The 576,716-nt window shown below is 43.0% G+C and overlaps 12 protein-coding genes, 1 long non-coding RNA gene and 1 other non-coding gene across 24 annotated transcripts in view; 8 read left to right on the top strand and 6 right to left on the bottom strand.

Annotated features, from left to right (window-relative positions):
- Nucleotides 1-866: 866 nt before the first annotated feature.
- Nucleotides 867-3,103, bottom strand: LOC1275588 (testis-specific serine/threonine-protein kinase 3). 2 transcript variants are annotated; one of them, XM_314849.3, is made up of 4 exons: nucleotides 2,600-3,103; nucleotides 2,357-2,526; nucleotides 1,852-2,272; nucleotides 867-1,719 (listed from the first exon to the last, which is right to left on the bottom strand). In XM_314849.3, the coding sequence occupies exons 1-4, from the start codon at nucleotides 2,732-2,734 to the stop codon at nucleotides 1,474-1,476; spliced, it is 972 nt and encodes a 323-aa protein (XP_314849.3). In that variant the 5' UTR covers nucleotides 2,735-3,103; the 3' UTR covers nucleotides 867-1,473. The 2 variants fall into 2 exon arrangements, with proteins under 2 accessions (XP_314849.3, XP_061513270.1); XM_061657286.1 differs by having other exon boundaries at nucleotides 1,870-2,272; nucleotides 2,600-3,100.
- A 2,066-nt stretch (nucleotides 3,104-5,169) lies between these two features.
- On the bottom strand, nucleotides 5,170-10,637 carry LOC3291796 (uncharacterized). The gene is made up of 6 exons (XM_061661950.1): nucleotides 9,268-10,637; nucleotides 7,435-9,146; nucleotides 7,292-7,360; nucleotides 7,027-7,221; nucleotides 6,820-6,955; nucleotides 5,170-6,740 (listed from the first exon to the last, which is right to left on the bottom strand). Exons 1-6 carry the CDS (start codon nucleotides 9,560-9,562, stop codon nucleotides 6,616-6,618), a joined length of 2,532 nt encoding a protein of 843 aa, XP_061517934.1. The 5' UTR covers nucleotides 9,563-10,637; the 3' UTR covers nucleotides 5,170-6,615.
- On the top strand, nucleotides 10,504-12,133 carry LOC133393992 (SUN domain-containing protein 3). The gene is made up of 5 exons (XM_061661955.1): nucleotides 10,504-10,671; nucleotides 10,710-10,997; nucleotides 11,061-11,222; nucleotides 11,690-11,868; nucleotides 11,932-12,133. Exons 1-5 carry the CDS (start codon nucleotides 10,504-10,506, stop codon nucleotides 11,960-11,962), a joined length of 828 nt encoding a protein of 275 aa, XP_061517939.1. The 3' UTR covers nucleotides 11,963-12,133.
- Nucleotides 12,134-26,355: 14,222 nt separating this feature from the next.
- LOC1275590 (uncharacterized) lies at nucleotides 26,356-75,603 on the top strand. 4 transcript variants are annotated; one of them, XM_061661951.1, is made up of 11 exons: nucleotides 26,356-26,733; nucleotides 57,737-59,334; nucleotides 59,485-59,617; nucleotides 62,544-62,642; nucleotides 66,938-67,037; nucleotides 67,126-67,300; nucleotides 68,802-68,888; nucleotides 68,991-69,109; nucleotides 69,187-69,298; nucleotides 69,397-69,646; nucleotides 75,381-75,603. In XM_061661951.1, exons 2-11 carry the CDS (start codon nucleotides 58,264-58,266, stop codon nucleotides 75,491-75,493), a joined length of 2,259 nt encoding a protein of 752 aa, XP_061517935.1. In that variant the 5' UTR covers nucleotides 26,356-26,733; nucleotides 57,737-58,263; the 3' UTR covers nucleotides 75,494-75,603. The 4 variants fall into 4 exon arrangements, with proteins under 4 accessions (XP_061517935.1, XP_061517938.1, XP_061517936.1 ...); XM_061661954.1 differs by having other exon boundaries at nucleotides 26,372-26,737; XM_061661952.1 differs by having other exon boundaries at nucleotides 26,372-26,640.
- Nucleotides 75,604-77,183: 1,580 nt separating this feature from the next.
- Nucleotides 77,184-81,207, top strand: LOC1275591 (protein cup). The gene is made up of 3 exons (XM_061657178.1): nucleotides 77,184-78,112; nucleotides 78,489-78,930; nucleotides 78,999-81,207. The coding sequence occupies exons 1-3, from the start codon at nucleotides 78,022-78,024 to the stop codon at nucleotides 80,449-80,451; spliced, it is 1,986 nt and encodes a 661-aa protein (XP_061513162.1). The 5' UTR covers nucleotides 77,184-78,021; the 3' UTR covers nucleotides 80,452-81,207.
- Nucleotides 81,208-86,649: 5,442 nt separating this feature from the next.
- Nucleotides 86,650-86,815, bottom strand: LOC11176115 (U1 spliceosomal RNA). The gene has a single exon (XR_003025296.1). It is a non-coding gene; the product is annotated as a U1 spliceosomal RNA (small nuclear RNA).
- Nucleotides 86,816-88,588: 1,773 nt separating this feature from the next.
- Nucleotides 88,589-90,893, top strand: LOC1275593 (BTB/POZ domain-containing protein 9). The gene is made up of 2 exons (XM_314856.4): nucleotides 88,589-89,829; nucleotides 89,890-90,893. The coding sequence occupies exons 1-2, from the start codon at nucleotides 89,031-89,033 to the stop codon at nucleotides 90,267-90,269; spliced, it is 1,179 nt and encodes a 392-aa protein (XP_314856.4). The 5' UTR covers nucleotides 88,589-89,030; the 3' UTR covers nucleotides 90,270-90,893.
- Nucleotides 90,894-213,962: 123,069 nt separating this feature from the next.
- LOC4578049 (discoidin domain-containing receptor tyrosine kinase B) lies at nucleotides 213,963-467,563 on the top strand. 7 transcript variants are annotated; one of them, XR_009765848.1, is made up of 19 exons: nucleotides 213,963-214,209; nucleotides 217,163-217,730; nucleotides 320,290-320,846; nucleotides 351,238-351,343; nucleotides 380,869-381,100; nucleotides 382,978-383,125; nucleotides 399,488-399,667; nucleotides 414,421-414,560; nucleotides 420,167-420,374; nucleotides 429,245-429,385; nucleotides 431,298-431,515; nucleotides 432,367-432,505; nucleotides 437,099-437,483; nucleotides 440,020-440,265; nucleotides 442,814-442,906; nucleotides 456,287-456,450; nucleotides 456,560-456,703; nucleotides 464,439-464,569; nucleotides 465,592-467,563. XR_009765848.1 is itself a non-coding variant. In XM_061655109.1 (19 exons), the coding sequence occupies exons 3-19, from the start codon at nucleotides 320,726-320,728 to the stop codon at nucleotides 465,611-465,613; spliced, it is 2,820 nt and encodes a 939-aa protein (XP_061511093.1). In that variant the 5' UTR covers nucleotides 213,964-214,209; nucleotides 217,163-217,730; nucleotides 320,290-320,725; the 3' UTR covers nucleotides 465,614-467,563. The 7 variants fall into 7 exon arrangements, 5 of the variants coding, with proteins under 5 accessions (XP_061511094.1, XP_061511093.1, XP_061511090.1 ...); XR_009765849.1 differs by having other exon boundaries at nucleotides 464,439-464,566; nucleotides 465,789-467,563; XM_061655109.1 differs by having other exon boundaries at nucleotides 213,964-214,209; nucleotides 456,287-456,446; nucleotides 456,554-456,703.
- A 50,078-nt stretch (nucleotides 467,564-517,641) lies between these two features.
- On the top strand, nucleotides 517,642-520,753 carry LOC5668121 (dynein axonemal heavy chain 1). Its single transcript, XM_001688544.2, has 2 exons — nucleotides 517,642-517,856; nucleotides 517,927-520,753. Exons 1-2 carry the CDS (start codon nucleotides 517,710-517,712, stop codon nucleotides 520,744-520,746), a joined length of 2,967 nt encoding a protein of 988 aa, XP_001688596.2. The 5' UTR covers nucleotides 517,642-517,709; the 3' UTR covers nucleotides 520,747-520,753.
- Nucleotides 520,754-544,085: 23,332 nt separating this feature from the next.
- On the bottom strand, nucleotides 544,086-553,696 carry LOC1275600 (protein ABHD13). Its single transcript, XM_314863.5, has 3 exons — nucleotides 553,059-553,696; nucleotides 552,227-552,989; nucleotides 544,086-544,823 (listed from the first exon to the last, which is right to left on the bottom strand). Exons 1-3 carry the CDS (start codon nucleotides 553,210-553,212, stop codon nucleotides 544,715-544,717), a joined length of 1,026 nt encoding a protein of 341 aa, XP_314863.4. The 5' UTR covers nucleotides 553,213-553,696; the 3' UTR covers nucleotides 544,086-544,714.
- A 260-nt stretch (nucleotides 553,697-553,956) lies between these two features.
- LOC3291801 (DNA repair and recombination protein RAD54-like) lies at nucleotides 553,957-559,709 on the bottom strand. The gene is made up of 4 exons (XM_557901.4): nucleotides 559,558-559,709; nucleotides 558,984-559,495; nucleotides 558,411-558,906; nucleotides 553,957-558,343 (listed from the first exon to the last, which is right to left on the bottom strand). The coding sequence occupies exons 1-4, from the start codon at nucleotides 559,558-559,560 to the stop codon at nucleotides 556,979-556,981; spliced, it is 2,376 nt and encodes a 791-aa protein (XP_557901.4). The 5' UTR covers nucleotides 559,561-559,709; the 3' UTR covers nucleotides 553,957-556,978.
- On the top strand, nucleotides 554,122-556,991 carry LOC1275601 (nuclear pore complex protein Nup50). Its single transcript, XM_061654344.1, has one exon. The coding sequence runs from the start codon at nucleotides 554,122-554,124 to the stop codon at nucleotides 556,744-556,746; it is 2,625 nt and encodes an 874-aa protein (XP_061510328.1). The 3' UTR covers nucleotides 556,747-556,991.
- A 448-nt stretch (nucleotides 559,710-560,157) lies between the features above and the next one.
- Nucleotides 560,158-567,349, top strand: LOC1275602 (ER degradation-enhancing alpha-mannosidase-like protein 3). Its single transcript, XM_314865.4, has 12 exons — nucleotides 560,158-561,508; nucleotides 561,732-561,878; nucleotides 562,728-562,880; nucleotides 562,950-563,103; nucleotides 563,179-563,742; nucleotides 563,815-563,904; nucleotides 563,968-564,220; nucleotides 564,293-564,561; nucleotides 564,638-564,872; nucleotides 564,946-565,041; nucleotides 565,119-565,291; nucleotides 565,367-567,349. Exons 1-12 carry the CDS (start codon nucleotides 561,321-561,323, stop codon nucleotides 565,463-565,465), a joined length of 2,421 nt encoding a protein of 806 aa, XP_314865.4. The 5' UTR covers nucleotides 560,158-561,320; the 3' UTR covers nucleotides 565,466-567,349.
- A 9,129-nt stretch (nucleotides 567,350-576,478) lies between these two features.
- Nucleotides 576,479-576,716, bottom strand: part of LOC133394027 (uncharacterized) — a 600-nt gene continuing 362 nt past the window's right edge. The window contains exon 2 of the long non-coding RNA XR_009766571.1: nucleotides 576,479-576,716. This exon is cut by the window's right edge and continues 197 nt beyond it. This is a non-coding gene — a long non-coding RNA (uncharacterized LOC133394027).

Here is a 576,716-nt window from a genome sequence, read left to right on the forward strand (position 1 = left end):
TGTGTGGTACTCTAACACCCACGTTCCCCTTCCCTGGAGTAATATGCACAGACTAACACAAAGTTCTCACCATACCAAGAGACCCGGAACCCGGTTGGGGCGGGTAAAAACACACAAAGTACGACGAGAAACTTTGACATCGAGCTTGTGCAAGCCGGACAATGCTACCAGCACCGGACCCGGATAGTGTACAGTACAGGAACTGTGTCCTTTCGTTCTGATCGTACCCACACACACACACACACACACACACACATACAGCCGGGCGGTCAAACGGATCGGACCGTGAAAGTCAACTTATCAGCGGGCAAGATTTATGTTCCACCACACCACGCTGCACTCACGTGCTGCTGCTGCTGCTGCACACATTCGCCCCTGCCAAGGCCAAACGGGACGTTTTGGTCGGAACAAATCCCGCATAACTATTCCGCTTTCTGGTGCGCGTAAGAGCACATAAAGGGAACGGGCAGTGACAACCTGAAAAGAAATAAAACGAACGCAACAAAACCCACCGCTCTCCCCTTTGCGGGGAGTTACCCGCAGTTATATTGTCGACTGTAAATCACGAGCTTGAAATTGAACAGTAAAGACGGATGGGTTTGGCAAAAAGCTGTACGCGTTACGGGGCCGCCAGTACAGTAAGGCAGCCGCCGCCGCACAGTGGATAAGCGAATGATGCATTTGATCCATTTCGGTTCGGTCGCAACTTCGTTCCCGGCCGATTTATTGAGCAATATTGCGTTGCTGGAGCGAAAGGAGCCGCTTCGGATGTGTCGCCGGCGAGGGAATTTCCCTACAATTTGTCCAACAGTGGTTCTGATAAATCGATAATAATCAGCGGGAAATAACAATAAAACAACAAGCAGTTTTAAATTATTAATATTATAAAATCGTTCTTATTATTTAAAATACTATACTCCGCAAAAGGCATACTATCATTAGATAGTAATTTAAATTTACGCCACATTCTGCTACCAATTGCAATGCGCAACAAAAACGGGGGAAAAGGTCCATTACGAGCCTCCTCAACGGCGGGATGATGTTTCTGCCACCCCCTCTCGGCTGCCTGTCCGGGACATTCGTTTACCGTAAAACATTACCCCACATTCGACGATGAGCGCATTATGTTGTGACACTATAAATAAAGTTTCCCACGCGGGTGCGCGGTGCCCGTAGTTTGTTTCATGAATAATTCCATTACTGCGCGCGTTAATTTCTCCCGCCAGGCACATCAAAATGTGGCGACTTGGCAGTACCAAACTCCCCCCCGGGGAGTGGTGTGGTGGGTACTTTTTTGAGGGCCATTACTATTTTGGGGAAGATGCGATGCAGTGCCAAGTTTAGAGTGGTGTTGCTGCCCTGCTGAAGAATGGTTGGTGCTGTTTCTTTTTCCTTTTTAATCACAAATAAATCACCCCACATTCCAGTGCGAATCAACGCGAGCACGGCAAGGTCATGGCACAACTCTATCACCTAAGCTTTATTGTCCAGCTTGCTACGCTTGGCAGCGGATGGTTCGGCCACACCGTCCGGTGCGGGCTGGGGCCATTCCGCCTGTCCGGGCGACTCGTCCTCCAGCTCAATAAAGAACCACAGCGATCGGCCCAGCTCCGGCCAGGTAATGCGTTTCTCTACCGGCAAAAACAATTGCTTCAACAAGCACTGCACCTCCCTGGTAACGGTTATGCTGGACGGGAATATAACACCGCGGTTGATTTTCTACATTAGTGCAGAGATGGGTTGAAGGGGGGTGGAGTTAACACAGTTGATGAACGATGATAAAATGATGATTAAAACAAAAAAACAACAGGAGAGAAAACAAAAAGTTAGTACCACACAGTGTTACCATACCTGGAGCAGCAGGTTCACCTGTTTTTCGTTGGAAAACGGTAGCTTTCCGTAAAGCAGCGAGTACAGCACCACGCCGGACGCCCAGATGTCGGCGTGGACAGGATCGTACGGTTTGAACCGCAGCAGCTCCGGGCTGGCGTACGCGTGGCTGCCGCAGAACGTTTTGGACAGGACCGGCGCATCGACGACCCGCGCCCGACAGGCGAACCCGAAATCGATCAGCTTCAGCCGATCGTTCCCATCGAGCACCATGTTTTCGAGCTTGATGTCCCGATGGGCGTACCCGGCCGTGTGTATGTACTCGAGGGCGGCCAGCAGCTGGCGGTAGTACCGGCGGGCGCGCACTTCCGGCAGGTGGCCCTGCTTGCGTATCAAGCTCAGCAGCGTACCGTGCTCGGCGTACCGCATGGAAATGTAGACCCTAACGAGGGAGATGAAGAGAGGGGGAGGCAAAGAGTGAGCGTGAGTAATGGAAGGATCACAGTGGGTCTTCCGTCATGCACACCTCATCGTCGTTTCGATCACTTCGTAGTAGTGGATAATGTTTTCGTGGCGCAGATTGCGGATCGCATCCAGCTCGCGCGGCAAACACTTTTGCAGGAACGTTTCGCCGGCGTTCGTTTTCGACATAATCTTTATCGCCACCGTTCGCTTAAACTTCGTCCAGTACGCTTTCTGCAACGGAAGGGTTGTGGTGAGTGCAACCAGAAACCACCTGACCAAAGGGCGTAACCCCTGCGCGCTTTACCTTCACGACCGCGTACGTTCCCTGGCCGATCACATCGCCGACGATGTAGCCGTGTGTGGCTAGCGTCGTTGCCTGGTGCGAGAGGCGCTGCTGGCTTTCCGGCAGGGCTTCATTCAGCCGCGTCTGCGCACTCATCGTCGTCCTTTCGCCGGGAAGGCCGGTTACCAGCACAATGTTCACAATTACCACACACACACAACAACACGCTGCACACTGAACGTTTTTGCTCGCGGACTAGCGCTGGTAACGCTGGTGGTGTAATTTGGACAATCGCACGATTTTGTGGAGCAAAATTTCGGATGTCCTGTCCCGCCCTGCTTTGTTGCCAAACACTAATGCTCCATGTATGGGAGAGAACGAAGAGGAGTAAGAAAAGGTACAATCAAATGTCAAACGTTTGTTTGCAAATTGCATGGCCTGCTGAGCTATCGGCACTACTACACGCGGCTGTTTCCACTGCGTGACAGTGTGTTAGTGCAAGGAGACATTTCACTTTTCGCACTGTCTAGTTTTGGTGACTGTTTTGGAGCGTAGAAAATAATAAAGTAGCAACACTTTTAGCATCGAACAAGGTATTTATTGTCAACGACTTAAATGTATTTCACTTGCATTTAAATGTATTTCTTATAGATTTTGTGGCTTCTTTCTAAAAACACAAACGTGGCACTTATTTCAAAGGATACTTGGGGACACATCAAGGTGATTACATAACCATAACCTGCTGCAGGGCATTGCTGGAATCGCTCCAGGGTCTCATATTTTCGTTTTCCAAGTCATTATTGCGGACCTAATGAAGGAAGTTTGTACACGTCAACTGCCTAGCTCCTGTTCTTTCTTTGGGAATCACCGGATGGCATATGAACGAAATGGCTAGCTTGTTTCTGTGCAAGGCAGTGAGAACTTAGTGATGGAACTTAGAGTATAGTTGCCAAAGATCCGGAGCCAACTCCGATCTGATTCCGATAATGTCCGAACCGACTACGGAAGACAGGTCCGCCCAGCATTATCCGGAGACATTCGGAATCGTCCGGAATCGCCCGGAATCGTCCAGAGTCGTTCGGAGCCGTTCGGAGTTGTCCGGAGTCGTCCGAAGTCGTTCGGAGTCGGAGTCGTCCGGAATCGTTCGGAGATGTCCGGAATCGGTTGGAGTCGGAGTCAGCCGGAATCGGCCTTCGACACAAAAGCCTGTATATGAAGTGCAGGCGCAAAGTGAAAGAAAAAGAAACACAACGAAATGAAATACCTGATCACAAGCACATTGCACCGAACGGCTCCTGTTGACTCCGAGGATTCCGGTTGACTCCGACTCCGGTCGTCTCCGGCCGACTCCGGACGACTTCGACTCCAAAAAACACCAGGCGAATCCGAACAACTCTCGAAGACTCCGAAAAACTCCAGACGACTCCAACTCCGAACGACTCAGGACGACTCCAACTCCGCGCAGAACTAGTGGTTCGGACTTTGCCAGAGTCGGAATCGGATTAACAATAGCCATTACTAACAGGAATAGGACACAGGCAAGCCATTACTACTAGTTATCTGCACCAGGCTTTACGATATGGTTGACTTTAAGCAGGAATTTTTGGTTGGAAATCGTGAGATTTCTTCATCTAGATTCCAAGATCACTATTGCTTAATGGATGCTTGTAGTTTCAGCAACCCTAATGAAGGTCCTGTTAAAACGGGGCAGCATCAATGCATTATATAACCCTCTAAATCCTCTTAGTCACATTCGTGAGGAAGAAGCTTGACAATGTGGCATGACAATGAAGGATCCCTTACAACGGCAATCTCACAGTAGTGCAGCGCATCAACCACGCCAGGCTCCGGTTGTTCATGTAATTTGCAAGGACCTGGATGAAACCCAGCATGTAAATATCTGTTAGGTCGTCCAAAAGGACGGAAGGAACAGTAGTGGTAAGATGTCGTTGAGGGATTCTCCCTTAAAGCAGGGATAACGGATTGGCAGACGAAGCCGCAGTCTAAGACCACAAAGCCAGTAAGATCCAAGTCTCAGTGGCGACTGGTACTGTAGGGTTAAAGGGTCCGCAATCAAATTGGTCCAATGGGGTTTGGGTTCATTTGATAGGTTGCTCGTACCAAGGACAATCACTTCGTCTGCCAATCCGTTATCTCTGCTTTAAGGCATGACCTCTCGTGGAGATATTGTCACTTCATCTTGGACCTAGTCTGTTCCTTCGGTCCTTTTGGACGACCTAAAAGGGGCTTTACATGTCAGGTCCATGTGAATCACATGAACTACCATTCTACATCATCCGATCTCGTGCTAGGATCTGGTTCGTAACGGAAATCGCAAAAGATGGGGCTTAATATTTCCCTCCCGAGCCACAGTTTGTCCTGTAAACTTTTTCAGGATTTATCTTATGATGAATATCAGATCCGGTCTGTTCATCAGATGATCTGATGTCATGGCTATTTTCGTGACTTAGATGCTACCTACCTACCACCACACTCCATGGGTTGGTGAGGATTATAAGCAACCGGTACCAGACACTCTAAACAATAGCAAACAAGTAAGCAAGAAGTAAGCAAAAAGTAACACTTTGAGGTTTTTTTTTATATGATTTGTTATACTTTTATTATCATTTTTAAATGATGCTCGCAGTCCACACCAGGCGTTAGTGTTGCGTTGATTGGTTTTGCACCGTTTGCATAAGGAAATGTGTGGCTAAAACACGTTCGGTTGTCGGTTTTCTTGTGTGGTAAGCATTCCAAATGACCACGCAGGCACGGCAATGATCATTGACCCACTCGCGCAGCTATAGTGTTTCGTGTAAAGGATGCGTGTATAGGTGTTGTAAGTGTTTGTGTATGTGTGTGTATATAATACGATCCTCAAAAAAGTGGGAAGTTTTCCCCCATCCCAAACCTCAAGAAAGTCTTCCACGCACCGTCCTGCCCCGTTCCCATTGTGTTAACAATTGTGGATAGGATTTGCGCCGCCTATTTACTCTAGCGTGATCACTCTATCGTGATAAGCTTGGGTGGAGAGTCCTTAAAGCGTCGCTTCCTTTTGTCCTGTTGCGTGTTACTGCGTGCCACAGCATGGAAGATATGCAGCTGAGTGAGTAATGAAGAGGTTACATTCTTTGCCCTTTAAATATCTGCGACCGGCTGACGCAGCACCAAGTATCCTATTCCCCCCTTTTTAGCGTTTGGTTACGATAAACACGCTTAAACTCAAATCCCTATCAACACTAATAGCAAACACAAATACAAGCGAATATGCGGAGCAACAATACACAACACAAGTAAAGCGCATCACAGTATATAGTTGGGGTTTGGGGGTTTTGGCGAGCCTCGAAAGTAAAATTTTATGGCCATTTTTTAAATATTATGCACATGCGATAACGCGAACAAAGGCGTTGCAACGGATAAAACGGATGCCGAAACAGATTTTGCGCAACTGAACCTTTTTTTATGCAAACTTTCACAAACGCGTTCTCCATCGCCACGTGGGTTTGGGGGTTTTGCTCTCCATCTGCGCAGCGCAGCCTGTTTGCGCACGGTACCGTAGAATAAATAGGTTTCTATCTAATATGTACATAAAGCCCGGGGGCTCAGCTACCCCGTCCCTAGCCCCTTCCTAACTGGTCACCGGGTACCACTGCAGTCAACTTCAGTCAACGGCGCGGCTATTGATAGTACTCTTTGCGGTGCGTGCAATTTAAAACCTGCCCCACAATCAAAACCTTGTAGCGTTTGTATATCTGTGTGTATGTGTTTCTGTGTTTCTGTGTGTTTTAAGCGTAAATAACAGTACAAACTTACTTTAAAAAGAAAAGAAAAACACTGATTCTCTTTGCTTCATCACCTTCATCACATCAACATACGCATTACTTACGGGTATGTACGTCTGTCTGCTAAACAAAATCACTGGCTTAATCTATGGGATTGCCCACTTGGAACACCCCCCCCCCCCCCTCCCCCCCTGTCCTTTTCACCACCCGCAGCGACTGATCTGACTAGCTCATTGGTGCCGTTTTGTCCAATTATCACCAGCTGGGTGGTGCTATCCGCATTATCTTGATGATTCCACTCTTGTAGTACTGTGGTATACTGATCATGTAGTTGGTGTCCCGGCCGCGGGAAGGCTGCCGAAGGATGTTCACTATTTTACCTACAAAGAAGTAGAAAATAAGTATTGTTTAGTGTCTACATTAAAGCACACAAAAAAGTGCACCAAACCCAAACTTTACCGAGAACATTCAACGTGTGAAAGTGTTTGTGCTTGAAGTGAATAATCTGGCGCAGGTTCGTGTTGGCGTTCCAGTGTTTCGCTATCTCGCTCGAACAGATCTGCACAATTTCGGGCCCGTCCATGAATGGATCGATCTGGAAAGAGATGAGTTTACATCGAAAGGTTAGTTGCATCCATGGTAATCGGTCCTACCACTACTACTAACCGGATAGTATTGAACGTCCAGCGGTTCCATATCACAGCAGGATTTGATGACGTCGATCAGCTTCCGGTAGTTGCAGTCGCGCTTCGACATGTGCAGCAGATACTGCGGTATGGTCATTTTGGCATTGTCCGCCTCGAGCCGCTCCGTTGCGTACTGCCGCAGTACGCTCTCCTTCGGTAAAAGGCCAAGGTGCATCTGGAGGGAAAAAAGAAAATAGCTATAGAGCGAAACACTTCAACGGTTTGCCGTCCGGTTGCCGGCTTACAAAAGCTTCCGTTATTGTCGCTTCGTTGCAGTTCACCGTGTACAGCGTTACACTCTGCTTGGGTTGTGTCTGAAAGAAAAGGAAGAGGTAAAAGCTTTAATAAACGATCGCGATCATCGATCAACGGTGCTTACAACACGCACCATTGGATGGGTGACGAGCGGTACTATCTGATCGTACTGTGCTTTGGCCGCACCATCATCCTTCTCCAGCACAGGCATGAGCGATCCCTTTGCCATGCTTTGCACACACTCTGCCTTCGGCCCAGCCGTTGTTGGTGGCGTTTCCTTCAGTGTGTTAATTTTGTGCAGCGTCTCAAACACGATCTGTTCCGCACGCAGATCGAGCAGCTCATCATCGTCCACCGTACCGTGCTCGTCGTCCATCCGTGGTTCCGTTGCACGGGGATAGAACGCTTCCGCCGTTCGGTTTGGCCCAGCGTACGATCGCACCGAGCGATGATCCGTAGCTTTCAATGCTGAAGATCGCATCCTGCCCTCTCCTTTTGTCGCATTGCAACTGTTACAGTACCGCTGCCTGGTAGGGTGGTCCTGCTTCGTGCGCATTAGGAACTCTTGCTCTGCACAGTCCAAACAGTGCATTTCTTCTGCTTCATTTTCCTGCTGCTGCTGCTGCTGCTGCAAGCCTTTCGATCGCTTGCTAGTGCTGGCAGAAAATTCGGCCGGTTGATAGTAGTACAGCGAGCAATCTTGATACCGGTGCGTCTCGACAAAATCCGGTTCGTCCGAATGCACCGTTAGGTCGAGCCGAAGGTTCTTCGAGTTGGAGGATAAGGTTGGGGGTCGATCCACCGGGATCGGTAAGTTCTTCGGAATGGCACCCGTTTTGTGAGCTTCCGTTCGGTTCACGGCCGGTTCGGGGCTTTTGCTTACCGTGGCATTTTGATCTCTACTTTCTTGCTGAGCGTTCGATTGCGGGTCCTCTGGTTGTGCCACTGCCGGTAAAGGACCAGCGAAAGGTGCTCGTACTTCACCCACTTCGGCCGCTTGATGATATAAACCCGTTTCATTGCCCTTCGGTTCGTGCTGTTCCGCTGCTGTTGCCGCGGCGATTTGTACCGGCGAAGCCTGCCCCGCTCCGTTCGTCGGTGATCGTGGACCACCACCACCATCAACTTCCGGCCCATGCTGACCTTCCGGAGGTCGGGCTGCCGCCGCACCATACTGCTCACCGTCAAGCCCGAGCAGAAACCCGTCCTGCTGGCGGTTAAAGGTTTCCATCTCCGAGCTCGGCTCCGGATCGAAGTCCATCTCGAGAAAGTCCGTCTCGTCGTCCGGCGGCAGATCGCCCTGCAGGTCTAGCAGTTGCCCTGCCGCCCCCGCCGGCTCACCACCCCGGTACGCATAGATACAGTCATCCGACGTGGACGCATTGTCATCGTCGGAGTAGGCGTTGCTCGGCAGCAGTATGATTTCCTCCACCAGCCCGTTCTCGCTAGCGTACGACAGGTTGCCGAGGGAATTGTTGTCGGAAAAGTCACCCTCGTCCGCCGGGTCGACCGTATCGTCGTTGTTTGCGGCCGCCACCAGCGGCGGATGGTCCACTTCCGGTGCGTTGGAGTTGTTGGTAAAATCAACGACCGTGCCACCGTTGCTGGTAGCGGCCACGTCGAAGGACGTAGCGGGCGGTTGTATAGTGTACCCGGTGGATGAGGACACAGGGCTTGCGCCGTTTGTGGGGGGATTAAAGCTGTTGGTGATGTTGTTGGTACTGCCGGTAAGGAAACATTCCGGAAGGGTCGGGTGCAACCGATCGGGCAGCGCGTCACTGCCCGCAGAGGCGGCCGGAGAGGACGATTGCGTGAAAATGGACGATGCGAGGTGGCGGGTAGATCCTGAAAGTGAAAGAAGGATCATTTCAATCAATTGGTCAATTTAAAATATAATATTTGAAAAAAATTCTTTTTAAATCCAAATTAGGCGCATTTTCCGCGAATGGCAACCGCCTTTCCTTACCATTCTCGGCCAGGTGAACCTTTTCCTTCCCCGGCGACTCGTTCGCCGTCACCCCATTCTGCTGGCCGTTGGTCGAGGGCGACCCGTCGTCCGGCACCATCCCAACCACGCGACCCTGCACCGGTGGCATTAGATTTTCCTGCTCGATCAGGTTGTTGTTGTTGAACTGGTTCTGATACTTCACCGCCGACACCGCCTTCGCGATGCGGTCCGCCCCGATGACCACCGTGAGGCCGATACCACCACCGCCCGCTCCGTTGCCGTAGCAGCACTCCTGGTTCTTGTTGCTATCCATCGCCCGGATGGTGACAGAAATCGCCCGCTCCTCGTGTTCGGAGGAGCCGGAGGAGCAGCTTACGTTCGACAAACACAAAGAACGCTATTTACGAACCATTTGGTGGGGGAGGGGATTGACACCACACTCTTGCTGCCCGGTCGTATCGCGCTTCACGTTACAAAATGATGTAATATTGTTTATTTTTAAGGGGCAACGGCTACTACGCGTCGGGGCAGCTTCGGCATTGTTTGCAGCTGCCCGGGGTAGGGCGAGGAGCCGCCGTGCCGTTCGGCCCACTCACACACATACACAAACACACACACTCTTCACTTCCCGATCGACGGACGCTTCCGCTCCCGGGAGCTGCCCTTTCCGGTGGTTCTGCTGGTACTGCCGGGCGTTGCTGATCGCAGCAGTAAGCTAGCCATACATTTCGCACTACTTTTCAGGTTTGTGTTGATGGCCTGTCTCTCTCTCAGGTTTCGGGATGCAACTATTGTTGCGCCAGGATGCCCGCCCGTTCTGGTTGGTTGCAGCAAATTCCGTAAACCGTCAGTGACGCACGCACTTACAATTGCGTGAAAATGTACAAACAGCGATGAGAACCCAAAACAAAAAGAAAGTGGGAAGCCGCACTACACAATTTTGCAGATCACCAGCACCGTGCGCCGCAAGCGAGAAAATGTTTGCGACGAAATTTATTGTTGTTCTTTCTCTTTCCCGTCGCTTTTTTTCTTCGCCTTTGTTTTGTTCCGAGTGTCATTCTGACAGCTGCGGCTGGTTTTGCATGCATTTTTCGTTTGCATTGCCCACTGTTGTCCCTTTTATGACGCAAGCGCCCTCTATGGGGTGTTTTTGGTTACGGGGTTTTGAACGGTGCACACGGTACGTTGAACGTTTCCGTCTCAGTACGCTGTGCTGTGGTGGTTGATGGAAAAAGTAAGCGTGCGCGTTGCAAAATGCCGGAACATCAACAGAAGAATTTGGCCGTGTACATGTTGTGCGTTTTGCTGGCTGCTCTCACCGTGTTTCAGATATATGTGAGTGAAAACAGCACAACACAGCAAATACAAGACCGGAAATTTCTAGAGGAGGTAACGAACGCCCGTATGCAAGCGCATCCATCCGTATCCACCAGTTCCTAATCATTTGCTTCATTTTTCAGAATTCGGAACAAAGCAAGGATGTTGGCCAATACAAAGTAACTGGTGGACAAACCGATTCCAAAGTACAATGTTTTGAAGAGATGGAAATCCTCAACGATAGACTTTCTCTGTTGGAGCAGCTCAACTTCGACAAGCTCGGACCGACCGATTATGCGGCGCGGGTCTTTGGTGGAGAGGTCGTGTCGGTCGTTCCAACATCGCGGCATCGTGGCTCCCTTCTGAGTCGTGTTCGTACGGCGTTTTCTTCGATGTACGACAACTACTATCAGATGCAGTGCATTATACAGGTACGGGATGGAAAGGCACTCCGGGCATTGTGGTGGAGGTATTAATGTACTTTCTTACTCAAGGACTGTGGTACATGCTTTGCACTCGAGGGAAGCTCCGGATCGATAGTGATTAAACTGGTGAAGAGTGTCGCCTTGAACGCAATTACGATTGAACACATCCCAAAATCAGCGCTGCCAGTTAGGACGGATGTTTACAGTGCTTTGAAAGAGTTTTCCGTTTGGGTAGGTACTTTACCCTTCCCAAGTGCCACAACTTCGCAAAATGACCACTAAACGGGCTCTGAACGGCTCAAGCTTTCAACCTAAAGGGAACCTAAAATGTCTTCGTTTAGCAGACGGTGAACGGCTGCTGCATTCTAAAATTAGCAAAAAAAGCTAGTGGCGCCATCTGTTGGTGACATAGCCAAGCAACGGAGCTTTCTTCGCTTTGATTGGTTTCTCATTCCCTCTGTATTGTTGTGTGTTCTCTGTATTTCATATTCATATGAATATGAATATGAAAAAGGACAGCAACATGATGATAATTTATAATATGCCATCTATTGAGTAAACCAGCAAAGCTATGGAGCATTCGTTTTTTTTTTCTATGAATATAAATTTTTACAGTCGTTTACGCTCTTTAATCTGTGGCGCTTGGAGACACTATTTTCGAATTGATTTTCTTTTTAAATAATTGAATTACCCTGCAGGGCATCAACAATCCAGAGAGCACCGGGAAGGAGATTTACTTCGGGACCTACACCTTTGATTATATGACCACGTTTTTAGAAACGTTTGAACTCGATCTGGATCAACCAGTGTCTGGTGTTCGTTTTGTGAGAGTTGATATCCATTCCAATCATGGGGAAAAGTTTACCTGCATTTACCGGTAAGACGAAGCAATACCATTTTTGATTGTACGTTTATCATCTCGACATCTTAATCTTGGCAGGATTCGTGTACATGGAACACCGGAAGAATGATTCTACTTGAATTGTTGGAGGAATCTTGTAAATGACAGAAAACTGTCATCATCACAATATTTTAACATGTAAAATATCAAAATATGCTTCCTCACAATGCAAAAAATATGTGCTTAAAATCCTTCATTCATCAGAAATAACTGTATTTTTGTAGTTTTTGCGAACTAGGCACACACAAAACCTGGGCCAAAAATTACAGCTACACACGTTGCATTTTAACCGACTTTTTAAAAAAGATTGTGTCCGAAAGGCTTCCCACTGTGCGGCTAAACAAACCAGCTTCGTTAAAACACTTTGACAGCGTTCGTTAATTCGTAGCGCGTTTGACAGCTGTCCTCAACGAAAGATGGATGTTTTGTAGCGAAACGAGAGTCCAGGAGGAGGAAAGAAAAGTAAAAAAAACAGCTACAATAAAGACGCGAAAAGAATTTCCCTCTTGTGCCAGAAGTGCGTGTGTGTGTCTGTTTTTGTGTGAAAATGTAAAGCGTACCGTATTTGTTTAGTTTACGCACATTCCAACCAGCCAAAGGAGCATTCAGCGAAGATCGTGCGTTTGGCAAGAGAAGAAAAACCAAGTCTGGAAAACCACCGTCCCGCGTCCAATAAGCGCCTTCCCGTGTGTGTGTGTGTGCGTTGGCTGTGTTGTTGTTCTTTCCCGTTGCGCGTGAAAATCCTCTGTTGCTTAATTGATTTTCTGTACCCTTTTTTGTTGTTGTGGTGTTGTGTAAATCGTCCCCCCCGCGCGTGAGTGTGTTTGCGATTTTCGGTGAAGAAAAATCGGTCGTGTAAAAATTAGCTCGATTCACATTGTGTGTGCGTGCGTGCGTGTATGTTTGTGAGGAAATACGTGCGTGCATGATTCATCCCAGCAGCAGCAGCAGTAGCAGTTGTAGTTGTTGGTTGGAAAATTTGGAAAAGCGCATCCGCGACCACGACAACACCAGCGGCGGAGAGAACTATGGTCAACACAATGGAAAGCTCGTACGCAACGATGTCAAACATTTCGCAGCACACAGAAAACTTCCCACTGCCAGGTACGTCGCGACCTCGTTCCGCGTCGGCCGAAGGGTGCGCGTTGCTGGTGGCCGGTGGGGCACCCTTTTTCCCTTTTCGTCTGTTTTTTGTTGTTGTTGTTGCTCCGCCGTACATAGGGTGTGGAAGCGCATTAGTTGGCCGTTGCTGTGTGTGTGTTTGTTGGTGTATGCCAGCTGTCTGTGTATTATGTCCCGTAGGAAGGTTGCAAGAGGGTGAAACGGAGGTAGGGGCCGCCATAGGCCGTGCAATGGCCCCCGTAATTAATGACAGCGGTAATTGCCCTACCGGACGGCTCTCCGGTACAATTGTGGCCCGTTACCCGCTGGTCGTGTGGGTCACAGCTTGCTTACCTTGCGACCGACATTGCGAAGTATGCGCCGCTCGTGTGTGTTACGTAGCCCCGGTGGCGAGCGTTTCACTTTTTTCTTCTGTGTGCACCCCTCAAACAATTGTCCCCTCGATTTGACGGTTGGCACAATGTTGCGTTAGAACGAATTGTTGGTTGAAAAAAAACAACAGGCAATTTTCTCATATGCGTCATTGATGTTATAGGATCGGCCCAGCAAAAGCTACTTCAGAACCACCCGGGTGTTGCCATGACAACAACGGTGGAATCATGTATTAACCCTCATTTCTGGAAGATTTGTTGTAGTGATGGGTAAAGTTGACAAAAATCCGGAGTCGACTTCGATCCGACTTAGATAATTTAGGAACCAATGCCGGAAGGTAGGTCCGCCCAGCATTATCTGGAGTCATCCGGAGTCATCTGAAGTCGTCCGGAGTCGTCTGGAGCCGTCCGGAGTCGCACTTAGAAACAAAGGCCTGTATACAAAGTGCACGCGCAAGAGAAAAACAAAAAAGCAACAAAAAAAATCGACTTCGGAAATTGTTCCGGAATCGGCTCAGGAATAGTAGGTCTGGAATCGAAATCGGATCAGAAATTAGCTCCAGAATCGGCTCAGGAATTGGCTCCGGAATCGGTTCCAGAATCGGAATCGGTTCCGGAATCGGAATCGGTTACGGATTTGGAATCGGTTCCGGAATCGGAATCGGTTCTGGAATCGGTTCCGGAATTGGAATCGGTTCTGGCATTGGAATTGACTCCGAAATCAGAATCGGCTTTGAAATCGTAGTCGGTTTTGGCACCTCCATAAGAAAAGACGTTTGGGACCAATGATGTACGATGATGTATTGGTGTATGTATTGATGGCCGTAAAGAATCAAAATTAACTTGTCTTTTCAAATTGTTAATGATCTTTTCTCACGGAGATCCTAGACTGATTCACTTTGAAAATTCTTATTTCAACTCAAGAACTGATTCTCATTCCGAAGCTAAATCCAATTCTGGAGTCAATCCTGATTCCTTTACCGGAGCAAATTGCAATTTCCAGGTCATAACGAAATAAAATGCCTGATCACAAGCACATTGCCCCGGACGGCTCCTGTTGTCTCCAGTGCTGCAAAATGTCATGAGCATCACGAGATGTTCACCAACAAAAACAATGAACATATCCGTGGTAGCTTAATGCTCATTGCTGATGCTCAATGAAAGAGTGTCATGATATGCGCAAAACGACATGCGAGTGCTTGAGTCAAACACGATACTCTGACTGACAAGCTAAGCTTAATGCTGTCACAAGCATAATCTGGCTGTGAACAGTGCTGCCATATGCCACTGTTTCAGTCACCAACACTCATGCCTGAAACGAAGCTCAAATCATCTCACGTAAACAACTGAGATGATTAGAGGTGAGACTCTAACCGTTGGAAGATCAATCACATGCTTGGTGACATTTTGTTTAGTACCCAACTCTTAATCACTCACCTGGTCACGACATTTTTTGTCGATCTGTTGATTGTCTGTCGGATCAAACAGAGTGAGAAACTATGCTCATTTTGTTTTTTGGAACCACTCACACGCACCACACATCTCCCATGACTATCGTGATGATCACCGACTGAAAATGTCGCGACCAAGTGACTGACCAAGAGTTGGTTGCATACAATGTCACCAAGCATGCGCCGGTCGCAACAACTGTTTGAGTCTCACCTCTGATCATCACACTAGAGCTCGTGACATTGACATTTTTTTGTTTCAGCCCGAATTTGTCATGACTATGTTAGTGACATTTTACAGTGCTGATCACTGTATAAAGAAGTCATGACGTAATGACTGACCAAACGATGGTCACAAAAATGTCACGAAGCATTTATTGGTCACACTAATCGTGACCTCTTGAGTATCACCTCTGATCATCACAATTGAGTACGTGGCGCTGACATGAATTTTGTTTCACTCAGATTTTGTTTATGACATTGACAGTGACATTTGGCAGTACTGATTGTCTCTGACCGATTCTGATTCTGGTTCAGACGATTCCAGATGACTCCGGACGACTCCGAGTGGAACGTTTCGAGTGTTTCGGGGTTTGCCGGAGACGGAATCGAACTACCAATAGCCGGAGTCGGGTCGGAGTCTTGGGTGCGCTCCAAAGAGCACATCACTGTGAATGTGTTGTGTTATTTAAACGCGGGAGAGAAACTTCTCAGCTAACATTAGAAGAAAAACATACACACCAGCTCACACAAAGTTTTGATAAGTAACAAAACACCACAACCTTATCGACACGCTTTTCCTTGCATCAACAATCATTTAATGTACATCCCCCCCTCCTCCCCCCATTACCTAGTCCAAACACGGTAACAGTACACCTGTTTTGGATCCGTCGACATGATCATCCGGCCTCCCGACGACTCCTCTACGACCACCGTTCTGTGTCGTCTTCCTTCATTCGCCCTGCCCGCGTCTGTGTATGCTTGCTCTTTCACTCTGTGTGTTGCACAATGTTTTCTTTAAATTTTCCCGGCAACTCTCCAAAACACCCAACACACAAACACACACAAACAGCCGGGGTATCCGGGACCGGGACTCCGGGATTATGGGGTGCGCACGTTCGATGGATTACCGAAAATAGAAGTCATTTGAACGAATGTTGCCTGGAACAACTGCGCCACCAGCTAACGGGAGTGTTTGGGCAGGGCAGGCCTTCTTTTTCTCAAGTGCCCGCACTTCCCTCTTCCCCCCCTCCCCCGTATCAATGATATAAAATAGGCCATACGCGTGGCGAGTGTGTCTTTGTAACCGCAGACACAATTGAAGCAAGCAATGCCCCTCCCACCCCCCCCGACCCAGAAGAGCTCATGCTAATCACTCTTCCCCCTCCGGGAGAACAGAACCAGGCACAGTACCTTCTTCGTTTTTCCCCTTATGGCAGAGGGACGAGGAGACGAGGTGAAGCAAGTGGTACATATCATGCCCGTAGCCCGTGCCCGCAGCGGAAAGAGTTCGTTTAGAGTGAAATTGACCCTGTCAAGCGGCGGTCGCCTTGAGTATTCTTCGGTCGGTCGGTCGGGCTGGCGGCGCATTTGCTCCTATCCGGACGATCATTAGATTGGCCGGGATTGCAGTTCTAATTTTACATCGCCGCCGGGTTTTTGTGTACGTGTTTGTGTCTTCTTCCCTGTGCAATTGTATTGCAGTCGGTGCATACAATTGGGCAAAGCCGCAGCATTACAGCACCAAGACGTAATTTGTTGCAATCAAACTGCAGAAAAATAATCGTTAAATACTAATCCATACACTGTTATCTTCTTTTTTTTCATTTTAGAGCTAACACCAGAGCAGCAGAAACTGTTGATAGAGCTGCGAAGGAAGAAACAGGAGATTTTACTCGAGATACAGGTGAGTTTTTGAGCGGTGGAACGTCCCCGAGGGGGTTTTTCTTGCTATTTTTAGGCTAATCTGACGTCCAATTGTTGATGTAAATGTAAATTTCCGTGCGTGAATTATACTGTCAATCAATTACAAGAGTTTACACAAATTGAACCAGCCGAATATTTGACCCAACGTACGAAGGAATCTGTTTCACCCGCAAAGCACGCACTCGCCTTGAAAGCTGCTTTTAATAATGACGTCACGGAAATACGTTACTCGCGCGAAGCCGAAACAAGCTGAACAGACACGGAACCGGTTTAATAACGCCGCCAATGATAACACGCATCGCGGGTCGCAGCTTTGAAAACGAAGCTTCTTGATTTGAATACGATCCGCGGCTCACATTCCAAGACGCTGCCCCGATTTGGATCCCTTCTCGGAAGTTCCCACACGTGCTGACGTCGTTGACTCATTCGTGCGCATACGTGACACCCCGTTTTGTGCTTCACACGCTGGGAGTGATTCACAGTTTCACCGATTTAAATTGTGTGACGTTTATGAGTATACGAATCAAACTTTGCTTACCTGCCGTTACGCTCCAATCGCTTGCGATGGCTGCCGGACTATTCACACAACTCTGCGGTGGTGCACCTTTCTTGCCGTCCAATCGCGGACTGAAGGAAGCCACCCAGCGGTGCGCAGCTTACAGAAACGGAAGCCTCCAGAAGGCACCACTCCCAGGCGGCCCAAGCATCGGTGGTGTGCTGCTGCTGCTCGTTGATTTACCGCGGCCACAAGAAGAAGCGATTCGTTTTGCCATTTTGTGACCTCTGACACTTCTGCTGTTCGTCCTGCTTGTCGTGTTGACGGACTAATAGCGTTTGTTCAGCGCCCTAAGCCTTTTCGATCGTGTCGGAGGCCTCCCTTTCCTCAGTGGCAAGGACACGCGAATTCGGTTCCTCTGTGCCCACTGATAGCAGCCAAAGGCCAGAAGGCCAAGCCCAATTTTTTGATATCCCGCTACGCTGTGCTGTCGTGTGGTTTGATTTTTGGATTCGGGTCATGCTGGTATTAGCCAGACCATCAATGGACTGGCGAAAGAGCATGAGAGAGAGAGAGAGAATGGTGCAGGGTAATTTGCTACGTTTTTCTTTGTAAGAATTAACTAATCAGTAGCTGTTTGTTTCATTTCCCTTCGGGGGAGGTGCTAATGTTGACACGCATCATGATGGTTATCCATGCATGATTACTGTTGTCGTGGTTTGGGTGCGATGGATGCCTTATTAGCTCGTCACGATTTTGTAATAGTTGAAGGTACCACCTCGTAGACATCCAAACAAAGCTAATAGGAAATTCTGTCATTCGTGGCGGAGCAAACAACTGCCTCTTCTATCCTTCGAGCATAAATGACCAAATTATTCTAACTAGATCAAGGGCATAATCCAACGGGGCTAGTTGGTAAATTCGCAATCGGTGACGACCTTCGAAGGCTTGCTGAAAATAGCAAACCGTCTGCCCCTATCAACGATTCCGGTGAGTGTTGGTTTTTGGCATTGCAGCTGCAAACAAAAGCCCTCCCCGGTCGGTAATCGATAGCAACCAACCTAACCCGCAATCGTTTATGTTTCATTACGGATAATGGAAGTTTGTCGTGTGCGGCCTTCAGGTTCAGGCTTTCCGGCGGTGGTCCACAAAGCAAACCAGTATTTTGGTGATATTTGCCCCCACAAATTGAACGACATTTTTGGGTGGTTTTTAAATATATTTCCCAGAATTAAACATAATCCCCTTTTGGTGGAGACCGACCCCCTAAGGATGACACACTTTGTTTTTCACCGGAATAACCCCCTACACGCTGTCGTATTTTTGTAGTCGTTGTACATTTTTATGTCTTTATTCCGTTGTTAAACATGCGTCCCTCCGTGTGCCGCGAAATAAAAGCGGTAAAAATCTTTTTAAAAAAGACACGCGTGCCGGTGTGTAAAAATTTTCTGATTTTACGCCCTTCGCTCTTTCGTTGCGTAGGCAGTGATAATAAAATTTTGGTTTAATTTTTTCCCCGTTTTTTTATATCATCACAAAATACAATAAATACCACGCCAAGGTAACATGTAAAGCTGTACACGAAACGTTCATAAAACCGGAACACATTTCCTTCCGGTTTCCCGGTGGAAAAAAAACACTCTCTGGTCATCAGGGAACAAGGGGGTCCCTATCGTTGTGCTGCTCTTAATCAGTGCGCTGGCAACGGGCACCCGCAGAAAATGGCATGCGACAGAGAGGGACCTCATTGTGCTAGCGCTTGTTTTGTAGCTAATCATGCAATAATAACCAACCAAATAGGGCCGGCTTTCGGACGACGTATCGGGGCCTATAATTAGTGGTTATTTTGCAAAGGGCCAATGGGAACCCTGGGCTCTTCCGTTTGATGTGTTGTGGCTCCCCTAGAAGAATAGAATAAAATAAGCTAACTGGCCACTTCCCGCATCTCTCGATGGTCCTTTCATTGCAACCCAAGAGGGGAAGGTTATCATCCTGCAGACAGAGCACAGAGTAGTACCCTGTCCTTTATCCTCTTTGTTGTCTTGCACATGGATCGGAAGGAACTTTTCACCACGGTGCTTATGTGTGTGCGTTTGTGTATGTGCGCATGGGTTTGAACTCTCGCGAACCCCGGTATGGAGCACCACTCCGGGCGCAAGATTGATTGCATTAATGCACCTCGGGAAAAAGCTTTTTCTTTATTGGCAAGACACGTTTTGCGTTTTTTTTGCTGCATCTTTTCTATCCTTCCTTTTCACATCAATTTTGTGGAGGAAAAGGTTTCGTGATTGAAATGCTCTTCCTTCGGTTGGGTAAGGGCACTTGAGAGGTTTTTTTTCTCTCTTTTAGATTTACCGTTCACTACCGCCATCGCTCTTTGGTGCATTTCCATGCGATTTATCGTCAATCATTTGATTTCTTTCTATATTTTACTTTAATTGGTGGCTTGTTCAGTACAACGCGATGCAATTGATGCGTAATGAGATGTATTTTTGAAGATTTCTTTTAGCTGCTTTTTCCCTTTTTACTCTTTTTATTCCTTTCATTATTATTATTATTATTTATTATTATTATAATAATAATAATAATAATAATAATAATTATTATTATTATTATTATTATTATTATTATTATTATTATTATTATTATTATTATTATTATTGTTATAATTATTATTATTATTTCTATTTTTATTATCTTTTATTATAATGTTTATCATCCTTATTATTTTTACTATTTTCATAATTGTTAATATTTTTATAATTTTATTGCTTTTGTTATTATTCTTTACATCACTCATTATACATTTAATTAATTTATTTATTAGTTTTATGTTTTACCTTACTGTTTTTAACATATTTTTTTATAATTGTTTTCTTATATCTTATGCATTTATTCATGACTGTATTATGTACAACTAGAATATTAGTTCTGACTTTCTAAATTAGTTTTGTTATAATTTATTTTATGATGTAATTACAACTTTTGACTTCATAGGTCCATGTAAAGCTGGTTATGGTTTAATAACTAAATTTTAATATTAAATGAATAATGACACTTATTCAATTATTATTATAATTTAGTTATTACCCCTAACCAGTTTTGCATGAACTGTGACGTCAAAAGGAAAGCAAAGTGACCCTTTATAACTTTATAAATATTTTATACGGAAATATACAGTAACACGTTGCAGCTTTTCCCTGAAAAATTAAACTCACATTTATTTATGGTCCACCGTCCACCGTCTCAGTTGAATATCCTTTTCACGTGCTTTAGATTAAACGCCATTTACCCGGTATGTCCGTGTACATAACCGGCACACCGTAACACAGCATCAAACCTGCTCCTACTAGTGGAGCTTTCCATCCCGTCACCAAAACAAACATACTCCCTTTCTCCCTTATTTTTTCGGATTTTGAGACTTTCCCGAGCTTCAAGAAGCTTTACGCTGGCACGCTCTGGCGCTGCCTGGGCCCTGTGCTGATGCTATTATATCTATTTACCTACGCGCCAGGATACCCAAAGGACCTTGCTCTGCTCTCTCTCTCTCTCTCTATTACTTGCGCCAGAAGTATAAAGCAGCTTGCTTTCTCCCGAGAACGAAGGGGAAGCTAGTTTTGTTTAGTGCTAAAACAACAAAACCTTCCCTGCTGTGCTCTCCTCTCGAGGAAATGGCAAAATAATGGAACAGGAATAGTACTCGCTAGGATGGGACTGCCGGGAGCTTCTTCTCTCATCACTCACACACACACACACACACACGAACAAAATTGTACAATTTGTTGAGAAAACGTTTCCACATTTTCCTACACACACCCAGAAGGAAAGCTGCTTCTGGCACTTCCGGCATCATTGAATGGTGCGCAGTGCTTTCGGACCAATTGCCACTTCAGCTTCTCTTCCGCCTGGCCTCCGAAAATGCGCTCTCGTGTCGCTAGAGGCGTAGTGTGTGCGTAAGCTTTTCCCGCCCTTTTATGTTCCGCTGGTATGTTTTTGGAGTTCGTTGGACTTTCTCGATCGATCGCGAAACGGCGTCGGTGTTTGTGGAGCTTTCCTTACGGGAGTTTTTTTTTCTCTTCCTGTTGGTTTAGGATTGATGTAAGGAAGTGTACAGAAGTGTACAAAAGTATTTGTAATTCCTGCAATACGCTGAAGGGTTTGGGCAGATGCTATTCTTTACATCTAAACAAACTGATAGGTCAATATTGTTTCAATCAACCCCGCGTCGACTTCGGCTGACTCTCCCGGTCCGTTTCGTTCTATTGGGGTTCACTTCCTGGGGACTTCCTCCCTATTTTTTACGCTCTTTCGCTCACGGCGAAGGTCGATCACACGCACGCTCTCGTGTCTCGGATGCTCAGTGGTGCTGTCCCGGCCAACACCCCGATGCCGGGATTTCGGGACGGGTTTTTTTGCCGTCCTTGCAGCCCCTGCAGCAAGAAGCTGCCGCGCGAGACACACTGCAGTAAAACGCCTGAAGGGGAAACGAAAGCGCCCAGCACTCTTCCCCCGGTGCGGGTTTTGGTTCGGTTTGGTCGATGAAGCTGAAGCATCACAATCACAACAGTGCAAGGGCAATGGTGCAGCAAGAAGGATGTGTGTGTGAGTGTGGTGGGTTTCCGCTTTTCCTCTTGGCAGTCGTTTTTCGATGGGGTTAAAGTGTTGCAAAGAAACAGCACGTGCTCTAGTGGTGTGACGCGTTGTTTCGGTTTTGGTTTTGGTGCTTTGGTGGAAAACGTGCAGTTTTCGCAAAGGGATGACGACGCGAACAGGTTAAGCCAGATCATCAAAATCTCGTGCTTTGCTGGTGGGATCGTTAGTGAGTGCAAGTGTACCCAAATGGAGCAGTGAAGCTTTTGTTTGTGAAAGGATGTCTTGAAGGGGGAAGATGCAAGTGTATTCTTGTTATGTCGTTTGTACTAAAACACACTAAAAGCTCGAGGGGTTGCTTTTATTGTAATTTAATGAATGCTAAACGAATGGAATGCTCGATAATGCTGCTCTTCGTTTAAGTTAATTTATTCCTGACGGAATTAATGCATTAATTAATTAATGCTTATCAACATATTTTTAATGTTAATAACCATTTAACACAAAAATAATGTGTTTTATCCAAGCCATTTAATCGTTTTCGGTTGTACACGGTAGGGTCGGACTGGTTGTACAGTCATCAACTCGTACGACTTCACAACATCCCCGTCATTTGTTCAAACCCCGAATGACCGTGCCAAACACTATCAGTCAGTTCCAAGTCACTTTCAAATGTAAACATTGTTATTCACCGCGTATAAGAAGATGTTAATCCACATCAATCTGATATTTCATTTCCATCATAATAATTTTTAATTTCTTCAGCATGATTTACAACACGACTCAAGCTAGGTTGAGTTTGACAGTTCCTTGTTATGTGTTGAAAATTATGTGTTGAAACTGAAATTTAATTTTGAAACAAATACAGGGTTTCCTACGATTTTCTTATCGTATCCCATAGATTTTTGGTTCGTTCCCATAATTTGGTCTTTTCCGATTGGATATCAATACAATTGACCAAAAAATTCAGGGAAACGGCCAAAAAATCGTGGGAATCCACCAAAAATTGATGGGAACCTACCAATAAATCGTGGAAAACCCTGTAAACCATTTGACAGCTGTTGAAAAACATCTTGGATGCGGTGAATAACAATGTTTACATTCGAAACTGACTTGAAAATCCCTGTAAGTCACTGAAAGTCAAGCTTACACTTCGCTAGTGGGTTCAGGCAGGCCTTGATGGACAACGGTTGTCGTTTTGCCAAAGAGGTGAAGAGATTTTTTCGTTTTCATATCCTTAAAATCCTTTTGCAACTTCGTCTATAGGTACGTTTACACACAAACAAGATGTGTGAACAAGGCTTGCAATAATTTATAGTGAAATATTTCGTAAAACTTGAAAATTCAAGCACATTTTTTTCTTTTTTGATGGGCTTTCAAGGATTTCAATCCGTATCGCCACTAAAGCATCCGATTGTATTTTATCCGACGGTTAAGAATGGGGTGGTCGAAACCCACTTAACAAAGTTTAGTGGACTCTAAATATACTTTTATATAAGTAATATCTAAAACTTTTAACTTAAAAAACTTATAAAATATTATGTTTAATTAATTTAACTCTCGCAAGCTTTATTAAATTCAAATATAAACTCATTTTCAGTAAGTTTGACACTCCTGGTTGTATACCGATAGTATCATAGTGCCCGCATATATACGAAACCCCTCTCAGCATGTCGGTTAGTTTATCGATATAAAAACAAAAACGTCTTCCGGTGTGTCTCCACCCCTCCCCCAGCAGAGCCCATTCGATCTGTGTACCGTCCACGGTTTATTGTATCCCAGAGGAAGAAGGTGCGTGCGACAGATAACATCGCCGGAAACGTCATCAAAAATCCGCGCTTATAGGCTCGTAAAGATTGCCACCTATCCGGGTTTTTAAAACCTTCCCAATCGATGACGAAATCCGTGTGAGTGTTCGTGTGCTGGTGCTGTGCTGCGTTGCGTCCTCAAATGACGTTCCTTCGAAGGGTCGTTAAGATGGTACAATAAATGGTCCGCACCACGCAGGTTGACACAAACGCACCACCGTGTGTGCCATGTGGGGTGAGCTTTCGGTGTGAGCGCTCAAGCAAATCACACTAGCTTTATATTGGGCTTGTGTTGTGTTTTCCGGGGGTTGTTCGTTGCTCTCCGGGCACCACACACTCTATTGAGTTGTTTTGTGTGTCCTGGCGCCGTGTACAAATATATTAAAGGTAACCTTTATAGTGAAGTATATAAGGCAGAGATTGTGACGCGCGTGTTGTGCTGCTCTGCGAACGACGGCCAACTCTCTGCTAGCTTCTGCGGAGCGGCTTCATTTAAAGTCACTTCACGTCGTTCTTCCGATCATAATCATCGTCATCGGTGGTGTGGCGTTTCTAAGCAACCGCGCGCTACGTTGTTCGTTGAACCTGTTTTGTGTACCAGGGGAATCTTTTTTTGGAGAAGGAGAAGGACGAGGAGAAGACGAGGGCCTGGTGGTGGCTGTAGTCGTCTAATATATCTAATGCAAATAAATGTTTTGCTGCTGCCTTTCCCGGGACTGTGTGCTTCGCTTATCCGGCAACACATTGATAAGTATATGGAGATTACTGATAAGCGCAATATTGCGGATGTCGTTGGAATATCTGCTGCGTTTTGTTTTGAATTTCGATCACACAAATGGATTGTTTTATGATAATGATTTTAGGATATGAGGAATGATTTAAATATTGCCTATCCTGCTCCAGATTTGGTTTGATTTTTTGTTTGTTTTGATACTTTAAGGCAGAGTTAGTGCATTATAATATTTAGAATATTTGCAATTTAGTAAAGTATTTACGTACTCCATATTTCTCGTTGGGACGTCATACGATGTCATTGATTGAAAAGATAGGAAAAAATCAATCAAAAACGAAATTTTATACAAGTTTTGCTTTCTAATTCAAGATCCACCAACTTCCTTGATTAAAATTAAAAATCCTTTTACTCACAAAAAAGTAATAACATAATGCTATTGTTTTATTCACAAGAAATATTTGCCCAGCACCGCAGCAAAACGTGGCTTTTTAAGTTAAGACCACCGCCTCAGCTCGACCGCGGCACGTTCGCTTACACTCACACACAGCTGCTTAGAATAAGGGGTGGTTTTCCCCTACTTCTCTAATACACTTTTAAAGCTCACACACACCCCGTATTTCATTGACGGCCGTTCAAACTTGAGCCACTCTCGCTTAACATTTTTTCGCTCTCTGTTTGCGCTTCGCTCTCCCGCCGGCTGTCTTACAGGGTTCGTTGCCGACCGAGAGGATAATTAGCATTTTACCTTTCGGATTGAAAATAAAAAGGCAAAAACCAATTGGCTCAAAGTCTCTTTAAAAAAATAATAATAATAATAAATAATAAATAATAAAAAAATAACGTTTGTAGGACGTTTTCGGCCAAGAGTGTAAAGCAGATTAAATTTGTTTATATATTTTTTGTTGTATTTTATGTCACGAAAAGATCAGATCAGATGTAAGTGTTCTGATTCAAGCGTTAGCATTTTTATATATTTTTATAAACGATTTATACCATCTGCCATCTGTATCTTGTCAAATCATCTATAAAAATTGTTTAATGAAGTTGTTAACCGTATTTACTAAATATTTGGTACCATAATATCAAATAGAGTTTGCTCTTTTATAGAGACTATAGAAATAGACTAGCACTTCTACATCACAACTGAATAACCTTATAAAATTTTGTTAAACAACTAATTAACGTAACATATTGATATTGGAAGATATTGAAGAGAAAATTTTTATAAATTTATATCATACAAATTGTCTATTGTATTATATAATTTCCTCAAATATGTTGTCGTATTTGCTTGGGCCGGTCTGGTGGTACAGTCGTCAACTCGTACGACTTAACAACGTGCCCGTCATGGGTTCAAGTCCCGAATAGACCGTGCCCCCATAAGTAGGACTGACTATCCTGCTATGGTAACAATAAGTCACTGAAAGCCAAGCTCACTTCATTAGTGGGTACAGGCAGGCCTTGACCGACAGCGGTTGTTGTGCCAATGAAAAAAATAAAAATAAAAAAAAAAATAAATAAAAATTTGCTTTCTATTTTCCAACTTACATTACTGGCATGTTCTAAAGGTTCTCAATTTAAGTGAGAGTCCCATTAAAATTTATGTAGAAGATTACACAAATTTACTAACTCGTGTTTATTCGTTTAATTGTTGTGGTGACTTAAATTAAATGTTTCAAATAATGTTGTCATAACATAAAAATTCACCCCGACAAACCCTTTTAAAAAGAGCAAAACTACGATACTTCTCCTTCAAGTGTGGTGCGAGATTCTTGGGCCCAGCTGCCTGTTTGTGTATGTGTGTGTGTGTGTATTTTTTCTTGTTCCGCGTTTGTATTGCGTCGCTTCTGGCAGCTGGGTCCAAAGATGACGACGACAGCGGCCCTGCGCTGAAGGGTGATTGGTGGGAGTTTGTTATTCTCTTGTACTGTGTCGGTTAGGGTTTTTTTTTTCTCTTCTTCTATGTTTTGCTTTTCCCTACTCTACCCGCGCGCGTACACGATTTGTCTCCCTCGTGTTTCGGCTCTACGGCAGTGTTCCAACGCGCTCGCTCGCTGTCAGTACGATCAGAGTTTTGTAGCCGGGCGCACACGCCAGGCAAACCCAGCAGCAGCACCAGCGCGCGTGTGTGTATTGGACCGCGAATGTGCCGCGCTACGATTTGTGTTGCTTCCAGCTGTGCTGTTTCGGCGGGGCCCGCGTTGTTTTGATTGACAGAAACATACGGTAGTAGTAGTAGGAAGGGAGGAGGAAGGTTTGTGCGCTAACGGCGGAGCGGGGCAGCGGTCTATTTGCATCGGGGGATGTCGAAAGTTCACAGCGAAATTTAACCGTGTGCCAGATTCTCGTAAGTGTGTTGTTTTCCGTAAAACCAAGCGTCCGATTTGTGTGTTGTTTGTAGTGCAGCAAGCGTAACAAAAAAAAACGGTTATTTAAGTGAGTGTGCAGCCATTAGTTTTGGATTTGGATAATGAAAATTCCTCAACGTAAAGCTTCGATCGGCTTAAAAAGAGAGAGAGAGAGAGCGTGCGTTGTTTAAGTCAGTTTCGGTCTCCGGAAAACACGGTGCAAAAGTGAAGTGCATTCTTTCGCCGTCTGGGGATTGGCCAGCGCCAATGGAATCCACTCGACATAGAAAGCAATACTCCGGAAAGCCACTTGCGTCGCTTGCCCAGGCCGGCGGCCGGAGCACTAAATGGAGCACCGCACCATGGAATGTCCTTTTTTGGAATCGGGGGGAATAGAGGGCGCGATGAGTGCTAGTGGTGTGGTGTGTGGGGCTGCTGGCGCAACTATTAGCAAAGTGGAGTGGCAAAAAAAAGAGGGCCAAAGGGGGCCAATAATGCAATCGTGTGCAATGCAAGAAGGCGGTGTGAAGCCATCTGTGTGTTTTGTGTGTTTGCCTTTAAGGTATCGCTCAAGTGTCTAATTACCCTGTGTGCGATCGAGTGTGTTGTGTGTGCGTGTGATTGAAGAGAGAAGAAAGAGAGCGAAATCTTCCGTTGTCTCATCTCCGTTTCTTGATTTACGATCAGTTTTGCAGTTTATGTGTGCTCTCTCTGTCTGTGTATGTGTCACTCGATTGCTGTGAAACGAACGTGTCTATTACTATTATTGCTACTATTAACGACAATTGCACGTCGCCTGGCTGCAGTTAGTAGCTGCACTTTACCATCCCTCCGTTTTGGTGGCCATTTTTTTTTTACTATTTCCTGTTTCTCCTCCTGTGGCAATTGATCACGAGGAAAAAGTGACAGTTGCGGTGTTGTGGCGCAGCAGCAACAGCAGCCCCACAAGTGTTGTGAGATGTGACATGAGATGAGATTAGGAGGAAGAAGCAGGCACAAATCAAACTCATACATGCGCAAAATATCGTCATTCTACGGTAGAGGCAGCATCAGTGTAACAGGAACAGCAGCAACAGCAACAACAGCAACAGCACACGGGTAAAGCAATATCTGGCAGGGAATATCAAATTAAAACATTCAATTCCGGCACTGGACGTGATGGTTACTCTTCTGGAACGGAACGGAAGCCACACAGAAAACAGAAAAAATGCCCGAAGAAAACGACAGCAACAGTCAGCAGCAGTCAGAGGAGTCAGCGTCCAGTGCCAATTGCGTTCCCCAAAATTGACCATTAGTTCCTTCCTTCTGCCGTTCTGGAACTTTGTCTTGAAGTCTCCAAAGATCGTTTTTTCTGTCTTTAGCCTTTCGATTAATTAATCAACGACACACACACACACATACACGAACTGGTGCGACACAAAACTTTGCCGCGTGTCGGAGGCAGCAAATTAACGCGCAAAGTTTGCGTTTTATTCGCTTAGCGTAGCACACACAAAAAAAAAGCTTCTTTCCCTACTGCAGCAACAAACGGTTTGCTTCATCGACCTGTTGCGAATAATTCCTTTGTACACCACCCTGTCTGCAAACGTAACGTGTTTGGGAAGAGTGTTTGGGCCCGAATTGTGTTTGTGTGTGCCGCAATTTGCACCACACGCATGAGTCACATGATCAACGCGCCACAGGCCCCACGACGTCGATTATCTTTTAGGCTGAGCGTATCTTAAATTAAAAATGGAAAAGAAAAAAAAACAACAACGGCCTTGCAATGATAAAGCCTTCGTCGCAACCGTCATCTCTCGATTGGAGGGTATGTTTTGCGCGCTGTTTCCCCAAGTCAAGTGGGAGTTTCTGAGAAATTCAGCAAAATGTGCTGGCATTTTGTGCTGGGCGGTCGAATTATGACCACTTAGCAGGTTTGGCATTTCGTACGGCAACGAAGCATGAAGTATGAAGCTAAGGCAAGATGCGTAATGCGGAAGATGGAAGATTTCTCGAGAATTTGCTGTCGCTTAAAGTGGAGGGTACGACAATAGTTGTTCTTTAAGGCTGAGAATGGTCGTATTTCAGCATCAATCGAAAGTCGAAAAGTGTAATGGGGGAAAAAAAACCTCTTAAAGCAGAAGGTGGAGTGACCTCTTCGTGCATTTTCTTTATCCATATCTAAGTCCGTTGAATGATTATGAATTGAAATACATTTTATTAGCTAGAAATGGGATAGTATTTAAAGGCACTTTGGCGATTCTTATTGGCGTATTAGTGTCGTGGATTAAGAGTTCCGGAATGGTGCCGTGCAGAGCGTGTAGGTATTGTGTACAACGGGTTGTGGGTTAGAATCTTGTCTAGACCACAATTGAAGATTTTTCTGTCTGAGTTTACTGGAAAGGATTTTACTTTACGAGAATTTTAGTAATTATGTGTTGTGGCCACTACCACCACATAATTAGTTTCATAAGGAAAAGAATGAAGAAGACACTAAAGTAATTTTTTTTTTAACATTGAACCCTTATATATTCCTTTTTTGAGAAAATATGACTTTGGTGGAATTATTCAAAAGTTTCTTACAATATACTTCTCATTATCTTCTTGGTGAAAGTCGCTCGACTTACGAAAGCCAAAACAGACGCACCACGCGTTCCTGTAAACGTCTATAATTTTGAAACAACAGCCACAACGACTCAACTGCCCGCTCATACCCGCATATGGTACGGTAGCCGGCCGGCTGTTCCCCTGTCCCTAATGGTTCCAGCTAAAATATGTCTCCCATGTGTTACTGGACGAAGGTCCAGCACTTCGTGAATATTTGGTTTTCCAAAACTACGACCGGAATTTGTGACCGCTCTACACCGCCTGTCGCACCGAATGTGCATTGGTGCGATGCAGAATTTGTGCAATCAAGTAGAACGGGCCACCGCGGTTCGTTCTTACTGTTTCACTGAGCGGCCGTTTTTTTTTTTCTACCTTTCCCGGGCCATTCCAAAAGGGGTCACTTTTAATTCTCGATTCCCATTTGCACAAAATAACAACTTACTTCCCTTCGTCGTCGTCGTCGTCGTTCGTGGCAAATGCAGTAAACAAACGCGCGCAACTGCAACAGTAAGTGAGGGCAAAAAAGGAATGTCACAACACACGAGTTTCGCCTGCCCGGATGACTCATTGTATGTTGGGGCAAATGTGCAACTACTGTGCAGGCCATACTTTGCGAAAAAAAAGCTCAATTGTGCGTGCAATTCCCTTGCGTGTGGTTGTGCTATGGCGTTGTTTCCATCACATCGAAGGGTTTGATAACTTGGCGAGTTGGTACAGAACATTCCAGCGTTTGGGGATGTTTGTGTACTAAATGTGGCTTTTATTTGGACAAGTGTGGGGACACTCTGTACATCTCCGTAGCTTAGAGTATCCATTTCTAGATTTTCAATTCAAATTTCCGTTCAATTCTGTTCAATTCCAATGTTAAACCATCATCGTGGATAGACCCTTGAAGATTTGAAGATTCTTGTTCCATTATGGCATGAATGTTGAACACACATCAAACACTGAGAGCGCTACAACAGGACCTCCTGCAGCTTTTCCAAAGAACTTTGTAGCAATCTATCATACGGCGCAATTTGTCTTGGAATCGAATATCCCAAATCCTTGAGATGGCTATGACATGAGCAAAAGCGGAAAACGTTTCCAAAAATTCAATCATTCTTTATTCCATTTCTTTTTCGTTCCAAACCCCCTTAAATTCGATCTATCCTTTCGGATGGATTTAGTATCCATGGGTAAAATATCCATCGTGTCTTCTGGTGTGATTCTCGATAAGAGCAAAAGACCCACACGGTTATTCATGTCATACCATGTAACCCTTCCGTTAGCAAAACGGCAGCAAGTTGCTGTGAATCATCTGGTGGTTCGCTTTGTTTATTTACGCTTGCCGAGCATAGATTAGGACAACGGCAGAGCGTGCGTGTTCTTCAAACTGTGTGTGAGTGCGTTGCATGAATGTACATTTCACAGTTGTGAGAGCCCGAGAACAACCCAAACACGCATGAATGCATGGGCTTGAAGAACATAAAACCATATCGCTTTTGCAAGCAGCAACTACGGAGTGTATACTGCTCCGTTTCTTTGTTTCTCGATAAGTAAGCCATTAGGAAACAACGGACCCGCGTCTTTTTTTCGCAAACGGACCTCCACAATATGGTGCTGGTGGGTGCGCAATAAGTCGTAGCAACTTGTTTGCCTGAAGGCTTTTATTTCATCGTAAACTAACGCCGCTCGGGGCCCCTTTGTCTTCTGTTTGTGTACGTATAACGTTCGTCTTTTTCGGTGAATGATTACGCGCATCGCACATTTTTCACACGTCCTGCCGGGTTTGGTTTTAACTTTCTCTTTGTTCTTCTCGCGTACTTTCGCGCTGCTGATAGTTTCTTCAAACGGTCGCAGCGCGCGTTTCCATCGAAGCGTTGACGGGCGGCAGAAGATTTACGATCGAGAAAAACGGGCGCTTGATTTGCTCGTGTGTTGTGCAAGGCGAGTTCTGTGAAAGTGATAAGAAAGTGAGATGAATAAAAAAAAAGGTTTGTTAGTCAGAATTTCCTGTGTTATGCTGCTGCTGACCATTTCCGTCCTCTGATCTTATCTCTGGACGAAGCGCACGCGTGGTATGGTGCCAGTGTGTTTGCAATGCTTTATGAGTTCTTCCTCTGTCGTTTGGAGTTGATTCGTTGCAGAAAAATACAAAATCACCCGCACACGGCTTCTCTGTGTCCTTCGCTTTTCCTAGCGGGGGAGAAAAACAGGGGGGCTGACTGGGTGGATTTAATCTCAAAAATAGTAGTAGTGCTAGTAGCTCCCATGCATGTGCCTTCATGTGTGAATAGTTTCGCCACGGTAGCAAATATTAATGCAGGGTTTCGTTTTCTGGCACTTTTGCACATGATTCTACATCGCACACGACGTGTCAGTTTTATAATGCTTTGCTAGGTGTTCATTATGATAATGAGCAGCAGTGGCTGGTTGAATGTCCGTCCTTCCATTCTCCCCTCGTCGTTTGTAGGTGACATATTTTTAATGACTTGGCTGTCGTTGGAGAGTGCATAATCCAAGAGCAAGCAACAGCAGCACGAAGAAAAAACTATCATCACAAAAAAAACTGCAATCCCACTCTCACTTTGCTATATTGGAACGACAACAGGAAAAAAAGACCTTCATTTGCGGTGGCTTTGCTGCTTGCTGCCAATCTCTTATTGTATGCAGGGCATAATAATTTGCCGTCCTTTCTTGGGCCGCCGTCTCTTATCGCAATGTGTTACTGCGCTGGTGGTGGTGGTTATTATTATTATCGAAAAAGGAATGCAAGCGAGGAAAGGAATACAAACACATCCCCTTACAACTGGGCTTGTGGTTGAAGATAATGGTGGGTCGTACGCGCGCATACACACACCATATGCGCCAAAAGATTAGATAAGTCGAACTGTGTTAGTCTGAACCGAAAGACGGCCTCACTTGGGTCTAACATGAGCATTGTGGTGAGAGATGGTTCGTTCCCATACAATCTATTGTTCGTCCTACCTCGTGCCATTACAAATGACCTTCGAAATAAAGAAATCTCAGCCTTTTCTCCCTAGCACGGTAGCAGCTAAAGGGTGCTCCTGCTGCCGACAGGGGAAAAAAGCGTGACACAAGATTGACACGATTAGATAAAATGTTGAAACAGCACGCGAGAAGAGGTGTCGCTGATCGTTCGGTAGCAGATATCGTTACGCGTTACATAATTTGTTTGATGACTTTTTTTTTCTGTCTGTTAAACATGCGAACAATGCAAAGTAATTCCCACCAGTCATCGATGATGAAGTCATTGAGGATATAGAAAATCGATGCAAAAGTCTCAAGTGCGGCGAAAGTGTCTACAGTAAAACATATAAATGAAGCGCTTTCTCAATCTCTGATTGACACGAAGAAGGAAAGCTTCTTCGCAAAGGGTTTTGACACGTCCCATTCATCCACAGCACATCCAACCTCTTCGGGTGGAATGCCTTAGTGGAAGCACTTTCAGCCAGGATATCTTCCAAGGGAGGAAAATTAATATGACACACGATGCCTGCCGCCTGCACACTGTTGCTGCGCATTTGCATTCCGTTTGGCTGTTTTGCTAACGCCGCAAAGACACGTTCACTCGAGTATCGCCTCACCGCTACAAACGCTCTACGAACCGTGCATACTGGATGTGCATTTTGGTTGCACCGGACGCAAGTAATGCTTCTGCTAAAGCTGACACTGTCCCTACTCTGTGGGTGGAAAGTGGGAGACCAGGGAGATGGTGGAAGAAATTTCAACCGAAGATAACGAAACCGAAAACGGCTATCAGGTGTAGTGTGTGTGTGTGTTCCGTTCCATGTTGCTACTTGGCTTCGATGTGGATACGGTTCAATGAACTTTGTTGTAGGACCTGCTGAACCTGCTAGACTGAAACAAATGTACAAAAAACGGGAACGATTAATACCGTAAATTGATAGCTACTAGGTAGGACTTGACTTGGTGTGTCAGTTTGTTGGTGTAAAGAAGTGATGACCCTGCAAGTGGCGGCTGCTTCTTCTGTCCTACGGCAGGTGGCTGATTGTTCGCTTTATGCTGCGCAAGTACTTTCAAGCAACTGTGTGGAGTTGTCGTGAAACCGATTAGGTTAGCATTATATATGATTAAAAGGTACTTGAAAGGCATGTGGTCGATATGCAGGAGTGTCGATCTCCTTTAAATGGTGTATTGTTTGAACCATGGGAGAGTCTTTAAAGGCGTATGAGAATGAAAGGGATATTGAACAATTAGATACATAATTTAATGCTTGTCCGTTATTTATCTCAAAGTTTCGGTTATAATTATTAAAAAAATAATGTAAAATATAAAGCTTACTAAACCAGATGACAGTGCATTCACCTTCTCTAGAAATACAATTTTATGCCAAATCTTTAAACGATCGTTGGCGAGAATTTATCCAGAAATTACAATATAGATTATTAATAAAAGAAATTATACTTATCCCTTAGAAAATTCAATTATCTGTATGTTCTTCTGTACCTTGTTTAGCTGACGGCTGCCGAAGTTTACAACGCTCAACTACGGCCAAAGTCTATTGCAGGTTATTATATGTCAAGAACTCCAAATTTGTCTGAGTCTTTATTTCAAGTTTCTGGTAACAATTCTTTGAATTCAATTTTTTTATTGAAAAATACCCGCATTAGTAACCAATCTAACTCTATTTACTGATTGAATATGATATAACTATTCTTACTTCTTTATATAACCCAGTTGATACATTCAATGCTACCAAGAGGTGAAAATGTGAATCTTGTTTATATGAAGGAGACACATCCAGAGTGAATGTTTAGGCTCAGATTGGTTACGTTCAAAACTTACTTGGACCTTAACTTAATCGTCCACAGGGCAAGAACTTCTCCACATCCCCTTGATTAAGAAAAGCATGTTAAAATCTTTTCTTTTATTACTAAATCCTTTCCTTAAGAAAAAAAACCCTTGTTGGCAATTTTATTCCACGGTACATGAATTTACATGAGTAAGAACCGCTTAATTTTTTGTATTCCCCCTTTTTCTTGAATACATTAAAATAATTACAAACTTCTCCAGGATCCTGTGGAATTGGAATGAGTCTCTGAGCGCCGTGTCCTCGCTCGGCGGAAGTGACAATGTTGCTCCTTCTGCTGCATCGCTCGTAAATATAGCACCACCGTGCCAAACCCCTTTTGGGTTTTTGGTCGTTTGATTCGATTTAACTTAACTAACTGTACTTTACTTCTCTCTTCCTTCTTGCGACTTCTTGCGACCCCCGGGTAGGCCGAAGAAGTACTGTCGTGGAATGCTTAACATGGTTTAGCGGTCTATGCTAACTACGTGGCGCAGTCACTGCCGCGGTGTAGCGCACACAGCCGCTTGAATTGCTTCAAATCCCGCTTTAGTCCTGCTTCAAAAAAAAGCGAAGAAGCTAAACTGGATTTTAAAAATATGCTAAAAAGGAGAAAGGTTCCCGAACGGTCCCGAAAATGGACAAAGAAAAAAAGAGCCCTGACAAGGATTCTTGGCACGCGCGTCGAGCGCACCTAGTTCCTCAGTTGCGTAGAATGGGAATTGTTCTGTTCCGAGAAGGTCACTCGCGCCCTGCACGTGGTTTTTTGTTACTGTGTGTCTATGCTTTTCCTACTGCTTTTGGAGTAACGAGTGAGAAGAAACGAGCCGTGGATGGTAGAACGAACATTTGAAGACATCTACTACGTATCAATGGATGATCCAGTGACAAACAAAAACCCGAAGATTGGGTAAAAAAAATAAAGTACCTTCAACATCGACACCAAAGCAAGAGCACAAATATGTGCGTAGCATATGTGAACAAGACAACACTCCCGCCCGTTCCCAACAGTTCTCCTGGTGCCATCTGTGTGTACCTCACAATTGTCGTTACCATTAATCGTATGCGGGTGCGGATGAGGATGTGAGACAAGAATGTCTCACTTCTTCTACCTTGTTCGCCCCGACAGCGAACGTTTGCAGCGGAGATATTCGCTTTTCGCATTCCCGTAAGACGTACCACACGTGCACCGCGCAAGAGGAAAACTATTAAAACGAGTGTGGAAATTAGTTTGTTTAAGGCGTGCGTTTGCTTCTTGCATGTGTCGGATGGAATGTGGCTGTGTGTGCCGTAGGGGTAGGTAGGATTTGCTATATTAAATCCGCACCTAATGTGTCTGTAGCGAGGTGTGTGTGTACGTAAAGGACTTCCATCTCGATGGGTAGATCAGCGACAGCAGTAGCATGGCGAGCTTGACATTCCTTCGAACGGCACTCGCTAGATGGTGCGCTGCGATTTCCGATGAATATTGATGTGACACTCTGGAGTGAAGCTTGTCATCCACCGTTACACCCTGCCGGCACCGGGGAGAACAGGAATTAAAGCAGAGCAAACAACACAAACCCGTCGCATCCCGAAGAACCATCCGGCGCCCTATACCTGGCCGGCCTGGCTGCGTAAAGACAGCTTAACTTTGAGTATTTTGGCTGGATTCTTGGTTCATTGAACTACACCTCGGTAAGGGCATATAGAGGTGTACCTTTTGCTTGGTTGTTGTTTGAGATTGAGTACCTACGACACCCGAAATGGTTTACCCCACATATTGATATGCCTGGGCTGCGGTTAATGCGATGATGCTGCGTGTGTGTGTGTGTGTATTTGTCGTTTGGAAGAACCGAAAGCATGTTTCTCTTTTTTGGCGTTTTTGCCAGTTTCTGTAATACATTCTGCATGAACCTTCCCTCTACCACCTCAGATCGATATATCTGTGTGCGTTGCTGTTCTTGCATAAATTATCATAAACAGAGACTCCTGCGGCCCGGTCTTTTCGGGTAAGGTTCTAGAAGCATGCAGAAATGCGAGAGAAGCGAGAAAGAAGAAGAAGAAAAAACCCTGAAAGAACCAATAAAATGTGTCTGCTCATCGATTTTCGTTCGCACACACATGTATAGCAGCACACATCGCTCTCCGTGTGTTGCCGATGCCGACAAGCACACATCGCAGTCACCGATGGAGAGGACTTTATCGAAGGATTGACTTTTTGCTGGTGTGCCGGTAAGTTTATGTGTCCCAGTTCCGGTCCAGTTACACCGCGTTGACTCGGATAGCATCTTTCCCGCCCGTTCGTGGCTAAAGCCAATCGGGAGTGGGCACCATCTGGCAACCAGAAGCTTTCAGTGTAATGGGCTGGGATACACCCTTCCATCACACATTTGAACAGCATGGCTTCGACTCGGACCTGGGTGTCGTTGAGTGACGCACTGTCGCGTTTACCAGGTCAGCACAGTTTGAAGAGCCAGCAGTTGTGTGCGTTTATCAGTTTTTTTTTATTCGTAGTTGTGTTTGTAAAAAAATAAATAAATAAACAAAAGAAATATGCAGCTGCAACGGAAACGTGATCGCGGGTGCAGGACACAGCTGAGGTGCAGCGGGAAGAACACAGTGGTGACGTAAAGCGCGTGCTAAATTTGCACCGCGCAAACACCTCTAAACGGGACGGGGAAGAGGTTAGGGTGTGCGAGTGAGAGTGACAGGCTCTGGCAATAATAATTGATTGCTTCTGCCAAACGAACTGCGCGCGGTTCTACACAGTACGTCAATTGCAGCAACCTCTCGTTTGCTGCTGCTGATACCACCACTGTTTACCCCCTATTAACATATATACCATGTGCAATGGACGTGTTTGTGGCAGGAATCTGTCATTTATCGGGTGTTAAAATCAGTTCTAACTGTCCCCCCCTTTGTGGTCACTGTAAGAGAGCTTTGGAATGAAGGTGGAAATGAAAAATGTTGCTGAGACGGGATTTTATTTCATATTTTCTAAATGTCGTATTTTGACTTAAATGTGTCTTTACACACCTCAGAAGTCTTTTTTATAGCTTTAAACTTATTTGAAAAGATTGTTCTATATTAGACTTGAACCCATGGCCTGCGTTGTATAAGATCGAACGTGATCGCCATCGGCTATTTGAGCGTCAACTCACTTGTCGCTTAGTTTGGAATTAGTATAATACCTCGTCGAACTCTTGGTATAGATGGTTAAGCAAATAAGTTTGTAAAGTATATTTTGAATGATTTTTTTCCTGTAAATTGACATATTCAACAATGTCAGAGCCCTCACCTGAAGTGGCTATAAATTTGGTTCTCATTTCATAATGTTTTCCCGAACCTTCTTCGTGCCATTCTTCATTTACAGTCCCAAACACCAATGCTTATCGGTAATGTCCCTGTGTCTCCCTTCAAAACTGCTCCATCCTTTGCCTTTTGCCGACATTTTTTCGTCCCTTCATTCTTATTCCATCTTGCTAATTAATCAAATGAAAAGGTATTGTTGCCATAAAACACAGAACTCTGGAATAAAGTTGTACCTTTAGCGATGCTATCAATGGAGAATAAGCGGGGTCCCGAACCAAAGTTCAGCTTTATTACTGAACCACTGGGTCGCCGTTTTGTATCCGTAGATTATCGGATCGGCGGACCACTCGGCGAACTTTACTAAAACACTATCCAGAGGGTAGTAGTGCACGATAACACCAATCGATAACGAAATATGCGTTTCCGGGCGAGCGATTCAGGTTAATCCGTTAATGCTTCCGCGAATGTAAATGTCGCGGTGCGTTTGTGTGCGTTTATATTAAAGGTTTTGGATGGGGGTTTTTGGAATAAGTTGATTTAAGGTGGATTTCCCTTTCAAAGGTTTGAAAGGATGAAGGAAAGCCGCTACCTCGGAGCATATTATAATTAGTGTAGTATTTTTAGGGTGAATCGAATAGCTCTTCAGAATAAAGGGGATATGAATTCGTTATACCAGCCGTTGCTGGCGGGCAATAACCCTTCTTGGAGAAGATCTTGGAGAAGAACCCCTTCGGTTTAAACGGTACACAAACAAACCGCAGAGAACGGGTGTGGTTTATATTTTATTTCGGGAATAAGGATTACTTATTCCAGAAACGCTTAAACATTGGATTATGTTGTAAACAATTTTATGTATGCTTACCATCCTTTCCCGTTTTGGGTTCATCTTGCAATTGAACTCTTCCCGCCGAGAGTGATTGTAAACAATTACAATTGCCCCTTCTGTTTCTTTTAGAGATCTCTCTTCCGGTATTGAATTTTCGTGGTAAACGAACGGACAGACATGGACCCATCTGTTCTCGGCCGTAGTAGGAATAAACCACACTGGAATTGTAAAATGTATTCCATCTCAGCCCCGTTCGCAAAACGATCGGTTGCAAATTCGTGAGGTTGCCCTGTGTGTGTGTCCGTGTTTGACCCAGTTTTGTTTTGGGCGGCGTGGTTCAGAATAACAAAAAAGAAAACGGTAAGAACGAGTGTGACAATCTTCCCCTGGGAACTTGCTATATTGCAGAAGAAGACGTAAAACTTTGAACTCCCTTCTTTTATTATGGGGATGCGATTTTATCGCTTTCGATTTCGGTTTGCCACACTGGCCCTTCTCCCGGAGGGACTTGGGGTTTTGCTCCAACTTCAGTGCGTGTGCTTACCCTTCCTAACTTCCCAAGAATAGGGACGCCTGGCTTTTTGGGGTTTTGGATGTTTTGCTCGGTATCTTGTCGCTTTCAAAGCTCCTCCGGCTGATCCAAGATGTGCGTTGATCTTGTTGTAGTTATCCTATTTGTTGGTCGCTGGTTCGACTTTTTATGAGGTCAAAGAAGTAGCAGAACGTGCCCACCATAATATGTGAGCCCGCGAGGCAAGTTACTGCCATCCAGAGATAAACACGAAAAAGAGGGGAACGTGTTATCCCGTTTTTTTCTCTTTCGATGGGGAGCAACAACACAAAGTTTCCAGATGCGAAGATATAAGAGCCAGGAGGACCGAAAAGAAGTGTTTCTACTGGTCCTCAATAAAACTGATTATCCCTTTTTCGCCTCCTTCCTCCAGGCCGGAAGTTTCGGAGCATAGGATACACCGAAGAGGCAAATCGTATTACGCTCTTTCTCGTACGCGCAAACATATTTTGCTTGGGCTCCGCCATTCCCGGCGGGATTAGAACATAACTCCCGGCTTCCCGTTATGTTCGGTCGATTAAGCAAAGTTTTGGTCCTTCCTTTGCTATCAACATATTACATCAACTTCCCCAATTGCTAACCAGTTGGAAAACGGTTATTGGAGAACTGCTAAAACCCCTTTTGCCACCATCATCATCTACTACGTCGTTATTTCACGTCGATGGGCAGACACACACTGTACAAGAGGAGGTGGCAAGTGTCTACTACTACTGCCATCCACAACCTTGGCCTCGTCCTTAGCCGCTTTCTACATGACATCAAAACACAAGGAGAAGCGAAAAAAACCCACACGCATAAATTCGTACCACTCGGCTTCTCGCCCATATGGTGTGTGGAGGTGGTGTGGATGAATTCGTTTAGCGTTGTTTTTTCGGTTTCGTTGAAGGAGAGATGATGATATCATCGTCATCATCATCATCATCCCCTCGTTTGTCTTCCAGGGGGAGTGGGCAGAGGGTCTTGGCTGAACCCGCGCCTGTGGACCGCTGCCGAGCCGACCAATATGTCTTCATCGTTTCGGAAATTGGAGAAAATATGATGAGATAATAAGCGCCTTCCGCGCTTCTGCCCTTTTCTTGCATGCCGCAGATCGCAGATGACCGCTCCCAGGGATATATACATTTCCGTTTGTACTTTTATTAGTTTTTTCTGCACAGTTCTATTCACCACCGGCTGGTCACTTGTTAAATGGATGGGGCAGCATCATCAGAATATGCAAAAGCCAGAGTGTGGTGATGATCATCATTCTTCTTTTAGCGAAGTGACGTCACGCTTCGGTGCGTTCGTTTCTTCCTCTAATTTGTTTTGGGAGGTTCTAGGTTGTCCCCAGCAAATCTACCGGTTGGAGCGGTTGATGTCGTTCGTTGGGGGTTTTTTTTTTGTTTCAATGCGCACAACAAAAAAGTTCTCCATTCAAGAGGAACTCAAGACCTAAAAATAGACACACCGGTAACACGGCAAGCAGTAGGTGCGTTGTTTTGGTCCGTGATGCGTGAATTTTTCCGGCTTGATCATCGGTGAAAGGAGGGAAGCCGGTGTGTGTTGGCGGCGGTGGTGCCACTAGTAGTAATATGATTTATACAAGATGAGATCGCGTTGCGTTTTGGGTGTTTGGATTCGCCGCCAGTCAGCCATGCGATATGCGCGTGTGGGTTTGAAATTTATGGATTTCCATAACCCTCACACTCGAATGGTTTCAAGACATTGGAGATGATTGTTTTTCCCCCGTGATACCATGAACGCGCTGAATCTGTGCGCGATCGTTGATCCATTCGATCGGTGGACGTTTGTATCGTGTGTCTCGTGCAAGAGTTAGGTGCAAGATGACATAAGCGTGATGCAGATCGCTTGCGACGTCTATGCCTGATGCAGAATTGAGGATTTTATTTGTATATTGCACACAAAATCATCAATTTGTGGATACGCCTCACGAGGAAGTTAATCTTACACTCGCCGCTGAACTTCTAGCAAATGAAACGCAATCGATTAGCGTGTTGGAGCAATAAATAAATTCATCCCCGCGGGGTCTACACACGCAAATAACAAACACAGCCCGTCTAGTTGCTTATTTATTTACGCTCGCTCATTCACTAGTCCCCGTACTGTTGCAACCGTTTTTTTTTCGATTAGTCTTACTGACGTTTGTTTGATGTTAGTCTTGCAAAGAAGCCGCGCATAACGTCCCCCTTATCAGAAACAGTTGAGTTCTTTGTGCAGTACAATACACCCGCGTTGTTGCAATTGAGCGGAAATGTGCTCTAATAAATGCATTTATTGCGTCTCTTCGTGTTGTACTTTCACTACGAGAAACACACGCTCGGATCCGGAAGATTGGATCCGGTACGAAACATCCGGGGCGTGAGAGAGAGAGAACCACTCGATCGTTTAGTGATTGATTTTCCATTCACTTGTGATCGACTGCTCACGTGTGCCCTTCCAATGACATTCTCGTGGTTTGTGTTGATTGAGAGGTTGGGAATAGTTTGGCGGTACTATTGCGGCCATGAATGAGCCACAGACATCACTGGCCACCGACGTTGCCACCCATGTTGTACTACGGGAAGGATGTGAAGGTTTATGAAGCAAGAGCAGCCACGGTTTCCCTTCATCAGTGGATGAACATATTGGCGCAGCGTGGTGTCGGTTCGGTTTGTATAAACAAACACAGATAGCAAAACCCTGGACAAACGGCGTACATATACTCCGGCACTGCCCTTCGCTAGCGTATGTGGTTCAGTTCTTGCACTGTTTTACACGATACAAGGGAGCATTTATTTGAAGGGATGGCGATGGGTTTTCTTACCCTCCCTCTGTTGCTTCACGTTTGTGGGTGCGAAACTACAACGCATCGGCCGGAAACGATAAACAAACGCGCGGAAACAAGGTCCCGCGCAAGTGAGAAGCGCACTGGTACGGTTTTACTATCCGCGCCTAATGTTGCAATTGACGGGAGTTTCCTTCTAAACTTGTTGCTTCAAACTGTGTTTGTATTATAAGTTAAACTCTTTTTTGCCATTCTGTGATGAAATGGGATATTCATTTTGCAACTGTATTTATAATTCCTTTTTTTTAATTTTCCTTCATATCTTTTAAATTATGTATATATTAATTGTACTTGTGAAGTAAAAGATAACAAAAAATAATTGTGCAGTCATTTTTTACCGTTCCAAATCATCAAAACACAAACGATCAATTATGTATATTCTACCACATTCCTCTCTGCCATCTTATCGTGCCCGGGAAAAGATGTCGCCCTCTGATGATTAAGTCGGAAATCTAATTTAGACGGTGCCATCAGCACCGATTTTCCCACCATTGCGTCCGCCAGACAAAGCAATTGCTCGGGGAAATCCTTTACGATATTCTTGGTACCGTTTAGCCAATTGTTCTTTGTGTTGTTGAAATCATCCCGGTTTTTTTTTGCAACCACAAATCCAAAGAGACTTGTGAACTCGGTTGAACATTCGAGCACAAAAATCACAAAAGAAGCGGGAAAGAGCGCCGAAAAAATAACGTTTTAAATATTGCCCGTCGCCCGGTAGTAGTAGTGTGAGGGTCAGTTACAGGAAACAGACTCAAACAAGTCACGACGGATTTGTTTTGGCACTCACAAGAATTCAAATTAGATTCAAGCAATTAATGTGTAATGTATAACCCCCATTCCCCCTATCGTCTGGGTTGCTTTTCCCTGGGATTTCCCTCCTTCCTTTTTTTGTTTTCTTGCTTGCCAAGAGTGATATAAATTTCGCTTTCACCCACCACCCAGGCTGCCCAGATAACCAGCGCACACCATGTCTTCCCGGTTGGCAACAGCAGCGGCGGCGGCAACCGGTACCGAGTTTCTTTATTTAAAATGTCACCATTTGGTGTGCAAAAAAGAAAGGAAAGCAGAAACATGTAAGCTGATCTTTCTACGATCACAGCTCTCTGTCTGTCGTGTGCGCCACCGTTCGACGAGAGGACCCGACGTTGAGGAAGGAAGGGTAAAAAGGTGTGAAAACGGGCGGTGGGTTGAAAAAGATCATTTAGTAGGTTGAGAAAATTCGCATCTAGCGACGGCGTGTGTGTACATGGGAGCTTCCGATTGTCGTCGTTACTAGGGTGAAGCGAAAAAAAAAGAACTGCGCTATCGTCGTCATAAATAGAACGAGAATGGCTCAAATTATTAGCACCGTCATAAGCATGAAGAGCGCCATCTAGGGAGGAACAACCTAGGGGGATCTCCAATGTCATTCTAAACCGGGAAGGCGTGATGATAAACCATGCTGAAGTCGGTTCGAGAAAAAAAAAACCTCATAATTGGCTATCTAGACAGCGAAAGAAATGTTGAACAAAAAACACACCTCCTTCGTGTGTCATTCTTGGTGTCTTCGCATCGTCATCCGGCGAAGAAATATAGAGACAACAGGGCAAAACAACCACACAACAAAACGGCACGCTAATGACAACTCGTTCCCAGACGTGTGGGCCCTGTGGGGATTGATGGGTGTATTTTTGTGGTCCTATTTTTAGGACCTTGACAGAGAGCAGCAGCTAATGCGCGCCACCAGCCCGTTAAAGCCCTAAACCCATGCACTCTGTCCCCCTTCAATCACCTATCGTTTGCTTCTTTGAAGGGCATACCATCATCACGGGGCGTGCAGACACGATGATCTTGGCATCTGATGATCCGGCAGAAAAAGAAATAGTTTTACAAGGCTCGATCGCGCACGCTAGGGCAAGGCCATCAGTATCAAGTCTGAGTGGTGTTCCATTTCGCTCATCTTCTTTGTTAATAATGCAGGTGATTTTGCTTCGTACGTGGGGCCGCTGTACGTGTGGATTGAGTGAAAACACACACACACCTGGGGGTCAACCTGCAGTACCCTCTGGATAACTGGTGGCGCTAGAATGACGAGGCAAAGCGAATGTACTTTAAAGCGCTGTAATGTGTGTTCACAGAAGTGGCGAGGTGAGATGACTCATCGCAATTCGAGTGATAGCAATCTTGTGTGCCTACTGCTTGCTGCTGCTGTTATTATGCTCTGACTGGATAGGGGACGATGACAACAAATAACTCACGTAGTAATGATATGGGCTTGCTCGACGGAGGGAGAACTGATCGTCTGCGTCATCAATGTTCACACCACAGCGGTTGCAACATTGACGTGTCGCTGTTTGTCGCTGGCGCTAATTCACACCCCAAGACAGACAGACAGACAGACGGGCATACACTTGTGATCGGTCTAAATAATGCTAAGCAAATGTTTGGCGGGTTATGAAAGCGACAAACCCAGGGATCGGTTGATTGTGGAGAATGGAACCAAAATTTCTCATGCGTATCTTGTTTCAACTTTAAACTGGTTGGGGTTTTTTGTGGTTTGAAGAGAAGATCGTGTTCATCTGGAAGTATCTTGTGAGTGATCTTGATCGTGTTTAATTGATTTCACATGATATTGTTTGCGTTTGTGATTGTCGCTTTAGAAGTTTTGCCCTGGAAATGATTATCGTTTTTTTGGAGCAGGGCTCTGGGTGAAGGTTTAATGTCGAAAATTGATTCTTTTAGCTGTTAACGCATTAACGCTCAATTAAATGATCTCTAAGTGCTTTTTTGTTAGATGATGCCTTAGAGTCTGTAGAGCAGAGGGTGTATGTAGTGTAGGTTTGAAAAGTATTGAGGTCTCTTTTCGTATTCGTTAAGCTTATCAGCTGCAATCGACGATGACAGAGCAGCTGTGTATGATTTATACAATCGTTTTAAAGCGTTATCTTCGTCGCATACCTTAAGTCTAACAACTCATCGTTACCTGCGATGACTGTGTAGTTACTTACGCCTGAGTGTGAAAGATATGTAAAAGAGTCCATACTTTGTAATGGTTAATTTTATTGAGAACATTTTTGTTACTCTTTTTATTACTCAATAAATGGCTTAATAAGAGCCTCAATATTTGTCCAAACATATATTTAAAAGATTTTGCTATGTCAGCTAATAAATATTAGAATTCCAACTTGTAGTCCTCCTCCAATCTCTAAAATCGCTAGAATTATTCCTGTAACACTCCTTCAAAAGGTGCTTTACCTTTAAGCCCCATCTGACCTGAATGTATTGCGTTTATCGTCGGCCTGTAAGCTGCTGCTGCTACTGCTGCCATACATCATTCAAATCTGTGGCACAAAATCTCAAGAATTTCGTTTTGAAAACCGCACCCGAAAAGTGTGCGACCTTTCGCGTGTTGGTTGCGCAAAATAAGACCTAGAGCCATGTCCGTTCTCACCTTATCCGCAGGCGCTGTTTATTTATTCCTCGCTCACCAAAAGCCTTGTATGTGATCGTGAATCTTGTTGCTGGTCGGGGCACAGCAACACCCTGCTCACAGAATGACAACACGACCGATCATACATTTGCCCAACCCGCCGAGATCACCGTGTCCCGCAGGAGGCGTTGAACTTCACCGTTGTGTGTTTGTGTGAGCTTCTGGGGGGCGGGCTGGCAAATGGGCAACCTCACCTTGCTGCTGTTGCTGCAATCCGGCGTCCGGTTAGAAGGACGCTCGCACCGCGCGCCAGCAGAATGTTTGCTCGTATGCAAATATGCACCGATCGGCTATTTATTAGCGCAGAACGGACCCCTCGTTTTGCGTTGCTATCTCGTTGGTTTTACTTATTCGCACCACGTAGCACCACCGCCACACATCGCCGCTGCTGCTGCAGTTTTGTCGCGCTAATCAGAAGCGTAACATGCTCAGCGGCGGGACAAAACATCATCATCATAAGCCAGAACAGTAATTCTGAGGTGAATGTGTGAGTTGTATGTGTGTGCACACGCATCCTGAATGAATGGATGCGCGATGGCGACATCTTATGCAGTTTCTTGCCACCGTCGCGAATCACCATGGCATGGCAGCATTATGCGCGCGGCTATGTACGCTCGCTGGGTTATTTCTGTACCGCGTGACCAGCCCCCCGGAAGGCCCTGGGGGTTCTGTTGGTGGGCTAGGACGGCGGGCTCGAAGAGGAGGAAAAAATGTTCGCGTTAATTTATGATGCCACCCCGACGGCGAGGGAGAGGTCATTTCCTTTGCGCGGCGAGTTCAACGGTTTGTGAATGCGCGAAAGCGAATTGAAGGTGGGCTTTTTGTTGTAGTTGTTGTTGTTCTTGTGCCTGTTTAATTTAGCTGATAATGGGTGCAGAAGAAGAGCAGCTATATGCCGTTCTAGGGTTGTTTTGAATTGGCCTGCAGCGCAGAGGTCATGAACCGATTTTATTGGGGGTTAGTTGATAATTGGTATTTTAAGGTTTTTTTTTTTTTAATTTTAAGCCGTTTGCTTTTTGTGGTTTTCGAACATTCTCATTGCGTTGGATTGAGTTGCTGTGATAAGACTGTACAAATTAATAATTTAAAAATATTTTTAATTTTTTTATTTATTTTTATTCAATTATTATCAAATTATCTTTAATTGGGTTTTTACAATACGAACTGTTTATTTATACTATTTTAAAATTTTCCTTGTGCGAACATGTCAACACATGTAAATTCGTTTTGTACTCGAAATGTTTAAAATATTAATAAATGTTACTATGTCTGTAGACATATACATTTATTTTATCTAAAGCAACCGTTTTTAAAGAAATATTTTAATATCTAAATGTATAAATGTTAATGTATTAAACCTTTGTATTAAATGTATTAAATGTAATGTATAATTGTATTAAAAGCTTTTCAAGAAACAAAAACATAGCTAAAAATGCATGTTACATGATTTTTTGTACACGTTTTGTCATGTTAAAATCCAGTTAAATCAGCGTTTTCACACACCAAAAAACGACAAAAAATGATAAAATTCTACACATTTTTAATTCGTTGTGTCGTGTCAAGTCTAATTACCGTAGTACAGTACATCCAATTCAATTTATAATGAATTTTAATTGTAAATTTTAATTCCTTTTATTAATAATAACATCTTAAAGTTTTAAATGTGGTCATAATGAAAGGCCAAAATTACATAAACATAGATCAATTGGTTACGAAATAATGCATTTGACATTTGTTTAGTGCATTCACCTATTTAATTAAGCATTAGGCTGGTTTGGTCCATTTTTTATTCCTTTCCGACGCAAAAAAGCAATGACCAAGCAATGATTCACCTATTGAAACACTCTCAATTTCAACCCCGATCAATCTATTTTATGGAGCAAAATCTAATTTCGAAGCTACGACCTGCATACGACTGCTACCGTGTACCGATCACAAACCCGCTCGTCAATCATACGTTTTACGCGCGGTGGCAACAAATCTCTGCTGCGTTTTTCCGTTCGAACCACGGTTTCAACCCATCACAATAAATTGCGCTCACGTTGACCTTGTGCTCAATTGATACGCACTCTCGGCAGACACTCTCGCACGCAAACTAGACAAACCGGGGGAGACCCCACTGTTTATATGGCCCCTTTCTATTATCTATGCCTGTGTGTGTGGCTGTCTTGCAGCATAGTTACGCACACCCCCATTTTCAAACAAACTAATAGGAGGAACATTTGTGCTATTTTAGCGGGGACAAGAGGGACAAGTTTTCAAGCGAACGGCGAAATTGTTCGTCCCTCATACCGTATGAAGTGTGCGTGTCTGGTCGGAGTTACGCTCCCGCATGTGCGCCAGTTTTGCCAGATTTAAACTGTTTGTGCGTCCAGTCGCTCGGGGTAACCACCGTACCCACCGCAAGCACAAATCGTGTACACCCTCCCAGCATAAGGGGTTGTTGCGTGTTTGCAATTTTTGCAATCAAATGCTCCCATCGAAACGATCGCGCATAAAGAGCCCGGGTTGTTTGTACCTTAGTGTCCTCGTGTCTTGCCGCCGCCGCCAGAGCGTAACGCGAACAAATTGTTTGTAAACGAAGCGTTGTTCCTGCTTAGCGTGCCGTCTCGATCGTCTGATTATTGCAGCAACAACAGCAGCAATCCGTTTCAAAAAGGGATCATAAAACGCGCACTGCTGCTGCTGCTACTGCTCGACTTCTAATCGAGGACGACTGTTTCCTCACCATGGTTGATTGATTTCTCGCGTGTTTAGTGCCACCGTTATGAGTACGGGAAAAGGAAGAGACCCGTTTGCTCTTACCATGGGGGTGTAAAGCGGCTTTGTCTACCGTTTGAAAGGTCACGTGGTAGGAAAAGATATTACAACCCTCCCCGCCGTGTACCATGAACTTGAACTGTTGGAGTCACTGTGAGGAAATGATTATATAAACGACGGAAGTATAGGTAAATTCTAAGAACATAAAATGGAAATTCGTTGAAAAAGGCAGTATAAGCCTCTCCTCTGCTCTTTATTTATTCACCCCAAACATCTCCCCATTCCCGGGGCAGTACAACATAATCAAAAATGTTGTTTCCATCCGTATTTTTTTTTCTTCTTCATCGATTGCATAAACATAAAACACACCCCCAGCAAGTTTGGTAAAAATCGATTTTCCACGATTTATGATACCAATCAATATGTGTACCCGGCCCCAATGATGATGTCTGCCGTTGCCGAAATTTTTCCTTCACTCCCACTCGCTCGTTGAGGTGGCATTAATGCGGGGCGCAACTTGACTAAACACAGGGCTCGTCCAAAAAGCAAAGGCAGAGACTGCATGGCCAGAACTGTTTACATTGGCTGAAATAATAGGGCAAAAAATGAATCAATTGCACAGACACACACACGCTCACACACCTGATCGATATTCGATCAAATATTTCGAATTTTGGAGGAACTGGCAACGTTTAGGGTTTAGTCTGTGTGATTGTAAATGGTATCGGTCTTGATGCTTAGGCATTGCTTTGGCAGCCATTGATTTCTCAACGCTATTAGAAAATAATTCAACGGCTATTCAATTAAACAGAAAGGCCAATGCTCCTCTAGCTCTGCAACCAGTGTTGCGAACGGTGACGTTCATCGACATAAAATTGTAAACATTCATTCGATTTGAAGCTTCCCATTCCCATCTCTCTCTGTCATTTGACATTCCCGTCAAAAAATGTCATTTGACATGAAGACATTTTCAAGATACATTCATTTGACATTCGCCAACCTGTATGAATAGTGATCTGTGTAGTATTGCAAACGGCCGTATTCATGTCAAACTACAACAGAGCGTGCGGTGCAAAGGCTTTCATTTCACTAGTTTTTGCTATTTCACTAGAATCCCCATATTCAGCCACGATACACTTCATAATCCTTCGATCGTATCGATTTGTGTTGTTCAAAAAATGTCAAATGACATTCAGACTAAATTGTTTACATTTCATGTCACTGCATCAGCCCTGACGGTAGCGACACGAATGAATTTCGTTTAACGACAGTCGTGTCGTGGAAGCATTGAATGTCATCAGCCAAAAATTATTTTGACCGGCTGTTTACGGTGACTGTCATGAAAAATGTCAACAGTTAACAACACTGTCTGCAACTCTCTATGGAGCTCTGAAGGATCAATTTAGCTCTGCACACTCAATGCAGAAATTCATACTCACATTGGAGTTCTGTAAACTCAATATACCTCCTCGCGCTCAATGTAGCTCTGCACTCTGCACTTTGGCGCTGCAAACTCATTGCAGCTCCACGCGCTCATTGTAGCTCAGTCAGCTCAATATTGCTAATTTACGTTTTTTTGGTTAATATTCGTTAACATTACATGCCTAAACACGGCCTTTCAAGGTGACACATTTCATATATTGTCTATAACTTTGCTACGCTTTCTGATTTGGTATCTTTGTTACTGATAAAACATTTTCAAAGACCTTTGTATACTAGCTGAGAGGTTAAATTTGTGAGAAAAATGCTCATTTGCTATGAATTTCTCTTCCGATTCCGGATAAGATTCCGGATGTTTCATGTTTTGACATTTTTGTGTTTTTTTACCGAGAATCATTCCAGTCAGTGAACTTACAGTTAAAAAAAAACTCCAGTAAAACACATCCAGTTAGCGGTCACCTACTCTAAATGCAGTCATGTAGTGAGCTCAGAGCTCTCACTTGAAAAAGAAGAGACCTCTCTTTGGATTTAACGCTCCGTACAAAACACTTGCGATTCAAAGGGTGCTCTACTAATTACACCAGCGCTTATGTGAGCAATTTTGGACATTTAACTAATACTACGAATTTAAACAATGCTAGTAGAGGCGTTATTTGTCTTGTTTGTTCAATGTACAGCTCTAACACTATGATCGAGCTAATTATTTTGTTCGATGTTAGTCAGACCACTGCCTCAGTTTGCGTGCAAGCAAAAATGACTAAAGCTATTTTAGTGCCACTGCCACTGCGCGCGACGTACGAATAGTTTCCAGCCTATTTAGACGATTCGATTAGTAGGGGTGTTTAGTTGAGAGCAATTTTTCCTATTCTTTTCAAATTCATTCAAAGACGCTTGGACGGCCTTGGTGTATGCGATCGCGTTTGTTGGAAGATTTATAGCACCACTCGAACCGGCTCGGCACGAATTCGACCCTCCAAACGGTGAACGCACATTGATACGTTCACATAAAAGTAAATCCATTTTTTTTTGTGTTGTGCGTTGTCATATTTTGTCATTTCAGCACTTTTCCACGCGTCCCGAGGTGTGTTTGTGGAGGACACACCAACAGCAGCAATAATAGTTCTGGTCGTTGGTTTCGGTCGTTGCTTTACCCCGAGACATTGTGCTGACATTGAACTAGAGGAAAATGGCATTCACACGACGCCGGTTTGGTTTTGGCCGCTGGCCACGCGCGGAACGGCATTCTGCGGAACGCATCTTTGGCAGCAACTCGGTGTTTTCCATTTCGCTTTCATATTTGTATGTGTTTTTGTTTTGTTTTTCACTCTTGTTTCACAAATGTGTTTGTGCACTTTCTGTTTCTGTAACCTGTTTTTTTTTCACCTCTCCTTCACCTTTCTTTATCGATCTTTTACACGCCATGAAGTTTTGGTTTTCTCGCGTTTTTCGCGGCCATTTAATGCGCTATCATTTATCCGAACTCCGGGTCTGGTGTTCCCCTTCCTTTCACACCTTAATGGCATTGGATGCAGAAGGAAAGTTGTTAGAGTTCGATCGATTGTGGACAGTGTGGCGATGATGTGAGTCATTTTCGAGGCGTTTACGGTCGATTTGGCGGTCGTCAGCCGATCGAATTCGATAGCTTCATTGCGTGCGGCAGTGTGGAAAGATGTTTTTTTCATACATTTTTTGTTTGCGATTGGAAATAAATGAAGATTGTTTTTTCGTGCCTGGAAAACTGAAAACCCCGCCAAAGCACTGCAACGGGGAAGCCAATTGTGGCGGTGTGGATTTCTAAATTGCAATTTAAATTGACATTTGTCAATAGGAACTTTTTGGAAAGTGTAGAAAAGGAAAGGGGATAAAAGAAAATGACAATAAATGCATTGAATTGTACTACTCTTTTAACAGGTTTTTACCTTCATTTTTGGGAACTTGTCACAAGTTTTTGTGCCTAATTAACATGTTAATGCTTTATGTGTATTTAAAGATAGTTGTACATGTGTTAGAGTATATTAGAAAACAAACAACCTACTCATTTAACTTCTATGACCCTTTAAACATACCTTCATAATTTGATACAGGGTTGTAGAACCTCTTCTTAAATTATTCTCTTTTTATATCTAAATATAAAAAATGAAGTCGCTTTGAAGACGTCTTGCGAAACCAATCTGCACATTAAAATAGAAATGTCTTCATTTCTAGCTCGAAATTTTCACATTTAAAACTCTCATTATGATTCTATTTATTCAGCAAAGTAATTTATAACGAAGAAACAATAATATCACTGACACACAATCTATCCGCTTTAAATAATATTATTCTGTCAGAACAATTCGCCAACAAGTCGTGTCTCCCGCCGTGCCTCTATCATCGACTTTGGCGTTAATGTTTATGCGTTTGCGAACGCTTTATTAAAAAGTAAACGCATGGTGTGTTTTGCTTACCATTTTCCCGGACATCTCCCTCAGACCAGCGGGGTAGCAGGCTAAACACCGTCTCCTCTCTCTCGTAGTGCGTAAGATATATTGTCCCCGGTTCATTTCCATACCAGCTGCCCTTATTATAACACGGAAAACAACTTACTTTGCCCATTGCCTTCCTTGGTTGGTTTAGCAGGGCGCGAGCACTAGCACACATTTGAAGATACCTTCACTTAACACGCTCTGTTCAGAGGTCTGCTTCGCGGGAAAAATTTGGGCCATAAATTAATGCCTTCAACACACCACAGTCGCGCGCCTTAACAACACTAGTAATGGTCTCTGGAATTTTGAAAGAGGAGAAGCGGAGGAAGCAATTTTCCCAGTGGAGCTATTATACCAATGCTTAAGAGCTTAGCCGCTGCGTTGCCAAAACCACCACCACCTCATAGCCTCATAGTAGTTAGGGGGGAAGAGGCATCTTCAGAGCCGAAGATTCGAAGATTCTACCTTAAAGAGATGCTTTTGTTGGAAGGTTTTGGCCTGCTATATTGTTAGAGCGTTTGCTTTTTTGTTCTACAAAAAGCGGGAATAGATCGATGCACGCGAATGGAACGCGGCAAACACAGTGAAACTGTAAAGTAGTTCAGTCGTGAAACGAAACAACTTAAATCGTTCCATGCTAGCGTTGCTTCAACCATTCTACCAGCGGGAAAAGCTAGAAGCAATCTTTCCCAATCACCGGGCTTTTGTATTGAGCCTTAGAATTTCGGGATGGGATTTAGAACTCAATTGATTAGTGGAAACTCCTGCCCCAAATTGAGTTATCTCAGCGTTTGAGGGACCTGTTTGTTCGGAGAGGCTTTTTTCCGAAAATCCCTCCCAAAGCTTTGGAATCTCATTGCTTGCGTGCTTCCTTTGCCTCTGTTGTGTAATATCGTGAAATCGGTTTGTGAATTGTTGGCCTTATTTGGAAGCATACATTGCTCTGTCAACGCTGAAATATTTTTGAAATGAAAATCACAACACAAAAAGGGAATGTGTGTGTGTGTGTGTGTGTGTGTGTGTGTGTGTGTGTGTGAGGTATTTTATTGATGAATTATTAATAATAAAAAGATTGAAATTATTGCGGTGTCCGCTATTGGAGTCAATACATTTTGACGTCCAAAGTAGTTGTGTGCGTATGTGTTTGTGACTCACGATTGACTTTGATCAATTACAACTACCCGTGGTGAATGCAATTTATTGTCAAAAATGGGAAAGAATTTTCTCATTACAGCAATGCAATGAAAACCCCGCCCAGGGAGAGGGACACGTGTGGTTTTCATGCTGAAAATAAGCGCCTTTATCAGTGTTCTTTGAATTGCTGTCAAAATGTTGTGGTTTTTGTTGCGTATGTTTTTGAGCGCGCGAAACAGAACGCTCCAAAAAGCCCCTTGCCCGAATGATTGGTGCAATTAAAATAGTAAGAAGAAGAAGAAATTTGTAATAAAATCGAAAAATTTATAAGTTTTATATTTTTGATTACAGTACTCATTCTCTCAATTTCATATGTTTACGTTTTATCGATCCACCATCGTCCATCAGTGTGTGGGAATTTAATTTTCCAGTTTTTATTTTTAATTATTTGCTCACACACGCCACAAAGCAACAACAACAAAAAAACCACTTGACACTTGACGACAAAAGAACAGGAATTTTACAGCTCAAACGTAGCCGCCCGTTTCGGGCCTAATAATAAGGCCTTATTACAGACTAACAAAAAGAATGTGTGTGTTTGTGTATTCTGATAAATTAATTAATTACAAGAATTGAAGAGAAAATGCCCGCAACAAACCCAACCACCCATCCACAGCAAAATGATGGTAATAAAGGACATTGGAATTTTTCCTGTACACAACGTGAAATGAACGTACCGGAATGTTTTCGGGTACATGAATGTCACCAACAACAAATTGTGGAGCATTCTTTCGCCAATAAAGAAAAGCCAACCAATTTCCCGATGGTGGTGGAGACGCATGGTTCGTTGTGGAGAAGAATGCTGTGTATAAAACCGAACAACGCGGTGGGATTATAATTCAAACGATGAAAGCTGACACGGCTCACGAGCCCCGTCTTTTTGAGTAACCGCCCAACATGCCACTTGTTGATGTGTTTCACTTTATTCTTCGCTGCATCCAAACTGCATCCAATGGCCATCATCATCACACAGCACCAGCACCCCGTTAATACTCGATTGGGCAATTTGTTTCGGCATTCTTTTTGGTTATGCTGTTTTAATGTTAAATATGCGAACTCCCGTACTCAACGAACAACAACAATACTGGAACAGGTAGTGTGTGGGTGGGAAATGTATTCTGAAACCTCAACACCTACCTGTGGGAGGGATGAGAGATGTACGGGGGGACGATTGGGCCGCTGACGGGGCAGCCCGTTTTGCAGCCCGTCGATATTTATCGGATTAATAATTCATAATTCGTAAAATTAATTTTTACTGCACATAATTTATTCAATTACAACCGTGTCGGCAGAAGATCTTCACCCACGGGGACTCAAGCTCGTCCCAGACTGGGGGAGGGGATTAACACATCTCGCCCATGGCTAGTTGCTGGCGGTGTGGGATGATTGGTTGGTAATATTGATTGCAAATTGGGACCGTTTGTAACATAATATCGATTTTATTGCTGCATTTTAATGTGAGAAATGCTATTTTATGGTGAATTGTATTGCGTTGAAATTGTAAATAAAAGGAGTCTAATTATAGGATCGCCATTCTCTCTCTCGCTCCATATTGCGCAGTTTACCGAAATAAACGAAATCATTGACAGTAACCGCAATATGATGGTTTATTTTTATTTCCAAATTTGAAATTAACAAAAGTGTCCAAAAATACCACGCAAAACAACAATGACGCTCCAGTGACGTCAGCGGCTCACCTTTCCTTTGTGATGTAAAATCAATTCTAACAACCGCACACAACAAATTGGCTTCTATTGTCGCCTTTACAAAAGACCACTTGCTGCCTTTTGGCCCTTGCCAACCACTCCACTTGGCGCGTTGGGCACGTGTAGTGTGTGTGTGTTTATGCGTTGCCTCCAAACTAGTGATGTGCTCTCTAGAGCGCACCCTCGACTACGACCCGACTCCGGCTATTGTTAGTCCGATTCCGATTCCTGCAAAACCACTAGTCGTCTGGAGTCGTCTGGAGTCGTCTGGTGTCGTCCAGAGTCGTCCAGAGTCGTCCGGAGTCGTTCGGAGTCGTCCGAAGTTGTCGAAGTCGTCCGGAGTCGTCCGGTGTCGTCCGGAGTCGTCCGGAGTCGTCCGGAGTCGTCCGGAGTCGTCCGGAGTCTTCTGGAGTTGTCCGGAGTTGTCCGGAGTCGTCTGAAGTCGTCTAAAGTCGTATGGAGTCGTCCGGAGTCGTCCGGAGTCGTCCGGAGTCGTCCGGAGTCGTCCGGAGTCGTCCGGAGTCGTCCGGAGTCGTCCGGAGTCGTCCGGAGTCGTCCGAAGTCGTCCGAAGTCGTCCGGAGTCGTCCAGAGTCTTCTGGAGTTGTCTGGAGTCGTCTAAAGTCGTCTGAAGTCGTCCGGAGTCGTCCGGAGTCGTCCGGAGTCGTCCGGAGTCGTTCGGAGTCTTCTGGAGTTGTCCAGAGTTGTCTGAAGTCGTCTTCGTCTGGAGTCGTCCGGAGTCGTCCGGAGTCGTCTGGAGTCTTCTGGAGTTATCCGAAGTCGTCCGGAGTCGTCTGGAGTCGTCCAGATTCGTCCAGAGTCGTCCGGAGTCGTCCGGAGTTGTTCGGAGTCGTCCGAAGTCGTCCGGAGTCGTCTGGAGTCGTCCGGAGTCTTCTGGAGTCGTCTGGAGTCGTCTGGAGTCGTCCGAAGTCGTCCTGAATCTACAGAAGTCGACAGAAGTCGACGGAAGTCGGAATCATTCGTAGTCGGCCGCAGTTGAAATTATCGGGGTCGGATCGGAGTCCACTCCAAAATTTTGCCTACTTTACCCATCACTACTCCAAACCGTCAACGTTGAACGACATTTCGCATCGACATTGGACCATCATCATCACAATGATTCCACGGGCCCGTTTTACACTTAAACCGACCGATAATCTAGCCCTACAGTGGAACGTTACTACTTCTTGTTTCCACGAACGTCATCCGTGCGGGAATGGGTGATGATTGTTATAAATTGAATTAAATCTTTCCTCTTCTCCCGACTGCCGGCTTTGGAGCAGTTGAATCGAACTTCCCTGTATGACACACACGAGCCAAATATTAGCCTGGTTGGGTGCGCGCTACTACGCTTAATCTAACGCGTCGCGCGGCGTCATCGACAGAAGAAGTGTTGGCATTTTGCAGCGCTCCCAGCTCTCCCAGTGGCCTTTCGGGGTTCATGATGTTGGCGGCGGTATCATGATGGCGTGTAAGTGATGAAGTGAAATTTATGACACTCACATCGTACACACCGTCATTGGTTTTGCCCCAGCGGCTTAAGAGGTGACTAGGAAGTTCGCAACGGCGTATGGGGATGAGATGTAGGAAATGGATCCCGCTAGTGTGGCAAGTTTATTAGATTTAGAGTGGAGCGAAGAAAGGTTACGCTTTATTGGTGTCTTGTGGCGAACGACAAGAGCCTAAGTGGCTGGTTATTTTATTAGTGGGTATATTAGTCTTATTTTAACTATTTAATCCCCACTCCCTGCTGACTCCAAGGATTTTTGTATCGATTAATTTTTACTGTTTCGCTCACTGGGTAATTGTTTCCTTAACTCCAAGCAAGCAAAATAGGAACAGTAACACAATCAAAGACCCAATACCATTCAATCAAATATGCCCCTTTTCCTGTGTGTTTCCCTTGTGCTACTTGCTGCTGGGATGTATAATTGTGCCACTAACATACACCGTAATCCAACTACCAGGGCCGCAAACGGAGCCAAAATAATTGCTGTCGATCAGAAACGCGTGTGTAATGCACCACCTTCCCGTGCGTGTCCGCTTCCAATCATCACGGACTGGCATCGTGATTTCCCTATGCCTCTGTCTGTATGTGCAGTCAAACGTTTGGCATTCTGCCAATGCACGGAAAGTGGAAGTGTTCGGCTCTGTCATCTCGCGCGAACAAAACGGGCCGACAAATGGACAGACAAATCACAAATGCGGGGGTCGATTTGGATCGAAACTGAACTCCGTTTGTTCCGCTGTTTTGGTGGAAAATTAGATCGACACGTAAAGCTTTTCTTTCCACGTTATTATACGGTCGGTTTGTGTGAATGTGGGCCAAACGTTGCAGCCGATGTTGCTTTGTCGATTCTTCAGAGTTGATTCTTCAAAGAGGGGTTCGGATTGTTAGCTGTATTTAAATGTGTTGTTTGTTGTTTAAAATTCATTTTTGAGCGATTACTGCATAAATAGAAGACTATTTTAAAGCTGGATCAGTACCCATGTGAAATAAGTTCCAAATTGTAATTCCATATCCGACTCGACTAGTGCTCGAAACATCTGAAGTTATGGATTTGTGTATGATCGACTGTGTTAAAAGCGCCAAGATTTAACAAAAAGGTCGAATTACAGTCGATTATAAAGGGTTTTTTTTTTTTCTAAAACTCCGGCTTAAGGCGTCTGTTACAGGGATTTTTCTCGAATTTTTGATAGTCCGTGCCACAAATTCAATAAATTCGCTTGTTCTGGATGTTTTTTCTATAAATATTCATCGGCTCAAACGGACTCGAACGACTCAATTAGCAAAACTACAACCAATCAACAATTAAATTGAGTCGTTTTTATGGTTAGGATTCACGAAATTGAGGGAATGGAATATAATGGTCACTGTGAAACAAATAATTCTGTAAAAAATGCCAAGAATCTTGATCAAAGCTGTTGAAGACTTGCTGCTAAAGTTGCTGTTGCTGTGTTCTTGTTCCTACAACTGCTTACCGTAAATTCATTAATATTAATCCAAAAGTGCAACATCGCTAATCAAATGCTAACATCAATCCATTCCTTAGTGACGCTTTAATTGCAACAAAATATACCTCAACAACAGTGCATTAGTAAGTGAGATTGTTTATGACAGTTCAAAAAACCGCCCCGAAATTCGTTCAGTGTTCAGTGACCAGCAGGGAAGCAGCGGCAGCAGCGGTGGAACACAAATCAAATGAAAACTCCAAGTGAAAGGACAAAGCGTTTGCTTGTCGTGACGACTGTGCCGCCATCGGCGGGCGCCGCATTCCTGCTGCCCGGCGGCGATCAGATGCGAGTTCGATCGTGAAGTGCTGCAGCCTTGCCCAAAACCCAGCAGCCCAGCCGAGGTTCGCGTCTTATTGCCTCGCTGCTAGACGCCCCAGTGTAAATTTTGCCACTCACCGCGGTCTCCGTCAGCTATTCAAACCAATCAGAGGGCCGCGCAGAGAGATATAGCGTGTTATTTAGTGTTTAGGGTAATTACACAGTGTGCAACAGTGACAACTCGCCCTCCAAGCGCGAACCAAGCCAACAAGTGCCTGCGCTAGTCTCTCAGTGAATCGGAGGCACCATGTTCTCCTCGTTGCCACCGAGCGCCACCGGCGGCGATGTCGTAGTCGGTAACGTCAAGAAAGGCCCGAGCAATTGGTTCTGGTCGTTGCGCCGTCAGCCGAAGCCGAAAAAGGCGATCCTCGAGCCGGACAAACCACTGCAAAAGAGCTGCGTCGATCTACCGTCCGCCACTACGAACGGTGGCTCCCCCGGTCCGTTCGGAACCTTGCCAACCCGGCTCGATGAGGTGGTGTCCACCAGCAGTTCCACCATCGAGCGTCCCTCACCCGCCTGTACGTGCGAGTACGTGCAGGTGTTCGAACCACCGGAAACGACGGGCAGCATCTCCACGACTGCCACCATCACGAAGACCGTGTCCCGGCACCACCAGCACGCCGACAAGCTGCTCGAATCTGCCTCGTCCGACAGCAATCTTGCCTTAAGCTCTGCTGCCTCCTCTCCGTTAGAGGGAGCTGCCAACGGGTTGCAACCGTACGCGACGAACAGTTTGCGGCGCCGGAAGGAACAGCAGGTCGTGTACGGTGCGAAAACGGTCACAACCGTCACGAAGACGACCGTACTGAACCGTCAGCGGACGTACCGGGTGGGGCTGATCTTCAGTGATAATGGAGAGCTGCTAAACAGTAATCTCGATCTGCGACAGCTGGTGGAGGAAAGTAAGCGCAACTTCCTGAACGCGCTCGAGAACGGTGTTCCGGTGGGGGATGGTTCTGCCATTCCACCACCGCCCCGGTTAGCGCAAGAACCGGCCAAAGAAGCTAACAACAACGAACGGTTAAAGGAAGCTGCCAGACGTCCGGAGTTGCAGCAGCAGTTTAGCATACTGGACGACAGCAACTTTGACTTCATCGATGACAGTGCCGATCTGTTCAACCGCAACTACCCGCATCAGCCGCCGCCGGTGTCGGCATCATCGGTCGGGCTAGAACCAAGGTCACTGGTCGCAGCGGCAACATCAGCGGGAGCAGCTTCGACCTTCCCCATTACCAAAGTGTTGCGTATGTGCAACAACTGTAAAAATAGAAGTAATCTAGTCTACCAGCGAAGCTGCTCCCAGCCCCATCGTAAGGTAATTGGCAATGTCCATTAAATATGGAGGGGAAAATGGGGGATACATCAACAATTGACGTCTGGGAATAGGAAAGCTTTGCTATAAACATTTCATTTCATTCTACGTTTCTTTTCCAAATAATAATGTATTTGTTTTCCTTTTCCACAGCAAATCAACGATGAGCTGAACGAGGTCGAGTCGGAGATGAAAGCCCACGAAAGCAAGGAGGAGAACAAACATTCCAACAAAGACAAACAGATGGCGCTGGGGCGGAAAAAGTTCAACATGGATCCAAAGAAAGGTATGGATGGAAAGTTTTGTACCCCGAGCGTTGGAAGCTTTTGTTTGGGCGTGTTTCCGCTTTTGTTTTTGTGCGAAAACTTTCGCCCCAGGTGGTTGGCGTTGTTGAGGTGTTTTAGAGAGAGAGAGAGAGAGAGAGAGAGAGAGAGAGAGAGAGAGAGAGAGCGCTCAAGGACTTTGGTGCGAGTTTTTCGAGTGAAGAATTTCTAAGGTTCCTCGGGAGTTATGCTTCGTAAATTCATCGTTTTCCCCATTTTTTATAAATTTTAAATATTTTGGTTGATATGTTGAACCTTAAATCGTTCAAATTGTGAAGAATTTGAAGCACTTTCGCACTTTGCTAGCTCACAAACCTCTCCAGAAATCTCCAGGACGCTATCATATATCATTATTAAACCAATATCATCTTCCATTTCCAATTACGAAACAATTAAGTGGTACCATCACACACAACTCTTCTTCTGCCGCTCCTGCAACACCCATCGGAAGCATTAATCATTGCGCGCTGCGTGTTGTATCTCAACCCTCCATGTAGAAGTAGTTGGTGTGATATATGCGCGCTCTCCGTTGGGCGTTTCAGATTCCCCACCAGAAGAAGATTCCCCGGTGGCGGTGGTGGTATCCAAGGCTACTTCCGGGGCGCACATAGAAACCATTATCCCTTTGGCAAGAAGTGGCCCTGCCCTACCTACCCACCCAACACCATCGATGAATGATTGTCTTTATTCGTTTAATTAAATTGTCCGCATCCGTTTCGATGGTGGAGGATGATGGTTCAGGTTCCTTTCCCTCAGTTCAGGTTGAACAAAGCGACGTTCGAACCTGTTGCTCCTAAATGGAGCAATTAAGCTTGTACGGCACGGAACATGGTACGGCGGACACTATAGACGAATAGTTTCGGATCGATTCAAACCTGTCGAAGGAGGAGTGTGCTGGGTACCACCGTACACACCGGTCGTGATGGGTGCGTTGCGTTCTGGAGAAGTTGTCAGGAAGAGTTGTTCGACTAGTTTTGCCACTCCGCTCTCTCTCTCTCTCTCTCTCTCCGCTGGACCTGAGATGTGGAGGGGAGATATGTTTGGCGCGTGTACACGACCTTGAAGAACCACTCGGTTCCTTCCCGCCAGCAGGTTTGAAGTGCTTTTTAAAATTAAAAAATCATTCATCATTTCGCCCACTGGTGGTATGCTTGTGTGTTGTGTTAGCTGTCAGTGTCGGAAGAAGTATCTTGATGTCGCGCCGGTTGGGACAGGGTGATGGTGTGTGTTATTGCATCGAGTGGTAAGCCGGTTTGTGGCAAGCCAATTCTTACAAATGACGTTCTTTTGAGGGGATTCTTCTTAAGAGCTTCAGAAGTGATTCGCTAACTAGTGCCACATTGTTTGTGGTCTTTGTTGAACATGCTTTGTTTATGTACAGTGGTTGAACAAATTGATATTTTACGTCATTTTAGAATGGTTTCCTATTCAATACATTCTATTGGTGATAGCATTGTATTGGAATAATTTGCTACTTCTACAGTTTTATTTAATATCCTGATTATCCTGACGTATTATTTGATAAAAAAAAACGTCATGAATTTTATTGTATAAAGGTTCCGACATGTTTAAATACAATTAAAAAGGGTCTAAATGACTATCCGTTAAATCGTGCTGTACAGAAAATACGCTTTGCTATGAAGGGCCATGAGCAACATTCCGGAAATGTCTAAAAAACAGATATTTTATTTGAAAAATAAAATTCAAAAAAAATATTTTAAATGTAACCTTTTATCTGTGTTATCTAAGTTTCCGGATGAGAATCAGGCCAATCTGATAAATGTCTGGGGTTAAATTTCGTTTTTAAAACATAGATAGAGAAATTTGGTTTAGAGAGACTCATATAGACGAGAAGTAACAATTTCATCGAAATTTGGAACGACATCAATATTACAAAAAAAAGCAATACGGCCTTCTGAAACCGTTCTTCCTCAATAAAAAAATATTAAAAAGTCTAGATTTGAGATAAAGGCCCGACTGACCGACTGAAAATGTCGCGACTAAATGACTGACGAAGAGTTGGTTGCACAAAATGTCACTAAGCCTGAGATGATCACACCAACTCCTTGAGTCTCACCTCTGATCATCACAGTAGAACGCGTGACACTGACATTATTTTGTTTCAGCCAGAATTTGTCATGACTATGTTAGACATTTTACAAAGCTGATCACAGTAAAAAAAGTCATGACATAGTGACTGACCAAGCATTGGTCCCAATAATGTCACGAAGCATGCATTGATCACACCAATCGTTTTGAGTATCATTTCTGATTATCAGAATTGAGTGCGTGACGCTGACATGGATTTTGTTACAGTCAGATTTTTTATGACATTGACAGTGACATTTTGCGGCACTGACTGTACCAATAAGCGTTGTACTTATACTGTACAATTGAGCGTTGTCATTATTACTTCATCATGATCAGGATCATTCAGTATCGCTTCAAATTTTAGAGTATTTACATCAAATTTTCATTTTTTTTGCTGTCTTTGTTAAAGATTCAAATTATAATTTATAATTTATAATTTCAATTATAATCCTACGCGGACATGTCCGGCCTTATAAGGCTTTAGAGACTTAATTCATTACCACGCAACGCAGCTGGATAGTTAAATCCATGGTACGGGGGGATGGTCCATCCTAGGCTTGAACCGATAACGGGCATATTATTGAGTCGTTCGAATTGACGACTGTACCACGGGACCGCTCCAATAATTATAATTTAAGTTTGGTTAAAATAACCAGTAGCTTTATACGCTTATTCCTTCTTGCACTAAACTCTTTTTTGCCTGCAATGTTTTACTCCATGTTAAAATGAAAAATTCAATTCGATAAATTTATACTAACTTTTCTATTTTCTCTCTTTTTTCTCTTTTTGCCATTACAGGAATAGAATTTTTATACGAAAACCAGCTGCTAAGGACGGATCCGCAGGACGTGGCACAGTTCCTATACAAGGGAGAAGGTCTCAACAAAACGGCCATCGGTATGTGCTTACAAAATCTCTGTTGTCGGTTGCTGTGTGTGTGTTTGTGTGTGTGCGTGCTTCTGCAACTCCGAAACAGAATCGAATGCTAGAAATCATCCATCAAATGGCGCGCACCATCTGCAGCCAAACCGGGTCCGATAAATAATGTATATGCCTACGAGGCAGGCAGGGGTATACATTCCAGGCCAGGCAAGAATGCTTGGCGGACAGGAAAGGTGGTGCCAGCGCGACAATTTCACCAGCCGCGCGATACAACACGACGAATGCCATAAATTGGAAGGATTTATTCGAATTCGCCTAGGTGAAGTCATGCAGGGAGGAGATGGGCGTGTGTGTGTGTGCTCCATGTACCGATGTCCATGTGCGCCAGGATATGTTTATGGCGCTTGGGTATAAATATATACATACATGTTTTTTGCCTCTTCTCGTACTGTGCTCGGACCCGGTGTTGTGTTACCGGGAAGTAAGCGATCTTTATTGCCATCGTGTGTGTGCGTGTGTAACGCGTTAATCGCAACGAATGCAATTTAATGCATTCGGATCTGTGTATGCGCGTATTTTTGCATTCCTTCCTATCTTCCCCCTTTTTTTTGTCCCTTGCGCGGTGTTTTATTCATTACCGGGCTAATGTCAAATGAGAGTGTTTTTGAGTTTTTTTTTTGTTTTTTTTGCTCTTCATTCTGACACATCTCCCACGTGCGTACGATTAATCGACGATCCTTGTAATATCGATATCATATCAGACTGCGAGGAGAGTCATCCTGTACCTGCGTGCAAGTAGCAGTAGTAAATTGGGAAGGGAAGTGCATACTTTTTGGAATTGGATTCAGCGCACCGGATCGGACACTACTCCATTCGTTTTCGATACCGTAATAAAAGCAAGGGAGTACATTGGGCGGGCGGAGAGTACGTGTCTGGGGTAAGCTTTACCCGATGATGAGCTCAGATAAAATAATTGCCTTTTTCAATTTGCTCCCTGTCCCCGCACCTGCTTGCACACCCACCACCACCGCCATGCCGTGGACACTCGGTAGCTCAACGCAAAAGGGATGAATTACGGGACCAACCCCCGCGCACACACATCAATTGTTAAACTTTAATTCACAAATTATGCGCTCGAGTTCGAACAGTATTGCAAAAACACAGAAAAAAAGAAAAAACACGTGATGGAGCCCTTTTTTTGTTACAACAAACTGCACTTTTTGTCCTCCCCACCATGCTGAAAAGCCTCATACGGGAGGGATTGGGATTGGGAGGATCATACTTATTTCATACGCTAATGATTTTAATCGTAGCAAAGTTTGATGGCAACAGGGAAGATTTATCGTGCGCTGTTTTTCTGTCCACCTGCCCCCTCCCCGCCCACTTAACACTCCAAATACACTCGATCGCATCGGATAGATATGGGCAATGTAATGGCATATTAATTAAAATACAGTCCCTCTCTTTCCCTTTTCTCGATATGAGCACGTGACATGACACGAGCATTAAACATAACGAAACAAAAAAACAAGAGAGTCACACTACCGTTAAACAGTCGTTATCAGCCCTTTGCTGATCACTAAATGTAGCCATTTTGGGTACAGGGGATGGTGAGTGCATTCAATGCAAATGGGGATTTTTCGTTGTGCAAATGTGGTCGTAAATTCGTCATTCAAACTGCTCAAAAAACTTGGTCACACTGATAAGGCCGTGTTTCTGTCTCGTTCTGTATTCAAGTATCCAGTATCCATCGGTTTTTTTTTTTTTTTTTTTTTTTTTTTTTTTTTTTTTTTTTTTTTTTTTTTTTTTTTTTTTTGGCTCAACAACCGATGTCGGTCAAGGCCTGGCTGTACCCACTTGTGGGCTTTTGGCTTTCAGTGACTAATTGATTCCCCCCATAGCAGGATAGTCAGTCCTACGTATGGCGGCGCGGTCTATTTGGGGATTGAACCCATGACGGGCATGTTGTTAAGTCGTACAAGTTGACGACTGTACTACGAGACCGGCAGTCGGTTTATGCATTCAAAATTACTCATACAATCATTCCAAACGCCTCTCCCAATACAATGTGAGAGGAAAAATACTAGTGGTGGGAGATCGGAATCGGACCTTCCTGATTCCGTGTTTGGAATCAATTCCGGGGCCGATACCGATGCTGGAATCGATTCCGATTGCGGAGCCGATTCCGTAGTTGACTCCGGAGCCGATTCTGATCGCGGAATCGGAATTGATCTGGGAATCGCAATTTGGCCCGGAATCCGAATTGACTCCAGAACTGGAATTGACTCCAGAACTGGAATAACCTCCGAAATCAGAATTAGTTATTAAATTGAAAACAGATGTTTCAGAAGCGAAACCAATCCGGGAATCTCCACAAGAATGGATTGTTTACAATTAAATTTTGATTCTTCGCGGCTATCAAAACGTAGCATCGTTTGACCCAAACGCCTATTCTTATGGACCGACTCCATTTTGAAGCAGATTGTGATTTCGGAGCCGATACCAATTCCGGAGTCGACTCCGATTCTAGATCCGATTCCAATTCCGGAACTATTTCTGGAGCCGAGTCAAATTCCAGAGTCAATTCCGATTCTGGATCCGATTCCGAAACCAATTCTGGAGCCAATTCTGGAGCCAATTCTGGAGCCTATTCTGGAGCCGATTCCGGTTCCGGAACCAATTCTGGAACCAATTCCGGATCCGATTCCGGAACCAATTCCGGAACCAATTCCGGAGCAGATTCTAGAACCAATTCCGGAGCCGATACCGGAACCAATTCCGGAGCCGATTCAGGAACCAATTCCGCAGCCAATTCCGGAATCGATTTAAGAAACTGATTCCGAACCTACTATCCGGTATCGAATTCAGCAAAACTTCGGAGCTACCCTTGATCGATTCCGACAAAAACTTCATTTCAAAAACACTAAAAAATACGCATCGAATAGTTTGCTGTTGCGTTGGAATGCAATTTTACAACTCTTTTCGATTATTACACACGCACGTACGTGTTACATACCTTTGAGTGTCGTCCCCTGAACAATGATAAACCACGCATCATAGACCCATGAAAACAGCGGGCGATAGATGGCACGAAACCTTCCAAAATTGTTATTCCCTATTATTATTATTATCATTGCGCCTTTTGCAAGGTGATGGGGATGAGTAATTAATAATAACCGCACAATGTTATTTTACACACATACAGGGGAGGGGTTTTGAGTTGTGGTATTCGATTTTTTGCTTTGCGACACTACCCAACGGGAGCTACCCAGCTCCAATAGGCAGCCTGATAATGGCAGGCGCAGCCCGATAAAAGGTAAACAAAAATAATTAATATCGTGTTGATAAAATGCGATTAAAACACAGTGTCCAATTGTTATGTGTGTGTGGTGAGGGTTCGCTTATTTTGTTGCACATACACACACACAGAGACACGCAGAACGTTTGTTGGTGTCGTTTGATTTTCGGGGCGTTCGGGACATGTCCAATGGTGCAGCGCCGGGGTTGTGGTTGTGGTTCCGGATTCTGTGGTCCCGCGTGGAACGTGCCCTGGTGCACCCTTTTCTGGGTCGCGCTGACGCTGACCGATGATTGAAAGATGTTTAAAGAAGTAAAAGGGGGGACACAAACAGTGGGAGGGAGAAATGCTTCCGCATTTCAATTCCGGTAGCCCCCATGGATGATGCACCACAACCCCAACCTTCTCCCATCCTGTGTGTGTGCCTGTGTGTGTGTGATACGTTGTTTTGCGGTCACAGAATGGGTAGTTTGTTATGTTGTGGGCCCATTGCTCGCCCCTCATGTGTTGCACCTGACACGGGCACAGGGAGGACAACACCAACGAAGGAAGGCACAATGGTGTCCTGTGCGTAATCACGAAACCATTCTGTACCGGTATCATCACACACACATACAGTGGGAAGGCAAACAAAAAAGAAGCAGAAAAATACGGAGCAGTAAAACACATTAATTTTCGCGAATGTGATAATTTTCCTCCCCAGCCGACGAGATGAACAATCATCGAACAAGCGAACCCGAACCCCCCAAAACGGGACTGAGCATGGGGAGTATTGGGGGGAAGCTTAAATAGTGTTGCCATTTTAAATCATTCGAATGATGGCAATAAATATTACTGGGCCCTTTTTTTGAGTTCGTAAAACGATGTATAAAAATGAAACTCACTGTGTCCCTGTGCCCGAAGAGGTAGCACACAATAATGCGATTCGTTTACCGTTTGTGTTTAATTTTAATTTCAATAAAACCGTTGCAATAATGTATCTTTTTCGCTCTCTCTTTCTCTGCAATTTCAGGCGATTATCTGGGCGAAAAGAACGACTTTAACGAGCAGGTGTTGAAGGCCTTTGTAGAGTTACACGATTTTACGAATCTTATACTGGTGCAAGCTTTAAGGTAAGTTGCGCGCTTATGAAGCCAATACCCGCTGGACACTGTTTCTATTAAAGACTTTTTCTCTCCATTCTCTCGCTCCATTTTGCAGACAATTCCTCTGGTCATTCAGACTGCCCGGCGAGGCGCAGAAGATCGATCGCATGATGGAATGCTTTGCCCAGCGGTACTGCCAGCTCAATCCGGACATCTTCACCAACACGGACACGTGCTACGTGTTGAGCTTTGCCATCATTATGCTCAACACCTCGCTCCACAATCCATCGGTACGTTGGCGTTGGCCCACCATAACGCGACATATCTCGAACAGAAACGGGTCCCTCTTACTCGGGTCGCAACATATTTTTCCCCAACACCCCAACAGTAAATAGGGTTGATCAACGTGTTTTGTGCCATTATTGTTACTGGCACTGGCGTGAAATGCAAAGAAGCGCTTTATATAGCATAGTGCGCAGCGGGTTGGAATTTAATTATCATTCAGCAAAGCTGCTTCTTTACCGATAAAAAACACGAGCAGGGCAGCTTTTTCGCTGAGCGTGGTCATTTCAGGCTAGGTCTACGGGGCGATGATGATGCGGTTCCGGTCGGTGGGTTGGAAAATGTTGCATTATCTCTATCCGGCTGCACAATTACCTATTTGCATCTGCATCGATGCACACACACACGGTTTGCACCCTTGTGTTTGGTATGGGGATACGGATTAGAATTACTTCCTCTCTCTCCTGCTCTCTCTCTCTTATAATGATTAACACTAGGGATATTGGTTCTTTATCCGTTTTTGGACACGCTTTTAACTTTAATGTAACATATCACCTGGCTTATTAGCGCAAGTGAGATTGTTGTACGCTACGGCGACACACGCGTAAATTAATGCCACTTGCTGGTGCTTCCTGGGCAGCAACGGCAACGGCTAATCGAACCGGGCGTTAAAATCTGCACTCTCTGTGTGTGGTTTATAACGTACTCAGCAGCTCGAAAAAGGACATAATACCCTATCGTGATCCTCGCGTGCTTTCGATTGCGGAATTGCTTCGTGTGACCTACTGCGCACTTATTACCTTTGCTTGCCGTATCCCTGCTTTGGGATGAGTTCGCTCGTTTCGCTGGTAATTATTTCCGATCTGCCGATTCGGAACTGATTTAAAACCGGCTCCCCCGTGGCTTGGTGCAGTTGCTGCTGCTGCAGCTGCCAGATCGTTGTTACTAGGTCGTTTATCACGCAATCCACTGCCCGGTCGGTAGGCAAGATCAAAGAGGAATTGCAGCAGGTGTAGTATAGGTTTTTTTGTTTTGTTTTGTGGAGCTGGCTGAATTTGACCAAAAACACGGTGTAGAAGCCGTTTAGCTAAATTACAGCACATTGCTCAATGAGTTTGTCAGTCGCACGTGTAAGCTAATCAATGCTATCATCATCGCTCGATTGCATCGCGTATCAACTAATCAGATTGCAACGGCGATGGTTGCAGGTGGGGGGGGGGGGGGGGGGGGGGGGTTGCATAATGGAGGTCAGCGAGCCAGATGCAGCGTAGGATATCGACTTCAAATGAAACTCATCCTTTGATGTGTATATTGGGGGGAAAGGGTCGATGTAATTTGTGAACCATGTGTGTGTGCTGGAATGCACGCAGTGTGGTTTTGCATTCAACGCAACAGTCCCCGTGCAATTGCATACTTTCGTTCGATGCGTGTGCCGCGAATGAAATGAGTCGTGGAATGCCTTTTGCTTCGCTTTTTATTGATTTGTCCTCTCTTTTTGTATTTTTGCAGGTAAAAGAGAAGCCCACGGTTGAACAGTTCATTTCCATGAACCGTGGTATCAACAATGGAGGCGATTTGCCGCGCGAACTGTTAGAGGTTGGTACACCAGTACACTGTACACTGTGTGATGGATCAATGATTTTCAATCGTTTATTTATTTATTTTTTTTTGTTATCTTCTTCTCGTCCGTTGCATTAGTCCCTGTACGAGTCGATACGAGCTGAACCGTTTAAAATACCTCAGGACGATGGGAACGATCTGATGCACACCTTCTTCAACCCGGACAAGGAGGGCTGGCTGTGGAAGCAGGGCGGAAGGTAATGCAATTAACGGTCATATAATTGAACCATCGTTTACTAATGCCCTCTAAATTTTTCTCCTTGCCCCGCCACAGATACAAATCGTGGAAACGAAGATGGTTTATCCTGAACGATAACTGTCTGTACTACTTCGAGTACACCACCGACAAGGAGCCGAGAGGGATCATTCCATTGGAAAACATTGCGGTAGGTCAACACAATCCAACATTTCACACTTGCTCATCCTATTAATTAAACCCCCCCCATGTACTCTATTTCCTATTCCTTTCTCCAAAACGCTGCAGGTGCGCGAGGTGACGGACCGGAGCAAACCGCACTGCTTTGAGCTGCACGCCAGCGGCGGGGCCGACATCATCAAGGCGTGCAAAACCGACAGCGAGGGTAAGGTGGTGGAAGGTAAGCACACCGTCTACCGGATGTCGGCCGCGACCGAGGAGGAGCAGCAGGAGTGGATCACCCGCCTGAACCAGTCGATCAGCCACAACCCGTTCCACGACATTCTAGTACAAAGGAAAAAGAAAGCCCTGGCCAAAAGTTAGTTAGCACTGTCCTGTTTGAAGAACTAAAACAAACAACAACAACAAAAATGCCCCCAATGCCCGAATGAAAATGAAAACCAAAACCACTCCCTCCACTCCTTCTCTTCCCGATCCACCCCAATATTCAAAATCAATCAGAATGCAGGCGCTAAACACACACACATTTAAAGGCATAGAAAACGAATTGTGAAATCAAACTAAAAACAAACACAAAACAATGCCCGCAAATGTTCTCATCCGCCACTGTTCCATTAGGTTGCGATCGGAGAGGCAAAATTTAATGTAAAAAACAGCAATCAGAGAGAAAAGGTAGATTGGAAGAATTTTCTTCTTCAAAAATCGATCGTCAGCCAACGAAAACTCTCTAAATGCGTTGTAGAAATCAAACTGATGGACCCGTGGAAGATGTTAACATTGTTCCATACCGCCAAAAGCGTTAAATTCAAACTAACAATTCATTCTCACGGACGGCATATGAAGAAAATAAGGAAAAAGAGAGAGAGATAGAGAGAGAACAAAAATCAAAAGGAAAACACCCCGTTCAGGCAACCATCCAACATGCATCGGCTGCGCATACGATCGTGCTTTTCTTTCTATTAACTGCTTATACTGCTCCTGCTCCCCAAATGCGGCCCATGATGGGGGGGGGGGAAGCCAAATCATCTGCTTGTTTGTGTGTTTATGTTGCGTTTGGTGTGTGGCTAGCGAGTGATAATACCCCAACATTATTTGTGGCCATGTGTGTATGTGCGTGCGTACGTGTGCTACCGCTCAGTGCTGCTGTAACCTCTGTAAGCTGGTTCCCTGTGTGGGACCAGCACAACTGGTGTGCGTGTGCGGTGGGATGGGATGGTTCCTATCTGTTTTGATTAATTGTTTGTTCGTTTCGAGCGTTAGGTTAAGTTAGTTCGATGAAAAAGTTAGTTAAATTCCGGTTCAAGTGCGCTTTTGATGTGAAGGGAGAAGGTAGAAGATACTAGCCCCACACGCCGTCCCACGTTTAGATTCAATTGTCGTTGCTGCCGTTGCGTTCTGTTTAGATTAATACGCTCCCCCATTTCGTTTGGTGTGGCGGCTTCGGTTCGTGGGCGCTTGGGGAGGCAGATTTAAATTAAGAGGGGAATGAATGCTCCCGCCCCCCACCACTGTTCGTATCAGCCTTTTTGCAACGGTGCGTTCCCGGCCCGGGGTTACAGACGACCGGTGGAATGTGCGTGTTTTAATTTGTGTTAGGTCAGTATTTCCGCTGCCGTGTCCTCGTGGTGACAGGTGAATTTAGGTGAAAATAAGCGGAAAATGCGTAGTATGTTTAGGTAAACGGCGACAGTGATCCAACCGTTGGATCGTAACTGTGATCATGGATGGATAGCGTTAGAAAAAAGAGAGAGAGAGAGAGAGCCACGTGAAAATGCTTCTTTTTGCGCAATATAGCAACAATGCATGGACAAAACCACTCTACTACATTGTAAATATACATATACAGTCAGCTAGCTAACCGTTATTGAAATGAGCTTTTTTGAGTGGTTGAGCTATGGAGGGTTCAATTTGTTTAGTTCCATTGTCTCCAACCAGATAATGTCCCCTTTCACTGGTGTTGAGTGTTAAGTTGATTGCTAATTTACTCCTTAAATTTCGAACATAAATCGTGCGTGGCAAACAACACAAAGCATCTATGCTGATGATGCCCAATGAAATAATGAACCCAAAACGTGTGTGTGTGATGTAGGTGTGTAATATATAAAACTATAAGGTAGAAAGGAGTGCCGCAACCACAGCATCATAAGTAAGGATTGCCTGCAAGGCAGTATTTTACAATCCCACACCTTCTCAACAACGCCTCGGTTCTCTTTGGCACATTGTTCCCCCTTTTTTCACACGCAAATTTTGCCGCGTTTCCTTATTTATGGGCACCGACACCTCCACCGACCAGTGAACACATACACACACCCATACATAGTCCTCCCAGTTCTCCCACCGAGACACTGCTGCGCCCCCCGTAAAGCTACCTTTCCTCCTCGTGGTGTGTAATTGTAACTATCCCTATTTAACTCGCGTATACTCTCTTCCACTCATACAAACACTGTACAACCGCCCTGTTTGTGTCAACTGCTCTGGCCTCTCTTGGCGGCATTGAGCTGTATAAAGCAGCACCACAAGAGGAAGCGGGAAAGCTTCCTTTATACTACATACGCAATCACAATTATAATTGTACTGGAAAAGGATCGAAAGGTAGGGATAAAATAGGGAAGAGTTAAATGGAAAGGAAGGACAATGAGGATAAAAACAAAGCTAAAAAAAGGAAAGTGATTTTAGGGAGGACGATACTAACTGATGATGATAATGCGGACGGTGTGTGGTGTTGTAGGCTAAATTTATATAGCGCGCCTGTAGTTGTAATCATGGTACTGAACACACATTATAACTAGGTTTGGAAACAAGAAGAATGGAGTGTAAAAGAATAAGTGCGTGTTTTTGTTTGTATTTTTTTTTAAATAATTGTTGTAAATAGTGGTGTTGGTTGCCGTATATTTTGTGTATAAGTAAGTGCAACCACTAGAGAAAGAACATGACATTTTTGCCGTAGCTTTGGGAGGTTCATTCGCATGATTCGCATATTTCAGTTGAAACTGTACTGCCACTAGGCTTTAATACCGGTGGGTTTTCTCTTTTTTAAAAAAGGGCTTTTCAAAAGCTCATGTTAATTCGTCGAAACTGTGAAAGTTAATTTGCACAACCCCCGACTGATGGGGATTCGGTGTTACGAATCTCATCAATTGCAATTCCGCTAACGGTGTGCTGCTCCTGCTGTTATACTCTATTTGTTCTGTTTCCTTTTTTCACTTTCCCACTTCCGGAATCATCTCGGACCACCCATGAATGCAAAAATCATTTCACACGTCAGCTGATGAAAATTGGAAGCATTCCAATGTATCCATCCGCTCCCTTAACAGCAGCAGTTGGACGGGAGAGAGAGAGAGTGAGTGAAAAAAGTCGAATAATACGATAATAAATAGGAGCGATGAGGGTTCGATCGCTTGATAATGATGATTGAAATTCGATAATAAAAAAAACACGGGCGGAAGCATAAATAATGACTACAAAAACTGCTCTCACTCTCTCAGCGCTTGGGACCCGTTAACGGGATGGGTCGCGATGGTGGACCAAAGCGTGTTGCATCGATTGTGCACTGTGTGGCGCAAATCCTGCTGATGAGGTCTGGCCTGTTAGTTTCGGCTTTTTTGTGTGTGTTTTCTTCACTCGGGGAAAAACTATAATAACGAAATAAAATTTCCCCTTTTTTCCGGTGTACTATACCCCCGACGGCGGCCACACCAGTGAGGCGCACACTGCCCATGGCACAATTAAAATGATATTTAAAACCGTCTCCTCTACCCCTGCCTGTGGAGAGGACAGGGTTGTGGCAGCGTGGTCGAGCAGCAGTGATGGTAGTGGCCAAGCGGTGGCTGTATATGAATTAATTCAATTTAAATTGATTTTCATCTGGTTTTGTGTCGATTCGATTTTCGCAAATCTCACACACGGTTCCCCGATCGTTACTGGCATGGTTGGCTGGCTGGCTGGCTATCGGCTATCGTATGCAGAGAGGCGGATCCGGCTCCCCTTTTCATCGCACTTTACCAATATGTATCTGTTTCTCATTTTATTATTTATTTTGCTTTTCTGCACAATAAAACCATCCACTCGGTTAACTCTCTCTTTCTCTCTGTGTCCTCTTTTTTGTCCCAAACAATCAAACGCTTTTGCTTTTGGATTGGGGGGTGTTCAGGGTGTCGTCGCCTTGCAGCAGCAGCGATACGATACGATACTATTGACCCAGTTCGGGAGTGCGTGCGAGTTGGACTTTCGGATTCTCTCTATTTGTCATCTAAACTTTGGACCAAATCTTTTTTCGCCATTTTTTGTTTTTGTGCAGTTAGTTTACGTAGCGGCACAATTAGTGTATGGCGTGTAGTTTGTGTAAATCATAGAGTAAAACGAAGATGAAACTCGGCTTTATTTTATCGCCATGAGTTATGGGCGTGTTGTGAGTGCTGCACACAATTAAAACACTGGTTTTGTTTTTGGGGGTGTGATTGTAGTTCATGTTCGAGTTACTACTACTGGTAGTGATTATTCCACTTCTATTTTCTTTTTGTGTTGTAGCATTTGGTTTGCTGGTTCTAGTCAGATTGCACAATTTGTCTATCGTTTTATTGCATTTCATATATATTTATGCAAGAGATTTAGAGAGAAAGATGAGTTGAGCTGTGGTGAGTGTAATAAAAATAAGCTTTATCGTATTTATTTTATTTGAAACTGTTAGGCCGGATCAGCTTGTAGGCAATAACAACGACATGAATGGTGCTATGTTGTTAGTATTTCTCATCATGATTAGCATATTTTTGTTAATGGAAATTTGTAAAGTTCACACAACATTGAGTATTCAGAATAGTTTAGAAGCAATTAATTTCAAAATAAATTAACTTCCGAAGAAAGATCTCCGAACAATAGTTAAAAGTTCGCAGGTTTTTTTAATAACGTTGTTAATAAAGCATATTGTTCCTTATGGAAAGAAGTAAAACAGACTAGAAAAGGAAAGTATAAAACGAAAAAGGGGGCAAGATGCAACAATTCAACATAAAAATAGAGAGGAAAACAAACAATTGAAAGTACCAACGAATGTAGAAAAGGAAAGGAATAAGCTAAATAAGTAAAAACATAAGTAAAAAACTTAAAAAAAAGTTTTAAAGTGCACTGATTTAAAGACATAATAGAATAATTTACAAAAAAAACAGCTTATATTTTCAATGTAAATTTGTAAGTTGTGATCATTTTACTAAGGGGAATGTTGATAGTACACCAAAACCTCAATCACAACATGTAAACTTGAGTTGCAAATGAAAGGAAGATGAGATGAGTAGGGATTACAGTTGTTAAAAGTGCAAGTATAAAATTGTGGAGAAAAAAACAAGAAAGAAAAAGGCATATGATAAACACCATAACCCGTGGAGATTTTGTACCAATAATCGGAACTACTGTTTGTGTGTTTCATTGTTTTGTATCACAGGTTTTAATCCCGAATCGAATCATTCATCCGTTTTTTTACTAATACAAATCAAACATTTGCAGTACTGTGCGCTTCGTGGCTTAAAAATTAATAATTTAAACTAACTCACAGGCAACGCAATGCTCATTTCGGTGTTTGTGTTTGTCATCTAACAACAACACAATAATAGTGTATCATTTCCGGGCACATGTTGTCCGAGGTGGTTTGTTGCCTTTGTGCTTGTTGAATTGAAGTATGCACAAACGTCCAAAATCAGACCCACCTGTTGCTGCTGGCTGTTGTAATACGATTAGTGAAGGGGGATAGATTGTACCTGCACTGATATAGTTAGTGCATATCATTGGTTTAATGATTAATTTTGCTGCATGAGTGAACGATAAACATTCCAATTTGCAGATTCCCATTTCAGTTTGAAGTATGTTGTGTGAAGTTCTTTGAAATAGCATCAATTGTATTGGCTTTTTTATTTGATTTGATTTACAATTCATTAAATTGCTAATTAAAAAACAGCCAATCAAACACTCATTTAGCAGCTTTTAGCTTCATCAAGCGCAATTCCCTGAAATTACTCTAACGTGTGTCCTTGACTTTGTGTTGAATTCTGGTGTAGTGCTGAGGAATTCAACATGTTAATTTCCTCCGTTTTTTTCTACCCCTTCAGACTCGTTCGCTACCTTTATTGAGTGGTTCAGCTGTGGACTGTTCTGTGCCGGTAGTGGAACGCTTCAACGTCAGCACACGACCGTCAACGAGTATCAGCTGATGCCGGTTTAGTGTGATTCGTGTTTTCACACAACGCCAAGCGGCTTTAATCCAGACGGGGCCAACAAAAATTGTGATAAAAACCGAATAAAGACAATACATATCAGCATTTAAAATAAAAACTGATTTGTGCGAATTGTTCCGAATGGTTTCGACATGTGAGAGGTAGGTTTGTGTAATAATATTTGATGACATGATTTGTTATCAGTATTGCAGTGTTACAAACGCATGCTTTTTAATTGAACTGTAAGCCAACTATCGAGTGTTCAGCTAAAAAGTATGCCTACTAAAAGCCGTTCAACTATTGAATTCTGACTGTATGTACTGTGATCCGTTCCCGAACCAGTACAGATTCACGATCCGTTCCATGATTGAGATGAATCCCGATGAATTTTTACTCATTTTCAGCACTGTCATGGATTTTTGAGCTGTTCTAGGACTGTTATGGAGCAAGACCAGTTTCAGGACCGGTATTGGTTCGGGGTTGGTTCTAGAAACGGTGTGGGTTTGTAATCAGGTTCAGAAATGGTATGGGTTTGGGATCAGTTTTGGTACCGGTATGTGTTCGGGATCAGTTACACGATCCTTAAGGATTCATGATGTATTCCATAATCGAGTTCGGATTTGCATTAGTTCCAAAATTGGTATGGGTTGAGGATAAGATCCAATGCCGATATGGTTTCAAATAAGTTCTAAGACCTGCGTGAGATCAGTATCAGTATCAGGGATCATTATGAGTTCTTGATCAGTTTCAGATTTGGTATGGCTTATGGATAGGTTGAATGTGCTACTGGAGTGATGTAGCTTCAGGACCAATTCAAAGGATTGCATAGGTCTCAAAACATTTTCAGTATTTTAATGGGAGCTGCATTTGTTTCTGTTGAGTGCTTCTCAGAATTAATTGGCACCTAAAGGCCGGGCTACATTGATCGTACTCGCAAGCGTAATTTTGATTTTCACTAGCGCATCTGGCGGCGGCTGGTGGAAGCTTTTTTTGGTCATCGAGGGAATGGACCTGCCGGATCTAAAAATTTAGTAGTTTTTCCATCGTTTTCCATTGCAAAAATGGATGCAATGCGTGCAAGACATGTGTATCTACGTTTTAAAAAACTTTTCTCCTCCGATTTAAGTAAAAAACATGGAAAATTAACGTATTTTCTGGAGGGGCTCCAAATTGTTTGGCAAAATGCTTCGGTCAGCCGCCGCCAGATGCGCTAGTGAAAATCAAAATTACGCGTGCGAGTACGATCAATGTAGCCCGGCCTTAAGAATTGTGTTGTATTAAAAAAAAAAGTCGGGCACTCTGGAGCTATTGTCATGCGTAGAGTTGTAGCCAGTCTAAATTAACTAATATTTATATAAAACTATTTTGTTCAGAATTGGTTTTTTCTACAACTTCACAACTTTTTTCAAGTATTTACAACGTAATGCAATGTTTCAAAAGAGATATGATCATAATAGTGTTAGAATTCACTTCAAAGACAAATCAGAAATCAAATCCCATTATGATCGAACCTATTGAACCAAATCCATAAGAAACGCGATTCCGATAGTTCCGAGTTTATACGCACATCCCCACATCCTTGGATCGCATTCGATCCGTTCGCACCATCACTGCTTTGGAGCAGATCACCTCTCTCCCATCTTCTCTCTCAATACACACACTCTCTCTCTCTCTCTCTCTCTTGCATCGGCTAAAAACATCGCCAAAAAAACCAATTTGATAATGTTGTTGCGCCACCCGTAAGCCGCCAATTCTGTCAGTAGCCTTCCTCAGGAGTAGTTGATATTTAAAGTTGTGTTTAAGTTAAAGTTACGCCTGCCTGCCCAAGAAAGCAGCACGCTTTTTCAATTTCCGCGACGTCGCGCTAAAGTGTTTTCCCGATCCTTTTCTCCCCGTTTTTTTTCTCCTTCCCACACCCACCCATATTTAAAAAGCTTTCGCTTTCCTGTGAACGCGCCAAAACACCTGAAAAGTCCTCCTAAAACGGTGCAGATAATTTTTTACCAAAACCGATTTGCACGTTCTCGCGGGACGTGCGCTTCATCTTGCGTTTTTTTTCACATCAAAAGAAGAGTGTGTGGTGAGAGTGTGGTGTTGTGAGCCAGAAAGCAGCAGCAGCAGCAGCATACGCCTTTCGCTTTCTTTCGGCGGTGTGTTATAAAAAAGGACCAGATTTTAAACTGTTTTTTTAATAATCTCAATTGAAGTAGAATAGCGAAAGAGACAAAAAACGAACCAAAAAACACAGGGCAATACAAGAAGCCATATTTGCCATATTTCGGAGTGGCGCCATTTTGTATAAAAAAATTGCGAGAGGTGTTGCGATCGCAGCACGCGCAGAGTTCGTTCAACTTGCTCTACTCCTGCGCCCCAGTACAAAGCGCGCGCGTGTGTGTACGTGTTTGGAGTTGCGTAGGGCAACGGGTATTAGAAGGAAGACTTGCTGCCCATTACAAGGTACCACACCACTACTACAGCAACAGAAGGCACATCAAGTGGACACAAAGCGCGCCCTATACATACACGCAACACGGGTATGATGAAATTCGTAAATTCGGACACGACGACCAAGTCGTTGCGGCACGGTGAACAATATGAAAATTGTTCAGAGATGCTTATCGAACCAGGTTAGTTGTTTTTTTGTTGTTTTTTTTCTCTCCTTGGCTGCTGTGATGTGTCGTCTTTGCTCTAATGTCCCCCCCACAACACATTTATTGTTTGATTGTATTGTGTGCGTCTACTCTGTCCTACCTTGTATGCTGTTTGTGTATGTATGAGCGAGAAAAAGAAAGAGCATGTTGGTGAAACGGTACAACGAGTGTAGAAAAAGACGGGTATAGTAGTATGCGTGGTGGCAGTAGTAGTGAGATGCTGCGATTTCTGTCCCTTTTTGCGTGTAAGTACACGGGACGCGCGTCACTTGTCCCAGCAAAAAAGGGCCGCCATTTTAACCACAGTGCATTCTTGTTTTTTTGCCCGTTGGGGCATATCCAATTCCCCTAGATATGACATCGCTCGAAGAGCTGGATCCGGCTATCCTGAGCTGCGGCCTGCCCGCCATCGTACTGAACGCGGAGGATTCGGCGGCATCAGCGTCGGCGGTGCCAACAACGACAACAACGACGACGACGAGAAGGACGCTGCGGCCGTCGCTGATGGCCTCGTTCGCCACTGTTGGTGCCGGCGCGAACGTGATCCGCTACACGGTGGCCCATCTGCTGGCGCTCCGGAAGAGTCCGTTCGCGCATCGGCGCCCGGCCGCTATCGATGAGCCTCGCACGGCCCAATATCCGATCTGGAGCCGTACCGGCTTTAACCACCAGCCGGACCGGGTGCGCCGGGTAAGCGGGGGTGGTGGCGGCGGCGGCGGCGACGAGGATCTGAGCGGTGCGTACGGTCGGAAAGGGAACGATCGTCAACGCGACAATGGCTACAATCCGCCAAGGTGAGGTGTTGTACGTGTGATAAAGGTCTTTTTCTTCCACTCTAATTCACCCATCCAATAATTGCCAGATTTCGACGTAATCATGAGTTTAGCAACCGGAACCATCACGTGATCGTGAAGAGCTACAGTGGCGCTGCGGGGGGCGATCCTTGCGCCGGTGGAGGCCATCCGCTGGGCGGTGGTGGTGGTGTTGGTGGTGCGATGCGTCTGCAGGACACGATCATCGAGGAGGAACCGGAATGGGTGGCGGCCGGTCCCACCTCCCGTCTCGATACGATCGAGCTGCGCGGGTTCGACGAGGACATGAGCCGCAACGTGGCGGAATCGCTCAAGACGTCGCCGGTCGGTGTGAAGACGCGCGGCGCCTTCTTCGACGAGCTGCTGCACTACGAACACGTGCATCCGAAGCACGGCGGCGGTGCCAAGCACGATCTGTCCGGCGGTCCGGGTGACGGGGAGAGTGTCGTATCGCACTCGAACAATGGGTCACCACCGCCGGCACGCAGCACACCGACGAAGGGTGATATGAACAACAACAGCATGGTGGGACATGGTGCCCACGGCCGGAAGGCATCCGGGGGCGGCAGTAGCGGTGCAGCAGGATGTTCCTCCTCCGGTGTGAACGTTTCCAACTTTGAGGAGCTGATGAAGTTCGACTCAATCCTGGGCGATTCGGGCGACTCGAACAGCAGCTCCCGGTTCAGCAAATACTATCGCCGAGGAAGCGGCGTTTCGGCCGGATCGTCCGGTGCGGGAGGACATCATTACCAGCATCACTACCCCGGACAGCAGCAGCAGCAGCATCATCACGTTCGTTTCGCACTGGAACGGAACACCCATCACTACAACAACGGACATCAGCAGCAGCAGCAGCAGCAACACCGGCAGGCCGGTTCGGGTCGTTTGCCGCTGTCGGCCCTCCAGCATCCACCCGCCGGGACGGGCGAACCGTTCTTCCCGGGTGGCGCGTCATCCACCGCACCGAACGCTGGCGATGCAAAGTCCTTCCAGCGGCTGCTGGAAATGCTGGCCGCCCAGAACCAACGCATGAACCAGCAGCACCAGCAGCAGTACCTGCTGCAGCTGCTGCAAAACTGCCAGGAGACGGAAACGCTGCGCCAGATGCTGATGAAGAAGTGTACGCTCGACAATGCGGGACAGCAGCGCATACCGACGCAGGCCGAGCTGCAGCAGCACACGCAATCGATCATGAAGCAGGCGCTGCTGCGCAAGAAGATTGCCGAGCAGAGCCGGTACCTGCTGGAGCAGCAGCAGCAGCAGAACGGGCAGGAACCGATCCCGGCTGTACAGCAGCTGATACAATCGATCTGCCCGAACGTGCAGCGCAGTCTGTCCGTGCTGGCGGCGGGCAGCGGATCCGGGCAGCATGGCGCTGGAGTGGTCGAACATCATGCCGCTGCTGCTGCTGGTGGTAGAAGTGATCCGGGGGCAGTTGGTGGTGGCGCTGTTTATGCTGGCGGCAATCGGGCACCGATGAGAGCCCCCCACAGACGTTTCTAACGTGGAAGCGTGTGGCGTGTGTTTTTGCAAATGGTTTTCCTATCCTCTTTCCTGCTCGGGAAGAGATATTTTGCATTTGAATTTTATATCATTTTCATTCGATTTCATTTCATTTCCTTCACACAGACACACTAACACGCACATTCAAGCAAAAGGCATAAATGCTATTTCATTTAATTTTTCGATCGTTGAATTAATGCTTCTTTTATGCAGTATAATACTTCATTTACTCCTCTCACATTGCTTGTCGTTTGTATTGTTGTGTGTGCTGTGGGTGCTGTGTGCTTTGTGTGTATATGTACTGAAACCCAGTCCTCGGAAAAAAAATCACGTTTTCACGCCATTTCCCCCCCGTTTTTTTGTGCAGGAAAACAGCTCCGGTTTAATAAGGTATTGCTGTGCGTGCATTGGATAATGATTTATTTAGCAGAGTTGTGCGTTAGTTATTAAGAGTGCAAGGGAAAACGAGGCAACTATTGTGACCCAGCCAGTTAAACAATTTATATATGATAACCGAGACGCGCCTTTGTTACAAACAAAACACGCTACAACAAATGCCCTCGCCCAGTGCGTCGGCCGGGGTCCCGCTTATCGATCGCCTACCACCGGGTTCCGGGTGCAATATTTTAATGTATTATTTCTCACTGTCTTACCTATTATTTCTATTCTTCGACATTCGGTTCGGGCAACCGGCTGCTGGTTAGGCAGAGAACCCCCTTGTCAATATATAGAATCCATTATTGTTCCTTCCTTTAATCGCATTTGGATGATTTGTTTTATTATTTTTTTCTGTTAGCAAACTGAGAAATGTACGTTGTGTATTGTTGTGTCTATTCTCTATTAGTCTATTAGTTAAAGTGTAGTGTTTTGGGTTTTTTTCGGTAGTTTTTATTATTTTTTAAATGTTTTTTTTTCTCTTATTCAAATAAAATTGACTCATTGTGTTGATGATTAATATAGCAATGAATGTCGTTGCCCGTTAAGTGTCTAGAAATTTGGGAGCAGGGTTTATTTTATCAGAGACAAAAGAAGATGAATGCGGAGTGTAAAAATATATTTAGAGGAAATAGCATAAGCATCATAATCCGTCATTCCTTCAAAAAAAAAATTATTGTTTGAAATGAAAAGATTGCCACTGAAGATGGGGAATTCCGATCACGATTCATGAATCTGGAAAGAATCTCCGACGTGAATCGATGGGTTATATCACATAAGAAAGCACGATTCGATTTCGATCGCAGCAAAATATCGTTCGAAAACCTACTCAAATTAGGCATTGTATGCGATTTGTCAAATTCGGTGGAAGAAACTCTTCTGAGCAATTAGTGGTAATGCTTTTAATCGATTTTGTACATGTATTCATTTAATAATTTATTAAAACAGTTCTATGAAATTGTCCCAATATATTTACAGGGTATTTCTCAGGATTTTGTGTCCCGTTCTCGTAATTTGTTGGATGCGTCTAACGATTTATTCATCCTTTCTCCTATATTTCTGGATTACAAATTGTTGAAATCATTCAAATGGATATCAATACAAGTATTCCCCGATATACGCTATTAATGCGTATCGAAGGCAAATCGCATATATCGGATATCAAGATTTTCAGTGAAATTGCCAGCTTAGCCACTAAATTAGTTATCTGATCTGATTCCAACTAAGGATAACACTTTTGTAACTTTTAGAATAGTTTTTAAAATAGCGTAAATCGATTATGTCGTATATACCTGATTACCAATCCTGTACAATTTAACAAAAAAAAAAAACCCTTGGAAAAAAAACTATGGGAAGCACCTACAAAATGTTGAGAATCAATCAAAACACCTTGGGAATCCCTGCAAGATAACCTTCAAGGTGAATATTTTGTTGAGAAACTTGTCTGATTGGTTCATTGAAATTGATCAATATTTGAAAAAAAAAACAGCTGAAATTCAAATTATTGAAGGAAGCTTAAAGAGATGTATTATAATGTAAATATGGATGACCACGACATTGCTTTATTAGCAAAAACCGATAACTCCCAACAAGAGTTGTGCCTCAAGAACTAGAACTGTACGATTCATTCCATTCATCTTAAAGAATGAACGAACTACGTTCATCTTATCTCCGTTCATCGATTCTTAATAAATCATAATGTACTGAGTTGGTCTATAACGTCCTACCCGTCGAAATAAAGAACGTCTTAGTACGCCAGGTCGTTCATTTCCTCCCATACAAATATGAACGTGAACCGTAATACGATGACGTTCATGAAAAGAACGTCCTACCCGCGGTGGCGGATTTAGGGTGTTGTCGAGCGGTGTCGAGCGAGGGGGGGGGGGGGGTCATATTGTTGCATTAGGTTTTGAATCAAACACACTTTAATGGTTTGCTGGCGGGGGGGGGGGGAGGGGAGGAGTGTGCTCAGAATCCCTGTACTGGGCCCCTATAGTTTATGAGCCCCTTAATCCATGGGGCCCCTAACAAGCACAGAAGCTCTTGTTGAGACTACTGTACACATTGTTCTATATGCTGGACTTCCTTACACGGGGCCCCACATTGACGGGGCCCCCCGCGGCCGCTCACTCCGCGCACCGTTAAATCCGCCACTGCCTACCCGTCGAAATACACATGGTCCTGGTCTGCCCAAATAATTTTCATGATGTAATAAAGTAATTCTTCTTGCGAAACGAAACCATTTACCATATTTTCATAAACTGAAATGAACGTATGAATCGCGTTTCACGTTCAGCTCGTGTAAATGAAAGAACTAGTACGTTCACATTCATGGAAATGAACCGAATTGCCCAAGCCTACTCTAAACACATGATCCGTTATCCTTTTCCGTTCTAATTTTCTTAGCAGATACATCTTTTCTCCTTCAATTGCCTAGTTTTAACTGAAATTTAAAGTTATGCCTTAAATAAATTGTATTGAAAATATTAATCGTAGTAAGTGCAACAATTAAATTCTAGTTTGTACATTCTCTCTCTCTCTCTCTCTCTCTCTCTCTCTCTTTCTCTCTCTTTCGCTTTCTCTCTCTCTCTCTTTCTCTCTCTCTCTCTCTCTCTCTCTCTCTCTCTCTCTCTCTTTGCACCTTTTTTTTGCTTTCGTTTGTGCTGCTACAGTGCTAGTTTGCTAAGAAACTTTGTAGAGTTGGATAATGTGAATGATAATGCGAATCAACGGAAAATCGGAGTTTCAAAAGGAATCTTTGATTTAAAATTTGTTCTCATTGTGTATATGTATAGATAAAAGATTATGAATTTCTAGAAAATATTCAATATAAAAATAATTTTTAAACCTTCAGATACAATAACAGTGCTAACAAAATTATATGGATTTTTTCCAACCATGCTTATCACTCAATTTTAGTTGATTTGGTGATTAATCCTTACAACACAATTATTATTCACTTCCTGCCATCGATCATCCTGTCAAAGTTCGTTTAGAAAGTATACATACATGTTTCGACAAAGTTATTAAATCCTCGTATATTTAAATATTCTATCCCACCATACCAGTATACCACACGCCACCGAGGAAGCACGATAATCTCTAGCCCGGGAGGCAGTTGTCGGACCTTCTCTCGGATAACAGTGACACACTTTGGGGTCAACCTGGGGAATTTAAAAAAAAGGTGTGTGTGGGGGAGTAAGGATTGCGATTTAACGGTAGCTTTGATCGTTCGTTTGTTTGTTTGTGATCATCATCGGTTATGAGCTTCACCGTATATGTTGCACAATGTTGCATTCGGGTGGTGGTGGTGCGCACAGGAACACACGGGACAGGGTTTCCGGTGAGGATCGGTCTGATGACCCACACAAACACCCGTGCAAGTCCTTTCTAGCGGCGGATTAATTCAAATTTTGTTGCAGAATTGGTTCCCTCCCGTTCCGTTCTGTGCTGCCGGCCAATCGGGGCCAGGTGATGTATGAAAGGGGATCCACCATTCTATTGGCCAGCGAATTTCAATTATTTGCCAGCGAGGCTTTTGTGTTTGAATTCGTTTTTTTTTTTGGGTTAGGTAGCCCTCAGGGAGGCTCAAAAACAACAACTTTCTCGTCCTCATTGATGCTGAGTTTGTTGGTGTTGTGTCGACACTGTTCCTCCGCCATGTTTACCCTCCAGAGTGTAGTAGTGGTAGGTTTCTCTTCTTGGTCCCTCCAACTTAGTTCCAGCTTGATGACTTTTTGGTGGTGCCCCCCCCCCCCCCCCCCCCCCTCGAACTAGCAATTGAAGCGCTGCAATTGACGGATGCAAGTGGTGCCTTTTCTCGCAGTGTCAGTGGGCGGCAGTAGTTTCTCGCAATGACAAGCTGTTTCCATTTCGGGGATGCCGCTGGGCTGCAGTTTAGTCGAATATACTTGCCCAACAGGGCACAACTGCGCAAATGTGCTGGGTAGCGAGGAGCAGCCAGCTAGTTGGCATACATTCTATGCGCTAGATTCGGCAACGCGCCCTACCGGAAGCAGCTTATCGGTGGGTTTCGTTTCGGTTTGGCCAACTATCGAGCGAGCTGGTGAGCTGATCGGGACATACCGGGTCCCGGACCACTGCAGGAAGAGGACTGCACGCTTCGGCTCCACTCATGACGGTGATGATCCCTTGGTGCGCGCGGTATGCGTGTGGATGGTGAAATTGGCGGCTGGTGTTTGAATTTTCATTTGTGCCAATTTCATCGGTGTCATCGGTTTTGGTGACAGGCTTTTGTTTTGCACCATTTTGTGTGAGAGAGTGTGCTTAGCTTTTTGATAAAGCATTTAGTGAGTGTGGGAAAGTCGTGTTGGTTTTTTTGTTTGCAAATACTGGGAGAGTAGTGTGCTGTGTTGTGTTTCAGATGATCGGTTCAAGAGGACAACTAGGTCATGTGCTATTGGACTGTTAAGTGTTAAGTGGGCATCACTTAAACTGGTATTCCAAAATTGTGTTTGGTACTATATTATTTTAATGTTCAATTAAGTATACATTTCACATGTTTACATAAAATGCGCTATTTGGACATTTATTACTGCATAATTTAGAAAGTAAGAAATGCATTTTTGCATTATTTTTAGAAATTTATGAAATTTGTTTCGCAATTATATTGTAAGTCGCTTCTGTTTCAATCCCTTTGCTCGACATTTATTTACCTTTTTTATTCTCTTAAACTATAAAACATGCTAAAATAATGAATTAAATGCATTAACAGTGAAAAAGGCGAGAATATCAAGAATATGCATTTAATTGATTATTCTTGTAAGTTTTATAGTTTAGTTAATCATTTATTAGAATTTGTTAACGTTCCGTTTAAAGGACATACTACAGTGGGTAGGTGGAATTGGAATCCCTCTGCCAAGACCGATACAGGAGGTCCCCGAGATACACGGTGAATGGGGACCGAAAACGGCCACAAAATACCGCGTAAGTCGAATCTCTTGATTTCCAGCTAATACATCACTAATTTTCGTGTAATTTTGCAAGTAGGGGGTAGTTTTAGCCACTTCATCAATTATTTGATACGATTCAGACTAATTTTATCAGTATTAAACTGTTTGAAAAGGTTTGTAACATTCGTACAATAGGGAAATCATTTGGCATTTGACAATTGAAAAGAGAGCTGTCGAATTTTGAAAACCGCGTATGCGAGGTACCGTGATCTCGGGGACTACCTGTACTCTTTTAGAGTGATTATCGAAAGCGGATGTTGTAGCTCCCGTAATGTAGAACGATTTGACAAGTAGCCAATGCCGTTTCGACATCTGAAAGCCCCTTTCGATTCATATTTGTAATGGTATTATAATGATGAATAGATCTGGCCATCACAAGAAGAATGTTGATTGGTTGTTGAATTTTACAACAAATTTATGTTTTGCCTCTTGCTATAATAATTGTTTGAGGGTATGATGAATATTCAAGGGCTTTCTTCTGTCAAATGGCATCCAAGATGACCAAACCGATATTTGACCTCGTTGCTACACAGACCTTGCCCATAACCGATTAGCTTTTCCTGTTCGATATTAAATCTTTCAAATAGATCATTTTGCTGTATATTTCACCCTTGTGTGGCCGTTCGGTTAGAGCCACTTGTTATATAATCTTGCCAGGTGGGTAAAGAAACGATTTCCTGTATTTGGACAATTATCTCTCCCAGAATAATTGTGTGTCTGATTATTATCCTCACACGATTTTTTTTCAACTTATTAAATATTAAACAAAGATTTTGTTTCAGTAATTAGTTCGGGATGTGCGCGGACGCACTTCCCGGCTACCAAAAATAGCGCACACGAGTTATCCACATGAGGGATAATCGCAGGGGTCAACCCAGCCTAAGTGTGCAATGGCTAGGCCTCGCCCTGGGGGAACCGCCTTTGTGATCACGGTAACCCCTGTGCCAGGTAAGTATGCTTTCTGCCGGTCACAACGAACCACCCCATTCACCGGCAACATGCTACGCTAGCGATGCATAAACATTCCCTTTGCAAAGGGAATGCTTTATCCTTTGGTACCCGTATCCTTTTGTGCCGCGCGTAGTGTGACAGTCCCTTTTGTCTGCCCTTGTGTGAGTAGGAAGCATGCTTTATGTGCGAGCAAGATTCTTTTCGTTATTAAGAGAACCAGCCTGCGCTTACACAGGGTTTCCCCCACGATTTATTGGTCGGTTCCTATAGTTTTTGGGCTCCTCTCACGATTTACTCATCGTATCCGATTTTTTTTTGGTTCATTCCCATAATGTATTGGCATCGTCTAATTGGATATAACTACAATTAAATAAAAAAAATATGAGAATCGACCAATAAATCGTGTGAAACCCTGTTTCAGCGTTATTGTTAGCGTTTAAGCTTAATTAGCAGAATTATTCAAGAAGTACAAATTTACTTATACATTTAATATGGTGCAGCAATGAAGGTCTTTTTTTGTTTTCTTTGGCACAAAAAGTTAATTAAACATTAAACTGTCAATTTCTTTATAGAAAATAAGCCTAAACCTTTGTACTAATGCAATTTAAAATTAATTCAAAATAATTTATCAATTATCAATAGAACAAAAGTTATTGAAGTTTCAATATGAAAATGTACAACATCCCGTACCAAATGTATGACCTACCTGCGAGTATGTCGGTCGTAGAGATGAAGGTGTAAATTGCAATGGTCATTGAGGCAACAGTTCATGAGATCAGGGTTCGGAATACATAACTTTAAGGCCGCTTTAGACTTGGCGTGAAAGTGAACGTGAAATTTTGTTTTTTTTTTTTTTTTTTTTTTTATATTCGCCATTACACGTTAATCGGAATATTGATCATCGTACACCAACACAAAGAGAATTAAATTTCCCAACTATTGAGGCCATAAAGCATGCTTAAATAATGAATTAAATATATGTCCTTGTTCGCCGCTGACCATTATTTTTCACCTCGAACAAAGTGTGAAATTCTGAGTGGAGCGAAATGCATGTCAAATTATTGAAGCTGTTCAATTTTACCGTTTATGATTGGACGAAAAATTTTAAACTCGCCGTTTCACTTTCCGAATGTTCTGTATTTTCGGCAAAATTTTTCACCGTGAAAAATGTCAACGGCTTAAAGCCATATGGTTCAACGATAGAATTTTTAAATTATTTTTAAGCAAATTAATATAAACTGGATAACAAGATTTAAATATGTGGTACAATACAATTTAATATTAGCAGAGTAGTTAACATATTATTCGTTTAATTCATTTCAATAAAATAAATTAATATCGTTTATCTGATTTTATATTGCATAAGTCCACTAATACATTTTAAATAACGAAAACTAAACGAAAGTTTGTTGGAAACGAATTTAAACGATCCTACAGTGCTTTACGTATGGGCAATATGGTCCTAACGGGTCTTGTTTGAATTTCTGTATTGTTTGTTTTGATTTAAGCTTTAATTAAGCTTTAATTTCTCGCGACTGGATTCGGCACATTTGAATGTAAATAATATTTATTGTCAACGATTCACCAGGCGATTTCACGTTCACGTTCGACTGTAATGCGACCTTTAGTCTCGGTTACAGCTAGAGTAAAAATGAACGTAAAAAATGGTATCTTACATAAAAAAAGGAAATTCAATTTTTCAACTATTGCGACTATAAAACATGTTAAAATGATGAATTAATTGCATTCCCTTGTGACTCCCCTCTGATTGTCATTTTTCACCGAGTACAAAGCGGGGAATCACAATCGAATACATTTCCACAAAATCCCTCAAATATGGTGACCCCCCAAAGGCGCTTTTCCACCACACTCTGATCCCTTTCCCCTGAATGCACCTTGCGTGAACCAGATGGTAAATGTATAGACTTCTTCGAATCATCGAATGTCGTGAGATTTTGGTTTCACGCTTCTCGGCGCTACGCAATTTCGCGGAATGTCTGGTCGCACGGTGAGTGTTGATCAAACAATGTCGCACGAAGTCATGCATTATCTAGCGGGTAGTGATCGTTGGCTAGAGATCGTCCCTGATAATCCACTTGATCACATCGTTTGTGTACAAGGTGATACGTTCACGCCATTACAGTTAGGTTCACACACACGCCAATGGAAAAGTTGTGTTTAAAAGTGTTATTAGCAAGTTGACTGAACAAAAGTAGCAGCATGTCTTCGACGGAAATAGAGCAAACAGCAGTGTTGGTAGAACAGCTTGCTCAGTTGTGCATGAACGCCGACAATGCGGACGTCACCTTTACTGTGAAGGGTCAACATCTGCCAGCGCATCGGATCATCCTGGCGACCAGAAGTGAATATTTCCGGGCCTTATTATTTGGTGCGCTGAAGGAGTCAAAGCAGAATGAGATTACACTGCATGTTTCGGTCGACGCGTTCAAGTATCTGATGAAGTACATCTACACCGGCAGTTTGTCACTGAAACAGATGAAGATCGGCGACATTCTAGATACACTTGAGTTAGCTCATCAATATGGGTTCATCGACCTACAGAAGGCTATAGCAAATTACCTGGGCAATGTTATTGGCATGAACAATGTGTGCGTTATTTTAGAAACGGCTCGTTTACTAGACCTTACCGAACTGTCTTCCACGTGCTACACGTTTATGGACGAGAATGCGAACAGTATCATTCAGTCGTATAACTTCCGTCGCATCTCCTACGAGGCCCTGTTCGGTTTATTGCAGCGGGATACTTTCGCCGCTGATGAATTCGATATTTTCAACGCCGTTCGTGATTGGTATCTATACAATGCTGACAAACCGAGTAAAGCAATGCAGACAAACCGAGCTGAAAAGCTCTATAACCTGGTACGGTTTACGCTGATGTCTCAGCATGAATTGTTGAATGTGGTGCGCAGTGCGAATGTACTGAGCCCCAATCGTTTGCTGGACATATTGGCTGAGAAAGAAAAGCTAACCGTATTACCATATCGTGCTGTATCCTGTTGTAAGCATAAATTGTGAAACAGTAGTTTATCTGTACTTGACCTATCCTTTTTCTTTGCAGTGCCAGAGCGGATTATAGACTGGAATAAAATTAAGTGGTCTAACTCATCTTCAGGCTCATGTAGCCGACATGGTGAAATCGATGTGGGTAACTATTTCAAAGTCAACGGTATCCAAGTTGATAGAAGGAGGAAGGGAAGAAAATTCTATCACCAAACAAACTATACCGTAAGAGTGTCCGTCGATAAAGAGCGTTGGACCAAAGGCGTCACATGTGAAGCGCACTCACCATATTTAACCGTAGCCCATTTTGAAATAAGTATTGTTCGTTACATTCGCATTCAGCATGTTAAAGATGTGTCTGAAGTTGGAGTAATTAAAGCTATATTTTATAAACCTAACTGTGGCTGCAAGACTGGTGAGCAAAGTGGCAAAATGTAATAGAACCTTATATTAGTGTAGGAGATAGTTCTGATAGTTAAAGATGCGCATGATAAATAGGTTCAGTGATCTTTTGACAATTAACTCCTTTTAAAATCGAACGCTTTTTAGACAGCTAATTTCTTTGTTTGCTAATCCATATGTGCCTGTCTTGCAATCTAATACACTGACATACAAAAAAAAACCATGACTGGATCATGAGTGATGAAATATCAGAAACAAATGGGGTTTGCAAGAATTTTACTAGATTTAATGCGATTTCTACAGTACTTTCTTTGTTTGAAACATCGCAATCAATTCATTATGTAACGAAAAATTGAATTATCTTAAAACTACAATTTCTTTCCATAATCAGCTAGTAAGTAAGTAGCGAGGATCATTCTTTTACGGATTTACTCTTTATCTATTAACACGTTCAGCGCTATGGCTTTCCCCAAGGACCATGACAGATATGCTAACAAACCATGACAAATCCCTACCGTCATTTCCATGTAAAAACCGGACCGAACACTCCACATCCGGCACTGTTGCAATCCCTAATCACCGTTTTGCTTAAGCGTTCGTAAAGCCATATACAATAAATTAATCGAATTGTAAGTTATTCTTATTCTCAGTTCGCAAAAATCATGGTCGTAAAAATATGGTTTGCAAAACTCTTGGTTTGCAAAAATCCTGGTCTCAAACTCTTTGGTCGCAAATGTCTTGGTCGCAAAAGTTTTGGTCGTAAAAGTCTTGGTTGCAAAAGTCTTGGAAGCTCAATTTTGATCATTTTGATTTTAATCTCTCGACTGATTCGTATAAGTCGAGCCTCCTATATATTGATATAGGGGTTAGTTTAAAGGTTACCATTAAGTTAGTTTAATACGTTGTAGTAGCACACATATGCAGGAAAATTATATACAAAAAAAGAGATAATTCTTGCTCGCAAGTCGCAATAGTTTTGGTCGCGAAAGAAGAGTTTTGCGATCAACGTTTTTGAAATTTTGTTCGCAAAAATGTTGGTCGCAAAATTCTTGTTAACAAAAATCGTGTTCGCAAAAATTTTGGTCCAAAAATCCTGTCATGAAAATGCGACTCAGATGCAAAAGGCACATCAATAAGCCAAAATTTAAATAAAGAATATAAATACAACTGGGCATAGAATTGTAACGCTGCAGATAATTTAAGCCACTGCTTCTTGTGCTGGTAAACATTCGCGGCATCTTTTGAGCACAAGGCTGACCAGGCATTCCGTATTTAACGGAACGTAGAAATAGTTTTAGATACAGATCATTTGAGGCGCGTGCCTACGGAAAAGAAAAACAAGTCGCTAGAGTACTGTGATTTAATGAACATCATATAATATGTTTTATGCCCTTCGGACAGCACTGAAACAGTTGAGAAAAGATGTTCAGAAAAAAACATAGAACAATCACTATGATGTTTGAAGTGTCTAGGTCAGCTATAGTGGACAACAGAGGTGGGCATTTCAGTTCATTTAGTAGAACGTGAATGAACCGAGTCGTTTATTGCTGTGAATGTGAACGTGATTTTGGTTCTTTCGTTTTTTTTTCAAACAGCAATACATGTAAAGTCTATGAATCGGTACACTATTCGAAAATCGATAGAACTACATATTAATCCGTTGGTCTGATTGCATGAAAAGCAAACCAATATTAACAATCTATCATTTGACACTAGAAAGCGATAAACACAAACAGTTTGAAATTGGCCATTTCTTGTATTTACTCTAAATTTGCAAATATTGGAAGGTTTTTCTGTTATTTATTTTAAAAATGATCATGAATGTTTGCACTCAGTTTCGTGATTTTTGTTTATTTTAATATATCCAAAGAAACCATAGCGTTCATTTCTTGTGAACCGATTCATTCTTTTTTTCACATGAACTGAATGAACCATACGGTTCTGGTTCATTTCGCACACCACTAGTCAACAAGCGTAGAAAATGAACATTTAACGTCGAAGTAATATTGTATTGTTATAAAAGTAAAGGAGAGTGCTTCCTTATTGTTTGTCTTCTAAAAAAACGATTTCTTGTTTCTTTTACTGCGTGTCCCGATTTTTCGTCAACTCGGTCTGGTCAGCCTGGATTGGATTGTTGTATCTAGACGTGCGAACTTCGCACGGAGCGCATTGTCACTTAGTTGAAGCCTATAATATTTTCTGTAATTTAGGTTATGATGTGTAAAAACAATTGCCGTACTTTGTATTTTGGTTTCATAGAAATAACTAGACCGACTGGACTGGCAAGTTTAATCTCATAGCTCTTTTCATTATTGTCTACTGCAATCCAATTCATTGTAGCATTTAAGAAGCTGAATAGCTCTTCTTACAATCATTCATACTCTTGTGGGGATCGTATTATTAACATAATTAGCCAACACAATGTTCAATTTCTGAGGTAATTATTAAATTGGAATATGAAACCATACAATGCACACTGAACATGTTGGTTTCACGAGCAATGTAGCTTTATGCCGGATACATGTCACAAGTGATACCTAAGCCGGATATTCTGATTAAATGGTAAACGATCATGCGGATGAGAGTTTGTTTTTTTTTTTGTATAGGATTAAAACCACCTAATTGGTTGGTGGGAAAACGCTTCGTTACCATTTTTCTCAACAACTTTTCAACATTTTCTCTAACAAAAGATATCCTAATAGGATGGAACAACATTGAAAAGGGGTTTTATGAAAGAAAACCCCCAACGGCAAAAATAAACGGTTCCCAAAACCCGCTCACCTCATCGTAACTCCACTTTAAGGAACATCCCGTGTCATCATCTCGAACCGCTTCTTCCGCTGCACGTGTGCAATCAGCATCGGTCTGCTGCTGCTGCTGCTGCTGCATCGGTCCGATCGAACCGTCGTCGTTTCCCTTGCCACCTAGGGCCAGCTTTCCATCACCGTTTACCTTGCTGCTTACTTTTAACGCATGATAAACTGTCAAAACATCGTCCGACGTGAGAGCAACGCATCATACTCTGCACCCAGGGGGTTTTGTGCTGTGTGGGATCAATATTTTTTAAAAAAGGGAATCCCTACTTACGTGCATCGCACGTGCAGATCCACTTGAAACGGTTCGAGTGAATGTACAGATTTGTCTCGGGGTTTGGGTTCTTTAGCGATGGTTCAATTAGGGAGTTGGTATACCAATAGAGCGAAGGGAAGGGTTACTTTACCCGGTCCGTTTCGTTGCAGCGGAATGTAGAAGAGAGAGAAAAAGCAGTTACCATAAAGGCTGTCAAAAATACGTCACTGTTACAACTACCCCAGAACGGATGGGGTTTTGTTACGCTTTTTAAAGGGTTGTTGCGCGTGTCAAAAGTATGTTTAAGCATTTTGCAACATGTTTGCTAATTATGATGCATTAACAATGGAACTAAATTTTTGCAACTTACTCAAATTTTATGATTATTGTTCTTAAAGTTGGTTAATTTCATACTGCTAAAAAGATTCAGTTATATTTTAGTAGTTCGTACTTTATTTTATATATTATTTTTTATTCTTAATTTATAGAGCAGCTGCTGCAGCTGTGTAAAGATGCTCAGAATCAACATTCCCATCATTCCTTTGAAAAGTGAATAAAAGAACGGGGGACACTATTTTTTGCCGTGTAGCGCAAATCAATCGTGAAGAGGGTAGGTTGCGAAATTGGACAGGCCGTCAGTGAGTGATCCGCATTATCGCTAATTTAATGACATGTAAACTTACACAAAAAAGGTTTCATATGGGAACCTCAGCGCAGCACACTGCTCGTTATTTCGAACAAATACGCTTTTCCGCGAAACGGGAATGCAAGCTGATTGGCGAAACTGCGCTTGAAATTCGGCCACAATCTGGTAGGGAAGGGAGCGAAACAATTACACATGCTTGAATGAAAAGCGCAATAGAAGAACGTCATATGAAATAATGATCAATACATTTTTCCCATGACCCATCACGATGCTTTGTACTATCAGAAAATTATATCAGTAAGGTAACCGTTCAGAATAACTCAAAATATATTGAAACCTTAGACCGGATTACAACGAAACTAATATTCACATACAATGACAGTTAATGGGATACAGTAGCTAGTAAACATTAACTTATTTAAACCAGTATAAACAGTAATCGCAACTTAGACGATTTATAACCTAATTCGGATCGTGAATCAGCACCGACAACTACAAGGAAGTTGAGATGTGCGTAAAGATGTTGTATGTCAATTAGTGTTCTTTTAAACATTCTTTTGGCACGTATGGTAAATAATGGTTTCAGTACTCGTTGGCGCTTTTGAGGTAAATATCCACTAGAAACCTTACGAGATCTTTTTAGTCACGTTGCTAATAAAGATGCTTTGAAGTACAGGTTGCGCCTCTTCAGTATCCTATATAGTAATGATTTCATGTAAGGTGGATGGATAGGTCGATAGCTAAGGTCTAGATAAAACAATGATAGTGACACTGACAGTTTATGATGCATCAGAGCCAATATTATACAATCTAGCTTATGGACAACTTATGGAATAAATAATCTGAAACATTAAATAAGGGTAGTTAACAGTTTTTGGATCCGGTAACTAAACTGTCCAGAATAGTAATTGAAACATGGAATAGAACAATCCCAACCATCATGAACAAGAACTCAATCATTCAGAGGATCCCGAGCGCTTATTGAAGGGTATAGAAGAATCTAGAAATTTGGAACTAAAAAGAATTGTTTTTACTAAGATAAGAGTATAAATTAATAGTAAATGTTAATAAAAGTAGATTAGGTACATAGCTTTTACTTCGATATTGTTGGAAGTCTAAATTTCAATTTCAGGGAACCCGTGGCTCATTATAACGTGTGCCGTAAACAATTTGAAATAAAAAATACGCTTGTTTGCTTAATTGAGTAAAAATTCTGAGACGGTTTTGTACAACCAATACATTGAGATGCGCTTCAATTTCATCTGATGAAAATGTAATTTTTAAACTTATTCCAAAAGATTTTCTCGTGTCATTTGAACAGATTGACTTTTTGATACCATTCTTGTAGTTCTCGTTCACATGTAACATATTCGCAACTGATGATTATGAATAGTAGTGTTTATATTATTTAGATACTTTTTTCGCCGCTGAACCAGGTGCTCCACCCTATCAATCCAATATGAAATCGGTTATACCAGGTATTGCTTGACACGGTCCTGCACCCATGCCTTAAGACCGTCTTAAGACTGCTATCTGAACCAGGAGCTCTTAACTGCTTTTGCTTTTTCCCACCAGTCTTGAAAGCATGCCTTCAATATCAGATAGCCACATTTTGCTTCAATCGAACACAGACAGTGTCATGGTGGATGTTGTTGCTAATCACAATCAATCTTTAGGTGGTTAATGTCTACGCAACATGTTGTGTACAGAGTTTGGTCATCAAATTCCGGTTTTCTTCGCTAGTTTAAAGGTTTGCTTTGGTGAAATGTGTTCCAATTACATCAACTGGTTAGAAATCATACAAAAAGGCCCAACTCATTATCTTCCAAAGGGTAGAACGACGACATGATGGTTCATAAATTATACATCTCTCTTCTCCGAAAAAAAAAAATAATAAAAACGAATCAAACCAGATGCACTTGATCCGATCATCCAACTAAACATGCAAGGGTTTCCCTCCTTCAAACTGATTTCAACCTTCTCAAACACATGAAAAAGGACACTGGACCAGGAAATGTAAATATTTGGTCAGCTATCGAACCAGCCTAACCTCCCTCCCCTTTATGCGTTCACTTTAAACGCCCGAGGTTGTAATAAAAAACCAACAAAACTCAAAACATGCGCCTGTGGCTGCAACCAAAATGGACATGAACCGTAAGACTCTTTTCCCCATCATCATCATTAATTATGACAGACATTCGAAGACGGGGTCATATTTTCCACTCCGCACCGAATGTTAAATCCCGCAAGGCATCGTATCATCGGGCAGGGAAATCTAATGCCCATTACCAGCGCACAGAGGAAGGATTATGGGTGCTGCTAGGAAAATGGATGTCCCAAAAAATAATAAAAAAAGGGGTGTTTGCTGCCTCGGTTGGCCGTGCACGGGCAAATGTGTTCCTCTCCCCTGGTGCGGAGAATATTCGGAAAATTGCTGGTGATTAATAAAAAGAAAACAACACGCTCAGGATGCACCCTATGGATTAGAAGGAACAACGGTGAGGGATAGGATTCGAAACAGAACACAGATATGTTTGACGAGCAGCCAACACATTCGAATGCATCATCTGTGCTTTGCTCCTTAGGTACCTCGAGGGGCGAAATGGATAATGGTTTTTGGGTGCAAGCATCTAACCGGGGAAGCCAACCCGGAATCAATTCGCTCAAATTTCATGTGCTAGTTTTTCGAGGAACGAAAACATCGAACAGTTGCATGGATTCGTAAATAAACATTGTGTGTTAGGGTGAAAGTGTAGGGTCCTGCGCTTGTAGTACTGCTATGTACCGAGCGAAAGTTTGTATAACATTTGTGGTTAAGCTGTTGTTTTTCTGCCCATCACACAAAGTTCGGCCCTACTTTGTGGTACCTATTTCCAATTTTACACTCGTCTTGCGGAATGGATTTTGATGGATTTAGATTTTGATCGTACCATTGATCCACTTTATATCTGAGTGCAGTGGGGGGTGGGCTCCTTTTTCCCTGAATTGGTCATTTTAGCTTGCAATTTCGGTTCGGTACAATATGAGTTTTTTTTTTATTCCTAGCTGTCCTTTCTACCTTTACGGTGATGGTGATTACGGCTTACCGGATTCAGGGTACCCAGATGGACGTACAATATTGACCGATGACCGGTGCTGGACGACCACTGACGACTGGGGTGATATAAATTCATGCAAAATCCCTTGGATGATGGAATTTTGCTACCGCGCGGGAACTGCTCGTTTGCGTTGGGCTTAAAAACCTATTGCCGTAGTGCAGTGTAGGCTTTTATTTTCACTTAAAATTGACACGTTCGAAATGGTCGGTTGATCGGTTTTGTTAATCTTTTGGCTTGGTGTTTTTTTGTATCTCTTTCTCATGAGATATTGTTGCTAATAATAACTCGAGGGTAGTAATGTTCTTTTTATCCTTTATTAAGATCACCAATAGACTATATTTTATCAATCACATATTTTATGTCTTTGAATACATTGGATTTAGTTTAAAAATATTGTTTCTATCGTTCTGATATCAAAGCTTCAATGGCCTTTAGTTTGAACAATATTATTTTGGGACTAAAAGTCATTAAAGCGGATTGTAAATTGTTTGCTTCAAATTAAATAATAAAACAATAAAACAAACTTAATGACTCACAGAAGCAATTAACGCAATGAAAGCGACATTACATTTCCACATCTTATTTGGCATTACAGCGTTAGTCGATCAAGGAATTTGTGATGCAGCCTTTCTGGTTCATAAGAGTTTCATACTAAAGACTCATGCAATTTCCAGTCAATATTCCTCTAATGTATGTGCACATCTTGTGTAAAGAGGTATTTAAAAATAAATCCTTTTTTATTTATGTATATTTTTACTTTTACTTTTTGTAACAAATATAATTAATATGACCGCAAGAAATATTCACTAGTAGTTCTTTTTCTCGGGGTCCTTTGAGATCTTGCGGTCACCACGCGGCCGCTAGTTGGCGTAGTGTTTAATCTGCCCCTGCTCCCAACCAATCAATGTACTTGCCTACTCGGAAGAGTTCTGAATATAACTAATATGTGAACTTCTATGGATGGATCTTCTATGGATGAATGACTTCGATCGATCTGATAGACGTTATACAGCTTAAGTAGTCATGTTTATGAGTTGCTTCTCGAAGCAACCTATAAATTCGAGCAATTGGTCATTTTTATGACTGGAAAATTATTTTGTTCTACTGATGGTTAGCCATCTAACCGCCTTGAGCCAATGTGAATTTAGAACCATTGTAGAAAACTATGCAACTTATTGGATATTCCATTACATACATTAGCTTTGATGATTAGGATCCAATGAATATCTCGTAAGGAACTGTTTGTTATTCAGTAATTAGTTATGTAAGTGTCCTTATAAATTGTACACCAACCTATTTCTCGTTTCGCTACAGCATCAGCATTTCGTTTTTTTTTACGAATGTTGATCGTAACCTTAGCGATCATTATCATGCCAGAAGAAAGGCCTCGATCGATCGCATTCACCGATTGTAACAGTGCTATAAGTTTGTTCACTCAGTACTACACATACCAATATGAGTACTACAAATACCTACAGTACTACAAATACCTACAAATATCATTCTAGAATGTAAAGGCCGGGGGACATTGTCCGTACTCGCTAGTGTAATTTCGATTTTCACTAGCGCATCTGTCGGCGGCTGGTAGAAGCTTTTTTTGGTCGTCGGGGGAATGGTCGTGCTGAATCTCAAAATGAAGTATTATTTTCATCGCTTTACATTGCAGACATGGATGCAATGCGTGCAAAACATGCGTATCTACCTTGAACAAAGCTTTTCTTATCCGATTGAAATAAAATCATGGAAAAATAACATATTTTCTGAAGCGGCTTCAAGTTGTTTTTAAAATTGCTTCGGTCAGGCACCGCTAGATGCGCTAGTGAAAATTGAAGTTACACTAGCGAGTACAGACAGTGTCCCCCGGCCTTTAACGGTCTGTTTAAATTCAACGCGAGTGTTATAATTTTGCTGAAATGAATACATGCTATTTTTCGGAGAAATTTTCTCCGTGGCAATCATTCAAGCATCGCATAAACTAAACGACCCTATTAATTTATCACATTAAAGCTTGATAGACACCTTCAAAATGCACCCTCCTGTACGAAAGAAGAAAAAAAACAACACAAAATCAATATTCTCGTCTTTAACTTCCACCTGCAGTGAGTGAGACGGCTCACACCCACTACCACAGCAGCGCGTGAGTAATAAATGATATTAAAATAATAAATTATTATAAATTGCTCACGGTGCGTTCGGCGTCGACTGCGCTCCACCTTCCACTCCAAAGACCATCTTAAGACCGTCTCGGAGCGTTCCCATACCCTTGGAATGCCCGTTGAAGGATATATCAGTCCCGGGGAGTCCCACAGGATGGGAAACAACTCTTACGGCGTTGGTTTGAGTTCCATCACCTTGCACCATTTGCTCATTCCTATCACCAAACTCGGTTGGAAGTTATTTGGCAAAACACCGTCACATTACGCTGATGATATAGCTATGATGGTGTGTGATATCAGGTTTCATAAATCCCCACCACTACGTCATTACACGGATACACGAAGGAGACATGTGTGTGTGTGTGTGTGCGTGTTTGTCACCGCACGCGTGTTGTTTGTAGCATTAGTTCCATACAGTGGGATTTATGTGACTCTTGAGAGATGCTGTTTATGTGTGTGTGATCCTGTGCGTGTGGCATTTGGGACATAAAGTTGGGACCGAACAGTAAACGACAGGAACCCCTTGTTTGAACCAGGTCGAACAAGACGAACATGTATTTATTGGCCAAGGGAGGCCACAGCAACATATCCCCCCCACGTGTCTGCCTGGGGTTGGTCCCGGTTGGTCGTGTTCACCTGCGTACGGGGAGTTTCGGTTTCGGTTGAGGGATTTGAATGTGTGAAATGGTATTTCTTTTATTTCACTGTCCACCACCACTAGCTCTCCCTTTGGAATGACCATTTCACCTTCGGATACACGGCCATAGGGATGTGCAAGATGGCAGGCGGATGGGTGTGGAAGTTCTTCGGGTGCATAGAACGATAAACCCCAAATATGTCCCATTTACGGTGATGGGATTCTTTCGGAATAGGTGAAAGACGGAAGGAATAGCATTCTTCGTGCCTTTCTGTTCGTTGTGCAATGTTTTTGCCTAATCCTCCGGGTCTTACTAGCTTAAGAAGTAGAAAACGCACAATAGAGTGATGGAGAAAGTAAGTTATCGAGAGTTTATCGTATTTTGATACACAAAAACATGCTTAAACATATTCAATTACAGAGAGCTTTCTTTGCTTCCATGTAGTACTTTGTACGAATATTGCAAATGAAGCAATTGTTCATGTACTTTTCAGAAGAAAAACCACTTAAAAATGAAACTACTTTTTTAAAAGTAAATGAACTACATTTATTTTGCCCATTCAAAGTACGACCACACCTGATCATCGTTGCAGTAATAACAGTATCGTTCGAACTGCTGCCATGATGCTGTTGCTGCACCGTCTAATGACGGCGGCCAGGTGTTTCCAGGTGTGTAAAAGGACATACCGCCGGCTTACCGCGTAAGTACGGGCTTCAGGCTAGATGGATTGCATTTTATTAAAATGTGAACGGCACGGCGCCGAAGCCAGCCAGCCAGCCAGCATAAAGGGGACAATCGGAACAGGCGCTGCGTAACGATTGGAAGTGCTGTCCCGGTGTCGCCCAGGACAGGACGACTCTGCCTTTATGGCTCATTACGGTTTACGGGTAAAATATAACGAAGATTTCTTATCCAATTCCATGGCTCTATCGTGACGGTAGGCTGTACTGTGCGGTGGATTACGGGTGACAGAGGGCTTATTGAGGAAGTTTTTTTTTTTGGTTTGTTGTTCCATAACAGACACGAACAGTATTAAAATAAATAATGTCTGAAGAGAAAGTAACGGAAAAATGTAGTGGGTTAGAGAAGTTGTTCGAGCATCTGTTCGAACTACTGGTCAACATTTATGTAATATTGGGCAAAATAGTGTTGGCTATGCTGAGGCTTTGGAGCATTTAACTATACTCTATTAGCTTTTTTAATCCGTATTTTGCTTAGAAACTGGTGCACCCTTTTGTTAACTTATTGCTTCTCATTGAAATTTGATTTAATATGATTAATTGTTGAAATTCTAAACAGTTACTTCATATTAAAGTTATTAATGTTATCAAAACAAGTTATCGCAGATTAAAAATTTACAAATAGATCTTCTTGCATACCTTAAGGCGCTTAAAAAGACCATCAATGAGTGACTTCACCTCATTGCATGCTTTCAGGCGTTTATCAAGGACAATCAAGTCGACATACTAACGTTTGTTTTATTGTATTGTGTTACGAACCGAGCTTCTCCGGCAGGCCACGCGAAGGTTTGGCCCTCAGCAAGAGTTGCAGGGTTGTAACGGAGGAGAAACAAACAGCAGCAGAGTGGACAGAGTATTTGATTCTTCGCCTACTAACCAGTCCTTCCCGCTAGTTGCTTCTGATCCAAGGTTGGGAAGCCTATGCAGACGGAAGGGGGTGTTTGGCTCGGAAATCCAGGGGCTCTGTCCTATTTCGGATATTTAGAATTAAACCTCTTTACTCCAAGAGCTTCTGCGTTTGAATCCTGCTTTATTTAAAATATGGCCTACTTTTATACTAAATTTATCCTCACAAGTTTACCCGAATATCCGTTCGGACGGGATAATTCGTGTTTCCAGAAACATCTTATTTTCACGTAGAAGGATAAATAATGGTTACTACGATCAGATTGGTAAAAAAAAGAAATTTAGAATCGCGTACGTAACATATTGAATGTAAGTTTTACGTGAAAAATCAAGAATTTCATTTTCAAGAAAAAAAAGCTTGATACGTTATATTTGTCCGCGAAAAAAAACTCGCAATTGCCATTTATTACAGTTGACATGGTAATACGTTTGAAAGTATGTGCTCTATAAGTGTTCAAAAATACTAAATATAAATTTCAATGTACCATAATGCGCATTTTAAGCCCTTGTCATGAATTTAATGTCAAATTTCCTGCAGCATATAATCAATATATCGAATCTTTATGCAATACCGTACACGTACACGTAAATTTCGCCTCACTTCCGTGGCTTTACATTCGTTCGTGTGTGTGTTTTTAGCATAAAAAGCACAGCATCTCCATAGAATCGGCGGCACCTACACCATCTGGAGTTTTATTTCGCGCGATCCCACTCGATGGTGTGATGTCATTTTATACAATGTTCAGCGGCAGTACGCGCGCAAACGAACACCCACCAAGGCGGCAGGCTCAGCTTAATAACAGGCACTACACACACACACACACGTCAGTCCGCTGGGTTATGGTATTTTGGCAAGCAATGCCACGAAATGGCATTTTCTTACCGCGAAGCAGGAAGAGGGAGCATTTCACGAGCACTGCACTTCACTCTACCCCATACGCTCACTATCCCGTGGAAAACCCTTGCAATTTGGGCGTTGTTGTGTAGTCAGGTTTTACACGATTTTCCCATGTTTTGGTGGTGTGGCGTTCCCTTTTCCCCGGGATTCCGAATTCGATGCGAATGCCGGCTTTGGTAGGAATGAAAAAGAATACTTTTATGTTTCGCTCGCAGGAAGGTGATACTTTTACGCTAGCACAAACGAGAGAGTGAGAAAAAAAAACAGCAAACACGTGTGTTTTGAAGCAGACGATATAATTTGTCCATGCAGGATGCGCGAAATGGTTATGGTTGTTGTTCGTTTGTTTGCTTCGTTTCGGTCCTTCGGCAAAATAAAATAAATTCGGTTTAAACCTGTCCGGTTGATGACAAAACTTTAAAGCTGGAATGGTTTTGGCATGATTTTTGAAAATTTTATTTGAAATTTTAAGATTATGCAAACTTCATTCATTTTTAGTTTATTCTCTTGCTGTTTTACTTTTCTTTAAAATTGGATTAGATTCTTTGAAACTGGCTATTTATGGTACACCTTTGTATTATTATGCAGTAGCAAAACATAGGTTTTTTCTTTATTCGGGAGGAAAAAATAGGTATTAATAGTTGAAAAAATGCCAAAGGGATCAATTTTTGGTTGTGAAATTCATATATTGTTCATAATATTGTTTGCATTGTCAACTTGTGTACATTGTGTTTTTTTAAATGTTTTTACTACATTCACTAGATAGTGCTTGTAAATAAAATGTTTCTCTAAACATTATAGTGGTATTATTGCACATTGCACAGAGGTTGACAATTATCGTATCTTTCTTTCATCTACCACCGACATCAATAGTTGAATAATGAGCTGAATGTCACAGTTATCGAAGATCGAAGAAAAAAAAAACAAAATAGAAAAATACTTAGAAGGCATTTATTTGTTTCAAAAGAAAGTTAGCGCATTTCTTTGCATCGATGGCTATACAACGAATAATGTAAGTATCGTAATAATAAACGCTAAAACCAAGTATAATAACATAATATGAAAATAAATCCGAAAAGATATTACAAGTAGCATAGCCTTCAAACTGGAGAAGAAAAATAAAATAAATAAGAAAATAAGAAAATAACAGGCCATAAAAAAGAAAGAAATGCAAAACTACTATCCTGAATAAACCAGAAAGAGATAATACAGAAAAACAAGAAAAACTATCATAAAATAAGCTAAGAAAAAATAAAAATCTAAAAAAAGAAAACAAGATGCGGTTACAAAAAGATGATAAAGATGCTGATAAAATCTAAAAAATCAAACGAATCAATAATAAAACAACAGTAAGCTAACAGAACGATAATCATTGGTGTCACAACGAGGAAACGAAACCATTTAAATGGAACATCGATAGAAGGATTTTGGGGTATTAAACTTTAAACTTCAGCATGTTGTAGAAGTAATGGAACCAACAAGAAAAGTTCACTTTCAATATCACGCTGACTTATAAACTGTTTCAAAAATGTGTATCCTGCCATTGTATGTTATTTAATGTGTTGTTTTAAGTCAAAATAGATTTGTTAGAACGATAATAGAATATAATTAGAATTAAATTAATTGATTTGTAAGAATAGATAATAATTTATCTAATGATTTTAGTGATTTTATGCACGATCTGTATTCAAAGGTGATCTTTTCGCTCTATTTTTGATTGCACTTATATTTAATTTAATGAACAGCAATAGCTGTTTGTTCGATTAGCCACAAACACACTAATCTCCGGAGCTTCCAAAATTTTTGGCTATTTCAATCGAAATTTCTAACTACATCAAACCCATCTCTTTGCATGACTCCGCGCAGAGTGGCGCAATGAGGTGAAAAAAGACTCACTTTGTCAAAAATATTTACCCAAGCCGTTTACCTTATTATAAATAATGATCTCCCCAGTGCCAATGTTTCACATTTTGTGCCCACTCCCCATTGGACGGAGGAACCCCGCATCGACGCATGCACGCAGATGTAGAAATGCTGATACAAGGATAACGGTCTGCCCGTTACGAACGATTCGCAAGAAAAGCCAGCCTTTATCCATCGATAAGAGACAAAAGTGCCCACCAGTGCGTACTCCGCACACTCTTGCCTTACTGCTCCTCAGGACTCAAGGAGGTAGTGTGACAGGTTCGCGGCGTGAAGAAGGCGTAGTACGGGTCGCGCACGGGTCGTGTACATATTTTAGAGACCCTATTATCCACCATTAGCCGTAATGAAGCATTGGATTGGCGTGGTGTGGTGGAGGGAGAGCGCGAATGGAGCATTGAATTTTCGGAAGGCAGGGAAGCGGGACCCTTCTCTAGGATCCACGGCAACAAGCCGCGGTCGCGTTCGTCGATCCGTGGCGGATTCTTTTTAATAAAGTGCAGTGACATTCGCGAAGTTACTTGTGGGGATAATAAAGCCATAAAGCCTGGTAAAATGAATACCCCGCGGTAAGGTTCGCGGTTGGATCGCGCCGCTTCTTCTGCTGGAGTGGGGGTGTTTTACCCATCGTTTGGGGATCGGTTTTCCTTTTTTTTTTTTTGTACCCATCTCTCTCTCTCTCTTTCTGTCGCGTGATGTGTGTCCCTAGAAATAGCATTATCTTTGTGGGTGGTGTACTGCTTCGCCCGGTGGGTTTGCACATTCAGCATTGTTCGCACCGTTGGGCTTTGTAGTAGCTTGGTTGTCGTAGACCTTTCTTCTATTTCTTCCTCTTTTGCTGTCCCGGTCAAATCGGTGTCCTGTGGGATGGCGGCTGCGGCGACCAAGAGGACACCGAAGCTGTTAATAAATAATGCAGTAATCCGGGGCCGGGATTAAAACTCTACCGATCGCATCTGTGTCTAGGTTTTGCGCGCGTATCGAGTCGGTGGCTCTTTTTGCGGGTGAGGTTAGGTCGAAGACGAGCAGGTTGCTGGGGGAGAGGGGAGGGATTTTTTTTTTGCGGTCGCTCTGTGTGGTCGTTTTTGTAGCCGTCGCTGTTTCTTCGTCACTGTACGCGTCGCTCTTCGTCGTTGTCCTTACCTCGTTTTAGGATGGCGTTTTCCCCGGAGAGAGCGTTTTTTATATGTGTGTGTTTGCACGATTTCTTCAGATGTGTCGTGGTAAAATGGGAAGGTTTGTGGTTGTAAAAATAGAAAATGATAAAATATTGCATCATTTTTTGTAACATTTTTTTGTGTTGATTATTTGATTACTTAACGTGGGAAGAAGGCTCTTATAAAAAAGCATTCAGTTTTTGCTTGATCGGGAAGATATATTAAATTATGGTTAGACAAGAATAGTAAAAATAAAGTTGTTGGCGTGGATTAAAACATTGAGAGAGTTGAATTCCAATTAAATTGAAAAATTATTTGTTTAAAACAGGGCTGAGCTTGGTCAAAGTGTTTGCCATTTTTCTATGAATATTAGTATAAATTCAAACGATTACATCGTTTAATTGCGCATTCGTGGCTTCTTTTTACCTTATGTTGTACCCTCTCTCTCTCTCTCTTTTGCTCGGTAATAGTTAGTACCGTTTATTCCGCTCCTCCCACTCGAATCACGATTAAAGACAATGATAAAGATGGTACTTTATTAATTTCCATACCAACTTTACAGCGCTATCTTATCGTTTGGTCGGACTCTTTTTTTGCTCATGATGCTACTCCTTCCTCTTCTGCAAGGCAAAATCGTTTAAACGCCCTCAGGATCTTCAATGATCTTTCTGCTCGTTTATAGCTAGAGAAGCAGTGACTGGCCAGAGGTTGGTGCTGGAGTTGATAGATACAAATTGTAATTTACATTACTTTCCTGCCCTTCCTTTTCTTCCTTCAGCTAGCGAATCGTATCGTTTTTTGTCCGATGTGTTCCTTGGGTAATGGTAATGTGTGTGTGTGTGTGTGTGTGTGTGTTTCTTTTTGCTCACTCTTTATGCTCATACAAAATGTCTCAAGTTGCTGCCATAATGAAGCTTTCGTCTTAATCCACCAGCTAATTGCAATAGATGAAGAGGGAGAGAGAGAGAGCTGCATAAAGTAATGATTGTCAATTTGCTACTTTGGCTGGGAATAGGATGAAAGATGACAGGCAGGACCTCGGGGGCTAGCAGCTAGTAACTACAGTGAGGCAGCAAAATAGAACGATCTGGTATGGCTTTGGAACTCCGAAAGCATCACTTAATTAAGTAAGCTCAAAGACAAATGCGTGCATGGGACCCACTTCATATGTATGACAGGAAATAGTTTTGCAGTGTGAAGCATTACTTCGCCATGTGGGAAGGGAGTGGGACCATTGGGCACTGCCCATTGGTGTTGCCCTTTATGCCTCTAGTGAGGTGGTGAAAACGTGCAACTTTGGAGTAATTAATCAACTCAAGATGAGGTGGTCATGAAGATATGTTGCATCATTATGCGATTGACTAGATTCATTGTTGTTATGATATGAATGTGCTTCAGTTGTGGAGATGGGATTATATACTTGCTATTGCAGCTAACTCTACTTTGCTCCAATGTGATTTTTCCTGTGAAAATTTAGTAAATTCAAATTCATTCATTCCTATTACAGGGTTTCCCACGATATATTGGTTGGTTCCCATCAATTTTTGGTGGATTCCCATATTTTTTTGGTGCGTTCCCACGATTTTTTGGTCGTTTCCCAGAATTTTTTGGTCTAATTGTATTGATATCCAATCGGAAAATACCAATAAATTATAGGATCGAACCAAAAATCTATGGGATACAACCAAAAAATCGTGGGAACGCACCAAAAAATCATGGGAACTGACCAATAAATCGTGGGAAACCCTGTATTTAAAAAATTATCCACCCGCTTCACAGCAGTTCGTTCGATTGTAAATACATTGAGATGAGATCTTGGTGATCAAATATTGATATGTTACAGAGTGTATCGATTTTAAGACCCAAAATTCAATTACAGTCAAACCTACAACCTGTACACAAACATGAATCATTATCAACATCCCAACTCAGCTCATCTGATTTCTTCGATGATGAAACCCGCCTTGAAGAAACTATCCCGGTAGTCTACATTCCGCCATCAGCACTTTGGTGTGATTTCTTTAGCTTAAGTTCATTCAGCTAAAGCTATCACCACAACAAAACTATCGAGAACTCTCTTAAGAAGTTCATACGTATGTACGCAGTCCCGATGCTTTAACCAACGATTTTCAACTGATCTTGAAAATAACAGCTGTTACAGTAAAGTGTGCTTCAACTTTCCACTTCGTTGAAAGCAAAGTCATAGAAAAACAAGCGAAAGTTTGTTTTCTACTGACCTCGTCAGAATGCGCTCGTGGTGTTGAACTTTTTTCACGTAGTAAAGTAGCAACTTCAGCGTTAAAAAATAACTCTTTAGGAATGATCTTCTCTCTAGCAATGTTGTTTCCTCTTTTATTCATATATATGACACTTACACAGTGCCTCATTGAAGTCATCATTATAATAAGCATTCCATTTTTTGTAATAGTATTAAACTTAATGTCTTGTTTAGAAAGATCCCCCCTTTAATTATTTGTTGTACTTCATATTGCATACCTTTAGGCGTATAGTAATGGCATGGTAATGATCGTTTTTTATTTTTGGTTTGCATTACTTCTTCTGCATTTCATTTCGTATCTGACTTTCGGTTACGGTGTGATTTAATTGTTGACCTTTATACATTTCGTTACTTTATTATACTATTACTTTGTCATCATTAGTTTATAGCACAATAACATTAGGTTGTATTGTTAAGGCCGGGCTACATTGATCGTACTCCGCAGTGTAATTTCGATTCTCACTAGCGCATCTGGTGGCGGCTGGTGGAAGCTTTTTTTGGTCGTCGGGGGAATGATCGTGTTGAATCTCAAAATTAAGTAGTTTTTTCACCGTTTTTTGATGCGAAAACGGCTGAAATATTTGCAAAACATATTTATGTATCAATTACAAAGCTTTCCCAGTCCAGTTAAAGTGAAAAATATGGAAAAATAACGTATTTTCTGGAGCAGCCTCAAATTGTTTGGAAAATGCTTCGGTTAGCCGCCGCCAGAAGCGCTAGTGAAAATCGAAATTACACTTGCGAGTACGATCAATGTAGCCCGGCCTTTACAGAGTTTCCCGAGGTTCATTGGTTGATTTCCGAATGTTGTTGGTTGCTTTCTTCAGTTATTCAGACAATCGGACAATAGCAATAAATTGTGGGTACGAAATAAATGGGAAACGATGAATAAATCGTATGACGAAGCCAACAAATTACGAATACCAACCAATAAATCGTGGCAAACCCTGTAAAAAGCCGCAATGAAAAAATATTGAAATTTTATGCATAAAAAGCCAAGTACAGAAAAATTGCAAAGAAAACTTTACACTGAAATATATTCTATAACGTCAGGATGTACGATAAAGTACGATGATTTTATGAATTTCCTGCACAACACATATTTCAACCTCAACCCTCGCTAACCTCCGCTAACGGCAACAAGTGCCAAATTCAATTTACTCCCAAGCGATCGTGGCCACCTTCCAGCGTAAACCCTTCTCTCCTTGCCCTACCATCATGAGTCGTAACATCCTTATGGTTATGACATCTTCGCATGATTATATTTACTCCAATCGACTTTGGCATGGTCACAGCTGGTAAGCGCCGGCAGAATCACTCCTTCACTCGATGCACCAGTTTTCCGCTGCTTGCTGCCTTTGCAAACGAGGGAAGAAATAAACTACAGTTTTTTTTCTTCACGGCCAGCCATCCTTCCCGTGGCCAGAGGATGTCCTTTCAATCGCCATGTCGTGCTCCCTTTTTGATCGTCATTTTCCCCGATGGGGGTAGCCTCGTGGAGGGGTTAGTAAGTGGAAAAGAAATTAATTACTTTTTGTTTGATAATTTTCTGTCCCCGTTTGTTGTTTGACCATTCAGTCCCAAACTCCATTTTTCCGGTCTATGTTGCGACGGTGCTGGGCGCGAGTCGCTCGCACAGTGCGATGCAAAGAAAGCGCTCGCCTTTTCGCTGTCAGGTTTTGGTCCACGTTCAAGCGGGAAACGCTTTTCCCCATCGATAGTGTTTGTGTTGCCTCTTTTTTTTTGCTCACTTTTGAATCGCCTTTCTTGCTCGGCTAAACTGCCAACAGTGCTTGAGTGTGTATGTGTGTGATTAAATATTTTCTTTCACATCATTTTCAGCTCCTTTCCGATATCGAAGGGTGACGGGACTTGTTGTACGAGCCCAAGATTGCTCATTTCACGGGACCGGGTCATACGTGTGTGTGTATGTGTATTGTGTCGTACGGACGTGTTTACCTTCTGGTTGCCGTGTAGAGCGCGGCACTGCACGTCGCCGTCGGATCGGATTTGCTGCACTTTTGTAGCCTTGTCATTCTTTGTAGCTGCATGGTTCGTTCTTTCTTCTGTGTACATTCATCCACCTTCCATGCTTCTAGCCGGGCAAAAACGATTTGTTGTGGCTTTTGGATCGTTTGATTGAATGTGCTTTTCTTTGGGGGCGGGGGGTGCTTTGGGTGTACTTTAGCGCAGGCGGCCCTCTCGCCTGCACAATGGGTTGGTGCAGTGAAAAGGCGAAAAGAAAAGACCTTCTGCTACCACTGCTGCTTGTTTGTTACGTTATTGTGCCATGGGGTTTGCTGGGAACGCTGGACGTGGGGAGAGGGTGCATTGGAATGAATTTGTAAAGAACCGTCGTGTTGTCGTGCATAAGAGATTTCGAGCTGTGCCTGCATCATGGTGCTTGGTGGTGAGTACGCTCATTGAAGGATAGAAGCATTGTACTATGTGTTATGTTTTTGATTATTAATTGTGTGTTGTACAACAAGGCAACTATATGAAAGCTTGTGTTCCGGGACAGCTTAACAGAAATGAAAGGAACATGTTGCTGTTTTATTTTTTTTCTAATTGTTAGAAAGTTGGTCAACACTTTTCGCTTTTCTGTTCTTTAATTAACGTTTTCTAGCTATTAAAATAGAATCCCAAATACTTAAGTGCATCAAGAGTTTGGGACCATGTATAAGAGATTCTAAGCAAAAATCAGAATATTTATAGTTTTATCCTAAGCATTCAGGAAAAAACATCATCTTAAATTCTTATCTTTATAGCATCGTAATGGCTTTCAAGAAGGATATGGAACATATTGAAACGTAATGATAAAATGGTTTATTGATGGAATGCTGAGAGGTGTCTTCATCTTTCCCTTATTTATTTCGGATGATGAGACCTTTCATTATAAACAAATTTAACTCTAAATAATCGGCAATCGAAACCAAACAACATTACTGTAACTTTGCTATAACATCTCGAAAACAAGGATGGAACATGTGTATTTGCACTTTAAAAGCATTTATGTGGAAACTATGTTTTAAAGAAATTCTTCTCATTTGGCTCAATTCCTGCCTTTACCACTTGTTTGATTGGCTTTCAGTAAGCTTCCTTATAGGCTTCCTCCATAAGCAGGATAGTCAGTAATACGTAGGCTCGTATCAACCGAGATTTGAACCCATGACAGGCATGTTGTTAAGTCGTATGAGTTGACGACTGTATCACGAGACCGGCCAGCGCCAGACATACTTAAAATAAATAACTGATCTACGAAATAACACTGTAAACTAGTAACTAAACAAGGCCACAATCTTTTTAGGCGTCTTTTCATAGAAAGCGAAGACTGAATCCTTTGTAAGATCTGAAAGTTATAATCAATTTCAATGGTTTTAGTGCTTATTGTGTTGCTTGATATGTTAGAAGACTTATATCTGAGGATAACCTGAGTTATCGTAAAATACACTGTTTAACTGTTGTCGAATGGGATTTGTCAATTTGTTGCCTTTTTCACATGGAGAACAGGATTGATTTTGAGCTTTGTTAAATTTTCTGATGTTATGTACTACCGCGCAATATGGACTATATGTTATGTATCGTAACTATATGGACAATCGTTTTTCGCGAATTGTGGAAAATCCCGAGGAGATAGCTGAAGACAGTGAATGTATGAATTTTGCTAAATACCATGTAACATGTTTATTTTTTTTTAATTTTCATTTTTTGCCTAAGAGAACATCGATGGTGAAGTAGGTGGTGGGGGGAAAAAGTATCAGGTTATGATTACATTCCTAAACTATGTATGTAACAACAACAACAACAAACATTTTGGTTTTGCTAAAAAATCGTTGTTGAGGTTTTTGTGTCCCTTTTGTTTGATCGGATCAGTTTTGAACCGTTATTCAATAAATTGATTAAAGTCTATTTGATTAAAGTCTCATGTCAAATTAAAGCTATTTTTTGACAATCCTTTTAATTACCTTTGTTTATATTTTAAAAACAATCATTCTTGCGAAAAAGAGAGATTAAAAAATTGGTATATTTCTTTATGATAATTCTCCTTATACAATTCATAAAACAATAAAAACAGTTTAAATAACACTTTTTAAAAACCATTAAAAATATATATTTATGTGACACATTCCTGAGACATGTTATTTGTATTTTTGGACTATTTTTGAATACAATAGTTAGTACAAAAAACCCATTTTTTGAAGTGTCTTGATAGTTATGGTACGGCAATAAAATCGATGTTTTTGTAATAAGTCATATATAAGTGGTCTTCAATTAAAAAAAAAAAATACATACAAAGATGTGAAATAGGATTTTACAATAATAGTATACATTCACTTTTTCCATCTTTTTTTCATTTTCCGCAAATCACCAAAAACGATTGTCTATATATTTACGGTAGGCTTTTTGAATGATAATTTTTTTTATAATTTATGATATCTCGTATGAATAGTGTCTGAGTAGTGTATTTCTTAGTATCAGAGTAGATTAATCATCAAATCAGTCCAAACAAATACCAAGCAATATTTGCTTAGAATAGTTTGGAAACAGTTTTTGAATTTGAAATACATTTTATCTTAATCATTGCATCACTTAACATTTGATGAAAATAACTTAAACGTACTGAAATTACCATCTGAAGGTCACATCGAAAGTAAATTATTTTTGCTCAATAGTTCCTCAATCTTTTAACTATGCAGAATTATAGCACTAAATGCTGTTATTATAACTATTCATGCTGATGTTTGATGAACCTTCTCGATTAACAAAACTCCTCCCGCATTAGCATGGTCGTGATCGGTTCACAATGTTTGGCATATCACGCTGGAAAGGTTAAAAAGGAACCTCTCTCTCTTGTTAACCAATCATCATCGTGTACCCATCTCCCGTGTACCGTGGATTGATTATATTCATGTTCTTCCCATTTCCCCCTGTTCCCATCGCAGCAGGTGGGCCTGTTCGTTCGGAAAGCTAAATTACGCCACTGTACTTTTCATTCCCCATGATTTCAGACACCCCTGCTGTATCGTTCCGTTTTTTGCGCTCATGCCCCACGTTTGACCGTTTGCAACAAGCAACACCCGCTACACCATCCCGGCTCTATCCCGGCCAGTGTGCATGCCCTCATCCGGGCGGCTGTATGGTATGGTTTTGGCAGAAATACTTTGATTAAAAATTTCCTCCAGCAAACATTCTAATTTCCTTCCATCCAATTGACTCCGTCCGGGCCATTCCCACCCTATTGGCGTGTAGGCCGACTGGCAAAATATGCCCAGAGAGGGTAAAACTCAATTCGTTGCGTTGATGATTTTCACCCTTGCGATGGGTGACAAAAAAGCAGACCAGGCTATACAGTGGGTACGGGTTGAAATGGATTTGAGGCGCGGTCAGACAACAACAAAATAAAAAAAAAGTTCAACCAGCGTCCATACCAGCGTCGAGTGACGGGAAGGATAACGAAGTCATCCAGTGTCTGTGTGCCATTCGGTAACCACCGATCGGGCGTGCCGGAGCTGAGAATGCGTTTTGAATTTCCTTCCCTCTGCAGTGTAGATTAGTGCGAGGTAGATCCACCTGAAGATGAAGGAAACAATGACCGTATGGTGTGTAGTTGCTGAGGGAGTGAGACATAGTAGGCAGCAGCAGCAGCAGCAGCAGCAGCACTCTCAGTTGCTCAGGTGAGAGTTGCCGGCTAACGCCCGGTGGACCTGTTCCCCGAAACTGGCGGTGGTTTTGTAGCAACCGTGCACCGTGTCTGATGATGGAGTTGGCTGATGGAACGATGTTTGTCGGAATGAGGACAACAGCACCAAACAGCACCAGCACCACGACCAGCTCGTGAGCACGGACGGATGACGGGCATGACGGCATGAGATGATAGACATGCGCCCATGGCGGTGCAAACATATTTTGCGATTTGGAAAAATTGAATTAATTTTCATAACAAGCACACAACGCACGCGGGACAGCAGTAGCAGCAGCAGCGGCAGCACTTCGTGCCATCGTCAGACGATGTGCTTTGTGGGTGTGTGCTGCTATGGACAAATCCATCCTGATGCTTGGGTAGGCTGTTGGGCGGGCATAAGACAGAAAGGCCGGTTGCATGAAGCGTGCGGTTAAGTTGTGTAAGGGTTGAAATTTGGCTCCACCGGTGGGGATGATGATTGATCGTGTCTCGTGTGCTATGTCTAGGTGGGGAAAATTGTAAAGGAAATCGGACTCCATTTGGAAAACAAGGAAACAAAATGGACGACCCCCGGTCGTGCTTGGTACGGTGTTTCAGTAAAAAAACCTCCATAAATTAGTAAAATGTGTTAAACGCTAATATTTGATATAGTGCATTTTGAGTTCTTTTTATTCCTGGAAAAAAATAATTTAACTCTTAGAAAATATATGATTTTCCTTTTTTATCATGTTATTTTTAATGGTTTCTGACTTATTTGTTGTTTTATTCAATACCGTGCTTTTAATTATCACAATATATGTTCTTTTTTCTTTTTTATTTTGTGTTTTGTTTGATCTTTGACTTGGTTTTTTAAGTGTTTCTACTGCATTTATTCAAGTTAATAGTTTTCTTAATCATTTTTGTAGTTTTTGTTATGTATTTTCCATTTATTGCAATGCTTTAGTTTGCGTTTTTCGAATGCTTTATTGTATTAGTTTTTGATTACACCTTAGTGATTAAACCTCTTATGTTTAAAATGTGTGTTTTTGTTTTTAATTTGTTTATTTATAAAAAAGCATCTGCATCTGCAGTTGTAGGTGGTTTTGTGCTTTTCAGTTGGATGGTGTTTTTTAAGCTTTTACTTTGATTGTTATTCCTTAAAAGCCTCTTAAATATAAAGACATTATTTACCACTATTAACTCCTTAAAAATCCCTAAAATCCAATCAAAACAGTTTGATTCATTTATTTTATTTATTGCTCGTCGCTCGGCTTAGCGTAAGCGATCGTGTATCAACTTACAATTTTTTATGTATATTTTATCACAATATTGAGTACTTTTGCTATATTTAATGGCTTACATTTTTTACTCATTATTGTTTTATAATATTTATGCAGCAATAATGTTTGTTCACGATTATCATTTTCAATTAAAACATTCTCGTGTCCGAATCCTTCATACTGCATTATAATATAAGGTTTAGATGTTAAATGTGTCACTATTTTCTATGACCATAAAGTTGAAAAATGAGTCAACAGGACGTCATCACAAAAGTGCTTTATTAGTCAGTATTAGTGATAACAACCAAACATGTCTTCTATGCACTATGCTTGGTGGTAGATGAGCTTGTTGAATATTGCTTTGTTTTTTTCCAAAACATGGTGAGGTTGACACTTGCTATTTACGCAAAACTCCATTCCAGATCAATTTTCTATTTCGTCCGCCACCATTCTTGCCCGCTTGCTTTTTGTGCTTTCAATTTTTGTGATTTAACAAAACTGCCTATTTCCACGAGCCTAACGGAACGGAAATTTGATTACATATTCATGTTGTTCGAAGTTTTTCTATTTACATCAGCTACTGTAATAATACCGGTGCGCCGGTGGCCGTGCCTTCGCATCAAACATGCCACCAAATCCCATTACATGATGCTCGTCTGCAAATGACAGACAGCGTGTGCTCCCGTGCCGGGTTCGCCGCCTATTCGTTGTGGGGAATTTAACCTTTTCCCATGCCCCTTCCCGCACGGAGAAATGGAAAAGCAAAACTACATGCAGCGTGCCGCACGTATACCTGGTCGAATTCGCACAGGTATGCATTGTGTGCTCGCTGTGGTCGCCAACTCTACTGGCAGTATCGGGGAACACACGGTTTGTACGGGGCGAGAGGCTTCGGCAACCGAGGGCGGGGCAGGGAAATTGAATTAAATTTTTGGTTTTACATTACCCATGCAACGGGGCCCGGAGATCTTGCATGGGAGGGGAATTCAGGAGTTTAAATTCCACACAGCGAAGCTTCAGCCCGAGTTCTCTTTGTTTCTGTCACACATTTTTTAACCACAATAAAGTGTGTGTGTGTTTGTGTCGGTGGCCCCCTCCCGTATGGGATCGATTATTTATCGTGGTTCCGTTGGCTGTCAAATTTCAAACATCGAGCGACATAAATATTGCATGACAGCATGACCCCATTCGGGCACGGGGCGGACAGGCCCGTGTCAATGCGCCAACAATCGCCTACGGCGACTCAAGACCACCCTGCTGCGTGCACCGTGTTGATGATGCTAGGTGGATGTGAGTGTGTGTGTAGGCCATGTAGCTGTGTGGGTACTGATGTGGTGGAAAAATTGCATATCTTTCCCCGTAATCGGCTGTGGCACAGTGTCGCATAAAATAATGGTTGTTGTATTACATAAAATGCTAAGAAAAACTAAGACAGAAGTAGTCAATTCTTTGCAAAATTCTTAAACCTGAATCTTTAACAGCAATAAAACATTATTATTATACCTCATGTCGATACCATATTATAGGCAAATATTCAATTGAAAATCACCAAGTAAAATCCAAAGCAAACAAGGTAGTAGAGCAATACTGTACAGAACTGAAAAGTCAAAGCAATTAAATGACATTTAGTTTGTTTAATAAAATAAAAAAATATATTTAATAATGTAGAGTAAAATGAATTTCTTTCGTCATAATTATCATCTCATGAGATTTGTTTGGAAAGGTTTAAATATCACATTACATTAAAAAAATCCATAACTCATTCCATCCTTTTTTACTTTTTTTATAAAATTGTTACGACATTGGCAACAGGACTCTTTCTTTCGCCCAAAGATACTGAAAATCAAACTATTGCAATTGTTTTTTAAGCAGTTGGTTGTATTATTTATGACGCTAAAAAACCGTCACTCGTCGTGGGCTTTTGTTGAAAGAGTGACCTTTCACTTAGCCTCGATCGGGATATTTCGGAAATGGTCGGCCCAATCAGCGGTAGACGCTGACCACACTAAATCTTTTCTGTGTCGCCCTCTTTTGCAAATTACAGCAACTACCGCGTTGCCAGCGTATCGACCGTTAATAATCATTAACAAAAGTGATAAATTTGATTATAGGAAAATGTGCAAAATAGTGCGTAACACTTAAACCACAGAAAAAGAAATATTATGGAAATGCATCTTTTATAAAGTCCTGAAAAAGAAATAAAATTAAAAGGAATAGAGTAAATGAACCAAAAATGATATGGAATTAATATTAGAACACATAAATCAGAAGTAATAATAAAACAATCAGCCATGAAAATAAAATACTAATCTAAAACTCAGACTCAAAATACACAAAAAACATAAATCTTTCCTTACAAAGAAAAATAAAATAAAATAAAAAAAAACAATTTGATGTAACAGGATGAAAAGCAAAAATTGAAGCTATTTTCGAGAGCTGCAATGAGCAATGCAAATCAGATCCAATGATCCAATGATAATACACCCGTAAGAATGGGTAACTAGATCAACATAAATAAAGTTCTTACCTTAAACGGCAAATATTGTATCATGCACTCTTATGCATTCATAATTCATCGGGGTTTTGTCCCTTTTTGTGCGCCGTTGACCGTGTATGAATCATCCTCAAGCATTGAAAGGATCGAGTGTGAAGTTGTTCCCAATACTGCTAGTACCAGTGCCCGTAGGCGATACTTATCCTCCCCCGGTTCTGGTCTTCTACTCCTATATCTTTCCTTCCCCGAAACACACACACAAACATAGATACAATGAATGCACTATCATTGTGTCTCGGATAAACGTTAGGTGTCATCTATCTTTTTCGTCATTTGCATAGAAGTGACACGTTGGGCTTTGCTCTTTTTAATTTTTCTTTTGCTCCTATGTCAACCTGCCCTTCTTGGTCAACCATTATATTGGCCATGGATGGTGTTTAGAGAAATAATTGAATAACGATATTTTCTGAAATCCATCACACACACACACACACACACACACACACACACACACACACACACACACACACACACCCACAGCGTCCTACTGGGTCGCTTGGTGTAAAGGGAACTGGGCGGCTCCATCATCCTTGCTTGTTTGAGCGATAGACAGAAGAAAGGCTTCAGCAACGTGGGCTGGCTTATCTAATATGGGCTTGAAGACTGTTAATATTTTGTTGCTGAGGAGTCAGCACACGTGGATGCGTGGCGCAATGAAAGGGGAAATTCTTCTCGAAGCAAAACGGATGTTCGCTTTCAGAGGGATGTAGGCAAGAACCTTGAGAACCAGTCGGTAATAGACCGCTTTGCTGACCATCCGTTGCAGACACAGGTATGGTGTGTGGTGGTGTATCCCTAATGTAATACACTTATTTCAAGCCTTCGCCCGTGCGCACAAAAGCAGGTCAGCAGCGCACCAGACACAAAACGTGCGCCTCCTCCGGTGCAAACGTTCTCGAGAACGATCCGATGGTCGTACAAAGAGTGCTGTGATAGTGTTTGAAGATGATGTTTGGTAGCAATTTCTTGGATGCACTCGATACCCTAGGTATCATCCCCCCTTCTTTGCTTTTGCCCTTTTGTCTTTTGCCTTTTTGCAAGGTGTGGTATGCTGTGGTGCAGATTTTAATCAAAATTTAAGAGCCTTTTCGACTTCAAACGAAATCATTTGCACTCGCTCTCGGCTCTTTGAAGTTGTGTCAGGCACACATGCAAACTGGCACAGCCCACAAGAGCGAAGGCAGCAATCGAGCTGGAAAATATTAACAAAATTGTGTAAATGTACTAGTGCTCGGGCGAGGGAGAGTGAGCGGGAGTGTTTAAGACGATGCAAGTACCTGGGAGCATTTCATGGTGATCTATTGTGTTTGGGATGTGCACACCACGGGGGTAGGAAAATGTTTGTTTGATATTCATGTTACTATGTCTTGGGCAGATGCAACGTACGAGAATAATGGTATGTGTGTTTTGGATGAGCCCAATGGAGCAAACTATTGATTGGATGAGTCTGTTGCCCCTTTTTTTTACAGCTCTTTTCAATACGATGCTCATTTTATGTGCAATTTCAATTATGTACCCCTGGATTGTGTGGATGCCAAAATGTAACATTTAACTGATTGCATACTTTTAGGCGCTTTCATTTTCTGCATCGGCCGTCTTTCTTGTCTAGTGCATAACAATTTGATTAATTGCTTCGTCTGCTCAAAACTAAGCTAAAAGCAACTATGGTAAAAAAGGCTAGAAAATGTCAAAGCCTTTCCACAATCTTCATTTGTGAGCAATTTAAAAACCTTTCGTAATAAATTTTTATCTCGCATTATTTAATTACAACATTCCTTTCGCTCGATCCATACATGCGGCCCTGCTGAAGCACCAAAAAACCGTGCCATAGATTTATTCTGCACATCAAAAAAGTTCGCCATGTCGAAGAGGGAGCAAAAATTAAACAATTTCTAGAATATACATGTCGCTGTGCGCGCGATGGGGGCACAGGTGGGCAACAGGGAGGCATTTTCAATTCCGTCCCCATTTTGATGGTATTTCGGACAGCCATCCTGCCCTTCCCCCTTCCTGTCGTTGCTGCTGCTCGCGACGGGTCACAACCGATGGAAAAGTTTGTGACATTTTTATTTTCCACTAAACCGAGCAATCCACGGCCAAACGAACGTCCCACCCGCGAACGTCGTGGAATTTTTCCTTCCGCAACAGAATGCACAAGAATTTTGTATCCCCCTGGGGGGGAGGCATTCGTGGTGAGGGATGTTGAGTGGGGCTTGTGGATTTTTTTTGTTGTACTAGCCTTTGATATGCTTAGCGTGTGCGAGAAATCGTTCTGCCAGGGCCAGGAAGCATTCGGTGGTAAGACAAAACGGTGCGGGAAGTTTGGTTGTGCTTTTCTTTTCCCAGAATTGAGTCAAATTTAGGGAAAGGTTTATTTGTTTTTGGCCCATTGTGGGAAACTTTCCAAAAGTGCCTTTCGATTTCTACGAACACGACCAGTTGCTGGGTGGCCGTATAATATTAGGATTGTGTTTACACGCACTGTACCAATGAAAGTTTTGGTTAGATTGGAAGAGTAAGTTCGGTTGGATTGTTTATTATCCTGCCTATCACAATGTGCTATAAGTTGAGGGGCTAACATTCATATTTTTAACGAGCAACGAGCATAACGAATTGTGTGTGTAAAAGTTTGATTTGTCCATGATGAAGTACCTGGAAAGATCCTTTCGCTCGCTCATGCTGTACGCCTAAATGTATGCAACAATTAATTCGTGTGTTGGAGCATTTATACTGTTTAATTGTCGCAAACATAGTCAATTAGACGGACACTCCACTAATGAATTTTAACATGTTTTTATGTGCCTTTTGGTTTAAGTAATTACTTTTAATAAATTTTAAAGTCATATGTAAAGGTTTACCCTTGCCTGACGTTTCAATTCTTCAACGTAAATAGTTTGAAATTTTTATCAGTAAGAGTAAGAGTAATGCTGATAAGTAAAAAAAAAAAAATAATAATATAAAGATCGTATCACGAACTTCACTGCGTATCATTGGGCCCTTAACAAACGATTTAGGGGATAAAACTGCTCTTTTGTCAAAATATGTCAAATACAACATACCTTCAGGGGCCTGAATAAGACCATCAAAAGGTCTAACAGTTACTTATACCATTTGGCCATTTTAATAACAAAAACTATCCTTTTTCAAGGTATTTTTACTCATAGTAGACATTAGTAGACATTATGCGCGAATGTTTCCCCTGTCAAAAAGTCCGTCTGTTTGATTTCGCCACACAACTCCCTAACTTCACCTTGCATGCATTTAGGCGCAAACAAATCGTACGGTAGTGCAACAATTATACTACATTATGCATTCAATTTTTCACCCTCTGGGGAAGGCACTGGCACGACAAAAGGAAAAGTTTTTGAACAGTTTTGCTCCATGCAGCCGGTCGATGAAGTGACACCTTTACAATCGCAAATCTTCCATCGCCGTTTTTTTTTTGAGCCAGATGGTCTCCTCCGAACACCACCGGTCGTTACAGTGCTGTACAGCTTTATTTGATAAAAAGGGACAGCCAAAACCGTAGCCGTGTGCTCGTACGTTAAGGTCTTGAATTCATGGTAGTGTGTCCAGAATGGGGGGGGGGGGGGGGGGGAAAATTAATCCACTATTGCAGTACACCGGTGCACGAAATGGGCCCATTTTCCTTTCTTCGTGCAACGTAATACTGTGGGCCCATGGATTGGTGCGCTGACTTTGGAATGCCTGCCGGGTCCGGCCGGAACCGGAACGGAGCGAAAGAAGGAAACAAAAAAAAAGGCACAGATTCCTTACATAGAATGTAAAAAAGCATTCCTTTCGCCCTGAAACCTCTGTGCCGATGTTAGGAGGATGTGCATAGCTCGTGGAAGTAAAATGCGCCGAAGACTACACACAAAAACGAGGGAGCAAAATCTCTCGTAGTGATTTTTTTTTCGTTTTACTCTCGTTGGAAATACACACACACACACATAATGGTTCGATCGTGAGCCGTGACATTTTGGTTCTTGGGGGCTTCTTTTTTTGTGTGTGCTACACTCGATGTTGCTACAGGAATCTGGATCTTATCCTTTCCTCAGCCGAGCCTCTGCAAGGCGCCAGCACACACTGGCTATGGCTATGGTCCGTTCACCCCTTTTTTTGAGCTTGCTTTTTCCAAACGCTGCCGAGGAAGGAAATTGAAAATGCAAAAGTCTATAAAGCAACACACTTAAGGGAGGATGTAAAGATTGTGAAGGTATGCGCTTAAAAATTTCCCCCGAGGTTTTTTTGGCTTTGTGCAGGCGCTGTGGCAAAGTACAACAACGACGGGCGCTCGAATTCCAACTTCTCCGTTTTTTGTCTGCGGGTGTGTGTGTGTGTGTGTGCACGCTTCTCCACTGTGTGTGTCCTTACCAAACATGCAGCCCATATTGAACGCGGCGGAACCAATACGGTGGGAGCTTTGATGAAGTCATGCGCGAGCGATAGAGAGAGAGAGCGAGAGAGCTCAGGCCGGGGAATGCTTGCCGGATTCGCAACTTTTGGTCCCGCTCGGCTGCTGGGTAGCGCGTGCACTTGGGTGCACGGTTTTACGCGATGTTGGAGGCACACGTGTCGCTCTTCCCGCTGCGCATGGAACACGGAGTTCGCACCGAGGGAGAAGGTTAAAAATTCATAACCAATTTAAATTTATTACTACAGCAAATTTGAAGCCATTGGCAAACTGACTGCCAAGGAAAGTCGTGGGATGACAACCCCTTTTGGCCGACCGGAAAGGACATCAGCGTCAGCGCCGGTTACGACGACATTACGGCCCGTGTGGGAGGATGTTTGTTGGGCAGGCTAACGAGGCTTCGCTGTTCGCTGTCGAATTTTGCATTGGTTCGGCGTCGTGCAGGTGACAACTTCGCGTAGTTGTAGGCAAATAGTCTTGGAATGAATTTCTCAACAGTGTACACATTGTACGTGGTTGGTTGTAAGAATGAGTACGTTGTAACGATTATTTACAACTCGTTGGCAAGTAGTGGAAAAAAGCAGGGAGAGCAGAATTATACCAGCAATACACATAAAAACTAAGAGAAGATTATGTATTTGGCTGTTTTTTTTTTAAATTAATTAAATTGCAACATTCTAAGAATAACCAGGATTTAGATTTGAGAAATTTTACTACATCAGCCTTTGGATTAATAGTCTGTTTAGGGACTTGCTCATTAATTCGTCCTTTGAGGGCCATTGTCATTAATTGGTCGGACTAGGATAGTCATGCTATGGTCATGGAAGACGTGGACTATTCGAGATTTGAGCTCATAATAGTTTAGTAAAGTGTTATTATTATTTTAATGAATTTGTAAGAGATGTGTTATACTAGGATGAATAAAGAAATCAAGAAACTTTCCAACTCACTGCAAGTCACTTAACTTCAATCGTTACTCTATGAAGAGAGAAAATTAAATTATATGATTTGTAACGTGTTGTAACTTTTTAAATTTATTAATCTCTAGTGGTCATCTATCGGTAATGCAGTTTTAATGTATTTTGTCATGAATGTATGTATGTGCCATCTGCTTGCTGCTGAAGTCACACACAATGAATAATCAGAGAGCATTTCACAAGAAAATTTCATTTACATTTGTTGTACAATCCAATGATGGGAATTGCAGAACATATTGCTTAATAATAATTACCGTGTTCAATTCAATTGAATGCAGTTTTTACTGCACTTTTATTATTATTATTATTATTATTATTATTATTATTATTATTATTATTATTATTATTATTATTATTATTATTATAATTATTATTGTTATTATTATTATTATTATTATTATTATTATTATTATTATTATTATTATTATTATTATTATTATTATTAGTTTTATTATTATTATTATTATTATTGTTATTATTATTATTATTATTATTATTATTATTATTATTATTATTATTATTATTATTATTATTATTATTATTATTATTATTATTATTATTATTATTATTATTATTATTATTATTATTATTATTATTATTATTATTATTATTATTATTATTATTATTATTATTATTATTATTATTATTATTATTATTATTATTATTATTATTATTATTATTATTATTATTATTATTATTATTATTATTAGTGTTATTATTATTATTATTATTATTATTATTATTATTATTATTATTATAATTACTATAAATTAATATATAAATTAATATATTAATATATAAATTGTGGAACTACGAATCTACCAACCGCAATAGTAGCGTTACTCTCAACTTGTATTCGACTCGGATTGTATTAAAGATGGACCAGATTAAGCTTGAATCTGAAGGAAATATGATAGATACAGTAGCAAACGATTGTAGCCTAATAGAAGGTCTCACACTTTATCATAACACCGTGGGACTCCAATTTGTACATAACCAATGCCAAACCTTCTATACATACCACTTGCGTTTAAACTTATTCCCGATGTAGCATTGGCGAAAGGGTGTCAACGAATCAGATTGCAATCCGCAAATTGAAATTTTTAAATAAGAGAGTCTAGATAAGGTCTGCTACATCTGTCAAGGAATTAAGTGAGAAGTCTAGCAAAGCTACAGGAATTTTGCAGAGTGATTATTACGCCTGCTAGTATGCAATTGTGAGTATCAAATGAGGGAGTAATTGCCGTGTCTAGTTAAGGTTAGGTATTGATGGGCCTTTGGAACGACTGCAGAACAGATGTACTGAAAATGTACATAAATTTGAATCAGTTAGTATTTGCTAATAATATAAGTAAATTTATAGTCGAATTATTATAAAAGTTATGAATTTACACACTTTTAAGGGTACTTTAAAAGGCCCTCAAGGGGTATCCTTTTATTTCTTTATATATTTGTATTTCCTTGCCATGCTTTATTATTCGATTCATGTACCGTCGCTTTAGTTCTTTTCAATTTTAGCAAAATAATAAAAAAAACGTCAAACAAAACGACAATTTAAAATGCCAATTTTTCCTTTACACTAACCTGCATATTGTACACGGCAGCGGTTTTTGTTTTTGCGCTCCTCCCCCCCCCAAAACGCTGGCGGGCGGCTGTTTCCGATTCCACTTTCGCTTTTCCACGTTCGCTAAGATGGTTTGCGCTCCGAGGGAAATAAAAGCATCCACCGTGCCAGTTGCGTGCTACTCCGTTCGCCGGGTCTAACCACCCGCGGACGGGGGGAGTAACACGTTTAAACAATAGCCTGGCGCATGGCACGTGTGGGAAGGTGCAGCAAGACGAGCGCGCGCGCGCGCCTGGGAAAGATGGCATTTCAAAATTGTATAAATTAAACATGTGAATGGCATTGGTTTTGACAAGTGTCGGATTCTATTTGCTCTGGCTACCCACCTTCTCCATTCGCAGCTTCGCCCCAGTCTTCCGAAACGGCAGCCTAAAACAACGGACGCAACAACACGCAAACCGCAAACGTCTTTCGCCTTCTGCGCTGGGACAGAGCCTGTGCGTCTGCCAAGCGTTCCTTGAGTACATCCTTCTGCTTGCGTTCGTTTTGTTTCGCCGGCAAACTCGCTCCAACGCAAACGGAAGGGCAGGATAATTTATGAAAAAGTTAGCCCTAGTATGTCCTTCGCCGCTGTGAAACGTACCCATTTGCTTCAACGTTGACGATGATGACATCGAGAATGACGCTTTTGGGGCGGGGAGCGCATGAAGGAGCATCTTGTTTTTCTTTTCCACTTTCTTGGGTTTCTTTTCCGCGGCATTCCTGCGTGTAACAACGCTCCGTGGTGGTGCCGGAGAAGCTGCTCAAGTAAAACAAAGGACATTATCAGCGTCATCAGCGGTTGTGTTGTGAAGCGCGATTGAAGGAGAGGGTGAAGGTTTTCGCTCGGGGTTCCCCCCTGTTCCTCCGTGTGCAAGCTTCATGGCCCCCCGCGGGCGCAACGTGTCGTTTGTCGCGGGCGCGTAAAAACCATTCTTATGCAAATAGTCGCTCGCAACGGCAACGGCTAATAAGATGTTGGCGTGATTTCGGCGGGGCGGCGCGTTTTGTTTTGAATAATTTTTCCGGTGCACATTTCATTCCCGCGCATGTTTGTGATATTCGTTCGGGGCAATTTTCGGCGCAACGGCGGGCACGTCGCCAACAGGTTGCACTATGGGTTGTGATGGGTTCGTGTTTTTTTGTTAAAGAATGTGATTTTGCTGGAAGCATAATTGAAATGGTGCCATTACTATCCTGGCATATTGTTTGATTGAGAGATTTTGTCTAGAACGATCTATCATTATTCTTCATTCCCAGTTTTTAATAATTTTTTTTATTTTTGCCTTTAGTTGTATATAACACTCTTTTTTATTTTTTTTATTTAAAACAAATGTTTTTAATTTTATTTTGTGGTTTTATCTCAAATCATTAGATTTAGTTTGTTTAGCTTGTACGTCATATACAGATTTTTCGTACGATTTCAAATTTTATTTCTTGTTGGAAAACACAGATTTCTTATAAACTGTTGATTTAGTTATGAAAATTTAAAACTTTGAATCCATTTTTACTTGAAACACATATTTTTTTTAGAAAGTAATTGATTTTATGTATATAAATAAGGTTTTCAATCACGTTTTATAGTCATTTATGCATATTTACGTGTTTCTACTTGTGTGAAAATATCATCAGGAAATATATTTTATTTTAAATATATTTTAAATATATTTTATAGCAGAGGCTATTCTGATTCAATGTTGATTAAAAAAACCACTACTTTCGATTTCAATTTCAAACATAATTTATTTAATATAGATTCAAATTAGTATGCATTGAAGTTAAGCATGTCGAGAACGTATATGATGTGATATTACTCGTATTTAAGTTTTGAATAAGAAACAGGTACATTTCTGTAGATATACGGTTTGCCACACTATAAAAGCAAAAAATAGGATCATTAGAATGTTGTATAACATTAAGAATCAATAAGTTATCAGATCCGCTCTCTGTATAAATAAATAAATTATGGGGGAGCAACGCCTTTTTTATAGCGACTTTGAGCCGATTTGCATCATTCGCCTATTATTGCGACGCCTTCGTACATTAGACCAGCTCTGCCAGACAATTATTGCCAAATTGCTCGAAATTGAGACGGATTAATGCTGATTTAGCGGACATTTCCAATTTTTGGAGAATTTTTCGAGCTCCACCAACGTGTCAAACGCTATCGCAAAAGAATGATTGTGAAGTCCTGGAAAAGGCCGTTTTTCTGCTGGCACCGAGTTTATTGAATTTAATGGTCGGTTTTTGCAACGGTTGTCGAGTGTTTACTCCTTCCTGTAGATTATCCTTGCACCTAATTATTTTCAGTAAATATCGACACATGTTTGGCAGTGACTATGATGACACACTGCTCCGAAACGCACCATATTCTTATATTAACCTTCCTTGCTGTTCCTTTCACCAAACCATTCGCTACCATAGTGCAGCTACACAGTTATTAGTAATATTTATTACCATAAATAAAATTTACACCGAGCAGACAGGCAATGCAGCCAGCCGGACCGGGCGAAACCTGTCCCCGTGTCGATGCGTCGTGGCGTGTAACGACGACACACCACGCCCGTAAAACCCGTGTAGTCCAGCCCCCATTTGACTAGTGTTTTAGCGCGGAAGCTCGCGATGTGAATGGATTTGAAAATGAATGAGCCGCGCTAAAGATACTGGCTGACTGTGTAGACGTGCGTTTGGTGCGTAAATTCATCGCTCTCCGTTTCCAGTGCGGTGTAATCGGAAGGCAAAGCCGGTGCTGCAGTCGGTCGTTTCGTGGCGGTAACGATTCCTTTCAGCGAAGGCAGAAGGTTGTAAGCGCCATCTCAACGCTGCTTGCGGAGTGGTTATGGGGTAAGATCCGTTCGGCGACGGGATGGGTGGGGGAGAATGTACATTCAATTAAAATGCAGAATCAACACTCTGCTACCGACACTCGCCCGGACTGGGTGGAGCAGCAGCAGCAGCAGCAGCAGCACCTGCAAGAATGCTATCCGATGGAGATTGCAGATTTATGAGCGGAATTCGCAATGTCGTGGTATGTTCTTCTTCTCCTTTCGCTGAAAGTGCCTATCCCCTTTCTTGAACTGGCGGAAGAGGTATGCTAAGAAAATGTGCGAAAGTTTTTAAAAAAGCCCGTTCTTTTCGCGACCGGAAACGAACTCGCGGCATGCATGGGCGTGCGTGCCTTGGGGAAGGAAGCGCATCCAGGTCAGTGGAGGGGTGCAGTCGTTAATTGGAATGATTTGTGGCACTGCGCAGCACTCGTCTGGGACGTGTGTCGGAGTAAGTTTTTGGTGTTTTAATTTAATTCGCACGCTCAAATGGATTAGCAAAAGTTCGCGACAACGCAACGGAATAACAGCCCGTGTGAATATGGTGAATGGTAAAAAGTTGTGCCGTAGGGCACGATGCTAGTGAGACGTGGTTGCATATGGTTGAGTTTTTATTACAACATGGATGGAATTATGAGCAACGGAATTTATTTAAAAAAAACTTAAACCATCTAAGCACAGGAATTGCTTCATGACGTATGAAATTGAATTAAATAGAACAATTCTCGGTAATGTCCTTTCATCTGAGAATTCCACTAGTTTATTGTCAATAGCAGTTGATTAATACCGCTGAAAAGTTCCATGCACAGCACAGCTTGCATTCAATGCAATATTAAAAGCTTCCAACAGCGAACTAACAATTCGTTCCGTCTGTGGGAGTGACTGGTTTTGTTTTACGTCTAGTTTTTCAATTCCAATAAACACAGTCGTTAGCTTAAAAATCACTAGACCAATAATGGTAATAAATTCGAAAAAAAAAATACTTTGCATTCTATGCAATTTTCACATGAAAATTTGATGCAGTTGACTTTAATTATTATTTATTTGTATGTTTTAGTGCTAGATTTATGAATACAATTTCTGCACTCTGTACACACTCTACAAATGGAACAAGAGGCAGTTCAGATTTTTTCTGTAGTAAAATATTTGATCATCCCGGTTATTGGTCACGATCAATAGTGACTATCAAGCTATGTGTATAATCATTTCCTAAAGTCACTTTTTACACTGCGTTTGTAAAGATGAACTACGAGCTTGCTGAGCTGTACGGCAAACCGAGCATCCTGACGGTGGTGAAGACTGACACTATACGATGGTTGGGGCATGTCATGAGGATGCCGGACTCATGCCCCACCAACGGGAGCACAGCGAACTCGATGGTTGGACCAGGTTAAGCGAGACCTGACGGAGATCGGGTGTCTGCATGGATGGGAGGCTGCAGCAAGGGACCGAGCATCCTGGAGAATAATTGTTGACCGGGCCATGTCACATCGTGCTCTATCGCGAGCAGGCCAACAAGAGAGCGAGAGAGAGAGAGAGTGGTAAAGATGAATTGCGGTGAAAGTTGTGTTACAAATAAAATTAAAATAGTTTCTGTATCATAAATAGTATCATAAAATATAATATAGTATCATAATATAATATATCACTAAAAGCTGTACAAAGTTTGGGTTTATGATACTTGAGAATATATTGTAACCTTAATATTTACAATTAAAACAATTTATATTTCAGTTAACATTAAGTAGTCAACAATCAGATGTGCTCAGTGTTCTAACTGCAGTTTGCTCGGACGCATGGGATTTGCAGACTAGAATCGATTTATCCCAGATTAAGTAGTTTACCTTTTCTTAACCTTCCTCAGTTGGATTTCAAAAATATAACAAAAGGGATGCTTCCTATTAAGACTACATCCGCCGGGTTTAAATAAATTGCAAAAAAAATCTGAGAAACGCTATGATCACGTTATATGCATTTGAAAACTTCAAATTTCTACGATGCCCGTTTAATCCAACAAACTCTTCATGATTACAATATCAGCACATCGGCATTTGAAGACAGAATTCTGTGATAATTGACTAATCCGATAAGTTAATTTAAGTGTTCGTTTCAAGCTAAATATAATTGGCGGGATTTTACTTGATCAATTATATTTCTGATGTAAATCGGTATCGCTTCTTTGCTTGTTCACGGTGGGATGGATCTGTTGAATCTGTCTTGACAGACGAGCGTTATTGCTACATTTCAATAAGTTATTGCAAATTATTCAACAAATTTATGAGGAATAGTGCAGAATCTTTTTGGAAAGAACTGAATGGTGCTAAAATACAAATAGAACGTTATTTTAAACGTAATGTCTGTGAAATATGTAACATTTTTAAGTTAGATATTAGTAGTTCTCACCTTAATAATAATTTAAATTCACAACAATAATCACAAAATAATTCACAAAAAACAACTATTTGGAAATGGTTCCACAATGTATTTCTAAAAAAATCAACACACCTTTTTTTAAACTGCTCCAGCTCATCGAAGAACAGCAATGATGAAGATTAATTTAAAATTAATTACCTCACAGCCAAGCTAGGAAACGAAAGACAAAAAAAACACTTCCAACGACAAACTTGCTACCCCTTAATGCCGGCACGTGTTTCCACTACCTTCTAACTAGGTAAAGGGAAAATGTGTAAAAAAAGTGTCCTCCAACAAAAACGCATCGACCAATTTTGGAAAGTTAAAAATAAATCCTTCCAGAATGTCAAATGGAAGGAACCCGTGGATGGCACACGCACGCTGATCTGTTCAGCTCCAACCAAACTCTCCCGTCCGCTCGCTCCCGGTGTTTACCAATTTTCCAGCACACATGTTTACACAGCATAATTTAGTGGCTCATTTGAAAGGAAGCGAAGTGTAAGTGTGTGTTTGTGCGGTGCTATAAGCAGCGGAAACATAATTATTCTAATTAATTACACTTATCGTGTTCATTTGTCTCCTTGGGTTGTCTTCGAGCATTTCTTAAACCGTTCGACGGGCGTGTGAAGTAGCTTTATCTTCGTTTTTTTTTTATGGTTGTTTGGTTGGTTGGTTGTGTACTGTCGGTGGGCACATGATCATCCCGAAAGGTGGGAGGGTTCCCGAATCTCGAAACGAGTTCGTGAAAATGGTTTGTTTTTCCGGTTTTTGGGGGGAAAGTTCGGTAAACACACTGTCGCGCAGCGATAGAGATTAACGGAGGCTAATTTTTCTTCCTCGGTATAGCTGGTCGCGTGGTGGTGGAAATTTTGGAAGACAGCCTGACTATCGAGCCAGACGCGTGTACCGTTGGAAGGGATGCAAACGATGCAGATAATTTACGGTGGCCAGTGGTAGGTAGTGTGTTGTTACTATTTGGTGTTTGGTTGAACGGGCGGGTTTAACTCCGATGACACGTTTTAAAACATTTAACATCGCGCAAGCACAGCGAGTTTTGTGTAGTAGTGTGAAACAATCATAAAATGATTATTTAGGAATTTAAGCTGTGTTTATCGAGATTTGATAATCTACAAATAATAAAAATAAATAAATTTTCATAGGTAAACATACAAAAATGGCAATAAATAACAAATGAAGATGTCACAAAATTACTAAAGCTCTTACCATGAGATGTGCGTGGATACAATGAAACCAAGCAATTAAAATCTTATTTAAGATTTTTGTTTCAATGCGGGATGCTCATTAGGAGTTTTAAGGAAATGGGTTGGTCTAAATAATGTTTAATTATATTAAATTATTAGATATAATTGATTTCTTTGCGCAATTGTTAACTTCCAAAATTATATCTCTTTTTTACAATGTGTGTAATGACTGCCGTTGAAATATCATTTTATACACATGCATGGAACTTACAAAATTGCTAACAGGTGTAAGATAGTGAAAATGACTCTGATTAAAACCTGATGTTTATGAGTGTCACTTGAAATGCAGATAAAAAGTACGAACCGGGTTGAACACGTTAAATTCTATTAAATAAAGGAACAGCAAAATAACAATAGCACCATAATGTAATATCAAAATTACATTGTAAAAATGATCAAAAATGTAACCTTGTTTTATGATTCCCTACGATGGCAGCAAGTAATGAAAAGTTGCTTGCAAAATGAAACATTTCAATGTTTTGTATAAAATCAATCGCAAGGGTTTTCGCCTATTTTGTCCATGTCTGTAAATGGTATATCATAGGCTCATCTAATTCAAGCACCACCTCGCTGTGCTCCTTGGCAACTTGTGCTGTTCTATGGTATCCTTCGAAATATGCCCTATCAATCGTATCATTCTGGCATTTCCCACATTGGTACAGCTCAACAAGGTCAAGGTTCGTGCTGTTCTTCCATATGCCATGTGCACATTTCGTGTGCTCTTGTTATCTTCTGTATCTCAACAGACTGCTCAGCCCGTAGAAGGCACAATTCTTCTGAATTTTGCATATACTTGCCGTAGGCTGCTGCGAGAATCTTTACTATTCTCCGTAAGAATTGGATTTTGTTTCGTGGAGATTTGGTATAACTTTCGTCGTCGATACTGACGTGATTCACACGACAGTCTTTAGATACTGTCTATGAGTAAGGAATTAATTTAATTTCATATTCTTTATATTTTGAAGTTAAAGCAGGAACGTCGTTTTTAACAATCTTTGCTGAGAAGGTAATTTTGATTTTTTCTCCATTTTTTATTTACAAATTAACAATCTTGAAATGATGTTTACACAAAAAGTCAAAACAGTTATGATTTGCTTCTCAATCATTACTATTATTACATTACTTCACTGATGCTTCTTCAGCTCATCCATCCAAAATATAACAGCAACAGTTTCTGAGACCACATCACTTTGTTTGCCATCCGCTTATCCCTCTCAACAAAACTTACTAAATCCCACCGAACAAAAAAAAAACAAACTTGTCCTACACATGCTGCACCTCGTCGCTTTGCACAGGATTTGTGTAAACTGTCAATAATTTACACCAACCCGCGCAAGGGCGCGGTTCCGGCAGGCAACGAAACGATCCAAACCACGGTGGCGATACACGTTCGCTGCATCCGCTTGGGCGGCGATGGTGATGAGGGTTTAGAAAGCAACCGAATGTTTTGTCACTGTTTCAAACTTTTCCAAATGAAATTCTTTGCCGGTGCGTGTCGCGTGTTTGTTTCACCGTTCGTGCGTGGATGGAGCGTGACAGTTAGAATTCATAACAAACTACGGTCGAGTTGGAACGAGTTGGGCTTTGTGAAATCAAAACAAAATTTTAATGTTCCCAAGGCCTGTCAGATGCAAATTGTGGTCGTTTGTGGTTGTCTCAGTGAAGGGTCTGGATTTCTGTTCGCTTGCTTGATTTGAAAGCTGAAAATGTTTGTTAAATCCACTGCCAGCGCTTGTAGAGCCGTTCCAGCGTAAAGTGTCCATCCTGATCCATTACCGTTTCTTAATGTTTTCTTTCCGTCTGTACTCTTAGCGGCATCGTCTCCCCCTTTCTCTTCTCTCTATTAAATTTTCATTAGAATGTTTCAACAACAACAACAAGACAAGCTGTAACATGAAAAAGTGAGCAACCGCGCAAGCAATCTCTTCAGGCTTCCCCTTGAACCGAATCGAAAAATGACCCCTGTATTGCTTCCCTCGCCCCGTCGTCCCGCACGCTGTGTAATCTTCCTCAAATTAGGAAATCATTTATTACACGGCACCCCATCAGGAAACAGAGCCCGGCGGCAGAGGAGGCAGACAAGCGTGGAAGCCATCTCGCAGTGATCAATTTCCCACGCAGGTCTAATGTCCTCCTCGAACGTCTGTCAGCGTTGCCAGCTCGCTGCGTGGCAATGGTGGTGGTGTATCCTACAGACGATGCGCTTCTTCCAGCTCATTTGAAAAAACGCGCTGAAACACACAGGGGACGACAATTCAAGCATTAACCGCCGTTCGCAGCACACACCGTAAAACCTGTTTCCCTCTTGAAAATAGAAAGAAAAAAAAACACTGAAGGCGGAAATAAAGTGGGAAAATACTCCTGGCGCAATTACAGTCATTTTTTCTCGTTACATGAATCTTCACCTCGATTTCACGGCGCTGAGCGGTGGTGGCTGCGGACATATGTACGTAGGCAAGAAGCAGGGCAGATCGAAATAAGAAAGCAACCTTACGACCCACCGATACCCGAAATGGTAATACGCCGGTACGCATTCCTGCGGGAAAACGAACGCGCGTTCTTGGAGGAAAATCGTTTCCGTGTATTTGGTAAGTGCCCTTTGGTTTGTGTAGGCGAGTGTGTGTGTGTGTGTGGTTGTGTGCAGTGTGTGTCCCCGCAATGACGACAGTATCGCGGAATGCTTGCGAGACATTATTATGGAAATAATCCCAAAATTATTAAATACGAGCAGCTCGGGTGTGAAATGGTACAGCGTGTACTGGGACAGTCTTTTTATTTCGCACTTTCAATATCAACTGAGCCTGAGAAGAAGTGCAAAATAAAAAATACCAAAAAAAACTGCGCCCATTGAATGTGTAATAAAAATTTGTCCAACAATATTTGCGGCCGTTTTCGCGGGAGTGGTGTGCTTGAGTTTGCTGCTTTTTTAGTGTGCTTTTGATGGTGTTTGCATGGCTTTTTTGTGGTTTAGCATGATCAGCAAAATGATGTCACACACTGGTTGGGGAATGGTTGTGCCAAATGGGAATAACATTGCAGTGGTACAGTGGGGAAAATGTTTTTGGTACCGTTAATGGTTGAAATTTAAAAAAGTTACACAATTTTGTGTAATGAAAAACAATATGTAGAATACATTGATTTTATTGTGTTTAGCTTCATTTCCCTAAATGTGTTTCTTAGGTTTATTGAAATTGAATTGACAATGCGATCCCACTTATGTTTTATTAACGTCTCACTATTTGTATAATGTAAAACTAAACAGGTCTTAGCACAAAACGATCATTTTGGTTGTTTGACGGGCTTGTCATCAACGTTGTTGTTTTTAAATAGAAATTAGAAAAAGAATAGAAAGTGAAACAAAATGAGAAATTATCAAAACAATAAAAGCTAATGGATTTACAGTATTTAACAGTATACTTTAAGTGTATGTAATAATTAAATATAAGAAAAAAAGGAGCTACAGAGTGAAATTATCATCACAAAACACTCGATCGATCGTTTACGATTGATCAGTTTATCGATTAAACACACATCTCTACAATAAAATACTCTCTAACCTACTCTCTAAAACTATGTCTCGTTATGATGAGTTCAACAACAAAACCTTACGAGCTGGTTAGTTTAACTACTCGGAGTGTTTTATTTTTTCTTGTCGCAGGTTTTCAGCTGTTTCAAATGATGAATTAAGCAACTCTTATGACATTACGCTTTTGTTCAAAGTTCTTTGTGAATTATTCATTATGATAGGTTTGTTGCGCGTTTACTTTTTTGTCTAAGTCAACATGAACTATCATTGCTGGTTATTGCGATATCAAGGAGATAAGTTATCTAAAATTGAACCGCATTCCGAAAACAACTGTGGCATTTCTGTTATCATGTGTTACGCTTATTTCAAACGATAATATTCTTGCGAAATCAAATAAAGTGATGGTATCGTATCTAGTAAAGCTGGATTAACAATACATCAGCTGAGTAGCTCTTTCTGGAAGTCGTGGAACACAATTACAGTCAAATTAATAAGTTTGCATGTGAGGGTTAAAAAAAAAATATTCTTGTTATCCTTTTAAGAAGTATGAAAATTCCTGCTCTTTCCAAACGGCAAATTCCAATGTGAATAAAAATCAACTAAGAAAATGTCATAAGACCTCAGTGGATAGCGTTTTTTCAAAAGAATTGAAAACAAGATGTTCCTGTTGTATATTTGTTTAGTTTGATTAATTAAACCATAATGGGAATATGAGACATAATTCTCTGTTGACAAATATCAATCGGCACAATGATGTAGGATTGCAAACACAGAGATGATACACGGAAGTTGATTTACTTGCATTATATTTGGACATCTAGAAATGGTTTCAATTTGGAATATACTCTTATTGCTACATCCAAAATTCTTGAAATTTAACATGCTTTATTGAACTATTTTAGTTACAGTTATTTACTATTTTGTTTTGGAGTTCACATAGGATTCATGGGCAAACGATCATCTTACCATGAGCATATTGTCCCTTAGGCAATAAAATAGTCGTAAACATTTGACCAGACTTAAGCCACGATCGAAATCTACCCTGAGTGGTGGATGGTGGATATGATATCCACAAAATCGACAAATACAAAAAAGCTTTACATTTCTATCACCTCAAAGGTGCTTACCACATAAGCCGCGAATAGGAGTAAGGAAAATGCTTATAGCTTACATTTTTCCTCCTGAAAGCCCCGAATACAGCGAAACTTTTCTTGCGATGGACGGAAAAAATAGGAATGCAAAAAAAAAAAAAACCCATTACACAGACATTTCGAAATTGTTTTCCCTATCTAACGACTACGTATATTACTATTTGCGTCTGGAATGAAGTTGCTCAATTTTCACTCTCACTTTTGTGCACACTCTACACTCTCCTACTGGAGTCTACTTATTGCGCAAACCTGTGGACAGAAGGGCGGCGGCTGCTGTGAGCGTGCGATGCGTACGGTTGTATTTTTTCATTCTCAACTCCCAACGGGTATTGGTGGTCTGAGAGTAAAAAAAAGGAAAAAAAAACGGCCACAGAAAAAACAAAAACACCAAATCCTAGCCGCGTAGTTTATTGGTGAACCGACGTAATAATCTTACGGCAGTGGGATGCCGGCGGGCAGGGCAGCTGAATGCGTTTGCCCTTGGGAGATACGCGATGCGCATACGGTCGAGAGGGCAGCCAGTCCCGCCCGTTCGTTTCGTGGCAGTAAAATGGGTCGAGGTTGTTTTTTGTTGTGCGTTCCAAGACTCCTCTATTGCACACCGTGGTGGGAACTTGTGTAAATCAGGACCAATGCTAGGACCATCGTACGCACCGTGATCCGTCAACGGCTGCTAGGGCTGCTTGCCTTCCTTTGCCCGGGCAGCTGCAGCTGAGCCTAGATTTGCAACGCGGTGAGCCGCACGGAGTATGTCTTGAAGGAAGAAAAGGACTCCGTTGCTGGACTGATTGGTGATGTTAGGGGTAGAGACAAAAAATAAATGCTCACCCCCCAGTAATACAACGCACACTGCCCTTGCCGATGTGCACAGTTGCGCGCGCGAGCGCATGGGCATGATAACTCTATTCCAGCAATATTTATTGCTTCAACTGCACTATCGGGATTTGGGCGGAAAAATGAACCATTCCGCGGCATTTTGGCGGCTGGAGGATGGTGAACGACGGCGTTATGCTTCAAATTGAATTTCGTGCAAATTGCGGAAGGCCAAATTGAGTTGCTTGCTTGGGCACTGCACGATCAAACCTTCACCCGGATAAAGGGAAATGGACGCACCGACGTTCGCAACACCACTGCCTCCGTGCGAACGCTCTTTTGCCGTTACAGGGCCAGGGGAAAAGAAAAACATGCTGTGTCGAACGCGGTGCCATACGCGTGCAGTGTACGTGTGGGAAAAAACCCCCTTCTATCTATGAAAGGATACCGAATGGGTCGCTTGGGGGAGAGTGGTGGTTGGAGTTCATAAATATATCTCTATACATGCACACGTGTACAATCCGTTCGGTGGTACGTGAAGATAGTTTGCTTGGGGAGTTAAAGGGATAACGTTGAAAAAAAACACGATCCTTAGCAACAGCAGCAACAGCACGTCGAGTGAAGAAAACGAGGTTACTGGAACCCCTGGAAGCTGTGTGTAACTCGATTATGCTGTGCAGAGAAATTGCGCTACGAGCGCAAGATTGCAGCGCGTACGCACCCGAAGCGTGCAATATAACGTCCGTGCCTGGCAGGCATTCGGGTTGGGTTGCATGGGTTGGAATGTGGCAATGATTGAAATTAAAATGCATTCAGCAATGAATGCAGCAGCAGCACTGGGAGGTTTTTATTTGTTCACGCCTTTTTTTCCTGCGAATTGCTACAATGATGTATTGGCGTGTCTGTATGTAAGGTTTGGTATTAAAAGTTGCGAAGGAGTTAGCGTTTGATCGAGCTGCGAATGATTGATTGAACATATGTAGGTATAGAAGGCGTATAATATTTTTTTACTGATTATGAACAATCTCATATTCTGCCAATATCGATTAGGATGTCGAAGGTTATTTAGCATTAAAAGTATTTAATTTAAGTCGCACTTCATCTTAGGATCATATAAGATGAAATCATTAGGATAACTTCACACATTCAATCAAGATTATCAAGGTGTCAAATTGATATCTTCTTGCATATTATAAACACTCTCTGAATTTCCTTCGGTAATCGTTTCCTCAATGTCGGGATCATGTATGTAGGTGACCATACCAACACTTACTGATACTGATTACTGAATACTTATTGTAGTTTCGTGAAAAAAAACTGTTTATAGCGGCGTTATACAGACATTAACACTGTTACAGAGATAGTTATACATATCATTTGAGCACCGTTCACACTAAAGATCTAGGATGGATGTCAGCAGGATATTGATTGATCATTGACATCGATGGGACTCATATCTCTTATCCTTGTACCATCGACCAGGTCTCAGTCATCCGAGTCTATGTCGTCTATGACCTCAGTATTTGGCTAGATGTAGGTCTCACCTTCACCGACCATATAGAAACCCCTATTAAATGTTGTCTGTAATTTCAACACCACATTCTACTCACTAGTCAGGTCGCTGGTTGGTGTACTCGCTTTTGATTGATAATTTGATCTTCATCCGACAAGATTCCCATCAACCGTAACGAGAGAGTACAGAGGAAGTTTTACAATGTTTATTGACTGCAAAATCTTCGGGGTCAGTTACTCTGCCCTTCCTTGTTACGAGGATTGATGCCGTTTGTTGCTTGTCCCTTAAATCTCGTTCATCCATTGCCCAATCCCTCTTCGTTCCGTCGCTCCTTTTCTACGGAGTCAATGCACTGTTATACTCTAGTCGATCCTCTTCTTCTAGGGCCCTTCGTTCGCGTTTGTGGAATTGAAAATAAAATATAAAATTGAGTCGTTGTCTTCCTAACTTCACCTGACTCCTAAATATAGTCATTGTAAGCAGAAAAACAATGATTGAGAATTCATAATTTATTTATTAGATCAAGATAAAATATAGTTTGATGTTTCCTCATCACCAAAGAACTCCAAACAGGCAATTAAAAGGGTTCAAATAACACTATTATAAAATCGTACATCATCGATCAATGATGTCATTGGCTCATGCTTACGACTAATAACGGTATTTACATTATTGAATGATTGTAAAAAAATAAACTCTATGTTTTTTATAAATCTGCTATGATTTGGCTCATCATGCCAATTAATTAAGTTCAATTAAAACATCTTACTGTCGAATGACGCATGCATTTTTGCCTTTAAAATGACATAGCCAATGATCATCTCCTGACCTTCGTGATAACTCATCCTTATAGTTTGTGTTTTTTAGTAAGCTTGATGACAAAATTACACTGTATCGTAACCGAACTTGCCCTACTCCGCCTAATGAATGCTCGCTGCCTTGCTTTTCTTGAACTCATAACTCATCCCAGCGACGAGTGTAATTGCACCGCACCATCTTAATTATTCGACCATGACAATCTTTTCGTTATTTCGTCCCATGCCCTTAGGAGATGTGACCCACGCTGTCCCTTCTGCATGCGAGTGCACGCACACACCCACAGCCACACGTAGTGCAGCTGCATCCGTGCGTTGTAATTTAACGTTGACGTGCACCTCAGGAGCCACGTATGGGCGAAAAATGCAGGGCACCTATCGTCCTTGTGCAAGGCATAGGATTACAACGTGCGCCACAAACGGCCACACCGCAGGAAAGACGATCCTCATACGGTGGGACGAAACGAACACACAGAAATAGAGAGCGACAGAGAGAGGGATTTGGAGCGAGTAATTTTCGCGCACGAAGGAGTATGGCGAGCGTGACGGCCGTGTGCAGGTAGTTGGATGTGGCCCAATGGAAAGATCATGCATGCACCGTAATATAACACATTACCCTAATCCTATTACGCGTCGGACGGTCGAAAACAACGAAAGGAACGGTTTTGTCCTAGCTGACGACTGTAACCACACTACAGAGTGGTGGGTTGTAGTTTGCATGCATGCATGCATGTGTGTGTATTTGTGTATTGAGTGACAGGATACTCTGTCGGAACTGAAAAATGTCTGTCTCATTCGTTCCCTGAAGAGGGGATCCGCTCCATATGGAGGTTCGCGTGAGGGGCTGGGATTGACTATTTGTCTCCCACTTGCTGTCAGAGAGTGGAGACTGATGGGATCGCCTTTTTTGCCTATTGTGTTATGGTAGGATTCGCTTCGTATGTTGTTTAGGTATAGGTTCAGTGATACCAGTTACTTGCCCAAATAATGTAAAACCGATCCATCATTCAACATGCGAATACATCTTTTTTCAAATATGATAAGAATGATAAAATGATGGAATCAAAAAGAGAAATGAACTCTTAGGTGTGGCAGTAGAAAGCTTTTTTTGTACATTAACATGATATTTCCTTAAGTTTTTGGTTCAAGATGAGGTTTTGAAATTTAGTTTTCAATGTCGACAACTAAAGCTACATGTGTTGCACTACGTTTTGTTAACAGTTGACTTCAATGTTATACTTGTTGTTATGGCGCATCACACTTATTGCCCTACTGCTGATTTTGATCAATCGTGTATGAAACAATTGTTTTATAGCGTTTTAAAGTATTTTTTACGAAGAACTGCTGTCGGGAATGGTTTGTGCGCCAGGATCAGAGTCAAGAGGCTAATGAGGCCAATCGGCTTAAAGTCTCTATCAAAAGAAATTACAAATGAGAAAAAGTATCAGAGTCAGGTAATGGAACGGAGTGCATACTATATCGGTGTTTTCATCAGTACAGATTCTAGATTCGAATCTCGACTGAGAAAGCGAATCTTGCAGTAGAATTTTAGTATCAATTTCAGGAAAAGTATGGATTCTGTATAAGACCAAGATCACTATACGTTGGGAGTCAGGTCTAGGACTGGTATGAGTTTTGGATTAGTTCAGAGATCAGTATGGGGCATGTCAGATCCCAGGACCGACATTGATTCGATTCGATGCATATGTTTGAGGACCTGTATGAGTTTGGGATCAGTTTCTGTACTGACAAGGCTTCAGGATTAGTGCCAAAATCCGTATGGGGTCCGGAACAGTTCTAGAGTCTCCATGGGATCAATATCAGATTCAAGAGCAGTATGAGTTCCAGGTCCTCTATAGGTTCAAGATTAGTTACTGGACCAATATCGAAGTTAAATTAATGTGATTATCAGAGCTATTAAATGATAAATAATTTTGATAATTACTAATAAAACAGCAAGCTTTGTTCAATAAAATAAAGGTAAATTTGTGTCAATGATAGTACAGATGATAAACACTTTAAGGCTTAATTCCAAAGATATTTAGATAGCTTAGATCGACGATGCACTAGACCATTATTTGTAATCGAGATAGTAGCATAAATTTATTTCTTTAAAATAGAAAAAGGATTTAAATTTTTCTTAATTTTTATTGAGTGCAACATTATCGAAAGTAAAAGCTGCTCTTATGACTAAGCTTTATTCGACTGCATTCAGTACCTAGGATACATCAAAGTTAATTTAAAAGCAGAATGCATACAAAAAAAGAAGAAAAAAAAACACTTAAAAACGGGCGTTTCGTTGAGTTTTTCATTGAAACCATCAAATTTTCAGTTCACACACAACGAAAACCATAAACTACTCCAAAAAGATAGACTCAAATAGGAATGCATCAAACGCACTTCCACAGCATGGTTGCACCGTTTGCAAGCCCGTTACAGACCACAAGTCCCTATCCATCAGCTGACCCCAGACACCCAGGGCATCCAAGTACAGGGACCATAAATAACGATCATGAAACTATGAAATGATTTAATTAATTTTACCATCCAGTTCGGAAAGAGACCAAACACGTCTGCTCCACACGTACCCCCGCCTTTGCCTGTTGCACCGAAATGACAAAACAATGGTGATACTGCCCCCGCCGTGAATGGAGTTGCACTGCTGTAGCCGTGTCAAATGCGAGCAAACTTTCGGTGTACGGAATGTGTGTGACTGCTTTTTGCCTTAGACTAGTCCAGTTTTTCCAACGCTTTCGAACCTTCTCGCAACGGAACTAGGTGTATTCTTTCCTTCCTTTGTTTGGGCCGGTGACCATGCGTTCATGGTGTTTGGGGGAGATTTTAGCAAGAAGTCCACACGACAAGAATGTTACCAATTAGCTAGTGTGAGTGAATCGTGTGGAGGTGTGGTGTTGCAGGTGGTGGTTTCGGACAGATCACTTGGACGCTGGGGAGCATCAGCACTGGGGTGCTAATTTTATTAGTCCGTTCCCTGTTTTCCCAGTAGCCGATGGTCCGGTTTGGTCCCTCCCTGTTGTGCGGTGGGTGTTCATTTCATTACAATTTTTGATCTTTGGAAAACGATTGCTGGACGGACGGACGGTGTCTCTTCTCTCTGGCAGTATCTTATGAATAGTTTATGTTATGGTCGTTGTTTTGAGTTGGGTCCTGACTAGAATGCTGGAACTCGGTGCAGTTCCTTCGGTGCCCTTTGGAACAATAAATCATGGTATGTGTGTATGTGTCTAAGTGTTGGGAAAGTAAAACTCACCAGGGAGCATCATCGAACCTCGAGCAGCGGGAATGATCGATATCCTTCCCAGGATAACACCCCAAAGCAAGTTCATTTATTGGCTCTGCAAAGACCAATCTCGGCACGGAGGAATTTGGAGGACTGTGGAGCCAAACTTCAATAAAATATAAAATATGTCAATTTTTACACAAAACACATGTCCCCGCTACGGTTCTTCCCAACGGGGTCTACTCCCAAACATTGCAGCACGTGCTCGATCCATTTCATCCCTTTTTTGTGGCCATCCGAGACAAAATAAAAGCCGTGCTGAAAGTGCTTCGCTTTGCTCGGCGGTGGTGCTCTCCCGGTGGTTTAAAATAAAAGGATTTAATTTATTGCTCTGTGCAAATTGAAAGCAAACCCTCCGCTGGCTCGTGGTGGATCGTGCCGAAACGGTGATTTAAATCAAGCCATCGATCCAAATTTGTTATCCCTTTCCCCCCTTTCCCAACCAAACATCGTGCCACAAAGGCAAACAATCACACAACCGCACCGAGTATTGCTGAGCACACATACACACACACACTTGGGTTCCTGATAGGGTTCTACTACTACTCGAAGGAGAGCCTTGTCGGGGAGTGATCGGAGGGGAGATGCAACCTGCTGGCAGTATGTACATTTGGACACATATTTGAAATCCATTAGACATTCTTGTCTCGTACAATGAGTGTGTGTGTGTAAGCCTTATCGTGTTGTTTTTCGCAGAGCTCGGAGCGGTTTTGAAGAAAAGCCCCGAACCGGCAGATGGGTGAGAATTTCCGCTGAATGAAGCCAATAATTTTTGCTGACTTTTCGTTTTAACGTACGTAAACGTATTTCCACTTGTTGTGTGTATGTGTGTGTGTCTACTTTAACGTACGCAAACACCGCACGGCGCTGGTTCGCCGTTTTGGGTTCTAGTGCCACACAAGGGAAGCATTCCAAGGGAGACACGCCGGGAGTGTTTGGCAGTACGGAAGTACACCATTTACAGTGTCCAATCTCATTCCTTCCACTGTTACTGTAGCATAGTCCATGGATGGAAGAGGTTCGGCATCGCATCGGGTAGGAAGCTGATTGAAAACCACACCGAAGCTATTAGACACCATTCGAGAGGGTAGTGCGGTCCATCCACTCAGTGTCCGGGGATGGATCATCTGGGTTTCTAGTCCGGTTCGGTTCTTTCCATCCCGGGGTACCGCTCGTCTATTTCACGGCGAGGGCCGTAAAACTGCTTCAGTTAACTCGCACACAACACGTCGTATCGTCTGCCTGGTGTGTGTACTTTCTTCGACTAGGTCAACTTCATTTGGCTAGTGCTGGTGGGTCTATTGGATGATACGGGCCGGTACGGCGGTACTTCCCGGTCCGGGTTGTGATCATCAATTTTAGCCCAAACTCCGTCTGCCTTAGCTACGGCAAAAATGGTATTGGCCAAACTGGATAAATGTCTTTCCGTTGAATTTGAAGGGCATGCTTGTTGCTAAGGATCGAGAAGCACTCGCTAGGAAGCAACACATTCCGAAGACCAGTAACTGTGTTGATGGTGGTGGTGCTTAGAAATGATACAGCTAAAGTTTTCTGGAAACTTTAACTGAATGAGCTTTTTGGAAGTGGTCCGAGAAACAGTTACCTACACAACAACTGCATATGGTGCATTTGACCAAACAGTGTTCAATAATAATAGTTGCTCATTACTTTTTGCAATCGTATTGAGCCGCTTTTGACATTCTTTTCAGCAGTAAATTATTCGCTTTTCAGCCCCATTTAATTAACCGTTTCTGATCGTAATGTCTTACTATTTTGTCAATATCTAAACGTTTAGGGATGTTTAGATATAGAGGCAAAATAGTAGGACATTAGGACCAGAAACGGTTAATTAAATGGGGTTGAAAAACGAATAATCCAAAATCATGGCATCAGACAATGGTTGGAGAAAATTGTACTGATTTCACATAAATTTTCAAAATTGAAAATTCGTTAAACTCGCATTAGCGTAACTCGGGGAAAGACTGTACACAATTATCAAAATCCAAGATACCGGAATAAAATGATCAATTGAACATGTTGTTTAATGTATATTGCCATGGACAAATTGACGTTTAACACGCATCAATGGGGCCACGAGTCTCGTTGATGCAGCACCTACCATAACTATATGGCTAGTCATTTTTTTGCGATTTGTGTAATTTGCGATTATCTATAAGAGAAAGATAAAAATATAGATACAAAAAATATAGATAAAATATTCTAGAACGGTTTAACAGATTTTTTTTGCGTATTTTTAAAAAGTGTATGTCAACTTTTTTAAGGATTTTGTAAGTTATTTTAAGATTAAAACTAAAGGTTCTGGTAAAGTTCTGGTGTGAAAAAGAGTTTGAATTAGTTTAGAACAGTAGACATATAGTTTAGAATTAATTTGGATTAAAGTAACCTGTAACCTGTTACCTGTGAGCCAGTCTCGAGATACAGTCGTCAACTCGTACGACATAACAACATGCCCGTCATGGGTTCAAGCCCAGAACCTTTATTTAAAACAAGCTAAATTAGCTTATACATGGCACTCAAATGCAAAAGGAAGCATCTGAAATTCATACACTAATCGAATAAACATTCCTTTGTGAATTATACTACTTCCTTCAAACGTATCTGCAATTCAAATGTTTCATTTTATTTAGATGCATTTCCATTTGGTGATTGTTCAGCAAAGCTACATAACAAATTATATTAAAGTTGTATTTATTTCCAAAAATAATCCCTATTCGCTGGAGGCTCATTGATTTCTATGTTGATCACGTACCACTGCTAACCATGTGCTGCACATAATCAATACAACAATAAAGCATCCCTTTCATATTCAAAACACCCTTTAAAAAGTGCTCTAAAAGCACATTTTTTGCATCTAATATAATGCGCCCATGTTCAATATTTAAATGCTGCCTCACACTGACGGCACCAAGAAAATGGCATACATAATTCAAACATTATATGTGTCCCCTGGTTCGTACGCTTTTCGCATGCCACACTGTACGCACAAAGTTGGGTGGACGAAACATGTGCCGCTTCCTCTGCCCACCCCACAGCTACCACGTTCAATCGGAGGCGTTAAAGCTTTGCCAGGAATTTATAGCACTCGAGCTCCTTGCTACTCGCCCGACTACAAACCAGGATGGGTGAGTTGCATTCAGCACTCAAGGGTGTGTGCTTGGTGTAGAGAAAGAAAAAAAGGATACTTTTCTACCTCCAGCTCTCTCGTCCACTTCTTTTCGTCCACTTCCACCACATAAAGCAGAAAGAAAACGAGGTAAAGTCGAAGGGAAATTCCTAGTGAAAGGAACCAATACTTCAACGCAACGATTTCAACGCCTGCTAGTGTGCACTGTAAGGAGAGCAGAAGGTGCTTTCCAGGACGCCGGTATCAACTAGCCCAATGGCACGTCTAACCCCTGTCGTCGATCAGTGGGCGGGGAAGCTGCCCTTCAGTGCGGGGTGAGAGCGAGAGCGACCGAGGGAGTGTTTTGTATCTGTTTAGTTACTTTTTAGACTCTGAAGTGAAATTAAAATAGCTTTCAACGTTGTGACCAGAATGCGAAATTAGAACATTTATCACAGTTAATGCACACACACACACACTTACTCGTACAGTAGTGCCACAGACATGAGCTGTTTTCAAGGGAAAAAGGGATTTCAAGCAAACGGTACATCGAACAGTGAAGCTCCTGGAGCTTCGTTGCCAGAGCCTGCAAAGACTGCTTGGATGGATAAAGTACACCCAGGGCGCAAAGTCTTACCAAGCTGTAGTAGTGTCGTGAGTTGGCAAAGCTTCTTACGCTGTTGCTGCTTCGCTCCCCGGAATGCGTCCGGACTGTTGGTGCAACTGACAACGAACTGTTTGAGGGCGTCCGTTTTTGGGCGATTGGAAATAAGCGTAATCGAGTGTATATTTTGGTGGCGTTGGTGGCGGTGGGACTCTTTGTTTGTTTGCCCGCTGGCATAAGCAATTTTGTGGCACTTTTGCTCGGTGCAATCTGCCAAAGAAAATGAACAACGGTGATAAGGGTTTGGGGTTGTCTTTCTTTCTTTTGGTTGAGCTTTGACATCCAAAACTTATTGTGCTTTTCTCTGGAAAGCTTCCGCCTTTAAGTGGTTACCCAAAGAACAGAGTTCTCAAAAAATAGCCTTTTTTACAAAATACCATAATTTCCAAAAAAGCTCACTTATGATGCTTTCCTTTCCGTTCGTTTGGATTTCAGCATATGTTGGGCGTTTCCCCAGTAAAAGGTTAAACCTAACGGGGCAGGTTGTTCGGTGGGCTATGAAAATGGCCAGCAAAGTTTTCAAATAAATATTAAATTTATGTTTTAAGTTTAATACTCAGCCAGCCACGATGGCCTTGTTTGGTGCGGCAGTCGAGGGAGTTTGCTTTATCCGGTGCCGGGTGGGCCGAGAATAGTAACTTGTTTTTGGGTGGTGCGGGCATTAGTTTTTCGAGTGGGTGCTGCTGTGTATATTGTTCCCCTTAAGAAACACTGCCGGATTGGAGAGTTTTACTGCGCTGTTATGGATATTTGTTTATTTGGGCACCTTGAACGCGGATACGGAAATAACCCCTTGGAAGTTGTGCAGAGTTCTTCTTGCGAGTTGAAAAGCGTTCGTTGTCTTACCTTTTACACAGTAGAAGTAGAGGAACCAAATCACCTGTCAGATATTCCTCCTCCAGAGCTCCAATTGATTTCCCTTGCAGGCAAAACCATACTTAAGATCTTAAGTGTACAATGTGTGCAATCGAACGGCGGATGCCCATCGTTCCAGCAGCAAAACAGACGTGAAATGCGATGAACTTCTTACACCTACAGGAGCATCCTACCTACCAACCGATTCCGGTGTAAATGTACGACAATTTATTGAAGAACGAGCCCGGTTACGTTTATTGGAGTTCGAGCTTTTTATTATCCCCGTGTGACTATCTGTCTATTGGCTACAGTTTACGTTTTTCGACCACTGCACACCTATCATCCTATCATGCTGCGTGTCCTTCTGGATGTGGGTATCTAATCTTTCACCGTATGTGTCCGTAAGTATGATTCAATGTAACGTTACCGTTTTACCACAACAACGATGAGGAACTCCCTGTCCCTGTAGTGATACACCCACTCTGCACTCTTCTCCTTTTGAAAAGGTCAGATGGGATGTTGTTACTGTTGCGATGTTGCAGCAACTTTACCAGCAAATTCTCCCGCCAGATCCGAAGAATTCTTCGTCATACGGACGCCAAAGTTTGCCGGCTGTAAGTACACACACACACACTCACAGTAAGCAGAAGAACGTACGACACATTGGCACCGGTTCCGGTTTGCAAGGAACGCGTCCTGTGTGCCGTGGGGGAGCAGGAAGGGAAGATAAGAAGATTGAAAACTTATTTCAGGTATTTACGGATTCCGCTGTGTGGAATTATTATTTCCGGTGTACCCGGCCACTCCGTATCGGAAACGGCTGGCGTTGGTGTCCATACCAATACCGAGTCCCTGTGGGTGGATGTGTGCCGTGTGCCGCGTGAGCATATTTCTGTCCATCCCCGAAGCTTGCCGACTTTATTTGGCAGTTTGTGCGCTCATGGGATGCATTTTCGACACTCCCCTAGTATCCTGGGCCGATGTTACAAACCGCACCTTCAGTCTGGTATTCCACCCGTCCCATGCACAAGGGTCCCAGACTGTTTGAACATGGTCCAAAATTGCTTGGCAATTTCTCCCCGTTTGCCTTCGGGCTACTCCCGGCATGCATTTCGTCAACCGTCTCTGGGCCGGAAAGGGAACACGAATTCTTTCCACCCTTTCGATCCGATGTGTTCGTCGAGACACTGTGTAAGGGCACCCCTTCCTGTGCCGATAGTATAGTGGTGGGTGGGTGAATGGTGTATGGATTTTTGGGCACGTTGTGTATGGTTTCGTTGAATCGGTGTCGCATTCGAAGGAACTAAATTTAAATTAAAACAGTGCAAATTCCTGTAAGTGATTGCAATCGGCCCATGAATGTTTTGGGTGTGGTACGGTGATGGCAATGCGTTGCGTTCAGGAGTAATTTCTTGGAATGAGGTTTGACTTTACAAATGGCAAGCTGGTCACGGGCGGTAAGTTCGTTTTTGTTCTCCGAAGAGAAAAGCGTTTGTGTTGGTCAATATGGGACTAAATCCTGATTTGATTTCCCAATACGAAGAAATACTGATCCAGAAAGGGGTTATCCATGAATTACGAAACGGTAAAGAGAGCAATATTCCAACAAAGCCCTCTTTCGTTTTAGGGTCGTAGGCTGAAATTTCAACCTCAAGCTGTTGGGCATTGTATAGCAAATTTCGAGCAGCTATCAAAGTGGGTATAATATACAAGTGGGCTTGTTTTGTATGTATGTAGAAGGTTAATTTTTATCGCTTCTTCTGGGCAAAATTGTGAGAGAACTCTGACAATCCTTGCATTTAAATTTTCATTTCGCACAGTTTTCAGCCTCTTTATCAAAGATACGAAGATCGATGAACGAAATATCAAATTAATTGTTTATCAGTTTCATTAGACCCGATTAGAACTTTACGTAATTTATGGAAGGCCCCAACACTCTTGTCATTTTATGAATCAAAATTTGGATCTTTTTCATGAAAAACATCAATTTCAATTTTATGAACTAAAGTCTTACAGTATTTCTGCTTCATCTTCAGAATTCAATCGTATTAAAGAAGTCCCATAAATTATCAATAACTTAAGCATCTTATCTCTATATCCCGTAAGTAAGTGTCCGAGATGAAGATTTACTACGCCGAATCCCGAACCTGGTCTGGTCTGGTCTAACTCTATTTGCTGATGCCATCCGTTTATGCACCGCAATGCCAACGGTGCATCCAGCGAATAAGCCATAACTTGTCTGCCAAATCGAATGATGAGTGTGTGTTACTGCTCTGTGTTGTGAGAGGGGCCATTGTATGCGCGTACCGATTCGGTACGTTTACGCCCCAACAGCCACACCATCACCGCATAAGCGGATACCCATCGGAGTCATTTTTCAGGTTCCATGTCAATTTAAAAATTCGTGGAATTCTTTACCCGCGGGAAGTGTGTATTCGTTTCGCGAAAGTGAATCGTCCGCCGAATGTGCAATAGACGGCGCCGATGACCTCCAGCGCCCAGAAGGGGTACTGTTTTCGTACCACTCGGAGCGATACATTCCACGTCGAACGGTCCCGCCGGTTTCGGGATCGATGAGAATGGATGCACCGGGAACGCTCGCGCGCGGTTGTGTTTCTGTGTGTCTCTTTTCGCGGGATCGTGCCGGAATAAATAATGTCCTACGTCCCTGCTTGGGCGGTATGGGAGCAGAGGAGGACGGTCGTAAAATTTGGCGCATGGGAACCGACCGAATGCACACACACACGGTACTGCCCGGCACAAGAAGAGACACGTCAACGGCCGCCACACGATTGACCTCGTCGCCTTCATCAACCAGCGGAACCAACTGGCGGACCCGCGAAGGAGGAACCATTTATGAAGCATAAAATCAGCGCCCGAAGCATCGATCCGTCCACGCGGGAGGGTTCGCGCTCGTCGTCGTCGGCGTTTGACGACAAGAAAGCGCCAGCCCAGACACGGTGTCGGTACAGAGATCTCGTTTGAGATCGTGGCCTGATCGTGATTTCGTTAAAACATTGTTTGTATGCATGCACGCTTTTGTATGTGCATTTCGCCCGGGTCCGGTACTGACCTCGGCCGGTCGGTCGGGCGAGCCGGTTATTTTTTCCTCCGGGACCCGGTTCCCGGCTATGACGGTGACGGTTTGGCGGGGAGTGTTGTTTTGCTTCTTTCTGCCGGAATGCCGAACGATGCAGCATCATTTCGAGGTGACCCCAATGATCTCGCCCCGTCTCGGGCCGTGAGTAGTTGCATCATCGTGTCGGTCTTTTGGCATAATGGGTGTTTCCATCACAATCACAGAACCGATACGATACGGTGCACGCCACGGCATCGTTTCGAGCCGCAACAGCTTCCCTGTGACAATAGTGACTCCTCCGGCTCGCATGGATCGGTACGGCACTCAAAATCTGCATGCTAACCGGGCCGGGTCTTACCGTTTCTTTACCGGCATAGCGCATCCTTTTCTCTCTGTGTGTGTATGTGTTTGTGTGCTGAAACCGAGGCAATAAGTTATGAAATTAGTCAATTGGAATTTTATTGCCCATTGTTGGTTTAGTTTGTGCCAATCGTGTGCGTCTCGCCCCGGCCTCTCGGATTGCGAATACAATGTCCGAATGGTGTATGATGATTTATGTTCTGGCTAAGAATTGGTTCACTTGCAATCGAAGAATTGGAGTCTCTTTTGTGCGTTTTGCACTAGACCTGGGCTGGGGAGCGATGTCTTGTGTGAGGCAAGTAAAGAATTAGTTGTTAGCTCAAGGAAATTTTGTTTTTTGAAGAACAAAAACATTGACTGTTTTGAGCTACGAAGCGAAATTGTGTTGTCTTGCTGGCACTGATGTTGGAATTAATTATTTTATTATTATAGAAATTAGACTTGGAACATTAGTCCTTGTTGTGAGCGGAACATTCAAGTCCAGCCTTGCGGAATCTGGCAAGTGTACACGTAAAAGAATATCTTCTTTTTTTTAAACATTGTAGCGATGCAAAAACCTCTTTTTATAAGAGAATTTGAGTAGCACGAATACTTAAAAAAATGACAAAAAAAAAAAACATCTGCAATTTCTAACAAAATTTTGGAATCCGGAACCAAATGTGCAACGCCCTTAATTTCTGGTGAGTATACATAAAACCAACTCCGATCATGAGAGGTTAGATTCTTTCGGACTGTCTGGATAGGACGTCCAACATCTATAGACTTCTCTTTTAAAGAGTTTAGTTATGTCCTCCTATCCAAGGAAAGGTTTCTAAACTCCAACTATTTCAGTAAGAGAAACCTCCTTAAGGTTTCTATGATCGCCTGGACGATCAAGTGTCGAAAGTCGGCTTCAAAACAGTATCCACTTCAGTTCTGCCTATTTCGGCAAACGATGACCTTCCTTAACGATGTTTGAAGGCCACCTTGGCCAACGCGAGTTCAAAGTTACTACTTGGCGACCATCCGAAAATCGAACATACTACAATAATTTAGAGAAACTATCTTCTTTAGCTCAACAACCCATGTCGGTCAAGGCCTGCCTGTACCCACTTGTGGGTTTGGCTTTCAGTGACTAATTGATTCCCCCCCATAGCAGGATAGTCAGTCCTACGTATGGCGGCGCGATCTATTTGGGGATTGAAACCATGACGGGCATGTTGTTAAGTCGAACGAGTTGACAACTGTACTACGAGACCGGCAAACTAGGTATTACTTAGAGAAACTAGATATTACTAAATCCATGGACTGCAGGAAGTCACATTTGGAATGTGTAATTGGATTTAAACAGTGACCAATACAATGAAGATACATATTCTAGTACGGAGACCAATGTTTCAAGGCTGCAAGGAACGTTCCGTGCGTAGAGATGTTCCAAGAACCAGGACTTTGAACCACAAAAAAATGAACAGAACATGAAGAGCCAAGGCCGCTAGCATACACCTCAAAAGGAATAAAATAATGTTAGGTATAGCTTTATGTTAGAGTCGTAAATAGCCTGGTGAAACTATTAAAATTTAGTGATTTATACATCAGAACATTGTATACCATTAAAAGGCATTGGACCAGTTTTCCAAACACGTCATTTGGTATAGCTGTAATAAGATATTTTCGAGATCATACTGACGCACAAAGTGAGCTAGCTTGAACTTGTTTCCAGCCATGGATTAAAACAGCGCACGTTAAATCTCTTAAATTAAATTGCAGTTTATCCAATATAAAAATACAACTTAGGAAGTTTGTGCGATCAGTCGTCTTAATTAGTAGAAGACTTAACACAAAAAAGCTCTGTGTCAATAATTGTGAATGTGCAATTTAGCTAAGAAATGAACACGATGAATATAGAAAATGTAATATATTCAAATTCGGAAAAGAAGACTGCAAAATTTTACGGTTTTCTCAGTTAGATGAACAAAAGTAGAATAAAAGAAAATACAAAAATAGATGACTTCTATACGAAACGGGGTTTCCTCATCAACTTGTTTACATATTAGAAATACTTCTCTCATGTTGCTAAGCTTACTCGTAAACAAAATCATGTTCATACGCCTAGAGATATCACCAGAAACATTTTGAACAGTAATTTAACCCTTTTTTTGTTTATTGCTTTATAAGCATGTAGCTTTATAGCAGCTACATCTGTTAAAAAATTGTCATCTATTGCAGAAAAATTTCTAAGAATATATGGAACATTATTTTAATATATCAATCAAAAAATAAATTGTGTTCAGCATGATCGCTATCCCTCTTACAATCTTTAGTTCCATATCGCTCCTTCTATAATATCCTTTCTTGCTTACATTGGTTTTCTACGATATCGCTCTCTTACTCAGCAAAAAACCGACTCAGCACCATAGATAATACCAATCTACTATCTTGGGTAAAATCAATACCTAATCTAAATATTATTGCAACAAAACAACTCAACCCACACACAAAACAAAAAACGACGGATGCGTTCCAATTGTTTTCGCAGCCCCGGCTGCTCCCCGATGCTTACCCTGCACGGTGCACCACGCGTAAGGTATACTAATGGCAAACAATCGAGCCCGCATTATCGCACGACCGAAGGTGTGTTGCAATGTGCTCAGTCGCTACGGTGTGGTTGTATTTTTGTTTTTGGCAATCAATATATCAAGCACAAAAATTCAATAACACAGATCTTTCCCCACCCGGTAGCCGGAATGCGGTGTTGCGGCGATGTTGATGATGTTTTGTGTGTTTCTTCCGTGGCACTCGGCCATAAGTTCGCCCGCGCGCTGTGCATGTGGCAAAGCGTGCAGTGTGTATATTTATCATATCGGTCCAATTTTCAAGACCTTCAACACCCCCGGCTAGCAGCAGTTCTGGTTGCGCTCGTTGCTAGGTAAAGCCGAATCGAGGATCCATCGTTATAAAGTTGAGAGTGCCTGCCTCCCATGGGGGATGGGTCGCAAATACACATATCGAAAATCCTGAAACTAATACTCCCTAATTCAAGTTTGATTGCATTCCATTATGGTACGGCTAATGGTTTCCTTTTTTTATTTCAAAACCCCGAAAAAAATTGTATACGTTTCGTTTTGCATGGAGGTTTTTTTTATATATTTATTTCACTCTGCGCTCTCGTACACGATCCTGTCGGATTAGCATGACGGATGGCTGGCTAGAAGAAGACGCTGGTTGTCGCGCGACGACTTTCTACAACTTTCCCCCATTTGCAGGGGTCGCGCATATGAACGTTTTTGCCTCTACACTTCACCGCGAACCGCCGCGGCGGTGGTGTACGTTTCGCATACGTAAACAAATAAATTTAAATTCATGTCAAAATAATTGTTCCCAAGTGGGTTGGGAATGCTTTCATGCACGGGAACGGGAGAAGAACGTCAGCTGGGGAATGAGATGGGTGGAAAAAATAAGTCAACAAAATAGTCCCCGGCTGAGGCTGGGAAGAGGAGATACCGTTCACTTTCCTTCCTGCACTTAAGGGAAGGACTTTCGTCTACAAATCGGAGAACGTTTTGGCTTTCGTCCGTTGCTGTGTGCCCGGGTTTGATTGTGTTATTTTTTCTCAATCGTTCTACAATTGAAACTGTCCACATTGGCTGCTAGCCGATGCAGTGGCATTTGAGCGTGGTGGGGAAAATAAAAAAAAAAAGAATGCAAAAGAGTGAGAGCGAGGAAAAAGTTCCAGACTCAATTTGCAGCATAACCGGCGACTGACAGGTCAAAATAAGTAGCGACGGTAAAGAGCAGAAAAAAAGTGGAAGAAACTGACCGTCAACTGTCAATTTGGCCAATTGGCTGGCAGTATGTCTTGTTTGTCTCGTTTAGTAGAAGCGTATGAATTTCGGATGCTCTCTCTCTCTCTCACTCCCGTTCGTTGGAGAATTTTTCAGGTTTCATCGTGATAGAATTCGAGCCAATCCTTGTCGCATCCTAATTAAGAAAGATTCGTGGCAGGGTAAGGCCGAGCCGTGGGGAGAAAATAGGAAGGACGTTGATAGACCATGGTGTGTCCTGGCCAGGCAAATGGAATTTCCATGTCCATTTGTGTCCGTCGGTCGGTCTAAGAGCCGCTCTTATCCGAGCGGCATAAGTTATTCACTAGTAAAATTTTATAATCTCCGATCACGGCCGGGAAATGGGAATTTGATGTGCTTTGCGTTGGATTTGTAACTGTGTTTTCTGCTTGTGTGTGTATGCATGTTTTTTTTCCTATTGCGATTCCAAGAACAGATCAAAAAGCTGCCTGTTGGTGTTTTCCCGGCTTAGATAATCAATTATTTTGTAACGCAAAGCTCTTGTGTGCATCTCGTGACGCTTGTGTAAGCGGATTTGGTCAACTCAGTTGCAGCGTGTTTTGATAAACGACTGGGAATGTTGTTTGAGATATGTGCCAGCGATTTGAATGTTTTATGGGTTTGATATGCCCGTGGAAATTGACAATTTTTAGAATGAACTAGGTTAATTGAATTAATTTTAACAAAAGCAATATTTTGGAGATACATTTGCTTAGATGAAGGTATGAAAAAAGTCCATGAATCTAGTTTTTCACAGAATGTAGTAAATGCGTTGATGGACAATGGATTCTTTCCTCTAATGCATTTAATAAGTTTATTTTTAGTTTAACGTTTTATGGCTATATTTAGATCCTTGTAATTGTAATAGAGTTTTATTATTGTTTTAAACGCTTTATTATTGTAAGATATTAAATTATTTGCTGTTTGGAACTGGGATTGAATCAACAATAGAGTTTGGCATTTGGCCTGGAAGATAAACATTTAGATTATTCGTGACATAAATCCCATTAAGTGGAGAGAATTATTGCGGCTAAGTATTAGTGATCCAAATACGATCCTGTATTTAAGAACAAGGAAAATTGATCGGTACTAATACAAATAACAATTACATGCAAATATGTCAACTGACACAATACCAAGGAGATATTATTTTTTTAAATATAATAACGTGTTAAGGATTTAGTGATGAGTAAGTTAGTAGGTAACTCCAACGCAGGTCTCATACAAGTAATGCTCTTAAACTATCCAAATTATATAGAAGATCTTCAAAACTCACGTTGTTACGCACTTCACGGCCCTCTCAATTATATGTCTCGTAATCTTATTCGTGTAGCTATGTAATTAATTAATGTAATTAATTAATCAATTCAAATCATATTTAGAAAGCGAGGACATAGTTCAGCTTGGCTTAGTTGTATTTATTATTACTGTTTTTATGCGTACATTTATATTTAAGACCTTTACAAACTCCATTATAAAAACAATTCTTTGTTTAACTGTTCATTTATACCTATCCTAAATTCATTGCTTTTTTAGCATTCAGCATTGGTATGTATAGAAGTTAGAATTGTTCGTGTAGTTTTAGGCGTTCCTTTAATCCGCTTAACCAACTTAAGGATTAAGTTTAGGCGAAAGTATGCAAAATACTGAGGTTTAGTTTGTAAATAATTCTTAACAACTTGTCATGTCTGGAACTGCCGGTCGTAGGCTTTCCTTTATGCCCGTCCTGGCTTATATGCTGCAAAATAGGTACTACGAATCATAACGTTTTCTCATTAGCTTCTTGCATAAAAAGGAATGTAATTATGAACAGACCATCGTACAGATTGTATACAGAAAATTGATCTACCTAATCCTATGCTTTACCATGACACACTATTAGTGGCGCATCTATTTATGCTAATCAATTCCATTTTCCGAATACAATATCAATTTGATTGTAAAATGTGCCAACCATACGCTGCACTATTGGTGGGCATTTAGCTCCAACTTTATAGCGTTAGAGCTGAGGTAAACATATTTACCTCTATCAAATATAGCTCCTCTCCATTCTACCACACGCCACCGTAGCGAGAAAAACTCTCGATCTAAGCGGAAACGAACGTGCAAACCAACCAACGCACCGTTTTTACTTTCCCCTTTCCTGATGCTGTGTGTGTATGTGTGTGTGGTTGTATAAATCCTCATACGATGCCGGCCACCTTAACAGGACTTTATCTCTTTCCGTGCACGTAGCAGCGCACTGAAATAAGTGGCGGTAGCTAACTTAACCCTCCATCGCTTCCTTCCCCTTCCCGCCGGGAGTGGCGCCGGTACGAAAAGACTTCGCCAAAGGATGGCCCTGGCTGCATCCGCTGCTTGCTGCATGGGTAACTTGGCACGGGCAAGAAAGTCGGGTTTTTGCAAAGTTGCTGGCAAAGTCACGTTTTATGGAATGAAATTTCATAGGTGTATGTGTGTGTGCGTGCTTGCTCCCGTTGTAATAAAATTTAATAACTTCAAATCTTTGCTAAACAGATAAAATCTTAAAACAGTTACGTGTAGCTGGCTGGCGATGGGTGCTACTGCCGCCATCGCCGTCAGTTGCATCTGTTACACGTTTCTTCGTCTTTTTCTATTTTTTTTGCTATTCCTTAAGGTTTGTATCCAGGTTTATGTTGCTGCCGGTACAAGGTTAAGCTTTTCTTTTACCCTGTAGAGGTCAGAAACGATGCTCGGTGTGTTGAAATTATATGTGGGAATGGAAGGAATAGAGGGTTTAAAGTTATCGATCCCTTTTTGTAGTGCAATATTGATGATTATGCTCAATTATTTCAATATTTCAAGAAACAAGCATGTATTAAAGGAATAAAATGTTCATAAGACTAGTAAAATTCGTAAAATAAATCGAGCAAAATGCGTGCCTGCTAAATATGCCTTTCAAAAGGTGTAAATAAGGTCGTAGTAGCACCTTTTGAACCTATAAGAACAACTCGGAAGCGGTTTGTGATAAAATACTGTGCAAGATGTCTGAATTAAATTAACATAATTTGTTGGTAATTAACGCGGCCGATAGTCTTTCCCGGCGAGAGTGTACATTTACCGCGCTTAATCCAACAAATCCAAACTCCTAATGCATTGCGAGCCGAAGGCGCCGCCGGTTGAAGGTGAACGGTTAGCCGATAAGCCTCTCACATTGTCCATTCAATATGTGCGCCATGTGTCGTCTCGTGTATGTTGTGCCAGCACAGGATATCACGAAGGGAGAAGGTGCAACCGGGGGAGTATGTGACTCTTAAGAGTGGGCCTCACTTATCCTCCACCGCATCGGGAATGGCACATCCGCGCACTGGCAACCCGGTGCCCGTAGCGGCCAAAACACTCGAGCCAATCGGCGAACCCACTTAACCCACGGAAGGACTGGGCAAAAACATATAAATAATTTTTAATTAAAAGCGATAAACCCGAACCCTTGGCCGGCGTGCTGCGTCGAAGCTGAAGATGAAGATAAAAAGTTAATATTAATAAATTTAATTGAATCAACTTGGTCCCGGCGCTGCTGGGCGTTGGGAGCGTGCGAGAAGGCGCGTCCACGTTTCGCCCCGACTGGCGGTGGCTGGGGACTGGCGAGCTTGGGGCTTTATCTCAAAGGCACGGGATGCACGCGATTGTTTTCGCTCGCTTCCTTAGAAAGCGCTCCGCCTCGGACAGGACCCTCTGGAGCGGGGCTCGGGGATAGGCTGTTGCGCGAATTGGGTGCAAATGATATCGGCCCGATTCGATTTGATATCGTAATTGAATGAAAGTGGATTGGATTTTTATTCGTCGTACAATTCAATCTGTGAGTTGTTGTCGGTGGTGGTCGCGGTAGCGGTTGGGTAGTGTTGGACCGAGCTTGCGACTGATCGATGCTTTATTTCGCTTTTATTTCACCTTTCACACGCATGCGAAGAGATTTATCTGGAACGCTGTATGTTGGGGAGTAGATACAGAGTGCAAAGCATTGTTTCGGCCATGAATCATCTTATGGTTTTCAGGGTATGTCGAATAAATTCATTGGTATCATGCAATGTTTCCGTTTCGGGAGAACGAAACAAATATCAGTGAAAAGGTCAAGATTTTTTGTGGCATTCAATTGAATTTTGATACAGTTGAAGAGAAGCTGCCAGTGCTCAAGTAATCTTTTTTGGGTTTTGGAGAAACAGGAGCGAATAATTGAGGTGTTTAAATGCCATTTGGTCCCGTTTTCGTCATACAGTGGAGCGCCGTTTATCCGGGCTTCTCGGGACTTGCCTTCGCCCGGATAAGCGAATAACACGGATAATGGGTCAAATGATATATTTTATCACCAATTCCTGGTTATTTTTTGGAAATTTTTCTTATTTTTTGATAAAAATAACCCAGTTTTCATTAAATTTATGTTTTCAAAAGAGAATTTTTAAAATTTGCCATGAATTATAGTGTTTTTGTTATGACAATGTGCTCTTAAAACCACTTTTTCAAATATCCTCTGCATAACCCAATGTCACTTTTGTACTGTCATTTCTCAACAGCACGGATAAACGGAATGCCGGATAAAAGGTAACCGGATAAACGGCGCTCCACTGTAATTAGTTCAATGTTTGTCCTTACGTAGGTAACATAATTACATTTTGTGACTAATGAAATAGTATCAACAAGTAGCTCTTTGCCAATTGAGACGTTGTATCTTTTGATATTACGTGGTTTTTAAATATGTTTTTTAGAGTCAAAGATAAATTTAAAAAAAATCGTTTTGGGAATATGCAACACGGGGCTAAAGTGAGATTGATTTTTTTCCTTTCATTTATTAAAATAAACCATTGATCATGTATGTGTCTGCAGTCTAACGGGAAAAATAGTTTGGATTTTAAATTTGAAAGCTGAACTCCGTTACATTAATGCGTTTTAGTGCTGTTAGGTACCATTAGACGACTTCTATATTTGGCGTAACGTCCTACGCGGACATGCCGGCCTATACAGGCTTTCGAGACTTAATTCATTACCACGTAGCCGGATAGTCAATCCTTGCTACGGGGAGACGGTCCATTCTAGGCTTGAACCCATGACGGGCATGTTATTGAGTCGTTCGAGTTGCATCTAATGCATGCATCGTTATTTTTCTATATATTTACCATTTGGAAATAACAAACAAATGATTTAAATGCGTTCTTCCGCAAGAAGCGTTTCTGAAACAAAGATTAATTTTAAAAATCTCTGCATTTCTTTAGACCTAGCAAAAGGTTTTAAATTACACGTAAAATCAAAAAGCATGTAAAAAAATAATCACCTAATCCTGCAGGACATTTGACAAGTATCATCGAGCAGTATTATTTACTGTCTTAGGCGCGTTAGGATATAAGAGCCAGCCTCCAAATTCAAAAATTGACGAAGTTCAAAAAGCACTTTAAACTACTTAGAAAATGTCACGTTTGGCTTAGACATGAGCTGCATCTTTTGATATAGAAAAATGAAGCTACTTCTAGATCGACAATCTACACAGGAAGGGGCAGAAATAGAACACTGTTAAATTTCAAATAAAAACTCCGATCCACTTCTAAACAACATCTCCATTTATTCACCTCCAATGCAAACAATCTGTTAAATCCTGTTCTAAAGTTACTTAAGAAAACTCCCACACAGCATAAAAAAGCGCCCCACGTCTTAAGCACTTGCCCTCACGGGATGATAAATTCGGTGCTCTTTTTTGCTCGATTCATTTTGCCGCCCTGGCCGCCCCTGCAGTTTAGCAATGGCCAATCAGCTGCAGATGTCCTACCGCCGTATAATGGTTGGGCGCAGTGCACCGGTGCGCCAAGCAACAAAGGGGAAACAAGGGGTGGAAAAAACCTTCCGGGAGTTATAAATGACCAGCGTAAATTTCGTCCATTACGCTTGTCGTCGTTCCCGTGGGTTCGCGTAGGGCTTGCTCCTTCGGGACACTTTTGGGAGTTGGTAGCAAAACGAAACAAAACAACAGCAAAAATACACCCGTAGAAGTAAAACGAAACTTCCTGCCTCGGAATCCGGTCATGCACCGGATGATCTGGAAAGGACAAACCGTCCATCCGTTCGTGCGGAAAGTGGTCATCGGTTTCCGCTGGCCCGAACGAGATGCAACGCGTAACGGTGGCTGCTGCTCGATGGAGGATGGATGGAAGGCAAGGGACGTAATACTGTAACAAGTGGAGTATGTGGATAGAGTGTGTGTGTGTGTACGGGGTTTCCTGGACGTCGGTGGCATGGAGTTCTGGCCCAACCGGACCCGCCCGGTACCGGCGGCACTGCTTCATTTACCTTGGAAGCAATAAATAAATAATTTTTCATTAATATTATTGCACCGGACAGCAGCACAAGACTGCCTCCGCTCAAGAGCTCCAGGGGATCCTTCAATGGTGGCAGGAGGGATTTTTTGTTGTTGTTGGTGTGTTACCGTTTGTGCACACTCTTGCTGTCCATCTTGCTAAAAGCTTCCGGTTCCGCTGAACGCTGAATTAGGCGGGAGTAGGAGTTGTAATTCAATTTAGCTCCCTTTTGCCACCGTCAAGCCGGGGACTGTACAAAAAAAAACACGTTGTTGCCCTTACTTTGTCCGAATGCGCGTGTGTGGGTAGTTTCGGTAGTAAATTTTGCCCTCGCTTGGACCTCGGCTGGGGAAACGGTGTCGATGATTATTACGGTGTGAGCATTGGTTGGCTTGGTGGTGGTGGTTGTGGTTGGCTCTATAATGGAGCAATAGGGGAATTTGAGTGTTAGATTACAAACGATCTAACTCGATACTACCATTTGACGGTGTAAATGAACCATCCTGAACGCTGGCGAACGACCGTGAAAAACGATACGCTTTGGAGGAAAATTATCATCACCGACCGCTTTTAACAGGTCCCGTCAGTTGTGCTTCATCGCTTTTGCGCTATAGCTACTTTGTTACTTGCTGGACAAAATTCAAAAAGGAAACCGACTGTTTTTTGTTTTGTTTTTTACTATCGCCTTAAATCAATACACAGGAGGAATTGATTCCTTCGAAAATAGCTTTGCGCTATGACCTAGCGGAGCGTTTGACGGAGGACGATTTTATTTGGCGCTGGGGCAGTAATATTTTGCCAAAAATATTGCCTTCCAAGAAAATGGAAATGGAAACAAAACAAAAAAACCTCCCGCTTCAGGAAAGAAGATTGCAGCCTCTGTTACGCATGGTTAGGCTTTGGCCATGGACCGGAAGATCGCACATCAACGTGCACTGGTATGCAAAATGAGATGGGTGAGTGGGGAAAAATGCGACAGCAGAATGGAGCAGCATTTTTCCGGTTGCTTTCTCATGTTTGGCGAACTATGAAGGAGAAAGGTAGAACAATTTTTGAAGGGAATGTGTGAGGCCTAGTGAAGATAAATAAGTAATTCAAATATAATATTATTTTGTCTTTTATAATCTCATGCTAAATAAACCGGTAGATGGAATCATATAGTGTTGAGATCTTTTTTAACAGTCGATTATGAAAATGAGAAATATTTGTAATTTTGATTGAAATGAGTTATTTGCTAAACTTTTCGGATTCCCTCGCTTTTTTAATTTTATTTAATAGGATAGATTGTTTTAAATCTTTTGTATTTACTTTCTATACGACTGTGCCAATAAATCGTGGAAACAATTCAAATATGGTAAAACATTGGAAACGGTGAACGATTTGCCCATAAAATATAAGAAACAACCAAAATTCATGGAAAACCCTGTAAAGAAATAAGTTTATAAGCAAATGAACGAAATTTCCAGTACTTAAATATAAAAAAAACTCATCAAGCATTTTAATTTTATTTATCATTATTTTAGGAGTCTCTTTTTCATGTTTATCATATGCACGGCAGCCCTACTGTCTTCTTCTTCTACTTCTATTTGGCGTCCTACGCGGACATACCGGCCTAAACAGTATTTTGATATTTACAGGATTTTGAGTCATATAATGGAATAGTTAAATAAGTTAAGTGAATGTTTCAAACCGGTAGTGGAATCGTGCAAGCATTCTGTGGAGGTTTGCAATCATATGATAGAGTGTTGCAAACGATTTGTGGTATTTTGCAAGCATACTGTGGAGCGGCTGTCAGGCTATGCGTGCCGATGTAAATATCCCAAAACATTTTCGTAAATTTTATTTAAGTATCATGTTTAATTATGCCTCCACGGCAGGATTTACTTTGTTTATCATGCGTACATCTGAATGCCATATGAAAACAACTTAAATCCTTGCTACGGGAAGACAGGCCATTCTAGGTGTCCCCCAATGAGCCTCTTTATTATGGTAAACAATTATTCTGTTGATCAAAATTATGCTTATTTAAAATGAATATCGTTTAACCTAAAATTTTGCTCAGAAAATGCAACATATGTTTTCCCCTGCATCAAAGTTACCGTAACTAAATTACTCAATTTCATTTCTCGACTTAAGCTTTCTATCAGTACGGCGCAAGCACCATTCAAATCGTAAATCCGCACACACACAAATACAAAAAAACCCTCATCATCTGACGTATGTTTGTCCTGGCGTGCGTATGCACTGAAGTGCTTCGTCCAACGTCCCAAAGACCCCAGCGGAGTGTTTTTTTCCCCCTTCGCACAAACCAGTCGATGTCATCTTGGGTAGTAAAAATATGACGATCAAACGTACAGTCGAACCAATCCTTCGACCATGCCGTATCATGCGTATTGAGTACGGTGCTCCCATCGGAACGATAAATAAAAAAGGAAGCTCAGCCAATTGCTGCAATATTGGCTCACTTGAGCAGAAGGGCATGCAGACGAGACGACGATGCAGACGAGTTTTTATTTATTCTTTTCTCATACCCCAAGCATCCGGACTTCGTTCCACTGGCAAGGAAAGCTTACCAGTCCCGTGTGCTTGTATGAATGTGTGTGTGTGTTTGTGTAAGTGCGGTGGAATATTGATTAAAAATCAATGCCTAGACTACGACGCGGTACGACGTGCGCCGGGAAGCGTCGAACCACCTCGGGAAGCCATGCATGAAGGATGAGAACTGTTTACGCTTTATACATGCCAACGTAGTCATCGTCGTCCTACGGCCTCACAGCCGTGCGGAAAGCATTCTCGGCTGCTTCAAGTTTGCTTACGCTTTTGCTCTTTGATATGAATGAAATAAACAACATAAAAAAGTGACGTTTCGCTTCCTTTCCGGTAGTGTCTTCTTCGACTCCTACCTACCTCGCTGTATGCTTAAGTGGTACAAGACCTTCGGTGCTGTGGAACGTACCGAGTACCGCCGGCTCCAGGATCGACTGAGCGAATGAGTGCAAGAATTGACTGTTTGTCATGGAAATCGGATATAAGTGCCATATTATGTTGATGTTTAAATTATGCACTTTGACGTTTTGCTGTTCCACCGTTGCCCCGTTCGTTCGTTCGTTCGCGCACGACTGCTCAACCGGAACTGGTGTGCATACTCCACGGTGCTTGGGCGAGACAACAGGTACCAACGGAAGCTGGCGGAAGCATTTAGGAAGGAGCTACCGAATCAACGTTGTGACTAGAGGCGGCGTAGAGAGGGAGAAAGTGTCTCCTTTGCACTAGATTCTCTTTTATTGCTATGTTTTTGCAGGAAATGCAATCGAACGTTCCGGAGGAACGCTCTTGGCGCTTGTCTCCTTACGGATATGTCAACAAGTTTGAGTAATATTGAAATGAAATCAGTGTCAAGCTAGAACCTTCCTTTCATACGGTGAATGTTGCATTCCAAAAAGAGAGAGAGAGAAGTAAAAAAGCCCTTTACATTCCCAATCAATCGAAGACATGCACTTTTGGGTACGTGTGTGACCGTGTCGATGGCTATAAATCCTTTGCCCCACACATTCTAGCTCGTTCGTTAATAATTTGAAACACATTTTATCACCCTTTCGCATCCGGTAGTTGGAGATGTTGGGCCAATCAAGCTACAAGACGTGCATACAAAATGCATCAAACGCATCACGGCATGCATGAGCTTGGTGTCGGTGCTAGTAACGGTTTGCGATCATCCGTTTACAACAGAAGGATGGGTTGGAAGGAAGCTGCCGGGGAAGCTTATTCACGGAGCTTTCCTGCTTCAAAGATGCTATGAATATTAAGTCGCTTTTCACACTTTGATCTGTGTCCGGCCGGTCAGTCCGGGTGTCCCGGGGGTGTCATGCTGATGTTATTGCGGTGGGTATTATTTTGCGCCCGAAGCAGTGGAAGCGTTGAAGTTAATTACGGGCTTCATCTTGAAACGATCACGGTACTGTGGATAAATTATCCACAAACTGTAGCTTATATTGTTTTGCCAGTAGGGGTAGTAATTAATATCAAATTATTCATACTATATTTGGTATGGTTCTTGTTGAAAAGAATGGCAGTATACCGAGAACCAACAGCATTTTTTCAGGGCAATATAGCTTGATTCCTACTTTTTTGTTCAATTTTACTTCTAGATTGAAACATCAAAAGGGGACGTGTAACATTGAATTAATTTATGTAGTGTAGTCACCCTATGGTGTATCTTGCGGAGACTTACAACATAGAACGTGTTAGTATCATAACAAGTGTGAAAATGTCCTTTAACCGTAGAATAGAATATTTGTGTGAATTTTCATTCAATTATGAAACTCGTATCAATAGTTTAACATCTACCAATGAGAGCTTTTGCGATCACAAGTACATCGGTCGCAAATGGTGACTTGCGTAGCCTTTTCAGGATTAAATGATTGATCGATTGATTGTCCGAATGAGTCCTACACTCTCCATAGGAGAAAATAGAGAGGCTCAATCGGAATATTTAGGCTTATTTGTATGCAGTTATTGGTACATGGAGTTTGTTTACGTGATAATGGCAGTTGTGTTAGTTCCCATTATGACCATGGTCGATGTTATGTGCAAATACTACATCGACTAGGTTTTTGATAAACGGATTTCAATTTCTTGAGATGTGATGTGATGTATTACAACCAGGTACATACATTGTTGTGTACCTAAGAAAATTCCATGATAGAGTGTTGATCAAATTCTTGGTAATATATCCTGTAGGTAAAATTCTGTAACTAAGATATCCTAAGATCATAGCGCACCTAAGATGTCATACAAAATCAAATAGCTTTTGCTCACCAACTAGTCACAGTTTTTGGGAAAGAGATTCATTAGAACCAATCCACGATCGATGTTTATGTTCATTTATTGAGTTCCATGAACTAGTTATAACATTTTCTCTAGCTCTATTTCTGGATCCGAATTTCTAGTACAAGGCTGATCATTTTATTGCATGTTGATTCTGGTTACTGCTGCTGCCATCGAGACCTTTCGTAATATATTTTCGTCTCGTTCCGGGTTTCTGTCTCTGGTTATACTATGGTATAGCTTTCATCTGCTGGTACTGGCACAGCCCATGGCTACTCCTATCAGAAACAATCCAAATGGACAAATGCAGATGATATAATACGTATAAAAAGCCAACGTAAAAATAATTGTAAATTTAATTTAATTATTGTTTATCATATGTTTGAAATAAAGCTGCAATATCAAAATTAAACAAGAAACATACAATAATTTATAACAATTTTTCTAGCGCCTAAGAATCAAAAGGTAGTCTTCAAAAAAATGTCACATTTTTGTCATGAAGCATCCTTAGTTATTTTAACATTCAAGACAGTATAAATGTTGTTTATTTATTTATTTATTTATTTAGATTACATGGCGACCGTATCAAAAACCGAACATACTATATGGCGACCATAGCTATCTCCAAACCTACTACAAAATATCTCTCAATGAATAGACATTTTTACTATTCTTAACATATTACTAACACTGCATTAATGTTCGGCATTTTTGCCTCAGGTGTCTCAGCTAGGTCATGTTTTTTTTTATATCCGCGATAAGCTTTGCACGAAGCGACGTCATCAAACAGTGACCTCAAGTTGATAGGCAAAGAAAAAAAACTAATACTACGCAACTATTCCACTGAATTCCTGTAAAACCTTCCCAGAAAGAAAAATCTCAGCTATTCACAGGACTTTTATTTATTCCTGTCCGAAAAATGGGCGCATACCTTTCCCAGCTTTGCGGTTTGTCCTGCTTAGGCTTCCAGCGTTCCACCAACCAAAGGACCAACGATTTCGACCACATTCTGCGACCGCACCGGCGACCGGGATACATGTAGGCAGGCGTTTGATTTCGACCGCCTTTTCTTTTTGTGCACCACGCACAAGGAAAGCTGCCAACGCTTCAAAGGAAAGCGCCACCGCCTTATGCTGCCTTTTGTGGTGCAACACGGAAGTCTCGATGCGCGTCCGAACGTGAACTTCACTCTTCCGTCAACAGCGTAAAGGCATAACGTCGTTTAATGTTCTTTGTAGACAGGTCTTTCTTCTTTATTTTATTTTATTTTTTTCTACATCTACTCTGCCTCAGCCTTAATCCATCTTGTTTGGCTTTTTGTTGTTGTGGGTGTGTGTGTGTGTGTGCTCTCACTATCTCATCTGTGAAAAGGGTTTGACGTAACTGGTAGGTCGGTGGTGCCAGTGTAAAGGCAAAATACGGTCACTGCACAGTGAGTGTAGCAAAGGCACAAAAAAATAAAAATAACAAGTACACCCAACAATAAACCTCGTAACGACCCACTGTACTAGGGTCGCAAGGTATATAAAAGAAAATAGGCACACACAAGTTAACGACGCAGCACACGCGACACCAAACAGGCCAGCCAAGCGATGTAACGTATACAGAGAGAGCGCGCGGGAAGAAAAACTCACAGCAGACACAGAGGCGGAAAAATTCTGTCCGGAAAATTCTCGTCCAGATTGCGGTGGCGTAACTGGAAGCGAACCAAAAGAAGACGTTCCCTCGCGATGGTTGTTGTTTTGTGGGCGCTTCCCCTCCGGGTTTGTTTTTTGTTTTATTCATCCTTTCTCCAACTCTAACCAACAGTTTGTGGAAAAACTGGCGCAACTTCCTGGCGAGTTTTTTGTTGTTGTTTTGGTTCCCGAACTGCGGTCAACACCGAAGCACCGGTGACAACTATTGGATTTCCCGACCATTTTCCTGTGGCTGGTCGCAACAGCATAATGTTTGTTTACTTTGGATAGTTTCTGAAATGGTTAGAAGAAAAAAAAAACCCGGGCGAACGTTGCGAAAGACAAAAACCACATGCTTACAAACTGGTCTCGTTTAAGGTTACTGAGGCTGAGTTGGATGTTGTTTGTGGATGGTAGTACCAAAAAAAAAAAAACAAAATTATTAACATTTTAATCAGTGCGTTGTTGCGTTGTTGTTGATGAAAGGAAACATATTGTCATACTTTCATGACGAAGAGACTTTTTTTGTTGCGCGAGTGAAGAAACTATCACTTCCTGTCGCTCGCGCTTACAGGACAGCTTATAGAAATTTTGTTGCAAGCACATTTTATACGAAAAATCATTAAAATTGTTTATCAACTCTATCTTTACTGCAGTTTACCGTGGAAAAGGAAATGTAAAAGAAAACTTTAAAATGCGACAGCAACGAGAATTAATTTCAATAGTTTGAAACTGCACCATCGAAGACGACCAAAACCCCCCGTCTCCCCATTGAAGATTGTATCGCATTAGTAGGGTAGTTAATTTTATTTCTGTTCGAAAAAGTGGCATTTCGCTTCAAGGTCACTAGGGATGAGAAACGGAAAGCTCTGTCATGCCATCGCTGCGTTAAGAGTTTGCCTTCCGTCACGGGGGGAAGGGATGGGCCTGCTTTTATCATTGCAGTTTGTGTTGGCTTTCTTTATTGCGACATTTTGCCAAAATTTTCATCTGCTTTGACTCACTGTGGTAAGCCACGCAAGCGTTCGAGCATTGCGAACTGGGTTAATGGTAGGCTCGTTAAGAAAAAGGAAACTTTATTCTTCCCCCCCCCCCCCCCTCGTATAAAGCTGACAGATTTTACCCCGATGGGGGGCAAACGGTAATAGGGCTAAAAAGGGGCTAAGGATCAGTTTGACTGGTGGGTGGAAAGGAAATGCACCCCCTTCCTTTATAGCAGAACGACCCAGAGAGGAAACTTTTAAGCTTATCAAATGTATATCAGCAGTTAGAGAAATGAAATTTTCGTTCGAAATAGTAACCGAAAGCTTGGCTTTTCCAAATGTTATTTGCGTTGGGATAATGAAATCTTGCCAGCTTCGGAATCCTCCAGGGATCACACCAAAGGAGGTGACCGTTTGGAACGCAATTTACGGCTGTTAAGCTTGCTCTGAAGTGCCATTGCTAAAGGGATGAAGAAGAATGGCACTTGCCTATAATAGTGTGCACGGACCTGATTTGTGACCTAATTTTCCCCCGGGCCAATCGGACACCTTTCACCTTTACAGTCATAAGTTGCAGGATGAAGCTCATACACGGGGAGTCACAAACAATCAGAACACTCACACAAAAAAATGCTATCACCCACCTAGGTCAATCGACAATACCTTCCTCTAAATTAAATAACGAACTTCTCTGGTTTGACAGTTTCAAGAGATGGCCGCTGGTTCTAGCCGGTCGATTGTGCGCCCCACCAGGTGAGGTGGATGGAAGGACTTGCCAGCGTTTCGCGCTGGCTATTGAGCTAGTAAAGCTGTCAAACGGTAAATGAAGCTTCTGACAAAGGCAATAATTGTCCACGGTGAGCGTTTTGGGGTGGAAAGCTGTGGAAAACTAATTTTACGTTTCAATGGTCCCGCCGGGTGGACGATTTGCGGCCGTTGAGAGTGATATTTTTTGGATAAATATTAAAGCGGTAGATAGAGGATGAGTACGAATATTGAGAAAATTGAGACGTTAGTTTTTTTTAATATTAGAAAAGAAGTTACTTGCATTTTACTAGTGTTGCAATTTAGAAAAACATTGTAAAATAATAAATAATATGGTAAAAGATGAACGGGAAAATGATAAGTCATAAAAGGTATACAATTTGAGAAAGTGTAACATAAAAGCATAAAATAAAAACAACAATTCAAACACATTAAGTGACTCAAGGATCTTGGTATACGTAGATGATATGAACATCAAGCTGTAGAAAACCACGGATTGCAGATAAACGAGGGAAATATTGGGGAATGTTTAGGTGAATGCACTTTTGAAGTCCAAGTCCAGGTTTTCGTCTATTTCGGGTCAAAGGTCAGCACCGTCAGCAACATGGAAGCTAAGTTGCCCGCAAGGAATTAGAATAGTATCTTACATAGACTTGGTAGGACACTTACTCACATAATAAATCCTTAATTCATCATCAAACTTAGCAATGAGGAAACAAGAGACAATTGGTTAAAAACTGGTTTATACTAATGTTGAAGTCAAAGAAGCTTAGGATTATTAGGAGAAGGTAGGCAAAGACGGACACTACAGGTAAGGACACTTTTCATAAATGCATGAAAAGGGTATTTTCAAATAATTCAACTATGCAGCATCCAAACTGAAAGTAAAACAACACATTTGACAAGATTTTTGGTATAATATATGCAAAATTGGTTAAATTCAAGACGAGAACAAATTTTAAACCGTGCGCACCCTAGTGGATCTAGTTTGATTTCTGCGGATCTTAGGCTTTTTAAGTAGCATTGTTTATATTTTCGGAAGTGTTATTGAATGAGTTGTGGTGATTATTCAGCAAAAAACTGGCAAAAGAACGAATATGAAAAAACGAAAAATATTGTTTTCTTGTGGTTTATGAATCCTGACACCAAAGCGGGAAAGACGGGAAAGATGGACTCCGAATTTGTTGATTTATTTTACTTCTTATATCATTGGTGATGAATATATTTCATCAAACACCCTTAATAAGTGTATTTCGAAGATATAAACCTCCTAGCGACTAGTAAGAAAGTATTGAAATTAATGAGAAATGAACCACCGGTCAAAATAGCAGTCATGCGTTTTGCTTTTATTCGCTCGGCGCTGGTGAGGAACAAAACCCAATATCTTGTCACGACTTGGACAACTTTAACCCACAACAAGAGGGAGCATTGATATGAAATCGTTCAGGAATAGATGAGAGAGAAGTTTCAGACTGGTGGTTTGTAAGCTGGTCGAACGATAGCTGTTAGTGTCCGATATTTCAATAATGCTTTAGATTCCGCATTCTACAATGTATTACAAGCGTCGCTTACAATTCCGAAACTAACGAATGAATGAAACGCCGTCGCAATTGGTCTAGAAATGGTTTATGTACGTACTAGGACGTGGAAAGCAATAGGATATGTTAAAATACTATAAAACTCTTAAATTTTCAACGTTTTCTAAAGGTGTCCATCTTACCCTTCATGGTGTCCATTATTCCCATATCAGATACAAGCAAAAGAAAAACCATGTTCTTAATTTAAGGAAAAAAACATAAAAAGCGATGGAAAAGTTTCAAAACATTCTGGGATAAAATCAGAGTTTATCATAATGTATGCACATTTTCAAGGTCGTTGTGTTAATATATTCCAGGATTTTTAACATTTTCCTTAAGGTCTCCGTTTTTACCTACCTTCCCCTACACTAGGGAAACCAGTACATGATTACCAAATCTAAGCACAAAGCAGTTCAGCTGGATTTCGTACCTACGGCCTAATATGTGCTAAACTGCATATTACACCATAGAATCTTGGATTGCATCCTGCGCTGTAACGTAATCAACTCAAGAATGGTTTATTATGAGTACTTTGTCTCATGCGTTTATAACGCTTTTAACATCACTGCCATTGTTTTTCAATCGTTTATCACGTCTATGGTTTACAGCTTTTTGATGATTTCTTCAACGCAAGCACTGTACAAAGTACGAGAAAACATCGACTCATTCTCCTCTTATGGGTAATGTTCTCCGCTGGGGGTGGACGAAACAATATGTTAAAGAAAGCGGTTGATCTATATTTCATAAACCATCAAAACCCAATACCTTCCTTTCTGCCCAAACTCATCAGCTCCGTCTTATCTTCTTGTTTGGAGGTAACGAGCTTCGGACGTAGATAAAGTGACTCCCTTAGCACATACTCACTTCTACCCAGCTCGTACCTTCTACCGTAATGGGAAGGATACATACTTTCTAACCCACTTTCACCATCACCAGCATTTTTACGTACTTTTGCAAAGTTTCCTTTTCTTGAGCACGCTCATCAAACTTGGCAAAGTATGTGATCCCTTGTTTTTTGGGTTTTCGTCCGCACCGTTGCAGCCCGCGCAGTTGTGTAACCCGCGCTCCCGCGCAAGACAAGTGACAAGTTGGGCTAGCGCAAGTTATCCTTTTACCGAACCCGTTTTTCCGAATCTCTCGGAGGGAATATTGGCCAGAAGCAAACAGGTAGGGCGAACATTTCTCATTCCGAAACTGGACCCGGGAATGGAATTTATCCCTGCCCACAGTTAAAACACATCACAGGAGGTCTCCCACCATCAGTTTCCAGAGTTCTGTCAATTGACCATGGAAACGATGGTACGCCTTCGGGAACGGGTAGACGGGAACGGTTTCTCTAAATTTAAATGATAAATAACGCAAGAATGTTGCTTTTTAAAGGAAAGGAAACGAGCTGTTTACTTATTCAACTTGTGCTATTGTGCCCCCTTCCCCTCCCTTAGGCCCCATCGAAACCGGGACTCCAGCATAAATCTTGCACCAAGAATGTGTTGGTTGCCCTGTGAAAGGGAACTGATGCTTCTGTTTTGGTTTCTGGTGGAATGCTGCTGTTCGGGTGTTGCCGTTCGACAGCAGGGAAAAGTTGGCGCCACACTGGCAAGCACACCGGTCCCGGCCGGCCGACCAGTCTTTCATCTTGATAAAGCGCCTCAGCTCATCCTGAGATGTCCTAAACAAACAAATGCGCCATTCCTTAACAAGCGCAAATGGTGCTGCGGTACGGCCACGTGTCCACGGTCAGCCTTGGCAGGGTGTGCACGGTACTGAAACAGTGCTGAAACAAAGCCAGCCGCCCCGAAAAGAAGCGGGCTTTTGCTTTATACAGCACTGGGGAAAATAGGAAAGATTGTTCTGTGAGCTGAAAATTTCAAAGAATCTTCCACTTTTGGTCCGTCCGGATCGGGTGCTAAAGATTGACGCATCTTGGGCAGGGTTGTTGTTGCGCGTCCTACGGGGTTTCGGGGAGGTGTAGCAGTCTCCCCGGTCGTGTAAAAAAGGGGTTTTTGATCGAGCGGCTAATTATGCTGGTTTGATGTGGCCGTGGCCGTGTGCCTGGAGCGAAAATGGAGGCTTGTAGTACTAACTGAAACCGAATGAGAAGACTTAACCTTTCATTGTTTTTTTTTGTGTTGTTGTAAACCCCCTTTTCCGCTCGAAGTAAGTGAAAGCAGCAGATAAATAGGTAATTGAAGGTAAAACATACCGAAGGCTACCATGAAATGGGCAACAAAAAAAATGTTTAATTTTCAAAATGAAACATTGTTTTGGCAGCGACAGAGAGAAACCCTTTCGTACATGACCGAGTGCTCATCAGGGTGGGTGTAAATGTGCACAAAGGATTAGTGGGATGGATAAATGAGAAAATAAAAACACCCTCACACACAAAAAGTATACTCTTCATAATCCAGTGTGCAACTGACGAGTGCAAATTGATTATAAACTCTGTTTTTTAATTGCTCCACCATGATGCATATCAAAATTGGAGCTCTCCCCATTCTGACAGTGGTTAAATGTTTCAATTTGATGTGTAATTTTTTGTACAGTGTGTCTATAATATCATTTTATCAATAAACTGCCACTGCTACATTTGCCTGCGAGTGAGTTATGTTGTGTGGATGTGCAAAATTCGTTTCACCCCGCCAGGGTTAAATACGTTCAGAATCAGTTTCACTTTTCGATCAGACAAACGCGAGAGGGTGAACCAGTGAAACGCACTTGACGTCTCGCATGCCAAACATTCTCATTTCCGGTTTGTGGGCAGGGCAGAGGGTGATCGGATGATACCACGCGGTGCTCAATTCCACCATTCGCAAATGCCGTTCCGTTTGGTTCGTGGCAGGTTGGGCTCAACCTCTGTTTTTTCCATATTTAGGGAGGATAAATACAGGATTTAATACATGTCACGGGGGTTTGCCGGAGGAGCAACAGGAAGCATATTTTGTAACTCTTTCTGAAAATCGGTTTGTCGGCTGCCAGTAAAACGGTTTTGTTTGAAGGGTTAGCTTTAGACAGCATGTTTTCTATGATATGTGGTTATTGTATGTGATGGTTTTAATTTTTTGTTGTTTTTTTAGATTTTTACTCATGATTTCATGTTTAAACTTGTGCTCTAAGTAGCCTTCATAAGTAAATTGTATACATAAAATGTTTTTTTTTAATTCAGGAGTGACGGTTTAAATATATAATGCATTTGATGAATACCGATAATCATTTTAAATGCGTATTAATGAATGTATATAAACCGACCCAAAGATCTTTTGATACTTTTGGCTAATTATGGAATTCATGAGGATATATCAATCTGTTGTATAGACAGATTTTTTTTATATTAGAAGAAACGGTCAGTGAGACAAAATTGTATTCACCTTTTCATCAGCTCCCTAAAGCTTTGATCTCTCACTGTCTAATATGGAACAATCAACCGAACCAAGATATTCAGTTGCGGTAGCTCAAAATCATTACAACCCAATGCTGATTTGGTGTTGGGAATCCATTTTGGAGCCGTTTACGATTCCAGAGCCGATTCCATAGCCAATTCCGTAGTCAATCTGGAGCCAACTTCGTTTCCGCAATCGATACCGGCATCGGCTCCAGAATTGAGATCAACCCGGGAATCGCACTCAGTTCCGGAATTTGGAACCAAAATTGACTCAGGAATCAGAATCATCCTTGAAAGCTCCATGAAAATGGATCGTTTATTAGTAAATTTGCGGTAATTAATGCAGTCCTAGCAGCATAAGACCCAAACGCCTATTTTCATGGAGATAGGCCGAAACCGACTCCGATTTCGTAGCCAATTCTGGATCCAATTTTGATTCCGGGACAGATTTCGATTGCGGAACTGATTTCAAATCTAGAACTGATTCCGGAGTCGATTCCGATACTGGAGCCGATTGCGGACACTGATTCCAGATCTACTTTCCGGAATCGAATCGAGAAAAATTCGGAGTTTGTCGGAATCGATTCCGATCGATACAACATTTTTCCTATCACCACTGGCAACAGCACAGTATAGTACATGGCATTACACTATAATTAATTTTAGTCCAGCCCAGAGAGGCGGAATTAGGCCTGGTAAGTTGATGTATTAAATAAGATATACATATCTTATTATACATGTTAAGAATGCTTGGTATCATGGCCGCTGACAGCCACCGAGTGACGCAACCTGCGCGCTGACAGATTACCGCGTTTTTGAACTGTAAAACCACAAGCCGAAGCGTTGTGTGAGTGTGTGTTCGCTAGGAGATCGAGAACAGAGCACATGCAGAAAGTTGATCGCAAATAAAACATCGTAAAAAACCCACAGAACAGTGCCGCATTAGAGTTGGAATCATTTCGCTTATTTCAATTAACATTTGGTCCTTCAAATCCGGATATCGTTTGAAAATCGTGATCTATGGTGATCTTTCGTGAACAGTCGTACGCCTTTGTGAACAGTCGAGCATTATCGTATGCGTTGTTCATAGGTGTTCCTTTCGTTGTATGCGCCTTGCTCGTGTGGAGTTTTATCTTGTTGTTATTATCTATGGTGATAATTTGAAGACAGTTCCTGTTAGAGGATACTTTGTTGAATATCATACAATTGAGTGTGATATTGTGCAAATTCAGCTTACTATCGGGTATGCTGTATTAGACGCGGAAAATTTTTAGGAAAAGATACATTGGTGTGCGTGTACGTGTCGTCAGGCTGTACCTGTTTGGAAGTGTTGGTGAGATCGCTTCGCAGCCATTTTGAAGAGCAGCATCGTAAAAAGTATTGTCGGCGCAAATAGCTCAACAAAATGTCGGTCAGGAGAAGTGATGTGCACAAAACGCCAGCGGAATCCGAGGAATGGAAAATTGCACCCATTGACATGGAAGAAGCTGGACCGTCATCGGAAATCCCTGCGGGTTTGGATGAAGCAAAGGAAGTGCATCGGCCTATTGATAAGAACCAATGTATACGCAAGCATTTTCTTAACAAATTACAGCGAATCGAAGAAGCATTGAGTGGTACATCGTTGGGTGACACGACGTTTTTGAAGGGATGTGCAAATCGGCTTACCTCACTGGCGTCGGAGTATGAAAAATGGCATCAAACCGTCTTGGAAACGGCCGATATGGAGAATTTTGAGGACGGTGAGGAGGAATATGCACGATTCGAAAAACGTCACTTCAACTTATTGCTACGGATTGAACGTGGTATGTCGATCACTACAAATGTTTCGCAATCTCGTGTAAAGCTTCCCGAATTACGGCTGCCAACGTTTGATGGCTCTCTCGAAGCTTGGCTGCCTTTTCGCGATTCTTTTAGTAGCCTGATTGATGCTAATGCAAGCCTGTCAGACGTGGACAAATTGCGGTATTTGAAGGGAGCATTGACAAAGGAAGCAAACAAGCTAATTGCGGACATTGAGATTACTTCGGCTAATTACATAGTGGCATGGGAGCTTCTTAAGGCTCGTTATGAAAACAAAAAGCTAGCGGTGAAGCGACATATTGATGCTTTGTTTTTGATACCGGTAATGAAGAAGGATTCGTACGAGTCGCTCATTCACATTCTAGATAGTTTCGAGAGAAGCGTCAACATAACGAAGCAGCTTGGTGTGGCAACAGAGGGTTGAGTGTGCTTCTGGCGCACATGCTACATTCTCGGCTTGATTCGGCTACTCAAATGCATTGGGAGGCTCACCATCGCAGTACTGACGTTCCAGAATACTATGAACTTCTAACGTTCTTGAAGAGTCATGCGTTAGTGTTGCAGGCAATGCTGTCTCCAGGCCAAAAGAAAGAACACTATACATCGTCGTGGAAGCAGCGATCGAAAAGTGAGGTGCACGTGGTAAATTCTTCTATGGAGATATGCTCGTTTTGTAAAAAAGGTTCACATTCGCCCTTTAAGTGTGACATGTTTAGTGGCTGGACAGTACAAGAGCGCTATGACAAGGTCAAAGAAAAGAAGCTTTGTATCAACTGTTTGTTGCCTGGGCATATTATGAAGAACTGTACATCTAGTGTATGCCGAGTTTGCAACAAAAAACATCACACTATGTTGCACAAACCAGTACAAACCAGTAATTCAGCTGAAGCATCTCCTAATGACCGGGAGATAGTGACGCAACCGGATCCACCTGCGGATCAGAACGTGGTCACATACTGTGGCAATGCTTTGCTGACAAATTCGATAGAAACACCATCTACTATCCTATTACCCACAGCTTTGGTGAAAATAGAGTTACCAGACGGATCGTTGCATTGGGCACGAGCTCTTTTAGATGGAGGATCGCAGATTAATCTTGTAACTGAGCGTTTGTGTCAGCGATTGCAGGTCATTAAAAAGAGAGAGAACCATCCAATTGGCGGAGTTGGACAAAGCAAGCATGTATCATCGCACTCGACACAGCTTACCATAAAATCTCATTGCACTAGCTTCAAGGCAAATTGGAAATTTCATGTAATGCGTTACATTACTTGGAATTTACCTGCAGAGAAAGTGAACAAAACACGTTACTGCATTCCCAACACTTGTACTCTAGCAGATCCCAAATTCTATGAACCATCATCCATCGATTTATTGATCGGCAGAGAGAGCTATGATGAGCTGATGCTAGAAGGTATTCTTAAACTGGTACCCGAGAAAGTAATGCTACAGAACACCGAGTTAGGCTGGATCGTTTCTGGCAGGGTTGAGCTCGAACGTCGTCCTACATCCTCTATAGTAAATCTGGTATGTACTAATCAAGACCTAGAAAATCAACTAACTAAATTTTGGGAAATCGAATCTTGTAATACAAATAGCACCATGTCTATTGAAGAAACATCATGTGAGAAGGTTTTCTCTGAAACAACCACGCGTGATGATCAAGGAAGGTTTATTGTAACGCTTCCTACGAAAAAGGATATCGTTCCACAACTCGGAAACTCGTTTGAAATCGCCAAACGTAGATTGAACTCGCTAAATCGTCGTCTTGCATCAAACAAAGACCTTAAGGCTGCTTATATAGCCTTTTTGGAGGAATATGTTCAATTGGGACATATGGAAGAAATCACGGAACAACATACGAACATTGACACACCCATTTATTACTTACCGCATCACTGTATTTTACGCCCTGACAGTTTAACTACAAAGCTTAGAGTCGTGTTCGATGCGTCTTGTGCTACCGACTCCGGCCTCTCGTTGAATGATGCGTTAATGGTGGGTCCAGTTGTTCAGGATGATTTGGTCGCAATTATGATTCGTTTTCGTCTGCCCAAATTTGCAATCGTAGCGGACATCGAAAAGATGTACCGACAAGTATGGATTAAAAAAGAGGATCGCTCGTTACAAAGAATCCTTTGGCAGAATTGTCCCGAAGATAAGCTTCGAATATATGAGCTAAAAACAATTACGTATGGCACTGCATCTGCTCCTTACTTAGCAACCAAATGTTTGCAAATGCTTTCCGTTCATGGAACTTCTACTCATCCGGAAGCCTCTAGAGTACTGGCAAATGAATTTTATATGGACGACTTGCTTACCGGAGTAGAAACTCAAACAGAAGGAGAAGAATTATGCCATCAATTAACTGACTTGTTGTCGAGTGCTGGTTTTACTTTGAGAAAATGGGCGTCTAACTCTTCCCAAATTCTGCAAAGTATTCCCGTAGACCAACGCGATACTTCTGGATTGTGCAGCCTTGACATAAATAGTTCCATTAAGACATTGGGTCTTAAATGGATCCCAGCGACCGATGAGTTGGAATTCTGCGTACCGATTTGGACAGAAGATGAACAAATAACAAAGCGGATCGCCTTATCAGATGCATCGCGTCTATACGATCCATTGGGACTCATAGGTCCAACAATAATGATAGCCAAATGCTTTATGCAAAATCTTTGGGCACAACAAAAGGCATGGGATGAGCCGCTAGAAAAAGAATTGCATAAACAAGGGAATCAGTTTCGCCAACAGCTCTCAATTGTGAAAGACATGCGTATCCCACGTAGAGTGGTAGGAAGTACCCATCGCATCGAAATCCATGGGTTTAGTGATGCGTCTATGAAGGCTTATGGAGCCTGTTTATATATGAAATCGGTCTCTGAGGATGGAAAAGTTTCTGTTAACCTTTTGTGCTCTAAATCCAGAGTTGCTCCACTCACAAATAGCAAACGACAGAAGAACGTCACTTTACCTCGGCTGGAATTATCTGCAGCTTTATTGTTATGCCATCTCTGGCAAAAGGTTAAAGATAGTCTTAAACACGAGTATTCGTGTTTCTACTGGGTGGATTCGACCATCGTGCTTCACTGGATAAACAGTAGCCCGTCACGCTGGAAGCCATTTGTTGCTAATCGGGTGTCTGAAATCCAGCATCTGACGGAACCTAGACATTGGAATCATGTTCCTGGGGATCAAAATCCAGCTGATATCATCTCTAGAGGAATGATGCCGAGTCAATTGCAAGAATCATGCCTATGGTGGCATGGACCAGAGTGGTTAAGCCAACCATCCAATACTTGGAAGCTACATCACCCAATACTCGATTGCCCACCCTCTGAGTTTGAAGAACGGAAGACTGTTCTGATCATTAACAAACAGTCTAATATTCATCATCCAATATTTAGCTTAAAATCGACATTCTCCGGACTCGTTAGACTGATGGCATATATGCAACGGTTTAGCTACAACTGTAAACCTGTTAATAGAAACAATCGTCGTCAAGGCTACCTTCAAACATCTGAACTACATGCAGCAAGAGAGAATTTGGTACGCATTGCACAGAACGAATCTTTTGCTGATGATATTCGGTCTCTCGAAACTGCTGGAGAGGTCAAAACATCGTCATCTTTAAGATCATTGACACCAATGCTTGTTAACGGTGTACTACGCATTGGGGGACGTCTTCGAAATGCTCCTGTTGCTTACGATCGGAAACACCCAATGATACTGCCCTACAAACATCCATTGACACGTCTTGTCATGGATTTCTATCATCTTAAAACCTTACATGCTGGACAACAACTGTTGATTGCTTCTGTTCGAGAGAAATACTGGCCTTTACGCGTTCGAAACCTTGCTCGGCAAGTAGTACACGAGTGTATCCAGTGCTTCCGTTGTAAACCATCGACAATGGAACAGATAATGGGAGATTTACCCGCAGAACGAGTTACTCCAACTTTTCCGTTCCTGAACACTGGTGTCGATTTCTGTGGACCGCTGTTTTATCGTTCGGCGTCCAGGAAATCTGCTCCGGTGAAGTGCTACGTTGCAGTATTTGTGTGCCTGGCCACGAAGGCTATCCATCTAGAATTGGTAGCAGATTTGTCGTCGGATGCGTTCATATCAACACTGAAACGATTTGTCGCTCGTCGGGGAAAACCATCTCTTCTTCAGTGTGATAACGCTAAAAATTTTCGTGGAGCGGAACGAAAATTGAAAGTGTTTCATCAACAACTGCAGCAACAACAATTTCAACAATCAATTTCGTCGTATTGCGGTCCAGAAGGTATAGAGTTTCGTTTTATCCCTCCTAGGTCTCCCCACTTTGGTGGAATCTGGGAGGCCGCCGTCAAGTCTTTTAAGCATCATTTTAGAGCTACTATTGGAACTTCGATCCTGCGTCGAGACGACTTAGAGACGATCATCGCCCAGGTGGAAAGCTGCTTGAATTCGCGTCCTTTGACCCCCATCAGCACTGAACCCAAGGATTTGGAGGTGCTTACTCCAGGACATTTCCTGATCCATCGTCCTCTGGTTGCTGTTCCTGAACCTTCATACGAGGAAGTGCCATCTAATCGCCTGGATAGATATCAACAGAATCAGGAATTCGTGAGACGCATTTGGAACCGATGGAGTACAGACTACCTGTCTGGCTTGCAGCCCCGCACGAAGTGGACGAAACAACGGGACAACATTCATATCGGAACTCTTGTGTTGATGAAGGAAGACAACTTGCCACCGTTGAAATGGAGTTATGGACGAGTAACTCAAATCTACCGAGGAGACGACGGCAACATCCGCGTGGTCACGGTGAAGACAAAGGACGGCGAATACAAACGAGCAATTACGAAGATCTGCGTTTTGCCCATCCATTCCAACACGGAATAAGTGGTGGAAATTTCAATTCCACGGGGGCCGGCTATGTTAAGAATGCTTGGTATCATGGCCGCTGACAGCCACCGAGTGACGCAACCTGCGCGCTGACAGATTACCGCGTTTTTGAACTGTAAAACCACAAGCCGAAGCGTTGTGTGAGTGTGTGTTCGCTAGGAGATCGAGAACAGAGCACATGCAGAAAGTTGATCGCAAATAAAACATCGTAAAAAACCCACAGAACAGTGCCGCATTAGAGTTGGAATCATTTCGCTTATTTCAATTAACAATACATACAGATATGAATATTCATACATATCTTTAAACACAATCAACTTATTCTTTGGTGTACGAACCTATGTAGCCATGCAGATTTTATAGACATAGGACGGCAGGTTTAAAGGGTAATATCTTCGTATTCAATCAGGTTAGACTACGGCTCCTTGTGAAGTTCTATGGAGTAATGGCAGAGATTATTATATAAACTTTTTATTGAAATAACTTTTAATTCAAAAGGAAATGTTCCTAGCATTTTGATGTTAGAACCTTTTTCTAATAAGAGACACAACGAGGAGCTTGTGAAAGTGTAACACTTTTGTAACACGTAAAAGTGTAACAAAACTATTGAGTCTTTCCTCAAGTTTTAAACCTTTATTTATTTCATTATTTCATTACATTTATAGTACAAACAAGTATTGACAAAAGTACGTGAGCTTATAAAATGGAGCTTACAATATTACATAAACCGTATTCAGTAACATCAACTAAAGTAAGTCACCCTATAGTTTTGTAACAAATTGTCACGCCCTGTTCATATTTTATAATTAAATCTTCCACAAAAAAATTCAACTTTTTCATTTGTCTGCATACTATCTGATCTTTCTCCGCGCTCCACACCAGAACACCTGAAGCAGAACAAAACGAGCAACATAAAAAAGCACACGCTTTCACTTGTCCTTATCAGACAAACCACAAATGGCTCACGAACAAGCGCCACATTTACAACGAGCATGAGGTTTCAGCCTTTCGTTCATTTCCACACCAACCCCAACTCACCCCCCCCCCCCCCCCCATCGTTGAAACGCTTTTCCTTTTTGCTGGAAATAACTGATCATTTTTCAATCTCCATTTTCTCCGCTCCGAGCGGTGGTTCCCCACAATCATCAAGCGCCGCCATGGGTTTCTTCATGTTGGCTGGTTGGTTTTCCATTGCCTGCAGGTTTGTTGTACTTCTTGTTTTTTTTTCTCTCTCTCTCTCTTTGTTTCTACCGTATTGCTCCACCGCTCCCCGGCCCGAGAACTGGCCGCGTTTGCTTTGATATTCGCAGTCAATGATTATGGGGTCCCGCGCTTCAGGGGTTGAAAGTCGATTCGTCCGCAGCTCTGCGCTATCTGTTTTATCTGGTTTCGTTCTAAAACTTGGTTAATGATTGTTGATACTGGAAATTGAATTCGACAGCCGAAAGTAACGGGGCTTTGGGGGTGCACCCTGCTACCCAGAGGGAGTTTCGAGGTAAGGGTTTTCCTATGATGTTCAGAATGATGTTGGGCTGTAGGGGTGTAATAAGTTTTCCCCATCAAGTTGAGTTGAATAATATTGATTTGAATGTGATAATTGTTATTTATTGCGGGAAGGTCGGATTGATAAATGGAAAACTATGTTTTTCAAATGTAAAGAAATTAGAAAGATTTAAAATTGTACAAGAAGTAATTGTTTTAAGGAAGTATTGGAGTTGGATGAGATAAATTGAAGCGAAATAATTGCATAAGATAAGACTAAAAACAGGACAAACTCAAACTCATCAGTACAGAAAAGTGTGAAGAGAGTATAAAACACAATAACACAAAGAGAAACCAACATCGTAGTTCTTAAACGGTCCTGCATCTTTTCCTTCACTGCCTGCCAGTACAGTGTGTTCCTGCCTGCAAACCTTTTTTCACCTTTTCTCCGACCTTTTGAAGGAAAAAACCACTCCCGAAGAAAACGATTGCAAACACAAAAAGGGGAACTTATCGTCCGAAAACCAAACACCAGTGTCCTTTTGTCGCAGAACGATCCTGCTACCGTCGGGAGCTCCTGCCACGACCGTACATCTGCACCCATTGAATTCAATGGATGGTTGACCCCTACCGGCCTTCCCGTGCTGTGTTGGCCAAATTTTGCTGCTCCCCAAACTCCCAAGAAGCCTTTTGTTTGCGGGCGAGAAAAAGGATACTAATTGAAAATAAAAGTAAAGCAAATAATGCGTCATGACCGTCGTTTTTGTTGAGGTTGAGGGAACCGTTATCTGATGAGTTGAAATCACAACCATGAGTCCGGAGAGGAAGCGCATGAAGTCAAGCGGTTCCCCAGACCAAGTCGTGCGTTGTGAGTTGCTCTGACAAGGAACTTCTGTCAACTGTACCACAGCACACAGCACATTGTTTTTCCTTTCCTATCCAACTGTTTTACTACGTTTTTCTCCGCTTGCAAACCGTGAGAGCGTTCTTGGCAAACGGCAGTCGAGAAGGAGGGACACAGCCACACAGAAGAGCTTCTTTTGCAGATAGTATAACCGGCATTTTCCTATTGTTACGGTCACCGATACCGGGTGCAAACAATAGATGTGAATAAAAAGAGAGTCGAAACATGACAAACCCACCCGTTGACGGAGTTCAACACCACACAGCAACAGCACAACAGATCATCTTGCTAATGAGCGTCGTCGTTCGGGGTTTGGGTTCGGGTTCGGGTTTGGTTGTGCTCTGGACGAGTCCTGCTTTGATTTGGGGTCTTGAAATTGTAGTAGAAAGTGTGGGAGAAAGTAAAAACAAAAACAACAGCAGGGAAGGGAAGCAAAAACTCTACTACGCTGTAATTGAGTAATGCTGGAAAATGATGCTGTGAAGCCCAACTGTTTGCAGATGCAACTGGGCCCAATCTTTGGGGTGGTCGTTTGTGGCTAGAATTGGAAGAAAGAGAGAAAAAACAGAAAAAGATAGAGAGAGAGAGAGCGTGAGAGAGGCTGGGGTTAGTGATACGACTTTTTAATTAAACTTTCCCCATATTATTTGCCAAGCGAGGGTAAATAAGCCAGCTTATTGGTGGAAACCGAGCAAAAACAAAGCAAAATGGAACGTGGAAAGTGTAAAATCTGTTTTGTTTTTAGTTTCCTGAGATGGACTGGAGGATGCTGTGTGTGTGGTTTTGACCAGGGTCGTATGATTATTTTCAATTCTCTACCGATTGAGATTGTTGCCATTTTGTGAAGGATTATAGTGCTTTAGAAGTTCTGAATTTAAAGAACGATAGTTTTGCTGGTTACTTACAATCGTTGTGTGAAGTAACGGATGTTGTTTACATGTGTTTTGTGAAATTGTTTAAAATTGTAGAGAATCACTACAAATTACAAATTCTTCATCTGCTCCAAGTTATTCTCCAAGTTTTGCTGATTTACGTCCTAGAACGTCATTAAGGAGGGTTCAAGCTGCTCAATGCTTCTATTCAAACAATTGTCCTGATTTTCTGAATTATTTTAGTTTATGTCTTTGAGAATTCTGCATCAATCTTCCAATCACTTCAATTTTCTTCCAGTTACTTAGATTTCATTTTTGGATTTGGTCAGTGTTTCATTCCAAATTTCTTTTCATTCCTTTGGCTTTTAAGAACCATTTCAGGGCATAGCCTGACGGTGTTGCCTTCTGATTCACATTAATGGGTTCAGTTGAAGAAGTATAATAATTTTTGTATAAAGCAGCTAAGTAAAGCTCGCTGAAATTGTATGTAATAAATTATTGTTACATCCACAATTGATCTTCAGGATTCCTCCGCTTTAAATACTGTTTTACAAGTCCTTGCTGCGAACGTTTCACTGGTTAATGTAATTATGGAACTTGAAATTCCTAGCAATCCTTATGACATGATCCAGGTATATTATATTGCTCGTCTTAGCCATCATCAGGTTGTCTGATTTATATAGCAGTGTAAGTTTGTGGTACACCATTAACATTCGTTACAAGATCCAAAGAATTTGTCGCATAGGTTAGACCATATTCAACCCCTCGGTTTGAGCAATTCATCTTGGGGTATTTTTGATTAGGGTGTCTAAGGTTATTCATCAAACAAACCCAGTTTCGTGACGATGTTTTCACAACATGAGGAAAACTATTCAGAAAGATTAGGCAATTTGTGTTTTGATCATATATGCTATGCTGGTTTTAGACTGTGATTGCTTTAATATTTGAAAAACTTTGAGGGAATTTGAAATTTTAGTTCCTAGAACAAGAACCATGAAAATTAATAAAAGTTCATGCCAAAATATATATTAACCAAACTTCGTATATTATTTTTTTTTTTTTTCTTATAGCCCAACAATGTTGATCCGAATTCGGTAGCAACATTGAATCTAATTAAATCGTTCATGAGTACTTACCGTTGCGGAAAGGTGTCATCAGTGCGGTCTGGCTGTTCGTGTGGCAAACGTTACCTGTGTTGGTGCCACAACCCCCAGCAGGAAGGCTTCGAGATTGAACTTTGCCAACACACGATTGTACACGATAACCACTTATCTTCGATCATCACTTGGCCAAACAGAGCAAACTCCGACTCAATCATCATTTCTGTTTGTAGTCGGCCCGCCCGGCGCCACGCTTCTCCTGTCCCTTTTGTTCGTCCCAAACGGAAGGCAAACGTTCTGCTTCGCATAATAATCATAGCGCTAGCGATACACACTTTTTGCATTTGCCATCCAAAGCAGGTTGGAAAAACACCGCACCACGGACCACGGTGCCGTTTGCTACTCCCGCTGTCGTACAAGGGTTGTCTCGTTCTGGAAAACGAACCACTTTGTTCTCACCTCATCATGAGATAACTTTCCATCGGCAAAGTTTCATTGGTTATCACTATCGCTAACTTGCCCGACAGCAGCACGGTAGGTAGATTACGATCCCGGCGAGTGGTTTTCCCGTCGCTAGGCCACTCTGTCCCTCGGCGGCTTCCTAGAACTCTCCAGGATTATCCCTTGCTCAACTGTATTCCTCTATTCCTCTGGCCTGAACTGATCTTTCAGCAAGCTTCCAGGGAGTGCTTTGGGAAGGATGGGAGTAAAAGTGGAGAATGGCCAACCCAAAAAGGTAAAAGGGGGCCCACTGGAATGGGGGGAAAGCTATGGGTCGCCTACGGCCAAGGGATTGAATTAAAGTATCTCCCATGGTGACAGGAAGGGCTCGTTCCCATCATCATCATCATCATCAGCGGTCCAGCGCTCCCTTTTATCCCTGACGCTCCATCATCTGTCCCGTGCCGGGGATGATAGCCGTCCCATAATGCTCTTTCCCTCTCATACTCACTCACCAAGCCAGGCAGGAGATCGGTTCCATCCTGCAGGGCAGTAAGTAAGTAAGTAAGCTGGAACTTTCTCGTGTTTCGATAAATGCAAAGTTTGTCGATACGCTGGCTCGCTATCGACCTGCTCCAGGGCGCCATCCTTTCCTTTAGTGTCCAAGTGGAGCAGGGTCCGTTGGACCTGGGACTTGTAAAGAGGCAGTTCGACCAGCTTTTCGATCGATGCGCTCTAAAAAGTTGAGGTTCACTTTGGCTTTTCCCAAAAGTAAACCAACTACAATTTTGGAGAAGAAAAGCGAATGATGGCAAGTTTTGCAAGCTTGCGGAAAGTTTTCGGTATCGAAAAAGTTGACGAATAGACCGGCAGGACCGAGTGTGTGATACGGTGTGAAAGTTTTTGAGGTTCATTTAGTAACAACAAATATAATGCAACCCAGTTTTAGGGAGCGCAAGGTGTGGTGCAATACGATGCAAGGCTAGGCTAGCAACTGCTGCTTCATTTGCTCACCTGAGCTTCGTTTTTGGGAATGGTTCGGTCAAAGTGGACTTCCAACAAAGGTGAATGTACGAAGCGCTAGATGGTTCGATTTGAGGTGGGAAAACTATTGCTGCGTATTGGAGTGTTTTGCGCCCGTTAGAGGAACGAATCAATATGCAAGCAGTGTCGGCGATGCACAGGTAAGTATGGAAAGGATATTTATTTTTGACACAGTTTCTGAGACAGTTTGGCCAGAAAGACGATGTGCTTGGAGTGGAAACTTTGCCGAATTAGTAACTCCGAGCTCTTTCGTGTGACCTTTTGTATGGAAGCGTTGCGTCGAAGAGCAAAAGAAAAAATCGGTAGAGGATTGTTACCTATTCCTGGAATATTTATTTTCTTGCGCAAATCTTCCACCCGTAAGGTAGCAAAAGTAATGAAAATAAATTGTTAATCAGATCGTTACTACCACCTGGAACTTTGGCCTTTACTTTGGCCGTCTGGTGCGTTTCGCAACGGGGACTACCGTTGTTTGGGGTTCGCTCATTTATTTCCCCGAATAAGCTGCTGAAGGATCCAGAACGAACGAATGAACGAATAAGAAGCCGTAGCAGGCTCCCTCGCAAAAGCAACTCACACACGACCCAACGAAGAAGAAGAAAAAAACCCGGAGTGTCATTCATCTGTCCCACGTGTGCTAAAGAAATAAATCCCTGCAGACGGTAAAGATTATTTTTATGCATACAATACGACCTTCCCACCTTCCATTTCGGCATTCTTGTAATGGCATTTCGCTGTTCGCCGAGCGATGGCGGTGCGGGCAGAATAGATGGTTTTCATTCATTCGGAGTTGCGATGCGTTGGTTTGACGTCAGGTTAAAGCTCTCGGTTGGGCTGTGATGTTGTGTAATTTGAGAATGAGGCAACATAGTGCAAAGTTCCGTTTTGCCGAATTCATTAGAGCAATCATAATGGTTCCAATCAGCAATAATTGGCATGTTACGGTGGAAAGTTGGCAAGTTGGTATTTTTGAATGCACGCGAGAGATAGCAATGTGTGTGACAATATAAATTGATACGAGTTAGCGTTTCTAGGTAGTTGATTCAATGCAACATTCTTGGGAAAAAGCAACAGTATAAAAAAAAAGCCAAAAATAAAAAAGCATCCTGACTCATAATGTGACCTTTTAAAAGAAGTAGAATCGTGGAAAATTCTTCAGTGAAAGATCTAAACAATGTATGAAAGCAATTGATATGGTTGTACAATTAATTGCTTGATTTGTTTATAAAATAGAACCAATTTGTTCAACAAACCGGTAACTTTATTATTCAAGAAAGAAAGAAAGAAATTTAGTGAATGGATTTTAGTATTACAGTGCTAAGTTCAATGTGAAATGAGTGTGATAACGTACAGATCTCTTCAATTTGTAACCTTGATCATTATCTGGTCCCGATCATTCTCGTATAACTTTCATTGACTCTTTTATAACATCACGAATCATCTATTGTCTCGTTTTTTTCTCTTTCTTCCTATCTCTCTCTTTCTTCTTTCATTTCGGTAGATATTATCGCTTGCAGTTCATTTAAAGCAAAGTTATATGTTTTTACTTGTGTTGCTTACTTACCTTAAGTAACAAGGAAAAATAATCAATTTATTTATTTTATTTGTCAAAGCATTTCCCATTAAAAACATGTGTTCAACATCCTTTCTTTGAATAATATAAAATTTAAAAGTGCTCTTGGAAGTAAATTCTGTTAAGAAAAATTAAGTTATACTACAGTCGTTCTCTATGTCATTTGAAGTAAGTAATGGCTCTCAGGCTTTTCTATCTTCCAATGCCTGCTTATTTCGATGAGGTTAAGAATACGGATAATACTCATCCATTTTCGCGTTGGCTTGTCAAGGATCATGCAATTCTCAAAATATATCAGAAAACAACATAACATACATCTTAAGGCATGCTATAGCCACGCATGAGAGTTATGGTGAAGAAGCAGAATCCGTTCTAAGAAAGTGTATCATTTCGCAACATACTTTATGGTGTAAAGCTCAGATTTTCAAGATCGAATTATTTATTCAAAATCATGCATACATGAATCAACAAAAGATTTTATCAATTTTGAAATGTTCTGCCTTTTTATCAACGTTTTATCACAAAAACCGTTAAGTATTATAAAATAAATAGGCTGCTTTATTGTTTGTTCTGCTTGAATATTTCAATAATACTTATATCGAACTTAGGTAGTCAACAGCTAACATTTATCATTTTCAATTTATCATCTACCGTTGTTCATTCTTGTTCACATTTTTAAAAGGTCTAATTTCATTCCATTTGCTCAGTCCCACATCTAATCTAAAACTGTCAAACAAGCAACGATTGCTCTTTGCTGCCGGCTCAACACAAACTTTGCCAAAATAAAAAGTCTCCACAAATATGACGATGTTGATGATGACACGCACACGAACCTCCTCCATTGCTCACGATGCCTTCTTCCTCCCTTATTCACACCTTCATGTATGCTTTATGTGCCAGCATTTTCCCAGCACCGAAAGTGAATTCTCCGTACCTGTGTTAAAAGAAAGAAGAAGAAAAAAACAAATCCTCCCAAAAACCTGCCAACATTCCGTGACCTTTTTTCGCAATCAGCAAAAGCCGTGTGTAACGACGGCAAGCGTGCTGCGCGGAAAGCATCGCCGCATACATTATGCTATGTATGCAGCGCTCTGTGGAACAGCGCTTCGAGGAGGCGTCTTGCCGAGGAGACACGATCCGGGCAGAAGGCCGTGTTCCTCATTATAAAGTGAGCCGCTGTAAATTCGCACACCAACTGCGTGCGACCAATGTAGCGCAAAAATGAGCAAAAAAAAAGCACATGATTGCATACCGATAATCACGCCAGTTTTTCACGCCATCCTACGGGGCCAACGGGAGGAATCGTTGAGTTTTGAGTGCACTTTTCGGGGAAGTGGAGAGGGGGATAAGCGATGGCAGACAGTTAGAAATGCCAAATTAGGACCCCCCGCCAGCGTAATGGGAGGAAAAGGGGCTAGAAGGACGATTCGATCGTCGTTCGGGCATTACCACGGTGTGATTAAGCATTCGGCTGGCGTATTCCATTTACACATTACCGATTTCTGTTTTTCGCGTCGAACCCTATCAGACTGTGTGCTTGTGGGAAGAAGGAGAACGGGTTGTGGGAACGAGTTGCGGAGCGAGTAAAATCAATAATGTCCACAGTCCAAACACACACACCGTCCTAGCGTCGCACACATGCATTCTTTGCCCATTTTTGTTGTGCAATATTGTCGATCGACGGAACGTGAAACATGCCGGGACGCGTTGTACGATGCGTGACAGGGATACAATTCGTCTATTCCCAGCTGACCCTTTTCTGACCACGAACCGTAGCATTTCTGCTCCCTCTGTTCATCGACCTCGATCGTACTTCGGTGTTATACAGCGGACGCGTTTTTTCTATCGTTGCTCTTATCAACACTACATACCTGTATTGGGTACATTTTCATTCGTCAATGCACGTTTTCTGTCACTCCATGCTGGACACTGCCCGGTGTCCGTTGGCACCTTTTCGATCATTCATTAATATGCACGCACGCATTTGGTACGGAGGCCGAAGTCAGGTCAGCCGCTGTTTTGTTCAGTCCATTTGCGTTTCGTTGAGTTGAGTTGGTGTGTGTGTGTGAGTATGTACCTAGGCTGTGTTGACAAAAGAGACCAGAATCGTGTTGGGACCGATGTTGTCCCTACGTTGGTACGGAAATGCGTACTGGTACATTCTTGTAGTAAATGCTGCAGTAACAATTTAAACATCACAAGTTAACGGCTGTGGCTGGATGAAGGTAGTCTTTCTTGTGCTACGAAATTTTCCTATAATTTGAGTGAGTTTTTATAAAGATTTGCATTGAAGCTTTATGAAACCTTCATTATTCTGATGGTTCCAGTAAATTACAAAAAATACCAATATCTTATCGGCAATCCTGAGGTACAGTCGTCAACTAGTACGATTCAGAAGCATTGTTAGTGGCATATGCGGGAAATGTAAACCTGGAGTTTGACCACATTTATTAGACCGTCAATCCTTGTTACTATAGTCAAATTTAAAAGAGTTCGACGATATGATGTCATTCTAAAATAGGTTCAGTTATTTATGAATAGACTCTTCCTATCTTTCAAAACCAGTCTTCAAATTCAATATTTTTGCGGGAAAGAACTTTGCCGACCGCTGGCCTAGCTTTTTGACTGTAGGCGTTATATTTTGTATTTAAAAGTAATGCGAATGCTCAAATAGCCGAAGTGGCAGCAATAACCATACACAATGTGTCTCCCTCTCGAACGTAGAGCATTGAATTGCCCATCACTGCTTCTTCTAGTGGCACTGAACATGATGAATGATTCAAATGCAATCGATGTGGTTCGTGTTTTCAACGTTTTCCTCTTTACCAGTTTCAATTTTTTTGTTCAAAGGTTTCTATCCCCAGTTCCTCCGTTCGATGCACTCTTACAATTCCCAGCTCCAAGGAACGAAGATTGCCGTACAATCGGTCAGTCAGGATCATGTTTAATTATTGTGCAAACGTTATTTCATAAACATTGAACCCAACAGTGCACCAAGCTTATACGGAAGAGAACAAGCTAACCAAGAGCTACGGGGCAAACAATTGTCAGTGACATCGGGTAATGATATGACGCCCCGTAATCATCATCGTCATTGAGGATCGATAAATGTTTTTAGTGCGTGAAAAATCCTTTTCAATTGGTAGATCTAAACGGAGGCGTTGGTGGTGAGGATGATGAATTCTGTAAGCCTGAATGCTATGTTTCAAGCTTTGAAATTACATTTAAATATCATTTGAATAGGAGATGAAATGAATTAATATTGTGTTTAATATTGTGTTTTTTATTGGTTTTTAGTGCGCTAAAAGCTTTATTATTCAACTGACATTTTAATTGATAATTTTAATTAGTGCTTAACTGTTGAAGTGCTTGATCGATCGCAAATAGTAAAGGTAATTTCATTTCATTTCATTACCCCGTCTCTGTAATTATAGCACCATGAGTAATGCCTTCCTATGCTGTTAAAAACAGAAGTGTTTTCAATTATGATGCTCCATTTCTTACAATGTGTTGCAACACCAGCTACATGGATCAACGGTGGCAATTTGACAGAAAGGCATCATCATCGTTTTCATCATCAATAACATTAGCGCAATCATCATCATCCACGCCTGTACGGCTGAATGTTGACGTACAATTTGGCTGCACCAAGCCCGATGAACCCGATGATGTATCGAACTCTGTCCACCCGGTCCCGACCGGAAGGAGTGCCATTGGGTCCGCGATCCGTGGTTTTATGCTGACGCGTGCACACCACACACATATAGCACACAGTGCAAGCCAAAAGCTCACTGTGCTCCAAAAGGTCCATCGAGATGGCCATTACGATTGCGGCACGGAAAACGGTGCACCGAATGCAACGAATCCTGTTGACCGCTGCTTGGTGGTGGCAGAGGTTAGGGCAGGGTGGAGCAGAAAGAAAAACCATCACCACCAACACCATCATGATCGGAATCGAACAGCACACACAACATGACCGGCAACATGCACCCGGATGCAGTTGCATAATTTCTAAATGCATCCTCCCGGCAACCGGCGCTCGGCGCTGGCTGTGCGAGGCATGTAGCTGAAAGCAACTTTTTAGCTCGCCCGGTTTTACAACGCCACTATTTGTACGCGGTACGCGGAGTGAGAACAATGTCGATACAAATTAGTAACAATGGAACGGGAGGTCAACATAACGTAGCATTATTATGCTGGGCCCGACCGGTCAGCCAGCCATGGGGCAGAAGGGCATTAATGGGTAGCAGCATCAGGCACGAGCCACTACCTGGAATTTGAATTTGTAAGTACAGTTGGGATGCGGGTGTGCACACACACACACACACACACACACACGTGGGTTGCATTACCGATGCAGTGGTAGGTGCTTCTCTAAATTCATGTCGCATTTTGACTTTTGCTGGGTGGAGATGCAGTTCAAATTCCATGTTTGTTTACATTGGAGCCTGCAAAGATGCGTTCTGGTGCGTTCACTTGTAAAGCGTATGAAAGGTCCTGTAGGGTAGGTTGGCGAAGGTTTAGGTATTGTTTGTTCAAATACCTTCTAAAAGTACTATGCCATGTGGTGGCAGCTATTGTTCATTGTTAGAGTTTTTAGTTGAAATTTCACTATAATATATCAGGCAAGATGGAATAAATACTGCTTATTCATGATTCGAATTCATAGAATTCAAGGGTCATGGTAGATAAGTTAAAATCACGACAAATTTTTGTGTCAATTCTATGTTTTTTTATTATATACTAAATTTTTAAAATTACTAAAACATTCGTTGAACCTATACTTCATTTAATAAATTTAACGTTAGATAGATCGCGTAGTACAGTCAACATTTCGTATGATAAATAATTATGTCCGACTACATGCTGTGAGTGGCTTGACTGAAAAACTTTGACTGACAACGGAAATTTTGTCAAGTAAAAAATAAAAGATGAATTGCCTCTTCTTTACCATAAATGTACAATTAATATAAGCAAATTTATAAGCAAAATAAAAGCAAAGGATAATTTTCTGGCTAAATTGCAATAGAAAACAAACTATTTACTTTGGCTTTTCCACTACATCCAATACGTAGTATCTTTGAATCTGTCCATGGTGGGAATGTACGGCGCTCACTCAGAATCCTATGGATGACAACACATTTCATGTGCCCGATCCTCCATCGCCTCGGTAAATAACTATAAGGCTGCGGGGCCACGGGGCTTTCTCAATTCATCGCATTCGCACTCATTTAAGTTCCTCAAGCACTCAAAACTTGTTCTCAGACGCGAGCTCGTGGCCGTCGAGAATATATGTAAATGCAAAATAACAATTCCTTCGATCAATATAGTGCAGCAACATATATTTTTTTATAATGTGGGTTGTCAAACCGTCTAAAGTACACCAGATATTAGTTAAAATATTATCAAAATGTAAACATAAGTTGTTTATATGATCACTTTTCAATTAAGCATCCAGTTGGAGAAAAAAATCTATACTTAACATTAAACTGCTGTTTTGCGATTAAATGATCAAAACAAAGCAAAACAATGAAAATGTAACAAAAAATCAACCAAAATTGTATTAAAAATCGTTATTCTCATCATCTTTTAGTTTGTTTATATTCGGTAACACTTCCCTGGAGGCCATTGCTATCATATATGATAGCCATTAAAAATGTATACAAAAAGTGCTTGGCACCCAGGGAAACAAAAATCAGCCGTACCGGCGAACTCGTTCGACGAGAAACATTCGTCGCTCATGAGTGGACAGGGTTGTACCGCTAGGTTGGCCAGTACAAAATCTCTACGGTTTTCTAATTGTTGATCTAGAGAGCTATGAAATGAGTGAAAATGAGCGTCGCGGCGAACATTCCCAGGAACGAATGAGTTCGCCGGTATGGCTGAATGGTTTGGCACTCAAAGTGTTAACTGAAATTAACCAGAAGGGCTACGCTTATTAGCTCCATGGTACCCATGCCGGTGTTTCTTTCTGTCAAAGCTACCTCGTTGGTTAGTTGACAATCCAACTAAAAAAACTCAACCAGTGAGGTCATACTGTATTATGGCTCTAGTCTATTGTTGGAGTTCCTACCACACCTATAAAGCTTATTTTGCCGTTAATTTAAGCATTTCTGCTCATTTGGATTTTCAATGACAAAATTGAAATAACAAGACTTCATTTGAATAACAATACCTGCAACAACAGCATAAATTACTTGCTGGAAACTGAGACTGAAAATGTAGACTGAACTCATTAGCACTACACAATTTCATCGAAAAAAACCTTCAATATAACCAAAACATCAGCACTAGTAAAAAAAAAGGTTCATTACATCCATTGTATTTTTAATTCGCTCGAGATAGATTTCTGACCCGACAATTCGAAATTAATCGCTATTTGATGACCATAATAAAGAACTGTTTCAGTTTACAAGTTTCGAGTATATAACTCGGCGCAACGCTGCCCGTGCCAGGTAAAACTGTGAGTGATCGTACTACTTCGAGATTACATATTGCATATTTCAGCACAAGTGTTCCGATGTTTCGATGGATTGTGTGGTGTGTATTCAGCACATTCAAGGTGTACCTCATGTTAATACTAATTTTAAAAAAATTAATAAAAAAAAACAACGTGTCGTTACTCTTCATGCAATAGGTTACTGATCGTTGCAAACACCGCAAGCAGTCCCGCTAAACTTGGAATGTATTGCTTTCATGAGTGCTACATTTATAACTTTCAATCGAAAAGAGACATATTCGCGTTTCAACACATCTCAAATAACTTTCATGTGCTGAACTTGGAAAATGTGTTGATGAAGCGCGTTCGTCAGCGGATCCTGGAACGATTGCCACCGTTTGTAGATACACAATATAGCTGCCAACAGCTCATTAAGCATATTCCATATTTTTAGCAGTGACAAACTAATGAAAGTTCCGCCTGCTATTAAAAATGCCCCTAAGCTGCAGTACTTGAGACTGCGTGACTGTGGCTTGCGTAAGATTGATTTGGGCACATTTTGTAATCATGCTTACTTGAGAGAACTGCTGCTAGACAGCAATAAGATACAGTACATTGAGAACACGTCGAAGAACAACTGTACTTTCTACAGTTCCTTCACTCGGCTGGTGATGTCGCAAAATATGCTTACCACTGTAAATGTGGAGCTGTTCAACGTGTTTGTCAATTTGAGATCTTTAGATTTACAAATGAATAGAATTACATCACTATCAGGTCGGTTGGTGGCTCGATTTTTGGAAGAATTTGGGGTCGATAGTAATAAGCTCGAACATGTTGACCTGTGCGGTTGGGATGTGCCATTAATGGATACGGTTGTATTTGCCTCAAACGATCTTACAACACTACCGAAATGCTTAAATAATTGGACGAGTGTTTCAAAGCTTTTTCTGGAGCATAATAAGTTAACGAATTTCAGTATCGAAAGTGTAGCGGGATGGAACAATCTAACCAGGTTATCTTTATCATGCAACAAGCTTACCGATATTGTGTTGAGCAGTGTGCACTTTCCTAAAAATCTTGAATTCCTTATTATCGATCAAAATTATCTCAGCACGCTCGATTTGTCTTTTATACCGGTCCAATCGTTAAGGGTATCAGTGAATTTTAATCTGATTTCAAGTTTCGATGTGAACAACACCTCTCCAAATGTCACACGTCTGTCGATGATGGGAAACTCGGTTGACTGTTCATGGGAAACGGGGTTGGAACAATTGTATGGCGAATGCATCAGGCATGATGCATTCACTCTGGAGCCAAACCAACAAGCTAACATTTGTATCGCTCAAAAAGCCAAAAGGATGATATATTTATATATTTAATGTTTAATGTGTATTGTATTGTCAAGGGACTGCATAGCCCACTCGAAACTGCTATTCTACGTATACATATACATATAAATACAGGACACGCAAGTTAGTGATTTGTTGTACGGATACAGGTAGCTAATTCCACCGCCGTGGTACCGGGCTCGTAAATGTCTCTAAAAGAGTTTAGCAACCGGGTCATGCAGATCATGGGTTCGCGGGCACCAAAAGAAGTCCGGGGTGTCGCAATATCCAGCATTGAGCGGGCACGAAGTGATCTGGCTGGCACATATAGCTGAACCCACGAGAGCAGCACAGGATAGTCGATACTTCCGTTAAGAAGCCCGGTGATGAATGCCAACCAGGTATGCTGAATACGGTCCTCGTGCCCTCCGCTGAATTGACTGTAGCCGTGCCATAGACTGCGTAGATGAAGGCCACCACACAATGCATGAGTATTCCAGCAACGGTCGAACAAGAGCACAGTAAAGCGGCTTGATGCACAGGGGGTCATAGAGAGCACGAGTCATGTTTGCAATTAGTCCTAGCATACGACTTAGCCAGGGGCAGTCGTCAACGTCGTCGAGCTGTGCATCGAAGGAGAGTCTAGCGTCTAGATAGACGCCGAGGTCTTTGACACAAAACACTCTTGCAAGACTTAGTCCATTTAGCCTATAGGTGTAATGTGCAGGCGTACGCGATCTGTTGAATGTGATAGCAGCACACTTCTTGATGCTGATAGTTAAAGCGTTCCGCTTGCACCAGGAGTCGAACTCAATTAAGGATGCTTGAAGACGCTGATGGTCTTCGGGATTCCGGATCTCACGGTAGATTTTTGCATCATCTGCGTAGAAAAGGCAGTTGGAGTCGGCCAGTACCGAGGTCACGTCGTTAATGTAGAACAGGAATAGTAGGGGACCTGTGGTACACCGGAAGAAGCGCGGATATGTCTGGTCAGATGTTGAACAAGTAGGACCGCGTAGCATCGATCGGCAAGATAATATTTGAATCACAATAGCAGGGAAGGTGGCAAACCGAGTCTATCAAGCTTCGCAAGAAGGATACTGTGGGAAACACAGTTACAGGCCGCCTTAATATCCGTATCGATGGTGTCCACCTGGAAGCCGTTATCAATGGATCTATGGCAAATGCTCATAAATTGGACTAGGTTTGTTGTAATGGATCTTTTAGGTACAAAGCCGTGTTGATTTATGCTGATGTAGTTGCAGGCCGATGCTAAGAGGGGTCCATAAATAAAAAGCTCGAAAACTTTGGCGCATGCACTTAAGGATGTTATCCCGCGAAAATTGTTTGCTTCATTTTTGCAACCCTTTTTATGTATAGGTGTTAGCCACGATACCTTCCACATAGCAAGAAAGGTACCTGTTCGCAGCGACTCGGTAAATATTTTTGTTAACACTGAAGCAATTGATACAACGCACTGTTTGAGTATCATCACAGGGATACCATCAGGGCCAGAGGAGCTGGGGTTCTTTAGACGGTCGATTGCTTTAACCAAAGCAATTAGTATTATCTTCGCAATTACATCCATTTGTACCATGAAACACATCAAATTTACGTGAAAATACATATTTTTGTGACTGCTCCGTTGTGCCTATCATGGTGGTATGTTTCCTATAGTCGTCGTATTGTGTTCCTATAGTAGTGGTAAACAAAGATGCCTCAAAAACAGTGTATAATATCAATGGAACTAAGTTTTCAAGCTGTGTATGAATGAGCAAGGATTATTGCCATAATATTGATTTCTTGTGTAATTTGATCGTAAAAAGTTAAACGTAGATTATTAATTAGGTTGATGAAAATACTGACTATAGTTTTGCATAACACCGGTTGTCATCGTACACCCGGAAAAGTATGCTTGTTTTGAAGTAGATTTTTCACTCAGCCAGATATGCGAATTTTGGCCTTTGTTTAGTAAATTACTTACAGAAAACTTTGCTTATTTTGGAGAAAACGGCACGCGACATGTGCGTCATTTTTTTCTCGTAAGAACGGCCTACTTGGCCTTATCATTAACATGTCAAAAATATCCTCGAAAACAAAAAATCTAAAATGTCCTATTTTTACTAATTTTATGACTATAACCACTATAGGAACATGCCTGTTTTGTGTACCTTAATGGTAAAAAAACACTTAAAAATGCATAAATATGGCCAAAAGGCAATGGATTTTAGTAACTTAATAACATTCCATAACGGACTATTCTAATTATGAACAACCGATTCGCACAGAAGGTGTTGTTCCCCGTAATTGCCGACAGAGGGCGACGTAGTAAATGTTTAGTGAGGACAACGTCCAACACTGATCGGGTCGAGTACTCCCGAAGGATCGCGATCGGGGGTACGGGAGAGAAGAAAGTTCACTTTTTTGCCTTAGCCCGAGACAAGTGACGGATTTATAAGCGTCTCCTAATAAAATTCTAACTCAAAGGCAGCTTAAAAAACGCTTGTTTTTATAAATAATATTTACTGCGGGCGAAAGAAAGAGTGCTGTTGATAACGTCTCAACAACAGTTATTTTAAAAAACTAAAAAAACGTTGTTATGTGGTCATTTAGAACGTCAACAAAAATATGAGTTATGAAATCCTAAGGACTTTTGAAAAAAAAAATATAAGTAAAAATAAAAGGATTTTTCGGTCCTTAGGTAACGGAATGACTCAATTTATCTTTTATACCATTTGTTAAAGACCAGAGAACATTTTACACTAACATAAATAATTGAATTACTTGTAAATTATCGTATGGAACGCATTTCAGTGCAATACCACCACTATAGGTACGATTCCCTTCTCTGAACTTGATCGTGTTTTGATCTGGTGCTTAACGCAACATATACAATTATGAAAATCTACAAAATTCTACATTATTAACAGAATGTTGGACACTACTATTCATACATTGCACAAAATCATTGAATAAAAACAAGAGTTATAATAGTTGATTGTTGAGGAAATAGAGAATGTAAAAGATACATTTTTCGTGAGTTTTTGTGATAAAACTCAGTCTACAATCTTGAACTCATAACCTATTCATCAATCCTAATAACCATACAAAGAGATGTGTACTTGATATTGATCATAGCTCTAAACACGCCTCAACTCCCAGCAGAAATCTCCTGTGATTCACATTTTAATGATGCAAGATGTAGTCCACAACCAATGCTGGCAATCTCGTAACGAGCAGTGGGTCATTTTTTTGTTTGCTTCCAACACAGCCTCAACAAATTTTGCAAGCCTGAAGGCCCCGTGTCCACTTGCTAACCAACGTGCATCAGAATCCGCGAAAACAAGGGCCTTCCTATAATGCTTTGGATTAAGCATGCCCATCCTTCCAAATAGCAGCAGCAGCGGCAGCAGCGGCTAGCAAAAGCTGCGATTTTTCATCAACAAAATGGACCACCGTTGCAGCAGCAGTAGCAGGACGATCCTCACACTCGCATCACCCAATTCACAATGTTAATTTCGTGAAAGATTAATTTCATTCCATCGGAGCTGCGGGCGGAATGGAGACGGAGAGTTAAGGCAAGCTCCGTGTCGGTGTGTTGTTCTAATTTCTTTTCGCAGCAAATCTTCCAACAACACCTCCCCTTTCCAAACTGCCAACCCGAAACCGGGATGGGGCGCAGGGACGGTTTTTACCTAATGCTATCAGCTGCACCTGTAGTCTTTGCCGTTAGTTGCTGGCGCTTTCTGCCCGGCCAAAGTCTTAATCTTATCGTGTAATCTCACTTCCGACCGGTCAGCCGCTTCCGGGTAGATGGTAGGGAGATGATGGAGAAGCAGCAGCAGCAGCAGCAGCAGCAGCAGCAGCTACGTCAAACTGGCTGTCGAATCGCGAAGTTTATCAATATTTAACTAACCCCAAACGAGACTAATCTCATTTTGCTGCGAAAGAAGTTAAGTGCGCTACTGGTGGGAGAAATTTATTTTTTGCTGTTGTTGTTGTTGTAGCTGTGTGTGTAGATGCTCTGTGTTGCCCTTTGCCGGGTGACTCATCCTTCCCTTTCGTCCATTTTGGTCCTCGCTACCGTTGGGAGAAGCGTTGGAGATTTTTTGCTTCATTTTAGTTGGCTTTTCTGACACGAGCCTAACAAGGAGGTTGCGTCGCTTCTGTCTTCTGTTTGGTTGGTTGTTGCACTGTGGCCCAACTTGATACTTTCTCCGTTGCGTATCCGTTGGCCATTTTCGTACAGATGAACCACGGTGGTAAGGTTTATTTTGTGGCTCCACTGTTCACGGCAAGAGGTGTGCGCCGTTGTTTCTTGTTGGTTCGCTTTATTGGTGAGAAATTGTGCCGGCTCGTTTGAGATTGTTAGGAAAGAGTTTATTAATTCGCTGGAGGTCGCTGCTATTGTATCGGCTGGGTGGAGTTTTTGGGAAAATGTTTAACTGCAAATCCGGCTAACAAGCTCAATTCAAAGAAAATGTATTGGATTATTTCCATAAAATGATTTGTTTGATTATGGAAAAATACTACTGACAGATTAATTGTCTTTTTAATCTGTTTGTTCATAAATTCGGTTATTAAGTATGTAATGCATTTAATATATTTTATTTTAATTTTCTCAACTAAATAAACCCAAATTTTCCACTAAACTGTCCCACTAAATCGCACTGCAAAGCGTACACTCCTTTATCATCTTTAACACCTTCGAGCACATTCCCGCAACTGCCAAAGGTGGAAGCAATTCTCTCGACACTCTACACCTCGGTTTTGCTCAGCCCTGGGCTGGCGGCTTATTTATGCCGTATCCTTGCAAAACCCTGTGTCGAAGCGCTTGAACGATTGCTAGTCCATCTAATGAACTCGTTAATAAGTAATTAAGCCTGCTTTTCTTTCGCGAATAATTAAACATATTCTAATGTAATTTTCGGGCGCTGGAAGTATTCGTCTTCGTTAAGCGAAATGAGGCTTCTACGAAGTTATTTACAACTTTTGTAATGAGATTGATTTTCCAACGTGGGGAGAAAATCGCAATACATTAAAAATGAGTTATGGATTTTCCATAAATTAGTTTATTATTATTTTTTAATAGACAAAACAGCCTTCCAATGTTTTGAGAATGTCAAACTGGTTATCAAAGTTATTAACAAATGAGCTTTTGTTAATGTCAAAATAATATTATCTATTTCTAGCAATATTTCGCAGAAAACAAATAGAATGCTTGCGATTTAAATAGAATAACACCCGCTGCAACATTACACGTCAATGTTGCAGCCGAAGAGTGTGCAACAAAAAGTGTGCATGTGTTTGCAATATGATGCCAATTTGCATTATGCACTTCTGGTGGCTGCCACTTGTCAACGCGGACATCAGCGCAATAGCGCTAAATATGAAATATCCATTACTGCCCACCGGGCTCCGTGCAATATATTATGGAAATGCGGGGTTTTTTTTCTCTCTCGCAATCGTCTTACCACCATTAGATAATTTGAAACACATTCTAAGCATCGATTTCTCATTAGAGAACGACGAATTAATTGGACAACGCCTCCTGCCCATCCCATCCAGCCTTTCGGAAACGGTGTCAGCTGTCAATCACCGTGCCCGGTTGTCTCTAATGACACTTCCCATAGCCCTCCGATTCCTAGAATGCAAGGCGGCCGGACGACTATTCTAATGCGACTTATGCAAATGTAACCCAGCAGTGGAGCAGTGGATGAAGCATTATTTGAAAGGAGCCGGGGGCGAGGAGCTTTTTATAGCCGTGTATAGCCCTAATATCGGATTCATGTTTCGCTTTCTTTGCCCTGCAGTTGAATATTCCTCCCACCGTTCCAGCACGAACCGATGCACAACTTTAATGCGGTGCAATACTTAAGCGGAAGATATATATCGGGCTTGGGAGAGGCTTTCGAGTTGATCGATGGCCAGGCTACCGGCAGGCTGATGATATACGACACTTTCTAATGTGCGTCGTAAACGATGGTTCTGGACAAGTTAGCAGCTTCGCCGTTGCCATAACGATGCAAAGCTTTAAGTTCGGTCAAGAGCTGGCTCAAGCACAGTTAAAATGGGGCTTCCGATTTGATTTTCTCGGCCTTTTTTATTGACCTCGTTTTGTGGGTAATCTTCCCGCTCGCAGTAGTGCTTAATTTCTTGCCATTATGATTTAATTATCACCGATGGCTATAAATTATGCATGATTTGTGTGCGGGTGTTCGTTTGGGCGAGTCAATTGTTTGGGAATATTGAATTATAGTGGCTGTTCGAAGGCTTGCTTTGAAATGAGGGAGGAAATTCCGTTAGTAGGTAAAAATGCATGAAGCGAACTGGATTAGTCCATGTTTATGTGTAGGCGGATTTTGTTTTTATTTTCAAATACTGGTTACCTCTAATGCGTGTCAATCGAAAACGACACAAATATTTGTCTTAAATTTCTATGATTGTCTATGAGCTTGTTTTCGGAGAGATGTTCTTAAATCTTTTTGAAGCATTAGGGTTCATTTTTGTTTTACCTGTTGATTTTTAGATGTAAGTACGAGATGAGTGTGTTGGTGATGTTGGTAAACCGGTATAGATCATACTTCAGTTTACACTAACTGTAGCAACATGGGACAACGTTCTGCCAGTTAAACATAAAATTAACAAACAAACTACTTTTTCAGCCAATTAACAATTTATAACAGAAAACCTAAAAACGATTTGCCATGTAGAGACGACGAAAAATTCGTGATCGTGATGGTCGCGTAAGAACTTTTTGGTTCCCGGAATCAGTGTGGTTGTTAGCACAATTTGAAGAGATTATGGCTCCTATGGCTCACTTGCATCTGTATCCTTCGATAGATCCTTTCGTTCACTCCGAAAGCAAACTCAAGAACGGCACCTAGCTGTAGTATCTTCTCAAATGATCTCTCCAACAATTCGAATGATCGACGCTCACACTTTTAACAATTGTTTAAGAAAGCGATTGTCAGCTGTTATAATGTTTAAAATACAGTGGAGCCCCTCATAACGAGTTTCCGTTCCGTTCCAATGACTCACTCGTTATGCGAGAGGCTCTTTTTTATACATTTTGTATAAAAAGTGAAATAATTGGTTCCAGGTTAAGAAAAGCGCAGGTATGCAGGGGTTCTCTAGCCAGCACCATATCGGAAACGAACAATTCTATCCCGTAAAATACATTTCAACAATAACAAACGAAACTCGAATGATCTGTCATTGGTTGCTTACATACGACATTCATTTGACAATGTTGAATAGGGATTTTACGGTTTGGTAATGAAGTTTACATTGTTGAGCAGGCTATAGAAACACTTTATAGGGATCAAAACAATACGGAACACCTCGATATATCGGAAATTGATAGATCATTTCTTAGTATCGATATTCTCGCCTCCATGAGCAAGTAGATCAAGAATGCATGCAAAAACACACCTATCAATACACCCCACACTTGTGAAACACGCACTTCGTAGGGAGGTACATTACACACTAAAATCCACGTCCTGCCCACTTCCTCGGCCAAACCCGAAGCGAGTGTCCAATATTGTCAAATAAGAAGGAAAGAAATGGAATATTTAAACTGAAGACACTACCTGACTTACTCCACCTGTCGATAAGCGCAGCAAGACTCTCAGACTCCTGCTATCTGATCTGAAATTAACGGCAAACACATTTAAAATTAAACAATTGGGAAATAATTAGCTTTGTATATAGGGGTTTCATAACCAATTCGATATTGTAAACTAGTTACCGGTTTTCGTCTAGTGGAACTTTTGCGTCGTAAAACCTCAACATATTCCCACATTCAACTCTATTCTGATCTTGTAAAGTATGAAACTGTCGTTGTCAAGTTTGAATCCGGCGTACTCGGTATTGTCTAGGGTTTTATTATTTTGGAACCTTAAGGCATCAAAGGAATTGTTTGAGTGTTATATAAATAACTGTAGATAAGTAAAATAACATAGTTTTATTAATAATTTTTAAGTCATTTTAAATATATAAGTTATAAATCCATGTTACAAGTATCTACAATAGTTTTGAATAAGTACTTTTTACATGTATTTTTCATACGCCTAGCTTCCAGGTTGAACTCGTAATTGAAAATAGTGCAATCATAGAATTATGCAACAACAAGCATACGCACGCTTGCGAACACCGTGCACACATGCACACGCAAACTTCGTGTTGCCGTAACCCTCCCATGCACCGGAAACGTATCATTAGGTAGAACATAACGTTGGGCGGAACGCGAGGCGACGTGGTTGCAAGGACGCACACACAGCGAGTGAAAAATCAGTTGACGGAAACAATGAAAAGTTTTCGAACCGAAGCGCACCAACCGCCACTGCACCGGAAGCACCGTACTCGACCGGTGCATGTGCAAGCCATCGTCACGGTCCCGGGTGGGGCTTTTACCTCTGACCCTTGCAGCTCGATCCTATCGACAAGCGCACCCCCTTTTACGGCCTTGTCCACTGTGGGCAGTTTTTCTGGCAACGAGAGCAAAATTTTTAACCCATCTCGCTCTCGCTCGTTCTCTTTTTAAGCAGCGCTCAAACACAAAAACGCACCCCTCGAGTGGGCGATTATGATGCGCGAAACTCCCTTCGTGTGTGTGTGGCGGTGTTGGTGCAAAAGTGCAACAATCCGATGGGGAATTTGGCGGATTTCGATGGACACGGGCGCAGTGTTCGACGCGGTTGCCGGCGTCGGCCGCCATATTCGTCGCCAACGGGGAAATTCGCAAACAGATGTCATTAAAATTACCCTTATTTCATTTTCAATTAAACACATTATCCACTTCTCACCCGTTCGCCACTAGCGCCAGTTCACACGTGCACCAGAGATGGAGAGAGTGGCAGGGACACGCCTGGAACTGGACGTCGTGGGCAGGGCGGGGAAGGTGGCTTAAATAGGGGTTCGCCCTGACCGGATTGTTTCTATTTCCGGTTTCGGTTCGATTCGGTTGGTACGGTGGTACGGTATTGTGATTCTTGGAGTGTGTTTTTTGCTGTTTTTGGTTTTGCATACCAGGTGCCGGGAAGCGAACAGAAGGATACGTCCGATTTGGGCGAGTTTATCGATTGCTGGAGTGTTTAATCCGCTTGCCAAATTTCTGACAAGTGTTTTAGTTTTTTTTTGCGATGCGATGAAAAGGGCTTGGAATTGGTGTGGATTGTGTATAATGGATAGTTATATAGTGAAATATGGAATAGAAAATAAAAAGGAAAATAATAGTTAAATTTAGATTAGTAATTAAAAATCTATCAGAATGGTTTTTCATCGGTCTATCCTTTTAAAGCATTAGCCAAAGCTATAGCTATCGAGCGTACTGAAGCATTTTCGATAAAAAAAGAGCTCATTTTCACTTTATTTGTACATTGAACCATACTACCAGCCTGTTAGCGTAGTCGGTAAATCGCATCAGGCACACGTTCAAAACCTGGACAAAATGGGAAGCGGTTACAGAGCCGTTATAGATTTGGGGGACTGTTACAAGATGGATATGGGTTCAGGATCAGTTTCAGGATCGGTGTAGAATTACTATTAGTTTCAATAGTTCAGTATCAGTTTCAGTATCAGTACGAAGAATTACTTATGGTAAGTAGTACGGCAAAGCCGTCGCAACTGAATAAAAAAGGATTAATTCTAAGATTCAGAACCAGCAAGGATCAGTATTAATTCATAAATTCATTCATAATTTACTACTAATAAGTTTCCTACGCTATTTCTTGCACTAATTCTTACGCTGATTTTGTACGCTAAATTACTACGATATTTCCTACGCTTATCGCTACACCAATTCTACGTTTCACATGTAATAGCGGTTTGTCGATTGGAACTGGAACTGCATCAGTTCCAAACCTGGACCAAGTATTCTAGTATCGTTCCAAATCCGAAACTGAAACAGGTCCAAGTACTGTTTTAGAAAATAAATGGAATCGCAAGCTATTTCTAGATCGGTATGGGCTCATTACAGGGTTTTGAATCATAAAATGAACGATTTGATTCGCTCTGTGGAATGTTTTAAATGGTTAGGAGATGTTTGCATCGTTGCTATGGAGGTTTGCAGGCATATAGGGGTATATAATAAAATTATAAAAGAAATGTGCAAAACAGCTATAGAGATTAGTATCCAGTATGGGTTCATGATAGGTTCTAGGACCGGTATGGGTTCAGTATCAGTTCCAGTACCGGTGTTAAATATTAAAATAAATATTAACGGTTAATTCAATAGCACAGGGGTATTTTCCTTCAATCCCGATAGAGGACACTATCGAAGTGGAGTCGTGTGGCTATCCGCTGAAAACGATCGGGCCGAGCAGTTCCGATAGCACGAATATTCTAGAACGTGGCAAAGGTTACGATCTTTAGCCATTCTTTCACCGATCCCCAAACCAAGCGACTGATTTTTTAGCTACAATAAACTAACGTTGCTTAAAAAAACTCTTGTGTATCTCACATTTTATGTACACTCGGGTGAAGAAAGAATTTTGTTTATAACGACTCAACAACCGGTATGGGATCATAATCGGCTTCAAGACCGGTATGGGTTCATGATCGGTTCCAGCACCGATATGAGTTCATGATACGTTCCAGGGTAGGTATGGGTTATGATGGGTTCCTTGACCGGTAAGGGTTCTTGATAGGTGCCAGGGCAGGTCATGTGATCAGTTCTTGGACCGGTAAGAACAGTATTGGTTCCTGGACCGGTTTCGATTTCTTGACCGATATAGGTTCAGTAATCAGGTACAGTCATGTACAGCTCTTTAACCAGAAAAGATGATATATTGGTGTCAGGACCAGAATGGCTTTAGTTTTAGGTCTCTTAAGGGGTCGTCATAAGTACCTCATTTTAATTGAGTGTCGAGATCGAGAACATTATTTTCAGCATACTCTTTACGGTTAAGCGTCTCTTTGAAAATTAGCTGGGTAGCCGTGTAACCTAACCAAATTAACTAGCTAAATGCAAAAAATAACGATGAGCACCACTACAAACCAACATGAATAACTTTGGTTAAACAGAACTAAGATAAATAAATTTGACCAAGTATTTTCTCGGGTTATTTTATATAAAATTGTAACGAATATTTTGCTGTTGTGCTTGAAGATTTGAACTTTTAATAAAATTACCAACAAATTGCAGTATGTTTGAGGTAGCGCAACAGTTTAAAATATTTTTCTATTATGCGCATTTGATTTATTTGAATTTGAATTTCGCAATTTGAATTTCAGTAACGCCCTGTCTGGTCAAGCATTGCAATCACTAAAATTAATTATATTTTTCCCAAACCAGTGATGAATTTTTTTTTCATGCCTTCTTGCTTCCCCCTATAACAGAAGGTGAAACATAATTTTCTGCTTTGTTGAAAGCTCGAAGCCGCCCCCGGTGCACTTCAAAGAAATCAAACGCCAAATCTTTCGTCACTAAAAAAAAGGAAGGAAAAACTCATCGATGCAACTGCACTGCCGCCATCAACACCACCACCACCACCACTAGAACTGCCTGACGTACTGGCTTTATCAACTTCGTCGCTATTGAAAAGGTGTGAACTGCATACTGGCGATGGTCGTTTTCACACCACTTTGCAGTGTGTCGCAAACAAACTTCCCCGAGTCCTTGAAGTTTCCCTCCTTTCTGGGAGAGGGGGAGGAGGGGATGGAAAGAAAACAACAGGGAAATGTGCATTATGGTGCGTTTCTGCATGCACGCTGCACTGCTGTCAAATGCACATTCGGTGCACAACGCTGCAACGGACGTCGTCGACGGCGGCAGTCGCCGGTCATGAGTCGCCGGTGACAGATGGTCTCGATGGGGCGTTAGCTGTTGGGCGGACCAGTTTTAAAAGGCTTTTTTTTGTTTCGACTTCCAAGAGAAGGGTGGTTCGTTTTTATTGTTTATTAAATGGTGCATTTAATTAGTTGTTTTACACGATTGACACGTGACACTGTTTTCATCTAGAAAATGTTAAAATTAGAAACAACCCCGTAAAAGAGTTACCAAGGAACGGGAGTATTCTCCCTAAGCGTATTTTAAGAATATTAGAATAACATCATACTAAAATCCATAAATATATGTTTAAGTGATTGTTCGGGTGTATCGAATCGTATTTCATATCGTCTAGCAGAATGTGTTGTAATTCTACGAAAAAAACCCTTTTAAGTGCGTGTTCCGTGCAACAAGTATCCGTTTCAAGAAGATGCTTCAAAAACCTTACACGTTAGACGAAAAGAAAAACAACACGACCCAGAACAAGTCAAACACTCGAAACGCCCGAAACCAGCTTATAAACAATCAATAACTTAAACAATACAAGACGCAGCACCCCGACCCTTGCGGCTTGCGGGCGTCTCCTTTCCGAAGAAATCATCGCTTCGAATAAGGTCTGTAGGTTAGGCTGTCGTCCATTTAGTTTCGCTTGCGCGTGTTATGTTTTACGAGCAGAAGGAATATGCCATACGGTCAACGCGGCAAGCAAACGGTTCGTGGAATAAACCTTTACGGAGGGAAGGGTTTTTTTTACAGAGGGCAGCAAAGCAAAATACAGAGCGCTGAAGTGATCGAACAAGTGAAAACGAAACGACCGAGGATAACAAGGGCACTGGAGAACCGTTCGAGGGCGTTGAACAGCTAAACAAACATATGAACATTTCGGCTGAAGTGAGCTGGAAGCCAGCGGATAACGCGAATTGGTTTGCTTTTGTCGTGCGTGGAATGATGAAAAGTGCACACGAAAAAGGCCGGGGTCGGTTGGAGAGTGCATTCAGTTGCAAAAATAAAAGCCAAAGAAAGGGGTTTAATAAAGAGAGTGCGAGAAATAAAATAAATACGAACCAGTTCGCCCCTGTCAACGCAACATGTACAGCATGTTCCAGTTTCTGATCCTATCAGCTCATCTAAGCATAACATCGTTTTGATACGTTTTGTTTCTCTCTTTGGCACCGTGTCTAACTTGCTGCCAACATCATCAATTATGTTGCATTTTGGAACTGTTAAAAATATTACAGACAGAGTGGTTGGCCTTATGAAGCTGCGATTCGCACCCAGAATAATTAAGGTAAACGAAACAATGCAGAAGGACGCGAATGATCAGAAGCAATCAATCTCCATTGGATATTCATTTTGCATGACATCGTTGCAAATATGAATTGAAGGTGAGTCGGTGCATGATAAGCTGGGCTGTTTATTACGTTAAAATTAAAGTGTATGGAAGGAAGAACATTCAATCTAAATAATTAATGTTTTTTTTATTTATAAATAATAATGGTAACATTTAAACAAATAAGTTTTAAATTGTATTTTTGCAGCCAACGGAATTTTTTATTTGAAAAATTTTTATTATTGAGAGCTAAGAATTTACATTTTTTTTAAAATGTTTTTAATATAAACTTAATTTTAAAACACAAAATTAAATTATTCATTATTTTAATCATACAATTCTAAATTTTTGTACTTCATTTAATTTCAAATATGAATTTGATAAATTTGTAAAGTTTTTTATGTGTTTTTAGTATCCATTTTTAATTAATGCTAATAACTAAAGTTTGATCATCAAACAAAATTAATTTTTTTATATTTATATAATTTTTTTATATTTTGTTTCAAAATATTTTCAGTTTAGTCATGTTGGAATGTTATTTAGATTTTTTTTTTCAAAATTTTACAACTTTTTTCACATATTACGATCTTCTTACGATGTTAAAAGTTAATAGCAATTTTTTGATATTATTTGACTGGAATGAACTTTAAGCTTTTTTCAAGTTAGAAATTTAGCGTTTTTTCATAAGTTGTTGGTTTTACCTTTACGTTTTTGTGTAGCTATTGCAAACCAGTTTAACATGTGACGCTTGCTTGACTTGTTTATTGTACATCATTTCAGTTTGGATAATTTTTCAATTGGTTTCCTCTATCAAATCGAATAAATTGAACAAATCAAGATAAGATACACTTATTTTAATGCCAGTATTGCAAGGAAAGACTGATTTACACTTGTATTTGTGTTAAGTAATTCGCCCACGACTTCAATCCCATCATAATTCATTTGCAACATCGATTAGAACTTTAAATTGACCAGCCCCTGATTCGCCTTAATAACCATTTCCTACGATAGAGTAAAACATCACAACAGTGAACCTCCGCAGAAGAAGATGCAACAGGTCTTCTAGTCCCACCCCTAATCAACTTCGTTCATTATGGGTCCGATAAAATCGAACTGCAGCGTGCGGCTGAGATTCCATGACTTTCCCACCATCAATGCACCAAACCCCAAGATGAGCCAGCCAAGAAGAGGGAGGGCGTTTGGATAAGATAAAAACGCACCACACTGCACCATTGAGATTCCTCCGGCACGTCTGCCAGCCATTTGGTAAGCCAGGAGTCATAAATATTAAAATTATATGCACACCGCGAAGCTCGTTCAGTGCTACAAAACAGCGCCAGCAAGCCAGAAATGCCGACGGAGCGTGTGGACAAGATCAGTTGAAAGAGATTCCGTGGTCGCGGCTTGATCTTGATCTTGATCGGCAACAAATATATTTACCATTTTTAAAACGGGCGGTCGGTGTTTTTACCAAGACATTCTCGTCCGATATCGACCCGTGGCCCGAACCGGTTACCGGGGAGAATTTGAAAGAGCGCGCTGACGAGGGAACGATTCCCGTCGTAATTCCTCCAATGCTTCGATGTTCCGAAGGGTGGTTCGATTTTGAAGTGCAATAAATTTCGTGTTGAGTTAAATTATGTCCAAATAATGGGAAAATATAATAACTCACCGGGCGATGCGGCTACGAGGGTACTGGTAAAGGTACTGGACAAAATGTCACACAGTCAAACGGACGGTACGCCCGGTAGTCGGATGAAACAGTTTATGTGTATTGCCTGGAGTGTATCTTTTTTTTTTTTTGATCAATGAAATATTGAAACAATATTACACGATTACAACAAAAAAAACCAGCAGGAAAGAGGAATCGAAAACATGCCCTTGGTGTGCGCCAGTGATGCGGTGTTCGCTCGCTGACGATCTGTTCCGTTTATCGATGAAGTTATTTATTGCTTGAGTGGATCAGTGAAAGGTATGAGTAGTTGAAATGCTGTTGACCACCGGTATGGGACACGGGCTCGATGGGTGGGCCTTTCGGTAGGCGTCACATATCATCCATCTGGAGGGCTTAAATGGCAGTTCCCATCATAATATATGAGATATTCTCGAGCATAATCGTATTATTCTAAAATTAATTGGGAACCATTTTTAAACTGTTTTGTAGTGCTGTATTTTAGAAGTATTGACATTGGAAAACACTCGGAAGTGGTAGAATTGTATTCATGTCATCATTATTACATCTTTGGTGTACTTAAAAATGTATTCCATCGCTTTATTTTATACGTCTCTTGACCTTCTTTCCGTATCGGCTGTTTGTCTTTGTAACTTCAAGTTAATCTTTTTGTCTTTCAATTTACTTTCTTTCTTTCTTTCTTGTTAATGTGTGATATTTGCTGTCCTTTTATGTTTCTTTACTCTATTGGATTTCATTTAGTTTTTTATTTTATTTTCTGTATTTATGATTTATTTGCATCTATCCTTTATTTCTGTGTTCATATCTTATTAGCTTGATGTAATGCTATTCAAATCCATGTTCTACTTTTGTTTGTAAATTTAGGTAAGTGTTAGTAGTTTGTTGTAGTGTTTGTCTAATGGTTTTATAGAGAGTCTTTGTTGTATAATTTTCTACTATGATTTTTTTTATTTCTCGTAAGGACGGCATGGTTGGCCGTAATATTATTTCTAGTATGATTTATTTGGTTTATAAAAATTTGTTCATGAATATTTTGAAAATGTCATAAAAAACTAATCAGTAACGACGCAAATCTCAAATACAAAATGTTTTCATATTTTTCTTTAACAAATTAAATACGAAAAATAGGTATAAAAGATGAGCATGTATAGCTGAATAGGATTATTGTGAAGGCTTTAGACCATTAAATGCTTGAACTCATTTAAAAATCTTAAACAAAACTTGTTTCCGTTCTGTAACCCCAACCATTTCAGGTCTTGTTTCCGTACTCTTTCCCTAACCTTTAGATCTAAAAAATGTCTTCAAACATAAAGTACCATTCATTCATGATTATCCTTACAGGATTATTATTATGCTTATCCTTACAGAAATACTTACTGTTCTGTTGAACTTAAAAAATATTTTTTTGGAGGGCAACAAAATACCAATCTTACAAATATATCAATTTCCAATCCGAAATCTCTCCACGGCTCTGCGTTCGGAATTAACAGCTCGCATTGCAACATTGCCTGCAGCAATTTTGATACCACCCATCACATCCCCGCACACCGAAGGTCATCTGCTGCACATACACAAACCACACCGGGAAAACTGTCGCCATCGAGAGTGAGAGTACGCAATGCCATGCGCGCGCGGGGAAAGGAACGCAACCGTATCGGAGCCAAAAACGCACCCGAGCAAACCCGGGGGTCGGGTCGGGATCATGAACGGGGCAGCAAGAACGATACAACAACTGACAAGTGGCGTCTGTGTTTGCCCTTCTGCCGCGCGTACCGGGAAGCGAAATGGAAAGTGATACAGGCCAAAGATTGTGTTTTCTTTCCCCCTGCCCCGGCACACCCGTTTCATCGCCGCTGTACGCTCGCTGCCTCGGGGCAAGCAAACGTACAGCGCAGCATAGCGATGCATAAAACCGTTTCCCTTCCTCCCTCAAAAGCACACGCCACAGCATCAACGGCAGCAGCAGCAGCAGCAGCAGCATCACCGAGTGTTGCATGAGCCAAAGCAGACGGGATTTAGTCCTCCGGGTGTGTGTGTGTGTGAGAGGAATGGAACCAAGGTGCAAAGAGGGAAGAAAATAGCTACCGTAAACAAAACAAACGAGCACTTTTGACGCAACGGCAATCGTCAAGTTGGGAGTTTTTTTCGCTTTTCGTTTGCTGACAAAGAGTCGCTGCACACGGGAGAGTCTTTTTTGTGGGTCTCTGTGTCTGTGCTGTTGTTCTTGCACGTTGCGTTTTGTGTAGCGTGAGCAATGGTCCCCAATTTTCACACCTCCGGAACGGTTAGGAGCACGGAGCGGCTACCGTATAATGATGAAGGAAGCACGGCCGAAGCGGAAATGGTTCGGTTTAAGGGATGAAGGAACAGTTACGTACGCTGAGTAATTAGAAGCTGCAATTCGTGACTGGGATTGCTGTTGGTTGTTCCTGTTACATAGTTTTAAAAAGTGTTTAAAAAAATGTGTTTTGACACAACGAAAAATAGACATTTAAAACATTTACTTTTACTTTTTTATTTATTTAATTATATTATTTGTAAAGGTTAATGATTATATGATTAATCAAGGCAAAAACAAAAACATGAAAGTTTATTCCACTAAAAAAACAGATCCCTTACTTAAAGATTCTAATGCTACGCTTCTCTTTCCTAATCTCATAATCTCATCACAAGTGCTGCATGCACTCGATTGATTCATACGATTTTCTAATCAAATCCAATAACAACATCATTAGTTCATTGTTCGCTCTCCCAGCATAAGCGTGGGGCGAATTCGCTCTTCTCTACTGATTGCACCGCGTGAACACACCATCGCAGCATAAATGTTATGTTGTGAGCGAAGTAGCTCACATAGATGTAACGCACCGAAGCAGGCGAATGAACGGGTCAGGCTGTTTTCGCTCGTGAACTTTCGACTACAATGCCGAACAAATTTTATCCTCACCACCGCTTTGATAGGATGAATGGAAATGGAAATATATACATTTTTAAATACAGTGAATAAAGTGTACAAACTTCTTTTCTTAAATTGAAACGCGTATAAAAATAGTATATTTATAATGAAAAAACAAAAATTTGACTTAATTTCCAAAACACTTCAATGAAAGACAAACATTTAACATTCATTTTTTAAATTTATTTTTATCATGTGATCATATTTCATATTTTCATATTTTTGTGAGCATTACACATGTTTCAGATCATAATTTTTAACGTATGTAATGCTCTAAAAATTCAGCAATTTTTTACACAAAAAAGCTAATCCAATGCATTCCAGTTTTTATCCTTAAACATCATCTTCAAACCGCACTGGTCTTAATTTGGCCAATCTAACAAACAGATTCCATTCACTGTGCTTTGCACAACACGACCCGTTCATCCATCAGCAGCATACAAAACATAAAACCGAAGCATCACGAGAGAGCGGAAAGTTGAAAGAGAATTTCCAGCCAGTCTCTCACCATCAGCTGCAGCAGTCCTCTCCGGCAGAATGCAGCACGAAGATGCATTCTGCAAGAGAACAAAAAGGCAAATGTTTAATTTATTGTCGTTAACAATGAGCTGTGTTGTTAGCATTTGTTGATTTGTTGGTGCGGTTTCGGAAGGGCTCCGTTGCTTTTTACGTTGCAATAAGGTGTTATTTTGCATGCTTTTTGGATGATTTTTAAATGAAAAATGCAATGAACAAACTAAATAATTAAACTAAATAATTGTTAAATAATTTTACAATCCGCGAAAACGGTCGAAAGTAAGAGAAAAAAAACCCAATAAAGCTTTAATTCATTCATCGTTACATTTATTGCCAACAGTCCACGGACGACTCTGTTTTTGTAACCCGTTCACGCGTTCGCTGGTCCCGCGGATGAACACCGCATCGACCGAGCACGCACGGGGCACCCGAACACGAACGATATAGAACAAGAACGCGCGAGAGAGAGCATGCGTACTCGCACGTGAATGTGTGCTACGAACGATCCGTCGTCGCTGGCTGGCTGGCTGGCTGGCTTGGCTCGCTGGCAGAAGTTCGTCGTGGCCTGCTCAGTTTCGGCTTATGTTTCGCGCGGTTCACACCGGTGTACGGGTGACGTTCGCTGCTCTCGCTCTCGCTGTGTGTGCGGCACCACCACTGTTCACTGACGACGACGGCACGGTACGTGTGCGTGTGTTTCTCAAATGCTTTTCGGGGTCCCGTAAAAGTGGCCCGTGCCTTCTCCGTTGTTGGGTCAGTGAAGGAAAGTGAAAAAAAACGTTGCAGATCGTGAAAAAACGGTGCGTAATTGAGGTGTTTTTAAGGGGAATTGTACAAGGAATTAGAACAAACGTGTCCTTTAGTCCGATTAGTAGCTCGTGTGGAAGAAAATTCCAGCCCACCAGTACCAGCAGTGTAGTGTGTATGTGGCGTTGCTGTAGTCCCACCGTTTTCCATGGAATTGCCTTGGGACAGCAACGAGGAAACGGTTCCAAAATTCGTGTTCGATCCTGTCACTCAAGCTCAACCGCACACGTTGAACGTGTGAGCCCTGTCAATCGCTGGGGCCTAGTGCAAACATTGTGCAAGTTTGAACATGTAATTCGGTGGTGGTACCACCGCGTCACGGCAAATGACAAAACAAACCGGCGACACTGTGTTGTGCGAATTTCTTGTCGTCCTCTCGGGGGTCCTCGGGGAGGCCTCTTACTGGACCTCACGGCGCTTCCAACAAACACACCGACACACACCGGCCTCTTCCTACAGAGAGTACAGAGAGAGAGCTTGGTGGAGCTTCATGGTTGATTATTATTTTTTAATTTGCATAAATTAAAACCGCCCGCGCGCCTGCCTGAACGACAGCAACAACGGAACGGGCAGCAAAAATAAAACCCAACTACCCTTGGGTTGTACCGTTTTTCCTGTCCAAAAAGCTGACTTCACGGTGTGTGTGAGTGTGTGTGTTAGTCCCTTGAAGACACCTTTCTTCACGTCCCTTTCCCTTCCCTCAGCTGCAGCCCCAATTGTGTGTCTTACGCCATTTTCACGCTAGTCCGGGCCGGAAGTGTTGCCGGTCCGGTTTGTGGAAGGAATTTTTGCTCCAACCGGTCGGTCGGGTCTACCCTACCAGGAATATCCTAACCGTTCCTTCCGCACAGGGCAACACAGAGGCGCGAGCGGCTAAGAGAAACACCCCACAGCATTGTTTTATGGGCTCATCACACGCCATAGCGCGCCGCCCGTTTCGCCCAAGAAAAGCCGGCAGAAAACAGTTTCGCTTACTACGATTGTGTTTCTATGTGTGTTTTTCCCTGTGTGTGTGTGTGTGTGTGTGTGTGTTTCTATGTGTGTGTGTGTGAGGTGGGGGGGGGCGTTGTGGTGACGTCTAGTAGACCGCATTCCTTGTACGAGCTGTTCGGAGGCCTGTGTATGACATTTTGTGTTAATGTGAACGCGTACCTGGTTCTGTGTTTGTGTGCCTGGGCTCAAGGATCCACCGTGGAAAGGTGTTTGGAATTTTCCGGCATTTTACCCCCGAAGACAGGAGGGGAAATAGAAAAGCGCGTCACAAAAAACCTACCAGAGGTGCAAAAAGGTGTCCGTTTTGTTTTTTGGAGGTCACAGCCAAATCGATAAGAACGCAGGGGTTTGAGTGCGGTGAGTGCGTGAGAGTAGTTTGTGCGAATATTGATTTCGGAAATTGTGAAACACACAGCCAGACACCGTTAGCAGTGAATGATGAGAATTAGATTTGATTAAATGTTGCTTCACCAGAGACTAACACGGTTCAAACTTCGAAGAAATTCTGTGTCTCTGAGCGTGTCCTTTTGTCTGTGTGTCTGAGTGTTTGCCGATGTCACTAATAATCAGTTCAAATTACCATAATTACTCCCCCCGGGGGGACAACGTTGGGAGGTAAGGTGCATGTGCATCCTTCGATTGCAGTTTGTGCTCGCTGCAAAAGCTTTGTGCGCGGTTTGTGTGCAGTGTTGGAGGGTGCAGGGCTCAGGCGGCTCCCGGGGTTGGACACATTTTCGCGCCCGCGACCACACTTTGATGGATTGGCAGCTTGATTGGTTGGTGTCGGTTTTGTGTGTAAAGGGTCGGTAGCTTGGTTTTTGGGGGTTGATGGTGGTTGGTGGTGGTGGTGGTCACCCAACCCAAGCTTTGGGCCTCCCAGTGTAGCGAGATTGCGTGTGGTTTATGCAAATGATTTGCGGTTAACCTGACCGAGAAAGGGAGGTTCGCAGCACAGTTCGACTTAAAGTGTGTATGTATGTGTGTATGTGTGTGTATGTTTGGGGTATGCATAACCACCAGCGTACGGTTTCGCGACCACAAACTATCGGAAACTAAATTGGTACTTCCCGTCGTGTGTGTATGATAGTGATGGGCGTTTCGGAGCGCACCAACGGCTCCGGAGCCGGCTCCGGACTAACGGCTCCGGAGCCGGCTCCGACTTTTTCCCGGAGCCGGCTCCGCTCCGACGGCTCCGGAGCCGGCTCCGCTCCGACGGCTCCGGAGCCGGCTCCGCTCCGACGGCTCCGGAGCCGGCTCCGCTCCGACGGCTCCGGAGCCGGCTCCGCACCGACGGCTCCGGAGCCGGCTCCGCTCCGACGGCTCCGCACCAACGGCTCCGGAGCCGGCTCTGCTCCGACGGCTCCGGAGCCGACTCCGCACCCACACCCACCTACGGCTCCGGAGCCGGCTCCGCACCAACGGCTCCGCACCAACGGCTCCGTAGCCGGCTCCGGACTAACGGCTCTACACTCACGCCTCCGTTCCATAAATGAATATATATTCTCGCGGAGCCGGCTCCGGAGCCGTCGGAGTGGAGCCGGCTCCGGAGCCGTCGGAGTGGAGCCGGCTCCGGAGCCGTCGCAGCGGAGCCGGCTCCGGAGCCGTCGGAGCGGAGCCGGCTCCGGAGCCGTCGGAGCGGAGCCGGCTCCGGAACCGTCGGAGCGGAGCCGGCTCCGGAGTCGTCGGAGCGGAGCCGGCTCCGGAGCCGGCTCCGAAATTGCCTGGAGCCGGTCGGAGCCGGCTCCGGCTTCGGAGCCGTTTTGCCCATCACTAGTGTATGACTCCCCATTTACCCCATTGCCCATTGTCCAAAACCTTTCCGATGGAAACCGACACTTCATTTCTTGACTTGCTGTGCGTGTCTTTGTAAACCGTGGGGTGGACGGCGGCCCAGTGGTTTACAATGAATTAATTGTGGTAATTTCGAATTTCCGATTTTTTTGCTCTCTCCAGGTTGAATGTTGGGAATACAATACTGAATAGTGTGCTACTGAATGGTTTGGGTGTGTGTTTTGTGACAACCCCTCCCCTTTCTGCCCAGTGCAGAATGCACCCCTGGTGAGTGAGGAGGGTGGGAGGCATGTGAATGTAAGCAGGCTTTAAGTGTTGTGCATATTGTGAAATGATTTAATTAGAATAAAATAAAAAATAGAAAAGTAAATAAATATCGAAAAATCATCAATAATAAGAAAGATTCAAAAAAGTGAAAGATATTTGGAAAGGAGTGTAATATAGTGGCAAAGTGGTGAATTTTTCAAATCTAATTTCCAGCAAAATCTGTATATTTGCTTCATTATACAAAAATACTAAGTGCTTGTGAATGATTAATTAAAGTCCATTAGTGTATTGCGAGGGTGCAAAAATTACATAAAATAATTGAAAAGCTTAAAACAACCTAAAACGTGAAAAAAGTGCACAACAAAAAGTGTATCCTTGCTGTAGTGGGAATTATTAAACAATTCATCAAAAAATAGCATAATCATCGGTCAGCCAGCATCAACCATTCGCATCCAACGTTAAGGTAAGACATCGTTGTCCTTTTTTGTCCTTCTCTCTCTTGATAAGCTTCAACCACAAACAATACAAAGTTATACCCCCAGTCTGCTCTGAAAATCTGATTAATTAGCTCGTGAGACTGTTAATGGAGACGAATTAGAGGGGGCATAATTTATATCCCTCTGACAACGAGCGCATATCGAGATATGGTCATAATGTGCCGTAAGGAGAGAGGTGAACGAAGAAAAAAAACACATAAAAACAACATCTTTCATCCCCACTATGGATGATGTGCAGGATGGCCCACTCACACACTCTGCTACAAGTTGTGTTTCCATCCGTTGACTTTCTCTATTTCCCTGGTTTGGGTATGGCGGCCGATGATGTAAGCATCAGGTCACATTTATCATCGAAATCTACACGAAAGAGTTTGGGTGTACGGCTGTCGCTTCTCCTTCCTGGACTGGAGGCAACAACCACTGGTACCCTTGGTACAGCTCAATCTCCTACAGTTCCCACGAAACGCATTGAAATCTGCTGATGCTGGTGGTGGTGATGGTGGACACAGGACAACGTGAGCAATTTGTCAGGTTCTCTGGTTCAGGTTCGGTGAGCTTCACAGTGCCTCAACCCCCTACCAGAAGAATAAATGTCATCTTGGAGCGGGCATCTTCTAATGCGTTTTTAAAAGCTCGACCAGCCCGGCAAGCGATCGAAATGATGCTGTAAAATCGGTGCAATTGGTGCGACCCGGGACGGGACCCGTCGTCAGCAGCGCAATCGTCAACGCCATCTCTTTCGCCTGTTACATTCTGTTTGTCTTTGGGTGGGGTAGTTCGGTACGACCTTGCACGGGTCGGTACGTGGACGAGACGGTCGAGTGTTCTATTCTTACGATTGATTGATTAAGATTTCCCGCCCTCTAATGATGACAATCGAGAGGAGTACGCGAGGAGCGCCCTGCTGTTGCCTTTTCTTCGTTCGCGTCTTCTGTTCTGGCAACTTCAAGAACGAACTATCTCCCCTCCGCTAGAGCACAATTCTCGCTTGCAGCTGAAGAGCTCGTTCGCTTGCTTGCTCTTTCCCATTGCGCTTCCCGCAGGAATGTGAATGAGAGTCGTGGCAGTTATTGGTTTTCTTGCCCTTCCCCTCACGACGCCCCCTTGGGACTGGTGGTGGTGGTGGAATTATGATTGAATGTTTATTTGATTTCAAACGCACCCGTCCGTCTGGCTCGCGTGGCTTTCTTGCGATCTTCCGAGCTTCTGCGAAGCGCAATGTCTTGACGAATTGAGACAGACATCATCGATGGTGGGTTTTTTTTGTTTTCTTTCCCCCGTTGATTCGTATCACTCTCGGAGTCGGACAAGCCTCTTCACCTTCCCTCTTGCTGTTTTGATATACACTTCAGAGGTTAGATATTTCCCCGATGATAAAAAAGATGGGGAATCAAAACGCAACAGTAAGAAGCACGGAGTTTTAAACATAAAACGATACTTCCCCGTAAGAAAACACCGACACCGATAAGCGCGCTCGGCTCCAGCCAAACCCGTGAACCTTCCTCAACTCGATTTGAATATTGGAGTGTGGAGACGGTTCATCCCGCTTCGGTTCGGTTATAAAAACACACGCCAGCTAAGTAAACGTTGCAGCTGCAGCTGCATCGGTTTTCGGGGTGGGCTAGCCAGGTTCGCTCGCACGCCGGTTTCGTCTCCGCTGAGTCATTTGGCAGCGTTGGCATTCGTATGTGTGTGTATGTGTGTGTATTTAGGATGGAATTTGTAGGTCATCGCTTTGATCGACGAGATATGTCAATAAGTCGTACGTCGTCTTGAGTGCAGGTCACCCAGGCAGGACGCTGATTGTGGATGGTTAGGGAGTGCTTGAAGCGGGTGTTTGAAATTGATAGATAAACGTTTATTTGACTGTTTGTATCGGAGTGGAATGGTTTTTGAAGAGTTTGTATGATGGCATTTAGATGTCAGAATGTGGATCGCCTATAACGCTCAATGCGGCAGTCAGCAGCTGGAATGAAGTTTTATTTAAATATAAGATATTTTGGATCTTCTAGACTTAAAGATCATCCACTAGGCTCAAATAAATCCTTGATAAACAAACGGTGGCTGATAAAGCTGTCAATGCGTTCAGTAATAAAGTAAACTGTGAACTTGTACAATCTGCCATGTGCCTTATCTTTGGAAAATATACTTTGTGACTGTTTTTCTTTGACTTGCACTTTAATGATTGCCTTATAGTCAAATATCGGTGTCTTCGATACCAAAACTGATGACGATGATGCAAAACTTGGCCCCTGAGAAACTGGATCTAGTGCTCTGGTGGCAGACATTGTGATCTTCGTAGAGAAATTTTTTTTTAATTTGACAGCAATTTCTATGAGTAGATCAGAAGTTATCGAATTCCTGTTTATGGTACACAAGGTTCAATTTTAACAAACTCCAAAAAACTTATAACTCAAACAGTTTTATGAAATATGTTATTGAAACGTAGACCAAAATTTTAAAAGGACACGCATTTATCTTAGTGCTAGGTAAATTTGATTCTGATTCATAAATCTGAATGAATCTTTGGAATGATTAAATTAATCTGAATCTCGGTTGAAAATATTCATGAATCTCGAAAGATTTATGAATCTCGAAAGATTTATGTATCTCGAAAGATTCATGAATCTCGAAAGATCTGAATCTGAATGAATCTCGATTCTTATATCTTGAAAGATTTACTTTTATTATTCTTATGTTCTTAGCGTAACAACCTACGTGGTCATGCCAGCCTATACAGGCTTTCGAGACTTCTTGGTACCACGCAACTGGATATATATATTTTTTTGCTACGAGGCTTGAACCCAAACGAGTAAGTTTTCGGTTGGATTGGGCAAATTCAATATTTTGAAAATTATACATTTCTAAAGATTCGTTCAATCGCTGGACATATATGAATTACAATGGATTTATGAATCTTATAGATTCATGAATCTTGAGAGATGCATGAATCCTTGGAGATTCTTGAATATTGAGAGATTCATGAATCTTTGAAGATTCGTCTCGAGAATCGAATCATTCATCACTGAAGAATCTCATATGAATGAATCTCAACGAAAGATTCATTAAACCCAACTTTAATTCAAGTATGTTGGATTATACTGTATGTCCTGGGGATCACAATCAAGGAAAGTAACATGAGTTTATAAGAAGAACTCCTTTATGTTGTACAGTATTTTGTTTATCCTGCCACATAGTCAAAGCATTGTCACAAACAAACACCGTATCCGTTGATAAGATATCGCTTGCAGCACTTCTATATTTAAAATTCCAAATATTAGGCACTACAGTCTATTCTTATCCCCTCTATGACCCGTTTTACCTTAAACCAGACGCACAAAACTAAACATTTCAACCCCACTGGCACTGTTGATGCAGGATTTAACTCCCATATTTGCTTACCTCCGATAGACTTCTGCGTGATCAGTTTCACATAAAAAAAGAAGGTGCAGCTGGTGCGATAACGCTCGTATGTGTTTGCGATAAAGGTGCATTCTTTATCGCCGTGCTTCACTTCCTTCGGGGAGGGTTAGACATTCTTTCCGCTCGATCTGTGTGCACGTGTACTAGAGCTTGTCTACCGTGATGTATAGAAAAATCCCTGCGAGTCGTCATCGTCTGCCCCCGATGCAGACTTTAGCAACTGAAAGGCAAAAACAAATTTGCTTATCAAACGCACCCGCAAAGGCGCGTCCCGTAACGATAACGAATCCCACCCCGGAACGAAGAAACAGGAGAGAGAAAAAAAAGTGTTTGACTGACTTCAGGATGACTCGGAAGTGTATAAGCCGCCCGCGCACGATGCCCCATGAAAGGGCGCGAAGCGAGTGTCACCGTGTTCTGTATCAGTCGACTGCGGAGGTGTGGGAAGGGTGGCAAGAGATCGCGACCAGCTGTCGCCAACGGGGGCGATGGTTCGCGAAGGCGCTAAGAGGTCGCACAAAACACAAACGCGCGCGCGCACGCCAGGAGGATGGCGCGGCATGAATTAGACCCATTGTTGTCCTTTTACGGGCAGCTTCTCGCGACCGAAAAGCCGAGATTACTGGCCGCGCATTGTGGCTTTGTCGCAGGAGGTTCTTTTTCACAACCGCATCATCGCACGAATAGAATATGATCATCGAATGGGAGACCTGGAAGACTGGCAATCATGGTGTCGTCATCGACCAGCACCGTCTCAAAACGCGAGCTAATTAGGAAAGCAAACAACGCGTCCGCGTCGAAGGGGCCCATTAAAGTTATGCTTTCTTTTCCCTGTTGTGCTCAAGGCGCATCCATCGTGCTTGGAAAATCGATATCTCATAACCTTTCCAGCACAGGACGCGACCGCACAACACTTTCTTCCACAGGGCCGTTGGGTCTGGTCGCGCGCCGTTGGTGGTGTTGCCGTGTCGCCTCCTCGCCATGCTAATGAACTCATCGAAACGCCCATCGTGCGCACCCGTGACGAAGTAAATTAGCGATCGCGATGGGTGGTGTGGTGTGTCGACTGGTGAGAACGGTTGGGGTTTTCTTCTTCTTTCGCTTTCCCTTTGCGGTTGCTACTTCTTCTCCATTGATGTGCGTTGAGTCAGGCACTGAAAGTGGGGGGAAAAAGGCGAGAAAAACTAAGAATGAATCGAATGCGAAACATATTTTCCCTCTTTTTTATTCGCGCGCAACAACGCATTGTTTGTTGTGGTGTGTTGTTTGAGCTTGCGCTTCCTGTGTAAGTGTTTAGTTGCACAAGGAATGCATCGCCGACGCTCTGCACATTCCCATTTCCAACTAGCGATATCGACCAGCTCGACTGTGTTCTAGCATGGGCCGCGGCTCGATGGAAACTTCTTCAAACACAAAGCAAAGTACAACGCACACTCGGTGGAACTAATCAGTCCGGGTGCATGCGTTGATAATTAGAAACAGCAGCGCGGCGCTGGATGCAGCCCGGGGTTGCGCGCTGCAGCGTTCGATGGCGAGACAGTTTTCCGCGTCTTCGGGCGTCGCGGGTGTTTGCCTTTCCTGTCTCCGTCTCCGCCTGGCGACGGACGGTGGTGGTGGTGGTGGCTTTTATTTACATTTGTTTTAAAAATGGATATGGAAACATGATCTCATCGGTTTGGTTGAAGTACTTTGGGGGGGAGGAGGAGTGCTGCATCTTGGAATGAGTACGGGGCTATGTACCTTGCTCGGTGCGCGAGGTCTTAATTTCTTGTCGCGGCAGAACGTTTAATTGCTGTGTGGCGTTGTGTGTGTCCCTTCCCGTTTGCGTTCTGTTCACTGTTCGGTGGGTGACATTTGTGTCATGTTGGAATGCTTGTCGCGCGTATGTAAGCATTAACCCCCTTTTGAAACCGTTTTGTTGTTACAAGAACGCAGGAGGAGATGAGATGTATGAATGAGTGTGGTTAGTGGCTTCGTTTGTAAATGTATCGTGCTGGCAAGATTAAGTGATCGCATTAGTTTGCGATTGAAATCTGGTGATGGATGTAAATCAAAGTAAAATATTAAAGGGGAATTGGAATTTCGGACTAAATTTTTGTAATTTCGGACTAAAGAATAATTATTGTTTGGAATACAATGCAACAATATTCGGCTGAATTAAAGAGTAATTTTACTATTTGGAGCTAATTGAAATATTGCCGATGATCTTTTATGTAGTCATTCTTGATCTTGTGAAGTTTATTCGTACAATGCTGATTGCAAAGGTTCATTATATGTTGATGGGTACATTAAAAGATTGTTATGTCGCTGAAAATGTAACTTTTCTTTCAATAGGAACGATCTGGCAAGAAATAATTATGAATTACCATCAAATGTTTGATAAATGTTGCATGAAATTTAAAAAAAAATTAAATAAATTGTTTTTTTTTTGGGAAGTAAGTCATCTGATTTGAGTTTTGAAACAGCAGATATAACCACAGCAAAAGAATAATTCAATAAAAATCATTCAATTTTAAACAAAAACCAGTTACAAAGCTGTAAATAAATACAATATAACCACAAATTAAAGATTTATTTTAAATATATTGATCCTTTTTCACCCATAATCACAAACAACCTATAATTAAACCATCAATGGCGTGAACTTTATCTTTCCGGTCGTCGACGAGTGGGGCTGTGATTAAACGCCGAATGTTTACACCGCACGGCTGGTGCATTTCCCGGAACCATTTATTGAACATCGGCAGGGGGTAAGGGTTTATTTGGCCGCCGAAAAGCCAAAAATCACATCCACCTGCCCCACACACACACACACACATACACCCTTTCGCTCCATGTCTCTCCTTTGTAGCTCGCACCGTGGATGAAATGAGGGCTTGTTGCTGCTGCTCCTATTTGGCGCCCGCAATCAAAGAAATATCAAACAACCGCCAGCCGGGCGCGGATGGTAGAATGGGTTGATGGCGGGGAGGTGTCTTTTTTTATCAAAACTCCCCCCTCTTGCAACGACAAACCTTTCCCAGTGTGCCGCCGGTGGTGGTGGTATCATGCCGGGTGATAATTTATGCTCTGCAACGGCCGCCCTGGTGCGTTCTTTTCATCTTTGCCGATGGATTTCGTTTGCATTTTTGGTGGGGTGAAGCGTGAAGCCTCATTCAATCCAATGCATGTGAAGGGCTTCATGAAAAATCAATTTATTTTGATGTTATAATACGAGCGTCAATGGAAAGCAAGGGGTTGGATTGGTTTAAGTCCAAAATGTGTCGTAAAAGAATGCTTGAAAGCGTCTCGTGTGCCAACGGTTTTGTCATTTCATCAAGAATCTTCAACAACATTGATCCTAATTCAAGAAATTGTGCAATTCATCTCGCAAAGGTTTGAAGTTGCGATGGTGAATTGCATGGTTCATTATCGTCACCCATTATTCACCCAACATTCTCGCACACAGCAATGGTGTTCAGCACACCAATTCACGATACAATTCGCAGCTTAATGGAAGTGTGTCGTAAAAGCTGCCTTTAGACGGGATGCTCAACTCGCCCTCACTTGTTGGAGCGAGCGGAGCTGGCTCGGGTCATTTTCTCACCCTTATCCGGCACCAGTTGCCCAGCTCCTTATCACCACAACGAGCGACGATTGCATTCTGTCGCCCAGTTATCGGTCAAGTGCCCAGTGGGTAAGTCTAATTGCTCGTTTCGGTACAATCTTGAGGCAATGCGCTGGCTCAGTTGATGGTTTGAGCCATTTGGAGGGATTTTGCTTTTTATTGACTCCAACACAACACAACTCCAAACAAAACCATTGGGGCGAACGAGCTGGCCAAAGTGAAGTGTGTTAGAAACATTAGCGATTCCTTACCAAGAGATTTGCCGAACCAAACCAAACGGATATGAACGTGAACGCCGGGCCGGGGGAATCGACTTCGAACGCTTTGGGGTGGATCGTAAATTTGATCATATTTATGTGCGTTTCATCGCGTTTACTTTCCTGTTTCCCCGTTTTGTTTCGATTCGTTCAGCATCTTACGTTCGTGCTTTGGCTGGCCTGTCCCTGCCTGTGCTCCCTCTCTCTCTCTATTGTGTCCTCTTGCTTTGGCGAGCATTAGATCCTGCCTTCGTGCCTTTTGGGCGAACGAGCGTAGCAAGACGTTCGTGACATTTTTGTGCAGCAGCTTTGGCATTTGGGGTGGTGGCTTGAGGATTTGGCTGGAGAAGTACCGCATGAATCATATCGCGTACGTGTGTATGAGCCCGAATGTGTGCGCACTTCCGCCTGTCTGCTTGTGGGCCGTGTGTCGCGCCAAGTGAATATTAACCAACGAGTTGCTTCCGATTTGGTTCCGGCCGTTTTTTGGTTTGGTTTGTTTTTTGGGCTTTGGTATGTTCTGGTGCGTGTCGAGTAGGTTGTTCTTTATTTTTCTATTCTCTTTTCAGCTTTTGTTCTCTCCGTTTGCTTTGTTTTTGTTTCGATACAATTGAATTTAATGCTTCGTGCGATCGTGCGTGCGTTTCGGTTGTTTCGGGGCTGACATTTTGGATTCGACGAAGTCGATTTTTTTGTAGTTGTTGTCGTTAGTACACACTCTCGTGGGGAAGTATGTGCCCCTATGCTATGGCTAAACATATGTACGACATATATCGCAGCATGAAGATGGAAATTCAATAAAATTTTAACAAAGCTTCCTACTGCCGGTGTGACTGAATTCATTTCCGATCGGATTGTTGTGTTTTTTGTTTTATCGATTCAAATTTTTTATTTGTTTTGAAGCTCTGTTGATGTCGTGCGTAAGCTTAGTTTACGATCGAGTGTGCTGGTCGCTTTTGTTTCTGCCATAAGCTCATACGTGAGTGGGTTGCTTTATCAGAGAAGCTATCGGTTTGTTTTGGATGTTGATAGGATTATGATTTTGGCGTTTTGTTGCTCAAAAACGCCATTGATAGATTATTATTCAATTTAAACTTTTTATTGAAGCGCATAGCTGGTTTTTTAAGTGTTTTTATGTAATAAACTGTTCATTTAATTGCTCGTTATAATTTAGCTCTTATTAGGATTTATAATCATTATTTGATATTATTTCTCAATAAAGTGTTTAAGTTCAAATCTGTTGTATAGATTTAATGATTTTATCCTTTTTTTTTCTTTCCATACGTTTGTGTTTTTATCCTTTATTTTGTTTATTTTAATGATGTTTGATTTTGAAATCATTGCTTCAAAATGTCATTACTCGCTTTAAAAAAAAAACTCGACTGTTTACTTTCATTTGCGTAAGTGACACCCAAGCGAGTTATGACGAAAAAAGTCTTCCCCACTGCATCACTCTCTCTTTATCCGCATAGATTGAACGCACGTTCGTTCGTTCACTTCACAACTGCCACATACAACACCGGCCCTTGGTGTGAATGATTTGCCTCCCGGTTGTGGCCCGGGCCCCAAAAGTTGAAAGTAATGCCTTGGCACTTGGTGGGTTATTTGAATGATTAAAAAAGGCAAAACCGGTATGAAAAATGATTGATTTCGGGCGCCGCCTAAACCTGCGTTGCACACGTTCACTCGTAATGGTGCGATGAGCGGAAGGGAATCCGTTCCTGGCCGGTAGTGTGTTTTTTTGCGTTTTGAAGCGCTTCGAACCGAAAGAAGAAACGGGCGGCAGAGCGTATCAATTTCTACTAATGGAAACACTCGAGGTGTAAGTCACACATACACTTGCTTGCAAATGGTAAGCGAACAAAAAAACCCTACGCAAACCGGAAAGCAGGAAGATGCTACCTGCAGCAACCGTCTACCGAAAGGAAAAGGTGTGGAAAAACGAGCTGCTTCCGGAGATTCCAGGCAGAGCGCGTGTGTGTGTGCCTGACGGAAGAAATGTTGCCGACAAGTTGGTGGTGGAAAATGTGGTGGAAAGTGCCAGTTTCGGGGGAAAAAGCGGGATTTGATTGATCGAGGGCGTCCTCCCGCATTCTGGGTACATGCGTGTGAGTGTGTGTGTTTGCGAGCGAGAATGCTTTTAGCATAATGACGAAAGATTTCGTCGTCGAATAGATTGTGTTTGAGGTGGTAGTTTAAACCTGCTGCTGACGACGAAGCACGACGACGACGACGAGGACGACGAGTGAGAGCTGACGACGTGACTGACGGATGTGAAGTGGACCCACAGGAACGTGTTAGCCAGGAAGTTGTCGGCGGCACGGAGCTGCGGGCACGTTTGAAGTACTACAGTATGTTAACATGAATCCTGCTCGTTAGGGGCTTGAGAATGTAATCTTTTGCTTTCTGTGGAGTGCTAAAACAACTGCACCGGACGGGGTGGATATAGCATCAGGCATGCGGGAGGAAACTGAGCGAATTGGAGTACATGGTACCATGTTCCTATTGTGTTAGATAACAACTTCTCAGCTCTATTCAGCTGCATTGCAAAATTATAACCCCTTAACCAGCACTGTTTCTGGACGTGTATTCAAATCCTTTTAATCGTATCACTCACGCTGTGTTTTATAAGAAAATGTTTGCAAACAAACGATTGCAGGCTGCTATTACACAGCTTCTTTGTGCTCTCGTGTACTTTTGTCTGCTTTCTTTTCCATCCACATCCATCCCAATGGATTAAGGCAACTCATGCCTCTTCACGCACTAAGAGCTAAGAGCATCATGATTCCTCCAGCCACCAGCGCTAACAAGATAACCTGTCTAATACGATTAGGGCAATCGAATTCTGCTAGTCACTGTCAAAAGATCGGCTGCTACTGCTGGCGATGAATTGGAGGGGGCTTGGGTCTTGGCTGTGTATTAAGGAGAAGGTAAACTAGGGAGCTCTTTGTTGTGGATGGAGAGATGGAAAGAAGAAGTTCTCCTCACTCCTCGTTTGGTTGGTGGTTTTTGGTGGAGAGGCGAGGCTGCGAAATGGTATCCCCATCACTCCCGTGCGCATTGTTTTCCGGCCCGGCAGCAGCGACATGAACAAATCATAAATTAATTGAATAATTTTATTTGAACGTACACGGCTCGGCCCTCGGATCGTGACGGGTCCCCCGATGGATGGCTGGATGGACAGTGTGTGTCAAATGTTTGGCATACGGCGTGATAGAGTATTGGACAGACGTTGCTATGTGATTTAGCGACGTTAAGAGACGAATGAGGCCAATCGGCTCAAAGTCTCTATAAAAAATTGCTAAATTGTTTATGTTTTTATATACAGCTGGAATGTGCAGCTTAAGGATTTTTTGTAGGACTTCATTTAAATTTAAATTTTGAAAGGAATTAAAATAAAAACCTGGATCTGCATCATGGATTTTAACCAAATGAATTTGAATGTCTAGATTATTTAATTTAGATACATTTTATAAAAAAAACATCTCTGGATCAGCTTGAAGAATAGTTTGTTTTGTACAGTATTTTGAAAGCTTTGCGAATGACATGAATACTCTTTTTTACTTCATTTTTGATAAAGAACAATTGTTGAATATATTGTTTTTGATTCAAAAAATATTATATTTGTGATTAATCAATTGATTTAAGGTGAATTTTTCGTAAAACCAATGAATTTTACAATTTTTTTATGAATTGAACAGTTTTTCGTCCATTATCCGTAGAAATCGATTAACCGGCATCGGCTTGGTCCCGATAATCGACGTTCTACTGTATATAATTACAATATCATATCTTATAATCATAATCTCAATACCTTAATATTTTAATTAAATATATTATTCCAATTTCCCATACAATCTTTGAACTGCACTGTAAAACAAGACCCTCACACTGTCCCTGATGTCGTGTCATTCGAATGCCATCCTTCGTTCGCTTCGTGCCATCTAATTCCCCCGCTGACGGCATGATTCGTCATCTTTCGGGAGTTAAAGCATAATCCCTCCCGCCTGTACCACGGCGGCCACTACCCTTGCCTGGAACAGCACCGGCTTGGAAAAACATACCACACGCACACGCGGGTTGCGGGTGCGAGCGGGTTTGTAGTAGTTGGTGCTTGTGCTTATGATGCTTTATTGTTTCGGTTTGTCGGTTGTCGCTGTTTGCGGTGGTAGCCCGGGAGAGTGATGTTTATGCTTTGGCGGTATGCACACACGGGTGCACAGCACAGACAGGCAGTGTGGTACGGTGGTCACAAAACTACAGCACTTTGCCGCCAGAGTCCAATCAAAATCATTCAATGATGGCACTGCTGCTACTGCTGCTGCTGCTGCGGCTCTTTCTCGCCCGAACATTCCGAGCGTCGTTAAAAAGTCAAGCGCGGCTTAAGTGTCGGCTGGAAGATTATTATTTATGTGTGTCGGGCAGATTGTTTTCTCCCGCGAGGATTGATTGTTGTTTTGGAATGTCTGGCAAGTGTGTTTGTGCGTGCGCATTGGAAGGGTTGAAGATGAAGGGTTTGTCCAGGAGGGGGACCGTCACACTGTGCCTTCTCACAACGTGCCGTCGCCGTTGTCGTTCGATCGAGTTGTTATCTTCATTAAAGCTAAAGTCGTAAAAGGTGCGGCGGAAAGGCACTGAAGGACATGAATTCTAACAACTTGTAAAGTGTTTGACAGTGTCTTTTGATTTTACGATGCACACGCACAGATTTACCAGCGGCTTTAAAGGGCTGGAGGGCACCACTTCACCATCGCGTATCAAAGGAGCGAGTAGAAATTATCGATCTACAACACGAGTAATAATAATAACAACGATTAAAGCATACCAAAAGAAAAATCATAAGCAAAAACAATGGAAGAATAAATGGCACCACACGTACGCTCACAGGTGCCCTGCAGGGGGAATTGTTTTTGCTTGCCCTGTAGATCGTTTTGATGCATTTCCTTCTTGCGTACACGCTCCCCTGCTCCACCGACTAGTGTCGTATATTTCATTTGCGATTTTCATGAATTTCAAGTGGCACATTAACGTTTGCCGCGCGCCACTGGCTGGCTGGCGTGTGATGGTTGGGACGATGCAGAAGTACAGAAGGAAGCACACACACACAGCACAAGAGTAATGATTGTTGGGCACGAGCAACAAATAGCATCCGGCAAGCGGCAGCCTTCGGTGGCGCGGGGAGTGTAGCATGTAGTACGGTTTTTCGGAAATAATGACATTCATTCATTTATTCATTTATGGTTATGCAGCCTTAAACACTTATCATCTCGCTCTCGCTGTGACATATGGGGGATCGTGGTGGTTTCCGTGTGGAAATGCATTTCTCTTACTTGCTTTTTTTGTGTTTGTGTGCGAGCTGGTGAACCTTTCTTTTCTTTGAGTGCGTTTTTTTTTGTGCAGTTTGGTGCATATTTTTCTCTGTTGTAATGTTTTCTGTTTTAGTTGGATCGTTTTGGCTGTGCCTGATTGCACGGTGCAGCAAACGCCACAAGTCGGATGTTGTTGGGTGTTGTGTGATTACTCTGTGGCTTTGTAGGGATGTAGGATGCTTTGTTTTTTTTTCCATTATTCATTTCAATTTTCTTCCTCGGAGTGCTGCTCGGTTTGGTGAAAAGTTTCGCGTGTTTCAGTGCAATATTCTACGTCGAAGTAAACGGTCACAAACGGAATGGTGCTTTCGTAGCTTGGGAGCTGCTTTTTATGGGTATGTTTTCCTAGATTGAGAATTTTCCTGTGAGTAGAGAGCATACTGACTGTGCAAATGATCATAAAGTTAGATGGAAAGAGTGGATATTTTGTATAATGTTATTAAAGTAATTAACTTCTGGGTATAATTACTTCTTTGCTACGAGAAGAACAATCTTTCTGTTTGGTTTTCTTGCATTGTGTAAATGATATAAATTTTTGGAGCAAATGAATCAATCCAGTGTGTTAAGAATTTGTTTTGTTCTATTCTTAACTATTCGGACAGGTTCTAAAGGCATATGGCATTTGGAATAAAAGAGTTTAAAAATATATTTCACAATTTAAAGCATTTTAAAGCATTAATGAACTAGTTTGGTCTGATTTGCTTTAAATAACTAGGACATAACAACGATAATAAAACCTTGCAAAGTCACTGAAAGTACTGTCCTGTCATTTGTTTGCTTAAAATTTCAAACCCGAATTTTTCATACAGCTTCAATATTGTTTTATGTCGATAATAATTGAATTTCTGATTATGTATTAATTTTTAGCATTATTGTATGTGATGTTCTGTTTACCTAATATTTTGCGAGTCGATTCGAAACGATTCAAATGACTTTGATTTGACGTTTCAGTAGGATAAGGTCTGAATAAATGTTCGAATCTATCTACCTGTTAATATGTACTTGAATTTCATTGAAAAATTTCATTTTAAGTTGTTCTTAAACTCTATTATTTCGTTGCAACAAACTAGAAAAGTGTGTTTAAGACTAGAGCCAATGTACATTCTCACCCGCCCAGTGTTAGTTCCGCTAGCATCCACCTCTCACCACCAGCTCAGATTATGCCGACGGTGTGGAAATTCTACACAGTACCCGGTACCGCCCAGGCAAGCTCTGGTACCTAATACTACTTTCCCGACTCTTGTGTCAGGCAACCATCATCGTCCCCGTGCTGCCGCTACTGCTGCCGCTGTGACCAACGTTGTCAAAGTGTTTGCTTTGGGGCTTCCATTTTTTGTCCAGCCTCCCCCTGCCAGTTTCCCTTTGCACCACAAACAGCACTGATGCGACACTACACAGCGCTGGCGAGGAGGAGTAATTGGAGAAAATGGAAATATTTTCATCCCTCACCTTCACTGGCACTGGCACTGGGAGTGCGACCACCAACCACCCGATGGGATCAAATCGGGAGGAAAAACAATGCAATGAAAGGTGAAATGTAAATAGCAATGATTCACAAACCGTCGGTTGTGATGCCCAGCCAGCCGGACCGCTCGCCCACCCGCCCGCCGGGTCTCGCGCGACGGGAATTAACACTTCAAAGCGAAATGTGATCAACCGAAGTGCGCGCAAGTGACACAGAACAACCTCCCCAACAACCCCCGCCAACAGTGGTGCCAGTGATGGTGGTGGTGGTGGTGGTCTTTGCACGGACATTTTGTGCCCACGTATCGATGGGGCATCCACGCGGAAGGAATGGAACACGGGGGATTTTTGTTGCAGACATCGTCGTTGTTGATGTTGTTGCTGTTCGCTTTCTGCTTGATTATTCTGTTTCTGCCGCCCCGTTGGCATACGACACATTCCGTACGGCCATCCTGGTGCGGTGCGATGCTTTATTGGCACAATTTTGTCCGTTTCTGTACTGATGTTTCTGCTGCTCCTGCCCTGTCCCACTTCGGACTGTGTCCGGGCGCCCTTCACGATCCGCTGTCATCGTGAAATTAGTTCCATTGGGGGTTATTATGCTGCATGCGCCACAAACGCTCCACAGGAGGTCTAGTTCGGGCTTGGTGGGGAGTTTTTTTTTGTTGTCTGTGTTTGTATGAGCCTAATAAGGGGGAATAAAGAGGCGGTAAGAAGGAGACGTGCACTTTAATGGTATGTAAATTATTTGAAAATGTATTTTTGTGAGTGGAAAGAAATTTACTTTTGTTTGAATTCGGATTCGTCGGTTTGTTCGTTCGTACGGTGTGTCCCATTATTTTGGGACGCGAAGCCAGGCTTGAAAGTGGAAAATTCAATAAATCATACGTTCAGCAACGAAGAGGATGGTTACCATAGTAGTAGATCCTTAGCAGGGCTTCACCCCAACCGGTAGAAGTACGTTTTGTGTTTTATTAATACGCTTGATTCGTCATATTTTATTAATGTCCAACATTTTCTTCCCGAAGATGACTTAGTTTTCAGTTCTTCTGTGCAAAAGAAAATTGCTTTATTCAATTTTGAAAGTTCTCCAGTCCCAGGCACTGCCTGTTAAAATAATCATGCCACAAAAACAGGATCTCTCCATCGGGTGGCTCCTCCTTGCTGATGGCAACGTTTTGAGGGAATAACATATTCCAACGACTTTTATCACTTCACCGATAAAGGTACCGGGCACCGAATTACAACGCCATAAAAGTCGTAAAGCCAATAACTTATACTTTCGATTCGGTTGTGGCTGCCACAATTGCACTGGCAGAAGAAGAAGAACAAAAAAAGCTCCATTTCCTCCAGCTCAGTGTCGGCAAGCGTCCACACAGCACACGCGGGTTTCCGTGGCTGCTGTGAGGCAAGTGCACAGCAGGTTGGTGTGTGTTTTTTGTCCACCCCGGTTTTTATTTTCAATTTTCCTGATTGCTCTCCTTCACGATCTTCACGGACGAGCGTGGGGAGGACCACATGTGGACCACTGCAGCGGCGGGACACGGCTTTTGGTCGCTTGTTGCGGGCGGCAACAACATTATGGCGTTGCGGTGTTGCGGCATATAAAAGAGGACACACGCTCGATGCGGAGGGAGTGGTAAAAGGCAAAAGAAAAAGACATTTCTAACCTCCTGGGAAGGTTTTAGTGCACGAGTTCGGGTGCCCGAAACGAGGGTGCCAAGGACAAATTTAAGTGTGTTTTTTTTCGCAGTGGGTGTGTATGTGTGTTAACTATCTTTCTTTCTCTCTTGGGGCACACTCTCGCAGCTATCAAGCGCAAGAAGAAACAAGAATGCTCGTTGGTGGAAAATGGAAAAGTCGTAAAATAAAATAAAAAAACCCTCACTAAAGTTGGTCATCGTGCCTTTTTTCCCTCGCTGGGAGGAAAATTGCACACAATACGCCACTGTCACCACTGCGTTCGAGACGCAACGAATTTTTTTGTGGGGACTTGCGCTCTCATTCATTATTCATAATGATCTACCACGGTGAACATCTGGTTCACATTTCGCCGGTAAACTCCGGCGAACGGGATACCCCGTTCTTCCCAATACTGCTGCAGCAGTTTTCCACTTGCGGGCGAAGGAAGGATAAGAGCAAGAAATTGTTTTTCCAATGTCTTGTCTATGAGGTTTGTTGTCTCGTGCGTGGGCTATAATTTGGAGTTGCTGTGGAATTTTCTTGATGGTAGGAAGATGCCGACTTTTGGAGATGTCCTTGTGGAAAACGGTTCCACAATGATGGTGACTCCATTAACCTTGAGTCTATTTATCTTCTGTACGCTACAGCCGGAGGTGGTCAGCGTGCGGAACTCTTCTCTTGTAAAATTCGCTGAAACATCCACCCCCGGATCAGTTCATTTACTGTTGTTTTTGGGGCTCTCATTGATGAGCCTTCGGCAGGAACCGGTTTAGACACTTCATTTGCTCGTCTGCCCCGAGCAAGTCAACCCCGCAGTACCAGTCACTCGAGTGAAAAGTTGCGAAACAGGGCAAGGGTGATTGAAGGGACAGAAAACGGAAGATGGAGGCCCTGGGTAGGGTAGTGGAGTAAAAAGGTCAAGTAACGATCCATCGAATGTCGCATCCGTTACGGTCACGGTCAACGATTTGTTACCGAGTTTTCGCTCTACCACGGTGGCTGCAAGTTTTCGGCACCTTTTGGGGTGGAAAACGGAAGGATACTTTCGGGAGTGGTGGAGGTGTGATTCGGGTTTTCCGGGAGTGGTGTGCTTCTAAAAGAAACTCTGGCCCCTAAAACATGGTGAAAGATATATCCTACCCAGTGGAGTTGATTGAGTGAGTGAGATTGCCCCGAACAAGAAGACACACAGCGGGCAGAAATGGACATTATTCGTGTACATTTAGCTCCAGAAAAAGTTGCCTTTTCCGCCCTTCTTTTGCGGCTGGTCTGTGTGTGTGGCTGACATCTTGGACTTTTTGCGAGTTCTCAGCAACGATTAGACCCATGATGATGGTGGGGTAAATAAACTCAACCGAATCCACCTTTATCGTAAAGCCTGGAGTGGCGGAGGAAATACCGGATCTTTGCTTTGGACACCGGAAGAAGTCGAAGAATTCGCCTAGAAAGCTGTCGTAAGTCACAGCGTTCCACACCGGTTTTGACTGTGTGTGTTTGTGTGTACATGTAATTATTTAAATATAGAACTCTGCCTTTAACTACATTCTGCGTCAGCTGCGGAAGTCTTTTTCCCTGGGTTGATGAAAGCCTGAAAGCCGTATAGCCTGATAAGGCATTGGCGCGTTTTGTGGTATCAGTATCACAGTCTGGGAAGTTTAGAACGAGGACGCTAAGGACGCACGGTAGATGCTTTCCGCTTGCTTTCGACGAAGTTGTTTGAAACAGCTGCTCTGTTATTTATCTTTCATCCGTGAGAGGCAGGCTGACGGTGGACCATTTACGCTAAGGGACACGCATTAACCAGGCCGCTTTAATTCGGCCTAATTGGAAATTTTGAAGCTTTGTTTTTGCGTGATTTTGCTGGCTGTGGAAAGGGATGTGGAGTATCTAAAAATACAAGATTTTAAACGACAATCTTGTGCTAGGTTTTTGGGGTGGAATGTTTCCTCCTTTTTCTGCTTTCTAAATAAGAATCATTCTCTGTGGATCTCGCTTGAGCTGCTGAAATAGCTCAATCTTCACTCAGCATATTATCTTAAACATACGAAAACCTGATGCTACAAGGCTTGATCATGCTGTCAGAAACCGTTAAGCAGCACAGATTAATATTGAACGACATATCCAAAATCGATCAAAATGTTGTGATGTTCTCCCGTCCCGGTAAAAGTCTCTCTCCCGGAAATGACGCTCTAATTGGGAACCACTCGATCAATCGCATTCTTCTATCACTCCACCACACCATACTTCCTCGTTCGTAGGCTGGCATGTTTGAAATCACGCCGCGTCCGATCGATGACTTGATATGGGGACGGGCTATCTTTTCTTTTGGGTTCTTCCGCCACGACCCTAACCGGACCGAACGCTGGGAAACAGGGTCCTGGAGTTGACGGCACGTCGCGTTCCATCCACGTCGGAAAAGCATGGAAAACCATTTCTCAAACATACATTCCTCGTCCCCCGTCCCCTTTCTCGTGAAGCTTATTTGTGTGTGTATGTTAGTCGGTGAACTAGAAATCCGAAAAGCAAACAAAACCAACGACCGATTTTCGACCAAATGGTGGCTTCATCGTGGAATTGGCTGTGGCCGCACATTGTGCGCTACTACGAGTGCGCTCTTCGATACAGTTTTTTCTTCATATTTTTTCTCTCCCCCCTTCCTACGTCTACCGTCTTCACGTCTCTAATCGTGTTAAGGACCACTTTTCCGTTATTTGTATGCTTTTTGTTGTCTTTTACTTTAGCCGTTCCGTCCATCCGTCCGTCCGACCGTTACTGAGCTTGAGTTTGAGTTGGGCAGACCGTTTGGGCACGGGCTTGGTGTGTCAGCTTGGTGGTTTGTGTCGTTTTTCCACGCCATTTCCACGCCGCCGTTCCGCTCGATCAATGTGGTCAATCTATTTGGTTATGCTTTCGTACATCAAACATAACTGCTCGCCTTTTTTCTTTCGTCGTTTCCTTCCACACTCCCAAAGTGCACACTGCTCAGGTCTCTAGCTCTCAATAGAAGACTGAGGCCTTAATTCCTCAAAAAAAAAGAAAGAAAGAAAGCAAAAAAAAACTCCAATCACCGCTTTTTCGTGTTTCGTTCGCGCTGTGTTTGCATTGCGGAGCGTACTACGTCTGCGATAAGATAACACTGTTGTCAGTGATTGACATCGAGCAATAAATTATCGATATGTATGTGCGGCTTATGAGGGAAGCCCAACGAGTCGTGTGCACTTTCACACTCGGAGAAATGCACGGCGGAAGCGGTAGGTTGGTCGCTTTAATCACTGAACACCAACCACGGTCGAGGCGGGCAGCCGAACGATACACATCAAATAGGCAGTGTTGTGAGCGAAGATAAGATTAAGATGAGAACGCACCCAACGGTCATATTTGTTTGTGTGGTTGTGTTGATTGTTGAGACGTTTTTGTCGGTGTCGTCGGTCTGCCTAATTTTGGTTACAATGTTCTAGCACTCCCCGATACCGCAGCATAAGTTATGGAGCGGTAGATTGCGGCAGAAAAGTACCATCACCCTTTAGCTTGAACCTGCTGTTTGAGAAAGCGGACTTTTTAACCTGTGTATGGGCCGGGGCTTACATGACGCACTGGATGACGAGCGCTCGAGCAAAGGTTGACACTGCAGCACCATGACTAACTTGTCAGCGGCGCGTAACAAACCCAGTTGCTGAAATGGGGCGGATCCTGTACACCATCTCACGCCCAGGGCGTGCAGAAAACGCATCGCCCTTGAGGTGGCGATGGCGATGGAAAACATCTGCCGCGCTCCCGGGGACATCATCTTTATGATCCATACCGAATGGCGATCGAAACAAGAGACATGAAGGCAGCGGCCGCCGACACTTGCGGATGGCACGAAGATTTGGCACGGACAGATTTCGATTTTGTTTGATCGTGAAATCGATTCTCTTCGCTACTCGAATATTTATATGTGTCTGATGATGGTGATGCAAGTGCACTGGGCGGTGCAATTGTGGGCTGCTCTTGGAGGGTGGCGTTTGTAATAAATTGGTATGAAATTGTGATATGCTTTTATTGGATTGGTGTTCTATGATTGCTTGGCTGTGTCGAATGCCTGAGGAAATAATTATATTTATTTGTGTTTTTTTCATGCGAATGATTTTTGCCGATAAATTACTAATGAATGTCGGCGTAACAAAATATGCCTTATGGAATAGTTACGCTGTAGGTTTCTATTTATTTTGTGTGTTTTATTCAATTCTTATTCTTTTTCCAATACTCCATCTTTAAACTAGTACCTTTTTAATACAATAGAGCTATTTCAATGACTTTGGCTTTATGACTTTGGCTATTTCAAATTAAATTGTTTAGCATTTATTTAGTTTTTGAGTTTATCTGTTCAATTTTCTATTTTGATGAACTGAAATTAAAGCTAGGATATTTTGTTGGTTTATTAAAATAAATAAATTTGAGCTATAATTGCAATCTAAGTTTTTATGTTCTGTACATAAAATTAAATGGTTTTGATTTATTTGATACTTTTTTTCCCCTTATTTTGGTCCTGTGATTAGTGTGTCTTTGCATCTTTGCCTCATTACAAGCATATTCTTTTAGAAAGCAGATAAAATTAACGCAAAGCAACGCTTTGGAAGGTAATTTTTAAGGCAACTTTATTATCATAATTAACAATTCTTCCAATTAAGAGGATTTCCTGGTGCACATTGAGGTTTAAAACTTCCCAAAAACCATACTCGACTAATTAAATTTACTCCTCACTGCTAAAGCGCTCACACACAGCCCACTCCGTACCGTTTGCTGCAACTTTCATTTACTAGTAAGACGTTATTTATTACCTTGTTAGTTATTCGTTCCCCCCATGCACTCCATGTTAAAACTTCTCTGTGCCACTAGTTGGCTGCATCCCGTGCGGAATAAGTTGTCAAATAAGGACAACACCGTATGTCCGGAAAACATTACGACCACGTTCGACGTGTTCTCGTGTACTGCACCTTTCACTTTGTCCTTGCACCGAGCACAATGAATCATGAGACACACACACACATAAACACACACGCTACACGTGCACTAAAGCGCATCTCTTCCAACGAGCAGCGAGTGGCACATGTCGATGGGTTGAGCGTCGTAACGAGTCGTTTCCGTAGCCATTTCTCAAAGCCGGCAGGGTTGAAGAAGTCACACACACGGCATCATCGTTCAGCCGGGCTGCCACTGCAGTGGAACAAACTGGCAAAGAACTTGCCACCAAAAACAACGTATGTTTCGTATATATTCATCACCCGAAAAGTTTATCCTCTCGGTGCTCCTCGTGGTGCTTCGTTGGTCGGTCTTGTGCCTTACAAGACGCTCGCTCAGCTCTGAAGGACACAGCTACTGTAGAAGGATGAGTTTTTTGAAGCACGACACCATACACACTGCGAATGTGTTTGTGTGTTGGCACACGGTCGCCCAGGACGGTCCCCGCCTGGCTGCGTTTAACCTCACAATGTGTTTTCCCTTAATGAGTTTATGATTGCATGCGCCCCGGAGGCGGGTGTGTTCCGTTCGCGTGGCGGGTTGGAGCATCCGGAGCGGTGGGAAAATATAGTTATTTTTCAAACCGTGGGCCAACCACCAGCACGCTCACAAACGCAACGAGGAGGCTGCTGCGAGTAAACTGATGCTGTGTAGCGGGCATGGCGGTCTGGCGGTTCCTTCGCCCCGTTCTGTTTGTGTTTCCTTTCTGATTGATCTCGAGGAAATGCGATACTTTTCATCGCAGACAAAAGGCGCGCGCGGCCATTCTGCGTGTGCCCGGCCTGAAGATGTCTCGCGTGAGACGGGCTGCTGCTGCTGCTGCCGCTTGTTGTTGGCTTTTGATGATGATGATGGAAGTGGAAGGACCGTATGATGGTGCTGACGCGGATGCTGGTTTTTCGGTATTAATTACAGGCCGAGGATTTTCGGCGTGGCCAGACCGTGCTGATTCTCGTGCTCGTGCTGTGGAAGTAAATCATTTCGAGCGCACGAGAGACGGAGAAGAACGCTCAGCGGCGGGTTCCAGATGGGAAATGTTTGTTTGGACGGCTTGGTATGACTTACTGGTATGGGATATGGGATGGGTTTTGTTGGTTGGGCCTAGTGAATGGATGGATGGGTCCATACCGCAACGATGACGATACCAACAAGGGCTTATGGGCTTTGGTGGGTTTGGCAAATGTGGAAACACACTCGGGCGAGAATAGAACACAGCGGCGTGCTAAGCGCATCACACAAGCAGAGTGTGGTTCAGCTGATTATAATATCTGTAGCTGCGCTGTGGTTGTGGTGGGAGTTGGGTTTTTTTTGCAGCATCGCTTTGCAACTTGAGCGATTTGAGTGACACTTTAATTTGACAGGAAGTGTTTCATAGCGGAGCGTTTCATTTAACTGTTTGAAGTGAATGCGGTTGTGGAACTAGCCAGTTGTGGTGTGGAGTCAATCATGACGGGATAATTGTTCTGGTCTGTTTTCCTATTTGCTTTTGATGTAAAATGTAATCATTTTATTCATTGAAAACCTTCGTTTATTGATGTACTTCCATTTTTTTCGAAGGTATCTCATAAAATGCACTAACAATGTATGCTTTGTATTATTTATTATTAATTAACTATATTTTAGTGTTTTTTCTATTTCATTCAATTTGTGTATGACGTTATTTAATAGTCGTGTTGATATTTTCATGTTTTTTGTTTGGTTTAATGTTCGTGTTGTTTTATTTATTCTTTATTTATTCATTTTACAATTTGTTTATACTTATTGTTTCATTTTGTATACAAACTAATGAATTTTATGTTCTTTGAAATTCATGTCAACTTTTTGTCTTTTTGAATCTCAATTTCGTTGCTTAGGATATTTTGATAACTGTTTGAATATTCTTTATATAAATATTTTTTTAAAGAAATTTTGAAGCAAAACTGGAAAACATGATGAAAATTAAACTTTTGCTTTAATACAAATAGAAACATATCCAATTAAACTTTTAATATCATGCAAATGATTTTTTTTTCGATACACAACAAAGTAACATCTACAAATAAGAGTATACCGAATAAAATCAACAGTTTTTTTTTGCTATACTTTTTAAAGCTGATTATGTTTAACATTTTTTTCGTACAATCGTTTCGACTGTTTCATGTCAACGACATATTGTAATCTGCACAAACATATGGCCACTTGCTTCCCGCTGTTTTTCCTTAGCTTAAGCTCTTGCTGCGTTCGCTAATCGGATGTAACCATTCTTTCCCCTTTTTCCTTGTTTTCTTTCGCAGGTACGTATTGGAAACAAATTAGCACGATCACACACGACGGGAGGGAAGGAGCGCTACGATCCATCGCTGGGCGGGAGGGGAAAATTCAACCCGGAGCAGCAGCTGGTACGCACAAATAAAACGTCGTATCTACAGGACCGACCCATCGCACCCGGATGGAGCGGCCGTCACAAATGTGACCGAAATTATGCAATCATATTCAGGATCCGGTAATTGAATTCGCGATCAGTGCGGCGCGAATACAAAGGTAGAAATCCTTTTAACGCGAAAAGGTTTTGGGTTGGGTCTCTTTCCAACAGGATTTTGATAAATGAAAAGGGATGAATGGGAAAAGCATATTCCATTTTTCAAAAAGGGAGAACAATAGTAAGGTATTTGCGGAAGAGTAAAACGCGAAGAAAAAAAAATGAGATGGCGCAAAAAAAACGAAAAGCGGCACCCTTTTCTGAGCGCGCGGACGCTAACTTAACTAATAATCATGAATACGGTTGTCTAATCATCGCAAATAATTTATTCAATATGCACCCCTTTTTTGAGAGAGGCAAAAACGCCATTCTACGACCATGCACGCTCCGCGGTCCATTTGGCATCGAGAGTTTGGCCCTTTTTTGGCTGGGTGAAAAATCGGATGTGCGTGTGTATATGAAATATACTCGCGTCCCAGTTTCCCCGAACGCACGCATTTCCCGAGCGCCTAATGTTGGGCTCATTTAGGGACGTTTTTCTTTTCATCCTTTGCGCCCGGCTCGTTTCTAAGCCTGTTTGGACGGCTTTTGTTTGTTCCTTGCTCGAGCTCGCCACCGCCACCGCTTTTCTTCTTCTGTTTTCAAGTGCTGCCCCGCATGGAACGCAGCAGGTCGGGAACGCTTTGCGCCTCCCGTGTGCCATAAATCTCGAAACTTTTCTTCCTATTTATCAACCTGGCCGGGTGCGGGTCCAGCCTTTTTGCTGTTGTTGTTGTTGTATTTCGCTGTGTGTTTGTTATATATGGTGGGGATACATCATAAGCGCATCATCATCAGCAACAGCATCGTCACCATGGGGGTTGATCCAATTTTTCTGGATCAAACTCAAGCCCGGGCGGCCTGGGCTGGTTGAAAAGTATAAAAAGGGATGCTTTAAGGGGGCCTCGAGGAGGATGCCCGACATTTCCTGTTGCGTAAACCAATTTCTGGAGGACGAGAGTTGTCCTAAAGGTGCAGCAAAATCAGTCAAAAATTTCTATAAACCCATCAAAGCGTATTCCCGCGCCATTTTTGGGGCTCACCTTAAGGTTTTATTGTTCTGCTGCCTGTGGACCCTTTCTTTCGCGTGGAGGCCCACCTGTGGGGTATTTTCTGGGTTTTTTTTATTTACCCTTTTTCCGGAGGGAAAACAACACACAAAAACGAAGATCAAAACTTCCTTCCAAGAGAGGGAAAATAATGCAAAGCTGTTTTTTTTGTTGTTGTGTCCGTTTTGTAGTGTTTTTTTCTGCATCAAACTTTTCTTTTCCAACTCCATCCTCAATAGGAAGTTTGTGTGTGAGTGTGTTTATGTGGAAGCTTGGGGATTATGTGAATGTGGACAATGGTTTGCACACATCTTTGATTGTTTGTTTCTTTAACATACACACACACACACGTGCGCACTAAAGGATGAGAGGGAAAATCCACTCAAGAGATTTGAACAAAATAATAACAGAAGAAAATGGTTATTTTCCCGGCAGGAGCTGTAGAGTGGATGATATGATTTTCTGTTGCTCGTTTTCTCTGTATGATTGCCGGTGGAAAGAACCCTTTAAGTTTGTCTTGTTGTTTCATTTTTGAGTTTGTTTATAGATTTTAAACAAGCTATCGATGTGCTTCAGTGTTTGAACATTGCTGTAAGTATTTGCAAGCAATTTCCTAAAGTATTTCCTTACATTTTCGATTTTTGGAATCTATTTATTTGCAGTTTTACGCTTATGTCTTTACCAATGTTGAATTCTCTAAAAAATCATGAAGCTTCAAGGATTTATGAATCACCAAGGATTTATGTATCTCGAAAGATTTCTGAATCTAAAGATTCATGAATCTTTAGATTCATAAATCCATTAAAATCCACAATCTATAAAAATATTGAATTTGCACGATCGCGCCAAACAACATTCCTGTCGTGGGTTCAAACCTCGCATTGACCGTAGTTTAATGATCACGCATGATCACGTAGGTTATTACTCCAAGAAGAAGAATAATGAAGAGTTCTATAAATCAATGAAGATTTATGAATCCCTTGAACTTCATCATTTATAAATCTTTCCAGATATATACATCTTCCGAGATCTTTGTATCTTTGGAGAATCATTAATCCTTGAGATGGTGATTCTTTCAAATTCATAAATCTTTGAAATCAAGATTCAGAATTATTGAGTCATTTCAAAGATTCATTCAGATTCATGAATCTGAATCAGATTTACCCAACACTAGCCTATACATATAACACACTATAGTACAATAGCATGAATTGTTTCAACAGAAGTGTCACGTTACGTTACTAGTTGATATCACGATAATTATTTAAAATATTACTGTTCCTCTAAATTATGTCTCAGAGTACTGAAGTCTACGCATTCTAGCCATGTGATTCCTATATGTTTTGCTCTAAATATTTGAGCTCTTTTTTCCCATTAAAGTGTTTAGTAAACACATTTGTCACCAGAGCTATCCTACATAAACACATCAACTTGGTATATCAGCATACCTTACCCCAACAGTTACACGCTTCATGCATCTCTGTAATGCGGCTGCTCGTCTCTAAATTGCACAAAAAAACAACAACAATACTCCCTTCTTCCCCCAAACCCATTACTCTCGCTTCGCCAAAAGCAATCCCGGGGAATGGTGGGAGGCAGAGAAAACAGTTTATCCTTCGCCCTCCTCTTCGAGGAAGGGTCCATTCGTGGTCGTGGTCCGAAGTAATTAATCACTCAATTTTGCGTGGTTGTTCCTCTCGATTTCTACCACTTTTCACTCGTTGCAGTGAAAAATGGAAGAAAACGTGCTTCACTTGCACCACCATTCGGATCCCTTGTCTGGCACCGCACCATACACTGCCATCTCCGGAAAGGGTTATTTATCAAAGCATAGCTTTTCTTTTTTGTGCTGTTTTGTTCTGCGTCTAGCACGGGTTTTCCATTCATCCTTTTCAGCTTTACGGCACAGAATGTGAATGTAGGAATATTTGGTCGTATACGTATCGCGCTCAGTGCAGCCCCTTAACCGGAAATGGGACTTTTTAGTTTCACCGGTCCAAACGAAGACCAACCATTTCTTTCGTGCTCTCGCTATCTCCTGTTGCGCCTCACACACTGTGTTGGCCGGTGCATAACCGTTTCCGGGCGTTGGTTTTGGTGGTTCCCAAATCGCGTGTAAGTTCCCTTTTGGATGCCCGCCCAGAGGGAAGATTACAGTACAGCTCGGGTGGGGTAAAAAAGAAAAATTGCACAAATATTTTAATATTAAGTTTCAGCAAGGACTAGATTCCTTCCCTGACCAGAGAGTGTGCGCGGTATGTGAGTACGCGCGCGTACACGAATCCCTAGGTTTTTCAACTGCTCAACCACCGACCGACCCATTGAAGGTGGTGAAAACTCGTACAATCGTACCGGGACCGAAAATGGCAAACATTTCGAACGAAAAAACGGTTACACAAAGCACACGCGCGCAGTGTGAGGCGGCCGAGATGATGGGGAAGATTGGGAGATTGTAGTTAAACAAACAGGGAGGAACAAAAGCAAAAAAAGGGAATGGAAAAAGTTCATCAAGCAACGCAACGCGCATATTAAGCGAATATGAAAATTTAATTAAAAAATTCCTCCATTTCCGATTTAGCCCGGGCGGGCAGCGAGTGTGTTGTTTTGCTTTACGAATCCTACCGGCTGCCAGCTTGGCAGCTTTGTTTTTATGCAAAACTGTAGCCCATAATACGGGCGGAAGCGAGTGAAAGGGGTTTTGCATTTCAATGTTTGGACGAAGGGAAGAAGGCCTCTCGCAATTCGACAGTTTGAGCCCGCGGACGCACATTGTTCTAATCTATTCCGATGAAACCTTTTGCGCCAATGGCGTGCTTTGGTCGGGCTGGTTTAGAGTGAGCAGTGAGTCTCTATTCGGTCAGCGATGATGAAGCTTTATAAATTTTTTGATGAATTAAAACGAGAGAAAAAAAAAACACGAGCAAATTGAGTTCATCCCCGTCATGCACCGGTCTCGTTCAAATATTTACAAAACGTTGGAAACTTCATTCAGCGGCTTTAGGAATGATTTTAGCATTGAGATTTGTGATGAAAAAAATCCCCTCCTCACACTATTGCATAGTAACTCACGTTACTCTGATAAGTCTTCTCGTCATTCCCATTTCGATTCCCGTAACATAATTAATAATATTCTCTCCCTTGCTGTCCGTGGTGATGCTTGCAAGAAATTAAAACCGTCCCTCTGCACCGGAACTGTGGGATTATTTTGAATTTAAACTTCCAGCATCTCGCCCGCTCTCGCTCTTGCTTTCTCTGTGCGATGCGTATGATGCGTATCAAAACCGACGCAACATGACATCCATTTTCACTTACAACTTTAGGGCACAGCGCAGTCCGAACAATCCCTCCGGCCCGCTCTCAGTTGGCAAGTTGGCGTTAGGACCGGGGACAGGGTGATGATTTTCAATTTTTCCAGTTTGCATTTGCGCCTTGGGCTTCCCAGTTTCCCGGTGCTTTTCCAACGGTGCCACACGGGTGTGTCCTCGCAGCCTGATCTCACACCACCCTCTCGCGCTTGATGTGTTTGTAAATTGTTATGAATAAAAACAACAATAATCATGATTTATTAAATGAATTTATCGCGCCCCGGCAAAAACAACAGCAACCATTGCCGGGGGGTGTCGTGTATTTATGCTGTATTTATGCTGCTTTGGACGCGCGGGGGGGAAAACGGAAGGACACCGCAATCGGGATCCGAAGGCCAGTCTAGAGTGTGTGTGTGGCGAGGCCAGTCCGAATCGGGCTGGGCCACTCTTCATATCAAAAGTAATAATAATAAATCAAACTGGGGAAATTAAATTTTTATTCTCACCCTTGAAACGGTTTTGGTAGAGAAGCATATTTGTGGCGAAGGGCGCGAGCGGGCGATGTAGTTTGTGTGTGTGTGTGCCTCCTGGACCATTGTCGCTTTTCCCCCGGAGCGTGCGTTTACGCTCGTCAGTAGAAATGGCCTTCCTTTTTTCCCCGTATCCAGCTGGACTTTCTTTCCTAGCCACATATGGACTCGTTCCCATCGCAAGGGTTTGGGAAGGATGCTTGAAGTTTCGGGCCTTGACAGCAGTGGCCGTGCACAGAGGCGTAAGGATAAAATCGATCCTTGCTCCATATGCCTTTTTGGAAGGAAAATTCAACATTAATCAACGCCAGCAGCCGCGCACCGTGAGCACCACTACCGGAGAGACTACCGGCTGATAGTTCTACGGTTTATTTAAATGGCTTAAATCATTTACCCCGCTCGTGCTGCTAGCTCGAGCCGAACACACGCGAGGCGCGACGAACGCTTTGCCACAAAGTCTGGCAACACTTATTGCCGGCTGCTGGGATGCTGTTGGCAGTCGGCCAGCTGCCCCAGCTTGCTAGGTGTGCCCTTAACACGGTGATAACATGATCGTTTGCAACCGTGCCCGGCTGGAGCCCGGACCGGACCATTTCAATATGTTTCCGAAAATGCAAAACCGGGATTGTGTTTGCCGTGTTTTCGGAGGTGAATTCAATTCACAGAAGGCGGTCTAACGGGAGCAGAAAGGGAACATTTGTTTGTGAGGGACTGATTATTTTATGAGAAATTATAATTTTGGGGCTTCTGCCTAATGAGTGAGTGGATGGTGTTGTGTTTGATAATGAGTTGATTAGAATTTTTTTTTATATTAAATAAGCACACTAGCTCATTATCATGTTCTGTCCTGGTTCATGTGCCACGCAGTAGTCTTTCCTTTTTGAGGGATTATCCTGAACACTAAAATGATTTTTCTGCAATATCTCGTGATCAAATTTAGGCCCAACTTTATGCCCAAAGATACAATACATGTTCATTTATTTTGGGTTTAGTTTTTTAAGGCTTTGTTTGAAGGTACTGATTAGGATAATGTGCAACTTTTGTCAATACTTTATAAGATGTTTGGCTTTGAGATATCTTCAGCGCAGTTCAAAGATAAATTTCTACTCCTGCCATGGCCTATGTAGTGTTGCGCATCATTATTATCACCACTTTTGTAGTAATTGATGCTTCAGTGGAATGTCTTTATTCAATTTGTAAATCCTGTTAATTTTGATGATAATTGTAACCAGTTTCTTTTTTCTCCTTAATTAGGCCAGTGTTCCCGTTGAATTAAATTAATAAATAAATATATAATATAATAACAATACCATATAGACGTCTTGTCAAGACTTCTTTTTGCTATGTCACGGCATTGTGGCACAATTGTTTGAGTAAGAGTGACTTAATTTTGAAATTTAGTCATACATCTTTTAATTGTTTTGCTCTAAGTATTTCTGGACGAGACTACTCACAAGAGATGTCATTTATATCAACAAACAAACTGTAATTATATTTCCAAACTACAATTATATATATTAACTGTAATTTTTTCACATTTTAGCAAGAAAAATAAAAGGGAAACTTCCACACGTATCTTAAATTGAGAAAAACTTGTTGTTTTTTTGTTGTAAATATCGCTAAGGATACCATGAATGAAGAAGATGAGCTCTAAAACTAGCAATAAAAGAGATTTAGTTTTAATTATGTTTGACTATATGATGGGTGTATTGTTTAGCTTTAATTATTTCAACTTGCTATTGACTAAAGCTGCAGTAACATAGTAACATGAGTTTCATCTGCTGAGCAAAGAGCGTTTTGATTCCTTGACATCCCGTGACTACAACTTTGAACTTAAAGTTGACAACAGAACAGTACAATAAAGCTGTAATTTTAGTTCACTCTGGATTAATTACATTTTATCCGCAGTATTACCTGATGCAAGTGCCCAGTGTCGTTATCTCAACGCTTCCCCGAAACACAGATCATCGGCTTAATGATGTAAGTGTGAAGCAAACATCAAACCTCCATCGAAACCGTTTAGTGGTGTACAGCCTGAAGGGGAAAGTTTTCCGGGAAGCACACAATTTTCCTCCATTTCAATCATCTTGATTAACATCTTGATAACATCAAACGCTAAGCAGTTGTAGATAATCGATGCTTTTCCAGCAACGCTACGGTACGGGGATTGCTAGAATGTGTCCTCACTATTAACACTTCCAATCATTAGAAACAGTATTTAAGGAGGGTGCTTAACATTTTACCTCATTGTTTTTCCAGAAGCTAAAGTGAGTGTCCGTCCCCCGTTATTCGATTAATCGTTCCCCGTGTTCTGTGCTGTTGTTTGAAAATACATTAAATTGATGAAATCGCTATCTACGCTATCGATAGTCATTAACACACACACCCACACACTTACTCCACACCCAATCCCCGACAAGCTGTTTCTGAAGTGCTGTATTGCAGTGTGTTTTTCTTCCAAAAAGCCGAAACGAAAGATTATGATAAATTGCCGCATCGATCGGGTGGTAGGGACGGAGGTAGTGATTAGGAGGGATTCGTCCCTGTTTTCCCCGAAACCAGGTGGAAACCCCCGCTTGAAGCCGGTGAAAATTTGGAGACGTTTGATCCCTTAGCCTGAAGTGTGTGGCCCAGGTTCGTGATTAACAGTTTTCCTTTAAAATCGTTTCTTTGTCCTCTCGGCTGGAAATCTGTCATGTACACAAGTAGTGCCTCACACACACACACACACACACACGCGCGCGCACAGGACGAAAAGTAGGCAGGAAGTGATCCGTTTTAATTTATACCCTATCACCGGCAGACTCGCTCGCCCAAGCGAGACCCTTTCCGGCGCTGTCTGATGAGGGAATTTCGCTTATTGCTGTTCACCCTGCAGCGGGACATTTGTGCACTGGACGGTGGAGCGAGAGGAGAAGGATTAGAAGCGGCGGTGGGGGAAAGGGGGCGGTAGAAACAACATAGCACATTAATTTCGGATCGGGTTCCGGGTGCCTTTTGCGAAGAATCCGGTGCCCACCTGACGTGCCCCCCAGCAGGAGGGGCTTTTGGGCTGTTTTTGGCGACCGTAACCTTTCCACAGCGTACCTATATATTGGTGCAAATAATTTCAAAACCACCCTTGCTCCGTCCTCTGCATGTTTCTTTTGACCCTTTTGGTGGTGGTGGTTGTCTGTGTGTGTGTGTGTTTTGGCCCCTTTTTTGGCCCAAACCCCAAAGGCGCCCGAGGAGGTCGCGAACTGAAGGGTGGGCGTGTACGAGACGATTGAATTATTAGCTAATTTCATCCTAACACACACACACACATAAAGGGGCTGGAGTGCATGGTTGAGTTGCGGAAGGATACGCTTTCATAGGCTCTTGATTTAATTCAAGTGGCTTCACGGGCCACGCTCACGGAGAGCAAGCGGAAACGTGCACGGGGTGCCAGTGTTTCACCATTTTAACCCCTTTTGGGATTGGTGTGACCTTATGCGGTGCCTCCCCGGTTTTCAGCATGTATATGTGTGTATGTGTGTGTGTTTATGCAGCGTCAGAAGACCCCTGGAGGTGTTGCTGTTTTTCGCCGTTCTACAGCGAAATTTGCCTACGCGCCCGGGCGCCCAGGCTAACGGCAAGAGTGGCACGTGAAGGATGTTTAGTGCTCATGTTTTGTCATGATTTAGAGTGACTCTGTACGTGTGCCTGTGCGCGCACATACACGCGGGAATTCATTTCGATTATTCACGTGTCCTTTTCGATTATTGGGCTGACCTTAGTGGTGAGTTGGTGAGCTCAGCTGCGCTGTGAAAGGCGGGGATTAGCTTTGCAGCTTCACGGCAGCCCGGCTGGGCGCCGCCTGTCTCTCTGCAGAGCGGCAAAAAAACCGACCCTTTAGTGACAAAAACCAAGCCAACGACGAAAGCTTACTACCCCGGGGTCCCATGGTGGTGTGTTGGTGTTGTTTGTGGCCGTGATGTTGAAGTGGTGATTTCGCTTTCGATTCAGTTTGTTCGCCTGCCAACCCCGAAAAACCGGGGTTCCGGTGGATTAGCTGTATAAACGGTAGCTTAAATTAAGTTTTCAATTGAAGGAAAAACAGGATCGACACACACCGCTGGGCGCCCGGCACGGCTAGGTTTCCCTTTTCCTGGACGGCCAAACAGTCGAGCAAACCGTGACGCATCGCTTTCTCCGGTTGGATGTGAAAAGGGACCTCGGGATAATAGGGCCGACACAAATGTGTCCTGTGCCCCGAATCCTTCCTCGCTGGCAGTGATTTTTGATACCGGAAGGGTGCGATCTTGAAGCGGATTTTGTCGAGGGCAACCCATTGAGGTGTGCCTAATGTTACCCTCTCTTTTGAGGTCTTATTTGGAAAGGGGTTTTTTATTCCTTTTTCACTCTATGACGTTAGTTGAATTATGGAGTAACGAATTAGGTACATGCGATGAGGTACTTGAATAAACGCAAACGAACGCATCGTAATTAAGCCGTTTGCGTTGTTTGATTAATTTCATTTGGGTTTTTTATGACTTTCCTTGCGTTGAAAGGCGAAACCGTACGAAGGGTTTCATTGAATTGTATGTGAAATAGTTCTTTAGAAGTTATCTTGAATAATTCACAAAACATGGGCAGAAAGAGCAGAATATTTGGTAGATTATATGTTAAACTTACTAATCTGGCGCTACCAATGAGCTTTTGAGATTATGTTAGAGTAGTTTAAGCTAAGTAAAAACCAAATGGAACGAATTTCTTCGTGGATATTCAACTGTATTTAATGCACAAGAAGAAGTAAATTGCGCTTTTAGAGATTGTAGAATTTTGGGTTCATACCTTTAATATTGCGAAAATGAATTCAAATAGAAAACACACATAAATTAGAAGGAACTGAACTCTAGGATATAGATAAAACTACTTGACTATTTTGGACTGCTTGAACAACACGAATGAACTTTGTAATGAATTATGTAATGAATTATGGGACAAATGAATACACCGTTGCAAACAGACCGGCGATTAAGGTGTACGCTTTTTACATCAAACGTACACTCAAATATCACAGTCCCGTAACTTTCGTGATTATATTGCACAGAGATTTTGAGTAGAATTGTTATGTTTCAACACTTTAAGAGACTTTGCCATTACAATTCTAAGTCAATGACCTTCTATTTAATTTCATACAGTTTGTGGTGTCTAAAAAACTCATTTTCATACATTCTTAACTTAACACCAATTCATCGTTCAAAGCTTTTGATGGGCAAACCTATTTTTAAACGAAATTTAAACATCTTTAACATACAATAAGGAGTTTTATTTTCCAACGTGTGAAAAGCCTTGTTTTGTCCTTGCAACTCTTCTCGCCACCATCATTAATCACAGAGCAGAAGTCCTTGAACCTTTAAACAATGTTAATCAACCATACTTCGCCACGCACAAACAGTTGTTCTACCGTGCTCTACCGTTCTGTTACAAAGTCCGTAAAAATCGCCATAAAAATGTCAAACTCTCCGATGATTGCACCATTAAGCGCCTCCACAGCCTTTCCGCTTCATAATTGCTGTGAAGCGTCGTTTTTGCCTTTTTTACATTTCATTTTTACTCTCTCGTATCGCCGTTTTGTCCCACTTTTGTATTGAAATGAGCAGAAGGAAAAGAAAGAAGAAAAAAAACGCACTCACACTGGTCTAAAGCAGCCCGGTGTAGAGTATTTTTTTGCTAGTTTTGTTTCACCTTTGAGGAGAAAGAGGCGAAAAAAAACGGGGGGAGGCACGTCGTGTTTTACCGGGGGGGAAGGGTCATTCTATTAACTGCTAACTGCGCCAGTTGGTTGGAAATTCTGTGCTTTGCAGAGAGCGCGCGTGTGTGTGTGTAAAGCACGCTTCGGTCTTATGCTGAAAACGTGCCAAATGGCGATAAGGGGTTACATTATTCATGATTTCGCAAGTTAATGAGCGCTATCCAAAGCTTAATTCTTGTCGTTAGTGTATAATCAGGCCGAACGGCCGGCGGAGCAGCAGCAGCAGCAGCACACACACTGGAGCGACCCCTTTGCGGCCATGGCTCTTTTGTGGTCGCTTTTTTATGTTTCGATTTTGTTGAAAATATCTGCGTGCATTCGTGTGTTGAAAGAAAGAGAGAGCGAGAGCGAGAGAGTGCGAAAAGGTGCTGGTTTGGGATTAATCGGGATGGAAATGTGACGCCCGAGTCCATATCACCTCGAACCCTTTCTGTCCACCCGACGTCCCCTTATCGCCCCTGAGCTGGTATGATAATGTGTGAGCAAGTTCCGGCGCCGCCGCCTGGCCAAGCAAGTTCGTGAGTGACCTGTGCCCGCCACCACACCAGCACCTTGATTTTGGGCTGGGCTGGGCCACCGGGTGTTTGTTTAGTGGCCGTAGTAAATCATGTTGTTCTTCGGTAGCAAACGACCCCATCAAAGGATTGCATGACTCACGGGAGTTTCGACGGCACACGCGGACGCTTGCTAGAATGTAATGTTTATCAAAGTTGGAAAGAATTTCGAGAGCTTGCTTCTTGGCTTTTTTTGTTTTGTTTAGCAGATGCAAACGTGAAAATAAAATAATGAAGAAAAAAAAACCGCTTAAGCAGTGAAACATAATTATAACGTGTTTTTGAATAATATTTCATTGCCGTTTTCTGTGCCTCTTGTAACACCAGCAAGATGTGAGTGTTTTGAAATATCACTTACTGTTTTTTTCTTGAAAGTAGCATTTTAAGAGCACATTTCGATTAAAAAACGGCCACTTTCATGCGGCAACCAATAAAGCACTGCTCGTAAATTGAGCCGATGTCGTGAAACTATGAAGCACTATTCGTCCTTTCTCCCCCTGAAATGCATACAACCGAGGTTAAAATAGAACCTGCGATGGGTTCTATCGCCGACGATGGGAGTTTCGCGAAGGGCTCGTTTTGTGGCGTTACTGCTTACTTTTTCCGGCACGCCAGCAAACACCGAACGAGCAAACCCCCGAAACGGACACTTTGGCGCCAGCGCGCCACACGTCCGGGAGGGCCGCCCCAAAGGAAAGGTCGTAAAAATAGAAGCTCTTCCGGCTAGCTTCCTGTCCTGTCCGGATGGGTGGATTACAAATACATGGTGGTGGTGGTGGTGTGTACAACGTGTGGTTGATGTGCTGACCTCAAACTATCCCGCACTGTCCTTTCCTCTGCTGTTGGCGAGAAACAAGCGAAGGGGAATTGTTTTCGCTATTTTTGCTTTTCAACGAAAAAAAATTGGGGGAAAATTCTCCACATCGTGAGCGCGCTAGAGATAATGGTGCAAACGAGGTAATGGGCTTGAAGACACCGGGCAGGACCATCCCCGCACAGGGACACACCTAGCGAGGGAGGAGCGTTTTGTTTGGAAAGATGGGGAGTCCATTACATGCATGATTTGAAACTAATTTAATGTGTGCTGGTGTATGCGTGATGTTATAATGTGTTGGGGTTTTTGGTTGTATTTTATGTTGAGTGGCTTGCACATAGAAATACAGTCAAAAATGGTTAGTTATAAAAATGAATGATAAACCCTTTCAAGCTGACAGGGTATTACAAGCCAGTCTATGAATTATATGTTGAAATGTTCGCGCAAGATCATGCCTAATAACACAAAAAATAATTAGCTTATCACAAATACAGTGTGCTTCCTTTGAAAACACACAATAACTGTTCGGTAAATTTATTTCATGGTAGGTTATAAATGAAATATATCAAGTGATCAAGTCACTAAACACGCGTTATAATTAATAAATAAACTAATTCGATCGTCAGTTAATGTCTTAAGACCGGGGGACACTGTCCGTACTCGCTAGTGTAATTTCAATGTTCACTAGCACATCTGGCGGCGGCTGACCGTAGCATTTTGGCAAACAATTCGGAGCCGCTTCAGAAAATATGTTATTTTCCATGTTTTTTACTTAATTCGAACGAGAAAAGTTTGTAATAGGTAGATGCAAATGTCCTGCACGCATTGCATCAATTTTCACGACAAAAAACGATGAAAAAACTACTTAATTTTGAGATCCGGCATGATCATTCGTTGACCAACAAAAAAACTTCCACCAGCCGCCGCCAGATGCGCTAGTGAAAATTGTAATTACACTAGCGAGTACGGACAGTGTCCCCCGGTCTTTAAATGATTAAAAGTAATCAAAAAGGTAGTTATTAGGCAAATCATTACAATTTCGCTTTTAGTTCTACAAGGATTCATCTTTTATTTGGCGTAACGTCTTACGAGGACATGGCGGCTTTCGAGATTCCTACAAGGATTAATCAAATTAATTGTTATATATTCAAGATAAAGGCCGGGGGACACTGTCCGTACTCGCTGATGTATTTTCGATTTTTACTAGCGCATCTGGCGACGGCTGGTTGAAGCTTTTTTTGATCATCGAGGTCATGCCGAATCTCAAAATTAAGTAGTATTTTCATCGTTTTTTGTCATGCAAATGGATGCAATGCGTGCAGGACATGCTCATCTACCTTTTACAAAACTTTTCTCGTCCAAATTAGGTACAAAATATGAAAAAATAACATATTTTCTGAAGCGGCTCCAAATTGTTTAGCAAAATGCTTCAATCAGCCGCCGCTAGATGCGCTAGTGAAAATCGAAATTACACTAGCGAGTACGGACAGTGTCCCCCGGCCTAAAGGATAAACATTGTTACCTTTATCCCGTTCGTTGTTGTATTTGTAATTTGGGATTGTAATATGAAGTGAAACCCTTTGCAATTATCCGGAAGAAAATTCCTTTGAAAAACACCGATCCTTTTGTAAAATATCACCTTTAAAACAACCATTAAAGAGATGAGTGCTATTTGCTTAACATGCACCTCACCTGCTCCACACAATACACAACGAGAAAAAATAAACCCGCCTCGACGAGAAGGGTGAGGTAAGATAGAAATGCTTTACCAGCGATCGGAAGTAGTTGCAAACCGTACTCGACCATAACCATTTCAGGGTCCCGAACCAGACCGAATGTGCATCGTTTCAACATACATACACACAAAAACTAGCAGGATGTTCCTCCCCGATTATTACGCTTGCCCAACACACCCAACACAGCTCGGGCGGCCACTAGGTGTCCTCCCTCGCCCTGCACCATGTATGTTTGGTGAATATTTCTCTCAATTTCCGTACTCAAAAGTCACATTTATCACCGGAGCATATTTTACGCCACCCGACCCAGCCAGACGCGACGCGATACTTTCTCATTTTTCGCCCATTCTGGTTCCGGTTTTGGTTGGTGGTCTCGAAAGATAGCTGGCCAATAGCTGGGAAGCTATACCGTGGCAATGATAACCGGTTGGGCATGTGTTTTTGTTGCTACATTTCAGCAAGGTTGAGAGACACACCGGCCATTTCCTCGTCTGGTTTTGCTGTCTTTCTCTGTGTGTGTTTTGTCCCCTCTCTTTCTTTATTCTCTATTTTCCACCAGTAAACCGGCGCCACCGTGACTGGTTCCTATTACTCATTCGGCACCGGTGTGTGTGTACACACCAACAGCACGATCAACAAAAAAGCACCCTCCCCGATGATGCGTTTTCACTTTCACCTTTGAATCGGAATCCTTTTGTCCTTTCCGTCTCGGTCTCGGCGTTACGTCCTCGTATCTGTACTAGTGTACGCCGATACACCGGGGGTCGTCTACCGTCTACCGCTTCCCCTTTGATGTGGTAATTTATGTTCTCTCATTTCCTCAATGCATCTAAACTCACACTCACCGAACGCTCGGCTGAAATCACCGCCCGGTTTCGGTCATATGTTCCAAAGCGGGGCCTTTATCCTCCCTATTTCTGCTGAACGATTTAGCACGTTTTGTGATAATTAGTTTAGTGTAATCTTTTTCCAAACAACAGCACACCGAAGAGAGAATGAGAAAAAACCCAGGAATTTCAAAAGCCTGCTTGTCCCGCTGCGTCATGCTGCACAGCACGGGGTCGTCCTGTGGGCTGTGTTTGTCTACGGAGGGAACCAGGTGGAAAGGAACGACGTAGGAAAGCAATAACAAAAAAGCGAGCCTATAACGCTTGTAACGCGCCAGTAGAAAATGGGAATAGATCTGCTCTTGCACTGGGTCGTCTGCTAATGCTTTCCGTAAATATGGCCAGAAAGGAAAAGGGGTCATGCGAGGCCAGTCGTTTTCGTGTTTCGATTCTTCCATATAGCTTCCAAGGGTGTGTGCACAAGCCTGCCCCGAAAACGGAAGCCTGCTAAGGGTGCGCTTCTAGTTATTGTGCAGTTGCAGAAAAGCGTGAAGTGATGTGATAAAATGCACTGTGTGTGTGTGTTCGTGCACATTTGGAGTGATTTTCGGTGCACTTGAAAGAAAGGCGAATGTTTTTTTTGTGTGTTGTTACTGCTTTTGGCCCCTCTCTTTATGACCATTTTCTCTTCCATTTCTCCCATTCGATCGGCTTGCATTGTGCTGTGAATGGGAAGCACCCATATGGCACGTAATACATGGCTAACACACAGCGAGCCCGTTTCGCCCCCGTTGTTATGATATGATCCCTTTTTCGTTCCACCAGTTGCGTGTGTCACGTCCTTTTGCTGAAGTGTGTTTTGGCGCGGAGGGAAGTAACAGAGGCGAAACAAGCGAGGATTTGTACGAATGTACGAAGAGCGGCTACATTTGTAATGGGTAGAGGCCACGGCCACCTTGGCGCACGGTGTCTCACACAGTCCGCATCGTTGTGCGACGAGTGCAATATCAATATTTGTCCATTTTGCTGCTCCGTCCGTGCACACGAATGCTCTCTGGCCCACAGACATCGAGACTGCAGTTCCTATGCCAAGCACACTCACCCACCCACCTTCGTGCTGTTCGGTGTGGTTCGTTTACCATTGTAAACGTGACGTGTGCCCGGGTTTTAAACGGTTTCGCCGCATTTTCCCGCGGTTCCGATCGGAAATCGATCCGGTCGGACAAATTTGATGGCATTTTGCTTGGTCGCAAGGTCGACGACAAGGGGGGGTTTTTCGGGGTATCGAACACAATGGCTAACGCTGGCGAGGAAAAACTCAAGCAATAGGGCGTGTTAAGAGGGAGGGGGGGGGGGATACATGAATGTTGTAAGCTGCATATGTGGAAAATGCACGCTGAATTTAAAGGACCTGCTCACCAGCGGGAGCGCACTGTAAATGGCGTATTAAATAAATTGAACCAATAAACAGAACCGTTTAGCGCCGGGAGACAGTTAAGTTTGTGTTTGGGCTGGTGTTGGAGAAGGTATGGCAGAGGTTGGCTTGCACAGTATGGAGCAGCGAAATGAATATTTTGTGCTCCTGTTCTCGGAGCACGAATGGTAATGATTACTTTGTATATGTTTATTTTATAATACGATTCCATATGAAATGTTGTTGATCTGCAATATCGCAAGAGATATTTTAAAGGTTGAAAATTTGGTGAAAATAATTGAATAGGAGATGATATTACAATAATTGAAGAGGAGATACAAAAAGCTTCAATGATTTTGTATTTTATCTGAGGCTTTTGCATATTTTCTTCACTATTGGAGACTCGATCTTCAACGTCTTCAGGTTAACATGATACAGATCGTTATCATGTCAATCATCATACCCGAGTCTTAAAAGTTATTGTAAGGAACTGTGTTATGGATGCAGTACGTCTTGTTTGCTTGTATTTTAAGTCATATTTTAAGCTTGAAGGTATTTTGATTAGAGGACCATAACTCTTGTAAAATGTATGAGAAGACTGACCAAGTATTGAATAATGACGTACGATAGCAATATGGAGTGATGTCGAGATTTACTTTGGGTAGACTTTTGGAGGTTTCAGACAATTTTTAATAATAATACAAGATTGTGGAATACCCTAGAAGACGCAAATTGTTATGAATGAATGCAACGTAGTGAAAAAAGCTAATCCAAACTTGGTCAAAAGGCCCTGTTTAAGATTCAGATTGTCTAAGATCATTTATTTAAAGTTACTGGTAGGATACATTAGAATAAGCATACACGGGTAGATCTAAACATAGACCTGTTGTGCTCATTCTTGAACAGCTTCGATAATTAAACTACATTTTCTGGACCTGTAGTTGATATCACAAGCAACTTAGCCTACGGTCTTATCTCTAACAGGTGAATGGACGGATGATTTTCCTCGACATGGATGTACCATGTTGACTTTGGGGCATGCAGACACTTCCAATAGGCATTAAAGCGCTCAATTGTACTTCATCTGCACGACATGGCTTCATGAAATAGATTAAATTAAACTTAACGTCCTCCACAGTATCATGAATCCGACAGAAGCTTTAATTTAAACTTCAGCTTTTGATCGGTTCCAGTGTCAGTTCCAGAGACGTTTATGAGTGTTTAACCCCGAAAAGCAAAGGAAACTCTTTAAGAAAAAAGGAACACATATTTATCGATTCGCTAGCACTTGATTAACGAGTTTTCCTAATAATTACAATGGAAATTAATTAATCTCTGCGATAATGACGATATCAAAGAATGCATATTGAAGTATGACATCTTACACCTAAAATAATACTAGGAAACAATTTTCGTATCTTAAAAACCATTTCTTATGCTTACAAATATCCAAAAGATCCTAAAACCGAGTTTCTCCAAAGCTATTCTCCCACAAAAAAGAGCAACACTCTCCTGAGAAAAGCACCAACCGTTTGCCTCCAACGAGCTCCTTCCCAGGGTGTTGCTTTCTTTACGTCAATGTTGCACTTTGATGCTTAAGCACACTTCTCAACACCCCATCAGTGTGCTGGGTTGCGCCAAAACATAGACCCACCTAATTTATGTGAACATAAGAGCAGCGACTTAGCATTTCAGCGCAAACCGAGATGGGGAGAGAGAGCGCGCCATCCAACCGTCAGCCGAGAGCCCGCTAACAAACGTGGGGCAAGTTTTTGGTGGGATGAAGTTTTCCAACCGGGCCCCAACTATAAACAGTGCAACAACCCGCCCTTCTCCGTGAAGAAGAAGGAACAAAAAAGGATACGGTGAAGCGCGTTGTCGCCTGCAGTTTGACGACACCGCAGTGAGCAACCTACAAGGAAAGTGGTCGTGAAATGGAGCTTTCATGCTCCTTTTCTCCGGCGCGTGGTGAGGGTGGTGTGACTATTTGCACGACCGGTCGAGCTTTTCCTTTTCCGGGCATGGGTTAGAATGGAGGGAGCATGGGTAATTTTTGCCATTTGCCAGATGTTGGTTTGGAGGCCGTATCCTCGAGTACTGGGAACTAATGAGTTTTTGCTTCCAACGCCCGACAAAGTCGTTGCGCTTGCATCTGCCCCTCGGAAAGGGTAAATGTTTATCCCTATCCATACGTCACGTTGAGAAATCGTGGCTCAACTCTGTTGCCCCGTTTGGGCCACGGATGGGCCCTTATTGGCCGTGCTGGTTGTTGACAGTTTGTCGCGTAGTGGCTCGTGAGAGATGATAGTTCATGTTTGGCCGTTGCTGGTTGTGCTTTGGCGGGGTTGCTGCTCATTTTCTGGTGCCAAAAATGTGTCTCACAAATGGATTTTTATATCTTAAATGCATTTTAATCCAATTGATTGCTTAAAAACTATTTGTTATCAGAATTATGTCTCTGAAATTCCGTTTATTTATGCAAGTTTTTTTAAATTATTTTTATCAATATTTGTTAAGAAGCTGTTAGACAGCCCAAGTCTCAGCTTTCACACTCTTAAAAGGATTAAAATAATTAAGTGCTTGTTAAGCTGGCAGCTTAAATTGATAAAACCTTAGCTCGGCTGCCGAGACTTATCCCAATGAAGGGCACCCTGAAGCTAAGCGGCCGAACCGATATCCGGATAAAGTTGAACCGACTCTCCACCCCACCCCTCATCCCGCTGCCGAATCGATTGCTGCACCCTCGATGCTTCGATCTGCCTGCATATCGTCGCCTAATCTCTAACTTTACTGCCCTTCCATCTGTGTGAACAGCGTGATGCGAAAGCCCGGTGCCAGGCACGATAATTTCCCATCCCCTTAGGCCCGCTCGGCCCGTTTAGATGGTAATTTTATGCTACGAAAACGATCGGCACCCTCCTTCGCCCAAAACATCGTTTCGACCACACTGACCTCAAGCTGTTCCCTCACTCCCGATTGAAGCTTCGGAATGGGAACCGTTCCGATATGATAATTATGCTCTCACGCGTGAGGGACAAGGTTAGAGAGGTCGTCAGCTTTTATTCTTTCTTTCTTTCATCCTACGTACTCCACCACCTGGCACTCACGCCTCACATCTTGGCGGCATGTCGATCGCGCACGTCATTAGAGTTTTCGGCGGTCTGACGGACGGGGTATTTGTGATAAGAAATCGTTTGAATTCCTGTGCGCTTTTGGTGTATTATTTTCTATTTCCCATCAGTTCCCGTTCTGCGGAGGACGGTGTGCTTTTGTGCCAGCGGTAATCGTTTATGTTGATGTCCGGCCTCGAGGGGGGCCTGCGATCTATCGTGAATTTGATCGCCTGCTCAATCGAAGAGCGCTGAATAAGTTGCATTTCCTTGGCTTCTCCAAATACACACACATAAAGCTTATCGATTGGGGTGCGGTGGAATGGAGGGAGGGTTTAGGAAAATTGAATTCACACTGCGGAGAGACGCCATTGGCCATTATGGTAATTTGATAATTTACACGATTTATGATTCGTTCGTTTAAGAGGTGCCAGCAGAGGTGCATGCAGGGGAACTGGTTTGTTTTTTTTTTGAGGAAATTGAATTAATGTACGGTTTGTATCGTCATCAAGCTCGGCAACAGGGTACGGTAGCGAACAATTATAAAGGAAATTTGCCTATTAATTTACTTGCTTAATGAGTCGAATCCTCTACTTATCTTGCTCATTAGGCAAATGGTAGGGAAATGTTTAGCTCGTTCAATACCATGCACTTTGATTTAATGATTACGATTTTGTTTGTTTTTTTTTATTTCATTTCTAAACAAAAATTCAAAATCTGGTTCCTTGTTAAATTTCTGTTTAAACAACTAATGAGTAACATTAAATGTCCCGTTATGTTTTGGACGTTTTTAGGTTGAATATTACAGGTCACCTGAACTAACTCGACACATCCTTAGCTAATCAAAATGGCATGACTAAACAGCATTTGATTGATCAAAATTGATCTTTTTTCGTTTTTGGTGCAACAACAGATGTCGATCTAGACCTGTTTGCACTTGAAGAGGTTGAACAAAAATGACTCTCCTAGAAAAAGGTTAATTTAACTTAATTTCAATCAATAATGTTTGGTAACTTCAGTAATTCTAATACTTTAAACTTAAAATGTCGCGAAGAATATTATGAAATTACTAGCATATTTCAACATTTTAATCTTTTAACAATTAAACTTTTAATTAATTTTTAATCTTATTCAATTGTTTGAGAATTGTGGAAAGTTTTATAAAATGCTGCTTATATGATCTTAAAATTATAAAAAATCAAGCAACTTTCTTATATAAATCCAGTTTAACTTCGAATATATTTCAGCTGATTTATAACATTCAAACGTAGGGCATTTGAAAACTATGTTAATAAAAATATTAAATACAGTTTTAATTTATAAGGTTTTATCATCCAGGTTTTGCTTGCTTGCTTTTCATTAAAAAAAAATAAAAAAAACTACTAGCTTCATATTTTGTTAATATTCCTTATGTTTTTGTGCATTTGATATTAAAAATTTGCTGAAACATAAAATCTATTTTTAATTATGAAAACAGCTCAAATTAAACGCCCTCAACAGTTCATCTTGTTGCACTACGCTAACACTATCCAGCCAGATAAATGATCGTTTATTTACAGCAAAACCGGTGGTCAATATTTTACCCGTACCGTACTGCCATATTTATCACCGCATGTATCGTTACTTATCGCGCGTTGTTTATGCTCGTATGCAACCGAAACACATTGGTGCGTGAACGGAAAAAAGAGCGGGCCACCAGAACAGAAGAAAGAAGGATGAAGCAAAAAAGCACGCACATCGCGCGGGCGAACAAAAAAAAGCTCTTCCACCCCACCGAAACCTTATGGTATTGCAAACCCCAATCCCTGCCGCGTTTCGTGCCTGTGTCCTGTGCAGCGGCCTGCATCTTCCTGCCCAGTGCCAACCGAACTGGAAACGAACATTCTATCAATATTCTTAATGGGTTATTGATTTTACAGACGAACGTGCGTGGTTTACTGAATGCATGTCGGATGCAACACACACTGCTCTGCACCGCACATGCAACACACAACCACCAGAGCGCGGCCCCAAAGTGATTGCGTTCGCTTTCGCAAACAGTTTGCATGCACTACCAGCCGAGGGGGAGGGGGAGGGAGGTCAGGTTGGATGGTGGTAAAATGTTTCGTGTTTTGTGTTGTTTTCCAAACCCATTCCCACAAGCTGCACAGGGTGGGTGTTGTTTTTTTGTTGCTCTCTTCTCTACCATCACGCCGCACTCTTTCGTTATTTACTTTTGCAATCTGTACGAGTCCGTTTTGGAAGTAGTCTGTTTTTTTTTTTGCTATAATACTCCATACACAGTGTTCATGGTGCTCTTGCGCATCGATTGCACCTTTCCCCGCCCAACACGCCGAATTTGCATATTGCTAGCGGGTCGATATCGATGCACTTCGGGGTCGTCCACGGGACACATTTGCGCCAGGGCGGGCGTATGTGTGCGTAGGCGTGCAAAAGCGCTACTGGACCACGCCGGCGGTGCCCGCTGGCGACAGCGATGATGGTGCATGATCGCAATAAAACATACTTTTATCTTGGCACTTGCTAAACGGCTTACTTTTGCATGCACACCAGCACCACCACCACCAGTGCTGTTTAGGCCCGATCCCCGGAAGATGGACTCGCGCGGCTGGACCGACCAATTTCTCACACTTCGACACCGCACCGCGGTGGTGGTGCGCAAAGAATAGATGGGTGGAAGTAGGATTTGAAAGAAAATCATGTTTTGTTGTGTTGCATGCTCATCGAGCAGCACGGGATGTAGCGCAAAACGAAACAAAAAAAAAAAACGGCAACAGAGAATGGACGTGATCGTAATGTGTGCAGCTTTGGCACAGGATGCTTTTTTGTTGTTGTGTGTGACGTGTTTGCAACCCTTTCTGGGGATGGGATGCTAGCTGTTGCCGTGCAGGGAATGATAAAATTGTACGTACATTTGCCGAGGTTACTGCAGGTGGTGAATACTGATAGAGTTTTGTGCTTAAAGGAACAAATGAATGATGTTTTTTTTGCTGTTAAATGACACTTTGTTTGGTTTGAATCATAATTCATAAATAGTATCTTTTATATTAGAAATGTAATTTTGAATTTAAAAAAGTGTTTCTTATGTGTTAAAACATTACTAAATTAAAGTGGATTGTTTGCTATTGTTTTACCAAAATAGCTTTTTCCATCTCTTAAAACTACTCTGTTACATCGTGAGCTTGCGTGTTGCTGTCCATACAAATAATCCCAAAAAATGAAACAAAACTCATCCGGATCCGGTTCAGGTCGGGGTTTTTTGCACCACCGAGACACGGTGTTGTACCGCCAGCACGACCCGATACGTGCCTAATCTCTCTTGCTTCATGTTTCATCATCTGCACGACCTCTCACCGGCTTGCTGCAATGTAAAACTGCGTCTGCTCTGCTGCCCGCCTTCGCAACGGCGCCGAAAGTTGAGTCCTCTCTTGAAAACGCTGCCTCACCCCCACCCCGAAACAAAACCTTAAAAAAAGGGAAACACACCGACATTCGATTTTCACCGGCAGTGAAGTGGAAAACAAAAGCCACCTATAGCCACCAGATAGCGACGTGAAAAACTGCTGAACTGCTGCTCCACTGTCTCGTTTGCTCTCGCTCGCTCGCTTGCAACGGAGTTTGGTTCCTGTTTCAATGAAGGGCAAGTTAAATGTGATAGAAAGATGCAGCAAAGGCTATGTGAGTGCACAAAAAGAAAAACAAAAAAACAGCAAAGTCGGGAAACAAAATAGTGTTGAACCTCTGGTGGTGTTATCAGCATAACTCCTTTTAAAGACCCTCGATGGGAGAGTGAAGTAGAGAAAGCTCACTGTTTGGGAAGGATGACCTTTTTCGGATGGGGGCTGCTAGTCCTCACCAACAGATAAGGTGTCGGTGAGCTAGCTAGGTTGAGGGCAGGATTTGACGCACAAACTGTAACGCTGGGCAGTGGGTAGCGGAAAACAAAACAACAGGCGGTGTACACACAGAGACGCATACAGTGGTCCACACTCTGTGTTGGTTTGTGTTTAAATAACTGAGAAGGATAACGCACGGGAGTGATACAGCACTGGAAATGGCAATGGAAAAACTATCCGATGTTCCTCTCTGCCCGGTTTAGTTTGTTGCTTTTGCACACAGTTTTTTTTTGGTTTGTTTGTTGCCTTCAGTCCTTTCAAGCACTTAGGAATTCATTGGAAGTTGATCGGAGTGTGGAATCCAGTCCGCGGAAGGTTCTTTACTAACGGGTTGTTTGTGTTCGCACGAGTTAAGCCATCGCAAATGCACTTCTACGACACGATTCTGTACTTCCGATGGAATTTGCCAGTGCGTGGTATTTGATTTGTTTTTTGTGTGTGTTTTTGCTACTTCTTGCATTCCATCTGGCTGTCAGGATGGGGAGAAGAAATTGTTCAGTTGTTTGTGAGGAGCGATCAATCCTGGGAGATGGAACTGAGATGACAGTCGAAATGGACGATGGAGTACGTGTTTTTGCTTTTATTGTAAGGCAAAAGGGTAGATTCGGGGAAAATTCGAAACGTTTCAAAAGATTTAATGGATTTATTCGCAACAGTAATTCAAAAAAAAGGGAGAAATAGAATGAGAGATATTGAAATAAATCCTCAGACAGTTTTCTATGATACAAAATCTGCGTAAAGTTTAATTAATATGTTATCAAGTGCATATGCTGCGTAATTTAACGCTCTCCATATGTTATCTTTGGAAAAAAATAGTTCAGTGCCATTAATTATATTTTCCGCATATGTTTGTGATGCATATAGCATAATAATCCAAGTAAAGATTCAAGAATAGGTTCTAAAATTCTGAATTCAGATCTCTAGATTTGGCTATACTTGATACATCTCATGTATGAAACATCAATAAAGAAATCAATGTAAACATTTAGCTGATAAAAAATAAATTAAAAAGTTTGCTGAATCCTTCTAGCTCAGAAGTCTCCAAACTTTTCAGCTCGCGAGCCTTATTGCTTCGCAAATAACTATGTTGGAGACCCCTGTTAATATAGACAACAGAGCATAGTTTACTAACACCGGATGATATTTGTTTTCGACTAATTACTTTTCTTTAATACAAAATATTACAAAATAGTCCACCTTGCTGCGTAGAAACAAGGATTTAAACAAAATGTTTAAAATATGAATATTGCAGCATAAAAGAATGGCTTGTCCTGCAAAACTAGTGTAGTAATATGCTGTTATATAGGATCAAAATGAATTGAACTAAGATGGTTTTAGTCAATCTTTTGAACCAAAAGCACTATCGTAGAATCTTGTCAAGATATGCAATCAATCTCTTTAAGATCCTAAAGTCCTGCTAGGAGTCATGAATCAAACCCATCAAACGGAATGAAATTTTGAAATCATGTCAGTTAATCTTGTCACTTTACTACCGACCATTTTAGCACTCCCTTAGTTTAGTACCGGGCACAGATTTAATCACTTTAAAGCATCAACCAAAACGCAGCCGGTACTAGAGCTTCCTATCTAAACCTGTCTCTACTTGTAATGATTTTGTTTTCGTTGCAATCATGAAATCAAATCATGACTTTGGTGTGTACTAACCCAGCTCCAAAGCAATCCCGAAACCAAAACACAATTGAACCCATCGCCGGGACACCGCTTTTATAAGGCATCAGCACCAGTTTCCCACACCATCCCTTTTCCAACAACCTTAAATCCTTTTTGATTATGTTAATTACCGTGCAAAGTGTGTCCATAAACCCCTCTTAACATCCCCTACCGTCAGTCGGACCTGCAAAAGGTTCCGTGTGCTTACGTGCTTGTTTTGTTCCGCGTTTGTGATCCGTTTTCTTGTAAATGTGCAGGAAGTTTGCTGGAAGGTCACGGAATGTTGTTGTTGTTGCTGTTGCTATTTGTGATGAGCCGAGGGTTCACATTCACAGCTCATTTTGTTTCCGGACAGCATCTCCGGATCTCTCATTGCCAAAGGAAAACCCAGTGGACAGCAAAGGACATGGGCGTGAACGTTTCAGTGAAGATTTAGAATTAATTGCCATCACGGAATGGGTGGGATGGTAGAGAGAGAGACGGCTTACAACATCCTTTTGAGGCGCTTTGGCCTGCCGTATCCTCCGCTCGTCGTGTTCGAGAGCGAGTACACCGTCGTAAAGTTTGATGCGTTCGACGAGGTATCCTGATGATCTTTCTACTGCGCTGCCTAATGGAATGAATCGCACCAGATTTCAGGCCGTTGTTTCGTTCTCGGGCCCCGTTTCGCCGGCCTCAACAGGAATGCTATGGGCATTGTGTTCACTGTTTCCGGAAGATTTCCTTTTTTGTCTGTTTGGTCTGGCCCCCATTTTCCGAGGCCCATTTGGTCATTAAGGAGGAGGATGGAGCCCGGAGGGCCCAAGAAAAGGAGCTGCAAGAATTAACAATTTGCTGGGCCATTTGAAGCGTCCGGCATGTCGGATTTTACCCATACCATAGCAGCATAGTGCGGAAGTCGGCCACATCAGGGCACAAACACACACACACACACTCAGACAAATCTGCTGGTGAGGAATTTGTGCAGCCAATTTCACTTGTTCTGGGTTTTTTTTTGTTGTTATGTTGTCCCTTTCCCGTTTTGGCAGCGATGCTACGTAACGGAATGCTTGTCACAAGGAAGAGCGGTTGCAGTAGCTACCGTTGGCATTTTGCCTGCCATTTCCGGCTTTATTTCCACGGTACATTCCACCGGGAGGGAGCGAAGGTTATGAGTCCCTCCAAGGACCTCCCCCCCAGACAGGAAGTGGGCGGAATGAAACGCAACCTCCGTAGCGGACATAATAAAATGTTGCTTTATGAAAGTACAATTATTTTGTAGCCTCGTAAAATAAAATCAATTAACGGAAAGCGGTTCAACGCGGAACCACGGTGGGACGCGGGAAAAACGGGAGCTCGGGAAAATCCGGAAGCAGGCGAGAGAAAAAATGCTAAAAGCATTAAGCCTGCTACAGCATAAATCGATAGCGTGCGTACAATGAAGAAGCTTACGATAGGGTCTGGGGGGGGGGGGAGGGGGGGGGGGCAGAGAATGAGTACCGGAGATTGTATTACCCGCGACTTTCGCTCTGCAAGCTCCACGGCTCTTGGCCCTCCTTTTTGTAACATGAAAGCCTGAAACCGGGAGGAACTCCGAAATGAAAATCGATACAGGAAATGACCTCGATGATGGCATGTTGAGATAGGCAGGAAGTGGGAGAATGAGAGGAGGGGAGGGGGAAGGTAACAGAGCCATCTAGCTCCCTTTCCCTTTCTCGAACTCCTCCCTCAGTTGCGTTGTTATTGTTACGCTCCGCTTTTAATTCTCAAGGTGGCAAGGACGTGGAAAAACTTTACTTCCCCGGGTCTGGTTGGTAAATTGAAACGAACTTTTTTTTCCCCCGACCCGCATTTACCTTTCCCTCTGCTGGGTGCATTCGATTGTTGTTTTGCGCTCGAGTTGGAGGAGTTCGTATTCTGTGAACCCCCGGTTGCGCACACTGATCGGCGTAGTAAAATGATGTTTGTTGCGTTCGTTTCAATTTCAATTAATCGGCAAACGTGTGCAGTGCTGGGAAAGCTTCGCTTCGGGTCCGGTTTTTTTTTTAGAATGAGGTGAAGGGCATTAAGTTCGTTTGGTCGAGAACACGATAGCAGTGCAAAGTGCATGTTTAGTAGGGCACGTAAATTGAAGACTTTTTGTCGTTGTTTAATTTGTGCCAATCTTAATAAAAACTGATCATCTAACGCTTTCCCTTTGTTTCATTGCAGGTGATTGTCCGTCTCAATAAATTTTAAATACTGCCATGCTTTATGATGCAGAAAATGGCCTAAAAACGGAAGGGAAAGGATGCCCCCCAGTGTCAGCCAACCTGCTTTGCACCGTGAAATGGCCATCAAATTCCAACAAAACCCGGTAATAAAATGGCCAATCCCAAGCAGAGCAACTGGAAGGATACATATTGCTACCAATATTTTACCATCTCAATACCGATACTGTCCCTCCCACACACACACACTGCCACCCTCGCCCCACACAAACAGCAAATGTAAATTTGTGCTACCTTTTCACTGCCCTGGCGTACCGGGCGTTTGAAGGTTCTTTTATTGCAGCAAGGTGAAATTGATTTTCGGAAAATAAGTTTGTTTGAGAATATACGTGCCTTCCGAACGAAGGGTTTTTGCCTCTTTTTTTTCGGCGCACTGTGAAGATCCCTTTTTCTTGGTGCCCAAGTCCAATACCAGGGATTGGAAAATGCGATAAGCACTATTTGCTTTCGAGTTTCGGGGGCAGTTTCTTGTTGTGAGAGGCAGCTCCGTCGAAATGGGAAGTTCTATCGGTTGTGGAGTCGGAAGCAAATAAAATAGTTGCTCGTTTGCAAGAGGGTGAAACGAGTATGTGTGTAAACATTACTGTTTTGATCGATTTACATATTAGAGAATGTCAATACGTGCCTTGTAGGTATTATTGTAAAGCTAGCGAGGGAACCTTTAACGTTCGTTGTTTGCGGAAAGTAAAATCCATTTACGGAGTTTTTGTGTCGGAGTGGAGCAAATGATGCGGACATTTTAATAAAAGACTATTTGCTTTTAAAAATAGCTATTTCTAAAGCTTGCCTTCACATATCTGGTCAGACGTGGCATACATACATCATATTTTTGAGTTCTTGGAAAATAAAAATCTTTTTTGATTTTGAATTGTAATAATAATAAATCTAGTTTTGCTCATCCTGTGTACATAAAATGGATCAATAACCATCCTAGATGGAAAGCTCGCACCAAAACCGCCCTTCAAAGCATTCAACAACACAGATCCGGAAAGGATAAGAATGGCCACTCGACTCCACTTTTTGTTCTGTTGGATCGAATATGTAAAACAAACGTCAGATTTCGATGATAAAGCGAAGTTTCGGCAGTTTATTTATCATGCTCGCAGATAAAGCTCACTTGAAACGGTTTTGCTTGCCAACGCGCGCGCCGTCCCTGGCCTTGGGTTGATTTATTCGCGCCAGCGAACAAATGCTTCGGTGCTGACAATATTTATGAAGCTTCGTGTTGCTGTTTTTTTTTCAATGGTTTTTGTTTATCATTTTTTGCTTCCCAACACGCAAGGAAAAAGCAAAATAAGTTGTGGCTCTGAAAGCTGAAGTGGATGTGTGATGGAATGCTTTGAAGCCTGTTTGGAAAAGAATCGGCAATAAATGGTAGCATTTCTCTTGCAGTTTTTTTTCTGTATAACATTGAACTAATTCTTTCAATCAGCTTTGAAAAAGAATTTAACACAAAGAAAGCTCCCTTGCAAGAAAGTGAAATACTTTCATCGTTTGCACCACCAGCACCAGGGTACGTCCTTCAGCTTTCCGGGTGCGAGTGTGTGGGCTGCATTAAGCATTAATGTTGTGTAGCGCTGACAGCAACGAGTCTGAAGGTCTGGTCTGGGAGTTTGGGATATAAAAAACACAAACAGATAACCCTGGACCGACAATCGACGTTCAAGAAGCAATCGGGTTGCGTAAAAAGACCTCCGCTGGAAAACGAAAACCGAAACATTGTAAATGCACTGGAACTTTGGCATGTTTGACCGTTCGGGTGGTCTGATTGGGTGCACTATGCGGAATGGTCGGCAGGGCATGGTATGGCATGGTGCACATGCGGAATGCGAAACATGCACCGATGAAGCTTATGCACACACACACACACGCTCCTTGGATATGGGAATCGTGATCGAGTTTGACAGCTCAACCAACTTCTGCTTGCGAGCTCAGGACGATGTTTGCGTTGGTTTGATTGTGGTTCGCGCGTGGAGCTTTCCGGGTTGGTGGTAGGCAGCAGCATACATGCGTGTCGGGGGTAGGTGGGCGACATGGTACACGGTTCATTGGTTTGGCCAGGAGGACACTGCTGATGGTGATGGCGCTTCTATGTATATGGGCTAAGCGGGATTGATTTATTTTGTGGTGCAATGCAATAACGGGAGATAAGAATCGAACGCTTGTTGATGGAATATTTCAATGAGCAAACGTTATTACGTTCAATTCGATCGACGTTTTTCATTTATTTGATTTTTCATATATCCTAATGATCTAGATTATTGTTTGTGTTAAATGTCCTTTTTGAATATTTTATACTATTATGTGGCTTGAATCAAAGCTTCTTTGCCGTTAGTCCTCTTTAAATGTAGTCTGACATTGCTTTACTTTTAATTATAAAAGAAGAACTTTTGGATCATATCATAAGAATAATTTTTCAGCAAATTATTTAAGGCATCAAAGGTGAATTCCAACAGCGCATTTAGTTGTAAGCGGGCTCAGAACGTGGAAGAAAAATAATTTTAAATATTCAAATATTTGACTTCAACTTGCGAGCGAAACTCGGGCTGCGGGCAAACAGAGTAGTGCTAGGCTCCAACATGTAAACACACAAACACGTCCAGCCCAGCACACGGGAATGGCCAGCGAAATAAAGTAGGTGGTAGGTTTGGTCCTTGAACGTTGTTGCCCCCAATATGCTGCTACAGTGTGTGTGTGTGTGTGTCCTTCGCTTGTCCTGCATGGTACCTTCACCGACATATGGGCGTGTGTGTGCATTTTTAAAACAAACACAAATAGCTCGCATCCATCCATTTGGCAAACACTGCCGGGTGCGTGTTAAAACCCGCACAAAACGAGCGGTGGTGGGAACATGCGAGTAGGAAAACTGGGGCTTCACAAATAAATAAAGGCAGGTAGGCAAAAAAATATCGCCCGTGCAATAAACTGGAAAACATAAAACACGCTGTGCGTTGCGTAAAAAGTGGTAAAAATGACAAGAGAGAGAGAGAGTGAGAGAAGGATAAAAAACTGTACATTTAACAACGATAAATGGATAACGCTCAAAACAGAGGGACACGCACACGTGGGAGAATAGGATAGAAAGTGAAGAGCCAGGGTTTGTTTGGGGTTTGGGCCAATGCATGTGAGAAGCGTCGAAATCGGAGTAATTATTTCCTGCAACAACGTTTGCATCCTATTCCATCCTCCATCACATCCATCAGCGGGTGGGTTACGGTAGATAAAGCGCGTAACGAAATGGATTTTGTGCGGGAAGATAATCGGATACTGTAACAGCGATTAAACGCCAATTGGTACGGGATAATTTAATTTCTAGCCCACCCATAGCACAGTTCACAAACTATTTGGATAGCTTTTTTTGCTGTAAATCTTTTGTTTTTTGGGTTAGTTTTTTTGATGAAGTAAATGCATCATGTTCATTTAACAACTCTTTCGCGCCCTAAACCGAGACAGGGAGGGTTGACAAGCTGGCCCAATCATGCCAACATTGTCACTGTCATGTTCAATTAAAGCCAATCCTTCGCGACGCCCGTTTTGCATTCAAATTTATTTTCCTGGGTTTTTTTTCGATCGTTTTTAATGACTCACAGGACGGAGGAGAGCATGGAGGAAATAATGTGGCTCCATCTTTCGTCAGTGCATTATGGTATGTTTTGTTTTTTTTTTACAAATGTTCCTCTCTCACAGTCCCGTGACAAACGCGCTCCCTTCAGGCACGAAAAATCGACTGCAAACGGCTAAATTGTTTAACCAAAGCGTCACCAAACCAAACTTCCCCACACACACGAACGGAACGGTGCCGTGATGATGGTGGTTCTTTTGTGTTACGAATGCATCTTTTGCATCTTTTCCTCCATTTATCCCTCGCAGCAAAGCCGGGGACCGTCTCGCGTACACTCCATCAAGCGGCAGTGGAGCTCATTTATGCTTTCGGTTCTCCTTCTCCTTCCGCACCATCTATTCACTTTCTTAATTGGTCTCTATTCTTGTTCTTTTCAATGTTGTTGCTTTTTTGTGTGTTGGTTTCATTCCGGGGCGCCAATGCAAGAACATCGGAACGAACGGAACACATTCTGACGCATCCGTCTGGCGATGGCGTCCTGCGGTTCGCTCACTATCACGTTGCGACGTTCCGGTAAAGAAAAAAATCGTAAATCACGCGTTTAAAACAAGCAAACATAATAATTTCCAATCGAGTTAATTTTCCTGAATTATTAAGGGGCGTTCGCGCGCACACATACGGACATGTTGTTGTTTCGGTGGTGTCTCATTTGCTTGCGTTGGGCGAGCAGAAGGATGAAGCGTGTAAAAAAGCGTGATGTTGTTGCGGATGATGCGTGTTGGGATGGCGTGAAGCTACCGATACACGAGTCAAATCGGATTAATTAAGAATGGAAGGGATAGAGAAAGTTTTTAGTAAATATTTCAAAGTGTTTTTATAAACCAAATAGTCTCTGTTAATTAATTTCATCTTCAAGAGTTGGTTTAGTAAAATAAGAAATACATTTAATATTGTAAAATAACATTGGAATCCGCTAGGCGGTGTGATTCGTATTTTCGCTATTTGTTTCTGTAATTGTGGCATTTCAATTTTTCATAAAGTTTTACTTTACAAGCACAATCATTTGTTTGGAATTTTGTTACATTGTCACAGCACATGTCACATATTTTGAGGAATGTAGTCCTTTTTATAATTTTTTAGTGCCTTTCTGTAATTAAAAAAGCAATAAATCCATTGCAGAATTGTTCATAAAATGTATTACAGACTCACATAAGGTTCATATTTAAACATATATCATAATCAACAACACAATCACAACACAAAAAAAATAAAAACAATGAGTTACGTTTTAAAAACAACTGAATTCAATTGTACAACTGGATTCAAATATGAATATTTTTAAAACAAAATTTCTTTTTTAATGTGTTGCTCTTAATCTTCCATTCACAACCACCTTAAACAAGTTTCTGGTAGTTCCGCTCCCTCTTAAAAATGCCCCACCGATCTCGCACGAAAGGCGTGGGTGAGTGTGACCACTTAGATCGACCTCTGAGCGTACGGAAAAAGGTCCCCCCTTCAAGCGCTTATTGCTTAACTTCTTCCCAATGCACCGACGATGCACCGACCGGATGGATGGCTTTAGGGGGGAAGGGCGGTGGGTCGTTTAGCTACCAATAAATTGACCAGATTGATCCATATTATATCTTTCCCCCTCGTTTGCGCCTCGATGGTTAAAGATTTTTCACTTCCCACTCACACGCACATCGATACTTTCACTCACAAGTCCCGACCCGACAAGAGGGAGCATGGGGATGTGGAAGCAGTCGTACAGCCACACAGCAGATGGTGATGGACTCAGTTAATGGTTGAGGGTCCTCGTTAGCAACCCCACTGGTGGGGCCCTCCGCAGCGGGATGGTGACTAGTGATTTAGCTAAGTTTTAAAAATTTGGTTAATCCAGTCGAGCGGGAGCCGTCTAACTAATGGCCACACCAGCACACGCACAGGGGGCGTTAGAGTAGCGTTTGGCTAAGTGGCAATAATTTTTCGATTTCCTGTCCGCTGTTTTGTATATTTTTATCTCAAACTCGTGCGGATTACTGGCTGCCCTGGCGCAGCAGCAGGATCATTTGGAAGCGGTATGAAAAATGAGGGTTTTCAACACAAACACTAACAACCTTAAGGCTTCTGTTGTGCTTACATTGTTTTCAAACAATTGTAAATAGAGGTGGAGAAGCACGGCCGTCCTTGAAATGGCGTTGCATAAAAGGATTAAAAATTGTTTATTACCACAACGACAGCTAGCATGGATCACGATACAGGGTGCCGTAAGAAATAACGCCGGTCGGCTAATAACGTTATGAACGTCCGCAGAAAAGCAAAACCTGCTCATAATTTATAATTGTTCTTAGCTAACAAGTTTAGATGATACTACGTCAACCGCAACACAACAACGCCCGCGTCCGTCCGAGTCCGTCCGCTGCAAAACCAGAATCGTTTGTCGGAAAATTGTCCAACACTCTTCGTGCCTGCCTTCCCTCCACGCACCGTCGCCCGCCTTCCAAAAGGCTTTCGTTTGCTTGTGGAATATTAAATTACGTCAAAATTGTCTCTGATTAGGAGCGCCTTCGTTCGAGAGAAACAGAAGAGGAAGCGCGCCAAACTCACTCCATTGTCGCTAAAAAGGCACATAATTTCCCCTTGGTGTAGTAGCACCAGCAGTAGCAGCGTCTGCTTGCGTGTTGTTGTTTTTTTTTCATGCAGCCTACAACTTTGTGACACACCGAAGCCAAAGGCCATCCGAAGGAATGCCGCTTTAAGCAGGTCGAAGAGGGTTCAGTAACTGAGACACGGCGGCGGTGTACGGTGCCTAGCCGAACGCTCTGTGCAAGTGAGCGCGAAATGCTACGTTTTCCAGCACATTCACACAGGCATAGCGCAGGAAAGGAAACCCGGGAAGCCTCAGCAAACGGCCCACCCAAAACCGTTTGGTCAGCCCACGGCCACGGCGCTTTGTGGAGCTTCCTTGGAACAATTTACAGACAGTGTGCTATATCATTGCATAAAGTCTTTGTAAGACCTTTTTGAAAAAAACACCAAGATGGTGTGCGTACGAGGATTGTTTTCCATTTTTTGCTCTTGATTTCTGCACTTGAAAAATCAAGTTCGGTGCCATAATGAGATTGCTGGTTGTTGTTTCTTTTTGTTGTGTGCTCTTTCAGCTCGCAATAGAGACGCTTTCGTGGTTAGTGTTGCAGAAATCTACCAACTCTGCCGTCACAAAACGGCGCACAAAGCACAGCACGTTTGTTTATGATTGCCAAAAAGCAGGAAAACGAAACAAGTTCCCCCCCCCCCCCCCCCAACAGGGCTAAAAGATACTATCGCGTAAAGAAATGAAGTTTTTCGTCTGTCTGCGATGCTCGTTTCCGTCGAAGAAAAACGCCAAATCGTGCGCTTGCAGCATATTATCGCATTGATTTTTCACAAGTTTTTTCTCTTTCTTGAAATATTACATTTCCAGCTGATGGTCCGTTTGCTGCGTTAGTTTGCGCTTTTCTTCTCCTTTCAACACCTAACACTTCCCGCGGAAAGAAGTTCTTAATTTTCCCTATGAAAACTACACTCTAAACAAACACCAACTGAAAAAGGGGGAAATAATGGTTGAAAGTTGTACCAAAAGGAAATTGAGCGAGCGACATAGGAAAAACACACACCAAAAACGATCGAGTGTCAGCTAGAGCCAGGCTGGGGATGCAGTCATTTTTCCTAAAACCACAAAACATCCCCTTCCTTGTGAAGTTTTCCCATTCGATTTAATGATATATTGCAAACAGTGAGGAGGAGTGTGGTTGATTTGAAGAAAAGAAAAACGGAATATCAGGTGCAGGTTGCGTTTGCTTTCCTTATCGCGCCTTAGGGTGAGTTGCTGCAAGCCATCGAAAATCTCCCGAAAAAAAGAAAGTGCAGTGTAATTGAATGCCTTGTGTGTTTGAGCGTCCTTTCAATGCTCCTCGAACAAAAGAAAATGCTCTTTTCCACTCAAGAGATGTGCTACTACTGCAATGGTAGAGAGTAAATTTAATACTTTTAATAGAGTGTACAGCTGGCTGAAACTGTCACAGTCGTCGGCAGCCGGTGGCGGCACGAGGACGGCCAAAAATCCCAACCATATGTGCCGTTGTCTGCGGGTGTATTTGGATGACTTTGCATTATCGATATTATGTTGTGAAAGTGTGTGCGTTTTTTTTTCTCTCCACTTGCTGTGTTGCGAGGGCAATAGATAGGGTGTGGATGATGTTGGTCATGATGTGGTCATTTATTTTATCCACTTTGAAGGGCTCCTGGCGCATTTTCCATTACTCGAATTAGAAATGACGTGTGTGTGTGTGTGTGTGTGGAAGAGAATCATGCAAGAGAGCGCCGTTCGCTGTTTGATTTATTTCGTCGCAAAAGCGTGTTAATGTTTTCGGTTGTTATAAACGGGTGTAAATAAAAAGGTTTTTCCCATTTGATTTCTTTCTCTAAATTGCACTCAATCGAAGCATTAAAAATGAGACCGTTTAAAAAAAACACACACACATACACTCAACATAAAGCGATAATACAATAATAAGAAAAGATCCCTCTTCACGTTTGTCACGGTGCGCTGAGCAAATGGCACTCGTCAGTCAGTCCTCAGGGGTTTTGCTGCAGTCGCGGAAGTGCGCCCGTTCTTAAAGGATGACGTGCCACACAACAAAAGTGGCGGCCGTGTAGACGACACACGTGTCAACCGTTCGACACTGATTGACATAACCTCTTCGCCAGCGTTCGCGCGCTCCGCTTGTGCGGATGTGTGTTCACCGTCCCTTTGAATTGTCAACGATTTTCCTTGGTAAAACCACCACCTATTTGCTTATTTATTTGCCTTCTTTTTTCGTGGTCGTGGTAAGTGGCCAGAATAGAAAGGCACAGAAGAAGAAAAAAAACATGAGTCACACGCACACGAAAACGGTTCAATTGACGGATGACGAAGGAATGACGCATGGGATGGTTCAGGAAGTTATGGACATGATTGCGACGTAGTAGAGGATTTTTGTTTGTTATGCTTCCCTTCGATGTTGGTTTATTTTGAAAAGAAGAGTGCCTCTTTTTCATTACAAAAAATGGAGGATAGTGTAGAATAGAACTATGAAGGATAAATGTTAGATTAGCGAATCAATGTACGAGACAATGCAGGGGTTTGGGAAGCATTTTTCATTCTCAGTTCTTCATTGCCTTGCATAGGAAGTAATATCTAAGTTAACTAAGCGAAAGATGGCAATATGCTTTCATCAAAATGACTTTCATGACGTTTTTAGTATTATTGTAATAATTTATACAGTCGCTGCCGCTAAATTTTGACTCTAACTCACCTAATTTTGTCTCGAAGACGCCATTTTTTTACAGCGTGTCACAATTTTTGCCTCAAAGGCATCAAATTTTGACAGTGCGCATCAATTTTTGTCTCTAAGGTATCAATTTTTGGCTGTAAGTCAATCGCTTTTTCTACAAAAATTAAAGTAATTTGTGAAACTGTGTTCCGAAAATATCAAAGTTAAGTTAAGCAGTGAATAATTTCATTGATTGGGTTTAAAATATAACAATTTTTAGTCCTATTTTGGAAGTTTTAATAGAGTGTAAAAAATTGGAATTTATTTTCAGGTCTAAACAATAGCTTTATAATTTACATAATTTCCCGACTTTTTCTCAAAAAATTATCAAATTACATGGTTTTTGATGTTATTGTTTATGTGTTTTTAAATTACAATCGTTAAAAATCTGTTCAAATACCTTGTGCAATTAAAATTATTTCTACAAAATTGATGCGCACTGTAAAAAATTGATGCCATAGAGCCAAAATTAGGTAACAACGACTGTATTTTAGTAGTATATTTGAACCTATCGCTGTGTGTTTATACGTGTAGATTCTCATGTTGAATTTGTTGAAAATCATGTCGACGAAATCGAACAATGTGTTGCTAGGGTTAAACAAGTTTGATCTGGTAATGGAAAAGAAGAAGGTAATATTCACATTGCCAAGTTACTCATTCAAGACGTTTATTGGCCAAAAATGGTCGTGACTGTTGCCGAAATAATGTTTTATGAATAATACTATGTTTTCTCTTAAAGTTTGGGCAACATTAGAATTGCTGTCAATTTCAATAAAAGCCCATTAAAACTAGAACCACTTAGAACACACGCTCTTGGATTCAGGGAAATTGTTCTGATCTCTGTTGTAATTGATATCAATTGGGTACAACTTTACCCTCAGCTGTTACCCTCGTTGTATCAGGATTGACAGTTTCCTTTGCAACGTGTGAGTGTGTCAGTGCATCAGAATAAAAGACTAATTCAATTCAAATAGTCTCACCATAGAATAGTTTCTTCCACAGAAAACAAATGAACCCGTGTATTTGCTTTTTGGAATGGCTTTCTTTTTTAGAGTCCCTAAACGACACCACTATCCTCTCACACCATCAAAAGGCAAACGGCATGGTTCGATTGGGTCATCTAAAGAAGGGAAAAAAACCTAACAAACGTTGAGATAATTTAGTTACCACCAGTGGAACTGGACTAGTAGCTTACGGCCCATGTGTGCGTGCGTGAGTGTGTAATGAAGCGACCCGGGGACGGTCCTCCCTTTCTGTCAGCGCTAATCCCTTTTCCGGAATTGACAGATTGGAGCCGCTTATCGTGCGTTTGCTCACCGATGTGTCCCCGGCGTGGAGGAGAGTGTTCAGTGTTCGGGCTTGTAAGCTGTGGGTGAGTAACATGTTGCGCCTGTCAAATTGTGTGAACGCATTGGGCAAATATAGGCCCACCAAAAAAAAAACCCATTACTAATGGTTTGCAGCGCACTGTAGCACGGCTATCGATGGTCTTTTTTCCTCCCTTCTCTATTACTGTCACCTCTAAGCCAGCGCTCTCTTCCTCTTCCTCACTCTCTCTTTTTAAGGTCTTTTTTCTGCACCGACCGCACGGGCAGCCCTCCCGAAATGGGGATGCTTTCCTGTTTCGGGAGCATTTCCGACACACATTGTGGTGTGTATTCCCGGCAGTGAACAAGTGCGGACCTAACCTGGCCCGGCGACTAATTTGTTTCCTTTATCTCGCTAATCTGACAGCTCTCGACCACTTTCGATCACGCGCCCGCCGATTGGACACGACTTTTGTCCACGACTGCTCGCACGCTCGCTTGAAATGGGGTATCCAAACCTTCCAGCTTGGGTCTTCTTGTGGGTTTTCTTTAATGATGCGTTGTGTTGGGGTTTTTTTTCTGGAGCGGAGCTAAGGCGAACGAGCAGGTCCAATCGATTACCTACACTTGACGCGACTCGAGGGGCATAAGGAAATCGATGTCAGTCAAATCTGTGGTACGGCGATAAACTTGCCCGGAATGGTCCGTGATGGATGAGATCGTATCGGGGTTAGGGGGTTTGATGAGGATTGAGTGGTTTGTATACACTTTACGCTGGCTGTTTTGCTGTGCAGTTTGTTTAAGGTGAACCTTTTTTTTTAAAAGCACGATTGCATCACGACGAAAGCGAATAGCCAGCTAAACTCCATCGCTACTGCGAGTTTGGAGTCTTATCGTGCTCGATGGTGTACGATATCGGGTGCGATAAGCTGTGTTCCAATTTCGGAAACAATCGATTGCAATAATAAGTCACTCATGCATCTCGGTGGGTGTATTGAAGCGATAAGTTGAGTTGTTTCTTGCAGGGCCACGTGATGTAGTTTAGTTTGAAGGAAAAAAACAATACGTTTGAGTTGTACAAATGCGTTGGGTAAAAGTGAGGCACCGTTACATATTGATTTGAGCATTCGATGTAAGAGTAAACACAAAAAGGGAACTCTATGATTTATTAATATTTATTATTTATTTAATTTAAATTAATAAGACATTATATTTACCTTAATGTTCCTATTGTTCACGTTAAAGTGATAAATAAATTGAAATTTTTTATGTAGAAGTTTAATTAACACTTAAAGTCAAATCATACCATCATTATTTCAATGGTGTTCAACTCTCAATTTGATGAAAAAAGAGATTATTTGCCTGCTTCTGTAAAACAGCTCAAACCTCTAACTCTAAGATGTAATTTTCTGTCGGATAAAAAAAGAAACAATTGCCAAAGCGCTCAATAAATCATAATAATACAATACGATTAGAGAAAATAAGTTATAAGGTAGCCATATAACATTTGGAAGAGCTTAACCTATTAAGTTTTCAATTATAGAACAAGCAAAGGACGTTGCATAGAAAGACGTAGAAGAAAGAGGAGAAAATAAAAAAGACGAACAAATAACAGATAATTAAGGAAAAGAGGTACATGATTTCGAATAAATTAACCATAACTTGATAATCAAAGTAAAATAAATAACATCACTGTTTAGAAGGCGTTCAGCAAAAAGCTTTTTTCGCGAATTATAAATTCGTTTCAAAGACCTCTCCCCCCCCAATAGACCTTTGCCCAAGCTCAGCAACAACTCGCCCGCCGGAGGCCAGAAAGTGGGTGAAAAATCACCAACACAACACTTCGTTAAGTGTTTTTTCGCCGTTCGTCTCACGCGTCGGCCCATTACACGCCGCCCGTCCGCCCGTCCATTACTACCGCAGCCTGCCAGGGCCAGCGCAAGGGCCAAGTTTTCATCAGTGATAATACGCCAGCCTCCGCGTATTTTTCCAGCCAGCTTTGCCGCGATGGGACGGATGGGTCGAAATTTATCTTAATAGAAAATCAGCATACTGTGTGCGCGAGCGTCTGCCACTGTTGTGTGCCTCCGCCGCTCGGTGGTGCTGTGCTGTCGTCGTTGGCAGCGGCTGTCGATAACGATGCTATCGAACGACAGCGATCAGGCGGGATGCCACGAATAATTAGCATAATTTAATCATTCTATCATTAAAATTGCTTACGAAATTCCACCAACCGGTCCTGCGGGGCGGGATGCAGGGCTATCGTTGCGTCTTTCTCGGTGTGTGTGTATTTTTTATGGTGCCTTGTTGTTCCACTCTACCTATCTCTGCCTCACGCGTCCTGTGAATTTTGGCTTTCTCCGAAATAATGATGCCTCAGCATGTGCCGTACAAAACAGAGAGGCCGACGCGCGGTTTTTGATGTTTTTCTTCGGCGTTTCGGCGTGAGCGGTAGCTAAAGCCGCCTCCCGTGCTGTAACGCAAGCTTAGCGGCGGTGTTACTTCTCCACGGCCGTTTTTGATCGCGCAGGGCGCAAAAAGGGAGATCGGTGGCGCTTTGATGTGTTGATGTGGATCCCCGTTCTTAGCGATTTTCCGCCCATCGTCAACAGGTCTGATTTTTGGGTTCCTCGTAGCGAGGGCGGGAAGAAGGAAAAGCCCCGGAAAGAGGTGTGAGGGTGATGGTAAAATATGCTTTATCAATTTTTCACAGGATCCATTTTCCAGCTCGCTGCCTGTCATGGTGTGCCTTGTCGTTGCTGTTTCTGTTGTTGTTGAGCTCTCCGATGTTGTAAGGTGTGTGTGTGTGTGTGTGCGCACGCGGATGGTTTTGATGTGGTGGCGGGGGATGCTTTCATTATTCTCTGCGATGGTAATTTCACCTGCAACACCCTGGCAGGCAATTGCTGATGTTTTGCATTAGGACGCGAAATAAGGTGCGTGATGACGCACGGGCGAAGCAAAAATCCACTCCGCGACGGTCGTGGTACGTGGTCGTTTGTGTTAGTCATGGTTTTGTTTCTCTCTTTCTCTATTAAACCGGAAGCTGTACGCAAAGAAACTGTGGGCAATGGAAAGCTCAAAATTTCAGCAAAGCGTTGGCTGCCATCCTGCGAAAAGCGCACATTGTTGCGCATTCTGGTGGATCATCGTCGTCATTCTCTCCGTGGCACATGACCGTCACAAACCGTCCCTGGGAGCGAGGTCGATTTATCATTCATAACGCATAATCAACGTGTATGCAACATGTGAGCGTACACGACGGGGCAGCTTACGCACGACAAGACATCCGCCCTTAACGCACGGAAATCGAACCGTTTGCTGTTCGTGGGAGATGGCTATGGCCTGAAGGAAGCGAAAGAAAATCCTTTCCCATCTACAAGTGTAGGTGGGGAGGACCGTTTTTTTTTTGTTTGCAAAATCCAGCAAAAAGCGCTCCCACAAACAACATAAACACTGCGATTTAAACGTCAGGCCACGCGTGTTTGAGCATGGCATGGCTTCCGGTGGAGGGTTTTGTGTTGTCTGGGTGTCGTTTAGTTCTCATAGGAGGCTTGTGAAGCGGAATACCGTGACACGGTGCTACAGGTGTAGGTGCGTTGAGGCGTAACCATGTAATCTGGTGGCATTCCTGCAGTTTATGAATATCTTGTCGGTTTGCCGGATGATTGCAAAGTCTATTGGGTGGAGGAGTAGCGGCGTTTTTTTTCGTACAACGTAATAGTTAATTAATACAAGTACAAATAGTACAAATTAATGTTAAATCATGGTTATAATATGATAATATTTTAAGTTGTAGGAGTTTGCAATATCCACCGCATCTTTTAAACATGTAACCGGACGCTTCAAGATGTTTTCATGTAAATATTGAAGTCTTGGGCTTTTTAGGTGGCTTTGCATTGTAGGTTCAGTTTCGAATCCAAAAATTCCCTGTTTGAACATTATCAATTATGGGTTAAATGTAGGTCAAGTAATCAATGAATGCTAGTTCTAGATACCATTAATATTTTTGAAATGTTATGACTAGAAAACTCTGTGGTTTTGATTTTAAAGGTATTTAAGTGACATAACAATATCGCAGATGTAATTATGATCCAAAGTAGTTTAAATTGCGGAACTGTGTTTTCATTTTCCTGGATCTTAACATCGGAGCTAGTGCAGTTTATTGGCCATTTCTCTATCATATTTCATCTTTTTCCTGGCTTTTGGTCCAGAGTTTTGTAACATTTGTACAAGAAAGTTCCTACACGTGTTGCTAAAAGCGGTAAAATGGTAGTTCCTTTTACAAGAGAACACTTCAATCAAGAGAAGAAATTAGGATAAGAAAATAAGAACAAATAAGGCAACACACTAATGTTATGTACTTAGATTTGGTACCATAATAGGCAAATTGAATTTATGTTCAATGTTCGAAAATTGACTGAAAAACAACATATTTTTCTCACCTCGTTTTTTGTCGCTGATGACCTCGTTATGCTCTTATTCTCACCGGAACAAGGCATCAGTAATCAAAATAAAACTTTTGCTCTGCCCAAAATAAGGGCTTGTCAAGTAAGAAAACTCCCATCCGTACGTGCAAAACGTGTGTTTGACATTTTCCCTGCCTTATCCCTGCGTTCTTGTGTGTCTCTGTGTGTTTGCACTCGCCTTCCGGACTGCGCGGAGGCGCAAGAACGCTTCTCCGAAATAAATGATCTACGAAACGAGAAATGAAGCCAACTTTCTTTCCACCTCACCAGTGCCTCCAGTGTGTGTGTGTGTCAGTGGTTCAAGCTTTTCGTGATACTTCTTCCTCAATTTGCTGGTAGGACCATACCTTTCGCAGAGTGAGATACACCTCATTCAGCTCCAGTACGGATATGAATCCGGAAATTTGGAAACTTCCTCCTCCCGCCGCATCGAACGCCAGTACCCCAGCAGGGACACTCTGTGCCGTTGGTTTGATTGCACAGCGAAATGGCAAGATTGAAGTTTTGGTTGATGCTCCTTTTCTCTCTCTCTCGCTCCCTCTTTTGAAGTATCTTTTGTACACTCATTCCAGAGGCGGAGGACATTCGAGTACGGTTGCGGCATAGATTAGCTTTTCTTCATCCGGAGTCGGTCACAGGATGCTTCTTGTGCCGCCGCCCGGTTTTTGGTAGAGCTTTGCTGAAGCAAGAAAGTCAAAAAGTAATCCAACGGTGAGTGAAGTGGTTCCCCCATCGGTGTTTTTTCCTCCTACTCTGTCACCGTTCAAAGGCTAGATAGAAGTGGGCCGTGAGGTTGTTAGCCGTTCGGTAGAGTGCGTCCTCCGCTGGCGGTGGCGGGTCCGTCGGTTAGCCCTGAAGTGGCGATTCACTTTGAAGTCGATGCGATGCAATTTCCTTCACCCAGTGCAGAGCGTGTTTCAGCCGGGTGAGAGGCTTAGGGAATTGCAATTTTGGAATATTGGAATGTGGCGACCATTCAGCGCAACGTGAAGGAGCACTACTCGCAGGTGTGTGTGTCCGTGTGTGGTTAAAGAGGGAACTCCCGCTGATTGCACTCTGTTCGTGCGGGAAAGGTGTATTAGACTTGCGAGTAAAATCCACGAAGCTCCATGATTGAGCCGGGCCGGCTGTATGTCTCTGGCGATGATCGAATTTGCGCCTTCGAGTGCCTTTGTTTGAACGAAGCCGCTTCCGCTTGCAATGCGTTGTGTGGATTGAGGAACCGTTTTATGAACTAGCCTGCAGTAGAATATTTTGATGCCAGTAAGGAAGCTTCTTTGGTTTGGTTGCCCGTACCAAACCCACCCACAAACCTCATTAAACCGCCGTCAGAATGATTGACATCCTTAATCACGCGCTCACGGCTCACGGGCTCCACGGGATAACTGCAGCACTTCCTTACGGTGCCGCTTCAAAAGTCGTTGTAACGAGCGGAACAGGCTCTAATCCTTACAGGTGTGGGAGAGCTTACAAAACAGGGAATGGTTGGAGCCTAAATACTGGGAGGGAGTCGGTTTTATCCGTCGCCCAGGATCGACGCACAGTCCAAGCAAGCAAAGTCCTGCATGACAGGATAATTCCATTGTTTCATGGAGATCTAACCTGTCCCGGTAGAGTCTTCGCCACGAGTCTTCGCTTTCGGTAGAACACCTTTCCACACAATGTGTATGTATGTGTTCCATTAGACTCATTGTATGTGCAAACCCAGGATGCCCCCCCAAAAAAAGGAAGATGGCTCCCTTATATGACACAACACACACACGTGGAACGCAACAATCTCCAAGACAAAGCAATGACAGCACGCAAGCACACGACCCCGTCTCGCATTCATGTTCTGGCTCGTTGCGTTGTTACTGCCGTTGCCGAAGGGGAATCGAAAATCATCAACATCTTGTCTCCAACGCACTCGTCCTGGCAGCATCCTGCCCTCCCCACCTGTTTGGGTGGGCAATTTTGAGGTCGATTTCCTGACGTATCGAATGTGCCGCAAAGAATCTCCTTCCCAAGTATTGTCAACCGTTGCCGCATTGAGCGCACAGAGGGCACTGAGGCATGGGCGAAGAAGAGGGCTATGCAGGCTTAATAAAACACGGGTGACAATAACAACCCAGGATTGCAAAGGGCGGGGAGAGAAATGGAATTATCCGCACGTCGCATCCGCTCGCCATGACAGACATGTTAATTTAATTAGCTTTACTTTCACTTGTCACATGTATGAGATGAAGATAATACACTTCTTCGTCCGTGCGCAAGCAGAGAACGATGCAGAGGGCGTCTTCAGCAGGCGAGGGTTTCGTGGGTTCCGATAAGCGAGCCACGTTCAGCATCTTCACCATGCTTCGCTTGAAATGCTACCGAAAACAGAGCGTCTGTGTATGTGTGTGTATGTTCTGTTGGCTCAATGTTATGAAACTGGAAAACTCCCAAGCGCGGACGAAAAGCGAAGAATCGGTTCTGTAAGTGATGTGTAATGAAGAAATGGGTAAATGCGGAGCAAAAAGGAAACCCTGTACGTGAGCTTCAGAGTACGGTGCGTTGTCCTTTGATGATGGCAAGAAAAAGCAGACTGCACGAAGGATAGAAAGGAAGGTTATCCAGTAGCGTAGACTCCAATATTAATTCCATCCCAGTAGCAGGAGGACGCGACGGTTTGGTGGTTTGATTGGTGGGATCAGCATTATACGGTCACTGATTGTGACGGTTAGCGCGACCGGAGGGGATCACGCGAACCAAAGCGCACATACAAATAAAAAGGTTAAGAGGACGTTCAGTGGTTCGGTTTTGTTTTTAGCTTGATGATGATGATGCTGATGATGATGAGCGGTAGCAACAAGCAACAAGCGACATAAAACCCATCCCCAGTGTCGGAGAAGAGGTTTGGGCTGCCCTTTTTCTCACATACTCACATACGAGTTTGTGTCGGTGGGTACGTGTCGATATCAATCGTGTCGAATGGGAGGACGGAAGGAAACCCAGGAGGCGCAAAAAGCGAGACACAGAGGGTTTAACCCCTGTGCGGCTTGATTACTGATCCTTTTTTGCAGATAAGCAGATGGATGATGATTTTCCGTTTTCCACGCTTTTGCGAACTGTACGAACGCGCGTGTGTTTGGCTGTATATTTCATCAGCTCCTATCTATCCGCACAAGCCGCGAGGGGTGGAGGGTTGGAAATTTATTAACCCCGGGATTTATGACCCTACAAATGGTGAGTTTGTTTGTGTGTGTGTGTGTTTTTTTTTCTGTTCCTTCCCTGCTATCCGGTTTTATCCGTTTTGTTCAGCTGTGGCGGATGGCGAAACGACCGATCCTTATCGTAATGATGAATGAATGAGGTCACAGGACAAAGTTTCGGTGTTTTTGGCACATCGCATCTGTGTGTGTGTGGCTGGTCTGCAAAGGAAGGTGAAGAGCAAACGACCTGTAACAGTGAAAAGGGATGGGTTGCAACTGACAGGATGGATAAGAGAGTGTAGTTGAATGTTAATCGGCAATGGAGATGCTTGATTGTAATTAAATTAACCGATGCATGGGTTCGTTCACCTTCCATTTTCATGGTGTTTTTGTGTACTGTAGCAACATAAGTTTTTGTTATTGTGTGAATTTTGTGATTTTCCTTTTTAATCAAAAGCTTTTATAAAATAATGATAGTCAGTGAAACAATCTCGTAAATTCAATAATACATGGATGAGTTCTCCAGCAATAGTTTCTCGGCTTTGCACACCAAATCCTAATCGAGATTGACAAATCGTTTCCTTAATCAACATTTAATCGCTCTTCCAGACGATTTGCTTTCTTAGAATTGCACTCAAGTGGAATTGATTCAAATTGACTTCATGTCACACGTTTTTTCTGCTGTCTCATTGAGTTCATAATATTGGGGAGATTTCGGTGCACATGATTCTGATGAATTAGCCCGATATGTTTGATGAACAACATTTCTAGTACAATCCGTACCCATTAACCATAAACATTTTAATTCTTACTGCAAAGTGAGTCACTAAACTCTCCATTCAGTTGTGGGTATCGATTCGAAGAGTTTTAAATTGAGCGTTGCCAGATTTCAAAACCTCAATTGGAGAAACTATGCGCTCCAAACAACCACCAGGAATGTTCCAAAACCTCAGTTCGATGTTCACAAAACGGGTTCAAGTTTTTCAAACATCTCGATGAACGGGAGGATGGTCCAAAGGTCCGATTGGACCCACTTTCCCCCCCAGGGGGGCTGTGGGATCGATATATGGATGGAGTAGGGGCTAGAGGAGGGCGAGATCATTGAATAAATATGTGTTCGACTCACCCTCAATGTGACTGACTTAATTAAAATCCGAACACTCTGCACCACAAACGCTTTTATGCTGCATCCTAACTAGATTGGGCATCGAGAGGAGCTAGACTCCAAATAGCCAACTGCCTGGAGGGGCGTGGACGCGGACCGGGGGAAAAGAATTTCCCGAACATCGGCAGCTTGGTAAACAAAGCGAGCAAAAGTTAGCATTTTGGGCTCGGGTAGTGGTAACGCTGGTCACAGAATTTTCCGGAGGCTTGGTGCTTTGTGATGATACCCCAAGCAGGGAAGAGTTCAGGACGCTATTGGTGGTGGTGGTGGTGGTGGTGGGTGGATGCTGCAAAATTTTTCTTTCATTGTTTTGGGTAAGCAACGCCCTACATGGGGTACGGTGTTGCTGTTATGACAGCCAGATGGCATTATTCCAATCATTAGCCCTGGCCCGGGTGTTGGAGATGTAATGAAATTACGCTCATTTATCGGAAGTCCTGCTTCACCCGATAAGGCTAATGTGGGTAGCTGTATCGCTGGTCGCTTAGATGCTGCCGCGTCGATAACGATGTGTGAGGGATAGATAGATGTACAAAGCGTTCGGGCTCTCGTGTTGGATGTAATTATAAAAGTGTTGTTTTAGATGCCTATAAATGATAGCGATAGGTTACCGAAAAAGGGATATGCGGCATTAACTTTTGCTTTTAAGCAGTGGAGAGGTTCAAATAAGGAAAATGGGAAAATGGGAAAATGGGTTTGAACCATAATTTAGTTAGATATTCATGTATAGAAATTTATATTGCATTTTTTGTTAATATTTTAAACAATGTTTGTCTAATTCCATTATTTATGTTGTTTTTTTTTAATGAAAATTAATAACTTCCAAAGTGATTCAGAGTTTCACAGTGATACAGGGTTTCCCACTATTTATTGGTTGCTTCCCATCAATTTTTGGTGAATTCCCATATTTTTTTTTGGTGCTTTTCCACGATTTTTTGGCCGTTTCTCAGAATTTTTTGGTCCAATTGTGTTGATATCTAATCGGAAAATACCAATAACTTATGGGAACTAAAATAACAAATAACATCATGTTCCCCAAAAGAATTTAAACAACGCTGGAACTGAATATGTTGCGATAAACACCTCAAAACATGTTGTAGTTTACAGGGTTTCGATTTATTGGTTGATTCCCATCAATTTTTGGTGGGTTCCCATATATTTTTGGTGCGTTCCCACGATTTGATAACCTTTTCCCGGAATTTTTCGGTCCAATTGTATTGATATCCATTTGGAAAATACCAATAAATTATGGGAATGAACCAACAATCTACGGAATACGATCAAAAAATCGTGGGAACTGACCAATAAATGCTGGAAAACCCTGTATTACCAAAATTATTACTAAACTGTAAAATTTATTGTATTACTGAATGCCTCAATTTATGATTTTGAATTTTTCCCACACTTTCCACGTCCATTCATCATCACATAACGAAATTTACAATCTATTTTCACATGCATTTAAATGCAGATCATTTGATTTAATTTTAAATATTCTCCCAAACAGAGGTTTTCCCTGTGTGAAAGTGCAACTTTCACATTCCTAACATCATCAATTACCCTGCCACAAAAGAAGAACCTTCACATTCACTATTCCATTCGAATCAAATCAGTTCCTGACGATGACTTAATAATTGTAGCCTAGTAGTAGCAACAATTCTGCCAAGCCCTTTGCTTACCCAACCGTCGGCCAACGCGTGTCGGGCTGTGTTTTCCCGCCCACAGCGACACGTTACCATCCTCGTTGCAACGGTTCTCACGCACTCGGCCACAGTACGGCACATTTTATAGCGGGATGTGTACTTTACCACCACCAACGCAAAGCACGAGAAGAATTCAATTGTCATCGGTATATTACTTTTTACGGGCCTGTTGCTCACAAGCATCTACCACCCTCAGGGGCAAATCTGGTTGGGCCGGAAAGTGGAAACTTTCTTCCGTTTTTCTGGTTTGGGGTATTCTGGACCAGAAACTGGAAAAAGGAAGAGAAAAAGAATAAATATACTCAAATTCCCTCTGGTGCGAGGCAAAGTGGTTGATTTTTATCCTCCTCCATCTCCTTCCAAAAAAAACGCACAAGACACTCTTCTGGGTGCTTCTTTGCCCCCATTACCACCATAAACTCTCATACACACACCCCCATTTGATAACTTTCACTTTCAAAAGAGAGAGGAGTGTGCGAGACTTTTTTTTCGGAAAATAAGAAATCCCAAAAAACCCTCTCGACACGACCCCAGCAATTTTTCCAAACTCCTCTCCACAAAAAAGCTGGCCCCGCCTGTCGTTTGTTCAGTAGCGGCAGCACCAGGACACTACCCCGCGTCAGGCACCAGTGATTTTTGAAGGGGGCGGAATAAAATTAAATCTGCATCAGCAGCAGCGGGCCGGGGCCTCGGGATTGTTGGGCGCGTGCAAATCTCTACTCGCCCGCTTCGAGCAACTTCCCTGATAAACACACTCTTTAACCATCAGCCCCTGCCCTACCCCAGGGTTCGGGTGCCGCTCGAGCGTAACCATGGGAACTCTACCAGGGGGTTGTTGAATGGGAGAAAAAGTTCTGATTGCTTTTTCGTCCCTCCGCGGTGTGGCGCTACTCGCGCCGCGTGTAAATGGCCTACAGTCAGGGAGGGGATGGTTTGGGAAGTAAACATATATATTAGCATTCAATGACAGTAATTTGTTTTGGATTATAATTACGTTTTAAAGCAGTTTCAATGAAATAATGCTACTGCTTGCTGCTGGTGCTGCTGTTGCCCTGGTTACGCAAATATCGTCCTTGACGGGCGTAATTGAAGCCTCGGGGCGCGTCTGTGGTCTCTTGCTCCTCGGAAGAGCAACGACGTCACCGACTGTGAATTTAATCTAACCGACAGTTTGCGTCTTTTGACGTCTACATTAAAGGACAGCGTATTTATCGACGAAGTTACAGCGCAAACAGTTCCGCTTGCTTGAAGCTGAACTGTCGTTTGCGTAGTTTGGCGGACCTTTTTTCTTATTATTGGCACCTTAAGGCAATTGCGTCCTCTTTTTTTCTGGTCAAACAAACGTGTTTTTTTGGTTGTTGCTATAAAAACAAGACATAAACAACACTGTGTCCTTTGCATAATATGGCTTTATTTCCGTTTTTTATGGACATCTAGGTTCTTCTTTCCGTACACGGTAAAACATGCTTTTCTGGTAATCCTTCATCTTTTTGTGTCCATTGGACCACACCCCGCTCCGGTGGTGTGCTGTTTGGAAATCCTCCAAATCCCCGCCGTAATCCTCTCGAACACTGTGTGCGAGCTTTACAGTGCTTTGGTTGGAAATGGGCATGTAAATTTTACAACTCCAAGCATCACCTTCCCCAACACCCATTCCGCCTCTCAGGGGCTCGATAACCTTGAGCCGGAAGAAAACGGCCTACAATCCTCTCTCCACACGTCCTTATAATGCTATTCCTCCTGTCCTTGCGCATATAAAGGGACATATTTCGGGCCTTTAGAGTGGAAACTTCTCCGGGGCTCCTACGGGCACAAGAGGAAAGATTGTCAGATATAACCGCAACCGAAAGTGCGTACAGGGATGACGTGACTTTTCCATTAGCGCCTGACCAGAACCAGCGGGCGGGAAGTAGGCGGGTGAGTACTGTTCTCCCCCTCTCCCTTGCGCGCACATGTTCCGTCCGGTGGGAGTGGTAAAGATTTTCGCTCTCAAGAATTTTCTCCCAACCAAAAATGAAAAACCACACACACGCACGGCAGCAGCATGGCAAAGTAAATTTTTTTTTGATGTTGTCGTCGGAGTTGTCGACGATCGAGTGTTCTTCCTGCACCGGTTCCTTGATGTGACTTTAATGTCGTGCTGCGGGTTGCCCGTTTTGATTCCCCAAAAGGGAAGATGATTTTTAAAATATGTGCGTGTGTGTGTGTGCTTGAGTGTACAATTTTATTGGCACAGCTCGAACCTCAAAGGCAAAGGATTCTCAGGACCCGCCTGTTAACGACGGGCAGGAATTGCACGAAGGCGTATTAATGCCGTTGCGCCTATCGCTCGTATTGTTGCGTATTTTGAGACGCCCTAATGGGTGACATAATACCCTTCAGAGGGGTGAGGTGATGGTGTTGTGGTGTGCTGAAGGAATAATGGGACCATTGGGATATGCTCCGGAGGTGCGTAAGAATGAAGAACATTTCATTACGATCGGGACCTGCGTTGCTGCCTAATGGGCAACTTTATTCGTTCCATATTTCAACACTATTCCATTAGCTCACTCCCTTCCCTGGCCCGGAGGTTCGGTTGTAATGTAAGGTTAAGTAATGGTGTATGCAAAATGTCCTGAAAATCCTACACTGGAATCAAGAGACGGTAGTTTTTGACGAATCTCTGTTTGCGTAATCCCAATTAAGAGCATTGACAGTATGTTGGATGTAACTCTTCGCTCTTTGTGTATCGCAGGCATCAGTCTGTAGAGCTCTTCCGTTGTGTCTCTTACCGTTTTATAATTGTGTTATGTAAATCCCAAAAGAATTTGTTCCAACTACGTGCACAGAACACACACACGCACCTCTCAGAAACGAACGTTTTCGGGTAAGAATGCATAACTTCTTCCCTTTTTGCGCTCGTGCGCTCGCGTGATACACAGCGCGCGAACTATCGCCCGTTCAGGATGGGTTTTTGGGGTGAAGTTCACTCTTCTCTTGTGTGTCAACTTACCGGCACACTGATGCTCGTACGCGCTGGTGCACGGCCAAAAGCTTACCAAAGAAATAACCGGCGGCAATTAAGTAGTTTGTTCTCTAATTTAAATTTCTTCCAGCGTGTGTGGACTAGAATTTTGGGCAAGGTTTTGTTGGTGCTTTGCTTCGGTGTGTTAAGTTAATGAATGCCTGTGTGAGTGAGCGTTTGGATGTAAAGGCTTAGGGAATGAAGGCTGAAGCGACAGCTAAGTCAATCTCCGGCCGTACACGCTGAGCATATTATTCGGGGCAATTTAGCGCGCCTGGTTCGGTTGGCAACGATGTCGCTGTCGACGTTGTTTGACGTAACAATTTCTCCCCAACGGTTCTCATCGTATCCTTCTGTACCTTGTACCTGTTTGCATATGGGGAAAACTCATCCACGGCCTGTCTTATCACGCTGGAGTAACTTCACGTGCTGTTTACCCAATCCGGGGAGCACCGGGCGAAAAGTTGTCCATCTTTCGACACCTTGCCAGTGTCCATTGAACCTTCTCCCCTGGCTGGACAGTGCCGAGTTCGTACGATGGAGGGGTGGAACAAGGAACGAACTGAACTGGAGATTAAAAGTTTTCTCTCCCATACCCATAACCTGCCGCCTATGCCGGAGTGTCGATGAACTGGTGTATGGTTCTTACTGGAAGGTGATAAGACACGTCAATGCCAAAGCAAAGCACAAGTCTTCAAGGCACCCACGGTCCATTAAAACTCGAACCTGCTGTGGGGGGGATCGTCCTCGAGTGGGCAACAGAGACGTGGCGAGCAACTTTTTAATCACTTGTGCAAGCGTCACAAAAACACACCTTGCTTGGTTGGCACCCACTACACCGTACTCATTACGGGGAGAGCAGCCCGGATGGGCCCGTGGTACGCTCTCGTGCCGTCGAAGTGTTTTCTTTGGGCTGTAATTTAATTTTCAGAAGCACCCCATTAAATCCGACCGGCTCTTTGCCCGGTTAAAGCGTCCCCAACACACACAGTGGTGGTACTTTTCGCTTATGGCGCCCATAATTCGTGCCCAGGAAAACGTGTCATATCGCCGTGGTTGAGTGTGTGCATGCCGTGCTGGTGCCGTGCTGGTGCCGAATGATGCGGGAAAACTAAACGACTTTGCGCCAAAAATTGATTGGAATTTTTGACGCGCGCAAGGTAGATGGGGCTTTTTTTTGCTGTTTTTTATTCCTCAGTAAAAACGGGTGACAGAAAACTATCTGCACGAGATAACGGGCGTGCATAATTTATGATGTAACGTGCTGCGGAGAGCAAATTGTTTTGGTTCGGCGTAATGCGATAGGGTACAATGAAACACGGTGTTTAATGTAGTGTAAAAAAAGCTTCAATGTCAATAAAAACGAAATTAATTGTTATGTTTAAAATTTTAACAAAGATGAGCATTAAATACAAATATTGTAAATTAATTTTTGATTCCAACCTCAATATAAATCAAAGTTCTTGCAGAGATGTGTTAGTAGTAATGATAGGATAAATGGGATAAAGAATATGAGAGGAGTACTAGGAAATAAAATAAATAAAGTTCAATAAAACCAGACCAATCAACACCAGCAAAGATTTCATATATATTGTCAACATATCCTTCATTAGAATAAAGGAATAGAACACAATTAAATTAAGTAGAAAATCAAACGACATGCAGAAAGCATCCGTAATTTAAAATGTATAGCATATACATAACTAAATGAATCAGTTAATATAGCATCAAAAAGATAAATAAAACATCCTATGCTGGATGTTCTACTCTTTCTAAACCGAATTGAATGTCTATACGACCGTGTAGGTCGTTGCACTAAATGCCAATAACACAATTAAGGAAAAAAACAAAAAAATGGTTAGTTTAATTAATCATCAGAGTTTTAATGACAGCTTTGCTTACAATGCTATCAGTTACCAACAATGTTTTTTTTTTGTTTTTAATACCGTTAATTTGTCGCCACTTTCGTGTAAGAATAAATGGAATAAAGTTAAAAACATAACAAAGGTTAATATTTTTGAGAATTAAGCAGCAAACTAAGCTTTTGGCCTTTTTTTGAAAGTGTTATGAACATTTATAAAACTTTTTGTTTGCCTGGAAAATTCCAGCATATAATACTTTAAATTTATTATTCAATTGAATGAATTATATGTAACAAAAGGATAGCAAGTTATGCAAAATATTTACCTTTTTTTTGTTCATTTAATTCAATTTTTATAATGTTAATTTAAAGTTTTTAATAATCCTTTGTTTCCAGTTTACTCATAACCATCCTTTTTTACTTCTGTTTCAGGTATGTATCGATGCTAAACCACACCTTTACGGACGTCTTTTCGCCTTCATATTTTGGACAATTATTTGAGTGAAATACATTGCATTTAAAGACGGTAAATATGAGCTAGAGCAATTAATAAACTAATGATTAATTTACGCTGTAATTCATTGAAAAAACACAAAAAAAATAAACAATTTGTTTGACGCTGAGTCTGAAAAAAATGCGATTATTTTGGACGCTCTCCCTGTTTTGGAATTGTTACAAATTGTTTTAAATTTCTTCAATCTCCCCCTGCTAAAATAATCCATTTGCGGGCGGTGTAAAGAGAGTGGTAAAAAAATCTCCAAGACCACATGATAAAGGGGAAGCGTTGTGGCTGCTCGTCCACCGATGCTTCCACTCACTCCTTATTGCAAGCACCGGAGATTAATCCATTGTCCGCGTACGATTGGACCTACGCCGGCGCTGCTCCACTTTCCAGCCGGCCGGACTGTTCCACCCGCGACTATCTGACCGTTCCGATCGTTGCAGCCGCTGTCGGCTTACGATTTCATTGCTTTGTTTTGTTGCTCCTGCCGCGGGAACAGAAACACACACATCAAAGAAGAAGGAGGGAAGTTGGGTGCGTTGGGCTATACCTTCATAAATATAGATTTCACCGGTGCGCTTCTGCTGCTACTACTACTTCCGCTTCCTTCCTTCCGCAAGCAAGCGATAGCAGGGAGCGAGCGGCAAGAATTAAGGACTGCACGGTTTTCGCAAAAAGATGAAATAGAGAGCCTCTCCACCGCTTCTGGACAATGGAACTCCTGGCGTGGAAACAGTTTCTCACTTACTCGCCCTTGCACACAGACACACAGATACATACTGCCACTGCCGAGTAGCAGCGGAAACCGAAGGGACAGTAAAGCAGATTATAAATATCGTTTATCTAAACGAAATATTAATGGACTCTTCGCCAATGGGTTTTCTGAGTTGGAGTTTTATGTTACACACGGTGCGAACGAAGCAACTGCGGGCAACAAAGGCGAACTGAAGACAAGGCTTTGCCTTCCTTCCACTTCCTCCCCCCTCCCCTCCAACAAAACAGTTGCACGCTGGAAAACTCCGACGCTTACGCCCCGCGCGCTCGCTCGTGATGGGAATTTTGTCACTTGGCGGTCCCCGCTCGACAAACGCAGCCAGCCCCAACGCTGCTTGGCTGGCCTTTTTCGGTGGAAAAAGGCATGAAATTGTAGCATGGCGCAGCGTGCTTGGGATTGGCTTTTTTCCTTTTTCTTCCTTCCCTTTGGTGCTGGGACAGACAACTGTGTCGCTGTAACGGGCGGGCGGGCGAGCGCCAAAAGCGTTCAAGTACAGAAGTTTGATCGATTTTCCGATAAAGTGCGCACATTGAACAAATGGAATAAAACATGAAAAGAAAATATGTAAAAGAAACAAGTCGTTTGGAGTGTGCGGGGTCGAGCAACAACGACAGCAAAAAATACGGAAGGAAGGAAAACAACGACACACACACATTCGCCGTCACGCTCTTCTCTCCCGCCAACCTTTGCGTGAAAAAGGGATCGTGACGCGACCGTTTCCGGTTCCTTCGCGCTGCTTCAAGTTGCGCGCTCGACACAAAAACCCCGTCCCGCCGTGTGGCAAATGGGGGATACATATTTTTTTTTCTTCTTCTACCAGCTTGGTGTTACTTCACTCTTCTTGTTGTTGGTGTGCAAAATCGTAGTCATGTTTCCAATTAGGGGGAGTCACACGGCGCATTTGACGCCGTGTGTCGCGCACTTCAGAGAGCAAGGTTTGCGGAGCACGGGCTGGGAGTTGTAGCAGATGGTTTTGAACCTTCGCTCCACACTGGTGCTGAGCGGGGAATGGGGGAGCTCGCGATGAATCCCCGAGGGAGTTCGCATTACGTATGTTGAGCTGTCACTGGCTTCTTTCCTGCTCGGCACGTCGCATGTCGCCACGGGAAAACGGGAAAAAGCTCCTGCCCACACGGTAGTCGGCAAAGTTTCAGTTTCACACCATCAATCTTGATGAGCATTCAAATCTGAGTGTGCGTGTGTGCTTATCTCGGAATCTGGGTGGCACTGGTGCGTTAGAGGGAAACTAGAAGGAGGTGTGTGTCCCCATCTCGGTGTCACGCGCGTGGGAGTTTGAGCTTTGGGCGGCTCAGGCGAGGCGGCACCATTGTTCCTGCGATTGCTCGACGTTTGCTCGTGATTTTGGTCGCCGCGAGGACATGTGTCAATCGAATTAAGATAACCGTCACCAGCAATAAATCCGAATCGCTCGTGATCATCGCATTGGCTCGTGCGATGAGCATGCGTGGATTTTGTTGGAAGGACATTGAGAGAAGAATAAAACCGAGGGAGACAGTAAGAAGTCGAGATAGAGATCGTTGTAATATCCAACAGAAGAACATTAATTGTGAAATATACTCAGAAAGGTCCAACGGAAGGCCTGCAATCCAAGATATAAACGAGATGAAATTGAAAAGCGAAACGCGCACCGGCCTTGTCTGTGACCGGTCTCGATTAGGATCAGCAAAAGAAGGTGTGTCATCAGTCTCCGCTACCTTTCAACCGCAACCGGTGGCGATTCATTCCCGATCCTGTGTGACATCGATTGATATAAGTGTTATGCTGGCTGGAAAGGTGACCCAATCAAATCTTACCCAAGCAAGGGGCAGCAACGAAATAAATCCCTTGAATGGAGTCATCTCCCCATCTCCCGCCAACTTCTTGCCAGTGGTTCGGGTCACCCATTCGGGGTTAGTTATGCACACGGCCGCACTAAAGCTGCGATCTGTGGCAAGCGATAAGTTGGGGCAAAATATAAGCCAACTTCGTAGGACCACACGCTGCGCTCACGAGACATACTGACCGCGCAAAAGGAGTTGGATTTCAACGTGCAGCAGCAGCAGCAGCAGCAGCAGCAACATAACGAACCAAAACCTTCAAGGAGAATGTTGCGCTCAACGTCACCAGCTACTTCCTCTCGTTCAAGATCTTACGAAAAAACGTGGAGGGAGAGAATTTATTGTTCATTTTTATGGATTTGACAGAACTGTTTCGATGAATTGAAAGTAATGCAGCCGCACGGGGCACGATGGATGCATCCCGAAACGCCGTACGTGTGTGTGTGGCATGGACATAGTGAGCTCTGGTTGTGGTGCGAGAGAGCGCCCAGCAAGGGGACAAAATATGACGGTTATAAATAATGACTTTTATTCTTTGCGACACGTTCTGTTGCACTTTTTGAGTGTGTTCGCTATGAATCATTGCAATTCGAATGGGTTGCAATGGGGTTTCAGCGATGGTTTACTTCTTCCATGCATGGTAGAATTACTTGCTCGTGGAGTTGACATTCTGCTTGGACAGGAGCACGAAATTTACTGTGTCTTATCAGACTTTTCAGCATTTGACACCAACATCAACTTGTAAGCCGTCTGGAGTACACTATCGTTAAGAAGCGGGTTAAAATTACCAATTACCACACAATTTCTCAAACTGTTGCCCACAGTAGTACATCATCGGTCAAAGAGCATAAATCCTTATCGAGCGTGAACCGAGCTAAACAAACTTGCCCAGACGAGTCCCGTTCCCATTCCCATTCTCCCTTGTACGACAATCTTGCCGTGATGAATGACTTTTGCGTTGAAATGTTGTCTCCAGCATCCACCAGCATCAACAGATGGTGGCACTCTCTGTGTGGTATAAAAAATGACATCTGCTCTCCGTAGGCAAGCGTCTTCTTCGCTCGGGTCGAAGACGAAGTTGTGCCCAAGCTCTTGAGCACTCCCGGGTGAGCTTAGCCCGGTGCTTAGCTCAAACCATTAACGCGTAGCTATCCCCAGCGTACTGGGAGGATTTTCGCAATCTTGCACTGGTGGCAATCGTAAATTAATCCCTTCCTAACGAGCCTACCACGGTGGGGGAGGACCCAAGTCCGTACCAGAAGCGCTGAGACGTCTTGGACGTGGGGCGGATTCAATTCCGGGCCAGAAAATTGATGATCACCTACCGAAATCCCTTAGTCCGGGTTAGCTTCCTGCAGAAACAGAGGACGAACTTAGGGCCTGACCATCGAGTTGATCGAGTTTTTGTTCATTAATTTCACACAATTTGTTATCGTATCGACGAAGGGCAGGGCAGCGTCCTTCTTCATCAGTAGAAGGAGCAGCAGCTCAGGAACATGATTAATCATATGCAGAGAGAGAAAGAAAAGTAAACAACAAGTACGCCCATTTCACGTCCCATTATCTTGAATGTGTCTTTTTTTTCTTTCCTTGTGCTGTGGTTATACTAGCTCTTACGAAAACGATGCAAGATGTTCTAATCTTGTGGTTTCCTCGAGAAGTTCTTGAAGAAAGTTTCATCGCATGAACAACCTCCACCGCGTAAACCAATCAATTAATTAACTGTCTCGTTTGACTGCTGGACGATTAATTTAAAGTGATAGTTTTTTTGTGTGTGTCTGTGTGTCTTCCCTTGAGCAAACGAAAACACAAGCGGAGGTTACATTACAAGATAGCCAAACAAACACAGCCAAGAAGGGGGCTGTACGGGGAAAAAACGAGAGTGAATTAATTATGTTCCAATTTCCTCCCATTACCGGGACACTGAAGTCTGTGTTTGTAGATCGTTGTAGGTACTTTAGAGTGCAAAGCTAATCCACTCAACGCGTGTATGTGTCTGCATGGAAAATTGAAGTTTATTTCTGTTGGCTGTCTGCATGGGCAAGCGATGGGTTGCGCTTGGAAAAATAAATCTTGCGCCCCACCAGCCGAGCACCGCCCGACTGTTCATTTCCGTCCGGGGAGTTGGAAAATTTGCCTTTACCAATCCAATCGATGGCAGCGCAGTACTAGAGTACACTAGATTAATGTGTAATTTCCAACCCAAGTGCACGGCTCTGTATCGCTCTCTCTCTCTCTCTCTCTCGCAGGTTATAGCTAGTGTTTTTATTTTCTTTTCCAAACTAACCTCTCACCCCACAAAGCGAACGGGGTAAGCTCGTGATCACACAGCGGCACTCCACACCAGGGTTGCATGATTTATCGAGACAGGAAAACCGATTTCATGCTCTTTGCTCCAACCGTGGTCGGGCGTGCCAACTCGGCTCGGAAGTGCTGGTGCCGAATCAAATCGTGTGTCGGTGTGTGTGTTGTGTGCCACCGACTCTCCCGGTGGATTAATCGACCGGAATGGTGTTTGGGTTGTTCCCTCCTGGGGCGCGATGCAATTGATTTCTTCCCGTGAATGAAATAATTGGTTAGCCACCCTCCCTGTCCTCTCCATTTGGAGCTCCCAAACCCCTCCCCCCCCCCTCGTCAGCATGTCGTCGAACAGCGTTGCGAGTGGCAATGCTCCACAGAGTGGCAAAGTCTCGCGGGTCTGCTAATTCTCCCGCCCGCTCCGTGTGAAGGTAGCGCCACCATCAGCGCCCGTTGGCGATGCGCATTAACCCTTTCGACAGCAAATGCTGCTGTCACCTTTCATTTGACAGCTGATTGGTAATGTGAGATCCCTCTCTCTCTCTCTCTCTCTCTCTCTCCCTCTCTCTCTCTCTCTCTCTCTCTCTCTCTCTCTCTCTCTCTCTCTATCTCTCTCTCTCTCTCTTTGTCTAGCTCTAGGGTGTGCTTAAGGGGAAAAAAAAGGATTATGCGTTCTGTAGCAACGCCTACAATTGTATTGACACAAAACATATCACGCTTGGGGAGTACCTGCCTGTCGATTGATCATTCGAGAGGTGACATTTTAATCGATCAAACACGGTTAAGCTCTGTACAGGGAGCAAAGTTTTTAGTACCATTTTAGCCATCCGATAACGCTTATTGGGCGATCTCTCTCACTGCTTTTACAACAACTTGCAGCAACTTTTTCTTATCACCATCACCAACATTGTTACCCCCCGGCAGCAGAGTGAGATGTCATCAAGCAGCAGATGGGAAGTGAGCAGCCCGAAAGCACCCAGAGAACCTTTTCGAGTGCTCAGGCCGGTCCGGCGGGAATACTTTAAGCACCATAATCTGCTAAAAAGTTATTCCATCTATATTTTTGCCCGGCTTTTTGTGGGCTCCCCATGTGGCCGGAGGGGTGACATGTGGGAAGTTCATCCTCGAATGGTGGTTGGTTTGACACCGTTGCGAAAAGCATAAGTTTTAAGGGGAAAGCTTTTTCGTTGGAGAGCTCCCAGGGCTTTCACGGATGGTGAGGGTTTGGTGTGGGGGACTCGTTTCCACTCCAATGGTGCAAGTACGAACGCGCGAACCAGAGGATGTATTTCTTGTGAGGCTGGACTTTACTACTTCTGGGAGATGTGTGTCTGTGTGTGTGTTTTTACCTGTTCTTAAAGACTTCCCTGTGACGCTCCTGGCCAAGCCCACCGAGAAGGGTTTGCGGGACAAAGTATAACAGAATTTATATTTATATATTTTCCTCCACTCCACATCCCCACCGTTTTTCTCCCCACGTGACGGTGTTCCGGTCGCCCAAAGTCACCCGTGTGGCGTTACATAAGACCGTTTCTTACTCACCGAAAGTTTTAGGTGCGACTTTGCTTGCTACCCATACACACCCTGATGGCAAGTAGCGTTGTGAAAGACACCGGAAATCGTTCACTTTGGTACCTTAAAGCGTGTGTGTATGTGTATGTGTGTTATCCTGATAAGACGAAGTCCGGACGGAACCACCGAAAGGAGCTTGAGGCTGCTGCGCGTTTCCTGACAGTGAAGCGAACGTGAGCGTCTTGCCGTCGTGGGAGAAAATGCCATCTGGTGCCGCACTGTCCCGGGGTTTTTCCACGTGACAGTACCTACCTGTCGTTCGAAGCGACGCCACGGAAAGCGACATGAATGACGTGAGCCACGGTCGCTTGTATCGAAGCGCAACCGACCGGTGTGTCGATGTCGAGGCTGGTTGCGGATGGCTCTGGTGGCGCGCGTACGGGAACACGAAACGTCCTGCAGCAGACATCGTCGGGGCAGATTAGTGTCAAAAAATGATGTTATATTATTTCACCCCGCAGCTTCTTCCAGTGCCGCAGAGCAGCTTCCTTGCGTTGATTAGAGTGGTACTTTTGCGGCCTGCACACGGTTTTGGGAAAAGTGTATTTTTACGACCAGCTGGTGCTGCCACTGGTAAGAACGTGGCGAAAAATCGATTCCATTGGGGGTGTGATCTTTGAGGTTTCGCTTGTTTGTTGTTGTTACTGTTGTTGAAGGGTATGTTGCACAAAATTGCACAAAATAAACACCCTCGCCGGAAGAATCGAACAGTCCATAACGAGTTGGTGAGTAACTTACCGAATGGTTCAGGGCACTAAATCGTGTTTTGGAATGCTGTGATGTAGTTTGTGCGCTGTTCCCTTCTACTACTACTACTACTACTACTACTACTACTACTACTACTACTACTGGGCACAATCTCTGCGCTCATCTCACATCCCCTTTGGCGCGGGAATTGTTTCGTAAAATTCTGCCAGCGCAAGAATTTGCTCCATTTTCCAAACATTTCAACAAAGTGTGTGTGAGTTTGTGTGGGGCCGCCTGCTCCACCGCTTTTCATTGGGCGAGATTCAAAGCAGCTGCGGGAAAGTTTTTCCTCCATCGAGATAATGTTTTCACCCGAGGAAGGCAAGGGAAACCAGAAGGCTGCCTGTCCAGCGCTCCGGAGCATGATGTCCAGGAATGGCTCTTCTCATGGTTTGTATGGTTGGACACTGGCACTGATCTCGCCGTGGAAAAAGGGGGGCAAAACCTGTGGGTGGGAAATCTCTTCATCCTCCCACTCTGCACGAAGGTACATGCTGAGCAGCAGCAGCAAGTACATTTCTTCTGGCACGGCCGCGGGACCCGCAGTGGAGATTGCCGCATAGTTGGAAGTTGTTCCGGGGTTTGTTTTGCTTTTTTTTGTTTGGTGTCTGAATCCTTGACGGCAACGAGCCAGTTCCACCGAACCGCCACCACCATCAGGCACAACCAGTAAGGGGGGGAGGGAAGGGTGGAGAAGAAAATAAAATGAAAGCAGCATAAATGAGCACTACACTGAGCCTTGTTTTACCCTTCCCATTCACTCCCTCCCGATGCTCCACTTTCATCCGTGGAAATGAGACGTAACATGCCGGAGCAAGGAGTAGAAATATTCCAACCGTGTACCCGTGCCGAGCTTCCGGCTCAGGACCACAAAGCATTACACACACACACGCACACAAACAGGACATGCGGGCTTGCGAGAAGGAAGGAGGAACGAGAAAGTAGCCAGCGCAGTAGCGCTTTTACCGGTGGTTGGTGTAGCGCGAAAGCATTCCGACGACTAGCGCTGACCGGAACGATGGTGGCAATGCTGCTACTGCTGCTGCTAGTACTCCTACTGCCGGAAGGAATCGGAAAAGAAATAATAATCCTAAAATTACAACTAATTAGAAGCAAATTGAAACAGTACGAGCGAGCGTACGCTCTCGCGCGCGCATTTGTGTTTGTCTTTGTGTTCAACTGGTGTGCCCGCAGCTTCCGGTCGGCGGTGGAGTGGTTTGAGCTGGGAAGGAGATACAATTGGACGGGTGGGTTTGGGTAGAGAAGGGCTGGGAGGCAAACTCTGGGTAGAAAATTGGAATGCTGATCCTGCTGGTAAGATAAGTCCTGCAGTGAAGTGCGATTGGAGCAAGAGGGGCAAAACGTAAGGGTGTGGTACTAAGGAACTAGGCAAGGCATTAGTGTCCTGATTAGTAGCAGCAGCACCACACCGACGGCTGGTTGGTGAAGGGATCAAGGGAATGATTTAGAAAAATCCACCCCAAAGCACGGTCACGGATTTGGGTCGGAACAGATTCATCTTGTGCGCTGACGTCAGAGGAATTGCTCTTCTGTTTGTGCTCTATAACCTTACACGTGTTTCTTGGGGAAATTAAAGAGCTTAGAGATGCTTAAAGTAACATTAGTTATTAGAATAACAATGGAGTGTATGATTAATCAATCAAACTTAAATCATAAGTATATATATTCATCTTCCAAATCGTCTTTACGCTATATACTTTTGGTATGAAGTTAAAACGCCAATAACAAGTCTTGTAACGTTAAACGCGCGAGTGATACGAACCAGGGTACAGCTCTGCGGCGCTGGCCTGTAATTTGGCCAAACTTTTACGCAACAATCCATCTTTGACGGTTGTTGTTTTGTACCGCATCCTCTTGAACTTGGAGCGGAAGATGCTTTTAACTCTTCCTACCCCGTATACCCACGTGCCTGACTTTTGAGGTTAAGTGTATTTATCGTGCCCGGTACAACGCTACCGAGAGTTTGTGATGCCGACAGGTTTGTCCAACCACGGAGCGGAGAAGGAGGTCGGTGCTGATGTTTGTTTGATCAGTGCAAAGACATGAAATCTTCGGTGTAGCCGGTTGGGGTTTTTGGGCGTTGTGTCGGATGTTTGGGCATATTTGTTGCAATGCTTATCCAAGAAGCGCACTGAGCAACTCCAACTTCCTGACCATTTACAGGGCGGGGAAGTGCCATGGGTTGGCGGTGCAACTTACAACTCATTCGGTTGATTGCTTTGAACTTCGTACGTTTTGGGAAGTTCCGATTGTGGGTTTGCTTTGTTCGAGTAAATGAAACGTAGATAAGGGTTGAGGTTTGAGCAATTAAATATGTGTCATGTCTATGGGATGGTTAATTTTGACTGAATAGGTCACAGAAATCAAAAGTGTCCAATTTCTTCAATAATAATTGCATGGAAATACCATCATTTAAACAACTTTATACACTTACGATTTTAAAGAAAACTAAAAGTTCATAAAATAATACAAAAAATATCTTATTTGCATAAAAATATCAAAAATGTTGCCTACCAATGTCAGCTGTTAATTTATGGAGAATTTTTTTTATAAATAAGATAAGTCATCAGAATCGTTAGGCACAATAGCTTTGAATTAGTGATGGGAAAAATTAAGTTTTCATCGGAATCGATTCCGGCTAGCTCCGAAGTTTTCTGAAGTTAATTCCGGATAGTAGGTCCGGAATCAGTTTCTGGAATCGATTCCAGAATCGGCTCCAGAATCGGTTCGGGAATTGGCTCCAAAATCGGAATGGGCCCCGAAATCGAAATTGGATTCGGAATCGGAATTGGATTCGAAATCGGAATTGGATTCGGATTCGAAATTGGTTCCGGGATTGAAATCGGCTAAGAAATCAGATTTCCCTCCGAAATCAGAATCGGCTTCGAAATCGGAGTCAGTTCCGGCATCTCCCATAAGAATAGTCGTTTGTGTCCAATGATGATACGTATTGATAGATGCTAGGAATCATAATCTACTTGTAAACGATCCAATCTTATGGAGAGTCCCGGACTTATTTAGGTTATGAAACTTCTTATTTAAATTCAAGAACTGATTCTCATTCCGGAACTAATTCCAATTCTGGAGTCAATACTGATTCTGTTACCAGAACAAATTGCAATTCCCTGCTCGATTCCGATTCCGGAGCTGATTCTGATTACGGAGCCAATTTTGATTTCAGAACTACTATGAATACAATAAACCTTAGCTTTTTTTATGTACCTCAAAATGAAATATATTAAATTCATAAAAAAATGCGTTAAAACAAACATATTTTGCTTTTTGTTGTAACATAGATTGAATTATCCAAATTCTTCGACTTTTACCCATTTAGTTATATAAAATGGCCATTTTTATCCCCCTACCTCACGTGTGTGGGAATGCATTCGAGTGTGTATTTTGCACGGAAGTTATAGACTCCTTAATTGAAGCAATTCCATTCACACACACACACACACACCCTGACACACCGTTTTGTTTCAGCTGCTCTGTGCACACTTTTTTCCCGTGTTTTACCATTTCCAAACACAAGTTTCCCGCTGCTATAACACCGAATGGTACAGCAAGTGCAGATATCGCTTCCCTAATTCGCTCACTGAGCTGAAGCTATTAATCATCGCGGGCGTGCGCGCGTTTTCGTTTTTCACTTCCGCTTTTCCCGCTTTTGAATTCCGCCATCCTGGCCCACCTACTCCTTGCCACCGGTGTTTAGCTTCGGGTTCATTTTTATTTCATCTGCCAACATAGAGCAGTGCAAGACAGAATAAAAAAGCGAATGCACGCGGTGGCCGCCACCCAGCCAAAAAACATACGGAAAATGCGACCAAAGCGAAACCGACCGAACGGACCCGATGCCGACTGGTGTGTGGAAAACTTTACCTTCACACACACACACACTCGCTGTGAACGGTGAAAAGTACAATTTTCGCATGTTTCAAATGTACAGCTTGCCTACAGCATCATCCACTGTGCTGTGCAGTGTTGTGTGTGTTTGTGTGTGTGCTGCTTCCGCGGGGGTTTCCGTGAATGATTTGCTGCCGTGCTGTGCTGATGCTGTCTGTTTTTGAAAGGGTTTTTCATATTTATTTTGTTTCGTTTGTACACGACGCGATGGTTTCTGGCCGGCCGAATGGGGAAGGGCGGAAAATTGATTTCATCTTGCTGGGGAAAATCGAATCTCGCGTGTTCGCTCGATCGGTCTCTGTGTGTGGGTTTTGGGGGAAGGGGTCGTGTTTGACGGCTGTTGCTAAATATATAGATATTGCTGTGAGTCACGAAATGCACTGATGCATCCGGCTGCATATGCTACCCCCTATGCAGCGATAGAAAAGTTGTGAAAAATTAATTATATCAATTTGAAGACATTACTTGCATCGTCATGACGCGTGGTCCAGAGAAACGCGATCAGCACAAGCGAACATACCGGGATTAATGTGCTGATGAAGGAAGCGAATCATGCATCATCGTTTCAGAATTTTTAGAAACAATAATCGATTTCGATACGCTTTATTGTTTCTTGCACTTCCAGCAAAAAAAGGAAAAGCTTTTAGTAAAATGTACGCAATCAGTGCCGCGTTTTAAGATAACAAACCAACACAGCCAACGGGAAAGAAGATCAAAGCGCAACCCGCGCTCGCTTTCGGTACTGCAGATTCAGTCGGGGCGTAAAATTTATGTCTCAAAGTTGGCTTCCTCTATTATTGGAAACAATTTATGAACCTCCCCCCCGGTTCAAGATTTCTTGATGAGCTGGCGTGTGTGCGTATCTGGTGGAGTTGTGTGCTGCCTTTGGTTGAAGATGTGTTTTTGGACGCACCCCGAACTAACTGCTGCTCTTGCACCATTGCGCAATGATTCCCCCGGTGATGGCAGTACAACCCGTTCGATTGCTGCCGCTGCAAAACACACTACATCATCGTGCGCGCGTCCGGTTGTGGAGTGGTGGTGGTGGTACGGGATGCAAATGTTTCTCCGAAGCTGCTGCTCCGTTTGGCAGAATTCTGTGCGGCAAGCGGAAGAACAACAAATAGTCGTAAACATTTACACTAATGCTCGCTATAATTCAATCGAACCAGAGAGCCGTAACACTGCCTCCGTGGGGAAGGGGTAATGGGGAGTTTTGGGTGAGGCCTCGTGTAGCTCTCGCGTTGGTTCTGGCTCGTCGACACACACACAAACACACACTTGCAAACACTTGCGAGATGCGATCTTGCAAAAGCGGGTGCTAGAGGGAAAATTTTCCCAGAAGCGGTTGAATCGATCGACGATCGTCTTGGGGAACGTGAAATTCAAGCCTTTTCTAGGCTGCTAGAAGTAGAATGATGATGTAAGATTGGATTTTTCCGGGGAACAGATTAAGTGGGATTGATACTTCACGCTTAAAAGTCATCAAAGCGTGAAGGTATTAGGAGAGTAGGTTAATTACTAACGTTAAGGAAGGCTCGATTGTTTAGATTTAAATATGTTATTACTTAGAACATGTTTGATTTGTTGCTGGATCTGTTTGTTTTGTCGAGAAAGTTGTGTCTTTGATACTATTTTTATATATATTTTTTTTCTTGCTCGGTTCACAATCTTATCCGCGTCCTTCTAAACCTGGATTAACATCCAAATTTTGTTTTTTTTTTAAATAATTGTTTAGTTTTATTTTGTGGTATGACATCAAAAATATGATAAATTGTCAAAATGACTTCGATACATACTTAAACTGATTTACTATCTGAATAGTTTTGGAAGGAAAAACTACATTAAAACAGCCTCTGTGATCATAAAACATTATGAAAACTCTACTCATTAATTTTCCCTTATTAATTTGGGTAAAGCATTTTTTCTGTAAGAGAACTTTGAATACAAAATTTGAACATTAATTAAAAACAATTCATTCTCTGCTCGAAAGAGACGAGAAACTCTTAACTACCTAGAACGACTCGAACATAAAAACAAGTGCATTTATTCCTTATACAATCGTCATCTTTCAGCACCAAATGAAAGAAAAGAGAATCACTCAGAGACATTCAAAGAAAGGATGCTGGTACAAAAGGGCGGGTTGAAAAATGTTCACCTTAAGCCCTTTTCCTTCAACGCTTTCTGCCGTTCGATAGAAATGCATCACGAATTGAAGATGTGTGTTGGCAGTGGAGAACTTGGAAAAAATCTCCCACTCACACACCATATAAAGAAGCATCAATGTGTCAAAATCTTGTTCCATGCTGAATGCCCCTCGTTCTCTATGTGTTTGGTGATTTCCTTTTTAGCTGCACTTTACCTCTACTCCACAGTCAGGCAGTGGGGCAGCAGTTACCGTAGCTAGAGCTCACCTCATCCTCCGTAAAGCTAAATGGAGCTCAAAGTTTTGTTTCTTCTCCGGAGCCTGGCACTCCTCGTGCACTTTTTGCCCGGTGCAAAGAAAACTTTTGCCACCCCGGTTTTCCAGGTGCCAGAATGAAATTGAAAAGAACTCAGAGCTAGAGAAGCCGCACGATGCCGCAAAAAGGGAAGACTTACGGGTGCCAAAGACTTTCGCACACGGTCCGTTTCCTGCCCGTGACATAGGTCGCCGGGTTTATAATTTAGAAACCAAAAGCGATCGAATAGTTTTGTGGTCTCCGCTGGTACGGCGGGCTTCTTCAAACCCCGGGTGCGACCTGAGCAGTGTGTCCGTCCGTATTTTCTCTGCCATTTTCTGTGCATACGTGCTGTGTGAAAACACGGAAGCTTTCCAAACGCCCTACAGCCGAGAGCAGTGCTCTCGAGCGTGTGTCTCCCCAGGAAAAAGGAGGAAACGAAACAGCACCAACCACCACTTCCGGTCGAAGATTTGTCGGTGAGAAAACTGCATTCCCATTATCGAGTTCCGGCATTTGGGTGATGCAAATCGGGACACACCCAAGATTCGGAAGGTGCGAGCACAGGGCGATGTCAGTACACGGTGTGTATGTGAAAATGAGACCGTTGTTCGCACATGGTAGTAGCGAATTCCCGCTGTACCACGATGTGCTGTTGAAACTGCTGTGAAGCTGTGAAAAGTTTTTCTTTCTCTTATAGTTTGTGGAACTGTGTTTTCTACTTTTCAAAATTTTTTCTCCCTTATTTTCTGATGCCACTCCACACAGTGGCATTGCTAATGCTTTTCATGTCAGACTTTGTGCAATTTCAATTTCGCTTTCGTAAAGGGTTTTGCTTCACATTTTGCTTCCACCGTTGCCACCCTTCCCCATTTTCGGTTTGGTTGCAATCATACCCGATCGAAAGTCAAGGCTCTGAGTGAGTGTCTGTGTGTGCTGTCACACCATTATGCAAAGTGAGGATGGATTGGGTACGGGGAAGCACAATGCAATTTATCAAAATGTGATAAACTGAGGTTCGCTTTTGCAATAGGTGTGTGACCTTTCTTGTGAATGGTTTGATTTTATCGATTGCCAGACCACAAATGATGAAAAAAAGTTGATTTTTATTGTTGAGCTCAGTACATTTATTTTTATTATAGTTACACTTGAGTAAACTGATTAAAAATATAAATAATTTTCATATGAAAAGAGTATAACATAATAGTGAAATATTAAGAAACTAATAGAATAACACAAATGGGGAACGTTTCAGCAACATTTGTAGAAAAGTGATTTAAAGATTGATAAAATATTTCAAACCTCGAGTTACTAAAATTACTTGAAAAATGCAATATAAAAGTATAAAACATGAAAAAAATAGAGTTAATAAACAGCTAAAGATATAAGAATTTGAACAGATACATAAAAAACAACAAAAAAGTTTGATTTCGACTTAGTTTGGTAGTGAAAAAGTAGTACAAATCAACACCAAATGTAAGACAAATTTAAATATATTTTCTGCCTGTCATATGCTCTTCCTCGCCCCGCCTTCACTGCCCAATCGATAAAACCGTGCACATAAGCGTAATGACCTCAACTAACGATCCCTTTTAACAATCTCGTAGACTAGATCTTGCATCAATGCTGGTTATGATGATGACTTTGACTGCTGTCGGAACCTTCACGAACGCACAAAAAAGACGACAAATGCTGATTTTAACTGTTCCTGTTGGTGTGCAAAAAAAGGCTCCTATGACACAGTGTACGAAACGGCCCTCTACCCATCCTGCACAGTACCGCACGTCACGGCAAGGACTTTATTCGCTTTCTTCCGCTACTACTAGGTCGGTTAAGAACGTTTAGCTAGGAAGGGCAAGCAAAAAAAAAGTAAAACACGCCCGAACTTCGTAAAACATCGTTGCATGATTCAAAACGCTCATGAGCTCATATCCTTCCCGCGATGGCGCCTGCTTAGCACACGTCGCATCATGGCAGTAACAGTAGTAGTAGTAGCGTTTGCCTCACATCTTTCACATGTGGTTGCTTAAAAGGCGCTGCCTGCCGAAAATTACATCAAAAGCAAGTGAGTCGAGTGGTTGGGTTGGGCGCAGGCACGTTACAAGAAGGGCGGCGCAGAGGGCATTAGAATTTTCGGGGCACAAGATGGTTGAACGTCCTGTGTGTGTGTGTGTGTGTGTGTGTGTGTGTGTGTGTGTGTGTGTGTGTGTGTGTGTGTGTGTGTGTGTGTGTGTGTGTCACGTGCATAAAAAAAGAAGAAAGGTTGCAATAAAGCTTTATTGCTTCTGGGTAGGTTCGCCATCCGTATCCCCCAAGCAACTCATCCCACTCTCAACCCCCCCTGGGCAAAGTGTTTGAGGTAATAGCATATTAAAAAAGGCCATTCACACACACACACACACACTGAGCAACAAAAAACCTAGTTGAGCGTGAACTGAATTCAAACCGCTCTCTAACCCTCCCAGCAACTGTTCGTTCCTCATTGGAGCAATCGTGTAGCAGACGTTTCGTTAAAAACATGCTCCAAAGTACAACACCCCACAGATATCCCCCAAAGGAAGGAGGAGAGCGTACGGTTGAACGTCACGGTGCAAAGGCAAAGCTGAACCGAACTCATGGGCACACTAATTAAATAACCTCCTTTGATTCATTTAAAATGATATGATGGATGTTGCTGGTAATTAATTAGAGTTTTTATTGACCACATCCATCAGTCGAGACCGAGTGTGCTGCCCGGGGACGTGTCCTGTCCATCACACGCTTGTCGACACACTTGTCAAGCGATGCAGATCAGTTTCCAACTGCAGGCGGTGGAGTTGGGTGGGTCTCTTGTATATATTTTTTGTTTTGCCCAGCCTTTGGTGACTATTTGCAGCCCTTTTTCTCGGAATGAAGTGTGTGAATGCGAGCGCGTGTGGCCAGTGTCCCTTTACAGGGAGTGTTGTTTGAAATTGGTCCCCTAGCATTGGTCACGGTGAAAGTGTTACGAGGTTTTACTGCCAAGGCTGCTCTCTGGGTTGATCATCTCCATGAATGGTCGGGCCTCTGTTGCGTCTGCTGGCACTGGAATGCAAAGTAGTTGCAGTCAATTTGTGCCGCCATTGAGTGGGAAGTAATACACAAAACATCGACAAAAAGTGTTGTCCCAGTTGATGGGCCAAAGGTTTATCGGTGGCAGAGAGTAAAATGAGCGCTTTGTGTTGAGAAGTAAATTAATCGTTTTTGCAGTCGTCTGACATGAGAGGAATAGAGTGGAATAGGGTTTTTTTCCAACTGGTTCAAAGTAATAATCATTAAGTGGAATTTGTGCATTCTTAGCTTTGAATGTTTTTATAGTAATAGAATGCAATAATGTTTAAAAGTAATGTCGAAAACATATCTTCTTGAGCAATAAATTAAATAGTGTATAAATCTGGTAGAATTCCTTTCCATAAAGCCTGATGCACTTAATCTATAAAAATCGTTATCAACTGGTCAATCCAAAGGCACATACAAAAACATAGAAGTCACGCATTGATTTCCAGGATCACTACCAACCCGACGCGGAACCGCTCTTAATCCTCTGCGAAAAGAGCAGCTCATTATGGAATCGATTCAGGTACGATTTACTCTCTCCCCAATCGTCCACGCCACAGTCCGTGTTACAGTACATGGCTATAAAACATCTATTGCTCGCTTCGAGTTCTTCGCCAAACGACCGGCAGCAAACGCTCAATCACGAAACACCGGAATCCTCTTCGCCGAGCCCATTAATCATTCCGAGCCACGCCGGAGAACATGGTTCCGCTTCCTGCGGTTGCAGGTGAGATGCGCCCTGGCGTGCTGTGTGTATATCCCCCACAACACATCGCATCGTATATCTACCCTCTTCCGATCTTTTCGATTCGATGTCATCGATCCCACCGCCCGGTCACGGCACATTTCGTGCACGTTTTCGTGGAAGATTGTTCCGTCGCCAGCGATCCACGTCGATCGCGCGGGGTGACCCAAACGGAATGCGATTGATTTCATTAAATATTCCCCCCGTGCAACGGGGTTTGGTAACAGGCCTGTGTACCGGTGTGTACGTATGGTCAGTGTTTCGGGTGTTTTCGGTGCCTTTTAAAGGTTTGGAGGTAGTGAGACACAGAGCGAGAGTGTGGGCGAGTGAAAGATGGACGGCGGATACTAGGTCCGAAATTGAAGGCGATGCATACGAGGTCGAGTAACTGGATACGATAAAGATCTATTATTGGACGCAAAAGGATGATTCTGATTTGCATCATGTCTTGGCGAAGGTGATAGAAACTGTTAGTCACTCAGAAGTACATTCCTGGCTCATTGTTCTTTCGGGAGTCGTAATGTGTATGCTATTGAGTCATATTGAATGTTCTTACTCATAACAAACCCTGTCCTCAAGATCCAATTGGAAAACGCGATTCTCAAATTCACTTTACCAATAGTAACCAATCATTCACTGCTCATAAACCCTTCATCACACAACAACACACCTCTTCCCTCGGGTTGATGAACGATTCCTGTCGAAAGATAAACTCCTGCATCGACGAGATAATGTGAAAAAACCCGCTCAATGCGAACAACGAACCGTCTCAAATGTCGCAAATCTTTCACGAGCTCATCCTTCGTCAAAACTAACTCTCACCGTGTGCTGGAAGACATACACACACACAAACACATCACGGGACACCTCTACCTCATCTTGCCGATCCATCCGCAACTGTACGACATCCCAACACACCCGACCGGTTGGCGGCGGCGCGGCTTGGAAAGTCAAATATTTTCCCCGCGTTATGTTTATTTACATTCCAACGCGCGACGTACGGACGGGCGGACCAAAAATAATGCGCGAACGCACGCGTGTTATCCCCAATCCCGCGTGCAGCGGGGCGAACGGGGCAAACGTTTCGAATTTCGCGACGCACGGCATGAAGATCTCGCTTCCCGCTTCCTCTCTGACACCAAAGCGCCTCCACCATGCAGGAGTTGGTGTGTATTTTCGGAATCTCGTCAGAAAGATTCCAAACCCCGTCTCGATACGAAATATGAGCCAAAATCGATCGAGACCAGCGAGCGAGAGTGAAAGTAAACGATAGCCGGAGGCGGCAGCCTCCCCAAGGAAGCGAAGGCGTGTCATGGGATTCGGAGCGGACTCTGCAGGGGCATATCTTTGCCAATCTTTTGCTGGCTCCCTTGGCTCACAGATGTTCTAGGAGGCGATGTGCTGGAATTACAATAAGCCAGAACGACACACCCCACATCCCCGACGGTGGCAACATTGAGTGACGTGGGAAAAGCCGCGCATCAAACCCGGGCCTACAACAAAACCCATACACACGCTCGAGAGCTGCCGAAAAATCTGACGCGGGAAGATTCATCATCATCTTTATTTTGCTCGCATTTAAGCTGGCATACGGATGCACTGAAGCGTATCGGAAGTGGCGCGGTTGCTGCTGCTGCTGCTAATCGGATGAGTTAATATGCCGGGATCTTTCTATTCTATTCGAGACGGTTCTGGAGTCGAGTTTTGGGATGGTGTTGGACGTTTGGAGAAGAATGGGAAAGCAAACGTCTTGTACATGAGAAGAGGGAAGCGTAGTTATTAACCATGAATATTTGCTGGGGCGAGAGTGAATGATAGCATCCATTTCGGTGGAATTCCGGGGATTTTCTAGGGCGAGCAAGGAAGATCTCACCATCGTCATGTGTCTCGCGGAGATAGGTTCGCTTCGGTGGTTCTTTGGAATGTCGTGTTTGATGGGTTTCTGTGTTAGATCGTGTCCTGTCTCCATGTAAATGCCACATTGAAGGCGTCATATTACGGCCGTGTAATCGTGGATTAGGGAAGGTTATTGTACCATTATCTATTTACTTGGTATTAGAGGTTACCTTCGATAGAAATAGCGAAAAACATGTATATTTTTCTATATTATTACTACGATATTAAGAACACAGGTTGACCCATATACCCCTTTCCAACGATACAATGCACCGATATGCAGATGGGAATAAGTTAGAATTTATTAGCGTTTATGGTAATGTTTTCTGTGGAATAGTTTCCAACTTCCATTCTAGCGCAATGGAAATAGTTTGACCTACACTTTATTTTCGCTCCACTCGGCAAACGAGAAGGCAAAACACTTCAGAATATAATTTGCCAGCTCTCGAGGACACTCGCTTACCGGCTTCCCTGTTGAATGGGGAAACTAGGTACACGGATACTCCATTTTTTTCGCTGTTATACACTCAACCACACCCACCATGATACAGGATAAAGGGTGCATAACAAGAACAACCCCCAAAGAAACCGTCATTAGCACGCACGCCGTAACTGCACCTCCTATCCACTGCACCCACGGCCAGGACTTTGACTTGGGGTGGGCGAAAACGGGCCGCTGCTTTATGTCGGTGTAGCATGCACAAATGTTTCCTTTCGTGCATGCGGCGTCGTGGTGGATGGAAAATCATCGTCCTGACGGAAGCCGCCATACTTTCATCATCTTCCGGAATATGCACCACCCAATGAAATGAAGCGGCAAACACAGGGGACGGTGGATCTGAGAATGTCCCACCGGGGGGAGATTCTACCAACTCGCCTGGAAGGATCGAAAGCGCACAATGTGTCGCTCAAAGTAGGTCTCCCTCTCGCTTCCTTTAACACGCAATCTGCACACCTGGGCGCAAAGGTTGAAGAAGAAGGTTGCATGCTTTTTTAATTAATCAATACTAAACCTTCCCCACCATTGTGCGCCTCTCCCGCGTTGGCGTTTCGTGCAGTAGCAATTGCTGCTGTTCCCTTAGATGGATGGAGTGGCCGATGAGAGGGGCAGTACATGATAATGTGCAGGCCGGGTTCGTTAATTACGTGCATGTGCGGTTAACGAGCACTGCCCCGGTGGTAATGGTGTTGTGCGGGAAAGCGTCACAAGACGCCGCAAACATGACATACGAGGCACCGCGCTAGTGGCATGGAACGACCCACCGGTCGAGTGACGTTTGATTTTGCACCTCAAAATGGCTGCTTCCCCCTGGTGGTTTGTATCTGTTCACGCTCGAAAGGTGTGGTGGTTCCGTCACATCACTGAACACGAAACGCCGACCTGAAGGAGAGTGCACTACACGAGGGAGATTTATCCTCTTGCCGAAGGCCGAAGTAAGTTGGGTTGGGGAAAGTGGGAATTATTTTGCTTTTCACACTAATCCTAGCGACGATGTAACTAGTGAACGGGAGTGGCACATAAGGAGGGAGAGAAGAAAGAAGAAAAAAAACATTATCCTTATTAAACACTTCCAGGATAGCGCTCTCCCCGGGGTGAAGTGTGCTTGACGGTGTGTTGTAGCACCGATTTACCCGAGCAGCATTATTCGTTCCACCTGATCGGGCGTAATCGCTTCGGTTGATGTTTGATTTTCGAATTGAAGGAACTAATCAATTGAAAGATTACCGTCCAGCGTAGCGAGCATTATTGGTTGTTTGTTGTAATCTTCTTAAATGCTGTCAATTTAGATTACTGGACCACAATTTCTACTCGAGTGTGTGCTTAGTATATTCATGAGTTGTTGGTAAAAGATGGTAAAATATATATAAAAAAGAACATTACCTTAAAACTGCACTCATTCTCTAAAATTGTAATTCACGTACTTGCGTCTACTTCAATTCACTGGCAACCACCGATCGAATCCACAGCAATCGATTTAAATGGCAGTGCGTGTGTATTATTGTTTTATTACCTTATTGCTGCGTTTATTTATCTTTCCGGCTGTGCAGTATCCGGGTGCGTACGAATCCCACCCATTTTCCCGAAAATATTGCACACGTTTCCAAAAAGTGCTTACCATCTCGATTTCCCTTTTCGCTGCGTTATGAGATCAGGGCTTTTTTTATTTCCGAGCGATCATCATCATCATCATGAACATTGCTTTTCTGGCATGTTTGTGTTTGCTTATGTTTTTTTTTGTTTCGCTTTATTTTATGATTTGCCATCGAATATTGCAAAAGTTCAGAGTTTTTCATGTTCGGTCTGGTCATGACCGTTTGGCCTTGCTGCGTTTGTGTAGCAGAAGTGCTTTATTTTCCATGGCGTAAAGTAAGCATACTTTATGATGCTTAAGGGCAGCATTCGCGTGCATTTTTACGATGGCTATTTGGTGGTTGATGGTAATGGTTGTACTGGAGAGTGGGTGCGGTTGTTAGGGAAGTTAGTTATCGCAGTGGGGCAGGTTAGCAAGATGAAGGACAATAATTGAGCGCAACCGTTTTGTGGATTATGTACCTCAGGATTATATTTATATGAGATGAGATTTTTGAAAATACAGTTGATAATTTGTATGAATTGTTAAGAGCGATGAGCAAAAAGTGTTTTTTTTTTACATTTGTGTGATGAAAAACTGATTATTTGTCTATTGAAATGTCCGTATCATTAACAAATAGCAAACTTTGATATAAGCTAATGAACTTTTTTGATACACTTTCCATGTTCCATTGCATTTTATTCTTATATGATAGTATATCGTTGTGCTTCTATCGTTTTCTAGTGTCATAAATAAAGATTAAATCAAACTCTCATTTTCAAAAAGATAATTAATTATCTTGGTTTTGTGTCAAAGTAACTGTTCTGGTAGTTTGTTTGGATTTGAGGACGTATTATCTAATTTAGTTATGCAAATAGTTTGTTTCGTATGTAATGGTTTGTCATGTGCATTAAAATTGAATAAAAAAATAAATAAAAAAATAATAAAGTTTTAGTAACAAAATATAAGAAATATGTTTTATAAAACCAAAACATCATATAAATAATATACCAAAACTAATAAATAATACCAAAACATCATATAAAAAAGATAATATCACTTAATTTGTGAACTTCTATCTCAGATAAATCAAAATTCTTGTACTATTTTAAAACACGAACAAAATTATGTCTGCTAATCTAAAATTAAACCTATTTGAGTATCAAAAGGGCCAGCTGAAAATGTCGTTGAAGCTAACATCATACAATTTTTTTTAAACCTACACGACTGCATAAAGACGAACCTAAAATTTTGAAAAATATTCACAAAAGTCGCATTAAAACTCACCACCAATCTCATCGAAATGCAAAATCGAGCAACAAATCTCCGCTTCTTGGAATTTAGTTTATTTATCTTTTACCGCCTCTTCGCTTGCGTCTAACCTTGAAGCATTGCGTTCAACAGTAAGGTGCCAACGGCTGTACGTGCCCAAACTGCATGAGTTGTGTGCCAATGCATTGTCATTCTTCGATTCGCACAAATCGGTGAATGAATAATGTACCTTTCGCAGACACCCATCAAAATCTCACCCTCTGCATTGTTGTCGCTGGTTCTAAGATTCTAAGATTAATTTCGCATTCATTAAGCAAAAAAACTCACACAAACCACAAACTGCCTTGGAGATCCTTTATTCTTTACCGATTTAAAGATTTCCAATGATTTATGGCCGCTTCTTGGAAACTTCCACGCCAGTTCACCCGGCCGGCTATCTCTAGCATTCCACAATACAGCGTCTCCGGCTGCGATAAAGCCCCTTTCCCCGCGATGCGATCGCGATGTAACAACAGGTCAGCCATTTAATTGAAAAGCCTCGGCCCCTTGCCCCCGCTCTTGCTTGAATTGTTGTACCAACACGACACGTTACACCATCTGCGTGTGGTTTCGTTTCCGTTCAGGCGTAATGTGTTGTGAGCGACAAGACTCGCACATGCACAATCGAATTACCCCGGGACCCGCCGTGCAGAGGCTGTGCATGCAACATGTGCCACGGTATCGACACGGAAGCATGGTTCCCTATACTCCGTACGGCTGCATTTGGGCGATTGTTATTTATTAATTGCATCCCACAGACCGGCCAGCCTGGGTAGTGTCTTGCCGAGCTCTCGCCGACCCATCTTGCCGCGCGGAGTTGAATGGTCGTGACAGCGAGACAACATTCTACACAGCCGCACATCACCGGGTGCCGTCGGTTTCATCCTCCCCACCCGAAATGACGTGGTCTATGATCCTACGAAGGTTCCCTTTCCAACAGCCATTCATCGGATGCACTTCGCCCTACCGGTCCGCCCCAAAAACCGATCAGCACAATATCCGTCACGTACACGGTGTTACGGTAATTTATTAGGCTTCCACGCGATTACGGTCCACGATGGGGGATGAAGGTAAACTCGCGATTTTGTGCCGTGCACCGTGTCCGGGCGTTTGTTTTTTTTTCGGTCGCGATCTGGGACCGGGTCAGGAAATTATGACCCCGATCGAACCCCGACGAACAGGATTGCTGTTGTACACCTCTGTGGGAGAAGTTGGACCCTGTTCCTGTTTTTTTTTGTGTGGTTGTACTTTTCGGTCGTTCGCTTCTTCCCTTGGCTAATGCGTGCGTGTGCGCACGATCGATCCGCGCGGCTCCATCATCGCGCAAAGCGGCGGCCGACGGTGACGGCAGAGACGGTGCTGTGCGGGTAATGGATTTTAATGGGATCAATTTATGCACGAGCGAAAGTCATGAGTTTAATTTCTTGCAGCTTTGTTGTTTCGTTGCGCAGTGCTCTGGTTTGTGCAGTGCTCGCTGTCACGGTTGGGAAATGAGTCATGAGTCGTGGAGATGGCGGGGGCCTCTTTAAGCGCAACGATAGCCAGTTTTGGACCGAAGCGATGAGCGGTGGTTTTCGTTAAAAATGGCGAAATGTGTCGGTGGATGAACACAGTTTCCCTTGGGAACGTTATTTATGGTGGAACACGTTTAAACAGAGTACAATATTAAAGTTAAATGTTGAACCGACGTGTTTGATTTTGAATAAGGAATGTTGTTTGATTTATGGCGTCAAATGTGGGATACATTATTGATGCCGTGACCAGGATTTTATTCCTAATGATTGTTCGTTGATATTCACATTTTAATGTCCTTTTCTTCTCTCTCATCACGTTTGGAAGCGGTAAAAGCAGTGTAATAAATATGACTGCTTCCGATGTTTATGATCCAAAACCTCCAAATCACGTTCGTTTCTTCAATCCATCCACCCGATACCGTTGCAAATGTATCATCTTCAACAATGTGTGTCCAATTGGCTCGCCAAAAACCCATCATTGTGGCCCATCAGCTTTTGTGTGCCACACACACACACAATTGCTGCCGCACGGTCAGAACTTTGATGAAACCGTGGCACGCACCCCGTTGGCGTAAGGATATCGGCCAACATCTGTTGTCGGCTGAATGCAGTGTTGCGTTGCGCCATTGAACGTGATTACGTTCCTGTTCGAAAGTGGCTAAACGAGCGGTAATAATCTGGTCCACTTGTGGTCCAGCGAGCGTTACTCTTTTATTTGCCCCGTGTGCTGGCCAGCATCTGCAACGCGAGAGTGTATCTGCATACAAACACACACTGCAGTCGGCTGGGATGTGGTAGAAAAGGAATCACACTTTTAGCTCGAACGGGGAGGGCCGTAAATTGAAGTCACGATCCGGTGCTCATCCGTCAACGCAGAAGTGACAGTTCCAGGCATCGTCACGCTACCGGCTGGATTCAATTAAAGTGAAGCTGCTCGGCGGTTTTGCGTTTGCCGCCAGCTGCCTCACATTTGGAGCAGTTCATGCCCGGGTTGTGATGATGATACCCTTGACCTTAGAAGAAGGGCGTGTGGATGATGTCAGTGTTATACGAAAGAGTGTAATTATGGAAGAGAGCACTGGTAACTGATTGATTTTCATAATCTTCTACACGGGTTGAGTTGAAGAAGAGTGCTCAGTTGTTCGCTTGAAGTATCCAATTTCAACCATGTTCTCTTTCATCGTTCGTTTCTGTCGTCGTATTAAAGATCATTCCATAACCTTCAATTAAATGTTTTATTTTCAAAGTTGCCCTTTTTTCGAAATGATTATTCCAAACAACTCTTTCAGAAACTTCTTAGTCTCTTACTATCGCAACTACTTCTTGATGTACTACTCCACACGGCATAGAACTTTCCGTTGCTTCATCTGCTCAGCCCAGCACTTAAATCGCCTGCCACGTGCAAAAGCTGATCGTAAAGATGATTTTAATTAAAATTTATGCTATCATTTACCCGTCGTAATTAAAACACGCTCGCTCACATACACGCCCCGGGTGCGCACTGTTTGCGCGGATCTCTGCAACGCTGAAAAACAACCCAGTTATGTTTGGCTCACAATTTCCGCTTGATTTCTTTTTCTTACTCCGCCTCTCGCCAAGTTAGGTTAAGGCTCGCCCGCCGCAAGGTTTATGGTTCTAACCGCAGCGCTGTTGATGATGTTTGAAGTAAAAAAAGAGGCAAAATGTGATTATTCCGTTCCATTTTTACGATTCTTCAGTTTTATAATGTTGAAATATCTAGCCTTAAAAATATTGTACGAAGCTCAAATCTGTACGGCAGAATTAAATTGAAAAATAAATTTCAATTGCATAGTTGTCTATTTGTTCGAATTAATTACAATCAAGCAATCAACTCTTTGCTCACAATTAGCTACCCCCTTTCAGGGTAATTCCCTCTCTCCTCTATGACAAAACCCCTGGCATTGATTTATGTACACAAACTGATCATGTTCTACATACGTTTTTTATCTTCTCCATCACAGAAATGACTAGTTCCGGTATCATCGTCCCGAAACTGAGCTCTTCATACGCATCCACCGGCTAGAAAGAGCGCGGAAGGACCACTGCCTGCCCGCCTGAACGTAATTGATCGCTTCGGACATCGTCATATTCAGTCGTCTCCTCTGCCCAGTGCATTCAGTGTGCTACCGGAAGTAGATAGAGTGTGTGTGTCTGAGTGTGCGTGTGTGATTAGATGGCAGTGTAAGTGCATGGTATTGTGTCTATCATCGGCATCGATTCAGCTCCATCACGAGCGGAGTGAATCCGATTCGAAAGAAACGGTGAAACGAGAGTGCAAAGCAACGTTGCCACAATAAAAAAACGAGCGCGTGTGATTTCAGGAGGAGCATCCATTCCCCTTGGCCACCCGGGCAACGGTTCGGTCTGTGTTTTTTTTCACGACTTTTGAATGCGAACATGGCAGCGGTACGGTCGCCGGAAGTGCTGGTAAATGCCTGCACGACGTGGTGGACACGGTTCGCGCTGGTGCTGCTGCTAATGCAGCAAACATTTCACGGCGTCCAAACGCTCGATCTAGGTGAGTACGATTGATTTCCCTACCGCCCTCTCCTCATCCTCTCCTCATTCTTCCTCCTTTTGGGGGCTTTCACGGTGGGTTGATGAAATTTACTTCCCAACAGCCTTCCACTGTCTGCATCGAAACACGGGAGACAAGCGATTCATTATAAGGCTCCGGCGGTAATAATCGGTTGCGTTTATCATGGCTGTGACGTTCGTTGGTGTGTTGTGTCGCAGCCTTTTTTTGCCTCCAAGGCACACAGAGATGAGTCGCACGTTGTCGTCGGTGCGTCAGTTTTAACGAGTGAGTGGAAAGTATAAAAAAGAAACAAAAATAATCTACCGCGATGGAAACTCTTTTCACTCAACCGTTCGTCCTGTGTGAGGCGATACCGATGGTTCGCTTTTTGAAGTTTTACGGTTCGAAATGCCACCGGAGGACACAAGTGACTAATAATTTAGCCAAACAACCTAATCAATCAGTGAAACAGGCACCATCAACAACCGAGATGTTTGGTAACGAAGTGTGCAAAACGAACAGCACCACGAACAGGTTGATACGTGAGATTCGCAGACAACAAAAAAGGAGACACCGATTCATCTGCAAGGTGCCAGAACTGTATCAAAATATGAAAAATATAGGATATTCGAATTTTGTAATGTAAAATTACTTAGATATACACATTTTTCCTGCAATTTACACAAATTTGACCTCATTATTTAATTAAATGACCTGCGAAAGCTTCCGCCAGGGTGTGCCCACGAGCACTCTTGACTTATTAGATCGAAAGCCATTCCTCAGACACGACGGGAAACCTCAGCCAACTTCAATTGATTGCAAATTTCCGTCCGCCTCAGCGCTCCGGGATGCCCTTTCGCATCGGTCTCATTATTGTAAAAGACATGCACAATTATTTCAAAACCAACCTCATCTCAAACTTTCCACCACATTGACGAAGCGCGCACAAATTACTTCTCCGTTTAGCAGCAGGAAGGACATCGGGTCGTTCATTTCCTCCAATCGATTCATTCACCCTTTCAAACGTTAGGAGAGGGGGAGAGGGGGGGGATTTTCTGGATGTTGGGTGGGAAAATGGGTGGTTTGTGGGCGTAAAATTTCCCGTCAGCGAAAATGAGCTTCCAACCGCAGAGCAACCCACCTCCCCCGGAGCGCGTTTCATATGTGTGCAACCAATACCGCCACCCGCTTCTGCCATCGCTTTTGATGTGCTTGTGGTAGTATGCTTCGGGGAAGGAGTGATGCACCCAGCGTTGGTGGTGCGCTGCATTCTCGCTCGGTGAGAAATTTAGCAAGCAAATTTTAACGTCCGGAATTTGTAATTTACCTTCCAACTGAGGGGTGGTGATGGAGGGTGACGACGTCCTGCACACACACACCTACAACCGGAAGCTTCATGCGGTACATTTTGCAAACCCAACCATCCGCCCGGTGGCGAGCGAGTGAGAGTTTCGAGAGTTCGAGGCTCAAAACTTTCTGCACGGTTCAGCGAAATATGTGCGCGCACTCACTCCGGTCTGTATGCAGCAGTTTGTGGCATTCTTTTTGGGGTTTGGGGAGAGAGGGTAGGTGGGAGTTGTGCCACTGGTGCAAACCGGCATCGAAACTGTGATTTTGGGGGGAAGGTGGGATGTGTTTCGGTGGTGCATGCCGGAGACAAAGTTAATGACTTAAAATGTAGTTATTTTACTGTTGTCCGCTGAATAATGTGTTTGTATGACTGTGGGCAGATGGTGAATATGGGTCGTGAAGTATTTTGTAATGTTAAATTAATGTATAGTGCCTGAAAGCAGATTGAATCATTGATATATTAATAGGGAAAATTCTGAACGTCCTATCGATCATGTAACATTCGACAGGTTCATAGTCGTTATGAAACTGATCTAGAACCCATACAGCACTTGAAACTACCTAAAGTAACTGCAAGCAGCAAATCACTTGCAAAGAAAAATGTAAAATTTTGTGATTAAAGTGAATTCTTGATTACAAGAGGCGAATGAGGCTAAGATTGGGCTCAAAGTCTCCGTAAAAAAGGTTACAAAAAAGCTCTTAGAACTGCCTCCAAGGGCTTACCGGTGCTGTACTTGATCCTGAACCCACATTGGCAAAGACTGAACTGTTGGATCTGAATCTAGTGTTAAATTCATGCATATCCTCAACTCACATCAATGTTGGAACTAATTCTGATCCCGTCGGGACCTGCAATGGTATCTAGATTCACACCAGACCTGAAACTGATTCCAAAATCACTCAATCTAGGTACTGCAGCTGATCCTTAAGCTACAAAGGTTGAAGAACCTATCAATTCCTGTATTAGAATTATATCTGTATATGCCTTACTCAGGATATCTATCTATCAATACTATTAATCATGTAACAAAGCTATTTATACTAAATATTCAACTATTGTTTATGAACTTTAGAGTGAGATCGACAACAGAACTTCAAAGGTCATTAAGTACCACAACACCAAATAACTTTGGATGCTTATCAGTTGATGTACCAGTGGATTTGTTGTGGCTTGTTATCGATTTTCGAGAACAAGCAATCTCCAGAGCATTCCTCACAACACTCCACTCTAACACGAATCTGAAATGAAAAATAGAACACCTTTAAATGCAGTCCATTAGGGCTTCTTCCGTTCAATCCTTCTTACGCCCCATATAAACCACAAACAGTTTTGATCGCTTTCATTTATGCCTCATTTGGTATGGAATTCATCTCCAAAGAACGGGAGGCATAGATTTTTAGCTAAATCGAGCTCATAATCTGCAAACATTCGCAAATGAATCTCGTATTCTGTTTGGCATTCAATCGATAGCAGAAGTTTTAGACGCACACTACCAAAACGATGCATCACAATCTGCTTCTGGGAGATAGATGAAAAATTTACCTACCAACTGTTTGGCAATCGATTACATCTCAGCTAGAAAATCCTGTGCCTTTTCTTCCTGCGAACGCAAAAGGGGTACTGCAGTGGTAATAGGAGTTTATTTCACCTTCTCCCGGGAGGTGAGCTGCAATCGAAACGCACTCGGTATGTAGCAGAAATGGTTCGCTACGGCACGGTACACTGCACAGCTCGAGTACGATGGCTCTGGGTGCACGAAAATGGATGCGAACGAGGCAACTTTTTCCAACCAATCATCATACCTTGGGCACTTCCTTTCCGCTAGCTCTTCCATCCATCCCCGGGCAGCATCCGAAAAACCCGAGCTGCGATATTGATTTTATTTATTTACCCAAAGTTTTCCGTTTAACTTTCCACCTTCCCCCCTGGGAAGGCGATTACTACGGGCCCTGCCGGGGAAGGGGCGCTGCAGTACGGTACGATGCGCATATTTTTCCATCTGTTTGCTGAAAGTCATCCCGACCCCGGGCTCGTTCGCCGAGCGTATGCCTCGAAGGTATCACAGGCCGACCCAGAACTCTTCTCATATTTCCCCATTACTAATTGCAACCCGAACGGGTGAACGGGGAGGTGCCTGAGGATGGCTTCCCACCCTCCCGATCGGGACCCAGCTGGCGAACATCTTCATTTAACGATCTCCAGACATTGTCGATCTCTGTGGGCGCTCTCACGCTGTACGCAGCGGAAATATGCTGCCAGTGCAAGTGTGGAATGAATGTGTGCGAGTATCTGTCTGCTTCCCCCCTGAGTTGGGGTGTAAAGTTGTTCGTGAGAGGGAGGTGCAACCCGGTACGAAAGTTATCACTTTTCATTTCATTTTAAATTTTTGCCATGAATCAGAACGCCTCACCATCGTTGCTGCTGAGTTGCAGTTGCGCTGCAAAGGGGATCGAAAAGATACAGTTCGTCGAGCGTGCCTCCAACGCGCCCGCGTGTGGAAGCATGATGATGACCTGTTGGACGAAGCCTGATCGTGGATCCCTGTGTCCTCACACACACACACACACACACACACACACACACACACACAATGGCTGGGGCAGGCGGCTGGGTGGCACATAATTTCAATTTCAACACAATATTTGCACCGTCCTGCTGTGACCCCTTGGGTCGGTCGGTCGGTCTATTTGCATTCGGGAAGGGGGCACTGGAAAATGAGAGTGGAAGGGTTTTGTAAATGTTGCTTCATCTCCCTCCCCCAGCACAGCTCCTCAACAGTTGCTTTTACGAGAAAAGTCACGATTTCTCATCCGTACAAACCAACAGACAGACACACAAAGTTTGGGAGAGGAGCATACTTGCCTTTTTGGTTTGTAGCTGCTGCTGCGAGAGAAGAAGGAAGCCTTAGATGAACTGGGCCGGCTATTTGCGGTCGGTAAAATATGCAAATAAAGTTCCCTGCCTACATCGGCACTTTGCTTGACCGGTACGGAGCGTGTGTGTGTGTGTCGAGTAAGGAGATAAGTTTGACTTTCGGATCCCTGCTGGACGTTACCGTCCGTCATGTCCGGGCTGTATAGTACGCCACGGATCAGGCTGACTGCTTCCTGCTCTCCTGCCAAGAAGACACTATCTAGCAGTAGTTCAGGCTGACCCTCCCCACTGTATCACACCCGCTCAGCAAGTAAGCGACGAACTCCCCCGACTGCGCTCACCAAACCAATTTGCTCGACCAACCTGCAAAGCCACAAATTGGTCGTAAAGTTGAGCCGGGACTTTTAATTCGCTAGTCCACCCTAGCTCAACCGTTGACCCATTTGACCCCGCAAGGATTCGAACTTTTGCGCTGAACGTTTTCTCTCTGATGCCGACGTGGCAAAATAATGTTTGACTCTGTTTGATTTTGCTTCACCCTTACATTTTCCTCTCCCGTGCTCTTAGCTCATGGAAAAATGGTGAGCGCTTTTTATTATTTATTTGCTACCACCGCTGCTAATTGATCATTACACAGTCTTTCGAGATGTAATTATTGAAGGGATAAAATATGTTTTAATAACCCTGCTGGCTGGCTGGCTGGCTGGCTGGCTGCCGTTATGCTGCCCCGGCAGCACTGTAACGTGGCTGCGCTCGCGCCGAAACAGCTCGATTACACTCGACCGCAAAGAAATGAGTGAATAATTTACAACAGATGCTGTCTAAACTTTTTCGGCCCCGCAAAATTGGTAACCATTTATCATTGTGAGGTCGCTGCTCCCCGTTCGCTGCGAGGGGACGACGACGTGTGATGGGGTGCGGTATTGCCGGGAATCGCGTTCGCTTTCCGTTGCTCGTGCTGTGTAATTTTCTTTATGGTTTCTAAGTTGCGAAATATTTGCGACCTCATCATATGCTGGGTGGTGGTTGGTGTTTGTGCGTTAGAGTGTAAAAATTATTTTTAACGTTTTTGTTTATGCCTTTTTTAAGGAGAAGTTTTGGTTTGTTGGTAACGTATGATGTATTGATCCAACCGAAAACATTCAATGTAAAAGCTATCCAAGATCGATGGCTGGTTGCTAGTGAGCTTTCTGGTGAACTAATAATCAATACTGTTGTATAAAGAGTTCTTTGGAAGGTTTATTGAACATGTTTCAAATGTGTATTATACACAATACTGAAGGTATAATCTGTCTGTGGGATTATTAAAGAATGTTTGGCAGACTAAGTAGTTTATGCGAAACAATTCAAATATTATAAATATCCAATGAAAGTGTCCCAAATGTCACAAATTATAATTTCATCGACATTTTTACATTTTAAAGCAATGTTATCTGATTTTTTTTTAATTATTTATTACTTCAAATGACTGTAAAGTTATCTCTTAGACTAAAAAGTACTTTGTAAAATGCCTAAAATCAATGATATTGAATTGATCTTAGCAGCAAAGGACTTGGTTCAGTTAATGATTTCAATCTTTTTTACATTTTTTAAAGCCTTTAAATAGCCTCGTTAGGATCAAAACTAGCGATTTTTGTAAGAAACATCTTTCGGTCAAAGAAGGTTTTAACTTCTTTAAGCCTTCAAAGGCAACTGCACAACTTAAAAAAATAGTTATGTTCATTTCAAATGTATAATGCAAATTGAAGTTTCTTCCATGAATGATTAATTTTTTTAAACTCGTCGCTTTAATTTAATCTCCGCTGGTCAAATCAAGAAAGCCTTCTTTCTGCCATATGTCTCTAATTTGGTGCATTTGTCCGTTTTCGCACAAGATTCGCCTCTTCCAACAGCCATAAAAGGGCGTTAACAAGGGCACCATTCGCCGAATTCGTTAGCTGCGAGCCGTACACCCATTTCGTGAACGGGGTAAAGTTTGATGAAAAATTTGATTAAAATCTGTAACGCTTTCGGACTTCTTCTTCCTGTCTACTTGACTCGACCGACCGGGTTTCGTGCGCCTTTTGCGAGTGCAGTGTATCGTTGGATCCGATTGGATATTTTGCTAGTCGTTTCATCGTACGCACTCCTGCGCCAGTTCGCGCCTCCGCCTCGGACGGCTGGTATCTTGTTATAATTTTATTTTTTAATTTCCCATCTTGCCCGGCATTTCATTCCACGGTGAGGGCTCCGCTTCGCATCGCAAGCAACAATCGGATTAGGGCGGCTTCGCCATACCCGAACGCACCGAACAACGGTGTCCGGGCGGCAGCGCGTCTTCGCAGAAGGTGTGCTGCTGTTAGTGCCTTTTGCTGCGGTTGATTACATTTCGTGAAGATCCTCCGACCGAGCAAACATAATCGGTTCTGCCCCGAAAAATTGGGGCTCGCTCTGTACATTCCGTTTCGGTCTCCTCTTTTCTTCCTCACCGAAAACAACAGTTCGACGCTGGAAACTGCTAACGTAACCTTCGTCGCCCTCGACGAAGCGAGGCAGCTTCGGGCATCTATCGATTTACCTCGCGCTTTCGCGGGGTGAGATGGGTGAGTTTGGGTTTTTTGTTGTTGTTCGGCTTGCCAATCGCCGGATCGATGGACCCTTTCGACGGTTTGGCTTTGGGTGCAATATTTCTTGCCACAAATCGGCAACCATCCTCCCCGTGTGCTTCGCGCAAAGATTCCCAGCACAAGATAGTCGACGGCAGTGGCAGCGGACCCCGAGACGCAAAGGTCTTGATTCTCAACCCCAGCCGCGAGGTTTAGAGGGGGAGCAATAAATTGGCAACTTAATGAGACAGATGCAGCCCGGTATCGGGCCTCGTAAATCCGGTGCTGCTCAAACTGCGGCGTGGTGGCCGAAAGTAAAGGGAAGGAAGCTCGCCGTCTTTTGTCCGCTCCATCCGTTACCGCGCGATCGCACTGTTGTGAGGCACTGGACTAAGTTGGACTCTTTTAGTATGGTTAGCTGAGAGGTTCCTGTTCCATCTCTCCCTTGAACCTTCAACATTGAGCCTCATTCCGCACAAAACCGCTTGTGGCCGCGCTACATAATCGTTAGGCTTACGTTGTTTGCGAAAAAAAAACAGTTTCTCATCGGGCTTTTTGAGCGGTGCGTTTCCGTTCTCTTTTATTTCTCGGTTCCCCGTCATCAAAATACATCATAAATGTAATGAAATTTGTGATCGGGAGCAAGATCCAAGTCGCGATGAAATAATGCAAACACTTTATGGCGGTCAGTGCGTTTCGGGGCAACTGATGACTGAACGACTTGAAATGTGTGGGAAACGTTTAAAACCCGGCTCGCGCACTACAGCTGTGTACAACCGAACGCTGCAAGCAAGCAAGTGGATTTGTTTGCAAGTCGGTTTTACGGTTTAATGTGCATTGCTGCATAAAAGGCGGCTTGAATACGGGGGGGGGGGGGGGGGGGAGTACGGGGGGGGGATTTGTTCTATAAATTCGGATGCATTCTTGATGCGTTGTAAACCCTGGGAAAGCGATTTGCAAGTCGTGAAAAGGTTCTCAAATTGCTTGTAGTAAATTTGTTTCATGTGTACTACAATAAGCTGCCACTTTGAAACTCTAAGGAACGATAATTTGATAGCTGCTTTAATTAACTTAAACCCTTTATTGGTATGCACTTGTCGACGTTTAGTCATTATTCCAGTTTTGTTTTATTAATCTGGAGAACATTTATGGTTTCAAACAAATTGCGCCAAACCAAATCATTTGGTACGGAAAACCGACAAACGGAACAAACACCTCGTTTTCTTGTAGGAAATAGAACAAACTTCAACAGAAAAGGGAATTGAAAATCAATGTTTTTATTTTCGCAGATGTTTTAAGCAGCTTTCAAAAATATTTAGTTGTTTATTTGGTAATATTTGGTTTATTATTTTGTTTAAATCCTTCAGATTGTATTCAATGGCTTATACGACTTTAATCACAAACAACTTCGGATTTCTCAATAGTCATTGCAATAGCAAAAAAAAAAAGGAAAAGAAGTATTAAAACCGAACAAATCTTCTCAAAACACTAAACCTCAACGCAACAGCACTTCGTCTCCGCACGTACGTTACACAAACATTCTAAAGCCCTGCGCCAGTGCTTTATCGATCGAACTTGCGAATGCTTTCACCAACGGAACCACGGCTCGAAACTTTCAATGGCGTCCCGATAAATCACGTAATTGACAAATGGGAATAAAGGAATTCCAAACCGCATAAAAATAGCCTCCACAGCCATTCTTTCTTCATTCCCCTTTTCGGTAGGCCTGTCCGTCGGCGCGGGGCGAAAGGTGGTCCTGCTTCTAACGCGCCTAAGAACGACGCGGTTTGGGTTTTTGCGGGTGCGCCAAACCCCCCTCGCTTGAATTATGTTCCCGACCGGTCAAGTGTCATCTAATATGAATCATTTATTTCAATTTCCCCTCGATTCCCAAGGCGCGTAGCAGCGTGCCTTCTTACGTGAGCGTTCGCACTTGTGGACGTGGCTCCCCGGAAACGGGACGAAAAGGTCGACAGCGAAGGTAAAACCACTGCTGAGGAATAGGGAAGAATCGTTGGGGATGGATTTCAAGAAAAGAGTGTGTTTCACTTGCTCGAACGAATCGATTTCGTACGGAGTTTTCTGCTTGGTTTTATTCAATTGGATGTTTTTCTTGAGTATCGATTGCGATCCAATATCCATTGGGAGGAAGTTTTTTCTCAGAAAATTTCCGTTACCACCAGTTGTTTCTTTTGTAACCAATTTCCATCGATTTTTATAATCTTTTTTTTTACTTTTTATTATTGGCAAAAATCATCGGTTTTGTCTTCAATTTTTACAACCCAATCGAAATCCTTTTTCAGTACTTACCCTGTTTTAACTAACAGAATCTATCCTTTCACTTATTATTTTTACAGTGTACCGTACTGAGTAGTGCATTAAAAAAAGCATCCGATTTTTTTTTATCAAATGTAAGATCCATTGTCCCCTCCTGCTCTCTCCACCTTTCAGGTTGTTGGGCTGAATCGGACAGGAAATGAAAGCATGATGGAAATGCTTTTTACTCATCGATGCGAGATGAATTTCAATGAACCCCTACCCGGCACACAAGTACACGCGCCAAATGCACGGTCGGACCTTGAGCTTGGGTTCAGTAAAATGCTCACGTTTATAATATTTTTATAGTAGTCATCCGTATAGCATTGCTGGCTTTAACACGCCTCCACGCCAGGGTAGGATGAAGGACCGGTGCGGTTTGGAGCAATTGTATTTTTCGCTTTCAAACACACTTGCAATTGAAGTGAATCGTGTACACTAAAACTGATCACTTCCATATATTTTTGTTGGGTAATGCCCACTTCCCGGCTCCTGGCAATCATTTTTTTAAGGGGCTCATAAAATCCTGAGAACCATTTTCATTTACCAAGTTGCACATTTTCCTTCCCTCGCTGTGCACAGCAACGAAAAGCTAAAAGGTGTGTTTTATAGCTTGTGTGTGTGCGTGTGGCGCACTTGAGTCCATCAATAATGTGAAGTCGGTAGTTAGGCCTGGCTAAAACGCTCCATTTTAGCCAACAGCGGCAGTAGGAATACGCGTACGAGGTGGCATTATATGGCAGCTGCTCAGCGCATTCAATTTGCTTCGTACACTGCTGTGCACCATTTTGCTTCCAATTTCCAGTGCTCCAAACACTTACTCGCGGTGTTGATTGTGTTGTTTTTCTGTTGATCACAAAATGAAAGCTTCATAAAAACGGGAAAGCGCAACATTCACGCGCAAGCCCAACATTGCTTTTTATTAGTTGGTCCTTTTTTTTTTTGGAGTGAAAAGAAGGCATCAGGCATTGCAAAACCCGGCCTCCCAATTCGTGTGAAAATCGTGACGGCTTACTGATGCTATCGATGAGCGACGGCTTCGGGCGGTATGGCGTCCTGCGATTACTGCGCCACCCAACAACTCCCAAAATGCATGCCGCTCGCTGCTGCTGCTGCTGCTGCTCCAATGACATTTCAACCTTACACCTCTTTCCCTGCGCGCGTTCCTTTTCCCTTACTGCACAGCCAATTCAATCACGGCCGGATGTGTCCGCGTTTTCCGCGTCCGCGTCAGTCAGCCGGGTCCGCTGTCAGGCAAAATCAATATTTTATGTCACGAGCTGACCTTTTCTGTCGCCGGCCTTTCGGTATGCTCCAGGGAGAATGAACACAGCTAGGGTGTGTGTGTGTGTGAGTGTGTGCATGTGTGTCAATTCAGCGAGAACTCCGGTGATGGGGGATTTGGAATCGAAAATTCTCTAACAAATTTGACGAAATTTTGGATGCAACACGATACGATACGAGAACACTGCACACACATACACACACGCGCGGGGTAGGTTCGGGTCGGGACAATTTGCATATTGCAGCCAATGAATCATTCAGCACAACTGCAGTGACCCAGTTGCAACACCGTGCCACACCGTATATGGAGCCATCCGGACGGTTGTAGGTCTGCATTTGTGTGTGTGTTGAAATTAGGGACAGTAAATATGATGCTGGAGAATAAATTTCACATGAATTTTATCGCTATTTTAGCACTGCTCATAATTGGTCGGTAGTGTTATTTGTAGGTTATTTAGGCACTTTTACTAGCACCCGTGTACCCTACTTCTTGGAAGATAATATTGCTTGAATTGAAAATTTATTTTCTACCGAGCATTTTTTTCTTTTTTTTGCGGGTAAATATTCCAACGAATTAGAAGGATATAATCCCTGTACTCTCACTCATTCACCTTATTCACCTGCCGCCAGGTGTGCGCGTTGGTTCGGTGAAGAAAGAAGAGAACCCGCAACGAGAGGGAAAATATTAAAATTCTTTCACCAAAAATATTTCCACCCTTCGTAAGAACCGCTTTTTCTCTCCAGGAAAAAAAGTGGAGAAAAATCTGCCCCAAACTGCGTGACTCGACCAAAGAAATTCTTATTAAATTTTTACGTTTGCCTAAACCCTCGCTCGGTGTGCTTCCCCTTTGCATAGATGGGCCCGGATGAGGCAGAGTGTTTGTAAAAGTAAAAATACAGTATCGGACAGAAAGATAGGGCATTGGGTTTTTAACGCACCGTGCACCCGTTGGGCCAAGTTTATGTGTGGTTTGTATGTGTTTGTGTTTGTGTGTGTGTGTGTGTATGTGTGTGTATGTGTGTGTGTGTATGTGTGTGTGCATGTGTGTGTGTGTGTGGATGTATGTTTGAATGTGTATTGATGTGTGTGTTTGTTTCACAAGTAGGTCGTTTCGGATAGATTTGTAAGTAGCTTTTTTGTGTTTTGGGTTAGGTTTTTGGTGTGATAAGCAGGACCACCGCCCTCACGATCAGTGTGTTTTCGATATATTAACAATGTTACGGTCTTCTTTCGCCGTGGTCTTCTGAGGACGACCGGTTGACTTACGCGTTTCGGTTGTCCAAGCGCGTTTCAGTTGTCTAAGCACGTTTCGGTTGTCCGAAGCGCGTTTGCCACAAAAGTGCGCGATCGTTCCATTACGAACTCGATCCTTTTGCGCTTAATGCCAGCAGCAGCCATTCGCTTTTACATATGGCGCTGATAATCGGTACAACGTTTACCTCGACCCATTGTTACTAACATTGCTTGCTTGGACCGTCAAGAACGCGCTGGTTAAAAACTTGGACACGGCTGATCCCGTGCTCTGCCTGCGTTCTACTTCTATACGCGATGAATTACATCGTTGTCGAGCAGCGAAAACATCGCATGGATAAAAACTATCAACGAGTACGCGAGTAAGCGTCTTCCCTTCAAAATCGAGAACAGAATACTGCCGCGCTCATGAAACAAAACGCCCATTGAAAAGAACAACTGCGCGCCAGCTCAATGCACGCACAAAGTTTACCATTCGCACACAACGTGCAACGCAGAGATGCACGAAGGCCTTTCAATGGCGTGCACTGGAGAAACACCTGTGAGAGAATGCCGAGTTCATTGCTATTGTGCGTGTGTCCATTTCGCACCGGTGTCGCATTCACATTCATGAAACAGCACACCTGCGTTTTCGTCCGAGGAACAAGGGCTGCTGTCGATGCAAACTTTAGTTTTTATCCAAGTGTAAACGCACAATGTTTCACATGATAACACACATAATAAGAATAATTTCAACGCAATATGACATCATGGCAAGCTATGTTTTTCAGACACAAACCCGCGCACTTGCAAATACACATTAAAAAGCACACTCACTTTCTACTACTACACACACACACATGCACACACACACACACAAACACACACACACACAAACACACACACACACACACTCACACACTCACACACATACACACACACATACACACACACAAACACGAGTAACGTGGCAAAACAAGTGCACGGTGCATTGAAAAAAAGGGTCCTATCTTAATGTCCGATACTGTACCTCTTTGAGGGGTGCAAGTAGCGCTTGGGTTTTTTTTTTAGTTTTACAGAAGTATGCAAACCTGCAATTTTTTGTGTTGGAACATGCAAGCAACAAGGAGAGCAAAACATGATCGTTTGGGTCGGTGGGCATTCTTCTGAGGGTTGCAAAATGGACGCAATCGACCTTACCTGGAGGGATAAGATTGTTTTTCCTGCTTCCGTGTGTTCACATTCACTGCATATTTGGGTGTAAAAGCGATCCGGAAATTCCGAGCAGCACGAGGAAAAACTTTAGACTAAGTCATATGATTTTTAAATAGATTTGCAACACTATTGTAATAATTACTTCTATTGCTAAATCAATTGAAATAAATTTTTCTTAGTATTTTTAATTTCTTCTGATTGATTTCCTTAAAACATTTGTCTAAATTCTGTTAAACGGAAATATGCAAGATGCATAGTGAAGGTATGAAATTCAGAGAATTTGGCTTTTATAACCTATTTTAGTTGCATACATGAATAGAATATTCATTGTGATCAATTTTAGCATTTAAACTGATCGGCACCCTCTAACCAATAATCAATTAAATGAAAATTACTAACAAACCGTAACATATCCCTTCTCTATACTATTTTAGTATTTTTTTGTTTATACTTAATATCAAAAAACTAAATCTAAGCTACTTTAAGAATGGATAGGCTCTCCAAACAAGTACATATTTAACTCAGAACAGCCCCAGTTTTGTTACCATGGCACCACAAACAATCCAAAAGACAACACACACACCCAGCGCGACGTCACCTGGACAAAATATCGAACGCTTTTCCAGTAATGTATTCCAATTTCGGTTAAGAAACAAAAAAAGGAAGATAAAACAATAACAAAACCTTCCTGATATTGTTCCACTATCTTTCCCTTCCGATGTAGTAAAACATATACACACACATACACACGTAAATACCGGTATCGATAGGATTTTCTTCATAACATTCCCATACCGTCACCCCCTGTACCGGGATTCCTTTTCCGTGCGGAGGGGAAATTCCTACAACCGTGCTACGTGTGTAACGAAGTGTATCCATTTTTCCATTGTGTTTGTGTTGTGTGCTGTCTCTTCTGTCTTACCAAGAGAGAAAGAGAGAGAGATGCCATAAACGTCACCCACCCTAGACGATACATTGCTGTAGTGCTTAGTCTTGCGGGGAATATTTTCACAAGCAGAAATCCTTATCCCAAACCGTTGCCATTGCTGGAAAGGGAACGGGATACGTACGGACGAAGGCACCCTGAAATCACCGGAAGGCACCGTTACCACCCTACAGGTGAATTGTTTCATTTCCATCACGAGTTTGATATTCGATTTTCAATAACTCGGTTGAAGGGTGGCGGGGTGTAGTTCCTTGTGATTGATGACAGCGGCTGATGGGGGAAAACGCCTTCAGCTTTACTGTCGCCGTTAGCGACATTGATATTTGTGCCTCTGCTTTGTTAAAGAGACAGTGTTTTCCGCTTAAAGGCATGGGGAGTGTCGTCAAAAAATCCTATCCACGAACAGGATGAGGATGAGCGCCACCGACCGAACACAGCGCTGACAAATGGCAGTACAACTCTTTTCTCAATAGAACGTTTGTCCTAGTTTCCCTTCGCAGGAAAAAGCAACATTTACTTGCCGGTAGTAGACGCTTATCTCGTACCCTCCAGGCGGGGGGCGTTTCTTTTAAAGCGAACGCCATTGGCATTAAGCCGCTGTTTTTGTTCACGCCTAGGATGTTCAGTTGGAGGTTTCGGATGGCTTGGCTGGATTAAAACCGATGGCATGATTCATAGGGAGATGATTTTGCGCTACTTGCAAGCCGCTTCACAGAATCTCTCCCCGTAAGATAAATAGTTCGATTGAATTTTAAAATTCATAACTCCTATCCATGGAGTGGTAAAATTCAATTTAAAAACAGCATAAATTTCCAACCCCGCTTCGAGTGCTAAACATACAGTGTATTGGGAAAGTGTGGGGGATTTATGAAGCTTGTTGTGATAGTACGTGCTTCAAAGGCAGCAAGTGGGTAAAGCAGTTGCAACTTTTAAGCTACAAGAGAGAACATGAAATATCCATTAAAATTTATTAAAATGGATTTCTGCACCTTGTTTTGGATATTGTATGCGCCTTTATTATGTGTTTCCCTATTTTGCAAGCATTAAAATTATAGGAAATCGTTTTCAAATCGCCTCTTTCGCGCAAAGGGTCTCTTTTCAACCTTCCCATTTTAATATCCTTCATATGCACACCTTCACTGCATATTCACTGCATCTGCCAAGAGCAACTGCTGCCATACAGTGCATGCTTGAAGCTGCTGCTCCTCGTCAAGCTTCTGCGAACGTAGTGTCCATGTCCGGTCGGGAAAGCGGTAACGAAGAAAATAAACAACTAACCCCGAACAGAACAAACTTTGCTCCAAAATGAACTTCCACCAGACTAGAATGATCCAAGAGACTTCCCCCCTTACTATAACTTTTCCCCATTTTTCCCATCCTAAAAAACAGAAAGGAAAGGATAAGCCCGGCCGGTCGGGTTCGCCGACCGGGTGTTTGAAGAGTTGCCCGTGCGAGTTGAAGGCGCTTAGTTTTCTTTCCAGTAGTTTGTGCTGTGCTCAGGAAAAGCGTCTTGAGTAGTGCAGTAGTTTCAAGCGCCAAATCCTGTCTTGTATGAGTCGCCGACCCGCTGTCTATAATTCATGTTGTGTGGAAGAATAATAAATCACACTGCGTTCAATAAAAGTTCCGCCGGCGTTTTTGGAAAGTGTACAGCGTACTTCGTTTTGGGCGGGTGGCGTTCTGAATGAAAGTGTCCGTCTTCTTATGGTGCGACAAAATTCACACCATCCGTCTCTCTCTCTCTCTCTCTCTCTTTCTCTTTAGCTAACGGGCGAGTTAGATTGGGGGAAAAATGGGTCGCGTCAAATCATTATACTCCACCAGCTTTATAGTTACAGACTGCACCGAGTGCCCCCTAAGTGGCGTGATATACTGGGGCCACTAAACTATTGCACTCTCACTATCACCTACCACCTGATCTTGCTTGCAGCTTAAGGGAAAGAGGGCAGTGGAAAAGGGGGAGAAACGGCACGAAATTGCAATAACTATACATCATCTCGCGTCGCTCGCGCCAAAGGAAGTGAATATGAAAACGCGAGATAAACGAGACACGGCTGGCGCTGGCCCCCGAAATGTGTTTGGGTGTTTGAGTGTGTGTGTGTGTGTGTGTGTGTGTGTGTGTGTGTGTGTGTGTGTGTGCGAAATTTATTTGCCCACCACATCAGCAACTTTTCACACCCCAAGTCCCCACACCCGCCCCACAGGGTGTGTGTGCAGGAGGGTGGGGTTTACCGATGGTCAACCGACGGAACCGGAATGATGATAAAATCGTCGATAAAGGAATCGATTTAGTGTAATTTAATAAACGACGGGTCCGGGAGGGGGGGGGGGGGGGAGGGTGCTTTTTAATGGGCGCGCTAAGCAAACCACCAGTTGGGGGGTGAGGGTGTAGTGAAATATGGAGTAAGGAGGGTAATTTTGGGGTAAAATTGGTTTTCTGCGCTTCACTGGTCAAGAATGGCAATGTGTTTGTTTAGGTTTTTGGTGTGCCGCGGGGGTGCCGTTTTGGTTCGCCTCTCTTTTGCTCATTCTCTTTCTTTCTCTCTCTCTCTCCTGGTCTGGTGCCCTTTTTGAAGCAAAAAAGTTTAAACAAAACGTTGCCGCGGCCGGTGGTTTACGGTTTTGGCGTGGGTTTTACTTTAAATTATGATGCGGCAATGAGCTGGCAGAACGAAACCTGCAGGGTTTCTTAATGAGTTTTATTGGTTTTTTGTTTCTTTTTGCTGGACAACTTGAATGTCTCAATTGATGGTTTGCTTTTCATGTTAATTGGCACTTTCCAACAAGTTCATTGTCACAGAGCTTTGAACTTTATGCACTTTAAAAAGATTGAACGACACAAAAACATTATTTTAGCATTGATTTTTTGACTTGATAGAGCTTATTGTAACAATATTCGATAAAAATATCATAAAAATAGCAAAAAATATATTTAATTAATTCACAATCACATATAGCAACACAAAAAAAAAATACATTTAAATATCCCACTTGCGCTAATGTTCCAATCTTTACCCATCCAAATTACATGGAGTAGTTTAACCGATCTTTTTCTATAATTAAAATTAAAAAAAAATATAGGTCATGTGGCAACCACTGGATACATTGAACACAACAGTAGCTGCCTTTTGACGCACAAGCGCGCTCGCTTTCGTTACAAACCAAATCCTCCGTTCTTCTTGCAAACGCCAACCCTCCCGGGGGTGTCCAACACAATCGAATAAGAAATAAAACCAGCAACCGATACCGATTTCCTCAACTCGGCAACATAAAATAATGGGTTAAAGCAAAACCAACTGGCCCAACAACAACAACAACAAAATCGGGCGATAAAAATCCCAGGAATAGAACGGAAATGGTGACCTTGCCCGGCCAGCCGACCGGCTGTTAATGGATAAAGTTATGTTAATTTCTGGCGGGTGCGTTTGTTGCTCTTTTTTCTTCTTTATTCTCACTCGCTGACAGCAAACATACCCTTTAACGTTCGCAATCGGTTTGCCTAAATCAATCGCACCCGAGCATTTCAATGTGGAAGCGTATCAGCGTTTAACGGCGTTTTTTTCTGGACCAGAGTTCACCCGATTGCCGATTTGCTAATGATCAACAGAAATGACCCGATTCACGAATTTAGGAACTAAAGGGTGTTTTCTTTTGCGCTATCTTTCTCCACTCTTTGGACCACTGGGAACGTTTTTTCGCTAATTGGAAAGCCGACATAAAGAATGGCACATACACTCACACGCCCGTTCGACCGATCCGTCCAGTAGAGCATCATACTCTATCGCAGCATTTGCATTTTGCGGTCGAAATCTGCTGGTGCGAATCTGCCGCGCTCGAAACGAACGTTCGCCATCATCACCATCATCGCCGAACCGCGTTGTCTTGTCTCGTTTCTCTTTCGCTCCCACGAACGGTGGCAGTAGTGGCATAAATTTTGAGCTAATTAGGGATTACATTCATAAGCGGACGTTTATGACCATGTGAACACTAATCGGGTTAAACTTTCGGTGGTTGGTCGTCTCGATCGCCGCTTGCGTTCGCTCGTGTGGGAAGTGGCATGCTTTGGGAGTGTCATTTCTCGAAGACGGTTGACGGAAGATGAAAAATTGTTTGACAAAACAGCAAAAATGAAATGCAAATGCACACAATGATACGAGAAAAGATCAATTTTATGCTCAAACAATGTTGCAACTCTTCCATCGAACCGAACGTCAAATTAACATGCCAACTTCCCTCCTCTCAACGAACTCACACACACACCCTCGTGCCGAAGAAGAAAATTGCCCACGACGAAGAATGTTATTAAATTAAGACCGGCGTGAACGTTGACGATGCTCATCATCATCATCATCATAATCATAGGCACGCCTTGCTATTTTGTGTTGTGTTTAATCTAAACCGCTTGCCTGCCTATGGTTTGATTGTGCTGTTGCTGTTGTTATTTTTTTATGATTTTACGGTGCCTTTTTCCGGTGCCGGTTTTGCATTATGCTTTCACGGTGGTGGCGTTTTTTCTTTGGTGGGACTAAAAAGCAAAGGGAAAAAACGAATTCTTCTTCTTCTTTTTTGTACGTTGGATGGTTATGCAAATGAGTGCGGGAGCAATTATGTATGCAAATTGCGGTTTCATAATACGCTTATGTTTATCCGTCCCACTTTTCTCCACGCAAAAAAAAAAACAAACCGGCTCAAACAACCCAACACTCCCGGCGCGCGTTCGATGGGACAATCTGTGCTGGGAGTCAGGTTTGCAAAGGGAGTTGAGCCACACAAGCACAAAAAAAAGGAAAAATATGTGCAGGATGGGAAAAAGACACGCTTAAAGTCAATTGTTTTTCGAGGCATAAAATAGAAGTTTTCTGCTTCGGGGGAAGAGGATGTGTTTGAGGTTGATTCTTTTGTTCTTCTTCTATTTTTGCGACGCTTGCTAATGGTTTTTCATCGCTTTCAAAATGTTTTGATATCGCAACGGGAAGCAAAATAAGCGTACAGTTCCACTTTACTCCCCGGTATCGATAGCACACAAGCAAGTGGATCATTTTCTATCGCATAGACCTTGCCGGAAGCTGGCACACACAAATCAATCAAACTTTAAACATTGAGGCAAGTATTTTTGTGTTGGAAAATCTCGAGCGCCTGATTTGCATAATTATAAGCTGTTTCTTCGGCGGCCAGTCACCTGAAACGGGCAGAAACGCGCAGGACACCACCTGCGCGAAAGCAACACGACTCTCGCACGGAAGAGAATCAATTTACCTCGCCCGACGCTTAAACTGTTGAAGAAGTTGAAAGGAAAACTTCCTGTTTCGCTCCAAAAATACACGAACCTCAGTCAACTTTCCTCGCAGACTAAGTGAATTTCTGCTTCCTTCATACCAAGTAGCAGCAGAGCACATGATAATCTTACCCAACATCACCAGCACCCCATCCAGGTGCTGCTGTGATTTTGTGAGCTTTTAAAGATGCTTGCGATGAATCTTTGTCCGGTAAGACAAAGCGCGCTCGAAATAACGGGCGGAAAGTTTCATCTTGCCCTTTTCGTTACTGGGTAGCACTGTGGTACTGTTACTAGAAAGTAAGTTTATCTAGCTTGCCATCTTGCCGAGAATGCTTGCCTTCAGCGGTGAGTTTTGTGAGGCTAAATTTTGGCTTCGTTGTAACAGGTTTTGGCGATGCATCGGAGTGGAACTCTTTGATGATGCCTTTTATTGTACTTTTCATTTTGGGGGAAGAAACGAGAGCGGAAAAGTGCATTTGGCTTTGATGTGCACCCGCCTAAGGATATGATAGGATATGATGGATGGTACGGATGAAGTTAGCTGCTCCGAGAAGAGATTCTTAGCTTAAGGAAAATACTTATAAATAGTTTACTTTGCATAATAATCTCTTCTGTTTTCATCTTAAGCTTGTGTTAGTTATAAATGATTTTTTTGCAAAATCTTAAAAAAAAGCTTTTCTTCATCGTCATCATCGCGAAAACAAACCATTTTCTCTGTCCTAAAACAACGCAAACCATCTACCAATACATTGGCCACAACACTTCTTCACCATCGGTTTGTACGGGTCGGCAGTCTCGCTCGCCGGGAACCAATATTGCACGACATCCGGTTAATTTCCTGTCCTGCAGGAATCGTTTGCGGGAAAGGAAAACAAATTGACCCAGAAATTAAACGCAAACTCCTTGGCTCGTTTTTGGTCCCGCCGCACAAAACAATCAATTGTACGCAACTACCAATCAACCCACTGTCCGGGTGTGTGTGTGTGTGCTGTGCATGCAGCTCTGGATGGATGAGCGCTCCTGAACAACAATCTATTATCCCAAAACCGGGACGGAGATGGGAAAAATATTAATCAATAAATTTGACCACAATTTGCTGCAACACGCGCGCGCGCGCGCTCTCCTCCTTTCTGGTGGTACCGGCTGTCCAATTGGCTGGCTGGTCCTGTGTGGAAGTTGTTTGTGCCAAACCATACCATCGGAGGTCTGGGATTCTCTCGGGTGAATTTCATCACCCCCTTGCGGGTGATGCGGGTGCCATTGTTGGCCGGTGTGCCATTATTATTTGACCCCAACCGACCTAACCAGTACCGCTTGTTTTGTGGTATTTGGAGTGGTTTTTTGCAAAAAAGGATACACAGACCCACGCAACAAAACTCCGTACTTAATTTCCGCCATTGTTTCCTTTCTTGCGTGAATGTGTGTGTGGAATTGTTTGTGGGTGCTGCTACTGTGGGTTGGTGAAATTGGGACAAAATCTGGTTTCTTTATTTTACGGATGATTGACCTATATGGTGGTTATGCTACTGTTGCAAATCCCATTAATCTCTTGCGGTAAATTGGACCCGATGAGCTGTGTTGGAGCAATTGCGATGTTATAGCCGTGTAATCTTGGAATAGCATCGTGATTGGAGCACAGATAATCTGGAAAAGTAAACGACTATTATTAAGTTTTATTGCAATATTATGTTGAAATCCACTTTTTCCGACTGTAACCATTTTTAAATAAATGAAATATTATTTTGCATATTTAGCCTTAGTTAATGCTCCTAATCAATCTCATAGAAATTCGAGAAAGTGTGCTGAATAGTTCACAAAATATGACTAAATAGTGAATACAATCGATATGAGTTCTATTGAATACCTATCTCAGTAGTTCAAATACATTGATTAATAGTCTCTTATTCTTTTTGAGTGATTCATGTTTTCCTGATTGATTCCATTAAAAAAATTAAAATAAATACTTTAACTTGAGTATAAAATTATGCATGGTGTATTGTAACTCATCGAAATGTTTTTATTACTTCGTGGAATCTTGTCTTGGAATGACCTGTGAGGAGCAACACACTCTTGAAGGTATAAGATGTTTTTTTGATTGGCTTTATCTAGTTTGGTTTTTATTAAATTTTTAACTTGATCCGTCAATTTAATTTTTACTATTGATCTAGATTAGTACCACAAAAATGAAAGTTTTGTTTATTTTTGATATATTTTTAGTAAACAATATTTATCAATGCTACGAATATTCCAAGTCAAGGCAAGTCTATAAGCATGTATATTACTTTTTTTATTATAGTTTTCAAGGTTTACAAACACAATTAAAAACACAATTGCTTGATTGGCATACGGCGAACTGTAATCCTTCATTTCTCCTCAGTTGAAAATGTTTGTATTTTACTGTGCTCATCACGCTTCATACGTGAACTGTCCGAAATTTAGAACGTTGTAGCTACACATGTCGGACAGCGTGGTACCCTCTCGTCCCACCAACAGCAGCACAGTCTTATGTGGCCACACACACGAATAAAAACCCATGTTTCGGTGTACATTTCTGAGTGCAGTGCCGGTTTGAAAAAGCTTGCAATTTTACCTTTTCCCAGCAAGGTGGTTTTCTGACCGGTTTGGCTACGGTTTTAGGTGAAAATTGTAGCAGCAAGCAGCAGCTACACAAACACACACGCCACCAACTTCACTTTGTTGCACACCGAAAACCACATCCCGCGGACCAACTCGCTCGCTGGACCTCTAGCCTCAGACCTCCAAAACCACACACGCTGTGTGTTCGTTGTTTTCAGCGTTGGCTGAGAAATATCCCCCTTTTACCAGCAACCCATCCACACCAGTGTGGGGTGTGATTGAAATTTTCCATCCCGTGCATCATAGTATGCAGCTCCGTGCAGTGCAAAAATTTGCACCCATGCTGCACCAGGTTGGAATGCATTTTTGGCGCAAAAGTTGTTTGTTACCATGGTAAGCCATGGTCGCCCAACATAAGCGAGCAGGGAGCAAGAACGGAGGTTGCAAACATGGTGCCAGCATCAAATAAGATCCTTACGATGACCGGTGAGCTGTGAGCTGTGAGTGTTTATGTGGAGTGGCACAGGCAAGATAATGTTTTCCCTTACCGACTTATAAACATGTCAAATATTTCTTTACATACCAGTTGACTGCTTCGCACGTACCGAACCGTCACGCGTTTGCAACGTTGCAATAATACTGGCAGGTGCACCCGGTTCTCCCACGCACACCACGAGCCCTGCACCTGCCGCAAATGCATGGGAACAAATCAGGAAAAGTAGCGCCAGTTGTGCAACTACCAACCCCTGACCAGACGATCGAGACATTTGCTACACAGAGTTGGTACGTTCAGCACAAGCAAAAACAGAAAGTATGATGAGGTGTGTCGAATCGGTCCGACGGCAGCATCGTACATGCACACCCAGGAAGCTTAAGTTGTCCATCGTTTGGTTTGTGTCGGGAACTCACAGGAGCACAGGAACAAAGACATCGCTACGTGGTCCACTGCTTTCTACCCGTCGCAGCATCCCATAATTGAACTTCGCCCGTGTATCGGGCGAGGAGAAAAAGATGATGATTGTTTCGCCTGCACTTTGACAAACCAGGGAACACCCTGGTGGGCCAGGCTGGCGGGAGCAAAGTTTGTGCAAATTACTGAAACAATGGCAGTAATTGGAATGCTGTTTGCGTTCGGCCGGCCGTCCGTTGCAGTGATGGGATTATTTACGTAATTTTTAACACTGGGTACGGGCCTGAATCCTTTGCCTCCTGCATTGTGCTCTCTGAACGGTCACCATACGGAGGAAAAACATGGCCAACCGCAATTGTTGTCATTGGGGCTTAAATTTGCCGGAACAGGGACAGTGCGGGATGGGCAATGGACCCGTTTCCAGGACAATGCATCATTTGTGTTGACGGGATGGGATTTTCTGACGGGATCATGGCCGGATAAACGGTGCTGTGTGTGTGTGTTAGCAGTTGATTTTACCTGGAGGATGATCATACTGTATTTTATAGTGGTGTGGGATATTTAAATTTAAGTCATGAGTCCTTGTGAGAAACGTTATACATTGTGGCCGTCTTATATTTAGGTTCAAGTACATTGTTATCGCAATTTGTATGCTATTAATGTCAATCATTATCAGTTCTACTTCTGCTCAATGTCACTTTCTAGTTTCCTTGTCTAGTTTCTAGTCCTCAATTTCTAATTATTTTTACTAAGTTATTACTAAGGTACTTAAATGATTCAAAAGAATTAAAAATAAAAAGAAAATAACCAGCTATAACATTTACGTTCTTTGCTGACTTCTTCATTGCTGGCTCAATAACCAACAGCTATTTCAACTTCAACTCTAATCCTTAAAACCCCTTGATCCCATTGCGCCCACCAATAACCTTTAATCAGCTCACAGCGGGACGGCAGCGGCCTGAAAAATACTTATTCGACAAAAAAAAAAAACACGACTTACGCAAAATCACACCATCAGTCCCTAAACAATCAAACACATTTCAGGCGATTGTCAAATTTGCACATACATTTCAGACAAATCGTGCGTACAGCCCCCCCAATAGTCTAGCCTAGGAGCCTACTGGCTGTTGAGCGACTTCCCCAAGCAATAGCATAAAAAAGGGTCACAATTTGATTGCCAACCGGTCGTCCGAGCAAAGGACAACACCAGGAGCAAAAGTTGTTTATGAGCGTTCAACCCATGTGCCGACCCTGACCGGTCGACCGAAGCCCACCTACCTTTGCTACTCCGTGCCGTGCCGGTCAAGCTATTGGGATGTTAAAGGAATTAATCTGCTATAAAATTCATATCCGTAAACATTTCCGAACAACACTGTCCCACGCGGCGTCCACCTAGGTTTAGACTTGAGGGTTTGCCTCTCTCTGTCCCGGATTGATGAGAGAGCCCATTCTGCCCTAGCTGGGCCGCCTAGACTCCCATTGGTAGATAATTTAATATTTTTATTTGCTTCCTCTCGCCAACCGAGTTGGGTTATACTCGGCTCGCTCCCTTTTTTATGGTGGTTCAATAAACTGAGGTCCATTCCGGGCAGTAGTGGCGGTCGGCATTCGACCATGGTGACGGAGACTTGACAGACCGATCCGAAAAAAAGGAAAAACATAAACCCCAAACTCACCTCATCTCATCCCCTAAATGGATGGAATTTGTTTGAAGCGGAGAGGGGACGGTTATTTGTGTTCCACACAGAGACACACTTATGTCCCCATTTCCGTCATGGGATCATCCTTAACTTTTGTTGAACCTTACTACTAATTCCCGGAAGGAAGCAAACAACAACAGCAGCAACGGCAATAGAAAAACCCGTTGTCATGCAATTTTATGACGACTGTCCGTGCTCGGGACGTGTTTTTTTCCGTTTGCGTTGTCCAAGTTTTTCCAACCTTCCCATCTTCCGGCGGCTCGAAGGACCAATAAAGCCATGCGCCATGCAAACCCATTCCGTTGGATTTACACCCGAAATACGGGCGGGTTGGGTTGGGTTGGATGGATCAACACACACCACACGTCCACCAGGTAAGATCGACATGTCCGCACAAGATTGCCCAAGACGCTAGACCTCCCGCCGTCCCTCTAAATCCCTTCCCTTTGATGGTCATCGTCTGGACGGACATAGTCGTGCCTGGGTTTTCGGAGTACATTGGGTGAATAATTTATCCTGGCTCTCGCTGGTGGAAGATGTTGTTGTTATTCTGCCGAATCGTGTGTCGTAAGAAGTCCTCTCTGATGTCCATACCCAATGCCCAATGAGTCTCGCTTGACGACGGAGAAAAAGCGCAACAGTCCACCGCACCAAACCAAAATGGCGCCATCCCGAACGTATTGCTGAATTGTGCTGGGGCAGAAAATCAATTTATTATTGATGAAAAAGTTCCCCAAACCAGCCCCACTCGGCAGGTATAGGAATTGGACTCCATGTTCTACCCCTCCCCATTCGGAAATGGGGGAGTTCTTCCGAACGGAAACGTCTCGTACGCTCGTTTGCTCAAATCTTTTTCCACCGTGTACGACGCCCCGGACGCGCGACCATGATGAACGGGGCGCATAAAACCGTTTTTGCGGGCGGAGTGCCTGCTTTGCTGCTGCCCGACGGTTTCCCCGGCGGTCTTTTGTTTACTGCCTGGCCGTGTCTTGGTTTTGTGCTCTCGATTACATGGTTCAGTGGCCGCTTTTCGCTGAACCCATCACCCCAGCCGGTAGGAACGACCAAAACGTTTCCATTGAAGGTACCATCGGTGAGGCAAATAAACCGGCACAGAGGTTCACCTTTTCTTCCCTTCAACATACCCACACACACACACACACATGTACAGGTGAAACGCGAAAAACACGAGATCCTTTCCGGACGGGGAACAAAGGCAAGGGGCCCAGTGAGCCGGGAATAATAAAAATACATATTTTATTTAGGCACGCGATTACTTATTTACAAATTTATACCGTTCGTCAGTAAAGGGCAAACCCGACCCGTTTGCTTGAGGTAGAGTTTGGGAATGTGAGTCCATTTTGGCAAAAAAAGGAAAAATACGTCACTGACGTTATTGCTGCACGGTGGGGTGATTTGAGCTGAAGAATACACGAAAACCTTCTCGTCTCGAAATACTCGCCTTACCTGATCACTCCTGAAGGAGCTGAAGAACAATCGCTTCCGCCTTCCGTGTTGCAATAGTTCCGTTTTATGTGGTCCTGCCGTAGATATAACCACCACCTCCCACCCGACATCAAAGGCTGAGAAGCATTCAACATTCGCAGAACGCAAAACAGAAGAAATCGTAATGCAACTTCACTTTATGCTGCTGCTGCTACATGGAAATTGTACCATTAAGTATTCATTTAGTACCAGCGCCGAATGGTGTCGCCTATACATCACCCGGGGCATCATTTTGGTGGGCCTGCAAACTGGAAAAATTGTTTTCATCCACCTTTTTACGAAGCAAATGGGAGTCATAAAGCGACGAATGATTGAAGGTGTGCCCGAGGAGTCGGTGATGTTTTGGCATCGCAATAAAGGATGATGAAGTTGCTGCGGAAGATGAGCGGCATTTACCTGGAAAGGGCTTCCATTTTGGATGACTTCGTTCGTTTGTTTGTGTGCTTGCGTACTATATCTGATTAGTTTTGAAGAATTCATCTTCAGTTCCCGCAGTGCCCACGGCTTGCCCGTATTGTCCTCGTATTGTAGAATTGAATAGTATTTTAATCTGATAAGCCCCCCTATTGAAATGGTGGGGGTGGACGCTTTTGTTTGGGTGAAAACCGATCCCATGCACTGCAATGGGGCTAATTCTTGGAAGTGTGCCAGGCGCGCTGTTTCCATTGTGCGCTGTAGACATTGCATCGCACGGCGGACGAATCCTTCAATATTGACGTTCAATGATTTGAACTGCAGCGAGGCGCCACCCTGCCTAGAATCTGAAAACATTTCCCTACTCAATCAAGGAAGAGGTCGCGCCGAGGGCACGGATATTGTGCCCCCCTGGGCAACGGGCGTGTGGATATTGTGCATTCAAAACAGCATCACCACCACAAAGAGCTCTCATTGTTTCATACTTTGTGTAGTTTGGGACGTGATATCAATGGGGTTTGGTTTGCTATGTAGCATCCTCAACGCCCGGTTCAACAACCACTAGTGTAATAACTCCAACAATCATTTTGAGCATTGAAAACCGTATCGCTGGCGCATCATTTTGAAATCAAAACTCTCGAGCCAGACAGACTTTGCCCCGTTCTGCCATCAGCTCAAGCGCGACGAAGATACTAGCCCTCTCACACACACAACCAGAATATTCGATTTTAATGATGACGAATCGAGCACTGAGTGACATTTAAATGTCATTCTGTGGGTGAAATTTGATTTCACTCCACACATTCGCTTCCCTACCGTTCGCCTTTTCCCTGTTTCGTTAGGGTCTGTTTGTGCAGGCACGGTTTTACCCAACCACCAATCAATGTTGATGAAGCAAGCAAGCACTGTACCGAGACCCCGAGGTTCCTCCATCAACGCGGACGCATTTAAAACCGAGGGAAAAGGTTCATATTTCGCGGCTAGACAACAAAAAAATGCCTGGGCCTAGAATAAGAATGGATAATTAGAATCGGCTGTCAGTTTACATGAGGGTGAAGGAACGGGCTCTGGCTTTGGAGAGCATAAAAAGGCCCATAATCAAAGGCTAATCGATGCGCGGTTCGTTAAGGGTTAAGCGCAACGCATTGGGGTGGTGTCCAATTTCGACGCGGAAGAAATCGGAGCTTCCACTAGACCCCTGTGCATGACAATTAGTGTCTTGATGGAGTTCTTTTTGTGTCGGTCGTTTGAAGAACTTTGAAGAGATGGCTATAGAGATCATTAAATGATGTGGAAGTTGTCGAATTTTTCACCAAGGAAGGATTGTTACGTCTTTCATAATGTGTATATCAGTTAAAGATTATTTATAACGCATTCTTCAATACTTTGAAAGGCCCTTAAGAATGTCTTATTTGTGACTTGACTTCCTTTCAAATCCATGTTTCTCATGTTTCTTGAGGCCGTGATTGGTTTCCTTGTTCCAGTGATTGCTTTGAATATAACGAAGTTCTTAGCTCATTTTAACTATGATTAAACTTCTTGTAGCTTATAGTCTTCAAGATGACATTCTTGGTCCACAAAATACCACCACTCAATTACGCTTAAGTATTTCCGTGAACAATTTGTACTGCATTACCCCCCGCGTCCTAAGTACTAGGAGTGGCGGTCATTCCCGATGGACCATCCTTTCTCGCATCCAATCAATTAGTGATTAGAAAAGTTTTGGTTTAGCGAAAGTTCTACTGCCATTATTGTCTCTGCTTCCGCTGTTCCTAGAGAGATAGAGTGCGAAAAAACCAAAGTTCCTAGGCGCGCTTTTTTCCCTTCTTCGTGCATGAGATGCGTTACGAGCATCGAGCAAATTGAGAAGCAAATCTATTCACCATCACCACAGGGTAGAAGCAGACTAGAATTAGCAACGCGTTTGACCTAAGTTTTCCGATCGAATGATAACGATGATGGCGTGTCGGGACAGACAAAAAGGAGTTTTGCCAAAGTTAAATCACAAACAAGAGCAAAGACAAGTAGGAAGAGATACCCGTAAGCAGGTCACGGTCATCACGGCGGTGTCTTGGGGCACATTCCGCAATTCTCCCGAAAAGCGAGGGACGATGATGATGAGGCGAAACTTTTGCTTTCCACTTCATGGCGATTAATTGTGCGCTGAGTTAGAACATTTCTTGGTGGGATTGGTCGACTAAGCCATACAGTCGTACACACACACACACACCGATATGTATAGTAATTTGTAAGCATTTCTGGGATCCGATCTGCGGTCCCGGGAGGGCGACCAAAACTGTTCGAATATTTCTCATTATCTTTTGCACTTGCCCGGCTTCGGAGTTTCCGGTTGGATCAGTTCAGCGTACAATCTAGTGAAATGAAACCGCGAACACACTCACACGTGATAGAAGATGGGCGTAAAATGCGTCCTTGCCTGGACTGAAATCAAGGTACGTCGAGAGGATTTCCCTTACACGGCACTTGAGGCGCGCACCGAGCATTGGGCACCGCTGTGAGTGAACTTCAGACCTTCACTTCATCTCCGGAATGGAGGGAAAAGTGGTCTTAAATTTATGACGACCACGGAAGGCGTATCCCCCACACACACACAAAGATACGTTTCATAGTGCCGGTGGCCGGGGATTTAACTTCGTGGAATTGTGTGCATCCAAGAATTATGGAGCGGCTGGAAAAAGCAGGTCGAGAGCAGATGCAATTTAGCCCCTTCAATTTCGACCTGCCCGGTGAAGGTGTTTCTTCAACACTACCACCACCACCACTACCACCACCATCATCATCATCAAGTCTCCATAGCTCTCCTGCCATAATTATACTCTTGAAAATGCAGCCCGCTCAGACGCTGCCCCTTAGAACGGCTGACAAGGCGCAGGCCCTTTTGCGTTCGGTCGTTTTATTTCGAGCAGACAGCAAACGGCCAACCGACCCAGCACCACTTGGGGTTGTCGTGCGCAGGTTATGACGATGCAATCGGGTTGCGCTTTTCATTTCATCAATTTCTTGCGTTTCCTCCCCACGTCGAGCTTTAGCTTCTTGCGGAGTACGGACGAGAAACGGCTTGAATGTGATTGCAGCACCAGCAGCATTCCAGCACTTGAGCGAACGATGATGGACGGTCGAGCACAGTGCGGGAAGAAATAATATTTTAATGAATACGTTAAGGTACAGCTTTAGTAACTTGATTACGGGAGCAACAATTATTCGCCAGCCCCGTCGAACGTGCGATGACGTGCCGATGCTGCTGCCGTTGCTGCGGTGCCGATGGTTAGAGGTCGATCTGAAGATCGTCGGTGCGTAATTGTTAGCGAAGAATTGTATTTATAAATACGCTCAAGAGTTCTTACGAGTTTGAATTGTACGGAGCAGCATGACGTGACTTTTTACAGCTTTCTGCATGCTGCTAGCACACTTGTTGGGTATGAAACGTCGAGATGTTAAATCGTCAATGATTGGGGCTGATGGGTAGCTTATAACGATGTTTAGTTAATATCTTGATGTTTGTATCTTATTTAGAAAACTCTGATACAATTATTTGACTGTTTGTTATGTTTTTAATACAATATTGGGCTACTTAATGTTCATACAATTCGCAAAAAAATTTACAGTGAAACTAGGATAAGCCAAAATCCTTTCACTAAATAAAAAAAAGATTAAGATACCAAGTAAAACACATCAAAATTCGATATTATTTTGGATTTTGGAGAATTGAAACATTAATTGTAAACTGACAAATCAGTTCTTTCTCATCGAGTTTCAGTTTAAGTTCACATTAAGTTGGGTTTTTGGAGTTGACTTTCAACAAGTTCACGGTTAATGAGAAAGTATTAATAAAGTCGAAAACCATCTGTATCTTCATCCAAAAGCTGAAATTGATCATAGTATTAAATGTATCTTCTTCTCGTATCATTATCGTGCAAAATGGTCTAGTCTTGTCTAGTATTACTGTTATCCTGTTAGTGCACCTTGTAAAGGTTGTTTGCAAAGTACATCAAAGTTACAAACCAGAAGACATAATCTTTGCACCAATATTAAGCAACACTTAATTCATGACAACCTACTGGCCCTGTTCCACAAAAAACCGAACCCACAAACCTGTTCCCTCCTCAACACCGAATACTAATTGACCCAGTTCTAACCAAACTCCCGCACACTAACAAATTCATCGTTTGCTCTTTAATTACAGACAAATGCAAAAACCCATTAGGCATGGAATCGTTCGCGATTAATGACTCACAAATAACGGCCAGCTCGGCGCACGACATCGGCAACGTAGGACCACAGCATGCCAGGTAAGCAAGCAAGCAAGCGGACTCAAGCAGGTTCCTTCCTTACCGTAGCGTAAAACAGTGTACAAGATTCTTTCATTACAAGTCTACCGATGGGAAGAGTTCAAACGCAACTTCCTGGCCCACACTCGCATCACAAAAACACAAAAAAAGTGTATGAATGCACGAGGCGTGAAGCTTTTCTTGAAAGCTCCCGACAGCGTACGGGATGGGGTTTGACGGAAGGAAAATTTCTCCCAACTTTTTTCCCTTTTTGTACTGCCTAACAGGATTTCCACAGGGATGTATGTGTGTTCGTGTGTGTGGTTTTGTTTCATTCGTTGTTTAATCTTCACAGGATCAGTTTTGCTCTCGCCCTCCACCATGTGTGTGTTTGTGTGTTGTGCGCCTGCCACCACTTCTGCAGCGCACCTTTCGATCCCGCCCAACGGCACTCCCACTTAGAAGGAGGCTCGTTTTCTTTTCGCTTGTTTTTTGCCCCCGTTTTTCACTCATCACCCTGCCGTTTTGTGCAACCTTGAGGTGAGATTACGAACTGGGTGTACCGGGGAAACCATTGCTGTGTGTTTCAGCATGGAGCTCTCGCAGCAGCATGCCCGTACAATAATGGGCCAACCGAAAGGATATGCCAGCAACAAATGGCTGACTGCTTGTGTTGTGTTGTTTTGTGCTCTGCCTCTGATGGTGATGTGTGGCTGGGCTCGTGTGCATGTACGCCTGAATTTGTTATACGGGCATTGCTCACGGATGAAGCAGGATAACAAATCTACATTATCCTCATCAGGGATAACAAATTGCTCTCATTTAAAATGAAAAATCACTATTTGTATTTTCTTTTCTGCTTGCCAGACCACTGCCACGAACAGACACAGCGCTCGGTGGGGTTGGGGTTGCACACCGGTGGGGAAAAGGGGTAGCCTTGCTTCCGTTCTGTGGCACCCATCTAAAGGCACTGGAAGAAGATTTGGCACACACACAGAGACACATACAAAGACAAGCAGGAATGGAAAGACAATGCTGAAGAAAATTCCACTCTCTGCTGGCTCTTGTTCTGCAGTTTCTGCAATGCTGCACGGGGCGGTAATACGGGCCGCCGGCCCGCAGTCATTGCCAAACCATTTTCTATCAAGAAACATAGGCTTCCTTTCTTGCACCGTTCCATCTTCATACGACTGCTGACACGTTTCTGCCGCCGTACCATTTCGGCTGCACAATGGGAAGAAAATTATTTTTCATTTTCAAACCTTCCTGTGGGTTTGGAGAGGAGATGAGCCTCGCTCCTTCTCGCTTGTTTTTCATTCTCGTGTCCTTTTGCCCGATTGCTTCAGGTGTAGAAAATCTGCAAATGGATCACAAGTTTACTCTTCCGTTGTTTTTTTTTTGCTGCTGTTTTGGGTGGCACCATTCAGTGAGTTCTGAACTGACACACCCTCCCGTACACATTCAGCACCCACTGGTGCTCGGTAGGGAGGATGATTATGTTGGCCCCGAATTCGAAACGTGCCGGGTGACGGAATACCGTGACTTGGTAGATGACAACAGGATTAACACGAAGTCGTTGCCGTTTGTCGTCGGTTTGCCATTCTTCTCCGCAAGGTGCATTGGGGTGGCGTGTTGCATCGTTTACCTTTTTGTCAGCCATTGGGTTGGGATGTTCATTTTGGCAGCTGTTGTTGCTGGTGGGAGAGCAGTATGCATTTGCTTTTGCACCTTTTTTGTATTTGAAGCGAAGTGATGAGTGTGTGTGAAACAGTTAGAGATTTTTTCCTTTACAATTACATTCATTTTTGATTGAATAAAATCTGTTAGTTTGCACTGATACCATATGATTATTATATTTAATATTCTTTTTTTATTATAATTTTGGCAAGTTTATTAAATGCTTGTTGATGTCTTGGGTAAAACCAAAATTTTTTTTGGTGAATTTTGGTTATTCTAAATTGATTTACTTTAATGATTGTAAATTAATGAAGTTTTTACTGTGCCTCGTGCTACATACCTATACACCAAATATAAGGCGAAAACTAGATCAAATCACTTTAAAATTGTTAAAATATTTACCGTCTCCGTACATCTGATTTATCTGTTCATCTATTCCATTCCATTTTTTTAGTATAACTTTAATTTAAATTTAATTATTCGTTTCCAAAGAACTCATATCTGAGTTTTTCTTTTTTGTACTGATTGTGTGTTATCAGTTTGTGCCGGTCTCGTGGTACAGTCGTCTACTCGCACGATTTTAACAACATGCCAGTCGTAGATTCGAGCCCCTAAAGGACCGTGCCGCCATACGTAGGACCGACTATCCTGCTATGGGGGGAATCAATAAGTCACTGAAAGCCAACCCCAAAAGTAGTATTACAGAGGCAGGCCTTGACCAACAACAATTATTGAGCCAAAAAGTGAGAGAGAGAGAGTATGTTATCAAGGCTTTGGTTCAGTCAAAACCGTTTGTCGAAGAGAATTTTAATTATCATTTTGTTTGGCTTGCAAAAGCAACCTGAATCAACATATAAATCTAACAGCAGTAAAGAAACATTTTTTAAGAGAAGAGCCTTATCATCGACACGGTGCAGGAACCACAAGTTTGAGGGAAACCCATGCGATAACTTTACATGTGCATAAAAAAATCACCCCTTATTGATTTTCGCCATCCCTTCGTTGTTTTAACCTCTCCATTTATCAATAACGACAGGATCGATCATCGCGGGAATGGTCATGTTAAATAAAAAGGGAAGCCAGTTTTAACGTAAAATATCTCCCTAAACGAGCATTCAAATATTAACGACCTCGGGTTAAAGTCTTTAACCGCATCGCAATTGAAATGGCGTGAAACGTTCTTTGTTCTTTTGGCCCTACGATTGTGTGCAACACTACGTCCTACAATGGCATTATTTCTTGCTTTTTTTTGCAAAGCGAGCGAGGAGGAAAATCACGAAATCATAAAACGTCACCTGCCTGCCTTCCTGCCTAACCAATCACGCTCTGCCCAATGCATAATCAATAAATGTTGGTCGATTTTTAGTGCGCTATAAGCAGCACAGGGACGGCTGGGGCATCTTGGGAGAAACACACGAACACGCAGGCAGCTCCCAAGAACGAGCATTTTCCATTTTGTCGTGATATGAAGGATTTATGTTGGGGCTTTTGTTTTTGTTTCCGTTTTTTTGTTACTTCCATTCCATACGTCTCTCCTTCCTTTGGAAGCCTCAAAGCGACTCGCAGTGTGTGTGTGTGTGTGTGTGTGTGTGTGTGTGTGTGTGTGTGTGTGTGTGTGTGTGTGTGTGTGTGTTTGCTATGTTGTGGCCCCATAGCCCCAGTTCGTTACGGTGTTGGCTTCGGTTGGACGATACGTGGCTGCTAGGTTGAAGGTTTATTGTTGTTTCTCCTTCCTTACCGGCCCTAGAACCGAGAACCCAGTGATCCGTCACTGTTGTTTTCCTTTTCATCAACCATTTATGATTGCACCGTGTTGTGTAGCCGGTGGTAGTAAGTCGTCCGGTTATCGCTTCAGTTTTTCCAATCAGCTCGGTGTGTGTGTGGGTGGAGAGAGTGTCCTTGGTAACTGGGCAGAGGGAATTGAAGCTATAAAGCAATTCTTACTCCCCCCTCGGTCCGACAAGAAGGACATTCGGTTTGTGTTGCATGACTGGAAGAGAAGTCAAAAGATGGAGAATCCTGTTTTGCGGTACACGAGACGCCGAGGGTGGCCAATTTCAGCTCCATTTCCAGTACTATTGACGCTGTACAAACACGCTCAAGCAGACTGGCAGTCCAGTGCTTGCTGTTTTCCCCCCCGCTCACTGTGTCAGCTTTGACGTTTATGTCTTTATTTCGTTGGCTTTCTAATCGACGTTTGCATGATTGAACTGTACTGTAACGACTTCGCTGTTTAATGGGAGCAAAACTGTGTTGCTGTGCTTCTTGCTTGCTTTGTGTCAGTCACTGAAAGCAAGTGTTCGAGGTAAATCTTTGTGTTGAAAAAAAAGGCACAAGTTGCGAACATAAAATTGATTAAAAACAGGCTAATATCGCTAGGAAACATCTTGACGTTCGAGTTGAAATATTTAAAACTCACTCACGACTCACGGCATGCAAAAATACGCTTGGGAACCAACACTACACACTGTGTCACTCTGTGTGTGATGCTAGTTGTTGGAGTGGGTCATAAAACTAGCAACAGATTGACGTTCACGATGATTGCAACGAGGAGGTACGCCGCTCGTGGACGGAATGGCAAAAAGCGATCACGGGGACGTGAGCATGCAACAACGGAGTCCCACATCAACCGAGGAAAAGGGGAAAGAGAGTGAGAGGGAGAGATAGGGAAACTCCGTTCAAGAGGTACCAGACCAGAGACCAGTCAATTTCTTTCCAACGACGCGCAGCTGACTGGCGACGTACTTCATAAATCAATATGGTCTCTCTCTCTTTCTGTGTACGTCTACATCCGTTCGTGTGCAGCGGACTTGCCATGTCGTAATTTGTTTGCACGAAGGAACGAAGCTTACTTTTTGTGTGTATGTGTGCACATTCTATGAAGATTGGCACACACGACGCTGATCAATGTTGGAAACCATCGTCCGGACGGTTGGGATTTTTTGCTTTATGCTGCTGCTGCTGCTGCATCACCAACAACGAGTAGCACACGTCCCAAATCCCACCGTACTACCAAGCGCCATAAGTCTCGATCGATAGCTTAGGTCAGCGTCGGTTCAATCATCTACAAGCGGCCAGGAGGGGTTTTCTCTCAGCTTTTTACCCCCAATACCCCTTTTTTTTGGTTGGCGCTGCTCGTTGGTCATAGCTTTTGACTTTATTTTAATGCAACTTTGCGCTTGCAAAACGCTGTTCAGTGTCTGTCCGGGGGGGCTTTCGGGTTCAACAGTGCGGCCACTTGCGCGAGACGAAGGCGTTGAGCGACAGTGGAAGCAATATTTCCCTAAAGGGCCTCATTGAGGTGAAGATTCTACCGCGCTTGACTGGTGGAATGACTTCATTATGAGGCAGACAGTGAAATAGTACCGGTCCGAGGCTGCGCCCGCACACTTCATGCAAGTTGGTTGGTGCTCGAAAGGTACGAAGTGGATGGAACATGAAAGAGACAGAGAGAGAGAGAGAGAGTCTCTTGACCCATCTGTCTATTCCGGACGTTTCGATTCACCTTCACGAGCTGTCTTTCGGCGAATCGGCACAGCACCGGAGTGCTGATAATTTGCTGCCCTTAAAACCACTTGAAGGTGGAATTCCATCGACCGATCGTTTGCATTTCATGCATCGTTAGCATTTTCGGAAGCTTTTATTCGGCGTTCGGTTGATGATTAATGTGTGGGAGGTTAGGGCAAGGCTCCCTTTGAAACATTCCTGCATTCGAATGAAGGGTGCGAATTTTGCGCCGCACTTTTCGGACTGAAGTTTACAATTGCTGTAAGAATAATTGCCGGAATTGAGGAATGCAAGAATGGCGTTGCTCGAGAGCATTAAAAACTGCACTTTGCACAAATCAATGCACTGCACTGTGACTGCATTGGGAATGTGCAAATAACCAGTCAGCGTTGTGCGGTCGGGAACGTTTGACATGTTAATTTAGCGATCTCAAACATCTTCCCAGCACGGTCGGACGGGTAGAAGGTGTTCTGCTCGTGCGTCGTCCCCGAGGCTCTGTGTGTGTGAAACCGTTCTTCAATAAATCTTCCCATAGCCTATGAATGAGCCTCGCCATAACTCGCCTGTCGGCCACCATTGTTGTTGTTGCTGGTGGCAGCGTTGGCATAGCGAGCCGTCACTAACCTCCATTCACCGCGCGGATCGCAATGGCGGTGGCGGCGACGGCGGAACTCATAACTTTATGGTTCACCGTGTTCGTCGTAAAAAGCGAAAATTAATCTCCATCCCATACACAGCAACCCCCCCAACCACACTGCTCCTTCCTTCCTGCCACCAAAAAATGATGTTTTACCCTTCCCTGCCCTTGCGTTCCTGTTTTCGCTGGGTTGAAGCTTTTGAAGCGGGAAGGTTTCGAAAGACGAGCGTTTCTGCTCCTTCAGCGTACCGCAGCGCAGAACCCACCGCCACTTGCCATTAAATATAATTAAAAACAATAAAAAGAAAAATCCATCGTCGTAAATTAACACCACCACCCCTCGCTCGTCGTTGCCCTGGTTCGGCCAAAGCCTGCCACTTGAGTCCCTTCAATCTCGCTGGGTGTTGCTTTCGGGGTGGTTGCTGCCCTGGAAATCACAAAAGGGACACTCCCTGTTTGAACTGACGGCTACACCGACAGGCCGCCGAGGTGGTGCGGGTCGAGCTCTGAACCTGATGTTGATTTTTCTAATGACACCCGGCGACAATGGCGAGCTAAAGTGAGACGGACAAAGAGCGCCCCTTAGTGGCTGACGGCTGCCGGCGTCCACTGGTGTGCCTCCTTCGGGGAGATCCTTTTGCGGTTTGGTGCGATAGCCGTTCTAATAAAATCTAATATTTCAAATCCTAGCCGCCATTAAAAACATTTAGAGTCATTGTTTTGCTACCCTTCGCACGCAGTGAGGCGGAGGGAAATGAAGCGAAATGATGTAATGGTCGGTCCCGGTTAAGCCCCATTTCCATGAACCGGGGTAGCGGAAAATGCTGTTGGTTGGAGCTGAATGGTGACGACGATGATAATGATGGTGATGATGTGGGCTAGCTGAACAGGTAGCTGCCGGAAAAATAAAGAGTGTTAAAATATGGACACATTGAACCTTTCTTATCAATGTGGGTCGAGATGGTAACGATTTAAGTCCTTCAAGGGAACGGTTGGTAGGATGTGTTTGGGTGTGGCTGGATATTAAATGAATCCGAGCAGATACAGAAGAGCTAAAAATGATTAAAATGGTAAATGAAACATATTTCATAGTTTGATAACGTAGTTCAAAGCGTGTTAAAAGCTTCATCCCTTTCGCATGAAAGATTTAAAACATTTTTAAAATATATTTATTGGACGACAAACGTTTACTTGAGTTCGATAACTGAAAGTTTCAAGTATCTCAAGAAAATAAATTGATAGCTCTGATGTTGTAATTATTTATCAACTTCAATAACAGGAAAGAATATTTTCGCATTTTATTTGAGAAGTGACCGCAGAATTTTTTTTTCTATTTTCTTATTCTTCATTTTGTATAGATTTAATTGGATATTATTTAAGATTTAATTCACTTTAAGAATTATTTCTTCGATTTTTAAGCTAGCTGTAGATTAATTATGTGCGATGAATTTAAAATGACAAAATTTCAATCCAGACAATATTTATTCTTATGCGAAACTGTTATCTGTTTTCATTTGACTGCTTTTTCAGAATATTAATAATCTTTTTGTGTTTTTAGTTTGTTGTTTTTCTCTGTTTATTGATTTAATGGCTACTTCAGATTCTTTATTTTGAATTGTTTTTCATTTCATTTGTTTATTTTCTTGTTTAATATTTATATAACCTTTCCGGAAGTTACATACATGAAATGTTCAATTTATGATTCACTTTTGTATTTTCTATTAAATACTTAAAATGCAGAAGCAATTATCATATTTCAGAACTTTATTATAAAGTTCATTCCATTAAACCCACATTAACCATTGTGCTGGGCATCATCATACCTGATGCTCGTCACCAAACCGGCATACACATTGCATCAAGCAATACATTCGCACAAATCACCACCCCCCATCAGCCGATTGACCAACCTGAATGGTAAAATTCCTCGGAAAATGATAAACAACCCCAGGCTGGTCACTTTTATTTCCATGCCGCCAAGGACTAATGGAAGAAATATGCTCTTTTCCGGAATTAATGCTCCATCATTTGCCGTTTGGCTTGTTTGCTCTTCCCCTGCACCCTTCCACCGCTGTGCATTTCTTTTTTTTGGTTTTGTTGTTGTTGTTGTGCGATGTGAGACGCACCACCCACACCCGGAATACCATCGCACTGTAACGCACCATTCACCTGCCAAAGCCCAACATCCTTGACCGTAGCCGTTGGATAAAGCTGGTACCACAGGAGGGTTTTGTTTTTGCTTTCCGCACTGTGGGTCTGTTGTTGTTCGCTCCACACTCCGTTCCGGGGCTTTTGGTCCTCGGGCTTGTGGACGCGGTTTCAATCCCGTGCATCATTTCCGGCTGGTCCGCCAGCGCTACATTAATATTACATTTTCATTTTCAGTAATGACCTCCCATCATCGTTATTGTTGTCGCAGGGATCATTCGGCGAAAATACACCCACACACACACACACACGCATTCACAGGGAGCTCCGTTCCGGGAGAGGCGACATTGTGGTTAACCTTTCGGTCTCCGTTTCCTGTTCGCGGCCGACCGCCATTTTCACTGGAACGCCATTAGTCACTGTGTTGACGCTGGTTGGTCGTCGGTTATTTTTTGTTCGCCATTGCCTTTGTTGCTCCGTTGCTGGACCAGCAGCCAGAGAGCAAACCCTGGGCCAGCAGCAACGTAGCTGAAGGTAGCGGAAGCTTTGCGCGTCGTTGGTCAAATCGGGGGTGTGCTTTTATTTTGAAGTTCCTCTGTTTTTAACTCAATTGTAGCTGTGATTCTGTGGAAAAATGGCACATAATTAGTTGTTCTTTTGTGGGTGTGCGTCCTTCGGCGAAATTGGGAATGAAACTGAATGGGTTATTTTTGTTACAACACAATTCTTATTGTTTGTTATATTCAGAATAACCTGGATTTTGCGGATTTTATAGTTACTTCAGGTTAGGATATTTTATTAAATGCTTTCTTTGTTTTACAATCAACAGTTCAAACAAACTTTCATACCTCTCCATATTTTTAATCATTTCATATCCATCCTCTTAAGAAAAAAACGTGTCCTGGAGAGAACATAAAGCTTTTATTTTAGCTATTTCTTACCTTTGAAGTATTTGCTTAACATAAACATGAATCAAAAAAGCAAAAAGTGAACTCAAATGAAACTGAAATCACATAAGCAGTAAAACGAAGAGTGAAAATAGTGAAATAAAACCGAAAGGTAAACCGCAAAGCTTGTAGAAAGCGGTAGAAAGGAAAACTAAAACAAAGTATTAGTGCCTTTGACTGCTAACACATCGTTGTAAATTCACTGTGAAAGGAGGAAAGAGTGTATAATGGATAAATTAAACAATATAAAAAAGAAAGAAATCACATACAAAATTACTAGGAAAGGTTTTTTTACATACATTTACCTTTCATTTTCCCATTTCTTTGCTCTCTACGATCAATGTCTGCGCGATGGTGAGTGATTCCTGCTGTTGATGGTGATGACAGTGCCGTTTAGCAAAAGGGTGCGCTCTAGGACTGTTAATACGGTTCCACCCACCATGAGTGGAAGCGTCAGAATGGCAACACATGTGTACGTGTGTCCTCTGTATGTGCTCCTTTTGTATAGACCACTTTGTCAACGGTGTTTGTCATTTGGCAGTCTCACCTTTTTACATTGCAAGACCAACAGCACAACCACCTTAGGACGAGAAAATCGTGGGTCATCAAAGCGGAAGTTGCAAAAAAGGACCTTCAATCTCCATTGCTAACAAACGCACACACACACGGACACAAACATGCACGGAAAGTGTGTGTGTTTGTGCCTTATCAAAGGGATGCCGTGATGGGACTCGCCTTCCCGTCGAGCTGTGTCTGCAAAGTGTCCATCATCGAGGGAAAGAAGCAACCAAGCACCACCCCATCTCGAAGTTGAAACTTCCTTCCTCAACGGAGCCATTGAAAACAAAAATGGCCATTCCAGGGCGGTGTACCAGCCAAGTTAAAAATGAATCCAGGAAGTGTAACGCTTCAAACTCAGGCAGGCGGGGGGAGAGCGGGAATGGCCCCCGACATGATGACAAGAGCTGCTCTAAATTGCATCATTGAATATGCGTTCGGTGGCACACGTTCAGGGCTGTGGATGGAGGGCGATAGCAGCGAAAGCGAAAAGAACTGCGTTTATCGGTGGTAGCCTTAGGCGGTGGCCACTGCCAACCAGCACCGGAAGTTGGTAAGATGTTAGCTTAGCTCTTTGGCAAACACACACACACGCTCACGGTCTCCGGGAGTGTGTGTTTTTTCCACCCATTTTCCCTAAAGAAGTTTGTGTGCGTTATCTTTGCCAGCGGCATGATGAGCTGAGACACATTACTTCTTCTTACTTTTTTGTTCGCTCTTCGGCTTCTTCTTTTGGCTTCCCTTCCCAAAAAAAAAACTTCTCAACGGACATTTGGGCGCCTTTTTCAGCGGCAATAACCGTTATACCGTATAAGAGCGCACACCACATTATGCAGTGGGATGTGCTTAAGGGATGTGGAGCGGTTCGGAGCGGAGCGGTTCTACCCCAAGGCCGATTGCCAGCCAAGTTTTTCTTGCCAGGCAGAGGCCAAGGTGTGTTCATAAAACTGCCGAGATGGCACCGACATTATGACAGCGCCCCGGCCGAGGGCCGACGGGTGGGGAACGCATGTGGTTGTGATAAGTGAAAAAGAATTTGTAATAAATTAGAGCAAATGTCTGTTTACCTTTCGGGGCGGTCGGTTTTACGGGGGAGGGGTGCTTTTTTCAGAGGAAAAGACAAATATTTTTGCAGAAAATGCTGAGCCGGGCACGTTTTAAAGGGAATAAGAAACTAAAGGCATTGCATAAATATGACTTTTTGGGGTGAATTTGATACTGAGAGAAGTAGAAACATGTCAAGGACGTAACGTATTCCAAATGCATGTAAAATTCTTCAAAAATATTTGGATTTTCTGTGAAAAGAAAGTATCGAAAAATAAAACTCTCCCCGATGAGACATTATCCTTGGCGCATATTGATTCCTCCCTCAAGCGGTAAAACACACGCGCACGCGACTTTAAAAAGAGCACTTTATTTTATCGCTAACCGTTCCCTGTTTTTAAATACCTTTACACACCGAGTCCCGCGAGTCGTGTGTTGCCCCGATTGTGTCGCCGAACAACGTAACAAGGTATGGAATTTTCCTTTCCCCTTCCCTTCCCATCCCCACCCCAGAACCATAAATTGCCGACACATTGTCTGGTGTCGTTTTACACATTTTAAGCTGCTGCTGCTGCCAGACATGCTGCCCTCACCATTATTAACATTCCCCCAATGGGCCAAATTTGCGTGTACTTTTGAGGCCATTTTTTTTTCTTCTTATTGCCAGCCTTGTTGGCATCTAGCCGGGTGATGCTCAAGTTTCAAAAAGGGATGATACGTCGCGTTTTTTCCTCCATTCAGTCTCTCAAGCAACTTCCGTTTCCCATCACACGGCGCCCCTCCCCAGTGTCGGGAGTGACGAAATTCGTTCGAGCGTTTCAAAATGCTTTTTTAAGTTAAAAATGTCAATAAGTTCCGATGAAAAATGTGCCTCTCGTTGCCCCCTCCCCACCTACTTTCCGCCGCTAAACTCAGCTCGCTATCGAGAGTGCACGTGGGCGCCTGAGCTAATAAAAGCCATTCACGATAAGAAGGAAACGCTGCCCGCTCTTGTGCTTCTTCCGCTTTTCCTTCCCGCCCCGGGGTTTGGCACACTGCACCCACGTGCACCCCGTGTATTTGCCGTGCCGTTGGCCAATTTTCCCCCGAGAGTTTCGCTTCGCCGGATGAAAGTGAATGGGCTGAAAGGAGAATAGCGATAGAGCTAAGCAGAGGAGCAAAAGGAAAGGAAGCATCAAGGATGGGTCGTCCGTCAGACGACCGTGCCCGCCGTCACTCTGGAGGCTGGAAAAAAGGCCGGGCCTGGACCACTTCCTGTCCCGTTTTTTTGTGTGTGCTCAGTCCTGAACTTCCTGTGCATTCACCGTGCGTTTTTCTTTCACGCTCTGTTCGAGAAGGAGCCAGCAGAAGGAGGAAAAAACCCTCCCACTCCTAGTTTACGATGCGCCTGTGAGTATGCAGCAGCAAAATAGGGAAACTATAAGGCGACTGGATGACACATTCCCTCACATGGCAGCATCGCCGCACACTGAAGCGTGAAAGGATCAGAGCTAGTTTGTGCAAAGGCAGCTAGTGTGCCCCGTAGTGGTTATATTTACATCCTTCGGCATGTTCCTTCCCGGCAGGAGTGGTTTGCCAGCTATAAGGAGATGAGATCATTTATTTATCAGGGCATGAAAGTTCTTTAGCTTTCCCTCGTGTCGTGTCGAGGGGTTGAAGATGAAACATCCCTCCCCGTTAACAGGGATCGTAAACTGGGTGGCGAGACACCGCACCGGTCTTTCGCTACGGGGCGCAAGAGTCTGCTGATAAGGGTGAGAATATTCAATATTGACTATTTTGTACGAAAACGAACTTCTTGCGGCGCTGGAGTGGACTGGGAGTTGATATTTACCTCTATCTATCGCTTCACCTTCCTACCATACTTCCAGCGAATTCCTTGGAGAAAGCAAATGGATACCCCTCTAACCCTCCGTTGCTTGAACTTTCTTCTTTTCGTTCTTGTTCTCTCTTCAAAAAAAAAAAAAAGGTTGAATAAATTGTGACATTGAGTGGGAAATTTGTACGATAAACCATCGAGACTGATTCGTCCCCGTCCCGACTTCAGGTGGCTGCTCCCGTTCGATAGGGCATCAAACCTATGTGTGTGTTTTTTTGGTTTTCGATTTTTCATCCCAATTCAATCTGTCTCTGTCTGTCCGTGGGTAGGCGAGGGGTATGAAAAATCGAACGAAAACGAATGGAGGTAAAGCCGTGTGTTTATCTTGCCACTTGGCACCTTTTTTTTCTCCAGCCAAGTCACCGCAGTCGGTGATAATGACGCGCACTATCAGCGGAAGGTCACGTGTCACCGTCATCATAAAACAGGCGCACTGCTTTATGTGGGATTTATAAATAGACTGATTTGTATGTGTTGATGGTGGTGGTGGTTCGTTAGGATGCAAATTTTTCCCCTTCGAGCTCAACATAGCATATGCCTCCACGCATGCAGCACGTACGGCTGTGGGTTGATAGTGTTGATCGACATACATCGGCAGGTACCGTACAGTCACGTACTGTTATTGTGCTTTTTTAATAAACTTTGTGGGAGTTGTGTTGATTTTTATATTGTGTCTGCAAGGACTGTATATCAGGCGCAATGTTTGTGCAACGTGCATTGCATACATGCGCAAATTATAACCGAAATTATTAATTTTTCATCAAGATGTTCTAGGGTTTTCCCAGGACCTTGTGGCAAAAGTTGAAACTTGTCAATTGGACGTTATTGATCCTTTCATGTTCCTGTAAAATTTTGTATAAGTTGCTTTAATTGTATACAATTGAAACCATTCAATTGTTGATTTTGTTGGTTAAGCTGTTGATTGACGTTTTGATGATTTTACAAATATGGAATAATCTTACCAATGTTTCATGTACGAATACCGGTTTGATTTCATTCGAATTCGTCTTCTCTTTGGCGTAATGTCCTACGCGGACATGCCGACCTATACAGACTTTCAAGACTTAATATATTACCACGTAGTCGGATAGTCAATCCTTGCTACGGAGAGACGATCCATTCTAGATTTGAACCCATGACGGGCATGTTATTGAGTCGTACGAGTTGACGACTGTACCACGGGACCGCAAAATTCGAATTCATTTGAATTTTTAGTTATAATTAATGAGTTAAATGTGTGTGTGTGTGTGTGTGTGTGTGTGTGTGTGTGTGTGTGTGTGTGTGTGTGTGTGTGTGTGTGTGTGTGTGTGTGTGTGTGTGTGTGTGTGTGTGTGTGTGTGTGTGTGTGTGTGTGTGTGTGTGTGTGTGTGTGTGTGTGTGTGTGTGTGTGTGTGTGTGTGTGTGTGTGTGTGTGTGTGTGTGTGTGTGTGTGTGTGTGTGTGTGTGTGTGTGTGTGTGTGTGTGTGTGTGTGTGTGTGTGTGTGTGTGTGTGTGTGTGTGTGTGTGTGTGTGTGTGTGTGTGTGTGTGTGTGTGTGTGTGTGTGTGTGTGTGTGTGTGTGTGTGTGTGTGTGTGTGTGTGTGTGTGTGTGTGTGTGTGTGTGTGTGTGTGTGTGTGTGTGTGTGTGTGTGTGTGTGTGTGTGTGTGTGTGTGTGTGTGTGTGTGTGTGTGTGTGTGTGTGTGTGTGTGTACCATCTTGTATACATGTCCTGCTGCCTTTCGTTCTCTCTGAATGATGGTTATACTAATGATGATATTGAAAATTGAATTTTATGTTAAAGTAAGTTGTATATTTGGCGCTACTAACACTGAACTTAATGATCAATTCATATTCAAAACGAATCAGAATGAAGTAAATTACACAAACAATAGGAGATACAAGATATACGATGAACAATATTACTTGTACACCAATACAAATCTAAACATATTTCTTATTTCCCTATAAAAAAATATCTTAAGTCTTAGGTAACAGTGAACTCAAGCTGTTTTCTCAGAATTTAAAAAAGAAGAAAACATTTCATTATGTTAATATTTACACTTTTGCCTAGCCAGTGGCTAGTAGTCACGCTCAATACATCTTCAAATCACATTTTCGTAACGTTATGCCCAACACCCCAGCAAGCACAGCATGATTGTCCACGGGCTGCAAGCTGTAAATTAAATTCGTGTCCTGCGCCACCACGTCGTCATGGTTGTACAATTATTCTTTCCACACCTCATTACCGCCATTATGCAAACGCAAACGTCAACAAACGATCCTGCCACCATCGTGGTGACGAAAAACAAAACCAAAAACTGTAAAAAAAAAAAAACACACACAAAAGCCATCCATCCAAAAGCCCGACGGCCACGAATGGCACAGAAAACAAACGTGCCGTCACGACATCCATGCCCCTTCGGGGCGTTTACGGTTCGCTAGAAGAATCCACCAGAGTCTGCCCCCGTGCGTCCTTTTTGTGTGCGTCCCCGGTACGCGACAAAACCTTAAGAAAAACGGATCCTTTTCTGTCGTGAGCAGTAGTCGGTGTTGGTGTGTGTGAGTGTGCGTTTGTTGCCCTTTGGCTGCACTCCAAAATCGTTCCCTGGACCTGGAATTTATTGTAATCGTGTAGCATAATGCTCTGTAGTGGTGTGGTGTCTATCCGTCTGCGAGAACCCGTGTCCCTGCCGGCGAACATTCTTTTCGGCAAACGGTGACCGGGGTCACCCCGGACACCGGCCCAGACCCAGACAACCCAGATCACTCACCAGCGTCAGCACCTTTAAGTGCCTTGGAAGGCATGCGGCCACGGCAAAAGCAAGATGAGTTGCCCCCCCGGGCGTGGCGGCAGAGAGAGAGCTTGCGAGCTTTCAACCCAATTCAAAAGATCTCCCGGCGAAGGCTGTCTACAAATTGATGCTACTCAGCGTTGAGCCACCTCCCTCGCTGACTCCTTCGCCGTTTGGGGATGTTTGTGCAGAATGCTAGTGTCAGAAAGACAAGTGTCATCCGAGTTGGGGAAGCTAAAGTATGGGACAGTATGGTGTGGTGGGATAGTGTATTGTGTGACCACTGCATGTCTAATGGTTCAAGAAGTCGTCTTCGGCTTCCACCCCCAAATAACACCCGTTTTCAGAGCGCAAGAAGATGAAGCGTTCGTCTTATCTTCCCATTTCGATTGGCCAGGCTTTTGGACAACTACAGAAACAAATGTTTCTCACAAGTCGAGGGAAAGAGCTTCATTCCAACCGGCAAGCATTGCCATACTTCATTTCCTCATCCTCTAGCAACGGCCCTCTAGCTTCTGGGTGTTGAAGAGGTCATCTGCAACATACAACCTCCCCCCGCATGATGATGTGTTTGCGAGACGTTTGTTTTTTGTTTTGCCTTCTGCCCCGAAGCTCTCGTCTAGCCGGGGTGCAAAGTTCAACGATTTAATTTTATTGCACTGATTATGCTGTCATTTATTCGAACTTCGTTACGTGAACTTTGCCCAAAAGGGGGAGTGTAGTCGTTACGGGACGGCTCGAGGCTGAACTTTTTGCTTCCATTACAGTTGCAGTGGCTCGAGGGCAAACCGTAGCCCGTAGGCTACGGTCCAAACGCTTCACGTACGCACAACTTTAGTAATTGATTTCTGGGTGACAGCACCGAAGCCTCACAGCACTTCCCCTTGATGCGTTGCACGCCACTGTTGGACGTCGCGAACACCGAACCAAACTCTCCGCTACGGCGGCTCGGGGGCTTATGAATATTCAATTGCAGGGTGCATTAGTTTCTTCCCATTGCCACTGCCCGAATCCCGATTCCTTTTGGCCCGCACGCGGTACCATTGTGATGTTTGTGTACTTAGTCCGTTCTTTGCCCCTTACGGTGGTACAATTGGTGCCTTCCAACCCATTAGCTGCCCATTTGAAGAACTCAACAATCGATTTGCGTTTCGGGCTGCCAAAGCCGTGCCATCCCGACACGTTCTATGAGTTCTTTTTTTTTGGTTTTTGCGAGAATGCTTTTAGTGTTGGCACGCACCGGGAGTGGGTTGGGGTTTGTTTTTGTTCAAATCTATTTTTAAATCCCCGCAAAGCTTTCGGATAGTTTACGCTTTCTTTGTTCGATTTGCATAGACTGTGCTTCAATTAGGAAGCGGAAGCATTTGACAGCAACGGCTGAATCGGAAAAGGAAGGGATACTTAACTTAGCTTAAAGAATTTTGTTTTTTAGTTGGCGAACATGGACGTGCAGAAGGTAAGCTGTTATGTTACAGAATTTGGAAAACAATGCAATTCGATAAGGATTGGAAACAGTTACTATATAGCTATGTCTTAAGATTTTAAAACAGACATGACTCAATCATTGATGGGGTACTCATGTGATCAAATCGTAGACGCGTTAGTTACCAAAGAGACTCTATTTTGACAGTCTTTTATTAGAAGAGACCACCCAAATAGCCAAAATTGCCTAAGCATCTAATTTTGGCGTGCTAAAGATTGCTGCTTGAATTCGCCTTTTGCAGGAGATAAACAGCATCAAAGTATCAGGTGGGTCTTTCAAATAGCGCTTAAGCAGCTTTCTTATGGCAGGTTACCAGGGATAATTTTTTCTTTGCGTTTTATTTTCAAGCAAGGAGTCATCAATGAAATCAACAACACGATGTGTGTTTTTTATGTGATTTTTACGATTTTCAAATAATAATAATAATAAAAATAATAATATCTTATATAACTTGTGCAGCAGCAATGAGATGTTTGACGGCACCAGTCTTTGACACTTTGACAAGAGCCACCTTGTACCGATTTCATGCATTAAAAAGCTTTCATAGTTCCACCAAGCTCGGTACACCTTCTTAAGCCTTTAAGTTACATCGTGAATCATTCACATCAGGCTAACCACCTTCAAGGTTCCAAAGAGTACCAAGTGCTTTTAAAAAATATATCTATTTCTTACAGGGTTTCTCATGATTTATTGGTCAGGTCCCATGATTTTTTTATCGTATCCCATAGATTTTTGGTTCGTTCCCAAGAATTTTGGTTCGTTAATTTATTAGTATTTTACAACTGGATATCAATACAATTAGACCAAAACATTCTAAGAAACGGCCAAAACGTCGTGGGAACGCACCAAAAAAATACGGAAATCCACCAAAAATTGATGGCAACCAACCAATAAATCATGGGAAACCCTGCAATCAGCCACAAAGTACTACATCAAATAATAGAAAAGCAAATCATACAAGAAATCGGTTTTTAACTAAAGATTTTTGGAGAACTATTTAAAAAAATCATTTTGGCACAAACAAGTAGAACGTTACATTGAACCGTTATAAGAAATAATGTGTTTAATTGGAAAATTGTCTAAAATGTAAGAAATTAGGATAAATATAAAAAAAAACAACAAGTGTGAAAGACAGACAAGATACAGAAAAAAAAGAAAGAAACCAAATACAGAAGGGAAAAAAACAACTAAAAGAGAATGTAACAAGTAACATGAAGTAACAAGTAAGATGAACTCACTTGTTCAAATTGTTCCTGATTTAGTATATAAGTAACCGATAAGTAAACGTTTTTCCTTGTACATGTAAATGTAAATTTCACATTCAGTCCGATGAATGTTAACAGAAATCACACAATGACAAGTAAAAAACGTAATACTGTAAATTCATTCTTCAATTTCGTCTTGTATTCTATAATGTTGATCCTTGATTTGGCTACAGATATAATTATTTAAGGAAACAAACTACAGAACAGCTATACTTTTATTGAAAGGACGCACCAAACCTACCAAACTCTGCACACACACATAAATAACACTCTCACTATCAGTTACGTACTTTTGCTGCGGAACCAAAGGACCACACAACAATAAGTCAACATTTTTATTAGAAGCGATACTTCCGCCCCAACCAAAACGAAGCATGGGCTGCGCGTGTGCGTGCCTGCGAATGATTTCCCACCTCCCCCTTGCACGGCACGGCCGGAATGGCAACGCTGGCCATACATCTTCTTTTTATTCCCCATCTACCCAGTGTCGACGAAACAAAAAAAAACACACGACCCTCACTCGCACCATCGCCCCCGAAGAATGAAACAAAAATGGTAAAAGATCAAGGAAACAAATCACTTTGTCGCAATGTTTACTCCCCTCCTTCCCAGCTCAAGTAGGCAGGCGAGTCAGCATGGCAAGGACTAGTTGAGAGAAGGGGGAGAAAGCGAGCGATTCAACGGGCAGTGCAACTCCCCCTGCCCGTAAGCAGAATGAACGGACATCCGGTCAGTGTTTTCCGCTTACCGATCTGGCCGGTGGCCAGACTGGATGGACCCACTCAGCTCGGCGTGGTCGCGCCGCTACTTCTTCATACATATTTATACAGTTATCAAATGAAAGGGACGCTCACGGGACATTAGAGAACTAGCTGTATGTGTTGTGAGCTATAATAGTTTTACGGGAATGTACCCATTCCAATACACACAAACACACAAATAGCCAGTGCCATAAATGGACGGAAAAGCGGAGCGACGCGGCTGCCATGACGAGGGAAAGGAAATTAAACGACATCCATTTTGGGAGTGTTTCGTACTGCTGTGTGTGTGGCCCTGGGCAATGAGTAATATTTGAATGAGCAGAAACGACCATCGGCTAGTCCTAGAACCTCCAGTCCGGCCTCCAAAACACCGATAAGGCAACCAACTACGTGAATGTATGCAACCAGCACAGCAATTCGGCACTCTTGCTTTCACTACCAGGCAACTGTTCTGCTCGACAACCCCAAACGGGTGGAATGAGATGCCCTTCGCCTGCTCCAAAAATTAGCCACGCACACTCGCCTCGGTCGCATGAAACTTCTGGGTAATCGCGGGCACTGGGAGGGTCGGAAGAAAGGCACGGAAATATGGCGAAAGATTAGCGTAATACTGTTTCTCTTAATCATCCGCCGTGGGACGTAATGTAGCGAGATTTCCTCTTTCCTCTTCCCTCCTCACACACACACACACACACACACACACACACACACACACACACACACACGAATCGTGTCCACCATCACCACCTAGGGGAAGGAAAACCAGATGGGCAAGGGAGAACAAATCCTGCCCTTGCAACGTGTGCCAAATCAAAGAAAAAGCTAAACAAAAAGGCGAGTGCAGATTTTTGGTCGAGTTCGTTGCTTGCGCTGAATTTGCGCTAAGCTGCTTCCGGTGAAAAGCGGAATCCTTCGGGCTTTCCCTCGCAGGCTCCACCGTGGGTTCGGCGGAAAAACAAATCTCCCTCTTTAAGGTAATCCAGTTCGCCGCGGCGAAGGGATTTTATTCCGTCCAATTGGAATTAGTAGCGGAGTGGAAAAGAGCAACAATGGCAGAAAGGGAGGATGGTAAAAGAGAGCGAAAAACTCACCGACGGTCCATTTCTATGGTTTCTATTTTCTTCTTCAGCTTTTTGGCCGGATTGTGTGTCGTTAAAACGGCAAACGGCTGGCCAGAAAGAGAAAATGCCACTCGATCGGCGGGTGGCCTATGAACGCTGTGCGTAAAATCGAACTTCTTCGTCCCAAACAAGCAAGCAAGCAACAGTCATCGCAAGACGACGGTGGCGGCGGTGAAAGAAGAAGAAAAATCGGGCGGAAATACATTAAGAGAAAAGTTCGAACGCGATTCGAATAAATTTCCCAATTCCCCCAATGCTCTCGCCCGGTCTGGAATGGCGTCATAATTTCGGGCTCATTTAACTTGGTACAGATTTTCCCCAAAATGCCATCCGCACATCTGCAGTGGGAAAGCGTGAACGCTCTGCGATATCTCGCGGCAGATAGCAAGGGGACCAGCCAGGGGGGTGCCCGATGCTGTGTGTGTCTATAAAGTTCAAATTTTAATAGCCAGTCAGTTTGTGCGAATGCCCGTTCGTGCATTAACGGGAAACGATAGTCGTGAAAATCGATTCGCATCAATGTCATTGTGGAGGGAGGGTGAGGTTTGCTAAATATGATCTATAAAAATTGTTTATCGGTGCTGCTAGCTCCAGCTTTAAGCTGCGAATGGTTCGTTGTTTGGTTATTTGTGGGTGTGAGTTTTTGGTATCAATGTGATGAGATTTCGTGTGTTTGTTAGATTATTGTATTTGATTGTTGTTGTGTCGTCCATTCACAAAAACGTGGCTTTATCATGCATTTGTAGAAAAAATATCCGAATACTGAAAAATCGATGTCATACAAGATATTGAACTGCATTTTTGAGAAAGAAGACGCACCGAGTTGATGGACTGAGTTAAATAAATCGCATTAGACACAATAAAATAACTTTGATACATTAATAAGTTGACATAATTGGAATAAATAATTGCCTAGCTACGTGGATAATTGTTAACTACGTTTTAGCAAGTATTTTCAATATATTTAGACTCAAGTTAAATAGCTTTTACTATTTAAAAAAATAAATAAAAATAAGTAAATATTTCATGACAACTTTACAAGCAATTTGTGCTTTCATTCGCTTTCATTCCTAAGTACTATTAGATCTTAAGTGTTGTGTAATTCAGTTCCTAATTCCTAAGTACTATTAGGTCTTAAGTGTTGTGTTATGCTATTCAGTGTTATGCTCATCAGTAAAATGTTTTATCTTGCTGTTATTCGGGATATCAATGTAACTAAAGTTTATTAAACCGAGGCGGACATTTTGGCTTTTCTTCAAAATTGTCTTCAAACGAAAGGTTCAAAAAACGGTTATCTGCAGTGCAAAAACTACCTTTGAAATCCAAAACTAAGTTTAACAAATTGCAAAATCTGTGCTTCAAGAAAACATGCTTAGAGTTGCAAATTCCTATCACCAATTCGTTCCATAATGTTATCATAGCGGCTTTGTTTACTTAAGGCATCTCTTAAGACCTATTCAAGTCTTAAATCTTAGTTTATTTAGTATAGATCTTCTTCTTCTATTTGACGTAACGTACTACGCGGACATCCCGGCCTATACAGGCTTTCGAGACTTAATTCATTACCACGCAGGCGGATAGTAAGTCCTTGCTACGGGGGGGGGGGGGGGGGGGGGGTCCAGTATTGAATTGAACCCATGGCAAGGCATGTTTTTGGGCTGGGCATGTCGTTCGAATTGACGACTGTACCACGGGACCGCCCCGTCAATATATTCCTCCCAATGTCAATAGATAAAGCATCCAAAAAGACATTCGGTGGTTGTACGAAGAATCAAACTGCTTCTATTAACCCGGTAATGCTCACATATTTCTTTTGCGTTGAAAAAAAACTAAGCAATACATTCCTCCCAAATCTTCATTTCTGAACCGCTATCGCGTTTTAAAGCTAGAGCTTAACAAATAGTGAAGGTGTTGTAAATGCTATTGTTATTTGTGCTTATCAAACGACTGCTTTAACCGTTGCTCGTCGTCGTTATAATTTGATTCAGGACATCCAACTATGCTTAAACGTTGTGCCAAACAAATGTTGAGCAAAAATAATTTAACAAATTATTTATACTTGTTCCAAACATTACCAGTGTGTTTCAACACAAAACTAATCCAACGGTTTAATATTTGAAAAAAAAACGACGTAATGTTCCATCTTAAATCAAATCGTTACAAACACTGGTCAAGGAATTTCCAAGATCCAGCGAAAACCCCCCGAGCGAAAACTTCTAACCGTACCCCGCCCGTTAAACAAACGAACCATGGTAATGGCAAAAATCACGGTTCACTTGCTGATTTATTGAGGAAAGTAATCAGAAAATAATCAAAAGTTCTGCCGCATTTCGCATTTCCAACTTCACTACCAGGCGGAAGTGGAGGAGAGCAGGAATGGTGATGACGATTTTTCCACCATCGCCATCGAAAAGGCGACATATTTGTTTGTGTTGAGCCGAGGCCGGTGGGTTCAAGCTTCATGTCGGCTGGCGATGTCGCTGGCAGGAAGTAGTTTTTCTTTCGCTTTTGGGTGCGGTGTGAAGGGAAAAACATTGCGCTGGCTGGGCGATTGGTTGGTTGGTCGGTTGGTTGGTGCCGCCGTCTGGAAAGAGTGCATTTTGGATTGAAAGTAAGGCGAGGGGCATCGGAAGTTGTAAGCGTCGCCGTGGTTCAGTCACAGTAAAATTAATCGTTCCGATCGGTTTCTTTTACGGTGCGATGAATTTTCGCGATTAAGGAAGAGGGACAAGAAACGGAAACAAAACTTCTAACCATGAACTTTGGAGTACAGTTTCGTTTCATTTTGCTTTGTTTCTAGACGGGAGAAAGATACGTTTGAAAAAAATAATAAATCCAATACTATTTTCCACATTTTTTCGGCTCCCACATATGTGTGTTGGCTTACATCAGCATCAATTCGCCACGCAATCTCTATGAGCCATAATCTGGCAGCTGTCGCGTGTCAAACGGCATCGAAAGCTGTCAATAGCACAAAAACCACCATGATCATCCGACAATTCTGCCTCATTCGGCAGCATATTCATTTTTATGCTCTTCCATATCATATCCCCATGCAGAGCCTTTGCTCGCGTGTGCACCTCATTACGGTTTCATGCATCTCTCGGCGCGGTATACTAAAGCAGCAAGGGAAAAAAGGTCACGACAAAAACAAAAGTTTGAAAGATAAACGCAAAAATGCTGATCGGGCACGTTCGGTAGCACGAAACCGCACCGGGCTGAATGGCGACAAATTAAAACATAAAAGAAAACCTTCCCTCACCATCACCAGCCCACCATTTGCAGCATAAAGATTGCAATCGCGACTCTGCAACATTGCACGCGCGCATATTATGTGATGTGATGCCATAAAAGAGCTCCCGGGGTTGGTGGCAAACACAGCACCCACGACACACTATCACCGCTATCAGTAGCGTCCAGTGTGCATTGATCCAGTTTCTTTTCCAATTGGAAGCGCGCTCGGGAAATGTGCTGTGAACGACAAACAGAGCGCGATTGGCCGTTTTCTGTCGGCACTCGCTCCACTTTTTCCGCTTACTTGCCCGAACAGGCGCTTGCTAAACAATGCAATAACGTGTGCTGCTAGCATTATTGTGATGTCGTTTTTTGAGACATTCGGTTTTCAGCTTCACTTTCGCACGTTGTGTGCGAGATAGTAAAGCAGATCCTTACACACATATTCTACGAAGACGTTTATCGCACGTTTCAATCGAAGTGGGTTTTCTCCGCTTCCCAACAAACACACACACGCACACGTTGCAGTGCGAAAATCCATTAGCTGGAATGTTGGCAAATTTCGTTGGGTATGTGCGATAAAGAGGAATTTCTTTTACATTAGAGCGGCAGCAAATGGGGGGGGGGAAACGAAAACATCTGCGATTGGAATGTCTTTGATCAGGACGCGCCAGGGGTTGGTTCACCGTTGGGTTGTATCTTTTAATGCGCTCGATTGATGGAAAAGCGTTCTTTGCTTACGGGTATTTAGCTGCTGGAGTAATGTTTGCTTCTACGAGCAATTCGTTCGATTGCAGGGGTTTTCATGAGCATGCAAACAGTTTCCTTTAGCAATCGATAAGCTTTGTTTAAAGGCCGGGCTACATTGATCGTACTCGCAAGTGTAATTTCGATTTTCACTAGCGCATCTGGCGGCGGCTGACCGAAGCATTTTGCTAAACAATGTGGAGCCGCTCCAGAAAATATGTTATTTTTCTATGTTTTTTATTTTAACTGGACTGAAAAAGCTTTGTAATTGATAGACAAACATATTGTGCAAGTATTTCAGCCGTTTTCCCATAAAAAACGGTGTAAAAACTAATTAATTTTGAGATCCAACACGACCATTCCCCCAACGACCAAAGAAAGCTTCCACCAGCCGCCGCCAGATGCGCTAGTGAAAATCAAAATTACGCTTGCGAGTACGATCAATGTAGCCCGGCCTTAAGGCATCGAGGGAATGGTCGTGCCGGATCTCAAAATTAAGTAGTTTTTCCATCGTTTTTTGTCATGAAAATGGATGCAATGCGTGCAAGACATGTGCGTCTACCTTTAACAAAACTTTTCTCGTCCAAATTAAGTTAAAAACATGGAAAAAATACATATTTTCTGAAGCGGCTCTAAATTGTTTGGAAAAATGCTTCGGTCAGCCGCCGCCAGGTGCGCTAGTGAAAATCAAAATTACACCAGAGAGTACGATCAATGTAGCCCGGCCTTTAATGTCTTTTATCTCATATTAAGTGGAACTAGTAGTCGGTTGCTTAGTGACTGCTAGATGTCATTTTTTGTTCAAAGGCCGGGCTACATTGACCGTACTCGCAGGTGTAATTTCGATTTTCACTAGCGCATCTGGCGGCGGCTGGTGGAAGCTTTTTCGGTCATCGAGGGAATGGTCGTGCCGAAATTCAAATTTGAGTAATTTTTCTCCGTTTTTTATGCGAAAAGGGCTGAAATACTTGCACAACATATGTATCTATAGGCCGGGCTACATTGATCGTACTCCTGAGTGTAATTTTTGTGAACGCGTACGCCATCTAGCGGCGGCGGGTCGAAGCTAGAGGCTGGTATAATTTATCTGTCAAAAAGTGTTTTGGGTCGAGGAGGCTATAATTTTACCCAATGATGGAAAGATGTTGGAAGATGGGGAAAAATGTTGCCTAGCGCTTTGTATGAATGACGATTTATCCACCAACAACAATTAACGGCCTATTTTGTTGCAATTTATGGACGTTTATAAACATTTCATACGGCATACAAGTAGCCTGCTCGAAACTTGATGAGACACCAAGTATGAATAATTTTGACACATAAATTATACCGACATCTAGCTTGCGCTGGTCGTCGCCAGATGCGCTAGTGAATATAAAAATTACGCCACGGAGTACGATCAATGTAGCCCGGCCTTATCAATTACAAAGCTTTTCCAGTCCAGTTAAAGTAAAAAACATGGAAAAATAAAGGCCGGGCTACATTGATCGTACTTTCTGGCGTAATTTTGATTTTCACTAGCGCATCTGGCGGCGGCTGACCGAAGCATTTTGCCAAACAATTTGGAGTCGCTCCAGAAAATACGTTAATTTTCCATGTTTTTTACTTAAATCGGAGGAGAAAAGTTTTGTAAAACGTAGATACACATGTCTTGCACGGATTGCATCCATTTTTGCAATGGAAAACGATGGAAAAACTACTAAATTTTGAGATCCGGCAGGTCCATTCCCTCGATGACCAAAAAAAGCTTCCACCAGCCGCCGCCAGATGCGCTAGTGAAAATCAAAATTACGCTTGCGAGTACGATCAATGTAGCCCGGCCTTTACGTATTTTCTGGAGCGACTCCAAATTGTTTGGAAAAATGCTTCGGTCAGCCGCCGCTGGATGCGCTAGTGAAGATCGAAATTACACTTGCGAGTACGATTAATGTAGCCCGGCCTTAATATGTTGGTTTATGTATTATTTATTTAAAGATGAAATCAAGCTGCAGAAACTCCATTTTTAATGTAAAATTTAGTTTAATTAAACTCTAAGAAATTAATTTAAAAGTGATATTCAACGTAATTTTTGTCATTTTTTTATATTTAAATATAAGTACCTACAGAAATAAGAAATACAGACAAATAAGATATTAAGCTCTATTTTTAGTAAAAACTTTTTTTTTTATTTTTATAAGTTTTTGTAATTTAGTATAGTTTTTTTAAAATTTTAGTAATTTTATTTTTTTAATTAAAATGTCAATTTCTTAAGTTTTAATAGGTTTGAATCGCAGAAAAGTAAAAAAGTAATGTATTGTTCGAACAAATTGTATTTTATCAATTTTCTTTATACAATTTGTGGGCTTTTCTTTCAAAAAATCTGTTTTCCAACGCACTGCATAAAAGAAAATGTAATTAATTGATTAGTTTAATTATGCAAACCATTCTGATTAAGATCCCAAAAGTTTTCAGCTATCTCTCTCCATGGTTGTTTCTGTTGCCAATAAAAGCCAACTTTTATTAACACCGTTGATACCTGAGAATGATGATAAATTAAAATTGTACTAACGTATTGCCAGCGGGAGATGTGTAAATGTGTGTTTGTGTGCGTAAGTCCCTGTCCCGTCAACGGCCTTACTGTATACGTTTATGAATAATTGAAAAATTATTGAACCGTAAAAGGTTGCACCAGCAAACCTCCCACCCGAAGGGAGGAAACAAACAGCCATTCGGCGAAAAGAAAGTTTGCTCCGTTTTTCTTCACAAACAACCACCAACCATTGTCAAAAGTCGCGTAAATCGTTGAACCACCCGGCCCAGAAGTACCCACATGCCGATGGGAAAAGGGCTGATTTCCCTTTTCACAGCCCCCCCAAGGTATGGGGTGACCGAACGATTTTTCCCATTTCGTTGAATATTTTGTTTTCCTTTTCGGAGGGGTTTTTTATTTTTGTAACTTTTAAACAAAAAGGCACAAGGTGTAAAATCGGTTAAGGAACAATGTTTTGTGTATGCGTTGGTTTTTCGCTGTTCCGTCTGTCACGATGTTTTCCTTCCCTGTGTACACTCGCCTCCCGTTGCTTTACCTGGTTATGCTGGCGACGGCAAAACCAACGTGCATAAATTGTGCGCAAACTTTTGCCATCTTGTGAGTATGATTGTGTGTGCGTTTGTATGTGTTCTTATTCCGGGATTCGCGCCCGTAAGAAGAAACGGTTGCGCGGGGGAGCCGTTTGAGCGTGTGTTTTTCCATTTTCCGGTATTGTCAAGCTCTCCCTGCAAACCGGTACCCGGCAGGCCCTGCCAATGCTGCCACTTTTCCGTGAGTTTTTCCCGATTTTTACGGAGTGTTGCCGCTGCCGGTCGTGCATTATAGAAAAGCCGAAACGGAAAAATGGTTTCAATAAACATTTCCCACGAATGGGCCCGCGCGAGGCTTGGGCACGGGCGGTGATGATGAAAATACATGTATATGGCCCCTCTCGCTCTCTCTCGCTCTCTGTTGTGTTCTTCTCCGCGGCCTTTGTGCGTTCAATCAAGCCACCATGACTGTCGCCACGACACTGGAAAAGTTTGTTTCGCATAATAGCGTATAGCACGCCGCCCGGGGTGGCTGAGCGCGCAAGGCCAAGAAAGCAAGTGAACAGGTAAAAGCGTTCCCTCTGCCACACCGCCACAACTTTTCCAGCGAGACAATTCACTCACAACAACGTGCCTTACGGGGCTTTTGTTTTTGCATTGCTGGCCGTGTCTTTCTACCAATTCCTTTGCGCGCAAAAAACACACACACCACGCCCCAGTATTAATCGGAAAGTGCCACAAACTTTCGGTAGGCACCAAACTTGTTGCCAACTTTGTTTTACCTGGCGGGAAAGTAATTATTGTTGTAAGCATCGGGCATATAAATTTGTGCACATTAAAGCACACGGCAGAGCGAGATCAACTCTCAACGCTGCTTGTGTGTGGCAGAGTGTGGCAAACAAATTTTCCCGTCGAACGCGTGTCGTCTGTTTTCCGGATCAGCTGCACCACGAGCAGGGTTGTTGGGATTTTCTTCCCTACTGCTCACTAGGCGCGGTTTGTCCTGGCTCTATCCTGCCTGCCACCGCTTGCGGCATTCGATTTTCAGGTGCGATAACTTTTTCCTCCCCCCAGCTTGGCTTGGCTTTCATTTTGTTTCTGCTTCCTTAAATCACACCACACCGTGACTGGAAAAGCCTACCGAACGAAGGGAAAAAGGTGGTGGCTGGCTTAAAGTGCAAAAAAGAAAGTTTTTCCCGAGAAAAAGGACGATAAATTTTGGGCATGATTGTGAGAAGCCGGATCGAACCATAAGGTTGCCACCCCGGTGGGAGGCCCGCGCTCAAAGTCTCCTCGAAGAAAAACACATTCCCTTGAAGCAGCAGCAGCAGCAGCGGGAGACATTCCCACACAATTGACGACATGATATTGCTTGGCCATTGCTTTAGATGGTGCGCACACCACTCTTAGACACACTTTTTCAACTGTTTTCGATTACGAATTAAGCTTCGTGTACGACGGGCGGCCGTCAGCGGGGTGTCTCTACCGACATGCCTCGACGCAACGGATCTCAGCGGTAGACAGAACAATTTGTGCTCACGCTGTTGAATGTCAAACCGGGAGAGGCAGTTTTATGAACTTGAAAAATAATCGCAATCATAATAGATTGTTGCTCTGCAGTGCTGTGTACGTTTTTGCTTATCGTGACAAATGATAACGACGATGTTTTCTGCAAATAAATGGCTACGCTGTACATCGATGAGGTGTCAATGTGGTTGACAATTCATTCTGATTGGTTGCGTTTAGCAAATTGAGCTTTTGTGTTGGTTGATTTGTAATATTAATTATATTAAAAAGCATGAAATAAATTTATTAATATTTTAATTGAAAGTCTTCATAATTAATTTTGAACTCTCAATCTACAACAACTTTTTTAATATGATTATCTATAAACTATTTCAGCTGTTGTATACATCAACCACAAAATCTACACATTAAATTTCATTAATTTCCTGTCTATTGCTCTTCCCAAATACGTCATAGCGTTGTAGTGAAAAAACCCCTATTTTAGCATAACTTTGAAAATATATTCCAATTGTCGTCTCATTGACATCCGTTAGTGCCTATCAAAAGATTTTTCTCTCCTTTATTTTCCTTTCTCATCCAAAAATCGTTCGTGTGAAAGTGTTCGTCACAATAACAATCCAATTTTACTAGGGAGAATATAAAGTGATGCTGAACGAAACAGGTGGATGCTTGAATAATAGCCAATGACGGAACGATATATCATGTTCATACTACATTTTCTTTGTTCATTGTCTTGTTCTTCTGCCTAAAGCACTTTGAAAGCATAACAAGCTTGCGTTTAAAATAAGTGAAACGTAAAAACAAATAGGGAGGAAAAGCGTTTTACTTTTCTTTAAATGCTAAAAAGCTTCACCAAAAACTCCTTTTTGAGATGTTCCAGATAGTAAACAATTGTTTTGTCCCTGCTGAAGAGAAACTGCTACCAAGTTGCGATAAAAGTGTGTTACTTTGTAAAAATTATATAAATATGTGAAAACTCAGGCTTTTGTTTCTGTTTCCAGGAAATTGAAAAATAAAATTTATACGGCGACAACATGTCTATGGTTGTTTTATTGATTTATTTACAACGCTTGTCACACAGATACAGACTAAAATGGTCCTCTTCATCTTTGTAGTCCCATTTTTACTCACGGTCTATTTATAACATTCGTCTTCGTTTTTCTACCCATTTTCTTCGCAGATTAAAAGTGGACAACAATGGAGGCGCCTGGTGTCCAAAGCACATGGTGTCCCGCGGTCTGAAGGAGTATCTGCAGATTGATCTGCTGAAAATGCACGTCATCACGGCGATCAAAACGCAGGGCCGGTTCGGGAAGGGTCAGGGCCGGGAGTACACGGAAGCGTACGCGCTCGAGTACTGGCGACCGGGCTTCACCAAGTGGAAGCGGTGGAAAAACACGCGCGACAATGAGGTAAGATGTTGTTTTGAGCTTTGCTTGTTGAACTTTAAACTTTACTCACGAATGCAACGTATTCAGTGTTTGAAGAGTTTTATAATTTTATTTAAAAATCATCATCTCATTTTCTTTTATTACTATCAACCCTTTTTCTTCAATTAGGGCAGAAGACTTTCTTTTGCTTTCAAAGTCCACATACACATGCATATAAAAAAAACCCTTTGCTTGCATTTTTAAACCACAAAACTGTGGTACATAATCATTCCGCAATGAATATATGCAATGAATGAGCATGAAGCATATAAAAAAGCGGAATGTTTCCCCCTCGACGATAAGGGCCACAGGCGCAAGGGTTGGGTCTGCGTTTTGGTCGGCATCCGTTATGCATCTGGTGCTGTGCAGGGCAACTCATTTGAAATTGTATACTGCTAACCTGGATGCAACCACTTCAAAGCATTGACCCAGTTCTCTGTGGCATTCAAATCTGCTTTAGCAAACTTTTAAAGGGCATGCATTCGTACGGTTCGCTCTAGCGCAAAGCTGGCGAATGTTGCAGTTGTACGGAATCGTTGAGAGAGCTAAGCAGGGAAATAATATTCAAAGAAAAGGAGAAAAAATATTAGATTTAAATTTGATTTTATTCGAGCTTTAATACTGATCTTTGTAGGTAAAAACTTCAATTTATTAAAACAATCGACAGTTTTACTGCATTGGATTTCACTTTAGCATTGAAAGCTCTACATACAGTAGCACTTTTACATTTAAAAACGTTGTCATCAGTAATGATATTTTGGGACGCGAACTTTCAGCTAACAACAAAATTAAAATTAGAATAACTTAATTACAGTCTTGTTTTCTCTTTCCCCTAAAAAGCAATTGCAAACCTTTGTTTGTAGCTGCACAAAGACAGATAAAATATTAATGGATCACGGGATAAGGTGCTACAAAAACAAGCGTAAAAACAGCACAAAACAGGTGTTTTCCAAACAAAACCCACTCCCCGTCCTTGAATAGCTTGCAGCGAAAGAAAGTGAAACCCCAAAAAAACATACACAAATCTCACCAAAGCGCAAAAACTTACGAAAAGCATCCTGCATCAACGATAAGCAAACGCTGCTGGAAGAAAAAGTCATACCCCACCTAGGCGGTGGTGGCGTAGTTAATGAATAGGAAGTTGGAAAACAAAGCACACTCACACACACCCGAAAACTGAAAGTAAACAGAGGAAAATTGTCCTTTAAGCCTACGGCACAGTTTCATTCGTTTGTTGTGCTTCCTGCCCTGGCATTTCCTGGGGGGATTGCCCCGTTGCCGAAGCACTACGGCATCTAGCTAACATGCACAAAGAAAACATCTCCCTGGGCGGAAGTTGGCGGACTGCCCGGGGCGGTTGGAGCAGGAAGCGGTGAATTTGTCATAAATTAACAAGTGAAATTCAAATTACCTGAATTTAATTAGTAGATGTTTTTGACGGGCACTCAGTTTTGCTTTGTTTGGGGGGGGTAAAGTTTTCTTTTAAAGAGATGGTTTTCATTCGTTAGCTGCAGAGGAAATGGGCTTTAAATTTCCTTTTGTATTTGGTTAGCAATGTTTTGAGTTACTTTAAGCCTGCAATATGTGCATTTAATCTTATAAATTTTGTACATTACTAAGCTATGTTTTCGTTGGAATAATTTGTCTACTTTTATTAATAGAAACTAGTTGAAAACATGCCAACAAATGCCAGGAACAATCAACAGTCAAAAAGCCTTATAGTGATTGTAATTTCTATCATTTGCAGCGTTACAGCCCAAACTGCGTGCTTTACATATTTCCTACCAATCAGCCGTAATTGTTGTATTCAAAACCGGCGTCTCATGCGTGTCCCCTCCTCTCTCTCTCTCTCTTTGCAGATCCTTTCGGGCAACATCAACACCTACAGCGAGGTCGAGCAGGCGCTGCAACCAATTATATTCGCCTCGAAAATCCGCATCTACCCGTACAGCCAGTACGATCGGACGGTTTGTCTGCGCGCCGAAATCATCGGATGCGAGTGGGAAGGTGAGTAGTGAATTCCGCCTAACGAGCCGTATTATCCTGTCGGCTTCAAGTGTGGTGTCCCCGTGCAAAAGTGGCGAGCTTGCGAGGAGGGCAACGAGTTACAAAATGAAAAGAAGGAAGGAAAGTCAAACCGTAACCCCTTTCGCCGGGCATGATGTTTGGTGAGGTTTTTGTTGTTTCTTTCCACACCGAGTGATGTCACGTTACGGCACGGATGACGATGACGATGATGATGCCGTGATGGAGATGAGAGCAGAGCGAGAGAGGTGGTGTGGAAAATGACAGAGAAACATATCCTTTCTGCAAGTCGTTCACCTTTGGGTGTCGTTCGGTGACTCGGAATGGTGAAATAACCTTACACCAACACACCAACACAGGCACACCCGAAGTTCGTAGAAGTGAATGGCTTCCCCCATTTTGCTGTTGCGAGTTTTGCGTCAAGGACCCACCGTTTGCAAATCGTCTACAATGACACAATGCTTGAGGTTCAGTAAGCTTTCGTCCCACGTTCGTTTGTTTCGTGTATTTGTACATCAATCGTGACTTATGTTTCTTTGTCTGGCATGGAAAAGCAGGGGTTAAAATGCGTACCAAAGTGTTGAGGCGTGTGTGTACAAATGTGCGGTACAAGACCATGTTTTAGAATATGTTTAGGAAAAATGTACCAAGCATGAAAAGGACAAATCAAATCTTTTTCACATACAGAAACAGAATGAATTCATACAATATCGATTGAATACGACATCATTTGGGATGATTTGTTCGGCTGTAAACGCCTGAAACTATGCATCTTGCATTACAAAATGTATTGATGTCTATCTCACTGAATCTCACGCCTAACGTTATGCAAACTGAATAAAAACCTCTTTTTATTGTTGCATTTGTTTTAATTTAAAAAAATATATTAAAAAAAAAAAACAATTTGTTGAGTCCTTGAATTGGTTTTGGTTTGGTTTGAATTGGTTTTGAAAATAAATTTTGTATGTTTTTATAACTACTTTAATTTTTCGTGAACGTTTATTGTAGATTAATGCTTTAAATAATTTAATATAAATGTTCATAATTCAGAAACAACTGCTCAAATAATGTTCATGTGAGATAAATGCACCATCGCAAATCCCCCAGCAATAACCACCCAAATCTGCAGCTTTCCTTCCTGGTACGGTTCATTAACTGCAATCCGTTCAATCGAATGGAAGCATCAAAGATTCGCCTCCCACAATCAGTTTTCCCTCAATCGGTTGATTGTTGTTTGCGAAAGGGTTTTGGCAATTAAAGTAGAAGCAAGCCGTAGCCGAACCGTAAGAGCTGAATACGCAATCAACTGTTCAGCCGGGAGTGCCAGATTTAGCCGAGCTTTGCTAATCAGCACCACAAGTTTCTTTCTAACCATCCGAGCATAATTTCTATGAAATTTCATAGCTCAATCAATACGGGGCCGTTTAAGCCGGCCTTTCCTAATCTTGTTGCTGTCGGGTTTTGACTGCGATTCAATTAAGTAATTCACTGAAACTGTGTACCTAGATCAGTACACCACCACAGGCGACGACGAACCATCAAGCAAGCCAAAGTGCCGCTTTGAACCTCACACAAACCAGGCTACCAGTTGATTGGTCGCAGGGATCTACCGGGCAAAAACGAAACGCCAACGCAAGGATGCTTCATCGAGGCGAGTAAACGCCTTTTTCTGTCGCAAGCTTTCTAATGGGTTGTAAATTAGCCATTAAAATATTTCCGTTCCGAGTGCTGTGTGTCCATCGACCGTGTCAACTGAACCGTCTGTGCCAGTCCCCGCGATGTCCGATGTGACCGGCGTTGAGGTTCTCGGCTATAAACCGATGACGAGCGCCGGACCGGCTGCTGTTGCGTCCCCGCGCACCGGAAAGGATAATAAATTACCCATCAACATCTCCATCCAGCCATCCATCATTTCATGTCGAAAGGCTTGGCCTCACCCTCGAGGCGAAGCGGTAGTCTGCCGCCCTTTTCCTGCCTCTGCTTGCGAGCGTGTCTGCTCGCCTCGGACAGACGGTTTGGGTGCGATGGTGGTGACCCCATTAGTGATAGTTCATCGAGTAAGCAAAAAAGGTAACTTTTATTTATAAAAAAATGGAGGAAAAAAAACAAATAAAAAAGTATCAGCATGGAAGATATGGAACGAGTTGAAAATAGAAAAAAAGAGCAGCTGATTGGTAATTTATTTAAAATTGCATTAAACAAATTACGTTCACTGGTGTACCTCATCCGCTGTGCTTGAAAGAGACAGACAGAGATGGAGAGGAAAAGGGTAGCTCAGACCGATACGATAAGATTCGGGGAAAGGCTATCGCTATCCAACAAATCGATCCACTTCGCGGGAAAATGCTTTTAAGCTTCTGCACTCAAAAACCTGACAGACAGACAGCCAGTGGGTAAGATGTATTTTCCCACCCCTTTACAGTGAATGTGCAATTGAATGCAAAATAGTAGTCTCCTTGGGAACTGGCTGCAAAGGATGTACACGATAGAAAAAATGAAAATCACCCCTCACGACGCATTGTAATATGCAAATTCATTTATCGAACGTCAGTGAATCAAGCCGCCTGCTGACTGGCCTGGGCATGGTACACGGTGCCGTACCGTCTGTCTCATAATTTTTCACTTTCAATTGTTCGGCTGCCGACTGCCTAAAACTAACCGACCAGACACACAATCCGGGCCAAACCGCATCGAATGCAAATTTGATTGTCCTCTCGCCTGCAAAGAGGGTGGAAGGATGCAATACCGGGGAGACCGGGAGCGGATAAATGGCAACACATTATTCCAGTCCGCTGTTGGAACTTAAACCGCCGTGGCGCTCGAGGTGCTGTTGTTGCTGTTTGATAGCCGTCTGCCTGTCTGTGGTTTTGTTTTGGCCCGGTTGACACGGATAAAAAGGTATTTATGGGGATGGGGAAGCATTGAAATGATGAAATGAAACGAAAACTAGCAGCGAAAGTGCACACCGGGTGGAGGATTATTCCACATGCGCATACAGAGAAAGGGTGGACCGAGTGAGGTGAGATTTTGCACAAACATTATTGGATGTTCGCTGCGCCTTCTCCACCCGTTTGACACCTGTCCCGGGGGGTGTACAATGTGGAAAATGTGCTTTTTTTGTATTTTTGTGTGTGTGTGGTCTGTTGATGTTGTTACCGCTTTTTTCCTGGCGCGAAAATGTGATGGAAATTGGTGCTGAAATTTATTTAGTTTTTATCTTCAAATTATGTCAAATTTAATCAAACTCAAATCCTTAACAAAATCACACAAAATAAACTCTTAAAATAATTATTTAAAGTATTGTAAAATTTATTTATTTTTTCATTTTCTTAAGAGCTCAAAATCCTTCCACTGTTTATTCGAGTCAGCTCCAATCCATCACGCTTTGATCGATGGGTTTATTATTAGTCTCGATGCTCTCGCTGTACATCGAATCGTTTGACAGGTTGGATCGATATTATCTGACGCAAGCTTGAGGCGGTGGGTAGTGGGTGAATTTTAACAAATGGCAAGCTATAAAGTGCGCTATTCATTCATCCCCATGTCACCCACAATTAGTTGTTAATGTGTTTGTTTGTTGCGACACAGAAACCCCAAACCGAGACTTGTTAAACTTTTCCCGGCATGATTATTTAAGCCTTTTTTGATAATGGCTCGTTGGTTCAGCGGAACATTTTTGATGCGATAATCAGAAAAATGCTAAAAATGCTTTGTTGCCCTAATAGAGAAGCAATCGTTCGTAGAAAAACCCTCCTCCTCCCCCTGCTTGATTGTTTACACATAAAGGATAACATTGTAGTTCTCCATTCCACAGCATAATATTATTCCACATAATATGGCAAGCCACCCACCAACGCTGCCTGTTTCGATTGATTAATGGCACCCAATTATTGTGGAATATGTTCTTCGTGTGTGTCTTTCTTTTTTTTTTGGTGTGTGGAGCTTAGCTCCCGCCGTCGTTTCCCTTTTGTCCCATCAAATACAGCACGATATAGACTACCGAGCGGGGCCGGTACCATATTTTATGTTTTCATAAGTGATTTATTACCTCCAGGTCGATCATTCGTAATCGTGAGTCCGTGGCAGCAGGGGCCGAGGAGAAAAGCCGAAACAGTATTTCTCCTTATTTTAGCATTTGACCCTCTCTCGTGTTTTAAAAAAACCGATAAAACATTCATCTTCTCACACACACACGGTTTCCGTAAGGCGCAACAAGCATAAAACAATGCTGTAAGACACCCACGTGCGCTTTGTTTTCGATATCATTTGGCTAGAGACACAAGAAAGAAAAAAAAGCCCCTACAACAAGATAGATCATGTGGAATTTGAGAGGATACGCCCTGGAAAACACCCGAAGAGACTCCTACGGTGAGCCCTAGACAAGAAGGGTGAGGGGAGAAAACGATTCGAAATATGTTCAAACATGGGCCTCCAAAAGCAGGGAACAGATTTTTCCCATGTCTAGCCAGACCAAAAAAAAACGAATTCTCTCCCAATCGCGTGGATCGTGGAGAGGCTTGTTTGTTATTCGAGTGTTTGTTTACACTAATGCTGAAGTGTGTGTGTGTGTGTGCTCTTGCCTTTGCTGCTGTGTTGTGACTGCTATTGCTTTTGGGCCTCCTTCGCCTCTCGAAGTGTCTGTTGTTTCGAGTTGCTAAAGAGCGAGATTATCCCTCGGAAGCAGCAGTAGCATATGGTTCGTGGAAGGCGCGATGGAGTTGACCCTTTTTTCTATGGAATGACTTTTTTACACGGCGCTTGGTTTGTTCTTTCTCAGCGGCACCAGTTGCATGCAGACGCACCGTCCGGGTGTAGGTCGGTTGGTGTGTTTACATAGGGCGCTCACGAGACGCACGCACATTATTCCAATTAATAATCTGTTTAATATCGCACTCTAACAGATTTGAAATTGGCCATCGAAACGTATCAACAGCAGCCAACGCGCTGTTAAATGCTCTTCTGTTTAGCTTCTTGTGCTTTATGCCTAGCATCGTCTCCCTTTTTTTTATGTTCCATGTTTCCTCTTCTCTCTACAACGTTAGAGCCAACTGGCACCATCACGGTGATGGTGCAGCATTTTTTGCCCCGTGCGCGCGTCCAGTCTTCTTCAGAACCCGTCCGTTCGAGCTAACGACCGATTTCGTCTAATTGGCCCTCGGTCTCATACAAAACGCGGACGCGGTCTTGCATCCAGATGGCGGTGCAGCTGTGTCAAATGGAGAGAAAACGGCAGTCGGTTGCGTTTTTACGATTGCGAATTGATTTTCTTATTTTATTTGCCCGACTGGGGGTGCTAACATCGGGGCATCGTCGCGCCGTAGTTGATAATTATTTTAATGGTCACAGCTGGAGAAGATTGAGTGACACGTTCGAGACGAATAGTGGGGGACACGGTTTGGGGAAGTTACTGGGCCAGTTTTGAAGCCATCGGAAAGCTACAATAAATTGACGGGCTGCCAATTGGTGCGCCGATCGATGGACGGTAATGGACGAGCGGGATAGTTTTTCTCATGGTAATGCAAATTTCTGTTTACTGCGGGTCGTAAAAAGAAATATTGATACATACGCGGTCGGCATGCGGGGAAAGGTAGAGGAAGGGGTCGTAAAAATATGTCGATACATAAATGTTGCCGATTGGTTATTTGCTCATCTTGAAAATGGCATTTTGTGTAGATGAATATTTTATGGAAATACAATTTTTATTGTCAATTCTGTTTCAGCGGTTAATGAAAGTCTCTTTCATAGTTCAATTGCTTATTAGATTATACGACCGATTAGATTAAACGTATTGGAAGACATCAAGGGAAAAATACTTATTAGAATGTATTCACCACTTGAATAATAAAATATGATTAATTTGAACATGTTTAAATATGTTATGCTCGTAACAACATTAGATATTTCTGATTATTTTAAATAAACCTGTTTGGTACGGAACCCTACGTTGTGTTTTGTTTTTTTTTTTTTTTTTTTTTTTTTTTTAAGATGTTCTTAATAAAGAATCGGTGGCTCTGAAAAGAGCCGATTGTGTGCTTTTTGTTGTACCAAGCTGGGTGGTTTTGCTTGAAGTTCTGTGCCACTTGTGTGTGCCAAGGAGTTGCTGTTGAGATGAGCGAAGCGTGTTGCTTGCTAGAGGAGTTTTGAATGAGAAGAGAATTTGGCTTTTGCCGCTTTATTTATAATGCATTTTTTAATGGTGTGCGTGATGACGAAACGATCGATGACCCGTCGAACAATTTGTAGCGATCCGCGAAAGTAGTGATGTGCTACAATCGGGACAATGGTAGTGATGTGCTACAATCGGGAACGAACATACCGGCCACCTTTTGGGAATAATTCCCAAAACTTAGTCCTCGTTGTGGCACTCTAAGGCACATATCTTGGAGACTGGTCTTTTCATGATTCCAGAAGCGGTCCGAAGGGTAGCTACTCGTGCCACAGCATCAGGTCCTAAATGCAATGATACAATGCGTGCCAAAGGCCACTTCAATGGAGGTAGTTGATCGTCTTTCATGATTACCAAGTCGCCTATGGAAAGTTTATGTTGTTTACGGCTGATGTTACGTTGATTATGCAATGATGTTAAATACTCCTTGGTCCATCTAAGCCAAAAGCTTTGAGATAACTTCTGTATCAATTGATAGTGGGATAGTCGGTTAGTTGGTATATGCTGTAAATCGGATTCAGGCAATGCCTGGGGATCTCTGAGTAATAAAAAGTGTGCTGGTGTTAAAGGTGATAAATCATTTGGATCTTGTGAGAGTGGTAATAGTGGTCTTGAATTCATACATCCTTCAATTTTTGTTAATAGAGTACACATGGATTCGTATGAAAGTTGAGCTGTGCCAAGCTGCCGAACTAGATGAGTTTTTGCTACCTTAACTGCGGCTTCCCAAAGTCCACCGAAATTAGGAGCGCGTGGTGGTATTAGATGCCAATGAATGTTTTCGTTAGACAAGTGATTAGTTATTTTATTATTATCTTTATGAAGGAATTGATAAATTTCATGTAATGCATTCTTTGCACCAATAAAATTGGTACCATTATCTGAGAATATGTTTTTCGGTTTTCCTCGTCGTGATACGAATCGATCCAAGGCCATCAAAAAGGTGGTGGTACTCAAGTCACCTGCGAGTTCTAAATGTACAGCCTTGGTGCTCATACAAACAAATACGCATACATATGCTTTTGGAGATGCAGCCTTGCGATGAGATGGACGCAAATAAAGTGGACCACAATAATCCACACCAACGCAGGAGAAAACTTCATTTATTGTTACACGTGATATTGGTAATTGACCAATAGGTTGGATTATTGGGGTGGGATTAGCTCTTACACAATTAAAACAAGTTCGAGTTACACTTCTAACGGCTCTCATACCGTTCAATGGCCATATTTCTTCACGAATAGATGATAATGTCATGCTCACTCCGCCGTGCATCGTTTTCAGATGATGATCCATGATTAGAAGGCGAGTGAAAGGATGGAAAGCTGGCATGAGGATGGGATGCTTAGCATCGTGGCTCAGATCAGAATGGCGCAACCGGCCACCAACGCGTATTAATCCATCGTTGCCAATAAATGGATTAAGAAGTCGAATAGAAGAAACCTTAGCTAACCCTTCATTTCTTTTTAAGGCTTGTAGTTCAACAGAAAATTCAGTAGCTTGTACCATTTTGCATAGGGCTCGTTTAGCATGTTGTATCTCCTTTACCAGTAGAACATTTAGCGATATTCTTTTATTTGATTTGCGAGTGTTGTTGATGAATCGCAAACAGAAACCAATAATACGAAGTAATGGTTGTAGTGTAGAAAAACGTTGAAATATTGGATTTATTTCAGTCATTTGAGTTGTTAGGACAGATACCTTTCGTTCGTCCTCTACGGTGATGTTGTTATCCGGGGTTTGCAAGGGCCAAGAGTCTTTGGGTTCACGAAGCCAGGAGGGACCATGCCGCCATAGATCACTACTAAGGAATTCATTCACCGCCACTCCTCTAGATATCATATCAGCTGGGTTTTCCTTGCCAGAAACATGTTGCCATTGGAAGCCATGAGTTAGTTCTTGTATTTCAGCTACTCGATTAGCTACGAAAGTTTTCCAAGTTCTAGGAGTAGCTTTTAGCCAACCAAGAGTAACAGTAGAGTCTGACCAGAAATAGCATGTGTCAAGTGGAATATTTAATGCATGTTGTACCTTTTTGAATAGTCTAGCGCCAAGTAATGCAGCAGATAATTCCAATCGTGGAACAGTTAAAGGTTTCAATGGAGCAACTCGCGATTTTGAAGTTAGTAAATTTACGCGTGCGGAACCGTGTTTGTCTTCTGTGCGTACATACACACACGCACCGTAAGCACTTTCAGAAGCGTCGGAAAAACAATGGATTTCAATTTGTTCATAGTGTGGTTGAAAAGCAAAACGGTCAATTCGAAAGTTAGTAAGTGTAGGGATTTGCTCGAGAAATTCTGCCCATGAATTTTGTAATGATGGGGAAATTGTTGAATCCCAATCCAAGTTCAATAGCCACAATTGTTGCATTAGTATTTTAGCTCGTATAGTTATAGGGGTAATCAATCCAAGTGGATCATATAGTTGTGCTATGGTTGATAGAACCTTTCGTTTGGTATAAGGGCTCTTGATTATATTAATGTTTATGTTGATACGAAATTTGTCTGACATAGGCTCCCAGCATATGCCCAAGGTTTTGATACATTCATCTGGATCAAAATTGACGGAAGAATGGGTGGCAACAAGTTCAGGTGGTAGGTCAGCTAATACTGCTGGAGCGTTGGAACACCATTTGCGAAGGAGAAAGCCACCCTTCTGTAGCAAAGCATTCAGCTGATTGCGTAGTTCAATTGTTTCTGGGATGTTATTTGCTCCTGCTAGCAAATCATCTACGTATACGTTTTCTTTAATCACGGAACGAGCTTTAAGATACTTATCACCTTCGTCATTGGCAAGTTGAATTAGAGTACGCGTTGCTAAGAAGGCTGAAGGAGCTAGGCCGTAGGTTACGGTTCCTAACTCATAAGTTCGAATGGGCTGAGAGTTGTCAAATCTCCACAAAATTCTCTGTAGGTGTCGATCAGTTGGATTCATAGTAACCTGCCGATACATCTTTTCGATGTCAGCTATGAGTGCTATTTCATATTTTCGAAATCTGATAATTAATGTCAATAATTCTTCCTGTACCACCGGCCCAACTAGTAAGGCATCGTTCAGTGATTTACCGGTACTGGTTTTGGCAGAGCCGTCAAACACAACTCTGACCTTGGTGGTAGAGCTAGAATCCTTCAGCACAGGATGGTGGGGAAGATAAAATGCTCCTGAACAATCTTCCCGTTCTCTTGGGACTAGAGTCATGTGCCCCAACGTTATATATTCATGTATAAACTTGTGATATTGAGCCTTGAGATGTGTATCGCTTTCTAATCTTTTTTCAAGTAGTTGAAATCTGCGCATAGCTGTGTTTTTAGAATCACCAAGCATTTGAGTGATATCAGGATGTTTTGGCATTTCAACTATGTATCGACCATTGTGGTCGCGGGAGACTGTTTCTTTGAAATGGTTTTCGCATTCTCTTTCGTTGAGACTATAACTTGAATTGTGAAGTTCGTCTATCTTCCAAAATCGTTCTATTTGTTCTTCAATGGTGGGATGCATGGTTACTACGTGACATGTAACTTCGTTTTGATTTTTGGATGGAATGTTGCCGGTCATAATCCATCCAAACACAGTTTCAACAAGTTGGTTGTTGTTTGGTAATTTTTGTCTTCCTGGACCTAGCAATGAATAAAAATGTCCTGCCCCAATGATCATGTCAATGCGCCCTGGTGTGCTGAAGTGAGGATCAGCAAGTTGATATGAAGCAGGTACATTCCAAAAATGAGCTGGTACTGGTGTAATTGGTGTGTCACTAGCAACCTTTTTCAAAACTAGAAAGTTCATTGTTGTTGCGAAATTATTTATTCGCGATTGTACTTCCGCTTGTATTTGATACCTTGCGCTTGTTTTTGTACCATCAACTCCGACAATGGAAACATTAACATTTTTTCGAGTTAAATGTAACTGCTGACACAATCTTTCACTAATTGCGTTTGGCTGTGAACCATTGTCCAATAAGGCTCGTGCAAAATGTTTTTGGCCATATTTGTCGACCACTTGTAGCAGTACAGTTGCGAGAAGCACGTTTTGGGGACTGTGCTCAGAACTGATTGTATGCAAAGTTGCCATGATATTTGATTCAGATGTGGTGCTTTCTGATTCAGGGTTATTATTTGTTTGCGTTTCATAGTGTAAAATAGAATGATGCTTCCTTTTACAAATTCGGCAAGAGTACTTAGAAGGGCATTGTTGAAAGAAATGTCCACTTCTCAAGCAATTGATACAGAGTTTGTTTTGTGATACAAACGCTTGACGCGCCTTACATGGCATAGCGATGAAGGATTGACACTGATGCAACGTGTGACCATCTTTTTTGCATGCAGGACAAGTGTGTGTGTTGTCCTGTTTCACACTAATTGTGTTAGTGCTCATTTTCTTGGAAAATTTATGGTTAGGTATACCCATTTTCGAATGAGATGTGGTTGGGCGGTTGCCTGTCTGCAACGCTAATGCTTCAATTGTTTGAGCTCTTTTCAACAAGAAGTTTGTCATATTTGGATGAGTTGGCTGGATGTCTTGGGAATTGTGTTCTTCCCATGCTTGTAATGTTGCTTTATCCAATTTGGTAGCAAGAAGTTCCACATAAATTGTGCTGTTGTCAGGAATGCTCTCCTCTAATTGTTTTAAGATATCGATGTGTAGCTGAAATTGGTTAGCCAATTGTCGCAAGTCTGGGGCGTGACTATTGGTTAGCTTTGGAAGCTCGAACAATGCACGTGTGTGCATTTTACGAAGATGTACTTTATTGGAATATCGATTCAAAAGAGCTTTCCAAGCCACCTGATAGTTTTCTGCTGTTATAGGAATTGGTTGTATTATTCCGGCAGCTTCCCTTTTGAGGGACGCACGCAAGTAATGAAATTTTTGGATGTTGGAAATTTCTTCAGAATTATGAACAAGTGAAACAAAGGTGTCATAAAAGGATAGCCACTCTGTGAGCTCACCACAAAATTCAGGTAATGAAATGATAGGTAGTTTTACACTTACGTTTGCTGGGCGGGTAACCTCTTCTTTTACCTGATCTGTTGTTTCCGGAATGTAGCTTGTTAACGCGGCCTTTGTTTCGAAGTAAAGCTCCTCTGCTTGTGACAATAACGCTTCGTTTTCGCTGGTAGCATTCTCGGAATCGTCCCATTCCTCGCAGTCTTCCTGCACCATTTGGAAACATTCCCAAATTTTCGACAACCGATCAAGTCGGTCGGGTATTTGCTGTTGTTGTTGAGGAGTATAGTCTTTTGCAAACTGCGCAAGCCGCTGCATAGACACAATGAGGCTTTGCCGTTTGGCTTGCCTTGACTTAAGCTTGTCTGCTTTTGTCATTTTTAATGTTCACTGAGCAAACACGGTTGCTTGAGAGAAAAAAAAATCACTTTACTTTGTTAGTACAACGCGCACTGCACGGTTAGTAAGAATTGTTGAAAACACAGGCTTTGATGCGAAGTTTCGTAGAATTGTATGCGATGCAGATGGCATGCACTAAACAATGTGCCTTGAACACCCAGGTTGTGAGGCACCTTTTGTACTCGGAGGAGGTACACAAAATTTTGCGAAATGCACAGACAATTATTGATTGTCTTGCGAAGAATATGCGCCGCGAGATAGCGCACCAAGGATAATGCGCATGGATCACACGAATTGTGAAGCGCCTTTTGTACACTGAGTGGTACACAATTATTCGCGAGCGCACACATACACACTATGTGTCGCTTTGAGAAGCGCTACGCGCCGCGAATGAGCTTGAGAATAACGCGCACAGATCACACACTTTGTGGTACACGTTTTGTACCGTGGGTGGTACACGAGTATTCGCGAGCGCACACATACACACTATGTGCCGTTTGTGAAACGCTACGCGCCGCGAATGAACTTAAACGACCGCGAATGAAACAAACCGGTGTACAACTTTACACTTGGAACACACACGGTGGCCACAGAACGCACACAATTTTTTAGGATATCTAATCCTGGTTTGTCGGCACCAAAATGTTTGGTACGGAACCCTACGTTGTGTTTTTTTTTTTTTTTTTTTTTTTTTTTTTTTTTTTTAAGATGTTCTTAATAAAGAATCGGTGGCTCTGAAAAGAGCCGATTGTGTGCTTTTTGTTGTACCAAGCTGGGTGGTTTTGCTTGAAGTTCTGTGCCACTTGTGTGTGCCAAGGAGTTGCTGTTGAGATGAGCGAAGCGTGTTGCTTGCTAGAGGAGTTTTGAATGAGAAGAGAATTTGGCTTTTGCCGCTTTATTTATAATGCATTTTTTAATGGTGTGCGTGATGACGAAACGATCGATGACCCGTCGAACAATTTGTAGCGATCCGCGAAAGTAGTGATGTGCTACAATCGGGACAATGGTAGTGATGTGCTACAATCGGGAACGAACAAAACCTTTTATCATATTTATGTGTTAATTTCAAACCAAAAATTAAGATTTCGAGAATTGTTCCAAATGGTTTTGTAAAAAATATTATTTTTTATTTTCTCTTTAATGTATAACATGGAATAAGGAAAGTAAACTGAAAGATAGTATTCTTATGTTTAATGTAAAGCCGCAATTGCTGAAAAAATCGTTGAAATTTCAAATGCTCCGACATTATATGAACCTAATTGCACAAAACAGTATGAGCGCCATACAATGCTAAAAACCATTTCTTGCGGTCATTACACCATTTCCATACATCTTCCCTAAGCAATTACTGCCTATTGATTCACTTAGCGCGACAACTAACCGTTCCATCGCCCACCTAGCAGTCTCCTAATGGATGGGTCTCGGTCGCATCACCTGGACGATCATATGAATCGAACTAATAGTGCCCATTAATAGCCATTCTGTTTGTGTGTTTGTGTGGGACTGTACGACGGTCGAAAACGAAATCAATAATTACCACCGACGACCGTAATGATGGCCAGTGCATTAACGAAATAATACTAATGATTGCACGCAATTGACATTAACGTTTTACCATACCGAGCCGACATACTTTATTCATACGTTCTCTCCCTACCCCTCGCTATTCGATGAAGACACGCAACGCTGCTTGCGCTGCGTAGGATTTCTCTTACAAGACAGCCAGCAACACTGCACGACCCATTCGTGCGACAAACCATTTGTTCAGTATCTGCGCTTTGCTTTTATGTTCAGTTATTTTTTGTGTTTAATTCAACAATTGATGGGGGCTCAACTGCCTGATGATGTGTGTGTGCCTGTGATGTCCGGTGGCGTTTCGGGTAGCACCAAGTACCAGTGTGTCCTGTAAGTGCTGTATCGTGCACACGTTCGCCGAGCTCATGTTTGCCGCCCAATTTCCCATGCGATCCGACTCAATATCGTCCGGACCAAAACGGGTTGGCGCCATTCACTGCGCTCCAGCGTCGGGTTCGTTGACAACTTTATTAACAGCCTTCCCGCTCGTGGCCCCTTTAGCATAGCGTGTGTCGGCATTCCGTTTGCTTATTACTTCTGATAGCCTTTGATGTTGGATTAGGTTTCTTTCCACCGCCAAACCATTTCTCTATTCACACCTCATTGCTGGAGCGGTGGGGTGGGGTGGTGGAGCGCAAATGCAGCAGTGTTGCTGCGAGCTTAACGAATGATTTCCTTATTGACAAACAATTCAATCCCTAGGCAAGCGATTGCAAGCGCTTCTCCTTCGTGTATACAAAACGCTCAAAGGGCTTCCACCTCTCCGGCAATGGTTATGAGTGCTGTACGAATAATTTAAATTCACTGCCTGCAGGAAATCTTTGAAGAGTAGTGTCAGTGTGCAGCGCCTAGCCCTGCCGGGTGGAAAACGAGACGTAATTAAATTTTGCTTCTTTTGCGTCGCTTAAGATGCAAGATTCCAGGAAAAGGAGAGTGCCAGACAAAGTTCATTGGACTGGACGGCTTTAGCAGTGGGTTGTTTTTCCTTTCTTTTCTTTTTTCACTGTCTTTAAGGTAGTCTGGATATGGATGTTTTAATCGGGAGGAGGGGGCGGGTCATCTTTTATTTCCTACGGCACATCAAAGCAGAAAGGAAGGGAGGGGTGGGCGAAAGAAGCTGCATATCATTTGTGAGTTGTAGCATTTGAGTGCGAGACTTCCTTTGATGTTGCCGGGAGTAATGTAATGTAAAGTAATCGCATTTTTTTTTTTCAAATATGAATCTTTGACCTTTTGGCGTTTGCAATTGTCATACAATTTTTATATATAAGATTTTTTTTTCGGGTAATTGAATTGCAAGAATCAGCATTAACAACGATTTTGTGCGTAAGCAGTTCATTTTGACACTTATTTTTCAGTTTCAACTTACTTTGAATAAATATTGAAATATTAAATAAATATGAATAAATATTTAAAGCTGAAACATTGGTCTATGGTTAAAGGTTCAACGGGAAAACCCTGTAAATTTACAATAGGAATAGGATGAATTGATATGAGATTTGAGAAATTTACAATGGGAATGAGATGCTTTGCAATGTGAAACGAATGGGAATTTGTACCAAGTGGAAACAACGCGAATTGAATAAAAGGGATTTCAACAATATAGACGCTAAAATGAAATTCTAAAAGCTTTAGAAATGCTCTTCCATTACCTTTCTTTTGCAGTAATTTGCTCCAAAAACTGTCTCAAAATACCATATTTATCATACAAAAATCGCGTTCCATTTTGTCGCTCACTATCCGATCCATTCACTGACCCACCATTATTCCACTTGGGACAAAATGAAGCCTAATATGACGCGCTTCTTTTGTGTGGTTGAGCATCATCCGTCACCTGGGCCGCACTGGCAAGCAGAACAATGGTCGGATTATTAGAGACGGTGGAGCAATTTCAAACCCCAATGGCCGACCCAGACACACGCAAACACACATTATACGACTGTCTCGCCAGCTGAGTAGCTTTCAATCATGTGAGCTGTGTGTGAGTTTGTGTGTGTGTATCCTGTAGCCAGTGCTCATCTTCTGCTGCGGCTCCCTTTCACCGATTGGCCTTACGCTCCTGTTGTCGGCTAGCTGTTCTCTCCCCCCTCGTTTGTCATTTCAAAACTAATCTCGGGTGTTGCGTCCCCCGAGAGAGCGAGTGGAAAGATCCTTCCAGTCCAGTACTGGCTGCACATTTGTCACCTAGCAAGTGGACTGTTTTTTTATAATGCTTGCCACATTTCAACTCACAGAGCTCGAGGTTGTTGCTGTGCGATTCTTATGAGAACAACAATATGTTGAGCTTCGCGGCTGACGGAAGTGGTGATGGCGTGGCGTGTGTGTGTGTGTGTGTCCGGCTGGCTCTAATGGTGAAATTACAATTCCCAACGCATACCCAGCTCGCTAGCGGGGGGGGGGGGGGGGGGGGGGTGGCGCAAATAGGCAATGAAACCCTGTCCACCGTGGTGACGCGCGATCGCACCCAGCCGGCAAGTCAACGTCCCGGGCTGTCCGAGCTGTCCGAGCGGTTGGGTGGAAATTGTCACTGCTCGGGAGAAAATACAATAAAAGTTGATAATGACTCCTGGGATCGATGGGACGCCAGTTGCCTCCCGGGCACACTCGAAGAAGACGCGCACACGAAGACTCACTCGGTGTCAGCGGTGCAAACTACACTCTTCCCATGAACACTTTCCAGCAGTCAGCTGAGGGGTATGGGAGGGTGTGAGTTGACGGGAAATTGTGCTTCTACGTTCGCCCTACCACCCAGGCGGCTTATTGCTGTGGCAAATTAGATTGGCGCTTCTGGCAGCTCACCATCTCTCCTTCTTTCTCTCCGGGCGCTGGCTCGAAGGTTCAAGCTCGCCCGGGAGTTGATTGCAGCGCCAATTCGCTCGCCATTGAACAAGTTCGCCATTACGGTATTTGTTTGTAATTTTGCTTCAATAAAGTCATCAGGAAAAGTTGTTAATATGGCGCAGTCGATTGGCGGTTTGCTGATGGCCGTACGATCAGCTGGGCATCGCGTGGTGATCGAGAGAGAAAACCTTGCTTTTCTGTTTGTCACAATTACGGTTTAGATGAGCATAGCGTTTCGTTGCATCAAGAAGGAACACTTTTTTTTGTAGATTTTGAAGCAGCATAGTTAGTAATCAACATAACCTTTTGAACTGAAATAAGAAAAAAACATAAACTGTAGTTTTTAATATAGTTGGATCGATTCTGCTTTCTAATTGGAAATAAATTAACAACAATTGTGGCCTCTTCTTTCTTTCCAGAGGGTCTCATCTCGTACAGCATCCCGAAAGGTGTCATTCGAGGCGTGGAGGTGGACCTCTCCGACCGCACGTACGACGGCGAGGGCGAAGGCGATCGGCTTGTCCACGGGCTCGGCCAGCTGGTGGACGGTCAGAAAGGTGCGGACAACTTTCGCATCGATATCCACGGCTTCGGTAAAGGTGAGTTACGGAAAGGTGCAACAGCAACCCTATTAAATTCGATCTTAATTTAAGCTTTAAGGCAAAGGAATCTTCCAGGAATTCCAATCGATTTGAGCGCTTCTATTTTTTTTTGCGTGTTTTCATTGGAAACATGAATGGAAGTGAACATCTTTCAGGAACATACCACCCAGCCTCTTTATCCAATTTTCGTATCATCATCCAATCGAAATTCTTACTTTTGCCATTCCTTGAAAAGCCCCTAGCAGCCATGCTCAGTGTTCGTTGTTTGAGAGAGCAAAGAATAGGGCCATTCCAAAGAACAGCCTGCTCGAAGTTGCAATAATTCAAATCCAAATGGCACCCAATCGTTTTATGTAAGTGTGTTTGTGTGTGTGTAGGCTAAAAAGAAAATCGTGCCTTTGATCCGAAGCAGGGCAGAAGCAGAAGTGTGTGTACCAGTCTCCTTCTTCACCCCCGGTGTGGAAGCATATTATCGAACGGGCAATCGGGCAAATAATGCTTCAGCAAATGCTCAAACACTTCAAGCTTCGAGAACGCTTCGGCGTGTTTTTGCAGCGCCAGAAGTATTTGCGTTCGCATTAAATACTTTCGATTGTGTATGTGTGTGAGAGAGAGTGAGTGGCTGTTTCAAAAGCTACAACCCATCCCGCACTGAAGAAACCGGAGAGCTTTTTCTCCGGAACTATGTGCAAACATATCACGTTCCGGTTTTTTGCTTGTCGAGTATCGGCGGTATCTGCTTTTTGTTTCTCCTCATCAGCAAATAATAAGATCAGAAGGTGGTGTGCATGATTGTTTGTATGCACACACAAAAAATACACACTACCAAGAATGCAGCAAAAAAATGTAGCATACGGTTCCGTTCAAGATCGTTTAGCAAATTCTTGGAAATGAGCTACGGCGCTAGGGCGTTTAATTTTTCTTCTCCCCCACGATACCTTCGATGCCCGTTCGAGTGGAACCTGTATGGCTAATGGGTTTGCCGTGCTAATGGTTGCCGTTCGGAGCAACAAACGATTGGTTTTTCCACCTCTCAAAAGCACACACACACACAAACACACACACACAGAGTGCAAGTTTATGCAAATAATTGTGTGCGAAGAAGAAAGCAGCCCAAGTCCTCTCCCAGAGTCACATAACACAAGCTCGCTTGACTCTGGCGCCTTTGCGCTACCGAACCCCCCACGTTCCCAACCTTTGTACGGGCAAAACGCAGCGCATGTTTGGCTCTATTTGTTTCGCAAAGTTAATTGTTTCATGGATGGCAACATTCCTGCCCGAAGGCGAACCCGGTAGCAGGACGGAAGAATGGTGGCGTCTTCTGCAACTGACACGCTCAAGTATGTGAGTTTGCAGTTTTGTTTTACCCCGGCAACCCTGCACGGGCTGCAACTAGCCCGCCCTTGGAAACGTACGGAACGAATGCAGAATTGTTTATGAAAACCATAAAATACCCCCTCCCAACCAGCTTCGGAAAGTTTGAGTTCGAGAACTGCTTTCTCGATCAAACCGTCCACACGATGACTTGCTGTGTGGATTGTACCGGGAAGTAAATAGCACCGGGAGGAAGCAACAAAGGGTCAAAGACCATCCGGTCACGTCAGTCGACACTCTGCTCCGGGTGTGTGTTTGTGTGTGTGTGTGTGGGTGCACTAAGAGAAATACCAACTGGCTCTGTCAGCCACTGGTGTTGAAATGTTGTTCCTATTAATTACCTTCTAGTTGATAAATTTTACAACAACTTCTGGTGGTGGTTAGGGTGCTCTGCCGCCATGCTGCTGCTCCTTCGTCCTTTACGAAGCCACATCGCCTTTGCGGAGCAGCTTTGGTCTGGGGGAGCAAGTAGTGGGAAAAAGTTTTCCAAGTAATTTCCACCATTTTGCTTAATGATGCTTGCAGCATTCGCCCCGGCGCGCGCGCGCCTTACCTTGCAGTGTGAGCGATCACCTCGGAAAGGAGCCTTGGGCGAGTACGAGTTCACAGCAACCGAGGCGAAAGCGTTCCGGGTCCTTCTGTGTGTGTTGGTTCTTTGTAAAAAAAATAAGGAAGGAAACATATTATTTCTGTGCAATATTGTGCCGAGTTCGAACCGTCTGGCCGTTCGAAAGCGTCATTTCTCAAGCCCACAGCATGTCCCGTGGCATGGGTCGGAGAAAGCTAGTTTTAATCAGCGCTGGACGGCCCAGAAGCTGCCTTTCTCTCGCTCAATCCCATCGTCCCTTTTTTCGTAATGGTCACTGGAACAGATTAAACTTATGATTGCTTTTCTCTACGCAGAAAGCAGACTGTGCGCCTCCGTTTGCTGCTGCTGGTAAAGGTCTTTTGCACTAGATTTAGCAGAAGAGCTTTCAGGCCGGGAAATGTTGAGTTCAATTTTCATTCGGAAAAGCTTCCACCAAGGTGCAAAAGGTGGTGTGGCAAGACACACGGTGTGCAACTCAACACGAATTGGAATTGCATTTTACATCGACGTGAACGTGAAAGACAGCCGTCAACTACAATCTACATAATCAATAAAGCTTAATAATCCGGCTTCACCACAACACGGACGGAGGACACCACGTGGGGAGAGTGTATGTGTGTGCTATACATAATTTTCGCCTCGCCAGAGCAAAAGATAGAGAGGAGGGGAGACTATCGACCAGCAACACAAGCACACAGACACACACTCACACACACTCAAACCGTGTGTGTGCAAGCGTTCCACAATCCACATGCAAAGCAGGAAGCGCTTCCTGCTTTCTGGCGTTCCCGGCTCCAGGATGATTGAGGTTTTGTGGAATCGAAATCGAGTAGCAGTACGGTTGCCCGGGAAAACACAACCTGTCCTGCTTGTGAGTGTATGTGTGTGTGATCGTCTACCACACCGGTCTGTAAGAATGCATCATCACTAATGCCATTGCCTAACGTTGTCGGTAAAATGGAAAAACCGCTCAGGTTGGTTGTCCGGCTTTCTCAAATCCGCTTTCACCTACTCTCCCTTCCCACTCTCTTCCCTCTGTGCAGTGAGAATCTACATGTGTGGTTACTTTCTCGATGCTTTCTCCACCCCCAAACTCCAACCCACCCACAGGCCACACATATATGACCCCGATCGCCGGGCGTTCTCTTGCTTTGTGGTTTATCCTTTGCTCTTAATCTGTCTCCGGCCCCTCCAGGGGACGGACAAGCTGTTCGAAACACGCAAAAGACGAAATGCCCTGACCACCACCATCACCAGGGCCACTAGCGACGGAGAGTGCAAGAGAGCAGAATGTCGGCTCCTGCACCCGACCCGCAGTAACCTTTAAAACCATTGTGACAATAATTTTCGATTAAATGAATATAAAATGACCGGTGTGATCTGCAATTCAAAACCATATTTTCCATTTTCTATCATCGCTTCGGGCATTCAGTTTTGGGGTGGCAGTTGGCCTTGTCGTTCGGACTTTGGCGTTGCTTTGCCTGTGGTTTTTTGCCACATGTGTTGCAACGACAAGGGGTTTGGATAAATTGCTCGACTCTCTTACCTGCAGCGGCAAAAGGCGGGTCAAGTGTTTTTAGATTAAACTAGTGCATACACTTTTAACGTACTGCATGAAGTAGTGCATTCGTTAAAAATGTGTTAAAGAGGCTTTTTCCTTCAAGCGTACAAAGGTCCAGAATGAGGATAAAAAACCTATGACATGTATATTAACTTTTTAAAGGGTTTTCGAAAAGATCAAAGTAAGATGAAATTGCACTATTTTGTATTATATATCCCATGCAAAGGCCAACTCAATGTTTTTTTTTAATATTTAATAATTTTTTAATACGATTTTTGGCAGTTTTTTTACTAATTTTTAGAATCGGCTAACGATTTATGGACTATTTTTATGTCAAAAAGCATTAAATTCGTTCAAAAATGTTATTTGATCTCCAACAAAAAAGCCATAATATATTTTTATGTCATCCATTGGCAACGTTAAACTTGATTTAACAAGTAAAAACTTGAAAGATTCTTTCTGCGTTGGTCCCTATAAGGTTTGATGAATTTGAACCTCATCCGTACCACTTTTCCGTAGCCATTGACGGCCCAATTACATGTTTGGATTTAAATTTAGGAACTTGTAACCAGTGCTGCAAAATGTCATTGTCAATGTCATTCAAAAATCTTACTGGAAAAAATCACGTACTCCATTGTGATAATCAGATTGTGATTGACGTGACCATCGCATGCGTTGTGACATTTTTGCCACTAATGCTTGATCAGTCACTGACTATGACTTTTTTTTACTGTGATCAGTTCTGCAAAATGTCACTCACATAGTCATCACAAATTCCGAATGAAACAAGATCATGCCAACGTCATGAGCTCTACTGTGATGATCAGATGAGAGACTCAAACAGTGAGTGCGACCATCACATGTTTGGTGACATTTTGTGCAACCAACTCTTGGTCAGTCACTTGGTCGTGACATTTTCTCTCGGTGATCATAAATGTCACCAAGCATCTGATTGATCCACCAACTGGTTGAGTCTCATCCCTGAATTGAGTCATGAGCTGATTTCAGCTTAGTTTCAGTCATGAGTGTTGGTGACTGAATCAGCGGCATTTGGCAGCACTGTTTACAGCCAGAAAAAAAATCATAATTATGCTTGCACCAGCGATAAGCTCAGCTTGTCAGTCAGAGCATCGCGTTTAACCAAAGCACTCGGATGTCGTGTTCAGCATGTCATGACGCACTTTCATTGAGTATCAGCAATGAACATCAAGCTACCACGGATATGTTCATTGTTTTCGTTGGTGAAAATCTCGTGATACTCATAGTTTTTCGAAGCGGTGCTTGCAACGAAAAAGTCAGACTGAGTAAAGTAAGTCAAAATAATTAAATTTGACTTTGATTTATTTATATGAAACATTAAATGAAATCAGTCTATGAGTTGTATAAAAACTGAGTTTTGCAATATTTTTTGAAATTGTACAGTATACATTCAATTCTATCGACTTTGCCCGGAAAAGAACAATTCAAAAACATAAACAAATCGCAGCCATATTACTCCGGGGAAGAAATAAAACTCTTAATTATTCCTCCGTCCGTCCCAAAATCTAAAAAGGGCTGCACCACTTTGCCCAACAACTTAAAGCAAACAAGTTCTGTTTTCGATAATCATAATTTGCCTTTACCAGTTCAAACTCGCAAACTTCGTCTATCCCATTCTGCATCCAAAATAACGGCACCAATGAACCCGCAAATATTTGTGCGAAACTGAACCGCATCACCGTGAAGCTGCCAGCATTGCTATGCAGGGATAATTAATTCCCTGTTTCTCCCTCCATCTCCAATTTCCCGACCCCTAGAACACCGATATCGATATAAACCGAGACGATATTATTCATTCCCGATTTGTGCTTCGGCAGTCGTTCCGAAATCAACAAAAATGAAATCAATATCATCATCTAAATCAATAAACTTCAGCGCACGTTTTGCCGCTTGCAGTGCTTGAATGTTTTTCCGGCTGCCAACACCACCACCAGGCGTCTCCACCGAATTTCGGTGACTGCGAACGACTACCTTCGCAACGCTTCTTTCCCAACCCAGCCACCGATAACGAGCTGTGGCGATGAATGGCGATGCTTGCCTGCCTTTGCTTTGTCGTCTATCATAAGCGTTTCGATGGATACGTGCATTAGAATCTACGATTTTCCCGACTGAACGGAAACGTGTGTACAATCCTGCAGGAGTTGGTGAAATGGTGGAGTTTCTTTTTCAAAATCTCCAAAGTCGAAAACTTGCTCGAAAACCTTCGCAACTTGGCTGGCTTGGCGCTATCGAACAGTGTGTGAGTGCCCACAGAACCAGAAGACGTGCGGAAAAATCTAATAATGGAAATCATTACTCGTGTCGTATCGGCCGGCTGTGGGGGAGCTAGTATGAAGACGAGACTTTCGGGACAAACGACGATGTCAAAGAGCAACTCCCTCTGCCCCTGGTGCTTGTGCGAAAACGCCTCAAGGCTTACTGAAAGGAGTTCGCTTGTTCCGAACGGGTGCGGAGGCATGAATTGCGGTAGCAAAACCGTTTATCGTCTTCATCTTCGGTCCCAGTTTTGCCGTTCGGTAACAAATTTGCGCGCAAAAGGACTCCTTCCCCATCTTATTTTGCATCCATTTTCCCCACGGAAGCGTCTCCGTTTCTCTACTCTCTCATTCCTTTCTGCATCACGCTAAACCTTGAACCATGGTGACAAAGCCATAAAGAAGCGACTTTGAGCAGTGGGGACGCGTGTCCCCAGTTCCAACCCCGAAAACGGTTTCGAGGAACGTTTGCTGCCTCCGTTAAACCGTTTTCGGGTGTCGGTGCCGTTTTAATCCCTCACAATTACCGTGAAAAGATGATCGGTTTGTAGCAGAGCGGTGGAAATGAATGGTACATGGTGCAGGCTTGGTAGGAGGAATGCTAAGGACACACCGCTAAGACATTGCACGAGCGAGCGTGCGAACCCTTAAGGCGTTGAGGACGCGTTTGGCTTGAGGCGGAGTTGGGATAGGAGGGTTTGGCTGGGCTTGGAAAATTTATTTTGGTAAGCAAATTTATTGATTTTCCCGCACCGTTTTATCGTGTCATGGCTCATGGTTTGCGTGCAGAGAAGGAGTTAAACCGGATCGAACGGGGGAAAGGCCGGGCAAACTGGTTGCTTAAATGAATTTAAAATGAGATCACCGTTTACCGGGTGTTGTGATATAATGTGTGCGAGCTAGAGGGTTCGGTAGGAGCAATCTGCATATGCAACTAATCCGCAATGTGGATGTGTGATAACAGAGTGTGGCTTTAGGTACTGTAGTTACACCGAATACTGTAGTCTTTGTCTTCGTGGAAGGACAGTTTTTGCTTTTAGGGGAATTTAAAGAATGGGAAATTATTGTCGTCCGACCTTGTAAAAATGGATGCGTTTTTGTTTTGATTATAAATCATATGAAAGTTACAAATAATTAACAAACTTTCACTCACTCTCCCTCTCTCTTTGTAATATTTAAGACAGATTTAATAAAGAAGGTTATCGATAAACAGAAATATTATTCTATTTCCATGCAATAAAAACCCAATCCAACTAACTACCAAAAACGATTAGCAACTAAAACCCAAAAACGATTAACACTTAGAATGAAACATGAATTCAATATAGAAAAAGGCTTGTCAAATAAATTCTATACCACATTTGAGCAAAATTGCGGTTTCTTGTGATTATAGACACTTGACTGTCATTTTTTAAGCAATGTTTTATCCCTAGCCTTTTATAGTTTTTATCTATTTTGCTATAAATTTAATTATAAGAAAACAATTTAAATTTAATTTATTTTATTCCAAATTATTGCATCAAAATTCATGGACAGGAAAACTTGCTTATACCATTAAATATCCTTCCACCACTGTAAGTCGCAAAACCCCCGTCCAAGAAATGTGTTTCTATTCTTCAACGTCACCTTAAAGCACCATCGATATCTTATCCCTTTTACACAATCGATACTATCTACCGGAAAGGATCGAAGCAATACTCCACCGAAGAAGAGTTTTCCTTCTCCCCTTCCACGCTCAAAAAACCACCAGAACATGGAATGCTCGTTAGTTTGTCGTAAGGTTTCCCTTTCAACAGCACCACCACCAACCCAACAGTCGAAAAAGCCATTTTAAAACCTATCAAAGAACGATTTTCCATCCCTTGTACCGCAACGTCGTTTGTAATTCAAAGTCGTTGAAAACTCGCCCCAACAAAATGGATGGGGGGGGGGGGGGGTGCAGACAATGCGGCAATGTTGCGACGCGTCGTTTTGTCGACGCTCGCGCTCCCAGCTGGTAAGGAAGGTAACGAATTAAAATATTATATCAAAACATCGCATCTTGAGCGGTGCGCCGTAAAACCGGGACGCTTTCGCTTTTTTCTTCTAGCAGCAGCGGGAGGAAGAAGTGCTTTAGTTGCGGTACAAATCGTTATCTTTCTTCAACTTCCGCATTGAACATTGCTGCACGTCTGTGTTCGAAATAGAGCCGAAACTGATTGAAAAACGTGTTTCCATAATGTACTGTGCGGTGGCAAAAATGTTAAAAACCATTCCGGGCTGGTGCCGTTTAGTTGATTGCTTCAAGAAAATAGGGACACGTTCTTGGGGGAATTTCTGGGAAATTTATTCCACCTTAGCAATAAGCCCCCACGCGTGTGCATGTGTGTGTGTGTGCAGGTGGTTTCCACTTTTTGTATCTATGGCGATGGCAATCCGTAAAAGGAGGGGACGGACTGTGTGACCCATTCAGCCCACTTGTGCCACAAAAGGATATAGTGTATTTTCCTTTTTTCATCCCTCCCCTTACACATGGAAAAGAAATAAATAGTGACGGATGTACGGATTGTGTGGAGCTCCTTTAAATTGGTGTCCGTTTTTCATGGCTCTCTTATACACACACTCACACTCAGTGGCTTTCCCTTTGTTGTAGGATGGCTCGTTAGCATGCCAACGAAGGTAGTTTTGAATTTGATTAGAGAGAGTGGGAGAGCGAGATAGCGAGAGGGCCAAACCAAAAAAAACATAAAAGAAGAGAGAGCGAAACACTCCCCCCGAAGCAACTTCGAAGCCACGGAACACAAAAGGGTGCAAACGATTTCTGTGACGCGTCGGAAACGGAACCGGAAGATGGAACCGGCCATTAACGAGAAGCGGAGGGCGCTGGTCGTTTGCCTTATCATGTAACAATCTGCGGATGTGGTTTCGATGTCCTTATCTGCTTTCTTTTTTTTCGCCTCCGGTGTCCTAGTCCATGTACATAAAATAAATAAAAGTAGTGTAGGGAAAACTCAATCGGCTTCGGGCGGCAAGGGAAGCTGCTGTTGGACGACACACGCCCGAAGGACATCATTATATTGAGCCAACGGAGCGACTTCTAATCTAGCCAATCCGGTGCTGGTGCTGCGGTTCCGTGTGGAGCATCCTATGGAGAGTTTACCCCACTAGCCTCTTACCGTGCCCCAGGACGAGTGTAAGTTATTGTCCTTAAAGAGAGTGGCATTTTAAAGTGTCCCCACATTCGGAACAGTAAAATCGATTTTACCTCCTTTTCTATTACACTTTTTTGTACCTTTCTTTTCCATTATGTTGAAGCAAATGTAAAGCCTCCGCAAGTGACCACTCGCGTGTGCCGATAACACATGCACACTACAGTGGGTACGAATTTCAATTTCCGAAAATCGTTCAACAAAACCTCCAAAGTTCCACTGGCACCGCTCGGGTCTGGATTCAATTCACTCGATTGCAGTCGCACCATTTCCGGTCGAAGCAACGGCAGCCAATCTCATTTCTAAGCGTCCCATTTCCCCCTTTGCTTTCGCATCCACCACCTATCTCGCATCCCCCCCGAACGCCGAATCTCCAAACGACAGATCATGAATGAATAGTTCCGGATCGATGCACCTAATCGCGTTGCATAAAGTGCAGCACACCACGGTGGTGCTGCTGCCGGGCAGGATCAACTCTACCCTACACACATAGACACACACTACACACATTCACCTCGCAACAACGTTACAACATTGCCGTGTAACGCCTGGTTGCTGGCCCAAAAACCCGTTCAACCGGCAACATCGGTTCATGTGCCGGCACTGGGCACTACTACGCTGGGCTTGGAAAATCTGTTGAACATTTCCGCCGGAACGGATCTCCGGCACGTTCGGTGTGCGCGCTCGCGGTGTGTCATCGTATGTCGCGGTCTATGTCACGGATGGACACACCGTGAGTGTGTGTATGGGTGTGCGCATATGCTTGGCCGCAGGATATTTTCCGGAACACATTCTACACGCACACGGAGGCCAACAAATAAAAGCACACGCGGAAATGCTTTTCCAAACGCAACGGACACACCACGGTTGCTCAGGGAGAATTTCGGAACCCGGGGATGGATGATCATTTCATCGGCACTAGCGATGCTTCCGGTATTTGTTAGAAAATGTTGTTTCGTGTGTCCTTTTTTTGCATTCGATTCAAAGTGAGGCTCGACCGTTTCGTTCAGTAGGGCTCAAGTTAGATGAATTTGAAGGTTTTACATTTACCATTTAAATTTGTTAAATGATTTCGTACTTTTGCACTGATGATTCTTTGATAAAGTATTTTGAATGTTTTAAAATATTTAAATCATTTTACATTTGTGAAATTATTATTAAAATATGTGACATGTTATAAGAATAAAAAATGAAAGATAAAATATAGAATTTTCAAAATTTTAAAGAAAAATCAATTCCTCCGCAGTGAATGCGCTTTAGTTTTTAGCGTTCAGTTCTCCTGGGCCTTTTCAATCTTTTCCAAAAGCCTCTACGTCATTTGGCACAAGATTGCTCTACAGTATCATCGCTCGGCCATCGATACTACCGTTCGGTACCATTACTCACTTCCGAACCATTTCTGATTGCTCAAGGTAACAACAAAAAAACACACGCACACCAATATCAACTCGTTCAACGTCCGTACGCGCTTAGGCACTTTGAGCTCCTGTTGTCTTTCGCTAGGGAAGCGAGATGGTTTGAATCATTGCAACTGTTTTGTAGCCGTCGAGCGATAGAACGGGAATGAAATTATCCTTTTTTATGACAGTGCTGGGTACAGTTTTCCATTCGATTTGCGAAACTTTCCGCGATGTGTTTGGAAGGTATAGCGACCATGTTTTTTTTTGGCTTCAAATTGGTAGGACCGGTTGAAAGATAGTGAACCAACAGCGCAATGTTTGACGAAAAGCACTGCCGTAACAGTACCGTTCATTAGGCAGAAAGTGGTGCTAGCGAAAAAAGTGAGGAAAACTTTTGTGAGTATACTTCGAAAATGATCGATCTTGTGCTACTGCTTTATGCTTTTTAGTATATTTCGTAATGAAGGGTATTGTTGTTAGAGCTATTTTACTATGCGTTAAAGCTACATATTAAGCTATTATCCATTTTCTTATGGTAGCGAGTCATTCTAATTTGAATAATTTGTTTAAACAAACCTCAAGTTCATCGATAAATGATCCAATAACTACTTCACATATTTCAACTTCCCACAAAAAATAAACGACTTTTTTGCACATTATTCTCATTGAAGTGTTTTGCATATTTACAAAGAAAGATAGCGAAAAAATACCTTTAAATCCAGCACTCACCCATATCCACGGCCACAGCTTTCCAACACAATTCCAACAAGACGACAGGGACGAGGTACAAGCTTTCCGTCGTTTTTTTCAACATTCCCAGCGATGGAAATGACAAAAGGAAAATGTGCCATTCTTTGTGCTCGTTTCCTCTCTCTCTCTCCCTCGTACCACCGTGTTAGCCTTCGCCTGACAACGCGCTTACACCATGTGCTCCAAGCTCCAAGCCACACTGCTAACCCACTTATGTTTGCACTGAATTAAAAATATTTCCCGGAGATAAATTTAATGAAAAACAAACACACCGTACCTTCCGCATCACTAAACTCTGTTGGCTCGTTCTCTCTCTCTCTGCCTCTCCCGGTTTCCCTACCACTCGAGAGGGAGGTATTCGAACGTCGTGTGCTCACCGTGTACGTTCGCTTGAGTTATTTCTGGTTAAGGAGCGTCTTCTTGTCGGGTGGAGATCTTCACGTGCGCTTTCTTACATTGCTCTAATTTCGATGGAACGCGGTAAGGAGCGCATTTTTATAACGTTTGTCCACATTATCTTTCTTGCATTCTACTTGAAAAAAGCGATGTTTTTTCAAGGTGGAATTTAATGGAAGCAATTTTTTGTGCGAAAATGGAACACTTTTTGCCAAATTATTAAATCATCTTTCGTGTTTTTCTACCAAAACCGAATCGTTTAAAAATCAATTACAAATTCCAAATAAACAACATGAGAGGTATTTATCTTCCAATACCTGAGATAATATTATTTCTAATCTAAGGTCAGTAATAGCCCGGCACCAACCACAAAAAAAAACACAAAACCGTAGTAAAAACACTTGCCAGAAGAAACACACACATACAATCTCATCTCCAAGGAAAGGTAAATATTTGCAGCGCAATGGAAAACGCCGTGATTTCGGGCACATTTTTACCGCCAAAGCCTATCCTAACATAATTTACTCACACACGCACACACACTCACTCACCGCCTCCTAGACGGGGTAGCTGCCATGGTCGCCATACATTCGCAGGCGCAAAGCGCGTGTCTGTGATCTTAACCAAACACACCATAGCAACGCACGCATCATCGCACGTGCGAGGTTGCTGGCAACCGGCCCGCTTACCAAAGCCACCCAGCGCTGGTATGGGCTTTCGATTCGCACACACACACACATGCTCCCTCCCGTGGGAAATTTCGGCACATGAAATTGAGGATGATCCGCAGCCGAGCTTCCCGTGTACGGTGCGCGAGGTTTCCTTGCGCTCAACCGAGCGTTCTGTTCTGCGCTGTGTTGTGACAAATGTGTGTATTGCTGTGAGCATGGAAAATGAAATAAAAACAACTGTGTGAGTGGGTACAAAAACCGTGCATTAGAAATCGTGTCGGTTCGTCAATGGAGGTCTCGTTATGGTCCCGCGTAACAATGTATGGCAGATTGGAGCTACTGTAAAAACACATGATTATTCAAGCACGCGCTTTACATTGGAATATACAACCTATCCTGCTCCGTTTGAGGGGAGTGCGCAGTACAACGGTTGAGAGCTCCCGTTTTAATATCGCGGCTGTTTATTGTTTCACCGTAATTAGTTTGGTTTTCATTTATTGTAACTTTTGGAGGCCAAAAAAAGATGTTGAATGTATGGTTCCATTTAACAAAAATTGAACTCTCCCTCCAGACACAAAACCTTAAAGTGTCTTAGTTCCCAAGCTCCAACACCTCACCTTTAACTCCAATCCTCTCAAACCTTTAGGTTTCAGCTTCAAAAGCTTCTGTTTCCTTTTGCGGACCATTGCTTTAATTTTCACCTCAAACTCACCGGGCAGCTATTTCACCATCAAGTTCGGGTTCCTGCATTAAGCCAAACGGAGCTGTTGCAGCTGTACAGCATGAGGGATTTGGTATTTGGTAAAGAATTTCGTACGCTTTCGTTCGCCCGGGTCCCGGTTTTCAACCTTCACTTCACGAGCTGTAGGAGCAACTTTTCTGCTCTTTCCCGCTCGTTCGCTACAAAGTGCACTACCGGAAAGGATTCGTTCTGTTCGCCCTCCAAAAAAAGGGATAAAAGACACGGGTTATTGAACAGTGAAAGAAGGGAAGAAAGCATGATTAAAAAAAACTTGGACTACATTCCATCGAGTGCACATGGGGTTCCGGGGTTTCAAGCGTATGGTCAGCGTTAAGCCCTTGTGGCGTCTCAAGGCACTGTGGAAGCTAAGTCCCCTTCCGACTTACGAGGTCACTGGTCGAGAGCTGATCCTTTCGAATCGCAAATGGCAAGAGGGGAGGGGGAAAAGGTCAAAGATCCCAAAGGTTTCCCTCGAGATGAAAAATGACAAAATAAAGCCGGTTTGCCATGCTGCCCGGGTACCAACACTTCTGATGCTGGTTACAAGAATGGCTTTCCCTTGTGTCGGGACGATGATCCTTTCCCGCCGGTCGCCGGTTGCTTCAGGACGGCGTTGAGGTTGGTGAGATTTTCCGACATTGGAAACAAGCTCTCCTGCACTACATGGGAATTGGGAATTAGGTATTGCAATCGTTAGGAAAGTATCCTTTGCCATTCCCCGCTCTCCAAAGTGCAGTCAAATTGCAATCGATCAAACGTGTTTACTTCACTTGACCACACTTGGTGCGCACACCGTCTGTCAGCGTCAGCGGCAGAGAAAGAGTGGGCACGGTTTTTTCTTTTTTTTCAGTCGCTGTAAAGCAAACTGCACACTTCCTCCTGCTGACAGTGTATTAGACTGTGAGCGGAAAGCGGATGTAAATTCATGACCATCACCGTCAACTCCATCATCATTATCACCATTATCATCCATCGCTTTGCCGCCGTGCGGGATGATTGTTATCACAAGCGCTTCGGTGCACGGGAAGGTATCAGAATACCTACAGCAATTCTCACCGACCTTTGTTCTTCTCTTGAGTGCATGATGCAGTTTTTTTTCTCCCCCCACTCTGGTGCAGCAAACCCTGCAGCCCACTTGACTCCGGCAGCAATCGTTGGGACCGGATCCGATTGTCGGTGTCTGACACAGCGACCCCGGATGTTTTCCAGCCCCCGCTTTCCCGAAGAACCAAAGAGCGAAGAGCTTACTAGATTTGATGCTTTCCCTTGTGTCTATGTGTGTGTTTGTCTGTTTGGGGGGAAGATGGGAGCACACATACACAGTGAAGCATCCGATTGCATTCGTGCTAGTGCAGTAAAGAGTGTTGCACCTCTCGAGCCAGCAGCAGCGTGTGTGTCGCTTCCAACACGGTTAGCATTCCGGGAATGCTCCAAGGAACATTACGGTTCTAACCCTACCCCAGCACGAAAGCCCGCTTGTTCCGGTTGAAGATTTTATTCGTTTTCATTCACCACCCCGCTGTGGAATTCTTGTGCGAAAAGGGAGGGTTTTTTTGTGTCTCTTATTCTTCGCTTACTTCCACCCTGGCAGCCGGCAAATACCTGGAAAGTATCACATGTTGTAGGAACATAAATTTTAATATGCTCACCAGAAACCCTCCGCTGACTCTCTCTCTCTCTCTCTCTCTCTGTGTTCCTCTCTCTCTACTTCCTCCCTCCCACAAACCTTTTTTTATGTAGATTCCACTAACCCCATTCTCTGTTTTCCCATTTCTTCACTTGCAGGATACGACTGGGTCGGTTGGCGTAATGATTCACTCGGCTGGGCCGGCAAACCGGTCGAGATGGTGTTCGAGTTTGATTCGGTCCGTAACTTTAGCTCCATGGTGCTGCACACCAACAACATGTTCAGCAAGGATGTACAGGTAAGGTGAAAGCGTTTGTGTCTGTGTGTGTGTTTCTATACAGTTTTCTATTGCTTTGCTGCTTCCACTGCTGGTTTGTGCCCGGCCATCCCGGGTGTGGTATATTGAAGGATCGCATTAAGTGTTCGGTTCGGGCCCGTTTGTCGCCCAGGTGTGGTTAAATTCCAGCTTCTAGCATGTATTGCTGCTGTTGTGTATGGCAGTTGCTATGGCACGCAGTACACCCGGTGTACAGGCATGTTTTACAATCCTTGAGATGGGCAAAAATAAGGCGAAATAATTCATTTTGCATTAGAATGTCTCCGTGTGTCGTTTAAAATTATTTCAATATTACTGAAAGTTTTCAAATAAATGTGGTCCTTTCTCCTTACGGTAAGCAGGTTCTTTATCAATAAAACGTTTTTAAACAGTTTTTGAATTGTCATTCTTTGTAAAAAAAAGAAAAGATTTTTAAAATTCTTCTTTTGATCAGATTGCAGCCATGTCATGTTGCTTACAAATGATCATTCATAATTTGACAAAGACTTTTATGTCTCTGAAATTTACTATTCAAAATACATCCGTTCAAATGAGCACTAGCATCCCTATATTGATGCATTTGTACTACTTCATTGCAAAGGCATTGATTTTAGATGTTAAAGATAGCCAAATCAAGATCACATTATTGACCCTACCAAATCGTTAGAGTTGTGTATTAATCTTGGTGGTTTCCAGGTAACACATTCGAATACACTTCATTATTTTAAATAAAAGAGATATTTTTCCAGTACTATCTTTGTCTTGAATGGTTGATTGTATTAAACCGTAGTATAGCAATTCAACTGTTATTGCAGTCCTAGTTGTTGCTATTTTTACAGAGGGAAATCCTTTAAATAAAAAAGTAGAATCAAAGCTGCTAATAAATTGGAACCTGGTTGATTCCAATTTGAACCTGGAAAAATTAATTACATGCAACTGATAATCAATATGGTACTTTTAGAGTTGTTCCCAAAAGAGTTTTCACAGAGATTGTCATAATTTTGGGACACTTCGTCGACTCTTTCTTAAGGGAAGTAAAGTAGTTATGGGAAGTGAACTCTACGGCACCCTTTTTGGAAAAGCTTATTTAGAATCCAATAAGAATTACCCAATAACAATACCCGTCCAATACTCGTTACATAAAGTTCGATTCCGCTAAGAAAGAGTTAATAAAGTTTCTCGCTATTATGAAAAACCCTCTATGGTAGCATTTCAGAATCTCGTACACTTCTCATGAATGCCCTAACAATTATTTTTTACTCCTTTTTTATCATACATTAAGCATCTGTTCCCAAAATTAATGAAGGGAAAATATGAAAATGGGTCCCATTTTCTTAAAATTTACTATCAATAGAAAATCCTTCCGATGGCAGTTCTAATGACGGTCAAGTCCTGCGAATGTCCTGCCCTTACAAAGCGAAACATTAAACGCACCACATCAAATCAAACAAATTGTCCCAATCGACATGGGAGGGCGGGAAACAGACGCACTCCTTCTTCAAAGTGACGCTGAATTTTCCATCTTTTCTTTACAAAAAAAAATCGAGCAATGTTAATGCGAACCCGCTCGAACTCCACCTCCCTTAGCAGTCATTATTTTTCCCGGCCTGGCTGTCGTCAAACCTCACCTCCTTAGCCCCTAGCCGCCTGCCCCTGCCCCATATCGCTTTGATGGCATTTTGATAAGGAAAACATTTGCAGTTCGCTCGCAGTCGTGAGCATGATTCTGTCCCATTTTTGGGTATGATTTATTTCCACAAAACCGCGGCAACCCGCAAAAGTAATGAGCCCCAGCCGCTTCCAACGGAGCAATCACAGCACAGCACCGTTTTTGCAGTCGAAATATCAATAAACAATTATCAAAACGCATAACTGCTGGCGCAAAACCTCTTATCGCCGGCTGCTGCTGCTGCTGCTGCACCTTTCCCACCCGGCTCGTTAGAAGAGTCGCCTTTTGGTCCCAACATCATTTTCGATTGCTCGTTACCCATGGCGCACTGAGCGGCGAAGCGAGGACGAGCATAAAGCAGCCAGCCTAATGAAGGGTAAATCTTCTTAACTGAAATTTTGGTGCTCTGGAGGGGTTTTTCTTTTTCTTTGTTTACTTATTTTTGTTGTTGATGGAGGTTGGTTGGTTGGTTGTTCTTTTCAATGGCAGAAACCCGTCCCGGGACGACTATCAGTGCCGAAACAGAAGCGAGAGCGTGCGCACCATTTTCCCGCTTACTGTGGACGTCCTGTTTTCAACCATTCAACCAACCACCGACCTTTTCCCGGTTAGCGCCAACATGCTAAGTATCAATAATTGGACTCGGCTCGTAAATTTTTGCCCACGTTTCCTTGCCCTCGCGTACCATTTTCGAGGTTTTTCACCTCTTTTTCTTCCAGTTTGCGTTGTTGGTTGTTTTCATTATGCCTGCTGCAGTTCCAGTTTCCGCCAGTGGCCTGTTAAAAAGTTGTTTTCCAAGAAAAACCACCACCGTACTACCATTTTTCGTTCACCTCCCAATTCATGACTTTTGTGTGCGCGCTGGTTGGTTGGAAGATTTGCCCTGCCGGAAAGCAAAAAATCAAGCAAGAAATCAACCTGCAACCTGGTTGAATGGAACAGAGGAGAGCTACAAAAAAAAAAGAAAAACGCATACCCCAAACTAACACATACACATTTTGGAGGTCGCTTCTCAAGAGTCGCAAACACAAAAGCCAAAAAAGTATGGCAAAGTTTCCTGCAGCTCGCCGGGCGCAGTGCCGGGTTCGTGTCCTTCGTCCTGTGAGGTACGCCGAAAATTCATGATAAAACTTAGTTCCTTGTTAATTGTTCGAGACGTTAAAATAAATTTTCGGCAAAATATAATTAACGGAACGGGCGTACAGGAGACACGGGCGCGGTCGCTTGCGGGACGAAAAGCACAAGTCCTTGTCCTGCATTCGCGTTTGAAAAAGACACACAAGACACGAAAAGCACCATTTTTAGTACGGATTGAAACGCAAACGCGCCGGCATAAAAGATGTTTAAAGTGGAGGAAAAACTAATCCTTTACAGCGGTCAGGAAGAAAAGGTCAAATGGCTTTAAAGGGCTCATTTCAAAGGGCCCCTAAATTGCAATGTTTTTTGGGAGTTGTACGGAAAATAAACATCCTTCCTGTGCACCAATACCCATCACCAAGCAGCTTAAAACAGATCCCCAAAACTGGGCTCAAATTGAAAGCAAAACCACCGTTACCGTCGTTTGAATCATGCTCAATGAGGTTGAAAAAAGAGCGAAAGTCAATTTAATTAGGTGAAGACAAAACGTCCTCAAAAAGGGGATGAAAATACTCAAACCGAACGGAAGAATGATACGGTTATTAAAGTTCGTAACATCACCCTAGTTAATGGTTAATGATTTTCGGTTTAATGTTTGCTGCTCATCGTAAAAATTGTTTGTTACATCCATTGACAATTTGAGTCTGGACTATGTGGCACGTTTTTTTAGATGTTTTTTGTGCAAAATTCGGGGTAGACTCCGACCCAAATCCGTAAATTTTGGAACCAACTTAGGAAAGTAGGTGTAGCCAGCATTATTTGGAGCCGTCTGGAGTCGTGCGGATTCGTCAACAGACGGAGTCAAATAAAGCACTATTTACAAAGTACACCCACAAAGCAAAAGGCAAAAAAAACGGAATTAAATGCCGACCCAACACTGACCGACTCCGGGTAAATCCAGACACCTCGAACACTAGTATGACTCTGATTCCGGTTGACTCCGGCCGACTCTCTGGCACTGGAAGATTCCTGCTTAAGACGACTCCAACTCTGGACAACTCTGAATCTGACTTGGGCTCTGTACAACTTCTATTCCCGACGACTTCGATTCAGGGTGCAACTAGTAGTCCCGTTTTAGTTGGAATCGGAATAGGACTAACAATAACAAGGGTCAGAATTTTAGGTCTACCAAGAGACCTTATTTTACACTTGCTTCGCTGATGTCACAAACATTATTTTAGTTTTAGTTTTTTTAGCTTATTGTCCTGTGACGAATCCATTCTCTCCATAAAAGATCCAATAAACTATCGATACCGAATAAGAGCTTTGTGTAAGTTAATTGCATCGTAGATACTCTATTCGTTGAATCCTTCATCCGCCCGGATGGTATCTTCATCCGTAAATCGCTTTTCAATCAAACTTGCCCATCCCTTCATCCCATCGTGAACCCAATTGCTTCTCCCCAAACCCAACTCATGCGCGATCGTTTCATTCCAGCTAATGAAGTGACAATGTAAATAAAAAGGCGCACACTCTAACAGATTCTCCACTTTATGTCGCAAACTAATAAAATGAAAATGTCCCTGCATCCAGTGCGAGCTCTCATGCACAGCGAACGATACTTGCTGCAAGCAATAGTCCCAACAGCAACAGCAACGGCAATGACATTTCCATCTTCCGTCTGCCGGCGACTTCCTAGAAAAAGTCGTTAAATAGCTGCTCCGCTGGCCCACTCGGAGAGTAAAGGGAACGGCACACAATCTAGCACTGGATGTGCTAATTTTCAACGAGGAATTTTCATCCCCTCAATGCTAGATTTTCCCTGTGTGTGTTTTTTCTGTTTTTTCTACACTGTCGCCATCAGTGCTCCTGCTGGATTCTGTCAATTTTATATCCTCCTGACAGGACGTCACGGTGCCCACCCCCCTCGCTCGGAGCCTTATCGGAGTGCTCCGATTCGATTGGCAACGTTAGGTTTTTATCGTCCACTTGCTCTCTCTTTCGCTCCTTCCCTCAGTCGCGGCTGACGCTTATTGTGCTAATAAACGTCGCTCGAGAAGCGATTGGAATTAAAAGGATCGTCGAGGATTTTTTTTCTCCACCATCTCCTGCTCTCCACTTCCATCGCTCCTGCCAATTGGAGTGCAGCGTTTTCTGCCACCATTTTATTGCCCCGAGACGCCCGAGAACCCCTATTTCCCGAGACCCGGGTCCGGTGCCATTAAGGAAAATGACACGCCGGCTCCAGTTTCATAAGCTGCTTATTGCCATCGATACGTCATCCGCGCGCGCGTAAGGCGGAAATGGCGGAAACGGGGGGCACTGGCAATACTAGAGAAGCTGTTGATTTCTTTTTTTTCTCTCAATGTTCTGTTTCTTTTTAATAAATTCTCACCCTCCTCCCAAAGCATCCATGTCATGAGCGAAGTTTAAATCGCCCCGACTGCAAGACGAACAAGTGCACACTAATTAGTTTTTAGCGAGCAATCGTTGCAAAGAAGTAGCTTCTCAGGGTTGAGGTTTGTGTGTGTGTGTGTGTGTGTTCTTCTGTGCGATCGAAACAATCCGATTGCTGTTTCGCATTACCACCTTGCCCAGATAGGGACGTCTGCAAATCCATCATTAAAAGGGCATGGCGTGAAATTACTTTCACTTTACGATTAATTGACATTACGGAGCTGTTTTAATGAGACGTTTCCTGTAAAAGTACAAAAAAAAGCTCGTTGCTTAAGCCTTTAGTTGTTGCATTATATCAAGAACATCTTTTCTTAAGATCGTTGCTGCTTAAAACACTTATTTCTGATTAAATTTTTTACTCTATCTCTCTCTCTCTCTTTGACAGGTTTTTGTACACGCGAAAGTGTTCTTCAGCATCGGTGGACAGCACTTTACCGGTGAGCCGGTCCAGTTTTCCTACATGCCGGACACGGTGATGGAAAATGCACGTGACGTCACGATCAAGCTACACCACCGGGTAGGTCGGTACGTGCAGATCCATCTCTACTTTGCGCTGCGCTGGATCATGCTGAGTGAAATATCGTTCAACTCTGGTAAGTGTATTAAAAAAATATATATTTTATGATTTTATGAGGCACTTCAAGCCATTTGCAACAGTGTTTAAAAGTCAAGCAGATAACAGTGTTGTTATTTAAAAAAAAAAACATGTTTATTGCCCTTTCCGCACCAACAACTCTACACTCTAATTAGAATCTGAATTTCCGCTACTCTGCTCGTCAAGCTTATTGGAACGTTATCTTTTTATTAGAATTTAATGCACTATACACTGGGCAGTGCAGTTGATAAGCAAATCAAAACTCGCCCAGCTCAGCTCATCATTTCCAGTACGCCTTGACGGACACGATTGGCGAGACGCGAAAGATGCACGAAAGCGTGAATGTGTTCATTCGTGCGATGCGTCGCAGCTACCCACTAACGAGGTGGTGTTGTTGCTGGCTGTGCGTCCTTAAAGAGCTGTTTGCAATTTGTTTCTTTTTTAACAAGTGTTTTTTTCTTGTTGCAACTTGCACCACAGAACTGACACCGATTCGGTCGCATGCACACGACGACGCTGGTGACCAATTTGTAGCGAAATAATCAAATTAACTGTACGGTGCAGCAAATCCTACCGCATACTGGGGCGTATTCAGCCAACAATGTTGTTATAGCAAATGCGAAAGAGAGGCAGTCGCATGATGCGTGCAAGAGTCACCGGTGCTAAGGAAGGTTTTTGATAGACAATACTTCACGGTTGGTATAGATCGTTTACAGTTTGTTTATCATTTGTTGAAAATGAGTGTTAAACATGTTAGAGTATCTTTTAAAAAGTGAAATTTTAAATTTTAATCAAGCTTTGAGGCCATTCTCACATGATACAGTAGTCAACTCGAACGACTTAACGACATACTCGTCTTGGGTTCAAGCCCCGAAGGGACCGTGGTACATGTGTAGAACTGACTATCCTACTATGGTAATAAAAAAGTTACTGAAAGTCAAAGCCACTAGTGGTTCAGGCAGGTTTTTGACATTCAACGGTTGTTGTGCCAAATAAGAAGAATAAGAAGAAGAATCAAGCATTAGGAATTGCATTTATTTCAATAAATACCTTAAATACAGAGTTTTTTTTAATACATTATGGCTTGTTTCTAATTCTAACAGGTAATTTTAAAACTATTTGTTCAAAATATTGAACATCATTATTTTCATTAATCGAAGAATTACAAAAACATGTTTTTGTAACCTTTGAAAGTTACGAAAACAACGCTTAAACTACACAGATAACACATAGGTATGGTAAAATATGTTTTTTCCAATCAGAAAAACATGTGTAATCAATTCAAATTGAGCTCCATCCAGAATAAGTGAAGAAAAAATGAAAAATGTGAAAACCAATTTGAAACTTATTGAAAAATTTAATTAAATCCTACAGCATACAGCATTCTCAAATCAAATAATTAATTGATAACTCAAAACTAAAATATATGAATGTCCAAACAAGGGCAGACAAAGTATGATTTTTTTCCAAAATTACATTTAAGGCTCATCAGAAAATAATGAAATTCAACAAATAACGGATAAACAGACGTTTACGATTGTAATATGCTAGCTACTTATTTATTACACAACTTTATTGATGTGTTTGATAAGCAAGTTAGCTAAAAATAAAGTAAAAATGTACGAATTTTACTAAACAATTTGGAGACATGTTTCCTACAAAAAGACAATTAAAACAATACTGTAATCCGCCAGAAGTGAATCTTACGCTAGCGATTCCTTCCAACTAACTCAATCACACAGCTCAACAAGCATAAGTGCCACAGCATAAATACACTTTTAACAACTGCGTGTGCAATCTTGCAACCCAAAAAAAAATAGGAAAAGATGCAACAAAAGCAATCTCTCTCTCGTGCCGTTCTTGCTGAAACCCCCATCCCCTTTTGCGTCGTTGTGAAAACAAACCTAACGAAACCAATTTCACCTCCCGGGCGCGCTGGTAATGTTTTCCCACATCGTTAGCGCGGTACCCGAACGCATTTGCGCAAACATTACGCGCCCCGTGCAACCGCGCGTAAGGCAACCGGCGTGTGCGAGTGCATTTCAGTGCACGGAGGGGAGAGGGGAGAAAAAAGGACCATCCCATCCCCAACGGGGCTCCAACTATGAATGATGTGCTGTTGGTTTAACAAGATTTTAATGAACGGAAGTTATGTTTCTTCCGCGGTCTGGTTGCCGTTGCGCGAGCGATCTTTGCAAGCCTCCGTTCACTCTGTTGCAGTGATAAATTTAGCGCTCCCTTTCACTCTTTCTCTCTCTTTTTCTATTGCGCATTGTGTGTGTGTTTGAAGAGGAGGATGCAGGTTTTATTTCTGTAACAATGCAGCGGCACACAGGAGGGGAAATGTTTGTCCTTTCGGTGAATGATTTCGCAATCAGTTTGAGCCCGCGCGCGCTCTCGAAGAGTTGATAGAAACAGTCTTTTGCGGAATCTATTACCCAGGCGTATCCTAACCTCAGCAAACGCAGCAATAGAGCGCACCGACAACCAATGCAACGATCTCCGGCCTCCGTTCACTGTGCCGGGATGGTAATAAATAGGGTGAAATTATTCAAAAGATCGCATAAATAACACCCGGCCTGGCTATTTATTTGTGTTTGATCCTCGACTGTTTGTCATACTCCGGTTGATGGTTGCGCTCGTGTCTTGTTGCCAGTCCCAACTGCGACACAAACACACAAACCTGGTAGTTTGTCCGGGCGCTGCCGTGTGCCAGTTTTACGCAAAACCGCACCGCAGCGAGAGTGTCCCGCTTCATGAGGATGACGATGAACCCGTTCCGTTCCGCTCTGGAGCTGTTTTGTTTGTGGCAACCATTTACCACCATGGCACCATGGCTCTGGGATCCAGCCGTGCGACGGAATGCATTTCGCGAACTGTACGTCTGTGGTCATTGCTGCGCCATTTGTGCTTGCAACGGTGCAGGTGGGGGTAAAACCGGTGGTGCCAAGTTGTTTAAGTAACTGATCTATAACAAAGCGGATATTTATGATGGTCAATCTCGAGTGTGAATCGGTGGCCATTTGTTGAAGACGCTGTTTGTGTTGGGCAAACCCCCGTACCTGATACCTTCCGCGTGCATCCAGATGCAGCGAACACTTTCTTACCACTGTTTACGCAGCGCCAGCCAGTTCTTTCTGCGCGCGTGATGAAGCGAACCATCTTGAACGCGTGAAGAAATACAATCAGCCCACTCCCTCCCTCCCTGGGTCCTAGCCAAGACGGTCAAGACGGTTTGTGACCCATTACAGCTGGCTGGCGAACAAGTACAGTGGTAGTAGCAGCATGCGGTCTGGTGGTGTAAATTGTGTACCGCGGGTGTAAGGTGGTCGTGTTGATGGTTTAACTCTACCTTCAAAGCTGCTCGCAGCGCAGTGTAAAAATGTGCTCAGATTCATGCTCATACTTGCGCACCAATAAACACACACACACACACGAGCGAACGCTTTTGAGAGAGAGCCGTTTATCACCAACGGTGGATAAGTTATTGCAAATTGTGCTTCTTCAGGTACCGCCACAAAGCACGAAAAGTGGAAACTATTTTTCTTTTTCCATTCGGTTTGAAATGTGTGTGTGTTTGCCCTTGCAGTGTTGAAGTTGTTCGAAAGGTGTTTCGCCGTTCTTGCTGCCCGTGAGAGTGTTTTGCCAGCGTGCAGGGCAGCGTATGTGTGCAAATTAATTAGATAATAACGTATCGGGATGAAAAATGCATGCTAAACGAGCAATTATTTATTATTTTTTATTGCTCGTTTATAAGGCCCGTAGCAGCGCCGTAGATTGTTATTGATCGAAGCATTAGCGGTGGGATTAAGCACGTTTGATTCATGGTTTTGATTTGGTAATATTTTTTATCTGCCTCATTGGTTAAGTATGAAGCAGTACGTATGCTTAATTTAATGCCTGATGGTAGATCTATAAATGTGTGTGATTATTAAAAGAGGATTTAAATATATTTGACATACGGTTATGACATTTACATCCAATCTGAATAGATTATGCACTATATTCCTTCCGTTGTAAAGCTGATTTTCTTCAATCCTGTGTAAGATACCGTGTAAGGAACAAATTAAGATCGATTTTATCACTGTACAAATTCTACTAAATTTCCTACGCTAATTGCTTGCTAAGCTGAATTCCTACTCTCTTTCCTACGCTAATTCCTGCACTGCACATTTACTACCGGGTATGGTTTGTCGACTAGAATTGTAATTGTATCGGAAACATACCCGAACCAAGTCCAAATATCATTCCGAATCCGATACAGAGACGGTTCCAGGTATAGGTATTGAAAATAAATGAAATCTGGAGCTATTTCTAGTTCAATATGGGTTCATGATCGATTCCAGGACTGGTATGGTTCCAGCATCAGTTCCAAATCCTTTATGGGTTTACTTTCAGTTTTAGGACTTATATGGAGTCATGGGTAGTTCCAGCACCGGTATGGGTTCAGTTTCAGTTTCAGGACCGGTATAAGTTCATGATAGGTCTGGTATGGGTTTATGTTCGATTCCAGGATCAGTATGGGTTCATGATAGTTCCAAAACGCGGTAAGAGTTCAAGATAAGTTCCACGGCCAGTATGGGTTCATGATATGTTCCAGTGCCAACATGATAGATTCCACGACCAGTATGGGTGCATGATAGGTTCCAGGGCCGGTATGAGTTTATGATAGGTACCAGTACCGTAATGGGTACATGATCGGTTCCAGGACCGGTAAGAGTTCATGATAAGTTCCTGGGCCAGTATGAATTCATGATAAGTTCCAAGACGCAGAAGGGTTCATGGAACCTATCATGCACACATACTGGTCGTGGAATCTATCATGAACCCATATTGGCCCTGGAATATATCATGAGCCCATACTGGCCGTGGAACTTCCAGGAACGATTCAGGATCAGTATGGGTTCATGATAGGTTCCAAGACTGGTACTGAAACCTTTACATTGAAAGGTATTAAAACATTAAGGCCGGGCTACATTGATCGTACTCGCAAGCGTAATTTCCATTTTCACTAGCGCATCTGGCGGCGGCTGACCGAAGCATTTTGATAAACAATGTGGAGCCGCTCCAGAAAATATGTTATTTTTCCATGTTTTTACTTTAACTGGACTGGAAACGCTTTGTAATTGACAGATAAATATGTTGTGCAAGTATTTCAGCAGTTTTCACATCAAAAAACGGTGATAAAACTAATTAATTAAACCAACACGACCATTCCCCCGACGACCAAAAAAAGCTTCCACCAGCCGCCGCCAGATGCGCTAGTGAAAATCGAAATTACGCTTGCGAGTACGATCAATGTAGCCCGGCCTTTACCTTTTTCGAATGTTTGTACCTGGCGCAGTTACCTGGCGAGGACTGTCATAAGCAAATGATGGACTTAAGTCATTATCCATCTTTTTGTTAAGGTCCACAACATGACTACTATACCAAAAGGTCCGCAGTAAATTACTTTAAAGATATGGGTTTTAGTGTTTGCAAATTAATGAATAATGTGATGCTAACGATGCACAATCAAAAGCAATTAGTAGTCCCACGAAACAATACAGCTCCACGACTATAAAACCACCACATTCCTCTAACGGAATAAAGTTCAGAACTGCCTGTTCTGTCTTACTTCCAATTTCAATTGTTTCCATTTCCAAATCACGTCAGGCATGCCTTCTGTTTAGCAGCAAATGGTTCAGAACAGAGTAAACAGAGTCTCCTCCCCAATGCGCCGCTGGGAAAGAAAATGCATCCCTGTTAACCCGTAGCCCGATTTCGCATAGCAACCCCGCATGCCATTCGACCCGAGCGCCCCCTCTGCTCTGCTTTGTCCCATTCCAATCGAGCGCTATCATAAATTGCTGTCAACGGCAGCAGAAGCGGCACCGGCAAACGATCATGGAATGCTAAATTTAGCACTCAAACCCCATTTAGCAAAGGATCTTGCCTAATTTCCGGCTACCCAACTACCGCCTCTCCCTTCACAAACATGTGCAGAAAAAGGGAGAGACGATGATGGGAGCTGATCAAACATTTCAAGAACGGCGGTTTAGCAAAACTCTTCAAAGAAATCTCCAACGCCTTCAACATTACTAGGTAATTGGTGCGCCAGAACGCCGTGATGCACTTTTACTTTCGGAAGAAAACATGCGTCTTCACGCCACTAAATGTCACCAGCGGCCAGCAGTTAGCTCGGTGGCGCGCGCGCGCTCCCTGATCCGCTCAGCAAAAGCAGCAAGTCATTAAATTTAATAAATCAAACAACCCGATCTCACTCCCGCGACCCTTTCCTAACGAGGTGTGTGGTGGGCGCAAAGAAATGCATGGTGGGTTAAAGACGTCACACACGCGTCCCCGGTTTCACCCTCAGTCCAAGGTACTGCCAGTGGTTCGTGAAGCAGTTAATCATTCCTGCATCCTCTTACATCAATCCTTCCGTGGGCCACCGCATCCCAACACACCCGCCCGACCTGGAGCGAGGGTAATTTATCAAAATCCGAAACCCTTAACCCGCTCCCAACTCCTCCCCTCCTTCGGGATCATCGCCCCTCCCGAGCGGGCGAGTCAACGGCTGCCACGCACATGCATTATACGGATTTGAAGCTAATTTATGTTTATTTTCCCGTGGCTTTGATATCAAATTATGTTATTAATTCCAGCCGGCGTTCTTCGGCCCGGCAGGACCGTGCGCTGGGCGTTTGCTTCCGATGCAACTGTATTTTTGATTAATTTCCAGTGCCTCCTCGCCAATCGGCAGCAGGACACGGATGAAAGCAATGGACCCCGTTGACCACCACGGTCCGCCACGGCATCGCCTTGCGGAAGATAATAAATTTAATCCTGCTTAAAAGATGCCAAAGGCCCTCTCCCCAATGAGGCTAGCTGAGAACTAGAGGGGTTAAGTACGAAAACCCCATCGCCGGCGTTTGCCGCTGCATTAGACACATGCACATTAATGGCAAGATTTTTGCAGACCAACATCAGTGCCACATGTGGAATGATTATTGAGCCAATCTTCATTACCCGAGCTTCGAAAACGTTCGCCACCGTGCGTCTTCAAAGGACCGCCGGTCCGGGATATGCGAAATGCACTCTTCACAGCCTCCTTCTCGACGAGAGCGGCGGGGCGAGGTTTGTATTTCAGCGCACATTTCTGCTAATTTGCGTGTTTGGCTTTTATGGCTTTCCGTTTTATACTTTGTGTGCTGCGCGCGGCCGTGGTGGTGCGTTTGGTGGATCGCTGACGAGTGCGACATACACTTCGCAAGAGGGCAATTAATTGCCTCCTCTTTCTTGCGCGAGCGGGCAACGCACTGTCGTGTGAATGAGTGAAGCGTTGATTTTGTTTTCCATTCCATTTCTGGAATGTTTGGCTGCCCTGTCATATGCCATGCCCGCACTCATGAGTGGAAAGTTTTGCTTAAGAAGCGGGACGGTTGGAGGAGTTTGACCTCGAACGATTTGGGGCATGATCTTGTTGGGGGATGCGACAGATTCTTCATGCGACGTAAAATTAGATGATAAAGAGCGAAGACGAACTGTTGTTTACATTATCAAGAAGTGATTTTGGAATGTGAGATGATTGCAGGAGTTTGTGCTCTTTTATGAACAAGAACATGATCTCCTTACCAATGTCACAATCATTGTGCAATCAAGAACTCGATGATGGATAAGAGCAACTCTTCAATAAAGTATATTATGATTAAGCTAGTTCAAATCAATATGTTAAAGAAAACTGTATTAAAGATTTTTGCACCTCTTTAACTGGTAATTATTCTCACTTGAGCAGCTTTATGACCGTGAATCAATGCAGAACCTCATTTTCTGAAATCGGGGCCCTTCACGATTCTAATCAGCTTTTTATAGAGAATTTGACAGTTGAAGGCTGAAATCTCGTAAACACTACATACAAAACTACACACAAAATTAGCCTGCAATATTCAGTCTAGATTATTCTAGCCTCAAAGCTAGAATTAGGTTCGAGTATCTGCTCGAAAAAATGACAAAACACGGTGTTGTTTGCATTTACCACAAGGTGCATTAAAGAGATCAGGTGGTGGAACCTAGAATCAAAGTGTATTTAAACCAGGCTTGCTCAAACAGGCTTTCTGGTAGCTTGACGAATATACAAAACATTCTTAAAATCTTGATTCAGAAGCAGAAGCGATAAACATCAGCATACACCTTGCGCTAATCCCACCTGTATATTATACCCACTTAGATAGCTGCTCGAAAACTGCTATACAATTCAAACAGCTTATAGGCTAAAATTTCAGTCTACGATCTAGAAACCGAAAGGGGCCCATTAATTTTTAAGTTAGGATGACTGTTTGAATTCTCTAAAACCTGAATAGTATAACAACATCATGAGAGGAACTTCATAATCGATAATATTGCAGGACCCCTTACAATCTTTCTTATGGCGATTTCAGTGTATCAATAATGAATGAATCTGTTCCTATCTATCATTTGCACCAATGAATCACAAATATTTTATGGAATAATAAATGGATTAGACGAATTCAGGTGTCTCATTGATACTGTCATCAAGTCAGGCTTATCGGGTTCAATTTGGAATGAATGTCCGTCAAGTTATTGTTCGTCGAGCCCATTATTGGCTCGAAAAGGACTAGAATTTAAAGGGCACCTGTTCATTATTAGAAGGATTTGATTTAAATATTATCTTCTTTATTCAAACTAGTATGTTCTTGGTGCAATTTTTTCTGTAAATTTGTTATCAGTAACAAATGGTGCATATATTACATCCAAATGAAGTTATTACCCAACCATTACGCTCAGCAAAATCATAAACCATTCATTACCACAAACGCTCGCTAACAAAACCCCCGATGTTTTTTTGTTCTTCCTTTCTCCCCCTAGCACCAGTGACGGGCAACTTCTCCGACGAAGAAGTCAACGGGAACTCGATCTCGCAGGAAAATTCTATCGAGTATCCGCTGCAGCGCGACGAATCCGGCATAAACATCGTCAACAAGGGCGAACGGAACCACGTGACGCAAAGTAAGTGTACCACCTCCCGTTCAACAACCGCAGCAAATAACAAAACGCCAACCAGGTGACGGACAGCTAGCTAGATTCTCAGGCCAATTTGCTTTCCAGTGCTTATTACCCCGCGCACATCGGGGGAAGGGGCCGTAGAACGCCACCGCAAAGCAGTAGGGCCCGCATTGTTTGTGCCCATTTTGCACGGTGCAGTCCAATCAATATCAAATCAAATATTCATCTTAGAAATTACTTAATATTTAGCATAAAATAATTGCAAATTAACTACAATCAAGCGTTGGCCGGGCCCGGGCAGCTTGTGCTTGATGCGGGCACTCCACGAATCAAGTAATAAGGCTCCCATTAGCTCCAGAACCAGAACGGAAGCAATGTCTTTGGACGGGATAAGAGACTTACCTTGCGTTTGCCGTCATCGTCCGGCGTTTAATTCTATCCCACTCCTCCCCTCGAGGGATGGTGGCTCGCTCGTTCAACATTACCAGTGCGATCAAATATCTTCCACCAATTTGCATTGCTAATGTGACTCATCAATTATTCAAATTATCACATACTTTGCCCCGGCGTGAACTAGTTGTTTGTTGGGCCGTGCGTGCTGGCCGGGCCCCGGCACAGTTTGATCTTTCGCTGTGCATGCGATGATGCGCCCCGGAGACAGTAAGCAGCCGTCCGGGGCGGCAGCCAGTCCAGTCCGATCAATTCCCTTTGATGACACAACGAGCAGCGCTGCAGTGGCTTCATCATCGGGCCTCATCTGCATCGTTGTGCGGCTGCGGCGTTATTCGGCTTGGCTCGCCGGTCATTGCGAGAGTCCTGCGGCGGCATAATGTCTTCTCATGCTGGCCTGCCGCTGTTTGTAGTATTCATTGCCCCGGCCCATGATGAAAAGATGAGTGATGATAAACGGCCGGCTGCGCTTCCTGCGTTCGCCCACTCTCCCTGCTTAGCGGTGGCGGTGGCGGCGGCGAGTGGGTCGGCCAAGAGTGAAGAATGAATTTATCTCAACCTGTCCTGCAGCTCACCCCCGTACCCGGGGCACAAAACCGGGTTTTATCACGGCAAGCGCAAGCCATCAGCAAATCAAACGATTGTGAACGCACGGCTGGTACTGGCCTGGAGATATGTGCTACAGAGGACACATTGCAGGTTGGATGTTCGTGCACATATTTTGTACGCTTGATTTATTTATCACCTGCCTCCATCGCCTTCGATCGATCGATTTAATGTACGAGCTTTACAACCTCTCCACAGTTCGTTATGCATGCAAAAATTGAACGCCTGTTTGATCGGGCCTGCACACCGTGTTGGGTGTGGGATTTCTCCTACATTGCTTCTTGCACGTCCACAGCTCGTGCCGGGGATGACTTAAGCAGCGTCTCGTAGCAGCGTAGCGCCCTCCTTAACTTAAGATGTAATCCCTATTCGTGACAACAAGCGCCAGTTTAAGGGGGGGCCAAAAAGAAACCGGTCCTGTCAGCCCAGTTGTCATCGATTAGTGCTTGCCGCGCGTGTTCTCTCATTACGGCCCACTTGTAATACTTACCACTTACCTGTCGCAAAATGAGGCACGATCGGCTCTTATTGGCGATTTAAAAAAAGAAGAAGGAGACATTTACAATTTAAATTAATTTCCAACCGTTAAATGGCTCACCGACTGCCAGAACGCAGTGGACCCTCCGTCGTCGATCGCTCGTTCCCAATCGCTCGTAGAAGACTCGGCTTGGGCTCAGTTGGCTAAAAACCACCAGAAAGACAGTCAATTGCCAATGGCAACGCGCGGGATGCAAATAACGGTGGAATTGATTCGTCCATTAGCTCCCCTGACAGGTCCAGTTTTCTGCAAAGACTTTTCATTTCCATCTTCCACAACTTACAACACTTTCTTCATTCCTTTTTTGCATCAACTCCACAGTTATCTCACCGAAACCGATCGATCAGGAACCGGAGCCACACTTTGTCGGTGTGGTGATAGCGGCCCTGACCACCATCATCCTGCTGCTGATCGTCATCATCATGTTCATCGTGGCGAAGAACAAGCGCACCCGGACCGCGGCCGTGCTCGACGCGCTGCAGCACAATTTGCATACGGACAGTTTGGGCATCGATAAGCGTCTGAACAGCAATTTTAAGGTAATTATCGATGGCTTCTTTTTTTGTTGCTACGTCGAACAGGTGAAGAGTTGTTAATGTCTCGGCTAAGTGGTACGCTAATGATAATGAGGTGGAGAGCATTTGTGGAGCAAAATGGAAAAGAAGTATCTGGTATCATTTGTTACCATTTGTGTCTTCTGAAGTAGCTCAAATTAAGTTTAAATCATTTATTTGCTTCCATGATAATTAAAATCAGTTTGCAAGAAGTAATAAAAGGATCTTTTAACACTTCAATTTATGCAAAACCAGCCAACACATTAAAGCATCATTTACCACTCATCGGTGTCTAAATAGCGAGAAACAGTTCCATCAATCAATCCATCATCCTGGCTCCAATCTGCTTATCAGCGCCAAATTACGCGATGCGACTTTCCCATGCGTCCCGGATTCCGCATCAACTCGATTTGCACCGACCCTAACTGCTCCAAACAATCATTGGTTTGGTGTGTGTGTGTGTGTGTGTGTGTGTGAGTAGGTGATTGAGCTAAATTTGCCAGGAGCATCAACGTGTGTGCGTCGTCTTCCAACTTTTCCAATAGCAACCTTCACCACTCGCCACCGTCCTCGTAGTTCTTGGCAAAGTTGTGCCTTTTTGGTTGGAGCTGATTGGGATGCGTACTCTCCCTCCCTTAATCTACATCCATTGGGACACTCGATCGAAGCTTGATCGAAGCTCTGCACATTTACTTCAAGTGCACCGACGCCAGTGTGGGGCGAAATCCCCCCGGGGGAGGGAGTTTAAAACTTTCCCATTCGAAATGCGGCACACAGAACAAGCCCCGATGCTAACCCGTTCTTTTCCCCGTTCTCTTTCCCGCTCTACGTTGCAGGTATCGATAGACGATAATGAATCGATTGATAAGAGCAGCCTCTATCACGAACCGTTCAATGTAAATATGTACACCAGTGCCGCCAGCGGATGCTCGATGAGCGACATGCAGCGCCATCACATCACACCGGACTATACAGGTAAGGTTCGCTCTATCCGTAGTCACCCGTCGGTCTCGATACCGTCGGCAGGATTGGCAGCAGGGAATTAGTCCCTGCGGTTTACTGGATCTCTTCCACTCTAGCTCTCTCGCACTCTCTGTGCATCGCTGCAGTCCCTCCAGTGCTCTCCATAATTACACTTGATATGCAGCAAAACACTTGCAAAGTGCTAGCAAATGCTTGCACCAATGAAGCTGCTGGACGGCACACTACCAAGCTGAAGTGGGGTGGTAACCAGGGAAGCTTAAATTAAATTAAGCTACAAAGTAAGGCACGTTCCACGCGTCACAACGGTCACCGTGCGTGGAGCTGGGCGTGGGGCAAATGGACTGCGCTTAATTTGCGCCGACCCGCTCTCTGATCCCCTCGAAACAGTACGGAATGCGTGCGTGCGTGTTTAATTACACGCCATCTTCAACACGTTTCCATGCGTTGCGTTTTGATTTCTGTAGCAGGGGAGCATCATCTCGTTATGATTTGGCTCTCCCCTCCCGCGATCGCAATGCAACAAGGGGTGCAAAGTGCTGTTACAAGCGCGTCGATAATCTGCTCGATTGCTCGTAAATACTTTGTTCGCGATGATAAAATTAATGAAAAAGCGCCTGCAACACATGACCGTCAACAGGACAGATCCACCAGTGTACTCTTGGTTTGTGGACTTGCTTACATCGTTTCCTGTCCATATCCGCTCCAGGAAAGACGACGTGCAGAACTAATTTATTCATTGCCTGTCGACGATCGTATACTTGTGCTATCGTGCTACATCATCGCCATCATCATCATCATCATCAGCAGCAGCAACAACGACATCGTCCTCTACCTTCTGCACATCTCTTATCTCTTATCGAACCGCGACAAAGTGCCACCAGCTCGTCGGCAGCGCCGTCGCGCCGATCATCTCCCGAGGCCATTACCTACAAGTAGCATAAAAAGATAAATGTTACATCGTGAGCAGCAGTAAAAAAACGACCATCGAGCACAGAGAACGAAGAAGGAAGCTGAGCAGAGTGCAGCTCACCCGAATTTATGAACCTTCAGTAGCGGATCAAAAGTCGTCGACATTATCGACATCGTCTTTTGCTACGCTTTCAACGGGAAAGGCAGACTGAGAGGACGGGTGGTCGATAAATTGTTTTCACCCCTTATGCATATTTATGACGGAATATCTGTCGCCCACCTTTTGCGTGGGTTTACTTACATTTCTCGCTCTCCGCTTCGCCGCCTTGTGCCTTGTGTTAAAGTCCTTGAGAAAAGGACACATCCGACCTCGAAGTCTTTATCGCTTTCTGAAAGACTCACCCGCCCTCCGGTAGTCAGAAAAAGGATGGAAAATTGATTCGTCAATAAAAAAAACACACACACACACCCAAAACTGGAAGAGAATTGAACAACAGGCCGCCCAAAGTCATCCTTGTGCCTGGAATGCTTAAAGTGTACCAGTTTGGCTTACTGAAGCTCCACCTATCTGGGAGGGAAGAGAGCGTAAAAAAACCATGTAATTCCCTTTCACTCACCTCTCTCCAGTGGCTGAGAAAATGGCTAGCAGGCCATGACCGTGTGATGATGAAACCGACCCACACACTCTCACCCACATAATCGACCAATGATGTGGTGCCGAAGTGGGAACACACACACACGCACACGCCTCCGGAAGAAAAACTGCATCATAAAGATGTTGTTATCCGGAGCGATAAAAAAGAGCCACCACCCACCCACCCACCCGAAATCGACACTTCGTCGACAGTCGGGCCGTGTCGGTGTGCGGCGTGTTTTTTGGTCCCATTTTCCCGCCGCTTTACGGCTGAAATCATTTAGAACCACTTAGCACGTGTGTGTCCGTGTGCCGGTGTGTCAATTGAGGGAACGTTTATTTCCGATGTTTTCTGCGGCTGAATATGCGCTGACCCCCGTACGGAGGGAAGGGGGACAAATTGGGCCAAAACGGAGGGCGTTCAGGCGGGGTCAAACATGATGTCCGGCCTTGGAGCTTTTGCGTTCTGACAGGATGAGGACGCAGTAGGGTAGTTTTCTTTTATGGCGGCGTCTGCAGGATGCAATATTGTTGGGATATGGTTCTGTTTGAGGGGAGCAGATGGCAGAGCGAAGAATGGAAAAGGTGTTTTGCACAAATGGATGCAATAGCGTTTGTTGTTTTATAGTCTTTGTATAACATTTGCCATTGTTTTATTTCCTGTTTGTGTTCATTTGGCGTTTAAGATAACAATGTTCCATGAGTCATAATTGGAACTTAATTGGCAAAGCTAAAACCATCGCAAGGGAATACATTTGTGTATTACATGTTGCTATACGATAATTTTACTAAAATTCTAATAAGAAAGAATATGGAGTTGTTCAAATAAACATTAAATAATTATTTATCGTTTTTAAACTGTCTCAAACAATGTAAAAAAGTATTGCAAGAAGCAAATATTATTGCTTATAGTATTGTCAAGATATAAAAAATACATTAAAAATCAAATGAAACAATATTTTAATGCAAAAAAAGTCATGATAACTCTAGATTTAAAATATATTAATGAAGGATTTAAGTTAAGCATTCATTTGAAAAATCAATTATTGTTAAATCTACTCAAGTATCTTCCTTCGTATGTAAACAAAAATTGTCAATGAAATTCATATCTAATTTCACATAGCATAAAAAACCAGCTAAGAGTAGAAATGTTCAGTTTCTTTCCAAACCGAAAAACCTTTCTTTTTGTCATTTTATTTTCATATGCTAAATGGTTTTACATCCCTTTTAATAATATTTCCCTGAACTATCTTGGTTGTCACACTTATGTAGGTCATATTGAAATCATGCAAGTATTACATTTCAACCACACAGAACGTAGGAACCAACTATAGCATCAAACCGCAGCAACATTTCCCTTATCTCCGTCCTGTTTTGCATGCAACCGTACGCGCCCACCGAAGCGCACCGCAATACATCACAGGGCAAACCGAAGGGAATCCGATTGAATAGTGCACGCAAAACCCGTGCTCACTTTGCTCGCTCGACAAAGCAAATCCAAATCAAGCGACCCTACACGTTATGTACTTTCCGATCGATTGCATTTCCATCTCCTTGCTGAAGTCCTTACTGAACGCGTCGCGGTCACGCGCTTCCCGTTTCCCAGGTGAACCGCGAAGACTGTTTGTTCCACATCAATGTGTCTCTTCGTGTATGTGTGTGTGTGCAGCTTACATGGAAAGCGTATAGATGATGGGAAAACAAACCCACTGCAACATGCTGCTTCTGCTGTTGCTGCTGAGTTTGCATTAACCCTTTCATGTCTGAACGCTCCTTCGTTGTGCTTCCGCGAAACACATCGCTTATGCGCTCTCCTTGTCACACACCTACACCATTCCCTTTCAAAAGGAAGGCACCTCGGGAAGGCCTGTCCCCCTGAAGGCACTCCTGATGCAGAAATTGGAAATGACAACATGCACATAAAATTTTATTGCAATTGCGCGCTATAATGGTACAAGCTGTTTTGCTTCCACCGCGACGTGGTGTGTGTATGTGTGAGCTTGCGGTACTCTTACAACGATGGAAGTATTCCCCACCTATCTGGCGTTTGTTTTCCCGCAAACCCACAAATACCTGAAGCTCTTCGTTGGTTATTTCTCAAGCAAAACCTAACCACTGTGAGGGCCAATTGGTTCAATTTGTCTTTTTTTCAATTTTAATCCACCCGGCTCACAGTTGGAAACACACCTCAGATGGGGAAAGCAAACTGATTGGTTTGTTCTTTCGTTGTTTTTTAAACACACAAACATATATTTCTTCTTGAGGAAAATTGAATTCCACAACACACCTCAACCCCATCGCCTGGGTTGCTGTGTGGAGCGTCTTCGGTGTGTCCTCAATGGGGGAAAGCAATAAGGAAAGAGTCTTTTTTATGCTTACGTCCACCAGTAAGCAGAAGGGTAGAGAAAGTGCGAACCACAAATGGCCATCGAAATGGCCGCTGAGCAGCAAGGGAGGGAAAAGGAAAAGAATGATATTAATAGAAATTTATGATAATACCATTTAATATTTTAACGTTTCTATTTACCGAACGATTCCGCATGGGCTGCCTGCACTACGAACAGAAGCTCTCGTTGTTTTTTTTTGTTTTTAAACCCAGCAGTGCCACACTCGCCTGCTGCCGCCTAATGGTCAGGCATCATGTGGTATTTGGAGCGAAAACTAGCTTAAGCTGACCAGCACGCCCGATTGCTGTGCTGTCCTTGCGTTCGGTAATGCTTATCCACACCGACAGCTGCGGGGACAGCTACAAGGCAAGCTCACTGTGGGCCACGTGCAGAAGCACCGCACTGGATCGGTAGTGTTCACCCTGTCGTGGAAAGTTGCACCAGCCTATTAGGGATGGGATGTAAAATTGTGTCTAATAACCAGGTACAGCAGCGAGAGAGAAAGCACGAGACACAGAGAGAGAAGAGCAGTGAGCCAGATTAATGTTTATCCTTACACCAGCCGGTGTCCCGACGGGAAGGATGCACTTTCGAGTGAAACATATTTTACACACACCCGCACACTCATGCCCCGCACCACTCTTTTCACCACAGACGTACCCGACATCGTGTGCCAGGAGTATGCCGTGCCGCACATGCAGGACCTCATACCGAAGATACCCGGCGGGTACGTGAGCGTACGGCTGACGCCACCGACGCTGAACAACATCTTCCCGAAGCCGCCGCCCGTGCCGCCCCCGCCCGAGAAGTACTACGCCGCGACGGCCATCTGCAAATCGTCCACCACCCCAACGACACCGTCGAACCAGCAGCAGCAGCAGCAGCAGCAGCAACTGAACGCCTACAGCGACCTCGATCTTGGCGTGTCCGATGACGATCTGCAGCTGAGCGAGTACCCGCGCGACAAGCTGGTGATAGTGGAGAAGCTCGGCTGCGGTGCGTTCGGCGAGCTGCACCTGTGCGAAACGAAAGGATACAGGTGAGTGTCTTGCAACGCATTCCAATGCAACGCGTTGTAGGCGCGCTTCGCATCATACACCGGCTAGTTTAACTTTAGGCGCTTTTCTCAGCGCCGAACTGGAAACGATTAATTGGAAAGTTTTGCTCCATTCCGCAACGCACCCTACATTGAGGTTGTGTTAGTGTGTGCTCACACGAAACAAAGGATCCTGGAGGGTTTGTGCTTTGCTCGCGGTTTTGTTGCAAATTATTGCTCGATTATCCTGGGCCCGCTTCCGTGTGAGCGTACATGTGTAATTCAAAACTGCACGTCCCGCCATCGATGTATGCCATATAGTGCAGTGTGAGCCATTGGAGGGGAATTAACTAAACCGAGCTGTACGCAAACTTTGGCCGGGTGTTTTGAGTGGAGCTTGCATTAAAATAAGCTCAATCTTGTGCCCTCCCCAGTCTCGAAATCGAATCCAGCGCTTTTGGAACGAAGTTCCAGGGCGGAAGAGGTTCACGCGCCAAAACGAAGCGCAAACATTCTGGGACGGGTTGCGTTTCGTCGTTATAACAAGTAAATTAAATAAATATTTAAAACCATTCAACTACAGCAGTACGTACAGACGTGGCAGAGCAAGAGAGGTAGAGCCGAGTGAACCGTGCGCTCGAGTGAAACTTTCTCCTAGCGGAAGTTATCCATGTGACGTGTTTTTTTTGTCTCCTAAATCTCCTCCAACACCCTTCTAGGAGAACTTCTAGGTTGCAGCCGAGTGAAGTTGGTCGTTTGCATTTTGCAGTGGTGTGCCAAACCGGGTACCGAACGATATCCCGCCGCTGTACTGCGTGTGTCCTTGCTATGAGACACAGTGGAGCGTCAAACTCGGTGCGCAAATCGGGCGAGGGCAACTACACGGCAAACACCACCCCTTTCGAGCTGCTTCGGGGGAACATTCTTGTCCCCGCGTACAATGCACCACTCCTGCGCTGATGAATAAAAGAGCTGCACGAAACTTTGCCGAACGTCCGTCCGGGACTGACTCCGGCTTGCTGGAGTGTGCCGGCACTGCACGAAAACAACGCCACGAGCTGGACCTCCGGTTTGCTGTGGCTGGGTTCTTCCTGGGTTGGAATGAATGTCCTGCACTGGAAGGATTTGGCACCGTTCACTCTCACCGTACCTCACGGACTCGCCGTGCCTGTGCTTTGTCGGACATTGAGGGAAGTGGTAGGGTTAAAACCGGACATGAACTACTCGAGCTTACCGAGTAGCCCCACGGAGCTAGAAGAAGAATCAACTGGGCCATAGGAGAAGGACAGGGTTCTGCATTTTAAATATCAACTCTCGACTTGTTTACAACGGTGCTGGGCAGATCGACCTCGAACGAAGTACCACAATGAGCCCGTGGCCCGTCCGTTTGGGTGGTGGGTGATGGGTGTCCTCCAAACAAAACTCCTCTCTCCCACCCGTAGTGCATTCTGCGACAACTTCGGTGCGGTCTTTGGACGGTGAAAAAGGAATATTCACCAGCTGGTTTCGTTGGCCCCGGGTTTTACACATACACACAGTGCCACACACACACACACAGTATGTCATTTAAATTTCATTGCCTGTGCGATGATTACTTTTTTTCCTCTTCTCCTTCTACTTGTTATTAAAATATTTAAATCGAGATTAGAAGGATAAGCTTCGACCGCAGACGGTGGACAGGGCGAATTGTTACATTTTATTTCTGGGGCGTTGCATCCCGCATGTTGACATGCACCATATTCTTGCTTCTGCTCGTTGTGTCTTTGCCATATTGGCGAAGCTTTGGAGCATACGAAAAGCACCCATGAGCCGGTAAAAAAAAGGAAGACAACTGTCCTCCAGCTTATGGTGTTCAATTTCTCATCCCGCGTTTTGCTGTGGGGACGGGGACACTTGAAGCTTCTGGTTGGGCTGGGGGTGTGTGTGTACCGGAACTCCTCCAACAATTATGAGCACTGTTTTACCAACGGCACACGGAGCCAAACGGTTGTGCGCAAACGATACGGGCGCCAACTTTTTGATAGCCTCCAGTTCAGCACGACACAACGAGAATCGGGTTTTCGTTTTGCCCGGAAGTAAGCTTAAGAATTCAAATCGAAACCGTTTGGCGGGGCTGGCCAAGTTTTTTACTTGGCAGTGTTTTGTCGTTGCTGTGTCGTTGCTTTTGGCGTACCACCGGACGGAATAAACTGAACTTTAGCAATCGAGTTGAATATTGAAACAGTTCCGGTTGGGAGAGGAGGGTTTGGTAGGTTCACTTGGCTGGAAAATCGCCACTACACGTCTGGAGGGACACAAGTAGGAAGTTTTGTGTAGTTTTGTGTGTTTTTTGTGATAGCTTTTCGTTCTTTTTATTGTAGCTTTTTTTCACAGAGTTTTGAGCAAAATGGAGATTTATTAATTTGTTAGAAACATCTCTTGAGCAGAAAAAGCTCTTAACAGGAACATTTATCTACAAATTTACTTATTCATTTTACCTTACCCATTTCAACCACAAATATATTGAGCTTCTCCTTCTGCTCATATCACCCAACTACAGCACGAATCTGGTGGCCGTCTCGACGCTGCGGCCAGGTGCATCCGATCACATGAAGAAGGAGTTCCGCTCGAAGGCGAAGCAGCTCAGCCGACTGAACGATCCGAACATTGTGAAGCTGCTCGGGGCCTGCCTGAAGGACGAACCGATCTGCATCGTGCTCGACTACAAGTTCAGCACCGATCTGAACCAGTTCCTGCAGGAGCACACGGCGGAAACGGGCTCGCTGGTGCAGCACAATTCCTTGAGGTGAGTCCACACGCTACAGTATTGTTTCGATTATTTCCGTTTATTTGAGGATAAAAATATACTTCATTATAACTTAGCGGCAGAAACACCAAAGCTTCTTTAGTCCCTTTACTGATTTCTACATTCACTTTAAGCAAACAAATACATTGCGTCCATATTTATCTTGATTGTGTATTCCAATTCACTTGAATATGTATGCTCCTTCGTGCCCGATTAGGGAAAATCAAAGACAATGGCCCGTTATCCACCTTTGCCCGACCATCTCAAAGCGAATATCCGGAATATCCCGACCACCAGCATGTCCATCAAAACCACCGTTCACTGCCTTGTGTGGTCATCGAACGACATTTACTGTGTGTCTCTCTTTCGCTCGGTTACTTAATCAAACCGATTGCTTTCGGTGCAATTTCTATGCGATAGGAGCTGGGGTTATTATCGCTGATCCGCCTCAACCACCGTCCGTCAGAGTCGGTCCGCCTGGGATCTCGGTCCAGCATGGAACAAAACTGATAGACATGTCCACGGTTACGTCCTGATCTCGCTGCACGTCGCTCCACGTTGACGGGGCAAGCCTCTGGCAAACCGCAAACGCGAAAGCTCCATCTCAAACCTCGGGATGTAACCGTGTGTCCATCCCTTTCCCACCGTCTGTTTGTCACGTCTTATCGCCCTGGTGACACTCTCAGGCCGGCAGCCCCATTCTTCCCCAGCGCTGGCTGCGTGACTTATTTCGTTATTCCGTGCCAGAAACCCGAACAAAACTGTGTGCATGGCATCGCTTGAGTCGAGACAAAACCCCGTCACCAGCATCAGTAGCATCATCATCATCATCATCATCGTTGTCGTAGCTGGTGGCATTGTGCATTATCTTTGTAAGATTAATAATTGATAGCTACACCGCAAAGGCGAACAGCGGCAGCAGCAGCAGTGCAACAGTGCAGTCAGGCGGCTACAGATGTACAGCGCGGTCAGACAGCGGACCTGTCCGGTGCAGTATGGTTGTGTTGATCCTTGTACAGACCCTCCTTTCCCCCCCCCCCCCCATTTCACCGCTTTTTAACTGCCATTCCGTTTTGGGATTCGTCAGCAGATAAGGAAGAATATGCTACCAAACCGCATTCTTCGGGCGGTGGTTGGGAATTTGATTGCAACCGAACGGGGGCGCCCGAGAGCAAGGCGAAGTGTGGTGGTATTATAATATTACACGAGGCAACGATGCTGGGTTGACACAAAATTTTATCCCATCTCCGCTGCCGCGCGCTCCCAACACGTTGCTGACTTTCCGATTCCCCCCCCCGGAGTCAGGCTTATCCACGCTGCGACCGAGCTGGCGGGAGTGACCTACCCCTAGGAATGGTGTGTCGCACGACGATACGAGCAAAGTGGCCCGTTTCAAGGTCCACCGTACCCGATACATGTGCACGATACCTTCGCCTGGGTGCGAGCTGTGTGAGTTTGTTTGTCCGTGACCGGGCTCACGGCTTCGCTTCAACACCAGCGCTCTCGCAAACGCCCTGACAGCGTTTCACGACGACCACTCTCTGGTGCATTCGAATGGAAGCGATTTCTTTAGGCCACGGTTGTTGTGTTGCCTTCCAGCAGGCACGGCGAGCAGTAAGCGCCACACCCACTGCCTCACACACGTTCGATAAGCTCAACCTCGAGTGAAACATTTCCAAGCACTATTGCCAGCTTTTGCTCCATTTTTTCACCTCCCCCGCAACAGCGCTTCCTGTACAAGCGGGAGAAATTAAGTTTATAAATTTAAGGATTTTCGTAGCACGGTGTGTGTGTGTGGTGCCATGCTGCAAACTGCAACCGCGACCGGCTTAATGGCCACTTCAGGGAGCAAGCGAGAGGAAAACTGTGTCGAGAATGGCTTTTGCTGTTTATATATATATGTGTGTGTGTGTTTTTTTAAATGCATTCGTGCACCACAGCGCTCGTGGAAAGCTAACTGCTTTAAGTAATTTACAATGCCACTTTTTCCGTTCTGCCACCCAACCGAAAGCCTTCCATCGGGTGGCGGCCGAAGTTGTTATGACAATGGATAGTTCCCGCGGGGCAGCGGGAGAACGGCTTTGAGCAAAACTGTGAGATATGTTTATGTTTTTCCACCTTTTTTTTTGTTTGCTTTTTCAACACGCTTGTTGGTAATGTTCAACGTGTGATAAAGTAGTTTAAAATGGCTTCTCAATGGTATTAACACAATATAAGCCACACGGTTCGTCGAACAAGCGATACGCCGAGCAATTGTAGCTTTTGCTCGCACGAATTATTTGTACCATTGAGTGTTTGAATGGGACAACGGGATAATTTAGCGGAAGAAGACTTCACAATGTGTTCGTTTAGACGTGTTTCTAACGTGATTTTAAAGGTTAATTAAATTATTTCAATTAAAAACAACTGCTTCATTACCTTCAATTCTATTTTACTCCTAAACAAATGCTATTCTCGTACATCTATTTATTTATTTATCATTATGCGCCTAAAGGTATGCAAATATCATAGCTTAACTAATTATTTTTCATTTCTTTCGACTTTCTAGCTACGGGTGTTTAATTTACATTGCCACTCAGATAGCCTCCGGAATGAAATACCTAGAACAGATGAATGTAGTGCACCGTGACTTAGCAACAAGGTAAGTTAAATTTCAATTAATTTTTATAAAATAGTTTTGGGCCTTACTGTTTAAAGCTTTTATCGAAAATAAGGTTTGTTTGATTGGTTTCTTCGCGAAAAATCAAATCGAAGTAAATGTGTAGACTCTACGGAAAATAGAATTACACAGCTCAGTTTACGCCTACAGGTATGCAATCGAATTATTATTCTCAATCTACAAACTGGTCGATTCAATAGTGTAATGATAGGCGTGATAGTTTGAAGGTTCATGATCAGTTAAACTGAATTATGTTCGCATGTGGGCCGTCCGGCCATACAAAGAACCGTTGCTAGCCCGTTGTAAATCAAATAATGGTGCTGAATGTTCACCCGTTTTCTAAGCTTTAATGGAAAAACAAGAAAAATCAACTCAAACAGTGACGAATTGGGTAACAAATATTTCACTCATCAAATGTGTGAAGTGAGTATGAAGGTCAGACATACTATTTTGTCTTTAACTCACTAAGCAAGTTATTTTGAAGAGCACTTTGCATACCTTCAGGCGTCTCGATATCTCTTAGCGATTCTTCGGAATCCCAACCGGTGCAAACGCATGCTGGTAAAATCCGTCTCAGACTAACAGTAGCTGCTCTGCAGGAGAGTAAATCACCGACGAGGAAACGACAGTGATTGTTTATCTCGAGATTGAATTACGTCTAATTGGAATCGTATCGCGTTCTCCAGGAGCGAAAGCGTCAACCTTTGACGAAGTGCACCAGAACTATAGCTTCTTGCGCAACGAGTTATAATGCACAAATCGCGTACAGCTTTCCAACTACTAAGTGGCATTTATTTAGGGCGCCGTTAAGGAGGACGGGATCTGTGTGTTGTTTCCTCCCTTTCCTTGATTGGCTTGCTTTCGACTCACCAAAAGAACAAACACATCTCTTTGGGGACTCGGAAAAAAGGATTCGGCAAGCTTCCGCCACCGAAGCAACCGTTTTTCTGTGTCTTTTGCATACTCTTTGCGTTCCGTGTCGATTTACTAAACTGTTTCCGCGCGTCCATCCTCCCTGACTCGGAACACTTCTCCCCGTTCCATGGAAATCAACTTAAAAGGGCCGCAAAAGGTTGGAATGGTCGTGCTTCCGGAAGCAGGAGTGCGAGCAGGATTGGAAGGTGTCTGGGTCGAGTAATCTTCTCGATGTTTGGGCGTTTTGCATCAAACACTCGCTCGTAAGCTTCTCCCCCATCATCCATCCCGCCCCGCCCGGGAGCTAATGGATTCCGCTTTGCACAAACTCTATTATTTATTCAAATGATTTGCTAATGCACTTTTCACACCCCGAGACCAGCGAGATAGCGAGCATAGCGTGCTTGGAGCGAGCCGAGCTTCTGGTTCGGTGCCGCACTACCGGTTATCAATCGCGACTTCGTGCAAAGAAGCGGCCACGGTGGCCAGCTTTTTCCGATACGGTTCCTCACAGGGAAAAGCGTCTACACAGATCGAGAGAAGGAGAGATACAGGGAGAGAAAAGAAGATAGTACGATAGACTTTCCATGGGTAAAGTGGCAAGATGATCATCACGGATTTAGCACCGGAGTAGGGAGGAAAATTTTCCAATTTTATTTACCACCTACCGGCGCTGATAAATGAACAACCGGCGGAGGGAAGAGTATGGACAACAGAGAGAGAGAGAGAGGCAGAGCTAGCGACAGCGGTGGCTGAAACTGAGTCACGGAAATAAATCACTATCATAATCATTACCGAGGGCGGTAAAAGCTCTCTCCTCGGAATGATGAAGCCAGCCATTGTGGACTGTGGCGTGGCGCTGGTGGCTGTGGCGGTAAAAATAAAGCAAATATTATCTACTTTTGCCAACGCTCCAAGCTAGTGACTTTAGCCGTCCTCCCGTTCCCATCGCAGAACAGGTGTGGAAAGCGCTTTCCATCTAGAGTGGGTCGTACACACAAACACACAAAAAAACGCGCTGAAACCCCCCTCCAAAACGAATATCCATTCCAACACCTCGTGTAAATGGACGAAATGGCAGCAAAAAAAGTGTAAGAAAAAAACAGAATCAACTAAAACCAACCACCCAGAACGCTGGTGCACCCCATCACTGTAAAGGATTTCAAGGGATGGTGTGCCTTTTTTCCGCTTCACTTCTTCGCCATTCTTCTCGCACACCAAGTCAACAGATTGCATAATGATGGCCAAGCACCTCGCACCACGACGAACAAAAAAAAAAAAGGAAATGGATGCTCACATAATGAGGTCCATTCATCTCGTCACCTGACAACACCTTGGCACGGCTCTTAGCGGGATGGGCGGAGGGTGCAAAAAACAACGCCCGAAAAAAGAATAAAATCCCTCCAAGTGGCCCGGTAGAAAGATCCCGTAGCGTAGCGAATTTTACAGCGCCCGCCCTGGGTGACACAGTCGGAAAATAATCATAATTCTCGGCGGGGGTGGCTGTGGCATAGCCCGGGGCGGGAGAGGACGGGGAAAAGCAGAAAAAACTTCCGCCGACAGACGAAATGAATGTTGCTTTCAGTGGCGTGATAAATCAAAAGTGAGATGTAGACCAAAAAATAAAGGGATAAAAAAGTTAAAGGGAAATAACGATGGAAACGGAGAAAACACTCAGCCATTGTTCGTGAGGGTGGTGGGTGGTGTTAGGAAATGTAGAAAAATGTTTCAATAGCATTTGAAAGTGAATATGTTAGCAGGTAGGATTGAAAGTGAAAATCATTGAATCATTTTATTATGGATTTTATGGAAGAAGTTTTAAGAGCATAAGGAACTGGCAAAAGCAAGGAATTGCGTTCCCTAACAAAAAGAGAATATTTTACTTTGTTAAAGAAGATAATTTAACAATTTTAATCTTTATTTAATTGAATCTGTTCTGTTTGGATTTTTTTTTAACATCTGACACCAAAATTTGCATTCTAAGGATGCAGAACATTTGTAAAATATTATTTTTATGTTGCTAATAAGAACGTTGAATTCTACGATAAAGTTTAATTTAAAGCTTCTAAATGTTAATACGATTTAAAACATTAAATCCTTTTTTGTCGTGTGTGTCATGTTGTCAAAAGTGCAGCAATGACGCCTCAAAAATTACTTTCAGCAAAAAAATTAAGAGCAACGATTCGAGCGTGTTTTGTTTCACCTCCAAGGATTCAGCATTTCAAGTCTATCAGTCACTTTCCCAAACTTGATCCAGGAAGACCGATAGTTGCAGTTGCTTAGATACCACAGTTGGTTATTTTAATATTTTCTGCTGATTAATACAAATAATAGTTCTACAAACATCCAAAGACACCATTTAAAGACCATTAATATATTTTTTGTCCATCGCTTCAATCGTTCCCATTTCGATCGAGTTTGGGAAAGTGATTGATACTAATTAACAGGGTTTTCCAGGGATTCTCATAGTTGTGGGACATTTCCTTGACTCATTCTTGTTGGAAATGAACTGTTATGATGGAAATTGGACTTTTGGCACCCTTTTTGGACAGGCTGCTTGTAAATTCCTATCGGATTTGTCCAGCAAGAGTGCTATAGAGTCCAATTCCCATTACATTAAGTTCATTTCACCCAACAAAGAGTCAATAAAGTGTCCTGCAGCTATGAGAACTCCTGGAAACCCTTGTAATGTTCTTTATATAAATAGTTTAAATCTGAAGAAATGGCTTTAGATATTTTGTGGTATTTTCGTTAAGTTGATTAGAGCACTAAAATAGTGTAAAGTACTCGATGTATAGATAGATAGCAGCAATGCAGTTAAATACACTTTTTTACCATAGACAGAGTTGAACAAACGAGCTAACTTTCAAACTTGTTTGAACTCGAGGTCCAATAACCAGATAATAAGACCTCAAGTTTATTCTATTCCGTTAATAATTCAATCCATATTTTTCGACGAATCTAATTGGATCTGTTGTATGATGTAAGCAAACTTAATATTCAATATACGAATTACTGCGAGTCAAACGTATTTTCCTGTTACATTGTGCATTCCAATTAATTGGCACTGATGTCAAGTATTACATTTAAATGAACCTGCACTGTCGTTGTAACTAAACTCCAAGGCTGTTCATTATGCAAAACTTTTCTACTCATGACAATTGAATAATGAGTGACTGTTTTGTAAATCCACCAAATAAACTACCAAATCCACCCAAACCAACCGCCCACACCGCAGCTCATCAACAGAGTTCGGCGTACAATCAAAACCGGGGTAATTTAGTACATTCTCTGCACTCGAGACTAGAAATAAACCACAAAGCATAATTGTTGACAGTTTCTGCGCCAAGTGCTGTCAGCCACAGCTAGACGGGCATTATTCATTAACCGGCTCGTCTAGCTGCTGCGGCCTAATCGTCCCTCCGCGCCTCTCTTGCCGTGCATACATTTTTCGTCATACCACATAGTTTTATCTTCCACTCACTATCGCTCACTGAAAGCAAACCAACCAACTCTACCTGCAGTAGAGAGTTTGCGAAGAGCAGGGGTTCGTGGGTCGATCGTGTAACATTTCGTGTCAAGCGTTCATAAATCCTTAAACAAATAAAAATCATCCAACCAACGAAATGGTTTATCCTTGGGCCCGTTTCCCTCCCTTTGCCCTGCGCCAAAAACGACCCAGAGTTGGATGAAAACTGTTTCTGATTCCACCGCGAATCAGCAAATTCAACCACCCTCAACACATAAAAATACGCTACATATTTAGCCCTCTGCCACCGTTTTGATCCGTTTGCCATGGTTCGTTGCAATAAAATTCAAATTTGACGCCCATTTTACCTCCACGCAAGGTCCAAAGGGTGGTGTTTAATACTGCTAGGGAGGGTCGATAATATACATAATTCTGATTTACCCCGTACCAAACCCCACGAAAGAGATTACATTTTAGGCAGCTCAAACGTGTGCAGAAAACGTTCGCCATATCGTTGCACAATTCAACACAATTACATGAAATTGAACATTCCTACGCATTGTCTTGCGTACGGCAAACGGTGTGTATAAATTAAATCCTAAACCATATTCCCAACCCCGGGGAACTCATTAATGGGTTCAACAAACCTACCAACTTCCGAGATGAATATTTCAAGCGTCCTCGTTCCCCCCAGCTTACCTGTGGTAGGTGTTTCCCTCTATTCGTTTTATCCCTTTCCAGGGGGAAAGGCACCGCTACACAATAAACGATAGCTAATAACAGTATTCTTTTCGGTTGGTCCACTGTTCCGATGCAATAGAATAATTGAGTTGAAGTGCTCACGAGATGACCATTTCAAGGGGACGCACACACGGTCATGAAGGTTGTAATGACGGGTGTAAATAACCAAGTGTGGGTTGGTGGGTGGGTTTTTTGGTAAGTTCGATCGGGTGTAATCACTATTACGCATGCACGCGCGTTATGCTTTTGTAAAACGGTAGTGCGAGAAGCGATTCTGGGTAGGGTTGGGTTTGGCTGTTTGAGAAAAAATCCTGTAAAACAGTATTAAATGTATTTATGTGCTATAATTTAAGGATTTTGGGGGATTTTATATTTCATTTTTTTATGTAAATAATTCAAACATCAATTAAAGAACCTTGAAACGAGCAACGAGCTTAGTAATTCCACACAATGACCACTCACCTGTGCCCCGCACAATCGTTAAAAAAGCATGTTCACTGCCTTGCCTCTGCTCCGGCTAACACAAACAAGCGATTACGCGCGCCTGTCGGTTAGTATCGATAGCAAATCGCACCTTTAATGCCCATAAGTGACCAACCATAATGCGCCTCTGCTTACGATAATGCTTTGCGATAATTCTTTGCTACCCACCACGACCACCACCACCAACAACAACACGGCTTAACGGCGATGCCCTTGACAAATCCTTCGCCAATGTGTGTACCAGGCTTTGTACGGCGCAGATTAGTTGCGAAGACGTAAAGCCTCAAATTTATGACACCGTGTCCGGCTGGGGCAACTCGTGGTTTTGTGCTCCACGCGAGCCATCTTCCATGTGCCATCTTCTTGCCAATCGGTGTTGTACTCACACGGAGATAAAGAAACGCAACAAATAGTACAAAGCCGTGCACAAGGATTGTACAAGGATGGAATGGATGCGGGAAGGGATGGTTTTATGTTGTCCATAAATTAAGCTACCCGAGAACAACAGCGTTTGTGAGCGTAAGCCTCAGGTGTTGCCACTGACAGCATCCAGCAGCCACGGGGCATCAGTCGGTTGGTTGCCATTTTCCGATCAATTACACCTACCCCAAACGCCGCAATAAGCGGTAGTGGTAGTGGCCTGCAATTGCGAATTAAAAGTGCTGCGAAACGGCATTCGCACAAGGCAGCATCATTCGCCCACTTCATCCATCACTGTCAGGCAGTGCGAGAGTTTGTGTGCCCTGTCAGGGACAGTTTAACACATCCAGCGAACACACGCACGATCAAGTTGCGCTGGATTGTCAGCGATTTTCACGTAACTCAATTTTCCGCTGTCCGTCCGAGTGGACCGGAAAGAGTGGAAAGTGAGAAACCTGTTTACCGAAAAATCCTGCCCCCCTTGGAAGTCCAATCCACACGCACTGATCAATCAGTTCGCCACATTTGGGAAACGCTTTCCACACTCACACTCCGTGTCGTTATTATTTAGCTATCGGCTTTTATATTTAATTTACGCTTCGCGTTCCATTCTACCGGATGGAGCTAATTTGGTCGCCTCCGGGGTCGCCCCCTCCCAATCGCTGGGGCGGTGTGACTGTGAGTGATTGGTGAATATTTACCTTCATCACCTGTCCAACCGCCCCCGCCGGGGTCGACTACTCGACGGTGAAATAATAAAACCGTTCGATTCTCATCAAACCGTCCGCTGGCTGGTAGTAATCCTATCGGGCTACTCTTGAAAAGTTGCACAAATTAATGGTTAAATTATGCAACAGGTTCCCCCTTGTTCCATTTTCCCGGACAGTTTTGTTTGAAGTGTGGTACATTGTTGCGCCAAAGGGGAGAGAGAGAGTGGCTGATGTTGTTGCTGCTGCTGTGGTAGCTCTCCAGCAACCGAATATGGTGCAAGCGCACCACACCACTTGAGCTGGGTTGAATTTCGTATGAAAAATGCATTTTTTTTTAAATTCCACTCTTGAACTGTGTGTGTGTGTACTGTGCTACTCTACCTGTTGATGCGATGGCGATAGATGAATGATGATTTTGTAGTTATTTGCAGATGGCTTTGTTTGTGGGAAAATGTGTGTTTCGGTCACGATATTTCAATGTAAAACAATGTTATTGTTTTGTTTTAAACTTGCTTCTTTACTATTGTTACGTCAATAGCTTGGATTTTTGTATTCTCAGGAGAATTATGATTTTTTTGTTGATATATGCATGGTAAGTTACATTTTTTTTTACGAATAAGTCTGGTGAAAATTCAGTTTAATTACATCAACAATGCACACTCAAATATGACATACATGATAGCATTTTTCTATCCATATTTAAATGTCTGTTGACCTCCCAATAAGCTGTAAAAATAAAAATAGTAACACTGAAAAACATTCGTCAATTAGTGACGGACAACACACATTCCAGTTTTGAATGTTTGAGGAACGTGTGACAGGAGCAGGCCAAACATTTTAATTTTTTTTTTTTTTCACTGACAGTATTTTAAACATCACCATAATATGAAATGACTCAATTTGTACTGTTTCAATCGAAAACCAAGAAAAAAGGAAATCATCAGTCTCTAAAACTTCGATTGCTATTTTTAATTATTATGAACGTTGTATTTTTGAAATGATTATATTTTCATTTCCTTTTATAGCAACATGTTGCTAAAATACATTGAAATACATAACACCATGATAGCTTTATAGCTCTTGTGGTTGACATGGTTCATAATAAATTATTTATTATTTTAGCGCAATGATTCATTCCTAGTATCTTTATTTTGATAAATATTCCAGATAGTCTTCATATGGGTATGAAAAATATAAACAAGATAGAAAAAGGAACCAAATTCTGTTTAAAAAAAAGTTAGTTTATTCTAGTAAAATTTAGTTTGTTTTCCAAAAGGTATTTTGGAATGCATGTTGTTTAATGCAGCTCGATTAGCAGAATGTGTTTGAATCTAAACATTTTTAAAGGACGCAAACGTTAGAAATGCAAGATCTAATCATTTTTACCAGAACAGTGTGGTTAAATTAGCAATTAGCTGCCCTTGTTCAAAAACACAAAAAATGAAACTAATCGACCGGGGATCATTTGGATCAACTCGTCATCGTGTGGAATCAGTTTAGCTTCTCATAGGCAAGCCACTTTTCTCGACAACTAGTTGAAAATGGAAAAGAAAACACACACACAAACCTTCTCATAATTGCAAACACATTCCAAACAATGATTGAAAGTAGCATTTGGCCCATTACGCTATTGCATAACATTCGAACGAGCTTACACAACGTTAGAATACGGTCTACCCAATGCTATCGATGAGAATTCCGCTCTGCTACACGGCAACCTGATCAGTAAATCATGCAACCTGCCACACCCTCCCCGGTGCATCACACTTGGTGGTTTTGTGCAAGGTTCCTTCCCACCTCCAGCCATGTAGGAAATGCCACACACTCTTCTGTTGCCTCCGTTGCAGCGTTTGAACGGGTTACACAATTTCATGCATTATTCAAACCACACATTCATACACGCGCTGGTAAAGCTGCAAGGATAGAAGAGAGAAAAAAAAAACAGTCCAACAGGCAAGCCCGGGTGACGGACACTACTTGGTCGCCTTTCAACACACCGCCGTTCATTTCCTATCGCGCTCACTTTCCAATCGCCAAACGCCGCTTGCTCACATTGTTCCTGTTCCACTTGTCGGAGCTTTTCCTCTTTGTGTGCGTGTGTGAGTGTATCCGTATGTGGGAAAGAGGAAAAACTCTTTTTTTTTGCTTTCTTTTGTGGAAAACCTGCATGTTGTTCAAACTGGCCACCGTGTCACCAGACACCACACCGCTGACCCCTCCCCGCAGCACCAGGGAGTGATGGTTTTGAATAATTTATTTATTTGCAACATGACAAAGGCTTTTTCTCGTCGAATCGGTCCGTCCCGGGCGATGGATGGGTGCAAATGTGACTCCATTTGCTTTCCCCTTTTTTGCCCCCAATTGTATGCTACAATTTCCTTCCACACGGTAGCTTTTTACCTCGTTTGATTGTTGTTGTTTTTTTGCAACGTAATTTTGACAAATGTCATTTCGCGCCGTTCGAAAATTTACTTTACTGTTTTATTTGTGAAGGATTTTACAGGGCGGCATTGGTGTCCTCTCTTTTGCTCCGTTTTTTCAACCTGCTGCTTCCGGCATGGTTTTGGCTGCAAGTGGGAAGAGAGGAAGTGGTCCAGCACACCACTGACTGACGTGTGACAATTCTGCGCGAACACACAGACAATTAACCACCAACACCACGGGGCCAGAGCTTCAGTATGTCCATTCGCATGACAGCGGAACTTGTGATTATGAATGCAATGTAGCTTGTAATTTTATTGCATCCTGCCACAGTCACCAAAAAAAAAAGAAAAAAGTGTGTTGAAACGTTTCCTTTTTCTGCTTGGATTATGCCAGTTTTATTATGTTCAATTCCAATTGGAAGTACCATTTTACATTACTTACTGTTTTGCTTATTAAGTTACTAGTACAATTTTATTTTTTGCAGTAAATTTAACTACCTTTAAATATTTGTTTCATTAGCATATTTTGTGCTTTTATGCTTTTGCTTCATTTTTTGTTTTATTTGGGATGAATGTACCATAAATTCCTTTATTTTTGGAATTAATTTAAGGTCCCACAGCGCTTAATTTCAAAGGTCAGAGGCTAAACACTGAACCATCAATATCGAAACTACGCTCCAAAAATCCCACAGCAGCGTAACAACAACAAAAAAACAGGTCCCATCACACGTCCACACACCATTTGCATCATTTGTTTTGATTACTTTCAATAATCTACATTGTGTGCGCGCGCGCGCGTAAACCTTACGATAATTTATTTTAATAATTCATGCCGAAGGCACAATCCAGCCAACAAGGGCACACACACACCGCGCTACGGCAACAAATTGGCCCGCGGCAAGGCAAAGCGGGCGAGGTTTAATTTGCCAAGGCGAATAATAGCGCCCGGGCCGGGGCCGGAGCCGGGCCACTTTTATGTGTATCCCATTTCTTCCCATTTATTTGAATTCATCCCCCCTCCCCCATTGCGGATCGATAATCGGGTCGAAGCCATATGGACACATTATCATCGGGAAGTTGAGATCGAAAGATGGTACGACGATGTGCAGCAACAATCAAGTGGTGTGGCAGGGGCAGGGAATGAAAGGAGAGAGAAAAACACGAAATTCCACGTTGTTTGGGGATCATCTCAAGCCACTCCCCCCCCCCCCCCCCCATCACCGCCACAGCGCGTGCCGTGTGCTCCCGCTCTGTCCGGGGCTTGTAGATTGCGATAATAAAATATCCAATCAAGAATATTGCACCATCGCCGGGACGGTTTCTGGTCACCCCCGGGGTCGACGCTTTTACTGCACGGTGCAGTTAAGCAGAATGCAGCACGCGGAAAGGGACGTGCCATCACGCCAAACCCATCGTTAGTGGCGAAATTAAATGCAAACAGAATGAGCCGACACAGAGAGAGAGGGAGAGAGAGAGGGGAAGAGAGAGAGAGAGAGAGAGAGAGAGAGAAATATACCATATTGGCCAGTCGTTTCTTTTAGTCCGACCGAAGTTGGATGGATGGACGGTTTTGTTTGAGGAAAAAGGGAATGTCCGTTCCAGGGGGTGATGATGCATTTGACCATTAAAAAGACCCGAAATGGCCTGCGCCACAGTGCAATCGTGTTGTGGTCGGTGGGGAGCATAGCATCGGCATGGTTTGGGGTTTTTTGGGTTTGTGTATGGACACACTTTAGCCAAGGGAATAAATTGTACCAATTGCCGATTTGTTTATAATTTATTTCTTAGTTTGAAAATAGATAACTTCATCCCATTTTAGCGAACTTGTTGACAATTCTTTAATGTGTATTTGCAACTGGAAGAACCAGTTATGAAGTGTTGTGGAAATAAATGCTAAAGAGTGAACATTTTACTTACATCTGGCTCAGTAATGGCCAAAATAGCATTCATTGTATTTTTTTTCTTTCTAAATGATCTTGTATCTTCTTTTAAATATGATCTTTATACATTTTATATTTAATTAGATTCTTTAAGCTATTAAAAAGGTTAAATGGTATCGATATTGCATACTTTCCGGCGATTATGCAAATTTATTAAGGTGCAATGACTCATCTAATTAATTTACTTTTTGACAAGCAAACAAAATACAGTACACTACGATACGATATTGCATTCCATGAGACATTAACCTAGCTTAGACAAGATTTAAACTTTTTTACAAATAAAAAAATATCATATAATATAACAACGATTGCATATTACATACCTTTAGAAATGAATGAAATGAATTGTTCACAACGTTTCAGTTTTGAAAGGTTCACACAACATCATTGTGTAAACTTTAAAAAAAGAAATTTTACGCCCCACACCGAGCTGGAATAACCACGCACTTCATATGCAATGTTGCATATCCTGCTGCTCCATAAGCAGTAGAATTATCTTGACCCGTTCACCTTATCAAACCCTCCATACCGTACCAAAGGCCCAAAATCGTAGCACAGCAACCGATCACGGCAACGGCCATCGGTTGCTGCGTCATACATCATACTTACCGTGGCTAAATTAAATAACGCATCCACTCGTCGCACCCGGTAACGAGGGAGAGAAGAGAGCGTCTGCTCTTCCCATGGAAGCAGCAGAACCGTCGGACTGTCGGAAATTATATTTCCGCGCCCATTTGCACACATTCAATAAGTGCAACTTTGGCCGATCACTTATACCAGTACCTGTGCAGTAACGTGTGTGCACACAAACCAGATACAATATGTATATTGGAATGAGCATCCTGGTCACGGTATCGGTGGAGTCGCCCGGCCCGATCCGCAGTGGAACGGAGATCTCGAACCGAAGTGGTCAATAATTTATAAATGTAAACCGTTCCATCCACTGGCCAGCCTCTGCTCCAAGTTGTGCTGTACGATGTTGCATTTTTGGGTTAAAATTAAGCCTCTCCCCCACATGCTCCCCCGTGCTTCACACACACCATCTAGATGAAGCCTTTTCTACCCGTTCGTAAAAGGGTTTCAGTAATTTCGTTCATATTTACCGTACCATTACACTTATGCTCTCAGGGTAACGGTCACTTCACATTGGCATTGGCAAACCGAAAAAGCCCCGGTGTGTGTGTGTGTGTTTGGGATGGGGGGACTCGAAATAAGTGCGTTTATTTATTTAGGATTTAATTTATTATATAAACGGTCTGTTCATTGGTCGCTCGCTCGACGTTCTGCTCGAGTGGTTATTAGGTGAGTTTTGGGCAAATTGTAAAAGCGAGTACAGGCATCTTCACGTGTGTGTGTGTGTGTCTGCTAAACTCCACAAATGGTTCACGCGTGTGAATGATGATGAGCACGGAAAGCGATACACGGAATCGATTTGGGGTAGGTGATGAACGATACCGGCGTGATAGGGGCATAAAATTTGTACCATTTTCGGAACGTAATCGAGCCCGGAGCCAGATTCTGGCCTGGAAGCAAATGAACGAATGGAGAGCGAGAGGGGAGGGTCCCTTAACACTGGACTGCTTTGCAAAGCTCATCGTACTCGTGTCGATTACAGTACCAGCACAGAACAGGTCCATTCTCAGGATGAGTATGGACGTACGGAAATTGATACGCTTACACTTCCTTGGGAATGAGTTATGTGGTATGGTGGTCGGCAGCGTTGAATAATTAATCTCGAGTGCAGTTGATTTATAAGCAGGCTCGGGCATTTGCAAACCGGGGAAAGGGATTCACTGGTATCTGCTGGTCATTGGAATTTCGCGAGTGGAGTTGTGCGTTTCGATCGATCTGCTAGCTCGAAGAAGGCAGGTGAAAAATGCCCAACCCTACAAGTTGCAATTGGCAGGCCACAGCCACAAAGTATTTACGATTGAGCCGTAAAACTTCCGATTAGAGCGCATTCGCGCGCGCTCACACATTGCATGCATAAGCTGCAGTCGGTTTTGGGGTTTTAGAATGGGATGGGGAAAAGTGGTTCCATGCTAAAATGAACCCCCTTTACGAAACCTCATACGCTGGAGAGTCAGGGGCCGATTGAAAAGCAATCAAATATTTTACCAAACCACACTGTGCACTATTAGGCAATATTTAATCTGAATGGGGATGACTTCTAATTGGGCTTATTGCAGTGCGCTCTTAGCTAACTTACTAACTTCTATGTTTTGTTTTTTTTTCTTCCACACCTTTTCATTCAACAGGAGTTGCTTAGTTGGACCACAGCTGGAGATCAAAATCTGCACACTAGGAACTGTGATAAATCGCATAGCATATCCTGCTGACTACTGCCACCTCGAAGGTGCCGGAAGACAATCACAACCAATGCCGATCCGGTGGATGGCCTGGGAAAGCGTACTGATGGTAGGTAGCGGTAGCATTACACTGTGTCCCGGCAAGACCAATTCTTCTTCCATATTATTCGTTTGCTTACTGTTACTTTTGCTTTTCGCTTTACACCCCATCAACAGGGCAAGTTCACCTCCAAGTCGGACGTTTGGTCGTTCGCCGTAACGCTGTGGGAAATTTTGACCTTCGCCCGGGAGCAACCGTTCGAGAATCTGAGCGACGACAAGGTGATCGAGAACATCGGTCACATGTACCAGGACAACAAGAAACACGTAAGTGGTGTAATAAATTGATTAGATAAGGGTGAGATAAATCACGAAGATGGATCGTGCAGGGCGAAAGCTGTGTTTAGTTATGTGGCTGAAATAGAAGCAAGTTTTGGTGCACTCTCTTTCGAAGTCGGGTTTGTTCCTTTTTTGTTTTGTAAGCTACGATATGTTTATGTCTTAAAATTTCGTTCTCATTTCTTGTTACATTTTCTATATTTTAAATTAAATTTCTTGTTTTAGTTTGCAAACCTTGCAAACCTTGCAACACCATGTTCCGCTTGTGGAAAATAACAGTTGAACAGTTTTTACTAACCCTAATGTACACATTCATGACAAATTGAATGGAACTGTAGCTGTAATGTACCAAGATAAAGGATGAAAAACAAAGAAAACAGCAAAGAAATCTCCCCCGAACCGGGAAGAGCAAAGTGGGAGCAGCAACAATGCATCAACCATTTTACCGACCGTGATCCCTTTCATTTCATTTGAAACACGTCTCGAAACTGGTGCAAAATGTGTTTCCCTGCTTCGTGCGATCGAATAATGGCTTCAGGAGATACATTTCAGAACAGTCTGTCTGTCTGTCTGTAAAGCTTTGCTTTCTTTGTTTCATCGTCCCTTCTTTCTTTCTTTCTTTTTTGTTGGTGCATTAGTTCGCACACAGGTTTCTTCTTACTGCATGGCGGCCCCGTTTTGGTGAAGCGCACTTGAACGAATATTGTCACTGGCAGCTGGCAATATCCTGCGTTGAATGATTCGCTTTCGCTGCTATTTTTTTTTTTTTTTTCGCTCTGTAATGCTTCACAACGATGTGTGTATTTTATTTTATTTCAAAGCCATTTTCCCCCTTGTGCACAGTATGAATCGGTGGTAATGGAAAATGGTAAGCGTAAAACTTACTCAAGCACGTCGAAATCCTTGGCCACGTCGTTGACAATGTGCTGTAGCGTGTCAGAGTTATCATGCTACTTATGAGCGAAGTTACACTTCTTTATGGTAATGTGCACAAGCTTCAATCACTTTCAAACTTAAAGCTCCCAAGCTTTGAGTGAATTCAATGAAAGAAAATGCAGATTTTTTATTCTTTTGAAATTTTTAACTTTTGGTAAAACAGACGACAAAGAAAAAAGATAACATACAGCAAACAACGACATCAGAATAGCTTCAAAATCTGAGGCGGAGTTGTGTTGATGTTTGAAGTATTGAAGAGACTAATAATTTATAAAAATCTTACCATCACTTGGCAATAGGATTGACATGCTGCAAAACAAGTTATCTTTTGGTTGTGCAAATGTTATTAGCAGATATTGTGTGCGATATAGGGCGGTCCCGTGGTAAAGTCGTCAACTCGAACGACTCAATAACATGCCCGTCCATGGGTTCAAGCCTAGAATGGACCGTGCCTCCGTAGCAAGGTTTGACTATTCGACTACGTGGTAATGAATTAAGTCTTGAAAGCTTATGTATAGGCCGCGGCATGTTCGCGTAGGACGCTACGCCAAAAAGAAGAAGAAGAAGCGTATGAGATATGATAACATTTCACCATTGAATAGCCAAAAATTTTGCAAAATTTCTGCTTGATTCCGCATTATTTGACTAATATGAGCCGAATAGACTATTTAATTGAATAGCCTTTGATTTTTTAGCTTAACCTCACTCTAAAATTACGCACAAAATGATGGACATCATTACACCGCTGATTTAATTATTGTTTATCAACCTGATTGTGACCCGTGTCCCGCCCTAAAGTGTCAATGGTAGTCTACCCGTGTTAAACACTGCCCCGTTGGGACATTCTATCCAACAAAACCCGAAAGCATCCTTCTCTATGAGCTATTTATAATTTCACCATACGTATATATATAATTCATAAGCCATCCCGTCCTCCGACATCATACGGCAGCAACGGCAACCCAGGCGGGCTGTATTTAGGTGTTTCAAATGTACAAATAATCGCTCCCCTCTCACTCGCCGGCCACCATGCAGATACAGACGATGATACAGACGGCGACTACCACCCACCCATCAGTCAAATGTGTGTAATTTAGGTTCTATTTTGAAATGGGCGCCCTTCGCGTTTGTGGCTTCTTACGCTGCCACTGCATGAATGATGAACCTTTGCATAATCCATGAAGTCCCCTGCGCTCTGTTGCCAAGACACAAAAGCCGCCCGGCTCTGTAAAATGCCACTGGGAAGTGTAACAACACGGGGTGACGTAGAACCCTTTTTCTGAATCAAAAACAGCTCCCGGTGTAGGTAGCAGGAACCAAGCTAAGCATGAAAAAGGGGCGCCTAATGAAAAACGGGAACAAACAGAGACCGCACCAGTCTCCAATTGTGTCAGTTGGCTTGGGGGGGTTTCCTGTGTGACGTATTTTAACCCTGCGCGTGTGTGTGTGGGTTTGCAAGTGTAAAAATAATTAAATTCATCATTTGTTCAAACACCGTCGTCCCTCTGCGCATCCCAAGAAAGGAGTGTGAAATAATCACGTTTATTAGGTTGCTGACTCTAATGAAATTCATGCGGCGGGGAATCTGCCCTTACTTTCCCTTTTTTTCCCATAGGCATGTTTGTGTTCGTTACTGTGCGCATTAAAACGATGCCATTCCTTTGCTAATGGCGTCATATTTATGGCGCAACGGCAAGGAATTAAAACCGGTGAAAACGAGACGTTGTGGCCATGATTGACGCGTTGCCAAAAATTGGCTAAATGTGAGGCATTACTTTCTTCGCGATAAAAGAATGCCAATCTGGGTATCATCAGCTGGCAGCACGGTGGAACAGTCTGCCGTCACCGGTGTCAGCGTTTAATTGCTTAGTGAATCTTGTCCGAATTTCATTCACCTTTTTTCACCGTGTGGGTGAAAATCGGGGCTGAAAGCATTTCCAGTGCACCGTCTTCGCCACACACCCGGAACCGTTTGAAACTTTAATCAGGTAATTAATATTAATGACTAATGTCGCGTCCCATGTCACGTCAGTGCTCGCCGTGAAGGCATTCAGGGCAGCTGCCAGCTGCCAGGATGTGGTGACTTAAAATTCAAATGCTTCCCTTCCACACAAGGATCAATGTTGATGTCTTCCCGCTGAAGCCAGCCGGCTCTAGTCACGTCAATCATATACATATATGTGCCACACATTAATGCCCCACTGATGCGGGGCTTTTCCATCGCCCGTTGAACTGAGCTGGGGCGTTTTCGCTTTCCGGAGTGTTGCTTTCTGGATGGTGATGGCCGTGACAGCTGAGCTGAGGTTTTAGTTTAATTCCTTCGCTTCGGAGAAAGGGATAAGCGATTTTATAAGCGTACGCGAACGTGTGCATGTGTGTAATTTTCCACCGCCCCGTTCCTTCAGCTGCACGGCGAGGACTGGCGGCGGGGCTCGTACGCACAATCTGGCGTTTGTAATAAATATTAAATTACACTATGAATAATGATTAGCCGCCGTGTCGTCGTCTTAGCCAGGAGGTCAGGCACGATTTCGCTACCAGCTGGCTGGGTGATTAGGTGTAAGAGGCTTTTGCACAACTTCCGGTGGCTTTCTTAGGCACCAAACGCACCAAAACCGTTCGATCTTAATTACTTGTACCCGATTGCATACCGAAATTCCCTGGGCTGCAATTCACACCGGCAAAAGCATCTTGGGCGAGAAACACATGCTCACGGTCGAGAATTTCATCTTCACTGTACAAAGCCAAGTACAAATTAAACCTTGCATATGCTTGCTTGCTTCCATCACCAAATTCCGTGAAATTCTTCCGTTGGGTTTACTCATCAATTATTCGCACTGTAAACACAAGTCCTTTACATGCAAGCAAACGATGCATGTTTAATGTAAAGTCACCTTTAACACTTGCTGCGGGACGCCGCAGTCGGTGACGTTCTCCGATTGGATTGGATGGCTGTTGTAGGCGAAAAAGTGAACTTATTAATTTGCTTCAATGAGCACACATACACACGCGCGAGGCACACGAGGTTAATTATGCATGCGCATTAGGTGACGCTCTGTTGCACTTAGCTGATGAGAGTTTTTGCTCAAGCGTCACATCATTGGATGTGATCCTTTTTGCTGGGGGATTCTGCGTTAGGGATCAATTTTCCAGTCATTTGAAGCGAAGGGAGAGGATACGTACCATTGAAGGGATTTTTATTATGTTATACACTGTTTGAGCATTATCGCAAGCTGACAATGAAGTAGCTCTAAAACATTGAAATGATGTTTTAACTTGATGGAGTCCTTTTTTCGATGTAGAATAAGGATACAATTATGGTTAGTAAGAGGTGGTTTGTAAAATCTTATATTTTAAATATCAAATAACGATGATAGGGCTATATAAGATGTGTTATCGATCAATATCTAATAGTGTATTGGCAGCTTTGACGAATGATAGTTACAAGCATTGCATCAGTACCGGTATGTACTGGTCGCTCAAAAGCTTGTTAGTCGGAGTTTATATATTTGTATGTATCAACGAGAGCTTAACCACCGACGAACCGACGTGACACTTCGAACAAAATTAGCTTCAATAGTTCAATAGTCTCCTCGTTTTGATTGAAAATACGGTACATACTAGCGCCATCTCTATAATGATTCGCTTACTACTCTGACACTGGCGAAAAATTGCTGAACCGCCTTTTTGTTTTCCTCCTGAAATTCCAACGCGCAATATTTTATTCACTTCTCATCTCTTTTGTTGTTATTTGAAACGATATAAAATAATGTTCCCGCGTGTTTTGTCCAATTATTCCAACAAAATCTTGCCTTGCTTCGCATTTTGTTTTTGGAAAAAAATATTTACATCCAAGCAGTCGCTTACAGAGCTCATTTTGACAGAAATGATCGCCTCAATAGCAAATGACAATGCTTGCGTGTGGGACACTTTTGGAGCTCAAGTATCACCGTGCAGCTACACGAGGTGAAACATATAGCAAAATGAGCTATTTGACTGGATGAATATCTGACAGATACAGCTAAAGTGTTGGGGGAGATAAAACATCCGTTTTCAAAAATTCCCTAAAAAAGAATATCTTCCTAAGCGGAACATTCCCTAATTGGAAAAAATAATGAATTGTTGACTGAAAATTGACGAAATACTTCATATTAAAGTTATTTTATGGATTTAATTGTGATTTTGTACGCGTTATTTGTTTACATTGCACATTAGCTGGTTACTAAGATAAGTTATTTGACAGATATTTCTCCTGTCAAATAGTTCATTTCGCTGCATATTTCACCTCATGTAGCCGCGCGGTTACGTCGGTTCGTCGGTGACTTAACAATTTCGTTTTAATTGTATGAGCTACGGGTATTTAATTTAAATTGCAATATTATACAAAATTTCTTGATAAAAATAGTAGAATATATTAATAACAATGAATGACAAATCTTCGTTGCTACGTTAAAAAAAATCATTGCTAAATAATCAATTAGCTTTCAAAACATGTTCATAAACAAAGCAATGGCCTCTTTTATAATTAAAACCAGAAAGCTGAACCTGTCAGTGGAACAATTTTCATCTCTAGGACTGTATCGTTTTTTTTCTGTTTGAAATGAATTATAATACGATTAATACATTATAAAACATTGTTTCAAATTGTTTTGTAACCTTATTTGGCAAAATATTTGAATTTAAGAGTAAATCAACTCTGAGCTAATCTGATCGTGCTTGCAACGCCATTATTTTTCTAGCTGAAATCTGAGTTTGGCGTGTGGTTTTGTATTGAGTGTTGACATATTTTCTGTCATCAAGTATCAAACTTCATATTAAACAGCTGGTCGCTTAAAACCTCACCCCACAATAACAATCACCTTTTTACCGTATATTTTAATTCCGATTTTTCCCAAGTTGAGTACATAACTAAGAACAAAATATCCTTTAAATCTCCTCCAATTTAAAAACGACCGATATCAAGGAAAAAACAAGAATTGTACCACCAAATAATAAAATTCCATTAAATAATAAATATCCACGAACAGATTCTGCATAGAATATAAACAGCAGAATCATTTCCTAGTTATTAAATTTATACAGCTCGCAGGTAGACAGCAAGCCCATCAGCAGCATCGCTACGATTGCTCCATTTTAAATGATACCAACGCAACGCAAAACCACACCTATTCGCCTGGAAAACCCATCGAAAGTGTCTTTCTTCATCAGTGATAATTCAAATTGATGGCCTCCGCTACGCAAGCTTCGGGTGTGGGAAATTGCAGGAACGAAAAGAATGTAAAAAAAGGCGAAACAAGGCATGAAAACAACTTCCCCCAAACCATCAAGCTTTCCAGTCAACCAGTCACTCAACCGTCAATAAGGACGTGTTCCATCTACCTCCGGCTGGATAGGACCCGTTTCCCGAGTTTCCGGTCTTAACATGAATGATGTGCAAAAGTGCAGTAACGCACACACTCTCTCTCTCTCTCTCTCTCTCGCTCTGTACTTAGCCACCGTCCGTCCGTGAGTGTGTGTCGAATCGAATTCCATTTGATTGACGCCGAAAGCAAGTGAAGTTCACATTGCTTCGTTTTACAAGAGGCTCTTGAATTTTACCGGGAAAGGAGAGAAAAAAAACCGCTCTCCATCCTTACCCAACAACCATGGTCCAGGTCTTCGTTCGGTTTGGAGACAGACGCCGGTTGCTAAGGTGTGCTTGTTATGCGTCATTCTCTGCGCTGCCGCTGTGTCGATTGAAAATAGTGGCAGATTTTGAAGAAAAACAAAAAAACAGGTGCTTTTGCCCACTTTCCTAGAGCGACGGGGAAAAACAAAACGAGCTTCCGTCATGCATTGAAATGAAGGCAAGTGTAACTTTCGTTTCCAATCGCTTCCGGCGGCACTTAAGCGTTATTGCAAGATTAGATTCCTGCAACGAATACACGTGTTGTGTGTGTGTGTGTGTGTGTGTGTGTGTGTGTGTGTGGGAAGTAAAAATTCATTTTTTACTATTTTTTGTTACTTTTCTCCTTGTTAAAGGTAAAAAATTGAAATTCATTCCATTCAAGCATGAAAAGGATGGTAGAAAAAGATCCTTCTCGTTTTGAGTCCCTTCTTTCATCCCATTTTCCATTCCACGTATATTTTTAAAATCATCACGCTTCGGAAAATACGTTCATCAACATCTCAACAAACCACTTCATCACCAACTCTTCAACTCTAATGAACATTACAACAATTGTTAAATGTCACTTTACAGTAACACAACCAAACAGCAGCAGTAGCACGTTTCTCCACCTTTTGCCACCTTTCCGACACACATTCCCTGACCAGGCCAGCGGGTAGTCAGTTTTTTGCTAAATTAAAACGATGAAGTGCTCCACGGTCGTACGCTTCTGTCCCCCGGAACAGGAGTTTTCTGAAGAGATGGGCGGCAAAAAGAAAAAAGAAAACCGTTCAAACTCCCAAACAGAAGGGAGGAAAAAAACCAGGCACCTCAAGTAGTCACCACCTCAAGCTCAAGCTGTCTCGAGTGGAAGTTTCAGTGCTTGAGCAGAGTTTAGGAATGTTTTAACAACCCCTGCTATACTACCTCAGTAGTTAGCGGTCAGCGCAGTAACGTTTTTGAAGAGTTTTAACTACACCTTTTTCTATGGCGCTTGAGAGTTGCCTTTGATTGCGGGAGGAGTTTTTATGTCTTGCGGAAGAGATTAATTTCAAAATATAATAGCGCAATCTTGTATTAAAATAATACATTCAACGCATAATAAATTCTCTATTCTATTATCTTCTCCTTTTATTCCAGATTCTGCTTCCAATTCCTGTCGGCTGCCCGCGAGAAATCTTCGATCTGATGTGCGAATGCTGGCAGCGTAACGAGGCGAGCCGGCCAAACTTCCGCGAAATTCATCTGTTCCTGCAGCGGAAAAATCTAGGGTACAAACCGAATGCTTCTCTTTAAACACAACCCCTTTATTTTACACCTTCAAAACAAACACTTTCTCATACGAAGATCGATATGAAATGAACAGAACAGCAACCGCAATACACTCAACAACGCAACAACAACAAAACCTACAACGAATAACGTTAACACACCTCGCACGTATCCGTTTTGTTAGTTTGACGTAAAACAATTAGAACAAGACAAAGCAACTAGTGAAAACAGAAATGAATGAACTAACGAACCGACCACCGTACGAGAATGTTTAAAAACAAGTAATAAAAAAAACAACAACAAAAACGAAACCGCCAACACACAGAAGAGAAACGAACGATGGAAGTTGCACAAAGCATGGAGCTTGATTGTTTTGTTTTTTTGTTACCTTTCGTTTTGCATTCCCACCAAATTGACGCATGTGCGTTTTTGGTCCCCATTTTGCATAGCTGAAACTTCACTTCGTTAGTGTATTATGTTATTACTTTCACTTTTCTATCATTTAATTTAGTTGTGCACCTCTTTCAAAAGTGTTCTTCGTTCCTACACTACATTTTTTCATCACCTTAATTCGTTCGTGTGTTTGTTTTACCATTTTTGTCTATCGAGTGTTTGTCTGTGTGTGTGTTGATTTTGGCACCATTTTTTCTTTTGTTGTATTGAATAGTGATGGGTGTTATTTTACATTCTTTCTTTTTCTTTTTTACAGTGTTTCCAATCTTTTATTTCATCGGAAACACATTCAATTAGTATTTTCATAATTGTTTTTGTTTTGTTTTCCCATTGTTTCCTCGCTGTTTTTTTTTTGTACAACATTTTACACCTTTTTTCTATTTGTTTATTTGTTTGCTTTGGACTGTTTCATTGCTGTTTGTTCAGTGCATTTGAGGTAACACAAAACAAGCACTTTCTAATACATCTCCCGAAACACTTTGATAATTAAAAAGAGAATCAATCAGCCGTCATTTCTATTGCTAACATACTTTCTCTCTTCTCTTTCTCTCTTCCCTTTCATTTGCAGTGAGTATTTTCACCACCTGTAAAATTGGATTTTGAAACAAAAAATGCGATCGAGCAATCGAAAGTAAAACAATGCTCTTTTTTCTATTCCTTTCGTGATGAACACGAAATGACACTACCCCCTCGACTCACTGCACCATACCATACATTGCACCTTCCAAATTCCAAAACACACAAACAATTCCATGAAATCCACGCAGCCCAACCGCACACCGTTCTAGCTGATCCAGTCCGGCTGATGACGGCCAAGCGAACGAAAACGCTGACCCGAAATTAGTGCAACCGGTTCGGAATAAAGCCCCCGCTGTTTGAGTGAAAGTCTTTCAAAATCTTTAACACCCGTTCCCCCGGGCCGGCAAGCAAGGGGCCAGCTACCTGGTGCAACAAAGTCGCGATGCTCACACAGACACACGGTGTACACGGTGTAACAACACTCAAGACACAAACACACACACACACGAACGGATTCAAACGACGAAGAAATGTGATTTTGATACGACCCCGCGTGGCCAGTGTGTGGGCCAGAGGAAGCAAAAGCATACGATGGATGGCTCAACACTAGTGATAATCTGCTGTAGTAGTGTTGTGTGCTTTAGGCTGAAATCACATCGAGCATAATAATAATGTCGAACAGGGAAACAAATCATATCGAACGCAACGCGCGGCACACTCGAACTCGAAGAAGCGTGCAAGTGGCGGACGTAGCAAGGTGGTAGTAGCAAGCGCGGGAACATTGTGAATATGTTTTAAGGGTGCCAGGAGGAACAACTATTGATCCCACCTAAAACGTAAATTTGAAATTGGGAGCACACGAAATTCGCACGACAAAAACGTGGACGATTCCCCTCAGCTGATCAATCCTGAATCCTGCTGAAGGTATGTGCGTTTAGTACATTCGTTTCTATTTAATCGCCTAAGAAATTGCAAACGAACTGGATTATTCGGTATTATTCATTACTTTATCGGTTACTTTATTGAACAAGTTTTAGTTTAAAACTCGAAACATACACAACACGATTAGAGAAATGCTGCGCAGGCAGCATAATTGCTTTCACTAGGGCCGGAACGGAAAAGGAGAAAAACCAAATGAAACAAATGCCATGTGTAGTAATGAAGTGAATTGAAACTCATAAAAACACACACACCCAGAGATACATCTACACATTCATGTAGAGTAGGTATTATCAGTAAGAACACACACAATACACACTAACGAAATGTAAGTAGCACTGTAAAGAAACTTTATTCCTTGTGTATATTGAAGAGAGAATAGGAATTGAGAGGAGACGCCGCGCAGAGACGCCCGTGACAGGAAAACCTTGTACTGTGTTCCTTTAAACTGTTTTTATTTTTTGTTCTGCATTTCTTCTTATGTTTCCAAGATGTTTCCAAATGTATTGTTTATCTATACAGACATAAACACAAGTACACCTATAAACATACACGTTCAATCGCAAGGACAACAGTTTGCCCCTAAAGTTAGGCTGTGTCTTTGTAACGTCAACATGAAATGCCCCTAAAGGTAGGCAATGTGGTATTGTAATTTCTTTTAAATCTTTTCTGCAAAATTCGTATCATCTCTTGGTTGTTTTTTCTCTTTTACAATGTACAATCAAGCCCAGTTTACTATTTGTTTAAAAAAACAAAACTAAATACAAGCAAAATTAGTCACAAATTGATAGCAAGTTTAAAGTATTCTATATCATCATTCGAATCATTTCATCGGATAAGAGCAAAAGGAAGGCCAGAAGTCATTTGAATTAAATCATTATTTAACGAAATCATTAAGTAAGGTCAACGCTATAGGTTAGTGGATCGAACGCGATTACTAAAACCCCATAAGGAACACTTTTCTCTTTTTCTCTTATTATTATTATTATTATTATACAAGTGAAAAGGAAAGGCAAAAACTAAAGTCTCGTAAAATAAAGGGAGAACAAGTTTGCATACAAATAAACACATAAAACACAAAACTCCGTTAAAGAATTGTTTTTTTATGCCGAAATCTGTTGTTTTGTTCGCTTTAATTTCGTTTTTCTTCTTATGTTTTCAATTTTTTTTACTAGATTTACTGTTTTATTTCATATATTTTAGTATTAATTTTGTTTAGTGTTTAGTGATGCGTAAGTATGACATGTTTTACTTTATTTTCTTTCGTTCTTATCTTCTCTACCAAGCATGCTTTAAGAAACGTTCGAATGACATTAGGCAAACATTATTAACGCATTAGCATTAGATGTGAAAGAAACCAAAACAAGCAACAACAACACAAAAAAACCCACAAAACATTGGAGTGAGTACGCAGGTGAGAAAGTAACCTATCGAACTACGATCGCACCTACGATTATATGTATAAGTGAACCTTGTCTTCCCGCTGAACAAAAAAAAAGAAAAGAAAAACAATGTACATTTAAAAACAGGTTTAAAACAAAGCAAAGCAAACAGATTAGATCGCTTAACCAATCCGAATGTAGTGTAGAGAGAGTTTTGTTTGTAACATTTTGCATTAGACAAAAAAAAGCAAATGCTAAAATTTTAAGGAGCAAACAAATAAACGAATGTACATTGGTTAGCAATTGGCAGCTTTTACAAATAACTTTATAGCCTTTCTTTTCTGTTTCTAGACGGTTTGTTCAAGCGAAACGAGTTAAAAATTCAACTACCAACTATTCACTCTCACGTTTGAATCACATTTCCTCTAACAATTTCACGCAAAAACTAAACAAAACAAAACGGTGCTATCTTCTGTTTCTATTTCTTCGTGGCGACACTTTCGTGACAATAAGTATAACATACGATACGAATGAATTGCCGTGAGAGATCCGCACTCACGGTGCTAGATCCATTATTAGTCGGACCCGGAAACAGCAGGGACAACAGAACAAGTAAAGTAAAAAACAGAGTATTTGAAAGTGGCAAACACAAAACGAAAAATGAAAGCAGATGGAATACCGCAAGGAAACAGAAAGTGAACTATTAAAAAGTCTATATTTTTCTTATGACTACTCTATCAAGATTTCATTCTAAGAGAAGCACAATGAACTGAAACGGTGAAAGGAAAAAAAGAAGGAGCGAAAAGCGAAAAATGAATGTTTATACTTTGAAGTTGCATACTTGAAGTGAGACCTGTCCCATACAATCGAAGCACACGAGTATCTCTCGACCTTTAAGCACTGTCTTCTCACAACAAATTGTGTATATTTTTGCCTACCCTTGCGATGAAAACCCGTGCTCTACTAAGTCCGTAGCAGTAATGGACGTGTTAATCAGCTTTAAGATTGGTGGAATAGAAAATGCAAGGTCAGTAGTAGAAAGTATGTAATTGGTTGGTAGTGAGGAAGTATTGGACTGTTCTTACTTTGTAATAATCTTATAGTTTACAACACTTTTAAGCCTTCTTTTGATTAAACCGCTAATGTACGATCAAGCCAAAAAAGAGTTACGAAAAGAAGAAAAAAAATCCAATATATGCTCTTTCCTTCCACACAAATATTCAACAAGAGCTGGAAAAGCCAAATTATGATTTTCTTATACCGTTTATGATTTTTCGCGCATGATAGAAAGCCCTTTGTGGTCGAACAATATTGTTTGCTCATCGAAGAGGAACTAATAATGTATGGGCGCAACAGTATGAGCTACTTCCATGTGAGCATGTGAGCCTAAAGTTGGACGGGATACACCATCCTTCTTGGTATGTGCGCACTGTACATCGAGTCTAAAAAAGCATCCTTCACCTCTTAGCTTTGCTCGATTCACGCCACTACTTCAGCTCAAAACGGTCCAGTAGTGTGGTGGAAATTTGATCTGCATTTTTCGGTTTTTCCATTTCACCGGAAAAATATTCACCGAAACGTTTGCTCATGCATGAGCAAGTAGCGCTAAGGGGCCTCGAAACTGCTAGGCCGGCATGCCCTTCAAGCTCGGACATTTGAGAAGCAGAAAGAAACAATAATACCCCAACACAAACAGCACTTTAGTGGTTGCATTTTTTAATATTTCAATTTTTTTGGAAATTTCACAACATTTTTCAATCCTTCAACAAACGTTGGTTCCACCAGCGCCAGCCAGCCACGCCAAGTATCGGTGCACCGGTATGATTTGCATTGATTTTGAGATTGTTTTTGGTTCTTTTCCACGATCATGCCCGATTTGGCATTACGCTTAACGGTTCAATGGACGGCGCGCATAAGGCAAACATGGTGCGATACAGCGATACAACCCTTGAAACGGTAGTCCGGCGTGAGCAACCTTGGAAACACATAACAACCAAACTAAGCTTGAGCAGCGAAGACGGAAAAATAATTCCTCCCTTTATGCTAAACCCGAACGCAGCGGACGCCAGCACAGAAATACTGATGAGATATTGTTGAGCTGGAGCAGCATGCAACGTTCAAGACGTGCCTCACCCGACCAACTTTTGAAGGAAAGCAAAGAAGCGATTCCAATTGCAAAAGAAACGCAATCCTTTCTGTTAGTTCAGTGCTGCAGTGCGCCGGTCCCCTCGCTGTGTCGGGCTGTAGCAGTTGCTCCAGATCGTTCGTGATACATTTTATACATACCCGTCCGAGCGATCCCGTTTTTCGCCGGAACCATTCGCCTATCCATCATTGTGACTGTGGCCACGCTCCACCGAGGGCGGAGTAGCATAAATGCGGAATTATAAAATAAACTTTTTAATTAATGGCATCAGGCACCCGTGGCAATTCAATGATGGAGCACGCGAACTACCCGCTCCTTTCCCGTCGCACCATCCACTTTGCTATTTTTCGTTAAAGTTTTCACTTGCTGCGTGCGTTCCAACCCCCGGGCCCGTCCACAAATGCTGTTGCATCAATTTAGCTTGTTATTGAAAAGTCCTCGCAGTGAGTTGTTTTGCCCCGAAGCAAACCGGTTTCTTACTAGTGCGAGCTGGTACAATGTTTGTAACTATTTTCCTACTACCAACTGAACCGTAACACTGGAAAAATAATTGGTAATGTTTGGGGGGGTTTTGGGGTGGAAGTGTACACGGAAAATGAAGGGATATATCTATTTAATTGCAGGTTTCAATTCCAAAAGAGTTTCAGATTACTGTTTAATTCCGCATTTAGTGGAGTTAGATTTAGTTGGCTTCAAAAATTCGATGGAAAATTATCTGGTTGATTGTTATTCGCCAAAACAAATTAACAGAATATAAAAGTATTTCTTTGCTAGAAAATGATTGTATATTAAAGTTAAGGAAAAATTGAACCATTCATTTGGTTCAGTTGCAGATACAGTCCTGGAAATGAAACACTTCAAACGATTTGTTTTAGTCTTGTTCATTTAGTTATTTCGTGCAATCTCAGTACATTTTCGTTTATCCAACGTTTTATTAAAAATTTGCAACTTTTAAGGTAAATTAGTTTAACAACGAAAGAATGATTGTTTTTTGCATACCTTCGGGCGCTCTGACAGTAACAGGGAGGTAATATTAATATACGCCTAAATGTAGGCTATTAATTTGTTTGTTTCTGGATATTCAAAAGATAACTTTTTTGCAATTTTATTTCAAAACTGATCTTCTGCGTTGAATTTTCGATCAAACCGCTGAACAAAGTTAAATAATATTTGTTCATTGTAAATTTTCAAATAGAAATAGACCTATTTTTACATCCCGACTACCACATTCCGAATTAAAGCATTTTCATACCATGCTTTAAGCAGTAATAACGATAACTGGGACTGGGCACTGGGACAATACAATCCTCCTCGGCCCGATGGAAAACAGAAAAGTGAAAATTCATCGGGACGCGCTTTTAATCTTATCACTCGCAGCTCCGCACACCAAATCAACGTACTCGCGCCAAGAAAAGATCACACCGCATGGAGGGGGTGGAGTTGTAATTTAATTCCATGCCCTAATTCCAAGATAAAGACATCAGGGCCCGTGCTTTCATATTCGTTATTTTTTTTCGAGCTTCTTCCTGTTGCTCTAGCTGCTTAGCTGCCCAAGCAAACTCTCCCCTCAAAGTGGACAAACCGTGGTTTCACTCCTGCCACGATAGTTCCCCCGAGAAAGGGAAGTGCAGGATGGTGGTGGTGAGTTGCTTTCCTTGCTTGCCCAGAGTTGCTTTTATTTCCATTTTTCTTTTGCGCTTCTGCGTTTTCTGCTGACGTGGACAGATCTTTGAGCTAGCTTTATTTTAGCATTAAGCTAGCTTCCGTCCATTTCCCGCACATCAGTTTTGTTTGTTCTCCATTTGTGTACGCGCGTGCACGGCGGTGAAAGACTTTGACGTGGCAGAATTCGGAAAGCGAAACCGAATATTTTCACCTTTTTTTTATTACACCACAATGATAAGAACATTTGGACGAGAGGAATTAACCACGGAAAAAAACACTCCAGGGAAGGAACGTTTGCATAGGGCGGTGAAGGGAACGATGAGGTGGTTTGTGATGCCAAAAAGAAGGGGACAACAAACCTTGAAGGCTTTTCTGAGTTTTCTTCTGAAAATGCGGAAATGGCATAAGATATTCTAATTTTGTTTAATTTAATATTTAGACCATTTTGTGGTGATTATTTTTTCTCTTTCGTATTCTTTCTGAGATGCCTTTGGAAGCGATGCTATCTGAGAAGAGGCAAGAATTTGGTTTGACAAACAGCATTGCCGAATTTTGGCTCTACGTCAAATATTAAATTCTACTGAAAAAAAGTCATCAAATCATTTGAAATATAAATGTATATTTGTATTTGAAATATAAACATTTTGATAACAAAAAATAAAACATTGTTCACCATCAAGTAAAACATGTAGTATGTGCATTTAGGCGCTCCACATTCAACAAATAACTTACTAATTTTGTATACATGTAGACAAAAAATCAATATTACGGTTACTTTAAAAAAGAAACATCACGTTTAAAAACTGCATTTGAAGACATTTTCAAATTTATTCTTTATTTTTATAGCTAAAAAATTTTTAAAAAGCGAAGCTCATAACATTATTACTGATATGGTCTTCCTTAGCGCCTAAAGGTATGCAATATGTTATTTTACTCTTAATTTGTTATACTTAGTAAAGGTGCAGGATTTGTAAGAAGCAACATAAGTACCAGGTCTTTTTTTATTACTTAAAGCTTAAAGTTTCATCCAAATGAAAGACGAAAGACTTCTCTCTCGTGAAAGGAAATTGTGATAATATTTTCTTCGTTCGCAATATTCCCATCCGCTTCCACTAGTGCTTAATCACAATGCTCAATGATAGCAACAACAAAAAAATTACCATTTCTACAGCTGATTGTAAGCAGCTTAAGAGAATCTTTTCAGCTTTTCTTTGACGACAACGCGGAGAAGATGCCGTTTGATCTTAGGCAGCTGCAACGTTGAAATCATGTCCAAGATATTCAACCTAGCTTAAACCAAGTGTTCAGTAATTATGCTGCAATCAACTATACACACTTATCTCAGCTGTGTTTTGCAATATTTTTTCCATGTAACAAAATTGATTCATCAGAATGCACCCTGCACTGTGCTGCAATACAATGCCATCGTTATTGCTGGTGTGAAAACAACATGAGAAAAAAAAACAACTGCACTACATCTGATTCCATCCACTTCATACACGAACGGGTAATTGATTTCCAGCCACCCAGGAGGCATCGCTGCTAGAGAGTGACCCAGCACAATCGGGTCAACCAATTAACACATAAACTCATACACCACACGATGGGCTTTTACCCACGTATATTCCCACGGGGTCGCGTGTGAAGGAAACCCCACAGTTTGATGCACTATTCTCATCCCCGTGAATGAGTAAACCTTGACCCGGCACTTTGAGTCGGGAAGCTGCAAAATGGCGATGTTGATGGAAGATTTAATAATTTGATTCCCGAAGGATGGACAGGATTTGTTGGTGATCATTTTTCAAACCACGCGCCTATGTTAGCCAAAGTGTACCCGCTCGCTTATGACGAAACCCTGCCGCCGATCGATAGTCCAGTGTTGCTGATGATGATTTTGATGCGTTGGGTCTCACCCTCTTCCTAAACGAAGCCAGCGAACGAGCGTCAATAGTAATCAAGAATTCAATTATGAACTTTTGCACCCATGCACCCAGGCCTCCGTCAGGATGCTGTCCAGCGCAACGCAGCGAATAATCACATCGTAATCATTTTAGAGCCATCGCTCCATATCATAGAGCAGCGTCGGCGTCCGGGGTGGGTAATGTTCTCCATTTTCCAGAAATGCACGCACAGACACAAACACGCAGACCACTCAATTTCGCCCCTGCTGGTGCTGCTGAGGTGAGGATTAGTTGGCGAGTTGCTTCTGCTGTGCTAAGCTAAGCTAAGTGTCGGTGAGCACACCGGGGGCTTTCAAATCGATACATCGATAAAGGACCGACTGAGTGTTCGCGCGACCGAAGCACACACACTCTCTCCGGGTCTTAAGATAATTTAATTTACCACGCCATCGGTCGGCTAGTTGCGTTCAGTGCTTGGGCAGCTTCCGAGGAGGAGCTGTTTCACTTTAAGATTGTATCGGTATGCTAGTAATTATGTTCGCTCATAACTTGCTTCCCGTGCACAATGCATACATGAGCTTGTTGATGCATTGATTCAGTGCTGGATTTTTATTTCATAGCTCATTCTGCAGATTGTGCAGGATTTGTGTGACAGTGTTTTATGTTGTTCGTCAAATGATTCATTAAATATAACTAAAAAATTCAACCTGAGAGATCTCTTCAAGATTTTAATATCCATTACTATAGCTTCAATTTGTATTTTTTATGTTAATCAGAACATCTTTTTACGTGAAAATGCGGGCTCAGTTGAATTTCGAAATTAAAACGCCTAAATGTATGCAACTTATATGTCCTTTCTCTTTTCCTATCCTTAAAGCATTGCATACAGACAGGCGCTCAGCAAGTGCATTCTGTATTGCAGAAATTGTACATCGAATGACGAAACCGTAAAATTGAACGATTTTAAAAATTGCTAAATCAATTGAAAACAAGCACAAAAGTCACATATTTCAAATAGCCACAACCGGATAAGACTGCTAAAAATCAATCCACTTGCTGACACGGCAAGCATTATTAATGAACCTTCGACACGGTCGAACAGCTGTGTCACCGCAGGACAAAAGGTACGTTCCTCACGATTCGTGAAAAGAAAAGCGCCTCAAGCAGGCTCAAACTCACCGCTCCGTGTTCGCGGGAAAACATAATGATGTGCGAAAGCTAATAAGCAGCGCAACAGATGCCCCCCGGTGGTGGATCTGTATCGATCGGCATCGAAAGCAAGCGCTTCTTTGCGTGCTCTGTAATGTGTTTTTTTTTTTTGCTTTTAGAGGAAACAATCCAATCGCTTTGAATTACTTTGTCGATGCTTTGGGAATGCGCTACTTCACAGGAACGAGGAGGTTACCATTGTTTCGGCCCTTGAGTATCGGAGTGCCTGCGTAAATTCAGAGTTCATTTGTGGGTTTATCTTGAGAGATAGTGTTCCTATAAGCAGCTAAGACTTGACATGTTTCCATTTCTTGTTGTGTGTCCAACATTCAATATTTTTTATTTAATTCTTACTCCTTACTGGGTCAATCATCATTACAAGCGATTTCCTGGGCATGCTTTTCAATATTCCTCCTAGTTATACCCTTTAAGACATTGTTCTTTTTAATGCTTAATTTATGTGAAATTTCTATTTATTCCTATTTTAACACTCTAAATTGGCTTGATCGTAACAATTGTTTACTTAACGCTGCTGATTAGAAATTATTAGTTCGAAAGAGCTCACAACAACTAAAACTAAACACTACGGGCAACACAACCACGCGTAGAGCTTCTAGAACGTTCCTCACATTGACTATTCTCCAACATAACACGCTACCACCATCGACAAATCACTAAAACTACACTAAACAAGAAATTTCCTCGTGCCTTTTTAATCACACTCTTCACCGACACTTGGCGACCGATATCGCCACAATAATACCTTTCCCCCTCAAAAACACACCTGCAAATGCCCTTGCATCACCATGCCCTTCAACCTTTTATGTGGCAACAATGTGTCACCTGGGTGGTCAGGAAAGGACAGAAACTAAATCCCCATCTATCCCATCTTCCACTTTCATGGTTTTTCTGTCTCGTTTTGTACAAATTGTTAAAGTAATGTTAAGGAAAGTGAGCACAATTCACCGCATCTAAACCCCTCCTCACCTATTGTCTCGCGAATGCAACAGTTGGGAGGTGTTGGAGCGTTCGATCGAGAAACGGATTAAGACGTAGTAGTAGTAGCGTATCTCTGTAAATAAAATAAATGTGTATTGGAAGCAAAATGACACTCATTGACGCACCGTGACGCCACAGTGAACCGTGCGGATCGGTGTTCGGACGATGAAGGCAGTTAATGCGATCACACAAACACCCGAACAACACCGATCACGAACGTGCACGGAGTGCGGCGGCGACGGCGGAAGGCTGATAAAGGTAGGATTAAGTAGGTTTTAGTAAGCAACGCATTGATAGACCCCACCATACACCCCCGAAATGCCCATTAAAGTATCAAGCACGTTCCCTTGTACAGAGAAAGAGATAGAAATAAAAAAAGAAACGATGTGAAGGAGATAGAGAGAAAAGGAGTGCGTACTAAAGTACGCACCGAAACAAAGAAAAAGGACCCGAGAATTGACGAGCTAAAAGGCACAACCGGTCGGCGAAGGGCTTCACAATCGATACACGATCGCGATCGCTCTCACCATGCCGGCTGCGTTGTGTCTGTGTAAAACCAAAACAAATTAATGAGAAAAAAACATTATAGAAATCAAGTAGAGCTTCAAACCACATTATGCTTGCCGATTGAGGGAATTAGTTTTCTTTAGTGCGGAACCTAGCTACAGGGGCTGGGCTGACAAGGGGGTGACCATTTTTTTATAAAGAATGAAGAGCGCTCACTGCGCTGAGAAAGGCCGATGATGATTGTGTACATGCAATAGATAGTGAAATTAATGAGCTATGTAAGAAAAATCATTCCCTGCGTGTGCACTGCACATGGTTGCATGTTGCACACAAGAGATGAGGGAATGGAGAAAAAAAATACAATCGCGAAACTACAATCCGCAAAGTGTAAGATACTGTGTATTATGTATAATTAGAAATCAATGTATAAAATGCTTTTGAACTGTTTTTTGGGTTATTTTTTTTTAACAAAAAAATCACAAGCTCATTGATGATTACAAAAGGTTAAAGTTTGTCCATTTAGGCTGGATATACTTACCGCAGTTTTAGTTTGATTTTATTTTTTAATTATAAACTGATTTAGAAAACCATATCTATTTCAAAAAATATGTAAAACAGAAAAACTATTAATTAATTTTATTCTAATTTCAATCATTTAAATGTTAAATTCATGATATAGTAAAACATAATTGTATTTTGTGTTGTTCAAACGATAGCTTCACCACTAAGCGATATGTTAAAAAAGGCAAAACGATTAAATAAAACGCTACTGTAAAAAATCGCTCCGTAGCCTCACGGTAGCTGTTAGAAATAAGTAAAGATACATCCTAAGCGAGGAAAACCCAACCTTAGAGCCGCGCTCTAAACCCCGACTTGATAATCAATTTTTATATAAAACACACACACACACACACGCAAACACACAGTCATATTCCCCCCCCGTACGAGACTTATTACCGATGTGAAGGCACAAAAGCACTCAGTGAGAGTGAGCTCGCATCTACTGTAGATGAACCTTAGCTTGTAGTTCGATATATACACACACAGACACTCACACATAGTATAGACATCCTTTAGAAGCAGTCGAACGGACCTCTCTTACCAAATTGAACAGTGTTGGGTGTTGGAAAGGATTCGGAGCCTTGTTAATACCAATACTCTAACCGGCCACCCTATATCCTACGCTTTCAAATCCCTTTGGATAGAGGAAAATCGAAACGCAAAAATCTACAAAACAAAACTGTCCAGTTCGATAACGGAAACTGTTGTTACTATGCCGTAACTTATACAAAACCAACACAAAGGTAGATCATGAAGTGAAAGGAAAACTATTGAAAATTTACAAAGGAGAAAGATAGAGAGAGAGAGAGAAAACAAACAAAAAAACATACATAAAAAGTATAAAGCTAAGAGAAATGAACGAAACGAAAAGAGTGAAGAAAGTAAAGCAACAAAAAAAAGAATAAACACACACACACTGATACAAGATGGTATTCATATCTCCCTCACGAGTAGGCATATTATTAAAATCCAACTGGATGCAGTAAGGAAGTAAGTAAGTAAAAGTTATTAAATAAAACGGCATAAAGTAAAAAACGGAAATGTTTAAAACCCTAATTAAAGCTACTGTAGAATTGAAACTATTGACAAAAGAAAACTGAAAAACAAAACAGAAGAAAAAACTGTCTAATCTCGAAGTGAAAGCTCGAAAAACTGACACAAACAAATCAACTCTCAACACACATTCACACAAACACACAACGCTAACACGCTGTTAAAAGGACCAACCCATTCAATTGTTCGTTCCTCGCGAGCCAACTGTCAAACCGTACCGGGGGTGCAGCGGGCTGGGTGTAACCCCGGTTTTGTGCGAGGAAGAGCGATGATGACAAATCTGATTAAAGGTAGCATAAACATAGCTGTAGAATGAAAATGGGAAGCGAAAAGCGGAAGGCTCACTGCATGAGCAAAGGGTGAGCAACCTGTTTCACGCCTCACGGCGAGTGCGTGAACAATGAAGCAACGAATGCGTGAGTTAATGGCTAAGAAGTGATGGCTATGGAAATCAATTTTAGAAGCGTATAATAAATTAAACAATATCATTTTAGAAGAACAAATAAATTACACACTACCGTAGGAGAGAAGCTGTGTGTGTGTGTGAGGTAAGAAACATACAAATACAGAGGGGAAAAAACTATCATGTGCGTTTCACAAAGACAACAAACCGGAAGACACAATGGAACATTATTTCTCGCTATAGAGGTGGCAAGTTATTGCAACAAGCATACAGTGTACAGTGTGGTGCATGTGTTCTAGTGCCAGCAGGCTGCTGGAAGAAAGAGCTAGCCATCAGTGTAACATATTTGCATTTATGTTTTAAAACCCGATACAATAATCAATAAGGAAGCAGGCAAGATATGAAAAAAACAGAAAATGCCCAATATGATGTTCACATGGAAAAATGGTTATTATAACTACAAAAAAGACAACCAATGCCATTATCTCATGCACAATTCGTTACAAAAAAAAAATGAAACACAAAGAAAACCGATAAAATACATTCACCCACGGTATAGTGTAATAAAACGTACAAGAATACTTGAACAGAGACAGAGAATAAAAACAAATCAATAGAAAAGCAATTTTCTTCTCCACTAACACTGATACTGGAGCCCGACTGGAAGCACATTTGAAACTTATACAAAAACAAACATTACCGACACGAAGGATTATCGTACAACCCTCCTCCCTAGCTAAGATTTCACACTATCCGATAAGAGTCAAGTAACACCCAACCACACATACAAAAGCATACATACGTTTAAGTGCTCATACATCTTTCACAAAGTTCGACAAAACGCACCGCAAAAGAAAGAATGAACCATTACTTGTTAAACGGTACTAGCGAAAAGAAGACTTTACATGGTTACAAATGTGAAAAATGAACAAAATCACTATAGAAGGAAAAATCAAGAGCAACTATGAAACTCCCACAGAAAGAGAAAGCAAAAGAAAAAAGAGAAACAAATGAAAATGTTCAAAATACATTATGAACCGTAAAAAAACGAAAAGCAAAACCAGCTGAAAACAAAACAAACGTATCCATACTTTCTTTTGTTTCGGTTGTTGTTTTTCCCCGCTACTCATTTTCCCTGGTGTAAGGTAGGAAGAGATGTATTGGTAAGGCGGCGTACACGGTAGCCAATGTGGGAGAAATGCGGGCGATGGACGAGGGCTCAAGAGGCGGGAGAAAAGGTAAACCGAACCCTGTGTAAGCTTCTATTGAAAAAATAAAAACCAAAAAGAAATACTATTGAATTAATATAACAGATCGTGTGTATCGTATACCACTCGTATTATATTACGTGATGACAAGTAGAAGGACATGAAACGGTAAGTACAAAATGCATCCTTCCGCTATACAATCTCTAGTCTAGACAAGTATTCACAGTCAACAATCAGTTTTGTTACTGCTCTACACTTCTTGTCCCCGATAGCGATGATTAGGCTGCGCCAAAATGTATGCAACCAGCAACACAACCACCAATAACAACAACAAATGTCAATCATCAGATCAGTGCAGAACTTAGCGATCGCTAGAGTAGCACGTAGCTGCTAGATTCACATGAAATGGAAAATTTAAGTTTAATTCAGTGTTACAGGGTTTCCCACGATTTATTGGTCAGTTCCCATGATTTTTTGGTGCGTTCCCACGATTTTTTGGTTGTATCCCATAGATTTTTGGTTCGATCCTATAATTTATTGGTATTTTCCGATTGGATATCAATACAATTAGACCAAAAAATTCTGGGAAACGACCAAAAAATCGTGGGAACGCACCAAAAAAATATGGGAATCCACCAAAAATTGATGGGAACCAACCAATATATCGTGGGAAACCCTGTAACGCCCTTGGGGCAGTAATAAATGAATAAAAATAAAACTGGATAATACACTTGTTGGTCTTGTTACTATGATGAGGTTAACTCTCGCTACATATGGATACTTTCGGGTATGCGCAATGAACTGTCTCTGAAAGCTTGTTGTTGTTGGCTTGATGGACTCGAATAATGATAATTTATTTTAACATTTAATGTAATCCTCACTGCTAGTAGTAGTGCAATCATTTCTAAACATTAGTTTTATTGTGTATAAGTGTTACTCACGATGCGTTATGTGTGTTATATACGTAACGCGTCTAAAGGAGCAGTTACACGTTGTGTCATCATAATATCTTAACTGAATGTTTCAAGAAACTTTTACCGGAAATGGTTCGTTCAACATTTTTAGAGGCAGACACTATATCGAAAAATCCACTTAGACTTAACAGATGCAGGTTTTAGACCGCATTAAAAAAGTGAGTTGTTTGAGCACCAATACAGAATTACTTTTAATTCTGGAATGATTGGTTGAGGACCTACCCCAGTACCAAATAATATCATTGGAGGCCTTCACGATTCTAGTTAGTTTTTTGTATGGAGTTTGACAGTTGGAGGCTGAAATCATGTAAACAATCCATACAAAACCACACAAAAAACTAGCCTGCGATTTTCAGTCTAGAAAATTTTAGCCTAAAAGCTAGAATTAGATTCGAGTACCTGCTCGAAAACACGGTGTTGTTTACATTTATCCCAAGGTGCATTAAAGAGATCAGGTGGTGGAATCTGGAATCAAAGTGTATGTGGTCACATAGCATTTTTTCATAACCAATTTTGAACATCACTTTTTGACAGAACGGGTGAACACTTTTTCTCAAACAAGCTTTCTGGAGGCTTGACGAATACTCAAAACACCCTTACAATCTTCATTCAGAAGCAGAAGCGATAAAAATCCGCCTTCTAAATTCATACACCTTGGGATAAGCCCACCTGTATATTGTACTCACTTAGATAGCTGCTCGAAAACTGCTATACAATGGAAATAGCTGACAGGCTGAAATTTCAGCCTACGAGCTTCAAACGGAAAGTGCCCCATTATTAGTAAAATCAGCATGAGTTCAGCATCTCATCAAAGGAGAGTCAACCTTTGACGGAGTCTGAGGGCATATTGCCTGGTTTAAACTCCGTCGCATGGGCTGAGGGTATTGTCAATGTTAATACAGTCTCTGAAGCTCTTAAAAAACTTAAGCCATCCTTCTCCCCTGGACCGGATGGAATACCAGCCTCGGTTTTAAAAAAGTCACCTTTTCTATTCGTCCCTCTATTGGTAAAATTGTTTAACCTATCTTTGTCCTCGTCTTCATTCCCTTTATTGTGGAAGCGGGCATGGCTAGTTCCCATTCACAAAAAAGGTAACCCGTCTGTCATTTCCAATTACCGTGGCATCTCAATACAATGCGCAATAACCAAGGTATTTGAGCATATTATCCATACCTATGTGTTTAAACTCACCTCTTCTACTATTATCCCTCAGCAACATGGCTTTTTTCCTAACCGTTCTACAACAACTAACCTTATGTCCTTCACCTCTTTCGTATCATCCCAGTTAGAGTCAGTTAAACAAGTTGATACTATTTATACTGACTTCAAATCTGCATTTGATCGTATTCCTCATTCCTTACTTCTAAATAAAATTTCACAACTTGACGTCAATAATCTTTTTGTATCTTGGTTACGTTCTTTTCTATGTGATCGTTCCTATAGTGTTAAATTTAATGATATGTTTTCGACTCCCTTTTCATGTAGTGCAGGCGTACCGCAAGGTAGTGTTCTAAGTCCTTTGCTGTTCATAATTTTTATTAATGATGTCCGTACCACCCTCCCTCCTGAGTGTTTCCTCTGCTACGCAGACGACCTCAAATTCTTTCTCCCAGTTTCGTCTCCTAGAGATTGCATTTCCCTACAAAATATTCTTGATCGTTTTTCGTCTTGGTGTTCTAGTAATTCCCTCACATTATGTCCTGATAAGTGTAACGTCATTTCGTTTAGTCGTTCGCAGTCTCCAATCACTTACTCGTACGTCCTAAATTCTGTACAAGTCAATCGTGTTTGTGTCGTAAAAGACCTCGGTGTCTTGCTTGACAGAGGCCTCACCTTCAGCCACCACATTGACTCAATTGTCAATCAGGCGCGGAAAACATTGGGTCTCCTAAAGAAAATTGCGTGCGATTTCTCCGACCCAATGTGCCTGAAGACTCTGTTCTGCTCTCTGGTCAGATCGATTTTGGAGTACTGCTCAGTAGTCTGGTCCCCTACAGCTCGAACCCACGTGGAACGTATCGAGCGGGTGCAGCGATCGTTCACCAGGTTTGCTATATGTAAAATCCTGGGTAGATTGTCCTCCCCCATACCTCCTTACGAGGACAGGTGTCGGCAGCTTGGCCTGGAACTATTGGAAAACCGCCGTTCCCATGCCCAGTCCACCTTTATTGCCGCATTACTCCTTGGTAATATTGATTCTCCTTCCCTTCTTTCTTCTATCCCTTTCTACGCTCCTAACCGTGTTCTTCGAAACCGCCCTCCCCTAGTGATCCCTTCCCGCCGAACTGCAGTGGGCCGTAATGACCCCCTTCTTCGTGCAATTCGTCGATTTAACTGTGTATACTCTATGTTTGATTTCAACCTTCCCTTATCCTCTTTCCGATCCCGCATCAGAACCCTCCATAATCCCGTGCTGCCTTAATTTTTAATTTTTAAATTTTAGATTCTAATTTTCTAAAAAAACATTTTTCTCAAATTTTTGATAATTTGTGTTAATTTTTGTTAGGTTAGGAACATAGGTAATAAGTATTATTTAAGCATTTGTGTAACCAAAAGGTAGACAAATAAATATGAATATGAATATATGAATATCTCTTTCAGGATCAGTATAGCTTTTGGACAACATGGATTCGGGATCTTTTTTTCCAGATCGATATAGACTCGGATCCAGTTTAGGTCTAATATGGGTTCACGACCTGATCGAGCTTTGCTATGAGTTTGGATAATCAGTTCTAGGGCCGGTATGGGTTAGGGAGCTAATCTTAACAGGTTTGAGATCGAGATAAGTACCAGCATCTATATTAGAGTAACCAATCTATAAAATATACCATTTCATTAACTATTAGTTTGAAGAGCATTTGGCACATAATTTAAAACAGTTTTCTTAAAATTCCATTGTTTGTAAAGATCTGACTACATATATGGATCTTCATTATTTTACATAATTTTACTTATTTTCTTCCGTCCTTTTTCATATGAAATCAATCAAATGTTTGAAATAATAATTATTTTCAATTAAGTTTACATTTTCACAATTATTGAACAAGCTTAAAATTTACTATAACCCGATGCCTACAGTGCACCGATGACTCGAAGCTTCATCTCTCATATTTTGTACATCACCGGCAGTAGCACCCAGCAAAGATCGACTGCAAAACACGATTTTAATCACCCAAGGAGCATTTTACCAGCTTCATGCATCACGCTCCCTTGCAGGGATGATTAAAATTTTAATCCCGAAATGCTTTGACAACAATCACAGTCCACCCGGCGGTGTTGGATAGCTAAGCTGGTAGCTAAGCTTTTTTTCTTCTTTCACCGCGTTCCTTTCCCTCCGTGTAAGGCAGCAAGCAACCCGGAAGACAGAGGAACAGCAAAACTCCGTGTTCGGTGTCTTCCCTCCCGCGAGAAAATCCACCATACTGTCCTTTTGGATGATCGGAGCCCGCTACGTGGAAATCGTTCCACTCGAAGGATTACCTCAAAGTGTGAAGTGAAATCTTGCTCCTTCCTGCTTCCATCGACCCATCCATCCATGGCCATGTGACAAACGTGCGCCCGATTGCTTAAGAATCTCTTGCACGAAGTTTATCTTTCCCGTGCGTCTTGCAGCACCCTCCCCGAAACGGTCCCTCCCGCCCCATTTTCACTTCAGGGCGAGTGCTTCCACGTTATCCATCGCGATTAATTTCTTACAACACCAAAACTCACGCTGCTGCACGCAGCGTTCCGGAAGATCGAAGATGAAGACGAAAAACCCACCGCCTACTCTTGTGCGCTTGTGTTCGGTGCTTCCGGCGAGCTGCATACAGCCTGCTGCGACGCGAGCGCAAAAGGCGAAAACGGGAATTTGCTGGGATTTATTTCCACCCGGCGTACCACCCACCTCACCACTCACACCTTCACGTTTCTTTGTCGTTTGTTTTCCTACCAGATACAAACATCGAGGAATTTTCACGTTCCACCGATTTGTTATCAGCTGTGCTGTTCTGGAGTTTACTTCCGCTTGCATACGGAGGGGTTTGGAAAGTGGGGGCCCACACGTCAATATGGCAGGCCGCCTCTTTGGTCGGGTTTCAAATCCCATTGAATGAAGATAAAAGCCGGTGACCGAATAAATGATAGTAAAGGGATGTCTGTGTGCAGCATTTGCTATTGGTTTTGTTGTTTTTGGTCGCAACTTGGATTACCGTGGGGGACCAGAGGGTTTCTTTGCCCCATCCTGATTACTGCAATGTACCTTTAGATGTGCTTTCTGCTGATAGTGAGAAGGCAATGGGCCACAGCATTGCGACCAGCCATGTTTACTTTGATGTAGTAAATCGTGAGGATGTCTGCTGGATGGTTATCATTGCAGGATAGCACGTGTGGTAACGACCTTACAGAACTTTAGCAACTAAACTGGAACGTTGTAAATAGCATTCAGTACAGAAATTAAATCTGGCCAAAGGATTCTGTGTTTTTTTTTTTTTTATATCTTACATATTATGGGGAAGGTAGGTAAAGACGGACATTGCTGGGCACTGTTCATAAATAGATGGTAAAAGTAATTATCGAATAGTTCATCAATGCAGCTTCCAAACTGAAAATAAAACATCACATTTGAGAAGATTTTTAGCACAACATATCCTGACACCAAACCGAGAAAGAGCTAAACAGAAGCTAAACATTATGCTGTTTGACGCACCACGCTGACGCACTTCACGAAACCCAATATCCTTCTACGACTTAGACTTATGGATTTTATCAACAACAAGAAGAGGCATTGATACGACATCAATCAGGAATATGTAGCAGATTCTATCGAATCACAAAGATAAAAAATTTGAATTTTTCCTTGGTGAAAAATGGCCTAACCTAACTTGCTGTGGTTCTGGATTTGAGTAATTTCCTAAAGAGAAGTCCTAAACGGTTCTTCAATAAGTCGGAAACAGCTTTAGCTGCCCGATATTTCAATAATGCTTTAGATTCTGCCAGCGCCGTTCTAACGGTGGTCGCCTGAGGCCCTGTCACTTTAGGGACCTCCCCGTAGAGGGACCTCCGATGGCCGTCAACCCCCCCCCCCCCCCCCCCTTCTTAGCTATTAAAATACACTCTCTACAGCAAGCTAGGGTTAATTCCTATCCTGCCTATAAAATGTCCGCTCAAGTGTCATGATGTTCATGATAAACAGATGAAGGCTTTTGACTACTCAAACTGGAGCTGATTAATTGTTCTGCTAGATAAAAACATGCTACCATTAATTTAAATTTATCCCAATAAGTCATTTTACACATCATTTTCAAGCAAACAAACATAATTTCGTTCCATTATTACTCTTATCTAGAGAAATAACAAAACATTATCAATGCCATTTGATTACAAAAGAAGAAATGCTTTCTTACCCTCTCCTAATTTGTTTCCAAGATACAACAAATCATCGAACCGAGTGATCAATCCACCGCTACTCTCATGTCCGGATGTGGATCGAATCAAGCCAAAAGACAAAGAGCTTGAAACTCGAATCCTTTTACAGATGAATATCCTCCTCGTAATGATGGGACAGGAAATGAAGAGGAAACTTTGGTTCCCCACTTCTCATCTCATCACTGCCGATAGCTCCAGCATCGCTCCACCTTCTTCACCTTCAACGTTCGCTTTGTTCGCACTTCGCCATCTTTCCCCCGGACCGGTCGACAATGATCGATAAGCAGTTAATCTTCATCAAAAAAGTAAGGAAAGCGAATAATTATTTCCGGCCTTCTTTCTGTGCTTTCCTCCCAATCGCACCGGCTTCCCTTCTATTGTTGCTATTGTTTCGTCAGCAGGATTTTTCCCCCAATACCAAGAAAATGTGCTACCGTTAGTAAAAGATTAAAAAAGCACACCGACCGAACGATTCTTGGAAGCATTATAAATGCCCAAAAAAAGCAGACCAAAGAAAACCATAAACCAAATAGAGCGAGCCAACGCAAAAGCAATGCAAAACAAAGTCTCAAAACATTGGCAACAACCCTCGGTTAGTGAATTTTCGGACGGTTATTTTTCATTTCCTTCCGGACTGTGGAACCGGGACGCGTTTATGTTTGCCAACGTAAAAATTTCCCCCATTTATGGCCACTCACACACACACACACACACACACAGCAAGCACACCCGGACCCGATGGCGATGATGAATCGCCATCACATCAAGAAGCCCCCGGGCCACATTTCACGCGCCCCAAAGCACCCGGGCCAAGATGTCGAGTAAATCTTGGGAGGATTTGCGATGATCTTCGCCATTCCCTTTCGACGCGATTCCTTTCCACATTCCACCGCAAGTAAGATTTTTCCAAATGGTGTGGCAAGGCGACCACACCACAAAGACGAACCAACCACCAAATTGAAATTGATTACAGCCAAAACCGGTACCGGAGACCGGCTTTTGCGTGGTTGCGGGGCCGAAGCTTGATCTTCCGCTACCTTTGGTCGGGATTTCTTGCAAGGATTTTGGCCGCCACCGCCACCAACACGACACGGCTCGATTATTTTGGAGGCTGGGGGGCACAGTTTGATGGGCAATGGATTACCGTCACCCTTACCTGGGCCAAACCGTGGCCGTGTTTGTGCACCGTGCTTTTGATGGTGGTGATATGTTAGAAAATGAGCTCCGTGAGCGAAACCCATTAGGGCATTAGTAATGGTCGAAGGGTGGTGGTAAGAGGGTTCGGGCTTAACGATGCACCACGCAGCTTCGCTAGTCGTACGTGGGTAACACCACGCTGTGAACACAGGGTTGTGTATTGTGGAAGGTGTGGAGAAGCGTAAAAAAAAGGAAAATCCCATTAGCGATGTGCATATGAGTGTGTGTGTGTTGATCTATCTGCAGTGAAACGCAAGTTACAGATACAGATCATTCTATCTACAATAGAGAGGTAAACATGCGAAAAACAGATTTCTTTTCTCGTTTGCTTGGCGTTGTGCAGGGTAGAAACATAGCTTTAACCCCCAAAAAACACAGATTTACACAATTGAAGTTTAGTTTTTGTGTGTTTAAATTGTCAATGGCTTTTTTAATTGCATCTAGACAAACATTACTTCTTTGTGATTTAATTTGCTTTTGTTAATATGCCATAGTTTTGTTAATATGCCATATCATAAACTACTTGTATGAAGTACTTTGCAATTCAGTTAGTTTCACGGTTAAGTTTTGATTTTATTGGAAAAAAATATTTACGACATTTATGTTTTACAGTTTTGATAATGTGGGTATGTTAATTTAACAGTTCTTACCGGTATATATGAAGGTCATAATTTACTTTAACACTAATTCTAAATTCTTTTGAAACAAGGAAACAATGTTCAATAATTGTTGAATATTCTCACTTAGTATTTAACTTCTTGATGAACGTATATGTGATTTTTATGTTTTTTTTTTTCAATTTGTGTCCAATTAATCTATTCGTGAACTAAATCATATTTGGTCTGGTGGTACAGTCGTCAACTCGTACGTCTTAACAACATGCCCATCATGGGTTCAAGCCCTGAATAGACCGTGCCCCCATACGTAGGACTGACTATCCTGCTATGGTAACAATGAGTCACTGAAAGCCAAGCTCACTTCACTAGATGGTACAAAGGCAGGCCTTGACCGACAACGGTTGTTGTGCCAATAAAGAAGAAGAAGAAGAACTAAATCATAATAAGCCTTAAACATGTGTAACACAATCTTACTTTCAACACTTCCACATTGCAAAAAAGAGCTCAATTTTTAAATGATATTTTATCAGAAATGTAAAAAAGGGTTAGAATTAATGTGATTTTAACGATAATGGCTTATAAAACACTTAAAAATTACATTTACGAAAATTCGTTTCTGCTTATAAGCGGAAGAAAACTTTTATCAGAAACAAACGGAAAGTGTCTTCCTAAAACTAGTTAAACTAGTGAAACATCGCTTTAATCCAGGTATTTTCAGTGTGTATGTTCGGAACCTCGGTCACATTCCACACATGTGATACTCTCTTATATTGGGTAAACAGTATCACAGTCGTTGTATTTAATTGTACTATATTAAAATCATATAGTGTTTTTGTCATTTTAAAGGAAGTTTTTTTACAGCGGCTTTTGGCCGGTCTCATGGTACAGTCGTCGACTCGTACGACTTCGCAACATACCCGTCATGGGTTCAAGCCTCAAATGGACCGTCCTGCCATACTTAGGACTGACTATCCTGCTATGGGGGAGATCAATTAGTCACTGAAAGCCAAGCCCACAAGTGGTACAGGCAGGCCTTGACCGACAACGGTTGTTGAGCCAAAGAAGAAGAAGAAAAATTAATATATATTTACGTATATGACTTAAATGCGAACAGTAACCATATCTTTGAGTCACATTGTATATAAACACTACCATGTACCTCAAATGCCATCAATTTAACACTTTCAGCAAAGAAATTGAGTTTTATTTCCCATTTGTAATCAAACATACTTCCATAAAGCGTACACATCGAATGTTAAACCACATCCATCCTCCATCCAAGCATTGAGATCCAAACATAAACTAATCGAAACCGTTCAAAAGCTCAACACCGTTAGTGCCACCCGCTTTGGATGCTGTTAAAGATTAACGATGCACAGAAAATCGAGTAAATGGTCAACGCTGAGCATCGCGCAATGGACTGAGCTGGTTAGCTCATTCCTCACCTTCAACTACCACCAAGTCCAAGTGGTCTAATCCCCCCCCCCCCCCAGCCATCCGTTCCCTCCAAAAACACCCCTACGTAAAGAAAGCTGAATTACCTGTACTGGTTCCACACATTCGCACTGGTACAGGGGACACATTCCGGTGAGCGCTTTGGGCCAGTAACCGGTACGAAAGTACGTGGTCAGAATGTGATTACGAGCCGGCATCACCGATGACAGGCAATGGCCGATAAAATCGGTTTTCCTACTGCCCGAAAGTCAACCACCACCGCTGCCAGGTGGAATACGGCGCGCCGCCCGTGCCAAAGTTCGCAACGGTACAGAACGGGCTGCAAGCGAACGTGTGAGAGGACAGAAGGAAATGATGGAGATAGATTCGGTCCGTTTGGTCGCTCGCTAATCGAATAAATTGCCGGCGGAAATAGTGCGGAAAAAGCTTTTATTATTAATTGAAACCTTTGTCACTTCCGAACGGCCGAGCTTAAGATCGGTGGCAGCCCGCCCCGGGAAAGATGCTGGGGAGCCGGATGGATAGGTCAGACAGTTGACAGGCGAAAGTGTTAGTGCACGTACTGTACCTTTACCTACCTGTGTGTGTGTGTGTGTGTGTGTGTGTGTGTGTGTGTGTGTGTGTGTTTGTGTGGGAGTGGGTAAAGTAATCCTAACCAACGCGGGGGCAGATGGACGTATGATGGCCACGTGGCGAATGAGGATAGATTAGCGAGGGAAACATTTTCCCCTGCCAGCCAGAAATTCCAGGATCCGAACTGGCAGGATTCGAATGATACCCGCGCCGTCATGAATTATTCAACCGGCCGCATTAGGATCGGAGCATTCGAACAGCGCCACTCCGCTGGTCGCCACAATCCGATGGGTAATTTGGACGTTTCGGGAAGGGCTTGATCCTGTGCGGTTCGGTTCCCGCACATCGAACTTTGTTTTCCAATCGGTGCCGTCCAATCGGTGGTACGCCATTAGACAATTACTGCAGTTACGCTTAAAAAAAAGAGAAGCGCACACATTTCCACACAAACACACAGGGGCAGTAGAACAAGTCCGGTCAAAATGTCAAACAGCTATGGTTTAATTTTACATTAACCTGCCCCAGTGTCATCGGTGACATTTTGTATGTTGGAGTATGCCGTTGTCCCGACTTCATTGTTGTGTTGTTTTGCTTTGATTTGTGTTTTTCCACTGCAAAATGACTTGTGTACGGTGTACAGTGAGACGATTGCTCAATCGATACACAAAAATAGAACCATTTGAATGTCACTGAATCGTAGCACTGCTACTTTTACTTTATTTATTTATTCAATGCATTATTTACGATTACGATTGTGACTCTGGCATGGTTATATTTCTTGAAATTTAATTTTAATGAATGAAGACTATAAAAAATAAAACATACATTCAGCAATCCTGTTATTTTAGAAATTTGTTGTTTGAAAAGAAAAAAAAATAATTAAAAATAACGGGAGCATTTGATTTGCCTGAGTCTGTGTCTACGAATGCCATTTCTATAACCCAACGGAATCGGAAAAATCCAACTAGTAGCATAATGAACATTAAAAATAAAATAATACTACATATTTGTCCTTTTTCGATAACTGGAATAAAAAAATAAGAATAAAGTGTTACATGTACATAACACAAGTATCTAATTACAAGAAGCTAGTAAAAATTAACTTATGATAGATGAATTGTTTTTACCAAATAGTTACCTTGTGGTTTCATATTATTTGGATTTTGTTAATGTGGATCTCGCCAAAGTGAGTTAAGAGACTCGAATCTAACTTGCTACACCAACGATTTGGCGTCGCTTATGCTTTCTTATACCTACTAATCATGTGTTGCACCTACTGAACTCATCGCATCCACGGGTCATAGTTGTGGGACACTTCCTTGGCTCTTTCTTATGGAAAGTGAACTTCATATTATGGGAATTGGGCTCTATATCACCCTTTTTTCAACAGGCTCTTTGGATTTGTCCCATTCCTTACAGGGTTTTCCAAGTCAGTTTCGAATGTAAACATTGTTATTCACTGCATCCAAGATGTTTTTCAACAGCTGTCAAATGTTTTATTTGCTTCAAAATGAAATTTCAGTGATTTTCAACATATAACAAAAAACTGTTAAACTCAATCCAGCTTGAGTCGTGTTGAAAATCATGTTGAAGAAATTGAAAAATTATTGTGATGGAAATGAAATGTCTGATTGATGTGGATTAACATGTTGCACGCGGTGAATAACAATGTTTACATTCGAAAGTGACTTGGAAAACCTTGTAATAACTATTGGATTTGTCCGATCCAAATAATTATACCACCGACGAACCGACGTGGTTCTTGCATTACGAAAGTGTCCCACACTTCGTCATTTGCTATTGAGATCACTTCTGTCAAAATGACCTCTGTTCACAGCTGCTTAGATGTAAACAACTTTTCCAAAAACAAAATGCTAAGAAAGTGTGAGGCAAGAGCGTGTTGTAGTAAGCGTAGTAAGCGTGTAGTAAGCAAATCATCATATAGCGTGTGGCCACGGAGCTGAAAAAATGTTGAAAAATTTTTCAACTTTGTCAAAATTGCTTGTCAACTGCAAAAAAGAGCTTTTCTCGTGGCCGCACCAAAAACATACACAAGAGCGACAAAAAGCTCCAACCTCTGAATATCGTCGATATTTTGTTTAAGAGGCACTAACTAGGTACATAAATCAATTAGAATCATGCATTTTAGCATTATTATCATAACAATGGGTCACAACTGCGCCAAATAGCTGTTTGTTTACGCTTTTTCACGAACGTCAAATTTTGTCAACTTTTGTCAACTTTTTTTCCTGGCTGCTCCAGGTCACAAAATTTTGACAAAAGCTCAAAAAAGTGACAAAAGCTCACATTTTGAAAAATTTGTCAGCATTTTGTCACTCCCGTGGCCTTTCGCTTATAGAGATGACGCTAGTGGAACAACTTTTAAACCTTATTTTGTTCGAAGTGTCACGTCGGTTTGTCGGTGCTTATACACCAATTCGGACGAGTATAGAGTAATGTATCCCACAACTATGAGTGCCCCTGAAAACCATAGAATTAAGTATTTTTACATGAATTTATTGTTTGGTGTATATGTAAAGCCGAATCTTAAGACAATACGGAAGAGTTTCAAAGATGTTCTCTGGCTAGGGTTCCTGTAAGATGAAAGCAAAGAAAGGAGTGTTGGAGAAGGTAGGTAAAGACGGACACTGCGGGTAAGACGGAAACTTCTCATAAATGTATGAAAAAGGTAATTTTCGAGTAATTCAACAATGTAGAATCCAAACTGAAGGTAAAACAACACATTTGAGAACATTTTTGGCATAATATATATAAAATTGGTTAAATCCACGAACAAAACAAATTTTCAATCGTGCGCACCCTTGTGGATCTAATTTGACTACTACGGATCTTAAGCTCTACAACTTGTACTGTTTATATTTCCGGAAGTTTTATTTCTTGAATGAGTTGTCGTGATCATTAATGAAAAAACTGGCGAAAGAACCAGAATGAAAGCAATACAAAATATTGTTTTCTGGTGGTTTAAACATTCTGACATCAAAGCGGGAAAGACGGACACCTTGTTATAGGGAAAGATGGACACCGAATTTATTGATTTTTTTACATCTTATATCAATTGGTGATGAATATATTTCTCCAAATACCTTAAATAAGGGTATTCCGATGCTATAAATCAATCAGTAACTAGAGAAAGTATTGAAATAAGCGAGAAATGAAACACCGGTCAAAATAGTAGCCTTTCGTTATGCTATTACTCGCTCGACGCTGATGAGGCGCTTCACGAAATCCAAAGTCTTCTCACCACTTTTACAACTTTAAGCAATAAAAAGATGAGGCATTTATACGACATTGTTCAGGAAAAGATGAGAAATTCTATGGGATTACAAAAATCCAATGTTGAATTTTGACATGATGGAAAATGGATTAAACTATTAACAAGTCCCTCATAAATACTGGGGTCGTGGACTTTTTGTGGAGTAATTTCCTAACAGGAAGTTCTAGACTGTTGTTCTGTAAGCTGGAGCAACGTTAGCTTCGCGATATGTCAATAATGCTTTAGATGCTGCATTCTACGATATATTACAAACGCCGTTTACAATTCCTAAATTAATGGCTGAATGAATCGCCGTTGCAATAGGTCAAGAATTGGTTTATAAATGTACCAGGACGTGGAAAGCGTTAGAATTTGTTAAAATACTGTAAAACTCTTCACTTTCTAATCTTTTCTACAGGTGTCCATCTTACCCTTCATGGTGTCCATCTTTCCCATATCAGGTGTCCGTCTTTCCCGAACATTTCAAAACTGCACGAAAAAAAATATGTTTTTCATTCATGAAAAAAACGCAAAAATCGATAGAAACATAAAAGTTTTAACACATTTTCTGATAAAACATGAGTGTAAGATAATGTATGCACATTTTCATGGTCGTTGCACTTATATATCCCTAGATTTTTAACATTTCCCTTAACGCGTCCGTCTTTACCTACCTTCCCCTTTATTTATTTTTCAACAGACATTTCGAAAGTTCAGCACAAGTGGCATAAAAATGAATAAAAATAATAAATTTTGTTTTGTTTTGTTGTTTTTTTTTATATTTTTTGTTTTAAAAAATGCCCTTAAAACGAAGCTTATAGTGGAAAACAGACGATTACACACATTAACACTACTGATACTATCAATGATTGAGCAGATGCTCACTATACCACACTCCTTGCAAGTTAGCAACGCACACGAATGCAACATAATCATCCACGTAAGTTTATTTTCCTGTTACTCCACGCAATCACACCAGAATCGTGCAAAATGGCAAACGTACTTGAAGGTGCGGGAAAAGCGAGTTTTTATTTCCTGTCCATTAAATATGAAGTACTTTCCTACTCCGGCAGCAGAGGTTCCATACACTCATGAATGGTTAACTCGCGGTCAGCTCATCCACCGTCGCTCGGGAGGTTAAATGAAAGCACACATACACACACACACACACATACAATCTCCAACAATCATCCACTGTAAAAAGAACAAATCACGGCTCACCGATCTCAACTACACAGGCACATTATGTACTATGTTTTTTGTCTTGCGCTCCTGTCTGATCTGCCATTCTCTTGCGTTGTTTTCTTCTCCTTAGCTCGGGCGTGTGATCGTTCTGGAATAGCCACACACACACACACACACACAAAAGAAGAAGAGAGAATACTCCAATTACTGCTGGAGAGTGAAAATTATTCAACAATTCATGGCAATTCCGTCCCCCTCCCCACCGGCGACTCCGTGATACGGAAAGAATTAAAATTAGTGCCCATCAACCGGACACACAGCCGAACCTTCTTTCGCACGGCCCACACACACACAGAGCATTCGGCGGTAGCATAAGTAATCTTTTTCAATTTGAACCTGCACACATACTGGCCGGCTGGCTGCTGGATGTTGCTGGTCTGCGAATCGGTGGATGGGATTGAGGATTAAAAATTCATACACCTTTGTTGCTCGGACGTCAGGCAGTGAGGCTCACACAGCCCAGTTACATACAGGCGCACAGCCCACACCATGGATTGGATGCAGGTGAATTGTACTTACACACATACACTTTCACCGTTGGGCAAGGGAAGGAAATTGTAGAAAGTTATTTCGGCCGTATTTTATCCAGTTTAGATTAATTATTCAGACTAATTCTAACCGCTCTAACCGGGGCCTGGCCCAAAAGGTCCGCGGACGCTCGCACGGGAAGCGTCAGAGATTGTGTGGAAGGATTATAGTGCCACTGGCAAAACCGGAATGCCGGTGTATGTGTGCTCATGTTTGCATCCTGTAACAGATCCTTTTTTTAGGTTGTATTATTTCTGTTTCCTCCTGTACACCTACACATCAGCTTTTAATGCTCATTGGACCCACAGCGAAACGTACGGACGGATAATTTGGTGCACGTTCGTGCCAGATTCTACACTGCACTGGAAACGGCGCTTCCAGTTTCCAGGGCCTTTTGTAAACTATGCTCATAGTGGTGCCCCGTTACAAACCGGCGGGGTCGTGTAATAACTCGAAAGCTAACTGCAACCCAATCTTGCACATCAACCGCACGGTACAAGAAATGAATTACCTTTCATCATTTCCTGGCCAAAGGCCGGGTGAGTGTTGAAGCGCAGGAAGAAATCGGTCCCGGAGTGAGACTTTACTTAGAATCGTAAAGTTTTGCGTTTTCGGAGTTGTGGAGCGTGTGGTTTCAAAGCGGTAAATCAATTCCGGAAATATAACTACCCACTTTCATATCTATTGTATTTCAGCAAACGAAAGGGGTTTCAAAGTTGTGATGAATTTCATAGATGAGAGTGAAGTGAACAAGTAACGCAATACTTTGTTGGCCAACGTTGTGTAGGAGGTTTAATGTCAGAAGAACGTGCTTACATGCATGTACCACAGATTTTCTTTGACAGCAATAAGGTTTTCCGAATCCTGCAAAACAATTGGTTGATTAGAAAAGAAAATAAGCAAAGAGAACCCTAATAGTCCTTAAAATCATGATTTTCTCTCTGTTCTCTGCTCTAGAACCTGAACAAGGGCAAGTATAGTTTCGAGAACAGGATAAACTCGATAGTTGTTTAAGCAGTGGTATGGAATTGTAATCAGCTCAAGGACCGGTATGGATTCCTAGCCCGGTATTCTTCTGGATCAGTTCCAGGAATAGTATGAGTTATATCAGTTCCAGAATCGGTATATGTTTGTGAGCAGTTACAGAACCAGTATAGATTTAGCATCAATCACAGGACCGGTATAGACTAACCATCAGCTCTACGGCCGGTATGGGTTCAGTATCTGTGCCAGGACTGATATTGGTTTAAAATTAGTACCAGTACCGGTATGAGTTCAGTATCACTTTCAAGGCCCCACCAAAATAGGTGTGTAACCAGTGTGGAAATTGTTATTTATTTATTACTTCAATAGTAATTCTACTTTATGTAAGCTTTAATTTTGGGTCAAAGGTCAGCAACGACAACAGTACGGAAGTTGAGTTGCGCGCAAGGATGCTGGCTGCCAACCGGTCATTCTACAGCCTGAAAAAGCAGTTCACCTCAAAGAACCTGTCGCGACGGACGAAGCTGGGACTATATAGTACCTATATAGTACCAGTACTCACATACGCCTCTGAGACATGGACACTGTTCAAATCTGACGAAGCCCTCTTAGCCGCGTTCGAGAGGAAGATTCTCAGAAGGATACTTGGCCCCGTATGTGTGTAAGGACAATGGAGGAGTCGCTATAATGACGAGCTATACGAGATGTACGGCGACCTCACTGTCGTACAGCGTATTAAACTCGCCAGGCTCCGGTGGGCTGGCCATGTTGTACGCATGGAAACGGACGACCCAGCCCGTAAAGTCTTTTTAGGCCGTCCACAAGGACAGAGGAGGCGTGGTAGGCCCAAATTGAGGTGGCAAGATGGCGTGGAGGCGTCCGCCATTAAGGCCGGGATAACGGACTGGCAGACGAAGGCGCGAGACCGTGAGCGGTTTCGGACACTCCTGAGGCAGGCCAAGACCGCAAAGCGGTTGTAGCGCCGGATAAGTAAGTAAGCTTTAATTTTACCCTTTCTTTTTTTTTAGGACGCCCTGTTGGTTGGTCAACTGTGCCCCACACAAAGTAATCCATAGGATTAAGGTCAGGGGAGCTGGATGGCCAAACGTCGGTGCTGGTGTATCGGTCGAAATTGGCAGTGAGCCATTGGCGTGTTTTTACGGCCGTATGGCATGGTGCAGAATCCTGCTGCCAAACGTACGGCCACCCATTGGCCACCGTATTGTTTTTAGCGAACACATCGCCGCCTTCCGAATTTCGGCATTCATATGGCCGGCACGAACCATCATAACACACGTTACGCGCTTGTACAATTCGGACGGGTTCCACATATTTACGGAGCTAGACATTTTTTACACTTGTTCGCACAACTTTTAGCAATCGAATGACATATCAATCATTTCGATACGTCAACTCAACCCTGAGATATAAACCCAAAGGCCAGGGGTCAAATTTAGCCCGCACACCCTGTATACCTGCTGGCATGTTCGCGTTGCACGTTACGACAAAATAGAAGAAGAAGAAGGTTTCTACAGCAAGAGAGATTAAATTCACAGTATAAATTACAGGTGATTAGTAAATGAGAAAAATACACTTACCATGGAAAAAAACCTTGTTTATGTAAAGGACCCTTCGAGCCGGAAAGAACTCTCTTGTACATAAACTGTAAGAACCTTTTATTTGAGTTAGCATTTCAAAACAAATGTTCATAACCAAGACATAAAAATATTAAAAAGAACCAACCATTTGACCAAAACTCACACCCGTATGAAAATATTTGCTAGCAATTGTAACAAAATTATAATAAACTATTTGACTTCGAGACAGCAAGTGACATCAGATTGTTAAATATAATTTTGGGAATGAAAACCTAGCATTCCAATTAAATTGTAAATATTTGCAATACGAGCATTCAAACCTTAATGAGAAAAATAAAAAGGACATAAATCATAAATCACATTATTTTCATTGATTTACGTCCACTTTTCCACAAAAGGAGCTATAAAACTTTTCACTGCTTCTTCATGAGAAAAACTTTTTTGCAAGATTAAAAAAAAACACATGAACACACTCACCAAGAGTTGGATGTTACCGGTAATGAGGAAAATGTATGCCAAAGCAAAAGTGGCGCATCATCATAAACTGTCCCACCGTTCCCTCTGTCTGTTTTGCTCTGTTTGCGTTTACAGCGCACTGTAACGATGCCATGGCTGAGCTGCAGCGAGAGCTGATTCCTTCACGTTCCGATGGTACTGGGAACAAGGTAAAAGAAGGCACAGTGGAACAGTCTCCACCACGACGCCATGACGCAAACAAGTGCAGAGTTTTACAACATTTCTGTTTACTTTTATTATAATCACCTTCCATGTTAGCGTTTGCACGAGGTAGCCGTGTTGAGGTACAGACACAGGAAAGCAAGAATGCACAGGATTCGATCGAGTATGCAACAGCATTACTGCATCGATGCAACCATGTCGATGTGATGCAACCGACGGTCCAGAGATGGTACTCGGTCCTTGCTATAGTGTTGTAATGAATTTTAACTTTATCTTTTTACAACAACACCTACACTGTAGTGAACAATTGATGTTGCTGGAACTAGTACAATATGCTTTGAGCAGGAGATTGCTACGAGGCGATTGCTGTTGATGGGTTACATATTAGAGAGTGGAATATATACCGAAAAAGTGAAACACTCCGACAACAAACTAGAACGAATGCAATGAAGGCAGCGCGGTAAACAATAATCACAAAACGGAAAACCCATTTTCCACAGCGTGTGCACATTTTTAACCACTCCTACACGTGCACACACAACACAAAACATGAAACAAGCGCATCGATAAGGCACGTTTTTTTGGGGGAAGGAGACTATATTTGGACTCTCTGCCCACCCATCCTTTGGGGTGGACAGTAAAATTGTCGCTTTTTTACATTTACATTCGCGCAAACACCCGGCCTCGGAGTGACCAAAGCTCCCCTACACGCAGGGTGAAAGCCTCTCGTCAGCATCAATAAAGCATGTGAACAAGCGCTCTAAATTAAATGGACCATGTTTGAGCAAGCAACTAAGGCACAGCCTGGCCCAGCAACGGTTTAGGTATGAGAAGCGAGCATAAAAAAGCGCACAAGTAAAGGACGGGCAACGCTAATAGAAACTATCGAGCACCACAGTGGCGCAGCCAGCAAACCGATGGACTCTTTCGGGGAAAATAATCTCTCATATCTGTGCCAAGCCAAGCCAAACCCAAACGACCAACCGGTTCCGTACCCATCGATGACCACGGCCGCACAAAATGTGGCACGAAAAAAATGGCTTTCACCACGAAAAATAAAACCCAAAAGCTCATCAAGTTAGGCTGCTGTCCAGCTGCTGCTTCATCCCACACGGCCGAACGGCGGTAAAAGGGAGGACTTCGGAAAAATATGTCCTATTTTTTCACTGCTTTTTTTTGGTCAGTTTGTGTGCAATTTTTGGTGTTGGAAGGCGATGCACCCGTTCATTGTGGGGGAATGAATTTCCCTGCCCCGAACCAGGCAGCCGCTGCAGGCAACAATCGACAATGGGAAAACTAACAAAACAAAAAAAAACAAGCAGCTACGCGCCCTTTTGCAGTTACGCCGGGGAACATATTTCGCTTTCGCTCATCAGCATTTAGAGTGCTCATAAACGTAGTGCCTCACTCGACACTGTATGTGTGTATGTGTGTACAGCCCTTGCCCACCCATTTAACCGACTACGGTTGATTTGCCAATGTACAGCACGCGAGCGCCATGTTCGTCTGTCGTCAGTTTACTGCTGGTTTTTGGGTGGCAACTTTACAACACGCTGCCCTTCTTTTCCGCTCCCCCCTGGCCGTAGGCTGATAGTCAATTTTGCACCTAATGAATAGTGTTATGGTTCTGTTGTTTTTTGCTAACCATTTTTGTATCTGCTTTGTTATGATAACATATTTTCTGTCACATACGCTCAAACGTGCTATAAACTGCGTAGAAGGCTGCGTGGGGTTTATAATTTATTAGAAATCACGGTAAATTTAAGGACGTGCTTGCAAACATATTTCAAATCGAAAATATAAAGTGGAGTCGTTTTAAAATTTAGCGAAAAAAATGTGTTGAAAGCCACGAGATATATGGCTCGTACCACGAACGGCAAACTGGTCAGTCGAAAAGAAAGAGTCAGTCGAGTCAGCCAATGAATCCCATCGCAGATACATTTTTTTTAAATATTGTTAGTTTGTATTATTCTCATTTTTAGTACTTTTGTTTCATTTTTTTCAATAGCAGTAATTGTTCGGAAGTGAGTTATAGAGTATTGCAATATTCCAGACTACCATTAACAACATATACAGCGTTATTCCACGTTTTTTGGATAATTTCCGTATTTTTTGGGCACGTTTCACGATTTATTCATTATTTCCCTGAGTTTTTTGGTTCGTCCCATTGGACATCAATACCATTGAAACAACATATTCTGGGAATCGTCTAAAAAATCGTGGAAAATACCAAAATACCTAAAATTCGGGAAAATACCAAAAACACCTTGGGGAATCCTGTATTGTTAATAAACGCAATAATTTATAATTGAATTATTTTTTTCTTCACATAACTTTTAAATTTATAGCAACAGAGCTTCTAGGAAATACTAGAAAATTAATATCAAACCATTTTATCGTATTAATGAAATATATATAAAAAAACATGCTGGATATAAAAGCAAATATATGCAAACATGGTAGACCTAGACATTAAACGCAATTTATTACAACAATCGCTCAATGTTTTACTATCCTTTTTTCCCAAATCAAAACATCATACCTAGATTATACTGGTTATGTTACAACTTGCAAAACAGCATCGTAACGTAACTTACGAAACATATTTGATAAAACAGAAGACTAAATACAGCAAACTTTCATCATAAATATATTCCACGACTAAATTTCTACCGTTTTCGTAATCAAACCATCGAAATTACAGACATTCTACATGAAAGCAACATTGCAACTCAATATTGCATCACAGCGGAACTTTGATGCCCAAAATTTATCGTACATTCCCTTTCGAGCCAAGAAGTCGTGCAATAATGAAGAAACTTTATCGGTCCCTATACCTTCTCGTGCCCTGCACCAGTCAAATCGACCCACCATCAAATTCACGATTCATCCGTCTTGCTGGTGGATCGGTAAATATTTGTCAGTGTTTTACGTTCACCCCAATACTTCCCACGTTGGTGGATGAGTTGAGAGATCAGATCCTCCAAACAGAAAAAAATAATGCCCGAACGCCACAACTTTGCGTATGAAATTTCACTTAACCGGCACCGAAGCCCCCACCCCAGTGCGAGGTGGCACAAGTATGCAAACTATGTGCACTACACTCGCACCCAACTCGCACCAAAAATATAGTCCACTCTGCGTCTGCGGGAACAAAAGCACCCGCACGTGACGGTACCGTCCCGTCCAACGTACACAAACGTCCCAGGGCAATAGGAAGCTTTCTGCCGAAAGACAATCTCGTTGCATTTCCCAGTGCCAACCACCGACCGCAAATGGTGACAAACGGTAGGAACATTGCATTTTTGCCTTCGCCCCGAAATCCATCACGTGACGATGAGCAGAAGACATTGCCTTCATTTACAACACGGCACACAGGTAGAAGGGTATGGGGGCTGTGCAGGTTCCAGAATCTCTCCAACGTTCATCATCTTCTGGTTGGACGAAGCAGGAACGTCCCGAAAGTGGTTGCAGCATTCCCTGACTTTCAACCCAAACCACAGATGGTCAAGCTAAGCCGAGGCTGGGCTCCAAAACACCCTACTTCCGCTTTTTTCCAATACTATGCCCTTACATTGGGCTCTCGTCTGTCGGATCTGGTTGGCGAGTGGCGAAAATTGAAGCCAGAAACAGTCAGTGCACTTTTCTTCTCTTACACCTGAGCATACACACACACACACACATTTTGCTCTGACCGCAATGTGACAGATTCTGTGATGGAAGCCCAATTTCTTGGGCCTGCCTGCATCAAATGCTCGTGATGGTCGGCTTTCGTGAAAATGGGATTTTCTCGTCTCCTGCCAAGCGTTGACAAACGTTGACTGGCTTTCTATGTATGTGTGTGTATGTGATCGAACTTGAAAGGAGTTCATTTTTCTACCTGTCCTGCTTCGAATGCTCCTGTCAACGAAAATAATTAGTTTTCTGTGGGAAGCTTCGCCTGCGGTTGAATGCCATTGCACCAATCAAGCTCCGTTCATTTACAGCAAAGGTTATAGATTCGGTTTTATTCCAACGTTCGAGATCATTGTAAGGCTTATATAAAATCTTTATCTTTATCATCTTTCTTACACAAATATCCATGTATTACTACACACCAAAACATTCTTGTTTGAATCGTTTTGTATGTCTAGTTTTACAATACTCGAATTAATGAATGGAGACGCCTAGTACTTTATGAAATGCGACATTGTTTTCTTTTCGTTAGTTGTCTTAACTTCTAAGATTATTTTTCTTAATTTTGTTGTACAAAATAATTTATAGTTTTGTCTGCGTATCAAGATCATTTATAACATCTACATAGAAATACTATTCACAACAGTTGTCAAATGTGACAGGCTTTGAAAAACATCGCATGAGCGGTGAGCAATGCTAGAAACCCTGCACAGACCCTCAAACAGTACTCTTTCTCAAAAGATTGTTCAATAGATCTTAAAAGATCGTTAAATATTTAAACTTTTAACGATAATAAGGAGGATAATAAGGAATGAAAAAATACAGTAAGAAAGAAAAAATCAGAGAATAAAATCTATTTTCATGAAAATAGCACTGTAAGAGCAAAACGAAATAGTAAAATCGACTGGAACAATGATTTAACCTTTTCGAAACACCGTGCTGTAAATGAATTCATTTCACAGACGTGAAATGAAAAAAAATCTAAAATAATATTAAAATGATAGTTTCACAACGAATGCTTCACAAATGTGTGTAGTATATAATTGTATGGAATATTTTGCTAAATTAAAAAAAATCAGAATTTATTAGCAATTCTTAACTTAAGATCAGCAACACATTATTTAAAGAAAACATTAGGCAAACATTACGAACAATAGAAACACTGTCAAATATGTCCCTCAAACATGTGGCAGGCAAATTATTAATCCTTGAAAATTCTTCCTTACTTAATGTACCTTCTTCTCTGCTCGAGCTTGGTAATGAGCACGTAATGTGGAACAATTCCAATAGAACCATAGAATAGAAACAACAGAGAAACAAACAAAAGCACCGTAGTGATGAATGGCATGTGCAGAACTTGCGCTCATTTCACAGCCTAAGAATGGCGCACGAATGACTATTCGTTGTTGTTGTTGTTGTTTTATTTTTTTTACGAGGCTTTTTAGCATTCGCCTCTCGTAATTTAAAATTCAGAAATCGCTAATACTATTTGAGATACAAAAAAAGAATAAATTAAAAGTTCAAGAAAAAGAAGAAAAAATTACAAGAGATATTATGGTACTGGTGAAAGTTGAAAATGTTTGTTAATTCTAGTGCTTTTTTCATTTCAATTATGTTTTTATAAATATTTTTATCCATATTTGCTATACTTGTTTGTAGAGATTGGTTTCCTTTAAAAAATTCAAAAGTTTTTCAATTTCCTTGTAATGACTATTCGTGTATCTGAAAAAAAAAAAAAAAAAAAAACAAACTACCCGGTTAAAACCATACAACGAGCTGTAAGTTCGACGCAGTTTTTGTCTGAGGAAAGCCACAAACACTACATAACGGGTTGCATTGTCGGGCGTCTGCTACAAGAAAAGCACCACTGCAAAAGGGCAATGACATGATCGCATCAATAATATAGGAAAAAGTATTGTGGTATTCAAAGAATATCGTGTTAAGTTTGCAAACTAATATTAAAAATTATAACATTAAAATCTATATTTAAAGATTGAAACAAAGAACCATAAAATACTTTTGCAAAGATTCAAAAAAGCCAACACAATAGTGATCATGGCCAAAGAAAGAGAACACACTTCACATTCAGAGTTCCCCTTTTCACCTTTTCAATCCCATTTTCAGAAGCGCAAGCATCGCATAATGACTTGTATGATGGCGTGAATGACAGCGGAAAAATCTGCCAAAAGTGAATCGCGGGAAAGAAAAGAGAATTATTTGCCCGATGGTTTGTCTTCAATTGAAAGAAAGCAGCAAACGGAGAAGGGATGCAGAAGGAGAAAAAAGAAGACAAGAAGCGAACCTTCTTCATCCGACACCATTCTATGCGATCGCGTTTCACAAACGTGCCGCCACGAACGAGTGGATGAACGCATGAAGGATTCCTTTTGCAAATACTGCCCCACAAGATTATGCATTCACATTTCATAACTCGACAGGGGGAGGGTAAGGTGGAGGATGGAGCAGGATGCTGCATGTTCCACCTACCTACCGCCAACTGAGCTGTCTTCTGTCTGGAACCGTCTTATTCTTATGCCGAGTCTGACGCAACGCTTCGAATTGGAAGGATACGAGGACAATACCCGTCGAAAAAGAAGCAAAAACAAACACACACAACATCCGATTCAAGTCAAATTCCTCAACACCTTACAGGAGGGAGCTTCCCACACCATTCCCTACTAAGTAGAGGTGGTGGTGGTGGAAAATAAATCTTTCTAAAAAGCGTCATCACTCGCCGAGCGGAGCTGCAGCAGCACGCAGAAAGGGGGAGAAAGCGTCACGAGGGCCATTTTTAAAATGGAACCACCAGGATGGGGTTTTATGCAAACAATGTTTACGATGCACGAACGAAGCACCCCGAAGGGAGCAGACTAATGTGCGTGTGTGTATGTGTGTGTGTGTGCAATGAAGAGAAGGGAGGAAGTAGGACGCATAAGGGAAAAATGATTCTCCGGAAAATGGACCGCGCCTGGTGCTCGTGCTGCTGCTGCTGCTGCTTCTACTGCTGCCTCGTTTCGGGATGTAACTGAATGATAAAAGGGTATTGTTGTATCATCAAAATGTTACATTCTTCGTATTCGGGCTCATTATAATAATGAATAATAAAAGAAAATGTGTCGCTCACGTGCCTTTGTTACGAGGGCAGACATTGGTGTTTGCACACACGTGAAGGGTTTGGATACAGTGCCGGAAAACGGAATTACTGCACCGCAATGTGCAAAATGCTAAACTGTACAATTTTTAATAATTAATTTTGAACGAAAAATCTGTTGGGGTTTTGATCAGTTAACATATGTAAATGTCATTATAATCACCTTTTTTTGTAAAATCAATAAACGTATGAAAAGGCTTGAGATCGATTAACAAGCATAACTAAACATGACATAAGTTATTAAATATTTAATAACTTTATAGAAAAAAGGAAAACAAACATGATCAAAAAGTCATAAATCAAGTGAATGAAAGAAAAAGGATAATATTGCAAATAAGTATGTAATTCAGAAAAAAAAATATAAAAAAAGATCCGAAAATCAATATCAAGAACAATACACTTAAGGACAAGAACCAAGAAAAGATCACAAATGAAGTGATGAATTGAATATACTATTTTTTTTCAATAATAAAAAAAATCTTGCTTTCCAATATAAAATCAGAACAGAAACAAGCACACAGAGATCTTTGTACCTCACTGTACATCAACCAACGAGGACTTCACCAAATCCTTCATTAGACAAAAACCAAATGTAAAAAAAACGCAATCCTTTCGCTCATTGCAACACGCGCAAAAGCTTCCCAGTAAACACTGTCGCAGTCAAATAGTCATCGGATGCATCGCACACAAAATGGAACGAAGGTAAGCCGGCAGCACAGTATACTTATAGCAATAATAGAACCACCGGTAACATAAGTCCATTCTGAACTAATATGTTTCAACTACTATCTCTCCATGTAAGGGCCAGCAGTGGGCATGGACTCTATTTTTTTATTATTATTATTTGCTCTTGTTGCTTTATTTACGGCAATGTGTGTGTGCTATTATTTTCTACACAGTTGCGCGCCCGTTTACTGTCCGCTGTGTTTGTTTCTACACCTTTCTGTTGTACGTCTCCGTGGGTTTTTTGTATGTTTTTTTTTCTCTTCTGTTCCTTTACTCAACGATCCTCACTTTTCCCTTTTTTTACAGCCCATCATCATCACCATTGCACGGCACAGTGCGATACACGAAATTGTTTATATTTCAGCAGTGGCAGTTTCGTTTCGAAGGATTTTCCCTCGAATGTGTCACACCGACGGGCACATTATTTGGGTCGCTCGGTATCGGGTGTGAGTGTGTGTGTGTGTCTGTGGAGCAGAGTAGGGCACATAAACCTCACACAAAACATACATCAAATGATATATATTCACGTTTTGTGCCAGCTTTTTTATGACACCATCAAAGTATGGTTTGTGCAAATGAACGGGTGCAAACGAAAAGGGAGGTAGAGAGAGAGAGAGAGTGCAGAATAGCTTATCCTGCCACTCGTCCAATCGTTTACATCCCTTTCTTTTCGGCTATAATATGGTGCCCGTGCGCCGCGACCACGATGCTTTTAGATGATCACGAAGCGAAACCGAGAGACCGAGCGACCGTGTGCGCGTGAATAAAATACGCCCTCGAAAATGAGCATAGATTAGCGGCATCGTTCGGAGTCGTCCTTATTTATGCTGCACTCCTCGACCGCACTCATGTGTCTTGTAGTTGTACTTCTTTTTGTGCTTAGCTTCCATCCTTTAGCACAGGTGTAACGAACAAAACGGAACACACTCGGTACACGAGCAGGTCGTAAAATCCAGTCACCTAGAATGAGTCGTTCACGAGAGCCGAGTTTACGAGACAGGTTTCATCCCGAAACCTACAACCTGTTCATTGGCCTCCCATTGGCAGGAGGATGGAGAGACAAAGCACGAAGTGCGAGTGTCATCCGTTGGGTATGAATTAGCCAGTACATTGCCATGCCATCCCCCGATGTGTTCCTAATGGAAAGTACAACTCACACGCGCTTGAAATTGGCTACAGCTACATTGCTTCGCCGGCAAGGACACGGACAAACGGATGACACTCTCTTTGGTGGTGCTTTTCTTTTGTCGTCAAGCTTTCGGAAGAAGATACATCAACGTGACACCGGGTACCAGCGTTCCCCTCATCAAACGAACCCATCCAAGAAGGAGAGCCACTGATCTAACTGTCTGTCTTGTGGTCTTTTGGAAAACCTTCAACATGGAAAGCTTTTGGGAGTGGGATGGACCACAGCAACAACCAAAAAAACCGGCCAGACACAGCAGACATGTGTCAAGCGCACGTAGCCAGGTACAAGCCAACGAACCGGCGATAAAACCGTGAAAGTAGTGTGCTAATACACATTTTACTTCTCAGAACACCAAAGCGCGTATAATGTCAGTGGGTAAGACAAGCATTCAGACGAACCAAAGCACGACACGATCATGGGATTATGATCTTGCCGGTAAGGTGATCCTCTCTTTTGTGGATTAAACGCTAATGCTGGGGGTCTTTTCAAATCAATACAATATTTTATCAAACCGAGTATCAAATAATGTTGCATGTCATTCTATCTGCCACAGTCTTGAGTCTTGAAAGAAGTTGTTATCTATCACAAAGGCAAACAAATTGGGCATATTTCAAAATGGTTCGTTTAAGATTCATTAGGTGTGAAGTAATATTTGTCAATCATAATTGTTTTGAGAATGTAAGAAGTGTAAATTTAGGGGTCTTTTGCAATTATCATTGAAGGAAGATCTATTAAGTATCTAAAACTAGTAAAAAAAAATGTATCATACTGTATACCTTCAGGCGCTTAATCGTGAGAAGGCCAAAACAATCTTTCAAACGATCAACAAGTGCTTTGATTGGATGACGTTGCTGTCTGCTATACATTATATATAGAAAGATCTGTGTATGAACGATCAAATATAAGCCATAATCGGCTTAGCTATCTTCGATGCCATTTGACAGAAAAAAGCCCTTAAAATATTCTTTAAATCGTCATACAATTACAAGAGGCAAAAATACATTTCCTGCAAAACTCATGAACCGAATGACAACCTTCTTGCCATGGCCGGACTGATTCATCATTATGATCCCAAATACCATTTGAATCGAAAAGGTATTTCTAACTACAAACTGTCTGTAACGAACTTATGGCTACTTGTCAAATCGTTCGACATTACGGAACCTCGTTTATACACAGTCCTTGATATCTTAGCAACGCCGGTGCAACATATGTGCTAAATACGGTTGCACTCGTCGACGGAAATGCATTGCATTTTAACAAAAACGGTTGAAAAATAGTTTCAAACAATCAAGGACACTCAAGAATCAAGAATCAGCTGTTTTGCGTCATCCGTTTACTAGTAACGTCATTTAGAAAGCGTACTTAAAGAACGGGATAGTATAGAAAAAAGAGTGGAAATTAATAACGCGACGGATTCAATAAACGCTGTGAGACATACCACTTTATACTTTTGAAACATGGAAAGAGGATTTCTGGAAAAGTCTCGAAGAACTGTCACAGTGAACTTTACAGAGCCTTTGATTCCGTAATCAACTAAATTAGTTCGCCACACGGATCAAGTGGATCAAGTCTGAGCAAATTTTTCAGATTACAAAGTACAAATTATCTTCAAGTTACTTCAAGTACTCATGAAACAAATATTTATTGGTTGACTGGGCAATTACGGCAATTTTAAATTAGCTAGAATTAAATACAAGCTATACAACAAGAAACACGTAAAAACATCCACAATGGAGCTCTTTGCTGAACGTTCTTTAAAATTTCTTCTATCGCCAAAAAAAGCATTGAAGCCAAAAAATAATATACTAAAAACTGTTCAACTAGACGTTTGTCCATAGAACTCAATGCAGAAGTACCAGTATTATTAACAAATAATAATAAAATAACAAACTCGTTCCACTCATATCATCACCGTGTCAGAGGCATGAAGCAACCAGGAAAAACAGTCGCATATTTAATCATATTTTTCCACCAAACTGCCGCATCCGGCACTGTGTAAGTACAAGCAGTGAAGTGAATATCTTCAACAACAGCCAGTATCAGATTCTGCCCGCTTCAAGCGAAAACCAACGAATTACGCGATACGCCTAGTGTTCGAGCATGGTTTCGAGTTTTTGGTTCGTTTCGGTACCCGCAGGGAGATGCTGTACTCTATGCGGGAAACAGGGGAACCGTCTAGATGGTTTCCACGTGCACGACACGACACGAATTCAACGCAACATGAGACATTCGACGAAATGCGCCTCAGGCAAATCGTGTACCGACTGTGTTATCATTTGCGAAACAACGGAATGGGACAAAGCCAAACCAAAGGAATGGTGCTCGCCGTTTCTTTCTTTTTCCCTCCCTCTTTCCTCGAACGTAAGAAGCACCACCCCAAACTGTGACGGGAAGCTCGGTATCGTTCACCTTCAAATGTACTTCCCATCCGTGCCCGCTACAGCAACAGAAGTAATGTTATTTTAATGACTTATTTATAATTTCATATGAATTTTACCTCCGCACACTCTGCTCTCTGCGTGCAGTGAGGAATGCGAATCAGCGAGCGAGTTTACTGGGAAAACATTCCCAAACCGGTAATGGAGAAGTTTTCAGGTGGGAACACCGTGCGCTCAGCCCACGAGTGGCACACAGTAGGACACTGCTGGGAATGTTTGTTTACCATTTGTTGTGAGCGGAAGCAGGAATAACACCACCACCGGTAAGGGGCAGCTATGGGCAGATATGGGAAGCAAGAAGCAAAACAAAAACATAACCCACCCGCCCGTACGCACACAAACATATGGAGAGATAGCTCTGGTGCTTTCTCCAACGTATCCTGTGTATCTTCGTTTCCGGTTTCCTGTTGGGCTGGCACGTGGAATGCCGATCTCCTCCCTTGTGGTTTTTTTTTCTCTCTCTCTCTTCCAAATCAACAACCAATTTGGGAGCAAGCGATGCGGTGGAATGCGTATTGCTATTTCTTTACCGTTGTGTTGGTGTGTATTCCTGAAGCTGCCATACCATCTCGATGTACAGTAAGGGATGTATGTTACAGCATGATGTTGTTATAAGCAAGATGAATGTAGAGATTTTGCCTGCAACTAGATTCATTTAGTCGAGTGTGTAGGCTGTCTAATGTAGATCCTGCGCGAACGGATCATTGGGGATATCAGCTTAGAGTTCATGGTTGATTCAAATCTTGTTCTGATTTATTGGCAGTTACGTAGATACTGTACTTTTCAAAAATGATTTGGATTATTAAACAAGCTGTCTGACCATCAACTAACTATAGCTACATTTACAAAACAGGCAGAGTATAAAGTTTTCTATAATTTACCTACATCTGTAATATCATTTGAATTTTAATTCAACTTGTCAAGTGACGAATTCTCCTATATTGACTTCAATAATGCTCTGGAAGGTGTCATAAGATAAACAATGTGACCTCCCAAGAATTATATGCAACCTTTCTCTATACTTGTTGTGTAAAGCATTAACTGAACTAAAGAGTAACTAGATATTAATGCATGATCAAGCGCTCAACAAATGGTCCTGCTTTCAATGTTTTCTGTATTGCAATCGTAACCGCTGGGGAAGTAGTTTTTCAATTGATGAAGATTAACTTGAGTTGATAAAGGAGGTCTGCTCTCTTGAGACAATCCTGAGTAATGAAATCCTGAAATTCGTAAAATTTATTGAAACCGTATCTTTAACTGTCATGATCTTGAAAATCTTTGTCTAAATCGAAGTAAAGAATCGCAAGAATCAAGCAGAAAATATCACGTCAAAAATCATGTATTAGCAGTAGCGCAATCCAGAACAAAACATGTATTATCAATAGAGCAATCCAGGATCTGGCCCATTTGAAAATGCTCGAAATTCTTCGAAAATCAACCAAAGTCTAGGTAATTGCATAATTTATCATGTTCTTTTCGTCGTGATCTATTCGGGAGAAACCTCCCTTTTAATACCAATATGGAGTCTTTGATGGAGAAATACAAATTCGCCTTTTTTCAACTAATCCCACAAACAAATGACTATCAATCTTTCCACTTGTTATGATTATCCACATCACTAGGAAACATTTCCAAAAAAACCTTCCACTCGTTTGCATCTTGCAAACGAAAACAGGAATTGATCCCGGAATTGACTGTTGCGTATCGAATTTCTACCTATTCCAACGATGATCAATGGAGAATCTGCTATACACGGGTACATTTCGGACCTCTTCAACAATGCATCGAACATATTTGGAGTGCAGTGTGTGTGTGTGTGTATCGAACATCGAACACACCGGACAGGATACAATTATCCTTCTTCGTCATTATTCAATTAAAAATCTACCCACAATGCACCTGCTATCTGCAGCATGAAAATCGGACCCTGTTCCTCGAGGACATCGAACCAACGAACCTTGTGTAACGAAGCTTATTGTGTTCAATTTCGTCGTTGTTTCCCAGGTGCCACTTCCCTTCCGCAAACGAACGAGCCGGTCGTTGTTTTGATGCAACCGGCCATCATAACGAACCTTCCAGCATGCTTGGAATCCAGCGAAAGCGGCCACCCGCTGACCAACGAAACTCGAACCGAATCGAAGAAACACCACTTCATCAGAGACCGGCTGCAGTTTGTTCGGGCGCGATTTGCATTTCAGTTTCGTTCGAATGCAATATATGCACACACACACACACACACACTCCCATCTGCAGGTAACTGGATGTGTCTTCTGCCAAAACCTGATACGAATCAATGGCACTGGGCGCTGGCTAGAAGCTACACAAACATCTCCAAAAACACCAGCGAAGCCAGCGTTTCGAGCACCTGCACACTGTGCCCGAATGTCCCATCTGCTGATGGCAAGCAAGCAAACAAGCGAACCATACGTGCCGATGATGATGATGATGGACGAATTTACATCACTGCCAGTCATGCAGCAATAACCGGAAGCCAATATCGATCGGTTTCGGGTGGAGTTCGTGGAAGAAATACAAAGTAATTCCCAGCCGTTTCGGGACGTCTCCACCGCACCGGAACCCACCGGTACCGTTGCGCAGTCGGTTGTTTGTACTGCCGTTTCGATCGCCGTCGCCGAAGATGTTGATCTAGCACAAGACTGCTGCTATGCAAATGTGAAAGTAAATAAAGCACCGGCGAAAGTCATCCGATTCTATTGACACAAACTTGTATTTTCGGTTTTCTTTATGCCGTTGTTTTTGCGCTTTCATATGCGGCGAGGGGCACGCTTGGAAAGCTTTATTGGTTTTCATCGGACTCGTATATTCTAGCTTGGTGAAGGGGTAAGGCAGATTGCGGGCAAGGGAGCGGTTGTGTTGGATGAAACGAATTTCTGCACCATTTCAAAAAAAAATGTTTGTATCAATAAGTTTACCAAAACTAGCATGTTTTGAAGTGGATTCAATATATGAATATATTGCATTAGTAATTTAAGCAAAACCCGATGAGATCATTAAACTTAGCATCATTTTCGTCTTTTTTTTTATTAACCAACACATTGGATTAGTATTATCAATTAACGAGTACAGATCGACAAACTCATTTTCCTATAAAAGCTTGTATCAACTTTGCTTTTGTTCATTAATTGTACAATCCAAAACATGTTCATGAATCGCTCGCTTCTTAAGATTTTTCCCCATTACTCATACAGGTTATTCCCGCGATACGCTTTTAATGCAGACCGAGAAGAATCCGCGTATCTTGAATTTCCGCGTAAATCGTATTTCACGGTTTCCAGCTAAAATATCACTAGTTTTCGTTGTATTTTTTTCTGGCAGTGAAAGCTTTAATAAATAGGTCCAATAAATTCACTATTTGCTATAGTTCTAAGTGAAATTTACAATTTTATACCTTCTTAAAAGATTTGTTAAGTTCGATCAGAAGGAAATTTCCTTTGCAATGGACTATTTATGTGACAAATCAGTACAAATTTTCTCAAATATCTGTTCAATTTAGAATACCGCGTATCTCCAAATCCGCGTATCTGAAGCACTACTTGTATATTGCCTTGCAAGGCTAGTTGCTCACGAATTATGATCCCAAGAGTGGTCCATATATCATATTAAAAATCATTTAATCATTCCCCAAAAAGGCGTTAAATCAGAGTTCAATAAAAGAGTGCCAGCAGCAATTAAGACTTCTTGCAATCTTTGTCTATGCTACGAAAATACGGCCCAAATAAGAGACGCTCTCGCTCAACATTCCAGACCGCCAGTGCGTGTAACGAGTCTAGACTAGAATTGGCAGAGTCGAATATCAGACCGTTTCTTAGGTAGCAATATAGGCTATATAAAGGACATTTGGCTAACGATTTAGTTGATTATTTCAGTTTGTCAAATATTCCTTCTAATTGCGAAACATCAATGCGGTCTCTAAAATATCTGTGATTTAATAAATTTAAAATTAACATATAAGAGCAATAAAATATTCTCCTGTCGCTTAATATAACAACATCATTTTAAAACTATACTTAATAAATTAAACTTTAAAAATGTTTATATTTATCTCTTTAAACAGAAAGCACAAATAAAAGGCAGATATGTTTTATTACTTCCTGAAAGTCTCTTCCCATTCAATCCAGCTCTTATGCCATAACCAAAAAACTCTGACTGTAGGCGTTTGTAACACAAAATGCTAACAATAATTTTCAACACCTCCATTCCTCGAAACACACGCATTGTAATAAATTGTCTCTCTTCAATGTACCACCGCATACCACTGTACCATAATGTATCATTCTACGATTCCCCGCATCACAAGAACACACATAATTGTTCCGCACCTCATACGTGACGTGACGCAGAGGCTGAAAGCGATGAGGTTGCACGAACCGTTTCCGATACAAAATGGCACAAGATAAACAAAATTTGACATTTTGACGGTGAAAGTGGTTCGCGATACGAAATGGGGATTGCAAATCATCACAAAAGCCAGCACCCTTCCCCCTTTCCTTGCAATGTTCCGATCAGAGCATGAAATCGAACGTGCGGTGGTGGTGGAGCAACAAAAAAAAACTTCCCAGAACCACACGTGTCACGACTTTACATGCAGCACGCGCAATAGATTGAGGTGTCTTGTTTCGGAATCCTTTTTTTCGTTTCGTTTTCCCTCTATACCCTTCTTATCGTACGTACGGCATTTGATTGATATACGTTGTGGAAAATGCTTGCGCTTACGCGTTTGCATGAGCGACGCTAATTGAAGCATTATTATCCTCGGTGCGCCTCTCGCTACCTTTGCGCAATAACCTTTTCCTCTCGTGCGTGTGTGTGTGTGGGTGTGCTTCCTGCCCATTCTGAGGTACAAAATTCATGTCAATTTCCTACCGACATGCCCGTTTGTATCACGACAAAACTTTCGGGCATTGAAAAGCTGAAAAACTTCCGTTCCCGTTTGTAGCCCCGTGCAGCATTGTCGATAGGGCGGATACAAAAGGATATTGGAACGCAAAACCCGACCCGGCCTGGAAGTCGACACCGGAAGCCGGTGGAGCTCTCTAATGGTTTGAAGATACATGCGATTCCTTTGTAAATCGATGAATCGATTCGGTTGACAATGGTACGTTTCCCCCTTTTACCGGTATCGTATCGAACGACGCCAGCGAACAATTTCTCCGAACGAAAAGATGTGGGTGCGTGTGTGTGTGTGTGTATGTGGAAAGATTTCTCGAAAAATCTAAATCTGTTCTGAAATGTCGAGCCAAGCTTTTGTGTGAAATGTGCCTTCCCTCGAGCACCGGTCTCCGCAATATGACAGGCGGAGATGGCCAACATCACCCCAATCGGCCCGCTACCACGAAGTGTAACAAAGCGAGCAAAATGCTTGCGATATCTGAAATGTTGCCCCTTCCTACACACACACACGCACACAGAGGAAATCTCATAATCGATATGAATGATATGAGAAAAGTTAATAAAACTAAATTTTCTCAACTTCCAAATCGAAAATCTTGGTCCTACTGCACGCGTGTGCCTATATATGTGCCCTCATGTCTGCGAGTCCACAAAAGACAGAGCAGTCGGCTAAGTTTTGCAATCGATTGGGGTTTGCCATGCCGGGCAAAGCGTTGATACCTTCTTGAATTCTTGACGAGTTGTATCTTTTCCGCACAGCCACATTTCTCGTAAGAAACTCCCACTGGGAGCGCCAGACGAACCAGCAGGAAACTTTAGGTAGATACACACAGTCCAGTTTATCTAAGGAACCGTCCACCCGCGAGCAGATAGTCGGGGCTTTCGGAAAAGGCTCTGGCAATGGTTCTATCGAGCGGAAATGGGCCAGATTTCCGGCGATGTGTCGTCCAAACGCCTCTTTTGATGCGGTGCTAAATGAATGGGAAAAGTTCCGTAGTTCAGTAGGTGTACGATAAGCACCAACACGTCAAGGAAGGATTTCAGGCCACAACACACTTCACAGCCCGCACACGATGCAAATGATGGAAAGTAAAAGTTGAGCTTTAGAGGACAGTTTGGATTTGTTTTATGATTACTTCGAAAAAATATCGTGATTAAGGAAAAGAAGACTTGTGTGACAGCAAAGTAAAATGTAAAAAAACGAAAATTAAATTTCGACTCATAAAAAAGACTACACAACAATTATTGAACATGAGAAAAAGTACACTGTTTACCATTTCAAAACTGTAAAATAAATATACAAAAGAATATAAAAATAAAACTAAAAATTAAAAAAATAAGTCAAAATTGTAAATAAAAATTAACACATTGCTAAGAAGATGTAGCTATAATATTACAAATAGAAACAATACATAGGCAACTAAACAAAATGATATAAAAGTAACATTTAAAAAGTAAAGAAAAACAAGAAACGAAAAAATCAAAAATAAAATCAAATAAAAAATTCAAATCGGATAAAAAAACGAATAATGTATGTAATGATCTAGGTTAAGGTAACAAATTGAAAAACATACATGGAAATTGTTTAAAAGTATACTAAAATCCAACAGAAAAGAATGAATTGTTAAAAGAATCACAAATCAATAAATCATACAAATATATGTATTGCATATTTAAAAAAACAAAAACCTAATATTTTAAGATAAAAACTCATAAACTCAATCCCATGCCTACCTCCACAAGAAAACATACTATTTAAAGCCTGATGAACTTAGAATAATCAACTTACCCCAATGAGCTAAGAAACCTAATGATGTCAAGATGGTTACAGTTGAAGCTTAAGTCCTGTTTAATTAACTACATCATCATTGAGCTATTGTGCTGCTTTTCCTTCTGCCAGCATTTTTCTACAAGCTAAAAAAATATGAAACAACAAGTTTAATTAAAACCTATTCTTCTCTCCACAGCATCGTGATGCTGCTTACTCAACACATTATTCACATTGAAGCGTTCCGCAACAGGAAACAACACCTGGAAACACCGGTACGTGGGGAGGAGTACCTGGACTGCGTACAAACTCCCCGCCAGGTTCATTTCTATAATTTTGCCTTCTTCTCTCTTCGTTCATTTCTCCTAATCGGATAAAGCGTGGTACCATTGTCAGGAAATCATCCAACCAGAGGGTTTAGCAGCGCAGCCAGCAGTGCCAGCACCGGCCAGAAGGAATTTATGGAACAAACTCAAGCTAAAAAGCAAAACCAAAACTAACCGAAGATTAGAACAATCTCGAGGTAAAGCGGTGAACTTTCAGGAGAAGAAAAAAATGGAGTGAACACTAAAAAAAAACAGAACGAAAATTGACCATTTTTGCGGTTGGAAAGTTTGTACCACGGCACACGGGCAACGTAAGCGAAAGAAAAACGACGAAGTGGAGAGAAAAAAAACACACACACACTCTCTCTCGACGTCCTCAACAAAGGGATAAAGAAAGAAAAATTGCCACAACAAACACAGCAGATTCTTTGCACAGATCCGTTTATCTTTCCGTCCGTTCGGACTTTCTGGGGCGTAGAAATTTTTCCAACTGGGCCGCCCGCCTTCGCAGCCCCCCTTTTTGGCCGCACGGTGGACACACAGCACGTCAGACACACACAGGCAGGCAAGGGCAGGGAAAATATAAAATGTTTCGCCACAAATGGACATCCTTTGATTGGCATTGTTGAGGCATGTTGGGTTTTACTTGTTCTTCCGAGAGCTGGCTTAGATGGAAGCCTAGCCCCATCTGTCCCCCAGCCCGCCTACAGCGAAGGTCCAGCGAACTGGTTCAAAGTCAGGGAAGGAACGCTTGGAACAGAAGAAGGAGAAACCCAACTTTAAAGAAAGCCTCAAAATACACAACCGCAAAAACCGAAACTCAAAAGAAATAGAATAAATATTCCTTCCAGCTACCCGGACCACGCACGCTGTTCCCGCGCTGGCGCTTCACTGTTTTGTCCGTCCGAGCCACATTCGTTTGATGTGGGTAAAAATAAGAACAAGCGTTGGGCCTGCCGGTAGATAGACGGTTTTGTTCTTCCGGGTTTGTTCCTTTAGAAACTTCCCCGGGGAAAATGAAGCCGACCAAAGCGTGGCCCAAGAAAGGGGGAGATAATATTCAAGCACTAATTTAATCAAAAGATTGGCTGAATTTAAAGCAGGCCTGTTTTCTTGATTCAAAAGTGTTAATGTTCTGTTTAACTTTGTTTTGGGCCCGCGTTGGTTGGGAATTGTGTTGGGAAATGATGAAACGTGGACGCCTATCTGTCTGTTTGCGCAGGAAAAATCTAATCCAATTTGTGATTTGTTCAAGGAGCGATAAGGTTTCGATTTGTTTTTTTGGAATGTAAAACAAATCTTCACAAAAAACTGATTCCCTTCATACACAAATAGAATCGAAACTGTCCTAGAAATACAGACACAGATCTGCGTGTGGACCTACGCTCTTACGTATTTACTCTCTAGTAGGCTGTGAGCCTTAGTTCTATCGTACTCGCCTTGCCAGTTGATCCCAACAAAGCACACGTGCAAACACGATGCAACGAAAAACGGCACGAATTATTTCACAACCGCAGCTAGATCCGATGCCGTGGCGCATTTCCTTGCCCGTAACGAAAAGGCAGTCCAGCAAGGAATTACACCGGCTCAGCACATCCAGCAAAACAGCTGATCACATTTTACGGGTGAGTAAAAAACGGATTTCTGTGTGCATTTGTCCTCTGTTATCTTACTTTCTTTCCCATACATCACCAGGCACCAAAATGTGATAAATATCAGTTCATATCCAACTTCACCCACCGCCGTTTGACCGATCCCCGTGAGCTGGAAGCATTGCTGAAGGAGAAAGGTATTGATAATATGACCTTTTGCTTACCGCTGTGGGAACAGATTGACCTTAGCTCGGGCGCACATTTCATGCCACTAGCATTGTTTGATGACTGTGAGTATGATACGTTCGATCCTGGAGTGGTCGGTTTTTGGAGGGATATGGAGGTCATTGCAATTACAACGCCCTACGCACGCTGGCGAAGCTACACCGTAATCAACCACGATCCGTGCACCAATCAGTGGGAAGTTAGTGAACGAAATTCGACAACGTCTTACCTTATACCGAGGCTGCAGCTTTACTTCCCCTTCGAAGATCCGAAAAAGTTTGCTGAACGCATTGGTACGGCTGTTAAAGCACGCGATACGACCGAAAACGCCATCCGGTTTCGTTTTCTCTGCAAGCACATCAGCAGTAATGGATGCTTCGCGCCGGGACGCGCACTTGAACAAAGCATACTGCGACGTGCGGGCGACGAGATCTACGGAGTATTCAAGAACCTTTACGAAGACTACCACATTGGTCTCGCAGTAGGCCAGCATCTTCGGACCGATGGTTCGGTGCCAATTAAACAACCCAGTTTTAGCCATAGCTTGAAGCCTCCCAAGGATGTTCCAGTTGATGAATTCGAATGGAAACGAATCGTACACCTTCTCGACCGTTTTAGACGCCGAACCTTGCTCTGTGACACGAACGTGTTTCACGCACTGCGTCTCGTGAATCAAGAATGTGAAATGGTGCGTAAGTTACCCATGTTTGTTGTGGCTAGCGATAAGCCTATCCCGCTGGAGGAGTACGAAAAGCTGAACCTAACGCAAACCAGCAAAACAATGAAGTACCTCCAAAACACCTGGATCGAACGCACTACCATGCATCTGCATAGGCTGCTATCGCGCATTGGAAACGGGCACTTCAACATCGGTGTGGGCAGGTGGGAAATCTACAACGTTATGAAGCTGAAGCGTCTTATCGAACAAGTGCTGTACAGGATGCAGGATGCGCTTCGAGATCTGCTGCTCGATTCCACCGCTGCTTACGTCCATTATCTGGTGAACGATTGCTCTGCTGTGCTGGCGATAGAGGGTGAAGACTATTCCTGGGATGGAAATCTCATTGATAGTCCATTCGAACCGCAACGTCCGGCTGTGTTTTATCTCTTGCTGGAAATGGGTCCAGATATGCCTTACTACTCTACCGACCCTGACACATTTCCCGAAACGTTGCGCCACATTCTCGATGACATCCTGCGGGCGTGCCATTTTATTCACACGATTGAACCCTCGCTGATGCAGTCGCTTATATTTGCCGAAAACCTGTACCTATCCTCGGTGGGATTGCTGGATTGCGCCATTGTGAAGCAACGTGAAGCATTGCTTGAATATTACCACAAAGCGCTGCTTCCTCTGCAGGCTTATGCGGCACGGTATGCCGCCTACCGGGAGCTTTTCTTTACCAACGTTAAGGAGTTTGTCGAGCAGATCAAGAACGCAGACAAATCGTCCTCCGAGATAAAGGAAGACATTGCATTCCAGATCCGCATGCGGGAGAACCTGGAGCACACCGTACCGCAGTGTATCGTAATTGGTCCATTTTGGATCAATGTACAGCCGCTCAGGGAGGCGCTGATCCGCAAGCGCCAAGAGCTGGCCGCCGCACTGCTCAAGATGCTGACCGAGAAGCTGCGCATTAAGACGGCCGACGTGATAACGTGCTACAACGCTATCAACGAGCGGATGTGTGAAAAGCCCGTCTCGATTGAACACATCTACGACATCCGTGCGTACATGGAAGACGTGCCCGAGCTGGTGGTCCGGCTCGAAGATCGAATGCGTGGCATTCTGTACGAGTACGAGATATTGGAGGGCTTTCTGCACAACCTACCGGATGCGGACTTTCAGCAGAAATGGAACGCACTGGCCTATCCCCGGAGCGTGCTGAAGCAGATGGTTTCGGTGAAGGAGTTTCACGAGTCGGAAGTGGACCGGTTCCGCAAGCAACAGTTTGCCGACGAGGCAGCCTTTACTGCCAGCATCGAGGATATCAACGCGTACATCTCCAAGTTCACCACGCTGTACGACGTGTCGAAGGTGTCGGAGATGTCGGTCGAGGTGCGGCGCCTCTGGAAAACGGTGCAGGAGCTGATCGACCAGGGCCACATCATGAACCGGCGCCAGGAGCTGTTCGAGATGGCACCGATTAGCTTGAATAATTTATACGAGCTACGGTCCAACTTCAGTGCCTACCGGGAGCTGTGGACGGTGGCGGCCGACTACCTGAAGCTGGAGGAAACGTGGATCGGCAACCCGCTGGCCAGCGTCGACCTGGACGGTGTGCGCAGGGGGCTGCAGCAGACGCACGACAGCTTGAAGGACCTGCTGCCACTGTTCCGTGACCAGCCGCAGCTGCTGGCCGTCGTGGAGCATTTCATACAGGTGGTGGAAGCTTTCCGCCCCAATCTGGACATTATGGAGCTGCTCAAGTGCCCGTACCTGGAGGCGATACATTGGGGCCAGCTGGCGAAGGAAATCGGCGTCAAGGGCAAGCTGTCGGTGGACGTTGGGTTCGATGTGTTTTTGGAGCACGGCTTCCGGGATCATCTGGAAACGGTGAGGCGGGTGGTGGTGAAGGCGGAACAGCTGCGGCTAGAGCAGGAAGCACGCTGGGCGGAAGAGGAACGCATCCGGCAGATAGAGGAAGCGTACAGGCGTGCCCGAGCCGAGCGGCGTCAGAATCGGACGGAAATTTAAGCAATTGATGGGGTATTTATTGTTTGGAATCGGACGGAAATTTAAGCAAATGATGGAGTATTTTATTGGTCTTAGTATAATTGTAATATTCCAAATGTTTTTTAATTACATGTGCACTAAAAACATCATTAAAACATATGAAAGGATGTATATAAATTTCTTAAGCTTTCTCTCACGTATGACGTCATTTTTTGTTCTAGAATCTAGATAATAAACTAGGACAACAGAGTTCTAAAGGGTTAAATATGCTCCAATGCTGGTTATGTTTACTAAACGCATTAAATGATAATCAATTGAATTTATGCTTGAAAAATCTAGTTGTTTGTCCAATATACCTTTATTACAATTCTTATTGGTATTCTTCGCTGTTTATCGAAAAAAATCGAGGAAATATAGAGACAATTTACAAGAAAGTTATTTTTACCTATAAATTGAATAATGCATTAATCTTTCATTTGAACACTAAAACTTCAGTTTATAGATAACTTCTAAACAAACTTTCTCGTATATTTGCACTGAAAGTTATAGATTCGATATGATCCTAAACATTCAATGGGAATATGTTACGATCACAACGTTAAAACTACAATCTTATCACAATGCCTACAAACAGTAGTTATAACTGGGCGAGTTTCATCGCAAAATGGTTTCAATTATTCTTCCTTGTATCCTGTATTATGCAGTAATGTCTATAATTTATTTATATAAACTGAATAACTGTGCCTGGTAGAGTTTAGATGACAAAGTACCTCCCAGTCTTTACAATATTATCTCACAGGGTTTCTCCCGATTTATTGGTGGATTCCCATCAGTTTTTGGTGCGTTCCCATACTTTTTTTTTGGTGCGTTCCCACGATTTTTTGGTCGTTTCCCAGAATTTGTTGGTCCAATTGTATTGATATCCATTCGGAGAATACCAATAAATTATGGGAACGAACCAAAAATCTATGGGATACGATCAATAAATCGTGGGAACGCACCAAAAATCATGGAAACTGACCAATAAATCGTGGGAAACCCTGTACTGCTGGCTTCTACTAGTGCTAATTTGGATTATTTGCTTTTCTACACATCTATTTTCTCGCTACACCCCTTTTAACGATCCAAAACAACATCCAACACATCTCACCTACTTATAACAATAGCCCAATTGCTTGATTTTAAACGTTTGCTTTCGAAACTTAGATATGTTCTCCTTATCTTCGGATACCCTTCATCCACCAACAGCATCACCACCCTAGTGCAAGTAGTGTCGTCATTTTCATGCGGTCATTGGCTTCATCTGATGGTCGAATTTAAAGCGAACCACCCAACCTAAAAGACCTCGCAGGTCAAAACTCGCGGCAAAAGTAAAAACACCAACATCTCAAACATATCGCGAACGATGAAAGAGTTTCCTCGGGACAGCAAACGAAGCAAACGAACCACCGAAACCCATCCCACACCCCTTGTCCCCACCCCACAGGGTTGGGCCGGAAAAGTTTTCCTCTCCAAGGCCCGAGCCAACAAATAAGCGGATGATAAAAGTGAATGTGAAGCATGGACAATCTCTACCGTAAATGACCAAGCGGAAAGTGTACCCCGACAAGAAAACGGGGGGGGGGGGGATGAGGCGGTGCGAACGGGTGTAAAATCCGGCCAGCTAGTTATATTTTGGCTGAGTTTGCTTTTATGTGCCTTTATTGTTGTTATTATCGCCCGTGGATGTAAAATTAAACATAAATATTTAATGAAAGGCACGCCCGCCCGCGCACCACCTTGGCGCCGGGACTGGTGAATGGTAGAACGGCGACCGAGGAGTGAAAGCAAACCCGCCCCGTCCACCCGGTTCGTTGGCTGTTGCATTACATTTTAATACCATTTACCAGGCGGCTCCCTTTTTTGTTCGGCCATTGGCTTTTCACAAGTGGTTTTCCGTTTTGTAGTGAATGATTTTAAGCGATTTTTAGTGTAACACAGTGGACGCTTCTTTTTTATGTGTGTGTGTGTGTGTTTGTCTTTTTTTGTCCACCAACATCCTCAACAAAGCGATAAGGGCGTGAAGTGGTTGTGAAAAAATTCCGTTTCCTTTTCTCTTTCCCTTTGCGCTGTGCACAATCCCACCACTCTGCCCTCCCCACAGCAAAACACCAACAACACTTTTTTAGTTACCCACTAATTAAGGTTTTCTGGGTTAAAATCGAAAGGATTAGAGACCGGGGTTTTTTTTCACTTTCATTGTCGGTTTTTTGTCTTTTTTTGTGTGTGTGTGTTATGTTTCGTCCCCATTTTCGTGTGATTGAACCACCCTCCCGAAACGAACCATTTAAACTTTAGCCGCTTATCAGTGCGCCCAATGCGCGGGCAACCGTTTTGCTACCCGAGCCCCGTGTGAATGTATTTTTATTCACTTTCACAACTTCATTAACGGTTACTGCTCGATAGAATTTTTGGGGGTCGGGCGAGAGAAATAACACATTTCTAGGGTGAAAAAGAAATAAACAGCACAGCATTAAAGCCCTCCCGAAGGCAAGCTTTAAACATTCGTAGAATTGTAAGATGTAAAACAATTCCACGTCGCCTCGTCGCCGTTGTGTTGTGAGCGCTCTCCGTAATCCGCACACGAACGGAATTTAATATGCATCAACCTTTGTTCCCGTCACGTTCGACGCGACTGTAAAATATTCCACCCGAGCACCCAAAAAAAACTCACAGCACCAAGCATCATTTTAATGCCCGGGCCCGGGCCATTGCGCTTGCATGGGGAAAGCCTTCCATTCCAGCCTAGCTCGGGTTATTAAATATTAAACCCGTCCCGGAGGGCAATACCCCGCGAACGCAATCTGCATCACAATCCACCACAGCGGGGCCCGGAATGAAGCTGCGAATGCAAATAAACTTTGAAGCCAATTCGTTCCGCTGCGCCAATGGAATTGACACTTCAAGGGTTTGGAAGGTTGGAGCGGGATTTTTCACATACACACACACACAACGAGTGCCCTGTGGCGTACCGGCATACCTTGAAGCTTTCCTGTACCTTCTTGGTAAAACGATAATTATACAATTATACAATCGCAACAGCTGTGGCAGTCGTGGCAAGTCGTCGGGGCTTATTAAATATATTTGCCCCTTCCAGCTCGGCTCGTCGTATGATTGGCGAATGTTAAGATTTTCTTCGTCATCCGATCCTTCCCGGATGGCCTTCTCCCTGCGAACGGTTCTCCACTGCCGACTGGTGTAGCGAATGGGTGGAAAATTCATTTCCCTCGCCCTCACGCTCCGAGCTCTCCGACGGCGGCGCACCACACGCCGGTAAAACGCAACACCGGCTTCTGACGGTTTCGTTGCCATTTTACAGCGCACAACATTAACGTTAAGAGCCGAACTCTTGGGTAGCGTACGTTCATAATGCTACCTCGTCCACCCGTTCAACGAGAGGTCTCCTATTTTTTGCCGGAGCGCACCGCGAATCCGTTGCTCCCGTAGCTAATTATGTTAATAAATATGGGTCCAACCATTTGTCGCGACACCCAACCCGGCCGAAGTCTTTAAGTCGTTTAGAATGACGGGCTTTCCTTAGTTGGGCTAGTTGGTTTCACTTTCCACCCGCACGGAATGGTTGGAGATTTGAGCCAAAAAATTAATACATAAATACAGTAAGCAAAAAACAGCAGGGAGTGGATCGAATAAATTGACTCATTTTGATGCAACGATGTAGTACGATGGAAGGAGCAAAGTTTTATTTTTATATTAAAAATAATATAGAACAATAATCAAAATATTGTAAACCAGAAGGCATGAAACTTTTTTAGTAGATTATCAAAAACATTATCTTGCTTATGAAGTATTTCAACATTATTCAAACAAGCACTTCAAAATATGTTTATGAATAAATGTTTTAAATAACTAAACAAGCTACACTTTCAGTTACGATAGCGATAAGAAAGAAATGGTCAGTAACAAAAAAAAAAGGAAGAATGCTTTATAAATGCCTGAAAATTCGAAAATATAGGAAAACAATACAGACTAATCGCAAATTAAGATTTAAAAAATAAAATACTAATTACAGAATAACAAACAAAACCAAGCAAGAAACTTTAAAGAAGCATGCAGAAGATAAAAACAGAATAGACATCAAAATCAATTTCTAATATAGGGCCCCATTCCGTTTTCAGCCTATCAGCTGTTTGAATTGTATAGCAGTTTTCGAGCAGCTATCAAAGTGAGTATAATATACAGGTGGGCTTATCCCTAGGTGTATGTATTTAGAAGACTGATTTTTATCTCTTCTGCTTCTGAATGAAGATTTTAAGAGTGTTTTGTGTATTCATTAAGCTACCGGAAAGCCTGTTTGTGCAAAAGTTTTCAAAAATATCAGGTGATGGAATCTAGAGCATTTTGACAATTCGTCACGTAAGGTCCCCAGGATTCAAGCGATGTTTACATGTATTTAATTTGTTCATATAATTTATTTACCATATTTTTTCGATTAAATATACTTTAAACATATATTTCGAGCTTTGCGAGTTCTTATTTAACATTAAAAAGATAGAAAAGATAGATTCAAGTGTGTTAGTTCGTGTTATTTCGTGTATTTGTTCTATAATTCATTGTGTTTTCGACATGTTTGAGGATGAAAAGTAGGAAATCATTTATTTTTCCTATTTTAACATTTAGTCCTCATTATCTACGCGACATATGGACAATTTAAGTGAGATTATAACTCTTACTCAAATGATTTTAAATTTCGTAACGAAACAATACATCCAATTAAAAATCACAGGCTAGTTTTGTGTGTGATTTTGTATGGAGTATTGACATGATTTCATCCTCCAACTGTCAAACTCCATACAAAAAAGCTGATTAGTATCGTGAAGAGCCCCATAATTAACGCAAAATAAATGTAAATATGTAAATAATAAGAATCCAACATGAATACATCTCATTGATGAAACAAAAATACCACAATGAAGCACATTCTTGTTGTAAAATATGAAGACCCATCGTTTGTTCTCCTCAAGGGGATACTCCCACTAAGGCAATCGATTTATTCTCAACTGTTGAAAGCACAACAAACCGGTACTCACACACACATATACACACATACACCCACTGGAAGCCACTTGCTGCGATTGCTATAATAAATTAATCAATAGGTGTGACGGGAATATTAATTAAAGCCCATAAAATCGGGGAAAATTAATTACACAACTGCCACCGGCAGCAGCACGCACACTGTCCGCCCGAGAAAAGGTGTCAAACGGCATTTTCGTCAGCTGCCTATTAAATTGTATGGGTGGTATGAAAGGGAAACCTTTGAGACCGGCGATACCACCAACACAACACCACCACCCTGTAGAGCTGTATGTCATTTGACAAAGATTTCGATGCGAGAGAAATAATAATAATCCTGCCTTTAAAAGAAAAATGCCACCACTCCTGGTTGGTTAATTACGTTTTGTAAATACCAATACATTTCGTGGAAATTTGCATCACTGGGAGCAGGAGCGATGGAGGAAACCCTTACCCGGTAATCCTGTAATCTCACTACGGCTGGGGATGATTTTTTTTCCATCCTGTCCCAATTGCAAGTGTTGCGCCCAGCCCGTTACGGACAATGTAATACAATTACACGTCTCTATTACGAGCTCGATCCCTCACTAATTAGTGTCTTGTGCAAACCCGGTACCGAAGCGGTAAGTGAGGCTTTATCTCGGCCACCAGGAAAAGAGCAGAAGAATCTGCTGCACCAGTACAAGACGAACGGTAAGATGATTTCGAAGTAAAACCCAACCCCAAGCGGAGTGGGAAAAAACTTTAAATACCCATCAAAGGAAAAGTTTTGCCCAAGCCCGTCCCCGCCAGCCGACAAACCAGCCGAGCGGACGACGTGCACGTTCGGGTTTCGTGGGACACGTGTTGTGTCCGTATCTTTAAGCGGTATCGGAAGACGTAACCTGGGCTCTTGGTTACTATGGGCCAGCGAAAGCAGGGACGTGACCGCAAGCAGACAGCGAAAGTGGCTGGCAAAGAAATAACTCTTTTTCTCGTCAACCGGAACACACACACACAAACATGAGTCATCGCCGCAGGGGACATGCATCCCGCGCGGGGAGACTCTTGCGGAGGGCAATTAACGAACAGATCCTTTCCCTGTGCAGCAGCGCAACAAGGGGTAGCGGAAGCGCTCGAAACGGATGAAAATGGAATTAAGTTCGTATTTAACTTGTTCGCAACAGTGCTCGACCAACTCGACGATGCACTGTGCACTGTGTTTAAGATTCAATTTTCTAATTGCCCGTGCCCGTCGAGCAGTGAGCCGGAGTGTGCGCAACGTGCAGCACGTGCCCCGTGCGTTTTCGGCGCCGGGCAACGTCACAAGTGAACCGCTTTTCCCAAAAAACCTCTTGTTGCATGTTGTTGGGGAGAAGTGGGGTTAAGGAAGGGGAGGATTGGGTTGGAAAGTTGTCTAGCGAGATGTTCGTACTCGTTTGGTGCAAAACTTTGACGTGCATTGTTTGCGCCACGGGGGTCGATCACATGAGTGAGGAGAGCGTGTGGCTGTAGTTATCATTCTACCGATGTAACTTAATGGGTAAAGTATTATTGTTTGATGAACTCAATACAATTAGTTGGTTAATATTGAAACTAACTCAACATCCGGGGAAGAGAGAGATAAAAGACAGACAGAGAGATAGAGAGAGAGAGGAAGAGACAGACAGAGAGATAAAGATGGCATCCTGCTTGAGGTTATTTTCAACAAACATCTACAATAATTGGTAAATATGTTCTGCTTCGGTAATCTTTCGTAAAGATCCTTTATTTAGAATCTTCAAAGGAGAATCATTTAAACCGAAAATTGAATCGTGAATCTTGTTTAATTTCAATTTCACAATGATGTGTATACTGTATTAGACAATCAAGTCGAGATGCATGGATTTGGGTACAACGTCCCTTCTGTTTTATGAATTTAGTGCTTATATATCTAGGGTCAAAGGTCAGCAACGACAATAGCATGGAAGCTGAGTTGCGCGCAAGGATACTGGCTGCCAACCGATCATTCTACAGCCTGAAAAATCAGTTCACCTCAAAGAACCTGTCGCGACGGACGAAGCTGGGACTATATAGTACCTATATAGTACCAGTACTCACATACGCCTCTGAGACATGGACACTGTCCAAATCTGACGAAACCCTCTTACCGCGTTCGAGTGGAAGATGCTCAGAAGGATAATTGGCCCCGTATGTGTGGAAGGACAATGGAGGAGCCGCTATAATGATGAGTTATACGAGATGTACGACGACCTCACTGTCGTATAGCGTATTAAGCTCGCCAGGCTCCGGTGGGCTGGCCATGTTATACGCATGGAAACGGACGACCCAGCCCGTAAAGTCTTTTTAGGCCGTCCACAAGAACAGAGGAGGCGTGGTTGGCCCAAATTGAGGTGGCAAAGTGGAGTGGAGGCGTCCGCCATTAAGGCCGGGATAACAGACTAGCAGACGAAGGCGCGAGACTGCGAGCGGTTTTGGACACTCCTGTGGCACTCCAAGACCGCAAAGCAGTTGTAGCGCTGGATAAGTTGCTTATATATCTTACATACATTAATACCATTCATACCATATTACTTGTTTTAATGCATTTTTACCTTCTTCAGCTATTTGGCGTAAACGTCCTACGCGAACATGCCGGCCTATACAGGCTTTCATGACTTTATTCAATACCACGTAGCCGGATAGTCAGTCCTTACTTCGGGGGGACGGTCGATTCCGGGCTTGAACCCATTACAGGCGTGTTATTGTTTCGTTCCAGTTGACGAATGTACCACGGGACCGCCCTAAAATAGAATTACCAAAATAAACTAAAAAATATTTTTTGTACTCCTTTTTTCTTGTCTGGCGCAACAACGATTGTCGTGTATTCAGGTTAGTCATTTCAACGTATACAGGGGCTCGATCTATACGGGGCTTAAATCCATGAGGAGTATGTTTCTAGGTCATGCGTGTTGACAGCTGTACTGCGGGATCTACCAACCCAAACTTATTACAGTGGAGCGCCGTTCATCCGGGCTTCTCGGGACTTGACCTTGCCCGGATAAGCGAATAACATGGATAATGAGTCAAATGATATATTTTATCACTAATTCCTGATTAGGTTTTGCTAAATTTTATTATTTTTTATTTTTATCAAACCCAGTTTTTATTTACTTCATGTTTTTCCAATGAGAATATTTAAAATTTGCCATGAATTATAGTGTTTTTTTTAATGACAATGTGGTCTTATAACCGCTTTTTCAAATATCCTCCTCATAACGCAATGTCACTTTTGTATTGAACTGTCAGTTCTCAACAGCACGGATAAACGGAAAGCCGGATAAAAGGTACCCGGATAAACGGCGCTCCACTGTAAATAGTATTCTCAATAGTGCCTTCTCTCAATTCTATACTACTATTAAGTGGAAATTATTCCACACAATTTACGTATCGCAATGAAATTCAATATATATGTGCAAATCGTATGTATAATGCAATACAAAGTCCATAATGGAATATTAGACATTGAAGAGCTTTTGAAATTAAAACACGCTGCTTGTTCTTCTAAAGCGTAGCAGCATCAACGGACATTTAACTTCAACCAGACCAGCTCTATCTAACATATCATCATAAAAACGGTGCCCATTTTGCTTCCACCAATGCATAAAATAGTTCAAGTAATTACAAGTACACTTAGCTGTAACACACGGTGGTATTTTATACACGTATTGTACACTCTTGATGAAAAAGGTAATTAACTTTCCGCCCATCAACCAACAAGGGGGAAAAGCGAACAAACGCAGGTAAATTAATAAATACCATCCAGAAGGTACATCTGATTCAAGCACAGTTTAGTCAAAACTATACAACGTTGCATTCTAAACCAACCCTTGAATGGGGCGATTGATAAATATGGTTTAAAATTTCGAGCAAAACAAAATAGAATTATGATTGACTTTTAAGCACCACCACGCGAAGCGGAATCAGCACCGCCTCCGCTTATTTACATACACAAGCACACACACACATACACATGCAAACAGAGAAAGTTAATTTAATTTTCATAATCAACACAAACACAATCACCAACAAAGTGATTGTTTCCAGTGGGCGCCAGTGCCCACAAAACGCAAACATTTCGGACGCCGCTACACAAACTATTTCGAATCTAACCATTTTCCATGATAGGACTTTTTTGTTGCTGAATGCTGTTGCTGTCCCGCCACAGCACACACACACAAACATGTTTCTATGCTTCACTGTGACGGCCACTTTGTAATGCAATGTGCTGGCGGTGCATAGTTGACACCAACCGCAGTGTAAGCTTTCCCTCCCATTCGCTGCATGTTTTGTGTGCTTCCCTTTTTCCCCTCGCTCAATCTTCAAAAGGGTACAAAATCAATAATTCAAACATAAATTATCCCACCAAAAGGATGGACCAATGAGGTTGTTTTTTGTTTCTTTTTGTTTTCGTTCAGTTGATGCTTTTGATGCATACACACCATAGATGAGTGCGGTCGTTGTTCAATCGTGGTCAATGAGTTGAGTTTCATTAAAAATACCAACATGCCCCACATGCATGGTCCCCTGCAGGCACGCACTATTCAGGCTACACACTATTGATAAGCATACAAAATGCTCTTATATTTGGGTGACATTTTTCCCAACAGTAAAAATCAACAACAAAACACACACACCCACACAAATTGGGAATCATTTTTCCGGGACATCCTCAGTAGTGATGTGCTCTCTCATGCGACTTCGGTTATTGTTAGTACGATACCTACTCCAGCAAAATCGAAACCACCAGTTTCGCTCGGAGTCGTTCGAAGTCGTCCAGAGTAGTCATGAATAGGAGTCGTCCAAAAACGGAGTCGTCCTGAGTCGGAGTCGACCGGAGTCATCCGAAATCAGAATCACTCTGGTGTCGAAGTCACCCGGAGTCGGTCAGTGTCCAGCCAGAGCTGGCATTTAATTTCTTTTAGTTTTCTTCACCTTTAGCTTTGCACGTGTACTTCGGAAAAAAATAATAAAAATAAAACGGATGACTTCAACTCCTGATAACTTTGACTCCAACTTCGGATGGCTATAGCTCCTGGCGATTTCGACTCCGGACGACTCTGACTCCAGACGACTCCGGACGGCTCCGGATAATTCTGGACGACTCCAACGACTCTGGACGACTCCAACTCCGAATTTTCCGGAGTTACAGTTAGATTTTTTCCAAATCGAATCAGAGTCAACTCCGGATGTTACCCACTTTACCCATCACTAATTCTCAGTGATGCGTTTTATTAAAATTGATCAGGTTTTGTCTGCCTTACGCTTGCGAACAGCAGCCAACCGCAAAACTCTATTGATAAAGTTCAATTAATTAAACATTCATGCTGTGTTTGGCTATGCGAGCATTTGTTTATCAAAAATATTGATCGTGGTGGTGTGGTAAGGATGGTGGTTATTACACTGTGGTAACTAATGCTTGATTGAGTGAATATCGATTAGTTGAGTTTGGTTTTGGAGTGCTATGCAGCTATCGGTGTTGATAAACAGAACGGAAAATTGAATGAATAGCTATAGCCTCAGCTGTATGGCTGGAGTGCATTTGTTGCATAAAACTATTGTGTGTTTTGTGTGTGAGGTAATATTATAAAGTCATATTTTATAAAGAACGTTCAATATTAAATAATGCAAAATTTGTGTCAGCACTTCATAAGCAACGTGGATTAATATCGGTGGAAAGGATTCTTATTCTAATAATATATATTTTATATACACAAAGTATTTCAATTACTAGAAAATAGGCAGCCTTCGATAGCATATCTCACGATATACTACTGAAGTAGCTTGAGAGGTTTGGTCTTGCAAACTCAATCCTACAATTGTTATATTCATACCTACTCAATCGGATATATCTAGTGAAATTCGGACGAAGCTTATCGTGGCGGTTTTCAAGCACATCGGGGGTCCCACTGGGAAGCAATATTGGGCCACTGCTCTTCTTGTTGTATGTGAATGATGTTTGCCAAGTGCTCCCTGCCAACTGCTGTTTAATTTACGCCGATGATATTAAAATATTTATGCCAGTAAAAACAGTTGATGATTGCAGGACCTTGTTGAGAACGCTGTGTTTAGATTCAACAACTGGTACTCCCTTAATGGCTTACAACTTTGCGTTGTTAAAATGTTGATTTTCTGATGTCCTTTATCCGCTCTTCAAGGCAAACAGTTCACGAGTAAGTAATTAATGAACACATTCTGACACGAACGGATCAAATGCGCGACCTTGGTGTGATATTAGATTCTAAGCTTACTTTTAGTCCACACCTTGAGGAAGTAATCAGGGCGAGCCAATAGAACTTTAGGTCTTATAATGAAAATGACAAAAAAATTTAACCCATGTGCGTAAAAGCACTTTACTGTAGCCTAATTAGGCCCATTCTCGAGTATGGATCGATCGTCTGGTGCCCGAACGCCGAGAAATGGGAGAATAGATTACAGACGGTTCAACGGAAATTTTCCCGATTAAATTGATATGTTGCCCTAAAAAATTGGAATACCACATCTGCCCCATAATTGCATCCATTATTTCAAAGTGTGATTCATAGTAAACCCATATTTTTCTACATAACATTTAAATGAAACATTCATCCCTTTTAATTAGTTTATAACCCGAATATTTTCAAACGCTCTTTTATCCCTTCACATATTGCGCGATTCCGCGAAGCAATCGGCCTGTAACGAATATCCTTCAATTGGTTCCCAGCAGCAACCACAATAGCTCCACTATGCGTTTTCATTAGCCACCGGTGCAGGTGCACAGCTAAACCCAACATCCCAAAACGCGGCGAGATGTCAAGCGCACAGACAGACTCGATATTTGTCCACCATCGCCGTGTGGTTCGCTGCGGTTACATTGACTGTTTGCTGTCAGTGAATGAAATTTGATTGGTTTTTAATTCTGACATTGAATCCATTATTTTGCACAATCTATCCATATCAACGGGTTTATCACATCGAACCATCGGGCGCATCGGGCCTGTGTGTGTGTGTGTACCCGTGTGCGGAAATGGCGACGTGTGCTCAACCGCAGAAGATGCAATTGAGAGACATGCAACAGCAGCAGCAGTGTGTATTATGCACATTTCAATTAGATAGATCAATTCGTGCATATCCTTCCATCCGGTTGGTTTGGCCCCGCAGGGACGATGCCCGAACGGATAAGGTTGCAGCGTCCGAAAAACCGAAGCTTCCGCTTCCTCCCGGTCACCGGGTAGAAATCATGGTGGCACACGTGTGTCCCTTTGCTCCTAAATGTGTGTGTGTGCGTTCAGGTGTGAGCGTTGCTGACCGGCCTGCTGCTGCTGCTGCAAATCCGAAGTACTTATCCGAAGTGAATTTAATCAGTGCATTCCGTTTCGGTTCCATGCCCCGGTGCAATGCGTTTCACCATCCACTCGACGTTGACGCACGCACGTGTGTGGTTGTGTGTATGTAAGAGTTGATCTGCAGTACGCAATATCTGATTCAAACAAGGAAACCCAATGCCGCGTGGCCCCCCCAATTTACCTGGCCTGGTCTCACCAGGCAAAATCATGATGGGTGTGTGTGTGTGTGTGTGTGTGTGTTTCTGTGTAGCCATCGCAAATATCCTGCGCGTTCAATTTTGCCTGCAATTACCCGGGGCAGTGCGCTGGAAACTGTTTTACCGTTCGATGCGCTTGGGGTTTGATAATTTTGAGGAAAGATGGGGGATGATGGTCAATGCGCCCGGTGCGTGTGCGGTCGGTGTGGCCGGCTGGCAAACGTCGTTTGGGATTGATTCGTTAGGTGAAAAAGTAATGCGGCTGACGGCGTACTCCTCCGCAATGAGCAGTTACATTCTAATGAAGTAATTTGTAGTGTTAGAGCAACTTTGCAGACAATTAACTGTAACATGTATTATTACACCAAACGCACCGATGTGTTAGTGATGGAGTGTACAATTGAAGCAAGTCTTTGCTTGACAAGTTAATTTAATAAAATTTGATTTTGTTTCATTTGATTAAATTTTATTTAAGTTAATCTAAACCAGTGCTGCAAAATGTCACTGTCAATGTTATAAAAAAAATCTGACTGAATCAAAATCCATTTCAGCGTCACGTACTCAATTGTGATGATCAGAGGTGATACTCAGAACGGTTGGTGTCACTAATACATACTCAAGACATGTTTGCGACCATCGCTTGGTCAGTCACTATGTCACGACTTTTTTTTTTGCTGTGATCAGTTTTGCAAAATGTAACTGACATAGTCATGACAAATTCCGGCTGAAACAAAATCATTAGCTCTACTGTGATGATCAGAGGCGAGCCTCAAACAGTTGGTGCAACCATCACATGCTTGGTGACATTGTGTGCAACCAACTTTTGGGCAGTCACTTGGTCGTGACAGTTTCAGTCGGTGATCATCGCGATGGGCACGGGAGATATGCATTGCGTGCGAGTTGTTCCAAGAAACAAAATGAGCATGTTTTCTCGCTCTGTTTGACCCGACAGATAATCAAAACAGATAGAGGGAGAAAGCATGCTCATTTTGTTGCTAGAGCCCACGCGCCAAGTATATTCCAAGAATGTCGCGATTATCGCCGACAACAATGTCGTGACCAAGTGAGTGACCAAGAGTTGGGTGGTAATCAAAATGTCACCAAGCATGTGATTGATCCATCAACGGTTTGAGTATCGTCACAGATCATCTCAGTTGTGTACGTGATCTGATTTGAGCTTCGTTTCAGTCTTGAGTGTTGGTGATTGAAACAGTGCTAAGCTTGTCAGTCAGAGTATAGCGTTGGACTCAAGAATTCACATGTCGTGTTCAGCATGTCATGACGCACTTTTATTGAGTATCAGCAATGAGCATCAAGCTACCACGGATATGTTCGTTGTTTTCGTTGGTGAAAATCTCGTGATACTCATGACATTTTGCAGCACTGATTTAAACTCTGCTAAATTTATTTCAATATTTTCTTTCATCTCTGTCGCTGTGTCGTGAAAAAAAAAGAATAAAATCATGAGCAAAACTAGTGAGCATCTTACTGGTCACCTTTCAACATCTATCAGGGCTTATCATGTTACTGACATGTGCTCGTAAAGTTCTTCGTGCATTAATTCTCTAATAAAAGCTCTTATTCCCCTGAAAAAAGGTGTCCCATACTATTACAGGGTTTTTCAGGGGTGCTCATTTTTGTGGGACACTTCCCTGACTCTTTCTTATGGTAAGTGAACTTCAATGATAGGAATTTGGCTCCCTTGTTGTACAGGCTCCTTGGATTCCTATTGGACTTCCAAAAATGTAAGTCTCGTTCAAACCGTTGTCTAAACTTGCAGCAAACCATAAACTCTTTTATTCAACTCAATTGATAATTTCTTTTTTTTTTACCAATAGTTCAACAATTCAAGAAATAGGGGAAAGCGGGGTAAAATGACACTGTTAAAGATTTCGCTCTGTATCTCATTGGGTAAATCACTTTAAACTGTAAATCTTATCCATCCCTCAATTTCGGTGATAATAGTCGTTGATATTGATTTGAGCCGGTCTCGTGGTACAGTCGTCAACTAGTACGACTTAACAACATGCCCGTCATGGGTTCAAGCCCCAAATAGACCGTGTGTTGCGTATGCGTGTGTTTATGCAATGTATGTAAGTGCACAAAATTCGTAATCAATCAATTGGAGCATTCAATTTATCGCTCCTTTTTTGCTCTTCTCTAGCATTACCAATATTTAATTTCATCATATTTGGAACCTTCCCTCACCAACGCAACTTAATATGGAAAGTACGTCAATTATACAATCATCATCATCTACCACATCCACCCCGACCCGACCCTTCATGCCGCTCAAACACGAAACAATTCACCTGCAGCTTCCATTTGCTTCCATTTAATTTAGAGCAATGCACGAACACACACACACAAACATCCACAGAAGCGTGTTGCTTTTAATCGTAGATAATTCAGGTATCATTGCACACAAAATTGCACCAACCCAAACCCTCCATACACACACACACACATACGCCCCGGGATGCAAATAATCAAGCCAATTAGTTGTTTAGTTAGTCAATGCGCACACACCTCCAAATGCTCGCTTTCCGCCACTGCGCTTCGGCCGCCAGCTAAATGCCGGGTTTAAATTTCAGCATGCATGAAGGCAATGGACAGTTCTCCTACAGTGCGTGTGTGTGCCACATAATGTGCCACCCCCCCCCCCCCCCCCCACTCTTGCAATAGAATACATCAAACGAACCCATCATCAGCGCTACCATTACCAGAACTCTTCACTCCTTCCTGCCTGCCGGTACGAAAAACTAGACCAATTAGGTGGACAGTTTGCAAAATACAATAATAATGGTACACACTCCACACTGGAGGGGGGGGGGAGATAGAGGAGAGAAAAACATGCTACAAACAAGAACGATAACTTTCATCCAGCATGCTTGATATATCCTACAAGCGTTATCCCCCTAGTCCCGGTCATCCCGCATGTGCCTGTGAATGGTGAAAAGTTCTTTTGCGCTTGCAACCCGATAAAGCGCTTGCGGTGGTGGTTGCATAAATAGTAAAACTATCTTCTTTTGCCTCTTTTTTTTTTGGTTGCACAATCCCACCATTGCTCCCTGCACTCCTCGCACTACGAATCAGATGTCCGTTTGGTGGTCAGACTGTCCCGTCTGTTGCAAAGCAAAGAGAGCGCACCACCGTTGGAATGGAAGGTAATGGAGGTCATGCACGAGAAAGAGAGCAACAACAAAAAAAAAGCGGAAAGAAACTTTTCATCCTGTTGAGAAGTTTCGCTTTTTTAGGACAAAATATTCACCAAACCAAACTCGATCCACACATGCGACGTGCAAGCAAAACAGTTCTCGGTACCCGGTTTTTTACAACTAAGGGAGAAGCTTTTTGTACTGTACTGTAAAGGGAGAGAAGGAGAGGATAATACCCCAACAAAAAAGCAAGAGAGAGAAAGTGTTACGTTTATTTTACAGCGTAAGGAGAGATACTAATTAAAATGCTTACAGTGCCATTTGCCAAAGTGACTATAATGGATGAAGGCCGCGGACAGCGGGGCACAGGGACACTACTGGTGGACTACTCTTCCTCATCTACTGTTGCGATATACGGGTCTCGGCCGCATACAACCGAGATATTACTTTTATCGAGCAAGCAAGCAAAGGACAAGCACACAGTGTGATAGTAGTGGTAGTAGTAGTAGTAGTAGTAGTACCAGCACATAATTTACAACACATCTGAAAGCAGGGGAAAGCATTCGTCCAATTTACGGATGGCAAACTCCATAGGACCATACAGAAGGTTTTTGTTGCGTATGCTCATGTCCCCTACAACACAATGTTGTCGCTGATTTTTTTTCTTTTCGGGACGGGCCAAACTTTTCGGGTCGTGTGTATTGATTTATGAGCATTTGTAGTGGTAATGTTGAGGGAGGTTTTTAGGTGTGATTATTATTAGCTCGAGATGAAAGTAGTTTGCCAATTTGTTTGTAAAAAAAAACTACAAAATGTTTGTCTCCATTTTACCGACGGTCAATATGGTTTATTAGCTAAACAAGCTCTTTTTGTTGGGGATAAAAAAGGGTGAGACCAAACTGCACCATGTGTTCATAAAGCGTAACTGCCAAACTGCGAAACTAAGCGAACGAATGTTTTACCATGAAAACTGTGTGAGAATTCAATGCTATTTTATTTATTTTTATTCCTATTTAAGCGAATGCAAAGTTCCTGTAATGGAAACACAACGCAAGTGTGAGTTGATCCGTATCCAGCCTCGTAAATGCTTATGCTTCTACTATTACACCCGCAGGCAGCGTTGGACTTGCATTTTCACTATATCTGTAGCTTATTTTGTGCTAATTGAATACAAATATGCATGTATGTATCTGAAATTGGCTTTGGGATTGAAGTCGAAATTGAATTAGCAGCTAATAAAGAGGTCGAAGCATCCGGTAGATACAACGACAAACTCTTATGCGCCCCTGGTAGGCTCGTTTTTTACTGATTCCATTTGTTTTTAAGCGACCAATTCCCGGTGAAATTGCTCGATCTGACTGACCGTGTAGTATAACGCTCCTTAGATACATTTTCCAAGAATGATAATTCAATCCACCAGGATGACCTGCCAAGTGAGTTACTAACGGCTGTTGATGCAATCGTAACTGCATATGATCCAAGCCGTAGCCGCAAAGAATCCAAACGTACTTGCAAACGATCTAAACCCATGAAGAGCATCCTTTTGGCCATCTTAAATCGGACACCTAGATTTTCTCATGCATCACTCCAGATAAATGCTGATTTTGATACTTCCTGGATGCTTACTTCAACTGGGCATATGCATAACTTCTTCATCATATCGATTAGGACACTCTTTGACTATGCTGGGGCAGAAAATCAGGCGTCTTTATAAAGAAAGAACAGAAAACCAAGCAAGGTCATTTCGTTAATTTTCACATGAAGTTCCAATGCTGCTTTTTTATCAAAAACAATGATTAAGTACTATAATCATTTAATTTGAGCACCATATTGGCTGATATTGGGATGCTATGTTGTCATTTCGCTAAGGAGTACGGATTGTTCGAATATCAGTGGATCTTATCAATGTAACGCCTTTTTTGACATTGATGCATGTATGGTTTTGTGAGAACTTTAGATATATTTGTGTGATTTTTTTGTAGGAACATAGCTAATAAGTGTCATCAATGACGTTTTTATTTTTACTCTTCCAATAAGTGGTCTAAGGAGGTTTCCAGAAAGCCTCAAAGCCAGAGGATAGGGTAAAGGAAGAGGTTTATTTTAAAAGTTGATCTGTTGATTGTTTGTTGCGTAATTTTTTTTAAAGCTTCAACTTAGTAAAGTGATCAACTAAGTTTATTTCATTTTAAGATTTATACTTCGTTTATTTAAATCCATTCGTTTCAAACAAACTGGAGATGGAGTTAATGCAGCTAGCCCTGTTTTAGCCAGAGTTGATAATTGCTCGTAATGTTATTGATAACCTGTTTGTTATTTTTTCGTTATTTGTTAGACATGCGTAACATATTAAACATCACCAGTTATGTGAAAAAGAATAATTAATTTGACGATGGCTCTATATCTAAAGCCAAAGAAACATTTCCGAAAAGATCGACATATTTATGGAGGACTAGGCAGATGGCTGCATAACATACGCTTCTGATGAAAGGTGATGTAAGACCATTTCAAACAGTGCTGAGGATCTGATTATCAGAATCTTTTTGAATTTCATGGGTGTATGGGACAACTTTTATTTATGTAAAATATAATATAATTTTTTCTTGTTTCATTTCAAAAATTGTGAATGCATCACAAGAAAGTGAAAAAACATTCCCAAAAAATCTGATTTTGTTAAATAACATAGACTATTGAAGGGGTGAATTCTTCCAACGTTACAGTTTGTTACACTACGGAGGGAGGCGGTCGAAAATTTTCAACTTTTGCGTTACGTAATTGATGGATGACGCCTTATCTTTTTTTCATCTCGTGTGTTTAGTGCAGACATTCACATTAAAATGTCAAACGAGCTTTATACGCAGGACTAATTTGTTATTGGCAAACCATTAAGTTACAGTTACGCAAATGTGGCGTATGTTGGTTTAGTCCGAATAAGGCTATAGTCACTTGAAAGTAGTTTAAGAAAAATGAAAAGTTTAAAGCTCAAATATGATTGGAAAAATAACAGTTAAACATCAGTATATCGATCATCTACATCATAATGATGAAAAATAAACATGAAAGCGATTTTTTCGTATTTTTATGAGATATGTTTCCATACAATTTCATCAAAGCTTGTTTTTCTACTTAATGTTTTGCCTATGACATGTGAAACCGATTGCCGTCAAATTATATTTAAATTATCATTACCATCAACATCGCCATTAATTAGAAATGCATAGATTCCACTTATTTTATATCCATCATTTTGAAGAAATTGATCCCAACGGAATTATTCAACCATCTATAAAATATCCTTCTAATGGGTTTTACAGCTAAATGGATAGCATCAATTCCAGAAAACGATAAATATTCAGAACAGTACACAGCCTTCTAACTAATAAGGATTTTAATTACTGATAACTTTACATTGAAATGCCATTGACGAAGCGGTGTACCGCGTGTTCCGACAAATATACGAACCCGCTTCACAATGCCCCAATAAGCTGAATGCATGGGGGAAAAAAAACATTATCAATTCTCTGTGAGAACTTTCCACTTCACGGCAATGCATTGCCATGATTTTCAAACAAAAGCCAAGTTCTGCGAAAAGCTTACCCGGCAGCACAAAGTGAGAAAAGTTAGCTTCCACGGAAAGCTGACGGCACGGGATGGATGGATGGATTGCATTTTCAATAACCGCCTGATTGCACATCGTTCCCTTACACTTCACCATACACTTACACTTCACCGCTGTCAATGGATGCAATCTGATGCACGTTGTTCCAGCGTGCAGCGTGCCCGCACCATTAATAACGCAGCTACAAGCCAAACTTTGGACGGAACGAAAGCGAACGAAAGAAACACTACCAACAGAAGCTTAAAATTTGTTCCTTTACGAAAGTATATCTGTAGCTTTTTACAGCAGCCTCTCCTGAAAGTTACTATTTTTGGGGGGCGAATAAGGGGAAAATAAGCTTTACCAGAAACATTACATTCACTTAACGCACACCGACCGTCCGACCGAGTGGTTCGAGGCGCAAATTCACTTTTTCCCGTTATTGTTCTGTAAAAGAAGAAGCAACACCAAGCCTGCTTTAGAAGTCAATGCAACAGCCGTAAATGATTCGTGTACCGTTGACACAGTGTCATGCAAGCACTAGGAAAGGATTCGTTTTTCTTTTAAGAGAGACTTACAACCAGGCCAACGTTTTGTGTTTTTACTGTGCCGTGCTTACTCCAACTTGTCCCTTGAGGAGTCCCGCTCATGCAAATGCACCGGAAAAAGGTTAAAAATGCAACAAAAAAAAACCTTCACTTTACAAAAAGGATTAATTGTAATATATTTTCTCTCCCGTGCAAGGAGCAAAACAACGAAGAGAAACTTTGTCCGGCAACTACAACCACCAGGCGTCTCCACCTGTGCCAATGGCAACAATGATCGAGGGTTGGTTGAAAGGAACGTTCGCTTTCAGTGGTAGTGAATGGTGAAAGGTGAAAGTGCACCTGCTCTTTCCTTACAAGGGGATGAGGACGTGTGGTTGGTTTTGTTCTTAGTGCAATTACTACTTGTGGTGCAACCATACAGATAACCGGGTAGGTAGGGCGTCATCCATCAATTACGTGACGCTGATAGGGGGAGAGAGAGAGGTGTCCTCAAACGTTACGATTTGTTACATAGAGGAGGGGAAGAGTTAAACTGTTGTTGCTTAACGCAAAATAAAAGGTTTGTAAGCCATTTCTCGAATAAGAAAATGCGTAATACACGGTGATTATTCTTCTTGAGTTAGCAACCTACACGGTTATGCCGGCCTAAACAGGCTTTCGCGACTTTTTTAGTCGAATATTGTTTATTACTAGGAGGGCGGATCAAACGAGGATTGCTATATGGAACAATTTCACATTATGTAAATGTTAAAATAATTCTTCCTTATTTTAATTATAAAATGTTAATTTACCAACAAAGAGTAATTGGAGGACAATCGTAGATTTTTTTTTAGATGTGGGATGGAGTCACAGTTCGTTACATAATTTGGGGAGGGAGGGGGGTTCTTTCAACGTTACTGTTTGTGACTCTAGGGAAGTCACTAGTAATATGCGTATATGAATATGCATGAATAAGCAATTTTAGCGTTCCGTAATTCATGGATCACGCCTTATAAGTTAGGATAGAGAAAAAGTGACAATGCACTCTGGCTTTTATTTTCAAACAAGCACCGATAAAACAAGCACTAGTTTTAAGGATTCTCATGTATTTTTGGTTGTTTCACGAATATCCTTGAATTTGGTTTCTGGCATTTTTTATTTATTCATTCTACGATTTATCGATCATTTTGTTATGTGTGTCATTGGCCGGTCAACTCGTACGACTTAACAACATGCCCGTCATGGGTACAATCAATCATGGGGAAATCAATTAGTCACTGAAAGCCAAGCTTACTAGTAGTGGTACAGGCAGGCCTTGACCGACAACGGTTGTTCAGCCAAAAGAAGAAGAAGAAGTTAACACAAAGGCCGATCCGTGACTCTTCATTGATTGTCTAAAAAAACTAATTAAAAATTGATAGTTCGTAACAAAACAGTTACACTACAACGTCATCCCTAGCGTCTTCTTCATAAGATTGCTAGAATTGGAGCAAAAGTATGAAGTATGAAGAAGAAGAAGAAGAAGAAGAAGAAGAAGAAGAAGAAGAAGTGAAGAAAACAAAACAATAAGTTGTTAAAAACAAACAAATCTATTTTATACAACCAGTCTAGCGCTAAACTATTGTTAGGCCAAGCTCTCCGTGAAGCACACAATCTTTAATTAATAATTAATAAACATTTCGAACTTATAAAATCTTCCAAATTGTACTTACTCATGATAAATGCATGCATTTTAGGGTGACTGCTGTTGACACTATATATGTATTGGCCCACCAAGTACTAGGCACCTCCATACGCCTGATGGTTCGTTTCTCAGCAGCGATAGTTTCGAAAGTAACTTCTGAAACATTTATATATCGTCACTATACTAATTGTACTTGCGTTTTCTCACAATTTTTCTCAATAAGTTTACTTTGATACTGTTGCCCGATTGAGGGAACATACAACGTCTCCGACTGTGAAGGTTCAGTACGTTGACCTTAGAATAGGTTAGTGAGCAGTTTTAGAACACTAGTCCTTTTACATCTTCATTTACATTAAATCTACTGTTGTAACATACCTATTTTCTTATATTTTTGTAAATTTTACGTTTCAAACACGTACAGTATTGTTACTGCAGTAAAACGAACTTTACTTTACACCGCAAAAGGACTTAAACGCCCATTCAGCCATTCCCGGTGGGTGATACAGCAAGAAAGCAACTGCAAGCTCGCTTGTTACAATAGGAAGTTTATTTTCCCCCTTTTTTCCCCCGCCTGCTCGCCCATCATTTGCCCAGGTGTATGCGGTTACAAATGATTCTTTTCGACATGGCAAATAATGGTATTTTTTACTTTCCGCCGTGGCTTTCTATCCAGCTCACAATGCACCCTCTGCAGGGCGAGTTGCTGCAAGTGGTTTTTTTTTACTTACATCCCCTTTGTCAAAAATGTATTAACGGGGGTTTTATGTTTCTACTCTTTTGAATTTCGAACCATTCCAAGCATTCTCTGAAGAAAGTGGAAATAATTTCAATATTATTAACAATTCAATAACCAGCAATGTGTATGCTGTAACTGAAGCTTTCTTACCCAAAAAAAAGACAAGAAAGGAACTGCACAAAAAGATTTACATCAGCAATTTCAGCTAGCGGAACAAAACAGTTCCATTTTTATACAAAATCCTGGCCCGCGGGGCAATCAAGCGACCGATTCTCGGAACTCGATTCCCATTTATTTGGACAAGGCATTCACACGAAAAAAAAACACTCAAACAAAACTACCAACATTCAGGTGTTTAATTTCACGCCGGCCATTCTTCGGTTGAACTGATGCGCAAGAGAGAACAAGAACACGTGGTGTGGTGATAAAGTATCGCTGTAAGTTAATTTCGTTTACACCACCGCGTGCTTTTTACGCCCGGTTAGACGCACCCCGGCGGCCCCCGATCAACACGAAAAATCGAACGCAATAAATAGACACGGTGGGAGGGGGCGAGGGGCCGGTTCGTCAATATTTAATAAGAATCGATGGCACCCGGACAAAACCGCCCCGTGCGTAACGGCGTGCGCACAAGGACGAGAGCATGAACATGGTTTGCCTAAATTCAATCATTGACACCAAGCACCTACCTACCAGCCGACTGGCTAGGCAGAGTAGGCTGTGCCGATTTATCTTGTCTTGTCGCACACCTGAACGCACCTTTCACAGCCCCACTACCAAGACGAAGACGTGAAGCTAATAAGAATTTTATGTAATTTTCTCTCTCTTCTTGCATTGCTGCTTCACACAACCGGACGAGATTGGTGGGCTGGCTGAAAAGAAAAATGGAACGACGCTGCCTTCTACCCTAAAATCGCTTCGACCTTGGAAGGGAAGGTCGTAATTGAATCAAGCCGGCACACGGTGCGAACCCAACGGTGGATGAAAGCGAACGATAAATAGGTGATTGTGTGTGTTTGTGTGCATCAAACGCGTAAGAGACGAAAATACTTTAACGCTAATTTATTATTTTAATATTTGTTATTATGCTAATGTTCAAAATTTTAACCGTTTTTTTTCTTTTGTTGCTGCTCCTCCTCCTCTGCATTTCTCGCTTTATTGTAACCTGTTGCTGTGGTGAGGCGCTGTGGCAGATTGGGTGCGTTTGCGGTTTGCGGCTCAACTGAAGCTACGCTGGGGACGCTACGTTCCCGCCACACCCGACTGCAAAAGCACCTCACCGGTGAGACGGTGACCACCGAACAGTGACGGTGGTGGCAATAAAAAGGGTGTAGGTTGTGCACTGTCCCATCACCCGCTAGATTCTAATTGTTTTAGAACACCCGCACGCTCGTCTAACTCTAATCGCGTATTAGTTGCGTGTATTTGTTGGTAGAGGCCCTGGTATGCGGTACAATCCGTCCGTCAAATCCCTCCGTAAATCGCATCACATCAGAACGTCCGTCCCATTCTTATCCGTCCCCGTGACAGAGACATTCAAATCACGTGTTTTTTTTTTTGGCAAGCGCGTCGCATTTAAAAGGCGGTCACGGAAGAAGTGGGAGAGGGAGAGAGAGAGAGAGAGTAAAAGAGAGAATACGATTCAACTGGGGGACCCGAGTCCCTCAGCCTCCTCCTCACACCTCCTCTATGTTGGGCCACACGTTGTGGCTAACCGGCGGTGTCTGCAGTGGTCCTTTCGTTTCTCTGCACTCCTTCAGAAATTGGGCTACACCCTGGTAGTAGCTGTAAAGAGAGCGGGAAGGAAAAAAGGGCCATTAGAATTTCATCGTGCACGCACACCCACACACACAATCACGACGCATTATTCATATTTAAATTATGTCCCCCCCCCCCCCCCCTGAAATGCCACAAAATTTAACGGAAAAAAGTAACGAAAATGTAATAAACTCTTAAGGTAAAGAGAGCGCCTACGAACCTACGGGAACTAGGCGGGAAAGAGGGGCTTCTGCCTGCTGAATAATGGCTAACGATTAATCATTAGCCATCGCTTGCGCATCACACTTTCCCACTGGTCGGTGCACCACACAACAACGCTCAACGTTCGAGCACCGAAATCACGCTTTTACTCACAAAAGTATACGCAATACACGGCGCGCGCACTACCGGAGCGCAAAAGATGAGGATGCTGATGGTTCTGGTCTGTAACCGTTCCGCGGTTGGTAAAAGGTCGATTGTAGAAGTTAATTTTCTACATAAATTATCTCATTATAGAATTAATCGCAACGGCTACTGACTAATATAGGGGGGTGCGAGGGAGGGCTTTTTTGGCTACTCTGGCTCCCTGTGTGGACAAGGTAACTCGTGTGCGTTAACTTCGGGTGGTGTTTAATGATGATTTCCTTTCCTCATTATATTTTTCCTATAATTTACCTTTCAAAATGGTGCTTCTAATGTTGTAATTTGCAGAAAAAGTGGTGAAAACAAGTAAAAACATAACGTTTTCTATTGAAGTCCTTCCGAACGGTTAGCTACATCCATTTAAGGCATTTTCCCCGATTTCTCCTTCAAAAGAATTCGCTCTATTCGCAAGAAGAGAATGGCGAAATTATTCCCATCCAATGAACTAATCTCGCACTTACACCACACCGAAGGAAATTCCCTTTTCACACACACACAGTCGTTTCGTGGCACTCACGCCTAATCCGATTACCTGATGCATGCACACATTAACTAGGATAATGCGTACGCAGCGCAATAACCGCAGCCATGACGGTACATTAAGCATATAGACACACGCACACACAGCTAGAGAGACACAGAGCCATCGATGTTAATGGGCCATGGTGTGGTATTCTAGTATCTTTCCCCCCACCCTGCGGCAATCTTCCCATGGTTGTCCGGCACGCATTGATACGCGCGAACCGTCCGGAAGCCATCCATGTGCTCTCTCTCCCGTCCGTTGATGGTTATGGTGGTTTTGTGAAGGTGTTCCCCAGGGGGGGAATTTTGGGACAGCCTCGTGAAAGATGGGTTTGATGTTTTATTCACCTTCCCACAAGCTCTCAGCACACTGTTACAGCGCTTAGATGCATCATTTGATCATTTGATGTGTATCGGGGTGTGTGTGCGGCGTTGGAACCTGGTTGCGTTCTGCTGACCGTCACTGCGCATTGCATGGTAGTATGTTTCGCGTTTGGTTAAAGTTATCCCAGAATCCTGCGAGATTAAAACTTTTCGTTGCAGGATTACCGCTTAGCGTGGCGCAGAACCAAGCGAAAGTAATTCCCCGCTGATTGCTATCGAACCAACCAGACGTACAAACAGGCGTGTTACGAAACTTTGCAGTTCGCACGCCACAATGCTTTTCAATAATATAACAGAGGGCTCCCATTTTGATGTTACATTTAGCTAATCAAGCCACGTTACAATCTTTATTGGATGGGAAATTACAAACATTAAAGGTCCCATTTCTACAGTCGTCCAGTATTAAGTCGTATAAAAGTATAAAGTCGTCTCTTAAGGATCGCATTTAGCTCGTATATGATAGTTTGAAGTCCTGTGGTGGAGACAATTTGTAGTTTGAAACAGTCTTGTAACAGTCAAGTTACATTTCAACAGCTACATCAATCGAAACCATTTGCAACTATTTGTAGCTAAAAGTGTGTCTCACTAAAGCCGCTTTCGACAGAATGTCTCATGCTATTATGCTCGCCAAACTTGACAAATGCTGATCTACGAGGGAACTGGTTGACGATTGCTCTATTGATTATAGTCAGTTAGCTTGAGGCCCTATCTGTCCAGATCTCTTCATGCTTCTTCTGATATTCTTCAAAAAGTTACTCAAATCCTTTCAATGACAATGTTTTTGCTAAGTTAGGTATCGAATTGAAAAGTTGCTGACAACATCTAAGTACTATGCGATGGGTGGATCCTAAGACCCTAAGAGCGATTCAAGAGTGATATATTCTATAGATCTAAGTGCTAGAGACAACGAGGTTATAAAAGAATCCCGTGAATGGAATCGTATCATTGCCAACGACTCCATAATGACTAGAAGCCTTGCTGTAGGTATATTAGGCCAACCTACGAGAAGAGTTGTCTAGTTATAGCTATTTTGATGAGATAACCCTACCAACTATTACTAAATCCTACTGGACATCATCAAAAAATATCAAGAATATTTTTCACATACCAATTTTGATGATTCTCTTCGTCAACTTAAGGTTCCAAGGACATGATTGATTGACAATTGCGGAAGAGGACGAGCTCCAAATGCGAGCTCTACTCTAATCTACACTTAACTATAGATTTGTAGGTTGGTTCTGGTAATTTCGCTTTTTTCCACAACCTTTAGGTCTCTGTCTTTAGACTGGGCGCTAGAGAAGGTCATCTGGGACTCGGGGATGGAGACTTCAGGAACTATCTTCTATAAGTCAACCCAGATCCTGGCATACGCTGATGATATAGACATCATTGTTCTGCGGCTCTCCTATGTAGCAGTGGCCTACCAAGGGATGGAGCAGGCGACAGAGAACCACCAAATCGTGTATCAGGATTGCAGATACACGATGCAAAGACCAAACTAATGGTGACATCGGCGGCCCTACCGACAACAAATCCATAATTACGTATGCGTGACGTACAGATAGGTGAACGCACTTTTGAAGTCGTCCCAGAATTCACCTATCTCGGGTCAAAGGTCAGCAAAGATAATAGCATGGAAGCAGAGTTGCGCGGATATACAGAGAAGAATGCGCAAGGATACAGCACTTATATAGTACCGGTTCACAAGACAAGACAGAGGAGGCATGGTAGGCCCAAATTGACAGGATGGCGTGGAGGCGTCCGCCATTAAGGTCGGGATAACGGATTGGCAGACGAAGCAGGCAGGCGAGATCGTGAGCGGTTTCGGACACTCCTGAGGGAGGTCAAGAACGCAAAGCGGTTATAGCGCCGGATAAGTAAGTAAGTAAGTTTAGATCTTGGTGAAGTAGTTGAAGATGAAACACAAAGTTAGAGTGATCAGGTTAGATCAGGAAGATCGGACACTCCTGGGTGAGATAAACATACTTATCCAAAAGCATCAGTTAAGGACCTTTTAGGCCATCAGGCTCAGTAAAACTTCTGAAAAATAGATCAGTCGATCAGTACACCTTAAATTCGATCGAGAGATGGGGAAGATCACAACTTACCGAAGACTGTGAAGGAGCTTTTGTGAGCAAAGAAAGTCTTCTTGGTCGTTAAATATTTAGTACCAATGTAAAAACAATCATCTGTTTTGCTGGCAAACGACGTTAGCTTCATTTCAGTTATTTCGGTAACCTTCTTTTTCTTCTTTGGTACACTAACGGTTGTCGGTCAAGGCCTACGTATGGAGGAGGCACGATCCATTCGGGGCTTGAAACCATGACGAGCATGTTGTTAGGTCGCATGAATTGCCGACTGTACCCCTTCGGCAACCTTCGTTCATGTTTATTTGATGAATCGAGTCCAAAAAAGTATTCCAATTTTATAACAAAACACACCCCGAAACGAATACCCTAATTCCGTTTGTCTTACTATAATGCCCAAGGTAACGCAACCGGAAATTATTACTTTGACCACTTCAAATCTCTACCGCAATAGCTGATCCCCATAGCAAAGGGGTTCATGAACAAAATCAGCAACAACAGCATAACAAGAAACCCCTCTTTACCCAATTTTGAATCCATTTTCCATTTTCTTAACCTTTTTGAGGAAAAAACTCCCCCCTGCACACATTGCTACTCCTACATGCATCTCCATTAAGGACTTATTGTGTGGAATAAAAGGGTCGTTTGGTTCAGCAGCTTACACAACCACGTGCCACCCATTATGTCTGTCACCGGACCGAACGTAGTACCGGTGCGTAGTACTCAGTACTGGTAGAGTACTACTGCGGCATGGTAAAGCGATTGATGATGAAAAATGAGTTAAAATCTGTCCGCTTTTTTACTCCACTCCACCCGTGTGTCTATGTGTGGAGAGGAAGAACGGGGGGCTGCCGACAGACGCGCAGGGCAAAAACAATGCACAATGTAAAATTAATCCCGTCAAGTGTGCGCAAAGCCGGGTCCATCCCCCCTTCGGGCACTGAACGTTGGCTCCCTAAAATCTAACCATCATCATTACCCTTTTGACGAACCATTTTCCACAATCAGGTACGGAATGGATGAGCCGCGTACGGAGGGACGGACAGGTGGCGGTGGCTACCTCTTTCCCGCGTGGTGGAACCGCGAAAAAAACGGGGCGAGGAGCCAGTGAATGGTTTCCATTTTGTGACAGAAATTTCCTTCGTCAGCATTAATGCCATCAAACGTCACCGTGCGTTTCCATATTTAACGCAGGGCAGGGTAGAGTTTAAATGCGGCTACCACCCATTTGCACATTAACTCACACCGAGGGTGGGGTTGGGTGGTATGGTTCCCCGCAAGGGTTAAAGGAATCTCCCTCACACGCACGTAATATGTGCGCTTGTATGTCCAACCCGCATGCAGCAGGGAGTCGCAATCCCCACACAAATGGTGAAGTTTGTACGATGATGATGATGATGATGATACCCATTGAAGCGGAAAAAAGGGAAATCACAACAATCATTTCAATTTATGTAAAAGAGGATATCAAGTGATGTAGAATAATCCTATCAATACTCCCCTTCGCCGCGCCCCGGCAAGGGTCTTGGGAGTGAAAGCACTCGCGCCACCACGTGTGCGGTCGGTGCTGGCTGAGAAGGCTGAGGAAGTGATGATGAGCACACAACCGCGCGGATGGGGAACGGATGGACGGTAGTACGGTAAAGCATTAACAGATTGGCGGCGTTGACGGCGTATTAGTGCGCATTGTCCTTTTGCTTCTCTTCCTCTGCCTCCTGGCCAAGCATTTGGGAAATGCGAATTTCCTGCCCCATTAGACGCGGGCGCATTGCAGGGCTTAATTACCATTGTGTCAAAATATGCTCCTGCTGCGTTAACTGTCTGTGAGGCACGGTTGGGTGGTCGGGCACAGGATTTGATACACAATCGATTTCGGTGCAATTTCGGTGCGGGACATTTCGTATTTCGTTCGACATTCAAATGACAGTTTGTGCTGAAATGGTTAAAAACAGTTAAGCTATTTTCTTGGGATTAAACATAAGCGAAATACTGAATTGCATCCAACAGCAGCGTTTCAAACCTTTTATACGATAAAACTTGTCCTATGCCTAATTTGGGCCATTTTTAAGACATTTTTAGAGCAGTCCACTCCACATTTGTTGACAAGCATTGGATGATTGATGCTTTCGTTAGAGTTACTTTCAAAATGCATTACCGATCCTCGATTAGTCCTTAGAAATGATCATACTAGTGATGGGTAAAGTTGGCAAAAGTCCGGAGTCGACTCCGATCAGACTTTGATACTTTCGGAACCGACTCCGGAAGGAAGGTTCGCCTAGCATTATTCGGAGTCGTCCGGAGTCGTTCGGAGTAGTGATGTGGTCTCCGGAGCGCACCGACGACTTCGATCCGACTCCGACTATTATTAGTCAGATTCCGACTGCAGCAAAATGGAACCACTAGATCCGCCCGGAGTCTGAGTCGCCCTGAGTTGGCTGGAACCGCCCGGAGTCGTCCAGAGCCGTCTGGAACTGTTCGGAGTCGTTCGGAGTCGTTCGGAGTCGGAGTCGTTCGGAGTCGGAGTCATCCGGAGTCGTCCGGAGTCGTTCGGAGTCGTTTGGAGTCAGGCGGAGTCGTTTGGAATCGGCCGGAGGCACTTCGTATATAGGCCTTTGTTTCGAAGGCCGACTCCGACTCCGAACGACTCCGGACGACTCCGACTCCGAACGACTCCGCGCGATTCCGGGCGATTCCGGACGATTCCCGACCATTTCGGACGATTCCCGACGATTTCGGACGATTCCCGACGATTTCGGGAGATTCTGGACGATTCCCGATTATTCTGAACGATTCCGATCGACTACGGAAAATGCAGGGCGGACCTACCTTCCGGAGTCGATGCCGAATTTTTCGGAGTCGGATCGGAGTCGATTCCGGATTTTTACTACCTTTACCCATCACTAGTTCGGAGTCGAAGTCGCCCAGAGTCACTCGAAGTCGGAATCGCCCGGAGTCGTCCGGAATCGACCGTCGTTAATCATCGAATCAAAGGCCTGTATACGAAGTGCACGTGCAAAGTGAAAGAGAAAAAAACTAAATGAAATGCCTGATAACAAGCACATTGCACCGGACGGTTCTAGTTGACTCCGACCGACTCCGGTCGGCTCTGAATGATTCCGAATGACTCCGACTCTGGTTGATTCCAGACAACTCCGACACCGAGCGACTCCGGATAACTCCGGACGATTCCGGACGATTGCGGACGACTCCAGACAACTCTGAACAACTCCGGACGACTCCGAACGACTCCGAATGACTCCAAACGACTCCGGACGACTCCAAACGACTCCGAATGACTCCGAACGACTCCGGACAACTACAACTCCGACTCTGGACGGAACTAGTGGTTCCTATTTTGTCGGAGTCGGAATCGGACTAATAATAATCGAAGTTAGATCGGAGTCCTGTGTGCGATCCAGAGGTCCTATTACCAACTATTAGGACCAGCTGCTAAAATTAATATCAATATTCTGAACATTTTAAATGCATTAATACTAATATCTAATAATATTATGAGATTCAGTTCTGTTTGCGATAGATGCTACGGCTCTTACCAAATCAGTCGTAAATCATTTCCCATTTGGACTGTTCTTCCAGTAGCAAGAACCAAATAATTAGATACGTTCGAAAAATACAACGCATAGTTCTTATATTCGCTTTAGTCCTAAGGTCGTAAAAGGAAAATGATAAATTAAACAATTAAATACCTTCAACCCGTTATCCCGGTACTAACCCGGTTGTTTGCTTTGTTGTATAGATCGATCGTAAAAACGCACACGATCAAGAACAAGATTGATAACGAAGCGGTGAATAAACTATTAATCTTTCCTTTTCTACGATCCACTCCTCATTCGCTCACTGTAATCCAATTAAATAATAAATAAACCGTTGCGTGACCTGCTCCTTTCCCAGACACAGCAGTTACACAACTCCCCACAAACCATCAAACTATCCCCAAAACACCATCGTCAAAAAATAAAACATTAATTACGCGCCCCACAGCAACCTACTCACCCATTCACAGCCCACGTGTCGTTATGCGAACCGCCAACGATTTGCAGCATCTGTTTGCGCGTGCTGCCACATCGCGTGTGCAGCATCGTCATCATCCGCGGAGGCACTAGTGTGTCGGCCAGGCCGGAAACGAACAGTATCGGCGCGGACACGAACTGTATCTTGTCCACCGACAGGTACTGGTTGCGGTATAGCACCAGCGGCAGGTACTGCACCGCCGGGTGTATCAGCTCCACCGCCATGTCCGGTATGCTCGTGAACGTGTTTTCCACAATCACGCCCATCAGCTTCGCACCGTACACCGCATCGGCGGCAAGATCGATCGACACGGCACCGCCGAGCGACCGGCCAAACACCACTATCTGTCCATGGTCCAGATCGTGCCGGCTGAACAGATGGTCCAGCACGGAGCGGGCATCGGCAAAGAAGCCCTTCTCGCTGGGCGTTCCCGTCGACAGGCCGTACCCGCGGTACTCCACCATCAGCACGTTGCACTGGAGCGTGTGATAGAAGCCGGTGGCGTTCTGCAACCGGTGCCCCATGTTGCCGGCATTGCCGTGAAAGTACACGATCGTTGGCACGTAGCGGCCCTTGTCGCCCGGGTGCCGGATCCAGAACGCGTGCAGCGAGACGGCATCGCGCGTTTTCAGGTGCAGCGTTTCGTAAGGCAGCCCGTGCATGGAGGGAACGGGTATGAAGATGCGCGAGTTGGCCGGCAGCTCCGGATGGTACAGCAGGTTGTCCTGCGCGTGGTACAGAATGCCTGCAAAAGCAATGGATATGCTTGTTAATACTTGGTGGTGGGAAGGGAAAAACGGGGGCCCACGCTTACCAGAAATGGCGAATAAAAGCAGCAGGAAGGCAAAAAAGCCCCCATACACCACGTAGATCAGGAAGGCGGACAGCAGGGCAGCTCCACTGGCGGCCCATATCCGCATCGCTATTCCGGCCAGCACCCGCACAATCTTCCAGTCGCGGAATGACATTTTGGGGACGGTTTCCTTTCGCTCTGGTTTGGGCTGCAACGTTGCCGGGTGTTTATTGACGGGCAACAGTCGGGTTGGGACACGCACACACTCTCTCCTCAGGAACGGTGGACAAAAAGCTCGTTAACAGCACGCTTTGCCAACCTTTCTTAGCAACATTTTACGATAACGATTCGTTTCGGGTTGGCGTTTGTGCAACGTAGCGCTGAAGACACACATGGTCGCAGCTTAAAACCGGTCGGCATGGTGTTGCGGGCACGTTTGAATCGGGTTCAACTGTCGCACCGTTGTTCGGCCATCGGAGTGTTTGGTTTTGTGCGGAAATGGACGAAAGAAAACGACACGCAAATCGATGGGAAAGTAAAAATGTTGCCGTTCTACTGGTTACGGAGTGTGTGGCGTACGGTAATGTTTGTTGTTTTTCCGTTTCTCTTTCTTAGAACGTTTTGACAGTTAACTGTGTCAATTGAGCGGCGGGTGCGCTAGTGTGCGTGTGTGCTAAGAACGAGCTGTACTAAAAAGAGCGCTTTGCATAACATTGCGTGCTTTTTCACTTTTTTAATGCTTTCAACGGGTTTTAGATTCAGAATTTTACAAAACTTGTGATACGTTTAAAAATCATCATTTCTTCCATGTTTTATAATTTAAAAAATCCCACTTCCACCATACCAAACACCGCACAGTGGCATTCTTCATCGCAATTTGAACACCTCAACCTTTTTGACAGCTCACAGCTTTTTGACGTTTGTTGTGCGAATACTGTTGTGGAAGCGCTTTTCACGTTTTATTCCGTGCGCCCGCCGAAAGTATCGAAATCCCCGTGGAGTGCGAAAACCCCCCCAGTTTTACGTGACCACCGGCGTGCAACCACCTCTAGCATCCGACCGACGCATCCTCGCCCCGCAAAACATGTCGAAACGCGGCCCGCAATCGTCGCTGAACCATCTGAACTGGAACGAAACGGACGAGCCGGAGGAGAAGGGCGAGTTTACGAAGGCGAGCGACGACGTCCTAAAACAGCGGGTCATCAAGAAGGCCCGGCGCCGGGTCGCAACCGACGATGCGGACAGTACCGCCCCGTCCGCTTCCGCGTCCGTGTTCGGTGCGTTCAAGGGATTCGCCTCGACGCCGCTCGCCAAGAGCGGGGCGGATAAGCCGGGCGGTGGCGGTGCACAGTCGTTCTCCTTCCTGTCAACGCTCGGCGCCGCCAAAACGAATGGCAACGGTACGGCAACGGTGTCGTCGAGCGGTGCTGCGGCCGACGGTGGCGGCGGCGGTGCAGCGAAGCCAGCCTTTTCGTTCGGTTCCAACGCCGGCACGATGGCAGCGTCGGATGCGAGCAAAAAGAGGTTTGCCTTCGGATCGCCGACCAGTCTGAAGGCGGACAGTACGGCGGAGGGAGCGAAAACGGCGTCCTCCACGTCGTCCGGCTTTGGCATCTCATCGTCCAAGGAAGGTGACGCGGGCAAGGGTGGGTTCGGTTTCGGGGCAGCCAGCAGCGCACCCGCCCAACCGTTCTCCTTCGGCACCGTTCCACCCAAAGCGACGGAAGCGGCCAAACCGAACAACAACTTTACCTTCGGCACGCTGGCTGGCGGTAAAGATTCGTCCACGGACGCCGCACCGAAGCCAACGTTCTCGTTCGGGTCTTTCGCAGCCAAACCGGACGGCGAGACGGAGAAGAAATCGAAACAGTTCGGTTCCCCAACCGCATCGAAGGAGCCCACGACGACGGGTACGTTTTCGTTCGGTGCCAATGCCGCCAAAGCGGATGCAAACAGCAGTTCCACGGATAAGAAAGGTTTCGCGTTCGGAAGCTCCCCGGCAGCCACACCGAAAGGCACATCGATCGTTACGCCCAGCGGGGTGATTAAAACGCCCGTCACGTTTGGTTCGGACGCACCGGAAGCGGACAAGAAGCCGTTCACATTCGGATCGCCGGCTGGTGGAACCAAGGAACCGGCAGGCAGTTCTCCCGCCGCGAGCAAAGGCATGTTTTCGTTCGGCACCAATCCGGCGAAGACGGCACCGTCCGAGACACCGGAGAGGAAAACGTTCACATTCGGATCGCCGGCTGCTGCTGCTGCGGTGAAAAGCACAGCGGTCACCTCGCCCGATACACCCAAGGCAACGTTTTCTTTCGGCTCCAACGCAACGAAAGCGGATGCGGAGTCCGGCTCAGAGAAGAAGGCGACATTCTCGTTCGGTACGGCTGCTTCCGGCGGTAAGGACAGTGCCACCGGCATCTCCTCCTCACCCAAAACATCAACCTTTTCGTTCGGCTCTAAAGCTCCCGAAGCGGAGAAAAAGACATTTTCCTTCGGTGTTCCCGCCGGCTCGACGTCCGACGCGGCGACAGCGGAAAAGAGCAAAGCAACGTTTGCCCCACCGAAGGGAACCAGTGATGACGCGATAAAGAAAATGTTCAGCTTTGCGTCCTCCTCCTCCTCCTCCTCGTCACAGCCGGCAGCATCATCGAGCACATCCAAGACGGACTCGGAGAAGGAAAAGGGGGAGAAAAAGCAGTCCACCAAGCCGTTAACGGAAGCGGACAAGCAAACGGTGATTCGCAACAATGTGGTCGCCCTGAACAAAGCCTTCATTGCGTGGATTACGGAAAAGTGTCGCGAAAACCCGTACTGCAAGCTGCATCCCGTGTTTAGGGACTACGAGAAGCAGTTCGACGAGATCCAGGCAATGACGCCAGGCAAAACGGTGGAAAAGTCGGCGCCTACTACGACCTCGCAGGCGGCTGCACCGGAAAACAAAGTAGCGCCCGCAGCAGCAGAACCCGCCAAACCGAAAGAGCCGGAAAAGGAAATGCCAAAGCCGGGCTTCTTCTTTGGCGGTTCGGCGGCGGCGGCGTCGGCAGCGAAAGAATCGCCCACGAAACCCTCCAGCGGTTTCACGTTCGGCAGTTCCTCCAAACCTTTCTCGTTCGGCAGTCTTGCCTCTTCGACCAGCACCAACGCCACCACAACGACCCCCTCGACCGTATCCACCTCCTCCTCGTCCTTCTTTGCCGGTGCGTCCACGTTCGCGGCCAAATCCGCTACCGGCGGGTTCACGTTCGGCGGTGTTGTGAGCAAACCGCCCGCACCGGACAGCAGTGCGGCGGGTGGTGGGCCCGACAAACCGGCCGGCGGTGACGCGGAAGCCGACGAGGACGAACCGCCGAAGGTGGAGTTTACGCCGGTGGAGGAGAAGGACAGCGTGTACTCGAAGCGCTGCAAGCTGTTCGTGAAGGTGGGCGCCTCGTACTCGGACCGTGGCGTTGGCACGCTCCACATCAAGATGGTGGACGCGAAGGTGCAGGTGCTGGTGCGGGCCGACACGAGCCTCGGCAACATTCTGCTGAACATCATCCTGAACGAATCGGTGCCGGTGCAGCGCCTCGGCAAGAACAACGTGATGATGATCTGTCTGCCGACGCCGGACGCCAAGCCGCCGCCAACGTCGGTGCTGCTGCGCGTCAAGACGGGCGAGGAGGCGGACGAGCTGCTCGCAACGTTGCTCAAGTACAAGCCGAAGTAAAAGGCCGGAAGGTAAGGGGGAAAGCATGGTGTCAGGGTCAGAAGAATGATTGTAACAAAAGGAAATCGGACAACACGATGTTAGATGAGATGAGGCGAGCGCCAGACGGGTCACAGCCGGCAAGCACTATTACGAGTCAGAAGAACAGGGAAGAATACATTCGTTTTTTCGTTTTTAATAAACATTTACATCGTGCCCAATTAGCGGCGAATGTGCGGCGCCGTGTTACACACTACAACACAAAATCTTTATCCTTTTCATCATCATCCGACTCCTCCTCCTCCTCCTCCTCTCCTTCCGTGTTGTACCCTTTGTTTTCCTTATCCTCTTCCTCCTCCTCTTCTTCCTCCTCCTTCTCCTCCCGCTCCTTGGCCAGTGCCTGCTGGCGCCGCTGCTCCGCCAGCTGCTGCTCCACGACGGCCGAGTTCGACCGGTGGTGAAACACGAACGACACGCACCGCGTAATGTCCCACGATTTGGACAGTATATCGTCCGGGATGCCCTTATTGTTCGCGCAGTGATACCAGTGGGCCAGATCGGACATGCAGTCACTGTCGTCCGGCGGCAGCTTCATCTGCACCCCATTGGTGCACCGCTTGCAGCGGAAGATGTCGTGCGTGTCGGAGCGCGTCTGCTCGTCCAGCTTGAACAGGTCCTTCAGATCGTCCTGCGTGAAGTGCCGCTCGCCGTCCTCCGCATTGTCCACCACCGTCGTCGAGAGGGCCTTTTTGTGCGTTTGGCGCTGGAAAATCTTCTCCTCGATCGTGCCGGTCGCTAGCAGCCGGTAGATAAAGCACGGTTTCTTCTGCCCATCGCGCCACACCCGCGCCATCGCTTGCTCATCGTTCGCCGGGTTCCAGTCGGGATCGAACATGACCAGCCGGTTGGCACCGATCAGATTCAACCCGCAGCCGCCCGCCTTCGAGCTGAGCATGAAGATGAAATCGGCCGAATCGGGCTGATTGAACTGGTCCACCACTTTGCCCCGCTTCTTGATCGTCATCGTGCCGTCGAGGCGCACGTAGCCGTAGCCCCGCTTGCGGCACAGCTTCTCGAACAGGTCGAGCGTTTGCGTGTAGTTCGACACGAGCACAATCTTGTCGGTGGTGTTGGTTTTGATCGACGCCAGCATACAGTCCAGCAGCATCAGCTTGGCGCCCAGCTCGGGCCGCAGTTCCCGCGGGCTGTAATTGTCCGGCAGAATGGTGGCCGCATTCTCGAACCCATCCGCACGCTCCTGGATCTTTTCGTACACAAGGTCCGGATGATTGCACAGCTTCTTCAGTGAGGTAATGTTGGAAAGGGCCGTCAGGCTTGCCTTGGTTGCGTTCTTCTCCATCACGCTGCGCCGGATCGTGTCGGACTGGAGGAAGCTCTTGTAGAGGGCGGCCTGCACCTCGGTCATACGCACGCACACGACCATCTCGAACTTGACGGGGAGATATTTCGTGAGCAGTGCGCTGGTCCGCCGGATCATGCAGCGGTTCACCAGGGCGGCTAGTTCTTGCAGCCGTTCCGCTGCCTTTTCCCGCTCCGCGTCGGTTGAGTTGGCGTCCTGGCCGCGCAGGATTGGATTTTCAAACTGTTTGCGGAATTCCTGTGGCAAGTGCAAATGAAAGAGGTCGTAAGTATGTACGAGAAATCGGTCCCAAAACGCTTCTTACCGCAGTCGATCCCAGCATGCCCGGGTTGACAAAGTGCAGCAAGCTGTAGTACTCGGTCAGATCGTTCTGGATCGGTGTACCGGACAGCAGCACACGTCGCTTTGTCTTCAGCCCCATCAGCGCCTGGTAGGTAAGGTTCTCGCAGTTCTTCAACCGATGCCCCTCGTCGCACAGGACCGCACCGACCTCGGAGCTGTTCAGGATGTGCGCGTACAGCCGGAACGTTTCGTAGCTGATGATCAGTACCGGGGTGCCGTGGCGTTGGCTTTGATTCGCCATATACTGTTCCAGCTCTTTGGTCGTTTGCTCTTTCGACCCGCCATCGATCGAGAGGCAGTTGACGCGACAGCCCAGCCACTTGCCGAACTCTTTGTACCAATTCTTCACCAACGAACTCGGGCACACGATGATCGCTTTGTTGATCGTCGGTTTACAATCCGGGCTTTGGCGCAGTAGTGTCCAGAGCAGCGTAATACATTGCAGCGTTTTGCCCAACCTGTAAGAGAGAAGGTAACAGAGCACAATCAGCATTTCTCTTCCACGGTCAAGCCCTCTTCCCCCGTCACTACACACCCCATTTCGTCCGCCATGATACACCCGTTAAAGTCACCCTTCGCGCCGGTCACACAGTCGTACATGAACCGCACACCCTCCCGCTGATGCGGCCGCAGAATGTTCCCGAGCAGTGGATCCACCACCACGTGCACCTGTATCTTGCTCTTGTCCATCTTCAGCTTATCGTGCTCGGTCAGTTCGGGCGGGCTGAACAGCACCAGCGCATTGCACGCGTACGGATCGTGCAGGGCACGCCGGGCCGCCGACCGCTTCATGCCGAGACATCGCGTCGAATGTTCCGGCACGTAGTTGGCGATCGGTATTTTGAACGGCTGGGTAAGAATCTTCATGATCATCAGCTCGTGCTCGGACACGGACAGTTTCGGCGTCGGCGGATGATCCGCCGTCCCGCCCTTGTCCGGCAATCGTTTGCGGCACTCGCGCTGGCGCTTTTGTGCCGTCAGCGGGCTTTTGAACGGCGAGTGAACGGCATTCGACGGTGTGCATCGCTGTGGCACGAGGCTTTTACGCTGAAAAGACAAGGGGCAGAGATGAGTGAGGAGAAGGCCAAAAAAGGGTACTTCCGGATTACCATTATGTGATGTTTTGTGTTGTGTTGAACTCAACAAAAAATAAAAGAAATATTGCGTGTGGAATCATTTACCACCGGTTTGTTGTGATTTTTTGTTCTTTTTTGCCGAAGCGTCCCTTTGGCGCGGAATGTTGTGACAATTGCGCCGCGCTGGAATTGTGCATTTTGCGACAAATACAATGACATCTTGGATGATGTAAAATTATGATAAAGTGATAAAATATCTTAAAATTAATATTAATACCAGATTGCTAAAGAAAACAAGGAATTATTGGGAGAAAATGGGGTTAAATTAGAAATGCTTTGTACAACTTTCAGCAATTGCGCAATGTTTAGTAAACTCATCTTTATAGCGTAAATTATGGTTTAAAACACAAACCATAAATAAAAACGAATATATGCAAGCCTTGAAGTCCGTTGAACAACCCAACACTAGAAAAACGATGCAATTTTCCATCTAATTTGTGTCCCACTTTGCATCATAAACGGCCAATTCAAAAAACCATTTCTCCACAAGAAGTTGCCTCGTGTGTTGGTGTATCTTTTTCACCGGGCGGCAAGAGGGAAACTGTCATGTGCGAGCTGTCAAACTGGCAGCAGGCAAAAATAATCGAACAACACACATACACGCAGGCACGCACGGACGGGAGAAAGGCGCTCCGTGCAGCAGAGAAAAAAGTGTACGGAACAACGGGTTCGGGCTAGTTCTGAAGGACGGGTACACTTTTTACCCTTCTGCCGTGCTAAATCGTCGATAAAGTAGCTTCAATCTGTGCAGTTCCCGTTCCCGTGCTAACGCGATAATTCAACGCATTTTGGTGTGGTGATTGTTGCCCACTGTGATAGGAGTTTTTCCATCAGCCCCAGTGGCCAACAACACATCAAGAGGGAAAACATCATCACTACCACCATCATCATCATCATCATCATTAAAACAAGGGCAACTCCGAAACGGCAGCCCTTTTGCGAGAACAGTTTTCGTTCGTTTTATTGTTTTTGTGCGCTGAGTGCAATTGCTTTCACGGCCATCGACACCACCACCACCACCAGCGCAGCAGCTAAAACATGTCGATGTGTTCCGTTTCCTGATAGTACGTGTTAGTGCAGCGGAGTGTGTGCGAGGCAAAAGATACACTAAATGAGAGCAAGATGATGTGCACATGATGACGATACGAAGCTATGCTGGCCAGTGGTTGCTGTGTTTGGACGGTGCAAGAATCAATCATCGGTGCACCAGCGACGGGGGTGGGGGGGCTAGTGTGTTCGAAGGATCGTTCGTGCGGTGAAGGTAGCAGGAACTAGAACAAAAGCAGCAATAGAAAGTGGAGCGCAACGCAACAACAACAACAACAGGCCGTAAGGGTCTTGCTTAACATTGCTTCATCTCGCGAGCGATGCATAGCAGCAGCTTCTAACGGTGTTAGAAGTGAACAGCGAGCAGCTAAGCAAACACCCTCAAACCATCACGTTACACCAACACCTCGGCTCCACGTACGCGAATTCCCGTTCCGTCAGCACGGGGGGCGCAACCGGGCGCAGTGAAAATAAACCACCCCTGAAACGGTATTCTGGTTCGCGTTACCTTCCCCGGGCAAACCCGAATAAGGCGAGTTGGTCAAGAAGATTGCGTGGCACGTCGTCGAGCCTGCGGTTGCCCGAGCAACCACAACACCACTTGATCGCGGTAGGAAGAGCGAAACGACAGGAAGTGGCCCTAAGGAAGTGTTTACACAGTTAAAGCGGTGTATTTAGTAACGACCATAATGCGGACAGTTATAAACGCTCGGGGTGGTGGGACAGCCTCGACCGGCCATCGACCGATCCACGAGCTGCTCACCTTCATCGCGATGCTAACGGCGGTGGTGCTGGGGTGGGCCACCCTTGCATTGGCGGAGCAGATCCCAACCGTACCAACGCACAACATGTCCAACAAGGAGCGAAACGAGCTTAAGTAAGGCGCAATAGTGCCAAGAGTGCCCCACTGTTTCGCGGCTTCTAAGAATGTAAACTAATTCATATCTTTTCCATTTCCCCCCCCCAAAAAACGGAACCCCCTTTTGGGCCTCGGTGGCCCGGGAGCAGTCTGCTTCCGTAGGCCGCAGGTCCAAAGAGGGTTCCTTTTCTCTTTCTTTTTTGCACGCACACACACACACATGGAACGCGCACATGGACAGAGAGGAAGCCAGGGAAATGTTCTACCACGCGTACCGGGCGTACATGGACAATGCCTACCCGGCGGATGAGCTGATGCCGCTGAGCTGCGCCGGCCGCTACCGCGGTGTCACGCCGTCCCGTGGCGACCTGGACGATACGCTCGGGAAGTAAGTTAATTAGTGGGATTGGACCGAAGGGAGGCAGGGGTTTTTTGGGCAATTTTTCCCCTTCCCCCTGCCCCCCTTGGTGACGTGTCCGACCGAATGGGGAGAAAAAAAGGTTGATAAGACGACGGCGACGAGTGCAAAAGCCGACCGATTGTTGCGGTTAATTTCTTTTTTTTTTCTTCTTTCAACGCTATGTTATGCAAACGCATACACACACGCACACACGTACCAAAACAAACGTTATACAGCACAGCCGTTATCGTCAGGTACGGTTGACACGGGAACGGGGAGTGCGAAACGATACTTGGTCTTATCTTGAAACTCGGTGGAAACAAGTTGACCAACGCACACACAGAGCAAGGGCAGTGCGTCATTTGGTTTAGCGGATTGTTTTTTGTCCAACGAATCGTTTTTAAATTACCTTTTTCCATCCGTTTCATAATCTATGAACCTCTTGGGGTCTTTTTTATGGTGAATTGTGCTGTAAAACGTTTGTCCTTGGTTGGAATGTTTTTGCTAGACAATAGAATGAGCGATGAACTTGGAAAAGACGTGCTCATATGCTCCATGTATTCGTCACGCCATTTTGGTAGGGTTTTTTCATTTATTATTTTTCATTTTTTAACAAAATTCTAGCCAAAAAATGCGTTTGAATTATGGAAAACAATTCGAAATCGCATGTGCTTTGCTGGTCGAACCCACCGGAATCAAATATTGGATTTGAATTATTTATTAAATCCCGTAAAGGTCATATAATTGTCGATGTTAAGAAGCGATGGAAAGCTTATTTTGGTTGCAATATATCTATATCTTTTATCAAGTATTATTTTTACTCCTCCTTGTTTACAGCTTTTCCATGACCTTGGTGGATACGCTCGACACGCTGGTGGTGCTGGGCGATCTGGAAGAGTTTGAGCACGCCGTCAAACTGGTGATCAAGGATGTAAAGTTCGATAACGACATCATCGTGTCGGTATTTGAAACCAACATTCGCATGATCGGGTGAGAAAAACACTAAATGATTACAATTTTCGCAACAGTCATTGCTAATCACTACATTTGTTCCTACAGTGGCCTTCTGTCCGGACACATTCTGGCGGAGTATGTGCAGAAACAGGCGGACGTGATGACGTGGTACCGTGGCGAACTACTCGAGATGGCAAAGGATCTCGGCTACCGGTTACTGCCAGCATTTAACACGTCCACCGGCATACCCCACGCAAGGGTACGTTGGGAAGAGAAAAAAAATGGTAGAACTGCATTAACAATTTCCTTCCAATCCCGCTCTCCCCTTTTTCAGGTGAATCTGAAGCACGGCATGAAGGTGGAAGCTTTGCGCCACTCGCGCGAAACCTGCACCGCCTGTGCCGGCACGATACTGCTGGAGTTTGCCGCCCTGTCCCGGCTGAGCGGGGAGCCGATCTTCGAGGTGAAAGCACACGCGGCCATGGATGCGCTGTGGAAGATGCGCCACCGCAGCTCCGAGCTGATGGGCACGGTGCTGAACGTACATTCCGGCGACTGGATACGGCGCGAGTCGGGCGTCGGGGCCGGCATCGATTCCTACTACGAGTACTGCCTGAAGTCGTACATACTGCTGGGCGACGAGCGCTACCTGGCCCGGTTCAACCGCCACTACCATGCGATCATGAAGTACATCAGCCAGGGACCGATGCTGCTGGACGTGCAGATGCATCGGCCGCATACGAAGACGCGCAACTTCATGGACGCACTGCTTGCCTTTTGGCCCGGGCTGCAGGTACTGTCCGGTGATTTGAAACCGGCGGTACAGACGCACGAGATGCTCTATCAGGTGATGCAGATGCACACGTTCATTCCGGAAGCATTTACGTTCGATTTCCAGGTAATTGGAGGAGGAAATGCTTTTCGAGTCAAATATTTAAGGACTGTTTTCTTGCTTTGCTGTTTGCTACAGGTCCACTGGGGTCAGCATCATCTTCGTCCCGAGTTCATTGAATCCACGTACTTCCTATACCGCGCCACGGGTGATCACTATTATTTGCATGTAAGCAGAGTTTAACTGAAATGCATTCCAGTTTGTTAAATGGAGCTTCTTTCTCTTTTACAGGCGGGCAAAAAAGCACTGAAAGCACTGCAGAAACACGCACGAGTTCCTTGCGGCTATGCCGCGGTTAACGACGTGCGCACGGGAAAGCACGAGGATCGCATGGACTCGTACGTGCTTTCCGAAACGTTCAAGTATCTCTTCCTGCTGTTCTCGGATCCGGCCGATCTGATACTCAACATCGAAGACTTTATCTTCACTACCGAAGCACATCTGCTGCCACTGACGTTGGGCCAACTGGGGAACCATACCTTCAGTAAGTCCGGAGGGCGGAAGTTCACTTAAGCAGTCGTATTAACCTTCTTTCCCGGCATCTTTCGCCTTCCAGCCGGCGTACGCGACCAGGACGAGCAGGTGCACATGCTCGACTACATGCGATCCTGCCCGAGCCCGAACAAGTTGTTTCCTGAAACAGTCCGGCGCCCACTCCGTGACCTCGTTACGGGAGTCTGTCCGCGCATATCGAGTGCCAAGCGACTTAGAGCGGCTGACTTTCAGGCAAGCAATACGGATCATCTACGAACAGTTTATGACATGGGCATTACGATGGTTTCTCTAGGAGAGGGCAAGGTGCAGCTGCTGCACAGCTTCCACAATGTAAGTTTAGCACACCTTTGTGCCAAAAGGGTTTTGGTTGATATCGAGAGTATTAATTTTTGCAAAAAATCAACAGGCCAAATCGCCGGAGGATGCCGAACGGGGGCTGATTTTCATGCAAGAGATGGTGGAGCTCTCCAACTCCAACTCCATTCCCAACACGCAGCTGCAGGCCGTCGCCTACAAGCGGGAGGGTGAGCGGGAGATGCGCATCCTCGAGGCCGGCCCCAGCCACTTCGGCATGGAGCTGGTGAACGATTTGGCCGTGGTGCAGCGGGCCGTCTTTGCCAAGCCAGCGAAGGTTTGCTCGGGTAAGATAAACTGCGTGTGCGTCATCATTGGCACATCATTGCTAATTAAACGCCTTTTCTTCCTGTCCTGCAGCACTGAAAAATGGCGAAGAAATTCGGGGAAAGATTGTAATTATCGAGCGAGGCGAGTGCACGTTTGTCGATAAAGCGAGACGCGTGGAGTCGGCGGGTAAGTGTGGAATGTTCAGCTTAAACGGGCTGTGCGTTATTGAAGTTAAATGTATTATTATTGCCTCTGTTTGGCAGGAGCCGTGGCTGCAATTGTGATCGATAATACGCCAAACACGTCGATCAACAATCAGCAAATGTTTGCCATGTCGGGCGACGGGCGGGACGACGTGCTGATCCCGGTAGTGTTCCTCTTCACCAAGGAAGCGGAACAGCTCATCAAGGCGATCAAAGAGCAGCCCTCCCTTGAGGTAATTGCTTCGAGCACATGCACCTGTTCTTGATTGGTCTTGAAACGGCTTCATTTGTTCTTTTACTTACTGCAGCTCACGCTAATGTCCGTGACGGCGCTGAAGGAAAAGCTGGCCCGCGCAAGCATAACGAAGACTGACACGAAAAGTAGTGACTCAAAAGTGACGCCATAGTAGTAGCAGTGCCGAGTAGAGCCCGAGTTACTAGTGTGTAGCCGTGAACGATATTGCCGCCGATCAGGGCAGTAGGGAGACGTAAAAAAAAAGGGAAAGTAGGTGGTCGTCCCTCGGGAGTGTTCTTCATGCAGCGTTCCACCCGGATTCGGTAACACTTGATCCGCGCAAATCCTCCTCTCACATCTGTATTCCGATGTGACCGACGCACGACGACCGACGCCCGGGTTAGATAGTAATGAATTGATTAGCAAAATGTCGCACTGGGGGGAAAATGGTACTGTTGTTGGGTGGTCGTAGAGAAAAGAGGGAATGTCGCCTTTTCCTGGCGGGAGTAACAGAATGGCACCGAAAGACGTGCAAAACAAACGTCCTTTCGGTGTGTTTATACTTGCTAGCAAAAGTTAGACAAATGAATGAATTACACACACGTAAAAAAGGAGGTTGCATTAGGGCAAGGGACCGATACAGCAATTATCGTTGTCCAGGAAATGAACGATGGTGGTAAATGAATGAGATGAGAATGTGTGAAAAGGGTTATAAGAATATGCATTCAAGGCGTGCATTCTAGTGAGTATTGTTCTGTTCGTTTCTCAACCCTAACGCAAAAAAGTGATACATTAGTGTATAGTTAAGTACAACGGAAGGCAAAAGAAACGCAAACGCAAACAAAACGGTATCTCTAGTGTAGTGTAAATTCGAAAAAGGACGAAAAAGAGAGAGGAGAGGGCCAACCATCGTATCAGCGATGGAGTTAGAAAAGAAAAGGGATTTAACTTTAATTCAATTGCACTGCTAGTAGTTCCCTTCGATGAAGAAAGGGCCGATTTTTTGTTTGTTTGTATTGTTTGATTTCCTTCACGTTCATTCCTTTCTGTGAGCAATTCGTTTCCTGCCGCAATTACAATTATATTTCCAATCACTGCTTTCTATAGCCACGCGCACGCTCACAAACATATCGCTCATGGGGGCTTCTTTTTTGTGCAGTTACTGGACAAGCCTTTTTTGCCATGCTTATCTTATCTTACATAAGTTCTGTTATCTCTATCATTTACCTGATATTATAGCCGCTTCGGAACAGTTAAATGGAGAGTTTATTCTTACCGAACTCTTTTTCTACACGAATAGCAAACATATATTTTAATTACTGATTTATTCAATATCGCCTAAAACACACACACATACACATACACCCAATTGTGCGCAGCTCACTTTCGTTAACAGTTTACAATTTACTTTATTTCGCTAGCAAAGAAATGTTGAAGAGTATATGAAGATGGCAAGAGAGAAAAAATGATGTCGTCAAGCGCGGAGTTAGACAAATGAAGCGAGAAATCCGTCGATAGCACCAAATTTTTCGAAAAAAAGAACGTCTGTTTTGCAAAATCCTTGGAATGTGTGAAAGCAAAGGGTCAAAATGCTGTAAATATCTATTTTGTACGAAGCGAGGGGCGCACATCCTCTCTAGGATTCGCAGCCGCGCAAGGGCGGGCGGTAACAACATTAGAACGTAAGTAGATTAAATTTCTTGAAACATGTTGCAATAGCGCAGGTGCCGCATGCACCAAGCGTTAGGATGTAAGAGAGACGTAAAAACGTAAATTCTGTCCCCCGAAATGGATGGTGGTATTCCACACAAAAGGAACAAAAAACAACAAGAAGCCCAACTTCTCACACACTTGTTCCTGCGTGACGCCACTGTAAGTGGAGCAGTCGAAGCAGGGAGTGTTTGTGGGGAGGGGGGTGGGGCTTAGACGAAATGCATTATTGATTTCCATTCTACTAAGACGAGTCGTTTCTGTTCGTTCTTTCCTTTTTTTTTGTATTTCATAATAATAATGTTGTTTAGTTTTGTAAATAAAAACTGCAAATTTTATATCAAAACAAGTATTGTAGGTTTTAGGATAGCAGAAATCATGCTTAGAATCGTTTGTTGATGACATTACAAACAATAATAATTATATTTGTGTAAATCTTTTACTGTTCCAATAATTTTTTTTTCTTTCTTTCAGTTGACCCTGTGCCGTCGTTCATTGTAATGCTGTTAAAATCCGCTCCCCAGATGCACATTTGAAAAGACTAACCGTCTCGACCAAGCTTCCTTGTGTTTTTCCGACAAATAATTACTAATTAGAAGCTTCCCTCTGGTGTCCACGGCCCCGGAAGGCAAATGTGACCGAACAGAAACGGAATGACCACCCCGCGGAAGTTGGGCGACACTGCCCTCTCTCTCTTTCTCATTAGTGCTGTTTAGGGACAGTTTTTGTGCAAATCATTTCATTTCCGTTGGATGCTACCCCACCAGGACCAGGACCCGGGAATCGTTTTGTTCTTTCATTTCCCCCATTTACACAATGCTCGGTCCCGTTTCCTGGCGACGGTCGGTCGGTCGGTCGAGTCAGAAACAGCTAGCCGGTAAACGGAACCGGAACCCCGGAAACGAGATGAATGCGTTTGTGTTGGTATGTTTAGCGTGTAATTTGCCCGCCAAAGAGCCATCTACGGTGAGCCTCACAAAAGCAAGGTACATTTGCGCCCTTTTTCGGTAGTCAATTGTGTCAATGATGCTGGTGAGCTCGAAGGAAAGGCCAGAACAAGAAAAGAAAGGATGTAGAATGTCTCTTAGTGGACATGCTTAGTGGAAAATGCAATACGGGTGCATGCGAGAAAGGGGGTAAGTATTTGTTTGTTTTTAATTGGAATGCTTGTAAAGTAGTTCAATTATTTTTAATTTCTTGTCGACTGTTTTCCTCCTTTTTCTCTTCACCCTAACAAAACAGAAAACATAACAATAGAAAGAGTTTGTTGTTGTGCAAAACTGAAAACCGATAAACTTGTTCATAATAACAACCAAGTGACTTGTTGCACTTCTCCTTCAGTTATTGTTTCTCACTTTTCATACATACTTATTACTTACTAACGAAACATAAAAAAAAACATTCTACATCATCTCTATCAGTACTCTATAACCTTCTTTCAACTGACCCGGGCCAAACCACCGGTCAACGGCGATGGACTGTTGGACACAACCACTCGCTTGGCAGGTGCTTCCGTCTGGGTTTAATTAAAACTTTCTGATGAGTTATCGATTGATGCAAGACATTGTGACAAGGCAGGAAGCTTGTTGAACTTGAAAGTTGTTGGCTACATCTAAATCTGTTAAATGAGTAAAGAAAGAAACCTTCCTACATCCTTGCCTAGTAGGGATTTTTCAATTTAAAAGTTTGAATACGTGTCGTCCGCACTTCTGATTGGTTGGTTAATGTATATTATCCTTTATTTCGTTAAAAGTAGGAAATTGCTATTTGAAATCAGTTTAATTAAAGCTTTTTCTGGTTCTTTTCCAGCTAATACAACAAATCCGTACCTCATTTTACTCGAAAAAGGATGGCGATGGTTAAAAAGTACCAATATAGAGCAGCTTTATTGGCATTCCGGCGCAGTTTATAATTCGGTAAGTTTGATGCGATAGTAAGAACTTAATTTAAACAACAGAAATACGACAGAGTCCGTTGTTTTGTAGCAAGCAACCAAGTGTTTACTATGTCCTACAGTGTAAATTTATATGATTATAAGTTCTGTATAAGTTAAATATTAATTTGGGAATATTCAAATCCAACTGACGTGAAACTATTTTCATTTGCATTTTAAACTTAATTTTCTTCTATTTTTCTATACTCTTTCGCACGGAGAAGTTTTATTTTATTACCACACTTTATCAACGGATTAAACAAAAAACTGTACATAAGAGTATCCCGACACTTTAATTGTTTGGGTTTCAATAACTTGACGCGAATCTTCTGAGTAGCACATCGATGCACGTGTGTGGCGATGCTTCTGCATACATGCATTAAGGGGATAACGTGTGGACTAGCTTTGCTTCCCCACTGCAAAGTGCAAATGTGTCCCGTGCAAGATGGGAACTGAAATTAATAATAAAGTACATCATCGCGCGCCACCTCCTTTTGCACCATTCAGTCAGTGGGGTAAATATTTTCGCTGCACCCAACGTGTGTACCGGTGTCCTCATCTCTTTCAAGAACAACACACACACTTTAGAACGCTTCTTTCTGGGGTGTAGAGCGGCATTTTGCACGCTCCATACCATTCCAGACGTTCCCAAGAGAGCGAGGTTACTCGATTTTGCTTCCCAAACGTGTCTGCCTGCGCTAGAAGATTATTTGCATACATTATATTGTGAAGAAAATCCGGCGCACCCGGAACAAGGGAAAAACAGATGAGCAAAAGTACGATAAGACCTGCCGCCTCACACGCGATTGGTTGCACCTCTACTACCTCTGCGAATGTGTGTTGCCTCGAGGAGGAGTTTATAGAAACACACTCGACAGACACTCGGTGTTGGTTGTTTTTTCTATACTTAACGATAGGTTTAGAGCGTAGGCGTTGTACGGGTGCACTTGCTGGGGACCCGGCTACAACATAATGCTCGTCCAACGAAAACGGGATGTTTTTACATTGTTTAGCAAAACTTTTGTCATGTCATCATTATGCTGCCGTGCCGTGCCGGCGTTCGATGCTGTTGCTCGAGCAGTTTGTGGGCTCCTCCAGGATGTTTTGCAACGCGTTACGCGCGACCATTCGGTACACTTGTCACACGGCTGGTAAAATATGCAGTATGGCAGCGCCAAAGTAGAACAGGGAGTATGAGATTCTCTGTTGGAAAAGGAGTGGAGTTGGAAAACAAAACAAGCAAGATTAAAGGAAGTGTTTAAAGTACCGATGTTGGACTGATAAGATGAATTGTAACATCAAGTAACTGAGTTAAAATTGTATTGAAGCAGTTGTATTTATTTCATTCTATGGCAGATAAATGACATTAAAAAAGCAGATAAATTTGAAAAAATAATTACAAATTCTTAGTTATTTTACAACACCTTGGGGTATAGATTAGCAAAGCGAGTGTATTTATTTAAGACGTTCACTATTCATGTATGAATGTAACAGTATTACCGCAACTTTGATCTCGTTTTTTTGTAAATTTTGTATATTAAACTTTCCACAGCCTCAATCATTGTTTTAAAATATGGCATTGCGTCTGGTGTGTCAGACCGTATGCGACCGGGTGTATCACTCATTAAATGTGCATCATTTCAATGTCTCGTCTGACTTGGAATCTCGAACATCAATCGGTGTAAATTTCCAATTCCAATATGATCGCGAAAACTCCCCACAACACGTAGTTAAATTGCTGGCTTGTCTGAGGTACTGATTATGTGCAAAAAACTGTACTGTTAAGGCTTTTTTATGGTATTTTCAATTAGTTTATGAACATTTTTTTAAATACTTTAAATAATAGTCGTTTTCAGTATTCGTTCCTTTGCTGATATGAAGTTCTTTAGTCAAGCTAAATATTGCTGCAACAATCCTGCAACAACCTTTTTCACTATTTACCATTAACTTTTAAAGTTTTCCTGAATTTTCTTGATTTTTTTTTTATTTATTACAACAATTCCCAAAATTGCTGTTCATTTTCAACGCATTTTTGAATCGGTGGGATATTTTTGTCTTTTGTTAAATTTTTCAAACACATTTAAGAAAAATGATCATTAAATTGTTTAATGGAATTTTTTATTTATTTAAAAAAAATGGGAAAAAATCAAAGAAAAATCTTTATAAAGCAACCCAAACACGACGAAAATCCTGTTTACCTTAAAATTCCTGAAAGTAAAATGCAGTTTTGAATTTTCTGTCGAAAACTGAACGTTTTTTAGAACATTATACATTCTATGGATAGTAATGAAGCCCTCTGCACTATTTATTGAGCTTTTTTTTAATGGATAAACCAAAGGGTTCTTGAATGGCTAAGGTAATATGAACGGTTTTTGTTTAAACTGCCTGCGGATATGCTCGTTTTCGTTGTTTGTTCACTTACATTTTGCAAGACTATGAGGTGCTCATTGTCTGTTGAATCGTACAGGATCTACTATTAAAAGATTGTGTCAAGAAATAAAACACCATTGATAATATGGCTCCGAAATTTCCAGCAAACTATTCACCCCCCCCTTCCCCGTACACAACACTGCAGCGAACAGTTCCCGTACAAGACATGGCTGACGGTTATGCAGACTTTTCTTTTCGTTCTCCCAAAAGTGTGAGGTGTAAAGGCCGGGCTACATTGATCGTACTCGCAAGCGTAATTTCGATTTTCACTAGCGCATCTGGCGGCGGCTGGTGAAAGCTTTTTTTGGTCATCGAGGGAATGGACCTGCCGGATCTCAAAATTTAGTAGTTTTTCCATCGTTTTCCATTGCAAAAATGGATGCAATGCGTGCAAGACATGTGTATCTACGTTTTACAAAACTTTTCTCCTCCGATTTAAGTAAAAAACATGGAAAATTAACGTATTTTCTGGAGCGGCTCCAAATTGTTTGGCAAAATGCTTCGGTCAGCCGCCGCCAGATGCGCTAGTGAAAATCAAAATTACGCTTGGGAGTACGATCAATGTAGCCCGGCCTTAAAATGTTTGCTCCTTCAGGGGTTGGGCAATGTGAAGCAGCAAACCTGAGCCTCACCACAAGTACGCATTGTGTAGTAGGCAGCGCGTTCTCCACGTTCTGCTGCTGCTGCTGCTACATCGCAGTAAGAGCGAGTACAAGGGAGATTTTCCATGCGGTTTTCCCTTTCGGATGCCTCGGGCCATCCTTGGAAGGGCTGTGGTGCTGCACCGCCGAAATATGCTTGTCTCGGCATATCGCATTCAGTGTACGGTACAGGCAGGCACAGCGCCTTTATCCGGTGTGGATGTTTTATCTCTAATGTAACACATTCTGCAAGATGCTTGCCTGCATTTACACGGCGCAGAGAGAGAGAGATACAAGCTAGGACGGCATTCTCGGCATGCCGTTATGATTTGGCATTCCCTGAAGGATGAATTATTATGTGTGTATGTTCCTGTTTACTAGGAATCGTTCGGCTATTACCATACCGTTCCATCATTTTGAAAAGCTTCTGAATACAATCTTCATTATTTCGATACTATTTAAATGAAAAAGGTTAAAATCTCTTCCAATGAACCACTAAATCTACTACAACTTCTCTTGTTAGTGTAGATTGTATTCAAGCAAACACAATCTCTTCAACATCTCCGTTACCACTTTCCGGTGGTTCTGTCTCGTGCAGAACTTCAAACTTGTTCGGGTGTGAAACGGTTGCTGTTTGCCCAAATTGTCTTCGACACACACACACCATCACACTCACCACACGAAGCTTTACTGCTGCTGCTGCAGAAAGGAATCCTTTGCAAACCCCAAACAACATTCCTGCACCCCATCGTAGTGTGCCATTCTTTTCGCAAAGACACACCCTCGAGCAACGCAGCAACATTTCGATGCATCGTTCGTATAGTGGAATAATTTATTGCACCTCATAACGGGTTCGTCTGCAGAAAAGTATAGGAAAGGTTTTACAACAAAAAGAAGGAGCAGAGTGAAGAGGAGAAAATCAATGAACCATTTTTAAGGGTACGGGACGGAAGACTGTGATGTAGTAGATAGTATATCTACTTCTTGAAGCGTTTTCTATCGGTATCGACGGTGTATTCGGGTGGCACGGGAATATTAAGAACTATTGGAGCAACACAGCAACGACGAAGACTACACTTGTATGTTTGTATAGAGCTAGCGCATGAATGGTGCACAAGTATTAATATTAAATTGCATACGTGTTAGGTGGTTTGAGCGGTTCAAGTGTACATAGGGGACCATGGGGTAATACTATACACTGTATTTAAGGAAAATGGGAAAATGGGATGCAATAAAAAAAATACGAACAAGAATATTGCACTCAAGATTTTTGCGAACAATTTTTTATGACCAAGACTTTTGCGATCATGAATTTTTGCAACCAAAGATTTTGCACACACGAATTTGTGCGACCAAGAATTTTGCGACCAAGAATTTTGCGACCAAGAATTTGGCAACCAAGACTTTTGCGATAAAGAATTTGTCGATCAAGATTTTTGCGACCATGAATTTTTGCAACCAAGAATTTTGCGACCTAGAATTTTGCTACCAAGAATTTTGCGACCTAGAATTTTGCGACCATGAATTTTGCGACCAGAAATTTTGCGACCAAGATTTCTGTGATCAAGATTTTTGCGACCAAGAGGCTCTTAAAAAACTGCATCGACTGAAAAACAGCACTAATCAAATAAATTTTGCTCGCGCCTCAAAAATATATAAGCAGCTGAACCGAACCGCCTACGCCAACTGCGTCACGAAAATTGAAATCAATATCAAAAGACATCCCACATCATTCTGGAAATTTGCTAAAGATAAGCAATCCTGTGGACGACTTCCTTCCTCGATGCAGTTCGAGGGAAACACCATTTCCGGAGATGAAGAGTTTTGCAATGCATTTGCCTCATATTTCCTTAGGCTCTTCTGTGTACACCAACAATTCCTCGGTACCGTCTAACTCAACATCGGCTTTATCCTTCATAAATGATGAGGTTAATTTATGCACACCACTAATCAACGATGATGAGGTGGAATCTGCTATTTCGTTGTTGAAGCTTTCCTACGCACCTGGGCCTGACAATATTCCCAGCGCAATTCTCATTAACTGCAAGGCTGCTCTCATTCCCATACTGACCAAACTATTCAACAAATCCTTGCAATCGAAATGCTTCCCGCGTCTTTGGAAATCATCGTGGAAGTTTCCTGTTTATAAAACATCTGATAAAACTAATGAGTGCAATTATAGAGAAATTTCAATGTTATGTGCGTGCAGTAAACTGTTCGAAAAAGATCGTCACATGCTCCAAGCCTTTTCACCATTAATTTGTAATGTTCAACATGGCTTTATGCCGAAACGATCGATTGAGACCAATCTAATATACCTACTTAACTTTTGCCTTTCCTATATTGACAAGGGCTTACAGGTTGACGTCATTTGTACTGACTTCTGCGCTGCTTTTGACAAGGTCAACCACTTTCTATTGCTATCTAAATTATCAAAGTATGGTGTTCACACAAAAGTTGTTGAGTGGTTAAGAAGTTATTTAACTGATCGTTGCATTAACGTTAAGATAGGAACTAGCTTATCTGCCACATTCCATAATTTATCTGGTGTTCCTCAAGGGAGTATATTAGTACCTTTACTATTTATTATATTTATTAACGATGTCGTGTTAGCTATTCCTCATGTTAAATTGTTATTATATGCTGACGATCTAAAAATGTTCCTACCTGTTAAATATTCTGACGACTGTGAAATGTTACAAGACTCGTTAAACTATGTTTCTGCATGGTGTTTTAATAATGAAATGTTACTTAATGTTAGCAAATTTAGTTGTATAACATTCTCAAAGAAAAAAAATCCTATTATTTATAACTACAAAATCAATGAAGACAGCGTTCCTCGTTTTTTTCTCAGGTTCGGGACTTAGGAGTTATTTTAGACAGTAAGCTTAGTTTATCTAGCCATTATCAAACTATCGTCACTAAAGCTCTTAAACTATTAGGATTTGTCTTACGTGTCTCGGCCGACTTTAAAGATCCTTTCAGTTTAAAAACATTATACTGTTCTTTAGTCCGTCCCATCCTGGAATTTGCCAGTGTAGTTTGGTGTCCCCATCAAATCACATACATAGATAAAATTGAAAAAATTCAGAAAAAAATCACACGTGTTATGTTTCATCGTCTTTCCTGGTCAAACCAAATTCCACGTCCTTCGTATAATGTTCGGTGTTTACTATTTGGCTTAGAGACTTATAGCATAGGAGAACTACGGCTCAGATAACTTGTATGCATAAAGTATTAATTGGAGATCTTGAAGCACCTGACATTTTAAATTTTATTTGCTTTTCTACTCCCTCTAGAGGTCTTAGAAGTAGAGAGCTACTAAGAAGCCCTTTTAGATCGACTGGTTTTGATGCCAATGATCCACTGCTCAAAATGATTGATGTGTATAATAGGTTAGGGTTGTTGGCAGATTTCAATCAATCCGTTAGTCAGCTGCGTCAGCATATTCAAGTTAGTTCTAGGGCCATACTTTAAACATGTACACTGTAAGCATTTAGTTATTTAGGCATACTGCCCGATAACTTTAATTCAAATAAATAAATAAATAATAATAATAATAAAACGCAAAGCACATTTTTAAACTGTGTCTTTGTTTTTATTTCCTACCAGTACTGACAAAGAATCCGTAGGCAAATCCATTTAAATATAATAGTTCGTGGCTTTTGGAGCGTCACAAATGTTAGCTTGTTGGTTGTGCTCCAGAGTGAATGCATCATGCCTGATGCATTCGCCATACAGTTGTTCCAACTCCGTTTCCCATGAACAGTCAACCGGGTTTCCCACCATCGACAGACGTGTGACATTTGGAGAGGTGTTGTTCACATCGAAACTTGAAATCAGGTTAAAATTCACTGATACCCTTAACGATCGGACCGGTATGAAAGACAAATCGAGCGTGGTGAGATAATTTTGATTGATTTCAATGGATGCAAGATTTTTAGGAAAGTGCACACTGCTCAACACAATATCGGTAAGCTTGTTGCATGATAAAGTTAAGCTGGTTAGATTGTTCCATCCCGCCACACTTTCGATACTGAAATTCGTTAACTTATTATGCTGCAGTGAAAGCGTTGAAACACTCGTCCAATTATTTAAGCATTCCGGTAGTGTTGTAAGATCGTTTGAGACAAATACAACCCTATCCATTAATGGCACATCCCAACCGCACAGGTCTACATGTTCGAGCTTATTCCTATTGACCCCAAATTGATCCAAAGAGCGAGCCACCAACCGACCTGATAGTGATGTAATTCTGTTCATTTTTAAATTTAAAGTTCTCAAATTGACAAACACATTGAACAGCTCCACATTTACAGTGGTAAGCATATTTTGCGACATCACCAGCCGAGTCAAGGAATTGTAGAAACTGCAGTTGTTCTTCGACGTGTTCACAATGTACCGTATCTTATTGCTGTCCAACTGCAGTTCACTCAAGTAAGCATGGTTACAAAATGTGGCCAAATCAATCTTGCGCAAGCCACACTCACGCAGTCTCAAGTACTGCAGCTTAGGTGCATTTTTAACAGCAGGCGGGACTTTCATTAGTTTGTCACTGCTAAAAATATGGAGTATGCTTAATGAGCTGTTGGCAGCTATATCGATCCTTCTCAAACCGCTGTATCGGATATGTAAGTTGCGCAGTGCTTGCGGAACACTGATCCATTTCAGTTTGTTGGAGTTTCCTATCTTTAGTGTATCTACAAACG

Source organism: Anopheles gambiae, chromosome 3 (assembly GCF_943734735.2).
Source record: "Anopheles gambiae chromosome 3, idAnoGambNW_F1_1, whole genome shotgun sequence".
Lineage (NCBI taxonomy): Eukaryota > Metazoa > Arthropoda > Insecta > Diptera > Culicidae > Anopheles > Anopheles gambiae.

What these genes read in the sequence shown, in the direction of transcription:
- LOC1275588 (XM_314849.3), bottom strand. Translation starts at nt 2,734, where the DNA reads ATGAGTGCGCAGACGCGGCTGAATGAAGCCCTGCCGGAAAGCCAGCAG. An exon ending in GTGATCGAAACGACGATGAG is followed by an intron (nt 2,273 to 2,356) that starts GTGTGCATGACG and finishes CTCCCTCGTTAG; the next exon opens with GGTCTACATTTCCATGCGGT. An exon ending in AGGTGAACCTGCTGCTCCAG is followed by an intron (nt 1,720 to 1,851) that starts GTATGGTAACAC and finishes GCACTAATGTAG; the next exon opens with AAAATCAACCGCGGTGTTAT.
- LOC3291796 (XM_061661950.1), bottom strand. Translation starts at nt 9,562, where the DNA reads ATGGATAGCAACAAGAACCAGGAGTGCTGCTACGGCAACGGAGCGGGC. An exon ending in CGCTCGTCACCCATCCAATG is followed by an intron (nt 7,361 to 7,434) that starts GTGCGTGTTGTA and finishes CTTTTCTTTCAG; the next exon opens with ACACAACCCAAGCAGAGTGT. An exon ending in TCACACGTTGAATGTTCTCG is followed by an intron (nt 6,741 to 6,819) that starts GTAAAGTTTGGG and finishes ACTTCTTTGTAG; the next exon opens with GTAAAATAGTGAACATCCTT.
- LOC133393992 (XM_061661955.1), top strand. Translation starts at nt 10,504, where the DNA reads ATGCCGGAACATCAACAGAAGAATTTGGCCGTGTACATGTTGTGCGTT. An exon ending in GTATGCAAGCGCATCCATCC is followed by an intron (nt 10,672 to 10,709) that starts GTATCCACCAGT and finishes TTCATTTTTCAG; the next exon opens with AATTCGGAACAAAGCAAGGA. An exon ending in AAGTTTACCTGCATTTACCG is followed by an intron (nt 11,869 to 11,931) that starts GTAAGACGAAGC and finishes TAATCTTGGCAG; the next exon opens with GATTCGTGTACATGGAACAC.
- LOC1275590 (XM_061661951.1), top strand. Translation starts at nt 58,264, where the DNA reads ATGTTCTCCTCGTTGCCACCGAGCGCCACCGGCGGCGATGTCGTAGTC. An exon ending in ATACTGGTGCAAGCTTTAAG is followed by an intron (nt 67,038 to 67,125) that starts GTAAGTTGCGCG and finishes TCCATTTTGCAG; the next exon opens with ACAATTCCTCTGGTCATTCA. An exon ending in CTGTGGAAGCAGGGCGGAAG is followed by an intron (nt 69,110 to 69,186) that starts GTAATGCAATTA and finishes GCCCCGCCACAG; the next exon opens with ATACAAATCGTGGAAACGAA.
- LOC1275591 (XM_061657178.1), top strand. Translation starts at nt 78,022, where the DNA reads ATGATGAAATTCGTAAATTCGGACACGACGACCAAGTCGTTGCGGCAC. An exon ending in AGAGATGCTTATCGAACCAG is followed by an intron (nt 78,113 to 78,488) that starts GTTAGTTGTTTT and finishes CAATTCCCCTAG; the next exon opens with ATATGACATCGCTCGAAGAG. An exon ending in AATGGCTACAATCCGCCAAG is followed by an intron (nt 78,931 to 78,998) that starts GTGAGGTGTTGT and finishes AATAATTGCCAG; the next exon opens with ATTTCGACGTAATCATGAGT.
- LOC1275593 (XM_314856.4), top strand. Translation starts at nt 89,031, where the DNA reads ATGTCTTCGACGGAAATAGAGCAAACAGCAGTGTTGGTAGAACAGCTT. An exon ending in ATATCGTGCTGTATCCTGTT is followed by an intron (nt 89,830 to 89,889) that starts GTAAGCATAAAT and finishes TTTTCTTTGCAG; the next exon opens with TGCCAGAGCGGATTATAGAC.
- LOC4578049 (XM_061655106.1), top strand. Translation starts at nt 320,726, where the DNA reads ATGGCAGCGGTACGGTCGCCGGAAGTGCTGGTAAATGCCTGCACGACG. An exon ending in AAAACACGCGCGACAATGAG is followed by an intron (nt 381,101 to 382,977) that starts GTAAGATGTTGT and finishes CTCTCTTTGCAG; the next exon opens with ATCCTTTCGGGCAACATCAA. An exon ending in TGTTCAGCAAGGATGTACAG is followed by an intron (nt 414,561 to 420,166) that starts GTAAGGTGAAAG and finishes TCTCTTTGACAG; the next exon opens with GTTTTTGTACACGCGAAAGT.
- LOC5668121 (XM_001688544.2), top strand. Translation starts at nt 517,710, where the DNA reads ATGCAACGAAAAACGGCACGAATTATTTCACAACCGCAGCTAGATCCG. An exon ending in CAGCTGATCACATTTTACGG is followed by an intron (nt 517,857 to 517,926) that starts GTGAGTAAAAAA and finishes ATACATCACCAG; the next exon opens with GCACCAAAATGTGATAAATA.
- LOC1275600 (XM_314863.5), bottom strand. Translation starts at nt 553,212, where the DNA reads ATGTCATTCCGCGACTGGAAGATTGTGCGGGTGCTGGCCGGAATAGCG. An exon ending in GCTTTTATTCGCCATTTCTG is followed by an intron (nt 552,990 to 553,058) that starts GTAAGCGTGGGC and finishes TTGCTTTTGCAG; the next exon opens with GCATTCTGTACCACGCGCAG. An exon ending in GACACGTGGGCTGTGAATGG is followed by an intron (nt 544,824 to 552,226) that starts GTGAGTAGGTTG and finishes CTCTCTTTACAG; the next exon opens with CTACTACCAGGGTGTAGCCC.
- LOC1275601 (XM_061654344.1), top strand. Translation starts at nt 554,122, where the DNA reads ATGTCGAAACGCGGCCCGCAATCGTCGCTGAACCATCTGAACTGGAAC.
- LOC3291801 (XM_557901.4), bottom strand. An exon ending in ATCATGGCGGACGAAATGGG is followed by an intron (nt 558,907 to 558,983) that starts GTGTGTAGTGAC and finishes TCTCTCTTACAG; the next exon opens with GTTGGGCAAAACGCTGCAAT. An exon ending in GCATGCTGGGATCGACTGCG is followed by an intron (nt 558,344 to 558,410) that starts GTAAGAAGCGTT and finishes CACTTGCCACAG; the next exon opens with GAATTCCGCAAACAGTTTGA.
- LOC1275602 (XM_314865.4), top strand. Translation starts at nt 561,321, where the DNA reads ATGCGGACAGTTATAAACGCTCGGGGTGGTGGGACAGCCTCGACCGGC. An exon ending in AAGGAGCGAAACGAGCTTAA is followed by an intron (nt 561,509 to 561,731) that starts GTAAGGCGCAAT and finishes GCACATGGACAG; the next exon opens with AGAGGAAGCCAGGGAAATGT. An exon ending in CCGGCATACCCCACGCAAGG is followed by an intron (nt 563,104 to 563,178) that starts GTACGTTGGGAA and finishes CCCCTTTTTCAG; the next exon opens with GTGAATCTGAAGCACGGCAT.